Raw genomic sequence first — 576,716 nt, 5'->3', positions numbered from 1 at the left:
GGAAAAGATTGGGTAAAAAAAAAAAGTCGGTTATTGGTCTCTTTAGTTCTTAATGTTCTTTAGTTCTTAAGTTCTTTAATGTGGCTCAAGGAACGGAGAACCGAGAAGTGAGGCGGGCACGGTTGTGGAGAAGTGGGGAACAGTTCCGGCATGTCTATATTTCCGGCTCTGTTTGGGCTTTGCATATGACATGGCCTGCCTGACAAAAAAATGATGAGCTCGGCCTAGCCCAAGATGAAAAGACATCGGCTTGGCTGAACTTGGCTTGCGGGCCAGGCTTGGTCTTTTGGGCTACCCGAAGTTCGTGCGCACCTCTAGTTCACACCGTTTCTTCTTGCGAAGCCAAGCCAGCAGGCTCAGATCAACAGGCATTGTATAGCTCTTGAGGATCAGTGGAGTCTTGTCGAGCAGGTGCTGGTTGCATCTCATTCAGACGGAGTCTTGGAATAGGGAGCCACTTAATTTTATTGAGCACTAATTCTAAATGATGCAATTCCTGCAATCTTTAATAATTTAGGATAAGTATACTTAATGTTTAATCGTGAAATGAGCACAAACGTTTATGGAACACTATCTTTTGCATGGCAGTGTGTGTTGTCCGCTTGGTTCGTTTCACTCGCCAAATTCTGTAGTTAGCTTTGTCGTTTCTTTCTTCTCCTACAGAACAACCTGGCAGCCGCACGCGAGGCCTTCGACAAGTTCTTCTCGTACTACCCCTACTGCTATGGCTACTGGAAGAAGTATGCCGACATGGAGAAAAAGCTGTGTTCCATCGAAAAAGCCGAGCAGGTGAGGACGCGTTTCACAGTCACTCGTTCCAGGAGGCCACGTTATCTTGTCACGTGCTTATTGCAGGCCGCTCCTCTTAGGCGTACTGGTGGTGGCTCACAAATCGCTTGTCGCTCGTTTGTGTGTAGCATGAGATGCGCGCGAAGCAGCTTTGTGATCGGTTCTGCACGTAAGTGGTTTCTCTAGACGAGGCATTTTGGGTAGGTACCGCAGAAACTGCGTTGAACGGTGCAGTTGTGCTGCGTGTCGGCCGCGAGGTGCAAAGCTGGATGTGCGCCAACATTGTGCCCTTTTTTCCAGACGTTCGAGCGAGGTGTCGCTGCCATTCCGCTGAGCGTCGACTTGTGGATTCACTACATCAACTTCGTCAAGTTGCACTTCAAGGATGAGGAAGGCTACTACGCCAAGGTTAAAAAGTGAGCAAAGATAGTACTGGCGGTTATTGTATTGTGTGTCGAATACCACAGAGGTTGCTGCACAGGCTAAGAAGTTGCTCTCAAATGGGAAGGGTACCTATGAAAAGGATGAAGTTTTCTTAATTCTATTTAAAGGCGTTTTGAAAAGGGAGCGAGCAGGACGTGTTTTTGAAGGAACACTTTAGGAATCGGGGCTGAATAACTGCTATAGATGGCTGTTGTTACTCTTTGCATCAAATTCAGACCAGCAGGCAGCATCCTGTGGCCCACTGCGGCTACGATCATCGGAAAAAAAAAGAACTAGTATCAGTATAGCGAAATAGCAAGATTTATTGGGTGTTGGAGAGACTGTGGCACGTGCAAACGCAGCGATTTTTCATATTCCTGTGCTCTTGTCTTCCAAGTAAAAAGGACAGCCATGCAGGAAATACAGTTTCATTTGCTTCATGTAAGGCGATGCAGCGTGCTTGCGAGGGCTTTCACAGAGTTCTGAAACTGACACTTGGGAACCCGCATTAGTGGGCATAAATGCCCACTGGGGTTGGTTTGTTAAAGGGGTACTGACACCAAACTTTTCAGTTGTCGTTTCTCTGCAGTTGTCGTTTCTCTGCATCAGGTAAAAGACCAAGCCGTCAGAAGCCCAGAAAATGGGCTCCTAACCGGGTGTGCATCCTTAAAAAAAGTAATTACGGTATATTTTTAAAAAACTAGTTTGGTCCCTACCATGATCATTTAGTGTTCACTTGCACTAAATGCTACTGGTTATTTGACCAAACTGAAACCTTTATATAAGAAATTCATTGAGTTTAGTTTAGCTGTTTGTTTTGTTAAAAGTACAGGGCACTTGTACTGCTACGAATGATGCACTGTGTTGGATTTCTGACTGACCGACAGCCAGCATGATGTGGAGAAAACTGGTATTTTTTGTGGATAACTGGCCAAGTAGCAATTGTGTGCCAAATGCTTCTGGCGAAGTGCTTTTATCATCCAGTCTGTGGCAGTGTCTGAAGACGTGTCTGTACCTGCGTGTCCTTGTCCCGCAGCCTGTTCGAGCGTGCCATCGAGTCGTCGGGCCAGGACTTTCGGTCAGACCGTCTGTGGGACATGTTCGTCACGTGGGAGCTGGAGAACAAGAACCTCAAGGAGGTCACCGCCATCTACGAGCGGGTGCTTCAGGTGCCGACGCAGCTCTACGGACACCACTTCGAGAAGTGAGCAGCTGTCGTACTAGTTGGTTACAATCGGTCTTCAGTTTAATGCTTGCTGTTTCGTAACCATAGATGCACCAGGAAAGAAGTCTAAATTTCAGGGCTTGGTTTTTTTTTTTTGGAAGACGCAATAATAGTGATAATTGATAGTTCTCCTAGATGCACCAGCCAGTTATGTTCGTTCATTTCTATATGAAGTGGTTTTCATGTTCAGTGTAGCTTATTTCACCTTGCAGGTATATCAGTGTGTTTGGTTTGTTGGTTCTAAGTTATATAGGAGATCCAGATAAAAATTGGCCAAAGGCAACGCTTTCGATAGAAACCAGGAACTTTCTCAATTCAACGAAGCGTAGTGTCTGCTTTAGTGCAGATTTAGTGCTTCAGCTGTTACACCAGGTTTACAAGTGTCACAAGTGTCACGTGGTTTACAAGTGTCAGTAGAAGCCTACTTCTGCTATCATATGCAATTTAGAACGAAAATAAATTACTTCAAGTGTATGAGAATACATAGCTCCTGTGGGACATTATTGAGAAAAAGAAAAAGATTTTATTCCACTAAATGTATCGGGCAGCATTGTATTAACAAGATTCCACCGACTACAACAATGTGCGAAGGAAGGCACTACGTAGAAGCTTTTTTTTGTTTGTTTGTGTTTCCTTCAGCTCCGAAATTGGTGGTGTAGTTTTGTACAGATTTGATGATGGTGAGGTAACGGCACACATACTGGATGTGGACGACGGCGAGCACTCATCGTTGTCTCTTTCTGTCTAGTTCCCACACTGTTACCCGAGCCTGTGCTACAGTGTGTGTGCGGTAGCTGATGATAATGATGTAATGTACAGTATGTGTAAACACTTCTCAGTTTGCTTGTGAGGTATGTTAGACAAAATAGAGTAACGGCGCACGTCTGTCAATCCAGTGACGGCAGCAGCCCTCTATCGGCAGGACGACACAACTTCAAGGGAGAAAATGCTTTGTATACTATTGGTTTAGGAACTAACCCTCATGGTGGGTGGCAATTGCACATGTCGCGTTTGTCGTGCACAGAAAATGTGGTATGCATTTTCAGCTTAGTTGCTAACATGCCAGTGCCACGAAGCACTGGTTGCAGCAACACTTTTTTCTCTGAAGTTTGCATCGCCCTGCTAGTAAATATCTGCTGCTGTCACTGAACTGATGGCCTCATGACATTGTTACTCAGGAAGCCACATGGTGGGTGACATACTTGATCTCTTTGATTGCGTCTTGCAAGTGTCCTTACCTGAAAAGTGTATGCTGTATTTACTCGCATATTTTGTGTACCCCTAAATATTTTCTCAGTCTTATAAAAAAAAAGTGTTTCCTGGCACATTTTGCCCTCTCCGAACCACCCGAGCCAACTCCCTGGCGAGCGCACTTAGAGACATTGCACCTTTTGATTCCATGAACGAGCGCACTGGGCGCACACTCCGCCAATCGGGCAAGCGCAGTCAAAAGGGCTGCGAGTGCGAACTCTCTTCTTCCGAAGACTTCACCCGCACTAGGGTCTCTAGAATACCATACCCAAACACCCATACCTGTTGATAGGTCTACGCTGACGGGTTGCCAGAACTGCTCGAGCATTTGCTCCCCTCTATCTCTTCATCTCTACCACCATAAGAATGCACGCTCGCATCACGGCACACACAACTTTCGGCACCAGACGCGTGTGAGGGCCTGTTGGGCCTGGGCCTGTTGCGCCAACTGTTCCCTTCATTCTCTGCGTTTGTGCTGCAACGCACACTTGGTTGATTTTGGAAGCTTATGCTTTGCCATCCGTTCGTCGCGTTTTTACTGTTCTCTTGCGATGGGCTACAGTAACTATAGGTATGGCAAAATTCCATTTTGCTGTTATAAAGTTTGCCGAAGAAAACACGAATCGTGCCACCGGCAAGCTTATCAGCGTGAAGTTCATGAACGTGTCACGATTGGCGTGATCAGTACAGGAGAAGGCAGAAGAGTCCGCGCTTGCTAATACAGTCGAGCCTGCTTATAACGAACCTGAGCCTGATGCGGCATCCGTTCGCTGTATCCTGAAGTTCGTAGTGAATGAAACACAGCTTTTAAAAAAGTTGCGAGTGAAAACACAAACTTTTTTCGCCCAAAAAAGGCCGTGATGCACATGTTTCGAAGAGCAAAAGCGATAAGAGCGGTCTCGACTTCATTTAAAACGGCAGGGTGCTTGTTCGCCGAGGCCCTTGGCATAAGCTGCATGAGGCACTGGCTCCCAAGTTTCGTCGTTTTCGCAATCCGATTCCTCCAAACCGCTTTAGTTACGTACTTCATTCACAATGCCCTAATCTGTGCACGGTTTCGCAGTGTCTGCATCATCATCGGCCGCAATTAACCATCGCAACAAATGTCCCACCCGCTCTCCCAGGTCGGAGTCGACAACGCGCTGCCACTAATCGCTACTGGAGTGATCCTATTCGGAAGCTTCAGGCTCGGCATTGGGCCTGACGTCGACGAAGTCAGCCTCGCAAAAACAGTTTCGCGCGCATGTAGCTGTCACCGTTGCCCATGAAATATTTACCATCTCCACACCTAAATACCGCGATTCCCGAAGCGGCAAATTGGCTGCCAGGTGGTCAACAGCTATGAGCAAGCGCTCCGCAACGTGGCACCTAACGCGCGGATTACGCTCAAGCATAGCGGTCACACTTTCGATGTTTTGTTAAGCGGCAGAAAAAAGCGTGCAAGTCCTCCCGTCTGCCATCCTGACCACACACGCACACCAAGAACGAGCGAGACGCGCACACGCGACACATGCCGAAACACATGGACCAGCTCTGGGCCCGTTTCTAGTCAGAAAACAAAACTAATTCGAGCCAGTGTGGCTGGCGTCGCGGAGCAGTGGAGATGGGTGAAGGGGTTGTGATCAAGAGAGGAGAGCAGATTTGCAAGAGAAGGGCAAGAAGTTGCGATAGAGTGAAGAGAGGGGAGGAAGCGGCGGGAGGGCGACCTTAAAAACCAAAACACACAGGAAGGAGGCAGGTTGAGTAGCTTGCTTGAAAGGTTCGCGAAATGCACAACTCGCACGTAGGAAAACCTAAGAGTGCCTGTGCGCATCGGTGGTCGAAAGTGGTTTCCCGGGAAGTCGGCAGAGCGCCGACTCTGCTCGCTGTACCCGATCAGCGGCGATCGGAGACTTTTGTTGTAAGTGCAATTTTGTGCCATTGAACCGATGTATATTTTCACGGTCACATGGATATTGTTCGTTTTAAGTAAAAGTTCGTTTTATTTGGGGCCGTTATATGTCGTGGGACCCAGTTTCTGCCAGCATTGTCAAGAAAAGCTTCAATAAAATGGGACATTCGAATGCGCTGGACAGAACTGAGGGCGATGCACTTTCAGAGGGGGCATCCATGACGATGATTCTCAATCAGCCCTCTCAATCAGATTCAACTAGCCCGTGTGTGACCGGATCTGACTTGTTAAAATATGTGCTAATTCTGTTAAGTAAACAAGTACACTTCATTTGTGCTAAAATTTATTAGTTTTTTATGTGTATACTGCGTGCGTCAAGCTACTGCACCTTATTTCATATGCATTCACGAAATGACCACGTAATTTGCACACTCCCTTCTTGGAGCCCCTAAAACAAGAAAAGTGATGCCCAAATTATGCAAGTAAATACCATAATATCTTACACCATGCACGTGACACGCTTTCTGAACAATGACTTTGCTGCGTAGGTTCCAGGAGCACGTGAAGACGCATTTGCCGAAGGACATCCTGTCGACAGACGAGTTCCTCCAGCTGAGACAGCAGTACATGGAGTCGATGCGCAAAGCCACGCCCGTGGGGTCGTCCGGCCAGTCCAGCGACGAGGCGGGCACTGCCCAGATGGAGATCGATGAGGACGACGGCGACGCACCTCCGCCTGGCGTAGACGATGCTCCACCCCCGGGTGTTGAGGATGCCACCAAGGAGGACACCAAGGCTCTGGTGAGCTTATGGAATTGGCTAGTGCAGCAGCTGGTTGACCTGTATTTCGATTTCCAAAGCAGCATCCGAAGTGGAGTTTGTACTGCATATGGCCCGCACAAGGCCAACGTTGAGCGGCAGCGCGATTTTGTACGCCTTTCAAACAAGCAAGTAAGCGTTCCGCTCTTTCGAAATGCGCGATTGGTCCATGTGAGCTGTGTCAAGTGCCGTGACGTTATCTGACCACTCGTGTCTGTCTCGAGAGAACGAAACGCCTCCGTGTTTATTTGGGATGCTTACGATGGCACCACAGATGTCTACTTTTCTTATTTATTCAAATGTAGGGTAATGTAGGGTAACTTTTCCCTCTGGCGTTTTGGTGGGGCTTTGGTAAGGGACAAGACAACTGGTATTGCCAGAAACAAAGCCTCCGAGATTAAGAGGAATTTTGTGACTTTTTCCACCAGGGGAAGGGCGCATGCACTGTGGCATTGCAAAGGGGCGAGTTATGCAAAGCAAAACAGGAGTGAGAGTTCTGCGATGTTTATGTGACACAAGTAGCACTAATACCGTATCTATTCGCATAATCCTCGCACTTTTTTTTTTGCCGGAAAACTGATGAAAAGTTGGGGGGTGCGAGAATTACGCGGGGAAAACTTTCTACGAAAACGTACAGAGTGAAAAAGAAAACGAAGTGGCCGCAAATCGGGATTTTCACACCAGCAACTAATAGCAAGCTTTAAGAAGTATAATTAATAAGACTTACCTCAACAATAAAAGCAGAGGTTCAACACAAGACGAGATTTATTTGAGACAAAAAAGTGGAAGCAAATAGTTGAGAATTAGAATACCATACGCAAAGCTTGCGGACGTAGCGGTAGCGTTCGTCGCTCAACAGGAGCCCTCAAAAGGTAAGTTTGGGACGTCAGTGTTGGGCTGATGGCTATTTAACAGAATTGTCTGCAGTTTCCTTCTGAAGAAATAAGGTTTACCACCAATCCCAGTTTTAGGCACACGGCAGGCCTAATGCGTCTTGGTGGCTTTCAGCAGCCATCACGAGTAGCAAACACAAAACTTGTAGACATCGAAGGGCCTACCGGCGGCCCTGTTGCCGTTCTTTAGTGCATGATCTATCACTTGCAACTTGAAAGCAGTATCGCCTCATAACTTGACAAGGTTACCGACACAACATACAAAACACGCCGCAACGCACACTTACCACTTCGGCTTGGCTTGGATTGAATCTCTGTGCAATAGTACGCTTGGTGCTTAAGAGATAGCGCCAGATGGCGTGCGCTATCATCATTAGTGGCTGGAAAGAGTAGACGACATTATTGCAGCAGTTTTCGGGGTTGCGATAATTACTCGAGGAAGAAAAGAAATCGTATTTTTGTTGGGCGATGTGAGGGGTGCGAGAATTATGCGAGTGCGAGAATTACGTGAGTAAATACGGTATATGTCCATGTTAAGGACTATGCTAGTTTAGTCTACGTGTACCAATTGTTTTTTAGTGTTATCTGTTCTTGCCACATTTAGACATTTCATACTAGTGCAGTTTTGTTATGTGAGTACCACTGCCTCTTAACATTTGGCCATTGTTGGTGTGAGGGTAATATAGGTTGCCAAGTTATGTTTGCTAGACTGGTGCCTGTCCAACTTCAATCCACTGAGAGTACAATTCACTCTCAGGTTTTAATCTGCAATGAGTTTTATAATAAGTATTAATAAATGATATGTGGAACTTCAGGCATTTTATGTCTGTTCTTTTTTAGTGTCTGCTTCCGCCCACCTCATTCGCACCATTTTAGATTATAGTAATGCTGAGAATGGACGAGAGGTTCCAAAGTAACACACAAAAGAATATTTCTATAATGGTTTGCTTACTGTGCGACACTTTCTAGTGCATGTGGACAACTAGAGGTGTTGCAGATTCCCTTTCTGCCAATACTGTTTGTTTTCTTTAGAGTGGCCATATGATGAGCTGAGCTTTCTTTGTGCCCTGATCCCAAAAGGGAGGTTTTGAGTCCACTAAAACAGCCTATTTTCATGTATGGAGCCAATGTAACTTAGCAAGGTGCTTGTTTGGGCCAGTTGGTATTCCATTGAACTTTTGTGTAGTGCAAGCTTCAGGGACAATATCATGTCTTATCTCTTGTTTCTCAATCCTGAAATTTGCACTATATAGAGCAGTTCAGTGGGGCTCATGTTGGAATTGCGGAACTTTGTAGAATGCAGTGTGTTGACCTCTATATATCTGTATTGACTGTCATGTCTATTGACTACAGCCTGCATGGGAATAATATACAGTCAAATCTCATTAATTCGAACATGCATAATTTGAACTTCCGGTTAATTTGAACTCATGATGAAATCCCGTCAAAGCTATGTGTATTCTAATGGGTGAAAACGCGTGGTAATTCGTACGCGCAAGCACTTGCGACTGTTAATTCGAACATACCGCGCTCTGAAAATGCTCTCAGCACCCCGCCCAATCCTGCGGCGGCACCTGCGACACCTCTCCGCTGCGCCTGAAGGAAATGAAAAAGAAAGAAAATGCTGCAGTGGAATGTTTGCTCTCTCTCAAATGCCGATCTGTGATGCGCCCGTGTCACGCTTTTTCTTTTTCCGTCCCTGCCACGTAAAGACCCTTCTCCTTCCAATGCTGTGGGCAAAAAAAAAAAAAAAGAGAGGGGAAAAAAAAAAGAAAGCTGTCGTTGGGTTGAATGAATGCGAGGTTCAAGTAAAGGAAAAAGGCCCTATCTTCTGCAGCCCTTGCCCCTTGCGAGAGCACAGCTCTACGCCTTGCGGAGGGTATCTGTCATGCGTCGGGGCCACGCTTTCCCCTTTCCGGTCTCTGCCACGCAAAAAAAAAAAAGCTGCCATGGAGTATTGGTTTTCTCTCAAAATGCCGATCTGCTTCGTGGAGACTCTTCTCCTTTCTCGTCACTTGCTGGCCATGCTGCAGTCGTCGTCGTCTTTAGAAAGTGTCGATGCCGGGGGCGGGGGGGGGTGCCGGGACAGACGTACGGATGATGATGGGTTGATTAGTTACGGGGGACTCTGGGACAAAGCGCTTCGCCCTGCGTCTCCTTCCCATCTGACAACAGCACATTTCCACGTGCAACTTCGCTTGCCAGGAGAATGCTGACGCCGAAGTAGAAATGCTTTGCAAGCTGCGTGCGAAATTGATTGACTCGCTGCAAGGCAAACATGTGCAGACGGGCATCACTGATTACTTCAATTAATAACGAATGTCCTGTGATTTTTGAATAAATGTAAGTCTTCTGAAACTTCCCCCTCGTGTGTCAGCTCAATGCACATGCGGCATTGCATGGAGAGCGCTCCGTTTATTTAGCTCTGATTAATTCGAACTTCTTTTAAACAAATTTTCGGGCCCCTTCTAGTTCGAATTATCAAATTCGACTGTACCTGCATTAGGACGGTAGGCGTACGTGCTCGCACTAGTACAGTTAGCCTTTGTGCTACACTCAAACCTTGCTATAACTAAATAGTTATACTGAAGTAAACAAAGAATAGTCTTTGCAATAAATAATGTTGGAAATATTCCTTTATAACAAATTTTCGGATATAACAAACCTATTTTTATGTAAGATGCAATTTTGTTACAATGAGGTTTTGAGTGTTGTAGGACATCATGCGTTCACAAGAATTGTAGGCCTTCGTGCCTGCACAAGGACGATTGGGTTTCGTGCTAGTGGGACGACGTTTTTGCATGTGAACTGAAGGCCTTTGTTTCCGCAAAGGTAAGCAGGCCCTTGTGCCAGTAGGCCTTAGTGCCTGCGTAAGGACAGTCGGCTTTTGTACCAGTAGGCCATCATGCCTGCACGAGAATAGTACGCCTTTGGGTGACCATTGTGCTGGCAACACATTCTCAACTTGGAGCACGCAAGATAATCTTTTTTTCTTGCAGAAAAACGACAACGAGGCCAAGTACATCCGGGACAAGGTGGTCGAAAAGAGGCGAGAGCTGTTCAAAGCGAACGAGTCCGAAGTCGGTCGACGGTGGGCCTTCGAAGAAGGAGTGAGTGTGCTGTAATTTCTTTGTAGCACAGACACTTTGTAAAGTTAACACATAGAACAATTTAAAGATACTTATTTTGCAATACCAAAATATTCCGTAACAAAATAACTGCCTCCACTTATGATGTTTCTCACTTCGATTGCTGACCCCTTGCACTTCTCTTGGCCAAGGGAACCCTTGTTACACAGAATGTACTTTGCCAGTCTCTTCATGTTTTAACTGACGAAATTCCATTTGCTTAACTATGCGTAACTGTCGTTTGCGTGCCCCCTTCTTCCTCAGATCAAACGGCCCTACTTTCACGTGAAGCCCCTGGAACGGCTGCAACTGAAGAACTGGCGCGAGTACCTCGACTTCGAGACGCAGAATGGCAACCACGCGAGGACTGTGATTCTCTACGAACGATGCCTCATCGCCTGCGCCTTGTACGAAGACATGTGGATGAAGGTAACGATGCTAATTCGCTCATGGATTGGCAGTCGTTATTTCCTCATCAAATCTCTGGAAATGTAGGAGCTGTGTCGTGACAAAATAGTGAATATTGCCAAGAAATTAAAAATTATTCCGATATCCCCATAGGTATGCAGTTAAAAGCCTCACTTTAATAAAGCAAAGTCATAATGGGTATAATTAACTGGATCATTTTACGAAGCTGAACTTTTCTTGCTTATGGTTTCTTGGTTTCTTGGTGCTTCAGTTTGGAGCTTGTGTGTCCTGTCACGCGAACTGTTTTTACAAAGATGCATGTATGTTAAAATCTCCATCCTCAACTCAATTGCACCGTGGCGCAACATATGCTATGTAAATATCCTCACTGCAACGGGTTTACTCTACCTATTGCATTGTTTCTTCAATAGAACCAGTAGCCTTTCTAGCCTTTCTAAACCCTTTGTCTATATACCTCCACAAGCAGCTGTTGTCGGTGGTTTGTGCAATTTTTTTTTTCCCCTTAGCAGTGTGGGCTGCAAGAAAAAAAAAAATCTAGGCATCTCCGCAAAGTGAGCCATGATCACTGGGGGAAGGACTGGGGATCGTTCTTACTGTAAATAACCCACATTGCCCACTCTAGTATGAAGATGAGTGGCAACGCGTGTGTATACACTCAAACCTCGTGATAGCAAAGTTGCATCTTACACGAAAATAAGTTTGTAATATCCTAAAATATATTACGAAAATTTAGTCCTAACACTGTATTTGTTGCAAGACTATTTTTAATTTACTTTGTTATAACCCGTATTTCGTTAGATGAGGGTTTGTTATATCGAGGTTATAGTGTAGTATATACGATGTGTTTGGGCCGTTGAGCCGCCGCTTCCAGCGCCCTGAACTCTGGGGTAGCAGACTGTTGTCAGTGTTACTGGTTTGCCACTGTTTCCCGAGTGCTCACCTACGAGGTAGCTTTCTGCGCAGACGTTGAGTCGCTGCATGTGCTGGGGGGAGCAGAAAGAGAATGTATGGTCTAGAATGCACTTATTCTTCATCGTCATCATGTCATTGTGATGGTATATAGACGGTACCTTGCATGTGCTGTGGCAGGACCGGCATTTAACAATAAGAATCTTTGGGCACCTCGCCGATGATGCCTCATTCGTGGTGGAAACCACTTCCAACCACGGATGAGGCATCATCGGCGAGGCACCCATAGATTCTCAGAATTATCGCCATTGGCTACCTTGCCTGTGCTGTGCCGTACAGCGCACGACGGAAAAACCTAGCGTACTTATTCAAATATAGGTTGACCTTTTTTTCTGAAAATGTTGTTCAAAACCAGCCATCGACCTATATTCGTGACCAAAGAATCTGGACCCTTATTCACGGTCGAACCAACCAAAAGCGCCGAGCTTATGGCATTCTAATGTCGCCCCGGCTGTTATCCTAGTGGTTCCTACTGCATACGAATGTTATATACCACAAAATCTGAAATAAACACCTCCCTCCTTAATTTTGACTACCTAATTGTGAAAAAAGTTAATTATTCAATAGCCACGCACCGCCCCATCGAAATGCAGCCGCTCCGCCGTGTTCGCAATAAAACCCACGATTTCCCTAGGTATTGGCCGTGAAATCTCTAGACCGCTAGCCGTGCTTCCGGTACTGCCTTCCGGCACGCAGCCGCACTGGCCTGAGGCCTCGCCATCGCCGCCTCGTGCTTTGTTCATTCTACGACTGGCGTGATGGTTCGCATTTGCTTTAGGCGCTCCACCGTGCTCCCCACCGGGCAGCAGAAATTACCGTATTTACTCGATTCTACCACGCCCTCGATTGTAACGCGCACCCGATTTCCACCGCGAAAAAAAAAAACGTAAGACATCGATTGCAACGCGCACCCATTTTTCTCGCTGGCCCGCACGATCACACCACTCGAAAAAACGACTCCTTTCGGGAGCGTCTTCCATTTAAATATGAGGTACGGGCGAAGCTTGTGCCCATCTGACGTGTAACAGAGCATTGCCGTCACTGTAGTTTTACCGTGGACCAATGTCAGCACGCGAACTTGCTTCGCCCCCTTCTTCTCGACGGTTGTGGTGCCAGGCATGTCGAAGTAAAGAGGCGTCTGATCGGCATTCCCGATTTGCCCAAGCAGGTAGCCGTTGTTGCGCCGCAAGTTTAGGACGAACCTCTGAAAACTGTGAAGCTTTTCATCGTACTCCTCCGCAAAACTTTTCACATATGCATGTTCCTCTTCGGAGGGAAAAGCCTTTCCTCTTCATAAAGTTAGTTAGCCAGCACCTGCTCGCTTTAAACTGGCTCCGCATTAGACCTTTTTCTAAGACTAATTGCATAGCCCGCACTTGGAGCAGTTCTGTCGTCACGGGCCGCTCGCTGCTCAAGCACATACTCGCCGAGCAGCTCTTTAATTTGCGGAAACCGACCCTTCTGTGGTCCACTGAAGCCTTTGCGTGAAGCTTTGCTGTCGACAACCTTCTGCTTTTGTTTCCGCCGATCCCGCACGCACGTTTCGGGAACTCCGAACGACCGCGATGCGGCCCGATTTCCGTCCGTTTCTGCACACGCGATGACTTTTCTTTTAAAAGCGGCATCGTGCTGCACTCAAGTTTTTGGAGTCGGCCCTTCCACGCCGTCGATGCTAATGCACTACTAGATGACGAACTCCTCAGCACACGTACGAAATGCCGCACATGGGAAACACATTGGCAGAAATGGCTGACACGCCATGCCGACGCACGTAGGGGGTGGCCATTTCGGATTTGCCGATGGCAATAGATTGACCGTATTTTTTTTGTTCGTACTCGATTCTAACGCGCATGCGATTTATGAACTCGCTTAACGGGAAAAAAGGTGCGCGTTAGATTCGAGTAATTACGGTAGGCGCCTTCTAACCACCACTACCATTCGGTTATGCTCGGTTGCGACGATGTTACGTCAGCAGAGCTACACAGGTGACTTCAAGTGCCAAGTGATACTTTTTGCTGAGGACTTCAGCAATTGTGCCGTGTAGCGCGAATTCTGTGTAAATGAGAAATTGATTAGGGGTTGGCAAAAGCAGCGGGACCACCTGTTTGCGTGCAAATTGTCGCCGGCGTGCCTTTTGTGACCTAACAATCAGTAGCGGTGCAGCAAAGACGACGTGTTTAGGGAAGCCCTGGCAGCTATTAAGGCGCTGAGTTATGTAAATAAAGGTGTGCTACATTTCAATTTCTCTGTTTCTAAACTAAAAAAAAAAAAAAAACATTGGTCGGCATATACAGTCGAGCCCACATATAGCGGCCCCACTTAAAACGAACTTTCGCTTAAAACGAACAATATCCTCGTGACCGTGAAAATATACATTGTCTCAATGACACAAAATCGCACTTACAACGAACGTCTCCAAGCGCCGCCGATTGGTTACAGCGAACGCAGACGGCGGTTTGCCAACTTCCCGGGAAACCACTTTCGACCACGGATGAGGCATCATCGGCGAGGTGCCCATAGATTCTTATTGTTAAATGCCGATTGTGCCTCGGCGCCCCTCTGATTGCCGCTCTCCCCGACCGCTCTTTGTTACGCACCCTTCAGTCCTTTGTCCCCCCCACTACTCTGAGCACCCCGCATCGCTAGACAAGGCCCGTGTTTTCACACTGCCACCGATATTTCAAAGACCGGTCGGTCATCTACCTTGTTTTTGGATCGCTGGTACTGTCGTTGGTGTCGTCGGCCTGGAGTGACCAGACCATTTGCCAACATCGTCTGTATTCGATCATCTGCGTCTTGTCGTATCATTCTAGTGCAGGCGCGTAAGCTACCCCACCCACTCTGATAGTTCGCAATTCTTTTCATGTGTAAGACCTGTTTTCGCTCACTTCGCACTTGGCTCAGCATGCCCTCTGCACGTGTGCGAAAGGGTAAAAACGGCTGTTAATAAGGCCACGCAAACCGGCTCGTGCAACAAAACAATTTTTTGAACGCCAATGCGCGTGCCGATCCAGGCGGCCGTGCTTAGACCTCTGCGCGCCCAGACCCTCTTTCAATTTTTTCTACGCGCGAGTTGCGCATTTCGCGGACCTTTTAAGCAAGCTGCCCTAAAGTCCCTGAAAAAAGGGAATCGAGAAGTTTTGTTTTCTAACTAGAAACGAGCCCAGAGCTGTACCACGCGTTCTGGCATACGTGTTGCGTGTGCGCATCTTGCTCGTTCTGGGTGTGCGTGTATGGTCAGTATGGCGAACGGGAGGCCTTGCATGCTGTTTCCTGCCGCTCAACAAAATGTTGAAAGTGCGACCGCTTGGCTTGGGCATAATCCGCGCGTTGGGCGCCGGGTTGCGGAGCGCTTGCTCATAGCTGTCACCTGGCAGCCAACTTGCCTCTTCCAGCGTCCCGGTATTCAGCTGTAGAGATGGTGAATATTTCGTGGGCGACGGTGACGGGGTCATGCGCACAAAACTGTTTTCGTGAGGCCGACTTCGTCGACGTCAGGCCCGATGCCAGGCCTGAAGCTTCCGAACGGGACCACTCCACCGGCGATTTGTGCCAGTGCGTCGTCGCTTCCGGCCTGGCAGAGCGAGTGGGACATCTGTTGTGATGGTTTAATTACAGCCGACGATGATGCCGACACCGCGGGACCGTGCGTGGATTAGGGCATTGTGAAATAAGTACGCGGCAGGAGTGATTTGGAGGAATCGGATTGCGAGAACCACGAAACTTGGGAGCCAGTGCCTCATGCAGCTTGTGCCACGAGCCTCGGCAAAGAGCACGCTGCCGTTTGAAATAAACTCGAGACGGCCCTTATCGCTTCTGCTTTTTGAAACACGTGCATCACGGACATTTTTGGGCAAAAAATCTTGTGTTTTCACTTGCAACTTTTTTAAAAACTGTGTTTCATTTACTACGAACTTCAAGATACAGCGAACGGAAGCCGCGTCAGGCTCAGGTTCGTTATAAGCGGACTCGACTGTATTCAAATATTTTTTTTTTCTCTCGTAGAACACTATAAGTAGGGGTCGACCTATATTCCTGCCCGACCTACTTTTGAGTAAATACGATAGACCCCAAAGTGCTTCGCCCCTAACATTGTAGCCTGTTCTCACTTTTTGCAGTACATTAAATATCTGGACACAGCGGAGCCGGAGAAGGTGAACGAAATCTTCCGGCGGGCATGCACGACACACCTGGTGCGCAAGCCGAGCATCAGCCTTGCCTGGGCCGCCTATGAGGAGAAGCACGGTGAGTGCACTTTATGACATCACTAGCACCATGGCAGCGAAGGAGCTTGTGACCCATAAAATGACCCGTTAGAGCACATAGGCACTTAGCCATTGTTGGCACTTAGCTTGGGTGAAAAAAAACTGGGTTCATCATGTTTCAGGTGTTCATACTTAGTTACAAGCTAAGCAAAAATGTCTGCTCTGCCCACAGCCATTGTTGCACCTCGTACAGAGAATTAGCAGAAAGGTTAGGGGTGGGGGAATATTTGAACTTTCCGATAATTTTCTAATAGGGTCTGCCCTTCAATTTCATATGCACCAGAATTTTACTATTCGAACTTCCAGAACATAAATGTTAAAGTTTACAATAAAAAAAATGGCCATGCAGTGTGCTTGGTCATGCATTTTAGGGCGCTGCTGCACGAAAAGCTTGGCCAGGGGTGCGTTTACCAATGCGAGTCGTTGCTTGCGATGGAGCATGCAGTGTGGATTTTTTTCTTTTCGCATATCTGCCAGGGCGATGACTTGTTGACGAAGTTCAGATTAATGTTATAGTGCATCGGCACCGTGAGCATGGTTAGGCCTTGCCACGACTCCGAGCAGTTCATTCGGTCACAGTGTGCATGGCCACAGGGCTGGATGTTATAAGAACCCTTCGAGTGTCAATCCCTTTTAAAAAACTTTCTCAGATGGATGAGTTTATTCGGTTGCGGTTTTTGAATGTATAAAGTGCTTAAGGGGGGGCGCGGCAAGTAAAGTGCCGATTTTGGTCAAAATATGCGATTTTCTGATTTATTTTTTTTCGTAATCTTCAGACCTTCAACTTCCTTGTTCTAAAATATTACAGCGAAACGTGCGCTACAAATCCCGCAAATAGTGTTTTTGCCGAGGCTAGTCGCCGAAAAGTGCGAAAAAAAAGCCCCTGAAACGGTGTTGTTCACGCCGCACAAACGCGCCAAGTTGTTGACCGGGGGCCGCCATTTTGGTAGCTTTGGAAAGAGGAGAAAGCCGGCTTCCCGATGGTCGCGGTCTCGTATTTCGGCGAGTGAAAATAAAAGCGCGAGGAGCAAGTAAAAAAACGAAAACGAAGAACGGCAATTGGCTGCGCGGGTCACGTGGTAGCAGGCGCGACCTCTTAAGTGCCAACCACTGGCACGCGTTCGCTCGCGTCTACGCGTCAAAAGCGTCAAATGCGCCTCTCGGCGTCGGCTTCGGAGGGGAATACGCGAGCAGGCGCGAGGGATCAAGCCGGGCTTGATATTTCGCCTCGCGTACGCTACGTCACCACGCGTACAGCGGCGCCAACCAACCAGAGGCCGCGCGCCAACCAACCAGAGGCCGCGATGACTCCGAATGCTGTGCCTAATGGCCGCCGCTTCGAAGGCACAGCCGAGTGCTGAAAGCAAGCATGAAAACTACTCCTAACGTTCCTGAATGACCGCTTCGTAATCTAGAACGACAACGAAGCGACGAACGACTGCGAGTGCTACCAGCGTGACGCGGTTTCGTGCCGAGTTCGAACGACGCCGACAAATCCAGCGAATGCCGGCCGGCTATGCTAGCGCCGGACCCCTGTGCGATCGTCGGCCGAGCGAAAGGAGCATGTTGGTGTTTTTGTGCTTTCATCTGTGACTTTCTGTGCTAAAAACGAGTGCGAACATACTTCGGAGGTTCGAAGGTTTGAGCGTGAGCCCTCGCCTACCGCGGAGGCAATTCAGATCGGTGTCATCTGCATCCAGCGCAGGCCTCTACCATCTAGTTCGTATGAACCAGCACATGCGAGGCACATCGGCTGAAAAAAACTCTACGGTAGTTTCCGTCGCAACATAGACACCATATACGACGACCGAAATATTGCGTAGGTCATACGGAAGAGTTTTTATCTGCACTGTGTTTGTGTTTGTTTTCAACATCAATATTCATCATCGCTGAAAGCGAACCTCGCACTAGCCAACACATTTCCGTGATGTGAAAACGTACGTACTTATATAAGTGTATTCGCGAATCGTATGACGCGGAAACATTCGTTGGCTTCGGTGCTAATCGTTTTTGTGTGTTGCCAAGCTAATCATAAGCGTGCGCTGGTTGGTAGCAGTGAGATGCGACTTCGTGTCGGGTACCAGCGACGCTGACACACTGGGCTGTCAGCGGTCTCATTTCCATTCACGTACAAGACAGAAACTCGAGCGTGCGTCGCTGTGGTGATCGAAAAAGAAAGTTGCATGATTAAGTGCTGCTGGTATTGCCTGCTATTTCACTTCTCGCTTCTTCTGCTTCTGTGCTACGCTCAGTAGCACATACGTTGTTTGGAGGCATTCTAACACACACATTCTTAATTTGTAGTTCATTCTGATACTCATAGCTATAGGCATACAATGGCGCTTCTCCGTCATTTTACAGTTTACTATAACATAACGCGCGATCTGTTTACAGCTGGACAGATAACTGAAAACCTTGTGAGAAGCACCTGATTTGAAATCAGCTGCACGATGACACGATTGTGGGAAGAGAAGATCACCACATGTATGCACAGAATGAATGAAGGTACACTAGTATGGTACTGCACTTTGTGTAGAAGAAATGCAAAAAGTACCTCATGTGACTTATGAGTCCTTTCAGAGCTGTGCTTGTATTTATCTGTGCCTTCAGACTGTAATGAGCTCAATATATTCGATGGTTCTGAACATTGAATATTTGTATGTGTTTCCAAGGAGTCCTTCATTTCTGTTCGGTTTTTTAGTATATGCATTAACTTGGATTATATATACGCATTCACTTAAGCATATTCTGTGTAGTTCTGTTGGAAAACTTGCCAAAACTTCTGTACGGTGCTCTTGTGCAATCCTTTGATCAGTATCTGTCCCATCAAAAATTTTTGGCATGCTTTATTGCATTATAGTGTATTTTGACAATTAATGACATGCTAAAGCCACAGTGCTTGGCTGTAATCTCAAAACCAATGTCTGTCTCATCAAGAAGTGTCAGATGCATTTTGTAGATGTTAAAGGATATTTAAACTACCTGCAAAGTGCTGAAGTCTTCAACACAGCCCTGATCCGCAATCACCACCCAGCTTAGAAGTCATTTGTAGAGTTCTCTAACACGTTCAAATAAAGTTATCAAACACTGGATTGATCTACTTGGTTTGATTCCTAATCCCAGTGTGTCTGACTTTTTGGAGGCACTTGTATTATAATAATGTCCTATTTCTCTCATTTATTACAGGGGTGCACTCAAGGGTAGTGATATTTGTTTACCTTGGCACACTTAATGTGATATAACTGTTTATATTCTTTCATTTTGTATATATGTATGCCACTTTTGCAGTAGCCTCACAGTGAGCAGCTGTATTTGAAAATAAATAAATATACCATCCGAAAGTGTTCAACGCTGTGCTCCGTTCCAATCTAGTCGCTAATATCTGTTGCATCGTGATGTGTCGGGTATATTTATTGCATTGGAGAACATTTTGGCTGCCTTTCATGCAGGGTTCAGTTCCAGTATTATGACTGATATCTGTGACTTCATGAAGAGTTAGACGCGGTTTGTCGTTTTAGAGAATACTTTAACTACAGACAACATCCAGAAGTCTTTCCTACAAGGTTCAGTTGCAGCCCTATGGCCAATATCTGTCTTATTATGAAAACTTCAAGTACAGTTAGTTGCATTAGAGCATATTTTGACTACAAAAAATGCCCAGAGGCATTCTACGTAGTGCTTGGTTCCATTCTTATGGCAGTATCTGTTGTATCATTAAGAGCCAGATGCGGTTTCTTGCATGACAGGATATTTCCAATACGCTTATCATTCAAAGCCCTCTGAACAGGGCACAATTACAGCCTCATGACCTAAGTCCGTCACATCATGAAGAGTAGGGTGTACGTTGTTTCGGCTGCAGACAACGTTCATTTTGGCTGCAGGCCATTTCGGCTGCAGACAACGTTCAAAAGCCTTCTATACAGGGTTCACTTCCAATATTATGACTGATAACATTGACTTTATGAACAGTTGGGTGTGGTTTGTCATTTTAGAGAATAATTTGACTAAAGAGAACGTGCAGAAGTCTTCCATACAGGGTTCCGTTCCAATATTATGACTGATATCTGTGACTTCATGAACAGTTCGGTGTCGTTTGTCGTTTTAGAGAATACTTTGACTAAAGATAACATTCAGAAGTCTTCCTTACAGGTTTCAGTTCTATAATTATGACCGATATCTGTGACTTCATGAACAATTGGGTGTCGTTTGTCGTTTTAGAGAATACTTTGACTAAAGACAACGTCCAGAAGTCTTGTATTGAGGTTTTAGTTCTAATATTATGACCGATATCTGTCACTTCATGAACAGTTGGGTGTCGTCTGTCGTTCTAGAGAATACTTTGACTAAAGACAACGTTCAGAAGTCTTGTATTGAGGTTTTAGTTCTAATATTATGACCGATATCTGTCACTTCATGAACAGTTGGGTGTCGTCTGTCGTTCTAGAGAATACTTTGACTAAAGACAACGTTCAGAAGTCTTGTATTGAGGTTTCAGTTCTAATATTATGACCGATATCTGTCACTTCATGAACAGTTGGGTGTCGTCTGTCGTTTTAGAGAATACTTTGACTAAAGACAACGTCCAGAAGTCTTGTATTGAGGTTTTAGTTCTAATATTATGACCGATATCTGTCACTTCATGAACAGTTGGGTGTCGTCTGTCGTTCTAGAGAATACTTTGACTAAAGACAACGTTCAGAAGTCTTGTATTGAGGTTTTAGTTCTAATATTATGACCGATATCTGTCACTTCATGAATAGTTGGGTGTCGTCTGTCGTTCTAGAGAATACTTTGACTAAAGACAACGTTCAGAAGTCTTGTATTGAGGTTTCAGTTCTAATATTATGACCGATATCTGTCACTTCATGAACAGTTGGGTGTCGTCTGTCGTTTTAGAGAATACTTTGACTAAAGACAACGTCCAGAAGTCTTGCATTAAGGTTTCAGTTCTAATATTATGACCGATATCTGTCACTTCATGAACAGTTGGGTGTCGTCTGTCGTTTTAGAGAATACTTTGACTAAAGACAACGTCCAGAAGTCTTGCATTAAGGTTTCAGTTCTAATGTTATGACCGATATTTGTGACTTCATGAACAGTTGATTGTCGTCTGTGGTTCTAGGGAATACTTTGACTAAAGACAACGTCCAGAAGTCTTGTATTGAGGTTTCAGTTATAGTATTATGACCGATATCTGTCACTTCATGAACAGTTGTGTGTCGTCTGTCGTTCAAGAGAATACTTTGACTAAAGACAACGTCCAGAAGTCTTGTATTAAGGTTTCAGTTATAATATTATGACCGATATCTGTCATTTCATGAACAGTTGGGTGTCGTCTGTCGTTCTAGAGAATACTTTGACTAAAGACAACGTCCAGAAGTCTTGTATTGAGGTTTCAGTTATAATATTATGACCGATATCTGTCACTTCATAAACAGTTGGGTGTCATCTGTCGTTCTAGAGAATACTTTGACTAAAGACAACGTCCAGAAGTCTTGTATTGAGGTTTCAGTTCTAATATTATGACCGATATCTGTCACTTCATGAACAGTTGGGTGTCGTCTGTCGTTTTAGAGAATACTTTGACTAAAGACAACGTCCAGAAGTCTTCCAGTGCAAGGTTCAGTTGAAATATTCTGACCAATATCTGTCACATCATGAAGTGTCAGGCACAGTTAGTTGCATTAGAGCACATTTCAGGTATGGAAAATGCCCGAAGGCATTCTACGCAGTATTTGGTTCCTATCTTATGACCAATATCTCTTGTGTCAATAAGAACCGGGTGTGCTTTGTTGCATTAGAGGATATTTCGAACACACACATCAACCGAAAGCCTGCTACTCTGGCCTCAATTGTAGTCTTATGACTGACTTAAATCTCTCAGATCATGAAGTTGCAGGCGTGATTATTAAGTTGACTGATATAAAATATGTTGTGTAAATATACTGAAGGTACCAGCATATACAAGATATTGTTAGTAACTTTGGTAGTGCAGGTATAGAAACCCGGTGGTTTGTAAACCTGATCAGGAAGGCAGCCACGCCTCATTCACCGCAGAGAGGAGGGGGGGGGGAGCTCAATGTCAATTCCATATATTAACATAATAGGGAGGGGGTGCTAAGTCAGCCCTGGGGAAGGGCACTGGGACAAACTTTTGCCCCCCCCCCCCCTTAAGGAGAGCCCTGCACACGCCTATGATAGCCGTACAGTATGCTAGACGCGAATGTTCATTCGCGGGAGCGGCACACGCACCGATGTTGATTTCTGGTGCTACCGCTGTAGTTACTTTGGGCACTGAAATGTCAATTACCTCTAAAATAGTCTAAACTGTGGTGGTTGAAGCACTATCAACTTGTTAACGTGTTCTCATATCCTCTGAAACATACATTCCCGCTCCAGTTGAGAACGTGCCGTTCTGTGCTGAACTTGGACAGTTCCAAGCCAAAAGATCAAGCAACATTGCGCATCGGCCTTGGACGCGTGGGCGTCAACGTGGTCGACGCGTGCCAGTAGTTGCACGCCCTTTTCCTCCACAGGCGCGACTAGACGCTTTTGACGCGTAGGCGCAAGCATACGCGTGCCAGTGGTTGGCACTTTACTGGTCAAAGCTGCGCCGCGCACCTTGGCAACCTTGGAAGCGCGAGCGCATCTGCGGCCGCAGTGTCGAGAATCATCCGGCGTGCGCTTCGTTTTTTGCCAGTTTGCTGTTTTTGTGATAGTTCGCGTGCTTTTTTTACCAAGCTTTGTTTACATCGGTGGTCTCTTCTGAGTGCTTGCTCATACTGCGGTGCTATGTTGCCGCAAAAAAAGTTCCGGAGCGTCCACAAGTACGGCAAGCGTCGGAAAGCTTGGAACAGAGGGCAGACGACTGCGGCTGCCGTCCCAGTCGCAGTTCCGGACGGAGCATGCTCTTCAAGCGTCACGGAGCCTCTACTCAGACCCTTCGCTGATTGTTGTGAGGCCGAGAGTGTGGAAGGTGCCACATCGTCGTATGTCAGACCGCCGGATGCCGTCGACCGTGATGGACGCTCTCGCGAACCCGATTGCGGTGGCACCGCGTCGGCAGCCGTTGCAACTCCGGGCGTGCGCGCGTCGAACATTCCATCGCGAGTTTCGGCCCAGATTCCGAGCAGTGAAGAAATCGCGCAGCGGGCGCAGACAAGGCGGGATGTTTTGGATGCCGTAGCATCGAAGTCCGCTTCAAAGCGGAAGCTCGAGCTTCTGAACGAAGGCTGCGACGAAAATGACGGCGGTAAGGACTCCACATTTTTCATTGTAAATAAGAAGATGCTGAACGGTCTGCTTTCGTCAGTAAAGTGCAACAAGTGCGACGAAGGGTCGATACGCCTCGAGACTACGCACTGCCTTGGACTCGCGGCGAGGATGGAACTTTTTTGTGACAATTGTGGCATAGTGAACAGTGCGTGGTCGTCCCCGAGGTGCTCCGGGCAACAAAAAACGAACCCCTTTGAGGTAAACGTGCGTGCTTTGAGGGCTGTGCAGTCAGTTGGCAGAAAACAATCTGCCATAAATGACATTTTTTCTGCGATGGACATTTCGCATCGAGCACTGCACCACAAGTCCTACCAGAGACTGCAAAGGAAGTACAGCCACCCTGCCACCACATCAGCTGCCACCCGCATTGAAGCAGAAAGTGCACAGAAGGTGCATGACATTTACAAGGACCTAGGAGGAGTGCCAGGCAACATTGACGTCATTTACGACGGCACGTGGATGACGAGGGGGCACAGAAGTCATATTGGCGTGGGCTGTGTAATCGAGCTGTACACAGGCTTGGTCTTGGACCACTGTGTCCTGTCCAACTACTGCCAAGGCTGTGCGGTTGGCCCCAAGCCTGGTGACGACAACTATGAGGAGTGGCTTGAGAAACACAAGCCACAGTGCCAAAAGAACACCGATGCTAATGCAGGCCAAATGGAAGTAGAAGCAGCTAGGATCATGTTTGAAAGATCGTTTATCAAGTACAAGCTTCGATACATCAATGTGCTCTGCGACGGTGACAGCCGTACGTACCTTGCCCTCACGCAAGACAAGGTGTATGGCTACATGGTGATTAAGAAACAGGAGTGTGTGAACCATGTGAAAAAAAGAATGGGCACTTCCTTGCGCAACCTTCTTGATGAGCACAAATCCAAAGGCCGAGGACTGAGCATGAGTGGCAAAGGCCGGCTGACGCAGGGCCTGATAAAGAAGTTGATGAATTATTATGGCTGGGCCATTAAGAGCCATCCCAACGATGTTCCTGGCATGGAGAGGGCCATCATGGCCACTTATTACCATGTAACATCCACAGACCAGGATCCACACCACGACCTGTGCCCAAGTGGGACTGACTCCTGGTGCCCGCACAATCAGGCATTGGCCAAGGGAGAGCCGCTGCCGCCTCACAAACATAAACTGCCCCCTCACGTGCGAGTGGCACTGCTGCCAATCTACAAGCGCCTCTCGAACAAAGAGCTCCTTGAAAGGTGTGCGCAGGGAAAAACCCAGAACGCTGTGGAGAGTATGAACAGCCTCATTTGGTCACTCCAGTCCAAGAGCCAGTTCGCCTCCCTTCGAAGTGTGGAAAGTGCAGTTGCAGATGCAGTCTGCCGTTTCAATGGTGGCTGCAAGAGTGCGCTGCAAGAGATCACTGCTCAACTGGGCTTCAATCCAGGAGACTGCTCTTTGCGGCGAGCAGCCGAAAAGGATGCCAAAAGGGTAAAGTGGGCTCAAAAGGCGCATTGTTCCACGACAAAGAAGCGCAAAACTGGGTTGCGCTCTACAGAGGCCAAGGCCACAGCATCTCAGGATTACTGCCCAGGAGGATTCTGAGTGTTTTAGGCATTTTGTGAACTTCCAAACAAGAGTGAACTTTCAAAGTCAGTTTTCTCAACTCTTGATTTTCGCCTATGTGCCTTCGCTAGAACATCTGTCATTTTCTAACAAAGACTGATAGAGTCGTTCTGTTTTTTGCACTAGACTCAGGAAGCCTTTAGCAGTGCAATAAAGCTTTATCTCTCTTCTTACTCATCATTTAAAATTTTTAGAACACATTTTATAATTACTGCGATGTGTGCGCAAAACAACATCCATGTTTTGGAAATTTTATTTATGGTTACAAGAACTAGAAAAATCAACTAATAGCTTCTTTGCACAAGTTGATGCTTTGGGAACATAATAAAATGAAAAAATAATTTAATTTAGCAATAATTATCTCTTTAAGTGTGAAGAGCATTAATTAGTATAATTATGCTTGTAACTCAAAAAGTACAAGAGGTATTTGAAAACGGTTTTCATATTTGGAATCCTCACAATCATCCACATACACACACCAAATTTCATCACAAACAGTACATTAATAAAAAAATTAGTTTTACTTGCCACGTCCCCCCTTAAGAGTCCTGAAAAACTGTGGGCCTCGCCAGCAATGCTGTGCACATGGATTGCCAAAGCATCAATCTGCATTCCTGAGGTGCTCGTTCATCGTGCCTTCAAGAAGTGCTCGATTTGTTTGTGCGCAGCATCTCATCGCCGTGTGCACACAAACATGCGTGCGTCTATATTCTCATCATGGAGTGACGAGTTGCGCTGGCAAACACGCGGCATCTTCTCTGTATGTTGCTACCTTGAGCCGAGTGAATTTGTTATTGAGGAGAACAAGAATACCGTGGGAACCTGCATGTAGTCCGGCGTTCTTTCTTTTTTTCTAGTTTCTATGATGCGATATTTTAACCCAGGACTATATTCGCATCTCAAGAATTCGCAGTTTCTGATTCAGCATTGCGTGGAGCTGTCATCATCATGCCTCTGCTTTGGGTGGTACTAGCGCACATCACGGCGGGCACAATTCTACACATTACGAAGACCGTGAAAGCAGTATTCAACTGTTGAAAGTAAGGTGATCATAGCTGCCAAAATTATCAGGAACTCTGCTGCGGGGCGGCAGTGCTGTTGGAGGATAGAAACGCAAGTCCTCTTTGTGTGCAGCCCCCTGAGATGAAGTTCGCAGTGGTCCAAAAACGGAGCATTTGCCAATGTTGAATAGAAATCGACAGACTTCGGGAGCAATGTAGCTCTGCTGGGGCTCCCATCGATACTTGTGCATCGACATGTTTCGATGTCACCTCCATGTAGAGACTGCTGTGTGACTCCTTCGTGCCAAGCACGTTGACTCGGGAGGACATCCCAACTGCAATTGTTTCATGTGTGCCTAAAGGAACCATTTGAGGACTACATCAAGCGCAGTGGACGAGGTCCTCAAGTGCTGCAAGTCCCCTTCCAGTCGGCTGAAACAGATTACGCCGATGATGCTGTGTGCATAGAAAGCCAAAGTATTGGTCTGCATTTCAAAGTCGCTCGTTTGTTGTGTCTTCAAAAAGTACTTCGATGGCACTGAACATGAAGTGCTGTGGGAGGACATCTCTGACAGGGGAGTTTTGGAATAAAGTGCATCAGACAATGGGGATTCAGTGTGTGAATGATTGTACACTCAAACCTCGTTATAATGTAACGGGATATAACAAAATAGTGGATATAACGAAGTAAATAAAATTCCCTTTGAAAGTTCTATTGAAAACCATGCATTTTAAACCTCGTAACGAACTAAAACTGACCGGTAAATAGATATATTGAACTAAATTAGTCTATCAAATAGTCTATCAAAAAAAAAGACCTTAGTGTGTTAAGTATACCGTTTTCTGCGGAGTTCACGCTCGTTCGGCACAGCTCTTTCAAAACTCCCGCGCCGACCTTACAGCCACGCCACGCGCGGCCGAGAGATCCCTCCTGCTCACAAGCCAGCGGAGGGGATTGAGGTGGCGCTCAGCGGGTCACATGACCGAGAAGCGGCACCGCGGTGCAAAGCAATTTCCTTCTCACTTATAAGAACACACAATGGGGAAGTTTCAGAATACTTACCTTTATTCACAAATCAGGGGACATCCGTCATTAATTGAAGTAATCGGTGATGCGCATATGCACACGTTTGCCTTGCAGCGAATCAATCAATTTCTCACGTAGTTTGCAAAGCATAGTAGCGCACGGCTAGGTCTAGCGCCAACACTCGCTAAAGACGACGGCAACCACTGCGTCTCCGCTCCTACCCTCTGCACCGAGATAGGAGGGCTCCGCGACAGCTTTCTTTTTCTTTTCTTTTTTCTCTGTCTCTTCGCCCGCAGCTTTGAAAGGAGAAGGGTCTTTACGTGCCGAGATGGAAAAGGGAGAAGCGTGGCACAGGCGCGTCGCAGATCGGCATTTGAGAGAGAGCAAACAATCCCCCACAGTTTTTGCTTTCTTCGTCTTTTTTTTTTTTTTCTTTTTCACGCACAGCGTTGAGAAGAGCCGCTGCGGGATTGGGAATGGTGCTGAGAGCATTTTCGGAGCGTGGTATGTTTGAATTAACAGTCACAAGTGCTTGCGCGTCGAATTGCTGGACGTTTTCCATCATTGGAATACACATAGCTTTGACGGGACCACAGCGTGCATTCGATCCAACCGGAAGTTCGAATCAAGCTTGTTCGAATTATGAGATTCGACTGTATTAATTTTTCTGCGCACTCGTGGTCGCGTAACGGTACATCGGGCTGCGAGGTGGTTTCCTTCTTTGCATGCTTATAAGTGTGCGCCCATCTGAGAATTGCCACAAACTGTTATAATCGATATAACAAAATAATGGCTATAACGAAATAATTGTGGCTCCCCTTCAACTTCGTTATTGTGAGGTTTGAGTGTATTTAGTTCCTGTTTTACTTGGGCATTACTAGAGTGAAAGTTTTTTTTTTTTTTGGTGCCCTCTCGTTTTCTATTTCAGAAATACATCTCTGACTATGTGGGTTCAGATTATACGCGGGTTTTCATGGTAAATATGTTTTATTTAACAGAAGTTCTGTTTACCGAAAAACGAACATGGATGCAGAACACAGATACAAAATCAGTCTTATCAGAGGCAGTTCTGTTTCAGCAGCAGTTTTGTTTAACAGATTTTTCTTTTCTGAGAGCCTATTGTATTTACGCTAACCGAGCAAAAGTACTTCCAGTTAAAGTGGAAATGGCAAAGGAAAAGCGTGCTAACGTTCTGCGGGCAGAAATTGCATTTTTCAGTTGGTAGCCGAGTGTAAATTGGGTGGTGGATGCTGGCAGCTGGGCTCATGTGGTTGCCATCAGAGGCCAGTATCGGAAGTGAGTTGGAGCTCTCTATCGCAGGTCGTTTCGAGGAGGCCTCGACCATCCTGGCGGAGATGGAGGCGCGCATACCTGACCTGCTGGAGCCGACGCTGCGCAGGATCAACGTGGAGCGGCGGCGCGGCTGCCTTGAAAAAGTGGAGGAGCTGTACCGCAAGTGTATCTCGCAGACCGAGAGCACGACGCTCAAGAGCCACTTCGCCGGCAAGCTGGCACGGTTCCTCCACAAGGTGAGTCGGGTCTCACCCACCACCCCCCAGAACCACGGGGTTGCGGCTGTTGCATGAACACTTTTTGTCTCGGTTTTCGGTATTTCTATCTTTTTTATTGCTCATACGGGGTTGTCAATGTGTGAAGGGCCCTCGCTGTGTTGGAGAGAGAAAAAAGACACTTGGTGCGGTCTCCGTCTAAGTCGTGGCTTCAGGTAATCATTAGCGCCGTGTGCTAGGTTGGCCCTCCGTGACTGCTGCGGCACTTCAGACATGGTGCAAAGCCCTTCCGCTTTAAGTGTGAAGTCGCTGAAATTAACACCTCTGTTACCGTGTCTTCCTGCTTTCATAAAACTTACTCAGCTATAAGATGCAGCAGATTAACGTAAGCTTCTGGCGATGTCTTTGCAGGTGACTAAAATTGAGACTGAGTCGTTCGACGCACATGAATCGTTTCGATGGGCTGAGCACATGTCTGAACTGCGTGCAGCAACGCGTCGGTCCGTGATTTACACTGAAAGAGCTCTTGTTCAAAATCTACGTGCCTTACGACGTCAAGTTCTAACCGGCTTGTTCTGTGTCTGGTGTTTTTCCGTCAGGTTCAAAACAAGCTGGAAGATGCTAAGGAAGTCTTGAAGGAGGCCCTGGATCGGGAGCCGGTGAGTTGGTCTGGCACCATTTTCACCCCACTCTCGCTCGGCAAGATGCTGACAAAAGTTTTGCTTTTTTTTTCCTTCCTTCAATTTTTTTCTTCTTCGTCCGCAACCACAGTGGTTTCAGTCATCGACGACCGCCTTCCTTCGTCAACCCGGTGACTGGTGTTGTAAATTGCGAGCCCTGTTGACTGTTTAGCATTGCAACCTGACTGATCGGAAATGTGTGAAAGAAAGGCTTGGTTGAGTGAAAACAGGGCACAGAAAGTAGTGCCTCATTTTGGTTAGTGAGGTTTGCAGCACTAGCTGCGCTTGAGCTTGCTGTGTTATCAACAAATGATGTTTTTCGCATAAGCCTCTGCATTGCAAAGGCATAAGGTTGGATAAAGATTATTGAGGCAAACTAGTTGGACTGAAGCGAGACTTGTGTTCTATGCACTTGAACCAACGGAGTGACACCTGCTTAGCGACGTTGGACTCTTCACTGTTACGTAGGCCTCGGAATATCATAGGCCTAGGGCTGAAGACAAGATTGCTTGAGGCAAACTACTTGGGCCAAAGCGATCGAAATGTTTCTTGAGTGTGTTCGACAAACCAGCCCAATGACGCCACTGTTTTTGCTTAGCCTCGTTAGACTCTGAAATGGAAACCGCAGGTCTGGCTACACCCTAGATGTCCATGGCCGGCATAGCACTTGAGCTGTACAGGTAGGACAGTTGATTTTTCTCCCCTCTGCCCCGCTATACAACATGTGTGCGTACACGTCTTCTGCGACTACAGCTGCGACCAACTCTCGGGGGTACGAAGCGGAAGCTGGGGGCAGAGGAGTGAGTAATAAACGAAAAAAATCGAATGCCACTCGGCGCTCTTGTGCTGCAGGCTTCAATGCATGTCTAACTGCTTGTGCTCTGTTCTCTTTCTTCTTTCTCTTCCCCCTTGCTTTCCTTGTCCACCCTGCTACGGCACCCCTCTACTCGGACGTTGACAAAAATCATCTCTGGCTGTTGGCTGTCCGGTATCATGCTGGCTTGCTCTACCTGCTGCTTGCCACGGCGGTCGTCTCCTGTTGGCACTCGGTGGCGGCAGACGAACGCGCGACTCTACATGCAACTCGCCGACCTGGGGTACGAGAAGTGCCCACCAGATGAAGCCCTGGTGCTGGAGGCCTTCGACATGGCCATCGCCAATACCCAGTTGCCGGCCACCGACAAGCTCACCTTCTACCAGAGAAAGCTGGAGTTCCTCGAGGACTTTTGCAGCGACGTGGCCAAGTAAGAGGTTCTCTGTGCAGCTTGGCATGCTGGGGGAATGAACCTTTAGTGCCAGGCAGGTTCCCCATACGGGTTCGTGTGCCTGTCAGCATGGCCATATCTTGCTGGTCCTTCATAACTATTATCTTTCATCAGCTTTTCAATCTTGTCATGTGGTAAGGACAACGAAGACAGGCAAACACAGCTGGTAATGTTAAGGCCCTTTATCGGCCGTACTTGTGCCCTCGCAGTAATAAAAGCAACACACAAAGGGCAGCGAAAGCAACCAGAGTCGTTAGTCGTAGGTAATCTGATAAGGGGTAAAGTACATCTGCATTGAAACGTATGGCATCGAAGACTTCAGCGTTGTCGTTGGTGGCCAAGTTAGTTCCAGAAAAGGCTATATTGTTCGTGCTGGGTGTGCTGTTTATCGGAAGCTTCTGAAGTAATCGTGATTGTTTGCAGACGTTCTGGTCGTGGTTACACGTTAACAGGACCAGTGACAGGGTTATAGAAAAAGTGTGCTGGGCAATAATACAGTGGAACTGCATTGTGCAATGTCAGGCGCAATTAATGTGTGGTTGTTGAAGCGCCTTTTGTCATTTGGATGATACCCAACATGATTTATCTCGTACGAAATCGCCCCGCTGCGATTTTTTAGACAAATTAGAAAAAAAATCGGTGGGGGGGGGGGGGGACTCTTGAGCTTTGTCTTTAAAAGTTGAACATGGTAGGAGTATCCTGTTTTTAGTGTGTACTTCGAATGCTTAGTGAATGATTTTTTTTTTAGCTCACTGTGCACCCACTGTGTGGCCTTCGGGAATAAGTGCAGTTACGTGTGTGCCTTTTATAGTGGGTGACTGCCTTCAAACAATAATGACAATTGCCTCTTATGATGCCCGATGGCAATGCACGCCTGTACCATGCATTAAAACTGCGATATTTTATGTCGTATCGTGAAGCACCCATACAGGACGCGTGTGTTTGAAAAAGCATGAATGTTACTTTCAGTGCATTTCTAAGCAGAGGAAGTTTTCGCTGTGTTCACAAGATGGCATGTAGCTGTGTGCTAGAGCACCCGTTTACCATGCAAACGACTCAGGTTTGATCCACACTCGGACCCAGAATTTTTTTTTTTGTATGTTTCTCGATCTTTTATTCACGCACAAGATTATTTTTCGCTCGCAACCAAGGACACAGACGCCGGAATTTCTGCAAAACAAGCTCTTTAATGCTATCGCGTTGAAATGCCTTGCACGTTAGCCAATCAGAATCCAAGTGGAGTCATGTGTCATTTGGTTTCTTATTACGACACCAGATAGCCCAACCCGTTGTGTGTCTCGGCGCAGCCAGCACACGCATTCAACAAGAATGTTTGCTGGTGAACGAGCAGACACCGCTTGGCGTGCGAAAGGCTAAGCTATTGTTTGGTGCTGCAGAAGGCTAAGCTACTACTTGGTGCTGCAGAAGGCCAAGGTACAGCTCGGTGCTGCGGAAGGCCAAGCTACCGCTTGGCGTGCGCAGTTTCACGTGTAATGCGCCTTAGGATGAAAAATTGAGCTGGTTGGTGTGGATTCATGCTTATGACTGTGCTGCACTCTCAAATAGGACGAGAGACCGAAGAAGGGCACACGACATGCATTCATAACACAAGTGCATGTCTTGCGCACTTCCGTCCTTGATCTCTTGGCGAGTGCTGCACAGTCCTAAGCATAATGTCTCTGATTGAAAATGAAACTTCATAAATATGCTTGAAAAAAAAAAAAAATTCCGTTCTTGTAACTGCACCAAAATTATTTTTATTGTAGTGGCCTTCAAATTGAATGTATGGTTTGTTGTCCTATGTTGTCCAGCAACTCAGGGAATCCTGCTGCATTGCTGTTGTGTTCATGGCAATGCCGCTGTTGCCTGTGCATTGCTTTTTTTTTTCTCGCGAAAAGCACACCATGCACTTTCAGCTTAATGCCCACCAGGTGAACTGTTGTGTTTAGTCAGTTATCTAGTGAAAATGTCATGCCGTACTGGCAGTATATGTGTCTTGAATTGCATCGGGTCGTTACTAACTTTAGCCATAGGTCTGTAAATACTTTTGCAGCGGTTTGACAAGGGTTTGTAATAAAAGGACACTAAAGTCAAGTGACAATATATGTCAGAGTCAAACCTTAATGTCTGACAACGTTGAAATTGTCAATTGTCAGCAGGAGTGCCCTACTTACCGCAAAATAAGGTAAATGCACGAGAACACGTGCGTCATGATAGGACACTCGCAAAATGATCCGATTAGGGCAGACGCACCGCCTACAATTAATCACTAATAATTGAACTAGCTGCACTAAACAAAAAAAGCTCCAGTGCATCAAGAGACACAGTAAAGTGCGGCTTCATCGCTTCTGTTTGATTCATGAAAAAAAGAACCGCTGCATGTTACTATGGGCAATGGCGCAAGTGGTTCAAGTTCAATTTTCGCCTGGACAGCTCGTGCCATCTAGCGGTGCCCTGTGGAACCTAGCATGTCTGTCCACGGCCGGTCTGGAGGCACACGTAGGGAGCGAGCGCACGCCTCTAGACCGGCCGTGGTCTGCCATCGCGGAGGCCATGGCAGGAAATTGTTCATTGGCCACTGTTGCTGCTTTGGCTCCTGCTACTGTTGTTCTGCTGTACTAGTGTCGGTGCCCACGGTGCCCATGCCCTTGTGTCAATAAGCCCTTCCTTGACACAAAAGTAACACTGCGAGGTTTGTGGACCGCTATTTCAACAATCAACATCGACTTCATAGTTGCCTTGGTGTCCCTTCAAGTCTTGTATAGCTGCCACTAAATGTCACTCGCATTCAGCTCTGATGTGCAGCGGAGAGCTTTGATTCCGCATTAGTAGCATGCCAACACAGATTTCTAGACACTACTACAGCAAACACAATTGTAACAAAAGAAAAAGCTGGTACACTACTAAAAATTGAAACAGCACAGTTTTTTTTTTTTTTTTTAGAGCATAGCAGACTTAGAAACATAGCAAATTAGGGTGTCAAGAAGATTTTTATTGTGCTTTATATAATTTATTTACAAATACTGCACATGCTTTATGTAGGAGTATTACATCAGAAAAGCTAGACAAGATTCTTTTTTTAGTAAAAATGCAAAAGCACAAAACAAGTTTGACACTGAGGTATTTATTACATTGGCAAAATGTAAAAGATACATGGTATTATAACATGCACTGTAATGTTGTATTAATGAACTACTTATGTTTTAATGTGTATGTTTTATTCATATTGGAGTTGTGCTACCTAATGATTACCATACTAAATAATCTGGTCATAATTAAGACATCATCAGGGTGGTCAATCCATTGAATGATCTATGAACGCGTTGAAGGCTTGGGTGTGACCAAAAACACAAGGAAAACTGTGATTACGAAGCCCACAAAGTATTCATTGTGGTAGGATGGCTTTGAAGGGCCCCCCCCCCCCCCCCCCCCCGATGCCCTCTAAATACTGATGCAGATTCTTGGTTTCTTGTTCCTAGGGTTCAGGAAGCCTTTGACGAGTATTCCAAGGCAGCCAAGGCACAGGAAGTGGCGCAGAAGAAGAGGCCAGCGGAGTGAGTCTGCATTTTTTCTTACACTCTTGAGCACTGCATGTTCGTGCTCTTCTTGTGTGATGAAATGACATCTTGCTTTGGTTAAACCCTTTATCAGTATTTAGCATATACAGCTGAGCAGTCTCGGCAAGGCTGCATGAGCTGGTACAAGTGAACCCCTTTATGAGAACCCCTTTTAATTGTAATTGCACAGAGGGGGCAGTTCTAGTCTTTTATATGAGGTGTCTCTTATCAGTAGACTACCACATCTCTGCATAGCTAACCCTCTTTAAGTCATAGATTTCTGCTTTTGTTGCCTGGCTAGTAAATGAAGGCTTTTGCTGTAGGCCAGTGTCCGTGCTTTAAACATTATCTTTGTCTTGCCAGAGAGGCACAGGAGACACCAGAGAAGAAGCCAAAGACGGCGGAGCTGAACGGAGCCGATGCAGCGGCCGCATCCGCCGCGCAAGCGATAGCCGCAGCCACGTCAAGCGCAGCAGCCGATGCAGCGGCCCAGTACAACTATGCCCAGCAGTGGGGAAGCTATCCACAGGTGCTTGCATGACTTGTCTCTGATTGACAACAGTAACGGCTACATCTTCAATAGGACGCCCTCAAAGTGCTAGTGAACCACTTTTTCGAGTAATAGCAAATGATCTCGACATCCGAGTTAACTGCCTTGCAAATTGTTTGTCAAGGAAATTTCTGGATTCGTCTAGATTGAGCGGAGTTGCGAAGGTTTGTTGTGCATTATGAGCACGTTCTCTTTTCTCTCGGCACGACGAGCGTGCTGGAAGCTAAAGCATCGAGGGATGACACTAAGGAAAGAAGTTTCATCAGTGCACATCACAGCCTTAAGTGCACATGGTGTAACGCGATCGCTGTCTTCTGTAATTTTTGTGTGCGGATGTGATTCATTGTGTACTACTGTTAGCAAACTGTGGAGTGCTGCACTTGTATGTGGCAACACTCTGTGGAAAGAAGGGCATCTAATCTAAATGCTACACATCATTTATGTCGGCTGTTGGCAAGTAGTATGCTACTTGCTGCTTAATGTGGCAGCACCCTGTGGAAAGAAAGGCATCTGATCTAAGTGCTACACTTCATTTATGTCGGCTGTTGGCAAATAGTATGCTACTTGCTGCTTAATGTGGCAGCACCCTGTGGAAAGAAAGGCATCTGATCTAAGTGCTACACTTCATTTATGTCGGCTGTTGGCAAATAGTATGCTACTTGCTGCTTAATGTGGCAGCACCCTGTAGAAAAAAGGGCATCTGATCTAAGTGCTACACTTCATTTATGTCAGCTGTTGGTGAGTAGTATGCTACCTGCTGCTTAATTTCATATAGTATCGTTGGCAGCTCTGAACCGAGGTTGGGCACAACTGCAAGGTTTGGCTGAGATGTTCATAGCAGTGTCTGTAGCAGAGTTTACCAGCTGCAGGTTGTCTTCTGTCACCAAGCCCAAAGGATGTGACGACCCTTTGAAGGTATCGTAACAGAAGAATGCAGAAAAGGCTGTGTAAACTTTAGCCGAGATTGCTTATGTAAGTAGGTGAACATACGCATCTGCAATAGGAGCACAGCTGATTGTTTTAAGAACGTCAGAAAGATGTTGCATGTTGCCATATTTACTCGAGTTTAGGCCAACCCTGATTCTAAGCCGACCCCCCAAAAGTCCGAAGCCCGAGAAAAAAAATAAATACCTTGAATGTAGGCCGAACAAAACGGCGAAGACGGCTTTCGCAGAGAAATAACATTCATTAAACATAAAGATGAAATGAAGCAGTTTGTTCATAATGCAAATAACCCGAAAAACATCCAGCCGCTAGTCCGGTTTTGTGTGCCGTTGTCATTGCTTTTTTCGTGCTGCTTCTAGTTATTTGCATTATAAAGATGCCGTGCTTGCCGATGCCGCACTCATTCTGACTTGTCGCTGCTTCCCTCGTCGCTGTCTTTAAACTGTGTGCAATCCTCGGGGCCATCAAGCGCATTGGATGCGTCGCACTTCTTGAAAGAGCGCACAATGTTCCTGGCACATCGTCTCATGCTGCAGCCCCTTCAGCGACGCACATTTTTTTTTCGTCCACTTCAAACCCACCTGGCTTAAACGTTGGACGACGACTCTGCGACTTGGACAGCTTTCCTTTTATAAGCGGCACTATAGTTACACCTCCTTTTTGGCACCATTGAACTACGCCACACACAGACCTCTCAAAGCTCGACTTGAAATGACGAACGGCTCGCCTCAACACTCTCCACAAAGATCAAAATGTTGGCCTCTTGTGTGTACTTAACCCAGGTGTTGGCTTGGCTACTAATGGCTATAATGCTGTCTAGGTGGCGCCAGTTGTGCACCACTTTTCTCAATGAAAAATGGCGCTTTTTTAAAATCCTCAAATCTAAGCAGACCTTGGAGTTTGATACAAAGAAATTTGAAAAAAAAAATAACTATCGGTCTAGATTCGAATAAGTACAGTATTTCAAATTTGATGCGATAACTGCAACACATTTCCGCATTGCTTTGCGTTTCTTTTCCGCAGGCCTACAACTACCAACAAGCATGGAATGCCTACCCCACCAGTTCGTACTACCCAACGCATTGATGAGCGAGCGCCTGAGACGCTGCGTAGCAAAAGGGAGACTGCCATTACTTGTACATAAGAACCTGCACGCATTTACCCATCATGCCCCTAGTTGAATCACTAGGTCAGCCTTCAGGCCCCGCCCTTCGCAGCCGGTTCTTACTGTGACCTTCGTTGGCAGACACGTCGTAATAACAAGCAATCCGCTGGATTTGGTTTGCATCGAAGCTGTGCAACAGTAGGCGGAATCGACGGCTATCTGTTTATATATTGCGTTTCACTCATGCACCTCCACTATGTTCACCCCTCCCATTTCCTTCTCATTTTTTGGTGTCCCAAAACTTCTCGTGTTGTCACGAGCTGTACGCTATCAAAGGAACACAAGGAAGGAAACTGTCACATATTACAATAAAGTGCTCTATCTTGTGTATGTCGAGTGTGTCGCTGCTTTTGTCATGTGTTTTCCACACTTGCTGCTACACATCGTCTAGCTTCATTGTGATGAAGTCGTGTTATAATGTAGTGTTTGTCTTTTTTATAATCGGTGATACAAAACTGACTGATGATGCGAGTTTTGGTCTGATGCGAAGTTGCAGAGTTTTCTAGCCAAATTTCACCGTGTCCAGTAAGTCAGAGTTTGGATGTCCCGTGCACTTTTTTGCGTAGTGGTAAGTGATAAAAACTTTGGTACCGAAACCATTGAGCAATGTCAAAAGCAGCATGCTTTGGGTGCTTTTGAAGTATGCACGCAGCCAATGCTTATTTCCGTACTGTTTCCCACAACTGCTGTGGACAAAAGCGCGGTTGCTGTTGATGCGATCATGTATACAATGACAAAACATGTGTAACCACTGCTTGCCGAGTAAAGGTGGTGCTTCTTTCCAAAACCGCAGCTAACAAAAATAGGTTATGCTTGATCATATATAGCAACAACACAGTTCTGAAGGCATGTGCGCAGCCTGCATGCACGAATTGAAAATGGCGCTGCCTTGGACCACAATTGCTGTGCACAGAAATGCGGTTGCTAACGGCACAATTATGAATGACGACACGCAGCTCCGAAGGTGCATAGCTGATGCAGCAGTAAACTAAGGGCAATAAAGTTGGCAAAACAGCCACAAAGCACATTCACTTACAAAATGGTGGAGAAAACTTTAGCCCTTAGTTTTCAGTTGGCAACAGGTGAAACTGTGACGTGCACATTCATGGCAGCTTGCTGAGCTGTCCCTTTTCAGTTCAAGTGAAACTATGACATGTTGGTTTGGCAGCCTGCTGCGCTGTCCCTTTTCAGTTGGCCACAAGTGAAACTATGATGTGCGCATTCATGGCAGCTTGTGCGCTGTTCATTTTTAGTTAGCCACCAATGAAACTATGATGTGCACGTTCATGGAAGCTTGCTGAGCTGGCCCTTTTCAGTTGGCCACAAGTGACACTATGACGTGAACGTTCATGGCAGCTTGTTGAGCTGTCTCTTTTCAGTTGAAGTAAAACTATGACGTGCACGTTAATGGCGGCCTGCTCGGCTGTTCTTTTTCAGTTGGTTCTAAGTGAAACTATATTGTGCGCGTTCATGGAAGCTTGCTGAGCTGTCGCTTTTCAGTTGGCCACAGGTGAAACTGACGTGCATGTTCATGGAAGCTTGCTGTGCTGTCCCTTTCAGTTGGTCACAAGTTAAACTATGACGTGTTCGTTCAGAAGCCTGATGCACTGTCTCTTTTCAGTTGGCCACAAGTGAAACTATGACGTGCATGTTCATGAAAGCTTGCTGTGCTGTCCCTTTTCAGTTGGCCACAAGTGAAACTATGACGTGCACGTTTATGGCAGCTTGCTGAGCTGTCCCTTGTTAAGTCCATAGGTGTGTGTCTCAGGTCAGCATATGCGAATTCAATCAAGGGAAATGTTTTGTGTGATAGTATCATTGTTTGAAAATGAGTTTTGCTAGTTTTTTGTTGCCAGGAAATTTCACGTGATAAGAATATTTTCACACCCCCTCCAGATTCATATCGTTGAGATTCTACCAGGTAACGTTACCACAGGACACCTTAATATGCTAAAATGTGGTGAGCAAATTTTATGACACCATGCCTCTTTGCTTGTCTCTGTGGATATAGCATGCATGTGATGTTGCACAGCAGAGTACAGTAGACCATTGGTAAATGGAAATGGTTAAACGGAATTGTTGCTTAAATGGAACAACTGTTCCTGATGTGGTTGGTTTAGTACTAGCATTTGCACCTCTGTTCATGTGTTGGTGAATGGAACTCTTTATAAATAGACCGCTTTCCTGGTCCCTTCAGGTTGCGTTTAAAGAGAGCCTACTGTACATGTCTACAATGTATTATTATGCCATAATTCAGCTTGTTGCCTTGCTTTCACAAGGTTTTACGGTGAAGTTGTCATGCTTTTACAAGCGACAGTTTTCAGAGTGTTTCGATCGAACTGTGTGGAGGTGCTGTTTGATGAATACAACACTGCTATCGTGCCGGTATGGATTTAAGATTTTGATGGCAAGCTGCAATGGCAGAATTGGCACTGTGGCTTTTATTTTGTCACTCTAGCTTGGCTTCACATTGCTTTGGATCGGCATATTTCGGCTTCGCATGTGGTGTGGCATCAGGTTGTGGTTCCCAGATCTCAAGCTTAAGATCTTTCTTAGATGTGAACCTTTCTTAGATGTGAATGGTGGAGTTCAATCTGGTGCGCGGCGTGACCACCCTTACTGCATTGTGTGGGCTTCTACCCCCTCTGCTCGTGCTTATGCGAGGAGGTGGCAGAGCGCTGCCTTCGCTTCCTTCCTCCTCTCCCATTCATATCTCCACCACAGCTGTGCGCTTGCTCCGTTGCACTCTCCTAGCAGTGCTGGGTGTTCACATTGCGGCACACACATGGTAGCACACGCAAATGGGAGGTGGGGGTAGCATAAGTGGTACACACCATTAAAACAGCTCCATATACAAGTGAAACGCACACGAAAACATACAAGTAGAAACGACAAATGGAAACACAAGTGAACATCAGTGCTGTTTCGCATCCCCACTTTGTTTCCTTCAGTGGGAGCTGGTGTAATTTTTTTTCTTTTCATTATTGAAATGATTTTTTTTGTAGGGGTGTGCGAATGTTTGAAATTTGTGTATTTTTCTAATAGGGCTTGTTATTTGATTCTTCTCGCGCCAGAATTTTACTATTTGAACTTTTTGAAGTCAAATGCGGTCAACTCTTGATTGGATTTTTAATATGCTTCACACACTTTGGTATTGTGGCAAAGCTGGCTGTTCCACTGCGGTTGAACTTCTCAAAAACAAAGTCATCGTCCGATTAAACCTGTCCTCATCACACCCTCGTATTGCTCCAAGCTTACTTTCAAGCTGTGCTATAGACAAATTCCACTGGAAACACGTCAGGAAAATGCGGTGGCGCTGTTGTCGGGTGTTTGGTTTCGCTTGGTAGGCAAAAGCCGCGGCGCCTACCGCAGTTGCTGCTGTGTTTTCGCTGGTGCGTACGCTGTTTATGACCATACAACGAAGAAAGAGTGTTGTACCGACTAACTTTCACGGTGATTTGCATGGAAAGGCGCAAGAAAGATGGACGAGGTCTTTTTTATTATTTTTTTCCCAGTTTTCTGTTGACGAAAACCGTCGCTGATCAGCCGCAGCTGTGAATGCGAGAACTTGCCGTCGACGCTGCTTCGCCGGTTATGTTTTGGAGTGGCTTACCCATAAAAAGCTATTAGCTCTCTCAAGCGTTGGAATAAGCTAAGAAATTAATCTTTTTTTTTTTTAACCGTGGAGGCGTATCAAGCGCATTAACGTTCTGTATAGCATTGGCATATGTGAAGCATTTTTCACTGTTGCCATTGTTGATATAACTGCAAAAGTCCTCGACACATCAAAATGATATTGCCATACTGGCGTGAAATAAGGGGGTCACTCAGTCATCGAGCCAACGATCGAGCATGTGTTTCTTTCAGCATGGGTACGGTTCATTAGAGTAGCAGCAAGTGAAAGGATGACTGAGGGATGACTTAGACTATGCTTTTTTGGGATTATATGCGGCTGCGATGACACACCTGACACAAGTGCCCTGTTCTGGCTCTGGTGCGCTTCACTAGATTTTCACATCAGTGAGAATTCACGGAAAAGCATCGCGCAAGAAACTTGCCCAGTCGTACGACTTTAGCAGTGTTGGCTTGAGCGTGCGAATTTAGCCGCGGACCTTACAAGTACGTAACCGCATTGTGCACAGCACAATGTTGTTGAAGCATTATCGCAAGCATGTTGCGGATGAAAGTGTCGCCGAGGTTGTTCTGGTCATTTGTATAAGTAATTTTTCCAGCACATTTATCATATGCGAGGATTTACCTTAACGATTCATGGTCACGTATTTTTACAGTGCATATTTGCATATTGTACTCTTGAGCCTCTTGTTGAACTGGGTCTGTCCTTGCATTAGTAGAAATTAAAGTGTGCATGTGTGACGTTGGCTACAGCAACGACGAAGATATTTCACAAATGAGCTACGTTTCCGCAGTTAAAGTTCTCAAAGCTAGAGCTACACGTTAACATAGCTCAAATGTTCATTTTAAGATCCCTCTACAGCAGCAACTGCAACTTCCTCTGTTGCGGCCACCGCTTGTCAACATGCACGCGCTGTTCTCGAAGGCAGCTTGCGTACCTGCTCCGCTCGTTGTCACGTGTTCGTAGTGGCTGGTGGCACATTTTCAGCTGGGACGACTGGGTGGAGCCAGCGCACCGTGACGTCACACGGCGCCTACCGTGTTTACAAACATGGAATAGGTCTATAGTCTGAAATTACTGACTCAAGAAAACGCTGGTTCTTACATGGAGATGATAGAAGTGGCAGAGGTGGGAGCTCAATTAATGCTGCTTTGGGTCTGAAATTTGTGCAGGAGGTCCTGAAATATTGGATGCCAAAGATTTTTAGCATCCAATAGTTCAAATGTTGTTGTAGACACCTACAAGGTAGGTATGGAACTTCAGACTTGAAGGGAACACAACCTTGTCTACCAGATCAGTTAGGGCCCCTTGTTTGCAACTCGAGTAAGGTCGTTTTGGTTTCAACAAAGAATGGTCCACTCAGCCTACAACAATATTGCACAGCCCTCTTAAAACTTTCCCAGTGGATCCAATTGAAACCAATTAGAAATTTCAGATTGGAATCAATTAGAAATATCAAACTCCGTTTTGGGACACCAATTGGAAAATTCCAATAGGTCATCTCATTTGGTGTGAATGAGCCTGGCCAACATAACTGATTGGTGACACAATCAATATCTAAATGGTTGACCAATTAGACTAGCAGGTGAACCCACTTCACCCATTGTAAACAGCATAGAGTTCCAATTGGATTTATCAATTATGTCGACGGGTCTAACCAATGCAAACAATCGGTGGCATAAACGTGTTCTAAATGGTTTGACGAATTCGGTTGATTGGTCGGGCCAATCTCTCCAATTGGAAATGCCGCGCAGCTCTAAATTAAGAAATGGGCCTGTTAATCTCATTGGAGACGCATCAAAATTAGGAAATCATGTTATAGGATTGCATGAACTTTTCAGCCTAGTAATTTGTGCCAAGCCCAAGAACAACTAATTTTGTGGCCTACTGTAATGTGAACAGATGAAATAAATGACACACCTTATAGACCATATTAAAGTGAAAAGATGTTTTATTGCAGGGGTAATGGTGTAATTGCAAACATGTTTCATAAACTATTTTTTTGTGTGACAGCTTCACTCAATTCTTTGATGTCCAATTAAAACCAATTGTAGATCAGTAAAGTACAATTGAAATCAATTGGTGGAATTCCTATTAGAACCATATCTGCTGTACAGGTTCCTTAGCTCATTCCCATTTATAAATTTTAACGATGAAAGCCGACTAATCATTTGATCAACCTGAATACTGGTGCATTTCGCGTGACTAGATAATAAATATAAATAATATTGATTCAGTATATAACGAGGTCCACCTAGAACTGCCCTATACAAAGCATATATCGGACCTATAACAATCTCTTATTGGTCTTATATATAACAATGTCAAATCAAAAGCCTAATACCACATGGACATGTATAATGATATCCAAAATTCAGATCGGAAGAACAATCTTCAATTATGGATTGACCTCAATTGGAATCACACAGGCATTTGGATTATCAAAAATTCAATAGAGTCGTGAACCAATCTGGAAGTACTTCGATCTGTCTCGGACACGTTTAAAACCGGAGTCCGGAAGCATGGCCGGTCCTAGTGTAGCCCAGCAAACACTGGACACTCGGGGGAGAACTTTGATTTCTCTGGACATTTTTTTGTGTTGAGGCTTCGAACATCCATAGACGTGTCAACAAGCAAGGCAAGTTTGTCATTGAATACTTGTTCTATGCCAACCATATGCCTCTGCTTTGCTTTGCCCATTTCCAAACATAACCTAATTTGGTTTATAAAAGGCACTGCAGGCGTTTGAAGGCTTCTACGCCCAAAATAGCTACTGTAGCATCGTGAGAAAAAAATTGCACTAGTTGGCACAAATTGAAGACTCGAGACCTGTAGTTCATACATGTCTGAACTAAGTTCTCAGTTGGCACTGTCCAGGGTGTTTTTCGGTCTCGTCAAGTGCCTTTATTTTGTAGTAATTGAATACGTCTTGAGTCTATGGCATTGCCTGTGACTTAAATGAGAATCTTTTAGTGCTTAGTTATTTGTTTATTAACACAGGCTGCCTAGGATTTTTCTAATGTTTACTATCAAACTTCACGTATTACTGCAACTTGTACGAGGTTAGGTCACAAGGCACGATACTTGTGCGTCTGTTACGTGACCCGAGCTGCTATCTTGTAATAGCTGTGCCTTCTGTTTGATCAAAGTGCCGTGCTAGTGGTTCACTATGCGTGGCTGATCCCATTAATGATGTAGGTGGACCATCACTTTGAACACTGACGAGCGGCGAAAAGCCTGAGAAAGAACTAGCATCAGGAAACGAATGGCTGCGAAATAGTGACTCGTATATATTGCAGAAGTGCGTTATTCCAATTCTAGATTAGCATAGGTGCACCAGTCTGCAATGCTTACAACATAAAAATGTTGACATTTTGCAATATCAACGTATAACATAGCATAAAAATGAATGCCTTCCTGTCATTTGTGTGATGAACCAAGTTTTAACCTCTGTAATTCTATCAACGAGAGAGGTCTATGCAGTCTACACAACATCTGCAATGTGTAGAATAGAACATAGCAGTATATGATGCTGTAAATGTGTACAAATAATTCTTGCGGTGATCTGGAGTGTGTTTGGACTGTTTACGATTTCAGTGTGTTTGGGGTTTTCTGAGCACCTGTTTTGTCATTAATCTGCGGTGATTCATGTTGCTAGCTCACGTCACTGATCCTCCAACAAAGGTTGTCTGTATTGGCACTGGCAATAGCACTTACCTTTGTGGTTTAGGCAAACATTGAAATGCCGTTGGAAATTCATGCTGATGTTGTGCAAGCACCATCATACTTGCAATCCTGCAAAAAAATCTGGCACATTTTACAATTGATTGCCGAAAGGAGGTTCCTAAACCCTTGTTTATTCGAAGTAGATTGAAAACTGTGTGGACCATTTCTTGGCCACCATAAAGAAAATGTTCAATCTAGAATGTTTGGCAAACAAATTTCTAGCAACTTAGATAATGTTATGAAAATGATAAAAGTTGTCAAATTATCATTGTATGTGGTGCTATGCCAGTGCTATTGACGGTGAACAAGCAAATAGGGTAAAAAAAAAAAAACTCGAACAATTTGAGCAGATGTTCTTGCGTCATGAGGCAGCAGCTCATAACTGCTTCAAATCATTATGCCCACTTATATCGCTCCTTTGCCATCAATCGTACTGGTTCATTGCAATATACAATTGTAACAAAGATGAGATCTACTCTAAAAAAGATGAAATGATTGGAGCTGCATTGCGAAGTTGCCTGGGAACTCAAGAATGAGAGGCCTGAGGGCACATGACCACAAATGTACAGAACTGATTAATAACACGTTGAGTTAACGCTCACTGTGCACCGTAATAACAACGTGCTGAATACATGTTCACTAGAGTGCCCCTGCCTCGCTCCATTAAATGCTTGCATTAAACTCAAATTATATTATTATGATAAAAACTTTGGTAGACGGGTACTAAATGCAAAAAGTGGATTTCTAAGCATATTATGGGACAAGAATGCAAAAGCGTTGGTTACGAAGTGCGGTGACTCTTTCTATGCACTGTTCTTTTCTCGTTCGAGTTGGGCCTTCCCCTCACGCTGCTTGGCTTCCCCTTTGCCACATAGCAGCTGCAAGTATAACAACGCTAGGACTGGACAAAGAAAGGAGGTACAGGACAGTGTTTTGTCTAACCGCTTCTTTCTTAGCCCCGTCCAAACGCTGCTTTCAGAAGTTCAGTATGTACCAACAAAATTGCATAAGTGCTTTGTATTGGCTGCAAGTTGTAGTTGCAGCGTAGTGGAGCGCGTGCCAAGTGCTACTGCGCACTTTTGCCAACTCCACCAAAACGCTTTCAGATTTAAACCACAGTAAAACTGCGAAGCATGCCATAGTGGAGGACGCTCGGTTATATGGGATTGCCTGGGTTTGTTTAACAGTCAAATTTAGTTAGAGAGTTCTTGCATTTCTGTCACCATCGAAGTACCGCCACTGTCGCCGGGAATCAAACCAGTGGCTCCGCACTTGGATCTGCAATAAGCAGCTAAGCCACTACGGCAGAGTGGCTGACGACGAACACAAAAGGGTGACACGACTTGGTTCCAGGCCATCTTGTGATACAAACTAGCCTTTATTTACTATAATGGCATCACTAGGAAAACAGCACACTACACTCATGTATGTACAAGGTTGTGACAAAGATTTTTGTGTTTGTTTTTGTCCACAAATCCACGGCTCTCCAATGAGCGGGTTGTCATCGCGGCACCACTTTTTTTGTCTATGTACACAATGGCATTCCGAGACCGAAACATACAGTCCAAATGGTTGCTTTTCAACGCGAGCGCCACTGTACAAACATCATATCTTCTTTTCGTGTTGTGGCGCAGATTAAAACAAACTTTTTATGCTTATGATACACACATGGCACATAGAAACCGTTCCTGCGACCGCATGCATATTAACACACATGCACACACGAAAAAAATTTGTTTCTTCTGGACATACTTTCATTTTTGGCGAAGAAATCATTTGACGTACTGTTTGCTGAGATTGGGACAGAACAGAACAACAGAAGCTTAGTTATGTTGAGCTAGTTCAAGTACTGGAGACAAAAATAACTGTTTAACTGTAAGCAACACACATTTTCAATAGGCGATGCATTTATACACGGTTACTCAATAATGCGAAAAAGATCCGTGATGCTAACATTAGAAGCCGCCAGTGATTTACAACCCTCATGTGTGCATTAAATGAACATTAAACTTATGCACTAAAGGAGTTCAATTTGTTCTATAAAAGCTAAAAGAAATTATAAAACAAAATAACTTGCAGTTAGAGACCTGCAATTTGTTCATCCTTATTCACTAACTTAATATATCTTGCAAAAGCAGACAAATTGGCAGGTTACATCTGATAGGCATGCAGTTCTAACATATTCGACATAACATTCACGACAGCGAGCGCACACTTATTGAAACAGAAGCAAGGATGTTCAGAATGATAACTCACACGATGAGATGCAACGAAACGATGAAATGCACTAAAGGCGAAATAACTTAAAAATGAGAAGTCAATGCACAGCTTTGTCGTATAAATATACAAGGCCACGAGGGGCACCCACTAAAACAATTTCAAGGAAATAAGGTAACTATGAGCAGTGAAGAAGTGAAATATTTCCTAAGCAATTTGTTTAACAGACAACATAATAACATGAGTAGAAGTAGTAGCTACGGGCAGCCAAAACAACATAAAAAGCATAATCCTTGTGCGCGTTCCAAAGAACGACACGGTGCACAAGTCTTTGATTTGAATGTTGCGCACACATCTCCCTTCAGGCCTATGACCTAAAGTATAGTCAGATCTGCTTTGCTTCGAGCTAACGCTGCTGACTCTGTTTACAAAAACGACGCGCAACATTTTAACAAAAGGAAAAAAAAAGCCGTATACAACAGCACTACAAAACAAGTAATGCTGTGACACTCAACAAAAAACAGCCAACCAAAACTTAAACAAGTCCTATAAGAATACAGCCATTTCTCAGCACGCATGACGGGTTTGACACACTCGGAAAACAACAGACAGCCAATGGAATTCGAAAACGTAGGCAGCGACAAACAACACAGGAGGACGTAAAATTTGCACTTTTGGGAAAGTTAACCGTTTCCAATGCTCGATGACTACACCAAGATGGACACTGTAAGCTTGCGAAGGACATCAGTTTGCAACGTTCTTTCCCCTGCCCGCACATTATTTCAACACAAAACGAGCAGTCAATAAAGTTCTCCCCATGAATGCTGAAGCCTTGTGGCAATATCGGCTACTGACATTTACGAAAGTTACCACGGGATGGAAATTATGAAAACTACTGCATTGGCCCAGCCCAAAATGCAGCGCACCAAAAGCGAATTGGAAGTGAAGCGGAGCACATCCTATGATCATAGCTTGAAGGGGTACTGACACAAAAACTTTGGCCTCGTATTTTTTTTCTGCTGCAATGTGTTGCTGGGGGCCTGAAAGTCATGACACGACACATCGTTTGCTGTAGCACGCTACAGATAATTAACTACAGGCTCGTCATTATCGATCAGTTTTGGTTTGAGAGAGCTCCGAAAACTGGGTGCAACTGTTGCCACCTAGCGTGTGCAGACCTTGACCACGTCACCACACAGAACTATGACACACTTCCACACGGTCCGCATCATGAATTACTTTCGAATAGTAAATGATTCTGCAGCGTACCCAAACACAAATCTTTCTAAGCCTGCGTCACGGCCACGCACTAGCAACTAGCCGCCAAAAAGTATAGACTGCAAGATCAAACGCAGCAAAAAAAAAAAAAATTTTGGCTATGGCGTCATCATAACTTGTTTTGTTGACTGCAGCGCGGTGACGTGGGGGAAGTAGGGAAGTCACCTCGGGGTCCCCTTCGATGGTGTCAATGGCGCGATTGAGTCCAGGGCTCACGCAAACTTCAAAATACTTTTAAAATAGTTTGCCAGCTATATTTGCCGTTGATACTTTGCAGACGATATGCGAATGTTCTTGGGAATCGACCACACAGGCTATCTCGGCCGCGAAATTTTGTGTCAGTGCCCCTCTAAATTTGTGATGAATGCACTCCGCAGCCCGAAAAACTTAAAACATGCGTGGATGTATCTTGCTCCTCTCGGAACTCGGGTTCCAGCAAATGCACGTCGTGGTTATTTATGTCATGCCTATAATTGATTCAGAAGTAGAAATGCCTGTGAAATTTCATCATAACTTTAAAATTGCATTTCATGCCAACCTCTCTTAAGCCAATGGTTCTCAAATTTCAGCAGCCCATAACCCTTTGGCTACCTCGCTCCAAACTATCTGTTATCGAGGAAGCTCTGAAAAGTACACCATAGCACATTTATGTTCTAAGTGCAGAAGAATTAGTGCCATATCAAAAGATGTACTGCAACAAGCGAGCTTCATCAAGGTTGATGTGAAAGCCGCAGGCACTCTTCCAGCCCTATAAGGACAAACAGTCACGTTCATTCCCACGCTGAAACATAAGTGCCATGCTGGCAACATCCGTGAACACTTTAACGTTGAACATTTTTCCAGTATTACTGACTTGGAACACCACACTTTCACATGCACAGCTGACAAGGCAAGCAAAGAGGCGGAGGTGCCACAGAATGAGGAAATTTGGAGAATAGTGATTTTAAATGGTTATCAAAGAAACGTCAGAGCCAGTCCGGATTGGTGATTGAATTCAGCAAGGTAGAGAACTGGCATAGGTTGTTACCACTTTAAAGGAATACTGACACCAGAACTTCGGCCTCGCGTTTTTTTTTCTTGCAATGTGTTGCTGCGAGCCTGTTAGTGATAACACCGCACGAAAGCTTTGCACCATGACGTTCTACAAGTAGAAAAGTGTATCGGTTCAGTGACAGTACGAAGGCCTGCATCATCGGCCCGATAGTATTTGAAAGTGCAAATGTCTTCAAAGACATTCGTGCACCTGAATGTATTTTAAGGGCATTCAGGTACACAAACAGACATCTGCAAACATACAAACGTCTTCAAAGATGTTTGCATTTCCAGAGGAACATCGCCAGCACCTCAACACCATTTTTTCACTGATGTCACAGCACACATTCTCAAGACATAGCAATACAGCACTCAGGGGAGCAGGCCAAGGAAAGAAGACTCAAAAGAGCATACAGATAAAGCTAACAAATGTTAATAAGCATCTCCCTCCATTCAATTTTATTGTGAGCACCAAATTGGCCTGCACTTCCCACAAACGCAAGAATTTAGCCTCTGTAAACCACAAAACACAAATGCCAATCAACAGACTTCCTTTTTTTTTCTCTTCTGCACAGTCTGCAATTACCACGCTCTTTACCTTGCTACCTTGCTACATTACCTTGCTAATTACCTTGCTACAAGCTCCATCAAAATCGATTCAGTGGATTAACATGAAAACTCTTGTCTCTATGTAAACCAACAAAAACTGGAGAGCTAAAGTATGTCTTCAATAAAATTTGGTTCATAAAAGATAAAATATTGACTCAAAACATAGCTAATCTGTACTAGACCCTCCCTCTTCAACAGACACATTTTTAGCCAGCAGATTAAACACTTTTGCACAGATATAAAACCATGGATGTAGACTTCCACTGAATGGTTGTAAATATAAATGTAACCACAAGCACACGTTCACGAACATCATCCCGTGTTTACGATCATGCTCTCAGAAACCCATGCAGGGCAACCTTTAAATGCATAATGAAGAACCAACTAAATGACTCACAACATTTCAGGGAAAATAAACCCACAAGACAGGAGCAAGCATCTTATTTAGGCATGAAGCAGTGCACACCAAAATATGCTTCTCTAGCTGCATACAACACACATACACATATGCTTCCTTCATTGCAAGACAGGTGGCTTTTGACAATGTGTGGATACACACCCTGTGGCAGTACCGTACTGCACTAGCAGCATCTAGTTTGATGAACATTGATTCCATTACTAATAAATGTAAATTGAGTAAGCACGAACAGAGAAGGACTTGGAAGAGAACTGACATGGATCTACATCCTTTTCTGTTCGCGGTTACTTGCAATTCATGGATGCATGCCAACTAGCCCGCCGATAAATCAAAAGCTTTTTTTCTTTTGAAAACTTCTTTGTCAACTTTCCAAGGCTGTAAAGCTATTTGACATCCACGTTCTCGAAGTACCCGTGTACTGCTGTATTTCCCATGCCACCACACTAGCAGGTTCCGTAGACACTAGCGCCACAGTTTTCCCTATGGCAGACTTAGCGTAAAGACAAAGACGAGAGAAGGACTACACAAACAAACGCAAACTCGTCTTCGTTTTTTGCGCAAGTCTACCATAAGAATGAATCAACTCGCTCAACAAGCCATCCTACTGAAGTTTTCCCTAGCAGCTGCTGCACAAAACACTTCCGTAAAGTAATGAGAAGATATCTTGCTACTAGTTGGTGGTCATTCGTATTTCACCAGCGGCAGTGTTGAGAAGACGAGGACAAGATGATTCCTGCGTAGTGACCCTCTTTTCGTTGTCCTTTTTATAAGCTGTTGCTTACTGTCATCATTTTCAACATATGTTATGTCCATTACAGGCTAAAGGCCTTTCTCAATGATCTGCAATTTACCCTGCCTAGTTTGAGCCGATTTAAATACGCTAGTCGTTTATCAAATATGTTATGAAAGTACACAGCAGAGCACACAAGCCATAATGCTCACAAGAAAATGAAAAGATACAAGAGATCAGCAGTCCTCGAATGCGAGGCGTTGCAAACTGGCGCCAATTTCTGGACAAACATACTTATCTTTCATTAAGTGTGGCAACTGCTTTTATCAGCAATGCTCATGTCTTCTCACAAGCACTGTCACCCAATTACAAGAAATTATAAGCAAATATTGCTGCACACCAGCGTCAGTGGCAATACCATTGAGGCAGTGCAAACGCTCTTGGTCCCACGCAAGTTCAAAGTTGTCGCAATCCACCAATGTAACATCATGTGATTGAAGAGGACACGAAGCACCGTAAATAAATATGCATTAAAAAAATGTGTTTCTGGTAGCTTTCAGTCGTCAGAAACACATCTTCGTCCTGAAGCTGGACCAAGAGCACTCGCGCTGCTTCAACGTCATCACCACTGGCACAAATGTGCAACATTAAGCAGACAAGGTGAAACATCAGATGGCCATTGAAATAATCAAAGCATTGTCAAGATGCCAAGACTGACCTCGTTTTTATGCTTGTCCTTTACCAGCTAGTTCGATTGCCATATTCAATGGTCCCTGACAGAACTTCAGTCAAAAGCTTTGGTTTTTTTTACTACTTTCATGGACTGACAAAAATGTAAATTATGGCAATAAAGTATAGCTGTATGTGATGTATGCGTAAAGAAGCAGATACAGGTGTGCCAATTGAGTGCTAGACTTGAAACATATATCTGTATATGTCCTATATTGCGTACTCCATCTCCTGTGATGCCTCTAGCATAGGCTGCAGTTTGTGTTAATAAAAAAAATATGGCAAAAAAACTTCGTTGATAAGGAGAATAAAATGCAAGTAGCTGAACCTTTCTTGAGTTACCTGAATATAACCCTTAATTTTTTTATTGACTCACGGTAATGACAGATGCTCACATATCATGACTAGCAAACACATTCAGGAAAGCTGATTGAGAGCACGTCTGTGCATTGCCCCGCTGTTGTGATCGTGTCCTTCTTTTGCTGCGAGCATCCTGTCCCACGGTCTGGTTGTCTATTCCACGCTGAGGTGCGATTACAAAGGGGAGAGAACAATACCAACGCCGCCGGAGAAGCGAAAAACGATCCTGGCGCGCTCGCAAAGCGCAAACAAAAAAAAACGTCTCACACAAAAAAGCAAGCGCACCGCAAGAAGAGAAGGTGGCGTGAGCTCTCTCGCCGGCGCCCACCTCGCTCGCAATTTCCACTGGCGAGCAGCTACGACTACACTGAGAGTTCGCAACGTACTGGGAAAGGTTTGAAAAGACAGGGTTAAACTTGACATCTGCGAGCGTGTTACTATAGTCATTGGAATATTAAGTCATGCAAAAGTTTGGCCACGCAACTGACCCTTTAGGGATGCTGTGGACAACCTGTATGAAATTTTGCAGGTGCCAAAACAGTCGGTCTGATGCGCTAACTTTGGCCTGTGAGACCTCAACAAGACATTGTCTACACATCAGGTGACGGTCACTAGAAACTGTAACTTTACCGTATTTGAATCCATAACCAATAGTTCAGCAGCACACACAATACAGACGTATGAAAGCAGCGACAGTGAACTTATGAGCTGTAATATGTCTGAGCACCTATGCAATGCTAAAACACTTCCAATTCTGGTTGATCGCCCAGCCTTTCTCTCAATTTATTCTTTCTTTATGAAACACGTAGCAAAGGTCCCTGACCATTATCAAACGAAATCTGCTCGTCTAGCCTTTTAAAGTATTTCTACCACGCATCATGTTGGCCTGAATATCAGTTGGGACACTGGCCAGATAGTGGTTCGGCAAAGTGGTCGCCCAGCCTGCGTACCACTGGAAAAGACCAATTTCAGTGCAACCAATAAGTGGCAAGCGCGCAAAGAAAGGGTTTCCACGCAACCAATCATGAACAGTTTGACATTTTGCCTACCACTTGAGAGCAGACACAAATGTGCAAAAGCCACCTGTCAAGCCAACGGCAAACACCTCCGTCGAAAGTAAAAAAAAAAGGGTGAAGAGGTTAAGAACACATGGACGTTGCAATGAACGATGCAAAGTAAGTGTAAAACATGCAGAGTATGGAACACACGTATCAGTATAGAGGCAGCACGATGTTATCTGCAGCTTTTGCCAGCCCCACCTCTTGAGAGATAAGCAATCTGAGGAAGTTTACTGAGCTTGATAACATGTCCCATCATATCTCGCACTCGCACTATTTGATTGAAACTTATCCAGCTTTGCACAAAGAAAAATGCAGTTAGATAGCATTCTGTCTCTACATTGTGATCAGTCATAACAAATTTTTTTTTAACGTGGTCCGAATATTGGGCTCTGAGGTGCAATTGCGTAACGGCAGGGTGCACACGCCGCTGGTAAAAAATTGAGCCGTATTTACAGCTACATCAAGTCCAATTTCAGCATAGGTTCCTTAGGTGACGCACAAATTTGCGATGAGATGCTCGTATCAAACAGGAGAAAACACACAATGACATTAGATAGGCAAGCATCATTTCTGCAGATGAAGTTTCTGCTCAAAGAAGAAAAGACTGCTTGCTACAGTGATTTTTAACACACAACGCTGTATAAATGACCAAATGACTTGAAGCTTGTGGCAAAGGAGCTCCATGCAATGAACTTGGTTGTAGCTGGTTGTTATCGAATCTGACAGTGTGAGCAATGTGGCCACTGTATTCTATTTAGTGTACCCAATCTAATATGAAACTTTCGAAGGCTGTTGTAATGGCCACGTACGCTAAATGCAAATTTCGTGATTGGCTATCAGCTACAAATATGGAGCGACAGAAAAAAGAAGCTACACAACTTTGGTTCATTTCAGAAACAAAGAGAAACATCACACAGCACATTATTGTAGAGAGATCTATACATTTGCTTTCCTGGCCGTGAGTATTTTCTTGAAATTGTGTGGTTCATGAAATGCTCGTAACCTCCACAAGAGGGGGAGGAGGTATTTGCAAGGAGCTTACGTTAACACTAAATGGCTGCATACATAGGAGCTTTGTCATAGTCAGCTGAGCCCAGGTACTCCATTCCTCACAAGGAAATGCCGTAAGGAAGAATTTAATTTTTTACAGGGAGCCTCTGCCAATTTTCGGTGGCTGGGAATACCTGGGCGCAATCTTCCTTGACCAAGTGATAACACACGAGTGACCTCTCCGCATCCGCGGCATTCTCAAAATCACCAGAGGCTATGCTGCAACAAAGCACTCTAAGCAACACTTCGGTTCGCTTTCAATTAAAAGCATGCACGTAGCTCTGTGACAGACAAAATGGTACAGCGGGCAAGATGCAGACTCGACGGATGACAACGATGAGAATGGAGAAAAGGGGAGATGCTTGAAGACGTACGTATCTTGGCAAGTCCATCGTGGATGCTCCACCCATGGCTCTGTGACCAAGAAAAGGGCAGTCGCTGACTTATACACCGATGATATTGCATTTTCGGTGGTTACGCCGCTGCCCCAACGCTGCACTCGTCGGAGGTCCAGCATTGCACCAACATCGTACCCCTCGAGGTGAAAAAGCGGCAACCCCGACACGTGAGACAACTGTGCACTAGTTCAGGCAGTCCACAGCGCGCATCAGTAGACAAGCTGCTTGCCGCTTCCCACGCTTTTGCCATGCTTACGCGGGAGCGCGAACTGTTTAGTTCGGCACAGAATCACCTTTGTGTCCTCAGTGTGCATGACTCGCCACTGAACTTTCACAAACTCCGAACACTCACCTTCCTCCTCCTCGTTCCAGTCGTAGACGTCGAACGAGGACGAAGCGCCGCCTCCAGCACTCTTGGCCGCTTTTGGTGTCCGTGGGGTAATGGGAGCCGGCGTGGGAGGACTCATCAGTGAAGAGCTCTGCTTGCGCGCCGGCGTGAACTTCAGTTTCAGCCCCACGCCCCGCCGCGTCCGCTCGACAGTCCAACGATTGGGGTTGCTCTCAGACATGCCATTGCTCGTCGCGTCCTCGTCGTCGCGGCTGTGTCTTCGCCGTGCCGCCGTCTGCTTCGAGGATGCAGACGACGGTGGTGCCTCAGAGGGTGTATGCGCTGTCAGCTCGAGGGGCGACGAAGACGAGTTTTCCATGGACGGCTGCTGCTGACACCTTGCATTGTCGGCGGCCATTATTGCAGGGTCTGAGAAGGACCACATAGAATATGGCTGCTGTGGCTGTTGAGGCTGCGGTATTAAGGACGCTGCAGTGGTAGCACCCTCTACAGCCTTTTCGAGGTTCTCCTTGTGGCCATCGACGCCCCGCAAGGCGCCGCTCCTCCTCTGACTGTTCTCGTCCTCGGTCTCGTCGCAGATGCTGTGCAGGAGGTTCTGCAGGCCAAACGAGAAGTCCGGCTGCGGAAGCTCGCTCGTGAACATCGCATCCTGCTGCGGAGGGTCGAGGAAGCTGAGGTTTTCGAGCGGCAGGTGGTGTGAACTGGACGCCGGTGGCACACCCTGCGAGTGGTGCGACAGGTGCAGCGGCGGAGGAGGCATGGCTGCCGTTGTGGCTGCAGCTCCACTTTCGGTCGGATCCATCTTGGCACTGGCTCCTCCCATCCAGCACGACTGTTGCTCCTCAGTCTTGTCCGGAAGGTACGGAGGGTGCGGAATGAGTGGCGGCGGCGGGCCGTGATGGTGGACGTACTCCCTCGGGAAGCTCTGGCCGCAGATCTCGGACAGTTGACTTGTCCGCGAGAAGTCCAGGGGAACGGCTGCACCGGCCTCGCCCACGCCGGAGAGCAGTCCCGAATGGTGCATGGTGCTGGGGGGCGAGTCTTCCTGAGGTTCCTGCTTCACCATCACCTGACCCGGGTCAAAGGCAGGCCTTGTCGGAAACGGCATGGGTGGTGGCCGGTGATACGCGGCAGCTGACGCCTGCATGCCAGCTGCGTTGAGCATAGCAAAGTGGTATGCCGAGGGATGCATGTCTCCAAGTGTCTTATCTAGGCCATGGTCCACGTTGCCCACAAAGTCGTCCAGGTTAGGGAAACAGTCAATGAGCTCCTTGACACACTCGAAGTTGTCGTCACGCAGTGCAAACTCTCGGTGGTGCGCACCGTCGGGGCCTATGTGCTGCTGGAGGCTGTAGAAGTAGGCATTGCAGCATTCGCAGTACTGATGCTTTGGCTGTGGTGGCGCTGCTGTGGTGGCGTTGGCGGCTGCTCCCTGTTGTTGCGACGGCTTGATAGCTGTCGCAGTGATGCTGGTCTCCTTGTCGGCGCAGTCCGAGTCGCCGGAGGAGGTGAGCGCTCCACACCCAGACTTCTTGAGCTGCACGTAGCGCTCCTGAATGGCAGGGTCGTCGAACGGACTGGACGGGTAGAGGGAGTTGATGTAGAGCGAAGTGTCAGACTTGAAGACCTTGTACACCGGTTTGAACTCCTGCTCAAAGTCTTCGACCTTCACGAGCGGTCGCGGCAGGCGGGACGCTTTGCGCTTGCGGGACGTCGCCGCCGCGGGTGTGTCCGGCGAAGCGGCGGGTTGGATGTTGAGTTGCACCTCGACCCACCGCAAGAACTGGCTGATGTTCCACAGTCGGATGCGCGCCTCTCGCACTCTGTCAATGACGCAGTCCTCCGCGGCTCCTCCTTCCTTCTGCGCACGGCTCAGTATCAACTGTCCGCGCGATCGCGGCGCTTTCTCTTCGCAAGCTTTGGGCGCCGCGGTTACCTTGGTCGGGTCCTGGTCGGTGACCACGAAACTGACCGCTTCGTCCAGAAACTCGGACACGCGACCGCCGAGCACTTGTATGTTGCGCAGGAGTTCGGCCTCGTCTAGTTTCAGGCGCTTGATCCAAATGAAGAGAGTGAAACCCAGAAGCGGCTTCTTTTGCTGGTGTTCCCGGTCGGGGTTGAAAGATCGCCAAGAGGTCCACTGGATGCCGTCCCAGACCCAGCCGTAGTCGCCCACTTTGAACGTCATTTTGCGGATCGCGCCGCCTTTGGCCTGTGGGCCATTGGGGAACACCGCGGGCTCGTCGCTGGGAACGAACCTTTCTCTTATCTTTGGACGAGCTTCGTGGACTTGTCACGCGGATGATCTCTCGCTTCAGCAGGGCCGCAAACTTGACGTCTCGGGCAGGGACGCCTTCCCGCTCGTAGGTACGCGACGCCGACGGCCGCACATCGCGACCTGCTCTTGGAAGGGGCACAGGCTTCGGAGATTTAGGGCCTTCGGTGGCGTCGGTTCGCGCTACGATGTTCCGTGATCGCGACCGGCTTTGCGCCGATCGGTGACTGGGAACGGTCGAGGAACACCGAGCGAGGATGCGAATAAATCATCTTTTTTATCGCCTTTCCCCTTGGCGACGTCTCTTTCTCTTCGTGAGTTGTTGCTTATCCCTTTTGGAGCGCTCTCGCTGGTAGTACGAAGAGGGGGGGAACGGGAGGGGGGACTCGGAAACACAAGCGGCGGGGGTGAGGGGAAGCTCTCGAATGTCTGAGCACCTATGCGATGCTAGAACACCGCCGATGGCTTCACGCCGTTGAGATTCGAGCGTAGCGACGGCGTGGGAAACGAAAACGAGAAAGCACTTGCCTCTTTCGGATTCACGAGTCTCAGCGAAGAGGGACTTAGCGAAGAAAAAAATTTTCAGCCACCAAGCGATTAATGTTAGAGAGAAGGGGAAGCCCCCTGGCCGGATACGAAACCTAACGAAGCGTCCCGCGCGCGCGTTTCATCCAAAACGCGTGGTTACTAATATCTCTCTTAAATTTTCGCAATTGTGTGCTAAAAAAAAACTTTGGTAAATGACGCGCCAAATGTCGCGCGCTTGCACAACACTGAGAACATAAGTACTTTTTTTTATTGCTGCAAAATCGACGGCTGTAATCCTTTGACGCACAGAACACGTGATTCCGACGACTTCCGGCGGAAGCGCGCACACAGCACACGTACGGGAGCGTTGAGTCAAGTCGATACACACACGGTAGGTCTGGCTATGCTGCAAAGACCCGTGTGGTAAAACAAAACAAAACCGAAGAGCCTCCGCAAACGCAAACTTCGCTTCTAGCCGGTGGTGCGTGTTTCAAGCCTCCTAGTGCTCGTCTAAAGCTTTCCACGACTGAAGTGCGCCCCCAGAATACGATGGCGGACAACGAGCAAAAAGCGATGCAGCTCGTGGCCGATGCCGAGAAGAAAATCAAGTCGGCCCATGGGTTTCTCGGATCGTTATTCGGGTGAGTTTGCAACAGGAGAGGTCTGCCACAACATTAGCGAGGGTTAGCTGTCAAGTCAGGTGCTATGTGTCGTGCAGGGTTTGTTGTGTTTACGGCCAGGCGTGCAACCGCATCGCTTGTACTTTAATAAGGCGGTGCGGAGTTTTCCCGTCTACGTCAGTGGCTGTTTAGCGCAGTGGTGTGATCGCCCGAAACCTCGCACACCTTATGGGCCCACTTCGGTGCCTGTAATTACACAATCTAGACTACATTACTTTCTTTTTAAGGGTGTCTGAGCCCCTTCAAATCGCAGCACCGTCTTGCAGCAGTTGCTTGCGGCGGCGTTGCGTCAAGTCTGCAGCAATCACTGGCAAGGCATCCGCATTCTTTCGGTTTGGGTCGTTCACTTCGCACAGCGTCTACGACTTCCCACCGCTTATATCAATGAATATCATAAGTGCGCACCGGTTTAATAAAGGCGGTGGAATCATTGACATGATTACATCTCAATTTCAACTCGAATACTTCGCCAGCCTGCTAAAGCCGTCGTCGACTCGCAGTTTCTAGGCGCAGTGTTCGTCTTGCGAGTTGGGTAGCCGTTGTTGTGGACCGTCTGTGACCCCCGAAATGCGCGCTTTGTGACGTTGCAACGGTGTCCGAACGTTTAGCGTTGAGTTATTCGTTCATCGTCCGGTTTCTGCACTACACGGTGAGGTATGGAGGATGATTGACCTCATCGTGCAGTGACTTACTTGTCTTGCCCGAGTAGCTTGGGAGAAGTCCAAAGCATCACGATTTTAAGTCGTCGCCTATCATCAGCTCCGCGTGTCATAATCCATTCAGCTTGTCCGTGTTATGCCCCCTTTTTTGGGGGGGAGGGGGGGGGGCAATAAAATACTGCGAATGCGCCTACGTAGTGTTATTCCGCATTCTCTGAAGTTCCGCCCCCCCCCTTTTTTTTTTTCATTTGAGTCGTCGCCAAGAGGTAGGCACAATCGAATAATTTATCGAGGTGCGTTCTTCGTGCTATCACACAAAGGAGTGTTTGCTGGCAGATAAATATCCTTCGCTTGTTTAACTGCCATCCGAGACGAAATGCAGTGCCTCCGAAGTAAAGGGTGTTCTATCGATCCAATCGCTGACCGTACGTTTTGTCAAAAACGAGGTTGGTTATTGTCCGTCGTTTCAAAACTGCCACCTCTAAATCTGTTGGTCGTCAGAGAAGGCAAAGCCAAACCTATCGAAATAAAGATAACTGTATGTTATCCTAAAGTTTAGTAGTGTGATGACTCATATACTTCGTGATTTGAACAGTGTGTCGCGTTTTGTCTATTGATAGCCGATTATCGAGCGTACTTATGGTCATGCTATGATCTTATCTGTCAATCAACAAGCCCAGTTGTGCCGATATTTCGCAGGAATAGTATAAAAAAGATGAGCAGTCTGAGCTGTTGTGTGGCAGTAGATCAGCTGTAGGTGCCTGCTGGCATAGCACTGCTGCATCTTTTGTACTTGTGTGTGTGTGTTTCCATGATTCAGGAGACCAAAAAATAACAAAAATAAATTGGCAGGAAACTGAGAGGTGCAGATGAACTTGTTCTGTAGGCGGCACGCCTTTCTGTTTTACAGAGCAAACGGGAATTACAAGTATTACCAGGAAGAGATAAGATAGCTATCAATGGCAAAACATAGTAAACCGCCCTTCACACATCCCGAGACCGTTTTGGGAGATGTATGCACAGTAAAATTTACGATGGGAGTGCTCACTTCTAAGTGTAATTAATAAACAAGCTTACTAAGCATCATTTTCATAGTACTTGTGAGCCTGAATTAGTTGCTGGTATGTGATAAAATTATCTTTTAATGTATACACAGATTACAATGTGTCTTACTTTGAAACAGCTTGTCAGTCATCTGCTTGGATAGTTTAATCAGCCTGTAATTTCCTGATTGCACTGTAGGAAGCGAAATAGTAAACAACTTTCTGACTGCAAATCCCGAATAGAATGTGTCTGAATTTTTAAGCAAGGACCAAAAAGTTCTGCACACGAAATTTTAATTTTATGAAGTTGTCACTTATATTTGATACATTCAGCAATGTTCACAAAAAGCAATCTTGAATGAATAAATCTCTTAAATTAGAGGGTAGCCAGCCGGTGTAAGAACTGGCTAACCTCCCTGTCCTTCCGCTTAAACTTTCCTCCTCTTAAATTAGAAAACACAAAAGTTGATATTTACTGAAATACATACAGTTATGTCTCGTCTGGAGTAGAAGTGACAGTATTGAAGCAAAGCACAGTGTCTGACCGAATGTGCAACATTATAGTTGTCATTAAGAGCCTATGTCTGTTTGACAGAATGCACATCTGATGAGATTTCGCTTTGCCCACAGTCAGAGTCTGAACTCTTTGCTATCAATAAGCGAGGCATTTTTATTACATGACTGCAAATTGTCATGCATGAATAAGCATCTCCAAACTTTCGCTTTGAAATTTCTGCTAAGTGACTGCTTCTCTTCTGGAGTGGAATCATTTTAAACATTCCTGACCACACAATATCTTTCTGTCATCACGGCACAGTACATGCAAGGTACCCACTATACATCATGACCACGAAGAACAAGTGCGTTCCTGACCACTCATTCTCTTTCTCCCACCACGGCATGGTACATTCAAGGTACCCACTATACATAATGACCATGAACAAGCACGTTGCAGACCGCACATTCTCTTTTTGCATCACAGCACATGCAAGGTACCAACTATGACGATGAAGATTAAGTGCATTCCTGACCACACAATCTCTCTGCCATCACGGCACAGTACATGAAAGGTACCCACTATATATCATGTTGATGAAGAACAGTCACGTTCCAGACCGCACATTCTCTTTCTGCATTTATGGCACAGCACATGTAAGGTGCCCACTATACATTATGACAATGAAGAAACAAGCGCGTACCTGACCACACATTCTCTTTTTACCATCAATGCACCGCACATGCAAGGTACCTACTATACCTCATAACGAAGATTAAGCGCATTCCTGATCACACATTCTGTTTCTCCCACCACGGCACGGTACATTCAAGGTACCCACTATACATCATGACCATGAACAAGCACTTTCCAGACCACACATTCTCTTTTGTCCTCACTGCACTGCACATGCAAGGTACCCACTATACATCATGACAAAGAAGCACATACCAGACCACACATTCTTTTTTGCCATCATGGCACAGCACATGCAAGGTACCCACTATACATCATGATCATGAACAAGCACATTCCAGACCACACATTCTCTTTTGTTGTCACTGCACTGCACATGCAAGTTACCCATTATACATCATGACAAAGAAGCACATACCAGACCACACATTCTTTTTGCCATCATGGCACAGCACATGCAAGGTACCCACTATACATCATGATCATGAACAAGCACATTCCAGACCACATATTCTCTTTTTGCCATCACAGCACAGCCCATGCAAGGTACTCACTATACTTATGAAGATAAAGAACAAGTTCCAGACCACACATTTTCTTTCTGCCATCGCAGCACAGTACATGCAAGCAACCTACTATGCATCATGACAATGGACAAGAGTGTTCCAGACCACATATTCTCTTTCTGCCATCATGGCACAGCACATGCAAGGTATTCACTATTCATATTGAGGATGAACTAGCATGTTCCAGGCCACACAATCTCTTTCTGCCATCACAGCACATGCAAGGTACCCACTATACATCATGACAATGAACAAGCACGTTCCAGACCAAACATTCTCTTTCTGCCATGACGATAAGGATGAAAATGATTAGATCATGGACTAACCACTTTTGCAGTAAAAAAACATCTCGATATGCTCTACTGTGCATTTCCTATGACTGGAAATAACCAACAACCATCAAGGAAATGTGCCCAGATGTTATCTTTGCCAACTTCAGGCTACATCCGATACTTCGAAGCAGTAATTATGAAGGCGAAATGAAGTTCACAACTCAACACAACATACCATTTGTGACCAATAAACATTGTATATAACTGTGCATCCCTTGGCACTCATTTACCTGCGTGGGTAGTGATTGTCATGGGTGATTTACGCTAACACAGAACGATCCCACTGCTTCGCTCAGTCATCCTGTTTGTAGTGCGTACTTAAAACACTTATTGCATGAAACCTGTTCGAATTTGCTATGCACCCACTACTGGCCTTAAGGGAATAGGCAGGTGGCGTGTGTGCCATTTGTGGTGGGGTTCCGGCTTTCAACCACGGAGCCATTATAATACTCACATATCCTGATGCCTGTTGGCAATAGACGCTTGATCACGCATTAATACAGCAATATTTCATGTTGCATTGTGAAGTATGTATATAGGACGCATGTGTTTGTGAAGCATGAAATCTACTTTCACTGCATTTTCAAGCAGAGGAAGTTCTTTCCACTGTTTTCACAAGCAGAGGCGTGGTTGTGTGGTAGAACATCCTCTTGCCACGCAAACGACCTGAGTTCGATACCCACTCGGACTCCGACAGCCCTGGTTCGGTCCCCACTCTGCTCCAGGGTTTTTTTTTTTTTTTTTATCATTTATTAATTATATTTGCATCGTACTCAATTTTGCGGGCACTCATAAAATGATGATTTTTAGCTGACAACCAATGACGCCGACACCAGAATTTCTGCAAAACGAGCTCTTTAACGCTCTAGTGTTAAAAATCCAACAGTGATGTTGACTTTATGGGTACAAATGCAAAGAAAAGACCTGTTTTAGGGCATTTTATTTGTGCATAGCGCATGATCATACGATGGCTAACGTGGGAAATCTAGCGCCTGTGTGCATAGTGGGAAAGCGAGATAACATGGCCTATCTGTGCATGCGAAACGTTCCTACATTGACAGCTGCAGGCACGGTGCACTGAAAGGTGCTGCAAGCATCTGACAAAGCAAAGAAAAAGCTACATGACCGGATAAAACTTAGCATAATCATCATTCTTATTATAAGGGATGTATGTTCGGATATATTTATGTGCATTTGCATACATATTTGTGTGTGTGTGTGGGGGGGGGGGGGGGGGGCAAGTGTCTATGCATTTTCTATGATGTTTAATTCCTTCCTATTCTGTTACTGCTATGGTTGTGCTGTGGATGTTTGCACAACCACTTGCCAATCTAATAAGTTATGTGCTGCTAAATGAACAGCAGCACATTTTGTGGCGGGTTCGGAGACCTCTTGTTTCTTGAAAGTGATGACGGACTAAGGGCTTCTTCCATGTGGTCATTACTTCACTTCCACAGTTTGGGCACGTGCTTGAACATTATGAAGCAGTCACTTAATGAAAGCTACCTAATTAGCTAGCATCACTGCATCACCTGCTTTGCAAGTAGTGGTTTATCCTTCAAGTTAATTCAGTGTGTGTGTGAAGATTGATATATCTAGCACAGATGACTTAAATCAAGTTTATTTTCATGAAGCTAGACAGGTGATTTTAGCCACATGCATCGGGATGAGTGTTTATTCATCGTAGTGTATCTTTCATCCCATTTAACTACTAAAGGAATGTAAAAAAAGTGTGGGGAGGGAGCGGGGGGAATGACAGGTGTCGGGCTAGCTGCAGACACAATGGCTCTGCTACGTCATGCTTGTAGGCGCTGCATTTGGATTGTCAAGCTTATTACTCTTGTCAGCATTTGACGTGGCTCCAAATAGAACAATAACTTTGGCACTATTGGCAGATTATCCCTCTACATGACCGATGAAGCCAATTTTACCGTGAAAAGCCTGATGTGATTGAAAGAGGACACGAAGAACTGATAGTGACACTTCCTTAGAAGATCTTTAGAAGTGACACTGCCTTATAAGTTCATCAGTCTAGTACAATAAAAACATGTTAATTCGACACTCAATTTGCATCTGGTCCTGGCCAGCATATACATGGTTTAGTGGCATCGAAATGTCGTTAGTTGAGCCATATTTGCCAAATCCGGTTAATTCGAATGATCTTGAAGAGCACCAGGTACGACGTAAATCAGACTTGAAGCAGCAAAAACAGCATTCACGGACAGCCGAAATTGCCCAGGGCTTGCAGAAAGATAGGGTCGCCACCCACAATCATGTTAGTATGCAGAGCCCGTTTTGGTTTAAGACAAGACATGGGGTCTTGAGTTGCGTTCACATTGTGAATGTAGTCGCAGGTGACAAAAATTGCAGCTTTTGCTCGGCTGTCATGCAAAAACACCCCAAGGAGATGAAGGTACATTGATGGCACAGGCATTTGCTAATTGTTTTTTGATGCTTTCAGTAATTCAGCAGTCTGTTAATTTGGACATTTTTTTTTTTTTGCTCTTGTGAAATCCTAATTAACAAGCTTTTACTGTAATATAGTTATAATGCAGTTCGGCAAACTTGCATGCATGCACACAAACCCATCCCTATCGATCTTTCTAACAAGACTCGCAAGGGCTCCGTACCAACCATGAATTCATCGTATGAATAGCGGCAAATGTACAGTATGTCAAATTGGCACCATCAAAGTCAGGGCCATCGACATCATGTGGCCTCATTACCGGACATGGCGGTGACATCTCAGTGAAGGCAGAATGCTTTAAAACACTGTGAATTTAAGCGTGCTCGTAGGGACCACATGTGGCCAGAGTTAATCTGGAGCCTCTAACTACAACATTCTTTATAACTCTATTGTGGCTTTGGCTCGTTTAAAAAAAAAAAGAAAAAGTATCTGAATTCGATTTTTCGGCTCTTACTGTATGCAACCACTCTGTCATCAACACAACTGTCCAAAACTTGTATGGCATTTTTTAATTGGGTCTGGTCAGTGTGCAGATAAAATCTGCACATCCTCGTCATTACCAGTTTACCTAAAGTGAAATACTTGTATATTTTGGCCCTCAACATGCGAGCCTTCCTTTTACGAACATGCAAGCCTTCTTTTCCCCGGTTCCTCTTATTTCAATTTTCTCGTGCGCAGGAGCTCATCTAAACTAGAAGAAGCGTGCGAAATGTACGCACGCGCAGCCAACATGTTCAAGATGGCCAAAAAGTGGAGTGGTACGTACGTCCAGTATATCATCTTTCTTATTTATTTATTCGTCTATTTATTTGTTTGTATTGTGCTCTGCTTTTGGTGAATTCCACCACTCATGGCGAGTCTTTCATAATAACTGTGTTCAATTTTCGTGTGGCCTGCTATGCTAGAGAACGAGATTATTATAAGCGGATTCTGCAGAATTTTTTTCATTCTTGTAGAATAAAAGATAATGCTGGCTTGAGCAAGCAGCTGTGGTGCGACAGTTTTAGTTCTTACCATTGCAGCTGTCACGCCAAATTTTAGACACAGCGACTCTCGTTTGGTACTATATTCAGCTTCAGGCATATCAAGATTAATTTCACACTGAGGTTCATAGCATTCCATGTTGCTATCATCAGCTATCACCTGTGCTTAACATAAACAATAAAGTGAAGCATTGTATCTGTTATAGGTTTAGTAAAACTATTTTCGTAAGTAGCAGTGGTATTTAAATGCATCTTGCTACTCAGGCCCACACTGAATAAGGAAAAACTTTTGAAGTGACTTGGTAACTTCAGCATAATTGTGTTTTCATGTTTTTACAGATTGTGTCAAGAATATTTCAGTTAAATGCAAAGGTGGAGATTTCAGAAATGTGTTTAGATTTGATATGATTTTTATGAGTGGCAATGTTCAAATTCCCAGGGCAGTGGCTGTGGTTTCGCACCACTGAGCATGTTTACGTCAATTCAATTCCCAGCCACTCGGCTACATTACTGCAGAGATGAAATGAAAAAAAAAAGGAAAAGAATGTTCACATGCCTAAAGTATATGTGCACCTTTAAACTGCAGCTGGCCGAAATTCGTCCAGAGTCCCCCGTTATGACATTTCTTGTATAAGCATATTGTGGTTTTGGCGCATGAAGCACTAAGACATCATTATACTTGATTGGCACGTCTGAATGAACGCAGCGGCCGGGAGCGCTTTCTGCGAAGCCGCAAACCTTCACCTGAAGAATGGCAGTCGACACGACGCTGCGACCTGCTTTGTTGATGCGGGCACATGCTACAAGAAGTCGGACCCACAAGGTACGAAGCTTTCTTTTTATTGTTGTCGTGTTACCCCAAAAATTTAAGTTTTGTCTTACAAAAAAAAAAAAAAGAACTGAAGAACGTTTCGCCAGGTTCCCTCCCAACTGTTTGGCTTTTGAAACAACCAAGCGAATACATGGAAGAAGCATGCTTATTTACTTAAGCACACTTTACAGGGTTCAGATGAGGCATCGTGTAATGGGGTTAGTACGTGAAGTGAGCATCTATTATTCATTAAATGCATGGTACATACAAACACCCTAGCATGCACCACAGAATAATGACTCAACTGTCTTGTTAACTAATTCACACGGCAGTGGAAATAAAACACCCGTAATGATAAAACATATATTAGTAAACCTATCCCACGAAGTATCCTAACCCTATTCATGTAGTCCGCCACGGTGGATCAGCTGCTTAGGTGCTCGGCTGGTAACCTGGCGGTCGCGAGTTCAATGTCGGCCGCGGCGGTCACATTTTGGTAGAGGCCCGTGCACTGTGTGATGTCAGTGCACATTAAAGAACACCAGATGATCAAAATTTCTGGAGCCTTCTACTACGGTGTCGCTCATGATCATGTTGTGGTTTTGGCACGTAAAAACTCCAGTTATTATTATTATTATTATTATAACCCTACTCATCTAATCAGAACTGTGGCATTATACAATATGAATATTAAAAGGGAAAAAAAGCTTGACACGGCGGTGCTAATACAGTGGCACTATAAAAGGACGGTGCGAATAACACAGAAGGTATGCATATTGTATGTACACATAGCACCTTCTCCATGCTTTGTTCTTTAGTTGCAATTGACATTGAAGCTGCTCCTATGGTATGTGCAGATGAATGTTATGAGGGGCCCCACTGAATCTAGGGTGCTGTTAAGCATAAACTGTAAGAAGTCATTGGAGGTGTCATTCTCATGTTGATGGTTATGGTGACGGTCCACTATATTTCTTCCCCTTATTCTTGTACAGAGGCTGTCAACTGCCACCTGAAGGCTATTGAAATCTACACAGACATGGTAAGATTTTTGGCATTACAAGTGATTTTGCAGGGCGAAAAAATGCAGCCTAAAATTTGTCATGCTCTGTGGTATTAAGCCTTTTTCCGCTTTCTGTCTCTTCCGGTCTGACAGTAAAGGGCTCGGTGGTCAAGTAAAGAAAGTTTTCTTGGATTTTAGGCCGGTTTAGTGCGGTTTCAAAAGCTTTGTTGCATCCTGTATGTAAAATTATTGGCGCTCGTGAACAGTTAGAAAGATCACTCTCAAGTCAGCTAGCACATCAGATTGTGGTTTTTGTTACATTTTGGGTGGTGAGTTATCAATTTAAACTTTCGTACTGTTAGGCTAGTGTTGTTGAGGTGGTGGTGGCTTCGATTAGTGCCATTTTATGCCTGTAACTGTGGCCTAAAGTTGAGAAAATCCGGTGGCAAATTGGCGTACAAATGCTGAGGCATTGTGGGGGACATCGGATGCTTGGTTGCCATGAAAAGATAAAAAGATATTGATTGTTGCCTTCAGTATTTGTCGTTGCCTTTAAATTGGTCATTGTATTCAGTAATTTGCTAGATCAGTGTTTGTTATGTTAGTTAAACTGCTCTCATGACTGCTCTCATGCCAAAGAATGACTCTCTTCTGCTCACAGGGCCGCTTCACCATAGCAGCAAAGCATCACATGACAATAGCAGAGATATACGAGTCCGAAATCGTTGACATCGAAAAGGTATGTGACGTTTTGTTCGTTCTGTGGCATAGGTGAGCACATATACACACTCAGGACAGTGTAATGTTGGTGCTTAGGTTTACCAAGCGTGGCTGAAAAAATTTTTATCGTGTCACTGAAACGGCGCTGATCTTGACACATTTGGGCAAGTCGGACGAACTGACACATGGTAGTAACAGAAGATGTGGGCCGGAGTTGGCACACCACTCAGGGATGGCCCAGGCGTGTCTGGTGTGTTACTCTAGTGGCTAAGGCATCTACAGTAATCACGGAACAAAGCACAAAAGTTCTAGGGCTGTGTAATGTACACCCAAACATTGATATCATGAACCAAGATGTAACGAAATATCGGTTTGAACGAAGTAAATGTAGAATAATTTTGCTATATATACAATGTTAGTAATACACATTTATAACAAAGTTCTGGATATAACGAGCTTATTTTCATGCAAGGTGTGACTGTTATAATGAGGTTTTAGTGTACTTTCGTTTGCAGCCTCTGCAATTGAGGCCACATTCGCGTAATTTTGACTCGCACATTTACGTCGTAGCCTAGGTTACTCGTGGCAGCGAGATTTGGTATACTATGATGTGGTTATCCCGAGCAATTGCTTATAGTAATCGTTAAAAAAAGAAAACTATGTCGCATTTCAATTTATGACTTCCGTACAGCTTCAGCGTAGCACTTACTCGATCCTGAGTCTTGGTTAACGAACTTGCTGGAAGCCAAGCCACGGTTGCTATTTTTAGAAAAAAATATCAAGGTGCCGTATTTTCTCGATTGTAGTGCGACCCCCATTGTAATTGTAATGTGATGAGTGACATTTCACTGTGTCAAAAGAAAAAAGAGCGTCAATATAAGATGAGTGAAGTGAAGGGCAGAAAAAGTACCCATATTTGAAACGCATACAGCCAACACCTGCCAGTTTTTAAATATAAAATGAGTTTTGCTCGCTCGCCGCACTCGCCAACCCTGAATTTCGCTAGCTTGCATCGCCATCGTCGCCCTTGGTTGAGCCCTCTTTCGCTTTCTTCTGGCCAGATGAGGTCTTCTTCCGTGCACTCACAGTGATTCAGTATAAAGTACTTCCTAAATGCGTGAATCACCATATTGTGCAGGAATCCGTACGATGTGGCGTCCAAAGTCGCGGAGGCACACAATAGCAGCGCGCAAAACCCAGGCACACGGCCCAGCAAGTCGCAAACACGTCGCAACAAGAGCGGGATTGCATGGGATTGGATGTTTCCAGCACGTATATGTTGCCGGTGCAAGATTGAAAGATTGCGAGAATCGTCTTAGCTATTCGAAAGAGCCTGTGTTGCAACACTGCCGAGGTAAATTTCGAGGCGTTTTGATTACAACACAGGCCACCGAAATAGGTCAGGAAATTATGGAAAACATTCTTGTTACATTTTAGTAAATAAGGTACTCATGGCGAAACGCAACACCTTCACCTCTCAGCAGCCATCTTCAGGCCAGCCCAAGTTATTCGAATTGAAAATCTTGGAGCAGTTGCTTAGCTCAATCTGTTAGCCATTCACCTAGAGTGAAGTGAGCAACATGAAAATGTTTTCAGGCCAGTGCCCATGCTTTGGGAAGTGATGTAGTGCTAGGTCACGTGTGCTGTAATCAATCACTGGGTGAATGCTAGCCACTGGAGTGTTTCGACGCGTGTTACATGTTGCATGATTGATTTGTCAATAAACCAAATCTCTTGTGTGAGCCCATGTTCATCTGCCTGGTCCGTTCCTTTAGCCACTTAGTTGACCTAGTAGCTTGATGAATTTTTTGGCCGCTAGTTGCATTTTTTTTTCTCGACTTATTCACAATTTTTCTGCAAATATACTTTTTAAGGCTCATAATTTAAACAAATTTCACTGTTATTGGGGAGTGTGTGGCCAAGCATTAGAATGAATGATACAAGAATGAATGATACATTGGGAAAGTCTGCAAGTAATGTAATTTATGCGCTAAGACAGGCATGATGAACAGAGGGAAGACTACTCTGGAGGCTATTTCAAAAAGTATTACTGCATATTTTTGGTTTATAAAGTAGTCATGCTTTTACGATATATTCGTGTTTGAGCAACATGAATTTGTTTAAATCGAGAAACATTTTCAAAAATGACTAGATATATTAAACTACTGCTTCTTTCAAGCGTCTTCACAAAACTTGTGATGCTTGAGTTGGGTTATTCTTTACTTCCTAGCTCTGTAGGGTTTGGATTTTTGGGTTTATTTCCAACACAAAAAGTTGGGGGTTCCCCAGGCAAAAAAGCTGAAAACAGCTTGAAGGGACCTGGGGGACGTCAATCGACCGGGGGGTCAGAATCTTGCAACTCTGACCACTCGTTGTTGAAGCTGTGTCCCAAACTGTTTGTCCTATTTGCTGACGTGCTGCATTGTCAATCCTGTTGTAGGCCATGTCCCACTTCGAGCAGGCAGCAGACTATTTCAAGGGCGAGGAGTCTACAAGGTACGTTTGCGCACCAAACTTTTTAAGAGTACATGGCTCGATCTAAATTGAGCAAAAGTTGGCCGATCATTATCGTAGTGTGCTGGTAACGATAATTGATTGCTAACGGCCGTAATGACGACAACTCGGGGGATTGTGCTGGTCGTAATGACGACACTCTGGTCTGTGCAGCTCTGCGAACAAGTGTATGCTGAACGTGGCTCGGTATGCTGCTCAGCTGGAGCAGTACGAGAAGGCTGTTGACATTTATGAACAGGTGGGAACAGGAATCGATGTTCCTTTTTTTTTCACAATTGTTCAATGCTTTGCTGTATAAAAAAAGGGCTTGCTATTTGTGCTGTGTCTTTTGAAGTGGAAACTTGTACAAGTGGTTACTGAATCTTGAGTTTGAACTGCGCAAATGACGTTTTTTTTTTTTTTTCTCTTTTTCTAATGCTTTGCCATTAGCGCTGTTCAACATCATGAAACTGTCTTTTAACACCCTTTGTTCGTGGTCGGGACATTTCGCTTTTCTGCATGGTCTAATGTTTTTTCTTCTTTCATACTGACCCACTGCTTGTGCTATATGTAAGGCCGGTTCGCCTCCTTGGTCAAGTGGTTACGGTGATCAGTTGCTGACTCGAAGGTCGCGGGTTTGATTCCTGTTGTGGCAGTCGCATTTCAATGAAGGCGAAAATGCTAGATGCCCATGTACTGTACGAGGTCGGTCCACATTAAAGAACACCGAATAATTAACACTTCCGGTGTCCTCCACTACGGCATCTCTATAAGGCTGTTGAGGGAGTGGGATACATATGTAACTATGGCATTAGTTTCAAAGTTAGGGTGAGTGTTTACTATCGATAAGAAATAAATGTATAATGAGCTTCTTCCCCCTTAAAAAAAAAAAAACACCTGCAGGGAGTACAAATACTATGCAGGCATGAACATAAGCACAGCATTATGAACAACACAGCCCTAACCTATACAATAATATTCCCTTCAGTGGCAATGGTTATATTTGTTTATGAAGTATTTTTATGCGAGCTGTGTCAGCTTGTATCCAAAAAAAAAACAAAATACATTGTCCATTAGATAACTTGAACCTTCTGCATAGTCAATATGACATAACCTCATTCTGCTGGGTGTGACCGTAACCGATAACTTCAGCACTACGATGTTCGATGAGCAGTTCGATGTGCCGCGTTCCAGACCCAGTCTCAAAAACATTACTTTTTCTTCAAAATATTGCAAAGAAAAACTGATTGCGTTCATTCACATCAGGAGCTTATGATTTCATTCTTTAAACATCAAAAGGAAATATGACAGACCGCAAAATGATGAAGTATTTCAATATAGAAAGTGCACTTGATTGCTGAAACTCCCACAAAACAACACATTATGCTTCATTTTCTGTTTTGGAATGTAATATTGAGTGCCTTGGAAGCGTGTTATGTGAGTTTTATGAATTCATCGACAGTGCATTATAATTCACGCCTGAATGGGATATATCGCCTCACCTGGCCTTGCTCGAGTGTTTGGGAAACACGGCTTGTCGTATTTGAAATAAATGAGTATTGAACAATAGCTTAGGTTGTAACTAGGATGTTTAATACTGCTGTCATGGCCCTGTTAACACTGCCTTTGTTGTAAGGAATTCTATGTTTTATGATAGTATACAATGTCATAATAGCATGATTATGCTTGTTTCTGCTGTAAAGGATAAGTGCTGTTGGGTGTGTGACATGTTCACTTATTGGCGTTGTCATTGTAGGTGTGTGCACTGGGCTGTTGTCACAGAGAGATTCTAGGGCTTTTTTTATGCCTTTTGCCGCCATTAGTCGTCTGCCCTTGGTCGGAAGGTACGACCCAGAAATTTCTCATCATAGCTGGCTGGTAATAGCAGTAGTGGGCATAAAAAAGTAATAGCATCATGCAGCACAGGATTCTGGAGGCCTTTACGAATTAGGAACCGCCCTTGTGCAGGTGGCAGCATCGTCGCTAGACAACCAGCTGCTCAAGTACAGCGCCAAGGAATACTTGTTCCGCGCTGCACTCTGCCACTTGTGTGTCGACGTTCTCAACGCACAGGTGAGCACGTAAATTCCACCAACGACCGAAAGCTGCTTTTAATCGGAGAAGGGTACTGGGAAAGCACATTGGGTCAAACCAACTTCCGGTCTGCTGTCTGCTGAAGGGCAAGGGAAGGTTTTTGCTGTGTGTGTCTGGTTCACCTGTTTGTGTGCTTTCTGCGGCCGTGTTATCACTGCGAAATTTGTAGTCTCGTCTGCTCACACAACTCGCCGATTCTCCTTTACTTACTTGCCTTTCTTAGAACCCATTCTGTTACTCTGAAAGGGACCCCGAAACGGTTTTGACGATTTTGTTTAAACGCGTTGAGCCGGTAAAGTGGGCCCTAAGGATCGTTTAAAGACCTATTCTAAGTGTCAACTGTGAATTTATTGTAAGAATTTAAACATGTGAACCTCCGTCTATGTCGCCGAACCTACCGAGGGCAACGAGCATCATCTGCTTGTGTTACAATGTGCTCCGTGTTGACGTGAGCTGAGCAACTGTGTCCATCTTGAGGTATCTCTTCTTGGAAACAATGAGTTTGCCAATTGTGTTGTCTACCACATATCTAGCAGTCAGTGACTTCTAAAGCTGCGACTTGGCGTAATGCTTGTACGCTGTCTGGCGAACAGAATCGTTTCAGCTTGTCGCTGCATTCAGCGTCGCGCTCTCGCTGTCCGGTCAACGCTACGATCCATGTGTCTGCGGCTTTAACTTTACCACTGACCACGATGCCAGAGTTCACGCATATCAGGCATCGTTCTCGAATTCTTTTCGTTTGTTCCCATGCCCTTGCAGATTGTCACTGTACAGGAGAATCAAATAATATCGGCTGGTTGTGCGGCGGCACCTGTTGGAACAGATATCAACCACTTTGCAATCTTCGTCTTTGTTGCCAGGCGGCGTACATGCTGCCACGCACAGTGGACCATAGCTTCCACAATTGTGTGCAATCTTGCACGTCATGACTAGGCAAAGCTCAAATCATCAAGTGCCCTTATGAGAGGACTGCGATTGCCAGGGATGCTAGCATGTCTCATGAGTTGAGGAGGCAAGGCATCAGTGAGAAGGAGGGCACAGGTACAATTGTCCGTAGTGTCCTTGGTACACAGCATGTCGCTAAACTTGTGGTGGAAATGATTTGATGATGCCCTAGCCTAAACCCTGACAAAACCTAAAGAAACCCCTTCAGGGTTTCTTTTAAATGAGGCTAGCAGTTCAAGCACTTGGTAAACACCAATAGAGATTGTGATGACTGTAAAGATTTCATTGTTCTGGAACTGTTGTCACTGTCTCTGTTTTGTCTAGAAAATCATTGTCACTTTTGTGAGAATGGTTTCAATGTCACTTTTTGACGCTGTTAAGGGGTCCTTGCATTTCTCGTGTATATCAATGACATATCTACTAATATAGACTGTAAAAGAAAGTTATTCGCGGATGACTCTATCATTTATAGAGAAATTAGAAATGACCAAGATCACTATTCGCTCAGCAAATCACGCTCTGCTATTTCTGAATGGTGTTCAAACTGGCAGATGACAATCAATGTAAAAAAAATCAGCTTGCATGACGATAACGAAGAAGAGAGAGCCATCAAAATTTTGCTACACTATAAATGGCACTGCTCTGAGCAGAGTACACAAACATGAATATACCTAGGCCTAACAATTACGTCCGACTTAAGGTGGGACGAGCACATTAGAAACATTAGTTTATCTGTCACGCAAAAATTACTTTTTCTTTGCAGATCACTTCAAATGGCAACCTTGCCAACAAAGCTCCTAGCCTACAAAACATTCGTCAGGCCTATCCTCGAATACGGAAGTGCAGTGCGGTTTCCTAACACCCGCACAAGCATAAAGAAAATTGAAGCAGTACAGAGCAAAGCCATAAGATTAATCCACAATAAATATAAACGTGAACACTCACCCACTAGTCTGCTAACTCTTTCTGAACTTCCTACACTAGAAGTACGAGCAAAACAGGCACGTCTAAAATTTCTTTATCAACTCCTGCACAATTATTTTAAAATAGTTATTTCAAATTACGTGTCTTATTCACAAACACGAGCCACAAGGCACAAACATACACACACTAGTACAATACAAATGCAACACTGATGTGTTTAAATATTCTTTTTTTCCGGATGCTATTCGCGAATGGAACATGTTGGCCCCTCACATCACCACTGAGTCACTGTCTCAGTTTGAGTTAAAAATTGAAAACAATTCTTAGCTTCTTTAAATACCCAGTGACAATGGTAATGAAACCAGTATGTACTACTTGTATGTTCTGTAAACAGCCATGTAAGCGGCCTTATTGTCAAACTTGCCATTTTTGTATGCGCTTGTATTTTGTTTATTATGTTGTGTAAATATTGCTAATGCACAAAGTGCCAGGTTGATGTTGCTTTTATGTTCTGTATTACAGTTTTTTTTTACTATGATGAGCAATCATAGCATCTGTACAGAGTGCCCACCTGCTATGGTCTCAGTAGAGACTGGCAGTATTGCAAATAAATAATAAATAAATCTTTTTCAAGTAGCCATGGAATGGATTTAGAAAAGGAGCTTATTGCTTCACGAATGCCTCACAAAAAATTTTTAGAATCCATCCCGTACGAGTGGAGTGGCAAAAATTTACCACACGCTGCAATTGTATTTTCTCTTCTTTTTCCCGACGAAAGCGCCAAGAGCTAAGCAGGGAGATTTCACACGGGAAATGAAAATATGTCACGGATGCCCCGTGACCTTGAGCACTTTTTCTCTCTCTCTCTTTTTTTTTTCTAATGAGCAGCTTTTTAGTGCGATCGCTTGCGGGCGCGTGGGCAAGTTCCGGCCTTTCACGGCGGCCAGTTACGACCGAGCTCAAATGAGGCAATGGCGGATACTAGGCCTGGGACGCAGTAATTTTGAGCCTGTAGCGCCATTAGTCGAGAGAAGAGGCAGTGATTTTCAGTCGACTTTGAGGAACTATTGTAGTAAATTTCAGGCCGTATGCTGCTCTATATTTCGCATGTGTGTTCTTTGGAGCCTTGACTACCGGCCGGCAGCGTTTTCTTACCATGCTCAAAAAATGTTTCAGGGCCACAAAAAAATGTTTCGGACTCTTGTGACACTGTTTCAGGATGTGGCATTGCCACTGGGTCAGTCAATTTTGGCAACCCTATCAACTGGTCGCTGCCACTTTTGTGGCTGTGTCACTTTAGTCTTGCTTGGGCGCTCTCGCGTTGTCACTGTCAGTATTGCGTTGCCTTCGTGACCTCCACGTCATCATTATGTTGTCAATTTGTTGAGAACATTATTGTATCGCTGTCACGTGCTCTTCATCTCTTACCGTTGGATAGGAGCATCCGTGCATTGCACTCTGTGTGATCACCTCAATGTCTCTTTTCTGAACCATATTTACAGCATGCACTGGCCAAATATGAAGAGATGTGCCCCTCGTTCATTGACTCCCGGGAATACAAACTAGTCAAGGTGAGAATGCACATCATTTCTCAGTGTTTTACAGAAATAGAATTATTGTTTTATGTCTTCCTATTTTTAATTATGGGAACACTGATGTTGATTCTGCCACAATGATGTAGTGGTCAGGGTACCCGACTGCGGACCAGGAGGTGGCGGTTTCGATTCTGGCCGCAGCAGTCGGGCTTTGATGGAGGGACAGTGCTAGAGGCCCATGTACAATGCAACATCTATGCACATTAACACCGCAGTTCTTTCAGAGCCTTTTGTTTTTTACTCTTTGGGTAGCTGCTGCAAGCGCACTTGCAGGGTACCCACTGCGCCTTTAATCATTGTGGAGTAGGCAGGCATTCCCTATGCCATGCGTCGTCATTCTTCGGAGAAGCGTGGTACCCGCTGCGCACCTGCAGGAAACTTGGCACATTTTTTTTGGGTGCGTGCTGTGTCTGACAACGATGTAGAGTTATGCCATAAGCTTTTGTCATCCCCATAATCCCCCACAGTGGGTATGCACCGTAGTAAATAGCTGAACAACATCAAGCTTTTGTAAAGGGTTAGAGCATTTGACGACCCACTTATGCAAATCAGATTATGTGACACCTGGTTGATCCTTTGCTGTTCTAAAACGCTTTTTTACTCATATTAACTGATTCCTTTCCTGACATCAAGCCTGCGTAAGGCCAGTTTGCAAAGGAGTTCCAAGCAGCGGCACGGCTCAGCAGTACAATGTACTGGGCTGGCACAATGTGGACCCGGGTTGGAATCTCATTGTGTTCTTGTTTTTTATTTACTGAGTTTTTTTTTTTTTAATTTCGTGCGGTAGTGGTTACAAACACTGGGGGCTGTGGCGGTGAGCAACTATGTCTTGAACGTGACCCATGTTGTGATCTCATAACAGCTTTCACTGTTAAAACAGCTCAAAGCCACCGATGTTCACATCTGCGTGCCACCTATATGCATTGCCACAAAGAATTCACATCTGCTCATATACAGCTCACATTGCCATTGCTTTATAAAACAAGCTGACATCCTGTTCCTGCCCGTGTGATTGGCTCAGAGTTTAGCAACTGCAGTCATGCGACTGAAAAATCGAGCAGCGAGCACTCCGCCAAAGCAGCTGCATTACGACCAAAGCGGCCATTTGCGGCCAATAGCTTGGCAACTTTCGTTGGCGCGCCACCGTTGCGATATTGGGCGACATCTTATCGTGACATTGGAGGGATGGCTGAGGAAGCGGGGCTTCCGCACATTCGTGTTGCTCTGCAAGTAGTACGGCAGCTTGCCGCTGATTTTCAGTTTTGCTTGTCACATTGTTAACACATTTAGAAAAACATGTACATGACAAATACTAATGGGAGAGACATTTTGATTGTTCAGGGTACATTTTACTATCTTATTACTAGAGTGTGTGTGTGTGTGTAAGTGTATATATATATATATATATATATATATAGAACTAAATGACCCGTCTGTTGGCGATAAAGCCTGCCTTCTGAAGGTGTGGTCATGGCCACCTCAATTTCTTCTAACGCACCTAATAAACTATTTAAAAAGAATATTGTGCCAAAGCATGTCCCCATAAGTAACCTTACAAGCTCCTTCGATTACCTATAATTGGTAACCCAGGTGTGATTAAGGGCATATTAAAAAAAGTCCAAAATTGTTCAGATAAATCCAAAGCTCAACACCACAGTCACTCACATAGGCCACATCAGGAAATTTTAGTAGTGATAACTATACCGTGCCATTTACGTGATGGTATTAAGATGCTGTGTTAAATGCACCATGATTTCATGCATTTCAGCTGTGCATGTTACTCGATGTGTATGGTAAAATGCAATGATTGCGGTGACTGATACAAGTGTTGTAGGTTGAAATGCACCCCCACGTCACCTTACAACTTCTGCGAGCTTGTGATTTGTAATTTACTTGTGGTTATGGGTACATCAAAGAATATGAAATAGTTGTTATAAATTCAAAGCTCCTCACCATAATCGCCAACACAGCCACATCGGGGCACTCTTATTTTAGCTATGACAGTAACACCATAATCATTTACCCTATGGTAGTTCGGTTCTGCATTAAATGTACCATTTTCTGAGGACATTTTAGCTGCATGAGTTGTGCAGTGCATACAGTAAAGTGATAACATTATTAATGCGGAACATAATAATATTATCAGAGTGACTGATACAGGTCTTTTATATCAAGGTAGCGGTCACCTTGGTGAATAAGTGGCTAGGATACTCGACTACTGCCCCAAAAGTTGCGGGTTCGATCCCAGCCGCGACGGTCACATGTCGATGTAGCCGAAATGATAGAGAGCTGTGTACCATGCGAAACCAGTGCACGGTAAAGAACACCAGGTGGTCAAAACTTCCGGAGCCCTCCACTACGGCGTCTCATAATTCGCGTTTTTGGAATGTAAAACCCCACATATTATATCAAAATAGTGATGTGCCAACCACAACAACAGTATTTGCATACTTACCGTGTAGAAAATCAACAGTGCTGAAAATAAAAAACCCTGTTGTTTTTATATGTTCAGTCCTGTAATCAAATACTTTGTAGGCCCTGATCACCAAGTTGGAAGACCAGGATGTCGAGGGCTTCACGGACACTGTGAAGGAGTACGACTCCATCTCTCGGCTCGACCAGTGGTACACAGTCATCCTCCTCCGTATCAAGAAGACTTTGCAGGAGACGCCCGACCTACGTTAAAAAAGATTTCGTGACGGGGTTGGGTCAAACATAAGGACAAAAAAGAGAGAGAAATAAGCAGATGTGATGTCCCGAGACAAGTCTTTCTGTCTGTTCCATCTGTCCCTGCTGTCTCAGCAATTTTTTTTTTTTTACTTCGTTAAGTCATTTGAGTTCGAAAGCTGAACAAGCAAGGAATAGTGGCCTGAACTGTTCCTTCTCGTGCTTTTCATGAGTGCAATGACGGAGGGTTTTTTTTTTTTTTTTCGTCGCAAGCTAAAAGTGATGAAAGCATAAGAGGCTGAGAACTGCATTCACAAGCGTAAGCGAAAAAAATGGAAAGGTGGTACTTTTTGATGCCATTGGCACTTTGCAAAAGATAAAACAAGATGTTTGAAACAATGAATGTTTTGTCTTGTTTTGCAGCTCAGGTGTGAGCTGTTGTTATAAAACCTTCGTCGATCCACTTTTCAGATAGTGCATAAATATTGTATAACAGAGTGCACAGGCGCAGCAGAACTTGGCGGTGAACAAGTTCTGCAGAGTCCAGTCGTGCCAGATCATTCATCAACTTGTGTTGTGGCATCTGTGAAGCCTCTTGTGGCAGCCTAGCTGTACCGTCATCTTTGTGTTGCTGTGACTTGTGGGTTGCCACTTGTTAAAAACTGTGGTGTTCCAGATACCCAATAAAACTTGCTCGTTTCGTTCACTTGATGCGACTCTCTCGGGTCATTGACTCATGGTTAGTGTGATGCTACTGACTCGGGTCAATTGATTATTGGTCAATGTGACGCTACTGACTCGGGTCGATTGACTATTGGTCAATGTGACGCTACTGACTCGGGTCAGTTGGACTCATGGTCAATGTGACGCTACTGACTTTGGTCACTTGATTCCTGGTCAATGTGACGTTACTGACTCGGGTCAGTTGACTCACAGTCAATGTTATGCTACTGACTAGGGTCAATTTACTCATAGTCAATGTGACGCTACTGACTGGGGTCAGTTGACTCACGTTCATGACACTAATGAATCTGGTCAGCTGCATCACCTTGATTGTGACATCTATCACAGCACACGCAGAGATGTCTGTTGGTTCGGTTGTACCATTCACCTCACAAAATCACTGAGTTTGTGTGCTTGGCAAGCTGGATGCTGCCACTTGTCCTAAATTACGATGTTTGAGAGATCTGGCTCCTATTCCTTTTTTGGAAACTGTGGATATCCTCTACGGCCAGGAGTTATGGCAACTATGTGTTGGCAGTGTTCTGCACGCTGATATAGCTTATTCTCGCCCACATTATGACAGATTTCGACACTTGGGCAGTAAACTCGAACCATACACATTTCGCTATGTTGAAATTTTTGACATTACACTTGCAGATCTGTGAAGGTGTTTTCAATACGTTATTTTATTCGACTGAATTGCTGTGATAGGTGAATCATTACCACATCACTACAATATTGGGGTTGTTTGATAAGCATGTTCATTAAAAAGCTGCAAATGGTACCGGGCTCAATTTTGTTTGGAAGCTTTATTAATGCTGTTAAAAAGGTTTATTTGACAAATAGATCGTTGCATACCTGGGTATTAGTAATATTTTAGTCAGTTTATTATTTACCTGTTTGCATTGTTAAGCTTTTTTTCTATTTTCCTGCAACCTTCACTGAATTCCTGATGCCAATGCTAATCAGAGGTGTTACATTATTTAAAGTGGTGAGGACAAAGCAAGTGACAATAAATGCGCCTTGTTGAATAACTGTGTTACGTTTATGTTGTGTGTCACTTATGACCGGGTGGGTAAAAGGTTTCTCGTCGCATATCTCATGGCAGTAATGTGAACTTCTGCTGTACGTGTATGGCAATGGTAGTTATTGTATTTGTGACACTACAATGCGATTTGGCACGCTCTATTTTTCTTTTTCAGAAGTACAGGTAAAAATTCGCGTACTAAACTTGGAAAAGTCAGACTTGGCACTAGTGGGGCAATGGTTTCCATTGACATGCCCAGGCTAGACCACATTTCGAGTGGCTACAGAGTGTACTTAATTTCACGAAGAGCATTGTGAAACATGGAGTTTAAGGAATTGGCGGTTTCCGTCATATTTCGGTTTGTTCGCCATAAACTATGTACAAAGTTGTTCCGATCTTGTACTTTCTTCTGCACCTAAAGCGCGGGATCGTATTTAAAGAAAGAACTTACCTTTGTGTTCACTCTTACGGTTGCCTTTTTTTCTAGCAATGACTGAGCTGCCTCCGTAGAACATAGAAATGAGCCTCTTGCTGGGGAATTTTCTCCATGAGGAATGACGACATTCCTACTCAAAGAAGCATGGGCAGTCAGTGTCGCTTACAATTAAGCTTGTTGCCCTTGCTTCGCTTCAAATACCACGCCATTTGTAATAAATGTAGTAGATGTCTATTGCATATCAGTGTCTAGCCAGTTTCCATTTCTCGCATTACACAACCGAGTAAGCTTTTCAATCTCAACTGAACTCCGCAGCTTGTATTGGTGCTATGAAGTCCTCTGCGAAGACCAAAATTTGAGAAGTGTTGAATTGTATTTTGTGTTGTCTGCCTGCTGTGAAGATGGGTTTGTGCATAGCCAGGGTGGCCAGCTGACGAGTGGCAGATAGCCTTTTCACGAAGAACCTGAATATGTGAAGCATTCAGGCAAAAAGTACGTGAAGATGATAGTTGGGGAGGCTTAGGTACTCTGATCAAAACGTATTTTCAGTCTGAGCTTTACTTTTGCACCTAATTGACCTGTCGTCCTCACTGGCAAAACAAGTCGGAACTACATTTCGGTTCACCATTTTGTGTTCAATGCACCGACGATAGTGGAATGTTTAGGGCAGCTTTACGCAGTCAGCTTCAGAAATGTCACATTCGGGGAAATTCATGGCAGCGAGATTGTGCAAGGTACATGTATCTTGGAAAAAAAGTAAAAAAGCGGAGATAAGATTTATATGCACCAGTGCATATATGTGCATAAGTGCAAGGTGTACTTCTGCCATTAAGATGCCAATATCGGTCACTAGTAAAGCTGGCTATCGCAGTGTGACGTCATCTTACGGTGTTTGGCGCGCAGAGCACAAATAACTGATGCTAGACTTAACATCGAATCAGTGCTATTGCATGTTTGTGTGTCGTTCCTTACAAAATGAAATATTCTCTCTTGGGGGAAATACAGTTGGTCAAGAAAGTTTACAGAACACTGGCTCTGCAACAAATGGTTTCGCTCCATTGAGGAGGTGTGGTTCTATTCGGTTGCGTAAAATGCAAAATAACATTAGTATTCGAGACTGTGTGTCGCTCCTTCGGGGAATGCTTGAGGTTTGGCGAGAGTCACGTCCTGTAAACTTATATAGCCGACTGTACGTCCTCATTGTCTTTCTTGTACATAGTCGACAGCAGAGGGAGTCGCATGAAAACCATTATGCAGTGTGCTCTTTCTTTTATGCTGGTTAATGTCGTGAAAAAGCCTTTCAAGTGTGGCTTTAGGGTTAGTCCAAGTTGCACGCAGCTTGACACATAATCAACTTCATGAAAAATTGTGGGCAAGCAAGAGAGATGTTGGATGAATTGTTATACCACATACCAATTCACGAATTCTGCAATAGCAGTCAATTTCCTTTGTGTTTTGCTTGTCCACTACATATCTCAGCTTATTGGACATCTGAGGCATAAATGACTGCCTTCGATGGTAGCTTGTGGCAGTGTGTCAGAAAAATTCACGTTTCACTATGTGTGTGCTGAAAGAATGTAGATCCATCACTGCATTTTTATTATTACATTCTTGTTGGCAATTTCATTATGGCCGGTAGCCAAGTGGCACAAAGCCTATTGTTGTAATGATAGTCTAATAGTGAAAGTTGAACTCGTCGTTACAAGGTCGCATCGCCTGTGCTGATAATCTCATTGTGTCTGGTATTGTGCAAATAATAATTTGTACGTGATAGGCTTAGTAATTTGACAATTGTCTTCATTTCCTTACAAAAACATTTTTATAGTTCCATACGAGACCCAAAAGTATTGGGCTTTGTAGAAAGCTTGCTTAGTTACCTAATTTTACATTCAACATGTTAAGGCTTGTTTTACGAATGAGCAGTGTATTTGAAATGATGCTGTGATGCGGCTATCAAATGTTGCAGCAATTACGAGTGTTGTCTTGTCTTGCATCCAACAAGTTATGGCTTAGCTTGGCAACTGAATTTCGTGTCACAGTTGCATTGGTCGTCCCATTGTTCATGTTCCTAAGTGCTAAAGACTTGGACACATTTTGCAACTTTTATGTCATTGATATCTTTAGTTTCCGTCAAGACCAACAGAGGCTGGTCTAGTTCTGAAATTTTCGTAATGCTTGCGGATCACGTATTGTGTGCAGGTGTTCGTTAACTTTGATGACGTGAGCTCATCTTAGGATGCTATTCGTGGAGTCTTCCTTGGTTCTTTGCTCTTCAGCATAATGATCTCTTTTCCAAACATCCTTGCCGTCGCAATATTTCAGAATTGCTGACTACATGTTGACAATGGGCCTGTCGACGCTATAATGATAGTTTAGTAGTAGCAGGCAGTATATAAGTAGTAACAATAAACCACATTGGTTTATACCATGTGAATATGTATGGGTGGTATAATAATTAGACAGCATTTGCAGGTAACGTAACAAATACAGTAACGGAGCTTTTAAAAGTGCTTACAAAGTGAAGGCTGTGTGGAAGCTAAGTGAAATGTTGAGGAGAAGCTTGAGTGCCGTTCCAGTGTTCTGATAAGATGACTGACATCTTCGTCTTGTGCAAACCGAGTTTGACCGCAGCGAAAACTAGTCTTCAGTAAGACTTGCTCTTCTCAAAACAGTGACACAAGACATGTTGCTTCCTTTCCTGGTTTCCTTATTTGACTACAGTCCCTACTGTAAGTGTAGGAGACATATTGAGACAACTCATTGAAGACTAGGAATGAATGGGCTAAAGGTCACTTTAATGTTTGTCGAGACTTACTTTCCGCTCTAGGCACTAGCTCCTGGTTGTACTTTGTTCATGTCAAACTGTGTACTTCGCACACGTGAAACATTTCGTGCAATATATCGTCACTTGTCTTCATGTCTAGTGCGGAAAAGTGTTCAGCATGTCCGCAAACGAGAGCGTTGAAACTTTCCCATTAGCAAACAACTATACCACATGCTTATATGAGCTGTTCTCGAGAGCGTCATGTAGGGCTTTGCAGGTTGCAGTTAAGCCTTATCGTTTCTGGTTTCATGGTGTAAATAATGAAAAAAAAAAGGCTATATATGCACAAGCTATCATTGCCGTATTCACATGTCATAGCGTTTCCTTCCCGAAGTGTAACAACTTTTCCTGTCACGCTTTTTTCATCTGTAGTGCAGATACATTTTCAGTGCTGATAGCGTATAGACCTGTGAAATGTATGTAAGCCTTATTTAGGACACGCATTTCATTAACACCCACGCCATGGTCATAACCGAGATAAGAGTTTCATGCAGTTACTGCTGGAGGCCATTGTAACCACGGCAAGAGAAGCCTCGTTCGAATTTGTTCTTTCTTTGTGTGTGTTTGCAACACAAATTAAGGTTGCAGGAATGTTCAGGGTTTTGCAGTTGATGCATGGAATTAAGGCCTGCTGAACACAGGTTGAGCTTGAGCAGCTTAGAATACAAAGCTTAATGGTTCGCTCATTGTTAACATGATGTTCTGATCCAGTGGTGGCTGCATGGAATTCCGAGGCCGTTGCTATCTATTACAGATAATTGCAAGCGGGTGTGGACTCTGCAAAAGTCAATGGGACTCTGCTCCACATTCCATTGCAAGCTTGGTTGTACCTTCATGCAAAAATGATGTTGGCGATTCTTACTTTCAGACACTTCTTTCAGATCTGCCTGTTGTGGTCAATGACACTGCCCGACAGAGCATATATGTTGGCTGTGTGGAGTCTTGGCTTTGGGCATATATTGATATCTATTAAAGAATGTTATCTCAGTCTGCGTTATTTACTTGTCTCGATGCTTATCTTCAATCCAGCCAAACACATAGGTTGTGCACATTAAATGGCTAGGCCACGTTATTGTAAAACAACCATGCACTGGGACTCAGTTGTCTCTGAAGACTCTTGCCAGAAAAATGGCTTTAGATCCATGAAGTAGGGGTTAAGTTACTGCTCAAAGTAAACCCTATAAGTCTACCTTTGTCACCACAACATTGCTGGAAGCTATGTAGGGCGAGATGTCAAGGTGGCAGTATGCTATGAGAAGTTACGATGCCACATGTAAAGGGCGTAGCATGTCTATTGTTGTTTTGCTCTAAAAAAGTGCTATGCACGTCGGCATTTACTTCTTTTATCTTGGAACAAGTTGGCTGCTACTCGTGGTTCAACTGCCCTGCTGCCGTGGTCTAGTGACTGCTGACCCGCAGGTCATGGGACCGAATCCCGGCCGTGGCAGCTGCATTTTCGATGCAGGCTAAAATGCTGTAGCTGCGTGTGCTCAGATTTGGGTGCACGTTATAGAACCCCAAGTGATCGAAATTTCTGTAGTCCTCCACCACGGCGTCTCTCATAATCATATGGTGGTTTGGGGACATTAACTCCACATATCAATCATCACCATCTAGTGGTTCAACTGCACGATAGTACACCGCTGGTGGTCATGGTGCTTACATGACGCGGCACAATGAGATTGCCCGCTAGTGCACTGTTCCGTGAAATCGGCCAACCTACCTCCTGTGTAGCTTGTTGATGAGGGAACTAGTGATTTTTGGCTGTCCGACTTGAAATTGCAAATTACCTGCTCAGGTGCAACGTAACAATATAGACCCCTTGTAGAAACGACGACAACACTGGGCGGCGGCGTCCATGGTAAAGGAAGAAACGACCACAAAAAGCGTGCGTCCGCTGGGCTCCGTTCTTGTCCATTCCGCCTTCGTTATGGAAGTGGAGTTCCACGCGATTGTTTTCCCCACGTCTGTATGGAAAGTGATCTTTTTTGCCTTCCGCCTCTAAATGAAGACAGGCTAGTTGAGTTTTACCCAAGGAAGTCAACGACAGAGCGCTCATGGGGCCGCAGCTACAAGTTCAGCATAGAGTCACGTGAGACGTCGATGACATAACGAAGACAGAATACCATACAAGAACGAAGCCCGGAGGACGCTCGCTTTTTGTTGTCGTTTCTTCCTTTATCATGGACGCCGCCACTCAGTGTTGCTGTTGTTTTTGCAAGAGGTCTACAGAAGGCTTGAACACAGATCTATTGAGCTGACTCACAAGTACACAATTCTGCATTAGACCAGCATATTTCCATCATATATCTCTTGTCACTCGCACCATTAAACTCGATATACCATTGTTGTCACAGATCAACTAGCATTTTCTGACTGCGTTGGAAAAGTGTTGCAGGGCTTCTTTCGTGTGGTTAAGTCTCACTGACCTTGATGCATTGCTTAGGAAGAGACTACAGCTTCTAGTGACTGCCTAACTATTTTCATTTGCCAACTGAAAACCGTGCTGGGTGAAGGCCCATTTCAAGACTCCCTGCGGTTGTGCAACCATGCCACTGGTTGTTTATGTCCTTATCTGGCCGCGTTGGATCATTTTCAAAGCTTGCGAGTCAATCGGACATGCAGGAAATGCGATGTCTGAATGTTTTACAGGCCATGGTAGTACGAGAAGATGTCTACGGGACCTATTGCAAGATTTTTTCGTGTTGCAAAGGGCATGTGAAGTTGGGCAGTGTGAACATCGGTTGCCACGAGCCACTTCTCATTCACCAATCACTAATGGTCGCATGGCTTTCACCACCAGCGTGAATGAACCATAACACGATGCGCAATACCACTGCACAGTGGCGCTTTAGTGTTATTCTGTTGCAAGAACCTTGGTATGCTTAACCTCTGGTCTGAAATGCAGACATTCTTGTCCAAGACGCTATACCTCTGGGGGTGAAAGCTAGTCTGCGCTTCGTCCTGTATGTTTCCTTGTCTCCTTGTTTTTTGTGCTGTTTTGCATAGATGAAGCTGTAATAAGAAGCTCGAACCTATACGCTTTTAAAGCTGGCTCATTGACACTGTGAATGAGTCATTGGTCAACCGAAGTGTGGTGATGACTGTATGAAAGATCCTTGAACAAGGATTCAAGGCTGTCACTGCTTGAGGAAGGCAAGACTGCTTGGCTTGTTCATCGTTTCATAATCCTATCTTGTCCAGAACTTTTACCTAGTTTGAATATCCATTTCAGCAACAGTGGCTACATTTTTGTACACAACTTTTATATGCGAAGCAGCTCTTTCACAAGCGTGTGTAATGCTGCCTTCCGTTCGCGCCACGTTCCCCTGGCCGCAGGTGTTGGGGCGGTGCCAAGTAGGTCACACCTTTCTTCGTAGTGTGCGGGTGTCGACGTCTCTGTCTAGCCTGTTACCGCTCACCGCGTGTCATCTATCTCACTTCACCCTCTCCATCGCTCGCAACGTTCGAGCGCATATCGAGTGGAAACACTCTTTCGGCTCGTTTATCTGCCATAAAACTTACACAAAACCCAACTCGCCTCTCGTGTCATTGCGTTTCAAAGAAACGTTTACTCGAGTAAAGGCTACACAGAGTTTTGCTTTAAACCGTTTTTCCAGCACCCGCGTCGACGTCCATTTTAGCTGGGTCAACGGCGTGCGCACCGCTGCTGCTTCGCATCCCATTACGGTTCTTTTTAGGTAGATAGCCCATATTTTTTTTTTTTCATGCTAGTTGTGTAATCCCGTAGCCATATCAAAGCAAGGTGCATGGCTCATTGGATGAATTTAACGTTTTGCATAGTCAGTATGATTTCACTTAAACTCAATATGCTGCATATGACTGTAGCCAACTACTTAGTCGAATGCACTACTGTGACAGGTTGTTCGACGTGCCGTGTTCCACAACCAATGTAAAAAATATTACTTTGCTTTTGTGAAAGTGAATGCAATCATAAGACTTATCGCACACACATTTGGAGCCTATGATTTCATTCTTCATTTGTCAAAATGAAAGATGACCAACGACAAAAGAATGAAATATTTAACTTCATGCTAATTATAATTAGTTTCAAGAACTCTTACAAAACGGTGCATTACTTCATTTTCTGTCTTTGAATGTAATATTGAGTGCCCTCGAATTGTGATATGTGAATTTGGCACATTTGTGGACGGTGCATCATTCGTGAGCCTGAGGGGGATATATTGCGATGACACTGTTCCAGCAGTTTTATACGACAGCTTTAGAATGCTTCAACCTTTGATTGCAAGCACTGCACAGAGAAAATTCACACATTTCAGATTGAGAACTTGATGTATGGGCTGCCTTGCACTTGGTCATAGGCACAGAACATTTACAGTGATGGTGGCTTGGGCTTGTTGGTAAAGGGCAAAGCATGAAAGAACAGACAGCATTGGCGTCATCTGTTTCTTAGTGCGTTATCCTAAAGTAGAAGACAAACATTGCTACAAGTAAACTACGTATCTTTTGAGGAGTGCGTAATGCATTCTTGGGTGTAAACCAGGTTGTTCTTTTTTCTTTTATTGCTTTTTTTAAAACTTTTATGTGGATGAAAGTGTCTCTTTTCTGAAAGATATATGTTCTCAAAACTGCTATAACCTACGAAGGGTGCATTAGTTACACGACCAGTGTCATTCAAATTGCTTGCACTTCCTTGGTTGGAAACCCGCTGCTTGCTACTTTCTACTCATACAATGCCGTCGTGTTAGTAGTTTTTGCTATGTCGCTATACATTCCGGAGCTCTGACCTGGCTAGGTGTTCGTTTAGCTGCCACGGCATTGCAGTGGCCATGTTGCTCAACTGCCAACCTGAAAGACTTGGGTTCTACCTCGGCCGTGGCAGCAGATTTTTCGATAGATTGAAGAACACTACAGGCCCGTTTACTTCAATTCAGGTGCATGCTGAAAAAACCCAAATGGTCAGAATTTCTCAAGCTCTCCTCTATGGCATGTCTCCCGATAATATCATGGTTTCAACAAATCAAACACCACAGATTGCTAATAAAGTGTTGGTTTGGGTTAATTGCTCAGCCAGTGCTTCTTTGGATTTAGTGCGGATCTTTTTTGCGTCATTTGAACAAGTGAGCATTCGTGGCTGTCATTTATTGTTTCAATTGTCTCGGAAAAATTTTGGGCATCAAGCAAAAAAAGTTTTGTACCTCGAAATGATGAAAATACTTTACATATCTACTGTTAGGGAAGTTAAGGCATTTCTTAGTGCCGTAACAGATGCATAAATAGAGTACAGGCAACAATGATACACTTGTGACCATACAGGCACTTTCAAATATAACAGGCATTCCATTGCCCCCTTAGCATTTATTTCCAAACTGACAGCTCTAAGAAAAAAGGTACACGCCGTATAAACACAATGTACAGGGAAGACTTGCAAATCCACGGTCAGGTGAGAGTCTTGGAGATGGCGTTCGCGCTCGGCTTGATGTGTGGACCGTGGATCTCCGGCTCGTAGGTCAGCAGCACAATCATGACCCAAAAGTGCATCAGGCCCTGCAGTAGTACAAGACGCATGCACACGTGACTGTTAGAAATGCCACGCATGTCGCATCACAATTGTAAACATAATGTTCGGACAGCCACGTGCGATACACTGACAAAACAAATGACCCCGTCATGTTTGCACATTCTAAAACATTCTAGCAGAACTCGCTTGGGTTGTCAAAGTGTATGACGCGGTACACAGATTCTGGCACGTATGCGAGACTATGTCTCACATTATTACTCAACTTTCACCTTATTCATTATTCTTGTGACAGTGAGAATTGGATAATGACAGCTGAAGTGTAAAACTTATCTCAAAGATCTCAAATGCGCATCAAATTGGTATGCAACTTGATCACTGGACTGCAATTGACCGGGGAAAATGTTTGTTATAACAATGAAGAGCTAACACCATCCCTTAGCCGACGCTGCAACAGTGTTGTATAACAAGCAATAGTAAGTAGTAAGCTAGCATTGGCCAGTGCCCATCTGCACTGCCAGTATGCAAGTTACCGAATACGGTATGCAGGGATGCCATTATTAACCACCCATTCACAACTCCCAGAATCAATTCAGCCTGTGACAATAAGCGGTATGACAATACGAGACTAGTGACAATATGCTGCTGCATATAAAGAAATCTGGAAATACAATATATTGTATATAAAACACCGACAGTGAAAGTTGTAGCCTTCGCCACTGTGCATAGACAGAGCATTACTGCCCTCTTTCAAACAACATCTCTGCATTCCACAACTCTGCATGTTTTGCCAAAACAGCAGCTGTAAACCACCGAGGCTACTTCGATTCTGCACTATGCATGAATTGAATGTGTACATACGGACCTTATCGTCATTTCCCCATTCCATTATTCTGATATGGACCTCTAGGCATACGGTCTCGTATGGGCTCCAGTAAGGTCAATTCATTACATGGCCTGCCCAAGTGCAGTTCCTTTCACTTGCTTTCATGATGAAAAGGCACATGCTGAAAACTAGATGGAAGATCAGGAGTGGATGTACCATTCCTGTGACATCCTTACCATATAAATGAGAATGAATATCCGAGCAAGTGGGTAGCGCCTCAGAAAGATGCCAGCACGTATGCTGTAAAAGTGGGAAGGAGGATACAATTCGGCAATTAATATTGTTATTATTAGTACCACACTAACAACACAATTACAACAAAGTAACCTATACAATCACAACATTAGTTAGAACTAACAGACAAGAAAGCCAAGGAAAGTATAGGGGATGATATCTGTATAACTATGACATTAATGCCAAGAAAGCTAATTGGACACAAAGATAAATTGTCGCTCGCAGGGAACGAAGCTGCGATCTTCAAATAATCCACGTCCGATGCTGTACCGACTGGGATACAGTGACAATCGTCCCCCTGTACACTTTATGGGGTATATATGTGCTGTTATACTGAGAAGTGTTAGCCAGAGCCTCTAGAAGACATCACGGCAAGCTTGGAACGCCTTTTTTCTGCCTGCCGGCATAGCGACACATGTGACCGTCACTATGTTTTTTTTCACTTCAATGCTTACACGAGTGACAGTGTCAAGTGTTGCATGTTTATGATCCATATCACCTGTTGCCTTTAATAGTGAAGCCCCAGAAAGATCACTTTTCTACCATTTTAAGAGAAATTTACAGATCCTTGCACACAATATATACAATATACATGTATATTGTTAAAAACACAAAACCCGGAAACATAGAATGCCTTGAAAATGAAGCATCAAGTTGTTCGACAGGATAAATCTGTTGTTTTGTTTGGCCTCGACCCACACTTGACGCATCTACAGCATCAAGTCTACAGCAACAATCCATCAAAATGTGGCAAAGGCCATGTACAAAAAGTTACCACAATTTACAGTGATGCAGAGGTTCTAGTTCAGTAGCTCTTTCATAAAATTTCTTTTCGTGCTAACACCTAGAAACTTTGAAAGAAGAGGCACAAAGACATGGCAGCTTACCTAAAGGAGTCAATGACACCATATGCTCTCTTGACCTTCCTGGTCACGGTGCCGTCGAAGGGAGATTCGACAAACATTCCCGGAAGCCTCGCCCTAGGATCTGCAGGAAGAGAGGTGCAAAGACGTGTTCAGCGTCAGTGAGCAAATCGCTGTCAGGCATGTCTAGAGTGTAGCTGGGGGCACTTACCCGACTCATCGGCTGAAAGGACATAAGCGTAGGGAGGGACACAAAAGTTTGTCAGACATATTGAAACGAGAGAGACGTACAATTGAGCACGTGCAACGCGAACAGCTACGCTGCATGCCCGTTTCCCGCCCGTTCGCGTTTACACCTTGCATGCAAAACATGTCGCGCCCAAATCTACATGTCGGTGCACGCCGTGACGCACTACAGTATGCAATAGTTTTGACAAAACCTACAGCATGCAGTCCGTTCAGCATCTGCAGCGACTGTCTCAGACTTTAAAAAACAGCAGAGAGACAAAAATGTAGCTCGTACTGTAGGAGGTTCACAGCAGTAGCAGAGATCATACATTTTATTTTTAACGCAAATATTGACGTTATTTTACACGTTAATCTCTAGACAAATTGGAATACATGTTTTGATTGTGCAAGTAAGTTGGCCAAAACTCGAAACTTTTGCTGGGAAATTTGTTCTTCCCGCCCATTTCAAGGAATATAATGTGTACTCAAAGCGTGCTGAGAATCGCTCAAGTAACGTAGTTTCTTTTGGTACATTTTTTTCTTCATTATTTCGTCACGGAAACATTTACAAATAATGCTCTGATACTCCATTTGAGAAAGGACCACACCATTAATACGGTGGGCCATACAAGCATAGGCCTCTTCGTTCACTTACACTCATCTGGCTGTCCAAATCCGGCTATCGCTGTGTGCGGTTTGGAGGTGTGAACTTGGGATTCCTTCAGCTGACGCTGTAAAAGAAGACAACAAAAAAGCTTGGGACCAATCAATTACGGTCAAACTACAAAGATAATTCCAACCAGTGATTAAAACTGAGAAAAGACATTCTATTCTCAGTCACAGTCACATGAATGTTACATTCATAACTATAATGCTACTCTTTTTTTTTTCCTCAGTCTAAAAAAATTACAATGTGAGTGGCAAAAATAATTGAACTATTTTTGGTGCAAATGCACTTAGTGCACAAAGTCTCGCAAGCTTCCACAGCATCGAACCTGACGGAGCATAGTAGTTTGAATATGCTAGTCTCGCTATACACCTGGTACTTCAGCATAAAAAAAAAATGTGCACTCCTACCTCGAGTCTTTCCAGCTGGAGGACAAGTGAGTTCTTTTCGGTGCTCAGGGCTTCGACCAGGGTCTGCTTCTGGATGAGGTTCTCAGTGAGGGCATGTAGCCGGGCCTCGAGCTCTTCCTCGCTTGTCGAGCTCATCGACTTGGCCATGATCTATCACGATGGTACAAACACAATGAAATCTCAATGGGAAAATGAACTTTCCTTTGTTTTTTGTGTATAGAGGCTTTTTGAATGCACTCTTCACAGACTTTTTAAAAGCAAAAGCCGTAACAGGTATGTGCAAAGTGTGTAGATTTGAATGCAGCAGGAGTTTACTTTATTAAACATTTAAAAATAGAGGCTGACTCGATTATAGGGTTTAGTGACCATGTCAATGTTGTCGTCTAACGGCCACAGCCGATGTAATCTATATTTAATTAAAGCAGAGAACAAATGTGTACAGTTTTCGATGTACAGTTTTCGATGTGATGGTGTTCATACCTACCGTCTCACACGAATTATTTCCCGAGTGTAGAAACCACGAGTGTGCGAATCCGATAGGGACAAGAATTTGACCACTAATATCTAATGGGAGCAACAAATTAATACACTGTCATGTACTACATTGCATACAAACCTCAAGGAAGACATTCCATACAAATCTCAAGGTTTAATTTTTTTTTCGATGTCCACTTCATGTACATGCAGAGTGTCAGCATGTCATTAATGTATGAAGATGTCCAAACGCGTCACCTTTTGCTTCGATACAACAATGCAAGAAGCAGTGCATGTTACTTTGCTCGAGCTCTCTTACCAGTGCTCATTATTGATTTGCTGTTAAGAAATGAGACAAAAGAAACCAGCCTGTTTCCGCAGTTTTTCCAGCTCAGATTCGCGCTCGCTTAGCCTCTGCTGCAGGGCCTCTTTGTTGCGTCGAAGCTCTTCTTTCAGGAATGTGATCTCCTGGAAAATTGAGAACCAATTTTGCAGAGGCATGAGTGACTAAGCTGTATACTATCACGTCTTTGTTAAATAACTCCAGAAGATGGGCACGAAGTCTAGGTAGTACTGCAGAGCTTGCCAGTGCTTGCAGTGAACCACAATTGAAGTTATTAGCTGGTGCTGTTATATTTACAGAAGTCACTCGATTAAAAAAAAGTTGTGTAACCACTACCAGAAACTCTGACATTATTCTTTGACAGCATTTACAGTGTTTTTCTGCTCTATTAATATTCACTGCAGCTTTTGTGATGAATTATATAGTTTAGAATTTTTACTACAGGCTCAACAGGGTTCTCGTCTTCGTATGTGCAAGGGTGTGCAGCGATGGCACAGTTTCAAAAAGTACAATATCCTGTTTCATCTGCCAAGTGCAATCTTGAATGTCGTGAGTGGCCGCCAATGGCATCTGTGAGAGGATCTGAACTAACATAAAAGTGATTTGCCAGATAAATACATATTATAACAAGAAAAAAAGGCATGATAAAGCTGCATTCGCCAACTTGATCCTGTCACCTTCCCACAAATAGTTCAGCTTTAGCTTGCCATTTTTTTTTTATTTGCATATGTAATAATTGTTGAAGTTTGACGTCCCAAAACCACAATGTGATTATGAGATACGCTATTCGCCCGTGTAGGCTGTGGTTCTAGCCGTTCATTTAACTTCAACCACGCAGTACTGACTGACCCATCCTTTGACCACAACGATCTGCACTCGCCTCTGTTGCTTGTCGTGCCTCGAGCTCGACCTCTTGCCGCTGATGCCTTTCCTGCTTCAAGTCCTTCAGGAGGTCACGCTGTTGCTCTTGTAGGGATTCCAGCTCCCTGTCCAATGAAAAAAAAAACGAAGATTTGCTTCTAGTTGGTGAGATAAAAAATGGCAATTGTATGAAAACCTAGTGACGTCGGTCACTCCGAGAATGGTCCCAGTACAGAAATGTATGAGTCGATGACACTAGAAACACTGACATTATGAAAATGTACGAATCGGTGACACCGAAAACATACACTGCATGGTAGAACAATCAAATCGATGACACCATAAACGAGAACAGTATGGAAACATGCAGAAGTAGAGGACACTAGAAAAAGAGACAGAATAGGAATGTACGCGTCGATGACACCGAAAGCAAATACGGTACGAAGACCTCATGAAGTTGGTGATACCAGAGATCGTGAAAGTATAGAAGCGTACAAATCAACGACACCTGGAACAGTGGGAGTATGGAAACACTCAAGTCGACATCAAAGACAGACTGTACCAAAACGTACTTCTTTGTAAGTGACTACTTTGCTAAAAGCACGGACAGTGAAAGAAAAAAGTAAACACAGCAGTACCACTTGCAGAGAGACTGCCCTGTCAAAGCAGTTATCTAGCTGTGTCCAAAACACATTACTTAAGTTTATTTTTTTGCTGCCTGTTGCGCATGAGGGTATAGACGAATCGTAACAGCAGAAGCTGGAACCACACCACTCACCTACGCAGGGAGCTCTCCTGCTCGTGCAACTCTGCTGACAGGGCATCGGCGTGGGCCTGAGTCTTCCTTAGCTCGTTACGGAGGTGCTCGCACTCCTGCGTCATGGCCTCCAGCTCGGCTGCAGAAGCGGCACTCAGCCGGCTGCCGTCAACTTCAGAGCCATCCAGGGATGACCCACTCGCATTGGCCGCATCTTTCAGGCTTGCAATCAGCTTCTCCTTTGACTGTGTCCGAAAAGGATTTATTAAAACCTAAGTGGAACATTCGTGAACATGAACCGTCCTAGATGTGCATAGCTGTTATACTGTCATTTCAGTATAATTAAACAAGATATACATGTATATAATTTACATGCCATGCCGTACACTCATACCTTGACATGACAGACATGGATATAATGAATATGCTGTTACATTGAAGTGTATGAATAGTCCTATGAAGATATGGTTATAATAAATTTCCACTTATAATGAAGTTCCTTTGGCATGGGATGAGACTTCGTTATGATAAGGTTTGATTGTATTACAGTTCCATACATAAATGGCTTAGTAATTTCTTATCACATCAATTAGATTAGTACAACTGCTTAGCTAACCAAATGATGGCTTGTTTAAAGCTATATTTGCTGGCTAATTGACCTAATCACTGACTCATTAGCCCAGAGCAATAGAGGGAGAGGGAATGTGAGCCAGTTAGCTCCTTCCTTTAAGAAGTACTCCCTTACCTGCAGAATCCTCTGTGCTTTCTGCTTGTAATCGGCAAGCTCTTGGCGTGCCAGATCTAGACTGCAACGCAATGACGACACTTGGCTGCCCGACTCCTTTGCATGCGCTGTTACAGGCAAACAAACAAGAAAATGTGGACAACAAATCAGTAATGCAAATGACTGAAGACACACTAGACGAAAATGCGTAAACTAAACTGACGGATTGTGGTCTTGGAACAGGAAATCTATTGCTCTTATTAAGAGCCGACTCGCCAAACAGTAATGTCTTACGAGTATCACCGCTTTCGTAAAGTTATACATTCAACCTCATTATAACAAAGTCGCATCTGCCATGAAGATACTTCGTTATATCAAATGTGTTATAAATGTAAATTCGCAACACTGTATTTTTGACAAAGCTATTGTTCTTCGGCTTTGTTATAACCAATGATTAATTATATCCATGTTCGTTATGCCAACATTTGCGTGTAACCATGAGTCCCACAGCCTTCTCGCATTTTCACAGGATCTGGTTTAGCTCAGCTGATTGTTTGTAATAAGAAAATTTACACTACATCTAAACACGAATAAAAGCTCCACAGCTTTTATAGTTTTCAAGGGAAGATTTCACAATGCGATCAGTTTCAAATGCCGCATATAGGATAATAAGGCATCAGTTGTTCTGTCCTGAACCCAGTATTGCACATTTATTTGTGAATCTTAAGAACTCCCAGAAAGTCCACACCCAGCAAAAGGCGCAGACAAGATGGCAGGTTTGCGAGATGAGAAGAAGTGCAAAGTCATAGTTGCACATGAAATGGCAAATGCCTAAGCACGTTCAGAAGTGGCTTCGTAGCAGACAGCGTACCCTTTTGTTCAGCTAGCTGCTTCTGTGCCAATGTCAAACTCTCTGACAGGTTTGCCAATTCTTCCTCCATTTTCAACTGCCTCTGCATGAATTCGGCCTGTAAAAAAACATTACAGTGACATTTAAGTTCATGATAACATTTACGATGACATTGACAAAGATTACGATACATTGACAAAGATTGTTGCAACATTATAGCAGTTATTTATCCACCTCCTAAAGTGGCATTTAACAGGAACAGATATTTGGCTACTATTCAGTATTAAGTTGGGCTTCTTGAATACTAAAAACATTTGGCTGTTTATAGTTGCCTTCTTGTCTGTTTTTCTGTTCTTTTAGCATGCCTTTCTTTAGCAAAAATAACCAATTCATCCACCTTACCTTGGTGCGTGCCTCCACGATCTGTCGAAGATACTTTTAGCTTTTTTAATACATGCACTAAACGTGCTTATGTTGAGTGTCATGCCAAATTACGCACCTGAGCGTGTCGATGGCTCTCTTGTTCCTTTCGGAGGGCCTCTTCCGCATGGGCCAACTTGTCGCGCAGTGTCTCAACAGTCTTGCCCTGGACTTGGGACAAGTCCGTTTGGTCCCTTGTCAGCCTGTGCCACGATACGAATTAATGAATGCAGTTGTTCCAAGGCACACTTTCAGCGAGTGATCCTAGCTCTATTCACTACGTCACAATGATAATAAGCATATGGTTGACAGCTTTGTGCTGGTTAGTTTTTCCATGGTCCTTTATTAGACAAGTGCCCAATATTATGCGACATGATTCACATAACCTGTATACTTCATTCAACTCTGACTATAGCGGACTGTATGGTATACGACGAAGCATGTGATAGCTTCGCTGCTTTAAATCAATCAATCCTTATTAGAAACATATCAACAGAATGGAGCACAGGTAAATATACAGGTTGAGGTCCCAAGGTTGAAAACCGCAGGTGGGACCGCCTACGTTAGCACACTAAAAAAATTGTGGATGTGAAACAAGAACGAACAATTCTCTGATGCAAACACACCTACTGCGAGAATCTTGCAAGCCTACACAACAGTGACGGCTGTGTACAGAACAGAGTACAGACTTTGTTATTCATTTTGATGTGGTCATTTTATTGAGGCCAGATAATTTTCCGGATCAAAGTGGGCAGCGGTAACTCAAAATGTTTTCTTGCATCAAAGAACACACACCTCTGGTTCTCATTCCTGAGGTCGTCCACCAGGCGGCGCTTGGTGGTCAATTCTTGGTCCGCCTCCTGAAGCCGCACACGCAACACAGCCAGCTGTGAGTCCTTTGCCTCCAAGGCTGATGTGAGGTCACGTTCACGTGCTTGCAGTTCGCGGAAGGTCGAATCGCTGGCCGACACCTGGCTGGACCAGTGGTCGAGGCGGTTCTGCAGCCGCTGCTTCTCTGCAAATGTGACCCAACAGTCGAGATGCCACTTTTCAATATCAACTGTTAGTAGCTAGAAGCGTATCATCTTAACTTTCTACGGTCTGTCTTCAGGGCCCCCTAGAAAAAAACGGCACAGCCTCAGCGATTCATCGTCAGGCACTGCTCGACAAGCTCTTTCATGATCGATTTTTGCGCATTGTTTTACTGCACTATGCCTAATCTTTTAAAAGAGCAAGTTTATTTCAGCATTGCATTTTTTTAGTTCCGAGCTGAAACAGGTGGAAAGTGGGTAAAGGTTTTGGACCTTGAGCGTTAGAGAATAGTTGGCAGAAATCCACGATAAAAAGTTGCAATTTCATCACAAGCGCAAAGCAACGAATGCAATAGAAACAAGGTAAAATGTTACATGAAGTAAGGCTACCAGCTACGTTCTTTGGCATCCAACCAAAACTAACTTCAATGCCTGCATAATGAAATGCAGGCCCCTGCAGCGAGCAAGTCTACTTTAAGGGGAGATGCTACTCGAAAAACGATTTTCTTTAATAAGAGTCTGAATTTAACACAAATTGGCATGCTAATAGAGTTTTTTCTCCTCTTTTCAAATATGTCATTTATTTTCATGTAGATTGCTTGGTTTTCTTTCTGCAGGTCAGATACTGCAAAATTATGGCCATTGTTATGCAACAATTCTGACCTATAAAAATTTGAGATAAAGCATGCAGATATAGCTGACTATGATCCTTTGGAACTGTAGAGTGCAAAAAACTATATAAATTTTGTGTGTAAAAAGGTGAAATACAATAATAAAATAGAAAAATTTACTATGGCTCTAGTTGCCAAGGGCTTTCAATGTTATGTAATTTCTGAAAAACATAATCAAGCAGCACTGACAATCTGAATAAATACTTGCACTCTATGGGCCTTCATCATGCTATGTGCAAAATTTCATAGAGGTATGACAATTCTAAGTATACGAACTAGCGTGTATAAGAAGCACAGATCACACAAAACTGCAAAAGGAGAAAAACGCATTTGAAAGTTTGAAACCTTTTTTTTTTTTTATCACAGAGTTGTTAGAAATGCATAATCTTTGGCCATAATGTTCAACAGAACTTTGAAAAGAACTGCAAGTTACTAGAACTGTCCTGCAGCATAGGTTGTGCCCTCATGGTCCTTGCGAGCACTCTCTTCTAGCCGTGCCCTTTTCACTCCACGACGACGGTGGGCCCTTGCTTCTGCTGTCAGACGCTCGGACATTCTCTTGATGCGCCTCGTATCGCGAGAATCACTGAAAGTAACTAGATCTCTAAATGGCAGTATGTTGAGCTCTTCCAGGATGTGCTCGAAAGTAGCATGACCCTTGTTGAACCACAGGATTGCCATAGCTGCGGCAGTCTCGACAACCGTTCGGGAGACAAACTTAGTCTTGGGGCAAAGTAGCCAAATTTTGCTGTTCAGGGATTCCGATGCGTTCTGGGTTTTCCCTTTGATGCATCGAGCAAGGAGCTTCTCATCCGTTAGCCGCTTATAAATGGGCAAAACAGCCAATCCCTGTGCTTTTGTCAGGAGAGGTGTGTGGCGTGGTGCAGGTTCACCAAGTGCTTCAGCGCGTTGATGTTTGCACCACGACTCTGTTCCTGCAGGGCAAAACTTGTGGCTGCCAGCATTGTCAGTAGAGCATGAGTGGAAGTACGAAGCCCATACTGCAGTGTACATATCCCGTACACTCCCCCTGTTGCTTGTTATGGCAATCTGATAGTATGTTTGGAGCTTCTGAATGGCTGGCTCTTTCATTTTCTGCCCTCGTGGTAATGGCACATGCAGCTTCCGTAGCGCGGTGCCAAGTCTCTTGGCCACATGATTAGTGCAGTCTCCTTTTTCTATATTGACAGCACCATAGACTTTTGACTCTGCAACTGCACTATATGCTTTGCTGTCACCGTCACTCAAGAATGCCATGAAATGCAGTGAGGTGTCATAAGTCAATGTTCTCTGCCAAATGCGCATTGCAGCCTCCGTTTCCATGGCATGGGAGGAACAGTCTGCATTTTTTTCACAGACTGGGCCATGGAATGCCTGCCACACTTCCTCGTCTGGGCCCATATCCTTGTGCCTACTGCATGTCAGGCAGTAATTTGATATGACCTCGAAGTCTAAGCAGAGGCCATTATCTAAGGAGATAACTGCACCAATCCCGTTGTGGCTTTTGTGGCCCCTCTTCTGCCAAGTGCCGTCGAACATAACAGCCACATCAGTTTCGCCTGCTACTTCTTTCGTCAACTCTCTGGATCGGCGCAAGTTTTCACTCACAGCTGCCATGGCAGCGGTGTGCACCTTCTTTGCTATCGAAAAAAATCCTCGGTGGTGCATTGGCTTTGGGAGTCCAATAATGGAGCAAAATCTCGACAATTGCTCATGTCCAATGCCGACAGCGCGTGCAGCCACCACCGCCTTCACATTTACAGCGAAGCTATCTCGGGAGCTTCCACTGTCGTACCGTTGGCTCACTCGGCTGTTGCCGTCCGCCGTAACACGCAGTGACGTATAGGAGCACGAAAGAACAGTCGCTGAGCATTCGCTGTTTTCGCAATGAAGTTCGAGGAGCGACGAAAGTCCCTTGCGCTTTTCTGCCGGCTCCCGAACGGCAAGTTTTTGAATACCGCAAGCAGGGCATGCCGCACCTGCCACAAGTGCCGTCAGCAAGAGGGTGTCGCACAAAACCGTCGTTGCACAAACCTCATCGCGCTGTCTTTCGTCTTTTTCGAAGAAGCCGAGCTTCTTTTCCGAAGCACTGACGGAAGAAAGCGCAGCGTCAATCCCTTCATCGCAGCCACTGTCGCTCGCGCACTCGTCGATGCCGCCGTCAGGCCTAGCACACGTAGGCGCGTTCTCGTTCGTCGCCGTCGTTCGGGGCGCTTTACGCCGCCTTCCCTTGAACTTGTGCTTCGTTCTAAACTTCTGCGGTCTCACGTTGCACTTTTTCGGGCTTGTCATCGCGGAAATATGCGTAGATGCGCAGAAAAGCAGACGGACCAAATGCCGATGGCCGCCACCAACACAGCTGACAATGAATCGGTTGCCAATGGCGATGCAGCTTCGGGTGCCGCGCGTTTCAAACCGCTCAAACCACGTGATAAAAAGGCCGCGTTTTTTATTTTTTTTGCCCACGTATAAAACTGGGGGTCGTCGGAGCTGTAAGAAGAAGGCCGGACGCAACTTTCCCAACCGATCGCGATGGCGGGTGGCACTGCGACGGGGAGCAGCGCGCAGTCAAAGATGGCCAATATCGGCGCAAATTCACGAAATTTTGAGCCACCGCGATGCCTTCATACACATTTTTTAGCATTATGCGGTTCGAATTTAGTTTTGAAATTTTCACAGATGAAAGAGGAAGGTTTGAAGATTACAATGCAATAAAAATCAGAAATACGAGAAATTTCGCTAAAAACGCGATTTTTTGACTCTCATCTCCCCTTAATGCTTTCACTTCATTGCAAGCCAAATGGCGAGAACAACTTGCAGAAGGGAGGTGGAAAAAATGTGAACAGCACAGTGTGCTGTTTTCATCACACTCTGACCTTAGTGGCTGTGAAAAGATGCTAGATGGTCAGTGATTATATCATAGATGACGCTAGTGGTTTATTATCACCAACCAGGCTAAAACTGCTTGAAATCAAGCGCTGAACAGCAGAAAATGTAGATGCCACATGTTTGAATTTCTTTACATCCCCACTGCACAAAGGTATGAGTACAAAGGCCCGTACAAAGGTATGAGATACAGTGGGCGACCAAGCCTGGCCGAGCAAAGTGGAAAGTTTCTGCCTCAGCAACCTAGGCTTTGGCCAAAACTTTACATATTTATAGCATATAGAAACTTTAAACATTACCACATGACGTAATGTCACTATCCTCATACGATATAATGTAATGGGATAGCGTCACATGACATTATCGCATGACATCACCACTCGGTCAAGTGAGCTTTTTATTGTAGAGTGGCCGCGCACACGCTTGCTAAAAGTATGCCAGATATTTTGGAGACAGGATTTTTTTACTATAAATGCTTATTAACGCTCACCTGCATCAGCATTCTTGATCCTCTGGAGAACAGATGCCATCTCCTGGTTTAGAGTGGACACCTCTTTTCGAAGCATTCTGTTTTCTTCTTCAAGGCTACTGCCCTGTGTCACTTCAGGCACATCACTTCTCGAGAAGGAAGAAGCTGTTTGAAGTTCCTGGTGCTGAATGGAAGACCTTCGCGAACTTGAAGGTGTTTGATCTGCAACCACCGAAGTGCTTGCTTCTCCTTGGGCTGTCGTCGTTGTACTGACTTCTGGCGAGATTACCGTTTCCGCTTGTGACATCGTTGCATCTGCATTTTAATGTTTGATGGGAAAAGTACAGTGTAATGTTGCCATACTAATGTGCCAAAACCATAAAACACTGAAACTTCACTACAACAAATGTTTCTACTATGAAACAGTTCGTGCAACGAAGCACTTCACATGGTATGCAGATTCCTACCTTTCCAATGCACTGTGAATACCACAACAAAACCCACCACAGCAATTCAGCCTGTTTAACGAAGCAATTGATATGCTCCGTGACGCGGAATCGCTTTACAGCAAATACACTGAACCACCACATAAGGTGCAGCAACCAAATGACCGAATCGATCAGGCTGCAAAGTTATCCTTTTGAAAGGGCAATATTGAAGCAAGTTGTTCTCCAGCCTGAGCAAAGTCAGTTTGACAGGCAAACACAGGAGCATGCTACAAGGAGCATGAATTAGCGTTAACAGGCTTGCGGGGCGGTGGCCAGCTACAGAAAAATGACGTTATGACCAACTGCGAAGTGCCACTTGTTGTGCTGCAGATCTATCTCTTCTCACTCCCTGATTGCACACCGCAGCACGCTATGAACCTCAACGATGTCAGGTCAGTGGTGGTTGAGCATTGCGTAAGTCATACTACTGTGCAGTAAAAAAATGCACTTTTCTTCTGCCAACGACTGTTTCAATCTGCTATGAATCACCATTTTTAAAAATCAGTGCGCTTATTCAAAACTGCTTGCTTTGTCAAAGAACAGTTACCTTGGAGCTTTGATGACGAGACACTGCTTGTTCCAATGACATCTCCGGCTTCAGCCGGCGACGACTCCGCATCAATTTTCAGCTGAGACGAACTGCGTTTCGGAGCTGATGGCGCGGGCTCCGAGCTGTTTAGATATTCCATCAACTTTTCATCGCTGGCTTGCTTTTCGACTCGCTTCGGCTTGACACCAGTCGAGCTTGGCGTTAGCGATAGGCCTCTGGACGGTTTTGGGCTACGTGTGAATCCACCGGCAGTCAAAGGCGGAATGCTGGGCGGGTCAGGTTGTGGACTCCTGCCAGGGCTTTTGGTGTACGACATGAAACCGGTCTTCGTATTGGGCAGGAGCGGTTTCTGAAGTGCCGATGCAGCTGTCTGATCAACCTTCGTGAGAAGGTCTTCCGCTCGGCTCGCAATGTCACTGAACCACGACATTGCTTTCTGTGAAATGGAGAAAAACGATTTATTTAATCGTGGAGTTCCATAAGAGAGTCAAAATTTTATTTATTTAGGTGCAGATTATTTGAACGTTACCATGGAGGCATTACATTGAGAGGGGGTGGGGGGGGGGGGGCAACAAAAACATAATTAGGGAAAGAAGAACATGTTGCATATATACACATATATACATATATGTTGCTACACACATGACACACAAAGATCACGGTAACATTATCGAAAATAAGAAGAATATTGCTTAACAGATACATTTTCAAGATGGTACACATATTTCTTAATTCAGCAATATCACAACATAAAAATCATTCTCTTTTATATTTACTAAGTAATCTGTCCAATTATTCAAATCTCTATTGTTTTAGGAAAGAAAGAATAGAAAAAAGTGCTGGTTCTACATCTAATGGTGGAAATCTTTTCTGTCATCACAGTTGAATGGGTTGGTGTGCAAAGGTTAGTATCATCCCAAATAGCACTATGAAAATGGTGTTCATTTTCCTATCTGTTGTTCTATTTTCATAGCTCTATTTGTGTAGATATAAATGGCTGGAGTACTTATGCGCCAGAACTATGGTTTGATTGTAAAGATCCCCATAGTGAAAAACCCCAAAATTAATTTCGATTGCCCAGGGTTCAATAACTGCATAAGGTGCTTTTTTTTATTTTCAAATGGTACCATAAAAGCCCAATTTTACAAGGAAATAAATATTTCAGTGACCTGCGCAAAATGCTAAAACAAACCAGAAAACATTGTAGTTCAAAAACATTTGTGTATTCATTATTATACACATCTGTATACAAGCGTCTATGTAGAAAACCCTTTGACAACCTATTTTTAACCCCCTTTTGGCACCTCTCCTCACAACAAACACCTTTTTAACGAAGAACACCCTTTGACAAGCTACTCATCAAATGCCATTTGATGAGTAGCTTTTAACAAATGACACCATTTGATAATGTCTGCTAATTAAAACTTTCGGTGAGCACAATGATGAGCATAAACTTTTGAGGTCGCAATTGCTTTTGATTCAACAGCGATTGTGAACTTGGGCGAAATGCGCGGATGACGAAAATATTTTGACAAGGAACACAGCTGCGACCGCACACGCGCGATCATAGATCGCCGTTCCGCGATGGCATTAACTTTTCCCTTTAAAATACTTCGCTAAAGTTGCTAAGGGCATAAACAGAGCTAGTGCTTGCGTATTAACCACTTTTGACGTACGCTAGCCTCTCTCTGGTGTGTTGCACTACGTGACAGTTCTAAACACGATTCGATTCGAGTTACAATCACGATTCGAATCACGATCTTCGTTTTTTATTTTTTTTATTTTTCTGTAACACAAGAAGTCGCTACGCGCAGTCTCGTAGCGCTACGCGCCGGCGAACACGGCAATCTTTACGACGCGCCACTAATCACGATCGCCGTCAAAACTGCGTTAAGGACTCAGCCGCTAGCGCTGTCAGAAGCTCAAAGCGTCGTGTTTTAATCGACGACCAATGGAACCGTGGCAAATGTAGGCGTGGACATGCTGTAAACAAGGGGCGAAATGTGGCGCTTACCTCGGCTGGGCAAGTGAACGTCGGCGCAGGGCTTTTTTATCCTTGACCCGATCTGTTGATGCGTGACACGGTCGCGCGTAGAAGCGGTCGGCGTCACTATCGTGCAACGCGAACGCCGAGATAACGCGGTAACATTTTTTAACGCGAACAAGGTCTCGTTTGCAACCACACAGTTCCGAAGAATGCACTCGATCACTCGATTCACTTGGTTTCCAATGCAAAGAAGAAACAGGCAAGACTCTTCATACGTGTCGCTTTGCAGTTTCGTACCCGTACAAATCGCTTCGATAAAAATAATTTCATAACAATAACAATGTCTAATTGCTACCCATGCTTTGGCGTATCACTTTGATTCCTAAATAGTGAAGACAAATGTTCTTTCCTTTTTTTAACTAATATCAACGGTAGTTTCGTTAAATTTGTCGTTATTTTCGGTTGAGAATTTCAAACACTGATGTGTCGCCATTTTTAAATGTTGTGTGCGTGCATGTGGGCGTGCTTGTTCGCGCAACAAAATATTCGGCGCACGTGCATTAGTTTCGCTTCGCTAGCAAGGATAAGTAGCGGGAAAACGCGCCAAAAACATCGTGCGTCGTCGTCAGTTACCGGTTTGGGAGTTATTCCAATCACTGCTGTCAACGAGATTGCTTAACGTTTCGGCAGTAGTGGTGTGATCGTATGTGCTCGGAATCAATTTGTGATTTTCGCTGATCCTTCAAGACGCTTTCGCTTCGTGACATCGACCGCGCGCATCATGAAAGTGTTGGCGTTGGTTAGGTAAGGGTGGAGGAGTCGTACCGTCTTTCGCGCGCTGAATGCATTAGTTTAACGCGTAGTAAACGTCGTCGCCTTATTTCATTTTTTTATATATACTGCAGCGGTGGCAAGGACAGTTGTTTCAACATGATGAAGTGTGTTGAGAACGGCCACGAAATAGTCGCTCTCGCCCACTTAAAGCCGAAAGATGCGGGTATGTTTCCTTGTTTTCTTTCTGATACTTTCTTTAAAGAAATCAGAGGCAATTTCCTAGGACGCATCCTATTTCTCGCCGGCATGCATGGAATCCGTCAGGGGGACACTTAAGTTATTTTCAATGCTTTCACTGAAAGCAATATCTCCCCATGTCTTTCACATGTAAAATTGCTTTGATGTGGCATTTGGGTTTTGGCCTGTCCTCTGAATAAATGTTTGAATGAACTTTGGCCTGGTAGCATCCAAGTGATCAGCATATTACACCTACATAATTTCCCGCCCAGAACATAGAAAAAAAAACTGTTAAAAACACGATGTGTGCTTTTGCTGCTCATGTGTCCCATGGCTGACTTGAACTGGCACCATCGAAATGTTCGATTACAGCTTTGGGTCTCTTCGGTAGTGATGTCGTTATTCGGTCAGGATAAAACTGTTCATTTTGATGTTCAGATTTTGAAACCCATGCAAATAATGAAGCAGACTCTTTACGATTAGGCAATTTATCTCTTGATGCACAGTAGTAGTCTGAAATAATTAGCACTCTTTTATGACCTCTAATCAACTTAATAATGAATTTACTACGATACTGCAACCACATTGGGCACTTTCAGTTGGTGTCGAGATCGACCTGGACAGAATTTCTCAACTTTGATTGGCTGATAGGTTGTGGCTTTTAGGTTGACGTCATGAAATCACTCATTGCTGAATATACTTGCTGTAGCTTTACCAATTTTATGTGTTTGTAGCGCTACACCCAGACGCAGCAATAAGCAGTTGCTGAAGTTATGTCGAGTGTGTTTTTTTTGTGGTGCATACTGGTTTGTACTGCTTTGAATAAGCCATAATATTCTTTCAAAAGAGGATCATGTTGGTGTCAGCGCTGGGCACACTAGCGTTAGTCATTGATGCTCCTGTCCTTGGCAGTAGTCACACAATAGCAAGAGCACTGAAGATCTTGCACGATAGCAAGAGCACTAGTGTCGGTGGTTAGTCCTTCTCACTAGGGCACCAGCCTCGTATGTCACCGTATTGCGGTGCATCTTCAGTGCTTTTGCTGTTGTGCTCGTGTCACTACTGCCGAGGCCAGGCACGTCAATGACCAACGCTAGTGTGCCCAGTGCTGACACCAACATGTTTTTTTTTTGAAGAAGGTTATGGCTCCTTCAAAGCAGTAGTGTTAATGCCATAAGAAAGAACAAAAATTGCATCGTTTGATTGAGAATCGTTACAACCCCCAACACTGCATCATGCATTAGCCACCTACACCATCAGACCCAAGTGGCAGGAATGTCTAACAGGCAGCGTCTATTTATCACCTTATCTATCTTGTCTATCTACCTTGTCTATTTGTCTATCTATCACACACTGGATGAAGCTTTAGAAATCATTATCGCTACATCTGTGCATACTGCTAAACATCTCCAAACGGAAACAGCAAAGGGTCTTTCACAAGCTGCATATGAAAGAGATGCACTTTCCAGGCAGTTGCTCAATCATGCAACTTCATCAGTTCGAGATCAAACTCACATTCGTCGCTTGTCTGTGGACTTGCTCATGGTTTTAGAATGCTTAAAAGAAATGTGACAATTACATCTGTGCGTTTCACCCCTTCTAGTTAGGTGTGCATTGACAAAGCCAACGGGAACTGTCTTCTGTTGTCTTTCATAGATGAGCTCGACAGCTACATGTACCAGTCTGTAGGTCACGAAATCATCGACCACTACGCTGAAGCCATGGGACTGCCATTGTTCCAGGGGCACATTGTGGGCAAGCCGTACAACCAAGCGAGTGAATATGAGGTGACAGAAGGCGACGAAGTTGAAGATCTTTTCGAGTTGATGACCAGGGCCAAAGTGAGTTGACCATGCAGCACATTGCTCACACTTGCAACGCCATGGCTGCATTTAAAGATGCTTTAAATGCAGCCATTGGTGATGGTGCTGTATATGTAATTTTTTTCTTTTTGTTCTGCCCCGGAACTCCACCCTTTTTCTAGGAGGCTGTTGACTACGAAGCGGTGTCAGTCGGTGCCATATTTTCGGACTACCAGCGTGTACGTGTTCTTAATGTGTAAGCTACCTACTGATTCCCATCTTGTTTCTATAGTCGGGTACAACTTGAAAAAGCGTTAAAGTAACCAGGCTGTCAATATTTCTAGAGACTTCGACAACGGCGTCTCTGATAATCATATCGTAGTTCTGGGATGTTAAAGGGCCAGTAAACAACCCCCGAGGTTCAAAAATTGTGATGAAGAAAAATATACGCACTCTTTCTATGTGAATATGCTGCCGCAAAAATTTTTGCAAATATGTGCCATAATAAGGAGGTTACAGGGTCGCCAACGTGACACTTCGCCAACGTGACACGACGTCAGCGACACATCATCGTCGCACAGCCACTGACCAAGCAGGGCATTCCGACGTGAGCATGTGTCGTGACAGTGCAGGGAGGAAGAGCAGTTTGAGGAGCAGCCTTTATCTCGGAGGCTTTTGTTCTGGCAATACCGCTTCTCCTGGTAGTCTCGGGCTCTGCGAAACGGCAGAGGGCGGCACAAGAAAATGAATATGGGGACTGCACGACCGAAATTGCATCACTGCAGGGCCAATGCACCATTTCATCGTGCAAAAGACCAATCGATAAGCTGGTATGGTACCTAAAGTTGCCCATGGGCAAGCTTGCGTCACTGTGGTTACAAGGGGTATTGGTCATGCAAAGGAAGTAAGTTCACGAATACATTTTCAAAATGCAGGTTCTGCGCAGTGCGCAGCATTGTATTATTCTTTAAATGTGATTGCTGCAGTCTACTGTACAAATTGGCAAGCTTGTGAGGGGGGTGAAAAAAAAGCCAGAGCCTTTTACTGGCCCTTTAAACCCAAACAAATATTATTACTATTACTAACTTTAGGCAGGAGAAGCTTTGCCCAGATCAGCAACACACTTATTAGTACAAGCTTGTGTTAATCGAGTTTTGATGTGCAAATGAGGCTGCCTTCTAACTTTAGAAATGTGGCAGCTTGGGCTAGTTCGTATGGCATGACGATAGTTATAGCGCGAGAACAGAACGACGACACAGAGACAAGAAGGACACGTGCGCTAACTGTTAGCGCTCGTGTCCTTCTTGTCTCTGTGTCGGGTTCTGCTCTCGCGCTATAACTATCGTCATGCCTTCTAAAGTTGCGCCCAGCTATAGCTCATTGTGTTGTACATGTAACGTGGTTTTTAAGCATAAGTATAGTTAAAGGGGCTCAAAGCATTTTTTTTTTTTTTTACTGGGTTGTACAATTCTGAACCACCCACACTGGTTGTTGACGGTCGCGCGGTTCAGTAGTGGTTCTGCACCTTCTAATGCAAACTGTGCCAAAGTGGCATTCACTGTTGGTAAAAGGGGCTTTGGGACAGCAATTTAAACTTTAATTGCCTGTGTAAAACATGCTCTGAGAGTCGAGGTGTTGAAAAATTTCACAAGCGCCACTACACTAGTCACTTATCTCTTAATTGTAGGGATAAACGGAGAATGCAGCTAAACTACGTCATAGATATTTCGCCATGTTTACTGAAACACCTACCGTGTTTGTACATTGAAACTTGCACTTGCTTGATTTCGTTTCGCGGCAGTTTCAACACTAAGTTTATTGGCCACAAATTTGGGGCACCCCTAATAAACAACTTCTCAAGAACTATAACCTGCAAGGCAATCGCTATAGACTGTGCTTTCATAATAATATCTTAAGAATGGTGTAGCTATTGCCAGTACACAACAAGATCACATATAGCATAAGATACCTGTCATTCAGTCAGGCCTGAAAGACTATACGAGGAATAGCTGTTCAGGCATAACATTTCATCTTTATGAAAAATACACTTCAGAATCCAAAATTCATGTGCTTTAAAGGTTTTGGCATAAAGATTAAAAATGAAACTTTGGCCTTGATCTAAACAGAGTCATTGTTGTACGTTGGGCCTTTTTAAATGTACAGATTGCCTCATAGGTAAATTAATGTCACAAGCAAGGCGACACAATTTGACTGTCCCGTGTTGTTCCAGGTGTGACCGACTGGGCGTCACAATGCTGGCCTATCTTTGGCACTGTGACCAGTCCCTGCTATTGAGAGAGATGGTGGACTGCGGCATCCACGCCATCCTCATAAAGGTTGCCGCCTTGGGTAATTTCTCTTTAGCCCTTGTGCTCAGTAATTCTGTGGCCACAGCATCCGATCTCACCAGTTTCGATTCCATGCTGTTATGGCCTCATTCCAGTGGAGTTGGAAAAGTCATCCAGATTCTTCACTTTGTACGACAATGAATTAGAAACATTGTGAACATTAAAAAGGCTTAAACGTTAAAAACCGCACAAACACACCCTCTAGTTCACAGTATGCTTGTACCCTCGATTAGAAAAAAAAAGTCAATCCACCATAATCTAAAAGTAGTACACATAAGTTCATAATTTTTTAAACTACTTCTGCCAGCTGAAATGGGCAAAGCGAACATGCTCTCAACAACAGCGATGTGCCTCTCTTGTCGAGAGGATGTGTTAGCCACATCAAATAGCAAAAACGTTGCGACAGTTTTACTGCTCAAAAAATTAAAACCTAAGTATAACAGCGTGTAAACCTTTTACTAAAGTGTTCAAGCAAGAATAAGAGAAAAATTTGGTGTTTTTGATGGTACTTAGGGTATTTAAATCTCACTGACACAAAAATAAAGATTCATAACATGGCATAATTGTTCTGGCCAATGCCTGAACCACTGAACAGCCATTTACAATTGCCATGTAGCCGCGCTGAAGCTCCGTTTAGTCTACTCAGAGAATAAGAGAGAATAAACTTTTATTATTAACAAATAATACTCAGTTGTGGTGTTCCGAAGGCCATCGACTGGATGGTCGTTGAAGAGTGCTTATGTGACACTGGCAGTGGCGTAACTAGACAGGATGGTGCCCATGGCAAATATAATTCCACGCCAGTCATGTGATAATGATTGTGATTATTAATATTATATTATTTGTGTGCAACAATGTCGTCTGGCTTTTTTGTACAAGTGAATCAACATTTCTCAATTCGTCACTACAGTGAACTAAAGCTTTCTTGCACATTGTATGCATGATATGACACACCAGAAGTGTGGCGGCATGGCCCCACCAGTTTTGATCCTGTAGGGGCGACCTTTCTATGGGCCCAGGGCACTAGTGCCCCGTTTGGGTCCTCGGGAAGTCCCTGAGCGCATGTTGTGCGGATCTGGCTTGGCGGCCCCTCTCCCAAGTGGTGCATGAGACACTTGTACCCCCTTGTCCCCCACCCTCCTATAGTTGCAACACTGGTAATAAAAAAATTAAACTGAGGAATACTGTCTTCGTTAGTTACAGCAGTATATTTGTCAACCAGTTGACAGATGCTACTACGATGTCATTTTTTGTCACCTTTAATGCATGGTAACGGTGGAGTGCAGCGGCCGCAACAAAACTTCTCTGTGCACGCTGTGCTCTTGAACTTCCTTGAAAAAGTTTTTCAGCATTCAGATCCGTACTTGTCAATAAGGAAGAACAGTTGCACATACTGTTCACTTCGGGGCTTCCTTTTCGTTAAGTTTCTAATTTGATTTTATCTTTCTCTGAACTTATGCAGTTATGGGTGGGCTTTCTCTTGCACACTTAAGTAAAAGTAATGGGAAATCCCGAAACTAGTTCTCATTCCACCGAATTTGGTCACTGACAATACTTGAAGGCACATTTCTGTGACAGCAGTGTGATCTTGCAACATTGCCAAAATCAGGCATTTGAATTTGCCATACCTGCTCGTATAAAAAAAATAACGGCTCATTCATTTAAAAGGTTACTGCACCCTTGCTACCTTATTTTTTGTTCTATGTAATATTAATACAGGATGTACTGTATCTCTTTTTCGGAGCCTTGCAGTGGGATCTTTTGCTAAGGCAGTTTTTCTGGCTGACTTCTTGCTGTATATTGGTTAACGGGTTGCACTGTGAAACCTACATTGATTGATTGAATGATTGATCGTTTTATTGATTGCACATGCATTTTTCGCACTCCACGACTAGGCCTGGACCCTCACAAGCACTTAGGGAAGACTTTGGCAGAAATCTATGACCACATGATTTCTATGGTACGTTTCACGCGAGTGACGGGTTGACATAAAATTGTTTTGATGAATAATTTCAGGAAGGTAGTGCCTTAAACAGACTGAAAGAGAGAGAGAGCCAAATTAAATGGGAAACTCGGGGATGCTTACTGGAAGGGAGGTTTATGGTTTGCTACATTATAATATATAGGAAGGCAAAGGTTGAATGGAAGAAACAAAGAAAGGATGGACAAAACATATCCAATTTACAAAATAAAAGACAGTGCAGGAATGATACGATGGATTTGCAGTCCTTCTAATGGAGCACTCAAACGTAAAAGCTGTCACCTGACTTGTTTAATCACTACAGCAGACTCTCGCTGAATGAAAATCTCTCGAACAGAACTGCTGCTCAAAGGGACTCTAAAGAGCGAAATAATTTTTTGCCTATTAGTGATGTACAATTTCACTATCCCGAAAACACCACTTTTACCGCAACACGACTCTTAGTAAGCAAGAAAATGTGCGAAAAGAAAATGCGGGTGGCGACGTTACCTTGAAATTCCCGAATCAAACACCGCGAGTAAAAAATTTTGAAAGAATCTACTGGGGTCCCACGTAGATTACAATCGATAAAAATGAAGTACACTGTAATCTATGGACGCCACAGACATAGCATACAAAGTTTGCGAAAAATTTTATCGAGCCGATGCCACAAAAATATAAAAATAAATTTTGAGATTTCTTACGTCGCGCTCAAAGATTTTGGTGCAAAATTTGAAAGTGAAACTTCGACCTCGATTTTCTCCGCTAATAATGAACTTATGATATTGAAACATATGGCATTAGAGTTCTCAGAGTGCAGTTTGTAAATCTGATTCACATCATTGCACCTCTTTAGTGTCCCTTAAAAAGAAACATGTGCTTCTGACCAGATTGGTTTCGTGCTTGCATTCTGCACCCTTGTTCATCTCTGAGTAAATGGGACTCCTGTTATATGAAGTGCACTTCCCTGGTCCTTTCTGGTTCTGTTTAATGAGAGTCAACTGTAAATAAACCAGCATTCTGCGACTGCCTTCTTAAGAAGCATTCCTTCGAAAACGAGCCAGCAGTGTCGTGAGGACAGTGGCAAAGAGCATATTCGATAGTTTCCTCACTGCCGCGTAATTACAAACAGCATTATCTTCAACTGCATTGTTAAAGGGCACACCTTAGCTATGTCTGGAAGCAATGGAAGGGGTTTGTCACTTAAAAATTCTTGAGTGAAAGCCAAAAGTTAAGGTTCATTAAAACATAAAAAAAGTTATAATACGAATATGCTATTAAACAAATGCATTTCAAAAGATGGGATGCATGGGCTTGTTCCTACTGCAGTGCTTAAACCTACAGCATTAAAAATGATTTTGACACAGATGTAAACACAACAGCACTGTTGCCTTAATCTTGATCAAGTCGGGAAACACGACTATCCCTTAATGAGCACCAGAATTTGTCCTGAAATGCCAGGTTTGACATCGCTCACATTATATAGTGCAAGAAAATTACTTAATCAGAAATGTAATGCTAGTACTAGTTTAAATTTACACTATATGACAGCTCTTCCAAATTCTTGATATGCACTCCATAGTTCATTGAAATGTGCTTGTGCTTTTTTGTTTTTAAATCCTTATTGCCCTGGTTCTAACATGAGAAATGTGTGCTCTGTACTTTGAGTAAAGAGCTGTGGTGGCAAATATGCCATGGCAGCTTATTAAGTACTCTCTGAAATGTCTCATGCAGACATCTATCCTTTTGGTAATTGGGAATGAGTTCTAAACGAGTGCACTTTATAAGAATAGTTTTGTAATGTTGAAGCTATAATTTTACTTTCCAACATTTGCCAGGAAAAGAAGTACGGCCTTAATGTTTGTGGTGAAGGCGGAGAATACGAGACGGCCACCTTGGACTGCCCGCTGTTTCGCAAACGAATTGTCGTGTGAGTGTTCACGTTACAGCCAGCACTAGATCATAATGTCATATTAACGCAATTGCGTTAAAGAGCTCGTTTCCCAGAAAGTTCAGCATCGGTGTTGTTGGTTGTGAAAAATTATCATGGTGTGACCGAAAAACTGAGAAAGATGCAAATAAAGTAAAACATAAAAATTCTAGGTTTGTCGGGGGTTCGAACCTGAGTTGTCTGTGTGGAAAGCGGGTGTTCTACTACACAGCCATACCTCCGGCTGTGGGTGTTCTATCACACAGCCACACCTCTGCTTGTGAATACAGTGACAATAACTTCCTCTGCTTGAAAATGCAATGAAAGTAACTTTCATGCTTCACCAAACACATGCCTCCTATATACATGCTTCACAATACAACATGAAATATTGTCGTAATGCGTGGTACAAGCGTACATATCTATCTGGCATCAGAACATGGGATTATCATGACTTTATAGTATAAAGCCAGTCTCCCACTACAAAAAGGCACACGTGCTACTGCACCCTTAAGGCCACGTAATGGGTGCATAGCTAGTTCGAAATCATTTCATACACCAAGTGTTTGAAGTATGCACTAGTAACAGAATATAACTATCGCGTTCAACTCTGAAAGGCGAAGCCAGCGCGTCCCCCAATTTTAATTTAACGCAACTTGGTCAACCCTTGAAACACCCACACGTTCACTCACACCACACACGGGGATTACCAAGTTGCGCTAAATTACTTAAAATGCGTCGAGTTAACAACTGGCCCTACAAGTTTTAATAAACACTGTGATGCGGCTATCACAAAGGCACATCAAATTAATGAATACCTTGGTGATGCCTAACATTTGTGGAAAGTGTACATGCTGACATTAGTGAAGAGAGAAGGCGCATTGCGATTCATGCAAAAAAATTATGAAAGCGTGATTCATCCAGTGGGTGTGGACTGGTCTGGAAGCACACAATCATGCAATCAACTTGATATAAATGCTGGCTTACGGCCACCTCCATGTTGGCCATTTGTGTCAAAGCCACTGGCGAAACATCTCATTCAACAAAAGAAATACTTGCTGCACTGGTGGAGATATTTACTGTAATATTACATTTCGGTTTGAACTGTACCGGAGTGTAACTAATGCATAAGCGAATCGTCAATCAACATAAGAATTTTTTCTTGTGTTTGTTGTGTTGAGGTTTAGCAGTATTGAGTTCAACAGTGCTCATGTTGCGTCATGCTTCATCATGCTACTATTATGTTTGTTTCTTTTGCACTTCAAGTAAATGTTTTTAAGTAAAGAATCAACTCTCATGCTTTGTGTTAAAGTGCCCTGTTGCTTATGCTGACTCATGCTTATGGAATGCGGAAAATGTGGATGAAATCGAGATACATACAGGACTAGCGCTTTGTAGCAACTGGTTTTATTACTGGCAATGTATGTGCACCACCCTGCTTAGATAACACTGTCACTGTTTGCAAACATAATAAAGTAACATTTAAAGAAATCATGGAACCTTTTTTCATTTCGCAGCACAAAGATGAGTGTTTATGTGATCGGTCCATTGCCATATCAGACAGAGACGCCACTACTGTCTGCATTTTCCTGAATGATACATCGTTCCACGGTGTTTCGTCATGTGTACGCTTGTGCGAATAAGGAATTAAAGGTTTAAAGTGAATTCAGAGTGGATAGTTATTTTGGTAGTTCGAATCGAATTTGAATAGTATATAGTATCACATATTGCGAGGCTCTTTTCTCAAGTTTTCCCATCGCCGCATTACACGTGTATGTGCTGCCTTGTACAACCACACCCATTGACTAAAGAACCATCGAGATAATCGTAGAACCTTCAGGTGCGATTACTACCACGACGTGAACATTACAGATTCTTCTGGAACTTACGCCGCCGGTGGTGATAGCGCTGGGATATTCGATGGCACATATATAAATGCCGACGTGCATCATTGCTTCTCAGTGCATCAATAGCGAACGCTCTGTTAGCCACTATCAGTGCTACCGCGTTGCTGTCCTCTCACTTTACGTTCACCGGCCACAAGTGCGGCCCAAATAAACAGTTTTCATCCAAACATCCCATCTGCTTCCTTTCTTCACGACACCACCCTGTGACAATATTATAAAGCAAAATGAGCATATTTGTTGTGACCCCACCAACATGCACAATATTTTTCAAAATATCAAGCAAGGCCTGTGTAAATGCCATTTTTTTATTCCAAGGATGTGGAAATAACTTTGAATATTTACAGGATTTGGCTTTTGGTAGAATGCAACTGATAACATGTAAAATATTGTGCATTTTGAAATTTTTCTATACTTAGAGTACATAACCTTAACTATAAAGAATGCTGAATCGATGTGAGGGTGATATGTTCATTTAACCTTATGTGGGGCTTCACGGCAGTACGGATATACTCTAAATAGGTGTTCTCACGGCTTAACGACCCTTCAGTGCTGTGAAGTTACCTCTACAGGGGTTCCATGTGGAATAATATGCATCTATTTGTTTAATTCAAATATATAGAAACTTTCAATAATTTAAATATAGATAAGCAAATTTGAATGCTGTGATATTTTTTAGAATATTCGAAGCACTTTAATGTTTGCACAAGCCTCGTTACGTGTTCTGATGTATGAGAAATGCTTTGTGCAGATCTGTTTGGATAAAGTCTTAGCTTTCCGGTAATAAAACCAGTTGTTAGAAAGACTTTGTCCTGTGTGTATCTCCGCCTCATCCCGGTGTTCTTTTGGCTCTATATGCATGAGCTAACTAGGCATGACTCAACTGGGTTCTGTCTAGGTCAAATAGCCTTGTTGCTTGCTCATTTTGTCCTTTGCTTGTCTTTATGCTTTCAGAGATGAAAGTGAAGTTGTGATTCACTCTGACGATGCCTTTGCACCTGTGGGCTATTTGAAGATTAAGCGAATGCACCTGGATGATAAGCCAAACTCTGAACATGGACTAAAAGCGTCATCTAAGGTGTCATTATGACATTGATTAAATGGACTGCTTACTAATAATGGCTGTTTTTGTGTTCCGTCATTTCCATTGAAATACAGTCGAGCTCTGTCATGACGAAGTTTCGTCTGACATGAAATGGCTTACCTGTCTAAAAAAAGTCGCAGCTTTGCCGCAAAGGCGAAGCAATAAATGCGATAGCAGCAAATTGGAAGGTCACGTGCAAAATGGCAACAGAATTGTTCTGGTGTAAGCCCAAGGCCAGCCAAGACGTACGATTGTCTGAACCGCGAGATAAGCGCGCCCGTTAGCGTCCACCCTGCTTTCTCTCCACAGGGCAAAGTGCGCGTCGGAGATGGGAGTGCCCGCTGCCCCGTTGTGACAATGTGGCGATGGGCTCTCATTGTGCCATCTTGCTGGTAATGCTGAAAACATGATAGCTCCCCCGAGATGCCCGTCACCAGCGGTAAGTGGTAGATATAATGAGCTTGCTGTTTGAACGTTGGAGGTGCTCTTATGTGGCTAAGTGGTTAACGCCTTGCACTCACGATTCAGAGGCCCCACATTCTATTCCACACGCCGAAGTCTTTTTATTAACTATTTTTCTTTCTTGCGTTTTCATATACCGATACGTATAATATACGGTGAGTGACGACGATGCCCACGGCGAAATCCAACCGAAAGTGTCCATATAATTGCTGTCACAATAAAACATGTTAATGGGTGACTCTGAAATTTTATTGAAGTCATGACTGTTTTATTTTCATCACTATAATCCATAATTCACTGTGGTGAAGTTTGAGTGTTTTCCACTATCCCTTTTCTCATATTACAATCGAATTCACAAATATTAAATGCACATATAACGTATTAATTTGGGTATTGAACAGTTATGTGTTTCTCTCTCAATTCTCTTTTCGATATATAAAACATTTTATATATAGAACTACCAATATATAGAACTTCATCTGGTCTCTCTCGGATTCAATATATCAGAGTTTGACCGTGCTTCTTATTGTGAAAAAGTCTATTGTTTTTGGCAGGGTTACTATTATAATATTGGCCCACAACCTTAATCTATTTTTTATGTAAACGGCTGGCAAAAGTACTGCCTTATGGTGTTGCCTTCATGATGCAATGATTTTCTGTGTGAGGCTTTACGTAGTCGCTAATTGTCTGTGGTCTTATGTGGCTAAGCTAGAAGATTATGTATTGCCCACATTTGAATGGCAGTAAATCGAAGATGTGTTCTCGTACACTCATTTAGGCACTTGTCAAAGAACTTTACCACTGTAGTGAGCATTGTCGTTTTGCTGTCAGTGATACTTCAGAATCTTCTTCACAAGCTTTCAATAAGTGTACGCTTACATAAACAACAGATTCAAGCTTTGTGTTGGTATAAATTGTTCTTGCAGATACAATACTGACGTTTACCTGCCTTTAGTGCTAGAGCCCATGCTGTAATAACCAGGGTGTCAGAACGAAATGTTTTTAAAGTCGATAATTTTTCTTGGGGACTTTCGACACCATAATTATGGTCTGTCTGTCTGGTCTGTGGACATGTCTGTTTGTCCCCTAAAAGGATTCTGAAAACGGCCAAAATCCAACCCCATCCGCTGCGCCCACCAATATTTCTCAAGTTTCGGCATTCATACTTGTGCGATTGTCGATTAAAAAGCAAATATTGTGCATATCTGAAACACAATATCAACATGTCAATATTCTGTGGTGTGTCGCTTTACACTAGAAAAGTCGTACATAAGTAATTCCAAGGACCGTAGCGTTTAACAGGCTGCGCTGACAATACAACGCTATGCACGAAATGAAAAGTGTTTCCAACACTTCGCTAGGACGACACGGTGGTGGCACCTACCCGTCGCTTTGCGTCGTTTACCTTAGTGGCTCTGAGACCGGCACATACGCTGCACACTTCGTTTTCCAAGATCACTGCCAGATAGCGCTCATGTCTCACGTACCTCGATGCGCTCGTTCGCTTCCGTTGCACGCATTGAGGCACACTAATGCAGCACCTCCAGAATACCATTCACAATACTCTCTCCAGAATACTCATCCAGAATACTCTCTCCAGGCGCAAGGCTATCGTCTTTCGACGACATTTGCAGTGGGACATGCAGGTACGGGGCAAATGTTTTTCTTTTGGTTTTATAGATGTGTCACATTGGCATAGAAAATGCCATTAAAGGCAACCTGAAATGGTTTGGGCTATTTTGTACAAACACATTGGGCTGGTAGACTAGTCATAAGGGTCATTTAGAGACCCATTTGAGGTCTCTGCGTAAACTGTGTAATTTATTACCACACTTTACTATTGCCGATCGCTGCAGGTCGGTACGGATCGCTGCGACTCGGCCAAATGCATTTTAAACTGCCCATTCACAGGGCGACATGCTCTGGCCACTTTACGTCACCATGGCTGCTTATCTGATTTGCTGTAGAATGCATGAAAGTAAGATCGGCTGGTCGGGTGGAGGCACCTGTTGCAGCAGACGCGAACCACTCCACGACCTTAGTACTCTGTTGCCAGACGGCGTGCATGCTGTCAGGTGCACTGTGTGATGGCCTTCGAGACTGCGTGCAACCTGTCGGCATGAGATTTCAGAGGTCTAGACTGGTAAAAACTCAAATCATCGAGCGCACTCATGAGAGCGATGCTATCGCCAGTAATGCCAGCGTGCCTCATAAGTTGAGGAGGCCAGGCAGGGGTGGGAAGAAGCGTATGATATAATTGCCCGTAGCCGCCTTGGCACACGACATGTCACTAAACTTGTGGTGCAAATGGTTTGATGATGCTCTAGCCTAAGCGCTCACAAAACGTGAAGAAACGGTTTCAGGGTCCCTTTAATTTAAGATTTAGTGCCATTTACGCAGAGCCACACGGGCAAGTCAAATGCCATTTGCCGACGAATGACTTCACTGAACTCATTCGATTCAGAATCGCACTCTCTCAGTGCAGTACACATGAAACATTTAAAAAAGCATCTACCGTGTCAAAAATATTTTATACATGATTTTTACTACATATCGTGTTATTTACCACTAGTAGCACAATAGCAAAATATACTTCAGAATTGCAATGGCATTAACCTGACAGGTATCATACCGGATTCTAAGCTTTGGGTTCAATATTCAATGGCCGAAGTCGCTATGGTCGGTAGAAATGTTGTAAAAGACGGGAACTAACTCAAGCTAATGGCAGCATATGCTTTATGCCATATTTAACTATTTCTAAAAACTGGCTTCGTTCAAACGCATGATTATATTTTGTTATATGAAAAATGCTCATTTCTAAAGTTGCTCTTATTAACATTATTGGGTCAAATTCCATTAGGATGAAGTGCGACAGCTTCGCCTTGAAAAAACATGATTTAGAAAGTTAATGCTTTGAATGCTGAAGGTCTTTTTTTGTAGATGTGTTAGTTTCATTCTACCAAAAAAAATTCCATTCCATTTCTGTTCTGGAACAAAAGGATTGTTTTATAACGCTTCGTTGCAGTTTTGATCAGTGTACAAAAAAATTCAAGTTAGGGCAACTATAAAAAATTGCAGATAAAAACACTATTTTCTTTGCAATGTGAATTGTGAATTTTCTGAAGAGGCTGAATGATATGCATCAATGGAGTGAACATGCTCTTAAATGTAGCATGTTATCAAGTGTAATCTTTGATATGCGGAACCACTGTTCTAATAAAACGAACTTCAGTACTAAGAATGTTCTCTGCACACTGGCCTGTGTGACTGGCAACGTTGCACTGCAGTAAAACCACCTTTACCACCTACACACCAACTAACATACACACATTCGTTCATTTCGATTGAAATTTCCAATAACAAATTCAAGTCTAAGCGAATGATAATACTGTGATATTCGTTCGTCGAATATTTGCACAAGCCTAGTCTTCTGAGATGTGCATTAATGTTCAAAATGCATGACCTCGGTGGTTCTGGTTCACCAACTTTTCCTCTCATCCAAAAATCGATTACCGTAGTTACACACGTAATGAACCCACCCTTCACCTTAGCCCTTGAAGAAAGGAAAAAAACATTTTTAATGTATCGGTGCATATTTTCGGTATTATAGCCAGTGTTGTTGACGATCAAAACAACGTTAAATCAAGCCGCTATATCACAAAATAACAACACAATAAAATCCAAAACACAGTTCCGCAACCATGCTAAACAGTTGGGAGCAGCGCGAGCGCAGCCGTCAATCAAAATTTGAAAGTCGCTCCTTTTGCGGCAAAGTGCCATCTGTCAAATGCAGGAGAAACCTTCTTGCTGATAGCTTCACGCAAGCACAGCGGCACAAAAAGCAAAATACAAAGCGCGTGACCTCCAAAGTGGCGGGCTACGCGCTTTTCATGGCCATCTCGGAGGCCATGCAAAGCGCAACTGTTTCAACCACGCCGACGGCACGTTGTGCACCCGCAACGTCTACCGCAACGTTTATGCGCCGTCATCTGACGCTGCTTTTTCGTTGTTGGGTTCGTCGTTGTGAACTTAGTTGGAACACCTGCTGCACAGGGTGCGTTTGGCCGGTAGGCTAGTAGCACGACTGGTTACAAACAGCGTGTGCTGGAGCATCGGAACTGAGCAGCTGAATGACACTCCGGAGTCAATCCGTGCGCTTTTGTTATGGAAGGAAACAAAAAGAGCTCCGGGATACAGAAAAAAAGATTTGTCCCGCATTTCATAGGCCAAAACAAGCAAAGCCATCATACGAAATTTTGACTGTTATAACTTATGCGACTTTTTTCTCCCATGTAAAGAACCCTACCCACGAATTGGCACTATCTTTTCTGAAAAAAAAAAAAAGGTGGATTCATGATACGAGCAAATACGGTACAAATATTTCAATTTTACTTTAAAATGAAATACTAGGTAATGTTTCAGTTCCATTTTACTTTTTGTCAAGAGTATCGTTTTTCATTCTTCATTTTTACTTTTTGTTCTGACGCTTGTGATAACACTGTTAAATTCTTTCATCACAGATGATCACAATGACTGGTTGCCAGCGCTGGACACCGGACTTTAAGCAAAGCTTGCAGATAACTCGCATATTTCAGTGGTGGCGTTGTGAGTGAAAAGTCATGTGCAGGCAATGCAACCCTCAAATGTATGCTAAGCACACGCATATTAGCATGTGCCATTTTCCAATAATTAGTGCTCTCTTTGCGTGATGTGATAGATAGAAAGAAGGATTGAAAAAAAAATTGGCCGTGTATCTGCGTGCTTCGCTGCAAATGTCGTCAAAAGACAGTAGTCTTCCGCCGACTTTCTTTGATTGATATGCGGGGTTTAACGTCCCAAAACCACCATATGATTATGAGAGACGCCGTAGTGGAGGGCTCCGGAAATTTTGACCACCTGGGGTTCTTTAACGTGCACCCAAATCTGAGCACACGGGCCTCGACATTTCCGCCTCCATCGGAAATGCAGCCGCCGCAGCCGGGATTTGAACCCGCGACCTGCGGGTCAGTAGCCGAGTACCTTAGCCACTAGACCACCGCGGCGGGGCGCCGACTTTCTTTCATGCACGGCGTTGCATTTTCAGCGCAGCCTAAGAAGCACTAGCGTCTTTAGAATAACATATCTATCAATTTCCATAAAGGAACACACTACCGAATACTCACATATTGATTTTATGCCTCAGGCATGCGTAATTTTGCTTTTTGATCGACCATGTTTGCAAGTATGAACACACCCACCAGTTCAAAATGGCTGGGCGTTGAGCAAGTGCTTAGACCTTGGCCAGGTGGCTGAACTGTTTCTTTTGACAGACAGATAAACAGACTTGTCAAAATTTTTGTGTTCCAAGCATCCTAAGCATGACTATCGTCTTTAAAAGTAGCACGTCAGGCACACATGAGCTTCCCTTACACCAATTTCTTTCCTATAAAGTAAGGATTTCCGACATTGTTCATTCGTGACGTGTATAAGGCACCAATAAATGATGCCAAGAATAAATAAAAATGGTGAGGGAGACTATTTATTAAGGTGAGGTAGCAGAAAAAGCCCTATGTACAGCGCGGTAGAAAAAAGTTTCACTGTCGCAAGCACACACTCAGTCACTGTCGCTCCCACTGCCAAAGATCTCCTCTTCGTCACGCCTTTTCTTTTCTTCCTCTTCGCTCGACGAAGACCCTGACGCAGATGACGACGACGAAGCCGACCTTTTTCTTGATCGGGCGGGGCTCTGTTCTCCATTCTCCTCCTCGGCCTCGCTCTCTGCCTCCGACTTCTCCTCTGCCTCCGATTCCGCTTCTGAGCCTGCAGTAAACCATAGAAAAAACATTAATGGTGATCATTCATGCGTGAAGCTGTATGTATGAAAACAAAACTCGTGTTAACAACCACAAGGCACAGGCTCTTGAAACTTGGTTACTTTTTGAAAAATTGGAGCGAAATCACTCTGCACAAGCCAACACTGGTCATCTAATGAAATGTGTTCCTGTTCCTTCAATGTGTTCCTGTTCCTTCAATTTACAGAGCTGATAATACTATGAACCTGTTTAATGCACTGCCATGAATGCTTTACCTTGTGAATGAAACTGTTGAGCTTTCATGAGTGAGCGCATGTGCGCAAACTTTGATGGTTTGCGACACGGATGTACGAAGCCTGGCGATAAAACTTGGCACAACAAAAAGATTCAGGTTGATGGAGAAGCATTCACACTGAATAATGGAAGGGCCTCAATGCGAGAGACACTGCTAATGACATCGTCACCACAGCAGGTGATTCGCTGGAACAGAAACTTACCGTACTTAGCAGTATGTGCTAAGTACGGTGAGGAGGGTATGGTTTTGGCGACCAACATGACTCGGTGCTCATTGAACAATGAGAGGAGAAATGAAACAAAGTATGCTCCTACGAAGTATGGGTTTACTTTGTAGAACGAGGGCGTAATTTTTGCTTCTCCTGTTTGGCCGCGACAGTGTCTCACCTTTCTCCTCCTCGGCAGCTTCCTCTTCCTTTTCGGCTTCCTCCTCCTCTTCTTCTTCTTCCTCCTCGGCTTCCTCTTCCTCCTCCTCTTCTTGAGGCTGCTCCAGTTGGGTGAGCCTGGCTTGCTGTAATAAGACGTGCACATGTGAAGCAATCCACGGCAACAGACAAAGCAGGGAAAACGCTAGAAAACCGATCGCTCAGTGCAGTTTGCATGAGTTAGCTGCAAGGCTCACAAAATAAGAAGTGACATTATCTACCGGTTAAACCCTCTCGTGTCGCCCGTCCCATGTCAAGTTGGATCGAGCTCGGGCACTGGCTGTTCCACTTTACGCTAAGAGTATCTTTCTTTTGTGGTGAATCTCCAGCTGACCAACATGACAGAGCAACAGTGAGTGCAAGAAATTTCTGATATCTAATTTTAAAGGAGCCCTGCAACACTTTTTCAGCGTGGCTAGAAAACACTGCCAATTGGTAGTCGAGCCTCTTGAGAACAGGCAAATTAAACTATAATATAATGCGGCAAGCAGCCTAAAACTTACAAGTAATTCTCAAAAGCGGGTATAGATCGATCCCTTTTTGTCTACAAATAATGCCACATACCCACATTCCTGCATATTTAAAGTGGCCCCCACAAGATACTACTACGTACCCGCGCGCACTGGAAGTGAGAAGCACACCTAAAGCAAAACAAGAATAGAAACTGCTCAAGGCCATGAGGCGCACTGACAAAGGAGTGCATTATCTTGCCCCCTTGTCTCCTCTTCCCTGCATAGCTTTCGACATGCTTTCTGACACAAAAGGAGAGAGAGGAAGCGTTTGAAGCATCCTACAAACAATTGTAGCTCTGCTCATACTTGGCGGATTCGAAAAATTTTCGCTGCTTGTGATTCGTCAAATGCCGTGCGCTAATAGTAGACTATTTCATTCTCACTCGGCAAAGTGTAGCAGAGCCACTGTAGGCGTAAGCTGTTTAGGATAACGGAGGGAATATATATATATATATATATTCAGAGCAAGTACACCCACCTGGGTCTTGTGCTCCATCTCGTTGAGAGGTCGGTGTCGCACCACCAACTTGGAGTTGTTCGGCTGGACGCCAGGTTTGAGACGACGCTTCGTCAGTCTCACCCTGAAATGCGGCGGCACATTGTTCATTGCAAGTGGTGCATCGACTTCCCACATAGCGGCGCTTTTTAATATGTGTTGCTGCTATGTCTTCAACAGTTTTATTTGCATGCATGTTTGCTCATAAGTCAATCATTCTCAGCTCTATCCTGCTACACTGTGCAAGTTTCTACTTTCTTGTTTTATTACAGTGTATGAAATATTCATTCATTTTAATGCAGTAAGAGTTCACCCAGAATACTTCCATTCTCAGTTACAATAAAACGTATAAAAATCCAACAAAAGAACAATAAAACTATATGGCAACTGAACTACTAAAGCAGTTTTAGTTTTTTGGTCGTTCTTATTTTATTTTTACAATACAGCAATTAGCCCATATCGGCGTTTTGTGAACTGCAACAACACTACTTTGTTTTTGCTTAAGCACCAGTCACTCATTTTACTTTGGAAAACGGACGAATCTTCCATATGTATGCATCCAAGTGCACATTAATCTTACAAATGAAATGCATATTGTCATTCCTGCACGAGCAGCGGCGACTTAAAAATATTTTTGACCAACTGGCCAAAGAATTGCCCTACCTAATTAGGCTGATTAAGGCATTTCAAATGTGAAATACATGTTCTTACGAGTGCAGGCACAGTTGGACATCGAATAAGATACCACGGCCAATAATACCGCAATCGTCCATATCTGTAAACCTTTCAGGATAACGTGGCTAATGCTACAATGCAATAGATCGCAGACATTTTCAAATAGAAAATGCTGTTACCTCGTTTCAAGCTCGTTGTAGTACACTCCATCATCCCGGAAGACGAAGAAATAGTTTTCTTCGTACCCCTTGGACGCCTTGTTCTTCACGTTCCAGTTGTACTCGCGAGCCATGCGGTACTCGTACCTGTAAGCGCACGTGAAGAGTTTTTCTCAGAAACGCTGCCTTTGCATTTACGCAATGCTTGAAAAAGATTGAAGAGAATAGTAGCTGTACCAAATTTTTCCTTAGTACATGCTGCCAATAGTAGCAACAAAACACTAAGGCCGAATGAATGCAAACAGAAATGTTCACATCTACACTGTTCAAGTTAGCAAGTGACAAAAATGTCTGAAGAATTACTGTATACAATGTATACATTGGCTCAAGGAAATGCTGAAAAACTCTACGCTTCTGTGACATCAAATTTACATTCCACAGAGACGTGATTAAGACATCCAGATGTGTCGTCAGTACAAATGTAAGATTTCAACTGAAAGTAACTGTTCAGAACACATTACACAAGCACCACATCATAATAGAGTGGCTGTTTCCCAAAGGCGGGGTATTCGTAAACATGCATTTTTCTATATGAATTTATGTCTCTTCTACCAGCATAAATTAGCAGATAAATAGAATACTGCATTATAGTGGTATTCTAATGCCACCCTAATGCACTCATATTCTTGTTTGAACTTATGCTGACTGTACATGGAATAATTCCAATGTACATGAAAGGCGATGACATTTATTGGCTACGAAAGTGCAAATTGATGCTTCTAGGATGTGGTGATATATAACGAAGAGTTTTGTACAAGCTAGCTATATTTCAAGCATTACAGTGCATGATCTTTACTAACGATGTCACATTTAAACCAAGTAGTCTGGAGGTCACCAGGACAAAGCAATTGTATAGTATTTATTGTAGTTTACCTATTAGGTACAGAGTGGAATGCCTAGCTTTCATAGTGGTTATTAAAGTCCCGTGAAACATACTGAGCTTCTGTATTCTGAACTGTCTATAAAACGAGCAGACCATCAGGTGCCATGATAAGATGGCCATGCTAAATTTACACTGCTTACGCAAAAACGCATTGAATTGTGTTTCGGCGCGACACAAATTTTGCGATGGCTCAACGTTAAGTGGAAACCACCGAGCACAAATGTCCTTCACAGGTGCAGGGCAGCCGCACCGCAAATATACGGGTGGAGATTACGTTTTGCCTTAGGTTGTAACCGGGCAGAGTCTAATGTTCTGTCATTTGCGATGATGCTGCTGTGCTCTAGCACATCTGGGCACAATGTGATTATACGGGCAGAGATTACGTTTTGTCTTGGGTTGTAACCAAGCATAGTTTGATGTTTGACGTCATGTGGGGTGATGCAGTGCTCTAGCACATCTGGGCGCACCGTGATCATATACACGGAGATTGCATTTGGTCTTAGGTTGTAACCGCGCATAGTCTGGTGTTCTATGTGATGTGGGCTAGAGTAGTGCTGTAGCATATCTGTTCGAGATACATGTTTATGCATATATCGGCTCAGGTGCAAGCTTGGGTACTTACGTAGAGACACCCAATTCGCTGCAACATTGTCAACGAAACATGAAACGTTAGCACCATCCGATTACAAGTGCTGGAGGTATTCCAAACTCACTCGTCATCGTCCATGTAATCCATGCCCTCCTCGGCATCCCTCTTCCGTTTCTTGATGGTGTCTTCAGTCGGCAGGAAGTAGGCGACAAACTGCTCTCCGCTTTCATCCATCACACCTCTGCAAAGAAATGCATCATAAAAAACAATTATGAGACCTTCTCTTACAGGAAGAAAAAAAAGGGAGGGGGGGGGGGTGAGCAAAGTATGGTGTGCGCCAGTCTCATCTACATTTATTTATTCCTAGTGCATTGCACAACGTTCCCTCCCAACTCTTTTTTGTTTCTCCATGCCGCGAACCAGACCTTCGTATGCGTGCTTAGCAGTTCGAGAATTCATTCGCCACAGTCATAATCAAGCAACAATGTTATGTGGCAGCATGAAATTGTTGCTTGAGTATGACTGTGACCGACATGAAACAATTGCTGAATATGACTTTTCCCTTGATAGAAGATCAGATATAGACATTGGCCTCGAGGACATACTGTGGCGCCACCTACATGATGACGTCTCATAGGATGCCGGGTTGTGTTGTCTGCTGGAACACCGCATTGTCTGCGCTTCTGCTGTGGACACCGTGCGTGCTTGCCTTTGTTATGAAGCTCAGTGCTTAAATAAGCGGTAAGACCTGATAATACGGGCAATCAAACTACGAATCGATGCCCCCGTTGGCACTCTCGTGCCTAATTTGCATCGTAATATCGCAACTAAGAACCGGTGCAGCCATGGGGGATGCTGCAAGTGGTGTCGCGAACGCAAAGCTGCTGTATTCCACAACTACAATCTTATCTGTGACGTCAAAACGATCGCGGCGCTGGCCCCTCTTGTGGAGGCCCTCGCGACCAATATTAGGAACAGATGATCACCGACCAGCCCACAATTCAGAACGCATTAATTGCCGGAGAATAGCCCATCAAGGATGTGACCTGCGCATCACCGAGGGCCACGTAAACTCGCCGGAGCCGGTTCTCTTGCGTACGGTGCTGCCGCAACTGAAATCTGCAATTCGCAACAGGGTTTGCGAGAATGTGTTCTGCACACTGTGAAAGTAGTGTCTGATATGCTGCTAACTCTGGGCACACAGGTCGCTCTGCAGACTGAGCCATGTTATGTGACTTACCATTTATCAAGAGTCTACACGGCCAAAGCCGTAACTAAGCGGGAGTTCAGGGAGTTTTGACATCCCGAGAAATTTATCACTTTTCAGTCATTTAGCAGCTATGGCATTTAACAACCCCCCGATTGCATACCTTACTGTAAAAATTACTAAAAAAGACCATGATATTGAAGTCATCCACTGTTTTATGAAAATAATCAGCAGTATGTAATCAGTGCCTTCAGATGTTCTTGTGGATTTGCTTGTTACATCTTTATCAAACCAAGTTTCCAAAAAATTACATTTTTTAAATGGCACACAAGCCAACACGCTTCAAAGGACTTCAAAAATTACAGCGAATTGCTGCATTTACATGTTTGCTCTAGTGCACTTCGATATCGTGTGTACAGCGGCGCATTCTGCAAGGTGTTTGACTATGCTGTCATGCCTGCCTGGATGAGTGCCTCATATTATATGCACGCTGCGGACTGGTCGTTTTACGCTTGTTTTTGTCTTTTCTTCCTCTGTGTCAATCTTGACTTTCGCGCTGATTGCTACCATAGATTCATACCAACTGGCCCAGTTATCTATTTACGCTCTTGTTTGTCTACAGGCTGGCAAAGTCTGTTCAATATGACGTGGTGCACTCTTCATTGTAAAGTATTCTGCGAGATGTATCGAAGAGATTTAACAGTACACAACTGAATTTATGCTGCCACAATGGCCACCTGAAACAAAGCTATACAGTACTCGCATATTCAAACACAACTTCATTTTTTTTATGTCTAACAGCCGCTATGAGCAGTTGCTGGCGAAAACTATCTAATGTGGCAACAAATCTGGTCTCTAACGGTAATGTTTGCTCTCATGTAGTGTTCATGTCTAAATTACTTGAGCGTGACATGAAGTGCAGAGGCTGAAAAGGAAAGTGCATGAGTTACTTAGCCCTAAATGTTTGCATTTCAGCCGGCGAGCACTCTGCATTTAAGAAACCTACCACCAGGCATGTCGAGCAGTTCTTTATTTAAAAACGCCGATTTCACGAATGTACCTTTTTTTTTTCATGTACCACTGCATTTCGGCAGCAGTCCGTAATTCCAGAGTAATTCCACATTAAATAATTATTTATGTGTTCACTTATTTGTTAATAATGTCAATCCTACAATTTAAAAAACCTACGACCAGCCATGCAGGGCAGTTTCTTGTTCAAAAACATTGATGTTACGAATGCAACCTTTTGCAACGTTTACCGCTGCGTTTTGACAGAATTCCACATAAAAGAACTATTTACGCCTTTACGCATTTGTTAATATAGTCAATCGTAATGAGAATATCACCAAGGACATATCCAGAGGTTATTTTACCATACGAAATAGCAATCTGTACAAATTGGGTTACACATAATATGTATGCAATTAGCTGAGGAAAACAGCATGGCTTGCAGAAATAATAACAAACACACTGAAACAAACATTGAGAACGAGCAGTAAAGCAAAAGGTAAATTACAAGTATCAGTAACATATGAGATGAGCACGAATGAAATAAGACTACACAAGAAACTAACAAATTATGTTTTGAAAGTTCCACGAGAGAACAGGATCCCTTACCTGATCATAGCCTGAGACATTTCTTCCAATTGCGTGATGGGAGCAGGGTCAGAGTCAAACATGACTTGTGCGAATGGGTATTTCCATAACTAGAGCAAAGGAAAGGAATGGAAGTTCAGTGGCAATCCAGTGGGAAATGCAAGGGGAATGCGTAAGTGCCACCTTTACTTACTGTAATAACTTTCAATTACCTTAATAAAGTGAACTGTTATTCCTGCAGTAGCTCAATAACGTTCCTTATCTTGACCAGTCCGCCATTACTCGACTTTAGCCTAATAACATTCCATTACCTTGACAGTCAACTGCCAACCTACATTAGCCTAGTAAGCATCGATTACCTTGATAGTAAACTGTTACCCAACATTAACCGAAAAAGCATTCAAAAAAGATTATTAAAAAGAGCAGGCAGAAAACATTTGTTGCAAATAAATGGGCACAGTCACTTCGCTCGCTGCCGCGGCCACATTAACGAGAGGAGTGCGCTGCTCAAAGATAACAAAGTAAGAACTGTGACGGTTGTACGCGCACATCCTGTGTATAGCCGAGCGTTCATTTTGTGCGTCTTTCTTTCTGTTTAAGTAGCATGCTTTAAATGTCGAGCTGTGACAATTGTTTGTCCGCGCTCGTCCTGTGTGTGCTCATTTCGTGGGTGCTATCTGCTCGAGGTGTGCCCTGCAAGTTTCGAGCTGCTTGTAGTTCCTCGCATGACATTGCAACTTGTCGCTGCAGCATCCACTCCTTCGCTCTTGTGGGGAAACAATGCACAATGAACGCTCAAATACCTCTGCGAGAACACATTTCACTTTATGTTATACCGATTCCTAAAAAGACTGATCACCCACATTCTTTATTGGCATGCGCCCTACCAGTTGTCTGCTGTAAACATTCACGGCATGCAATATCCCACTTTCTCTAGTAATCTCAACTAGCAAAAATATCAGGTACCTGCATTACCTCTTTACTCGATACCGCCTTTTTTAGGCGTCGTGTACGCGGAGAGGTGGCAGTTCTCGTTTTTTCACTGCTTTTCGACTGTAAAGGCCTCAGTATCTATGGTATAAGTGTAATGCGAGGTGTGATGTCATGGCTGGTGCACCAACTATCAAATTGCGTGCACGTAACTCACGTCTGAGTCGGGAAACAGTGGCAACACCTCCACGGGCTTGACATTGGGCTTGCTGTAATGGCTTTCAATCTAGGAGAAAGGCAAGCGGGTAAAAAAAAAGTCACCAAGCCAGGGTTGCATGACCAATAAGCTTGAACAACAAGTTGGGCAAAGTAAGATTAAGTCAAAGTGCTTCACAGCGTAGATAAACAGCATAAGTTGTTCAAGATAAGCAGCAGTGAACAGACACAGAGAGACGAGTTAAAGGTAGAGTTTATTTGCAACTTACCACCGAGCCTAACTCGTTAACCAACTTTTTGTCGGGCAAAAAACATTGTTGCATTGGCCATGAAAAATAATGCACATAGTATTACTGTTGTTTCCACAATCTACAGTTCGTGTAATATGGCGCAATTTCGCTCAAACACTTACAACAGAGCCAATGTCACAGTGACACGATGCACTTATCATGAGCAATTGGTCATAGTTGTTATACTGAAAAAACAGTGTCATAGTTTCAATTGGTGAGTACTGAACACCTCTTTTTGCACCAACTCCGCTGAAAAATATTATCAACAAAAAGTCAATCAAGGCATTCAAAATGATAATCTCCTAGTATGTATGCATTCCATCAATAAGCTATGGCAAATAATGCTAGTGGAGCCAGTCTTTGAAACCAGAGTGTGTGAGTCTCGGCCCGCCATCGGAGAAGCACATACTTCAATGCCACCTACAAAAACACTGGTTATGAAGTGAACATGGAGGGCGGCTAATGTCTTCGTAAGATGCACCAGTGTTGTTAAAAGTGAAAAAAACAAAACAAAAAAAGCGTACTGGCTTTTGCGCCTCTTCAAAGGTCTTGTTGATGGCATTGATTTGGCTCTCCCTGTCCATGTACAGGTCTTCCTCCTTGAACAGTTTCTTGACATTGTAGCCAACCCTGCAAGCGAGCAGTATCGACTTCGCTTTGGTCGGCCAACACGAAAGAGCTCGTCGGCAATATGGATTGCAAATCAGACAAATTTTGGAAGCACATTGTCTGGACAGTAGCTATTCGGCCGAGAAAGCGCTGAACAGCGGTGCAGTGGTGGCACTAACACCGACAACTGCATTTATATACGCTTCAGTGGCACCTTTCCTGGGCTGCCTTGTAGCTTTACAGAGTACACTGTTATGGGCTTACAACAGCCAATTTTGGTGGCGTAGTTGTCCACCACTGCAGGTTTTCATCGCAGCTATCTCGCATATTTAAAAAAAAGAAATGGGGTTCGATGCAGATTCGAACCCATGCTTCTGGCATGGCACACGAGTGTTTTACTAGAGAGCTACGCCACTTTTTGAAACCTTTTTGGAAAAAAAACTTTTACAAGCATTTTTTATGACAAGAAAACACATTTACAGGTGTAATATTGCATGCCAGAAGAGTAGAACTGCAGCAGGCACCACACTATAGTCGGTTACAACTTCAGAAGCACATGGCATTACCTCCTCAAATGGGCATGCAGATAAGCTTTCACCAATCAGCAATGGACTCCGGAATGACATCATGACTCCGGAATGACTGCTGGTAAGCCTTGTGTTTCGAGAACGTTGCCGAGCACATGAGCCTATTTTGTCAGTCACTGACTATGGGACTATTTCTTTAGTCGTGGGGGCGATCGATCGGCTGCCGCGATTCAACCATTTAGACGGGCCTTCTCTGGGCTGCAGAAGTTATATCCGACCATAGGTGAAGCACAAAATGAGAGGGTGGTTCAATGCTCATCGCCAATTACAAAGGGATCAGGAATGATTCTTGAACATTGTTGTCATCATCCACCCCAGCAACAACTAAGTGTAGGACACGTAGGTGTACGTATTACCTTAGAAATGTGTAGTGTGTCCTTTTCTACTTTGCAAAATAGGCTTATTTATCACGCAGTGGGTACTAAACAACTGTACTTGCAGCAGGTGCCCTAAAAGAGCTTACGACAACCTCTATGAAGACTGCCCGGCCAGCTTGCGCAGTGAATGTGTTCAGCATTCTGCGCAGGCCTGGTGTTTCTTTTTAACCACATGACATAGATTGATTACAGAAAACAAGAGCAACGAATAGAAAACAGCCTCACGGCTCCCGCTCCTTACAGCAACTCTAAACTGCAACCCGCGCAGCTGCAATGACCACAAAGTGGTACAGCTAACTGCCGTGCGCCATCACTCACTTTGTCTCGGTGTTGACGCCCGTCTGACCGTATCGACTGAACTCGGTCGCAATGTACTCGGTCTTCTTCAGCCAGGGGACAACCAAGTTGTGGTGCCTTGACCTGCGTGAGAAAGAAGACGCGTTTGTACCATCCTAGAATTTCCCGGTGTAGTACCCATAATGCCATGTGGGTTGTTCAGCTTCACATTTCCCAAACAGCTGTAACACATCAAGGCTGCACAAGGCATACAAAAGTGACGAGCGCAAGATGGTAAAATTCAATGAACCGTTACTGTCAATTGGCGAGCTTTCCAAGTGGCATTTAACAAATTGTAACCACAACGAATTATAATTGTCCTGGCTGGCAAGATCCATAACTGGTAAGCCTACTAAAGAAAATCGTAACTAAAAAATGAATCATAACTATTATAACTAGAAAGCTTCACAAATGGTTGGCCTAAAGGAATCGCAACTTCAGTGAGTCAGAACTCACAGCTGTCACTGTGACTTGGCCCTATAGTAGACATTTCCTTCATGCGAATTGCTCTGCTCAGCTCTAAACAAACATGTGCAACAGTACCTTTTTGAATCTTGTGGTGTGAGAGTGTCTTCTTCAAGCAACTTCTCGTCGTCGGGATGCAAAACAGCTGCAAGTGATTAAAAAGGACACTATTCATTTTTCTTTTCCTTAACTTTGTATTCACCAACACGGCAATGATGTACACAGCAGAGCGATAATCGTAACGCATTCTGAGCACACTTTGCATTTGAATTACATAACAAGCCATTGCAGACAGACACAATGTCATAATTACAAGTGAATATCAAACTACCATGCAATTACAACTATGTAGTAATTGCTGTACAATTGTAATGCATAGCAATTTAAGCATGCACTATAGAAAATGATCCCTCTCTTCCCCACCTGTTTCATTGGACCAAATACAGGTTACTCATCGCTCATCGAGATTATTCTTAGACAATAAAGAACATAACAGGCAGTACAAGTACGAAAAAGAGTTATAAAATGCCGTATTTATTTCAAAACGGCCCCCATTCCAATGTGCAAAAGAGTTTAGACACACACAAATTAAAAACAAAATAATTCAATCGAAACATGCACTTTGGCTTTCGTACCTGATGAAATTAATAACAAAGCACACTTGAGAGATCATTCAACAGTTTTTCACAGCTAAATTGAGAATAACGCTGACTTAGCCTCACTAGGAAATTATGAGCTACAATATTGTGTAGTAAGATATCAAATGAAATTAAATTTTTGTTTGTGAAACGTTGCATTCAAAAACTCGCAAAGTAAAAAAAAAAAAGGCAAAAGTTCAATAGGATAAGCTGGAGATCATAAAGTGGCTTTTACCCTGCAGTAAACTTTAAAAGACTGATGATGATAAAATAATAATGATGCAATTTTCAAGAAAACACCACCACGGGTACTACTGTTAACTCACAGATTCAAGGACAGTTGCATGTCGAAGGGTCAAGCTCACCATTTGGGTCAATCTCGTAAGTTTTGGGGTCAATGAGGTCAATTGTGACGCCCAGGTCGTGCTCTGTGAGTAGGTCATGCTTGTAGTTACGTTCCAACGAAGTGGCCTTGTATGAGACAAACCTGAATCGAATGAAAACATCAATGTGAGAACCCAGTCTGATAACAAATTTGGACTCTCTGATATTTAGATCCCGACATTATAAAGTTGTTAATGCACATAAAACATTCTTTTCGTCAATAGTACCACAAAATGCTCGTCGTGGTGTTTATAGTGCTCCATTGCTGACCCAGAGATTGCTGGATCGAATCCAGGCCCCATGTCAATGAAGGCGAAATGCTAGAAGCACGGGTACTTAGACTTACGTGCATGTTAGGAAAACCTGCGGTAAATATTTCAAAGCTCTCCACTATGGCGTCCCTCATAATCACATTGTGATTTTTGGAATTGAGATCCCAGTGATTATTGGTACTGCCATCCCAAAATATTCATGGTTCCTTCCCTAATTTCCTTTCTACTTCCCAAGTTCCAAAACAGTGCTCGAGATGCAAATATAGCGGCACAGATTCCAGCCTTCTGGTGAATTTGCAAATGCATCGCACTCGTACATTCTTTTTGATATATTTCTTTAAAGAAGCAATCATTCAGCCTCATTTATACGTTGTTGTTACAGAGTACCAGTCAGAAAACATGATTGGGTGGCACCACCAATCACATTTCTTTTTACAAATGTGGAGCACATTTGAAGCTTCCCAATTCATGGAACAATACTTAGTTGTTTTTTTGCTTTTATATGTAATCATAATGCAATTCTCTTTTAGACGGTAGAACAGAACTGGTGAAATGGCTTGGCAATGGTGTCATCGCTCACTACATAGATATGCTGAAAAATATTGTCACCTCGCAAATATTTAGCCATGTAATCACGAGCATGTATCTTCTCTCTACATTAGGAGCATGTAGCTTGCAAACATCAACAAAAGTGCACTTCATACTTTCTGTTTAATTTCAAGTCGCACTTTATATTTTTTTCGAGTTATTGCTCATTTTCAGATAATTTGTCCAAAATGCAAATTACAAATAACTAAGTTCAGGATTTTTTTTCTACATACCTATAGCAATATAAATGATAGGTACTCCGGAACAATTGTGAATGCGGTCGAGCACCACGATCGGAGATGGAACGAATGCGCTGCCAGGGCAATGTTATCCATTTTACATGTTAATAATCGAATACAACATCCAAGCGCTAGTGAGCTCAGAAAAAGTTTTTGACTACGGCGCAACCCAGGCTTCGCGTTCTTTGCGCTAAAGAGGTTAGTGCATGAGGCATGCGCTACAAACGCAAAGCGATTGCGTATGCAGAACTCTGACCATCATACTTTAAAACTGTCTATTAATAGCATGTTAGTTACTGATATAAAACCTGCCTAAAGTGGTTCTTACCTGTTCGGCTCAAAAGGATAGGAGATGAACTTTGGGTCAAACGGAATATCCGGCAGGGTATTGCAATATTTGACGCGGCAAACAAGCTCCGACCTGCGAGAGAAGGCGTTTAAAAAAAACACTGCATCAACAACAAAAAAAGGGAAAACGAACAAACAAATCTCATATATGAAAGCAACCATAGAGTTTTCTAATATACACTAGAGGGAACTCTGGCACTAGTGTCTATGGTAGCTGCAACGCACAACGCTTCAGCGAGCATGGGAATGATGGGCAGTACACACATTTGTCTAATTTTTCTACTTCTGGCCTGCATCTGGGTCTGTGTATGTTCGTGTGACTTGGAGCTGTTTCCTCAAGAAACAAATATTAGCAAATGTCCAGCATTTGCGCTCCACAACCTTATTTTTTTTTTTTAGGCTTACCATTTTGACTCTGGTCATAAAGTTCAAAAGGGTTTTCTTTCCTTCAAAACAAAACCGTAACCAGCAATAAGCGAAGCCACAAGTACGATTTGCCGCCCGCTAGTACGAAGACTAGACAGATGTGTGTACTACCCATCATTCCCATGGTCGCTGAACGATCGCAGCGCCAGAGTCCCCTCTAGTTAATTTTAGGAAACTCTATGTAAGCAACGATGCTAGTAGGCACCGTGTTGCGCGCAGCACCGCCGCACAGTTATCTTTCGGTCGCACGTAAATTCCTAAGCAGCGCATTTGCAGTGGCGGACAGTCCATCAATGAACGGTACACAATTAGTCGGAAGCAAGAGTTTGTGGAGCGTCTAAACCCCGCATTCAGAAACGCTCCATGACTTGAAAGCGCCTTCAATGCAGCGCGCTTGAAATGCCTCTGTGTGTTCGTGCTGCCTTGGTACCACCTGAAGACAACGTGTTTGTGCTGCATTGAAGTCGGTGGCAAGTCAAGTTCAAGTCAAGCAGCGTTTATACGTGGGGTAAGATACACGGGCACTGCGTACCACAAAACGGCGATCAGTTATAGGATAGTGGTGTTCGAATCGTCCAAACTTAAAACGTTCACCAGAACCGGGTTAAGAAGCCGATGTGTGTAATGGCAGTAGCTACGTACACGCCTAATTGCGGACAGAACGGTTGAACACAGTTGAAAGTTTCTTGGAAGCACTTTTAGAACACCTGTTGCGTGGACTACAACGAGCTTGCGCGCTAGAAAAATTATAAAACTAAAATCGATTCGTCAAAACTTGATGAGAATGTATGTTCGGAACGCACAGGTTTAGAAGTTGCGGCTAAGAACCAAGAGGCGCGCTAACAACCACTGCGTGCAAGCTTCGGTTCGCTTATTCCACTAAGAAGATCAGGGTTTTACGCACGCTGGTACTCTGAGAACGAAGTACCGTTCTCGTAACAAGTGGTTGAAAGCGAGATCGGCATGTTGGTGCGCTCAAAAACTTTCCTCCACTGGCGAAGTGAAATGAAAGGTCGCGGCACGAATTTCCGCTGTAACAACGCTTACCGTCGTTCCCCGGGTTTCTTGCGATCTCTTTCCACCGAGGAAGAGCCGGACTGTATAGTGGGAGCCATCGAAAGGCTACGATCACGTTCCGTTCACTCAACACTGTTCACGTACGCTTCAGCTCGCGAACTATGCAAGTAACGCATGCAAGAATGAACTACAAAGGAGCCATTGCGCAGTGTCCACGTCGATGCCGCGTGACTGCACGTGAGAGGCTTCAGTTTTCAGTTTCGTTTTTAACGGTTGTTTCAACATGGCAGCTATGACGTTTTATAGCCTTTGAGATTAGCAATTATGTTTTACTATTGGATATGATGATAGCGGTTAATGTTTGTTTCCCTGAGTGCGGCACCAATGCCGTATTTTTTCTCTTCTTTTTTTGAAAGTTGTGTTAAAGCACAGTCTTGGAAATCTGCAAATATTGCCCAGAGAATTGTTAATTTTGGATATCACCAGATGCCCTGATAACAGGCTCGTTTAAAACACAAGCTCGAGCTTACAATACTTGTGGTTCTGAACATGCGTGCGTGACTTTCTACAAAGGTGCCAACGACTGGTTTTCAACAGCACGGTGACAAAAATGGCCTTGATGGTTCACTTTCGAACTTACAGTAAATAAGTAACATAACCTTTGAGATTTGGTCTTCAATGACAAGACATTGGGTGCAGGACATGCTGAAGTAAAACTTGGACTTTGTATTTCTCACATAATAGAATGAACGTGCATGTGGTCATGCACGTTCGTGCACGTGGACTCTACTTGTGGATTAATGACCCCCGAGATTTGTGACTTCGAAAGAGCCACACACTAAAAAAAAAATTGAGTAAAAATGGTTGCAATTGTGCCACAACAATAATCGTCATCTGGCTTGCTTGCGCTTCTTTTCTACAAAACTTGGCGCTGGCCACTCTCCTATCAAGAACGGCATGTCTCGCTGATAACGCATGTCGTTCGTGACCTGCAAGTGCCAGGCGCGCGGCGATAGTGCAAGGAAAGGAACTCCTTGGATCGCCTGCGACACGCCCGTTACTTCTCTTCCATGGATTTCCGTAGCGGATATTGTTAGATTTAAGTAGATGAACATGACTGAGAAAAAAAACAGCGTTTATTACACCTGACGGTCTCTATGAATTTAAAGTTCTCCCTTTTGGCCTGTGTTCTGCTTTAGCCACATTCCAATGATTGATGGACACGGTTTAACTTGACCTGAAGTGGCACTCTTGTTTAGTGTATTTAGACGGCGTAGTCGTTTTTCTACGACTTTTGAACAGCACATTGAGCGGCTTGAGGCGGTTCTTTTGGCTATTCGCACTGCCAGCCTCTCTCTGAAACAGGAAAAGTGTTATTTTAGATATGAGGAACTCAAATTACTTGGCCACATTGTCAGCAGCGGTGGTGTTCGCTCCGACCCTGAGAAGGCTATGACAGTTGCTTTGTTTTAGATACCGATAACAAAGCAAGATGTACGCCGTTTTCTGGGCCTTCATGCTTATTACCGCCGCTTCGTGCCGAATTCTTCGAAAATCGCCCACCCTCTACGACAACTCGTCAAGGACGACGTCGCCTTCGTCTGGGGTCCCAAACAATCGGACGCTTTCCGCGACCTTCAACGACTCCTACAAACGCTGCCGATCCTTGTGGTCACTTCGAGAACGAAGCAGAAACAGAAGTCCGCACTGACGCGAGTATAACCTTGGCCTCGGAGCTATTCTCGTGCAATATCAAGATGGCGTAGAACGCACCATCGCCTACGCTAGCCGCACGTTGTAATCTACGGAAAAGAACTACTCGACGACTGAAAAAGAATGTCTGGCAACCGATCCGCAGCCCTGACCATACTCAAAGACGTGTGGCCGGGACACGTGGGCGGTCTTTCAAATGCAGAAACGTGGAAACGCGACCACCATGGCCGTAAAACAAATTCATGCAGAAAGGTTTCAATCTGCGCCGTAAGAGCTAATAAAATCAAAAAGAAAGCGGCACATGCCGCTTTTCGGTGGTGGCTTGGCACGGAATCGATTACCACAAAGCGTGACACCTACGGGCCCTTTAGAAAAATGCCCGCGCCACGCTTGCTATACAACATATCGGATTTGATGAGAAATGATGCATTTCGCAAGATTCTGAACACGTTCGTGGTCTGGCTCAATAAATATCAAATTCTGAAATACACCTGTACTTGGTTTTCTCGATTACATTATTTCACTACAGTCACAATTGATATTGGTGATTTCCTCACTATATGTGAGTGGTTGTTTGCTTTGCATGGTATAATATGCGTATTATTTTTCCGTGAAACACATTACAGTATTTTTCGACTCCGCGTCGGGGTCGGTGACGAACACTTTACTCGTGTAAAGAACAAGATTGTAGTGTTCCTTGGTCCTACGTAGCTTCCAATTGATAAAAAGGAAGCATATTGTAATCTATGGGTGCGATAGACATGATTAATATGGTGTTTAACGTACCCGAACTACCTTATGATTATGAGAGACGCCATAGTGAAGAACTCCGGAAATTTCTGCCACCTGGAGTTCTTTACCGTGCTCTCAAATCTGAGCCCGGGGGTCGAGTGTTATAGACATAGCGTGCGAAGTTTCAGAAATTTTATACAAAACAATACACCACAAATTTTCAAATTTCTTACATCGTGTGCCCAGATTTCGGCGTGAAATGGAACATTATCCTTGATTTTCATCACTAACATTTAACTTATGATAGTGAAACATACGGCATTTGAGAACTTTTTTTTGGTTTCGGTGTACCTATATTTTCAGCCAAGCTCGTTCAACAACCAAACAACTATATTACATAAACGTGTCGCGTCCCCTCGTGAAGCAAGTCGAAAATCGTGGAAGAAGAGAAAGTTTGCGCGCCAATGGCTTGTAGTCCTAATTTATTGTAATACCTATAATTACCATTAAACTTAATTTTGCTTTGTTTTTTTAATCTTTAATATTTTCGAATTATCATTCAAATTTTGGACTACTCATTCTTGTTCAATCCCCCAGAGTGGGTACGTGTCATTGTTTTTGAAGGAATAACAAACAAGTAGCTATAAGCCATAATTGAGGCATCCTTCTCCTCTTCCTCCTCCTCCTCCTCATCATCATCATAATCATCCATGGCTAGAGCGTGCGACGCCACCACATCAACCTTTAAACGCAAATTTTGTACTAACCTCTCTTTTTTCTCACTTTTGCACCGTTGTATCGTGCCGCAGAAAACGGACGCGAGTAAGGAAGGCACGGACACCGAATTGCTCATGTCAACAAACACAATGTAACTTTTTTACTCAAACAAAAAGTAATTTATGTACAGACTTGCTAACATGTAGAAGCATTCGAAATGTTGTCAACCCACAACAGGAATAAACTGCTTTTAGAAAACACAAAATAATCTTCTTACAAAAAGGCGCAAAGGTTCTACACTTTGAACCCAAGTCTGTCACATCTCAAAGTCTCGGAAGCGGTCTGGTTTTTTTCCGGACTCTTGTGAACGGTTCCCTTCGAAACACAGCGTGATCAGTTTGCGCCTAACGAAGGTTGTCCTCTTGTCCGGGGACTGACGGCCGCACGGACACATTCCTCGCGACTGTAGCCTATTGGTGCGTATTCTGACTCACTGCATCCGGGTGTGGAGTGCATGTCCGAATGCGACAGTAGGAATATCTATTGGTCTCACTGGTACTGTAGGTAGATCCATCGGTCTCGTAGAGGGTGCTGGTGGCTCGGGTATCGGCCCGTCTGTAACTTCACATTCCTTTGGTACCTGTGTCAATTTGGAAGCATTCCAAACTCGTACATCTTGAAGCCTGAAAGGTCCCCTTGGAAGTTCCTTGGTGACTTTCAAAGGACGACAGAATACCGAGCCTCCATTCGCAGAAGCTCCTGGTGTTCAAACACGCACCTTATCTTTCTCTTTAAATTTCGGGCACATTTGCAAATTCTCTTGGCATCCCTGTATTTCTTCATGCGGCGCTGATTCTCTTTTACGCACTCGCTAACCCCTTGCATCACTGCAGAAGGCGGTGCAGCGACACCTTTTGACGGCATGTCAACTACATCAATTCGATTCCTAGAGCAGGCTGCTATAGCAATGGCCGTGGCGATTCCCATGCGCACGCGCATTTTCACTGATTCTCGAGCTGCTGCACGAGCGTTCATGACCGGGTCAGTCTGTGAGCAGGCGGCCCATCTTCTTACCAAAAGACCACATTGCACGGAAATCGACGGCCACATCACCTGGTTTCCTGCCCACATGGGCAAGGATGTCCACCCTGTTATCCCCAATGCCAATGAGCTTGCCCATGCCCGAGCACGCGAACTGTCCCACCGTGACGGGCAATCGGCATCTAATTTTGGGGATGGCATCCGGCAGCTTGATTCGCTCCTCACCTTTAACGAAATTTGCAAAAATTATCAATTGGCCAGGCGTAGCTTTCCGCTCCCGCACCCGCAACTCTCTAGGGCCCAGTCAGTCACTTTAAGAATGCTGCAAACGGGTACTTACCCGTCGCCTTTAGTGTACAGCAAGTTTATCGACAGCATAAAGCCGCAATGCCCTCATTGCGAAGAGAGACGTTGCACGTTACCCCACATGCTCTGGCAATGCGCGGCGCTGCGCGATGGCGAGCCTCTCAGCACAGAAGCTGCCTGGAGGACGGCAATTACCAGCTCGGACCGAGAGGTCCAAATCCGGGCTGTCCAGAGGGCCCGCACTTTGGCGGAGGAGCTCGCTCTTCCTGTCCCCACGTGGGTGCGGCCCGCAGCCGACCCTCCCTCTTGAGGGGAATCGGCTCCTCGGGACAATTTGTAAATAAAGTTCATTGACTGACTGACTGATTCGATTCCTAGGCTGGCACGCATGTAAAAGCTTTGCAGGAGAAATGCACGTTGCAGTGTGGCGTAGCCCTATAGGCTGCCAAGTAATCCAGGATGGTCGTTACTCTAGAACTAACTGTCTGCTGAATAAAATCGTTATGACTGCTATTAAAAGCTCGGCTAACCCATTAGCCGTAGGATAATATACTGGTGAGTATATGTTTGATGCCCCTTTGTTTAAAAAAGTTCTCGAACAGCTGGGACTTGAACTGGGGTCTGTTGTCAGTTACAATTTCAACCTTTTCCGAGGCCCTGCCTGACCGCGTATGTCTCATTGACATATGAGGAAGGAATCGTAGTGGCTCTGACGTGATGGAATATTTAATGTCATTTTGTGCATATATTATAGACGTTCAGCGAGGGATGATGGAAGCGAATAAGCAGAGCTGGAATTATTGTATAAAATGTCATGGTTATATATGGCAACAGCGCGCAGTTATAAACTCGTCACTATTAAGAAGTGGGCTAGGTGGAGCGTATACATTTTCTTAAAGCTATGGAGAAAGGAAAAGGGAGGGGCAGAGTTCGACTCCTGTGTTTTTGCGTTCGTGTATGGGTTTCTACGTGTGCTTGCATTTATACACACAGAAATAAGATATCAGTGTTTTGAAAAACTTAAGTTGACCCCCCCCCCCCCCCCCACTTATTGCACGGAACAAACCTCCCGCCTTAACCAGTGAACTCTTGGTGTTGTTTCGCACACGGAACACCACTAAAGTAGAGCAGCTTTTGGCTTATAAAGGAGCCACACAGTAACCTTTAACAAGAGTAATGCCACAGTTTGCAGATACGGGCCTTTTCTTTTTGGATATGTGTGTTAGTTGGTTGGCTGGTAACAACTTTATTGGAAGGCCTGCAGAGCTTTCGCCGATCGGAACTTAGGTCTCCCGCGTGGGGACGTCAAGACCTTGCCTGACCGCCGCCTCGCGGGCCTGCTGGACGGCCCAGAGTTGGTCACCGAGGCTGGGGCTGCACGGGGCAGTGGCCAACCGCGGCGAAAGGGTTCCGGATTTAGCACCTTGCGGATTTCTGGCGCAGTCCCAGAGTGTGTGTTAGTTCAGTACGTTTTATTTTTTTTTTCGTGTAAAGGAAACGCCTCGCGCAAACATTGTACATTACCACGAACTGAAAACAAATGTTTACTATCCGAAACGAACGTGCCAATGAACTGCACGGGCTAGGATTGCTTCGGCGGCGGCCGCCGCGCACCGCTAACGTCCGGTCCGGCCAGGAGGACGTGAACCGCGCGCGACATCCATATCTCGACCGCCCGCGCTCCGGGGTCCGGGTTCTTGAGCATCTCCGGGTTCACGTAGGAAGCGCGGCCCGCCTTGGCGCGCATGGTCTTCGTGGCGGCTACGGAGGCCGACACGGCGTCCAGCGTCTCTCGAAGCACCTCCGCAAGGTTATCGGGCGCGCGGCTGGTCGTGTGGCGCCTCAGCACCATCAGCGCCGCGTCCAGGGGGTCCAGCTGAGGGAACGAGAGTCAGCCACAGCGTTAGCTCGGGTCGATCAGGTCTACGTTTCGTCATACAGGGCGCGTTAGCTATGTTTAACCACAGTTTAAAAAATATGCCGACTCACGCAATGGCGACGCGACCAAGTGCATGCTGCCGACCGTTGTGTGGAGCGAGTCAGACAATTTTTTGTTATCTGAATAATTGTTTAATTTGACCCGTTTAACTAACTAACTTTAGAAGCAACGAACACGGATAAAAAATTCCTCAGGAAAGTTGTAGATCGGTGAACATTGCCCGCCCCTCTGATGGAAAACCCCGCGCATGCTTATGGTCGTAGGAACAACTAGGCTAATTCCTTATTAAGAGAACAAATCGCACTGACATTATGCGTGACCATCCAAAGTTCAAAATTAGCTCGGTATAACCAGAGTCCATCAACATTGTTTGGACTCTGGTATAACTGATAATTCGCTAAGTCAGCGTGTTTAGAAAAAAAAGTTCAACGATTTCGAGTACTTCGCACTCAAATATATATGGGAGAGCAGTGAGCCGTCCCGATTCGCGAAACTTGACCGTTATGGAGGCGAGAAGGAAAGACCGTTCGTTGTCAAGAGGTTCAACCGTTATATTGTCGTGGGGTCTTGACGTGGGCGAAGGGAGTGGACTGTATGTCCACAATGAAACTGTTTCTTTGGCCGGGCTTGGTGGTTGGTAAACGTTAAGTCAGATTACAGTGATACACACTGACACTGATAGACGGCGCTTGCCAACGGTCGATCACCTGATCATCGTTGACATGCGCCGTCTTTTTATGCATCACGCGTCGAACTTTCCAGGCCTATCATTAACGGTCGCGGAAGCTCCGGGATAATCTTGAGCGTTCGCGTCTTGCGCGCAATCGAAACACAATGGTCTACTGCAAACGCGAATGTCGTCGAGAACCGAGGCGCGATCTGTTCCGAGTATTGCTCACAGCCTCAGTGATTTTAAACCTCGCACATCGTAATAACGCTCGTGGCAAATATACGCACCATGGTCCGGTCCCCGACGTGCGCCATGCCGTACTTGCTGACTAGCCTTATGCCCAGCTCCAGCGCGGTCACCCAGGCGCCGAATCCGGCCTCGAGCTGGAAGGCTCGCGAGGCGCCCAGCAGTAGCAGGCTGTAAAGGGCGCCCGAGCTACCGCCCATGCTGCAGCTGACCGTAGTGGACAGCTGGCGGAACACAAGGCTCGGGTGCTCCAGCGGAGGCTTCGTGTCGAGGTACGCCAGCACGCCTGTGCGATTTGGGTGGAGGACGATATTGCGTATAGAACGCTTGTTTTGCATTGACGTCACTGTAAGCGCCGTGTCGGTGTTCAAACGTGGTGGAACTGGTGAAACATAGCGAAAATTTTGCGATGTCTATAGTTAAATACCAACTCCGGCGATTTCTTCACCATGTTAGGGTAATGGTGCTTTAATGTTCCCGAGATACTCTTTTCACGAGCCCGATAGCTGAAATAGCCAACAAATTCGAAAGCAATCTTTAATAAGCGAAAAGCCGCAATGCCGACACACAACCGAGTGCATTGTCTAAATATGACGTACTGCTTTGCCAGAACCGAAAATCCTGCAAGGCATGCCAGTCCTGCAGCGCGGAGTACGAAAACAGCGAAAGCCGCGCTCAGCGGATATGTCACCAAGCCAACAACGCCGCACCATGTCTGTGACTGATCGTGCCTCGTGCACAAGCTCCTCAGAGCTGTCGATCAATGATAGCTATGATGCGAGCGCATTTCGACATCGCGAGGTCAACAAGCATCGCCATTCCTCTTCGATGAAGCAGAACAGATTTTCGTATTTCCCTGCCTGGATGCTCGTAACGCTGCCAGATGGCACTATAGTTGTCCGAGCCATCCAAGTTTGCGCGGTGATCGGTTAAAAAGCCTACGCTGTTATGGTGAATATATGGCGAATCGTGTGTGGCCCACAACGCAACCCCTATTGCAACCCATCACACTCCCGCCCACACGTAAAAGGAAAGTGCCCTTTAAAGGGGTACTAAAGCCAAACAAAGAATTGGCGTAGATTTATTATGTACTCTGAGAACTGTAATGTCATTAATTTTACCATCATAAGTATAATAATATGGCGGACAACCAAGGTCGAAGTTTCATTTTTTTTTAAATTTGTTCCGTACTGATACTCGCACGTGAAGGTACTGATTTAAATGTACAGTTGTCGCGTTTCGTCGTCATTGGCTCAACACAGATATCACTGGTATGTGAAGGGTACACGTGCACCTCAGAGGCCGATGTACTGCATTTTTACCGATTAGGATCTGCGTATGCCATAGATGAAGTAGTAAAGATCTCTGACGTCGCGATGTTTATCGCGGTAACCTCTAGGTAGTGTCGGCACTAGCATTTTCTTTTCGCACAATTTCTAGCCTACCATGCGTATTGCCGAGGCAAGCTTGGTCATCTTGAAATTGCGAAGGAAATAAGGACATGACATGAGGATCCCGATGTTATTCACGTAGAGCTGCGAAAAAAAGCGGTTATAGTGGCGCCCTTGTCACATCGAAGCACGCTGCCTTGACGTCACCAAACTACCATGTTGGAGTACCAGTGATGTCACTAGCAAGCCGTCGCCAATACATTGTGCAGTTGCGATTTTGCTGCGATAGCTAGTGAACGACTTCGCGAGCTTTTTGAGATTTCATTCACAGCCCATGAGCGTTGCTTCGCAATTTTACTTTGACTAGGCGGAAGAGGAGAAAACGCGATCGGCGCAACCCGATCGCGAACGTGCCGTAGTGTAGTCGCATACGGCCAATTACATACTTGTCGTCTTTGATAAAGTCGTTGTGCAAACATATTTGTTGCGAGAAGATATGTGGCGCCGTACCCCATAAGGCACCGTTAACTGAACAGGGGGAGCTGCCTCACTTGCAGCGGCACGTCCCAAGTTCGCTGACATCGGCCGTTAGGGGCACGTAGAAAACAGACACGTGCACACGTCTCCCATGTTGCGCGGCCACAATCCACCCATTCGTTACATTCGTGTAGGTAAGGAGACGTGTACAACTCGTTCAATTTTGACCGACCCCGTCTCATTATTGCTTTTTAGGGGCGAAGCTCCTTATAGCGGCACCCGTTCGTCCTCCGTAGTATGTAACAAGTATAACATTTTGACCTCCAAGGCGGTGCCGGTGAGATACTTCTTCTGTGCGTTGTTGAACAATAAAAAATAGTGCTCAATGTACATGTCAATGGCTGCTAATGGGGAATGAGAGACAGGAGCATTCGGCTTTTAGTTAACGCGCAGGCTGCGATCACCATTAGCAGCCATTGGCATGTACATTGAGCACTATCTGACAAGAAAGGGTTGCTACGTTATACTCGCTGGGTGTAACCTCCTTAGCTTTAGAAAGGTTTAGCGAGCGTTGAGCCGCAGTGCCATGAATACAATGAACTTGTATATACCATGAATGAACTCGAGGTGGTTAAAAATGGGAAGTAGATACGAAGCGCAAGCCATAAGAAAGTAAAAGCCGAATTCTCCGCCTCTCATTTCCCATTAGCAGCCATTGGCATGTACATTGAGCACTATCTGACTGAAAAAGTTTGCTACGTCATACTCGCTGGGCGTAACCTCCTTGGTTTTCGAAAGGTTTAGCGAGCGTTGAGCCACAGTGCCATGAATACAGTGAACTAGTATATACCATGAACTCGAGGTGGTTAAATATGGGAAGTAGACACGAAGTGCAAGCCGTAAGAAAGTGTGCGTGTGCCACCTCTCGTTTAGTCCTTGGAATGTCCGCTGGATGGCGGTGCTTCTATATGGGGAATATATGATAAGAAGATGCGAGATGGTGGTACTTGGAGTGTTGAATAGATGGACGAACGGACACATAGACAGATGCATGGATGGACGCATGAACGGACACAGGGGCGGCTGCATGGACGAACGCAGGTACGGACGCACGAACAGACGCACGCACGGACGGGCTGATGGACGCATGGACGGTCACACTGACGGACGCATGGACGGACGGAAGCAAGAACGAATGGACGGACGAATTCTTCGCCCCACTCTCCATCATTCACTCCGTGTATATATGCTGCCATTTTTTTTTCATCCGCTAGGCTTTGCGTTCTGTCAACCTGGAAACCCTGGACTGTACGGTGAATCGCTGTCAACACGCGTCGTCTACATAGAGATTCAAGGACATCGAGATTCAAGAATATTCAAAGTACACAAATTTTTCTACTTGAAAGTGTCCACTAAACGACACCAGCAGCGGTGAGTGGACTTCCGGTCGCGGCGGTTTCGGTTTTTTCGGAGCCTTCCATCACGAAATTTTTCAATATCATAATCTGGCTGTCGGACGTTAAGCCACTGATATTGATACGTATATAGAACTGTCGCTTCGACACAGCTGAAATGGCACCCGAAAGGAGGAAGACGACAACTTGATTGTTGTGGGTTGGTCTCTCGAGCTTCCCCCGTTGGCCTGCATGACTGTGCGCTCTTCAAGCCGTTAGCAAGACCTGCTGTCGGTGAATAAATCTTCCTTGTAACAATATTATTATTATTATTATTATTATTATTATTATTATTATTATTATTATTATTATTATTATTATTATTATTATTATTATTATTATTATTAGCAGTAGTAGTAGTAGTAGTAGTAGTAGTAGTAGTAGTGGTAGTAGTAGTAGTAGTATTTCTGCGGATTTTTTCCTACCGCGTGCTCCGGCGGCCAGCGTGGCGCCGCAGTCTCCGTCTCCGCTCTCTGAGTCCAACTTGTCCAACTCTTTCTCCCGAGAAACCAGTGCCTCGCACGCCGACTGCAGGCACGTCCGGAAAACCGCGCTCTCGGCTGAAAATAGAACACACAGTTTGTCTCGGCCAATACATCGATTATACGGTTATACGAACATGGGGGAAGGCCTTTGCCCTGCAGTGGGCGTAGACAGGCTGATGATGGTCATGATGATGTTTCAACAGACGATAATATTCCTAATAACGAACACGATTGTCTTAAAGATGCTATCAACTTAGAATCCCATAACAGGTTGCTTACCATATTCTCAAGTCACTCCTACCGAGTCTGGACACTCCGTCGCCGCGAAGCAACGTTTATAAAACGTTGTCGCGAAGGGAGTTTGATACCTGAAAGTGTGATTTACGAAATTCAACATTTTTTTTTAACAGGGGGCGTGGCACCGGCTTGACTATGACTGCATCGCTCACGAGGATGCTTTCGCTTGCGCAGGTTCTCGTCACTTCAGTTTCCTGCCATTGCTTTGCAAATAGGCAGGATGAATCTCGGAAAGCTGCATCTTCGGCTGGCGATTCTTCCATCGCCTATTTTTATTGGGAAGGCGCCGAATGAGGCAACGACATGTGTGACGCACATATCGTCACCGCTTCTTCTGGACAATGCCCGATACCAGTCAACGAACCCTGGAACATCACTGTGCATAGCTACATCGGCATTTCAATGTGTCTCTGGGGCGTGGCACCGGCTCGACTATGACTGCATCACTCGCGAGGATGCTTTTGTTTGTGCAGGTTAATCTGAACGCCACATGCGGTACTCAATATTTTTTTTTACGTTGCCGGTGCCACCCCCTGTGCTTTTCGATAGTGTACGGGCCCATACGTGTCATTCGCTACCCATATATTGTAGACGCCATCGGTTCAAGCTACCGCATGCATCTTGCTTCTTATTGTTACTCATATGCGGGGATGTTGAGACTAACTCCGGTCCCAATTATACCATGCTTAAACAGCTAGTTGAAGGCCAAAAAGAAATTAAGGAAAAAGTGGGTACTCTTGAGAAACATCAAGCCGAAAGCAAGTCTGCCATTTGGAGTCTGAACGAATGTATGAGTAGGTTAGAAACTGCACTCTCTAAACTAGGAAGATTTGCACGGTGTGGTAACGGAAGTCAAACAGCCGAGCAACAGGCCCAAATAAGGTCGCTTGTTGACAAGGTTTGTGAACTTGAAAACCGTAGTAGGAGGTGCAACCTAATATTTTATGGTGTGTGAGATGACGAAGAGCACGAAACATACGAAAAAGTTGAGAAGCACGCCGTAACTGAAATTAGTGAAACGAAACTACACTGTAATAAAGTTTTCATATACAGAGCACATCGTCTTGGAAGGTACAGTCAGAACAAAAAGAGATCAATAATTGTGAAGTTTCTTTCGTGCAAAAACAAGCAGTTAGTACTTTCGAATGCTAGGAAATTAAAGGGCACATCTATTAGCATATCAGAAGACTTTTCAGAGAACGTACGCAGAACGCGTAAACACCTTTGGGATTACGCGAGGAAGAATCAAGGCAAAATTGGCAAAATAAAACTTAAGTTCACAACTCTTTATATCAATAAAGTAAAGTATATCTATGATGCTGACCTGGACCAGGTCGTGCGGGCGGATTGACAGGATTCAAAGGCGAATGGGTCGGTTATTTCTTTTCTAATTGTGAATTGCAGAAGTTTACGCAATAAAAGTGATGAATTTCTTCACCTTGTTGAGATGACTAGTCCGACTATCATTCTTGGATCAGAATCCTGGCTTCATGCAGACATTTCTGATGAAATATTTCCAAGTAGTTAACTTTGCTATCGCAGGGATCAAAATTGCTTTGGCGGCGGAGTGTTTATTCTAGTAGACGTGACAATCTGTTCTCAGCTAATAGATATTGAGTGCATGGGAAGCGAAACGCTATGGGTAACGACTAGATTGAAAAATGGCCGTTTAGCATCGGTATGTTCGTTCTATCGTCCACCAGGGAGTAAGATTAACGTTCTTGAGGAACTTAGCAACGCAATTGAAAAAGTGGACAGTGATTACTTATTTACTGGTGGAAATTTCGATCTTCCAGACATCAATTGGTCACAGGCAGATCCCATTTCTAGTGCTTGGAGCCAGTCAAGCAAAGAACTGCTAAGGTCATGTAGCCTCTTTGGGTTAACACAGCTTTTTTTTTGGAGCCCACAAAAGAAACAAATATTTTAGATTTGCTTTTTACCAATGCACCTGAGTCGGCGCGATCAACACTAGTGCTGCCGGGCATAAGTGATCACGACGCTGTCCTATGTGACATGAATTTGCAATACGTCGAAATTCCGAACGGTGACGCCCGTCGAATTTTCAGCTATGAGAAAGCACGTATCTCTGATATAGCCCTCGCTTTAAATTCTTTATATGACACATTTGAAACGCAGGCGGAATTTATGAATGTCGAAAAGTTGTGAAAAACACTTAAAGAGAAAAAGCTGGAACTGCGTGAAAAGCATGTTCCTTCATGGTTTCTAACTGCAAGGCGCAGCAAAAGCAAACCATGGTATTCGCGTGACGTTAAACGCAGGGCCAGGCAACGTGCACGTGTTAACTCTGCTTATAAGAAAAAACCTTCTTGAAATATGAGAAATAAACTTAGGCAAAAAAACTGTTGATATGAAAACAGCTGTGAAAAGAGCTAAAGATAAATTCTTTCATACATTTTACCTGCGCATAAGGAAGCGTCCTAAGGAACTGTGGAAATTCTTTAAGTCAAAGAGCAAAGACGTCTTGTCGATTCCAGCTCTTGATGACAACGACACTATTATCCATAATGATGTAGATAAAGCACTCAGCTTTATCTCATTTTTTTAGTTCTGTGTATAACCCTCGGGTTAACATCACCGATACTTTCGCACAGCCCTCTGAGGTGGTGGCGGAAGAAATGAGCGATATTGTGATTGGCCAGCATGGAATAGAGGCTTTTAATAAATCCATGAATGCCTCTTGCTGTCTTTGTGCCCGCGCGAAGTATTTAAGTATCTGTGCGTCATTTTCACTAAGTTTTTAAAAGAACCCGATGACTGGAAACTTGCCAACGTAGTGCCAGTTCACAAACGTGGACCGTGAAGTAGTGTATTAAATTATAGGCCAATTTAACTCACAAGTGTAGCATGCAAAGTACTTGAACATGTTCTGTGTACCAATAGAATGACTCATATGAACACGTATTCTTTACTTAATCCTCAGCAGCACGGCTTTCGTAGTCTTTTCTCCTGCACAACCCAGTTACTTCAGTGAAATGACACACGACTTATCTTCTGCTTTAGATAAGGGTATCACTGTTGACTGCTTGTTCCTAGATTAAAAAAAGCATTGATGTTGTACCCCACTCTTTATTGATTGAAAAACTAAAAATGTATAAAGTGAACAATATGGTTGTGAAATGGATAAGCAAGTATTTATATTTAAGGTGGCAAAAGGTTCTTATCAATGATACGTCATCCCGAGAAGTTAATGCGTCCTCTGGAGTGCCTCAAGGTTCAGTCTTGGGTCCGCTATTGTTCCTCATCTACATAAATGACATTTGTTGCGCTATTTCATCACATATCAAATTATTTGCCGACGACTGCGTTTTGTACGTACATATACATAGCTCCCATGATTGCACTACTCTTCAAAACGATCTTGACACAGTATCTGAATGGTGTCGAAAGTAGCGCATGCTCATTAATGCAAAAAAAAACTGTGCATATGTGTTTCACTAGGAAAAAGGCACAACATGACTCATTTTACAGAGTAAATTCAACCAGGCTGCTAACAGTTCGCGAACACAAGCGTCTCGGTGCATATTTTATACCGGACCATTCCTAGAGCCGTCACATCAATCACGTCAAAGTAAAGCAGGACGTGTGTTAGGTTTTCTGCGCAGCAACGCAAGTAAGTTACCACTTGAGGCCAAGAAGCAACTATGTATGACTAACATTCGATCTGTCTTAGATTACGCTTGCGCTGTGTGGGATCCGTGGAAGGCATGTGATGTGTCCAATTTAGAAAGAATTCAAAACGTGGCTATTCGGTTTGTCTGCTCTGATTTTACCAGAAATTTCAGTGTTTCAAAAGCAAAAGAAAAGCTTGGTTGGGAACTTCTAGACAAGCGAAGGGAATATCTGAGGCTGAAACATTTTCACAACATATTTCATAGCCGTACAGGTTTGGACCCCTCACGACACTTTTGTAAACCGGAATACGTTTCACCGCGACTAGATCATGCCAATAAGATAAGGGAAATAAGCTGCCACACTGACGCATTTAAAATGTCATTTTTTCCCAGGACGATAGCGCGATAGAATAGGTTGCCTTTTGAAGTAGCAGAGGTTACTTCACATGAAGTATCTTCTGGATTACTTCAGGGTCTAGAGTAGTGTACTCGCGAGGACGTGTAGGGACGAGACGGTGCTGTGAAGCTGCTTTGTATTGTCTACTCCCACGTGCCGCCATGTATAGTTGACAATGAATTGCGTTATTATTGTGTTGTAGGAGTGTGAGTATCTGTATTCAGTGTTGAAATTTTGTATCCCCCCCCCCTCCACTGTAATGCCCTCGGGCGCTGTGGGTACTACGATAAAGAAATAAACACGGAAGTTTGTATGTCAGGGTCCTCCACGGATCCGTGACGTATTCCGTCACGGATATGACGCTGTAAAATGTTTACTAACACGATTGCAAAGGAAACAAGAAAGAAAACTTTCGCAGCGGGGCGTCGAACCAGTGACCTTGCGATCCTCGGCGTGCGACGATAACTACTACACCACAGAACGACGTACCCTTCTTCAACGTGATAACGGTAAGCCATTTATGTACACCGTGTACCGCTGGCGGCCCTCAGAGCTGGGAAACTTCAGCGCGTTTTAGCAAACAGTAGAGAGATGGCACTACTGGCGCGCCATCGGCGTGCACGCCTCCACATGGCGTGGTCAAAGTGCGTACAGACGTTCCTTGGCGTAGTGACTCACTCGCGCGTGCGCGCTTATCTCGGGATTTGGATGTTGTACCTCTTGTGCTACCACCGCAAGTTTGCTTTGAAGTTATAGTAGGTAAAGAGAGCACGGACGTCACTTCGCTCGCTGCCGCGGCCGCGTTTACAGACGGAGCACGCTGCTTACACACGTACTAAGCATAGTGACAGTTGTTTGTCCGCGCTCGCCATGCGCATGTTCATTTCGAGGGTGCTGTCTGCTCGATGTTTGTACTGCAAGTTTCGAGCTGTTTGCCGTTCTTCGCGGGACATTGCAATTTGTTGTGACAGTGTTAATTCCTTCACCCTTGTGGTGAAAAAATGCACAATGAGTGCTCGGCTACCTCTGCGAGGAAATGTTTCACCTTCGTGTTATACCGATTCCTAAAAAGAAGGATTGACCACGTTTTTTTTTAAATAAATTTCTCACTATTTTAAGTCTTACAGAGTTATATTTGTGGGAATACCAAACGAATAACTTTCGATCACCTGTGAGCGTATTTGTGTGCGCAGTCTTCCGATAACCGATGCTCCCTGGATCGTGGGCTTGTCGGCGATCAGTCGCTTCGTATACGGGCATCTGATCTTTTACCGAGGTCGCCTCCGATTTCACATGGTTACGTTTCTCTATTGTCTCTCGCGGTTTTGATTACGTTGTTTCGCGCCTGACCGTAGTTGTTATCCGCAGCAACAGGAGTGTAGCGCTGCTAGGCACGCGAGTGAATAAGTTATAGAGGAAGGAAAAAGCTTGGGAAACATTGCGCAATGTAATAAAACGAAAGAAAGTAAGAAAGAGAAAAAGAAAGAAAGAAAGAAAGAAAGAAAGAAAGAAAGAAAGAAAGAAAGAAAGAAAGAAAGAAAGAAAGGTAAATATAACTATTATAAGGGGCGCTAAAAAGCAGCGGGTTTACATTGTTAAACTGCCCATTGAGGACTCTCTCTTAAGTCTGTTGCAAGTTTATTATTAGCAAAACAAAAAACAAAGTTTGAAGCTCATTTTTAAATTTCGCGCCAGAAACGCCATGCATCACGTAAAAAAACCGAAATGCATTTTTCGAATATTTGTGATCTTGGCTTGAAGAAACTTTCCGGCACTTCGTATGCTGGGCCAATGGCAGCCACGCATGACAATGTCATCATCATCATCATCATCAGCCTGGCTACGTCCACTGCAGGACAAAAGCCTCTCCCATGTTCCGCCACTTAACCCGGTCCTGTGCTTGCTGCTGCCAATTTATACCCGCAAACTTCTTAATCTCATCTGCCCACCTAACCTTCTGTCTCCCCCTAACCCGCTTCCCTTCTCTGGGAATCCAATTAGTTACCCTTAACGACCAGCGGTTATCCTGTGTACGCGCTACATGCCCGGCCCATGTCCATTTCCTCTTCTTTATTTCAACTATGATATCCTTTACCCCCGTTTGTCCCCTAATCTACTCTGCTCTCTTCTTGTCTCTTAAGGTTACACCTACCAGTTTGACAATGTAGTTCAATTTAATCGGCTAGAAGTTACGTGGGACCCGGTACACGTCTTCGAAATTGATGACGTCATGGTATTTGTAGTGGTAGCCTCAAGGCGCCGTCTCCGCCTACAACTCCTTTTTCGCACGTTTTCTCGCTTGCCGAGCATCGTCCTGTGGTAAGAGTGGTGTTTTCGGGATTGTGAGTACTTTACTAAGGCGCGAAGAAATCGTTTTGCTCTTTGGCGTCCCTTTTAAGAATATACGCTTTCTTTGCACATCAACATATATACAGTCTTCAGAAAGTAATGGGAGACGCGACCATCGAAAGTAGAGCTGATGTGCATCTTTAAAGATAGTCACATTCGGCTGGTCAGCACTGGCCAAAAAACAAAAGCTAGAGCTATCTTTCTTTTTATTTAGAGTGTAGGCTCAATTCGAAGGGTGGTGGAACTTCTTACCAGCACCAAGTACGTAAGCCTGGTCTTCTGCCAAGACTCGCCCGTCGTCGTGACGATGCTTCGGCGCCACCTGCTCCAGGTCCGTCGGCGTGGTACGCGGAAAGGAGGCGCAGTAAGGCTTCGTCCATGCCGGAGCACTTGTGGGTGCATCTGCTCATGCGTAAAAAAGCGATCACAGAAAAATCACAGCATATCCACGAAGTGAATGATGATGAGCGGGGCGAAGCGCTAGAGGGTTTCATCGTTAAGCTGTGAACATCCCCGAGTATTGCCCACTACATAATCAAAGACGTGTCATACACTGTATATATTTATACAAGAAATTTTATTATTCGTAAGTGGTAGCTATACGTCGCTTCCGTTTCCCCTTCATTATAACGGCTTTATGGTCGGTGAGGTAGTGGATCGGTGATAAGGCGTAGTGGGATGTATGCAAGGACGAAGCAGTGGCAAAGGTGGAACTGTAGGCAGGTGAGAAGGGGTTATAAGAGGGAAAAGAAGAGAAAAGTGAGCCCCGTAACTGTCTGCATCAGGGTGCGACACCTCAACAGTAGCTCACAAGAGATGGGGGTGAGGAGGGATTAAAAGGATAGAATTAAAGGTATAGAGAGATACAGAGAGAGAAAGAGATGCGCTGGGACAGCGAGCGAGGACATATCGAGGGATAGGAGAGATAGGAAAGATGGAAACACGGTCACAGGAGTACGAGGACGGGGCAGCACTTGCGAGAGCTCTTGTCGGCGTCAGGAGATGGCGTAGGGTAAGTACAGTAGGTCAGAGCTACGCGGTCGTCGGAGGTCGGCGTCAGGAGATGACGTAGGGCCAGCCCAGTCGGCCAGAGCTACGCTGACGTCGGAGATCGCGAGGGCACAACCGGTCGGCACGGAATCCAGCGAGCGAGTCGCTGTAGGCAGGTGGTCACGTACGTACGTACGTACGTACGTACATACATACATACATACATACATACATACATACATACATACATACATACATACATACATACATACATACATACATACATACATACATACATACATACATACATACATACATACATACATACACACGCACGCACGCACGCACACACACACACACACACATACATACATACGTACGTACGTACGTACGTACGTACATGCATGCATGCATGCATGCATGCATACATGCATACATACATACATACATACATACATACATACATACATACATACATACATACATACATACATACATACATACATACATACATACATACATACATACATACATACATACATACATACATACATACTTACATACATGTCGCGAGTCCTTACAGCCTGTGGGGAATGAGAAGTCGTAGATTCGGCAGTAAACAAATTCATCCCATTCAACAGCATGTTAACGGCGGAAGTGAACAATGGAGACCATGGATGCGGTCTGCTACCGCAGGGTTTCGCACCTAGTTCGAACATGTGCAACTCCGAACCAAACTTAGAACTTAAAATAATGAGAACTAAATACAGGATCAACTGGTTCCAGTTAGAATCCAATTGATCCCAGTTGCACGGCCGCTCGATCAGCGGGAGACAGAGCGGCAGTGCCAGTCGGAGTTTAGCAAGTGCCGCGTTACAGGGTACGAACTGGGAGCCAACTGGCAAGCAGCGCTGGTTGCAGTTACAGTGTCAGCAGGTCACCAAATGTAACCATGAACGGTTGAACTGGAACGAGCAACTGGTGGAACACACTTACCGAGGTAACGCAGCACATCATCGTCGACTTTCAGCAGGCAGACCGAAATGCCGGCGCTCTCCAGTGACGTCATGTAAAGACCCGTGTAAGCGCGCACCACGCGGACGTCAAGGCCCTCTGCACATATCGTGGAACGGAAAGAACGAAAGAGAAAGAAGGCTATATCTGAGACATGCTTAAAGCGCAACTATAGATATTCTATACTGACAGCCGGAGAAAATGTATCGCAATACGCTGGTGGAAGTCGAAAGACTGAATTATAACGAAAGAATAGAGCTTTCACTTCGCCATTTTATTAAGATACGTAAAATTGCTTGAGAGAGTCACGAAAACGGTCACGTCGTGTCACCTGACGACAAGCCTTGGTATTGCGGTAATGAAGCGTTTGCAGGGGCGGTGAGAAAAGGGAAGGGGTGCAAAGTAGGACCCGCACAATGACGTATGAGGGAGGGGACCCTCCCCCCTTGACGAGAACCCTGTGTACGCCTATGGCCACACGGTTCGTTTGATTTTTTAAAGGGGCTCTGCAACACTTTTTGAGCATGGTCACAAAACGCTGCCGATCGGTGGTAGAGGCTCCCGAGAACATGCGAGCCAAATGTTATAGCGATGTTATAGCGTAGCACGCGGCCTAGAATTCACAATAAATTATCAAAGTCAGCTAAAGATTGCTTTCTCTTCTCTCAACAAATGACGGAAGACGCTCAAAAATCACATGTAGATTACTAATCTATCAGCCATTGGCTGATTTGAATATGGCGCGCTTGGTTGTTACAGAGATCACCAAGAGAGGCCCTCACTTGTCCATGCCTGCGCGCGCGATCGCACTAAAAAAGCCGTGTATTCGAAGAAAAAAAAAATGAGAAAAAGGAAGAAGTGCTCAAGGTCACAAGGCGCGTGAGGTTTCTTGTTTGCCACATCCATCCCTCCCTGCTTAGCTTCCAGCGCTTTGGTCGGGACGAGAGAAGAGAGAATGCGATTGCGGCATGTGACAAATCTTTGTAACTGCGACGCTCGTGCTGGACGGATTCTTAAATTTTTTGCGGCATTGAAATTGTGAGTCAATAAGCTTTTCCAGTGAACTAATTCCATGGTTACTCAAAAATTGCTTCAGGGCCCCTGTAAGCTGTTGATCAATTAAGATAAAATAAACGTGACCCGTGCATGACGGTCGAGATTTCACTGACGTTTGCATACACACTGCCAGAACGTGGCAAGAATGCAGGGCCACAAAAAAACCCGCAATGTTTCTGATAAGAATTATTCATGACGTGAAATTAAAACATTTTAATTTAAGCATACCTTGCAGCAGGCCCACGGCCAGAAGGAAGGGGGTGGTGTCCTACAGCCCCTCCCCCTCCAACAAAATTCAAATGAAGTGGGGTGTTTCGCTGAGAATAAATAATAAAAAATACCAGACCCCCCCTCCCCATAAAAAGTATTTGGCTACAAGCCTGCCTTGCAGATATGGGTTTTCAACCATCAGAACTCCAATGATACTTGTGCTATCAACCTTATGCGTTTCTACGCAATTGCTTCTGAAAAAAAAAATATTTTCAGGTTCCTTTCATAATGAGCACCCTGCACAGGGAGGACAGTGGTAACAGACCGATATATGCGATGACCTCCTTGGCGAGTATGTTCATCTCCATCGTGGTGAGACCACCGAGGTTGTTGAGCATGAGGGCCACGTTCTCACCTGCATCCCAAGAAGGATATGTGAATGGATGTGATAGCCGAGTGGGCAGAATGACCAATAAATAAATAAATAAATAAATCGATCAATCAATTCCCGTTTATGATTCGGGACATCGCTATATGTGTCGGAACACAAGAGTTTCAGTTTGTATTCTGATTTGCGTTACGCTGAAACGACAAGCGGTGACAGCATAGAATTGAAAACTTATTCTGCAGAACAGCCTTGCATACCTTCCTTGAGGTGCAAAGAATTCTTGGACTTCTCGTTTCTCAGGTGGTTGATCATGAGCTCAGCAGTTTCAGCAGCGGACAATACCTGCGAGAGCAAAAGGAATAATCTTGTGATTTCATAACGAATGTTGATTTTTTAGTTGTGATAATTACGATCATAGTTACCATCGCCGACTTGTGTTAAACAGTTAACACACGAAGAGCAATCGAAGCACACCCGTTGCATGCTGTAGAAGCACTGTGGTAGGTAAAGTCTTCTGTACGTCCAGGTTACCTACGTCCTGACGGTGTTATACTAATGAGACTGAAATACTACATGTTTGAGAATTGGGTGCTCAAGACACTGGGTCTCCAAGCTGCGTTGCGTAGGTTGCTTTTGCGTTCGGGGGATCAGCAGAGTTTGAGAATTAGGTCAAACGCATTCTGTAGAAGCATTGCAGTAGGCAAAGTCTTCTGTACGTCCAGGTTATCTACGTCCTGACGGTATTATACTAATGTGACTGAAATACTAGAGAGTTTGAGAATTGGGGGCTCAAGACACTGGGTCTCCAAGCTGCGTTGCGTAGGTTGCTCTTGCGTTCGGGGGTCAGCAGAGTTTGAGAGTTGGGTCGAACGCAGGCTGCGTTGGGTCATACGCACGGAACGCGTAGGTTGCTCTTGCGTTCGGGGTATCAGCAGAGCTTGAGAATTGGGTTTAACGCAGGCTGCGTTTGGTCAAACGGACGGAACGCCACCCGTGGCCAAATTAAATATTACGCGAGACGCGGGCCATGAGGCACCGTGGCTCGCGTTGCGTCTGCTTCGTCTCGCTGGCGATTCGATTTCTGGGCCTTGGGTCAACACGAACGCAAGAACCCAAGGTTGACTTGGGTTCTGCGCATGCGCCCTGGCACGTCGCAAGCTTCTTGGGTCCCCAAGCTCCTTGGGGCCCCATATCTCAAACTCTCTACTAACTAATCCTATTAACTGCCGTCTTTATGGCGATCATAGCTTGGTAATCACTCAAGCTGGGCGAAGGGCTTACGCTATTTTTTTTAGATGCGGAGCATCTAATACTCGAGGCTTGTAGTGCGGCGCCGTCCGCAAGCTTCCTCCTCCTTCTTCCACCATCTGTGCATCCCTTCCTCCTCTACACACCGCGCGCGCTTCACTCCTCCACCATCTGTGCACCCTTCCTCCTCTACACACCGCGTGCGCTTCTCCTCTTCACGAACATTCGCTAGCTGTATAATGTAGCGCGCATGCGCCGTCACGCTTCGAGAACATCGGCAGCTGACGCACGCGCATGCGCCGTTGCGCTTCTCCCCCTTCTCGAACATTCGACAGCTGACAGTGCATGCGCCGTCGCGCTGTATATATACTCAAGGTCGGTGCTCGCTCGCTCAGTTGCCGCTCGTCGGTTGGTTTGTACGGCGCGTCGACGTCCGAGGTCGCAATGATCGACGTCCCTTCGACCAGCGCCGGGCAAAGTGGCATCTAAAAGCCATCGTGCTCAAAGTTCGTCGCAATAAATAAACACCGCCCTTTCGCATACGTGTCGTACGTGTTCACTCATTTAACACCCCTCCTACAACCACGTTAACCAATTTAGCCAGCGACCCAAGTAAGTCGCAATTTAACACCCCATTTCACAACCACGTTAACCAATTTAGCCATCGACCCAAGTAAGTCGCACTTTAACACCCCGTTAACCAATTATATGCTCCGCATCCTCCTCAGTGTTCCCCCGAGGGAAGCTGCGGGCAATTTTTTTAAATTCTGTTCGAGCTGCTAAATACCACTCATAGATCTGGCCCGGACATAATCTTTATCGCATACAATAACCACTTGGCACTGTTTGTGTCAGAAACGTAGGCCCAACTCAAAATCCGCATCATATGTTCGGGGGTAGCACGAGGCTTACATACTGTTACGCGGGAAACTGCGGATTATACAAATTCGCCAGCAGCACAACTTTACTATTAACTGACTGTTATGGGCGTAGGCAGAAATGTTTTGAGGGGGGCAGTTACTCAACTTCGGGGAGGGGGAACACCTTCTTGAAATGGTCATTTTTCGCTTTGTATTGCATGGCGAAATAATGTTTCGGGGAGGGGGTGCACGGGCCCGTGTGCCACCCCCTGACTACGCCTATGCTGAGTGTACAACGACAATGTGTTTCTTGTTACATTGAAAAATGCGTCTACGTCTGAACAACGAAGTGGGGGCGTATAGCAATACTGATTTATAGAGTCTAAAGTTCCTGAAGTTGCCTGCTGAAGAACTAAAGAAAAAAGTCAACCCAATTGATGATGGCGCAGATTGACTGGCTAAAATTCTTCTCGACTATGTTTACTGGTAGCATCTAATAGACCAGCACGTTCTTCTGATGCATGCCACAATATATTATTATCGATACAATCATCGCACTCGCCTAGCTCTCTTCAATGCGATGTGGAGCGTATACACTCTCGAATGCCGATTCTTGAGATATGACCACTGTGAGAGAATGCAGTAAAAAAACATACTTACGGGAACTCTCAGGGCCCCAGCTTCGCCGTGAACACCTGAAACAATGTGATTAGAAAACCTGAATGAAATAGAAAAGGTTCACAACAAGCGTAGCACACGTGATGAAGATTCAAAGCTACGCATGTTGATGAACATTTCCGAATCCCACGGATTAGAAGAAACGAACTAATGTCTCGCTTATGAAATGATAGACGGATGTTACTTTTGCATAGCAAGAGCACAAGAATTGAAGCTTTCCTATTTCGTTCATATCCCGCGATATATACATTTTCTGTGGATTGAAAACCAATGCTCGTCAAACTATAGGGGAAAGAAAGAAGAACCTTATGCAAGACGGCAAGATGGTATTCCGGATGTCAGAGGGAATTACGTATGGGAACGTAAAGAACTGCAGTTATATGAAGCAGGTTTTACTGGCGTTCACACCTACTCATGCCGTCACCAGATGTCGCCTGCCATGCAACAGTAATTAAGTACAAGCTTGATTTAAGAACCTCTAATGTGCACTCGCACGGTGCGTACCCATTCCAAGCTCCATCTTGCCCGCTGGCAAGTTGAACAGAAGCTCGTCTTTCCCTGGAAGGCTGCAAGGCGTGAGCGCTACGGTTATGGTACCTGCATTTAAAAAGAAGAACAAAAAAAGACAATACAGATGAAGGCAGTGTCTTGTACCTTGACATGACTGTGCGTGACACAGCCATTGCAAATTGTTTCAGCGGAAGCTCGCATTGTGGAGTCCGGGTCGGGATTATGAAAAGGAAAAACTCATCATGCATCTATAGAACGATCAGCCCTTATTAACTGTTATACACGGCATTGTTGCATCAAATCAACATGTAAATGCACCGTTCCACTGCGGTGCCCCTATCTGGCCGTGCGTCTGCTGTGAAAAGGCGTGAAATAATGAATGACTTCGTTGGTGTACGGTGAATTCGGTTCACGCAGGACCATAGAATTTCTTATCCACGACAGCATCTAACTCATGAGCAATGGTGGCAGAACCGCTGGGCCGATAAACATTTATATAACTCTATATATAGTACCACTAGGAGGCGAAAGTCGGCATTACTCTCAATAATGCATTAGGTTACACAGTAGGCAACCAGGTCTCGTGCAGTGAAGACATGTCGAGCGCAGTCTGAGAGACACGCATTAAACAAACCTTGACGTTCTTAGTCAATGGTATTGTGCCATTATTCGCCGTAGCTCTTTGCAGCTGGACTGATGTTCCACTGGTGCGACGTAGACGTACGTTTACCGATTGATGTCAAATGATGACGTCGTCATGTTACATAATCTCCTCTGAGCTTACACGCATTGGCGACCTGTGATGTTACATGACACCATGACGCCATCAATTACATAGGTTGCGTGGGGTTTTGTGTACCGCATCAGTCGCCTGCCGTACTTCGCTCAAGAGGGCACTCAATGATACACTTAAGCTGTAATAACATAGCTCTTTAACAGCCTTCAAAGAGTCGGTAAAGACACGACGCGTGCATCTTATGGTCGTAACATGCCCCCCCCCCTCCCGCGTCCTTCCATAACCGTACATGACGCCGCAAAGCCGCGCTTTCTCTGTCATATGTTAAAGTTCGCTGATGTTAGAAACCAGGGCCTCCTCTATGCAGAGGAGGCGCTATTACATTTCATTATATCACATGACTCTGGTGTTGTCATTGTCGTGTGTCGTTTCTGGCAAGGGCTAGTGACCTCATCTTTTTTAGGGGCGAAGCACATTGGGCTAGGCTTTCTCGTTGTGCGTTGTCCGTGCTCGCGGTGACAATGATGATCGCGTTGATGACGATGATGAATAAGCGTGTTCTAGACCGCAAATTTCCTTGCTGCCATGAATGAAAACGAAAGTGAACGCGCTCTCGTACGCGAAAGGCAACGCCGACGAAGACAACAAGCTACCACGGAGTTGAGGGTGCGGAAAGCGGTGTCTCAACGGCAAAAACACGTTGTATATACTGTACACACACGTTGCCACTCGTTGACATGCCCGAGTGGGCAGTGTCATGGGTTATTTCCGGTAAAGGCGATCCCCAGTGCTTCAAACAGTTGTCGTGATTCACTAGCTCGGTGGAGATTCGTGGTTCTTCTTTATTTGCACATAAAAAGAGGCAAATTTTTCTTTCATATTGTTGTGCTACCCGGTATACATTTACACGTTACGTATATACTCGCGTTTCCGACGCGAAATCCTTGCACGGACGCTCATCCATACGTTATCCCAAACAAAACTTTTTGCGTGGCCTTATATTTCGTTTCCTTTCGCCTAGCAAGCCTACGAAAGATCATGATTAGACACTTACCCATATTCTGCTTCTTCGCTTCGACAAACGTCTTGATTTCATCAAGGCTTTTCTTCTCCTCAGCCATAGCTCCCGCAATCTATAGCGTCAGCCAAGGGTAAAGGGCGAGTATCAAATTTGGGCTGAAGTTCATCGACGTTATCACACACTAAATGAAATAGGAGTATTTGGGGTGTGTTTCTGCCACGCTATACACTCTAAGTAAAAAAAAAGCAGCCTTGCCCTAGTGGTGCCAAGTCGGAAGGAAGTGTGTAGCTGTTGATTTATTGATTGTCCTTTTTTTATCCTGGCGCCACCCACCATGGGGGAATTGGTCTCATAAAACGAGCAGTGCCTTGCTATATAACAGAATTCGTTCATAATGCCAAAATGTTAAGCAATAGATTGTTTTGAAATCATTTTTTTTTCTCCAGTTTTCTCCTTCCTCCTCTCTTTCCGTCTTACTCTCTTTTCTAGTTCTTCTATTATTTCTCTTCTATCTTTCTTCCACTTCTTCTCAGTTCTTTCTACTCCTCGCGTGCTTCATCTTTCAATTTTTATACGTGGTTTGTGCCGCCACGTTTCCATAGCAACAGTAGTGACGTACGCACTTACTATTATCATCAAGGCGCTCGAAGAGCAAGAGGAGGAAGACATATCTGGCGCGAGCATGCGCTCAATGTGCTGCTGCACTTTGTGCCGTGCGGTTTTGCTGCGCTACGCCAAGCGACAATGGCTCCATACGATCACAACATACAGCCCGTCCCCCTTAAGTGCTCGCCACATAATAAGTCGAGTATTTGGGGGAGTATTTCTGCGACGCATCTGTACTCGTCGTCGCGTTTACTTCCTCGAAAACTCCAGCTTTCCCCACTTTTTTTTTATTCTTGTCGAGAATGGCGTGTCACGCCGATAGCGCGCTCTGCGCATCGTCACTCGCAAGAGCTGGGACAGCGGTGATAGCGTAGTGAAAGTACGCTCGAGGTAGGGGATTATAATTTCGTGGCAGCAATACTCCCAAAATACACCGTTTTTTCTAAGGGTGTTGGTGGTTATAGTTGTGGGGAAGGAAAACAGCCCTAGTACGCCTTTATTTTCTTAGTGCGTACATGCTGGGTACAGTATAGTACACTACACTACAGTACAGTACAGTACAGTTCAGTACAGAACAGTACATGGTAAAGGCGTTCACCGAAACATATGTATTGCTGGTCAAACTATCGAGAACTGCAAAATGATTTTGGGGCACATCGTGCCATTTCTCGAAACACACCAGATAAAAAAATACTGTCAATAACATTAGTTTCAATATAGCCGTACACGTGCTTGTGAAAAAACAATGAACTGTTGTTTTATAACTAGTTGCAAAAATGACATATGTCAAAAATGACATATGTCAGTTTAAAAAGAATATTCTTTTTAAACTGAACGACGAACTGAACGTCTATAGCGTCCTTATAATTTGCGCCAAATGCATGTGCTTTCTGAAGCCGCCTGCAAACTAGTTGAGACGGAATGTGATTACCTTGATCTGTGAGGGAAACTCCAATACTGCGTCAACGACGCCTTCTCTTGTACGTTAGCCCGGTCATCGTACCAGTGGACTTCAAAGATATCTCTCTGAAGTCTGCCCTAAAGTAAACGTGCTAAGCATATAGGATAGAGCTGCGGAGTCACCCTTCACTTTCGGGAAACGCCGGACGCGTTACGACGCACCGTTCACACCGCAAGAAACAAGCGAATGGAGTTCTGTTCATTCCCCATCCTCGAGAGAGATATGAACGCCCGCCTTCGAGTTATAGACAATATAGAGTTAATCTTGGCGGATTACGTTCCTTCAGCTGCATTAAACTAGCTGCGAAGGCGGCGACGTGCCACTTGCGGAGCGGTTATCGTGTCGGCAGAGGCCTTGAAGTGGAAACATGCATCAGCTTGAGCGGAGCGTATACTTTGAGCGGAACATCCTTTTGAGCGGAACTTAAACTTCGAGTGGACATGTATCTAAGTGGAATGCGTTTCTTAGCGGAGCGTTTTTGCGAACTAAACAACTTCTTGATACGAGCCCACTTCAACGGGGAAGTTGAAGTGGAGCGTATATATACACTTCGAGCGGAACATCGTTTTGTGCGAAACGTGCTTCGAGTGAAATATGCATTTGAGTGGAGCGTGTTTCCGAGTGGAACGTCTTTTTTGAGGCAAACAACTTCTTGAGCGGAGCACACTTCGATCGGAACGTGTATTTGAGCGGATCATTTTTCGGGCGAAACAGCGTTCCAGACTGACCGTATACTTCAGCCGGAATATGTTTCTTAGCGCATGTGTGCTTCGAGTGGAACACACATTTGGGCGGAGCCCGTTTCTGGGAGAAACGTCTTTTTTTAGGTGAACAACTTCTTGAGCGGAGCACATATCGATCCGAACATGCATTTGAGCGCACATTCCTCGGGCGGAAGAACGTTCTGGGGGTGCTATTGCGGAATGATTTTTTTTTTCCGATGCCAATGCTTTTTCATGCTTTACACGCTTGGCCAGTGGTCGGAGGAACGGTTCATCCGAGTCAACCAACGCGATCAGCCAGCCGCCAGTGGAGGATGGTAATAAAAGCATAGCATAATGGCACCGCTCCGCGATAGCACGCCTGAGCGGAACATGATTTTTGAACTAAGTGCATACTATTTGAGCGGAGCGTATATATTTGAGCGGAGCGTATTTCCAGGTGAAACAGGAGGAAAACAGATACTTCAGCAAAGCACAATACTATCGGAACATGCATCTTTGAACGGAGAGGAGTGTTTCACAATACAATGTCATCGCTCGACCTAATGACAGTTCTCCTTGCCTTCATCATGAACACGGAACCGCACAGGCCTCGCCGGCCGGTAGACGGATGGGTGTGCGCAAGTGCAGTGTCCTCGGCGATGAGCACCATCTCGGCGCGGATTCCCTCCGTGATGGCCTTCTCCATGGCGATGCCGAAGGTCAGTCGGTCGCCCGTGTAGTTGCACACGAAAACCAGCATGCCAGCTGCGCAGTGCGTTTAAAGTGGGAACAATAGAAAAAGCGCTCAAAGGGGAGTACCGATACGAATTTTCGAAGCGGATCGCTTATACTCTGCCACATAAATAATCCATCATACTGAAACTGCTCTGAGCAAAGGTAATGCTCGCGGTAAATGCAGACTATCTCATTTTGCCATCGAAGTCAATTTTCGCTTTTATACCGTAATCGTTACGTACTTCCTACAAAACTCTCATTTCTGCTTTTCAAATCTCTGTTTATGTCGCAGATAAATTATTGGCAGCTTATATGCGGTACCACTACGCTCACAAATTTTAGGTGTGTGTACTGCAAAAGAGAGCTTCATACGACTTATGTATGATTTAGCCAGAGATAGTTCTTCTACACCAGCGTCCCAACTTCTGCTCTTCCAAAGGTAATTAGTGGGTTACGCATGGTTCATCGATTTAAATATGAAATAAAGAATAATATATATTTACTTAACGAAATAGCAAGCCTAGTAAAATCCGTTTCCGTGTAGCCTTTCCGGCGTGTAGAAAAATTCGAAGTGAAATTTCCATGCATGAATCACTGTACTCAAATGTTAAAAATTACTCTACCTTCTGTTTTAAAGCGCGGATTGGTGTCGATACTGATGTGTGTTTCACGTCTGAGCTTCAAGCAATTTTCTCATCGAGGATCTGTAATTCCACTTTTGAAGAGGGCCTTTCTGAAATAATGCGAGGGCTTCACTTTTTTCCAACTGTAGATGACTCGTACAACAAATGTTTTCGTTTTGGTGCTTTTTTGTACAATATTTACGTTACGCCATTGCGTGACGCCAAACTGCAACCGACTGGGAAGTCTAGTCAAGCCCTCTTGAGCTTGGTTAGGTTAGCTTAGGCGCGATTGAAATGAAATAAGTGTATGCGGTAGCACTAGTGCGACATGCGTAGATTGCGACGCTTACACATTCTACCTGTCTTCTTGTGAAAAGGCATTTGGTGCAGCAGACACTAGCGCATATAGACAATTTGACACTCCTACATTTCCCCTCTCCCTCCGTCAGTGCACATATGTCTTAGCGTTTCACCTGCTTCCCTTCTAAACAGTGGCGTCCCCTGGGGGTGGCACGCCGGGTCCTTGCACCCCCCCCCCCTTTTTTTTCGCTATGGCATACAAAGCGAAAAATGACCATTTCAAAAAGGTGCCCCCACCTCATCAAAAAAATTTCTCTACACCCCTGTTTCTAAATACATTGATTTTATTGTATTTATATGATTGATGACGGTTAGATTATGAATTATTTTTTTCTTGGCAGGCTTGTCCTAATGTAATACCCCATTAGGGGCCATTAAAAGTAAACTAATCATGATGACAATGAACACGCACTCTGTTGTCAAGACTGTGTCCTTGCACTCGGCTCTACTTAACAGTCGTTCAGTCGGTCCCAGTTAGCCAATAAGAACAACGCATATTCCATGGGATTACTCATATATCTTACCCTTGTTCTTGCCTCCCACTGTCCTGATGGCACCCAGGATGTTGCCCGAGAAGGGAGACGTGTAGACGGGTCCCGCTACAGCTGCCGTGAGCAGGCCTTCTCCGATAAAGCCTGCACGTTAACGAGCAAACTTTCGGAAGGCTGCCCCGAAATTTTCACATTTTAGATGTGTTATGGGCGCCCTCATACGAGTACATGCAAGAACATACATTAAAGAAAATGATACTCTCCCCCCCCCACACACACACACACTATTGAAATAAGATTTGCGGCTACGCCCCTCCTATCGTACCATACAAACTACGTCGCTCTCGGTATTTTCGTATGCCAAGGGAGCAATAGTGTCGCTGATTGGTCGCTGACCATGGGCTAAGGCAGCCACCTCGCTGCAGCGTACTAGGGAGTTCACAAAACACACTGTCAGGCGCGCGCCCGCGCCTACGCGCATTGTGACTGGGCTAGAGAGGAGAAGGGGGTTTGCGTCACGTTTCCCAATCTAGCCCTTGGGGATATCCAACGCACATCACGTCTCCTCTCGAGCCCAGCCATGATTACTCGCGGGGATAGCGTACAAGCATGGAAAGTAGCGTGACAGCCGGGCGAGCGTCACAGAAATCACGCGGATAAAGATGGAGGCTGCGAGCGAGTCTTCAGCTCTGACAACGAAATCGTTCGATGATTATACCCGGAAAAAATTTCGTCCCCTTCCACAAGTGATCTAGCGAATTCACCGCTAAATCCTGGCTCGTGTCCCGAGCCACCTCCCGACAGCAGCGCCACTTTTCCGTCGGCGGCCAGCTGCTCGTAGTCGTGTCGCACTAGTGCGCCGGAGCCCCGAAGCAGGCGCACTGCCGTGTTGACGGCCACGAAGCCTGCCAGGCTGTCGGCGACGCACGACTCCGGGGCGTTGATGAACTTGGGACGAGCCGAGGCGCAGACGCTTGCCTCTCCTTTCCGGGACATGGTTGCTCGTTCGGTGTCACTCGCACCAATGGGTGATTGCACGGCGTCGATTGTTGCGCACCAACTCTGCAGAGAAAATGGCACCATTCGATCGGCCAGGGACGCGATGATTATGATGATGATGATGATGATAGAGGTGGTTGTGATGCAGAAGAGGAAGGCAAAAAAACTCTCTGACAATGGCCCATACCACAGGCGGGTACCCCGCGGTGGGTTGCGCAAGGGCTTCAAGGAACAACCAGGAACAGTCGGGGATTGGCGTATACACAGATGTGGATCCGAATGTTTTGGCTCGCATCAATCCTCGGGTATTGGCTAAGAATTAGGGTAATTCGCATGAAATATTTGAATTATATAAAAGAGAATATTTACTCTCATGTTTAATAGTTTTGTCGTGATGATTTTTTAATGATAAGAGGGCGTCGATTACATTCTTAGTGACTAAAACATAATTTAAAATGAGGAGTGATGAACGCTCATTGTCTGAAGCTGTATGGCGTAGCTGGTCCCGCTTTTAACCTAGGTGGGAGCTCTCCTCATTCCAGAAACCCTCAAGCCTTCGCTATAAAAGAATACGCTATAGAGCCTGCTTCATCTTCTTTTTTACAGTCTTCTGTTTGGAATGCCTTCGTTTCATTTATCCCTAAAAGCATGAGTACAGTGCGGTTGGTACGGACGCCAGGTCATCGAGGCATATCTATAAACAAAATTGCTGACGCTGTCGCGCGATGGTGCCTAGTTGGCCCCGCAACGTCCATTGTACGTGATACCATTCTTGTTGCTAAATGGTGATTTCGTGAATATTCTTTGCTTCGTGATTCTATGAAAATTAGTTTATTTGTTTAAGAATACGGTCACCTTTCTTTTGCTTGGGATAATAAACGGTGTGCCACTCGCAAATTGGAAATCTGTTTCACAAAATTTAGATGCCGAATTCCGCCTCTTAATATTTATTATACAGGTCTGGCCAGGTCCAATATTCTCTTTGTTTTCAATGCCAATAGCCTCAACACCTCGATCATTCTTTTACTTACTTGCAGACGTTTCACACTGAGCCATAGAAAAAAATGAGAAATTTTATTAAGAAAATCAAGCATTGCAGTTATTTCTAAAAATATTTTTTTCCCTTTGGGCTTGTCTTCTGGGCCACAGCAACAGGAACGTCTCCATAGCATTCCGTGAATTTCTAGTAGGCACAAGATTAACTTGTTAGGTTATTTCTAACGAAAATCTACCACTCCTGAATTGTCATTTGTTGGTTCATTTCAATAAATTGTTCTGTACTTACTTTATTCATACGTAACCATATGATTGTTCGATTTTATATTCCCTAAATGACTGACTGTTTCATTTTCCACTATAAAAATATTATTTTTTTCCCAATATATTCATCACCAGTTCAATGGCCAATCTCCCGTTGTGGGTACGTGCCAAAACATGTGTTTCAGCGAACGGAATTATGGTGATGATGCTGATGCCCTCCTACCATGGCTCATACCCGCACAGCGGGATTCTTCTTTTTTCAGTGTTTTATAATCAGGGGCCAGCGGGCGTCAGAGTATAGTACGTTGCTGCGGCCAGATTTAGAAAGTAAAATAAATTGCTCAATAATTTCCTCTTCGCCACCGGATTTTTAGCCTTTTCAGTCCTTTTATAGCAGGAAATGAAGTAAAGCAAGACATACAGAAGTAATAATGAAAAGGATGCAATACAATGTAAAATCCCAATTCTCGTTCATCTGGCGATCTCCTTTTTTTTTGGAATTAGGTAGAAACAATGCAACATTTCTTGCTAGACTGCCGACGTTTTTCGTGCGTCAGGAAAATAACTATTGAAATTTAAGGCTGCAACTATGTCTGCCAGTTACTTCGGCTATACTGTTGTCATTTGTGGATTCTGTGCTGAGACACTCGTACGGGAATATATACAATGCTGTAGAGAAATTCACAGGGCGAGTGAAATCGACTTATTCGGCACATCGACCACTAATAATCGTTGAATGATGTCTTCATGGTTGCTTGGTGTTTTGAGTGGCTATGAGCCATGGTTTAAGCGAAAATTGGAATTGATTAAGAATAGTAATTCGTTTTAAACTGACATTGTAACTTCTGCAGCAGTTTAAAAGTGCCATCTAAATTACCCGCCTTACACTCTTGGCCTATCCCCCAGAATGGGTAGGCGCCAAACATCCCGCGAGTATCATAATCATCATCATCATCATCATTTTATTACCATCATCATCACAGAGAACCCATGGGAGGAGTCTACTGTGGCCTAGTCACGTCTCTCAGACTATTCCAACCAACCAAGTACTCTGGAATATAGCCACTGGGATGTTTGTTTTAAACATCAAGGCGAAGCTTTGCATAGCCACTCATGTTTTGTTTCGATATATTCCCACTTCACCCGCAAGGCTGTTAGAACTATCGGCGTAGATCACACCACGACGTTTGGGAAGCTCCTCGAGTGTATAATATCATAACGTGGCGCGCATCACGCGAACAGTCTCATGTATTTGAGAACTTACGCGGCCGCCAGCGATAACACTGGGATATCCGATAGCACTGTAGGCGTGAAGCGCTTGTAGTACGCTGATTTTTTTTTTTTTTTTGCCGGGAAAATGTTCGCCCGAAGAAAACGTTCCGTATTTCCCTGTCGTGCCGCAGAATTCTTCGCAACTTGGTGTATACATCGGTCTCACTTTCTTTTTATTGATCAATATACCTAAACCATATATTATTTTTTTCCTTTTTGCATAATGGGGAAAGCCACAATTATGTCATCATGAGACGTTGTCCTCAATGCGACCACGGCGCCAGACTCCCTTGTTTAATTAGCCCGAAACGTGAATTACACCCGCCCCTTATTCCGTACCGCCACGGTTACACCACTACGTGACGGCAGCTCCTTCGCAGGAAAAATGGCTGCGACAACTGATAGTTGGTCCATCGCGATTTAACAAACGAGTTGTACGCCCGGCATACCGACTATGGCGGAAAAAAATCTTCAATTTTAACAGCTTTCGTAATGTTTAAGTACAGTCACATTGCACAAGCATTGCATCAGGGTATACCTTGATGCAACGCAGCTATAGTTAATATGGCGGCGCCCACGTTAACTATAGCTGCATTGCATCAAGGTGTACCTTGATGCAATGCAGCTATAGTTAACGTAAGCGCCGCCATAGTGCCCAGCGGGTGGTGCCTTCCATGGTTCACTGGGCATGTGCGAAGCTCTGCGTTTACACATGAAAAGGCATTCGCGTTGTTGCAGTTCCAGTCGTTTTTTTTTTTTCGTCCAGGCGTGCTGTATTTCGTATAATTCGATGCATCCTCGGTACGAAATGAGTCTGTGGGATGCCCCGAAAGGTTTCTATACATTTAAGGTCAAATACGACCATATATGCGATGGCAGGAACGTCGCATGTGGTCGATGTATGTTTTAGGCACTCTTCTTGTTGGAAAAACGTGCAAATATTTCGACTCGTTCAAGCAGAACAAGCAAATGCTGCAAAGCACTTTTGGGGGATACAATAAATTTTCTTCGTGGACTAGCATTTAAATTTGTTTTGTTTTTTTTTCACACGAGGTTTGTTTACGCTTTGGCGGCGACTATAGCTCTCGTATATGAGGTCATATATAAGCATGAAGTCTAGATTTCGTGGCGATGATGGCATGCATGACACCTGTTTGTGGCTTACAAACTATTTGGTCTGTCTTATTGCTCAACTTTTAACATACCACTAATATCTCACTCGCATATTGCGCACCGTTGCTGACGAAATTTGAATTGCTTAAAGGGAAGTGCTGGTATACTAAATGTGATGCTGATGTTCACATGTCGACGTGCGATGCTTCCACTTCTTTATTTAATCATTTATTTATATATTTTTCGGGCGGGGGGGGGGCAGGGGTCGTGGTGTCGGATCGGATTTCGGCATTGATAAAGTGGAGATGGCCGGGCAGGTTCTTTTGCCAGTGGGGCGTGAAGCTAACCAGGACTCGAGCACATATATGATCGGAATAAGAGGTGTTTTGTGGTTATTTTGTAATAACTTCGTCTACCAGTTGCGGTGTTATTTCAAAATTCCGGCTGTGGTTCGCAAAGTAGTGAAATTGGCAGTTACAGAAACACTAAACAACCGTAACAACGTGATTTTTTTTTTTGCTCTTAGATGAGAATTTACTAAATGTCGTATATCAGTGCGCGACTTTGCGGGCACAGATCTTGACGCTAAAAATTGTCCCCTTCAAGTTGTTCTACTACAGGCGAAGTGACAGAACTTTTTTTTTTAACTATTCGGCTTTCATATCGCGCACCGTACCTGATACAATTCATTAAGGAAGTTGTACACTCACGACAAAAAATTATTCGGTGAACTCACGGATTTTACAAAGACGGTGCGGAGCCGCGTGACAAATTTTTCAGTGGGGGAGTAATGCCACCTGGCCATGAACTGCGGCGAGCACGAGCCCGCATCGAGGAGAAAAACGAGGAAGAAGTTGTTGGGCTAGTGCGCCTACTATCGTCGCTTCATCGCCAATTTTTCTAGAATTGCCGAGCCTCTGACTCGTCTCACACGTGACGACGTACCATTCGTTTGGAATGAAGAACAGAACGCGGCTTTTATCGATCTACGTGAGCGTATGCAGGCACCACCAGTTCTTGCTCACTTCGACGAGGATGCTGCCACGGAAGTTCATACCGACGCGAGCAATGTAGGTCTCGGCGCCGTGCTTGTCCAACATCAAGAAGGCACCGAGCGCGTGATAGCTTACGCCAGCCGTGCCCTGTCTCGCGCCGAGATGAACTATTCCACCTCGGAGAAAGAGTGCCTAGCAGTAGTGTGGGCCACTATGAAATTCAGGCCTTACCTCTACGGTCGTCACTTTAAAGTAGTTACTGATCATCACTCATTGTGCTGGTTAGCCAATTTACGAGACCCGTCTGGGCGTCTGGCACGATGGAGCCTTCGTTTGCAAGAGTTTGACCTTACCATTGTCTATAAATCAGGCCGCAAGCACGAAGATGCTGATTCCTTGTCACGTGCACCTACTGGAGTTTGTGATCCCGACAATGACGATGACTGCGGCTTCCTCGGAGTCCTCACTGCAACAGACTTGATCGCACGACAACACGATGACGTCGAGATTCGCGCAATCATTGACCAACTAGAAGGACGCAACACACCCGTACCTCGGCACATCTCTCGCAATCTCTCTTCGTTCTGCCTGCGGAACGGTGTCTTGTATAAATCAAACTCGAACGGCAATGGGAAAGCCTACTTGCTAGTGGTCCCATCTGACATGCGAGACGACATTCTTCTGGCCTGCCACGACGAACCCACATCCGGGCATCTAGGTTCTTCACGAACTCTCGCCAGAGTTCAACAGGCGTACTACTGGCCGAGACTTGCTATGTACGTCAAGAGATATGTGAAAAGCTGCCGTGAATGTCAACGCCGCAAATCTCCGCCACTGAAGCCTGCAGGCCTGCTGCAACCAATCACACCACCAAGGTCGCCGTTCGATCAAATAGGCATGGATTTACTGGGGCCGTTTCCTCTGTCATCTGCCGGTAACAAATGGATAGTTGTAGCGACAGATTATCTAACGAGATACGCCGAGACAAGAGCCCTGCAACGAGCTACAGCTTCCGATGTTGCCCAGTTTTTCGTCGAACAGATCGTTCTTCGCCATGGCGCCCCGTCTTGCGTCATCACTGATCGCGGAACAGCTTTCACGGCTCAGCTCATTGACGATGTATTCAAGCTAAGCTTCACGAGCCATCGCAAGACGACGGCGTATCATCCGCAGACTAACGGCCTGACGGAACGACTTAACAAGACCATCGCCGATATGTTGTCCATGTATGTAGACGTTCAACACAAGACGTGGGATCAGGTCCTTCCATACGTAACATTCGCCTACAACACTGCCATCCAAGAAACGACACGATTCACACCGTTCCGTCTCGTCTATGGGCGTGAGGTCCAGACCATGTTGGACGCTATGTTGCCACACGATTACGACGGGTCGCTCACACCTGACGCTGAGCAGCTTGCTCAGTTTGCCGAAGAAGCTCGACAGTTGGCACGCCTGCATATCACGCAACAACAAACTGCAGATGCACGCCGCTACAATCTTCGCCATCGACAGGTCGAATACCACCCAGGAGATCTAGTTTGGGTATGGACTCCGGTTCGCCGCCAAGGGTTGTCCGAAAAGCTCCTGAGTCGCTACTTTGGACCCTACAAAGTAGTGCGTCGCATCAGTGACGTGAATTATGAGGTGGTTCCATATGGAACCATGTCACCCCAGCGTCGAAAGCACTACCCAGAGATTGTTCACGTTGTACGGCTCAAGCCGTACTTCGTACGTTAGTGGGACCGTACCTCAGCCTTGTTCTTTTGTTGTTGTTTTTTCTTAAGTGTGCCCACAGTGTGCATGTCTGCTTTACTTCCGCTTATCCACTACCATTCGCGCGAGCATCGGGGCGATGCTTTTTTTTTCAGTGGGGGAGTAATGCCACCTGGCCATGAACTGCGGCAAGCACGAGCCCGCATCGAGGAGAAAAACGAGGAAGAAGTTGTTGGGCTAGCGCGCTCTCGCCGAGGCTTTTGTTTTTTGGTTGTGGTGTCCCTGACCTGCGCCTCTGTGACTACGCGGTATTCTTTACCTGAAGTCCCTCTTGTTCACGCGCGACAATATGTCGTACCGGTTAACACTCGCAGCGAGGTATGGTATTTTTCATACGTTTTCATACAGGAACATCCACTGCAGTGGTCACTGTATTGAGTCGAGCTACGAGGCCATAACTGTTTTGACCAAACACATGATATTAAAAATGGCAGCATATCCACGGAGTGAATGATGGAGAGTGGGGCGAAGCATTCGTCCGTCCATGCGTCCGTCTGTGTGACCATCCATGCGTCTGTTTGTGCGCCCGTCCCTGCGTTCTTTCATGCATCCGCCCCTGCGTCCGTTCATGCGTCCATCGATGCATCTGTTTGTGTGTCCGTTCGTTCATCTATTCAACACTCCAAGTCCCATCATCTCGCATCTTTTTATCATATATTCCCCATATAGAAGCACTGCCATCCAGCGGACATTCCAAGGACTAAACGAGAGGTGGCACACGCACACTTTCTTACGGCCTGCGCTTTGGGTCCACTTCCCACCTTTAACCACCTCGAGTTCATGGTATATTCTAGTTCACTGTATTCATGGCACTGCGGCTCAACGCTCGCTAAACCTTTCTAAAGCTAAGGAGGTTACACCCAGCGAGTATAATGTAGCATCCCTTTCTTGTCCGATAGTGCTCAATGTACATGCCAATTGCTGCTAATGGGGATCGCAGCGTGCGCGTTGACTAAAAGCCGAATGCTCATGTCTCTCATTCCCCATTAGCAGCCATTGGCATGTACATTGAGCACTATTTTTTATTGTTAAACAACGCACAGAAGAAATCTCTCAATGGCACCACCTTGGATGTCAAGTGTTATACCTATTTCGGGTATGTGCCACTGGTGGTTACATACGAGGGACGCCCAAGTCACGCCATAAGGAGCTTCGCCCCTAAAAAATATTGTAATCAAACGAAGCGAAAACAATACAGGTGGCTGCATTACTTGTGACGTAACACAAGCGATGCATCTTGAAGTGTACGGAACCGCAAGAACTCCACGTTTGGTGATGCACGTGGCATACCACGTTCGCTGGATAAAAACTCGTTTTCATCCAGCGGCCATGGGCATACATTGCGCACACAACAGAATCCCTTGCTTCCGTAGTTGTTGGCACAGCAAAAAAAAAAAAAAACGGCACAGTGGTTCCCGTCGACTTTTCGCTGGCTGTCATCCCAATAAAAAAATCCACAGTTCCATCTAAAACGTGTTAAAATTGTTCGACAATGTCACTCATCCAAACACCAAGCAGCCCATACAGACCGCGCCTTCGACACGAGTCAATTTGGAAACAGTGGTTGCCAGAACACCGTGGTTGCCAGTCTGAACCTCCTCGCCGATGGAACGGACAAAAACGTGGTTAGCCAGGTCACAACTGATAAACATGGCGATGCGGATAGCACCAATTCGAACGTTTCGATTGTATGCGAACGCCGTTTTTTTCGCTATTGTGCGTCGCACACATACGGCGCTTCGCTCTCGGTGCGCTCAATGGATAATCAGAATCATATAGCCACCTTTAGCCACAGCTTAAAGATATACCGACGACGCGACTAAATGCACGTTGCTGACTGTTGTCTAGACTGAGTCAGACTATTTTCCTGTTCTAATTAATCGCTTAATTAGGCCACGTTTAAGCAACATACCTTTTTAAGCAACAATACCTTTTAAAGCAACAAAAATAAGCCGGAATTTCCAATTATAAAAATGTTCATCGTTTTCCAAAACATCCAGTGAAGCAGTCTAGAGCATCATATCTGTTAAATGTAGTGTTTTTTTTTTTTGCAAACTGCAAATGCCAGCAAAATACAAAAAAAATACCACATGACAAGCCCACTCGCGCGCCAGTGTGCACGATCACTTTAGTGGTTCCTAACGTTCCGCGAACGAACGAACGTTTACCCGATTGTGCTGTCTCAACAGGGCCATGACGCTGTTGGAAGTTTGCCGATGAACACGTTTTACTATCGGCCACAAAAGCGATAACCACTGTGAATGCTTATCGCTGTCATGAACCGGTGCAAGGGAAGCATATCTTTCGTACACGGAATGTTGGAGGCACCACAATCACGGCGTGCATAAGCGCGCCAGAGGGTTCATCACGTGGTATTTTTTTTTTGTATTTCGCGGGTATTTCTAGGCAGCAGAAAACCCTAATAAATAGCAGATGTAAAGTTCGATACTGTCAAATCGGACTCTGATCTATAACTGACCTATAACTTACTCTGGAATTTTTTATTCGTCTTATTTCATTCAAAGGTTAGTTATCAAATATGACTAATTAAACAAATAATCAGAAGACAAAAAATTGACTGACTCACTCCGGGCAACGGTCAGCAACATGCATTCAGTCGCGTCATTATTGCGTGTGTCGGCATATTTTTAAACTCTGGCTAAAGATAGCTGGGGCACCCATGGTCCGAATTGGCCGGGTTGCTGCCAAATGTGACCAAATAACGAAAATTTTATGACGTTAAACAATGCATTTGCTTGCCGAAACCAGGAAACACGTCTGAATTATTCAATTTCCCGAATAAACGGGAGTGGAACGAGTTTTCACTGCATATTAAAAGGTGAAAGCTGTGTACATCGCACGTAACTTGTGGGCCGGTGAGTTAACGACGCCACAATGAAACTCTATGGTCGCCTGTAACGAAGAGACCTAAAGAGCTCCAGCCACTTTCGTCAACAAAGACACTGCTTCAATTCCTTGCATCGCACCCCAACACGCACCCATCAAAAATCCAGTGGTGCGTGAGAATCGAAACTGAAACTGAAGAAAAAGCAGTTCGCTAGTCAACGCTATCCAATCCGCAGCCTGTACTTCTCGGTCATATCATCATTGTGTTCGAAACTCTGGGCAGTTTAAATTTGTTCAAGACCGCTGTGCACCGACGTGGCCATGCCGCAGTGATGCCTAAACAGCAAAGATACTGCTTTGTACCGGGATGCAAAATCGGGTGTGGTTCGGCCTGGCTACAAGGAAGGAAACTGTCTCTCTTCGGTGTGCCTGTCGACGACGAACGACGCAGGGCCTGGGAGCGCGCTATTTCTCGAGCTGACAAGCGATTGGGGAAGAACTGCGTTGTGTGCGAGTTGCACTTCGAGGAGAGATTCATCGTTCGCAACTACAAGCATCTCATCAACGGCGAGTGTGTGGAAATCCCCCGTGGTCGCCCTACACTGACGAAGGACGCGATACCCACGATACTTCCAACCGTGCCCGCCGCTGGCCTCTGTGAGCCGCTTCCCCTGAAAATAGAAGCGGTGTGGTCCAATGGGCGCACGACTTGCAAGCGACAAAAGGACGACTCTTTTCAGAAGGAACCGGACAGTGATGAAACCGATGTTCCGACAAGTTCGAACTGTGACGGCGTCTACGGTTTGGAGGGCATGACACAAGGCGACCTTCCAAATAGGTTCTGGACGAAGTACTTCATCTCAAATGACGCGGACGTAGTGGCTTTCTCGGTGTGTGCGTCAAGTGGTGAAACTCCGTGCTTTCAAAAGCTACTTTTGTGTTCGAGTAGTGCGCCAACCATTCATTGCAGGGCGTATGTACAAGGTGTTCATGTAAAAACAGTAGATGTCGACAGTGTCAGTGCTGTTAGAGACCTCCTGTTCGAAATTGATGCAATGATTCCCTGCGAAGGGTTTGAGAAGGAAACCGGAATGGAAGCTGCACAGATAAAAACAAAGCACAGGCTCCATGGAGGCAAACTGCACAGCCTGAGGTGTTGTGGGACAGTCCAAAATAGAGGCCAATGCTTGCAGTGCAAGTACCTTCACAAGCTGTTGAAAAACCAGGTGTACTATAAGCGGGCAAAATGGAAACAGGCAAGTACCAACCTAGCACAGAAGCTTAAGCGAAAAAATGAGCTGCTACGACGTCAAGAGCACACTATTGCAAGGTTGAGCGAGACCATAGAAATGATGAAAGAGGACATCGAAGCGATAGTTAACCATAGACTTAAAAAGATGTTGCAAAGCCTGCCAAAAAAACAGCAAGTCTAGGTACATGAATGCTTTGAAGCATCTAAAGAGAAAAAAAAACAAATAGAATGGCTTTTTAGCCAGAGTGAATGCTTGAATGCATTGTGATACATATAAAAGGCCCATGTCTTTATGAACACATTTATGAACATGATTCTGTGGCTGTACCGAGCCCTTCGTGCCGGCATACTTATGTCCAGAATGTAAATGTTGTTCTGACTTCACTGAAGATGCTCACAGCTTGCAAGCACTATTGATCCATATCACAGACATGGCGGCTCACGTGCTGATAAAATGAAAGTACCCGGCAATTTGACTGTAAATAGCAAAGTGCAAGTTGATGGTTTCGTTGACCTCGGCTAGTACAGCGGCCAGGGCAAGAAACCCTGGTAACTGTACTACTGGGGCTCGGAGTGACCATGGGCCTGCAGTTTTATTTCACTTATTCACAGGTGATTGAAACGAGATTTCGGTGTTTGATGCTTGAGTGATAGAAATAAAGACAGATATTCGGGGTCAAAATTAGTGTTGATGCCGTGATTTGTGATGAGAAATCTGGGCCCGTCATGGTTTTTGTACCATGTGTTGGGCCTGCATGGAACCGTAGCATGTGGAAAATTTTGGGTGTTTGGTGGAAGCTCGAGAAGACAGTTTGCAAAGTAAACTGTCCAGTAAGAGCAAACCAGTATTTGCATTTTTGTCAGATTTTATCTCACTTGGTTTTATGTGTGTGTAATCTGGTAACCTTATCTCCTAAGGGCTCCTGATACGCGGTACTAATACAGTTGGTAATAAAAAATTGCTGCCCGCATCTTCCAGGGAAACTCGAGTACATGTGTCGCAGAGCAGTGTGGGTATCACATGAATAATGCGTAATGGGATATGGTTTGGCAATGCTTGTTATTTTGTCTTTATTTACTTTTATCAATTGAATGAAGGAGAAACGTTGCCTTCAACGAGCGGAGGGAGGCTGATGTGCAATTCATTGCCTACATATATGCGGTGGCCAGAGAACAGTTGTGCAGCTCGAGCAGTCGGTTTTTACTTGAAGACACTGCCTGCATCGGCAAACAGTTGGCATGAGACGCAAGCATGCTTGTTGAGGGTGTGGACATCGCCGCTGGGGCACGACACGTGTCATCGTGCAACTAAGAAATGCTCCGCGCTTAATATGTAAAAGAAGCATGCAAATGTGACAATTCAAGTTCAGGGATACTTGGGGCAATGCTGTACCTCACCACGGCTGTTTGCTAGCGTAATTCCCTTGAAAAAAATGCAAGTGAACTTGTTGTTTACCAGCTTCAGTGTCGAAGTTTTGAAGTGATTGTAAGTCTACAACATCCTAGTGAAACACTGCTATGGCACTGGCAGTACCAAGGCTGCTTCTGCATTTGTCTCGACGATGAGAGACCTCATCAGTGCCACGGCGTAGAGACAATCAAAGTGAGGTTTAAGGCCAAACATTCAAGAATTAAAGAGCATCAAATGCTTTTTGGAGTTCTTAGCGGCCTGGCAAAAAGCTGTGGCTAAGCAGGGCGGGTTCCTGAGTGAATCAACGGGCGAACAACTTTGTTTTACTCTTACCAGCATGCCTTCCGTCCTCCTCTTGTGTCACGGAGATGCTGGGATTCAAGTACTGAATGACATCTCGTCTAGTGACAACATTCCTTCAGCAGTTCTAAGCAGCCTTTTAAGTTCGGGCATTCACACTAATCTTGCAAAAGTTCAGAATAAGTTGGATGAGCTCATAGATGTGGGATGTCTCAGTGAAGTTCACAAAATGATTGTGATATGTGATGCCCTCACTGACCATGCTGAAGTTCTTGGACACAAAGGTCACTCTCACATCTCTTATTATGTCAATGAGTCGGGGGAATGTTGAAAATGACGATGCGTCATGAATCTTCCAGGGTGTTGCATTGCGCCGACAACTCGAGCTTGCTTACAGTCGTAACGCCTCACGTCGTGTCCCACATTGTGTCATCTGTTATGTGTCACACATCAAGTCACACAATATGTGCGACACATTGTGTTATGTCACAAGTTGTGTCACACATGGCCCACATTGTGTCATCTGTTATGACTAGTAAGGGTGTGCGAATCGTGAAATCTCAATTTAAATCAAATAGTTCCCTATAGTGGCCAAGGATATCAAATTGAATACAACAGAGTTTATTAATAATCGACAGAAAAAACATATAAACTAAATCTGCTCATGCTCTTAAGCACAGAAAGAAGACAGTGGCTGCTACCACAACACTACACTGTCGTAGAGACACACAAGATGTTCCACATTACCTGACTTAAAACTTTCTCGCCATGATGTTTTGCTGTTTAACAGCGGAAAACATGAGCTCACTGTACACGATAGCAGCAGGGGTGAAAAAATATCACGAAGCAATTTCGTGGATAAATAGCAGTTCCATGCTTTTTTCAATATTTCAAAAAATTACCCTTTCTTGCTATCAGGCTCACTGAAGTATTTTCGAATTTCTTGACTATATGATCTAAGCTCAGTATGCTGGTTATTTTTTTTTTTACGCTAGCAGTTCGACAGTTTCCCAGCAAGTTTTTTGGTTTTCTTTGCAGGAGCCATGATGTACGCAAATGATATAATCTCTTAAAATAAGTATGTAGTCCGTTCTGAACCAGGATATCGGTACAAGTTTTAACGAAAGGAATATTGTAAGGATGTTAGTGATACTTTTAGCCGCCTTAACTGAACAAAATTGTCCCATTGACCTTTGTCCTGTTCGAGATGTTCATTTTGTCGAATCATTCGAAGCTTCACTAGCTATGCAAAAGCAAAATCGAATTATTTGATTAGGTTACCATTCAATTTCAATTCGAAACTCAAACGTTCACGCACCCCTACAGAGGTCCCATCAGCAGATTTGATGTCACGATCTGATTGTGTTTGACATAAGCAGACATCAACTTTTGTGAACTGGTTTACGACTCCATTTTGGAATTGCATACTGACTGTTCTTTTTACTAGCTTTAGCTGAGCTTCATCTGACTTGTAGTTCTCCCCAAAATTGATCCATATTTTCTATTTGTTTTGTTTTGATGGTGTTTTTGAAGCTCAATCGCAAGAGTGTGTCAAAGTTAATGCCTTGCTTAACAAGGCTCGTGCTATTTGAGATAAACTTCGCTGTTCGATGAGCAAGTCATCAAAAGAAAAAGCGTTCAAGTATGGTTGCTTATGCTTCTACCTGAATTGAAACTACTCGGAGAACGATGCGCTGTGACAGCAAGAACTGTACGGATGCTGTTTTGGTGACGAGCCTACGGCAAGTTATTGGATTCGCTATCTTCCAGTGCTTCCGGGTACGAGTGGCGCCAAACATTAGTTTCCAAGCGAATACGCACTTTGATGAGGCGAGCATGTCAGAGAAGCGTGAGAACTAACGTTTGTTCTAACATGCATGGTTTATTCTAACCCGAGGGTACTATGCGGCCAATATGTTCAAATATACGACGCGCACGTTTAGGCCGACTGTTTAATCTTCGCGTGCTATAGCCGAACTGTTGGATCGTCATACTGGCCCAATCACGAAGCCACACCTTTTGATGACGTCACGCTTCTTGCGAGTGCGTCCCCTGGTGTCTTCTTCAAAAGGCAGCACCACTCGGGAACGTCATGCTGGTCATGAACGCTCGCGTTCTGCTGCACCCTGCCGGGCTCACACTTCAATCGCATATATTTGAAAGCGGATTGCCTTGCTACTTTAGACGTCCCTACACAGCTCCAACAATTTTTTTACAGCAAATATTTCTTCGTTTTCACTGTGGCGCGAATGCGGTTTTATCGAAGTCAGCAAGCAGGCAGGAAACTCACACGTTGCAGTCAGTAAGACGATGGAGCTTGGCCTTGATGCGTTTTCCTCATGTATCTCAAACAGGCAGCGTACGGGTGAGCGTTATCTGAAGGTCACGTGATGCCTAGGTAGATATTACAGTCACGCCCCGGCAGACCGATATGATATCCTTGTCAAAAATGGACATTTGTCACAAGGCTGCACATTTCATCCTTCGGTCATATGTTCAGTCGCTTCTAACATGCCTTCCGAAACAAGCGCAAAGCCACTTACGGTGTATTTCGGCAGATAGCGCTGCATGCACTGGCGTTAGCGCGCATTCAGAAACCACCGTTTAAACACCGTAACTCTCGAAAACGAGTGAAACAACGAAAGCGCTGACGCGCACGCATGGCAGCAAGTTTCGGACGGTGTACGTGGGACCTGTAGTTGTCCAGTTCATTACAGCTAAAGTGGCTGAATATTGCACAGAACTGAATATGGATCTGTACAGACCGTTAAAGAGAACCACTGATTAAAAGGGCTCGTTTATGTTCAGAGTGAAAGATTAGCCGTGTCCGGAAATACAACTGCGATACAGGTAGCGATAAAGCTGCGCTCGTGTTTATCATTCAAGTGCTTCCACAGTCTTCGCTTGCCTGTCTGTAAGTTTGAATGTGCACTTATTCATTATTATTATTATTATTATTATTATTATTATTATTATTATTATTATTATTATTATTATTATTATTATTATTATTATTATTATTATTATTAATGTGCACTTAACTATTATTATTTGCAGAAAAAAAATAGGTAAATATATGAGGAGCATATCTGGATATATTGTACCATAAAAATACGTGCTAAAAATCTTTCCGCACTTCAGTCCGATCGCTCTGCTATTTTTTCACCATTGCCAACAAACCACATCAAAGTCTACACCCCGCTACTCTCCTTAAGGCCCAAGAACTCACTACCCCCCTTTCCCCGCTTTCGTTCTGGTAACGCCCCACCAAAACAGAAATTAGAAAGTATGGTTAAGCCTTTGAAACCAAAGAGCGTAACTTCAGAGTCAGACACCGAATTGACAGTGCAGGAATAGCATGAAGGAGAAGGACAAAACTTCTACACACTCGCGCAAGCAAAAAAAAAAAAAGATAAAAATAATGCCGTGACCAGGATTCGAACCTGGGTTATTGCGGCCACAACGCAAGGTACTAACCACTATACGATCACGGCTATCCCGGAGGACGTGAGGCATGGCTGAAACGCAGTGTGTCAAACAGCACCATTACTCTCGCTTTTCTTCTAATGGTAGTATTTGATCTTCTTTAACGTAATCATACAAGCAGCGTCGCTGGGATCACTCAGCGTGGCAACCACTACGCTGCTCAAAGGGTTTCAGTGAGCAGAGATGCAGCAACGCTTACGGTACACTGTACTAACAGTACTGGTGGCGCCGCCTCGTTAAGTTGAAAGTAACTACAGCTCGCAAAAATTGGCCTTGGAAGTTGCGCGCCACGCACAAAATCACTATATATATATATATATATATATATATATATATATATATATATATATATATATATATATATGCCTTCTTCCTTTTCCTCATGAACCACTAACAACAACAACAACCTTTGATCTTCGCCAGTTTCCCCTCTATGGCCGTCAAGTAGTAGGCGAAAGTAAACACTTTGTATGTACACGTAAAAAAAAAAGAGAAAAGGACAGTGTACACGTACGAGTCAGTCAGAAAAACAAGCATGGTCTCCAGCTACGAATCTTTGTCACGAAGTTCTCTTTCCTCCTCGCTTACTTCTAGGAGGCAGGAGAGTCTTCCGGGGTCCTCGTTGATGCCGGCTACCAATGTTCTAAATTTGAAAATAAAATATGCCTCACGCTGTTCGCGCTCGCGTCTGTTTGAGAAACTGGATTGTAAAAGAGTCACGGTGATGTTTTCAAAACTGCGGTTTGGAAGGCGCAGATGTCTATATAAAGGTAGCTTCGGCAGTGAAGTGGCGTGGCACCGGTGATTATTAAATCGCAGCCGAAATGGCGTGTCTGTTTGGCCGATATATTCTTGTCCGCAGATGTTGCAATGTAGCGTGTATATTACGTCACTGGAGTCACAGTTAAGGCTTTCAGTTATGCAGAATTGGAAATCTGAGAAACTCGCTTTTGATTCACGTGTTGTGACCATCTGTGGGCATACCTTGCATCGAGCTTTTCCGCAGAGATGGCACCCTGATTGAACTTTGGAGGGGTTTGTTTTTGATCTGACAAGAATGTCCTTCAGGTTTTTATCTCTGCGGTACACCACGTGAGGTGTCTTTGCGAAAATTCAAGTTAGTCGTTTGCTTTGCCTGATTATGTTGAAATGGCGGGAAAGTATGTTGTTGATTCGTGGCACTGATGATGAGTAAGTTAGTACAAGGTTTGTTTGGGAAGTCGTTTTAGATACCTTGTTTGGTCCCTTAATTATATCATTCCAGTTCACGTTGCGAGCACGTAGTATGGCATCGTCAATAATGTCTTCAGGATAATTTTGTTTCAATAAGAAATGCTTTAGGCATTCTGTGTGTCTGTCAAATTCCTGCATATCGGTGCATATTCTTCGGTACCGGTAGGCCTGAGAATATGGAATACCCGTTTTGCAATGCTTTGGATGGCTGCTGTTGAAATGTAGGTACATTTGATGGTCTGTAGGCTTTTTGTAAAGATTTGTTGACAAGCGGTAATTTTTGACCGTGACAGTGACGTCCAAGAAGTTAATGCTAGTTTTGGAAATTTTGTGCATGAATTTAATTGACGGGTGGCACTTGTTAAAATCCTCTATGAAGCGGCAAGCACGTCGCTCATCGTGGTTCCATGTCATAAAAATGTCGTCTAAGTATCTTCTGTAGTATAAAGGTTTGAAGGTGCGTCTCTGAACGAATGGGATTTCAAGGGAAACCATAAAGGTGCTCGCAAAGTTTGGGGCCATTTTTGTGCCCATTGCAGTGCCACTGACTTGAAGGAAGTGCTTGCCATTGAACTCAAAAGGTTATAATTTAGTACAAGTTTAAGAAGTGTAAACAGTACCCCGCCACTTAAACCAGTTGATGAGTCAGATTTTACATATTCAGAAACCATAGCCGTTATTCCGTCATGGTGGGGTATGTTGGTGTACAGTGAGCAGACGTCCATGGTCACCAGAAAACTATTGCCTGGGATGTTGAGACTTGAAGTTTCGCAGATGAAGTGGTTTGGTTCCTATAGGTAATAGAGAAAATTTGGAGGGATGTCTTTTATCAAGGAATTGATGAATTCTGTTATTTCTGTTGATGTGCTGTTACTGGATATTATTGGACGTCCTGGATTGCCTGCCTTGTGTATTTTGGGGAGCAAATAGAATCGACCGGGAACAGAATGGGCCGGTAACATCGCTTTTAACATTTTGCCGGTAATTTTCTCGTCCCGGCGGAGATTATTTAGGGTTCCTTTTCTCTCACTTTCAAATTCGGGAGTCAGGTCCGTTGGAAGTACTTTGTAGAATTTTGTGTCTGATAGTTGTCGTTCCCTTTCCTTTAAGTAGTCCGACGTGTTTAGAATTACTATGCAGCCCCATTGATCAGTCGATTTGATGGTAAATTCAGCGTTTTTTTTTTTCGTAGTTCATCGAGTGCCCTTCGTTCTGATTTGATAGGTTGTTTCGAGATGGCCGAGTTTTTTCATACGCTGTGATGGTATCTTTTAGGGGTGAAGCTCCTTATGGCGTGGCTTGTGCGTCCCTCGTAGTACGTAACCACCAGTGGCACATACCCGAAATAGGTATAACATTTGACCTCCAAGGTGGTGCCGGTGAGAGATTTCTTCTGTGCGTTGTTTAACAATAAAAAATAGTGCTCAATGTACATGCCAATGGCTGCTAATGGGGAATGAGAGACAGGAGCATTCGGCTTTTAGTCAACGCGCACGCTGCGATCCCCATCAGCAGCCATTGGCATGTACATTGAGCACTATCGGACAAGAAAGGGTTGCTACATTATACTCGCTGGGTGTAACCTCCTTAGTTTTAGAAAGGTTTAACAAGCGTTGAGCCGCAGGTCCGTGAATACAATGAACTTGTATATACCATGAATGAATTCGAGGTGGTTAAAGGGGAAAGCTGATACGAAGCGCAAGCCGTAAGAAATTAAAAAGCTGAATCCTCCTGTCTCTCATTTCACATTAGCAGCCACTGGCATGTACATTGAGCACTATCTGACCGGAAAAGGTTGCTACGTTATACTCACTGGGCGTAACCTCCTTGGTTTTAGAAAGGTTTAGCGAGCATTGGGCCGAAGTGCCATGAATACAGTGAACTATTATATACCATGAACTCAAGGTGGTTGAAGGTGGGAAGTAAACCCGAAGCGCAAGCCGTAAGAAAGTGTGCGTGTGCCACGTCTCGTTTAGTCCTTGAAATGTCCACTGAATGACGGTGCTTCTATATGGGGAATATATAATAAAAAGATGCGAGATGGTGGGACTTGGAGTGTTGAATAGATGGACGAATGGGCACACAGACAGATGCATGGATGGACGCATGAACGGACGCAGGGGCGGATGCATGAACGAACGCAGGGACGGGCGCATGAACAGACGCATGGACGGTCACAAAGACGGACGCATGGACGGACGAATGCTTCGCCCCACTCTCCATCATTCACTCCGTGGATATGCTGCCATTTTTTTTTGAACTGCTGATATATACATATGGAGGTGTTTTCCCTCTGCTCACCTGGACACCATGATTTGTCACCACCAATCAATCTATTCTCGTCCGTACAGTCCTTCCGATCATGAAAGTATTCACGGAGGCGGAGATTACGCGCAAAGTTATCGAGGTCTCGGTACAGTTCAAATTCATTGAATCTACTGGATGATGGACAAAAGGTCAAGAGAGAGAGAGAGAGATAAAGATACAAGGAAAGGCAGGGAGGTTAACCAGACGCACATCCGGTTTGCTACCCTGCACTGGGGAAGGGATAAAGGGGAGAAAAGAGGCTGCACAAGGATGAGAAGGTACACACAATCACGAGCACACTCGGTGAGCACACACAGTTCACAGGCGGTCGCTCAGGTTTGTTGACTTAAGGTAAAGAAGCAGTGCTTTAGTTGCTTTCTGCGCAACTGAGGCAGATGCCCTAGGTCCTAGTATCTTCCGCACACAAAATGGTCCGGGGTCAAGTCGATTCAAAACCATCCGTAGCTGGCATCGCTGTGTGTCGTAGCAAGCGCAGCTGCAGAGGACGTGTTCGATGGTTTCTTCATCTCCGCAGTAGTCGCATGTAGGAGTATCTGCCATACCAATGCGAAAGGAGTACACCTTTGTGAATGCAACACCCAACCAAAGGCGGCATAACAGTGTCGCATCGGAGCGGGAAAGTTGTGATGGTAGCTTTAGCTTTAGCGAAGGATCCAGTTCATAAAATTGATACCTTTGGAAGCTGGTAGACGACCAGAACGTGCGTGTGAGATCTCGAGCCAGCAGGTAAAGTTGTCTTGCTGCATCATTCCTTGATAGAGGAATCGGGACTACACGGGTTTCTTCATGGGCTGAGCGGGCTGCATCATCGGCTAGTTCATTTCCGGTAATACCGATATGTCCAGGCAGCCATTGATATATAATATCATGCCCTCGTGCTAGAGCTTCATGATGGCAATGTCTTATTTCTTGTACCAGTTGGTCATGGCTCCTCCTACGCATGGCAGACTGCAAACTCTGAAGCGCTGCCTTCGAATCACAGAATATGACCCATTTTCCTGGACGTTCTTGAACGAGATATTGTAAAGCAGCCCTTATAGCAGCAAGCTCTGATGCCGTAGATGTAGTCATATGTGACAACTTAAATTTGATTGTCATTTCTGCAGCCGGAATTACAAAAGGTCTAGCCTCTCGACAAAAGTTGCAGCTGAGCGGGTGTAAGCGTTGTGTTGGACAGATTGAGGACAGTTTTCGCATAAGTTGTTTGGCTGCTCTCGGCTATCACGTGGCGCGGGAGTGTCAGCGTCATATTCGAGAGTAAGACTGTTTTGATTAGGATTACTCTGTAGTTTCGAGTTTCCATTTTCCTCCTCAAAGTTTGGTTGTGGTACGGGTGGTCCCTAGCGTTCTTGTGGGATCTCATTCCTATTTTCCTGTTGCAGAGCAGTGGAGAATCTGCAGTCCCGATAGAATTTTCTATCTTTCACTATTGAAATTTCGCCCCCGTTTTTTAGTTCATATCTTTCCCGTTCTCTTGCCTCATGCTCTCTGAGATTAGATACTAATTTCTGCGTGGCCTCCGTGACACTGTATTCGGTGACCTTACGCTCACTATGGTCCGCAATGACCCGAGTCAGTTGCAAGGACGCTTCTAGTAATATTTTTTTCCCCACTTCCTTCTTTCTGCTTCACTTAGTGTAGACATTGAAGGTTGCAGCCAAGGCGGAGGCCCTTAGGAGCAATTTGGTGAGATAGATATTTGGTTAGTTGTTCCGCATGTTTTTCGTATTGCACCCGTTTTCAATGATTTTCCTAATCGATAGAGATGACTGGGACCATGCGTGTCTGAGACTGCCCGTACCTTTTGTTTCCCCGTGTCAATTGGAAGCCGCCGTCTTAATCTTCGCTGCGTTTGTTCGCGTGGTGTTGTAGGGCCTCGCTGGTGGGAGTGGCGACGTCGTCACTGCTGGGGTCCTGGATGACTGTGTGTCCCTTGGTTCCCTGTTGTTGAGTGGGCTTGGCACTGCAGTTTGCCGTGCAAGCAGTTGCCGCCGATCTATGACTCGCTGGTGGGACTCGCTGGCCCCTCTGGCTTGCTGGCCTCGCTGGTGGGAGTGGCGACATCATCACTGCTGGGGCCCTGGATGGCTCTGTATGTCCCTCCGCTCCCTGTTGTTGAGTGGACTGAGCACTGGAGTTGGCCGTGCAAGCGGTTGCCGCCGATCTCCATGTCGCTGACGTCCATCACAGCTGTACCCTCGTGTGCTGTGCCAGCAGCGCGACTCCCTCGAAGCTCGCATGTAAGCCGTCAGCAGCCAGGAAGCGGCGCAGTGGGAGTGTTGAGAAACCCTGTTCTACGTAATAAACGCCTGCTCCCAACAACCCGCTCTGGCAAAGACGGTGGTCCTCTGTGCTGAATCGGTGCACCTCCATATTGAACCGAGTCATTGATCGCCAGTTCGAGTCCCGCCGTCGGCGATTGGGTGCGCGAGGCAGTGGCGGTCTAAGATGCAGTGTCTTGATGTTTGGGCGCATCTGCCTCATTCGTTTCAATGCCTCCCTCAACGAATCCAGTGATCTTGAAGATCCAGTCTTCAGGATGTCCGTGGTGCCCACATGCAGAAACAACGTGTCCACCCGGTATGGTAGGTACTCAAGTAGCACCGGTATGTCCGAAAACATAGGGCCGCCATAAGCGAAGAAGCACGGCGTCGTTACGTCGTTCGGGCTGAAGTGCGTGTGGACGTACCACATGATGGAGTCCCCGATGACGGCACACTTCGTAGGGTAATTTGGGTATCTTCGTGACAAACGATCCGTTGATGATGTACTGGCAGCCAAGGCTCAGGTCACTGGGAGTAATAATTCAATGAGCCAGTTAGTCTTCGTGAAGGTATGCGATAGGGCACAACGGGAGCGTTTTCAAAGGAAATAAATATATTTATTTCCAACAGTTTCGGGAGGGGCCCTCCTATCGTCAGTCGATGAGTTATACTAACATAGACGTTCAACTTCGTTGCTGCCGCGTCCCTCTCGCCTTGAAAGATGTTTACGAGAGTAAAAGAAAACTAAATAAAGAGGGAAGACACTGTGAACGCTGAGCACGAAACCAGCCCGTGCACATCCGAATGTCGGTGTATATATATATATATATATATATATATATATATATATATATATATATATATATATATATATATATATATATATATATATATATATATATATATATATATATATATATATATATATATATATATATATATTGAAAAATTTCAAAGACTATAGCCTTGCGAGTGTTCCTCAAAATCATGCCAAATGTAAATGATTTAAAACGTGACAAAACGCCGATAAACCGAAAAATAGAAGATCTGCGAAGGTTATGAAGTCGTCAGTTTGTCTCAAAAGCGCCCAAAATATGATTTATCAGCATTCGACGCCACCTTGAAAAATCGATAAACTTCCAAACGCTATAGTCTTGCCCTTTTTTTCTCAAAATCATAGCGAATAGAAATGATTTAAAACGTGTCAAAACGTCCAAAAATTGAAATATAGAAGCTCTCTGAAGGCTATAAAGTCGTTAGTTTGTCTAAATACTGTCCTCAAAATGATTTATCAGCATTCGATGACACCTTGAAAAATCGAAAATTTCCAAAGGTCTTGGGAGTTTTTCTCAAATTAAATGTAAATTATTTAAAACGTGACAAAACGTCAAAAAAGCGAAAGATGGAAGCTCTCTGAAGGCTATAAAGTTCTCCTTTTGTCTCAAAAAGGTCCCAAAATGATTTACCAGCAATTCACGCGACCTTGAAAAATCGATTATTTTCAAAGCCTATAGTCTTGCCGTTTTTTCTCAAAATCATGGCGTATATGAATAATTTAAACGCGTCAAAACGTCAAAAAAGCGAAAGATAGAAGCTCTCTGAAGGCTATAAAGTCGTTAGTTTGTCTAAATAGTGTCCTCAAAATGATTTATCAGCATTCGATGACACCTTGAAAAATCGAAAATTTCCAAAGGTCTTGGGAGTTTTTCTCAAATTAAATGTAAATTATTTAAAACGTGACAAAACGTCAAAAAAGCGAAAGATGGAAGCTCTCTGAAGGCTATAAAGTTCTCCTTTTGTGTCAAAAAGGTCCCAAAATGATTTACCAGCAATTCACGCGACCTTGAAAAATCGATTATTTTCAAAGCCTATAGTCTTGCCGTTTTTTCTCAAAATCATGGCATATATGAATAATTTAAACGCGTCAAAACGTCAAAAAAGCGAAAGATAGAAGCTTTCCGAAGGCTATAAAGTCGTCAGTTTGTCTCAAAATTGCTCTAAAGATGATTTATCAGCAATCGACGGAACCTTGAAAAATCGAAAATTTCCAAACGCTATAGTCTTGCCATTTTTTTTCTTAAAATCATGCCGAGTGTAAATGAATTGAGACACTACAGAACGTCAAAAAATCAATAAATTGACGCTCCCTGAAGGCTATAGAGTCGTCAAATTGTCTCAAAACGGTTCTAAAAATGATCGAAAATTTTCGAAGGCTATAGTCTTGCCATTTTTTCTCAAAATGATGCCGATATTAAATTATTATAAACCCGAGTGAACCTCGTAAAATAAAAAAATGGAAGCCTTATGAAGCCCGTAGGCTCGCCATTTTGTCTGAAAATGACACTGAAAAATGAATTAATAGCATTCGATGCAACCTCGAAAAGTTCAATGTAGGCTTTCAATTTTTTGTCAAAGATCGTGCGCCATTTATATTGAAGAATGGCCTGCATACTGTACACAGCAACTTTTACACCGTCTTATCATACCGTGGCAGAATAGCCGAGTTGGTAAGGTGGTAAGCTCGGAACCGATAGGACGCTGGTTCAAATCCCGGTGCCAGTCGGGTTGAAAAAAAAAAAAAGCAGGGCGATGTGGTTATGTGTGCGCATACGCGCAAGTGCATTGTTTGTTTTTATATTTGACCTGCAGTATATTGAGCAGAGCAAGTTCTAATTTGTGTATCCTGTGTCGAGGCAGTAGCCCAGTGCGTATGGTGTTCAGTTCACAACCAAAAGGTCGATGGTTCGAAAACAGAGCTGCGAGTGCCGGAACACCAAGATGTCATATAAGGCACACTACTTCCAACCCTGAAATGCACGCAATGCCACATACACGGACTGCCAATCTGCAGGTGGGGCTTACAGGGCTGAAAAAAAGAAGTCGTTCAACAAATAATATACGCTTTTATTTTTCGTGAAAAAAAGCATTTTTTTTTTTTGCAAAAGTAGGGGCCACGAGCTACGGCGGCTCTGGACTTGCCGAAGGTCCAGGGTACCCAATAGCCGCCATGTAGCTCAAGCAACCCCCCCGAGCATGACAAGCCTCACCGTGCCGTAGCACAACTGTGAAGCGCTCGCGTTAACCCCGAGAAATCCCCAGGGCGAGGGGTGTACCACTGTGGATTGAGCCAGGTCCGGGTAACACATCCCTCTTGCCTTTGAATCCGGTGGCTTTCCGGCCGGTAACCGGTACGGCATTGAACCCGGCACCTCCCACATTGGAAGCAGACGCTCATACCATTATGCTACCTCTGTGGTGGGAACTTCAGTGACAAATAATCTGTCACTTTCAACAATGTGCGAATAAACTTCAGAAAATAAAATTTTAAAAGCTCTAAGAACACTTCTTAGACATGAGTACGCAAGCGGGATTCGAACCACTGCTAATCCGATTGTGAGTCGAACAACTTACCGCTGTGCTACTGCCACGGCTTGATAAGAAGGTTTAAAAGTTGGTCCAAAAGCTATAGTGTTGCCATTCTTTCTCAAAATCATGCCAAATACAAATGATTTGAAACACGTCAAAACGTCAGAAAATCGAAATATAGAAGCTCTCCGAAGGCTAAAAAGTCGTCAATTTGTCTCAAAAATGCTCTAAAAACGATTTATCAGCATTCGACACAACCTTGAAAAATCAGAAATTTCCAAAGGCTATAGTCTTGCCACTTTTTCTGAAAATCATGGCAACTGTAAATGATTCAAAACGGGCCAAAACGTCAAAAAAGCGAAAGATAGAAGCTTTCCGAAGGCTATAAAGTCGTCATTTTTTCTAAAAAGGGCCCTAAAAACGATTTCTCAGCATCCGATGGAACCTTGAAAAATCTAAAAGTTCCAAAGCCTATAGTCTTGCCATTTTTTTCTTAAAATCATGCCGAGTGTAAATGAATTGAGACACTACAGAACGTCAAAAATCAATAAATTGACGCTTTCTGAAGGCTATAGAGTCGTCACATTGTCTCAAAACGGTTCTAAAATTGATCGAAAATTTTCAAAGGCCCGACCTTACAAAATCGAAAATTTCCAAAGGCGTCAAGCCTTCGGAGAGCTTCTATATTTCGATTTTTTGTAAGGTCGGGCTTCATAAGGCTTCCATTTTTTATTTTACGAGGTTCACTCGGGTTTATAATAATTTAATATCGGCATCATTTTGAAAAAAAAAATGGCAAGACTATAGCTTTTGAAAATTTTCGATCAATTTTAGAACCGTTTTGAGACAATGTGACGACTCTATAGCCTTCAGAAAGCGTCAATTTATTGATTTTTGACGTTCTGTAGTGTCTCAATTCATTTACACTCGGCATGATTTTAAGAAAAAAATGGCAAGACTATAGGCTTTGGAACTTTTCGTTTTTTCAAGGTTCCATCGGATGCTGAGAGATCGTTTTTAGGGCCCTTTTTAGAAAAAATGACGACTTTATAGCCTTCGGAAAGCTTCTATCTTTCGCTTTTTCGACGTTTTGACGCGTTTTAAATCATTTACAGTTGCCATGATTTTGAGAAAAAGTGGCAAGACTATAGCCTTTGGAAATTTCTGATTTTTCAAGGTTGTGTCGAATGCTGATAAATCGTTTTTAGAGCATTTTTGAGACAAATTGACGACTTTTTAGCTTTCGGAGAGCTTCTATATTTCGATTTTCTGAGGTTTTGACGTGTTTCAAATCATTTGTATTTGGCATGATTTTGAGAAAGAATGGCAACACTATAGCCTTTGGACCAACTTTTACACCATCTTATCAAGCCGTGGCAGTAGCATAGCGGTAGGTTGTTCGACTCACAATCGGATTAGCAGTGGTTCGAATCCCGCTTGCGTACTCATGTCTAAGAAGTGTTCTTAGAGCTTTTAAAATTTTATTTTCCGAAGTTTATTCGCACATTGTTGAAAGTGACAGATTATTTGTCACTGAAGTTCCCACCACAGAGGTAGCATAATGGTATGAGCGTCTGCTTCCAATGTGGGAGGTGCCGGGTTCAATGCCGTACCGGTTACCGGCCGGAAAGCCACCGGATTCAAAGGCAAGAGGGATGTGTTACCCGGACCTGGCTCAATCCACAGTGGTACACCCCTCGCCCTGGGGATTTCTCGGGGTTAACGCGAGCGCTTCGCAGTTGTGCTACGGCACGGTGAGGCTTGTCATGCTCGGGGGGGTTGCTTGAGCTACATGGCGGCTATTGGGTACCCTGGACCTTCGGCAAGTCCAGAGCCGCCGTAGCTCGTGGCCCCTACTTTTGCAAAAAGAAATGGCTTTTTTCACGAAAAAATGAAAGCGTATATTATTTGTTTAACGATTTTTTTTCAGCCCTGTAAGCCCCACCTGCAGATTGGCAGTCCGTGTATGTGGCATTGCGTGCATTGCAGGGTTGGAAGTAGTGTGTCTTATATGACATCTTGGTGTTCCGGCACTCGCAGCTCTGTTTTCGAACCATCGACCTTTTGGTTGTAAACTGAACACCATACGCACTGGGCTACTGCCTCGACACAGGATACACAAATTAGAACTTGCTCTGCTCAATATACTGCAGGTCAAATATAAAAACAAACAATGCACTTGCGCGTATGCGCACACTTAACCACATCGCCCTGCTTTTTTTTTTTCAACCCGACTGGCACCGGGATTTGAACCAGCGACCTATCGGCTCTGAGCTTACCACCTTACCGACTCGGCTATTCTGCCACGGTATGATAAGACGGTGTAAAAGTTGCTGTGTACATTATGCAGGCCCTTCTTCAATATAAATGGTGAATTTATGCGTTCGAGCTTTGGCGCACGATCTTTGACAAAAAATTGAAAGCCTAAATTGAACTTTTCGAGGTGGCATCGAATGCTGATAATTCATTTTTAGGGTCATTTTCAGACAAAATGGCGAGCCTACGGGCTTCATAAGGCTTCCATTTTTTATTTTACGAGGTTCACTCGGGTTTATAATAATTTAATATCGGCATCATTTTCAGAAAAAATGGCAAGACTATAGCCTTTGAAAATTTTCGATCACTTTAAGAACCGTTTTGAGACAATGTGACGACTCTATAGCCTTCAGGGAGCGTCAATTTATTGATTTTTTGACGTTCTGTAGTGTCTCAATTCATTTACACTCAGCATGATTTTAAGAAAAAAAAAATGGCTAGACTATAGCCTTTAAAATTTTTCGATTTTTCAAGGTTCCGTCTAATGCTGACAAATCGTTTTTAGGGCATTTTTGAGACAAACTGACGACTTTAACGCCTTCGGAAAGCTTCTACTTTTCGCTTTTTCGAAGTTTTGACGCGTTTTAAATCATTTACAGTTGCCATGATTTTGAGAAAAAAATGGCAAGACTATAGCCTTTGGAAATTTCTGATATTTTAAGGTTGTGTCGAATGCTGATAAATCGTTTTTAGAGCAATTTTGAGACAAATTGACGACTTTATAGCCTTCGGAAAGCTTCTATTTTTCGCTTTTTCGATGTTTTGACGCGTTTTAAATCATTTACAGTTGCCATGATTTTGAGAAAAAATGGCAAGACTATAGCCTTTGGAAATTTCTGATATTTTAAGGTTGCGTCGAATGCTGATAAATCGTTTTTAGAGCAATTTTGAGACAAATTGACGACTTTTTAGCCTTCGGAGAGCTTCTATATTTCGATTTTCTGACGTTTTGACGCGTTTCAAATCATTTGTATTTGGCATTATTTTGAGAAAGAATGGCAACACTACAGCCTTTGGACCAACTTTTACACCACCTTATCAAGCCGTGGCAGTAGCACAGCGGTAAAGTGTTCGTCTCACAATCGGAATAGCAGTGGTTCAAATCCCGCTTGCGTACTCATGTCTAAGAAGTGTTCTTAAAGCTTTTAAAATTTTATTTTCTGAAGTTTATTCGCACGTTGTTGAAAGTGACAGATTATTTGTCACTGAAGTTCCCACCACAGAGGTAGCATAATGGTATGAGCGTCTGCTTCCAATGTGGGAGGTGCCGGCTTCAATGCCGTACCGGTTACCGGCCGGAAAGCCACCGGATTCAAAGGCAAGAGGGATGTGTTACCCGGACCTGGCTCAATCCACAGTGGTACACCTCTCGCCCTGGGGATTTCTCGGGGTTAACGCGAGCGCTTCGCAGTTGTGCTACGGCACGGTGAGGCTTGTCATGCTCGGGGGGGTTGCTTGAGCTACATGGCGGCTATTGCGTACCCTGGACCTTCGGCAAGTCCAGAGCCGCCGTAGCTCGTGGCCCCTACTTTTGCAATAAAAAAAGTGCTTTTTTTTCACGAAAAATGAAAGCGTATATTATTTGTTGAACGATTTTTGTTTTTTCAGCCCTGTAAGCCCCACCTGCAGATTGGCAGTCCGTGTATGTGGCATTGCGTGCATTTCAGGGTTGGAGGTAGTGTGTCTTATATGACATCTTGGTGTTCCGGCACTCGCCGCTCTGTTTTCGAACCATCGACCTTTTGGTTGTGAACTGAACACCATACGCACTGGGCTACTGCCTCGACACAGGATACACAAATTAGAACTTGCTCTGCTCAATATACTGCAGGTCAAATATAAAAACAAACAATGCACTTGCGCGTATGCGCACACTTAACCACATCGCCCTGCTTTTTGTTTTCAACCCGACTGGCAACGAGATTTGAACCAGCGACCTATCGGTTCCGAGCTTACCACCTTACCGACTCGGCTATTCTGCCACGGTATGATAAGATGGTGTAAAAGTTGCTGTGTACATTATGCAGGCCATTCTTCAATATAAATGGTGAATTTATGCGTTCGAGCTTTGGCGCACGATCTTTGACGAAATATTGAAAGACTAAATTGAACTTTTCGAGGTTGCATCGAATGCTGATCATTCATTTTTAGTGTCATTTTCAGACAAAATGGCGAGCCTACAGGCTTCATAAGGCTTCCATTTTTTATTTTACGAGGTTCACTCGGGTTTATAATAATTTAATATCGGCATCATTTTGAGAAAAAAATGACAAGACTATAGCCTTCGAAAATTTTCGATCATTTTTAGAACCGTTTTGAGAAAATGTGACGACTCTATAGCCTTCAGGGAGCGTCAATTTATTGATTTTTTTGACGTTCTGTATTGTCTCGATTCATTTACACTCGGCATGATTTTAAGAAAAAAAAGTGGGAAGACTATAGCCTTTGGGAATTTTCAGTTTTTCAAGGTTCCGTCAAATCCTGATAAATCGTTTTTTGGGCCCTTTCGAGACTAACTGACGACTTTGTAGCCTTCGGAAAGCTTCTATCTTTCGTTTTTTTGACGTTTTGACACGTTTTAAATCATCTATATTCGCCAAGATTTTGAGAAAAAATGGCAAGACTATAGCCTTTGGAAATTTTCAATTTTTCAAGGTTGCTTCTAATGCTGATGAATTATTTTTAGGGCCCTTTTGAGACAAAATGACTACTTTATAGCTTTCGATGCGCTTCTATCTTTCGCGTTTTCGACGTTTTGACGCGTTTTAAATCACTTATATTCGACATGATTTTAAGAAAAAAGTGGCAAAACTACAGTTTTGCCATTTTTTGCCTTTGGAAATTTTAGATTTTTCAAGGTTGCATCAAAAGCTGCTAAATCATTTTTACGACCCTTTTGAGATAAAATGACGACTTGATGCGCTTCAAAGAGGTTCTATCTTTCGCTTTTTCGGCGTTTTGTCACGTTTAAAATCATTTACATTCGACATCATTTTGAGAAAATATCTCAAGCTTTTGAAAATTTGCAATTTTTCCAGGTTGCGTCACATGCTGATCATTTATTTTCATGGACCCTTTTAGACAAAATGAGACTTTATACCTTACAAAGAGCTTTTATCTTTCGCTTTATCGACGCTTTATCCCATGCCAACCCTCTGTTCAGGTTGGCCACGAACTAATTTTGTAGTATTACGTCTCCTTCAACCATGGAGCAAACTTGCGTTCAAAGTAACCACTGCAGCTGCAGTTTCGCAGGAGCCCGCGACGGTCCGAGAACACAGCCGAAGCTGGCATGGATGGATGGATGGATGGATGGATGGATGGATGGATGGATGGATGGATGGATGGATGGATGGATGGATGGATGGATGGATCCGGCTGTTCCCTTTCGATCGTGTGGTGGCTCACGCCACCTAGCCATAAAGTTAAATACTATCACCATGTGTAAAGATTGAATTTCGCTCGCGCCTCGATTGTAGCCACCAATCAGTTAGCCTCCCCCTGGTCATTCTACCCATTTAAAGTCTATTTTGTCTTCACTGTCCCTGAACCACAATGCTTTGAAAAATTCGGCGCCATTATCTTCGACTATAAGGTGGAGCCCTTTACAGAACATTATCAAATGTCCCGCCGTTTCCCCCTCCTCTCCACACGCACTACATACCATGTCTGTGCCTTCGTATTTTGCTCGGTACGTCTTGGTACACAATATTCCCGTTCTAGCCTTGAAGACCAGAGAACTACTTAGAGAATTATTGTGGATCTTTTCCCTTGGAATTTCCTGCTTAAAATTTTGGTAAGTCTCCAGTCATGATTTCGTAAGCATTCCCATCTTCCACATGTCCCTCTCTGTTTCCTTCACCTTCTTAAATGATGTTTCCTTTTGGCTTGGTATTCTGCTGCTGTCTAAATACTCGCTAGGCAATTTTTGAGTTCGCTTCCTCCATTTAGTATCGACATTCTTCATGTACAAGTAACTGAAAACTTTTCTAGCCCAACGCTACTCTCCCATTTGTCTCAATCACTCCTCAAATTCTGGCTTGCGGCTAGCTTCCCTGCACTCAAACGATGTCTCACTGTGCCCCCATGTCTCCCTGTACCCCCTGATTTGGGGTATTCCCTTGTGCTCTCAAAGCAACTGTACCTATGCTACAGTGTATTAGAAGGCATACAGTTTCCCAATATACATCAGAGAGAACTCTGGCGCTAGTGTCTATGGGAGCTGCAATGCACGGCGCTTCAGCGAGCATGGGAATGATGGGTAGTACACACATTTGTCTAAACTTCGTACTTCTGGCCTGCTTTTGGCTCCGTGTGTGTTCGTGTGGCTTGAAGCTGTTTTCTCACAAAACAAAAATCGGCAAATGTTCAGCGATTGTGCTTCACCAACTTTTTTTTTTCAAATTACCTTTCCAAATTGGGTCACAAAGTTTAAAAGGGTTGAACTTTTCTTTCAAAACAAAATCGAAACACAGCAATAAACGAAGCCGCAAGTACGATTCGCCACCCGCAAGTACGAAGACTAGGCAAATGTGCGTACTACCCATGATTCCCTTGGTCGCTGAACAATCGCAGCGCCAGAGTGCCCTCTAGTTAATTTTGAGAAACTCTATGCTAGAAGGGGGCAGTGGAATGAACGAGGTGACCACGCCGTATCTCGGCTGATTCTCCAGCGGGTGACAGTAGCGGTGGCGCTGTAGTCTCATGGTACCGAAGATGTCAAAAGCGTCTGCATTGGAAGCGCGTTCGCCGTAGCTTGTGAAAGCGTGTATTTGCTCGTTTTTAGCGCGCCTAATGTGTTTAATGCGTTTCTGAGCCTTTATCAGCATATGCACACCTGCTAACCGCCATGGTACACGAGTGAATATGCAGACATGACGAAATTGCGTCGAGACATTCACTGTTTTAAGAGCCTGTCGACAAAAAAAAGTACAATCGGAATTTGCACGGATCCACCTGGCTTCTCACTCAAGCAGCGCGTTGAGCTTCACTACATCATAAGTGGCTACTGGCGAACTACAAAGAGACAAGTATCAAAACCACGATTAAATGCACTCATTTTCTCGGAAGCTTCTATATCTAGAGCACTATTCCTCATATAAGTCCTCAAGTGCTCGATTGTTAACCAGCCGCTATTTTTACGCGGTGCATTTGTCGTGAAACTAGTTTTGAGCCCTCGTACTGTCGAAAAGGTGAAATTCACAGTGCGCATTTGTACAGAGGCACGCTATATGCAGTTTCGCCAACTGTAAACGTACGGCGCAGGGCTACCCGGGATGTTTTTTTTTTTTTGTTGTTGTTGTTGTTGTTGAGGGGTGTGGGCGCAGCGGAATGACTAAATTTGGCAATCGGTGGTCGCTGTGAATACGTGTAAGTATTTTAGTATACCCTGAAAAATCAAATTTCGAAAAAAGTTCGTTTTTAGGGGGTTCGGATTCCCTTCCTCTCCCCTCTTTACTTAGGGGCTCCTGGTTCTCCGTGCGTTTGACATGGTATATCTTTCTTTTCATCTCACAGCTTTCTGAGTACAGCTAACTTCCAATAAATCGGCTCAGTTATTCTTAATGTATTAGACGCCTGCCCAACGAAGAAAGAATGAAGACAGAAGAAATCATAAGACACGCCCTTTCTAAATAATTTTTGATCTTTCACGAGGACTCTTATGGAGCTCAAATTCAGTAGATTGGCGTGTAATACTTCAAAAGTTATGACATGATGTGCTAGACATGAATAATGGGCAGGTTCAAAGAAATCTGCCTCAAAAGGCGCACTGGAGAAGCCGAAGCCTATAGCAGTTCCTACGCACGGCGCGCCGCTCTTTGAGTACTATTCGACTGCAGCGCCGCCGCTACTGGCAACTCGTAAGGTATCAGGCGGCGAGGCGTGGTCAACACTTCTAGTACACTCTACCTATGCCACGTTAGAATGTACTAGAAATTCATACTAGTACACTCTAGCCATGTTGAGCTGACGACCGCAGCGCCACCACATGTCTTTCGTTGGTACTGCGGGGGGCGATAGTTGTAGCCTGAGAACAGAATCACGACAAAGGAACCGCCACACTTCTAACGGGTTTTGTAGAGTCTGTTTTCTCTGTACGTACGTCACTGCTGTTGCGCCTTCGCAGCTCAACAGAAATCTGGTAGAGATAACTTCGTGACTAAAGTAGGCGATAACAAAGAGGCTTCTCGACCACTTGTAGCAGCCAGCTAGCTAGCTCACAAAAATCAGACGTGACCGAAAGATGAAAATGCGTGCCCGTGCATAACTGAATAATCACCTCACTATTGTATATCACAATAGCGTAACGAAGAGCGAGTATCGAATTTAATACAATGATATATTTGATTCGTTGGTTCGAAATCTTCGAATACTTGCACACCGCTACATAAGATGGTGGCACCTTTTTTTTTTTTTTTTTCTCTCAGACGTCACCGCAGGCACCCGAAATAAAAAAGCGCATGGTGCCATATGGATTTATTTGCCTAAGACGGCGAAATGCGTCAACTTCAAAATAAGCTTTCACGAGGAGTATTTATTTCGTCCTGACTGCAGCGCGTGTTAAAACTTCGCTAAGCAAGAAAATTCACTCATGTGTTTCGAATGAGGCCCAATGGACCCAGCCGGAACCATTAAAAAGCCATTCTGAGAGCAGAACGGCGACAAAGAGACAATAATTTGTCGTCGTTCTGCTCTCGCGCTATAACTATCGTCATGTCATACGAACTAGCCCAAAGTACCACACGTCCAAGTTGCAAAACCATTGGCTGTAGCACGCTTCAGAAGCAACGTACTGTAAAAATGCTTTGTTAAACAAACCCTAGAACAAAAAATTTTAATAATTAAAAAAATTCACTCGCCGCCCCCGGGAGGGCTCGAACCTCCAACCTTTCGGTTAACAGCCGAACGCGCTAGCCGATTGCGCCACGGAGGCGAGATAGCGGATCGTAGCTAAAGAATTGACTAAAACATGTTTGCCACTTAAAAGTTTGACGATGCGTGTGGTGTCGTGTGCGAGCGCATGAATCTTGCAAGGTTCTTATGCTTCAACCACATTGTAAATTCAAGCCACAGTTTTATGAGCAAGAAAACTTTTACTATAAAGAATTCGTTTAGTCTTACATTTCAGCTAGAAAATCATTCCCAAAATGAAAATTTCTTTTCATAATACGCCACAAAATTGCGCTGATTTACTAAATCACCTTGTACCTGCAATGGGGCCTCAATAGATGGAGTGGGATAGTCGCATGATTGCTAGCTAAGATCGTGCTTCATAGGATCATTTCTATAGTACGATTGTCGAGACGCATCCGCGATCTCGGAACACGCTCGACCACGATGAGGAGTCGAGGGTCTCCGCCTGAGCGCGAAGCCGGCTCGGAGCTTTGGGTTTCGACCCTGGTTCCGGCCATTGATGACCGTTCCGCCGGCCTTAATTGGCCGGTGGGAGGGCGGAGATCCAGTCTGAGTGGCCGGGTGTACATTTTTAATGCAATGAAAAATCAGATGGAGTAAAGAGCGGTACTGGTTCGCATGAATGCGTTGGTAATGAAGTAGTCAAAGAATTAATCAAGATCAGCAATGCCGCGGAAGCCTGAACGTGTGACGGTTGTAACGACCAGAGATGGTAATTTCAAACGCCAGTCTCTCTGCTGCAGCTCTAGAATCAGAACTGCGTTTCCGTCTGGAACATACTCATATCTAAAAGTTGTTGGGCAAACCGACGGGCACATTCTAACAAAAAATCCGATCCGGATTAGGCTAAGCGATCGTGTGACACCAATCAGCGACTGCGAGAACTTGCACTCTGCCACAGTTGTGGTTTGACCACCTGATCGGGGTTCAGAACCGATCTTGTAACACTCCCCTATGCGGCGGTCACACACGAGCCTGAATTATCGCGCTGTGACAGAAATGTGTCGTTCTGTAGTAGTGTTACGTCGATTGCGATGCACTTCATTGCAGATACCTGAACAGAGCTCGGCACTACAGCATTTTGCGAGTCTGTTTGGGTAGTAGGTGCAAAGATTTTCCGTACAGCTTAAGCAATACAAAAATCGTCTTTGATTTCTGCTCGCGTGTGCGAACTGTAGTAAATCACGGCCGGAGTCGATGAGGGGTGAACCACACTGTTATGCGCCGCAAGTCCAGCCTATCTCGAAATAACAGGACAATATTCACCACTACAAAACTGCGCGAAAAATCGACAAGAAACAGAGAAGGCACACACACAAGCGCAGACTAGCAACTGACAGTTTATTGAAAGAAAACACTTATATACCTAAAGAAAAACTATGACGTGAAAGATTAGAAGTTGGCAGTGAGATAATCAATCTCTAGTTGGTGCAAAGTCACCGAAGGCCTCGCAACACACGTGTCGCCATACTTGTGTATATAAAAAGCCTCCGCTACTTCTCTCGCTGTCCTATCCCTGTGCCGTGACAACACCCTTGTTTCGGGTGTTGTCACGGCACATATTGGGCAAACTGGAAGATGTTTGAACAACCGACTAATGGATCACAGGGCATCGCTGAAGGCCCACCCTTCGTCGAATCTGTGCCTACATTGCAGGGATTGCAAGTGTTCCCCTTTATTTCACGAAACAAGGGTGTTGTCACGGCACAGGGATAGGACAGCGAGAGAAGTAGCGGAGGCTTTTTATATACACAAGTATGGCGACACGTGTGTTGCGAGGCCTTCGGTGACTTTGCACCAACTAGAGATTGATTATCTCACTGCCAACTTCTAATCTTTCACGTCATAGTTTTTCTTTAGGTATATAAGTGTTTTCTTTCAATAAACTGTCAGTTGCTAGTCTGCGCTTGTGTGTGTGCCTTCTCTGTTTCTTGTCGATTTTTCGCGCAGTTTTGTAGTGATGATTTACCAACTCGCCCAGCGTTCAGTACTCTTAAGACAATATTCAACGGCGGGATTGATTATTCACTGCGACGAGACTGCATCCATCCTCGAGCGACGTTCCCTTACGCCTAATTCTCAAAGTTTAACGCGGAAACACGCGTACGGTAGGCCCACTGGGCTGTGCGATGCAAGGCGCACCTTGTACGGTTGTACACATGTACTTGAAAAATCCACGGTGTCTGTCCCATGACCGGTAAAATTATGCACTATGTCACACTGCTCTCCCAGTAGAATGCAATTTATTCGATATCACCATTCATGTTCTTCATTCAGGCGTTGCTGCTCAGAATGTGCAACATTCGTCTCTTGACACCGTGTTAACATGAACGTCCGCAGGGAAGGGGGAGGGGCAGCCACTCACTTCGGTATTTTAGACATTTTTCTGTGCAGTAGCAATCCGCTAGGATTAGCCCTGTCAGATCTCGCATATCCGGGTGAAATGACCGAGTATCGGCATACAATTTTGCATGTTATGTTTGTCACATGACATGCGTACTTCCCGGTCATGACACTGCAGTGAAATAAAAGTTGTTTGTGTCTGATGCCATTCTGCGGATTCACCCTTTGCAAAAACTTGTGTAGATGTCGTTCCCTGTAAAGAGTATTATTTTTTAATCACAGCCATTCCTCGTGAATTCAACAGTTGGAACAGGGAAAACGCAGGCGATGTCAGTCGCCGTCATTAACAGCCGTGTAGCAATTATGACATACTTTGAAGTTAAAAGTGATCAAAGGCACCACATCTGTCAGCGGGATTCAAGCCCACAACTTTAGAATCACCCTGGTTGAGTTGTACAAAGAAATGATAACATCTGGGTTTTTACGTCCCAAAATCAATCATTATGAAGAAACGCTAAAGTTAAGGGCTCCAGAAATATTGACCATGTGGTCAGAATTTCCACTAGTGTACTGTCGCATTGCACAGTAGAGTGGCCTCCATTATTTCGCTTCTATCGAAATGGAACCACTGTGGTGAAAATCGAACCCGCGACATTCGAGTCGGCAGCCGAGCATCGTAGCTGCTGTCCCACAGAGGCCGCCTACAAGGCAATGAGCTCCTTGAAAAAATTCCCAGTCTTTCGTTCATTACCTTGCATTTTTGAACATGCTCCTGTGTACCTCCGAAGCCAGTCAACACAAAATAAGGTGTTTCACTGTACTGTGCTCAGGCATACTGCTCAACCACGTTGAAAAGTATTCTTACTTGGGCTGTGTTCTTGCACTGATATCGGCACATTCACTCATAAAAAATTAACAAGTGTGATAACACTCATAAGTGTGCAATGGTTCACCGGCAATTATTTAGTTGAAGAGTGTTGGGACACACAATTTGTGTGAAAGGTGAAATTGTGTGGGCATTGTGTGCGCTTGTGCACGCAAATCAATATGTTGTGTATTGGCTAGCTACAACTCCTTTGTACTTTCACAACAGTATTATTTTCATGATTGTAGTGATGTTTAAGTGCTCTGCCTCAAGTAACGCTGCATACAAGTACTACATTGCAAACATTAGAACTTTAACATGAAACTAATGCACGAGGAACTTGTAATCCTAGCCTGAAGGTTTGAAAGATTGCCATAAATTAAAAGAAAAATGTATGCACAAAGTTTGGCATGGCTGTGTCCTAAATTGTGTATGTTGTTAACTTGATGCTCGAAATAAATTGTTTATAAACACTACTTGATAGATATGTAGGGTTTAACGTCCTAAAACTACTGTATGATTACCAGACACATTATAGTACAGTGCCCCGGAAATTTTGACCACCTGGGGTTCTTTAACGCGCACCCAAATCTGAGCACGCGGGCCAACAGCATTTTCGCCTCCATCGAAAAAGCAGCTGCCATAGCTGGAATTCGACCCCGTGACTTGCAGGTCAGTAGCCGAGTACACTAGACCTTAGCCACTAAACCCCGGGGCGGGGCAAGTCACAAATATTTGGATGCGACTGCTGCGCTGCACTTTTTCTTAGACAGGCAGTACTATGTCTGTCCAAAATGGTGTAACGTTTTCATGCGCTGCAGAGTGTATGTGATGAGCCCACATACACATTGCCAAAAGGATGTATTACACAGTATTGCTACTGGCGGAATTGTATGTGTCACCAAGGAAAAGACGACAAAGACTAGCTCAATACTTAACCAGAAGGACTAATGCACAAATCGCCACACAGAGAACGCAAAATTTTAGATGAACATATTAACTTCAGTGAAAATGTTGCAAGATAATACATTGCATTTGGAATAAATGCACCACTCCTCACAACTTGCATATGGAGAAATTATCAAAAGACATTTCAAAAAGTGTCGCCCAAGGGTGCAGCAAAGGCGAGTTGCCAAGGGTGCCAAGCAGCTTAATAGCAATAGAAACTTCTACAGCTCAACAAAGCATGAAAGCTGTTTGGTCAGAATGTTTCTCTTTCCGTTACCAAAACATCACACATTTGATGTTTAGGTAACGCCAAAACACCAAAAGTCATGGGGCAACAAACCGAGTATAACTGCAGAGCTTGTTTGCACTGCTGATCTATACACATACTAGAGGAACGAGGATATAACCAGAATTTTTTTTTTTTTGAGTGAAAGCTTTAATCACATCACAATGGCAGTGACAGCGGGGTAGTTGTCCGCCACCTGTAACCACTATCACATGAAATACAAAATGAAACTGGAAAATTATTCCTAGGAACGTCAGCCTGCTTCTGGCTATCAACACCCATACAGCATGATCACCACTAGCAGCAGGCAAGGTTCCGTGCCCTTAACTTCGCCTCTTATGATCAAGCAATGGTGTCAATCTGCATTGAAACCAATGGCTAGGTCTCGGCCATGGCTCCGATGAAGTGATGCTGTTACGTCCCTTAAATATATAATAGCGAAACAAGATCAAAACAAGAGCCATTTTGATGCCGTAGTTACTGTCAGTGTCTGTAACTGCACCCGCGCGAAGAAAAAAAAAATCAAGAGGGGAGGGTACCCCAGAAACCGAAAGTTCTTTAATTTTTAAGATATTTTGATGAAACTTGCAGGGTATGTTCACTACAATAAAACTAGATAAAATGCAAAGTTTCCTGAATTTGTGTTAAGTGGTTCTAGAGTTCCTGAGGTCTAACTGGGTTGTTCACTTGTGCGCCCGAAGAAGAGCCGGAAGAAATTTCACGACATACGAGAAGGCTGTATTCGTGGCCATCCCTGGATAGATATCCTAGGCGCTAAAAAGCCGTGTTTTTTTTTTCAATTTATCCTCCAAAAAATTTTTAAGCAACATTGAATGATGGAACCAGTAGGTATGACATATATAAAAAATTGTTGATTATAAATATTGGCACGAATTTTCAAAACAGAACCTTTTTACATCCTGGCAACAGAACCTTTTTACATCCAGGAGCAGAATAAAAGAAACCGCACACAAATCCGATAAGCAGTTCTTGAAAAACCGCTTTCCTTAGCACCACAACTAGCTAAACAATCCATTTTGAGAAAACTGCCTTTGAAAGTTCAGCACATGTTTTTCCCTTAAAAAGCTCCAGCAGAGTAGCTTGAAGTGTACCTGTGCACACTTTTTTCTTTTCTCTTCCCTCCACCTTCTCCGAGTGCCGTTTGGATTTTTTTTTTTTCAGACGTAGGGCATCATCTTTTTCAAGAGCTCACTGGATTGCTAGGTGCCCCTGTCGAAGTCCAACAGCGTTTGATATTACTTCCGTTGCTTTGCCAGCACTGTAGCGCAGCACCGCTTTATGCAGTGGTTTCTACAGCAATCAAGGACGAGTGCTGCTCTTTTGGCATTGGCAACCAAAGAACAGAGTAGAATGACTGTTGACGCAATTTGAGTCTTTGCTCCCAAGCAGTGCCGAAGGAGACTTTTGCGAAAGTCGCTGGTAGATGGACAACATAGCCTCATTGATTGATTTGTGGGGTTTAACGTCCCAAAACCACGATATGATTATGAGAGACGCCGTAGTGGAGGGCTCCGGAAATTTTGACCACCTGGGGTTTTTTAACGTGCACCCAAATCTGAGCACACGGGCCTACAACATTTCCGCCTCCATCGGAAATGCAGCCGCCGCAGCCGGGATTCAAACCTGCGCCCTGCGGGTCAGCAGCCGAGTACCTTAGCCACTAGACCACCGCGACAACATAGCCTCAGCAACATAGTCTGGTAGGTTGTGCTTGTGCCTGGGTTGTGGCTCACCCTTTGCCTCTGCAGCTCTATGGCGGCACTATGACTCGGCTCTCCCTGGGCAAGGGCATTGGCGAGTCTGTCAGTCGATGTGACGTGCCAATATGTAGCCATCACTGCACGCTGCATTGCTGTCATGTCACTGGAGTTGTTTCTCAGCACCCAACCGTAATAGCCTGTGAGCTTCTCAATGAGAGCTTTAGTGAGCTTTTCCTTCCCACTCAGTGGCTTGTCACTCTTCTGCACATTGCTTGGAGGTGCACTTTCCATCCTTTCCTGAACATAGTTCCGACACTCTTCTTTCACTATGGGCACTAACTCGTAAACATTCTCTTTAGTGAGGGCAGAGAAGGTATGGCTGTCCCGGTCGGACACGAGGGTGGTGTACCACAGGCCATGCTTGTCAATGGACCTCTTGAATAGAGTGAGGGCTGCTTCCAACTCCATGCTTCGAAATTTTGCATCAGTGTTTTCCTGGCAGGTGCTCATGCCAGCTTTCATAGGCTGCATCTGCAGGTCGGGGCCGTTTGACAACCAAGGCAGTGGTTTGACAGAACCACAGCATCTAATATGAGGCCCGTGTAGAAGTCAATCACAGCTCAGACTCCAATGTGTGCCCACGCTTGAGCTAAGTACCGTCATGCACCACGGTGATGTCCATCTTTTTGTACGTAGCAATCACTGCTGTGGCAGATTCAGCACAAAACTTGTCCAGAGCGGCGGCTTCTCCATTCCTGTACGTCTCTTTCAGGTGTTTCTGATAAGTCTTATGGTGGAAACCTCTATAAGAGATGTTCATGGCTTCCCAAAAATCATTCAGAGCTGCTTGCCGCTTACCTATTTGCTTCATAGCCACTATGACGCGGACATTCACGTCAAAGGCCTGCGAGTTCTGTTTGCGGGGCGATGTCCACACTATACCGATGGTGCCACAAGAGGAGCACACGACTTCCAGCTTTGTTGCCAGTCCATACTTAGTGCTCTCTCTGACAATCATGCCACCTTTCAAGCACTGCTTGCACACTGTGAATATGAGCACCACGTTAAGACGTTCATTTGGACGAGCGAAAAATGTTTACCAACACTTGTCACTGCAGGCTCAAGAGCCGGCTGCATCAGTTCAAATTTTTTCACCGTCACTGGCGTAGATTCGAGCTCAGCGCGAACGACGTCTTGATTTCTCGCATTCGCATCGATTTATTCCTTAGTTAGGAAATGCATCCGCAGGTGAAGGGTCGACGGCCTACCCATGCTCGATGGCCCCGATGCAGGCGAAGTGTTAGGTCTGGCGATCTCGGCAACACTCGGCGTCACGCTCGACGGCACCGATTCAGAGCACGTGCTGGACCCGGCGATCTCGGACACGCTCGATGCATTCGCGCCTCCTTGTACACAGAGTGTGTCAGATTCTGGACTGGTGGCAGTTGATAGCACAGTTCCGCCGCTGCAAGTGTCTACGCATTGTGCACTTGCAGCAGAAAAGCGGAATTTATAATCACGGACATGCCGCATAACGCGCTTCTGCGCTCCGAACTTCCGCACAGTCTCCAGCTTCGTTGCCGGCACCCTGCACAGCAGCAAAGATAGAGCGCAGAACTTGTGCGAAAAGAAAAAAAAAATGATAAACTGATCGAAAATACAGCGCAAGGCAAAAAAGCGGCCCTTAAACAGACGTCTGTCGAGGCGGACGGAGCAGAGAGCAACAGCGAGACGAGCGCGCTGGCCGCGCCATTGCCAGGAGAGACCGCCCTCAGCACTTCGCATCGTATCTCGGAAAAACGCCAATAGCGTCTCAACCGCGCTGTTGATGCCATTTTGAAAGGCGGCAAACGAGAGAGAAAGAATTCTACGTCAAAACAAGACCAAGATGGCGCAGAACAGCCGCATGGTCTCTGAATGGCGCGCACGCGAATTTTGGTTTGATATTTTGGCTTTTGCGCATGTTTTGGGCACTGTGGCAGCCTCCAAAATAGCATATTTTTTGCACTTTGGGGTTGAATTAGGCGCTGATATTTACAGAATAGGCAGTTTATATGACACACAACCCAACAATATGGTTTTTCTAAAGAAGACTTTCTCGCGATTTTTCGGTTTTCAAAGGCGCCGTCCCCCCTTAAGCGAGAAAAAAATTTTGGAAACGAAGAGGACTTCAACCTGCCTCTTTTACATAGCGTTAGATTATTCTACCACACAACCACGCCAGAGCTAAAATATTCTTAGAAAAATGCCCTCCACAAGGGTCCTGTTGGGCAAGCAATCGTGTTATCATATATGTCACATTGGGTCGTAGTAGGTTAAAATATCGCAATTGGGTCATTGCTTCCAACACATTAAAAATGGCTCAGCCATAATTCTTCATAGCACAAACAAAACGCACAATTCCTTACAAATGTGTAGCAGGTACCACACTACTCCACAGAATGATGAATAATGGCATGCCAGATGCTTCCTTACTTCGTGAAAGTTACAATGATCTATGACATAGTCACAGTGAGTACCTTGCCAGTGTATTTGTATTAGCTGCTGCTACAGCCTAGAAGAACCAGCTTTAGACAAGCCGCTTTTCTAGCTTTTGCGGTTAATGTGCTACTTGTTCCACGCAAGCTGCCGATTTTTTGAAGTAGGTCCAACCACCCATAATGCATATTCGTGCATGTTTGCATGCGTGAATATATACATGAACAACTGAAGGTTTCTGGAAATTTCATACAAGTGTTGTTCTTTAATGTGCCCTGGACGCGTTTTGCCTTCACTGAAACGTAGCCAGGATTCGATCCTGGACCTCCAGGTCAGTAGTCAAAACACCATAACCACTGCACCACCACAGCAAGTAAAATAAGTATAACAGATTAGCTCCAGAAGTGAACACGAGAATATGCAAATGCAACAGTTTCTTTTAATGTGTCAAAAAAAAAAAAAAAAACAATGCAAGACTGAGATACATAGTGCCCTCTGCAAATTGTACAAAAAGTGTGAAAATAAAAAAAAACAAAAAAGAGGAGACACTTGACATAATATAAGCAACAGTGGGCTCGAAGGTGCAGCCTGAGGATGTTACATTGCCCTAAGAAACGGGCAACATTCGCTCGCCACGTGGCCAGAGGCGAGGCAGTGTTTTTTCCGCCCTACGCATGTTATGGACTGTCTCGTCAGCGAATGGCAATCAGTCCGGACTCCAAGAGTTTCTGGATCTTGGCGGCAATGTCTGGATTCTTCAAGTGCCTGCATTACGGCGAAAAAAAAAAAAAAAGGTCAATCTTGACATAGGAGCATCACTAGAGTGTAGCATTGTGTCGGCGGGAGATCTGGCAACAGTAGGTTTGAGCGAGTTGTGAAGGCTTCCGTCAAACATTGTCACAACATTGAAACAAAGCAACAGTTGAAGCAGAGGTTAATAATCCCCGGTGCTCCAACGACCACAGCAGCGATGCAAGTGACAACTGGAGGAAAATGTGCATTGCCTTGTTCACATCGAGGCACACCATGCCTAGCAATGCGATTGACGCCGCCAGCCCTCCCTACGATACTTAAGTGTTATTTTTTCTTTATCCCTGCAGCACACATTTTGGACTCTTCGTATGTCACGCTGTCATCGGAACAAAATGATTAATTGATCAATGGACTATAACTGATCAATAGTGATGGTAAAGACATCGCATGTCTATGACAAATGCACAGGCAAAGTATGCTTGCTCGGAGCAACATCAAATGCTCCAGCGTGGCATGAGCTGCACTTACTCCTGCAGTGCCCTGGGGTCGCTCTGCATTTGCTCCAGGATGATGCGCATGGCGGGGTCTCCTAGGATCTTCTGCACCTCAGGATCCGCCATGGCACGCTTGCGGACTTCCTCGGGATCGGCATCCGACGCCATCAGGCACCGCTTGTAGCCGTCAAGCGCGTCCTGCCGATCGAGAAGTGGTGACAAAATAACTGTCAACTTCCCACTGTTACAACAGAGCGTGCAATGTACAACTTACATGAAAGAAAAAAACTGACTTCCATTCTTTAGAGTAAGACGTCTACATATGTATACGAATTTTTTTGTAGTCTGAATCTATACGCATGTAACATCCGTGTGGGCACGGAGCAAAATGTCCCCATTTACTCAGCAAAAGGAACTGAAAATTTCCTACATTTAGAACACTCGTGGTCCCCGCATGCTGGGGGCACAAGCCTAGTTATCCCCTGGTAATTTACAGATAAACTTATAGAGCCTTTGAAAAATTGCAATTTTCGAGTTAGCGTCGAATACTGGTAATTCATTTCTAGAGTTTTTTGAGACAAAATGAGTAGCCTATAGCGTTTAGAAAGTTTCTATTTTTCGATTTCCCCAAGTTGCATTGCATTTTCAATATTTCTATTTCAGCACCATTCGGAGCAAGAATGGAAAGCCTATAAACCTTGGGAAAATTGCAATTTTTCTAGATTGTGACAAGTGGTGATAATTCATTTTGAGGGCCATCTTGAGATAAAAAAAGTAGACTATACCCTTCGTAAAGCTTCTATTTTTAAATTTTTCTATACTCCCTGGCATTTTTAATAATTAAATTTTTCCACCATTTTGACAAAATCCACACCTTTAAAAAATTGCAATTTTTCGAGGTTGTGTGGAATGCTGATAATTCATTTTGGATGGCCATTTTGAGACAAAATGAGTAGACTATACCCTTCGTAAAGCTTCTATGTTTCAATTTTTCCATCTTTCATCGCATTTTCAATATTTAAACTTTCCCACAATTTTGAAAAAAATCGCAAGCCTATAGCCTTTGAAAAATTCAAATTTTTTCTAGTTGCGTTGGATGCCGATAATTCATATGGAGGGCCATTTTGAGACAAAATGAGTAGACTATATATACCCTTCAAAAACCTTCTATTTTTCGTTTTTTCGTGTTCTGTCACGTTTTGAATTAAATCTCCGCGTCAATTCGAAAAAAAAAAATTGCGAGCTTGTAGCTTTTGAAAAATTTCAATATTTCAAAGCTTTGTTAAATGCCGATAATTCATTTTTAGGGCCATTTGGAGACAAAAAGAGCAGCTTAAAGACGATTTTCCGCAGCGGCGCCTGCACGCTGCCATGTGTGATCAAGAGTACATAAACTGGCGTTCTCCCAGGCAGTTGCCCAAGCAACATATTGGGGAAGCAAAGCGGCTGTGGCCGTAAGCGCCAGTAGCTGGGCTTGGAAGCCAACGTGGCAGCACCCGTGCAGATGAGACTGATCTAAACTCCCACTTGCTACTCGCCCACTGCCGTCACAGCAATAAATAAATGCTGAAATCAGCTACCGCTTCGTGTCATTTATCGCTGGGGACAAGACGTCAGGTATGTACATTCTATAGCAAAAAAAACTAGCTGCATTTATTTAGCCATGCCTGCTATGCCTTGTTTCCGAGATTGTGAGAATGAGTGAAGAAAACACTGGAAAGTACCGACTAATACATTGCTCTAGAAGCTTGAGGAAGTGAATATAAAGCAAATTAATGCATGCGCTTCGAACTTACAGGCTGCGCAGCATAGGACGACATAAGATCCAGTCGAAAGGAAAGTGAAATCACAGGCTCTACAATGTTGAACTTTTCTACGGTGGCCTTTTTTCTCAACATCCTGCAGCACTTCTGACAATCCCCACCGCAGCGCCTGTTCGGTGTCCTCATAGCGCGTGCTTCGCTTTTACTCACGTGCGCGCAGACACTACAGGGATGCCGAGCAGACGATGCGATGCCGTGTTCGAGCAGTGCTGCAGAAAGGCAAGAAAGGAAGACTGCCACGGCAAGGAGACAAGCAAGGTGTTCTTTACGCCATGAAGCGCTCTTTACGCCTCGAAAAAAAAAACATCACAATGACCTCTACATCATTTCAGGTATTTCAAAAGCAAACAAAAAATTTTGGTTACAGCAACGTTTTGTAACTGGGGCGATGCCACTTCTTTCTTCCCTGAAACAGTTCGTGGGCTTCGCAATACTGATCACTCCCACACATTGCTGTGCAACTAGAGCTGAAGCGTGCAGCTGGCAATGCTCCCGTGACCACAATTGCACTTGTCAAGAGATACTTCTCGCGTTTCTCCATCCTTCACATCCTGTCTCTTGTGATACAGGGAGGAAGTGTGGCCTCTAAACAGATGCTCGCACCACAAGATGTTGATTGATGCAGGCAATGGCAGCTGAACTTGCGCAATGGTAGAATTCATGGACTTAGACAAGGATGCACACCATTCGTCCGTCATCTACGACGTTTGTCTGTTATCAAAATGCCGTCTAAGAATTGCAGTCCTCCGAAAAAAAAAAAAAACGCCAAACTGCGGTCTTACCTGGTTGTTCGGGTCAATCTCCAGGGCTTTCTGGAACGCATTGAGTGCCTTGGAGTGCTCCTTCATGGCCATGAGAGCCATTCCTTTTCTGACATGTCCCTTCACTGCAATGAAGGATGCGTGAAAACTATTACTGCCATGTTGTCAGAGACAATTCATTGTAAACGCCAACACTGCATGATCAGTCAACAGGAACGCTATAGCAGAGGTCTTCACGACAACTGCACACACGGCATAGAGCTTGTTGTACCCACGACATATCCTATAATAGATCCTACAATATGCAGTGCCAACAAACTCAAGATGAAACATTGATGAACTTCCTGTTTACCTGAAACATTGGTATTAAATAATAAATTGTACAATCGACCCTCATTAATTCAGACTCAAAGGGACCTCTGAATTTTGTTTGAATTATTAAGAAGTTTTAATTATTAGAAGTTCTCATATAGATGACTCTGGGAGAGGTGACACCACACATTATGATTATGCATTAATTCTATCACATTTAAAATTTTTTCAAGTATTTTTAAACTCTAACTGCACGCAATGAACACAGGTGTAATGTCCACAAATTTATTGGCCATTTACTGCTTATCACACCTTTTACATAAATATTGCCAACTGCTTCTTTGTATGTGCCTTCAACACAAAGCTCTCTATACCAGTTGAGAAGCATCACGGTTTACCATGCGTGCGCTTTGTTTCAAACATTCGTTTACTAGCAAATTGTTTTTTCTTGAAAGCCTGACGTGCATACTTTTCATTTTAGAGTGTTAGGACTATATAAGCTTGCAAATTTTAAATAATAGTGGTAAAGTAGCAGCTACTTTCTGGTATGGAACTGCAAAAAGTGTGCATTAACCGAATGCTTGAGTTAACCGAATGTTTGAATGTTTGAGTTAAGCGAATGTTTAAGTTTGAGTTAAGATACATGAAAGAATAGAGGGCCAAGCAAAAAATTGAATTTTGGTTGAATAAACGGAAAGTATGAATTATCAGAGTTTGAATTATCGAGAGTCTACTGTACACTGTAAGCTCGTTAATTTCAACAACATAGGTTTAATAATGACAAAATCTCCGCATCGTCCCAGCTGGGGCACGTGGTTCACTTTTCCAGATTTCCCGCTGAAACCTCTGATGGTGTAGTCGTGAATTTTCGTTTCCCTTCCCCCTCCCCGCTTATTTTAGACACATTGGCCAAATGAAATTTCGTGAAACTTAGTGTCTTAAGTCTCGGGCTCTGTCGGAAAACAATGTACTATATTTATCCTGACGACTGGTGTGGGAAGTTCAGGATGGCACCAGCACCCACATTTTCTTTATTGCAGTTTTCTAGCTTACTGCCATCTTGCAGCAAGTGATACCGTCTGATTACATGTTATATAAATGATAATACAGTATAGACCGCTTACCGTATTTTTCGGTGTATAAGTCGCGGTTTTTTTCTGAATTTTTCGTGGGTGCGTCTTATACAACGATGCGACTTATATACATTCAAAGTCGAGTTGGATGCCACGGCTTGGGTGGCGCTGTTTACGTCAAGCAGAGGTTATCTGATTGGTGGCTAAAGTCAAGGCACGAGTGAAAATTAAACCCTTCACTGTGAAGTACGAATCCTCAACATTATTTAAAGAAAAAAAAAAAAGAGATAAATGTAATGATTAGTTCACTAAGTATTTTGGCTAGGTGGCGTTAGCCGCCGCCCAATCTAAAGGGTACAGCCACATCCATCCATCCATCCATCAAAATGGCGTCTACGGCGCTTCACCGCTACCTTTTTCCTTCCTCCGCGGCCTTCTGCGATGCACAGAAACCACATTTAAAAAGAAAGTAAGATTAACGGTAAGTTAACACCCTAAAGGTAACGCAGCTATGTAGTTTTGCACAAAAAAATAATCAGAGGGGTGAAAATGTGGAGGTATTTTTTAAATTGTAAATTATGAAAAGCAAGTTTGGATTTCAGAGCCACTTTCTTTACCGTCACTTCCGTCCGCCATAACGTCTTCATTGCACTCGCTGTGTCGCTGTTGCTGCGCGCGTCTCGTGTGTTGTGTTGTGCGTCGTAGCATAGAGCCGGTAGCGCCGTAGAACCTCGCGAACCATGGCGCCGTTTGGAAAGCAAAGTCGGCGAAGCTATGACGCCAAGTTCAAGCTGCGCGCTGTTGAATTTGCCGAAAACCACGGGAACAGAGAAGCAGGGAGGCAATTCGACGTCAGTGAAAAAATAATCCGTGACTGGCGCAAGGCCCACAGCATCCTCCGGACGATGAAGTCGACAAAGAAGGCCAACCGCGGCAAGAAGGCGCGCTGGCCGGGCTTCGAGCGTAGCCTGCGCACGTGGGTACTGCAACAACGAGCCGAAGGAAGAGGGCTGTCAACAGTGCAGCTGCGCCTGAAGGCGAAGGCTCTGGCAGCGGAGACCAATGTTACGGGATTCAATGGTGGTCCGTCGTGGTGTTTCCGCTTTATGCGACGGAATCAGCTGGTTATGAGAGCCCGGACGACAGTGTGCCAGAAGCTGCCCGACGACTTTCAGGCGCAACTGGACAACTTCAGCTCATTCGTGAGGGAGGAAGTTGCGAAGAAGAATGTCAGCGCGAGCCACATCGTTAACATGGATGAAGTGCCGCTGACATTCGACATCCCGCTTGGGAGAAACATCGCCGAAAAAGGCCAGAAAACTGTCACGGTGAGGACAACAGGCCACGAGAAGTCCCACTTCACCGTTGTGCTCGCCTGCTGCGCGGACGGCACAAAGCTGCCTCCAATGCTAATATTTAAGCGGAAAACCTTGCCGAAGGATAATTTCCCTCCTACAGTGGTGATTCAGGCGAACACAAAAGGTTGGATGGACGAGGGAATGATGAGTGTGTGGCTTGACCGCTGTTTTTCCCGTCGACCAGACGGATTCTTCCACGTGAAGCCAGGAATGCTGGTAATGGACAGTATGCGGGCACACATCACCGATATTGTCAAGAAAAAGATCAGTTCAAAGAACTGTATGCCAGTGATTATTCCCGGCGGCATGACGAAGATGCTTCAGCCGCTTGACATTTCTGTCAACCGCAGCTTCAAGGCAGTTCTGCGACGTTCGTGGGAAACGTGGATGTCGGAGGGAGAACACAGCTTTACAAAAACGGGGCGCATGAGACGCGCAGAGTTCGGCGAAGTGGCGAAATGGGTGAGTGACGCTTGGGAGTCAATTTCTGCGAAGACCATTGTGGCGGGCTTTCGCAAGGCCGGTTTGATCCCCTGCGCGGCCGATGGCGACGTTGAAGAATCCGATTCGAGCGAGTCGGAGGACGACAGTGATGTGCCAGCAGTACTGCAACCAGAAGTAGCTGCATTGTTCGTGAGCGACTCGGAGGAAGACGACTTCGATGGCTTTGAATAAACGTCACCAAGCTATCGGAATAATAAAGGTACTTCTGAAAGTATTGTTTTTATGGGTGTTTAAAAGCGCTCGCACGCGTGACTGCCGATAGCTAGAAACGTGCAAAAGCGTTGGCCGTCGCAAGCATGCATTTTTGCAATGCATTGTCACGACGAGATACTTAAATGTCGGTGGTCGGATGAGCAAGTGCGTCTTCTACACCGGTGCGACTTATATACGTTTTTTTTCAGAAAAACTGCTATTTTGAGGGGAGTGCGACTTATACAAGGGTGCGACCTATAAACCGGAAAATACGGTATAACCTAAGCCGTGGGAATCGCGAATATCCGCACTATAAGCGGTACCACACTATAACCAAAACAACTTTTTTCAACGGTCGCAATTGCACAAAACGGGTTGAGCATGTAGCTTCGCCTGTCCAAGAATCGAAACATGCGATGCGTGCTTGCTAATATTTAAATTTCTGAATGTTAAAAGAATTTACCATCCAAAGACACGCATTGCCAATTAAATGAACGCAAAAGGTTGTGCCTAACAAGCAAAAGCACCAACGTGGGAATTCACCGACTACCAGGCCACCTCGATTATGCGCATTACACAGAAACTATGTCGAATCAGGTCCAGAATTTGACGCGTTGAAAGACACCAATTATTCGATTTCACGGGCGTGCACCCGATTTAAGACATAGCAATCGAATCGCGAACCACTATTTGAGCACTACATGTGCCGCCCTCATTTTCAATAACGATATGTACTTTTTCCGTCACGTGCGGCCACTGCAAAGAGTTTCGTTGATTTGGTACCTGACCGCAATGTAGATTCACGCGACCGCCACCGATAAAAGCGCAACGAATGTCGACTAGGCCTAGCTTGCCGTTTGGTATGTTGTCGCGGAAAGTTGGACAAAACATGAAGATTTCGCATCAAAAAGATCGCACTAGCAGTGAACCAAGAACAGCGTGCATGATACGAAATTTGCGTTCGCGGCCGGGAGATCAGCAATGAAGACAACTCGCCAAGCTTACAAACAACAGCGCACTGGCAGCAAAAGAGAAAGTTCGTGCCATAAAACCGTAATAGGTTTTCAATTAACGGACGAGAAAGCAAACATGATATTTGTTGCAAGCCCGATAACGATGGCGTCTTTCTTGTCAGGAAACTTAAGCGCATGCAGTTGATAAGGACAGGATTGCACGTGCCACAATGAGCGGCGCACGGTACAAAGGCTTATCGGTCACCGAGGCAACAGTCTTCCTCCCTTACTCGGCGAGCCCGTGCAGTGTCCAGCAATCTTTTTTTCATTTTCTGTTTCTTCCCTTTGCCCTTCGTTCGTTCACTTCGCGTCCCCTCCTCCGTAACGACCTCGTCATTTGCTCCCCAGCGGCGCACCCAGCGCGCGTCCTTTCAGAAGCGCACTTGCTACCACGTTTGTCCAGATTTCCGGCAACTGCATTACAACCGGTCTTTCATCTTGGGGGACTGCACAATAAGCGGTATGCATATACATGGGGTTCTATGAGAGGGTAAATGGGAGAAGAAAAAGACTGCATTGTAAGCGGTTCTGCACCATATGAGGTTACGTTATAAGTGGTCTACACTGTTCATTTTTCCCATATTTGTTATATTGGGGTTTCACTGCCGAAAAAAAAAACGTCTGCTTTGTCTATCAGCCAATTTGAACTGATCCATTATAGCTTTATTTTCTTTACAAACTGGTACTCAACACGAAACTGCAGTTTTTGCCAGCAAGCTCAGAAAAAAGCAAGCATCTCGTGCTCTCCAAACCAGACCATCCTGCTTGACCCATGTCCCTCGAGAACCGAGGGGCGACGGAAGGCAAGGAAGCTCTGGCATCTGGAGAGCCAATCAGATGACGCGCATGGTTTTCATCACAGCTTCAGGCAGGCAGCTTTTCAGAATTAAACTGTTCTTATATATATTGATGATCCTGTGCCCACTCCCGCACTTAGACGCCAGTTTGTCAGCTTGACAAACGTCTCCGAAGATGTTGACATTATTAGGCCTGCCTCACAGCTCTATGCTCTTTCTGACCCTGAACATAGAAAAGGCAAGATTTCGGAAGACAGAATGAAGTTGGCACCAGCGGAACATGTGCCACCAATAAACTCAGTCCAACAAAAAGTACAAAAAGCCCTTAGCCGCTGACCCACCAGAGCGGACGATCTGACCCAATTTGTTTTGCACCTTAATTTTGCACCCCAGATCATCTCTCAGCAAATGAAGACCCTAAAGAGAGCATGTCCTCCTAGTTCCTCTAGGTTCCGTTCGATAAGCCCACCGTATTTGCACAACATACAAAATTCAGGGTCCAGGCGTATGCACTCCTCGCAGTCCTTGAGGGCCAGCTGGAACTCGGCAAGCTTCTGGTAGCAGGCGGCCCGGTTGCTGTACAGTCGGGCGTCGTCTGGGTTACGCTTGATTGCCTCTGTGTAGTGGCGCACTGCCGTGGGGTAGTCGCCTGCACGCACGCATACAGGAGGCACCGCATTTAATCTACTGCAGCACGACCACAACTGCTCAGCTTTCCCACAAGACAGAGGTAACGCAAGTGTAGCAGTGCCTTTCTAACCCATCTTGCTCTCATTTTTTTAAAGGGCAGAAAACTTTCTCCTTTTTTATTTTACCTTAATACCACTTCAACAACACAAAAATAATGCCTTCTGAGCACTGCATCAGTATACATGATATGTCCTATACGTAGAACACAAGGGCTTGGTTGATGTGAAGTGTAATGTAGGGTGAACTAGGTGCACCTTTTGATTTTTACCCTGTTAACACGTGTTGAGACGCTAGCATGCAGCAACTAAAAAATTGCAACTAAAAAAAGGTTCGAACGCAAGCTTTCGCACTTCTGACAGAAAGCTTTTCACGGCACTTGAGTGGCCGTCATGCAATTATTGGACACTTTGCAGATCCTAACATCATAATAAAATGGTGAGACCTCCTTTAATGGGCCTATCGTAATATTTACATCGTACCTTCAACGGTAGGCAAATCGAATTTCCCTTCATAATCATTACGTTCTAGCTGCCTCACAAACCATTCATCATAAAGTGGAGCAACTATATTCAGATAACTCATGTGGAATTCTGCCCTAAGTACCCTTGCAAGTTTGCAAAAAAAATCCAGGCTGATTTACAGAAGAGAATACAGTCAAACTTCTATAAAACAAATCTGGATATAATAAAATATATCAGTTATAATGAAGTATATAACCGAAAAATATTGTTGTTATGTGGGGTTTAACGTCCCAAAACCACCATATGATTATGAGAGACATACCGAAAAATAGTCTAGCAGTAGATGTAGTGTTAAAAATAAAGCTTTATAACAAATTTTTGGACATAACAAACTTATTTTAATGCAAGATGCACTTTGTTACAATGAGGTTGGTAAAAAAGCGGAAGCTGGCTTAGGCGCTGAAGCTCGGGATCAGCACACAACCTTCGCAGTTCTGAGAACCACTGAGCACCGGTATCAAATATTTAGGACTAAGATCGAGGAATGCTGCGAGCGATGTGTACAGGTTAGGGAGGCCCCACTTTTGAATTACGCTGTTCTACACCTCAGAAATAACGAAAATGAACAGTAGCTACCGAGAGAACAGTTTATCAGCAAAGAGTCGTCGGATATTCGCTTGCGACGTTAGTCTTTTTCATCCTCGGCCACCTTCCTTTCAATTTGGCAGAGTTGTGCAGAAGACTATAATAGAAAAAACTAGCTACGTTTGCACAGGCGTATTGAGAATACCTCCAACACTTCTATCAATGCCTCGGGTATTTATACTGCAATTTACAGCAGTCTTTTTGAAAACATTGAGGCTAAAAGGGGCTAATGCAAAATAACTGGCCAAGGCGCTCAGAAAAAAGCCAGCATCTTGAGCTCTCCAAGACCAGACCCTGCCCGCTATGTATCCGTGCCCTCGAGAACCGAAAGGCAAGGAAAAGCGAGGATGGGACGGCCGACGAAAGAGCCGGTCAGATGACGCGCATGGTTTTCATCACAGCAGTGCTTCGCAAGTTTGTCAGTTATTAAAACCGAAGGGGAAAGGGGCAGTGTAATATGCTATAGAAAAAGTGCTGTTGACAGCCACGCCGAAATGGAGTAATGGCAAAATAGCAGTGTCTCCCTATTATGCAAGTGATTTTCTCAGTAATGCAGAACAATGGTTTACTGACACAGCATTAACCACTACCATTTCGCGCCGATTCTTTGGCTGAAAATGACAAAATGAACGAACAGTTAGTACACTTGCCTTTCTGAAAGCATGCGTTGCCCTGGTTCTTTTCTTCAAGCGATATTTCCGGATTGATATACGCTTTTCTCTCTTGTTCCTTGATGAATTTCTCAACCTGCAAAGAAAGACGAGCACCCCTTCACCCGTCAGCGCGACGCCAGTACCCCTCTTGACTTTACGGCTGCGGTAACGGTCAATTGTGCACCCCCCCTCCCCCTTCAGTCACAACCTGTATAGCGTGCAAACACGTATCTTGAAATCAAGGGCACAATCCCCCACACTTCTAGCCCAGCTCTCTAGGCTGCACATGGTGCATGTAAAGAATGAGTGAACTGTCGTTCGGTGACTTCGATAACGATTACTGTAAATTAATCCACATGCAGAACGCAGACTTCATAAACAGAGTTAACTGTGCCATTTTGGATGAAACTCTGATGAAGGTGTGCATTTTATTGGGGACCTTAATAAAATAATGGGAGTTTCTCAAGGCCTTCATACATTTAAAGAAAATTCTGGCAATGAGCCCAGTATCAGTGCTACTTGAGGCCCAAGGTCTGCAACGGCATACCTCACTAAGCTTCGACAACGTGTCTGGTATCCGGTGCTCCGTCAGGGACTTTTGGTAGTATGTCCTAGCGTTTGGGTAGTCCTCTAACTTGACATACGCTCCAGCCATTCGTGCATACGCCCTGCCGAGGAGTCACAAAAGGTAGGACATTAGAACAGAAACAAGCCCGTGACAATGTGTGAACGCAACTGTGAAAACATGGCAGAGCTGTCCTCTGCGAGTATTATGTGCAAAAACTATGATACGATTATCAGGCGGATAGCGCACTAGATCTGGATGCCTTAAGCCTACCTGATGTTCCCCTAAACTAATATCATTTAGTGAATTGCCACCATAAAATGTAGCTGCTGCATCAGGAATTAAACATGCTACCTAGTGCTTAGCAGTACAACACCTCAGCCACCAAGTCACTATGGCAGTTCTGAATAAAATCGCTTAGAGAGGTAAAGGCAATAACACGTAATCATTTAAGGTACATGAAATGGCAAAAACATAACAGCTCTTAGATTGTCTAGATGCATAAATCCCCAGCTAGATACCAAAACAGCCTCAGAAGGCAGTGATAAAGTTACAAGATGTACAGCACCTTTTAAAAGACCAGAAAAAAAATAGTTGAAAGCTTTGATGAAGCATGGAAAAGGACACAACCAGCCAGGCTTTGCAAAGGCTTACCACTTTGTCACACAATGGTTCCAAAATCGAATTACTCAAAATGTAATGCAAACAGGAAATATTGAAGCAGAAATGTTACAAAGGCTATAATAGGGTTTCCATTTTGTCTCACAATGGCCATAAAATTAAATTATTCAAAATTCGATACAACCTGGAAAAATCTAGCAGTAGAGGCTTTGCAACGGCTATATAAGCTCCCCATTTTGTCTCTCAATGTTCCGAAAATTAAATGATTTAAAATACAACATAACCAGGAAATACTGAAATATAGAAGCTTTGCAAAGGCTTTTTACTTTGTCTCACAATGGCCAAAAAACTGAATTATTAAAATTAAAAAAGAAAACCTGAAAAAATCAAAAAATAGAACCTTCACAAAACCTATAAGGTCCCCATTTTATCTCACAATGGCTGCCAAATCGAATTATTCAAAATGCAACACCTTATGCAAAATTGCCACTATCTGTGAGCCGTTGTGTGCATACAGTTATGTTAGAGGCTCGAGTGCGACACAGACAGCACTGTCCACGTGTGTTTACGTATACGCAAGGCGTATCGTCGTGAGGTGTGTATTGTCCGATAATTGCGATGCCTAGGTATTGCTGCGTCTTTTGCTGCACACAAAGAGGCAACTTGGAATATTGAAGGAAGATTAGCCATAAACTTTGTCCTCCTATTTTTTCAACCTGATGACGGTTCGAGCATGTGCTCCGTGTATTGCTCCTAAAACACGTGTTTGCATTCTCCTTTCTAAGCAAGTAAGACGTGCAATAGCATAGGTACTCATATTCCCTCGAATTGCTGCACACCGAAGCAAGAGTTTTTGCAACGTTTCCACTAACAGTTGTTTAAGAAGTGAAGGCGACTCATACGCTGCACACAGAAGCCACCACGCAAAGAGCTTCATCGTGGCCAATTGCACGTGCCGAGTTCCTCTGTGTGCAGCAAGGGAGGCAGCAATACGCTGGCATTGCGATCATCAACCAGTACACGCCTCACGTCAATATGCCTTGATTGATTGATCGATATGCGAGGTTTAACGTCCCAAAACCACCGTATGATTATGAGAGATGCCGTAGTGGAGGGCTCCGGAAATTTCGACAACCTGAGGTTGTTTAATAACTCTTTCGTTACCACGCATATTTAAATCGATCCCCGGTGATCGACGCTTTTCCCCCCATCAATTTCGGCATGTTAAATTTCTTCCTCGTGCACCCAGCACTTTTAAGTAGTTAGTTCAGCCACTCAACTTTTAGAAATTTTTGGAATTTGCCGACTTGGGCAACATAACAATTTTTTACAGACTTCTGCATGAACAAATGTGCATGTGTAGTTGGAAAAATGCACTAGATTGGCGAACTTGACAGAAGTGCATGCCCCTCGTGATTATGCTACAGTAACATCGAAGTTTTGCAATGAAAAGAAACTTTGCAAGGCATATATCGAACTGATGTGTTAATTTCCAATTTGACTGAGTTGAGCAGTAATAACAAACAGAAATCTATGCCAGCTAATCAATAGAGCACTGTTGCTAGAAGTCAGAGAACATTAATTCTACAAAAAAATATTTCCCAAGGTCCGCCACATGTATAAAGTGTGCAGGTGGCTTTCACAGCCAGTTTCCAGTTGCTTTGGTTTTGCTTGTATCGTTACTAACACACGGTCCTATCTGGTGTCACTAGTCGCTCTTATTACGTGGTTGTCACACGTGCATGGGTGCGCATCAGCGCAGCAAAACACATGCGCTGCTTGAAACTGTCTTGTGCCCCCACCTGAATTGAGTGAGAACGAGCTGAGATTTCGTGGATGTCAGCACCTCAGCTTCAAGTTTTATAAGGACGACGTTTTTTTTGTCAGCCTGAGACATCCGTAGCCGTTCATGGGTTCGTTTTGTTTACATCCTGAAGTTATCTCCTCCCCCCCAAGTGCATATAGCTTCTGACCTTTATGCATAACCTTATAGTTACTCAAGTTAAGTGCATGGTCCACACTTCGTTAGGGCGCGGTGTGGTGGCACTAGCTGCAGAGCTTTTAATGGAAAGAAGGCCCCCGGGAGCACATCTTGGCCCTGACTATGGAGCAGTGCGAAACATTTTAGAACTGCGCGTCATATTGTCCTTTTATTATTACGATATGCGCAAAGATCTAAAGGAATATGCTTGGATGCATATACAGTAGACTCGCGATAATTCAAACTCTGATAATTCGAACTTTCGGTTAATTCATACAAAATTCAAAATTTTGGTTGGCTCGCTATGCTTTCAATGTATTTAAAAGCCGCTTAATTCAAACTTCGTCATTCGGTTAATTCGTACTTTCTGCCTGTCCATACCGGAAAATTTCTGCTGATTTGCCGGCAATATTTGAAAATTTGCGTGCTTATGATTATCATAATAGTCTGATATTGAAAAATAAGCGCCTTAAAACTTCAAGGGAAAAGGTTTTGCCACACAATCATTTCTCAGCATTCCGCGCCGCGGTGGAAAAAAAAACGAAAAACAAAAACTGCCCGGTGGTTACGAAGCTGGCTCGCGGCTTATCTCTGCTTTTCCGGCGTGCCGGTGGCGCCGGCCGACTCCGAAGCACGTGACCTGCCCACAGAATGCGTACAGGTCTGCCCGTCTTTCTTACGTGCTGCGCATTTTTCGATCGACCATGTCACCGCGAGGAAAATATCGGACACTACCCCTAAAAGAGAAATTGGCCGCTATCCAAGAAGTCGACGCTGGGGTAAAGAAGACCGAAGTGGCACTGAAGTATGGAATAACCAAAAGTACTCTCACAACCATTCTGAAAGCCAAAGACAAGCTGCAGAATAACGCGAGCCGCTTCGCTCCCGATCGGAAAAGGCTTAGGGAAGCTGCGTACCCGGATCTCGAAAACGCCGTGCTTCTTTGGCTCAAGCGCGCACGGAGCTCCAATTTACCGATAAATGGGCCAATCCTACGAGAGAAAGCTGAAGAACTTTCCTTGCGCTTGGGAATTGAAGATTTCAAGTGCAGCGATGGCTGGATTTCTCGGTTCAAGAAACGCCACGGTCTCTCCTTCAAAACAGTGAGTGGTGAAGCAGCAGTGGTCGATGAAGCTGTTTCTTCTGACTGGCGGCAGACTAGACTTCAAAGCCTGCTGCTTGAATACTCCCCAGCTGATGTATATAATGCCGACGAAATGGGGCTGTTTTTTAAGTGCCTGCCCGATCAAACCTTGTGTCGCAAGGGAGAGCGTTGCACTGGCGGAAAGCTGAGCAAAGAACGGTTAACCGTAATGGTTTGCGCCAATATGGACGGAAGTCACAAGCCAGAACTCTTCGTTGTGGGCAAGTCAAAGCGTCCCAGGTGCTTTAAAGGCGTCCGAACGCTCCCAGTTGCATATGACGGAAACACGCGAGCTTGGATGACGCAAGCTTTGTTCGAGGGTTGGCTCCGCAAACTGGATGGGCAAATGAAGCGAGCGAAAAGGAAAATTTTGCTCATTGTTGATAACTGCCCTGCGCACGGCGACGTGGAGGGGCTGGAAGCAATTCGCCTTGAATTTCTGCCTCCTAACACTACAGCTGTCCTCCAGCCCCTGGATCAAGGGGTAATCAAATGCTTGAAGCTTAATTACCGGAAAACACTGCTAAAGAGAATGCTGATATGTATGGACAATTCCATGCCTTACAGTGTCACACTACTCTCATCGTTGGGCATGCTCGCCGACGCATGGAATGCTGTCACATCAGCAACAATAAGGAACTGCTTCGAGCATGCCTTCCGCATACCTGGCTGCAGCATTGCCACTTCATCTGACTGCTTGCAGACTGAGGGCGACGATGAAAGCCAAGTGCTGTCTGCTCTAAAAGCGCACAACATAGCTGCCGACCTCGACAGTTATGCAGCTACTGATGATAACCTGTGCGTGTGCAGGGAGGACACACTCGATGACTTGGTGGCAGAGGTGCTGCCAGCACAACACAGGAGTGAAAGTGAAGAAGAACCGGAAGTGAAAAATGTGACAACTGCACAGGCTTTCCAGTACATTGCTAAAGTGAGAAAATTTCTGACAACAACAGAAAACTCTCAGAATCAACTGGCAGCACTTACTGGCATCGAGAGCTTTGTGCTAAATGCGCATGTGGCAAATAAGCAGTTGACCATCCATGATTTTTTTAAAAGGTCTAGTCAGCAGTAGATAGTCAATAAACTTGTTGACCATACATGCACCGCTCTCTGTTTTTGTGTAGTTAGGATCTAGAGATGCTTAAAAGTGTGAATATAGATGTCTGATCATAATTTGTGCTGTCACCTTACCCAGAGTCGCATATATGAGAACTTCTGATAATTCAAACAGCCTGATAATTCAAACAAAATCCAGGGGTCCCTTCGAGTTTGAATTAATGAGAGTCGACTGTATTAGAACGCCAACCTATGCGGAGTGAGGTGGCTCAAGGAAAAAAGTGATGCTAGATGAAATGGCAAAATTCATTCAGCATCTCATCTATAGAGAGATCCTTCACGTCACGGGTATCTATCTATATTGAAATACGTAGAGACTCTTATTGCAAGGCAATGGAAATTTACTGAGAAGAGTGTACGTGTACACTTGTGCCTCACGAAAAACCATCCAATGCTTCACCGCACGGCATGAGCAATGAAGCAGCACCTCGGTTCCGATTTTATTTGTCTATGCGAAGGGAAACATTTTGTACATCAATCATTTTTATACTGTTCCTGGGTCATTTACCTATAAAATGTATATTCTGAATTTTCTTTGTTTTGAATATTTTTGCATATGTAGTGTTTTTTATTCCACTGTTTACCAGCTGGCGACTAAAAATTTGACACTTTTCACATTTTTATTCATTCTAAAATATTTGTTTGCTCTAAAACTTATACCTTTTGGAAAGAGTTAAGTATGCTGCAATGCGTGCTGGAGTACTTTTCAAATGGGCAAGAACAATCTTCACGCAACATGTGATAAACAACCATTTTCGCGTAGTAATGAAAGGGTTAAGGTGCACCCAAGTCTGAGCACACGGGCCTACAGCATTTTCGCCTCCACCAAAATGCAGCGGCTGCAGCCAGGATTCGATACCACGACCCGCGGGTCAGCAGCCGAGTACACCTTAGCCACTAGACCACAGCAATGATGAAAATTACCATGTACTAACTTAAGAAGTGCAATATGTCCCAGTATTCTAAAATTAAGCTCGTCATTTTCGGGTGCCCTTAAGCTCAGAAAAAGCCAGCATCTTAAGCCTTCCATGACGGGTAGCCTTGCAAAATCTTTTACCGCCCGAGAACCGAGCGACGAAAGGAAGCAAGCGCAACTCGACTGCTGGAAGGCCAGTCAGATGACGCGCATGGTTTTCATCATGGCGGAGGGCAACATGACAACATGCCGTATGTACTAAAGGCTGAGCATTTAAATAGGTTTACAGGGTCTGCAAAGACTACCATACCTGTTTGTCTAATACCTGCAGCAACATACCTGCAATTATCTATCGTGACAGTACCGCAAGCGTACCACTGCTAGGCGTCTGTCTGCCTGAATTACACTATCCTCGGCACATCCCTGATACTTAGTGTAAATCTGCTGCAAGCATCTTTAAGTTACGAAGTTTTTTTGTTTTTTTTTCAGATAAGCCTGCACTTGACAATACATTAGTACTGTAAAAAGATTTACTATTGTCACATTATCCAGCTATCTGTCATATTTTGTGAAAGCAAGAAAGTTAACACACACACACAGACAGACAGAAAGCAAAGATGAGGCTTAGTGAACGGCGCCGATGAATACTTAAATTGTTAAAGCAAGGCTTGCGTGAAAGACGCACCATCTGCTGAAGAAGGATTGCTTTAGATCAATTCTGGATTCCCGGGTCCAAACAACAGGGTACGAATTCAGCTGGACACCTTATTCTCGAGTGCCCTTCAAGCTCAGAAAAAGCCAGCATCTTGAGCATTCCATGCCAGACTATTTTGCAGACTCTTTCGTCGCTCGAGAACCGAACGACAAAAGGAAGCAAGGTTGGTCCAACAGACGGAAGGCCAGTCAGATGACGCGCATGGTTTTCATCATGGCCGAGGGCAACATGATCAAGATGACATATTCATTAAAAAACTAACCCTTAAAGAAGTGTATATTCATATTCTTTATAAAGCGAGGGTCTGGAACGTGCGGCCCACCGACCAGTCACTTGCGGCTCGCACGTAACTGTCTTTGTCTTAAATTTCTCTTACGACTTAGTGACTGGTGTAAAAATTACTAAATGGTGCTCGCATTGTTTTACAGCGAATGCTGGTATGAGAAACAGAACAAGGATGCCATAGTTGTACATCCCCGCCAATGTCCGTAGTCACTATTCCATTAAATGACAAGAGGGAAAAACGAAGTAAGGAAAAATATACATTTCACTCAACATTTTGTAACTGGAGCAATGCTATGAACATGAAAGTGAGGGTAGGAAAGAGACAGACAGGTGCCAAACTTCTGGAAAGTTCTTGTAGAAAAATACATTGGATGGAACGTGCTTCAAATGTGGATCTCTTCCGTGCCAGCCCTGTGTTCTGCCACTGAACCGTGCCAGTGCTCAAAACTCCCATGCACAAAAACCTTATACAGGCATTACATCGGGAAGGAACCGCATTAACATACGCAACATAAAGTATTAGAGGAGTAAAATAACAACCAGGCATCACAGAACGAGATTTGTGTAACCAGGCGTCACATAATACAAATCGCATTATGAGCAGGTCATTTAACACTTCCAACCTATTACAAAGGGCTCAGACATTTTTCATTGCCATCAGCCACCGAATTGATTAATGGTGTAGCGGGTACCTTGAAAGCACACTCAATTAGTAGCCCCCAGAGAGCTTCCATTGAGTTCTATAAATGGCAATCTTCCAACTTTTTGCTACGACAGTTCCGTGTTACCTGCGCAGGCCTGGCGTTTTTCTTGCCTGTTGATTAATAAAGCGTTGTGCTGGTAAGCTACAAAGAAATGACTGGTTTTAAGCACTTATGTTGTGAAACACCCCAAGCGGTCACCTTGTGTTGAAACAAGTGCAAAACCCAAAGTCTATACTTTAAGATCGGCATCCAGATTCTGATAACCCGATGTTAAACCCCATTTAAAAGTTACTTATTCCACCTCTCTAATATGTGGGAATGGGAAAGAACATTTTATGGCAACATTAAGTAAACTTTTGATCAAACTCTCCCCCACCCCCGCTTATTCACTGTCCCCCTTTTCGCTTTAGCGGGAATAAGTTTGGCGACTGTGGTGCAGCAGTGTATGTGCAATTAAGAACCCCCTCTGTAATAGCTACCATATCTGTATAATACAATAAAATTATTGGCTTTTTGCAGCTATAACACCACATAGTGTGTGCAAATTTTATGAAACAAGTGTGAGCAATAAAATTCCAATTCCACTATCAAACTTAGTAGAACTGGGGCCTCTTCTTTCCCCGCATCAAACCACTTAACACACTCCAATACTTTCGCTTATGCAAATCTTCTGTAAGCATTTCTGTTTAATTCATGAGGGTTTTTACAAATAGTTCACACTTCAAGATATATTTCTACTACAAACATTTACTATTTGTATTGCATTATACTGTTACTAGACGCTTGACACAATACGCATGTAGCCATTCGGAAAATGGTCAAATTTGGTGAAAACAAGAAAGTGAGAAGGTTAATCATACACACAGACACATAAGCACACAAAGCAAAGAAAAAGAGCTTAGTGTCCAATGACAATTATTAAAATTGCTATATAGGGCTTACAACTGGCTGAAAAATTGGTATAGGCCAAGTTCAGGTCCCTGCATTGAAACAGTGCTTAAATTTACTTCTGAATGTCCCTGCCTCATTTTACTGTTTTTTTGCAATTCAGTGAATTGAATACGTACTAACATGCTAATTAGTCACCGTATTTTCTGCTTGAATTTATCAAGGTTCTTCTTTCCAGGTGCCCTTTAAGCTCAGAAAAAGCCAGCATCTTAAGCCATCCATGCCGGGTAGCCTCGCAGAGTCTTTCGCTGCCCGAGAACCGAGCAACGAAAGGAAGCAAGTGCAACTCGACTGCTCGAAGGCCAATCAGATGACGCGCATGGTTTTCATCACGGCTGAGGGCAACATGACCAAAATGACATATGCACTAAAGGATTAACATTGTAAAAAGTGTACACTGTCTGCAAAGACTACCATATCTGTTCGTATAATACTTAAAACAAAATATTTCCGGTACTGCATTAGGAGTTACAAAGCTTAGTGCTACAGTCGAAACCTGCGATAATGAAGTCTCCAGGGAACAATATTTTCACTTCCACGAAATATTTTCAAAGTAACAGCGAACACCCATGGAATTCTATACATCTTGTATCGTGACTACGAAACATATTTTCACCGCTGTTTCGCATTAGGAATTTTCTAAACGTGAGAGCTGATGCAGTAACACCTGCTTGTTATCTGTTGACTTGTGATCATGGACCATGTAGCCCAATCCAAATACGCATAGAGTTACGGTAATTAACTTTTCAGCCTTAGCGCACCCGTTGCTGCCGCACGTGGTCACGTGCGTGTTTGGTGCGACGTCAACTTTGAGTTGAAATAGTAGTTCGATTTAACTGCCCACAAAGATGTCGCCTCAAACCAAAACGCGAAAGTTCATCACACTGGAAGATGAGGCTTTAATCAACACTAAGTTGAAGTGGAAAAGGGCAGGAAAAAAAAAAAAAATGGACATCGCTGATGAATTTGCCATAGCGTGAAGCTCACTGTCTACGATTAACGAGAACAAGGCCTTTATTCTCAGGGCGCCTGAAACAAAACTGTGACAGCAGCGGCTATCCTGGATGTGGACAAGACTGTGTTCTACGCGGCAATAGACCACTTCTTAGAACGGGAGTCAAGAGCTACGATTGCTGCAAGGAAAGGGTTGGCAAAGTAGGCTTATTAAATTTTGGCAATAAAATGTGTTTCTAGTCAATTCCCTCTTTTTCTATGCCGCATTCTCGCACCAGCATTATCCCCGCAAGAGCGAAATTTTCTTTCTCCATACTTTTGTTCATGGAAACCAGTTGCAAACATTATTTTCTTTTTTACAAAGGTTTTTTTTTACAAATATGTAGCCCAGGCTTGACAATACATTTGTTCTGCAAAATTATTTACTACTTGCATCGCATTATACAGAAACTAGTCATATTTGGTGAAAGCAAGAGGGTTAAAAGGCCAACACGCACACACACACAGGCACACACAAGGAAAAAATGAAGAAGTTTAGTGACCAACGACAAGTTATGAAATTGTTAACGTAGGGCCAGCATGAAAGATACAACATCTGTTAAGAAGAATTGGCACACACGAAGAAAAAAAAGAAGAGGTTTAGTGACCAACGACAAGTTATGAAATTGTTAACGTAGGGCCAGCATGAAAGATACAACATCTGTTGAAGAATTGGTTTAGATCAACTTTCGATCCCTGCACCCAAACAGGAGGGTCCGACTTTAGCTAGACCTGTAATTATCAGGTGCCCTTTAACTCTTTCAGTACGGCGCCATAGGCCATCAGACACGGGTGTCCGATGACTTCAAATCTCCCGCAAAAAATAAAAGCAGCGCTTTACAGACAAGTTGCGCCATCTTGCATACTCTTTGAAAACTCCTCTTACAGTTCCAGCTTGGTTTGTTTACATTTCGCGCCGCGCCGTGCCGCTGAAGACGACACTTGAACCGAAAGTGGTTTCGAGTTGCGTGCGAGAATGGCGTCCCGTCAGCGTCGCGCTCCTCGAAAGCAGACTCCTGCAGCAAGTATTTCGGTCGCTTCTCATGCCGATTTTTCTGACCTAAGCAGTAGTGATGGCTCAAGCAACGATGCGGGATCGTCAGATTTTAGCTCGGACGACGACACTCCTGCTGCGCAGGGGCCTCAAGCTTCGACAAGCGCTTGCAGGTGAGATTCGTTTTCGACTTCGCGCTGTGTATATATAAAAAACGCACTTCATACTTGACGACAGTGCTATTGTTTGTTTCTTTAGGGCCTCAACAACATATGGCCGGGATACTTTGCCGAACTCATCGCGGCGTGTGAAGTTTTTGCCAACGAGAGAACCAGGTGCCTATGTTGGAGCAGTGATGCGGGGCGACGCGCGTCGGTTCTGTAGAGCGCTGGATTTTTTTCTTTTGTTTTTCACGACCGAAGTGATCAAGACGGTGTGCGAGAACACAAATAAGTACGCCTGGATGCACATATTGGAGAAACAAACCTATTCTCGGCGTGACGGCTCCTGGGAGGAAGTCACTCCATTGGAGATGCTGCGACTAATTGGACTCATCATCTACATGGGCCTTGTTGAAGTACCGCGACTGCACTTATATTGGCGGACCACAGGAACATTCAGTGGCCTGCTGCCACCAAATATTATGCGACGAGACCGATTTTTCGCGCTGCTTGCCTTTCCGAGTGTAGGGGACCCAGAAGACGCAGCGGCGGCAGCATCTGATGGAAAGACATGGAGGGTGTCGTGGCTGCTGAGGCACATAAATCAGCAATCAGTAAATTTCTTCCAGCCACAGCGCGACCTCTCCGTTGATGAACGTATGGTCAAATCTAAAGCCCGATCAGGAATCAGGCAATACATTCGGGACAAGGTGACTAAATTTGGCTATAAACTCTGGGTACTGGCAGATTCGAAAACCGGATACACACTTCAATTCTTCGTGTACACTGGTAAGCGTGAGGCACCGGGGCCTCATGGCTTAGCCTTTGACGTAGTGAACAGGCTTTGTACACAGTACCTTGATCAGGGATACAAAATTTATATGGATAATTTTTACACATCAGGGAAACTTTTTGAACATCTGCTTCAGCGCAAGACACTTGCATGCGGGACAACTCGCAAGGACCGTCGCTGCTTTCCAGCTGAATTGAAAGACACTGCATGGGAAAAACGGGCACAGCGTGGAGACATTCGATGGATTCGGAAGGGTAGCATCCTCAACATGCAGTGGAAAGACCGCCGGGCTGTGAACTTGATGAGTACAATGCACACGGCAAACCAGCATGTGCCGGCCAAAAGAAGAGAGCGAAGGGGGAGCCAGTGGGCTCTGAAAGTAATCAAAAAGCCGCTCCTTGTCCACGAATACAATGCTGGGATGTTAGGTGTGGACAAATCGGACCAAATCATTGGCACTTGCAACGTCCTCAGAAAATGTGTGCGATGGTGGAAAACTCTCTTTTTTCACTGTGTTGACATCGCGTGCGTGAACAGCTTCATTCTCTTTCAAGAGCACCGAAAAAACAACCCAGAAGTCCCAGAACTTTCCAGGAGCATTTATTTTGATCAATTGGCCTTTAGAGAAGAACTAATTCATCAGATATTTGATTATGACGAAGTCGCGCAAGGACACGCCCCCATTTCACCCCCCTTCGCACCATTGGACCCTCTTCGGCACCAACCAAAAAGACTGGATAAAAGAAGAAACTGTAAGATTTGCTATGAGAAAACAAAAACACAAAACAGAACAAGTGTCTATTGCTCCACCTGCAAAGTTTATCTTTGTTTCGTGCCCTCGCGCGACTGCTTTGCCGAGTGGCACAGCCGTCAAGGCCTCTAGATTTACGGGCATCCAAAAATGCAGTACTTAGAGCACCGCATTGATATATATACTAACCGATAGCTGATAGAATAGGGAACAATTTGTATATTTCAGAATTTCAAAAATAATTTTCTGGTTAAGCATACTCGCTCACTTTTTTGTGTTTGTACTTTTTTTGTGCATGTTTGTCTGTAATTGACAAATAAACTTTCAATTACTATAAACCTCACAGCACTGTCCTTTCATAGTTGGAAAGCCAAATGAAAAAGCTACAATTTGATATATAGCAATGCTAAAAGCTAGCAGTTGTTCAAGAGAAAAAAATTTTTTTCTAAAAGCACTGAAAATCTGCCATTTTTTCTCCGTAACGAAAGAGTTAAGAGCAGAAAACGCCAGCATTATAAGTTTTCAGCACTAGACTTCTTTGCAGAGTATTTCGTCGCCTGAGAACAGAGTGATTGAAAGGAGGCAAGGGGATGTTATGACTGCCAGAAAGCCAGTCAGATGACCTGCATTGTTTAAATCAAGGCTGAGGGCTACGCACCAACACTGCATGTCTCCTAGTGTTCATAGTTTTTAACTATTTTTTTTTTTAAGAATCATGAACAACCCACAAGCTCGAGTTAATGCCTTTCTGACTCTCATAAATATCGCACAACAGTTCAGCACACTGCTATCCCAAGTGTGTTAACTTACAGACCATTCACCAAGAGTTTCTGAATATAAGTACTACATCTTATTTGTTGTTATGGTTTGGGGTGTATTTTGGTTGGTAATAACTACCAACACAAGCAAATACAGGTCAGTTGTCAGTCAAAGTGGTAGATATAAATAGCTTGCCATTTCAGCGTTGAAAGAGGTGCTCCTCGTAGCTCAGTGACTAATGCCTTGCACTCACAAGCAAGAGGTCGGACGTTCGATTCAGCGCGCCGGAGTCTTTTTCTGGACTATTTTTCTTTCTTGCGTTTTCATGTATATAGATACGTAGATATACAATGAATGGCGCTGACGTTGGCAGCAAAATCTAGCCAAGAGTGTCCATATAATTGCTGTCGCAATAAAAGTCGGCATCGATAAATGTCAATAAAAGTCAGTGCGAGGCCACCTCGCCGAGTCCTTCATCCTTCGAGAAACGAAGGACGCAAAGAAGCAAGGATGACTGCATAGTCTGAAGGCCAGTCAGATGAAGTGCATGGTTTTCATCACGGCCAAAGGAAGTGCACCGATACAGAGCAACTGCTTAATGCAGTGTGACCCATTGACTGCAAACACCAGGTCAAGTAGAGGATTCTAGCTTAAAGACTAGCTTTCAGAAACGTCCACAAGTTATCCACTATTGCATGAAAAATTAGCAGTAATATAAAACCTACAACACCAATCTAGAGGTAGTGAATGATATTAAAGCTCAAGTAATGCAGTTTAAGGTAATCAGCAGAAGCAAATTGATCATCAACACGAATCACTAACAGTCCGAATACGAAACTGCCAAAGTGAGGTTTGTCAGTCTACAACAGTTAATTGTGAGAGTACTCCTACAGCCTGTCCGTAGCAGCCATGTATCCCATTAAATTCAGTTGACAGCCAGCAATAAACAACTTAACAGTTTACCAACGACAAAGACTGCTACTTTCAATGCCTCACAGTTCATCGTCTTGAACCCCAGAACTCAAAGCACTCATGATATTTCAGCTACAGAGAAAAATCATAGACCACATCTCGTACATCCTAGTAACATTTAAGCAGAGACACCTACTCAAACAGCTACCATGCCAAAAACATAAGACAAGCAGAGCCACTAAGTTTCCAAGGCTGAAGTTGTGCATGTGTAGTGTCCATCCAGCAACAACCTATCAGCACAGACTCCATGGACGCTGCATCTATTGAGGCAGAAATGAGGTGGTGGAAAGTGCAGTGCAGTGACAGCCACAACCGTTCGTCTATATAGTCTAACCCCTTTACGAGAGACACTGATATACGAGACAAATTGGTGTAAAAGACCCCAGTGTGCCAGCAGTAAAATACGGGTTGATAAGAAAATGCATGTGTGGTATCCTGCTTACCAGGCACACTTCATATACAAAGCGAGAATTGCTGCCCGGAGCATGCCTCTTATAAAGGGGGCTCAAGTGTAGCTGTATTGGTCCACCTCTTTTGCTATGTTACTAGAAATGAAAACACGATCCATTCTCTGACTGTCTGTTCATGGCAGTGTTTGGCCTATAAAAAAGAGGACACACAACAGTGCTGCAAGTCACTTCAGTTTGATAGAAAGGCCGGAGAGATTAGGTGTATGCCGTATGCAACAAGCATTCATATTTAGAGCACAGCTCTTAGATGCCCGTTCCTGCATTGATCGTCAGTATGCTTCATACGTTGTAACAGAGAGAACGAGCCCAGTGAAATATAAAAAGCAGTGCGGAGAGTATGGCAAATGAGCGAGGACGAAAGCATATACATGATTTGACTGATATGTGGGGTTTAATGTCCCAAAACCACCATATGAATGTGAGAGACGCCGTAGTAGAGGGCTCCGGAAATTTCGACCACTTGGGGCTCTTTAACCTACACCCAAATCTGAGCACACGGGCCTACAACATTTCCGCCTCTATCGGAAATGCAGCCGCCGCGAAAGCATATACAGTCCCGAGTTTTGGTTCCCACCAGACGGAACGCTTTATACAAAAACAGCCAACCGGACAACAATTTCATTCGTCCTGCACTATTCATTTCGAAACTTGCGCGAGATGAGCTTAAGGAGGTAAACTTGTCAGTGCCCAGTGAGCTCAGAAAAAGCCAGCATCTTGAGCTTTCCGCGCTGGACCACCTCGCCAAGTCTTTCATCACCCGAGAACCGAGCAATGCAAGGAAGCCAGAATGGTCTTGCAGTCAGAAAGCCAGTCAGATGACGCGCATGGTTTTCATCACGGCCGAGGGCAATCTGAAATGCAGCTTGATGCTGTGACGTGTGCTGCAATTGTGGCTTTACCTCAATACAGAGTTTTCACAGCAGGTACCAATTGCTCTACATGCCAGTTTCAAATGGTAACCTTGAATGAAAGGGACACCAAAGATAAAAACTATTTTCTTAGGTGACAACCAAAGAAAAGATTTCAGCTCCCACACACCCCTGCCTGTCATTTTGACAAAGAATTTGTGTAAGTGCTTCACCCCACAGTGCTTATAAATTATAAGTGCAGAGTGCATTAGAGGTCCAGGTTCTCATCCATCCATGACTTCATGTGGAATGATCACAGGCCATGAGGAGGTTAGCAATGCTCAAATCTGAGTAAAAATAAATGAAGTAGGTCTAAAGTAATCATTAATTGAAATAGCCAAGTAATCGTAGCTAAAACTTAAAAACATTTTGGAAACATGCAACTGCCTCCGGTGCCACACAAGAGAAAGCGCCACCATCTCACGAGCAAGTAAATGCCCCTCCCCTTGCGCTCGCTGCAGACGATGCATATCTCAACTGCCGTAAGAAACCAGAAGCAGATAAAGAGCATTGCTATGTAGCGTACATGTCGCACAGCTTGCGAATCTCCCGAAGATTCTACTCGGGTCAAGAAAACCGTGCACATTTAACTCAAACGTTGGTGCCAATGACACTTTGGCAAACGAGGCAGTGTGAACTCTACGAGCGGATATCGCTGGGTGACCTTGCTTAGCAATTTGTCCGCTCAAACTAGAGTCACTGTATATGCTCCTTAGGGGAGCAGAGTTGCACATAGATTCACCATCTTGCCTGGTTAGAAGCCATAATTACGCGGCGAAGCCGCACTCTGTTTTTGCAGGCAACTTGCTTAAGCCTATCGCCGATGAACGAAGCCTGTCACAGATCACTAGTCGACGTGCCTAGCGTGTCAACGACCGGCGAAGAAAGATTAAACCCCTGCTTTAGGGACTGTGCCACAGGAGTTCAAGAGCATTTGTTAGTCAGTTCCGTTATCAAAGGCGCGTAGTGCCGAATAACATACACTAAGGCTGCCGCATGGTCAAGTGGCATCAGCCATAGAAAATAAGCAACAGCTCATAAACACCGATATAAGTCCTCCGAATTTAAGGAGCACCCCACTAAGCCTACAGCATTGATTATTTGAGCAAGTTTTTCGAAAATGGTGCCGAATCCACGCAAATACCTTGCTAACGAAGCTTAAGGACATAAATCTATACAGAAAACAAAAGTACCAGTTGGCAGCTAACGAGTTACAGAGCGCACGAATGTCACTTGATAGATGTCAGGTGTAGGGCGGCTGCTTTTGGCAGTGCGACCAGTGCACCAGCTTCTCCGCATTGCATGGTCCGCATAGCATGGTTGGTAGCAGCGTTCGAAAATAAGTGCACTACTCTGCTGCCTAAAGGCAGCATATACCGTGACTCTAGCTCAAACTATTCAACAGCTACACCAAAAAAATGTTCCGTCAAAATGTGTGGCAGACAGGGCTGTCTGGTGGCATCAAAGGGCCCCGCCGCAACGGTCTAGTGGCTAAGGTACTCGGCTGCTGACCAGCAGGTCGCGGGATCGAATCCCGGCTGAGGCGGCTGCTTTTCCGATTGAGGCGAGTATGCTGTAAATCCGTAAGCTCAGATTTAGAGACACATTAAGGAATCACAGGTGGTCAAAATTTCCAGAGCCCTCTACTACGCGTCTCTCATAATCATATGGTGGTTTTGGGACGTCAAACCCCACATATCAAATCTGGTAGCATCAGAGGACACCAAAATGCCATACCACGCGACTATACATTGCATTCCAATTGGTAGATCTGCGAGCAGCACATGACTTCCTATACTTTCACTGTGGTCATTGACTCGGTATAATGGACAAGGCATGGCCACACTAAATGCAGAAACAGGTGCCCCAGAGAAACGAATTGCAAACCTTGCAGCAGTCTTGTGTGGCAAAGTGTTTTTTTTTTTTTTGTGCTACCGCCATCCTCCTCACACTCCATGTTCTTGTTCATATTTTGTTGTGCTTCTTCACTCTATTAAAACTAGCACTGTCGCCCTTCAGAAGAATGGGTGCCTAAAAGCTTTACTGTAAAACCTTACACTCTTTACATATCTCATGTCCAAAAAACTGTAATCGGACTTCGACTTTCCTGAAAATTCTGCGCATGCTACTTCCCACCTGCAACACCGTGTGTGTGCCATTCGCAAGCTGGAAATACAGACTGCGCTGACAACAAGGCGTTCCATGCAACACTCACTTTGCAATAAGCTTGAAGTCCGCCCTGTTTTCACGGCCAACTTCAATGGCCTGATTGCACTCCGCGATGCATTTTTGGTAGTCTTTCTGCTCGAAATAAACAGCTGTAAAAAAAGGGAGAAACAGATTACATGTTTGCTACACTAGTCAACAAAATGATGCACTGTCTCAAGCAAAGGAATTAGATGCGCAGGTTTTTTTTCCAGCAGTTTGCAGAGCTGGCATGTACGGGATGACAAAACATTTCTGGGGTACACAGGCTGTGGATGATGTGATTTTTTTTTTTAGGAAAGCACTATAATGCAGCGGTTAGGCTGCAATAACGAGAGGTTTGCTTTGCACGAAGCAGAAAAACAAAAACGACTAAGTTTCAGTAGAGACTGCTCGACAAACATGAACATGTTCCAGTATTTAAACTAACGTCTTTTCATTAAATGAAGGGGAAGCCTTATGTACAGCCCAGAAAAGATACTTGTACACATCAAAGTGCCCTTCATAATTTTGCATTGCTTAGCAAATGCTGATAAGATATTTTAATTTGATATTACAGTCAACACACCTACCGACATCAACACTAACTTAGCACTCTGGCTAGTTGTGATGTCGTAAATACTAAAACAAAAAATGGCAGCTCGCACGTCGTTTTCTAGATCGTCTGCTCATGCTGTGTAGTCAGCGGTCACTGACATCCAGCACCTCTGTGAAGCAAGCTAACGGAGTCTGGAATAGTGTACGTGCAAGCAAATACAAGATATACGCTTATCAGAGGGCAAAGGAATTGTTTGATTCAGACTTGGTAGTCATGGCCCCAATATTTTGCCCTGTGAAGTTTTGCGCCAGTGAAAAGGCGAACAATAGGCGCAAGTTATATGATTCACGTTGGATCCGGCGCTGAAACAAGCGTAGGTAGGCTTTGTGCGCAGCGGCTGAGGTGGAAATTGGACGCCAACCAAAAGAGTTTGCTTTGTTCCTTGCACTTCACTTCGGATGCAGGCAACATGTAGTTGCTGACAGACTTCGGATTGTCAAAGAATAATCCGTGCCTTAAATGTCATGCCAACCCAACATTGCGCCCCCCCCTGCCACGACAGTTACCATACATGCAGCACGAGGATGCGCCGGGAAAACTTACGCGTGCGCTTACTACCACCGCCTGGTGGCGCTGCTTATACCATGTTCAGGCGTCAGGGTACAGTAGGAACTGAAACTAGCTTTTGAAAGCAAGCTGTAATTTGTCAGGGAAGACTCACGCATACTGATACATTTTCTGCGCTCCTGGGGGCATGGCCTATCATTTGACATGATAAGCGAAATATTTCGTATCAGTGCCCCTTGAAAGGAACAAGACACCCACTAATTCTGTATGGAGGCCAAATTTTGAACATGTAAACTGTCAATGATGAATGATGCTAAATGGGTATTTCTAAGAAAATTTTTTTCAAACATTAATGCTTAAAGGGCCAGTAAACAGGCTCAGACTTTTTTTTTTACACCCCCAAACAAGCTCGGAAATTCGTAGATTAGATCGCAGCGGTTACGTTTTCTGAATATTACAGGGCTGTGCGCGGTGCAGAGCCTCTATTTCGAAAAACTAATCCCGCGCATCTTTCCTACGCCTGACCGCCCGCCTTGCACGCGCAGTGACGTCAACTCGGCGATCGGCGACGTAGCACGCAGCTTGCCGAAGCAGCTCGCCAATCGGTCTAAATCAGGTGTGAAAAAACAGTAGCAAGGTCAATGTCAGTTCTTGTTCCCACCCACAACAACGAAACTGCCCTTTGTTTCTTGGCTCTGCTGTGAAAGAACCAGCCTCGCAGTTGTCGCATGCATGTGTACACTCCTCGCTCAACTACAGCGCCTGTGCGCACTTACGAACGTACAGCGCCCTTGACATGAGCAGCACGGGCAAAAAGCGTTGCTCTGTCATCGGCTGCAAATCGAGCGACTGGGCAGCGGAGAAGCATCGGCACCGGGTGCCTCACGATGGGGCCCTGCGCACTGCATGGCTGAAGCGAATCGGCCATCCAGCAACGTACGTTGGGGACCAGATCGTTTGTGGTCGACACTTCGCACCCGACGCTTACACGAGTGACCCACGGCTGGTGCGGGAAACGGTCAACAAACAACCACGCTTCGCAGCAAGCGGAAGTGCGTTGCGACTGATCGAGCTCGCCGATGACGTCAATCGCTGACGTGGTGTCACGTTGCCGAAACGGGTGAAGTCACGATGATGGGCTACGCCTTCCCCCTCATGGAGGGGAGAAGGGGGGCGAGGCCGCGCGAAAATTTGAAACCAGCTCAGACTGATGTTGTACCCCCTGTAACTTCCTTAATATAGCATGTATTTACGAAATTCTTGCGACAGCATGTTCGCAAATAAATGCTGCACATATAACTCTTTTTAAAAATTTTTTGACCTCAGGGCTGTTTACTGGCCCTTCAAGTAACAGTAATGTTAATGGGAGTTTAATCAATTGAATTTACAAAATCATTGCACAGTATGCCATGCAAAGAATCCAGATTAATGTTCATCTTTGGGGTCTTTTGATACCAGTTCATGGGTGTCCATGCCTGTGCGAATAGTGAATTTTAAATTCGATGCAAATAGCGATTCTGGTCTAATAGTTTAGAATGGTATTCAAATAATACATATCACATATTATAAAGAAAAATGGGCATGTTTGTCATGACCCAACTAACCTGACAACATCTTAAAAATTGAAGCAAGACCTGTGCATGCTTATGAATTAAAACACCTGGTACACAAAGTACTTGGCACAGCAACTGCTGCCTGACTACTCGAGCAAGTGTGGATTACAAATAGACACTGGGAAAAATGTCGAATCCTAATGGTGAGGGTCAGAGCCGAGTCGTCTCACGAGAGGGTCAGCAGATTGAGAGCACGAGCCACTGCGTGAAGCGGGAAAGGTTGCTCTGTGAGAATCAGCAGAGTGAAGTGGAACACAGTGTGACACACTTCCTTTAACATGTTTTCTTTATTTGGGGCGCCGCCAGTAGCCACGTGGTGGGGTGGTAATGGCGAACAACATGGATGGCCCCAACGTTACTAGAACATTGGACGGCATAGCAAATTGTGCGACACAGCTTTCGCCGCTTGATAGCAAGAGCCTTAAGTTAGAAAGCTCCATCCAGTTCCTGCAGGAGTGTTTTCTCAAATAATGACAGCAACGCTAAACCTGCCATGCAACAACATCTATTTGACGAAATCGGACAGCAAAAAAAGACTAACAACGCATAAGGTATTCTGGGCAACTTGGCACCTGAAAGATAGAACTTCCGCTTTGCTCCAACAATTCAGACTGTGTTCAAATTGCATATGAGGCCGTGTTGCTCCAGGCCAGAGTCGAGTACATGCTCATACAGACCGTCGACTGCTCCAACTCGGCCACTGGAATTTGTGGGAACCACGCCCACCACCTATCCAGAGATAGCGCCACGCGTTGCGCAGTAGCGGTGTGCCTGCGTGCTGCCCGCATAGAGATGTGCTTTGGCTGCCATGACGAACAGATGCTGTCAGCCGCGCTGGCCGACTGCTGCTGCCCGAAATCATGGTCGCCGCGAAACTGCCTGGTGTCCCCGAACCGACCCTGGCATCTGCCGGGTTTAGTTCGAAAGTTGTTTTTGTTTCTTTTGAGGTGAAGCTCAGTCGTCCCTGCTTTACCTACGCATGGGAAGCAGCAAGCCCGATACCCTCAAATTGTACAATAAATTTCCTACAGTGACTGCACTCACCAGACGCTGGAAGGCAAACCATGCGACATCTGCCTCTTTAGCTGGATAAAACTTGACAGTTTGAAAAAAAACCCATACATTGAACCGCAGTGCAGTAGCCAATGGCCTCTGTGACTAAACAAATAGTCCCGCTGACGCACTTGGAGTCTGCAAAGGCAGGGTAACTGGCTGATAACGTTGGCCTTGATTACGCGCCCATTGGTGCAGCTAGCAACCATCCTTCTTTGAGAAGGAAATGTGGAATTCTGAAGTTGTTTCCCTTTATAGGCTTTTTTTTTTTTCTAGTAGAAAGGTTTTGGTTTCCTAGATGGCAAGCCGTGAGAACAGCTATCTCCTGAAAATAGAAAATTGTGGTTTATTTCTTCACAGGAAGGATTTACTGACACACCAGCTTTGTTGGTCCTGAACGACATGTCCGTGGGGTCCAGGTCGATGGCCTTTTCATAGTGCTGGAGCGCAGCATCGAAGTTCCGCTTGCGGTACGCGGCATTACCAGCTTCTTTAGCGACGAGCGCCTGCAGAAAAAGCCACAACCAGAACATTTTACTTAAAAGTTAGCATTTATGAGCAGCTGGTGCTACTGTTGAAGCTGTAAAGTTCCGTAATTATTTAATTATGACTTGACTAGCCCGGAGAGCTACTACAGCATCTGTAATCGGTTTAAAAGGTTGTCATTATGAAATCCGACAGTATGAGGGAATTTCATGGTGATCAAAATAGCAAATCGTCTTCTGCATAGCAGTTCAGCAATTTCCCAGAGAGCCAGTATGCCAATAACTCTTCAATTCCCCCCCCCCCCCAACCAATGCACCCAGATGTATCTGAATAGACGGCTTACACATGTGTCACTGAAAATGCCACATCAGTACGCACATTCATAGGAGATAAGGTCTGCAACATGTCGTTACCGTTATTACATCACTCACTCACAGGCTCTTCTAATGACACACAGCAGCCGATTACATTATGGCTTCAGCGTTATCCTACTGAAGCTGGTTGGCCACGATGCGATTTTTCTGCCTTTCCGTCACCAAAGCTGCTATGTTGGAGGACCAGAACTTAACATACGAAGCTGCGTCCACGACGTCCAGTTTAAGCTTTCCTATTCGCAATCCCCATTAGGCAATATCCACACTTGAAAATCTGAAAGGGCCACTCACCAGGTTTGACAATTTTGAGCTGACAAGTGCAATGCGTAGATGAGGCATTCATGATCACGTCTGCCAAAATTTTCAACGCTGCGTGCCACGGAAATGGGTCGAATTTCAAGATGAACGCTGCTCCCCCTTCCTTTTGCGGGCGCGTGCCCAGAGAATGAGGGCACGACGTGCGCGTATGAATAGCCCTACGTACACGGCAATGCAGCGACGTTGGTCCTCTACGAAGACGACTATGCTCCGACGTTGCGGACAGTGGCACGTGACATGGCGGAAACTAAGACAACACGCATAATTGATGTATTTGTTGCTCGAAGAGATTAATAAATCTAATGAGACGCTATAAAAGAATGTGAGCATTCATTTTCTTTTTCATTTTTCTCCCTTAATTTGCAACAAGATGCGAGGATAATGTGCCGGCGTTTCGCATGCGTTAGTATCCTCGCGATTCCGCGGTTAGCGTATTGAGCAGACTACAGCCGTAGAACGCTCCTACCCATTCGCGTGCTCATCTATTCTACCGCATCTAACCCAGCATTTCCGAATTACTCCGCAGAAACAGGCAGTGGACCACAACACGAAATAACGCTGCAAGAAAAAAAAACGTTGCTCACGTGCGCGGGAATCGGGCTTGTTCGGGCACGTCATACGCACGTGGTCTCTTGGTCCGATGCCGGAGAGGGTAGGGAAAAGATTTGACTGGCAAAGGCTACACGGAGGAGCGGCAAGTGTTTGGATCTCGCCTCCTCTGATTCTCGCTTCGCGCAGCTTCAAGAAAACACTTTTCTCGGCTCTTAATGAACCGATTCAAAAAATTTCTTTGGCAAAACGTTCCTCATTGGAGACCCAACAACTTCCACGTCTAACTAAAATTTGGTATGGGGACCTGGTGAGTGGCCCTTTAAGGGGGTGTGCGTAAATGATGGTGTCCTCAACAAATGGCTAATGCACTGAGCCAGCTTTCGTGCTAAGCAGGCTGAGAGAAACCTAAGAATGTGAGCAGACTGTGGGAAAGACGATACAGCGAGAACTGTGGTAATTTAGGTACGATATCCAGCGACTACCATTCTAGGCAAGAGATGGGCACATGGAGGTTTGAAGAGAACAATATTCCTGAACAGGGGGGTATCACTTGGGCAAACGTTTCGACAAGCGGGACGCTTTCTCTTTTGTTGGCAGTACTTCGAAGCAGCGGCTGCCTGAAGGGATAGCGCTACTACTCGAAGCGTCGTCTCCAGCAATAGCAAGAGGACAATCATGCTAGCGTTCCAAAGACACCCACGAAGTATTTTGGAGTAGAAGTGCAACTTGGGTAATGCAGCCCCCGCCAATGAAACGTTATGTAACCATTCCTTTAAAACTTTGAGAGGTCTAAACTACGCTATCTCCAGCTAAGGTCTACATCTGTCCTCTAGCCAAGACTAGTGCCCTAGTGTTTCGAAGGCATTCAGCAAGTTATTGTCAAGGAGAAGCGCCATTTACGTGCAGAAGCCCATGTTAGCCAAATATTATGTAACCATTCCTTTATGACCCTGAGACGAAGAAACTCGCAGCCTTCAGCGTTGAATCTATTGTTCAACTGCCTCTCTAATCACGCTGTTAATTGCTATAGAATGCATGCGCTATCTAACCGTAAACAAATTACCGACCAAGGCATGTTAACAGCCCACGAGATGAAACGAACGACCCATCGCCTACTACCCTCATGCGGCATACCTGTTTATTCAAATGCGCTAGCACGGTCGAAATGATCAGTGGTAGTGCGTAGGTCAGTGATGGAAGTCTCGTTACCAACGGCAACAAATTAAATACGAACGACGCCGGCACCTAACACGTTCGAAGCCATGCACGCAACTATAAGCCTAATGGGGGGAAGCCCAAACACTTCGGCTCAGCTCACCGCTCAACTCGGTTTGCCCAGGGGAGACAAAAACAGCCGGTGTTAGACGTTTCCGAGACGTCCATTAGTAACGAAGTTCGTTTCGAGAAGCTAACGCATGTAATCTAGTGTATCATATATAACGCTCCTTCGGTGACTACTCGCTACGCAAGGACAAAAAAGTAACGCCGGCGTTCACGTTTAAGCGTAACACGAGATCGCACTTTTGCGAAGTAGTAACGCAATTGGCATCCTCCGAAAGTTCGCACTTTCTTCCGCAAAATAAGTGGGCAATAAAGGGTGACATTAGGAGTGGTTAATGAGCGTAAGCGCTTACCTCGTCACGCCTGTCACCAGCCATGCCTGCAGAACTCTCTGGAAGCGCCGGTCGGTGACTTCACGTTGAGCGTACTTGCAATGCTTGCGATTTCAAGTGCGCTCCTGTCGGCTTGCAACGAACGCGTTGGCTCGAAAGGAAAATTCGAGAAAGACAATAGACCGCTGCGCCATCTACTCACAACATCTATGGCCTATGGCAAGGAGAAAAAAAAAAAAGCTGGCCACCGAGACTTTATTTACACCATGACTCATAGAGCATAGCGTTTCCTAAAATTTATGTTCATACAAATTCTAGAGTTTTAGATGGAAAGCTGTGGCGAAAAACCTATAACCACTTGTAACCACCGGGAGCGTCTATTTGCACAACAGCTCGGGGTCACGTGACCCTAGTTGCAACGTCACGTATGACGTCATTGGTTAAAGCGATCGGCTTCAACTGGCTACGTCTTATTGTGACTACGTCTTGTCAAGCGACTCCGAGGTCACGTGATAAAAAAAAAAATAAGGAAGGCGCGTTTTGTTGTCATGGTTCGCGAATCCCCCAGCGTGGTTGTGTGCCTATAGTTTCTAGGATCTACTCTACTCTACTACGCGTGGTCGTCATCCACGCTGCGTAGTTCGTTGGCGGCTTGATTATGGCAGATGAAGCAATCGTACGATCGCATCTCCTGGACTTTGAGAGTGGCGAACACAACTGGCGTGGATACGTGAAGACCGATCAAGAACTGGAGCACCTAGAAAGAGCCCTTCTCGGCCTAGGAGTGTCATTCAAGGTGACATCCTCCAGGAAACATGCCGAAGAAAACCTACATAAGGCAGGAAAGCGTAAGTATATAAGCGTTGATTATTAAAATCTAAGGGCATTTCTGCTTTTTTTGTGATTGTTTAGCCATTTTCACGAGTATTACTAAGCGCGGTGATATGTACATGTACCTTACGCAGTTCTGTTAGGATAAGAAGTCTGAGTTTTCTTCAATAAAACTAGTTGTTAGAAAGCGCTTGTCCGGTGTGTATCTCTTCTTTGTCCCTGTGTTTTCTTGCGCGCTTCTCAAGGATAAAATCTGCGTTCCTTTGCGAACCCCCATAGTTCACTATACCTCCGGGATTGACGCGCGTGCACCATTAGACAAAAGGGAGTGTCTAGCGTTACGTCTAGACGTAACGACAGCAGCCGTTGCAGTTACGTCTTTACGTAAGATTAAAGTTACGTCCAGCGTGACAACAACACAAATGCAGTCTGTTAGGCTCGCTGAACCGATCGTCTCCAGTGGCGCAGAGGGTAATGCGTCGTGCTCGAAACTGCGAGGACGTTGGTTCGAACCTCGCTGCTGTGCTACTTTTTTTTCTTTTCGTTTTTTTTTTTCTTTAGTTCTTCCCGGGCGCCGTAATATTTTTTTTTAAGGAAATCGCCTTGGATAATTATTAAACTCAAGTGTGCATTGTGAAGCAGACGGTGGACGTAACCTTAGCAGCTGATTATCGTTACGGCTGGACGTAACTATGGGCTTGTGGCATCATTTGTCGAGAGAAGAACGAGCGGTTTCTAGCCGACTTTGAGAACGAATTGTAAATTCCATGCCGTGTGCTGCACTATAATGCTTGGTTTACATGTTCTCGGGAGCACCGACTACCAGTTGGCAGCGTTTTCTGACTATGCCCGAAATGCGTTGCAGGGCCCAACTTTAGGGTTGGATGAAGCCAATTTTCGCTGTAATACATAATCTTGAAGGCCACGTTTTGGAGCAGTTTCTCTACTTGTAGCATAGCTGTAGCAATTACTGCAGTGTTCCCAGTACTATGTAGTAATGAGCTAAATTCACTGTTCACTGAGAAATGGCATTTTTGTGATATTAGTCTGTCTGAATGTTCCACTATTAGTGCTCTTGTACATAGTGCACTCAACAGTTAATGACGTTCCTTGGTGGTACAACCTACGAGTTCGTAGGGCATTCGTCTTTATTGCCAGAGCTAAAATAGAAGCAGACTGCATTCAAAGCACTATGTCTGTGCTGATCAAGCATGTTAACAACACCTTGCATTATATTATAATGAATGCTACACAGTAAAATTTGTAAAGCAATAAAAAAAATTGTGTTCAATGTTTCTGCAGTGAAGCTTATGTTCTCCATCAACCGGGGAGCTGTGCCTCTGAACTTGCAGCTGCCCTTCAGAGTACTATCATTGACTGACAAAGGGTGCCTGTATGGAAAAGACAAGCACTCACACAAAGGTCAATCAGAGGACTCTGTAAGTAAATGAATTAAGATTGTTGTGTACAAATGAGACTACTGTTGAATGCTTATAAAAGTGATTTCAGCCAGCATTAAAAGTTTCTTTCGACCACAGTGATTTCGCTGAAAGATATTTTTATGTACATCATTTTATCACTATTGAATGTGTGGGATCTTTGGCACTTGCCACCAGCCTGTTCCTGACCAGCTGTCCCCTGGTCCTCCCTGCTGTGGTCTCGTTCCTGCCTTCGGCCCTGCAGCCACCTCCACCCTGCCTAATCCACCTGACAGCCTCTAAAGTCGCCTCGGCGGCTGGTTCGCCCACTCAAGCTTTGGCCCAGGCCCGAGCGTGGTCGCTCCGGCTTCCGTTCCTGGCTGTCTGCTGTTCCGGCCTGCCGTTCCTGTGAGGCCCCCATCCCAGCGACTTTCGGCAGTTGGCTGCCACATGCAACTTGCAGCCACGCCTCGTACGTTCCCGGCTGCCAACCTCTCCAGACCGGCGAACTTCAAGCAGGCTAGCTGCCCGCCCTTGTTGTGCAGTCTTCCCCGTTACTCCTGGGCTGTGGACCTTCTCCCGGCAGTGGGCTCTCCCTGGTGGTGGAACTTTTGGTGGGACGTTAAGTGTGACCATGGCCGACCTATGGACTCGTATCTTCGGGAAGACGACATCACCCTTTTGGACTTTGCCCCGTTTGCCAGTCCCCTTGCGGCTGAGCTGACCTTGCCACTTGGCCTCGGACAGCCTCTTTCACAGGCTGGCCTCGGTCTTTAGGAGGGGGGAATGTGGGAATCGAGCGCGCCGTCCCCTTTGGCGCCTCGTTCCCCAGCTAGCGTGTGTGTTGGCCCCGCGCGGCTCGAGCGCCGGGAACCGCTGCTAATCGGCAGTATGGCGACCACGGTGGTGGCGCCAGGCCTCTTTGTCTGGTGCGAGCCATGTGTCGGCTTCCCGGCGCGCGGCACACGTCCGGGCATGTCTGGACAAGCCACCGCGCTAGCTTACGTCACTGTGCAACGCCTGTCCTCATTGGCCGCCAGTGACAACCCCCTTCCCCCTGAGCTCGCTTCTGTCTGGCGCGGGCTTGCCCGCGTCAGATGCTCTCAGGCCCGCACGAGAGGTTGACGCGCTGCTCTGGCAGGCGGCTTCTCGTTCGTGCACTCGACTGCTGCCCCTTTGTGTAATAGTCGTAGCGCCACTGGCAAGCGTACATGATCGGTCTTGGGAGTTACCCTGACGGCCCGCAAACCCATGATTGTCGCACTGTGCTGCATCTTGGGTTAATAAACCCGTGTTTGTTGACAACCTGCCTCGAGTGCCTTTTCTGCGCCGTGTTGGAGAGTCGACGAACCCAGCTGCAGCGTCTTTGTTCGCTGCGGCAGTGGAGAACGTCGCGTCCCTGCCCGGTCGCCTCGTAGGTTAAGCGTCGTGCAAACCTATCTCCACACACTTAAGGAACAAAGGACACAGTACATCACAGTGCAAACCAAGAAATAGGCATTTATTTGCACCTTTTACACAGCAAGCCCGCTAGCGGAGTTATACAAATAATAGCATGTCAGTGTAACACGCTGTAGAATCGACAATGTTTGACTCACCATGCCCAGTTAAGCAGCGAGTAAAGTTTAACCCTGCAAGAAAGCCAAGCATATGCAGTTTGGGGTCATGTATCACAAATAGAGGTGTATTCGGGTCAATGGAAAGGAGCCTGTGGAGCTCCTTATGACATGCAATGCGCTCCAAAGAACAAAAAAGAGGCATTCATTCCTTTGGGCCCTACGTGTCCTCACTATCAGGTAGCACCACTGTGGGGGAGCTGGCTGACAAGGCATGTAAACGCTATCAGGGAACGAGAGCATCCCTACATCCCCCAGCAAAGCACACACTATGTATGTGCTCTGTGAACAGGAGGCAGTTCATGTGGCGTAAATGTCATTATAGCATGTCCGTGCACTGGCGACACCACCCCTTGTTGATATCACTGGCATTTGGTGCTTGTCAAGCCCTGTATCCACACCTAGACAGGTGGCTTGTCTGCAGACTCAATGACAAAACACCAGGTCAAGACTGCTCAAAGGCAATGCAGTAGTGCTGTCTGCATCAACGTGCCTTGCCGCCAAGACGGCCAGAACAGCTGGCTCCTGTTGCAGCTGCCAAGGGTTGCGTGCTTTCATGTGGGCACTTTTATTGTGTTACCGTACATGCACACAATAGCACATATATTAAAAAAAGTGTCTTCCTGGTACGATGTGCAGGTGATATTCCCAGCACCCCAAAAATTGGTAGTGTTGTGTATTGAAAAGGTAACATGCAGAGCAGTAATGAAGGGCACTAGAGGTGCAACATGTAACATCAAACATGTCAAGAAATTTTTTTAGTGCAAGTTAGAAGTTTGTAGAATCCCTCTGTCCTGCCGGGCACCCTACATTGGACAGAAGAGCAGGTGCCTCAACAAAAGGCTTCAGGAACACAAGAATTTATGCAGTAGAATTTAAATCGACGGAAATCTTGCTCAGCACTGCTCTGCCTGTAAGTGTAACCCGAATTTCAGAGACAACTATTTTGGTATACAGCAAGGACAAAATTAAAAGAACAATTGTAGAAACATCTTGTATGCTGCTGGAGAAGCTAACCGCATGCATGAGCTTTCCGTCCACAGCACTTACAGACAGGCAAGTGGCATTTCTAGGAAAACAAAGATAATTTTAAATGCTGCACATGTTTCACCTTGATTTTGATAAGGCATTTTTTAAATGTTAATTTCCAAGAGATAAATGCAATTTTTTTTTTTACTCTTAGCATTCATGTTTGCTTATTCGCAGTTTGCCCACAGCGCCCTCTTTTGAATTTCAAGTCTTTGCCCTCCCCTTTTTGGTGTTTTTGTTTCATTAAATCAATTGTTAGAGATACACTTTTTGTGTCTCATTCCTGTCGGCACTCTAACTTTGCGGCACTGCCTTTATCTTCCACTATGTTGCAACTAGCCCCTACACAAGCTCTTCTGAATCCGAATCTTGATTTTCGTGCTCCAAAAGCAACATTTTGCTGCTACAAAAACTGCTTCAAATTCTATTTTGGCTATTGCACCCCTGCACATGTTCAGATTATGAGAAACTAGTAAAAACTAGTTTGGTATTTCAAGAAAGCCAATGTATGCAAAAAAGCTGGCAAACAATTTCTTCAGTTAATTGAACAGTGGAACATTTTATACTGCATTATATCATGTTTACCCTCAAGCATAAAAAACAAGTTGCTCCCTACTGCCATCTAATAAAACGCTACAATGAATAGCTTTTGCATTTTTTTAATGCTCATTGCATGGCTTCCACTCAGATGGCAGACAATGGAGGCCAACCTGATGTGGACTGGACAGCAGAGACGTTCAAGAAAAAAAGAGTGAAACTCCAAAGCACAAAGAAGAAGGGATGCACAGCAACTATGCACATTAAGAAGGTTGAGGTGTTCCCAGACTTTGAGGTATGAATATCCATTAAATGGCGGCCATTCCATCTACATTATCTAGTTTTCTGTTCAATGCATTCAATGTGCATGCTGTTCAACTAAAGAGCTTCATAAATATTCTAACCCAAGATGTAGTATAATAAGCCTCTGTTTCAAGTGTTTCACCATACTTGTCACACCTTCGTATTGCATCTTGCGGTAAATGGTGCAAAAGCAGGACTCGGAATAGCACAAAAGCACTGCCCTCATGTTTTGTTATATTCTCAGCTCTCATATATAGCACTCTTTGCCAACACAAGACCTATTCATGGTGGGTTACGGCCGACATATATCTACCTCGTGGAGATCATTCAGGCTTGTGCACAATGTCCTAGCGACTATATTAACGCGATAGCGTTAGAGAGCTCGTTTCGCATAAATCCCGTCGCCGACGTCGGTAACAGCGTCGCCTGTGAGCGAAAAATCGAGAAAGGTGCAAATAAAATAAACAATAAAAATCTTCGGTCCCATTGAAGATCGAACCCGGGGCCATTTGCGTGGCAAGCAGGCGTCCTACCACAAAGCCACGATGTTACTTGCAACTGCTTTGGAAAAAAACACTACATAAATGTCATGTAGTGGAAGGAGTCTCCTTAACGCATTTTGTTTGGCAGGTGTTGCGACGAAAATGAGCCCATTCGGCAATTTGTAGGCGCATTGGCGAGGCCATCAAACTACGTTTTTTGCGCGACGCCATGCTTCGAAAAAAGCCGGGATAGTGCAGCCATCGCCGCTAAAAACACAGACGAACTTCCAAAGAGCTCCAAAAATGGACAACTATGTCCATCTAGCGGAAAACATATCAAGCCAACGCCTCCTTTCTAGAGGAGGCATTGATCAAGCAAACAGTAAAAATTAGATAATGTGCTGCCATCTGCGAGGCATTGTGAGAAATATGTCTTGACTAGCACAGGGAAGTGCTTTAGATCGAAAACTTGTACCATTACTATAGATACATCGCGCGCGCGTCTATGTGCGTGTGTGTGTAACAACACACATTAATAAGTATGCACTTAGTGGTTGAAGTGCGCACTAGGGGCCAGATTTCGCTGTTGCGTTCAACTCTTAAAGGCGAAGCTTAAAGGTCCCCCAATTTTTTCGGCATGCTTGTGATCACTAGTGAATTAGGTGCAGCAATAACACTTCACAATGCTAGCTGTATTTCACTATGTTAACAGCGGTGACATTACTGTAAAGTCTGCATATCTTATGGTAGTGCTACATATTTGCCAAGAAAAGTGCCTTTGAAAAAATTCTTAACATGTTTGCGTAACTTGTTCTCTTGATCGCCCTTAGATTGCAGTGCAAGGATGTACGAAGAACCGGATCACCATGCTGAAGTCTGCTGCATTGACTAACTTGTCACAACAACTTAATGGAGACAATCCACCAAGGTCAGAAATGCGACTTTACGTCACAATAACAAAGATGTCATGCCACACAGAACATGACTTTGGCAACTTCATGAAGTATGGACAGACGGTGGACCACAGTATTATTGAAAGAATTAATGACCTCGTTCAGGAAGGCATTACGTCTGTGCATGAAGTGAAGACATGCCTTCGCTACTATGTACAGGACGTGCTCTTCAATGGCAAGGAAAAACCTGATCTAGATTGCAGAGCATTTTACCCGACATCCAAAGACATCCGCAACCATATTCAGGAATCTTTGAGGCAAGGGCGCTGTAGCAATCTGGATCAGGAGAATGTTGCAATGCTGGTATCTGCACTGGAGAGAGAAGAACCAACATCAAAGGTGCTCTTCCGGCCATATTGCTACACAAGTGAAGCAAAAACGACAATCCCCGAGGCCGACGATGACCAGATTAATGTAGAGGAGACCTTGGCAAAACAATGCGACAGGACCTTGCTGTTCTGCTATCAGTCTCGCTTCATGGCAGAACTACTAAAGCAGTATGGCAACAATGTGACATGCCTTGATGCCACAAACAAGACAACAGATTACAGCTTGCCACTGTTTTTCCTTGTTGTAAAAACACCCACGAATTACATGGTGGCAGGTGTTTTTGTGGTGCAGTACGAAACAAGTGCGTGCATCAGTGAGGCACTCAGTGTGTTTAAAAGCTGGGATCCTGAGTACTTGCCTAAGTATTTCATGGTGGACTTTTGCCAGGCTGAAATAAGTGCGATTTCTGAAGTCTTCCCACAGAGTGAAGTCATGCTGTGCAACTTTCACCGTGAACAGGCTTGGGAGAGGTGGGTGAAAAAGAAGGAAAATGATGTCCCTCCAGACCAAAAAGATGCCCTGCTTGGTCTCTTTCGCAAAATAGCCAATTCAAGCAGCAGGGAGGAATTTGACGAGGCCTACAAATGTCTGAAGAACTCAGTTTTTTGGAGGAACGACAAAGTAGCTAGCTACTTTGAAACGCAGTGGATGCCAGCAGCCAAGATGTGGGTTCAATACCACAGAATGAAGTTTGGTGTCGTCGTTACAACAAACAACGGAACAGAGACACAGAACCGCATCCTCAAGGAGCATTACCTGAGGTGGAGTCACGGGAGAAGGAGCCTTTCGAGCCTTATTACAGTAGTGGTGAAAAAGTTTCTTCCAGAGAGACAAAGCGTCTTTATTCAGCAGAATGTAGAAAGATCGGCAATGTACCGCAAGTACCATGAATATGTGCCAAAGTACCTGCATAACAGACCTCCAAAAGTAATAAGGCATATCATGGCTCGTATCAACACAGCCTTAGACTATGAGCCTGAAGATGTTGCTGTATTTACTGAACCTGGCGTTTTTTCTGTGAAGTCAAGCAATCCAGGCTTGCTACACACGGTAAACTTCCATACACCACAGTGTACCTGCCAGGATTTTCTTCGACATAAATTGCCATGCAAGCACTTCTGTGCAATTTTTCGGTTTTTCAAAGAATGGTCATTTGAACAGCTCCCAAGAGAATACATTGAAGGCCCAATGCTAAGTTTGCACAGCAACATTCTCAGCACACCAGAAAGTGGGTGCATTTTACCGGCACTCTCTACCGAAGGCACAGATGACAACATTTTGCAGGTGCCCTCAGAAGAGGAATGTGTTGCTGAACTGCCAAAGAAAATCCGGGAAACTAGCAAGTTATCCAGGAGAATGATCACAGACACAGCCCACAAAATTACAAGTGTTGTCATCTACTGCAAAGATGAAAGAAAGAGAAAGGAGGCACATGAGCTGATGCTTCAAGCATACAACATTCTGAGAAGTGGGTGTGAGAGTTCAAGTAGTGGCTTAGTCATTCGTGGATCTCCGACAAAGGGTTGCTCTGGCCAGGCAAGCACTACACAACAAGCAAAACGAATCCGCCTAAAAGCACTCCAGCATGCAAGACGCCATGCGGAGAGCTGGAAAACAAGAGGCAGAGTAGGCAAGCAAGCCAGCGAACTTAGAGCAACATTTAACGTTGCACCATAAACGTCTGATGCTCGCGCGTGCGCCCCTTCATCGAGGGATAATAATATCTGAGGTTTTACATCCCAAAACCATGATATGATTAGGAGAGGCGTCGTAGAGGAGGGCTGCGGAAATTTCAACCATCTGGTATTCTTTAATATGCAATGACATCACACAGCACTGTCCTCTACCATTTAGCCTCCATCAAAATGCGACCGCTGCAGTCGGGATCGAACCCGCGACCTTCGGGTCAACAGCCGAGCACCATAACCACTGCTTCACCGCGATGGACCCTTCGTCGAGGGAAGGGCGACTTGTTGGAAAAGAAACTTCCCATGGCTGGCTTTGGGTAATCGGCACCTCCGGGACTTTCTCACAGCTGCAACAAATGGAATGTGTTGGGGGAGTGCACCTACGGTAGAGATGCACAAGCCAGGGAAGAATTTTTGGCTGCTTTGGCAGTTGTCTTTGAACCAGTGAAGAGTGTGGTCATCGGTGTCACAAGTAGGCAGCGAGTGTGGAGTGTCCTGTGCAACGAATAGAGTTGACTGTCCCGTCGGGAATCCTCGTCTACAGAAGCTGGCAAGAGAGTCGAGCGGCGGGCACCACGTCGATTCGTCTACGAGTACTGTAAGCTGGCATGGTTAAAAACAGCGCGAAGTAGACACGGACAAGAATTCACACAGGCAGCGCGGTCCTGTGTCAATTCTTGTCCGCGTCTACTTCGCGCTATTTTTAACTATAGATACGTACCAACTGGCTCGTATTCACACTCTTTTAAGCTGGCATGGTCTGTGAGGAACCTTTTATTGAAATTTTAACAGCAGAGCTGTTCGAGCTATCCACAAAACAGTGCTTGTCGATCAAAAACATTGCCTCGCTATGATGTCGCCTAGCATAGCCATGGCAACCAGGCCATCTGCACATCGCCCACAACCTTCACGAAGCTGTGCGCACCTGCCTTGATACTAAGCATGACCGTTCCTGCGCACTGACTTGTCACCACATTGTACCAGCAGGAGCCATGTCGTCATCATGTGCTGAATCTTTGCTTTCGCCATGGGTAGACGTAAATAAATCAACTTCGGAAGAAGAAGCCACATATAAAGAATGACAACGTGCCGCGAAGTGGGAATATGTTCAGACATCAAGCCGAAGAGGCTGCTACCAAGTTTCGCCATTAAGCGGAAGAGCCAAGGTGTGCTGCTTGGCAAAGGGAATACATACAGAAACCCTTGCGAGTACGTGCCCGGCCTGCATGTGGATGAGAGCTTCTATGGCAGGGTCCAGCAGAGTACTGATTCAGCGGATAACTGGTTTCGTCAAGAGTTTCTGAGCACGGAATTTGGGCACGCCTGTCACATCTGCAAAAACCTAGCAAAAACCTTCTAAAAACTTGAGAATCGACCAGCTTCACTGTCTTTTAAGTGTTTTATTTTTTGTTGCTATTTTATTTAGCCAACTTTGCATTTGAGTTGCACGAGAAGCTCTGCAGTATAAGCACAGTGTTTCTTTCTCTGCATTTATTTTCAAGTCAATCCTCTATTTTATTAACCTACCCCGTTGTCTGTATTTTGTATCTGTAGTTATTCAGTGTGGTTTCTGGTGCCATTCTTTCTTTCATTGCACATATTTTTGTTTCCTCTTAGTTAACTGTGTGTCTCTTGCCATTGCCCTCTTTCTAATTAAACGGTTGCTTGTTCCTTATATCACATATCTCTGTATTCTCAATGAATCTGTCAGTCATCCTGAACATCACAACACACCCCACACAGGTCGACTGGTCAACGAAAATTTGAAATGTACCACTTCAAGACCTTTCAAGCATTGCAGGGCCAAGCCTGAAGTTGAAGCGTGTGAGTCTGCCAAGACGCTGTTGTTTGAGCAGCGGGGTCTGACCGAAGTGTGTTAAAGTGTACAGTGCATAAGTGTCATGTCAGAACTCATTATAAACTATGGTATTGTATAACAGGTGGCAGAGTGTTACGAGACTTGAACATAATGCATTACATTAGATATCTGGCAGTTCTTATTTTAGTACTTTTCTTCACTTGGAAACAATCAACATAGTTCAGTTGAGGGGCTAGTTGGTACTGAAATAAAGCCATGCAGGGGATAGAACACAAGAAGGAGTAGACAGGATTGCACTTGTCATGTCTACTTCTACTTGTGTTCTGTCCTCTATGCACCTTTATTTCAGTTTAAAGTTTGCTAATATTTAATTACATATAAGTTAGTTTATAGATGAAAATGTAAAACACACGTCTGCTTTGAGCATTTCAATTGAGCGGGAACTACAGTAAGTGCCCAGTCATGCCATACCGAACTCAAGCTTCAAGATACAGGTTCAGAAACAATGTGACAAACTGCAAGTAAAAACATACCCCTAAAGTCGCCTTGAATTCCAAGGTAATGCCTGCCAAGTATTTACTGGTAAGCACTATACCTCCTCGTGCATGTTGTCATTAAAGAAGCTATAGCTTTGCAGCCTCATGCCAATATTGTGGCTCAGGAACTACATATGGTACGATACGAGCACTGACGTACAAGAAAGTAGTGCTTCCTGAACTGACACTGTGTACTGCAACTATTCATGTGCGTTGGCAAGTTCATAGAATATTGCAGTTGTTCAAGTGCGGCAAGTAGTACAAGATTGTGCACATCAATCAGTGAACTATGATGCAATGTACGTAGACTACACTATAAAGAAAAAAAAAAGACGCTAGGATGCGGGCCAAATTCACTTACGGTCTCCTGCTTCTTCCCTTAGTTTGCTACATTGCGCCACGGTACCCTGTTCTCTTTTGCACCTCTTCATACCGCCTCGCCACTCCACCAAAGAGTAATATTTGTTTGGGTTTAAAGCCCCAAGAGCAGATAAGATTATGAGGGACGTCGTAGTGGAGGGCTGCGGTAATTTCGACCACCTGGGGGTTCTTTACCATGCACCTAAATCTCGGCACACGGGTCTCAAACAAATATTTGCTTCCATCGAAAATGCTACCGCCGCGGATTCCGTCCCGCGACCTTCGGATCGCCAGCCGAGCGCCATAACCACTAGATCACCTAAGCAGGGACCAGAGCGAGTGCTCGTCTCACTGGCGAGTCAGGTGTGTTGCCGTGCGGATACGTAACGTAGTACAGTACAGGTCACTAGTGAGCACATTTGTCTAAAACACCGAAAAGGCACGCTCCGGACTGCGCTGACGGCATTTTCTGATTACAACTGGTTAGAAAGAGCCCAAATTCTTGCATGCAAAGCCGCTAAGGTTTAATGCTTGAGTGAGGGCTGTCAACTAGTTATCGGTATACATGGCGCCAGAGAGTGTTGGTGCGTGCCATTCCGGCGTTCTAGACAAGTTTCAGTTCACGACCAGTTCACAGTACGCGACCAGCTCTCGTTAATATTGTGTCTAACAAAGAAAAACGAGCCCTTATAATTTCCACTTGACCTCTGTAGGTTGCACATGAAATTTAACAGTCGACTGCTCACTGGTTCTTCAGAAAATGAGAATCAGCTATCTGTGTAACGACGCGAAGCTCAACCGAATGGTCATCGGGAGGACTTCGGGCTGTACACCTGTAGACTTCAGTAAATTCCTTCGATGTAGAGCATATGGCGCTAACAGCGGTAGCAGCAAATGCCGGCAAACATACCTGTTCCTATCGCGTGCCCTAGCCTTCGTAGCGCCACAACTAGGGAGCCTACATGACCGGCAGTTCATGTAGGCTCCCTACACGCAACCTGTGACACAACACACTTGGCACTCTCCTCGACAGCACTAAGTTCATGAGCGGCACAGTGGAGTGACTTCGATAACGCGGGCTTCCTTGGTCGAGCTCTTTAATCCAGGGCACGCAGCGTGGAAGTGTGGATGACGGTCACATGATAACTGGAACTCGTGCACACGAACCGTGATGACAACAAAACGCGCCTTCCTTATTTTTTTTTTATCACGTGACCTCGGAGTCGCTTGACAAGACGTAGTCACAATAAGACGTAGCCAGTTGAAGCCGATTGTTTTAACCAATGACGTCATATGTGACGTTGCAACTTGGGTCACGTGACCCCGAGTTGTTGAGGTGCAAATAGACTCTCCCGTAACCACCAGAGCGCTGACATCTTGGAACGTTGTCAGTGTTGCCTTCACAATGCTTTAAAGAAGCGGTAAATTTAGACTTTTGAAACATTCAAGCTTTCGCAGTACAAATCGTGAACAATCTTGTTTACGTATTAAAAACGGACAGAATTTGCATGACATTTATATCAGTTTTTTTAGGAAAGATACAATGGCTATTTATGCAATTTACTGGGCCCGGAATGGAGCTAGCTTGGCGAGTCGTATACGACTCGAGGCACTGCATATATAGTGCCTCGTTGTCCCCATTTTTTGTTGCCATGAGCCAAAATCTTGGCTTCATGTAGCAGTCTCTTACTGCGATATGACAGATGCACGAAACAGAAAATACTACAGGTTTTATTGCAGCATGAAGTGGCAAATGCGAGTGAACGTCACCCGAAAGCTGACTGTCCTTCCATCGTGGCGGCACCCCCGGTTAGAGTGTACTAGTACACTGTAACCGGGTGTTTATAAGATTTAATGCACGGGCCCTATGGGGACCTTTTCTCTAGAGTCTCTAACATTTATGATCGATATATAATACAACGCTAATACTTGCGCTACAAAAGAAATTAACTCGTGAGCACAGAGGAAGAAATATTCAGGAGGTGAAACTACCGTTAGAGCGGGCGTCCGCAGTCGTCCAGATAACAGAAATGCCATGCTCCGACGGTAGAGTAATACTTGGATACACTCTACCGACGGAGACATTTCCGTCGGTGGCACCTTGCCGCGCAAAGCCGACGCCGTGGAAAAAAGTAAAGGCAACGCTACCAGCCGTTCGATAGAGGTGTGCGCCATTGAGTTAATATACAGACTCTATGATTAACTCTATGGTGTGCGCCGAGACGGACCAGCGGCAACGTTTATAGAAAGTATCTATAAACGTTGGACCAGCGGCGCGGTAACCGAAACTTCAAGTTCAAAAAGCTTCTTACTGCGTCTTCTTTGCTTAATTAGCTGAAATTCAGAACATTTAACACTAACGGCAGAAACTGACATATATGATACTACTAGAAGAGAACTGGCAAACGTTTTGTAAATGCTTTGCGCAAGCATAATAAATGTTTGAAAAAAAAAAGAATGGGGCAAGGGGGTTGGGTACTTACCTCAAGTAATGTTCGGTATAGTAATAATTTCCGGAGAAGTTTTTACCACTCGGTTAGCGTACGCCAAAACAAGATTACCGCGGCCGAGAAAGAACATAGCCGACTGTCACCGCGGCACATGGCTATGTTGAATGTGTGTTGCTTCCACAAATGTGCAGCCATTTTTTTAGATGCGAAGCAGCTCTTTGACTAGCTTGTGTAACGCTGTTCATCCGTGTCTCCACGCCAACGCTCTGCACCACGCTCCCTTGCCGCAGGTTACAATCCGCCCTTTTTACGTAGGTGTTCTGTGTTTTAACGATGCCGCAGCACACGTGCCCTTCCCTAGCGGAGAAGTCGAGAAACAACTCCCGGTCTCGGAGGCCCTCGCAATGCGAGCTGCACATTGCAGAGCGAAAATTGTGGTCACGTTCTTTTTTCAGAGGGGTTGTGATAATAGGTCGGCATGCGGGCGTTCCGTGTCCTCTGTATCACCACTCGTATGGCCGCGTTGTTGATAGCCGGCTGGAGTTATGAACGTGCACTTTTATGCAGTTGTTGCACTTCACAGAATGCAGTGAATTAGAAGTGTACAGTAAGAAGTCTACATCGAGTTTAGTTTATATCGCTTGAGGTCGTTTTCGAAGCTCGCGACCACTTCTCCGAAAATGGTTGCCGCTGCAGCTTCGTTGTTTTCCTTCGGCACTGTGCTGCGGCGTGCCTCAGCGAAGGAAGCCTAGAATTCCCAGACGAGAACGACAGCGCCTGCGGCTTCGGAGGTACTTCATCTGGTTAAATAGCAAGACAAATAAAATAAAATTTCACAGTTACATTATGTTCCGTACCCCGAACTTACCGTATCTACAGAAGAAAACAGCCTGAATTACCACGCCTGTTCGCGCCGTTGCTCTCTTGCATTCAGCGGATTAAACACAAAGTGCAAAGTGGCAAGTTTGTTTAGATTCGCGTTATGAGCCGTAATAAGGCTGGCATCGGCACGCAGGTATTCTAGAAGCGAGTATCACAGCACGTTTGCTCTGTTGTGCCACAGACATGTTCCTCGTTCGGGAGCACGTCTCACGAGATCGAGCCCTGTTCCGACGAACTATCTCCCCCCCCCCTCCCAGCGCCGCCTCCCATGCAGAAGAACCGTGCAGTTCCGGGGATAACGTCGCTTCCTCCGCCGAACCACCTTGCAGTTCCGGGTATGGCTGCGTCTCCTCAGCCGAGCCACTGTGCCGTTCCGGGGAACTGGTCTCGCAGAAGAGTCCCAAAACGCTATTTGAGGCCGTGCCGGCCCCATGTTAGGGGATTTTGCCCCAGCCGACGTTGTCGGGCTGGCCGGCTCTGTACAAACGACAACCTGCTACAGTAAACGCTCCTTTTGTTGTTGTTTTCAAAACGGATTGCCTCGCTGTTCCACTATCATCGCGACAGAGCAAATTCCTAACAGCTCATAATCAAACAAAAGTTTCACTTTTCCAGCTTGTCTAAGATGACGGCGGTGATGCTGCCCGACGCGTCCGACATCGGCTCGCGCGGCTCGTCCACAGAACACCGATACACTACCATTTCTCGGCTCGTCTCCCTCTCGCTGGCGCCCGTACCAAAGTTTCTAGAAACGTTGGCCCGTACTGTGACATACTCTAGACTATTCGCACAGTTAAAAACAAGCGCACATATTGCTTTTTGCTTACTTTCAATACTTTTATTAAATATTCCAAGACATTACTATGTATGTCATTTATTGTGCGCCGAGAGGAGCGTTTGCAAGGTTATTTACTAAATGGCGCTACCATGTCAAAAATCGTCTTGAAACGCGCGAAATTATGCAACACCAAAGACTCGAACGACAGAAACTTCCATTCCCAGGGCCAAACCTGAGCAAGAAATCACAGGTAGCATTTGCGTCACCTACAGACCCTGTCCTACCCCAGTCCATACATACTGTCCAAGATAGATCCCTACAAGCACACACACCACAGTGCAGGTTCTGCGCCAATAAAACAACCACCCTGTTTTGTTATTTTCCTTTAGCACTAGTCCCGACGAACAACTTGCGCACCCCGACTCTTCACCGATATCACCTCGTGACCGATATCTGACCCTGTACTGACGGCTTCTCCAGAGTGCAAACACTTGTTATTTCCCTGGCGCAGTGAACTGACTAATTCAAGGATGATGGAAGTTGTCATCGCGAAATTTCGTTGCCGCGTTACCTCCCTCAATTTTTACTTGCATAGATCAAGTATATTGAATTCCCCTATGTGCATTTACTGTAATCGAAAGGAAACGATCAGTCATTTTTTATTACATTGTCGCCGTTTCGATTTATTCAGGCAAAGCATACTAGCACCACCTCTTCAAAGACTGGGCTTGCAATTATCACAACCTGATCTTCTTCCCTTTGGAGCCTCTACACTGGGTTTCAGCCACAGGGATGTTTTATTCGCCGTTCAAGAATACATCACTGCGACTGAATGATTTTCTTGCTAAATTACTGTCTCACTATTTTTCTTCTTTTTTTTCTGCAAACTTGATATCGGTATTTCAAATCAAAATTAAGTTACAAAAAATTTGTAGGAATGACACAATGCTGAAAGTATAGGGCAAATTCACCTTATAATCGGCCAATCTCCTTCTTTGGGTACGAGCCATTTGCACAGGAAAACAACAACAACCTCGTGACAGGCACCGATGCTTTGGCGCTGCGAAGGAGTAGATGAGAAGGAAGACGAAGACGCCGACTGAATTAGATCCCCCAGCGTGGGTGCGGCCACTGTTCAAGAGAGTTGTTACTCGGCGCCAACGTCCAGCAGACCACGTCGTTTCAGCACGAAGCACACGACGCGGGTGGGCTCGTCATCAAGCCACGATGTCTCCTGGTCCCTCTCACACACGAGCCGCCGGTGCCCCGAGTCTTGCCGTCCGGAGTAGAGTAGTGGCGGTCCTGGAGCTCGGAGCTCTGCTGATACTGCTGTCCTGGACGTTTGTCTTTCCGGTGAACGGCGAGCCGCAGGGCAGCTTCGAACGGCTGATGGAGGCTGTCGGGAAGTCGCCAAAGAGACATGGCGACCTGGAGGACGATATAGACGATGGGCGCTATGCGCGCCCCAGGAGAAGCTTCGAACGTTCATACGACCTGGACGATGGACGCTACGCGCGTCCTAGGAGAATATTCGAACGTTCAGACGACCTGGACGACGCAGGAGGGTTCCGGGAGCCTGCGGACAGCTTCCAGCGACTGGTGGCCCGTGCCCCACCCCCGGAGTCATCGTCGCCCATCAAGCGCACCAAGCCAGCTGACATGGACGGCAGCTATCGGGCGTGTGAGTAACCTAGAGAAGAGTATATTCTTCGCAGTGTATATTCTCCCGGCAACTGGGAAATTGTTCAAAAAACTTTCTCCTGGTGGTCGCCTCCCATTGGCTCTCATATGTCACGCGACCAACTGCTGTGGGGAGAAAAGAAAAAAATGGCTGCTGCGGGACAGACTGGGCATACGTAGCCTAGCATGGATTAGATTAGGTTAGGTTAGGCTGCGAAACAGCTGGACTGACGTGGCCCAGCGTGTGCTGGGTTAGGTTAGGTTACGTTCGGTTAAGTTGAAGAGGTTACGTTAAGTTCTACCGGTTGCCGGGAGAATCATACAAAAAATTTATCCCGGCAGTTAGTCACGTGACTTATGAGAGTCAATGAAAGGCGACTGCCGGGATGATCAATTACCCGGTTGCCGGGAAAATAGACACACCCTATATTCTTGGGCGAGGAGAGACGAGAATAGAGGTGCATAATTAAGACATGCGTTGACTGAGGAGAATATATACTGAATCAGGATTATAATTGTTAGACGAATTGGTTGAAGTTACTTCCGAACAGCACGCCCCTATCGTGCAGCGCTAAATAAACACTCTGGCATTCACAAACACGATGGACCCCGGAAGTTCAACCGAGAACCAGCTCGCCCAAATCAAAACACTTCTAGAGCACGTCGCAAGACGAAAGAAAAGAATTGGTGTGCACCAATGGGCATTTTTCGCTCGATGTGTATGCCACAGCGGAAAAAAAATTCGGAGGGGGGGGGGGATGTGTGCACTGGCTTGGTGTGTCATTCTCTGGCCACGTCAATGGGGTGCGGATGAAACCAACTTACTCGTCTAACTTGCCATCTTGATGGGATATTTCTGGGTACTTGGGCGCACCTATTGAATCTGGGACAACAGCTGTCGTCCTGGGTCTAGATCGAAACATGCCAGTCGATGCGGGGGAAGTGATTCTTAAATGAAAAGAAAATAAAAGTGAACCCCGTAACTATCTCTCATGGGCAGGACACCTCAACAGTAGCTCACGAGGGATAGGGGTAAGGAGGGATTAAAGGATATGGAGGATTAAAAGGTATAGAGATAGATAGAGGGGCAGCGACCGCCACATACGGAAGTAAGGAGAAGATAGGAAAGATGGACGTGGTCGCAAGAGTCCGAGGACGAGGCACCGCTCGGCGAGAGCTTTTGTCGGCGTTAGGAGATGGCGTAGGGCGAGCCAGTTGGCCAGAGCTGCGCTGTCGTCGGAGCACGATCGCGGGGGCACAACCGGTCGGCACGAAATCCAGCGAGCGAGTCCGGTCTATGCGGGAAATCGGGGTACCATTTCAGTGTGCCTGTCTTCTACGTGCAGACTACATGAACGACTACTGCAACGCGGGACAGAAGGCGCTGCCCGTGCACCTGCAGCTGCACAGCGACCAGGCCGGTGTCATCCTCTACTCGCACCGGCGGAACTCGACGCCCCGCTCGAGCATCTGCCAACTGCCCTTCCAGGTCGAGAACGCCGCCAAGTTCACGCTCTCCTTCCGGTTTTTCGACACCGTCTCTGACTCCTTCATGTGCTTCATGTACCTCGAGGCAAGATCTGTGGCGTTTGGCTATTGTGTACTTTCACATAGTATGTTGTAGTGTCTTGCGTTTTCTGCCCTTATTGTTTATCTTATGGCATATCTTGTATACATTGAGAAACAGGTAGTTCGTGCCAGCATAATGGCATCAACCTCTCCTATTTCATCACTTTTAATGAAAAAAATATAGTACGACTTGTTTATGGGATTTATTGTTTATCTTACGACATATCTTGTCTACATTGAGAAACAGGTAGTTCGTGCCTGCATAATGGCATCAACCTCTCATATTTCATCACTTTAAATGAAAAAAAAATATAGTACGACTTGTTTCTGGGATACCGTAGGTACGTGCTTATTAAAAAAAAAAAATAGGTGAAATCACACTGAGGAAAGACACCGAAGACTCGCCACTTTTTTGAAGAATAAAGCAAGTTGCGACTCGCGAGTGACCCCCCCCCCCTTTTTTTTTGTTCAGTGCCAAGTCCTTTCTTGGCGGTTACGCGTGTTCTTGCATTGTAGTAAATGTAGGGATAGTTTTTTCAAACAAGACTGAATTCAACGGGGTGGTTGAGGCTTGAAGGGGCCACAACAACTGGCATACGAGCTCCGTTGGGAGTCCTTCACTGCTTAATTACTTCAAGTTTTGAAGTACTCTTATAGAAGTTCGGCTCTCTGAGCTAATCAGATCGCCCGGCTGCCTGAGTATACTACAGCCCAGACTCGCTCAGACATCCACCATACAAGACTAGCAACCCGCGTGTGACGTCTCCTTGCATGCAGTAGGAATGAGGAGTCTGCAAAACGAACGCTCGCTGTTGCGCATGGCCAAGGTTCCTAAAGCTATCAAAACTGCAGTGCCACTAGCACCAACAGCACTTTCTGTGTTGCGGTGCAGTTGGTGTCGAGCACCGAGACGACAGACCTGCTCTGTGGCAAGGACTACACGGGCACTAAGAGCATGGTCAAGGCTAGCTCGTCTCTGACGCTGCGCTGGACCGTGTCCGCCCGGGAGATACTCAAGCGGCTCGGTGGCTTCGAGATCGTCATCACCGGATTCCAGCAGCCCGGTGAGACTCCCGAGAGGTGTTAAACCGAGCCTTCGCAACAACGTCACGCCAGTTTCACAGCATACAACAGCAATTTCTGTGGCTACTGCCGGTTTATATTGATTGAATGGTGTCCCGATCTGGTCGTGCAAAAGACGCACTGTAAGTCGTTGTCAGACAGGCATTGTTTTTTTTTCAGCCCTCAAGTGCAGAACCGGACAGGTAATTAGTATAGGCACCCGGCAATGTAGTTTACGAGATCTGATGGTAGCGCCAGAACACACAGCCTAGCGAGTAGGCGCAGCGAAACCTGACTTGCCCCTGCATATTTTCTGTTTTTAGTTGTGAGCAGGCGGGTCACGGCTGAGTATGTAAGCGCCCAGGAAGCGTTCTCTGAAAACGCGTCAAAAAGGACATTGACATTTCAGCGTCTCAATGTGTTCAGCGAGAGTTTCATTTTCTTAGCATCCCCGGCGGTCGGTACCAAGAATGCTGAGGTGGCCTAGAAAGCTTCGTCGCACTCTCTGGTCCACTGTCGGGTGCCTATAGGACGGGACAGGTAGCTGCATGGCTGATCTTCCAGATACACAGTTGTGACAGTTAAAAAAAAAAAACTTTTGTTCGCATGAACGCACTCAAAAGTGGGCAGGAATGCAGTTTTGACTGTTCGCGTGCTAATCTATGACGGGGACGCATATTGTGGTTGTGTGAGCCTCAAATATTGCACCAAATGGGCGTCCATATTTAAACGCGCGCTGCAATGCCTCGTCGCAGAGTCCAGCGGCTGCGCCAAGGGGATGACTCGATGCTCCAACGATCGCTGCGTTTGGAGCGGGTTCAAGTGCGATGGCAAGGACAACTGCGGTGACTACAGCGATGAGCGACTTTGCTGTGAGTTGTTCGGAACACTCGCCCTGTAAAACAAAACTTCAGGAGAAAATATGAACAATGTAAAATAGAATTCGATCGCGTATTTGAATAACGCCTTTGGGAGAGAGTAAACTACGACAGGATAGCAAGACAATGAATTACCACATAGTAAAAGTTGATCGCACGTGAAAACTACGGATCACCATCTATCACGGAAATGACTGACGTTAGGAATTGTCACCAGCAACCTCAAGGATTGCATGCATGCAAAGCACAGTAAAACTTATGACAGCATGGAAATTACAGGGCCGGCCGTAAACTCAAGAACGCCTTACGCTAGACATTTTTTTGTAAGAGAATACTTCAGCCAATCACGATGCGAAACCTATCATTAGCGAACCTGGTTGACCAATCAAAAACTGCACTTACGAATGTCAAGTTTTGCGAATCAACCCCAGCTTACTATTTGTGGCAAGCCTGGCAGAAGCAGATGGAGGTATGCGGTTAGGAATACCCATTTGCCACGTAGCCGTATTCGCAATGTCATGAGCTTTTTTCTGATTGGTCAATGGAACTGCTACGGCGTGTCTCATTGGCCAAAATATGCTGCACGCCATAGCAAATTTAGACAGTATGACCGAATCACCCAATGTACAGTAAAATATATTGTTGCACAGTACATCGGATATTACAGGATAAAGGTCGAACTATGTGGGGCGTTTTTACCGGCGTTTCCTGGCGTTGCATCCCTCGGCTTCGTGACATACACGCCGTCAGAGAAGGCGGCCAACCACATGTACAACGTCGCGACCAACGTCAGCCCAGTGTCGCTCATTGTGGCCAAAGGGAATGAACCTGACACCTCGCAAACTATAGTGTCAGAATTCGTCAATGGACCACCGATAAATATTTCTGATTGTAAGTTTTGCGTCTCATTTGCTGTTTTGAGGTGAGGGAAACAAGTCACAGTGCCACCGAAAAGCTGTATTATTATTATTATTATTATTATTATTATTATTATTATTATTATTATTATTATTATTATTATTATTATTATTATTATTATTATTATTTTACTTGTTGTACAAGCTGTTGAGAATAAGAAGAACCACAAATTAGTAGTATATGCGGCCTCAGAGCTTAAAAGTTGTACATCTTTAAGGCCATGTATTCGGCCAATATATTCAGGACTTATAAGCCTACCGTCACTCGAAAACGGTTCGAAGAAATCTCGAGAGCTTGCTGTCGAAGCTTCTAAGGAACAAGCTAAGTGAAATACAAGCATAAGTTGAAAACTTTCGGGTTAAATAATGTGCGGCGACGACTTAAGTTATCCGAGACGGGCAGCAGCCATTTTGGCTGCAGAGACGATACCATTACGTAGCGGAAGTCGCTGCCAGCCAGCCACGCGCTGATTGGTTCCATCCATCGAATCGCTTCTGGCGTCGACGCCGACGCTGGACATATTTGGAACATCCAGAACAGAAGTGGACCGTTCCGACCACCGTCCCCTGTATAGCGTCAACGCCGAGTGACACCGGCGAATACGAAATGCCGGGGAAACGCCGGCTGAAACGTTGCATATAGTTCGGCCTTTAGCGCGTTTGCTACAAGAGCTACTTGAAGAGCCCCTCACCAGCTTCTAAAAGTACAAACAAACGCATTATTTTCTCCTGGCCTTTCTCGTCTTTCTTGCGCACTTCCGATGTCACAGTCGAGTGATGTCCGTGACGTACACACTTTAGATGGGTACATATACGCAAACTACAGGATGTGAATTGCCTCCTGCACTGCTCTGCCATGCAGCTGCCTATCCGTTCTTCCTGTCTCGCATGACCGTCGTGCGCGATCAACTGATTCGACTTCATTTTGTGTGTTTACGACGGCGCAAGCGGCGAAAACTGCGTGCAGCCGAGTGGCGCGAAATCTCGATAGGCACGAGAGCTTAGTACTGACATTGTTAACGTGCTTTCTAGAAATAAGTGGCAATGTTGTAGGCCCGTGTGCTCAGATTTGGGTGCACGTTAAAGAACACCAGGTGGTCGAAATTTCCGGAGCCCTCCTCTACTGTGTCTTTCATAATCGTGCGGCGGTTTTGGGACGTTAAACCCCACATATCAATCAAGAAATAGGTGGCAAGGACGATACATCACCTGTGAAAAGTATAGCGAAGGAGAGGAGGATGTCACTTCCTCGTCCTTGAACTAGGGCTGGTGAAGGGCCCTTCAAGCAATACGACTTGCTGCCCTAATATCGTTATCGGTAACCGAGAAAAAGTTGTCGAAACAAATTGTTTCGATCGTGCTATTCCATTCACAATGTAGCGTTTAATGACTGGTGATAACTGAGGATGGCTGTTTCTATGAATGACTGGTAATTGAGATGGCTAAGCATATACGAAGAAATTACATCCTTATCAATACCCTCAAAACTCTTGCTTGCAGTCGCCGGCAAGCAGGATTTCACGCTGTACCTGATCGCTCTGTTCGTCATCTCACTCATGCTGCTGGCCATCGGCGTCGTCTTCAAGATCATGTACAACAAGTACCCCATCATGGTAAGTGTCGCATCATGCAGTCGTATCAGGGAGAAGAAAAAGTGTACCACAGATAACGTGCGTGTAGACAGACTTTGTCAGTCATGCCAAACCTATGAGTAATGCCCATGTACAAAAAAATTTGGAGGGATGTAGAACGGCTAACCTCAGCAACTGCATGTGGTGGCCCCTGTAAAGGCGTGTAAATATTTTACCATCACCAGAGAAGTTACAAAGTAAAAAAATGTGTGTGTGTGGGGGGGGGGGGAGACTTAATTCCTTTGTGTCGCTCCCCCTCTTTACAGCCCGGTTGATCAAAGCATGCTCTTGACCTTGTTGACCTTGTTGACCTTGTTTCTGGTATGCAAAATGAAACATGGGAGATGCCTTTGTCCTGCAGTGACGTAGTCTGGCTGATGATTATGATGATGACGATGCAAAATAGTAACGGCGCAACTCGAGGCGCAGAAACAGACAGGAAAGGGCATCACATCAATCTATAGTTGCCAGTTGACGCTGTTCCTTTCGCCATCTTGTTGCGTTGTTACTACGTATCACGTTGTACTTTGAGCGACGAATTCCGAACGAAGGCACGTTCGATTCGGGGTTTCGCAGGTCGCCGGAGGAGCGGAAACCGCGAGCGTGTCCGAGGGTCCCCGGGAGGGGATGGTGCAGACTGTGCTGCTGCCGGGACCTCCACCCGCCATGGTGGTGCGTCGCAAGGGCTCGCAGCACGACTCCCATCACTCCAAGGGCAAATGACATTCGAGCTAGCAGCGCCCGCATATATCTAGGGTATTAACGTATATCGTCGGACGGCAAAGAATTAAAAACGAAAATTTCAGCGAATCACCTGTCTGTGTATGCGCGTTGCCCGAAAATTGATATTAGACGATCTTATATATGTGTGAACTTACTGCTCATGCTTCATTGTGAACAAGGCCCCGGTATGAGAGCCGAAACGTATTTTCAGGAATATATTTTTTTTTTACTTTGGCCGGCACTGTGTTTCCTTTATCGACGTCTTTTCCCCGGCCAGGTGGGGGTATCCGCGAAACTCTCGACATCGCCTCTCTCTCGGCTGGCTTTCAATTCATTGATCCATTTAGCTGCCCATGCGTCTGGATTGGCGGGAACTGGTACGGGAAGGCATGACGGTATGGCGAACATGGCTGTCTGGTCGCAACATGAATAACGCGAATATCCCGGAGTGTATACGTCGCGAAACACTCTCCCCCAGACAAGTGTGGCACATAACCGCATACCACGGACCGCGGTATGCGGACATGCTGCAATGGTGATTGGCAGTTTGTAGGTGATTCACAGTTTAACCAGCAACGGCGAGGAGGAGGAGAAAAAAATAATAAACTTCATTCTAAAAAAGATTACTAATTAAGGCAGTTATGATACAGTGTGAAACGCAGTACACTCCTGGTTACGGTAGAATCCTTTAGTCCAGGGCTCCGCTGGCACGAGCGGCTCGCGTAGTCAAGCAAAACTATGAGGCACTGATATTTTCCATGTCCGCAAGCCATGTTTTTCGCTGCATGTGAAACACGTGCGTTTACTTAGTTAATAACATGTGTGGACTGTCTGTGTCTGTGGGCCTCTAGGTATACTCCCATCGTACACAACTAAGTGCTGGTGTGCCTGAACACCGCAAAAAAGGCTTCTCAAAAAGTTGCAGAAAATATTTCCCTTGGCCGGTGCAAATTGAGCAAGCCATTGGTTTGTATGCTTCTGTGGTCCCAGGTTTGTTAGCTACCCAGGTCTTTATGCGGAAAGCCGCAGTCTCTTCGTTGCTGCCTTTGCTTCAGAAGGATGTCGCCCGAACTGGAAACGGGTTCAATGCCTGAGCCTATACAGTTGGTCGGTTGGTGAAGCCTCGAGCTGTATATTATGACGTTTGCCTCCAAACCTTCGTGAGCAGGACGTATACACCACATCATGTGACGATCTCCAGTTATGCCCATATTTAAAAACTTTTTTCACTAGTTCAGGTACCGTTCCTCGAAGAAACGTTCGAACTGCCACCGGTGAATCCGACGTAACTACCTCTTATTATCTCCTGCTTTCTGCGTTCGATACGGCTGTGGCTAATGCCACCACCTCTGACTCTTGTGTGAAACTCTTTTTTTTTTTACCAAATACTCGTGGTGTTATCTTGTAACAGCCAGTATGCATGTGTCTCTCGGATCAGTTTACGTCTGTAAAGACGGCTTCTGGGCTATTCTGAACTGCTTTCCGCATGGTGTCAGCTTCTACCTTCTTCTTCATTGCGTAATACGCGTCGGATACATATTTCTAGGTATAGGCAGCTGTCTTAAATGTGTGCGTTTTCCTGCACCTGTTAGCGTCATTTTATCGTCACAGTATGGCGGTCACTATGTGTACCACATCTTTTCCAGAAATCTTTTCCTGTAATAGCACTTTTATCTAAGAAAATGATGAATGAATGGAACGGCCACAACGGATATTTGTAGTTTAGCTAAACGGAAGGGCGTCAAGAAAGTGGCACCTGCCACACTGACACAGCGAATGCACAAAATAAATCAATTGTATTTGCAGTGCCGGTTATCCTATTTTATAAAAAAAGTAATAAACATTACTTGTGTACTCTTATGATACTAACATCATATCGGCTTAAGAGGGTTTCGAAACTAAACGTTTCTTGCTTCTGTTTTAGTTTCGTTCCGTTTTGGTACCTTCACGCGTTTTGTACGCGTATTCATACAAACATGCGCACGACAATACGTGAAGTGGTATACGTGAATGTATTATTCAGTCGTCATCAGTACTGCCTTGGCCATACCTTTAATTTCCATATCTCTGTGATGAAGACCTGCAACAAAATTCGATATAGTGTCGATGGTTGGTAATAGTCGCAAAGACTGAAAATTTTTTATTTAGTAATGGCGTTCGACACCGTATCCTGAGAGAAAGAAAGAGAGAGACTCTCTCGGAGCTCTCTCGGAGAGAGCTCTTTATTGAAGAGCCGAGAATTTAGCCAGCGTGTGCGTGTCGCTGACTTGCTACTCTGCGTGAAGGGGATTGGAGACTGAAAGGCAAGAAGAGAGAGAGAGTAAAATATTAAGAATTGAAATGGAAAGAAAAAGGTAAATATACAGACATTTTTTTTTCTCTTGGGCGAGGACTTGTGCTGACAGCATGACTTATTACGAGTTTTCAAGGTACCCCTACAGTTTGTCTAGCTGACCGATATTGTCTGAATACGTGAATAAAAGTTTCATCGCATGCCTCTGTTGCGGGAAGCTGGGGAAAGCGCCCAGGACACAATAAACTGATAAAGTTCGTTGTGTTAACAGATGCATGCAGTGTTCATAGAGCGCACGCTCATCGGCACACGGTCGGCACTCAAACAAGATATGTTTTACAGTTTCTATGGAGCCACAGTTATTGCAGTAAGGACTGTCTACTTGACCGAAGCGATACCGCAAATTGTTTCCATAAGCAATAATCAGCCGGAGACGGTGGTAGAGAGTTTCCAGGTGTCGAGGGATTTGGGATGGAAGTCTAGTCCTTAGATGTGGGTCAATAGATCGAGGAAGGCATAATGATGTGTCGGGAGGTTTCATAGTCTCTTCTTTTCTTCGGAAGCAACCTTTTTAGCCAGCTGGGAAGCGTCTGATTTAGTGAAATAGTTTCGCCTGTAATCTTGCTTTTAAAGTCCTTTGCGGGCCGCTTCATCTGCTTTTTCATTGGCCAGTATACCGCAATGAGCTGGTATCCATTTAAATGTGATAATAGGCACGATAATAGGCAAGTGGTGTAAGTACGCTATATCAAATGAAATCGGGTGATAATTTTTCTTTAAGAGGATGAACAGTATTTGTAGTGCTCCCTTGGAGTCGATGAAGGTCACCCATCGTTTCGGCGTTCGACGCAGGATGTAGAGGACTGCTTCTTTGATTCCACGAAGTTCTACTGTCATTGATGATGTCCTGCGTTGTAGCCGATAAGATAGACTTTGTCCTGTAGAGGAAACATAGAGGCCATATGACGGAATCGCCTGAGTAGTTTAGGCATCAGCATAAATATGAGAAAGCCGAGTGTAATGCCAAGCTAAGTAGAAGAGAGTAGTTTGCAGCAGTGATGTCTGTGCAATACGTCTCTTCGCTTCATTGATTCCTGGGACACACTGTTTAATATAAAGAGGTGAAAGCGTCCTGGGTGGAAATCTTGGAGGCATCAACTTCTTCGACTGCCTAATGGCAGTGTGTTGATGCATTTGCATAGCTTGGCTGAATGCTGAATTGCTTTGGGTGAGATGTATGCGGTACAGAAAATGCTTCTTCCCATGTGACATGGCGGAAATGAGTGCGCAATATTTCTTGAGTGCGGATGACACCTAGCGGGAGACATCCTGCTTCCACTACCGTTCCCGAGGCTGATGAGCTATTCGGAAGGCATAGAAACATTCGCAGGAAATTGTTTCGTGCGGCTTCTAAAGTTCTCTTGTTTGTTGGTGATAATCAACATGTTGGTTGGTTCTCTTGGTTGTTGGCAATAACGCAAGGTTCCTTAAATATACGCTTTCTCAAGCAGGACCATTGATCGGCACTTGCATACCCATCGTGTGGCCGCCATGAATTTGAAGAGTTGTGATGCTGCAGCTATTCTCGCTCGAAGTTTCTTCACCTGAGGAGACCAGGAAAGACTTCTGTCGATGACTATTCCAAGAAATCGCTAAGACCGTACATAGGTCAGTAACCGGCCACCGAGGAAGAGCGGATACTTGGTCATTTTCTTTCTAGTAAATGCGATAGCTGTGCTCTTTTCTGAAGAAAAGTGCATATCCCGGGGAGCCAAATACGTGGAGAGGTTCCGTAAAGCTTTTTAAAGGCGTCGTTTGGTAACAAAACGCGATCTTGAAGCATTCCAGATACAGATGTCGTCGGCGTAAATTGTGATGTGCACACTTCGCGGCATTATCCTCGTTATATGTATCAGGGTGATGTTGGAAAGGAGTGGACTGAGCACTGCACCCTGCGGTACGCCCTTCTCTATACTGCGTAGAACTGTGTGGGACCGTTTGTAGTACCCTGACGTGACGCAAGAGTGCGTGTGACAGCTTGGGCTAGTTGGTATGGCATGACGATAGTTATAGCGCGAGAACAGAATGACGACAAAGAGACAAGTGTCTTTCGTGTCCTCTTCTCTTTGTCGTCGTTTAGTTCTCGCGCTATAACTATCGGCAAGAGTGCGGGCAAGTCATCGTCATTTAGTAGCAGCTTACACGGGACACCACTAATACAGTGGCTTAGCACGCTAAACGCGTCGAACGGGCAAACACGGTGTTACGGTTGCGTTGTCCACCCCAAGATCCGGCATCGCTGCCGTCGCTGTACACAAAAGCGAACGGAATGCTCGGATCGGGGAGCAGGGCTGCGTGTGGGGGAGAGGAGACGGAACCGACCACAGACGCCCACCGGGGCATCCGCCTTTTTTAGTACAACCCCTCCCACGGTGCGTTTATGCGCGTCTATGGACACTATTTTACGAATGGGTGCCATTGTCGTCATATTGGGCTGCTGTTAACATTCGTGTTTCTAATCTACAAACGAACAGAATTGCGGTTGACGCGTATATACGCCACATGACGTGCCATCACTGACTAACCGACACGTTCTTGCCGTTTAAAGCTAACGCGCCAAGCAGGGCCGTACCGAGGAATATATTTCGGGGAGTGTGTATGTGTGGAACGGCTTCCTTGGGCAACTGGTGCTCGATGCAGAGGCGTGTAACTAGTTTAGTATCACCCAAAAAGTTTGCCATGCGCAAATTTTTGGGGGTGTCGTAATCCGCCTCAACTCCACCCTTGTTACAGCCCTGACGGCAAGGGTGACAAAGACACCTTCGACAACAATTGGTCTCCCTGTCGAAACGTCGGCCAGCTCGTCCGAGGCCCTTGCTCGTCCCTCTTCGTATACAACAGCCTGTACAGCACACCGTGTGTCAGTCTGGCGGCTTACTTTTAATAGCGGAGCCGTTTAGCGAATCGCTCCGATTGTTCGCCCCCGTACCACAAAAACTATCACAACCATAAACGGAAATTCACACCACACTGCAGAAATTAAATGAATCATAGCACTCACCACTGGTTCACTAAAAATGAAGAAGACAATAGTTAGCCCAACAAATGGCTGCGAAGCGATGGTGGCGAGTCGAAGACCGATAATGCCAGGGGACGGGAAAGACAACGGCGACCGACAGAAGACCCGCAAGCGACGAAGGTCTCCGCCAACAATGACATGTGCCTGTCGTGTCTGCAGACTGTTTGCGGTTTAACTCGAACTTCTGTGCGTTGCGAATCAATGTATGTATACAAACAACCTAGCATCCCCTAGCTCGCTAAAGCCTAGCAACGACCTGCCTGTAAACACATGCATAGAGGCCTAAAACAGGCAACCAGATTAGTCTACATAATCACCAGTTTCGCTGTTTCAAGACTTATAATACGCGGCTTGTACAAGATTCGTCATTTGTTTTCCCTCCGAAATTTGCAGATATATAAGCGTTTTTCTTTGTAACCTAAAATCTGGACAAAAAATACGGACCTGGCGGTCCCAAGAGTAACTGTATATGGTATATATACAGTTACTCTATAGCGGACCCCGTTTCACAGCGCCGCCTGCTTGTCGTTCTCGCCAGCAGGGCGCGCTCGCGTGAAGGATAATTAGAAGAGTGCAGCGCTGCTACCTCAAACTTGGCCGGGCTTCCGCCAGCCGAATAGCTTTCGTAACGCTGCACGGTTTTGAGAGAAACGGAGCTGTGGGATCCGCGATGACCGAGTGCATTAGCGCGGAGCGGCGGCGTAAACCTGTCACCGTATGCGATCAGCGCCGGATTGCGATCCGGGTTTGGCGTAGCCGCTGTTTCGCGCTGAATAATTGAGCACCCAACTTCGACGGCTGCAGAAGAGCTCAAAACCCAGGTGCGATGATGGAGGCCAAAGGGGGAACAGCGTTTTCGGTGAACAGGTACATTTTTTGTGTGTCGTGAATGGATCCAGCTGAGCGTTGCACAGCTTAGAGAGGTTTCTTTGTCGCAAGATTGGGTAACTATATAGCATATGCGGCATTTTGTTCAGAGGCCACTGAGTCCAAAAGACTGCCTGACGCAGCCCAATGGGATACTGGCGTACCTTGCGTTCGTTAATTTTCAGCAGGCCCGTAGCCAATAAAAGAATGATCCTCCGCTTCCAACCCACAGAAAAAATTCGTGGCTACGGGCTTGATTCAGAATGTGAAATATGACAGTCAAGAAAAAATTTTATTGACTTGGAAATCCTCACGGATTTCATTTGTATATCTTCGCGCAGTATACAAACAGATAACTGACAAATTTTTCCGTTGCATGTTTTCGTTTTTTACACGAGTGATATACAACGTGAGTACGACTTCGCTCTTTTCATCATGCAGTGTCTCGAAATGCCGACAGTGCCCGAATCAGTGGTAGCACTCATCCAATTTGCACGCTGCACGTACAAGGCTTGACAGTACGTCGTGTAACACTTCAAAGATTAAGCGTGGCAAGATACGCAAAAGGAAAGCCTGCGCCAGTGTAATTCGCTCACGCTGCAGTTGGCAACAGTGAGGACAAGCAATAAAGTTGATATCGTAAGTGGACTGTTAGCGTCGATTAGACTCATCACCGTGAACAGGTCATGGCTTTTATTTTTACGAACTCATCACCGTTTAATGAGTCCGTGTTCGAAAGCAAAGGACACCTACACATTAATGAAATGTTTAACAATCTCATAACTAAAGATAGATCGATTCGGCTTTTCGTGTACCGTTGGTGTCACAAAGTCACATTTCAAGTTGATACCACATGAACTCCGACGTACACAATGTGCATCTAGTATTCTAGTATACTGTAGTGGCGTCTACAAAAATGCCTTGAGAACTGGATGAGGTAAGCCTGTCAGATAACACATGCAAAATAATGAACGTTATTCATAAATATACGAACGCTATCGCTATATTCATCGTAATCGTTTTCGAAAAACGACTTCTTCGCAAGGTGAAACCACTGCTGGAGGTGAAACCGTAGTTTTGGGACGCAAAAGCACAAAAATTGTTAAAACGATGACGTCCAACACCGTCACAATTAGGGCGAACATTTTAAAAACAACCCACGAGGCATCGGACAGGCACTGCTTCGTGCTACGTCACAAACCCCGCCCCCCGCATCAACCAATGGCACACTCCAGAGCCGAGAATTGCAGGTGAGTAGACAACGTATTCGGTTTCAGTTTCGGAAGCTCCTGGGGAAGTTTTGCGTGTTTATGCGCGACTGATTTTGAGTTGTTTCGGCGCCACTTCGTTTCATTTATCCTTTTCCCTCCGCTACGCTTCGGAGGCGGTCGGGCACTGTCCCAATGAAAGCGCTGCTCCGGTTTATTCAACGGGCAGGTGCAGGCGTACAAACGATGTCGGTGTCGCACGCTCACGTTTGCAGCAAGAGTCCGGGTTACTCGAGATCGTAGCAGAGCGGCGGGGAGACGCTCAGGTGAGCCACTTTCTATGTCATTGTTATTAATTTCTCATCCAGTTTGATTCAGTTAACTTCAGGGACGTGCGAACAGCAAACTTTAGAAACTGAATCGAACTCGAATAGAATAGCCATAACGCCGAATCTAATACGAATCGAATATTACAGTAAAAGCTCGTCGATTCGAATTTCACCGGACCGGGAAACCCCGAATCGGCCGAATGCCGAATTGTCGATAGCATCAAGAAACCGATTCTCAAATGTCTGTTTCATGAACGTGCTTTGATTTTTCTCGAGGAAACACGTAGTTCCAGTCAACACTTTGCGCAATTAAGAGCTGCGCGATTCCCGTCGTTAGCGACTTCGTTCGCGATGTGAATAGGCGGCTCCCGACCCCGCATGTGTCTCAAGGCGGGACGTGCTTGGACCCGCTCCTTTTAGCGTGACAACAGCGCGATTGTGGATGGCGACCACGTCTTTCTGATAGTCCTCGTCCGTATCGCATGGCCCGCTCCGAGGATCGCCTGCAGGAAGTAAACAGATTGCGGCCAAATATCACCGAATTAACCAGAGTTTTATGCCACTGATAAATGTACGTGCCGGCCGGGACAAGTGAACACGTTCGAATTATCACGTTTTCCGAACCAACGAGAATCTTGCAGTACTAAAATGCTATTCAAATACTTTTCCAATAGTAAAGCAACCGTTTCCGAAATAGCCTTATAAGGATTCCCAGAACAATTGATTTGAAGCAAATATTCACCAACTTCAATGAAATAACACGATGATTGCCCTTGAGCGACAACAAAGAAACAAGCCACAATGAACCCCTTTCACAATTCTCAAGTGCGCTTTTCTGCACTGCATATTTGCCCAAGTAATGGCGGCACCTGTCGTGCTTCAAGCGGAGACGCGGTCCTAGTTGAACGTGCTGGGACTTATCTATTATGAGTGTTAATATAAAAAAAGCTGACAACATTTTCCACGTTATTGCGCAAGCAGACCGCGCCTGAACAGGCTATTTCCAGGAAGTGACTGTAGCCGCCATTATATTTGTCCAAACTGCATAGCAGGAAAGATTAACTTGCAAACATTGAAAATGATCTATTGTGCCAACTGAGGTAAGCTCGAACAAATGAAGGACAAGAGCTTTCCAGAAGTTTTGGAACAGCATGCTAAAATACCGCAGTTACTTCAGTATTGAAGGTGGTACTTCTGCACTACCTTCTAAAACAAATTGAGACATTTAAACAACGTTTTTTGAATGAAAGTCATGAATCTCGTGGTTGGGATGGGTGCATATCGGCAATTCAATAATTGAAACAAGAAGAATGGTGCCTCGTTGTTCCAGTGTTTTGTTCTTTTGGAGCTTTCCCGTCGGAGCTGATTATATGAAATCGAAAAAAAAGTTCGGTATTCCGGCTATTAACTATTCAAATATTTCATTATTTTCAAACATTCTCACACGCCTATTTAATGGTTCGATTTATCCATTTCCTATTGGTACATTTTTAGAAAAATATGCCAAATTGAAAATGCAGAGAGTATACCTGACAAATTTAACATGCGAATGTGTTTTGCAAATACATTACAATAACATTACAATGTCTGGGTCTTTACGTCCCAAAGCCACGACGAAATTACGCCGATGAAATTACGAGAGACGCTGTGGAGGGCTTCGGTAGTTTCCACCAAGTGGGGTTCTTAAACGTGCGCCTAAATTTTGGTTGCACGGGCCTTTAGGGTTTTGCCCACATAAACATGTGACCACTGTGGCCCGGTTCAAGACGGTGACTTTCGGGTGAGCAGCCGAGAATTGTGACCACCGAGGCTGTTCGAAAATATCTTAGAGTTACTTTATGAGCACAATGGGGCAGAGTTTTTTTAGAAGAAACATCTATAGCTGGAGACGCGTCGCGTTGTGATTGTGAAGAAAGATAAATTTTTACTATAATCTACACAGGATTAGTTGCACTCTATACTTTATATCCTCCCGGGTTCCGGCTATGGCGATTTTTCCAATGTATTGGACATCGAATACTCCATCACTACGAAGATCTCGGCATGTTTTCTTCCTCAAAAACCAGTTGTCCAATATTTTGGACATCTACTAGTGCCCTCTGTAAAGTTTCGTCGAAATTGCACCAGGAGAGCCCGAAACAAAGAAGAAAACATGGTGGTGTTCAACAGAGCAGCGGTTTAGAAGTTTAGCGGCGAAAATTGAGCTCCACTTTTTTGTAGTTTTTTCTAATATTTGTTAAATTTTGAATAACAACTTGCAGCTATTCCAGAATTTGTCACAATTTCCTTCAGTAACCTTGCTTTGTGTTGCTTCAGGACATCACGCCATATCAAAACCACAGTCATCACGGAAATAATAAGCTTCACTTTTTATTTTCATCATCTACACACCCAGTTGTGAAATTTTCAGGAAATTCTGTGGACTAAAATCCAACCCGGAAGTCCGGAGGATATATGAAAACACCAAACAGAACTGTCGTAGTGTTTACATTCAGCAAATTGACAATGCCACTTATATAATGTTCTACTTGATATATCATTTGGTATGATTTCATGCAAGGTGAAAGCTTCAGTGCAAACCAAGACGGGTCAATAATAGGGGAGACGAGCACTCTTTTGTATTCTTTGCGGTCCGTTTTGGTTAGCGCTGTTGTTTTTAGTTGAAATGCAATGTACCAACTAGGCCCAACTGAAGCTATCTTGATTTCATCTGAATCATTTAGCTCTCATAAGTACATTTCGTCATGCGGCACCGTTGAAGTTCTATATTGCCGTGATTGGGGAAGTTAAAAATTTTCATTTTTATGACAAAAATTGTTATGACACATCTTGTCATTTGAGAACTGTTGATTTGCTTTCGATTGAGGTATAAATCTAATTTTATTTGGAGCACCACGTGCTGTAAATGGCGTCTCGATCAGTGGACCAAACGACAATTTTATGACGTTCGTATATTGTTCTTCTAAAGGTTAGACACTTCTGTGGTCTGAAAATATTCTTAACGCAAAATACACCTTTCGTAATCCAAGTATTCATTACTAAGATATTCATAAATGTCGTATATTGGAATAGAAAAAAATGCATACATTAAGTATTTTGGCAGATTTTATGGCGGCGAATACGACAGAAAATCGCAGTAACGTTATTCAGCTTCAAAAACCTTACACAAACACCTTTTCTTAATATGTAAACCAAATATAGCATCGAAAAAAAAGATATACAATATTTTCAAAATATTTTCTTAGACCACCAGGACGACATTTTGGAAAGTTCCACGTGTCCAATTTTTTTGCCTTCGAAATATTCTATAGCAATACATTCTATCAGTCCACCGTATGGCATGAAATGAACACCCTGTGAATGAGTAACGAAAAAACTCTCATATGACGTTTTGATAACATAAAGAATTAAGGAGAGAGAGGGGGCACAACACCCATGTTTTGTTAATCATCTCCGTTATATGTCCGCTATTCCTATAGTGCGTTAACGCACTATATTGTAAATTTAGTGCTCAAATACTTGAAATTTGGCCAGCTTGTTTGTGAATTCACAAACAAGCTGGCCAAATTTCAAGTATTTGAGCACGAAATTTACAATTGAGAATTTCGATAAAGATGCAAGCGGCATGAGTCGGGAAGCGCTGGCGCAATCATGAGTCGTGACGAAACAGGCTGCTGGCTGTGAGAGCGTGCTGACGACTATTTATTGAGAAAGCACTGATGACTTGGCTGTCAAAGTAGCCCCGGTCCGACAAAAACGCAGATCTCGAGCGTAGCAAACAGACGTCTGAGCGTTCCTTCTGCCTCCTCTACATTACACAGCGAACGCTTTTGCTCCGCGGTCACCTGAGCTTGTGATCAAGTTACTTTCAGCTTTTTTCAGCTTGACGTTGAAATTGAACGATTCGCCGACCTTAGGCAAAAGACGACGGCTTTGCTCAATGCATGAAAAAATGGGTAAAAAAAGTCACAGCTTTGCCGCAAAGGCGAAGCAATGAACGCGATAGCAACAAATTGGAAGGTCACGCGAAGAATGGAAAATAGATCGAAACGTGCCCCGCGTTTCTCACGCACAAACGACGCAGGAAACGTAATCACAGGTACAGATGAACGCGAATACCTTATGACAAACGGTACAGAACCTGCAAAACGTGCATAGCAGCTGGATACCTAACTGTGTCTCAAGAAGCTTTCTTGGTGTCCATGTATACTCGTGCGCATTATGTCAAGTGCAGTTCACGACTGTGGCAGGGATGATTGCCAAAGTCAGTTTCACCGAAAAGGTGAAGTAGTCAATATAAAAGCGACCAATTGCAATGTTATACGAAGTGAGGCTGGCAGTCAGCTCATTCAGATCCGATCTCACGTATCTCTACAAAACACTCTTGGCACCGTTTTTTTTTTTCGCGTTGAGACAGCAGTCCGTAGAAGCTCTCACCTGCTGTGGGGGCTTAAGGCGCGCTGGTCGTTGCCTTGATAGCGCGGAAATCATAAGCGCCTACCCCCCACCCCCCTGTTCGCTCACGAGATAAACACATCTAAGAGACAATAATGCCAAGGAAGGTATGGGGGAAGTTATTAGGCCAATTGTAATGTAAATGAGAAGAAAGAAAAGTGGGTGAAAAGATAACTTGCCGCGGGCAGGATCCGAACCTGCGACCTTCGAATATATATATATATATATATATATATATATATATATATATATATATATATATATATATATATATATATATATATATATACACAAGTAAAAAAAAACTCGCGGAGCACGCCTGGCGCCCACAAGCCAAACTTATCGGGGCTGCTCCATGCACTGGGCTCCATGCTCGTTCTCCATGCGCTGGTCAGATTTCCTACATGCTACAGCTTCATTTTTTTTTGGCTGGACTTCAAGATGCTCACGTGACGCCACCTCTTAGTCTTTTTTCCACCTCCCAGCCCCATGCAGCCCGTGATGCCACTACACTCTAATGCCACGCATGCCATGGCAATATGGTGGTCGCCGGCGGTGGGTGGGGTTGATGGCTGAAGAGTTCTTGGGCTTATATAGTACTAATATTTATTTTAAAATTCATGTTACATTCAGGTGTATGTACACACACGATAGAACCTCTACTTTTGTTTTTCAATGAAAAGCCCAAACTTTTGGGTGACCATGTCGTGGTCCGTTCTTTGTGTTAATGCGGTATAATGCGGGGTAGTTGGTTGTGATCACTGGCATTCATTTCGGTAGCGCAATAAATAACAATGACGCAGACACAAGTTTAGGCATGCAGACAGGTCAAGCTAGCGCCCGTCCTCTCTACGACTTCGCTCTTGTGTCTGCGCCATTTTTCGCGCTACCCAAATGAGTGCATTCAACGAGACCTCGAAAGTGCATCATCCAACACGGCAGTTACTGTGACGTGAATGCAAACCAAGCACCTATTCCACGCAGCGTGATGGACGACGCAGCGTCACCGTGCCCCGTCCCGAGTACCAAGCTCTCGGCGGGCAGCGAGTACGCCACGCTGACTCCGTTGGCACCGATGTCGTACACCGCGGTTCCTCAAACGCATCAGCACGTCGAGCAGTCGGCCGCATTGTACCCGCATCACCAGCAGCCGATGGCGGCGACTGTGGCAGTGTTCCCGACTTTCTTCTGCGGTGGCGCCGTCCCGGAGATGACTTCAACGACATCGTCGCTCGAGTTGCAGGACCTGCCGCCCGCCGTGACCGGCGTACCGTCGCCCGACTTCTCGGTCAACTCCGACTCGGACGACTCTTCGTCGGACAAGGTACGGCACCCAAACGTCTGAGAACGCCCGACACAGAGTGAGGCTCGAGCATTAGGCATAAGAGCAGTTGGTGCACGCGGAACTCTTGAGGGTCACCGGGCAAGGTTCTCGGAGGCCACACTGGGGAGAGATTGCGTAGACGGCCACTTTGTGCCAAACTCGCGTCCCTTGGTGGTGCTGAATGGAATGTCCGATTGAGAACGCACATCACTGTTTTAGGTACGTGGGCGCGTTTGTATGTGCACGTAACACACACGCAAGCGAAATAGAAAAATTTGAGGGTGGGTCTGAACCCCCTCCCCCTTGGTTACGCCCCTGGTCCGAAGGTGAACAAGCTGTAGCGGAGAAGGGTCGTAAGTGCGCGGCCGAGACGACGGGGCCAGGGCGGTGAAGCCTTAATTCAGAGGCCAGCACCGAGTGCCCCTTCGGTTACGGCCTCGGCGGATGAGCGGAATCCACAATGGCGGCGCATACAGTATTGCGGGAAGAGAAAGTGGAAACAAGCTATTAGTTCGCGTCCCCTTGTCCGATGGCACCCAAGTTTCCTCGGCAATCAAGCAACGGGGTATTCTTTCCGAGGCCTGATGGTGGCCTTTGCTGAAAAGAGGTTGAAGCGCGCGTCGGCCCTGACGGGAATGTTAGACAGGGCCGCAGCTCTGCGCGCCGAAAGCAAGGAAGCGGTGAATGCAAAGGCCGAACAAGCCTATCCGAGCGTGCAACCATGCTCATTAATTAAAATGTTTCTGCATACCATGCATGTAAAACTGAACCTTTTATAAAAGTCATGGGACGTTTTGTGTGCGAGAATTCAACTACCAGTCATGCATGTTAGTATTTGCGCGTGTATATGTACGCGCAAATTTTAAAGATTTCCGGGAAGGAAGGGCAGAGGAAATGGTGTTTAAAGGGGCCCTGCAACATTTTCCGAGCATGGTCAGAAAACGCTGCCGATCGGTGGTCGAGGCTACCGAGAACACGCGAGGCAAGTATTATAGCGCAGCACGCGGCCTGGAATTCACAATAATCAGTCAGCTAAAAATTGATTTCCCTTCCCTCGAAGAGTGACGGAGGAAACTCGAAAATCCCCCGTAGAAGGGCATTCATCAGCCATTGGCTGATTTGAACATGGCGCACTCATTCGTTACAGAGATGACCGCGGGAGGCCGCGACTTGTTCACGCGTGCGCTCTCTATCGCACTGAAATGCCGCTATTCTAAAAAAAAAGAAAACAAAAAGACTGCTCAAGATCACGAGGTGCGCGTGACGAATTTTATTTGCCCGTGTCACCCCTCCTGCTCAACTTCTAGCGCTTTCGTCAGTGCGAGAGAAGAATGCGATTGCAGCGTGCGACAAATATTTGCAACTCCGCTCGTACTGGACGGATTCTTAAAATTTTTTGCGGCGTTGAATTTGTGGGGTAATAAGCTTTTTCAGTGAATTCATTCCATGATTTCTTAGAAAAGTGTTTCAGGGTCACTTTAAGCTGCATTATTCTGGTAATGCCAGAAACAAGTGAAGCTTTTTTTTAGGTTTTAGAACTTTAGTGTCACAGACACTTGGTGGAGGTCCGACCGGCCTTACTGAACGGTTGTAGCTAGGACACCCTTCCTGTGCGTGTTTTCGTTTTCTGGGTGCGCGTGCGTTTTTTTTTCTCTATATACCCCCTCTCTCTTGCCCCTACTTCCACGCCCCCAGCGCTGGGTAGCAAACCAGATGCTAATATCTGGTGAACCTCCCGGCCTTTCCTTTCTCACTCTCTCTCTGGTGAAGGTAGATACCTAGTCGCAGGTATTAAATTATTTCATTGGTTTTCAATACTGTCTGCCAATGCAATATGGTGACCGGCGAACACTGATGACAACGTGCACACATCTGCAGGTAGGTTCGACTGATCCTTTTGCCCCTGAGTGCAAGATACCCCTACCAGTTCCCTACTCGCCATACGACTACTGGCTTGAGCCCACCTTCATCCGACGCCGGAATGAACGGGAACGCCAACGGGTGAGGACCAATCGAGGGGCTTTCCGAGAGGGTGGATGCCACCTAGTCCGTGGCCGGTTGCCAGAGTTCTGAATATCTCGCTGTCTTGGGCACATTACCAAGGAAACAGAGTGACATTTTTACATTTTTCAGCGCGATGATTTTAACTGTGCAGCGGACTTCAATTAGGAGTGGATGTACACGTTTTTTACTAGTATATTAACAGGCTGCACTGGTTACTTAGACTACCAACAATTCATAATTGGGGTTTCTTGGAGTAAAATGGGAGTCACTTGCAGTGCAAGAGTAACCCTGTAACAGCCACGAGATCCATCAAAGCATCTTTCGAGTCTCATAAAACAAGTGGTCTTAATTTTTGTTAACAGAACAATAATGTTCATGTAGTAACTAATACACCATGTTCACTCAAACGTAGCACGAGTTTTTTTTAGATTACTGGTACATTATGTCGACCCTCGCGTTACGATTGAATACCCAAATGGCTTACTTCCACCAGGATGCAAGGAAAAGTCACCCATCATGTTACAATTGAGTAAATATGATATGAAAAATAAGAATACAATCCTACAAGTCAAGTTACATTTGTTATCAGCACAATAAAATGTAAAAACGATGTGAATGTATTGAATATTGTGGCAAGAAGATGACTTTTGTCGTAAAGCTCAAGTGGTGATCTGTGACCCATGGAGGGGCCGCAAATTCATACGAAGTAATGACACAAATAAGGGTGACATAAATTGTGCTCATGGGAAATAGCACAAAAGGATGAAGATAAATAGAAAAATGGACATGAGTATTGTACTCATTTGGTCTGTCCTCTTATAATGGTAATCACAAAAGCTCAGACAACTGTGGCTGTATCTTCTTTCGAAGCTATTAAACTGCATGAAAAAATGAAGATATAAGTTAGAAACAAGTCAACAACCAAAACTGCAGACTTGGACTTCAATAACTTAGCCCCAGTACGGATCAGGATGACCAAAGTGCTCCAACATGCAAAGGGGACTGTCCTGCATTTGAGGCACTACGCCAAAGCATAAGAATGGCCCACAAACACGGCGATCGGGTTGACACAAAAAATCGCTGAATCTTGCTTTAGCTTCACACATTTGTTTTAGTTGTGCACCTGGATGTATGACACAAGTCCTACACATTTTTTGCTTTAGTTGCACACCTGAATGTATGGCACAAGCTGCAGTATTAAACCTTCTCCTCACTGCGCCTGCAGTGCAGCCTTTTCTGATTCCGCTTGTTATTTCAGGTTCGGCACGTGAACGACGGATTTGAGCGACTGCGTAGTCGACTGCCTCTTCCGCCACGAGACAAGGATCGCCGGCTGAGCAAAGTTGAGACGCTGCGCTATGCCATCAGTTACATCAGGCATCTGCAAAGGCTGCTGGGACTGATTGATGATGATGACGATGATGAAGATTGCGAGAACAGCCGATGCCACCGATAGCAAGGAGGCCAGGAAAAGGGAGCCCATTCCCGGCAGTGAACGATTAGGCATGATGACAGTTGTACAGATAAAAGTGTGTTGTGTGTGTCGAAAATAACTTTCTGTGCCTCCACTGTGTTTCCTACATTGCAATCAGCAATAGATCATCTCTATGAACAAATATTAGCTTGTCAGTTATTCAACAGTCATTATAAAAAAATATGGCACAGTTTTATGTGTGAATAAAGTTTCAGACCTGTATCACTCGCCGAAGCCTGCACCTACATATACTATGTGCATAGCCGCAACACAGATGGTAACGCTTTACATCGCTATGCATCACCCACGCGATGCAAGGAAATAAATTGTCAACCACATTACCTAGACAGAAGCTGCATATTATGAATAGATAAGGAATTTATATTTACCTTGCTATTGTTGCAAAAATATCACCTGCATATTTTCGACCAAGAATTTACAGTTGGCATCAAAAGTTCCCGTCAAAAGATGACATAGTGTAAACAAGCTTTGAATTTCCCAGCAATTACTGCCTGTTTTCAGGTTACCTGCACTGTACATGTTGTTAGCACATTTAGGAACATGCCGAAAATGTAAATTGCAAGCTGCGTGCCAAAGCAATGGAAATATGCTCAACTTTTCTTCATGTATCACGGTACCTAGACGCTGATTGTACAGATTGCGTAGTTCGCGTGACAACTGTTTCAAGTTGTCCAGCAGAGAACGAAATGCAGACATTTGTAAACTACATATATTCATTTGAATTAAGCCACGAACTTAAATAAGCGAAACAACAAATAAACTAGAAAAAAGAACGAAATCTGTCCACAAATTCTCCTCTCAGCAGCAGTAGTGGGTTTCCCACATCAATCACAGTGGGGGAAGAGAGAAAAGCCGGCCTCCAGTGCTTCCACAGCGCTATCGAGCGCAAGTTGCGTGTCGGCCACCATCCACCGGTAGCGTGACTCCGGTGATGAATGAAGCAGCATCCGATGCCAGAAACGCAATAGCCTTGGCTACTTCGTCGGGATTTGCAACTCGGCCTAACGGGTGAGTCGTCTTTGAGTGTTCCAAGAACTGCAGAAGGCAAGAAAGAAACGGCAAATGTGCTTCTTTAGCTTCTGCCCTTGTGCAGTCATAGAAGGAACAGATGATGAAACTAGAGACAATACGAAGAACACGTTTGGTAAGGTCATTCATTCGCTGTCGTTTATCTTTAAAAGGGGTGCCACAACACTTATTGAGTATAGTACGACAACGCTGCTGATCAGTAGTCGAGGCTCCCGAAAATACGCGAGCGAAACATTGTAATGCAGCATGTGACCTGGAATTTACAATTAATTCTGAAAGCTGACTGGATATCATTCCCTCTTTTTTCTACAAACAATGCCGTATAACGAAAATATAGTGCCATATACCCAAAATCACAGCTATTGGATGGTATGAACATCGTCAGCAGCATAGTTATCGTTGCCGCCATGGGAGGGCGCCACGTGCTTGCTTACAATCGCTTTGTAAGCAAGCTGCGCATTTCAAGAACAAAAAAGTGCTTAAAGTCATGACATGCACTCGACGTAACTGCTTCACCCCTTGTTATTCCTTCCTGCTTAACTTCCAATGTGCTCTTCGGAATGAGAGGAAACAGTTGCAGTGTGCAATAAATCTCCTACTCCACTTGAGCGATTATAAAAATGTTTGTGGCAGCCGATTCATGAAGAAATAAACTCCTTTAATGACGCCAGGCAACGATCACTTGGAAAAGTGTCGCAAGGCCCCTTTAGCAATGTGCATCAATCACTAGCACTGCTAGCGTACTGCTTGGTTTTGTCTTCTTTAAAGGATGCTTCAACTGCATCACTTTAAAATTTGTGTACTATCTTCCCATTTGATTACATTCGAGCGATTCTGCGGCACATGGCAAGATTGCCATATAGCACCTGACTGAACTGTCAACTCACCGCGGCATAGGACTCGTCAGTCATGCCTCCACGCTTCTGCAGCTCTGTGAGCACTACGCCGGGGCTGAAATGAAGAGTGCACAAACTTGGTGGCGACTGCCTGAATTTCATACAGGATCATGAATATTTTAGAAGACAACTTCAAGCCAAAGTCATCCAAGTTACGCAACCCACGTAAAAAAGGCCTGTGCAATGCAATGCCAACATGTTAACAAAAAAAATTGGCAGATCCCACGTAGTGAGAATCGCTGATATGCAAAGCACGAATGAGAAAGGTTGATATGTCTCTTTAAAAACAAGACGACATTACAAGGCGGAGGTAAATTATGCCGTACAATACTTTCATGTCATGATTATCACGTTTCAACGTGTCATTTACCTTTGTCATCTATTCACGCCACCTGATAACAAATTTGGTATATGTGCAGCTAGCGAAACGGCCACGACCTTGCTATGAACGTACCATGTAGTTTTACATGGCATGACTATCATGATTATCATGTTCAGACATGTCACATAACTTTGTCGTCCATTAACGTGCCGTATTACTGCCGTAAACTGGGTGTATGTGAATAAAGCGAAACGGCGGCGAGCGCACAAAACATTGATGCGCGCACACGCTCAGCGCAGCGACGCTACGTTAGCAAACTGTGAGCACTCTATAGTCTGACCATGGCCGCCTGGATCGGGCGCGTGATCCAGGCGGCCGGGGTCGGATGCTAGGCAGAATAGCGTCTGTCAGGGAGGCCCGGTGGCAACCGGAGCAAAATGCGACATGCTGCATTTCGCGCCGCCGACGTTACCTAGGCAGCAGCGCATCTGCTTAGCTTCGTGACGGAAGGACGCCGGGTGCACTCAAACAAGCATGCGTCAAAGCAACGCAGAGCACTGTGCGCCAGCAAGTATTGGCCAGGGAAACCAGCACCTGGCGTGACACCGCCGGCGTGACGCGACAAAATGAACGCGAACGCTCACTGGTTCACATCGAAGTGTTTTGGCACCTTGAGTGTGGCACGTAATCAAGTTCTTACATAAAACACATCTCATAATTATCATGTTTGTACCAATCACATACTTTTGTCATCCACTCACGTGACGTAATACCAAATTTGGCATATGCGAACCCAGCGAAACGGCCCCGAGCGCATCATGATGGTGGCATGCAGTCATGTTGTTACATGAGATGCATGTCATGATTATCATGTTTGGTTGTGTCATTTACATATGCTATCGGTTCATGTCACGTAATACCGAATTCGGTACATGTGAAGCTAGCGAAACGGCCGTGTGCGCATCATGAGTGTAGCATGTAGTCATGTTCTTACATGACACACATCTCATGACTATCATGTTTGCACTAGTCCCATACCTTCGTCATCCATTCACATCACGTAATACAAATGTGGTATATGTAAAGCTAGTGAAACGAATGCGAGCGTACCATGGGTGTGGCACGTAGTCATAACTCATGACTTACATGACATGATTCCCACGTTAGGGTCTGTCACTTGTGTTCACCATGCAGTCATGTCATACCATGCCAATTTCGCAACATGTGTCATGTGAACGAAACCACCGCAAAAGCAGCAACACCATGAAATGTAAATCATGAAATACATGTCATGATAGTCATGTTATGACTTGTCAATTATGTTCATCATACAGTCATGTTATGCCATACCAAATTTGGTATTGATACCATTAAAGGAACAGCTAGGAGAACTAAAAGCCATAGGCGACTAGATAGATAGATAGATACGCTCAAAGTCGCCGAAGTTCGCTAAGAAATGCTTTGCATTTAAAATGCTGTTAAAGCCAGACAAAAAAAAATAAAGAGTCACTTCAGACACTCCTTGCTGTACGACAATCAGTACACCGACACCTGGTTCATGCACACCTACCCATGCATCCTTCAAAGCCATATAAAATGCACCAAGTAGAAAAAGTGCAGGAGAACTCACTTTACAGCATTCACCCTGACTTGCTTGCTCGCCAGCTCTGTCAAAAGAGGTAAGCCATTAATGAATGTACATGCCGTGCTGCACCACCATCGAAACGCTGATGAGCGCTCGCCGAAGAGTGGAAGGGTGTTGAATTTTTAAACAACTTCAAATTCTAAACTTGAGATGAAAAGTTAACTATGGAGTTGTAGGATGCAAACGTCTCGGCTATTGCAAATATTTTTTAGACCATGTTTATTCATTTTGATCTGAGTTCAACTGTTAGCCTTGTTATGGTCTGTATTGTGTGCCTCACCATGAGCATAATCACACCAGTTGATATGGATGAAAAAGCCAGGCCGCTAGCCGGCACCCTGAAGTGATTCAGCACTTTCAGAAGGTGCAAGTCAAATACCACATTATTTTACTTGCTCTTCATATAGGCATTCAATTATAGACAAGCTGTTTCATTATACTATTGCATCTGTGCAAGTATGAATGTTGCAGTAGAGTTTGACAACTCATTCCTTAAACATAGTATGCACCTGACTCATCCTTATGTACAGACACATACTCGTACATTATCCCAAGAGGAACCACCCAAGCACAGTTGGTAGTGGATAATTTGGACTTAGCAGGGCCATGAGAAGTCAGGCTTGACTTTCTTAGTTCCTGCAACATTCAACGAACCCGCCTGTATAACTGAATATGCGGTGCAGAAACAAACACTCGACAAGATGACAATGGGACGAGTGCATCTTTGTTCTCGTGCTTACTTCTGCACTATGTATTCTGCTAAGCAATGACCCACCATTTTGCTCAAACCCTATCCTTTCCGAGATGTAATACTAAGGTGCCGAGACTCCTAATAGAGTAGGTATAGATGCACAACATTACAGAAAAAAATGACACAGTGAACTTACCTAGGGCAGAACAATGGGTCAGCTGATCAACCGCACTTTTGGACATGCAGTAGGCCAGCACATTTTGAAACTGGAATAAAAAAAAGGTAAGCAACTCGTTACTTTGTCTTTCCAGTTTGAATAAAGAGACAGCAGTAAGCCAAGCTTGGGAAATTTTATTCAAAATAAATTAGTGTTTCTCATCATTCAGTCGACAGTCGCCAACATGTGCCAAAACAGTAGCACCCCACCATAACACAATTGGCGGGGGAAACAGGAAATTACGCTAATGCGAGAATTACCTTATCGAAAGATAACACAATAGAAGTCGAGAAATGACTAGAAAAACTGAAATTTATCGCCAAAAGTCTGTTAGTTTGGCTTGTCAGTCTTTGCCGTGTGGCAAACACATACATCTTTCCTTGCTAAGCAGCAAGCAGTCTATCACGACATCGTTGTCCATTGCTACGAACGTCTGAACTGTGTCGAATGCATCCGACACATCTCGTGGGCTGGAAAACTTCTCCCCGTGGCTTGCGCGACACTTTGTGAATCATGCAGCATTTCGCGTGAAGTTTACATGCAATGCTTCGCTAAAGCAGGACCACATAAACTGTGCACAGTGTACAATGCATTGCTTTAGATACGCAAAGAATAGTCATGTCTTGGTAAAGCTCATGGTGATGCAACAGCACATAAAAAAATTAAATGTATAAACTAAACAATGTAGTGGCCATGACGATATCTGGCACACGCAGCTAAAGAGGGCAGTGCCCACACAAGCATAATGTGGTTAGTTTTCGGTTAATTCAACTGTACAGCAGTAGCGTATGAGGACATATTACTGCCGGCTGACTTTCCCAGAGTACATTACCTGCGGAAAAATGCTGAGTAAATTATCGTTATTGCGCGATTGCAGTTCTGCAATGTTTCATTGCTGAGAAACTAGACATGCACTGAATTGTATAGGCATTTGCCAAGGACAACAATATACTATGTAGTCAGGGAAATGTCATTTCTAAGAGATTTAATTATTGCAAAGTCCAACTATAGTTTAGCAATGCTGAAAAAAAAATAAAAAAGAGTTACACTTAAACTTTATTAATAACAAGGTTGCATCTGTCACGAAAATATGTTTGTTATATCTGAAAATTCGTTAAAAAGACATGGCAAGACTATTGTTCATCTACTTAAACATAACTGTTATTTCATTATATCTGGCTTTGTTATATTGAGGTTTGAGTGTATTTCATGCTGGTTTTTTACACTTCTCTGTAGAATAAATTTAAAAGCCCTCTTGACTTCCTCTGAAAGTTCCTTAACGAGTATAGTAGATTGTTGAACAGTTCCTTTAATGATAATGTAAGTTTCAGCATCACAACGAATCAACAAGTTGGAGCGTACCGATCTGATGCCAGTGACACTAGACACGTTGACAACGTTCCCTTTGCTGAGGATCAGATGCGGCACAGCCAGTGTCATTAAGTGGAACACGGACCTGCACAAAAATGAATGAACGTTGTTGAGACAAGTAGCAAGTGCACTGCCTTCGGCAGCTGTACACTTGTTTTTGATTCACGAATAAATGCCCTGAAGATTTTCAATGAACCTCACATAATCAGTTCTGAGCTATACTCATTCACTACCAAAGAAACAACGTTAGCTCCTCCCACAGTTGTCGTTGACCCCCACGCAAAGAATTAGCATACATGCTTTATTCAATCGTGCTTTTTCATTTTCACTACATCACGCAGATCACGAATGATTCAGATGGTGGACTTCTCCATATAGACACATGCTTGTGTTGCTGCTTTGGCAGGATAAACTTGAATTTTTCAGCGAATTTTCTCAGGATACTGACTTAGTTGCTAAACTAAATAATATCTTCTAATTAAATAGAAGCAACGAACATTTAAAGGGACTTTGATTCACTTTTTTTGGGTAGCCATGAAACATATTCACTAGCGGAGCTTACTACTGCCTCCCAAGTTCACCGCAGCAAACATTTTTAGCATCTGTCCAGTACAAGCACTTACAAACATTTGTCGCACGGTGCTATTGCATTCTCTCTTCTTTTGGCCCGACAAAACCACTGAAGTTAAGCAGGAAGAGATGGCATGGTGAAAGAAAATGCGTCACGCAGCATGCTTCGTAACCCTGGGCCACTTTTATCCTATCATTTTTATTCGAATACGCAACTTTTCAGAGACATACGTGGACAAGCCGCAGCCTCTCACAGCCTTTTGTGAATTATGCTGCCCCCACTAAAATCTGTAACTACGCTGAATTCATATGGCAGATCCAGATCAACTTTTTCTGCACAGAGTGGAGCAATCATTGGAAGCATGAATTGTGTGTTCCAATGGCAGAATGCAAGCACCTACAGAATATAGATTACTCCAAGGAAAAAAGAGTTCTTGATCCGCCAAAATCAACAAAGTTAACCGAAAATGTGCGTGATGTATTCTGTGCATGTGCCTGTCATCCCATCACGGCCGAATGTTTACGATTGCAGGTAACCGTGCACGACCAGAGCACTTCATGGCCTTCACACCCTCTCGCTAGATTTTCCACGTACTAACTACTCCCGTTAAAGTGCACGCGTTCCAAACGTAGATTGGGTGAAAGCAATCCCTCTCCGATTTATGAGCTTTGCTCGCAATCGGGTTGAATGCTCACAATCTGCCATTGGAATTCGACATAACGGAAGCTTCATTTAAAAAGAGGATCACAGACAACAGCAAAGCAGTGATGAGCTTTCATGGGACGTACCTAACGTTAATGGCAAACATTTCGTCGTACTGTTCAAGAGATGTGTTTTCAATGCTCCCATTGGCAATTATGCCGGCACAATTGACCTGTAGAGACGAAACAATGACAGGCAGGTTGATAACACCAAATCCTCACAAATATTCTTAAATAACACCATAAAGTGGACTTAACAAGTACAGCTCAGCATTGTTATAACACCCTGCCAAGGTGGTGAAGTGATTATCGTGCTTGACAGCTGACCCAAAGGTCGTGGCATGGAAGCTCGGTGGTGGCGGCCATAACTGAATTGAAGCAAAAAGCCAGAGACTTAGCGTGCTTAAATCTGTGTGCACATTAAAAACACCTAATGGTCAAAATTTTCTGAGCCCTTCACAATAGTGTCTCCCGTCATCATATTGTGGTTTTGGGATGCAAAACCTGAACAATCAATATTTAAACGTAGCACAATTAGAAACAAAAATAATTTTATCTTTAATAGTTATATACTCACTTGAACCTAAAGATATCAAACTACAATAAGATAGCAAGACAAATTATGCATTGGTGCTTATTTAAAACTCTGGCAATTTCTAAAGTGTTAAGAGTGGTTGATATAGCTAATATTGCCTTGCGCAGTGGTTCAATTGTGACGAAACCATAAATTTGTTTCATGCCTGTAGAGGCGAGCAAAACAGATTTACAATTTGAAAATTATTTTTATTCGAGTGCTATGAAGAGCTTTTATTGGATTTCTCGGGAGAAGAAAAAAATCAGAGACGTACCAGAATATCAATTTTACCAAACTTTTTGCTCGTAGATTCAACGAGAGTTTCGGCTAACTGAGTATCCGTGAGGTCGCCGGGAGTTTGTAGAATCTGTGAAAAAGTGCAGATTGCATTTTAAATTAATTACTTCTGTACTGCATTCACAACACCTCCCGCCAACTGTCCCCAATGAATGTCACAAAATTTAAAGAGATTTTATTCATGTGGATTATGTTTGCAGCAGACTTAAGGGTCTTAAACATGCTAGTGAATAGCAGTTTCTTCACTGTATACAAGCTGGACTGGCTAACTACAATAAACTTGCCTAACCAATAAAAAGTTGGCCAGGATGTTGAGAAACAGCTGGATAATGAGGTTCAAAACATGGTAGATTAGCTGAAAATATTATTTCTTAGAGACATAGCAAGCCAATGAAGTGGGCCTGCTGTGCCACTAAGAAAAACACTTTTTTGACCTGAAAGCAAGGCCTGATGATCCTGATTTGGACGTTGTCTGCTGTATGCTAAAGTGTCCCTTTTAGGACCAATCAATCAACAGAAAGTTGCCTGAATTGAGTGTAGCACACTGCACTAACAACGCAAGTTGGAGAAGCGGCTTCGTGGAAGCTGATTCTAAACTGTTTGAAGATGTTTACTCAAGTACAGAACATGGAATGTAATTTAAGTTTAAAAGCTAGCAAACTCAGAATACACATCTCATTTAATGAACTGTCAATACTGAATCAATTAGGCCTGGCAGTTATGTCAAAATCTGAACCACTCCGATTTAATTTCATGGGGTTGCACATTGGGAACTCTCAGGCTACAATTTAAAAGTTGCATTATAAAATATAAATAATTAGAAAGTCAATTAGGTTAACAAGAAATAACCCCATAATACTGCCTTACTTTAAACAAATTTACTTTTTCCTTGAAAATTCTGTGTTTATAATTTGTTGCTGAAACACCTGATGTATTGTGAAGCCCCCCCCCCCCCCCCCAGAGGACATTGAATAGATTAATAAAGAAAAAACTGTTTTCATTTATTGGTAAATTACACTAAAACGATGCAGCACCAAGAATGCCACCATACTTGAAAATGTTTTGTAAGTGAGAAAACATTCGCAATAAGAAAGTATACAGGTAGGTGGTAATTGATGACAGTTCGAGGTTTCTACAAATGTGGCTGACATAAGAAATAGGATACAAAAATATGCAGTGCTGCTGTATTATGCAGAAGAAATTTTAAAGATGCAGCCCACATGGACAGAAAAAAAAAGCTTCCTTTCTTTTATTTCTATCTATGTGACCTGCGCCCTTAGATGGACACTAAAGTCAAATACTAAGACGATGTTGATCGCTGAAATAGCGGTCCAGAAACTTCGCAGTGCTACTTTTGTGCCAAGAAAGTGCTTATTTTGAAATAAAATGACGTTTTAGTGGTCACCATCGCACTAGCACACTTCAAATTGCTTGCCTCTAGAGGGACTTTTCACGTCACTGTTGCCGTGCACAATGTTTGCCCGGCATTACCGCGTGACCACGGACACTAGTAGCAGCAGAACGAAAGTAGCGGAAGGAACAACAGCCATGGAACGATTTTCTGCCATGTCCTCCAAGATGACAGGCATGCTTAGTTCAACTTGGCCCTGCTAGGTGGCACGACCCGTCCTGTTTAGCAAGGTGAAAATTGAACTTCTGAATCACTTGTGCCATTCCCCACGTGCGGCAGTTCTTTTTTCCCACTAATCAAACAGAAACGAACAAGCAGCATTTTATTACATCTCTTGATGCACCGAAGACTTTTTATTTGTGCAGCTAGTTCGTTTACTAATGATTAATTGTAGGCTGTAAGCCTGACATCATCGGGATCATGTTGCGAATATCCTGCACACGACGCATGTCTTCTCATGCATTTACATAAATTCTTCAGAAAGTAGGGCAGTGCTGTTGATAATATTGTCGTTTCAGATATTGTCATACATTGAGCTTTCATTCTGACTTTAGTTATTTAGTTTAACTGTTACCTGACTTTAGTGTCCCTTTAATATTTTTTCAGTGTGAACCAACTAGCCCAACACACGTTTTTGTAATAGTCAAGACACTGAATTTTGGATGATAATTCCCAGAACAGTACTTTTACTGGCATTTTGCCTTTCATAAACCTACTATTGCTATATCAGAGAGACTTCTAAATGAATAATTTGTTAGAAAAACTCGTTTAGTTTTTATATAGGCATCTTTTGAAGGAATACTAATGAGTAACAATAAATGAGTTTAGATCTATAAGTTTCTCTCTGAGAACTGTAATACTGTGCATTCCACAATCACATGTTTAATACATACTAATTATTATTAACCATTATGCTGAAACCTTTGCGCCTAACCTCACAGATTTCAAAGTATCTTTTGCAACCGAGTCGAATTCGCTCTACAAAACTTCCTGAAACTTTGCATGTTATGTCTAAGCCTCCTTACATGATAATGTATTTTACTTTTACCAATTGGAAATTAGTATGCAGGACCAAGTAGATGTCACCAAAATCTACGACGCTGTGGTTGGTGTGAGAATTTCAACATGGCGTCACCCCCTACATTTTTCTTTTGCACGCCTACTTTCTCGCTTACCAGGAATCTCCTTGCTACAAGCGAGGGAATCTCGGAATTTTAACAAAGTAATTTGTTAAGCGAGAAAACCCCTTTTTTTCTTTAGTGTCAACTAACGACCACAACAGTTGATAAATTTCAAAGCAAAGACATGGAGTGCGTACTTTGACATCTTTTGGCATGTACTGCTGGCACTCTTCTGTGATGAGCTTAAGCTTGTCGTCTTTCCGGCCGTTTAGCGATAACCGAGCTCCAAGCTTCGCGAACAGCTTAGCCGTGCTCCAGCCAATGCCCGAGGTCGCACCTGCGGCAAGACACCTTTTCTGTTCACAACAATTAACAGAAGAGACACGGAAGAAATATTAACAATATACAGTTTTAGGTGTCTGGTCGTTTCTTACCCGTTATGATGGCTACCTTGCCCGACAAGTTGATGATTGCTTCGGGTGGCATTTCTGGTCAACAGTGCACCTGCGAAACAAACACAGGAGCCTGAGTTACCAAAGCTTGAAGACAGAAGTAAATGTTGCGATGCTGTAGCATACAGCAGGTGCACTTCAAACAAAAAACCAGAGCTGTTGTCGAAAGCATACAATGCCTCTTTCAGCGACATCTTATAGAAGTCTCACAAATACTTTGGGAAAAGTGCCTCTGAGAAATATGTTGATAAAAGAATTGCTTAGAAAAACGTGGTACAAAGACAGATATACCTTTCGCAACTGCCATTCACAGCTTGTAAGTACTGACTCATGGGTGAAGCAGTGAGGATCCATTAAGTAGGCATTCCAAGCTTTGCGAAAAATGTTGATTGTTCGTGATTGACGCGATTTCAGCGAGGTGCCTGATTTTAGGCCTAAGCAGATGGAACTCTGCCACACCCCAGGCTAACAAACATGAGTACCCCGGTTGATCATCACTGCTCAATGCCGCACCCGTGTCTGTGAACATAATGTTGTATCGTGCACTGCCAACTGCTAATTGACAGGCTGGGTGACACATGAGGGAAAGTGGTGATGCCCCTCATGCATAGATGATCAACCTCGCGACATCTAACGTGCGGCTACAACTGATGCATAACAAAACCTATGAATTGAGTTCTATTTGTAATTCTGTTCCAAATTTAACACACAGTACATTCTCAACACTATTATTCACAGAAGAGAACGTGCATTAGAGCCTTACAAATACTGAACACAGTAGTACTTCAAGATAACTTCTTCATGAGCTAGTTGGTGTTTCAAGAGCATATTGTAGTGACGCTAAGTTCGTAAAAGACACTAAACAAAGGACTGTCTTTTTCCTCCTGCTGCTTCGCTTCCTTTAGAAACGTTGCAGTACAATAGGCACAATAGAAGCAGAGAGGAGTTCCCTTATCAAAACATGCTGCCCAGAGACTAAATCTCTGATAGGCCAGCTAGACCATTGCTTAGGGCCTGTATTCTGGAACTACCACTATTGGTAACAGTCACTTTGCATAAAGAAAGCACAACGCAAAACCAGTTAGTGATTCATTATTACTTAAAATACTCCAGTGCAACTCTTAACAGTGCCCATCTCGTCACACACTTCTTAGTCTAGTCGTATCCTCACCAAAATTAGAACTGGATATAAGTTGGCAAAAAAGTTAGAGCTCACTGAACAAATATATTCTGCTTTGAGGGATGACACGGACTCAGACTCAACCAAAATTTTTCTCATGCAGACTCACTTGTACTTTTTTGACTCAACCGTACTCAAGAGTCTAATTCACCAAAATATTACTTTCCCAGACTCATAAGCTGACCTACTCTTGAGTCTGAGTGAGTCCAATCCCAAGTGCATTTTTGACCTATGGTGCTGGAATATTTAAAGTAACAGTGTCTCTTTGTGTGACATTGAATCTGGTGTGCCCAATGGGTTGGGTGAAAAACATGAAAATGGGGTGTTTGTGGAGCCATTGTTTCAACAAGTCTTTATAAATGCTCTACCGTTCACGAATATTTCATTTCTTCAAGCCCCCCCAAACTTCAGCCAATGACTCAGCTGTTTTAGATACCACTTTTCTCTCTTGCACCCGTGCAAAAGCAGGGCAGTGGTCCAATTGGATAGTAGTGTCAACAGCCATGCACTGACTGATGGTGGCAATGAGATCGATCTCCGCCATGCACATGCCGCAGTGCACATGAAATCAAGCAACAAGAAGAAAGGAATCATTACTGAAGTACAATATCGTAGACCCCATGCAACCATGGAGGTTTCTTACCAGCTATGTATTAGAATGATTTGTCAGCAACATTGTTAACATTAAGGCAGTGTACCAGTATCTTATTAAGCAGTGCTCAGCATGCCGTACCTCATGCATCGACACACAATGCAAGCCAGATTTTTGCTTAACACAATATTCTTTTAGAAATTCTGATATGTTCGAATTTCCGTTCATTCTGACAACATGCAGAAAACCCTTAGCACAGTAAACAGAAAAACTTCATAATGTGCCGACATTCCTCTTTACTTTTACAAATGGAGTGAACTTTACAGTCAGAATGCAGGTAAAAGCCTTGAAGCTTTCAAATTCATTAATTTGCAAATAAACATCAGCTGGAAGTTAGCCTCTTTCGTGCTTGTTGTTGTCACTTGCCCAAAATCTCTTGCTCATTGTGCCAACTAGCTTAAACCCTTACATTATTTTACTAATCATACAGTAACGATGTACAATGGATACCAGAAGGCTAAACAGCACAGGAGAAACAAATATGTAACCAAAAGGCAACAATAATGCAGTGCTATGTTGATAAAAATAAACACACAGAGACGATTAGCACCAAGTAACAAGAGCCTCTGCATTGACAAGACCATCATTCTTGCATGCTTATCAGCAAATATGTTATCACAGCCTCACATGGTAAATAACAAAGAAGTTGTAAGAAGACGACAAGTGCTGTCTTTCATACCTGTCATCGTCAGTCTTCTATTATGTTCGTCTAAAGCTCAACGCTGCTTTCCCCTTTTTTGCACAATGAACCAACTAGCCGGAACTTTCACCCCAGCAAACAAGCTGCCCTGTGTTTTCAGTTTGGGCAATAAGCCAATAACCACTTCTTCATTTGCACTGAAAACTGAACGAGACTGTTTATTAAATAAAACAGGCGAGGACGGAAATAGTAAGCTACCGTGCGGCGCATAGTGCACTGAAACTTGTTCACTTACATAGCGTTCTCAAGCGCGCTTAAATTTCACGTAATTAATGACAACTTCACACTGTCCACAACTACGTCTGTTGCAATTTTACACCGATGTCACAGAGTAATTTTTTTATCACTGTGGGGCCTGCTTCAAATCGAGTTTATTTATCCTGATTGGCTCCTTTACACAAACTGCGTACAGGGGCCAATCGCGATTGAGAAGGCTGATCCCGATCGGGTTTGATTGAGATAAGAAGTGCCCTTTGATACGCCTGAATGAGCAGTTTCTTCATACCAGTGCTACAAGCTGCAATGCTGATCGCTATAATCGTGACCGAATTGCTCAACGATGATTAGCTCCCCTTTTGCAGCTTACGTAAAAGAGCCAATCACGATCAAGCGACTCAGTCCGGACCACGATTCCGATCAGGCCCAATCACAATCAAAAGTGCCCGTGTAACATCGGTATCACAACAAACTGCAGCTAGTATGTGATGTAAGCGAACGGAACGAGTGGGTGATTAACGTCAAATCGGCACCATTTCGGCATAATTAACTGGCTGGTTAGGAAACCATACGCAAAACGCTGGTTCTGAAAGTGGGAGTCACTAGACGCACTCGTCTAGTTTACAACTGTAAGTGTACCTTAATGACACAGCAGGGCAACTTGGGGTCAACGTCGCTATCCAAACAACCATCGCAAAATTTACTGTACTACCAAACAAGTGAACTTACACTAGCGTTGTAGTGGTGCACCAGGAAAGCTGCCACCGTACGATTGACAGATGGAAAGCCGCGCTCCGTGTCAAGCAAGAAAATGAAGCCGGTGCACTCGCACCCGTGCAGATGCCGCACTAGCCTTGATAAAACCGGCGCCACGCATATTTTGTGTTTGTGCGTTTTTTGCCTCGCTTACAATGTCAGCAGAGAAGGGCCGTCACCCCCTTGCGCATGCGACGTTATCGCTCCTCCGCAAAACCTAAGCGGCAAGACAGGCACAGATTGCGGGCAGCGAAATCTGGCAGGACTTGAAGGAAATGTCATAACGATCGAACAACTTACCGAGAAACGTAAACACGTGAGACAGCCGGCGAAACGTTGCGGCGGTCTACGAGGATAGCCACCCTAACGAGGAGGCGGAGCACTTGGCAGGCAGAGCAAAACATAGATAGATGGATAGAGAAATGGATAGATGCTATGGCGCCCCCTTCGAAGCAGGAGGGATGATGTAGTTAGGTCCTAAATGTTTTCCAAAAGAATGCGGGGACTTTATTTGAACCGCCAAGCGAAATGTTTGGCTTTCGGGTCAATTAGTTCTTGTTCTTACATTGTTTCTTGTCAATAGTGCGAATATTTAAGTGGTTTATCGAAATTTTGTGGCACTTGCCATGTTGACCTATTGCTTTTGTTCCCTGGATTTTTTCTCACAGATTAACAATTTCAGAAGCGAGAGGGAGCAAGAAGGTTATTCTAATGCTTCAGTATAACCACCCTTTTTTTTTGGGGGGGGGGGGGAGGGGAACCTATTTTCTACACTAGCATGGGAGCAGGGCCGTAGCTTGGTAGCTAGAAAGGCAGGATGGGAAGGGTGACGAAAGAAATTGTATCCGATTCCTTACCCCCCCCCCCCCCCGTCCTCAAAAAATTTCCATGCTTTAATTTTTCGTGCGGTTCTGAAATATTTACTTGCCTTCATAGTGACCACTATGTAGTTGCCAAAGTCAGCCAGTCTACCTTGGTTCTAACCCCCCCCCCCCCTCCTTTCGAAAAAAAGTTCCTAGGTACACGACGCTGAGTCACTGCTTCGGCAATGAACTTCCTTTTGTTTTTGTTTTTTTTTGGGTGAGGGGGTATGCATATTTACCAGGCGCAATCCTTGAAGATGTCTATGGCAACTTCTTTGGAGTCAGTGATGTATACCTTTTCTGCCAACTACAACTGGTTCATGCCGGATCTGCCACAAACACCTGTCCTCACCAACTGAAAAAATAAACATAGAAGCGAACAAACAAATAAACAAATGGGGAAAGCAGTGCCTAGCAGCTTTGTTGACAACTTGACGAGTATTCTCATTAGGCGCCCGTGGAGCGGAAAGCGCTGACATACGTAGGGACCGACAACTCCAAATGTACCGAGCTCATTCATTCTTCGCTGTGACGATAGCAAGTTCAGTATTGTTCGACACTTCTCTGTCGAAAGTTTAAAGGTGGCTGCGTCCATCGCACTGTCTAGGCGCTGCTGTTCCGAGTCAGTGTCTTTTCTCTGAAGGGCCAGGAGGCTAATAATGGTATTGGAACGGCTACCTGAGTTGTCCGAAAATAGCTGTTGCATAAACATATATGTAAGACAAACAGTCCTTATCAATGAGAAGTCTCTGTGATGTGGCAAATTAATTCTGATGTTCCGATCAGAGACCCATCGGAACAATATAAAAGACAGTAATGCCAAGGAATGTTCAGGGGAAGTTATTAGAACCAATGGAACGTAAATAAGAAGAAAGAAAAGTGGATGAAAAAATAAGCAGCCGTGAGCAGGAATTGAACCTACGACCTTCGAATAACGCGTTCGATGCTTTAACCACTGAGCTACCACAGCGACCTTCCCTCCATTCACTTTTTTGGGTTTATATGTGAATTTAGAAGTAGGAGTAACAGTCAGCGCCATCTATAAGTCAAACAACGAGTGTGAAAACACTCTTATGCGCATGCTTGGCGTCACGTAGCACGTGAACTTATTATGAGCGGGCAGCTGATTATTTGTCCCTCTTTATATATATATATATATATATATATATTGTAACGCGGAGAAATAAGACAAAGAGACAACGCCTTTGCTGCAGGCCGGCTGTTCTTTATCTGCTTCCTCTTCGTCGTCTTCCGTCTCTCCCAGGTATGCGCCGAGCACGATCGCCGCTTTGTCATCATTACACTCGGCCACGCTGCAGCTGGTCTACTCCTGTAAGAAAAACACAAACCAATGTCACGTTTGCCGCCGTATGCAGTTCTTCATCCGCGACACATGCACCGCAAAGTTATTCCGTTTTCTCTTGTCTCTGCGCGTATCAGAAGCTGTGGATCGTACTCGCCAAGTGTTATCTCCCAAGCGCTCAGAAATAATGTAAGGGCCGTCGTACTTTGGGTGCAGTTTGTTTGAAGACGATGGCGCACCTCGCTGTAGCCACACCTCATCACCTACACTGTATTTCGGCGCGGGACGGTGGCGTCGGTCGTAGTATCGCTTTTGTGCCTGTTGAGCATGCACAATCCTCCTACGCGCCTCCACACGGATATCGCGACAAAGTCTCTGGCGTGCAGCGGAACGCCCTACTTTAACGGGAGTGTCCAAACCGAACGTAGCATTCAGTTGCGGGAGCTGACCATAGACAATCTCGTAGGGGCAAATTCCTGTGGAGCTGTGTGCCGCCGTGTTCACTGCGTACGCAGCTGCTTGGAGATGATCATCCCAGTCGGCCTCACCTCGTTTGTGATTCTTACAGTACGGTGCGAGTCTAGCCTGGATAGTCTGGTTCGACCTTTCGGTCAGTCCGTTCGCCTGCGGATGGTATGCCGACGCGAAGTGATGGTCCACTCCAGCTTGTTGTAGGTAAGTGCGGAGCTCGCGACTGCGAAAGGTGGTCGACCGGTCGGAGATCAACTTGTTAGGAAGACCGTGTCGCCATTCGAAGCGATCTTTCAGGAATCGGATGACATGGCTAGCAGCAAGCGAAGGCACGGCCGCGACCTCTACGAACTTGGACAAGTAGTCCACAGCGAGTATAATGTAACGATTGCCCGCTGTCGTCATTGGAAGAGGCCCGATGTGATCTATGCCCAACGTGTGGAAAATTGTCTCTGGAGGCTTGATCGGCGTAAGAAGTCCATGTCGAGCTCCAGGACGTCGTTTGTGTTGCTGACAAATCTCGCAACTGGCAACGTATGAACGCACGCTTTTATCCATTTTCGGCCACCAAAAACGTTCTTGTGCCTTGCGTAAGGTGGCTCTGTAGCCAACATGGCCTCCCTCGGGAGTGTCATGGATGGCGCGTAGTACGCTCGATCTTAAGGTGTCAGGAATGACCAGGAGATGACACTCGGTGCTTTTATCGGCCCAGTGACGCCGATACAGCGTTCCATTACGTAAGACAAACTTGGCATTGCGTCCCGCATCGCCAATGGAGTCTATAACGGATGCGAGTCTTCCATCGGCTTGCTGAGCCTTGGTCACGTCCTGTTGAGAAAACAGGATCCAGGTTTCTCGATTTCGTGTGGAGAACTCCTCGATCGGATTTCGCGATAAAGCGTCCGCAAGCTGATTTTGTGCTCCAGCACGGTGACGGATGTCGTACGTATAGTCTTGGAGCCGAACAATCCATCGGGCAAACTTGTGCTTGAGGTGCTGCTTCTGGAACATCCACGCAATCGCGGAGTTGTCTGTTACTACCGTGAAGTGTCGGCCAAACAAGTAGTGGCGGAACTTTTCATCCACACTCCATACTACAGCCAAACACTCCAGTTCATTCGAATGATAATGCCGTTCTGCGTCCGATAGTTTACGACTGGCGTAGCAGATGACGTGCCCACGCCCACTCGAGTCACGTTGAAGTAAAACCGCCCCCAGGCCAATCTGACTCGCATCAGTATGGACTTCTGTCATCCAATCTTCATTAAAGTGGCAGAGCACCGGGCTATGTGTAAGCTGGTGTTTGAGGGTTTGGAAGGCGTTATCCTGCAAAGGACCCCACTGAAATTGGGCGTTTTTCTTCAGTAAGTCCGTGAGTGGAGCAGCAGTTGACGCAAAGCTCGGTACAAACTTGCGCAAGTATGACGCCATTCCTAGGAATACCTGGAGCTGTTTTATAGATGTTGGTGCAGGGTATTTGGCAACGGCGTCTATGCGTTCAGGCAAGGGTCGTACGCCATTATGAGATATCTGATAACCAAGATAAGATATTGTCGTCAACCCAAACTGGCACTTCTCGCGGTTAAGTCGAAAGCCGGTGTTGTATAGCCTCTGCAGAACCGTGTCGAGATTTTGTAGATGTTGTTTTTCTGTTTCCCCGATGACTAGAACGTCATCGAGGTACACGACGCAGGCACGGTCTATCAGTGTGCCTAACACTGTGTTCATGGCACGCTGAAAGGTGCTTGGAGCAGTTCGCAGACCGAACGGCATCCGATTAAACTCGTACAAGCCAGATGGTGTTCGGAAGGCCGTCTTAAACTTATCTTCTTCAGCCACGTTGATCTGCCAATACCCTGCTTTTAAATCTAGCGACGAAAAGAACCTCGCTTTTCGTACGGCGTCAATAGCGTCGTCAATGCGTGGCAGCGGGTACGAGTCTGGTATGGTGTGCTTGTTCAGCTCTCGGTAGTCAACACAGAATCGGAGATTGCCGTCCTTTTTACGGACTAGGACAACAGGTGCTGCCCACGGGCTAGAAGATGGCCTGATTATGCTTGCGGCAAGCATTTCTTGCACCTGCTGGTCAATTAATATCCGCTCTCGTTCGGCATATCTACGTAACGGTATGGACACCGGCGGATGATTGTCGGTAGTAATATGGTGCACTAGCACGCTAGTTCCGGGAAGCTGAGTAGTAGTATCAGCGAAGAGCGATGCGTGCCTCTGGAGTATTGCGGGAAGTGTAAGTGGCGTCGTCAGCTCACCTTGGGATTGCGCCGGAGGCACACTTGGAGCCACAGGATGGAGGTTGACGGTACTTCCTTCCACCGTGAGGCGCACTTCCCCGGAGAGCAGGTAGTCGGCCCCTAAAACCATGTCTGTGGGCAGGTCGTCGAAGACGGGCACCGAGGACAAAAACTTGCTGCCGGCCTCGGTGTTGAGTTGCAGGTTTAGGGCACCGACCGGTAGTACGTCGCCACCGAGACCCCGCAGTGGTGGCTCAGTCCAAGGCTGGAGAGGTTCGGAGGCGTGGCGGCGAAGCAACGCCGTACGTTGAGCTCCGGTATCAACGAGAGCTGTCAGTTGTCCGATGCCGTCGACGCGGACCTTGAGGGTTGGAAGTAGGCGTGATTGATATTGCATCGCTTGAGGTTGGCTTTGTGGGCAGCTTTTATACCCATGCCCGATGCGGCCACACGTATAGCATCCGCGTCTCGGTGAAGCTGGCTCCTTTGGGCCAACTGCAGCCGCCCGGCGATGAGACGTGTCCTGCAACTCCATTGCCTGGCGTACGAAAGTGGAGATGTGGACTGGGTGGTTGTAGGCGGACAAGACGGCTGCGTGCGTCGAGTCATGGATCCCGTCGATGATGTACTGCCTGGCTGCGGAGGAGGTCCACTGTATATCGCAAGCTTGTAAAAGGTCCAGCTTGTCGTAGATGTAAGTCGCGACGTCCTCGGTTGCACCTTGCCGGCGTGACCGCATGGTCATGAAACGGTCGTCGTAAGCGCTCGGAAGCGGCGCAAACGCGGACATCAGGGCCGCGCTCCATGTTTGCCATGTAGCGTATGTACTGCCTTGGAAACGATGCCACGCTTGGGCAGATCCTCGCAAACGTCCTTCAGCGACCGACTTCTTAATCGTGTCGCTCCACGAGTATTTAAGGGCAACCGAGTTTATCACGCTTACCCAGTTGGTAGGGTCATCCTTGAATCCATGAAAATATGGAATTTCGTTCTCGTTGAACGATCCAAAAGAGGCGCAGCCAAACCCGGATGTCTTGAGCTCTTGGGCGAACAGAGAGAAGCCTCGAGAAATGGCCTCGCTGCAGTCATGATGCGGTGCCGCCGTGGAGGCTTGAACGCCGTCCGTGATCGGTGGGGAGTTCGAGAGCACTCGTCCACTTCGAAGTGTAGTGGACGCAGGGATATCGGGGTCAGTAGTTCGCGGCTGCGCCATTGTAACGCGGAGAAATAAGACAAAGAGACAACGCCTTTGCTGCAGGCCGGCTGTTCTTTATCTGCTTCCTCTTCGTCGTCTTCCGTCTCTCCCAGGTATGCGCCGAGCACGATCGCCGCTTTGTCATCATTACAATATATATATATATATACTAAGTGCTTCACAATTCGTCAGACATCTGCAAAGACATCCCTTGGAGCTTAATTCGGGACGCCACAAATAACACGGTTTAGCTGACGTTTTATTTCGGGAACAGCAAGATGGTCCGATGACTCAGACGAACGACACAAAGACTGATGATGGCTATTTACAGGTGAGGAAGATGAAGTCCAACGAATGCTTACAATATTTACAATATATACAGTTAAAAAAATCAAGCATGGAGTAGACAGACATTTCAGTCGCGGATCCTCGGAGTCTGACAAAGGCAGATCCCGCGGCCGAAACATCAATTTTATTGCGTGCGATCTTTTCTGCGCACTTGATTTTCCTGCGTTAGTGCAGTATCGCGGGCGATCCTGCATTGATGCGCTGAACCCACGTATCCGTGTCTGCTGTGGCAAGGCAGAATTGGCGCTACAAGTCGGCGTCAACGTAGCGCTAGAATCTCGCTCCAACTTGCGCTCATCCACTGCATGTGTTCATCATTTGCCACTCGTGCCCGGCACTGGGAACACACACGTGGTGGTAAAGTGTCAACCAGAACAAGATTTTGAAGTACAGTGACGCCGACCGAAAGTGCACACATTCGCCTAGTGAGTCAAGGCATGCCGCAGTTCAACTGAGTCGAAAGCTATGCCTTTCGCGCCGTTCACGTTTCAGCGCATCGCTGTAGTACGGCGTTACAATTGTATACGTTCGCGGCGCTTGCATCTATGCGTGAGTCATAATAAATCCTATTACTGGCATGCAGCCGTTGAAAAAGTGCGGCAATGATTTGGTGCCATACAGGCATACTGCGCGCAAATCGCTGCTGTAAAGCGGAACAGCTGGCGTCGCGCTAAAACGCAATACTTATATTTACTCGTTCACTTTTACTGGACTCGTAGTTTTTCCTGACGATTGTGATTACATCCACAGGTGGCCGAGGTCTGTGTTTTTCGTTGTGGATGGAAATCTGTGCAATCGAAAAACACCACACCGGCACGGTTGCCGCATCGTGCTGGGGGTCTTCACAGACAGTTCTGAGTAATATCTTACTCTTTCGCTGGTTGTTCTTGCATCCGAAGATGGCGCAGTGGTACCCAAAAGACTTCTTATAAGCTGGTTCAGCGTGAATAGACGCTTTTTTTTTTACATTTTAAAGTCCCGGAGCCACTGCTTGCCATAATAGCGAGGCACGCCTTGGCAGTTCCAAACAAATTATGGCGTCTCTGGGAGCGAGGGTATATTGCCAAAGGCGCCTGGGTGCGAGATAGGCGTGCTGTCGTCTAAACATAACACGCGCTCGCTTCGAATGCCACTCACGCTTAAAATAAATGACGCAAGCAGCATCGATGATGTTCCTGGTAAAAAATAACAAAAGAGCGTTTTCCTTTTTCAGCAGAATCACCAACGGTGCCTGCGCTCCAGCGTACACGTTTTCATGTCACGCTGCTTACTTCGAATATCCGCACTCCCACGGGAGTGAACAGCAAGACAGTGCATGTGCAGCAGGTTAAAAAAATGTGAGGTGACACCAATTACTCGGCAGCGTGCCTCGCAATCATGTCGCGCTTCCAGGTTGCGTAGTTCACGGGCGATTCCTTGAAAAGATGTGATTGTTTCACTTCCACAATCGCGGTATCTGTATTGAAGGTAGTAAAGTAACTGCTGGCAGTGGGTTTCTTTTTTTTTTGTGCTCGCCCGAAAATACCGCCGCAGCCGTTGCGTTACATTTTCTTGTGTGTACGTGCTGACATTTCATCACGTTATTTAGCTTCGTGTTTTGAGGAAGAATGATTTCGGCGCTCTATTTCAGTAGAAAAACAAGTTGAGGTATAGTTGCAGAAACTGCTACTGACTTGAGATGGTGTCTACGTGCAACATACCAACAACTGTGCCGGCGCGCTTGTATACGTACCAGTTTAGGGAGCCACCTGATGAATAAATTTTTCCACGGTTGATTACCGCAGAACAGCATCAATTTGTATATGAACATGACGTGCGAGACCAATCGTTGCTTCACTGAGGCAAAGGGCGTTTCATTATCAAGTGGAACACGAAGCGGCGTGTGCCATCGAAACAGTTCGTTTCGACTTTCTGGCGTTTATTTCGCAAACGATTGTTATCAGCAGTGCTCCTACGTGAAGTGAACATTGCCGTTCATGACGTCCCGGGTCGTAGATTGACTCGGCCGTTGGCGTAAATTAGGGTATGCGACTACGTAATCCTGACGGCTGTTGAGCAAAAATCTGTACATGAGATCCGAGTATAGCGACGTCTCAGAATTCCAGAAACCATATTGTGGTTTGCAGCGTTACTTTTTAGGGGCGAAGCTCCTTATAGCGGCACCCGTTCGTTCCCCGTAGTATGTAACAAGTATAACATTTTGACCTCCAAGGTGGTGCCGGTGAGAGACTTTTTCTGTGCGTTTTTGAACAATAAAAAATAGTGCCCAATGTACATGTCAATGGCTGCTAATGGGGAATGAGAGACAGGAGCATTCGGCTTTTAGTTAACGCGCAGGCTGCGATCACCATTAGCAGCTATTGGCATGTACATTGAGCACTATCTGACAAGAAAGGGTTGCTACGTTATACTCGCTGGGTGTAACCTCCTTAGCTTTTGAAAGGTTTAGCGAGCGTTGAGCCGCAGTGCCATGAATACAATGAACTTGTATATACCATGAATGAACTCGAGGTGGTTAAAAATGGGAAGTAGATACGAAGCGCAAGCCGTAAGAAAGTAAAAGCCAAATTCTCCGCCTCTCATTTCCCATTAGCAGCCATTGGCATGTACATTGAGCACTATCTCACTGAAAAAGTTTGCTACGTCATACTCGCTGGGCGTAATCTCCTTGGTTTTCGAAAGGTTTAGCGAGCGTTCGGCCGCAGTGCCATGAATACAGTGAACTAGTATATACCATGAACTCGAGGTGGTTAAAAGTGGGAAGTGGACCCGAAGCGCAAGCCGTAAGAAAGTGTGCGTGTGCCACCTCTCGTTTAGTCCTTGGAATATCCGCTGGATGGCAGTGCTTCTATATGGGGAATATATTATGAAAAGATGCGAGATAGTGGTACTTGGAGTGTTGAATAGATGGGGGAACAGACACATAGAGAGATGCATGGATGGACGCATGAACGGACGCAGAGGCGGCTGCATGGACGAACGCAGGGACGGACGCACGAACAGACGCACGCACGGACGGGCGGATGGACGCATGGATGGTCACACAGACGGACGCATGGACGGACGGAAGCAAGAACGAATGGACGGACGAATTCTTCGCCCCACTCCCCATCATTCACTCCGTGGATATGCTGCCATTTTTTTTCTCACTATTATAAGTGGTTTTGTATGAAGGACATGAAGGACAGATCCATCTAACGTCTCCTGCATGCCAAAGCGGAATTCTGTCTAATGAGCAACATTATTTGCAGAGGCAGACATAACTTGCACGGTAAATCGCAATGTGAGTAAACTGAAAACGTCCTAATTTAATTTGTAATACTTTGACAAAGATGTTTAATTGCGTTGTCTATGCGAAGTCGCAATGAAATTAGACACATTTAGCACAAATATTTTCTTAGCAGTTCGTGCTAAGAAAAATCGAGAACGTGCATGGTGAAAACAACTGATGTCTCGCTGTCCTGCACCTTCATTTTCAAAATGGATCGACACTTTCTGCAACTAAGTTGACTTTTACGGCAATAAATACCCTTCCTTTGTACCTTTAGTAATCTACTGCTCAAAATTTTTTTTCTATATTTTTTGTATACTTGTGCCATCTAACAAGCGTTATTTGATGCAAAGTTGATTTTCTACCTGCGCATTCACATAGCTTTTTATATGCTTGTTAATTCACGCAGTTTAGCGTTCATTTTGTATGTTAATTTGTTTCATGTTATGCCTGATTTCCAAGAAAATTCTGCACCCACCCCTGCAATGTCTCTCAACGGGATGGCAGTATATGTAAATATGTAAACAAAAAAATGAGAAGAAATCACCTCCATATCCCTGAGGAGCGGGAAATAAGCGACCGTAGGCATGAGTCGCCGGCGGAGCGGGCGAGTCCGTGACGTGACCTCACTTCGCCACGACTGCAGCGACGCCAGTGTTCGTTCTCGGAGCCACGTCGAAAAGCCACGCGCTGACGCGCTGCGACGAATACGCGGGGTCATACCTAAACGAGAACGTCGTTGCTTTCTGTCCCGCACTGGTTAATATGCGTAACCGGTTGCACAACGGTTGCGTATACAGAAAAGCCGAGTGTCGGAGTCTCCCTTCTTTACTACTGAATTTGGAAACTCACGGCCGCCTGGATCAGGCGCGCGCTCGATCCAGGCGGCCGAGGAAAACAACTTAAGATACAAATGTGGCCACCAAGATGGAGCTGTATGTCGCAAAGTGCTCATTCGAAGCGATACCTCGACAGGAGAGTTGTCCAGAAGTTTGTTCAATTTACCTTGTAGCAGACATTTAAAGAGACGCTGAAGTGAAACATTACAATCTCGCGTCCCTTAGAAACTCACCTGAGACAACTCGGAGTCGGAAGCCATCTTTTAAGGGTGAAGCTTCTTAAGGTGTGGGTCGGTACCTCATTCATTTGTATGTAGTATGTATGTAGTTACCTCTACTTTATGAATCGCTCACTAGATGCCATTGTGTGTAAATGTCCTTATAAATAATATTGATAGATGGCGTTAGTGGTTTTTCGAAAGATGGAGATGAAAAAGGGTAGATGGCGCTCTTATACTAAGAAATTCACAGCGTATCCACAGAGTAAATGAAGATGAGTGGGGTGAAGCATATCCGTCCATCCGATGCATGCTCTAATAGGAGCGGACAAACTGACGGACACTTCACTCATCATCACCCACTCCGAGGATAGGCTCTGAATTTTTTCCTTTTCATTCGATGTACTTAGGAGTTATAATATATGTAGTATCATAAAGTAACACTACATATACCCAAAGTTACTGCACATGACTCGTTTAGGAGCCATAAAGGGGGCATATACAGTAACTCTAGATGTTTTGATCTTGCTCCGCCATCATCCGAAAACCATCTGCACATGACGTGGTTTTGCATTGCTTCGGCCATGCGCCGCCATTCGATCACCTTACGATGTCATGTGATGACGTCACTATGTGACGTAACGTCCCGAGATTTGACCACCTGTGACGTCATGGTGATGTCATATGGTCAATTGGTCACGCTACACGTGATGATAAATTTTGGCAACACTTGTTGTCCCCGACACCGATTATTGATTTTCACTTTTAATAAGGTATCTAAGGTCTCGCCTTAATTATTTTGCAGCGATTGGTTGTTCTATGAGAGCTCTGTTGACTTCAGTATGGCCCCTGAATGCTAATGTTAATAGAAGAGAAAATGAAAGTGAAGGTCTGATTTTTGAATTTTGCGCCCAAACGTGAACAACGGATTGCAATAATAAGCGCCAATCAATCATAAAAAAGACGACTTTTCGGCCCCGCTACGGGGCCTTGTTCACAAAGAAAGAAGTATTTGGAGTGGCGTGGGCTACATGGGCCTTTTTTGTTTTTACGATTGTTCATACACCATTAACTTTTCCGACCAGATGGGTTTTCACCGAACCCAACATTTGTGATTGTTGTAAATGACGTTCAAAGTCTTTCTTATTTGTCACGCTTTCGACGACGACGACGACAACAACAACAACAACAACAGCAATAATAATAATAATAATAATAATAATAATAATAATAATAATAATAATAATAATAATAATAATAATAATAATAATAATAATAATAATAATAATAATAATAATAACTATAGACCATCTTTCCGACAAAAACCCTGATAGGATGCGAAGCAGCAGTGGTGTGCACGGCGTTGACCCGGCTGAAACGGACGTCCACGCGGGTGCTGGAAGAACGATTTGAAGTGAAACACGATGTAGCGTTTCTTTGAAACGCAAGGACACGGGAGGCGGGACGCACTGGAGATTCTTGCGCTCGGCTTCCTTGGCTAGCGTCTCGTCGACCTGTATTGTCCGCGTGCCATCTGTATTCTCGAACACGATCGATGTTCTTGACTTGCACCTCGTCGGTGTCGCTGGTCTTCCACTGCCGACGCTTGCGTTCGGCTTTCTTGGCTCGCACCTCGTCAGTGTTGACGTCACCATTCGTTAATGCAGTCGGCATCGCTAACCCTCGCAATGCCAGCTACAGCCGGGAAAGGTACGTGCACACTAGCGGGAACCATGCCGCAACGGCGCCCCGTGATCGCGTGGCAAGCAGCAGCGCGTGGTCCACATTGGCTGTGTTCCATTTATTAGACAGCACGTAGACAGTCTACGCAGACTGCTTAGAAGACAGCACTGAGCCAAAGCCACCTAGAACAATTCTAGGAGGCGCCGAGTCGCCGCTGACTGAGCCCATGCTGTCCAAAAATTGGAACATGTCCAGACGCCGGATGGATGGATGGATGGATAGATATGGCTGTACCCTTTAGATCGGGCGGTGGCTAGCGCCACCAAGCCGTAATACCTAATGATCCCAAAACTATATTTATTTTTTTCCCTTAAAAAGTGAGTTTGAGGATTCGTACTTTGCAGTGAAGAGTTTAATTTTCACTCGTGCCTTGACTTTAGCCACCAATCAGATAACCTCCTTCTAGTTAAGTCTACTTGCTTAAAGTCTATTTTGCCCTCCCGGCCCCTAAACCCCAGTGCTTTGAAAAACTCTGCGCCATCATCCTGAACTATAGGGTGAAGCCCTTTACAGAACATTATCAAGTGTTCGGCAGTTTCTTCTTCCTCTCCACACGCACTGCATACTGTGCCTACCCCTTCGTATTTGGCCCGATATGTCTTGGTTCGCAGTACTCCCGTCCTTGCCTCAAACAGTAGAGAACTACCCCGAGTATTATCATAGATCCTTTCCTTGGCAATTTCCTGCTTAAAAGTTCAATAGATCTCTAGTGCGGACTTCTTAATCATGCCAATTCTCCACATGTCAGCCTCCGTTTCCTTCACTTTCTTCTTAACCGATAGTTCTTTTTGGTTTGGCCACCTGCTGTTTTCTAAGTATTTACCAGTCAACTTCCTGGTTCGCTTCCTCCATTTTGTATCGACATTCTTCATGTACAAGTAGCTGGAAACCTTCCTAGCCCAACGCTCCTCAAATTTTATCTTGCTGCTAGCTTCCCTGCCCTCAAATGATGTCCATCCCATATCACCTTGTACTCCCTGATTTGGTGTATTCCCGTGAGCTCCTAAAGCAAGCCTACCTATTCCACATTGCTTAATTTCTAATCTTGCTTGAACTTCTGATCTCATGCACAAGACCGCATTGCCGAACGTCAGCCCAGGAACCATGACCCCTTTCCATATTCCTCTCACAACATCATACCTATTGTAATTCCACAGTGCCCTATTTTTCATCACTGCTGCATTCCTGTTACCTTTAGTCGTCACATATATTTCGTGTTCCCTCAGGTACTCGGTCCCATTGCTTATCCATACGCCCAGATATTTGTATTTATCTGTTATCTCTAGCGTGACCTCCTGTATCCTAAGCTCACTATCTTCGTCGTCATTGAAAATCATGACTGCTGATTTTTCCTAACTGAATCTAAAATCTAACCTATCTCCCTCATTACCGCATATGTCCATCAATCTCTGCAAATCTTTGTTGTTGTTGGCCATTAGCACTATATCATCTGCGTACATTAATGCTGGTAGTGCCTGATCAATAAGTTTTCCTTGTTTGACTAAAGAGAGGTTGAAGCCCAGCCCACTTCCCTCTAATTTTGCCTCTAATCCTTGTAGGTACATCATGAATAATAAGGATGACAGGGGGCACCCCTGCCTAAGCCCCCGTTTTACCTCTGCAGGCTTGGATACCTGTTTTTCCCACTTCATAACTACCTTGTTACCTTTATAGATACCCTTTAAAAGATTAGTGGCTACATGTTCCACGCCTAGTGTGTCCAGTATTCCCCACAATTCCTCTTGAACCACGCTATCGTACGCTCCCTTGATATCCAAAAATGCTAGCCACAGGGGCCTATGTTCCTTTTCTGCTATTTCGATGCACTGCGTCAGTGAGAACAGATTGTCTTCCAACCTCCTGTGTTTCCGAAACCCATTCTGCAGTTCCCCCAGCACCCCCTCATCTTCTATCCATGCCTGCAGTCTTTCCTTTATAATCTGCACGCCTTTTACGCGACGAGGCGCCACCTCGCGTTGATAAGGAAAAGCCATAATAAACGCAACAGCTGTATTTTCTGACTTAATTTGAGTTAAAATCAGAAAAATTAAACGTTATCTACATTGAGTTTCTGGAGAAGCATCTGCTTGTGTGCAGACCACCATCCCGGCGAGATTGAGCAATTTGCTGAATCGCCATCTTGCTTAGACAGCAAACTAGCCTGCATCGTATTTGTCTACAGTGCGGTCTTCTCAGAGCGGTCTACTTTGCCGGCTATGTGAAAATTGGAATGAGACTTAAGATGGCCTCCGTCCATTAAGCTGTATATTTAGCCGTCTACGGTGAGTATTGGAACACACCCATTGTCGGCTACGCGAGATTCTCAAGGCGCGCGCAGAGCGCTCACCCGCCGGCTCGCGGCTTCTTCTCGCCTAGAGATGGGGAGAGGTGGCGTAGGTGAGATGATTACCACGTGAGCACTGGGCTCGAGCGTTGCGAGTGGTGGAGAGGGGGAAGCGAGAGAGAGCCGACAAGAGGCGAGCGCATGGCAGGCGAGGTAGAGAGACGTAACCGTGCACTGCTAGGAGGGCTTGAGCTACTTGGAACCTCTCCAACACCTGCGGCTAGGGAAGCGGTGCGGACGGAGGGACAGCGTTGCACAGGCTAGTCAGAGAGCTGCTTCGCATCTATTAATAATGATAATAATTGTTGAACTTTAACGCCCCGAAACCGCCACATACGAGAGACGCCGTAGTGAGGGCTCCAGAAATTTCGACCTCTGGGGAGTTCTTTAAAGTGCACCGAAATCTGAGCACAAGGGCCCACATAATTTTCGCTTAAATTGAAAATGCAGCTGCCGTAGCCTGAGATTCGATCCCGCGGCAACTTCCACCAAGTCGGCTCGATAAATGAAAGACAGTAACCACGCGAAAAGAGCTGGAGTTTGAAAGTAAACATTCTTCCGTGTCCCTTGTGTTTTTGTGTCTTTTTTTATAGCGATTTTACTTTTTTAATAAATCTAAAACAACCCTTTCCTGAAGCTCGGCATGTTAGCATACTGGCTGCTTTAGAGCACAATGCAACATCATTTCACGAACTGATGATTATGCAGGCCAAAACAGAAGCCGCTCCAATATGTGATGTCATGGCGGGCTGATGCGTGAACTTACAAGACAGCACCACCACACGTGTTTTCTCTTTGCTCGTTTTCCGACTGACCAAGCTTCTTCTCACTGCTACGATAGTGATTTCCGCATTGTGAAAAAGAAATGTATGAACACGAGGTAAGTCATGCCTGGACTTTAGTAAAATGCGATTGACTTCCACGATATTGAATAAATGTACCCGCTTCAGCCGTTCTGTTGACAACTCACCATAAAAAGGGGCCGATGGGCTGATCTAACTTGAAGCCCCCTCCCCCCCCCGATTGTTCATGGCAATCTCTTAACGAACAACATGGTAAGATGTATTGATGCAACTTTACTAAAAAGAAGAGAACAAGGTCTGTTAGGAAGAAAGCGGATGCAGATAACATTTCTTTTAGTTGAGATTAAGCGATAGAAATGAATTTGTTCACGCAATGTAAATGCTCTTCAGCATATATCGGAGGAAGGCAGTGCGTTGTCATTGTCATGATTCGCCCAAAAGCCGGCGAAGTAACCCACGAGTCGACTCACTCAGGCTGAGGTCGAGCTCTGAGCAACTCATACGTCAACTTGACCTAGCGTAACAACACGTCCTAACCTAGCCTAGTATACGCTACCCCAATGCTAGTCCAAGTTCTAGTTGGCTCAGCTGAGATGAAGTTTGGTGAGTGGCTCGAAGTAAGTGTTGCTGAGTAGGGTTTTGGTGAGCCCGAGCCAGGCTGATCTTGGCTAAGCGAAATTTCCATCAGTCCGAGTGAGGCCTAGGCAACAACAACAAGAAAAGGAAATAAATAATTATTTGTGAATGAGTTCGCATAAAGTAAAATTATGTTGTCTACCGATGGTTTTGTCAAACGCTATCGTACCTCACAGAATGAGTCGCCCGTTTCTTCACGTTCAACCACGCTGCACAGAATTTAACCTGAATAAGCTTGATTGTATATTGCGTTCATTTGCTTCGAGTCCGAGTCAAATCTGTGCAGTTGCAAAAGAAGACAGGACAACCAAGTTCGGGCATATCATTTCATATATATTCTTATGTATTTCATCATGGACACACATGGAAAAAAATTGTGCACATCCCGCTTGAGATAGAGGAAAAAAAATAACGTGCACAGTTTGCGCATAACAAAGAATAATAATAAAAATGGAGAAACAAACGCGTCTATAGGAAACATAAACGCTCTGTCGATGCAATGGCAACAAGATATATGAGAAGAAAAGAAAACAAAAAAGCTGGTCCCCGGAAGAGGTAAGAGAGAATTGGTCAACACATTTTCATCGGCAATCAAAATGCACTCTGCCACACGTATCAATACACTCATACATACATTCGTAGATACATACGCATACACTAAAATGAAATGTAAAACCAATGACTTGCAATGGCATGACGGGGCATGTGCGTAGGCTCGTGTTTAATGATTGAGAAAGGCCCAAGATGGCACACATCCTGCTATCCTAGACAAGATCAGTCAATACCATAACAACACACAAGGATTACAGAATTCAGTGGCAAAAGACACGATGGGAGTAGGAACGGAAAAAAATGCCAGCAGTAATCTGGCATTATATTCGGCTGCACCTGAATGGACACCTGAATGTGCACCTGAATGGACAAAATAGGTTATGTCCTAAAATTTTTATAGGCAACTAGGCACCACGGAGTAGCAGTTCACTGGAGTTTTCCCAGTTCAGTTGTAACTTTTGCAGCAGAGTTCTTTGAACACAACCATCAATTGACATGAATTTAGGATTCCGATTTTTTATAAAGTTTCTTTTTCCAACCAAGGAGGTTGAGAATTTCAAAGAGCTTTAGGTTTTCTAGAAACTTTAGGGCAACAGTGTAAGATGAACACCATGCTGTGAATCATTATTATAATAATAATCATAACCATCATCATTGAAATTTTTGCATCTAATGCAGGACGAAAGCCTGCACCAATAATCTCCAGTTCTCTCTGTCATTTACACGATGATTCCACTCACATTGACTTCAATAAGCATCCACTATTTATTTTGCAAGAACTGACAAGACCAATTGTAAATCTCTGATTTTCGAAAAAAAGTAGCAATCATATCTGTAAACGTGAATGCCATATCTGATATGTTATGTTTGAAGAACTCGACTGTGAAGAACACAGGCATTCCTAAATTTAAAGAAAATTAGCAGTAATGTTCTGCCAGATAAAAGCCGCTAGCAAAACACTCCAGATCTACTGGCTACCAGTGGCGTAAAGAAACATTACATAACAACCCAGTCAATAAAAAGGAAAACCAACAGCGCCAACTGTCTATAAGATACGAGCTATTTACAGAAACACGTGACATGTGGTAGCCTGTCCTGGTCCATAAACAGCTTCAAATCATACAATAAACATTAAAACGTAATCACATAGCTTCTGACAAGAAGTACCTGAAGCGTGAGTCACTAACGACAAACAGTGCCATAAATCGATATTTAACACAAAAATGAAAATATATAAAAATAAAAGGGTTGTAAGCGCATCTCTAAATAGGTTTTTACGCGGGTTGTTGTCGCAAGCTAAAAGCATGTGTTCACAGTTGTTACGTGTCATCGTGATGCATGATGAAAACGTACAAAAATAGAACACTATAAAAAAAAAGAAAGCGAAGATAGGGATGCATTCAAAAAGGCGCAGGAAAGAGCACAATAGAAATAGTGGCCCCGTATTAAAGGCATCGTCGATTCGCGTGTATTCGATGTGGAAGTTTTCATTCTTTCATAAAATATACTCTCTTTTTCCTTCTGAAGAGGTAGCCTTTACTCCGGAGCTACGAACCCAGCGCAAAATTTTTTTCAGCAATCACATTTCCCCTTATTGAAAAAATGGTAGTTGCATATCAAAGAAACAGTTAATGTATAGCAGCACGTTAGTTTAACACATCATTTTTTAAACACAGAAGTATTGGAAGTTGCTATAGTAAACAAGTTTAAACTTAGACATAGCACCTTTAACTCGGCGATGAGAAACCATACATTTCTGTAAACTTCACCTCAAGATGCATCTAAAGAATACAAAACTATGCCTAGGTGTTTCGGACAGCGCTTCATATACACTACTAATCTCTTCATGAGACTTCTAAATCGTCGTATTTGCACTTTAAAGTTTTGGGACTAATTGGTTTCTATAGATTAGAAGAAATATTTGAGGCAGAGGCCTGAATGTAAATTCGGTCTCCTGGGCAAATGGATCCAGCTGTTGTCTCGCATAAGCATTTTTGCGAATCATCCGCAATCAAATACGCTCTAAAATTGTACCATTTGGGGTGTATTTTTGTCGCACGAAAATCATCATTATCAACAGGGCGCCCATTTCTTTGAGGTCACCCATGAGATGCGTGTTACCAGGGTGATGTAGCATTCCTGACAGAAGAAATGTGACGGAAGTCGAGAGCTTTAAAAAAAAAATACGCAAGCTAACCCTCGAGGACAACTCTCGTGAGACAAAAAAAAAGACTCCCTTAAGGGTGTAATGCTATCTAGAACTACAGGAAAATGTGACTTGGGCTCCCGAGCTGAAATTCCCCAAGTTAGCTACATTTTTACTAACGACCTTCTAAAGCACCATTCTACAGTAAAGCCTGCACTACAGTTATAACACTCGGCAGTAAAAAAAAAAGGATGAAACGACTGCCTTGTTACGTCATTTACAGGTACAGTGCGAAGGCCGAAAGCAAGATAAGACTAGCTATGATCCGTAGACGCAAGTTCACAAAGGTTGAATGGTGGTTCGAGAATACGTTTTACTGCCGTAATAACAATGGTGTTGCCTGTATGAGTAATAAAACTAGCTCTGTAGTGGCATCTAAGGCATTAGAAAGGGCACTTGCATAATATGGCGAAGCAGTTAAAGGCAGCCACCAATACAACCAGTCCTGCAGAAACTCGCACTGTCTATACTTCCTAACATTTATTCTGAAACATATAGGAATAGCTAGTAACAATGCTGGAGATTGTTGGGTTCCAATATACGGTTCGAGGATTTAGAGCAACAAAGAAAGAATAAATGATATGAAGTTATACGAGCATCCGTCAGTCATCATTGCAGCGATAAAATTGGGGGCATGTAACTGCTTTCCCACAGAACATTTCGGAGCTTTCAATTAGTCATGGCTGAGCCATTCGAGCTTCTAGAGGCACAAAAAGACACCACAGCACAGTGCTTCACTCTTCGGAGTGTTACAAAACTGGTGCCACAAGCGGGAAAAGCTTGAACTACAAGATAAAAGAAAAAGCTAGTTTTTTATAAAAAAAAAAAAGCAGCATATATCTTTCTTCCAGAAAACAACCAACTATACAATAAGCTTTCTGTATACAGCTTCAAAAAACTATGTTGAAAAGATTGATATGGTTTACAACGCGTAGCACATATTGTATATCGTTTTTTACTTCTCTTTATTATATGTCATTATACAGATACAACTCTATTTAATATCTATACAGATAATACATCTATTTCGAAGGTGTTATAGGCATGGCATTCAAAGAAACATTACTTTGTAATCATATGTACACGTTTCTTTATGCCATAATAATAGCGATCTAGAAAGTACGTCAGCAATAACATTTGCGGAAGTCTGTACAAAACTCGACGTCTTTACGGAGCTAAAAAAAAGCTGGCCTGTATGGTGCGCTAGTTCACTAATTCTAGCTTCTTTTTCGAGTCTTGACTATGTGAGAATGCACAGAATGTCGTGGTAAAGGCTGTTAGAATAAGCTCGCTACAAGCTACTTAAACACCCTGAAGGCCACAGCAAAGCTGTCTGTGCTCAGCTGATTAGCTGATGTGTGAGCTTCCACCAAACAATAGTGCAGGCAGCCATGCTATGCACATGACACCAGGGTAGATATAGACAATTCACATCACTAGTCCATTCGAAGGCCAACTGCAATGAAGTTTGCGATTGCGTAGCGCACCTGGGATACTATTACAAACACTGTCTGACTGCATGCTTTCCTTCTCATCCTTGTTCCCCCTCCCCTTAGTACAGGGTAGCAAAGCGGCTGATGAAAGCTGACAAGATGGTGAACCCTGGATGACGACGGAGTCCTGCAATTTACAAAGCCGATGTAGCCTTTGACAGCGTCGATGTAGGCAACGTCAGTGCCAAGCTTGCGGTTGAAATATTTGTTGATTCAGTACAAGAAGCCTCGCCGAAAGCACAAATGAATAAATACCAGAGTTCTAGGAAGGAGCTCGAGAATAGCACGCCTGAAGTGACGGATAAGTCAAAATCTTGGGCATACGTTTCCTAATACAAAGTTTGTTTCCGAACTAGTTTTCTTTCCTGAAAAGATTGCTTTTGGTAGCATATGCTGCTAATACACAATAAATTTAGCCAACCCAAACTTCACTGCAGTAACCCTTTGAAGGCTTGTCCTATTAGTCTACAATTATCTGCACTGCTCGTTAGCAAAACCTGTAACCTGGTAACTAAGGGCAAATGGTTAACTGCAAGCCTAACGTTGGAGGTAGATAACGCACTCTAACAACAAAAAAACTGTGCTGCCGACTCATCATGGTAGGAACACCTCTCGGCCCTGCAGCAAACAACATTCTTTACCCCAGCAAAAATCAGGCATGACATACCATTGCATCACCACAGAGTTCACAGATGACGACAAGAAATGATCCAAAATACTGAACCACTTCCATAACCTTTGAAACGGTGTGTTTGAGCATGTGCAAAGTGAACGCCGACCAACAGGAAAAGTACGGAAGTTGCAGCGAAAGGGAGTCAAACAGGAAGCCAACACTTGACTCTCATAGAGAGGTGTAGCCAGAACACTCTTAGCTCTCAAAGGGGGCTGGCATGCAGAATGGCAACATGCGTTCGAAGTTCTTGCGCGAGTTTTAAGGCAAACGCTATTTCTATTTCAATCATTCGAGAAACTCCGAGTAGGGAAGTTTCAAGATGTTCATAATAGTCGTACACGAAACAGATGAAGAATCACTAAGCCAAAGCTGTCAGATAAAATGCGACGTGAAGACAATTTCGTTCAGAGTAGATGCAGGGATGGACGATATAAAAAAAAACTTGCACAGAAATTTCCAGCTGTCTCTAAAATGCCCCGTCTAAATGATCCACAAAAAATATGCGGGCTTATAATTTTCCTCTGTCCTTTTTTTCCTGCATGCGAGGTCACCAAGGCACCATCGAGATCAAGAGGATGATAAAGTTTGTAAATGCTATCGTTTCAAATGTACTACCGTCAGACCATGAAGACTGCATTGTAGTGCAAAAGACATAAGTACACTGACCTCATATCGCAATAGCGATAATAAATATATATATATCCATTCAGAGAAGAGTATAACATGAGCTCAGATGCGGCATTTAAGTGCATTTATAACCAAGTGCATATCTTAGTATGGCGTAGTCACATTCGGTTTACATTAAAAAAGCCACAGTGGTTACGTCATGCCAGCTATAGATATGTTAGATGCAACAGGGCAAAGAATTTAAATGAATAATAAAAACTTGGAAGATGTTTTGAAAATTTCTACAACGTCCGCGGGCTGTCTCCCGATAAAGATCAAATGATAATCGCGCCCATGAGACGATACAAGGGAAACGCAAAGAGCTAGCTATCTGGATTGTTCTTCGATGCACTGGTGTAGCGCAAAGCAACTGTCAAGGCATTTCATCATAGTCATCACCACTGAGACACACTATATCAAATGTACCTATAGCAATGTTGTCCATAAGGCAAGTTGTGCTTTGATTCATTGTTTACTGAATAGCGTCTGAAGTTATGCTAATTTGAGCATGCCAGACTCGTTTGGATGTCGTTGATGCTAAAGTGCACCGGCACGAAGTTGTCGAGCAGACTACATTGACAAGCGTGGGTAATCTTCCACTGCATTTAAACTTTGTCAATTTAGGATAACATGTCACTTATTTCTCTCAGCGTAATAGTGTCACATGCATTGGCCACCCATTTTAAAAAGAAAATCAGCAAACAGCAAAATTGTGAAAGAAATAAAAGGAAGTGAGATTCAACTGAACTTCCTCTAACAAATCTGCAATTATGACAGAGAATTGAATAACTTAATGTCTACTCTTTTAAAGGTTATTACCTGGTAGGTCTACGTATGAGTTCATGATTCTTAAAAGAGCATAAGCTCTCTAAGCTTACGTCCTTCAAGTGTTGGCTTTTCAAGTTTGCAGAGTGTGCAAACCCTGATGTCAGAAAGCTTACATTATGTGAGCTTAGAGTAAGCTCTAAAAGTATAAGCTTTAGTTTTCACACTGACTGACAGCTCACGACTGGGAGAAGTGCTTCTTACATGTAACAATATAAACAATGCTGTGGACTACGGCCCATTCTTGCGCACCTTTATTAGCATAGCAAAAAAGGCGGTAATATATTCTCCCAAAAGATATACTTATTCTTAAAAATGACACTTCCGGTACCAAGAAACCGTGCCAACTTCGCGATAGCGCGGAAGAATTTTCCATGAAAGTGCTTTAGCGAACTAATATCATGATTTGAAACAAGATTTTCTACTTTGGAAACTTTTTAAGTTTTTTCAAGGTGACGAAAGATGACTACTTACAACGTTTAACAGAGATGACAGACCAAAGTGCCATATTTATTGGTATTTAATGTTTTGTAGTTCATTCTGGACAACAAATGTGACTGCACAAAAACCGTGACCCTAAGGTGTCACCATTTGTTCCTTTGTGCCAAGGACATGTTGCCTGATGGTTTTTAAAATCACAAAGCTTCGTAGTTTACTCCACAATCTACACCCGTTTTCATCCATTTTTTCAAGTTCTGAAAGTGTGAAAGGCACTTCTTTTGATGCGGGAATGGCGTATTCCACCGAGTAATGCATGCATCAAATGCACGATTTGCACAAAATCCCGGAAAATATGAAAAGATTGCACATGTCAGCTAAAATAAAAACAGCATAAAAAAGTGCGTCAATACCATGAACGTTGCTATTAACTGTGGTTCAAAATATGGTGACATCATTGCATCATTCAAAGTCAGCCAGTCCGTAACAAAAACCAGTGTTATGAAACTTGTAAAAGTGAGCAATTAACATTGAGAGAGAGAGAAAGTGGTTGTACATATTGAAAAAAAAAAATGTCACCTATTTCAAAATGACGTGGAGGAAAGCATCTAGCAATAATGTCATTTTCAAGACTAGCAAGTCTTATGGACTCGTTTTTTAGAGTGAAACCATAATATATATGAAAAAAGAAAAAGCCTCGTTTTTTTAATATATAGGTTTCTCTAGAGGTTTCAACCGAAGTTTCATAACCGTGCTCTCTGATCACAGGTTGTGTCAATACTGATGACAGAAGATTGAAATAAGATTGCAACTCTTCCCTTGCATTAACTTTATTTAAATGCCATTCTGTAGGTTCAGATTCGTAGTGAACAACTAGCTCAAACAGCATCCTTGTCGTATTGATGCAGTAACCACAATGTGGCAATTGTGAACGATGCGAAACGTTGCCAGCTGCTAAATTTTTTAAAGAACACTTGAAAGAAGTGCAAATAGGAACATTGAAAAAGCGCCGATCACTGAACTTCACAATTCTCACGAGGTTTACAAAGAATGCCATCGGATCGGAATCGCAGCAGACTATCCACCACAGCTCAACGAGATTTTCACGATTGAAACTTGTGATCACTGAACTTCCCCATTCTCATGAGGTTTACAAAGTATACCGTCGGATCGGAATCAGAGCACATTATCATCCACATATCAACGCGATTTGTACAATTGAAACTTGTGAATGGACATTCGATAACTAAAGGCTGTGAAGGGGTTATTGTTTATCACATAAATGCACGCGACACCAGACTTGATGAGCAAATAAAAGGTGTGAACGACAGACACGCACTGGGCCTTTATAGAACAGTGAGGTAAGTGAAGTCGTTGCAATCGAACCTCAATGCGTTCGCAACAAATGGAGAGAAATCAGGAAACCAGTATGCACTGAATGTGATAAACGGAAATATGCAGGTCTTGGCTTGGATCAAATCCTTAAATTTTACAAAAGAGAGCTGTGAAGAAAATAAAGGCTCAAAAAACCTCGCTAAATATTAATTTTTCTTGCGCTGCCACTCTGAATGAGAAATAGGTAGTACAATACGTTTGGAAAAATTGGGAAAGATGCATCCATTGCCACGACTAGTCAATAAAAAAAAATAATAACATCAATGGAGCTATTTTGAAAACAAATGTGAGAACTACATTGAAACAAACAACCTTTTTTTGTGAACCTTCGGTGAAGTGGTATTTCATAATAACGCAATGCTTTCCAATAACAAGGTGACACTTCACATGCTTTATCAATGAGCTTTTGATGCTTTGAACAGCATGTTTGCCATAAGTGGACAGGAAATGTTTTCAACAATTTCTGAAGTTGTGCAGGCTAACACGACAATGGAAACAACTACTTCGCTAGGTCCATGTTTAGCTCATCACTAGAGTTTTTGATAGTGTCAAGATTTTAACACCATGCTATATAAATGAGGACAATCATGTAGTATGTGAATGTCGAAGAACTTTCGTAAGAATCGTACTTCAAGTAAGATGTTACATATGTACTGGCACTTTCATAAAAAATTCTCTCTATGCAGCACGTGCACATTTTTCAAGCTAATCTTACATTCTGATCTCACCTCTTGAATGAATAAGTACTTCAGTATTGGAACATATAACAGTTTCCCGAATGTGATTCAACCCATAGTCAGCAACCGACAAAAAAGCAGACATAGTTTTGAAATCGGCAGTGGGCACGTGATTGTTAAATTTCAGAAATAACGATGCATACCTCAGTGGAACGTACGAAGGATAGCGACTATGAAAGAAATTCTGGGTGGCCGGCGTCACTCATAAACAAATATAGCTATGAAGCTCACATTCAGGAGTGATTCGCAAACTATAAACATCGCAGTCACTCTAACAAAGAATACGATTTGCCCGTAATTGAAAAAAAATCTACAAACAACATCATTACAATGAAGGCAACAAGCAACGCTAACGGAGTGAAGACCGATGTTACAATGCTCCTCGCTCGATGACAATAAATTATTTGTGAGCAGCCCATTATTACACTGGCTGCAATATGTGAAGACTTATGCACGATCGTTAAATAGCTGCCAGTCTTTTTTTTAAATACGCAGTTGTGAATACACTACACCACACTAACATTTTTGGTATTTTTTTTTTTCAGACGTCTAAGCATTTTATTCGTAATGTTGAGCACGATGCCACATCGCGAAGCCCACCTCGCCGGAAACGTTTTGTATGAGTACTTGAGATTTTCCCGGTGGAATTCATATTCTCAGGCGCATCGAAATCTCATAGATGCCTCTTGCATATATTTCGAAGTGCTGGAACGATCAACTCCGCCATCAATGCACAACATAACCATGCATAGTAGCTCCAAATGTTGACACAACGTTGCTGCAGCATTGAGAAAGTGGTGTCAACATTGTGACAACACTGCATGCTTCATGTTGGTGTTATGAACACAAATGGTCAGATGGAAGCCGCTGGCTGACATCAGCGTTACTCGTTGCCTTCAAGATCTTGCACACGATATGGTGCATGCGCAGCTCAAAAAAAGTTCACGTCTACCCTTTCGTGACTAAAGAAATCTCGCAAAAAAGGTCGAGAGAGAATCGTACGTGAAAAAGGTGTGAATGCCACGCAACAAACACAAAATAAATGTGAGCCCACGTCGAAATGATCTTTGTCACGCACACACGCTTCCACTGAGAAAAGTCAACACTATTTCATCTATTGCAACATGCCACCGTATATTAATGCACGATTAAATGAATATATGAACATAAAGAAACAGAAAAAACAAGGTAAAAGAATTGAGACATGTGTGTGTGATATAAATGATATTTGATAATGGTTCTCTTTTTGTGCGCTATGGACTAGTCGAAAAAAAGTATTCTGTTCTACACTTGATTCTCATGAAAAGTGCTGCAGCATATCATGGCAGAAGGTGCTGTCATCAGCAAACCTTATCGTCATCACACGTGAACGTGAAAAAAAAAAGTCTGTATAGATAGGCAAGTTCACGAAAAAAAAAGAAGCGTCACTACACTTAATCGCAACCTAAGAATAAATCTAAGCTCTGCCATCAGCCGTCTCTGTTCCACGCAGAGGAAATTTTCATAACTTCTCAATCCAGCAATTGCTTGTCTTCCCGACATCAAGTGCCTCTCGCGCGTTAAATGGCCAACTAAAAGTAAATCTAAGCTCCGCCAACAGCCCTCGCTCTCCCGCCTAGGGCAACTAAAAATAAATGCCCAATGAAACAGCAATTCACTATTTGCCTCATGTCTTGCTCCTCTCGCTTGATGCGGACATGGTGTCAGTAGCTTTCCATAGAAAATTCAACTCCCTGGCAAATTCTACCAGAAATTTCACTTCAATGCTAAGCCGAAAGCAAAGCTTTCATAAGAGACGACGAGCTTTAGTTTCCCAACACGCACAGTGTTTACATTAACAGCAAAAAAGTACTGATGCTTAGTACGAAAACAACTAAGTCAGACCTTCTCGCGCGGATGCCACCACGGTGGTGCATCAGCTAGGGTGCCTCACTAAATCGAAGGTCGAGGGTTCGATGCCAGCCATGGTGGTTCCATTTTGATAAAGACAAAATGCTAGAGGCTCATGTGCCTTGCGACGTCAGTGCACATTAAAGGACACCTCATCACCGAAATTTCCGAAGCTCTCCACTACGGCGTTGCTTATAATAATGTCATGGTTTTGCAACATTAGACCCCATATATTACTATTATCTCTGGCTCATCTGAGCTCTTGGGGCTTTTAGGGGCTGGAGTTCTAGGGGTGGAGCTTGTGTTTTTTCTTAGGTTACAAGCGACTATACCTCGATAAAACACCATAGTCACACAGGTCCAGAACGAGCGACTTGGCCGAAGCTAGTAGATGCATTTTTTTCTTGTTTTGAGAAACGCATTTCTATGGAGACCATCGTCAAAGTCCAATATCAAATTTCCACAACTGATGGAAAGACATGAGCACAAATGCATTTGCCCGTATGCTGCACGGGTTTTTAAACTGGGGGGAAACACGTGTGAAATGAGGATTTCGTTGTTGAGCTACTCTGGCAATCTTGTTTTCTTCGATGAGTTGGTCTTAGAAAAAATAAATTTGACTCAACTAGCTTTTTTGGAGTCAGCCATCTTAGAGTAGAAATGGGGACTCCCATACGTTTTTAACACACATTAAAAAAAAAAAATCTTAAAGTTAGGAATGTGAGCTTCAAGAAATCAACAATCGTCTTAATGAATGAGGACAGAAAGCGTCAAGTCACAATGTGAGAGAAGAAAAAGTGTTCCCAAACACCAAAAAATCCTGAACATCAACAAAAAAGCTGGATATTTATGGTCACGACATAAGAAAGGAAAGAACTTACAGTATAACGCATAATGCCAGAAGGTCAACATGAAATCTCCAAAATAAGAGGCCCCGATAATATCTAGAATGTCTTAGTTAGCTCAACGAGCTATTGCACAGAACATAATAAAGAACTTAAAATACTTGCAATGACAATCTAGGTACAAGGAAAAAAAATGAGAAAAAAAGGCACATTTGCAGGAAGGGGCGTCAATCATCTTGCAAGTGAACGCCGGTGATAACTTTGGTGGTCGTCTGTAGTTGAAGCGTTCTTAGCAACAATGAGTGCATATGCAGCTATTTACAAAGAAAAACAATGTATATCAAAAATGATCGACACTTTTGCATTGATGCGAGGGTGTCACGCGTGAAGTAAAAACAAAAAGGAATGCATTCCTCGAAATGTTGCCATCAAGGCGACGGCTTTGCGAGAAAAAAAAAAAATCAAACATGCCAGTTGTGTAACCTCACCAGACAACATTTTCAACCAACGTTCACAGATAAGTTTCCTCCAGACATAGGTGTTGCTTGAGCGCTGAAGGAAGAAGTTGGTAACTAGAGGAGACACTAAAAAAAAAAACGTAACTGATAGCGAGAGAGTGTGACAAAAAAAAAAGCTCGCTGCTCTGTTCTCATCTTTGTTTTGGCACTGCCTGGGGTTTTTTTCCCCCTTTTCGTCTGCTACTGTAAGCAGAACTGGTTCTGCGAGTGTTGTCGTCTGGTTGCGTGAGGTGAACATCGTCTGCTCGCACTTTGTACACTTTGTCGGCCGAAGTGCCCATGCATGCTGTCTGCTGTAGAGCACGCACGTGTGTCGGCAGCGGACAAAAGCTCTGTACTTGGAACAAGCGCAGCCAGATCAGATAGGTTGGTGGCCTCCGTAGAAGTGTTGAGACACCGAAGAAAATAAAAAGAGTGGAGAAAAATGTACACAGAAAAATAAAACATGTTGAATAAACAAAGAAACAAACCCGAGCGATGTGTAGATGTAAAACAAACAGTCCCTACGCAACTTGTAGCCGGCGTAGGAAGGCTCTTCTCCGAAGAAAGGCACTTGGTACGTTACCACTGGTTCCAGCAACAAGGCCGTGAAAAAAGAGAACACGCAGACGTAGTGTCCAAAAACATCAATCAGGAATGTGTGTCACACTTTCCCAACGGCTCGGCTTGGATTCCAGTGGCTCACGGCGGAGAACAAAGCTGACGACTGGGGGTGACTGTGAGCTGTAGGAAAGCATAAAAAGAAACAGCGTTAACGAAAGTATCACCCTAGAATGAAAAATTAATGTGACCTTTAATGATGTGCAACAAATGGCGTCTCATGATTAGCACAGTCGATTGCAAAAATCCCATCAGGTCATGAAACTAAATACAAACTTGGTGTACAACAGAATATGTAGGTAGACACAGCATACAGTACGTAACTCACAAGTTCCGAAAATTGAACATCTTCATTTGACAGTGTCTGCAGTTGGCCCATATGAAGAATGACTAGGCTATGATGCACAATACCACCAATACTTAACATGGTTATTGCACTCAATATACATCACAGCTGTTTGCTGACAATTGAATTGCCAAACTCAAACTTCAGAAAGAAGTTTCCAAAATCAGCCCCTTCATATGATGTCATTTGTGGGTAGTTCATGTGTAGTACGAAAGAGCTATGTCCCAAATACCCTAGAGACTACAAGGCTGAAAATGCCAGAGTACCTGAGTGCATAAAGACATGACCCCACATGAAGCTTATGGTAACGTAACTGTAGAACTAAAAAAATATCTTTATGTTTTATAAATAGACCTTCTCATGTTACATCTTTTGCAGGTGCCCCATGTGAGAATTGACAGCTATGCCAAGTAATACCAAAAAATGGAAAATCATTGGGTGTCTTCAATATTTCACGAATATATGACATCCCACCTAATCTATGATAATGGAATTGTAAAGCTCTAACTCCAAAATGAAGTTCTGAAAATCGGCCTCTTCATGTGAAACTATTGGGGTAGCCTATTAAAAATGTCACAGAAATATCACCAAGACTGAAAATGGTGGAATGTCTTCTGCAGCGCACAACGTGAAATGACACATAATAGGTGCTAATTATGTTGTAAAACTTAAAACATCACATACAAGTTCTGAAAGCTGACAACTTCGTACGACTTCGTCTGTAGAAGCCTATGTAAAATATGACAGCCACGTCAGGTGGTATTAGCAAAACTGGAAATGATAGGGTGTATTTTCTGTGCAGTGCATTTGGTACCATGTGTAGTTCATTCTTCGTCATAGCATGCAAGGAGAAATCAAAAGGGTTTCGAATATACTTGAAAAAATAAAAAAAATTACAGCTATAGAGATGTTGAATAAACTTGCTAGTTGGTTCCCATTTATACAGATGACTAAGCGTGTGTGTGTGTGTGTGTATGTGTGTGTGTGTGTATATATATATATATATATATATATATATATATATATATATATATATATATATATATATATATATATATATATATATATATATATGCACGACATTTTTAATAGGGATACGGACTATTCCTTTAAAACACAACAATTGGTAGACGCTTGTCGCCTTCGCAGCCAATTTATAGGCCAAGGCAGAAAGATTTTGACACTAATTAAACCAATAAGGAATATTTATTGCATAAAAAGGATTGAATTTTTATTATCAATTTAAGGATAGTTGTTGATGGGGCAAAATAGTTCTAAGTCACAAACTATATGATGAGCCTAGTATTTTAAAATTAAGACTATCACACATAGTTTCAGAGAGCCATCATTGAATTTCCAGCCCATGGTGCCAAAGAAACCTAACATAATGCATCAAGTGCGTTAGTTTTGACGCACTAGGTTAGTTTCTGTGCACTCGGTGCGTTAGTTTTGGTTTCTTCGGCATCGTGGTGTGAAAATTTGATGGTGGTTCTCTGGAACCACCCGTGATATTTTCAATTACAAAAAACTAAGCTCGCCATAATTAGTGGCACAGAATAACTTTGTCATGTAATGAACACTAAATTTGATGATAATAAAGTTAATTCACCTATTTTTGTGAAATAATCATTCCTGAGTGATCTAATTAGTTAAAAATCAGCACCTGCTTATTGTAGATTTTTCAGAGAAAATCAACATTGCTCAAAAAATGCTATATATATATATATATATATATATATATATATATATATATATATATATATATATATATATATATATATATGTATGTATGTATGTATGTATGTACTTCAATGGAAGCATAGTATGTTTGTGATTTGACACCTAGACAACTCTGCACAACCACTAGAGGCAGCATAAAAGAGGCACACATTCATATCTGTCTTTTTACACGGCTGATTAACTACGTAAACTGTCATCGTGGCCCCTGACAGGTACTCACAGTTAAATTATGTCCACCGGCTCGTCGTCGGTCTCGAAATCCATTTGCTGCAATGAACCAATGCGTTACACTGAGCACATGTGTCACACACAGATAACGTGGTGTTAGACACGTTGTGAACACAGCAAAATAATGGCGAAGTGTCAGAGCACAACAGAAATGACCGTTAATCTATCGCTACCTACACTTCCTGTTTTACAGCAAAATATGCCGGCTCGACAAGTTTGGTGTAGGCCACAAATAGGCTGAACAGGGTGGTGTGGCTTTTTTTTACACCTAGTTTGTGTTATCTACGAGAAAGCGCTGTCTACATAATGCACTGCTGTGATTTGTACAACCACCTTCAGTTTTCAGTTCGGCTCGTCATCAAGCACATTTCTTTCTTATTGTGTAGCCAATGTGCCATCGTTTCTTGCTTCCCTGATAATAAACATGACCTGTCCACAAGTTCTTTTAAAGATATGAACACATGTCGCCCAATGATCATAAAAATGAGGAAAACCAGGCTTCGGAGTTAAAAATTTCACCGAGCATATGACGACATGCAATAATACAAGCACGTGATGTCCACTCCCTACAACGCACGGCCAATGAAAATCAACTATTAAATCTTTTCCAAGACAAGCGGAAACTTGGCAATCATGACATTCATATCATGATTATCATGTTTAGACAAGTCCTTTATATTCGTTGCCATTCACATCACGTAATACGAAATTTGGTATATGTGGAATTAGTGAAATGGTCGTGAGAACGCTACGAGCATAGCATGTAGTCATGTTTTACATGAAACGCATATTATGATTATCAGGTTTGAACATGTCATTTACCTTCATTGTCTATTCACTTACCGTGACACCAAATTTGGTACATGTGGAGCTAGCGCAACGGCAGCGAACGCGTCATAGAGGGCCCAATATACTCGGATGCAATGTTGACGCACGCGCACGCAACACGCGAGCACTCTATAGTCTGATGCCAGGCGCGACCGACGTGACCAGTGTCCGTCGGCACGGTCCGGTGGCAACCGATGCGAAATGCGACATGCTGCATTTCGCGCCAAACGATGTTACTTAGACAGCACCGTGTCTGCCTCTCTTCGTGACGGAGGGATGCCGTGTGCCCTGAAACACGCATGCGTCAAAGCAACGCAGCACAGTGCGCGCCTGCGAATATATAGCTGGCAGATTCACAATGGAGGTCAGTGGGCAGACCCACTGATCTCTACTAGGGGGATTTCGGCACCTGGCATAACATCGCCGGCGTGACGAGATATTTTGAACACTGGCGTGCACGCGTGCCAGGTCACGTGGAAGTGCACAAGTGCCTTGAGTGTGGCATGTATTAATGTTCTTACATGACACGCATCTCATGAATATCATGTTTGCACCAGTCACATACCTTCGCCATCCATTCATGTGACATTATAGCAAATTTTGGCATATGTGAAGATAGCAAAATGGCTGCGAGCGCATCATGAGTGTTGGACGTAGTCATGTTGTTACATGACAGGCATGTCATCATCATCATTTTTGGATGTGTCATTTATCTATGTCATCCATTCGCGTCACGTAATACCAAACTTGGTACAAGTGAAGCTAGTAAAAAGGGCCGCAAGCGCATCATGAGCGCAGCATGTACTCATGTCCTTACATGACACGCATCTCATGACTGTCATGTTTGCAGAAGTCACATACCTTCGTCATCCATTCACGTCCCGTAATACCGAATTTGGTACATGTGAAGCTATCTAAATGGCTGTGAGCGCATCATGAGCATGACATGTAGTCATGTTCATGATGCACGGACGGATGGATGAACAGGCAAACGGATGAACGGACGGTTGGACACATGAATGAACGGGCGGATGCTTCGTCCCACTTATTATCATTCACTCCATGTATATGCTGTGAAAACCACTAACGCCATCTAGTTATATATAGTTACATAGTTATATTATTCCCAAGGACATATACAAAGAGCACAATTTATTGAGCAAGTGATAAACTAGAGGTGGCTACATGCTACATACTAAGGAGGGAACAACCCACGACCTAAGGAGCTTTGTTTATAAAAACGAAAACTTCATAAAAGCTGCGCTAGCTATGCCGCAAAAATTTTACATCCTAAGGGGTGTAAAACAGGTTTATGCAATAAAGGCCTCGTAAACACCCTTTTCACAGCCCTATTTTAAAAATCAAGGTGTTCAGAAATAAAACACCTGTAAACACCCTAGTTACACCCTTGTCTTCAGGGTGTTTTGAACAAAGCTATACAAATGCACAACATTTTTGGCCAGTTTTGCTTATATTATAAGTATACATTAACCATCCTGATACCAGCAAGGCTCCTACTATTAGCTACTTGCGGGTCTAATAATGAATCAAAGCAGAAAGTAAAATAATGCAACCGAAACACACTGTTCATCGATAAAGCGCACACTACGAAGGCCGAAGACACAACAGGAGCACCGCCTGTCCAATTCACTGGGCCGATTCACTTGTATCTGTTCCTATCATCTGTGTCGTTTGTGTGATAAGTGAACACTCATAAAGTGCACTAACTTGTCTGAATCAAGGGAATGTAGCACACAATGGCATATATGCATATGATGCAATAGCTGAGTGCGATAAATTGCAATACCATTTAAACTATTTCGAGAGCTTTGTCATTCAACGTGCTTCTACAATATCAGCTGTGAAAAAATAGCTGACATACCGTATATACTCGTGTAAGGGCCGCCCTCGTGTAAGGGCCGCACCCCAACTTTGAAAGCGGATATTTCGAAAAAAAAAAAACAAAAGTTCAAAATGTCCCGCCAGAAAAGTGTAGTTAGTTCATTTACAGCCAGATGGCGCTGCACGCTTTTCCGCTTTTATTCTACTTCCGCCGACGCGCCGACCACGCTGTTGACAGCGCGCCGCCATATTTGCCTTGTGCGGCCTCTTTGTTGGCATCGTTCCTAGCATCGTGTCGATACGTTGGCAGCGCGACTTCAGATCGGTGTCGTCGGTGTCACTTTGTTGGTTGTAGTGAACCCTGCAGAAGCCAGCGCACGTGACGGACGATGGGCCGGCATCTGAGATCATTCACTGCAGCATTTAAGCTGCAAGTGATTGACTATGCCGAGGAGCACGGGAAGCGGGAAGCTGGACGAAAGTACGACGTCGATGAGAAGCGCGTGCGTTACTGGATGAATCAGAAAGATGCCCTCGCCGCTACTAACAGGAGCCGAAAGGCGTTTCGCGGGAAAAAGTGCAAGTACCCGCAACTCGAAAGCGAGCTCGTCAACTACGTCGTCGACACACGAAGGGACGGCTACGCCGTATCGACTGACATGATACGCGTCAAAGCCCTCAGCATCGCTCGCCACATGGAAATACCCCCGGCACAATTCAAGGCAAGTCGGGGCTGGGCTACGCGGTTTATGAACCGTAACTTCAATGCCATGCCAGTAGAAGTAGTTGCTAAAAGCTTCAAGGTAACGGGAATTTCGAACTCCATGAACGGCACCGAAGATGACCGTCTCTGGGAAGACGCGGACGCCGAGGCGAGCTCCTCCGAGAACGAGGACAGCGAAATGGAATCCGAATAAAAACATTTCTGGCATGTCATTTGTGACTCTTGCACTCTGCTACTGTTGCATAAACAGTACAGACCTTTGGCCTGTACTGCCTGTACTAAATCGGCCTGATTCGTGTAAGGGCCGCACCTAGCAAAATTTTCGAAAAAAAAGTGCGGCCCTTACACGAGTATATACGGTACCTGCAGCTAGTGACCACGATTACGAAGGGAGAAATACTTAGAAGGGAGCATTAGGTGATGTAGCCAGCCTTGGTACTTGACAGAACTACTAATTGGGCTAGTTGGTTGAGATTGTTTATTGGTCTATGTTTATTGCATAAGGTTGACATTTGTTGCTCTACACTTATCAGCCTTGAAAGGCGAACGCTTTGTGAAGCCAGTAGTATCAGTCCAACACATGACTTTCCTGTCAAGAGGACATCATAAATGAGATTTGCTGAGACTTCGAGGCTTGATGCTCGGCAGTTTCTAATGGAAGCACGCTTGCTCGGCACACTCAGGGCTCCTCAGGGAGGAGTTTCATAAAGTACCTAACCAGGAGTATTAAAACTCACCATGTGCCCTGGCATTAAAACTAGGTGTAAAGGTCGACACAACAAGCTTCAATCACATTGCAGAATCCTTCCTCCTAAATTTTGACAATGACTTTGCTATGCTCAAGGTAGTGGGTTCGATCTTAGCTGGGGTGGCAGCCCATCGGAAAAGGGCAAAGTGTAAAAACATCGCTGTGTAAAAACCCAACATGGTCGAAACTCTTCCGCGACCCCCCACTATTGCAGGAGTGTTCACTGCGCCGGTTGTTACATGATTAAAATACGAGGCTCACAGTACATGAGGTCAGTGAACCTTACGATGTCCAAGCACACGGAGATGCTTGCATCAGGGGCCATCAATTCATCTGCATAACTGTGAAATGAGTTACTAGACAAGAACCTGACAGCCTATTGTGTCGATGCATCTAACATGATGGCTTACTGTATCTCGCTGGATAGCTACTGTGTTTTTGTTGTTCTACTGTGCGAAAATTCTGCAAATATTGCATATGCGAGCATCTTCGTCGGTCGTTCTCTGCCCTGTGTCTAGCGCTGTTTGTTCCTGTCTTAACTAAAGTCTCTAGATTCTTCCCTTTTAGCGAAGCACCAACAACTGCCTCTAATACCGACCCTCTCTCACGTGCAGCCAGTGTCTGCTTCCTTTTTTACTAACTTGGACAATTTACAATGTCATGTGCATTTAAATACCTTTAGCTATGCCTCTTTCAGCAGACAATAAGGTAATACAAAGTGCCTTCTTCCTCCTGCCAACAACACCCCATTAGTGAGTGGGCACACGATTCTTCAGAATCGGCGAAAGCACTAGGAAGAACATGGATACTGAAAAGGAGCGTTAGCCAATGAGATTCACCGGTGGTGCTTCAATGGATGTTGGTACTTAGGACAAGAGGGGAAAAAATATAGGAACCTTCGTCCTGACCCGCTGGAGTTTGGCTCGTAAATCAAATTTTGATGGTGATAATGACGACGAGTGTGTCAACACTTACAACTGTCGATGACCGGGACGCTGCCGATCGGTTCTCTGACTTTGCTGTCTGGTTCCCAAGTAATAACTGGAGCCGGTGTAGCTGTGACAGCAACGACCTGTGGGGATAAATGAAATACACAAATTAGCTATGCCACTGACACACAAGCAAAGCTTGTCCAAATAATAAGTCAATTTGTGTTCCTTCTTGAACAAAGATCATTGTTGTGCTTACTATCAACATCATTAGTGCCTGCCTGTCAATATAAAAACATTGACTCTACCTTCATCATATTCTACATAAAACATTAGCAACATAAGAACGTTACATGCACATTCATCATATTCAAACCACGACACTGAACATAAAATACCGAGCATTCAAGATGACTGGTCAGCTTTGTATGAAATAGCCTTAAGCATAATGCTTGAGAACGAAAATTAAAACCACAGATGCTCTGGCATGCATTTTATATATTATTTAGATGTCAGGATAGACAAATGTTAGTACAAGCCCTTTAAAATTTGGGTCTTATACTCTACTATTTAGTGCATTAATACATTGGAGCTTGATGTAGCAAGCTTCAATAGATCAAATGAATATATCGTGAAAGCCCTTCATGCTTACCTGTTGCTACTCTCTAAGACATCAACTTTTTTCTTGTACTCTTGGTTCTCACTTAATAACGTCTCCACCCTGTGAAAAGACACAAGAAAAAAAATTGCATTGCTCTCACAAGATGAGCAAAATGATATACCTGATTTCTCAATAAGGTTTTTTAATGATTACTTCACTAGCTGAAGTAGTGGACCATTTATTGGGCGTAACTATTTCTAGCAATACAGGCTGTAAAGTGGTGAGCCATAAAATATGGCTTAGCCTGGGAGCACTTTCCTGGCAAGTAGACTCGCGCTTGTTATAAGCCCATTTGTGTAAACCGCTGGCTATAGAGGCACCGCTTTGACCAAAACTGATCGTTAGTAGTTCATATTTCTTCGAGTACATCCCATCTTGCCGCGAAGTTTCTGAGAGGCTGATCACCTAACTTATGTAACTTGCTTCAATAACACATCTGGAATAGCATTTGTACAAACAGTGATTATTACAGCACATTATATAGGATCGCGTTATACCTTTGTTGCCGAAAACAATGAATCAATTGGGTAATAATTATACAATTCATAAAACAATCAATCAGTCAATCAATCACTCCACTGATTAGCTTGCCTTTAGTTAACCAAAATGCTGCAAAAGTGTAAATGAATGTTTAGTTTTAACAGGTTCGCTTACACTTGGTAAAAAATGGCACAGAATCAAAACGACGATAAACGCAGGTGTTTAAGCATGTGTTTTTACGTGCGTGTTACCCTGAGCCAGACAGCACTTTACCAAAAGGAGAAAAGTTTTGGTATACCAAGCAAAGATACAAAAAAAATGGTTTTAAAGAGGCAAACTACATGAAACAAATGGAGAGTAGTGAAAACCATGAAAAGCATCATTCAAAGACAGTATATGTATCTTGGGAAGCCTGCGTGACTCATTAAAAAAAAGGAAAAGAGACTAGCCGCAAGTAACACTAGCATACCTCTTTTCTAAAGAGTCCATGTACTCTTTCTTCTTTCTTCGACTTTCTTGAGCAGATATCTGTAAAGGGAGAACAGCAATAAGTTTAAAAAAAGACTAGATATAACAAAAAGTGTTACCAAAGCACACGAGAAGCCTTTTATTACACTGTAATGCACTGGGTCAAAGTTTTGCATGCGTATAACCGAAATAAAAAATAGCTGTGAAAGCTGTATGCCCATTTTAAGCTTTGGATTTTCTCATGCCAGAGTCTTGTGGCATGAAGAGCCAGCATAACGTGGCTGGTTTTTTGGCCGCATGCTCTGGGGCAGCACCAATTCACTGTTCCCAATTCCCATTCGATGTCAGAACTGAAGATGTAAAGTAAGATTCTGTGTACACTAGAAATTTAAATGCATAGCCTTGACATTGCTTCTTCAAGAATATATTAAGAGCAGCCATTCATTTATTGGTGAAGAATCTAAACTGCAAATAACCTCCACACATCTGTGAACTCCTGCAACTCTAAACAGATGTTTCAGCCAGCTGGATTGTTTTTATAGTTAATACCAGTCTAAAACAGTGTTTAACATACTGGGACAATCGGTTCGGCATGGTAGTACAGACAAAACATTCCCATATTCAGGAGAATATACATGTACTAAATTAAATGTTTTCAAACACGCAGTGAATTTATTGCATTTTTGTCCTCTGATCTTGCATGTTTTCTGCTGTATAGGCTTCATGAGGCGTACACTACAGTGAGTTTTAATTCAAATGATTGCGAGAAAAGATTAAAATTATCATCACCTTGTTTTTTATTTTTCGTCGTATCTTCTTGAGCGAGCGCTCTTCTGCCTTTGTGAGAGGTAATCGCTGGGGAATGGGATAGCCTTCTGCCAGCAGAGTCCTCTTCTCCTCGTCTGTCAACATTAAAACTCCCGTGGCACCCTTCTGCAAGGAGATTGACACCCCCATCTATAGCATCGGAATGGAGCCAAGTTTTGTATAACAGCATGAACAGGCAGAAAGAATAAAAACACTGCTTGAATCCAAACAGACACAAACATGAACATGCCAAAAGATGAGTGCAGAGACACCTTCATCCACACGCAAACACTACGCAACCACACAGAAACAAACAAATAAAATGCAAACAGAAGTTCACAGATACAGCGGCGAATTGTAAGCATGGTGTCAAACCTTGTTGGTGGAGTTCGCCGAAACTTAAGTCGTTGTATAGAGCAAAGACAAGCAGAGAGAGGTCTCCTGTCCTCTTTTCTGCCAGGGTTCCTTTGGTTTACAATGACTTCAGTCCATAAGTATGATAGACTGAATATGTAATCACATGAAATATGAAACATTTTTAATCCTCATTACAAGCCCTATAGCCCTTTGGACTGCGAACTTGTCCCTCTAAAAACAAGACCATAGCTACGCCATTCATAGACATGCGTGTGTCTATGCCTAGTAGAGATATAGAGAGAGAAGGAAGCAAGTGAAAGCAGGAAGATTAACCACATGGACATTTGGTTTGCTACACCCTGCACCGGGAAAAGAGACAGATGGGTGAAAAGAGAGACCAATGTAAAGAGAGGGATGGATGAAATAACACCCACACTTGGGGAAGTCCATCTAGTATACAAGTGGTCAGAAATATCTGCTGATTTCAGACAGAATGTCTCCTGCACGTACTGCCTGGTTGCTGATGAGCTGACTTCCGCCGCTCGCTGAGCTGCGCGACGAAGATGACGGGGGGGAGGACGATGACGAAGATGACGATGACGTCACGGCCACGCGCGAATGTGACTGGCTGCGGCGGCTCATAGAGGACGATGAGGACGTGGCGAGGTGGGTCGGGCCATGGCTCGATGACGTGCCCTGAGATGACGGTGTCGTGGCGTCAGAACTGGCTCCTCCAGCCGCCACTGTGAAACTAGTGGGTGAGCGGTTGTCTGTGCTGTGTACCGGGGACAGGCTTCCGTCCGAGTCACTGCTGTGGCTAGACGGCGGCGTAGGCGGGAGCATGAAGCCGGAAGCTGCATTGAAAACACCAGATACAGTTGCATGAGCATTCCCGCCAAAACCTTGCTTCTCGGAGGCTAATGAAATTAATTGATCAGTCAATTATACAATCAATCAATCACTTCATTGGAAGCCGCGTCGAAAACGCGATATATACATGCACTAAAGTTTCCATCAAGCTCTTGCTTCACATAGACCATCCATCCATCCATCCATCCATCCATCCATCCATCCATCCATCCATCCATCCATCCATCCATCCATCCATCCATCCATCCATCCATCCATCCATCCATCCATCCATCCATCCATCCATCCATCCATCCATCCATCCATCCATCCATCCATCCATCCATCCATCCATCCATCCATCCATCCATCCATCCATCCATCCATCCATCCATCCATCCATCCATCCATCCATCCATCCATCCATCCATCCATCCATCCATCCATCCATCCATCCATCCATCCATCCATCCATCCATCCATCCATCCATCCATCCATCCATCCATCCATCCATCCATCCATCCATCCATCCATCCATCCATCCATCCATCCATCCATCCATCCATCCATCCATCCATCCATCCATCCATCCATCCATCCATCCATCCATCCATCCATCCATCCATCCATCCATCCATCCATCCATCCATCCATCCATCCATCCATCCATCCATCCATCCATCCATCCATCCATCCATCCATCCATCCATCCATCCATCCATCCATCCATCCATCCATCCATCCATCCATCCATCCATCCATCCATCCATCCATCCATCCATCCATCCATCCATCCATCCATCCATCCATCCATCCATCCATCCATCCATCCATCCATCCATCCATCCATCCATCCATCCATCCATCCATCCATCCATCCATCCATCCATCCATCCATCCATCCATCCATCCATCCATCCATCCATCCATCCATCCATCCATCCATCCATCCATCCATCCATCCATCCATCCATCCATCCATCCATCCATCCATCCATCCATCCATCCATCCATCCATCCATCCATCCATCCATCCATCCATCCATCCATCCATCCATCCATCCATCCATCCATCCATCCATCCATCCATCCATCCATCCATCCATCCATCCATCCATCCATCCATCCATCCATCCATCCATCCATCCATCCATCCATCCATCCATCCATCCATCCATCCATCCATCCATCCATCCATCCATCCATCCATCCATCCATCCATCCATCCATCCATCCATCCATCCATCCATCCATCCATCCATCCATCCATCCATCCATCCATCCATCCATCCATCCATCCATCCATCCATCCATCCATCCATCCATCCATCCATCCATCCATCCATCCATCCATCCATCCATCCATCCATCCATCCATCCATCCATCCATCCATCCATCCATCCATCCATCCATCCATCCATCCATCCATCCATCCATCCATCCATCCATCCATCCATCCATCCATCCATCCATCCATCCATCCATCCATCCATCCATCCATCCATCCATCCATCCATCCATCCATCCATCCATCCATCCATCCATCCATCCATCCATCCATCCATCCATCCATCCATCCATCCATCCATCCATCCATCCATCCATCCATCCATCCATCCATCCATCCATCCATCCATCCATCCATCCATCCATCCATCCATCCATCCATCCATCCATCCATCCATCCATCCATCCATCCATCCATCCATCCATCCATCCATCCATCCATCCATCCATCCATCCATCCATCCATCCATCCATCCATCCATCCATCCATCCATCCATCCATCCATCCATCCATCCATCCATCCATCCATCCATCCATCCATCCATCCATCCATCCATCCATCCATCCATCCATCCATCCATCCATCCATCCATCCATCCATCCATCCATCCATCCATCCATCCATCCATCCATCCATCCATCCATCCATCCATCCATCCATCCATCCATCCATCCATCCATCCATCCATCCATCCATCCATCCATCCATCCATCCATCCATCCATCCATCCATCCATCCATCCATCCATCCATCCATCCATCCATCCATCCATCCATCCATCCATCCATCCATCCATCCATCCATCCATCCATCCATCCATCCATCCATCCATCCATCCATCCATCCATCCATCCATCCATCCATCCATCCATCCATCCATCCATCCATCCATCCATCCATCCATCCATCCATCCATCCATCCATCCATCCATCCATCCATCCATCCATCCATCCATCCATCCATCCATCCATCCATCCATCCATCCATCCATCCATCCATCTATCTATCCATCTATCTATCTATCTATCTATCTATCTATCTATCTATCTATCTATTCATCTTCCTTTATTTGGAAACAATGGGTTGAGTTTTCAGACATCAAGGCATTTTAATGACCGACTACATCCCGACATCCCGTCATTGCATCAACGAACGGGATGTTCATTCAAACGTTTGTACAAATTGCTTATTCATATTCTCTGCGGGAGGTACCGGGATGGCTGTGAGGAGGAGCAGACTTTTTTCTTTCTTAGGTTGTTACCGACCTAGATGAACCAACCCTCGCTTTGCGCTATCGTTGTTTGCACACCACCATGTTAATTGATGAGTTACCAACTCGCCTAGCAGTCCGTGCTTCTTAAGTGAAGATCTCAGAAATGTGAGAGCTGAAAAGGTGCTCACGTGGTTCCAGCTTGACCTTTGGGTACACCATGTGGCGCTCGTGCCGTGCAGTAGCCAACACGATGGTGGGCTGCTTGAGCAGGCTCTGTTGCTGTTGTTGTTGCTGCTGGTGCTGGTGAAGATGTGTGGCCGTCGTGGCCGTCGCCGCTGCCGAGGCGACGCACGCCAGCGAGGCATGCAACGAGTTGGACATGAGGGGCGCCGCTGCCAACGCCGAGGACAGCAGGCGTGAGGACGACTTGTGAGGTGACGATGAACTCGGAGGAGGTGGACTCGAAGGGGGTGCAGGCGGTGGACTCATGGGCTCCTGCTTGACAACCACACCTCCCGCGGTGGCCAAGTCGGACTGGCCGGTGACTGTGGACACGGGGACTGCCGGAAAGCACTCGGAGTCCATGTCTGCGGGTGGAGAAAGAAAGAAGAAAAATATTTAGAGAATTCCGAGTAATTCTTAGGTTTCAAAATAAAATGTCGAAATGCATGTTTCTACAAGTGAAGCGACGACACGTAAATCAAAATGCTCAATGTTGTCATTGCTCTTGATGCATACAAGAGATGGCATCATTTTATGGCTGCGTAAAGAAAAATGAAGTGTGATATACGGCATCCAATTTCGCAATATTTTAGGTGTTAATGCAAGAGAAAGTCAAGAATCAAATGGCCGCATAGTTTGCGCTTCCTTGTAAAGGTAGTCTAAATACGACGGTCTTTTGTCTGAAGGCGCTGCTTTAGCACTAGTGCTTCAATGCAGTCGTTCACCTCCTCTCCGATTAGAGTGGAGACTTAGTGGTTCGTCAGCTACAGCGGTCGCCATTACTTGGCCCACTCCTCAACGCGCTCTGCAAGCGCACGGCTTCGCGGCCTTTTGCTCTCGAGAAGGAACACTGCGTTATAGAAAACAGAAATGAAAATTAATGGAAATGTATGATTCCTTGGACTGTCGAAGCGAAAAGCAGTGCAATGATGCACCTACCATTAAGGCACAGAATATATGCTTTTAGGTAGGCCTGGCATTATTTCAGCTCGATTTGTCGAATTTCGACACAAAGTATTGAGACGCACATTATAAATGTCCCCGCCTTTCTTAATATGGGTGTGCAACACGTGTAGTGAAGGAAATGAATCAGTGAAACATAAAAAATCACAGCATATCCACGGAGTGAATGATGATGAGTGAGGCGAAGCATCTATCCGCCCATCCGTCCGTGCATGCTTCCATGCGTTCGCCCGTCCGTCTATGCGTTTGTTTTTGCATGCGTCCATCCGTGCGTCCGCCAATGCATGCGTCCATACGTCCATCCGCCCATCCGTGCTTCTGTCCGTTCATGTGTGCGTCGGTTTGTCTGTCCGTCCACTCCTATCCCACTAGAGAACGCATTAGATGGACGAACACTTCTCCTCACTGGTCATCCTTCACTTTGTAGATGTGCTGGCTACGCAGGATGGAAGAGGAGTCTCGCCCCTAAAATGTGAGGACAGCACCGCAGATTGGACGATTAGATTAGATATAAAGTGGTAATAAAATAAAATATCAAATATCTGAGCCCGATATTTCCGCCCCATTCCTAATTGTGGGCTCGCTAAGGCAGGTTGTGATTTTATACCTGCTGACTCCACTATTCGCTGACAGGTACACATGCACAATTGACATGCAAACCCAATGCAAATTAGGTTATGTAGAGCTGTACGCAAGCGATCGTATGGTCTTATCTCCCCAGTAGGTCATTTTGAAGCAGTCCCAGAACCCCACGTGGGTGCGCGACACACAATGGGAAAAGTTTGTACATTGAGTGCGCTGGCTCTTCTGTCGCTCTCTCCTCGTTTGCACGGTGGGATCGAATGAAAAAAAAAGTTGCCACTTTTGACTACAATTGAGTCCTAAATACTACACATGTATAAACGTCCTTGCATGTATCTCTACGCATGAAATGCGAGAGGCATCTGTGTATATTAGTGCACATTATTGAGTCAGTGTATATATGTTACTGAGAGGATGTACACACGTGCGGGTTGATACATGCAGTCAAAACGTGCAGTCAAAACGCAAGCAAAGTGAGAGCGAACACCAAATTTTCTATTTGTAGTTCTTGCCTCGCAAGAAAATGCAACTCGGAGTGAATCGTTGCAGTCAATTACAGACGCGACAGTTTCATAATCACACCTTCGTGCATAAAACAACAGGACATGTCCGCGACAGCGAATGTATTCTAACACCTCGAAAAGTACACCAAGTTTTTGAGAACGGTTCCGACATCGTGAAACCATTTGGAGTTTCCAGTTCCCTCAACGTTCGATTGTGTTAAGATGCAACAAGTACGCGCACAAACACGAAGTCAAGACCGCGGACATATACCTTGTAATAGTGTAATCTGTGACTGTGTTACTAGTGATATACACGCAGTTTCAAAAATCGCCCTCCCAGTATTCGAAGTAGCAAAGGAAAGGTGATAGAAAGCAGCGACAATGATCGCAATATTCACGCTGCATACACGAGAGGTATTCGTTGGCTGCGACTTTCAACTCTTTATTCTCACTATCAATAAAAGTTTTCCTTTAGAATCGCCTGGGAAAGAAAACACGTTTCATTAATTTCTAGAATTGTTCGTGCACTGTGCGGCACACAGCATGCAGTCGTCTCGCGGAACTCGCGACGAATCAGACGGGCGACAAGGTGGCAGGCGCCGCGTACACGTTTAAACAAGCGCAGCGTAAGCCAAAACATGGCGGACGCGAGCGGCGAGGCGGCATCGACCCTTTCAAAGAATTACGTCACTCAGAACAGGGGGGCGCGCGCATCGAGACACCCTACGCTGGATGGATGGATGTGGCTGTACCCTTTAGACCGGGCGGCGGCTAACGCCACTTAGCCGTAATACTTAGTGAACTAACCATTAGATTTATCTTTTTTTTCCCCTTTAAATAGTGAAGTTGAGGATTCGTACTTTGCAGTGAAGGGTTCATTTTCACTCGTGCCTTGACTTTAGCCACCAATCAGATAACCTCCTTCTAGTTAACTCTACCCGCTTAAAGTCTATTTTGCCCTCCCTGTCCCCAAACCCCAGTGTTTTGAAAAACTCTGCGCCATCATCCTGAACTGTAGGATGAAGCCCTTTACAGAACATTATGAAGTGTTCGGCAGTTTCTTCTTCCCCTCCACACGCACTGCATACTGTGTCTACCCCTTCGTATTTGGCCCGATATGTCTTGGTTCGCAACACTCCCGTCCTGGCCTCAAACAGTAGAGAACTACCCCGAGTATTATCACAGATCCTTTCCTTGGCAATTTCCTGCCTAAAAGTTCGATGGATCTCTAGTGCGGACGCTGCATGAGATATGGACGCCATCTGGTAGTGATGCCAAGAAATGAAAGATTTTGTAGAAGGCAGAGCCACTGGTAAGTAGCAGCAGGGTGTCGGTTTAGCAAAGGGTAAGAAACACCCGCTTTTTTTGTTCATAGCGTCGCATTGTCAGCGCAACGTAATAACACCGGGGTTAGTAAAATTACGTACCTGTGCTGTAAAGAAGCATGTTACCTAATACTTACGGAATGGTTATGCACTTCAAATATGCGTACTATTTGCGTTTTGATAGAAAATGTTCTGAAGGATGAACGCAGCCGCCGTCGAGCAAGGGTGTAAACTTTCGCCGGGTGGCTGGATGATTTGACAGAAAAACAAACAGAAAGACAGACCGAAATTTCCCTTATCTATTTCTTATGACTCTCTTATCCATTTACTTATGACTCAGTGATGGAAGACAATCGAGGTTTAAAACAACTGTCTTTTTAAATTCTCTTTGAAGGATTCGAAGGTAAAAGTCACCACATTTTTTTCTCAGTCGACAGTATTAATTCACTCCTACCCCCTTAAAATATTTCTTCCAAAGCTTCACACAGGCCTGATTTGGTACCATACCCCAAGTGCTATTACTGTCAAGAGCCTGAAAACAATGATAATTTTTTACTTACCAACCATGACCTAACTACCCACAAAAAATTTCTTCGGAAACTCAATAATTACAATTCTCAAAATATTCCTTTACTTGGGATTTATTTTCTAAGATAAAGTAACAGGAACGACTGCTGAGCTATATGCGAATTTCTTGGTGACAAAAGATGATATTTTTCGTTAACATTATTCCCAATCAAAATATGGCACTTTGGAATGCACTCAGCTATGTCTCCTTAAGCTAGGCACTTATACGTTCACCTAAGGTGCACCAATGGCGACTTCAAGGGGGATTTAAAGGAATGGTATTTTTTAAAATCTTTCTTGGATGACTCGTAGGAAGAGGCTGTCTTCTTTTTTCTTTAGCTCTGCGACTGTACTGAACCACTCCCTCACCCCATACAAAGCTTTATGCCCCTGTCGGTTCGAACTGCCTCTGATTGGCGCACATATGACCAAGCAATGACGTCATGTAGTGGTGACATCATGTGACAACACGTTACGTGAACCACAGTGGTGCCACAATGACGTCGAAGTGATGTCATGAACTTTGGTGATCTGTGACCTCGCGATGGCGTAAATGTACACGTCATTTCATGGGGAGCTTGAGAAAAACTTGCATTTAGACCGACGTCACAGACTGTCCCTTTTCGCGTTTCACGCGGCATCTAAAGCTGTCGCCTGAAAGGAAACAGAGGCACCCAATATTCTATTTGAGGTTAGCTAAAAAAGATACGCTCGGCAGTTCATGCAACGCGTAGGGCAGTAACGCGCAGACCATTAATGTCAATGAACAGGTGCTACGAGAAGGGAAACATAGTTTAGGATGACAAAGACCGTGTACTGAAATTAGGAAACTCGCAGGCGTAATATGAGACAAGTGGCACTCCATGGGAGTGAAACTGGATATCACCGGCAATGGCCTTCGTAGTGCAATCGACAGGGACAGTTGCTGCTAATGAGTTCATCAATCAAAGCTCACTCTGGGACGGCACGTGTAGTTGACTTCCGGTTGGGAACCCGCTACAGGTGGCTGAGCTCCTGGCTAAAATAAGGCACCATACTACCCGCGTGCTTGCCAATCGCCTCTCGTTAGCTCCACGTTTCTTTCTTGTGTTGTTGCGCGAGTCAACGGGGCTTGTGTTTAGGGGCGTGGCGGTTAAACAACGGCTACGCGCAATTACGCACAAACTAAGGGAATCGTGTTCGGTTGTACAACATCCCTGCGGCCATCTGCAGCGTTTTCATAAGCGACCAAGGGAAAACGAACTGCTGCGCTAAGCGAGGCATGTCCGTTTCGAAATGCTCCAACGGACCGCATGGTTCCTTTCATGTCATTACTTTTTAATCTGTTGTTTAAGGGGGCGGCGCTAGGGGGTGGAAGGAATTTCATCGTGGCCGCCTGGCGGCTAAGCCCGGAAGCACGGCCGAGCGCATCGCCCCCGCCCGGGGAGTGCCCGTGTTTACATCGCGAATGCAGTGAACCCGACCAAGTGCTGCGGTGCCGAGGAGGTGGTGGCTATAGAGTGGTTGAGGGTGAGGAATAGAGGGCGCTGCGCGCCGTACCTCCTCTGCATCCTAGCGCCTCCACTCTCACCAAGGTCGGTGTTCCTTCTCGTCGTGGCAGCAAACCGTGAACAAGCAGAAGAAAAAAAAAAAATAAACGCGCGCAAAGGAGAGACGCACGAACCGGAACGCCGAGCAAGACAGGACTGAGACTTTGGAAGGGGGTTGCTGCGCGCGCCGCTATAGGACGTTCACACTGTGCGCGCCGCGTGCGTCCAAGAAAAAGAAACGCGAGAGAGAAGTTCGGGAGGAAGCGATGATAAACGAAAAAAAAAATGCAAGTGGGGGGAGACGGTTCAGTCATCTTTGCGTGACTGCGTGGCTGACGCCCTCAAAACGTCACTCGCGCAGTGAGCGAAGACGAGAGAGGGGTGTCCCCGTTCTTGCCCTGATCTGTGACGTCATGTGTGGTTGTAAAAGGGGGGCGTTGAGAGACCACTTTGTTTTTAAGGCGCGCCTCTGCGCTGTAGTGACGCCAGTTCGCGCGTGAAACGTCGACGACCACAGGAAGCCAAGGGGCTGTGGGCAAAGTTGCCAAGGGGCTGTGGGCAAAGTTGCCAAGGGGCTGTGGGCAAAGTTTTCGAAGTCCTCTACCCGACGTGCCTTCAAGAATAGTGCGTGTCTCAAAACGACACCCGTGACAACGCGAGGCATTGCGGCCTTCAACGACATCACATATCGATGACGCATCACCTGCCATGTGTCGAAGGCCTGTTATATCAATGAGTTTCGCACACGTAGGCTAGGCCACACTCCACTCTGTTACAGTTACAGATGGAGATGGACAACGCCGGAGTTGTCGTTCATAAAGCTCCAAGTCTATTTCGTATGTTGCGAGTGATAATGATGATATCACTCGCACCCTTTTTTACTTACAACTTGTTAAGTATATTAAAAGATTTGTATGTAGTATTCACTTTGTGCAACTACCTGTTCCTGCATTCACTAACTCACGATCTGTGCTGCTTAAATTATGATATGACCCCCCCCCCCCCCCTCACATAATGTTGTTCCAAAGGGGAACCTGTGATGTACTTGAATAAATAAATATGTGGCGTTTAACGTCCCAAAACCACCATATGATTATGAGAGACGCCGTAGTGGAGGACTCCGGAAATTTAGACCACCTGGGGTTCTTCAACGTGCACACAAATCTGAGCACATGGGCCTACAGCATTTTCGCCTCCATCGAAAATGCAGCCGGGATTCGATCCCGCGACCTGCGATTCAGCAGCCGAGTACCTTAGCCACTAGACCACTGCGGCAGGGCTATGTTACGAGTGATTTCTGGGTAATCCCGCGATGTGGCGGAAGGGTTACGAATGGTACAAGTTACAGAAATAATTTGTAATATTCTTTGTACATGTGCTTAAATTTGTTGACTAATACACCCTCGCCAATCTTGTCTAGCTCAACTGGCAGAGCGACCACGCTGGAAAGACATTGGTTCCGGATCCGACCTGTATACCAGAGTGAATCTTCCAAGTAAAAGCTTTCCTTTTGAGAGACCCGTATGGACTTCCTTGTGCTTTTGCAGTAAAGACAGGTGGTCGCCATCTACGTCGTATTTTAGCTACGTCGTATATATCTTATGTTTTCGGTTCATGGACGTCGATGCGCACCCTGGAAGGCAAGCGTGTGCGGCAGATACCTCACTTGACACGCACAGTTGTCGAGGGCTTGACAGTGGGGCTCGATTAAATATCTGTTTGGTTGTGAAGTTTTGTCAGGGCAGCTGTGGCAGACTACTCGAGTCGACAGCGAGTGCCTCATGTTTGCCGCTGTGACAAGCCTTGAAGAAGTGAAAGCGATCGACATTAAGCGTTGCTGTATACAACGGGACATTGAGAAAGGAAGGTCCACTCAATAACAACTGCTTTGAACTTGTCCTGTAAGGGCTGAAAGACTTTAAAAGAAATGAGAAATTCTGGGATCGCGTATTTAAACTCTCAGACATCCTTTCTTATCGCGAACCTCTGGTGACAATGCAACAGTTGGTTGAAGTAACAAGAGACTCAGAAATGAAACAGGATTAGATGGGACGGAATCTCTTTGCCCCGCCTGCTTTGCATTTGTGTCATTCGTTCCTTCTTATTGCATTTAGGTATTCGTAGGTACTGGTGCTAGCACCTAACTTCCAGTGATGTTTGCCAGCGGTAGTTCTACTGAAAGGACAAGGCGTTGTGATGTCTTGTGTGAAATTTATCTGGCACTGTCATGACATAGCTTATTCGAGAATGGTGGGTACTGCTCGAACTTGGCAAACATTGGCTATTCTTGATTGTGGCATTGGTAACTTCGCAGGGAACTCTCGAACTTCTCAGCTAAACATCTTTTTTCACGAATATATGAGGTATTAATTCTCAGAGTCACGTTAGAACAATTGCCATTTTTATAACGCAACTGCTTTTGTTTGGAGATGATTTTAAAATTTAACCGCAAAGCAGTTTGCAGCGAAGGACAGAGTTCATATCTGACGCGCTGTAGCCATCGTTTTTGGGCAAAAGCGCGGGCTGTTCTAGGTGAAGTCTAATCCAGTCGTATTAGCGATTAAAGCCACTTACAGACGGTGTAGAAGGCCCACGGTAGCCAATTTAATAACTGAAAAAAAATGGTAACCTTGAATGAATAATATGTGGGGCTGAACATCCCAAAACCACCATATGATTATGGAAAATGCCGAAGTGGAGGGCTTCGGAAATTTTCCGGGCTCCGGAAAGGCTCCGGAGTTCTTTACGTGCACACAAATTTAAGCACGCGGGCCTACAGCATTGCCGCCTCCATTAAAAATGCAGCAGCCGCCACCAGGATTCGATCCCGCGACCTGCGAGTGAGTAGCCGAGTACTTTAGCCACTATAAACACCGCGGCGGGGCAGTGGCCGATTTGACAATGGCCGATATAGCATACCCGGTTTATCGAATCCCCGCATGTCGAATTGTCAAATGAAGCTTCTATATACGACTTTACGCAAGAAAGTTGAGAGCCGTAACGAATTCGGGCTGTTAGACGAACGCTCTCTCTTATTTTTTTTTTGTATATAGGAACGTGAATTGGCGAGGTCCTGGAATGTAAAATGAACGAACCCAAATGTTTACTTGCGTCTGCGTCTTGCGCAGCACTGTTTTTTAAAGGTGTAAAACGGCAAGGCCCAATATCATCATTACCATCATCAGCCTGAGTACGCCCACAGCAGGGCAGTGGTGTCTCCCATGTTCTGCCAATCAACCCGACGATGTGCCTACAGCGGTGGCGTTATACTGGCTAACTTCTTGATTTCCTCTGCCCACCTAACTTTCTCTTTCCCCTTCGCGCGTTATATGGAGGCCCATCATGGCGGCTCCTGCACCAATCCTTGAATATGCCTGTAGACACCCGCATCAAGATTCGGCTCCATCTGTATAGCCTCTGGAGCAAACTGCAAGGAGTGTAGTGCACGGTTGCACAGACGTATGCGTGAAGCGGCAATGGGGGAGCCACCGTAGCATCGAGAGTCACGCACAAGAGTTCGTGGCTTCGCATTTTGCAAAGTCGGCGCAGAAACATCAGCTATCCTCGCCCTCCTCTCTCCAACACACGCAAACCCCGACACGATGTGGGTGCGGGCACGAAAGGGCGGTCCACGAACGCCCGTCACTCCTGAGGAAATCGCACCTTTTTACCTGTCGTCTAAAACGCCACAGATATTGTGGTGGCACTCCTGTGCTTCTAATGTACCCCGGGGAGCTTCTCTGGAGACTGTGAAATTCCGTAATATTGAAATGTTCCGCAATGGCGGAACTTAAAACCAATCAAGAATGAGTATAATCTTGACTTCGGGAGCTTCTTCAGATGAGCCAGGATAGCTGAATGGGAATGTTAGCACCTCGCGTGGTGTGTACTGTCCTCTGACGGAAGTTCTTCCCATAATCTTTCACTCTCTCGACATAAGCCGGGACTATTAGATCAAGGTTGTAGGCAGTAAAGCCTGTGTCACAGTCGGCCTCGGCCACTCACTCCACAACGAGCAGTGTGGCTAGAAATTATCACTTGTATGCAACGTGTAGCTAGGACATTTCCGATCACATGGTTCTGCCAGAATCCCGTGATGCATCTTTTTAGCATCCCATCACTGTCCGGGTTTCTGGTTTAGTTTCCCGTCTCCACCGATATCGATGGTCACCAAAGTACATGCGCATAGTGCCGCAGACAAGGCTGCTTACTTTTTTTTATAGGGATGTTCTGGCATAGTCACGTGACCTCTCTTCTTTACCCTAACCACGCTGCCCGTGTTTGCTGGTAACTTTACTGTCCTCAGCTATCTCCCAAACGATCGTGAGAGTACGCGTCACGTGGCAACGTCACACGGGCGCTAAGTGGAAGCCGTTCGAATAGCGGTGTCAGAATAGACTCGAAGGCAGTGCGAGAAAGACCACACGTTCGCGGTTCTGCGAGGACTTCAGCGTCATCGCCGCCGTCAACGACAGGCGCGTAGCGTCCACTTCCGCATTCCCGACGAGCCGAGGCGCAACCGCAACGCTTTGAAGCGTGCGGTCGGGGAGAGCCCACAACAACCACTGCTGCGGTGCTCTCCTCTTTCGCGTTTCCTTTGTACTTGAGTAACTTCTTTTTTTTTATTACAGCGCGCAATCGGCGCACGATCATCGGGAAGGAACATGCCTCCCTTCCTTCGGTGCGAGACCTCAGTCGCCGAAGCTCACGATCAAAGGGGAGGCGACTGATCGCCCTTGGGGCGCCAGGTTAAGAAACAGTTTGAGCTGGAGTTACTTTGTACGACGAAGATAGCTGATGATGATGATGATGATGATGATGATGATGATGATCCTTGGATCATTGGCACCTACCCACTCTGGGGGATCGGCCATGAGTCGGGCGGGTCATGCATACTCAATTTATGATTATTATACTGGTCTACCCTGTACCATCGTCATCGTAGTAGTAGTAGTAGTAGTAGTAGTAGTAGTAGTAGTAGTAGTAGTCACGCAATCAGCGTCAAAACATGGGGGGTGGATAAAGAAATCAATAAAACGAAATGATGAGGATGATGATGATGCCGCTAAATGTGAATGATGAGCCTAAATGACTGTGCTCGAAATAATGATAATCATGCCAAATGATGACGGTGATGGCGCTGCTTGCGTTCCAGTGCAGCCGTGAGAGTAATGAGCGCTTAGGGCGAGCGGACGGAGCTGCGGCTGCTCTGAAACGCCACCGTATGCGTCTTAGCGTAGCCGTACATCTAATCCCACCCAATCTTAACTAGATGTACTGAAAGTTTTATTTAGCGTCCGCTGCCACTTTCAAGTCAATTCTTCTGAAAACTGTAGTGGGTCACATGTGACTTCGAGATCTGAAGCCTCGCGTAATTCCAGTACTAGACGCTGCGAAGCTTCACATATAGTTTTATCAGTGGTCATCCCTACGTACGCCTTGAATCAACACTATCAATTTGCCGTTGTTGCTGATCACATTACTAGTCGGTAGCATAAACTTTTGTCAGGGTTGGGGGCAAGGAGTAGGGGTAGGGGTTAAGCCCCCTTTCATATATAGACATGCGAAATTCAAAACTTGTTAAGTATCCCCTCCCTAACCGATAATATTTAGCCAAGTGGTATATGGGAAAAGAAGGGTCCCTACCCTATCCCATAAGTGGAAATCAAAGCCGGCCGTTGGAACGCACATAGTAAATACAGTACAAAAGTTTCCTCTGCCCGTTTTCCCACGTAAATAGCACTAAAAGAAAAACCCTCGGACGGGAAGCAACGACGTGTGGTTACCATGGTTACAGCTACAGCGACTCCGTGGGATGGACTGGAGCCATCAGCCAACTAGGGCCCGTATCTACCCGCGCGCAGGCGCGTCGCGGCGTATACATGGGCGTCATTGAAGGCCATCCCTTCCGTAAGCCACAACTATAACAAACCCAACATCCTATATACACCCCCACGATCTCCCGCCGGTACACTCGTGGCGGCGTCCCACGCTGCTTCCGTGCTTGCTGCAGGCACACACGAGACCGCGGCGAGCCGCCTCCCCCAGAACGCAAACACGGGGGAATCTCAAACGGTGTTGAGGCAGTAAAAGGAAGGTCCGCCTCCCACCGGGCTACATACACGCGGTCACCGACACGTCACCGCTAAACAGCGTGCACAGCCGTTAGCTTAGCCGCGAGGCGCGAACGGCCGCACGACTGTTTCGTATACGCTCGATCTGGCTTACAAACGACGACGTCTACAAGAGGGCCAGATAAAGACGACACCATACCCTATACAGATGGGTTCCCAGTTTTAGGGGCGCAGCTCCCTATGGCGTGGCTTATGCGTCCCTCGTAGTACGTAACCACCAGTGGCACATACCCGAAATAGCGGTCCTTACGATTTTCACCTCCAAGGTGGTTCCGGTGAGAGATTTCTTCTGTGCGTTGTTGAACAATAAAAGATAGTGCTCAATGCACGTGTTAATGGCTGCTAAGGGGGAAAGAGAGACAGGAGCATTCGGCCTTTAGGTAACGCGCACGCTGCGATCCCCATTAGCAGCTATTGGCATGTACATTGAGCACGACCTGACAAGGAAGGGTTGCTACGTGATACTCGCTGGGTGTAACCTCCTTGGTTTTAGAAAGGTTTAGCGAGCGTTGGGCCGCATAGCCATGAATACAGTGAACTAGTATATACCATGAACTCGAGGTGGTTAAAGGTGGGAAGTAAACCCGAAGCGCAAGCCGTAAGAAAGTGTGCATGTGCCACCTCACGTTTAGTCCTTGAAATGTCCGCTGGATGGCGGTGCTTCTATAAGGAAAATATATGATGAAAAGATGCGAGATGTTGGTACTTGGAGTGCTGAATAGATGGACGAACGGACACACAGACAGATGCATGGATGGACGCATGAACGGACGCAAGCGCGGATGCATGGACGAACGCAGGGACGGACGCACGAACAGACGCACACACGGACGGGTGGATAGACGCATGGACGGTTACACAGACGTACGCAGGAACGGACAGAAGCAAGAACGAATGGATGAACAAATGCTTCGCCCCACTCCCCATCATTCACTCCGTGGATATGCTGCCATTTTTTATGCTCTTTCTCGCGTTTCATTCCGCCACTTTGTTATGTACAAGAGACTTGGATCACAACCATGCTAAGGGGACGACAGCTGAATACTAAGGGGGAACACTGAAGGAAGGCTTCGCTTTCACGTTTGATTCACGGTTAATTACAGTTGATAGAGCTTTGATTGAGCACTGATTCACGCTTTAGCCCTCTACTTGACTTGAACATCTATCTCAATTCAATCTGTTTAACTTAACTAACATTCACATGATTTAATTCCCATTTGAGAACGTTTTATTTCAACCTAACACACAAATTCAATCTTTAACACACCTTCACTCATATTTGATTCTCTTTAATACATTTTAATTAACGTCTGGTTTATATTATGCACGTGGATCGCTCTGAAGTCTATCCCTGTGTGAACCAGCTCTCCCAAATCAAAGTGCTGCAGCAGAAGGCTCCGGAAATTTCGATCGCTGCAGGGGTTTGTCTCACACGCACCTAAATCGAAGCAGACGGGTCTCTTGCGCTGCGCTTCTATCTAAATGCTACCATCGCGACCGAGATTCAATCCTGCGACCTTCCGGTCAGCATTAGAACTCCATGACTACTAGATCACAGCGAGGAATCACACTGTCACTGTTCTTTCAGTTACAGCTTATACCCCCAAAAGAACCATCTTAAAAATACTGTTGTACCTCTATAGACTTACTTAATGCTTCTTTCACTTGGACTAATTTGACCTCACATTCGAGTTTTGACTTGACGCGACGCGAGAGAATCCGTGAGCTCTGCGATCGGCCAGAATCCTTCGAGATGACAAAGATAGCAAATCCTAACCTAAGTTGCGGTAATGACAGTCAGGTCGCGCTTTGCAAAGCCTTATCACACAAACCTCTCACGCGTTTGGAACACTTGTGCTAATTGAATTGCTCCTATTCACGCCTAGCCTTTCTACGCGCGACAATCAAAAGCCATCTGCATACGCATTGAGTCATCCAGAAGAGTTCCAGACGGGTCTGCGCGGTTTTTTCACGATGTACCTTAGGGGACACGGAATACCCGATTTGAAGAGATGCGTTGTGAATAGACGTTGGAACTAGTAAAGAAAAAAATGTTTAGACAGATTCAAGGAGCCCATCGGGTAATGCGTACGGTGGTTGATTAAATGCTATACTGGATGCTTCATTTCCTGCGGCTTCTATCATGGCACCAAGGTTATAAGCCGGAGCAGCCAGAGAACAGGACTCCGAGATCGCTCTCACCTCAGGCGACTGTGCATCATTGTGCCTCCGGGGCCCATTTGCACAGATGTGTGAAAAAAAAAGAAACTTCAATAAGTAAAAGTATTGGAAAGAAATACAGGAAGAGGTAGAATGGGAGGTACGTGATGGATCTTATCCTATACCAGGACCTCACTGATTCCGGCTACATACATGCTCCGCCTGGTCCAGGAGGCTTTTTTTGGACCATCTGCCCAAGCACAGCGAAAAATATATTCCACGGTTCTTAGCTGTATAAATGAAACCGAAACGATCCCTGACGCATCTGGCGAAGACGAATAGAAAGCGAGAACCGTGTTATTCGCTTTCTTCACGGGAGATTGCATTGCAATTCTTCGCTTCCATCATCCAAGTGGTCGAGCGGACAGCTGTTGACTGTATGCCTGATAAACACTTCGCGTCAGCCCTGGCCACGTGATCGCTAGGAGGCTCGGACATTCCTGGTTTCTGCGATATTGGAGTCGACCTCGGAACAAGCCAGGTACGAGTCGGAGACCTGATGCAAATCCCGTCGAAGCCTCACGGAAACCTGACAGAAATAGAATGAAAACCTTGATGAAAATCTGATGAAAGCATGATGGAGACCAGATAGAAATTCGATGAAAACCCGATGAATACCTGATAAAAAAAAACACGACGCAAACCCGCTGTACACTTGATGAAACCCCGGTGGAAAGTAGATAGAAACCGGACGAAAACTCGATTGAAAAAACCTGATGGACACCACTGGAAAAAAGTGATGAGAATATTTCAATGAGAAAACTACGCTGTTTCTTACGCTGCATTTTTTTTTGCTGAGTATGACAGACATTCTCTTGACATTTAACCGACCTTAACGAAATCACTTTGCAAAAAAGAAAAAAAACGTTAACCATCACACCATGTCAGATAACAACATCTGAAAAAAAAAATTGATTGCGCGGGACCTTCTACAGCAACGAATTGATTATAAACGCGTGCCACACAACCCGTGTGGGAGTGGCGCATTAACGCCAGCGAGAGTGCGAGCGGCGGAATAGTTTGAAGAGCAACGCGAAAGAGGTCGCCACACCTTGCGAACGAAAACACCGGGCGCGTCGCTCTATAGTTAAAAAAAAAGCGGAAAAAAAAAGAAGCACGGCGCAACTCGACCAATCGTCACGCCGGAGAGAGTCCCGGCTTAACCACGAATGAACTACGAGTAGTTAAGGACGTTTTCAAACTGTCGACCAAGAAATGAGCGAGCGTTCAGTGGCGATTCGAAAGTAGTTTCGCGTGGCCGGCTCGGCATAGGCAGTTGGTTTCTGTGACTGCTTGTGCGCACGCTCTGCCCATTTTATTCGTTTTCCACGTTTCATCATTATGCCCCACTGGCGTGACGTAGTTATACGGGATCAACCCACATAGCCTGCCTGGGTTTTCTGCGTACGTTTATGAACGAAAGGCAATTTCGACATTGACAGACTAAACTGTTAGAACCAGCCGACGTGCCCTTGTTTACACGTTGGTTTAACCGTCACAATCATAAGGACACACACGGGATTAGGGGGGGGGGGGGGGGTATGCGCGGGCGCCTTCTCTAATCATTCGAAGGAAGGCACCAAATCTGCTCCACACCTTTACTCAGTGGGACTTCTCGCGTCATTTTTTTTTAATTGACAGTGCTACGCATCCATCATGACGTTAAAGGCGACCAAGGACTCCTAACGCTGCATTAAAAAAAAATTCTTCATTTTTGCGCTTTTACCCCGGAAAGCCGCCGCCGATCAATGGCAATCTGCGTGAAGAGAAATGGACAGCTAGCTGGGCTAGTTGGTTAGAGTTCATTTCGAAGCAGCGTGAAAGGTGGAAGACACAGAAGATTTAACAGTACGAGCGCTAACAACACAGCACTTGTGTTAAGACTTCTGCGTCTTTCGCCTTTTGCGCTAGTTCAAAAAGGCTTCTGCTGAAAAGCACGTTTAGGCTTATTTACATTTGTACAAGTCATTCCGCAGATTGTTTTCCTTCGAGGGGGGGCAGGACCAACGGGGAAGGGGAGGGGGGGGGGTTGAGGCTGTGGTCAAACTTGAGCAGAGTCAAACCTTGCGCACGCACGCCTATGGACCCTATGGTCGTTTAAAGGACTTGTACTGTGTGGCTTTTGTTTTCACGCACGCCGAATAATGCAGTTAGCCGGCTTACAGTGATTATATGACGTAGTATGTCCGCCAAGGTTAGCCTTCAAAACGAGGCGTGTTAGACGTCAATCAACGACGCAGCAAGCGAGACCTTTAAAGTGAGACGAAATCAATGAATGTCAAATGAGGTAGCACTCGTTAGAAAAAAAAAAAAGATCGCCACGAAGACCAAACGTCGGAAGATGTGACAAAGGATAAACAACACGCCCGTTGATTGACGTCCATGGAAGTTGAACGTGGTTATGAAAATGAGAGGACATCTGTCAGCTTGGCTACTTTGACCACATGATTATATTTCCCAGAAGCGACCTTTATGTATCAAATAAAATAAAACAAAACGGAAACAGTAGTGAAAGCGAGAAAAAGTTCGAGAGCCCTCGAAAAGCCAGAGATTAAAATTGCCGTAGAGACCTTCACGATAGCCGAACCGTAAAATATAGTAATAAGTTGCCAAAGTGAGCTTCGTTTACGAGCCTCAAAGCTCAACATGGAGTCCGCGCACCATTTTTGTACTGAGCAAAGTATCGAAGGTGCCGAAAGTATACGCTACAACATTGATGACAGCAGCGGCTAACACATTTTAGAGTTGCCAAAGAATAGTTGAATTGAAATTCTGATCCCGTAAATGTCGGTGGCCAAACAACAACTGGAGATAGATACTAATAAAAAAAACAAACTGACACTCACTCACTAACTCACTCTCTCGCTCAATAAATCAATCAATGATTGGATCAATCAATCAGTCACTCACACATATGTCTGCTCATTAAATCAATCAATCAATCAATCAATCAATCAATCAATCAATCAATCAATCAATCAATCAATCAATTGAGCAATTAATCGATAAGTCAATTATTCTAATAATCGATTGATTACTGATATAATCAATCAATCAGCCAATCACACATATGTTAACTCACTGGCTCACCCACTCACTATCTCAATCACTCACTCACACACCCACTCATTCTCCCTCTCAACAAGTCAAAACAAAGAACCTCGCACTTCCCCATTACATGAGTCAAGGTTAGACATCCCAAACTGCGCAGCAAAGAAATGCTTATGCGGTATTTCAAACTAGCATCAGTGGACTATTTCGACACTTCATTGCAACCGCTATAGCAAAAAAGTTTAAACAATCTTTGATCAGAAGAGTTTGTATGTGTCGGCACACTGGGTCCAGACAATCACATTCGACTGGGGCACGCGCGCGGCAGAAAGAAAAAGATGTCTGCGTTACTCTACGGCGAGAAAGACGAAACAGGAGCGGTCAGCGACGACGTTGAAAACTCACTTCCAGCCTTTAAATCAAGTACCAGAAAATACTGTGATGTCACACCGGTGTACTGCAGCCGCACGCTACCACGTCTAGCAATAAAAAAAAACACATAAAGTAAACAGATAAGTTCTTCATTATTTCCTTGGATAACATACTACACTGAAAATCATTTACAAGACCCCAAAGCTACTGAAGAAGGCCCAAGGTTCGATTGGCAAGTATAACTATTAAGCGGGAGAAAAGCTTTCGAAGTAGTTGACTTAGGATGAAAGTTCAGCAAAAGACGGAAGTTCAAAGACATTAAAACATCATTGAATAGCGGGGTACAACCTTAATTAAGACACACAAATAATAATACAACGAAGCCCATGGAGGCATAAGAGACGTTAAACGTGTGGTTTGGCTGTAGTGAAACAATTGCAGCACATATAGGACAAAATTAACCTGGTCGAAAGGCAGTATTCTGTTGTCAGGGATAAAGCCTGCAGCCTTCCGATAACGGTCTGCTAGTTTTCACCAAGGTTGCATCGAACATAGGAATGTGGCTTCAAAAGTGTCTTTATTGAACAGAGGATATTGAAACACAGGGGATATCGAACAGAGGATATCCAGCAGAGAATATCGAAATCGCTCACTGATTTTTCTTATCCGTAGCTTAGATGCCAGAGAAGCGCAGGCCTGGCAAAACACACACACACAAAAAAGAAACAAGAAATTTTCATGAAAAATCCATCAAAGAGACATACATATCATTTGACAAACGTAGCGAAGATCAAGCAGCAAGGGCGTGGCCAGAAATTCTTTCTCAACATGAGTGGGGGGTGGGGTGGGGGATAAATTACCTTTATTTATGGTCGTCTAGTACGTTTGCCTGTGTATGCACACGCCAAATTGAAAAAAATTCGGGAACGAGCGTTTGAACCGCTCTCCTTCTTCCACCTACGCATATGCCAATGTCAGCCAGCAGCAGCTCTACAAACATCACTTATGCCTCTTAGGGAGTGGGTGCTGGAGCCAACTTTTCGGCAAGCGGACACGTCTTTTTGAAAGCTGCAACTCCAAAGACAAGTCCGCTTGTCAGACTTGTCCTTGGAGTCGTAAACAGAGCGCCGGCCCTCTGTTTACGAATTTGTCATCGCACGCTTCCATGTTCCCCTTCTCGCCTTTGTTCTGGACATGTACCTAATAAACGTTTGGCGATTATGACGGAACATTTTCCAGTACTGCTCGCGACCGCAAAGAAATGCGTCAGTATAGAATTCGATCGGAAACACGACGCACCTCGTCAGCGTATATATGGGGCCGAAAGAGGCGCACAGCAATTAGGCGCCGTCTTGAGAACGTTCCCTTTCGGCCCCCGGCCTCCTTCCCCCACCAAATTGAACCACACTCTTATCAACAGCTCCTGGTCCCGCGCTTTGCAAGTGTACCGAGGAGTCCTCCGGCCAACAACACTCACAACGCTCGGCCTGTCTTGCGGCATCGACAATTTCCCTTCCTGATGCGGAAACTCTCTCCAATGTGTATACTACGGAACGCCGAAAGAAAGAAGGAAGGAAAGAGAGAAAGGGAGACGCCATCTCGCTCTGACCCGCAAAATCCGAGTGGGCAGACCAGATTCCGCGAGGGACATTCAACTGCGCACTCCGTATACACGCCAAACGCTGCTGGCGGCGTGCGCGCAAACTTCGGACAGAGCGGGCGAGTGAGAGAGTCGGACGGAAAGGTATCGCTTCCTCCTCTTCGTCTTTCCGTGGGTACACTGGCGTGTAGAGCTAGAGCGCCCACTCCACCTCTTACGCTGCTTCCTCCGTTGTTTCCTCTCCTCTTCTCCACCGAAACCCCACCTCCTTACCGGCCTTCCGACACGACTTCCGCCCAGGCACCCACTGAGGAGTCACGCGACCGTTGTGAACTGAGCTAAATCAGGTATAAAGAAAGACCAGTACTGGCAGACTTGGTGTCGTTAGGTTGCATGCGAGGGACTATTGGTCAGCAGCCCGCTCGTAATAAGTTCACGTGCTACGTGACGCCACACATGCGCATAAAAGGGCGTTTCACACTCGCCGCTTGACTTATAGATGGCGCTGACTGACAATCCTACTTCTAAATTCACATATAACCCCCCCCCCCCCCCAAAAAAAAAAAGTGGATGTTGGAAGGCCGCTTGCTCATTGGTTAGAGAATAGAACGCGATATTCGAAGGTCGTAGGTTCGTTTCCTGCTCACAGCTGGTTATTTTTTCACCCACTTTCCTTTCTTCCTATTTACTTTCCATTTGTTCTAATAACTTCCCCTATACATTCCTTGGCATTACTGTCCGTTAGATCTCATTAATATTGTGTCAAAACACGGAAAAAAACGAGCATTTATGTATACACTTCTTATCACTTATATATATATATATATATATATATATATATATATATATATATATATATATATATATATATATATATATATATATATATATATGCAACGCATGTAGTGTTCAGAAGGGTGTGTTCGAGTGCTGGGAGCTTCTGTGTAATGATGTAGCCACTGTTACCGCAACTGCAGATAGCGAAAACTTCAAACGCAGTTGGTGTCGCGCAAACGGGAAATTGTGCCCAGAATTTACATAAGGCAGTATTTCTTTTATTCATTTACAACAATCCGAAAACATTCGTCATTAGTGTCGGTACTCCTTTCCACTGCTTCCACCGAAGACCAGATCCCCGGGCGCTAAACGCGATTTCATTTAATTAACTTCCGATCCTCTACGAATGCAGAGGCTCGCGGCGACTGACGGGTCAAGCCGTTGCCGTAGCGGAGCGGAAATCGCCGAGGCGATTTGCACAGCCTCGGCGACCCGCGCGGCTTGACTTCGCTCCATAGAGTTTCTCAATATACACTAGAGGGAACTCTGGCGCTAGTATCTATGAGAGCTGCAACACACGGCGCTTCAGCGAGCATGGGAATGATGGGTAGTACACACATTTGTCTAATTTTCGTACTTCTGGCCTGTTTCTGGCTCCGTGTGTGTTCGTGTGGCTTGGAGCTGTTTTTTTTTCACGAAAACATAAATTAGCAAATGTTCACCGTTTGCGCTTCGCAACTTTATTATTTTAGGCTGGTAAAATTCGAATCAAGTCACTAAGTTTGAAAGGGTTTGTTCTTTCTTTCAAAACAAAACTGAAACACAGCAATAAACGAAGCCCGCAAGTACGATTCGCCGCCCGCAAGTACGAAGAGTAGGCAAATTTGTGTACTATACCCATCATTCCCATGGTCGCTGAACGATCGCAGCGCCAGAGTGCCCTATAGTTAATTTTGGGAAACTCTATGCTTCGCTCGACTCGCTGGGTGGCGCCAAGCGCGTTCCGGCGATATGTGACATGCGCCCCACCGACGAGATGGCACCCAGATGGCTTCGGATATATCGCGAACGTCGCGATGAGCCAAGCGATGCGATGACCCTCCATGGGTGCGCCAGCTTCCGGCATCGCGTTTTCTCGAGGCGACGAGAGTTCACGGTTTTCGACAAGGACCCAGCGACGAATCGGCGGTACTGGGACTCGTGGGTGCTACTGTCTCGATATTGTATATAGACCTTTTGACAGTAGGTTTCCTGGGCCTGAACAGGGCCCTTTCTGGGCTATGTTAAATAAGCCTGTCATCCCCAAAAATGTATACTGCAAGATCGGGACGCCAAAAGCGTGGGCAGGGTTCCTCTTCAGAGAAGAGGAGGCGAAGGTTCATCGCAGCGGCCCCATTTTTGTTAATGAGCCGAGCTAACACTGCCCCCCCCCCCCCCCCTGGCGACTAGGGGAGCGGCCGCCCGTGACGTCAGCCTTTGTACCGACTTGTCACGGCCCAGCATGGCACCGTTCTTTCTCTGCCGTGAAAAGGTCCATAAACCTTTTCACAGATGGCTCCCTGAACAACGTCATGCTCCTTTGTGGTTGTCGCGAATAAAGTTCAGCAATGTTGAAATTTCAGCTTGTTGGTACAAGCCGACGAGACGACAAATATGGCGTTGAATGAATGGGTAGGCAAGAAGTGGGGCCACAACACGGGCTAAATAGGCGTGCCACATCTTCCCCCGAACTGCAAAGCCTGGGCTGCATCGTCAGCCTTTGTACAGCCCTACTAGACCCCTGCATGGCAGCGTCTTGCTCTTCTTGTGACAGGTCTACACAGGAATGATTTTCAGTTCTGTATGTTATGAAGCAAAGGTTACACCATCCCTTACGCAGTCATCTAAAACGACTTAAGCGAAAGTGAAAGCAATAATAATAATAATAATAATAATAATAATAATAATAATAATAATAATAATAATAATAATAATAATAATAATAATAATAATAATAATAATAATAATAATAATAATAATCTTTTCTTCTTGTTTGCACTTTATTGTATTTTTATCAATCAGGCAGCGAATTGGAGGCATACAATCTCGCTCCTTACAACAAGAACGTTAGCGAAAAACTCCTTGTTTTTTTTTTCTTACCGCACAACAGCTAACCAGCTTACTAATGAGCTTAGTAACAGCCAACAACTCAAGCGACCAACTGAGTTTTGGGCTTCTCATTCAAGGATCGAGTAGTAATATCTCGCACACTCACTCACCAAATCTCTCACCGACTCACTCACTCTAAGTAGTCGTATCGGTTAATAAACTACCGCACCATTACGCTTTCGCCGTATAACTCACCAGTTAACTTGCTACGCCACAGATTCACACATACCCGCACACAAATTAAAGCAAGGGAACTCAGGAAGTGCTATACTAATAATAAGAGATATTTAGGAGGGTGCCCGTCTGGACTAATTGCACAAGAGCCGGCAAATATATGAACCGGTCAGGGAGTCTCTCAGACAATGTGCTGACATCTCACGGTAATATATATATATATATATATATATATATATATATATATATATATATATATATATATATATATATAGGCAGGCATGATGGTTGAGTGGCCGTAGCGTTGTATATAGTCCAGTAGATCCTCCGTGAGCGGTCACAACGTGGTTTATTTCGACGTTTCGGCCTAGAGTCTGGCCTTCATCAGTATGGCCTTCATCAGGAATGCTGACCATCACGATAATGCTGACCATCCTGATGAAGGCCAGACTCTAGGCCGAAACGTCGAAATAAACCACGTTGTGACCGCTCACGGAGGATCTACTGGACTATATATATATATATATATATATATATATATATATATATATATATATATATATATATATATATATATATAGCATGCCATAACAGCACAACACACACATGGGAAGCGAGGACTTTTCAATGTCGCGAAGCAAAAAACATCAGAACACATCAGAAAACATCAAAGAAAAGAGCTCTGATGTTGCGCACACGCGGGGCCCGAACAGCTGTTGCGCGCCGCTCCGTGGTACGACTATTCAGTTTCGCCCATTCCTTCCCCGTTGCGTACAAGCGAGAACGGACGACAGCACCTGCGTATGCGTGGAGAGAACAGCCGGCGCAACGCAAACAGCGTCCCAATGACGTAGGCAGATCTATAGGACTGCGCGCGCTATATAGGGGCTTACTTACGCTAGTTATATAACGGTTAAGGCGCTTAACAAGAAAACAAAAACGAAACTAAATGCCCGCGTATATACGAAAAAAAAAAAAAAAATCAGACCTCAGATGGTCTCGCGATCTCTGCGGAAACTCGCGTGTTTACGAACTTCCCGAGTTTCAGAGGACAGCTGCATGGCCTGACGTTTCCCCAGCTCGGCTGTATATACATGCATGACGATACTGTCGTCACGAATGCCGTAGCGTCACACGATGACGCACATTTCTCATTCTCGCAAGCCACATCCCCACGCCATTGCACGAAGTGCTGATTGTATACGTAATATATAGACGAGAAAAACAGATTGCATGAAACTGACGAAGGCCATACTCTGGCCAAAACTGTCGAAATAAACGCTTCCTTTGGTACAGTTCTCACGGGGGATATACTTGACTATCTATCTATCTATCTATCTATCTATCCGTCTCTCTCTCTCTTTCTCTCTCTCTCTCTCTCTCTCTCTCTCTCTCTCTCTCTATATATATATATATATATATATATATATATATATATATATATATATATATATATATATATATATATATATATATATATATATATATATATATATACTGGCAGGGACTGGTCTCCTCAAGTAGTGAAAACGGCCTATCCAATAAATGCCTTTGCGCTTCGTCTTACTTATTAATTACCGGTTCCAGGAGAGGCGAATTTCTTCAGAGCCGACGTTTTAAAACTGCCTTGCTGACTCGAAGGTCAAAAGGTCATATCTCAAAACATTATCGCTAACGACACCTAGAGTTCAAGGCCATTTGTTCTCATCCAACAGCTTTGTGGGACAAAGCTGCATGGCTGTTTCCATACGGCTGTCTCCGAAAGAGAAACTTCTAAAAAAAAAAAATACGTATGTCGCACACTGACTTTACCCGCCAATGTTGCTTAGCGTCGACCGCTGTTGGAAAGCTTCTGACCGACACTGGGCGAACACAGCTATAGTCACAGCTATAGGCTAATGTTGAGAATGCTGACTATCACTTCTGATATCGCGAACGTTTTCACTTAATCACAGACATTCGCCGTCTCGCAAGAGCCAAGCTCAACGCATCGTAGTGGCACGACAATGACACTGCAAAATCCGCAGGAAGAATATACCTCTCATATGTTGTGCCATTCAAACAGGTAGATGAAACGGGTAGATGAAGACATAAATACTGAGGGAACGGCCAGAGGTTAGAAAAATAAGGTACCTCCAGAATATTTCAAAAAATATAGCAATAAGAGAAGTAATTCACAGAATAAAGGGTTAGAAGTGTAGAAACAGTCAATTAAGGGACTAGACGCTCACATGAAGAAAAGAAAAGCTGTTATAGCCAGAATGCTAGACTACAATACATATGGCACGTGATTATGAGAAAAAGGCTGAATGGCATCTTGTTGCCACCTTGTTTCAAAAAGGATGCCGACAGAGATTGTAATATGGACCACGACTTTGCGCTGCCCTTTCAAAATGAGTACTATGAATCAGCGAGCCCAAGCCAAAGTGCTTCTCTAGACCATGAAGATAACATTCATCATCATCATCATCATCATCATCATCATCATCATCATCATCATCATCATCATCATCATCATCCAGATTGTCATCTCTATTGGGATCCATGTAGAAGCAAGGTGGTCGAAAGAACCCCATAGGTTCCACATCTTAATCTCTCTTTGTATCTTTTTTATCTGCCATCTTCTCTATTGTAGGCTATCACTATAGCCTTCCTAGGTTAGATGATTGTCATCAATCACAGCTATAGTCATTATAACGCTGCGGCGTTTGCTACTAGCAAGACGAATCGACGGCACCACCGCTGCAACAACGAACAGGAAGGGCGAGAAACGGCAAGCACAATGGTACTCCATCCTTCGCGCAATAATAAAAAAAGAAGTGCGGGGAAACGACTATAGGGTCATCTAATAACTACCCGCATAGAGCAACACGCTGCGCTTGTCGTCTCTCACGCGAATGTGAAACTCGGAAACTCGCTCGTCGCAGTCGCCGTGAGTGCGCAAGCTGTGCCCGCTCCGTCCATTGACTAAATGTGGGCCACGGAAACAGGCTGAGACCGGCTCCCAGACTCGCTTCCCTCGTGGAGTCGTGTCCTGTAGGACGTACGCTTCCGTAAACGGAGCAACCATATACGACTGTCCGGCGAGCTGGCCTCGCTGGGCCGTTGGAATAAATCGATGGACTAACTCACCCCCCCTCTTTATTCACTGCGAGAATCTCGTTCTGGCAAACTTGATGCCTCTAGGTAGACTATAAGAAAAGGGTAAAGTCATTTGACTCCCTTTTGGGAGTTCTGGCTTGCGATGCATACGACTCTCTGTAAATAAGGCGCGTCGACTCTCTTCGGGGTGTCACTATAACTCCCTTCTGAGAGTCGTGTGACCCACAGGATGGTTAATGTGCCTCTTTAAAGAGGATCACATACGTGGCAACTCAGGACTACCCGAAAGGCGTCACACATGCTCTCATTTTTTTTGTGTGTACAATTCGAGAGCTTATTGGTCAGCTTCCAGCTCGTTAAAAAAAAGAAAGAAAAACACCACAGCGTTTGTAACACATCCGTAACATTCGACTTTAAAGTACAAGCTTTCTTTTGTTCAGTCAATGTAACGAACCCCTTCCACCCGTCGCCCCCCCCCCCCCCCCCATCCTCCGAAAGCTTTATGGAACCAATAAGATATTGCAACGACTACTGGATCGCAGGCGCTGTGAGCTCCACACCTCACCGTGTTGTTAAGCACTGCCTCCGGGATTGGCCCCTCTTTCACCAAGCGACGACGTCATGTGATGATGTCACAAACTTTGGCAACACGTCACATGGCAGCGTCCTCGCGTGATGACTTTCTCGCCTCACTGCTGTTGACGACGACGTGGGATGCCTCTCAGTTTTGCCGTTTTATGAGGCATTTAAGGCTTCCGCATCAACAGTACCGTGCTATGTGACGACCGCACGCGAAGAAGAGCATTCCGCACCCACCGTCATGTCATGGCTACAAGCGGCACTGACCAACACTATAGTTTACATGTCCGGATATAACTGATAAAGCGGATGGGGGGATGACCCCCCTCGATCGGTAGTGCATCAGGCACGTTATTCCAAAGTTCCAAGTCCAGACACAGCCGGCGCCACGTCTTCTTTTCATGCACTGTAGGTGATTTCAAATTCATATCATAAGTGTCACAAGTAAAGTCCTGTCTACTTTCTTTGGCTTCATTGTTTGTTCATCTTGCATAACGTTGTGTCTAACAAAAAATTGCTCTTACATCCTCCTTTCTCATCTCCTACAGGCGCAGAGTACTCGAAGTCTTGCTGACCATTCTGTTTTTGTATACAGCTGCTATGCAGGTAAATGATGATTTGATTTATTCGACAGTACGTGCCAGTGCGGAGAATTTGACGATTTGAAGCGAACGACCAGCCGCAGCCGGACTTGCTGGAAACTGAAAGAGCATCATCAGCTGCCTAAGTTTACTTAGTCTCAGAAATATTGCTGATTAATTATGCTGTGTGTGTGTAGATGGCGTACCAGTGTGATCAATTCTGCAAACGGCAGTGATCTATTAGAATGTAGAGGAAAACGATTAACGCCTTTATTTTTTTCAATTCTTGGGTAATTATGAAGCCATTCAGGACAAGCCATTTTATTCCGAGCTTAATCCGATGAGTGACCTATCCAGGTACAGATTACGGGCATGCAGACGCCGCTTTGAGGCGTACGTTGCGCTCTTAAAAGCTAATTTCCATATCCTAACCCAACTCCGTGACCACCCAGCTACACCACTGCATTTACACTATTCGTGCGCCCTTCCCGGTAACGACCGAAAGAAGGGTTGCGCAAATAACGCTAATTGGCCGAATCAGACCGCGGTTCGTGACACGACCGCGATGCGGCGCTGGCGCGTCGTGACGTGCAGCGCCGCCAAGCGGCCCGGGCTGGAAAATGATGCCCGCCGGCGGGGATGGTTCCACGGATGACGGTGAAGGATTGAGATGGGGTGCTTTTGGAAAAGGAGGGGGGGGGGGATGTTACTGAAGTTAGGGGGTGGTGCGGATATCCGTGACCTTGAGACCTTCATCAGCATAATTCACGCGGAAGTTCATGCACCTCCTTGTACGTCACCGTTCCCTTACCGCTATTCCTGTGGTTCCTTTTCTTTTCCTTTGTTCGCTATCGATACCAAGAACGGTTAAGGGCGAAGGAGGAGGGTCAAAGTTCGTTTGGGCGACTCTAGTGAGCAGGTCGATCAGCTAAAATGGGCAAGATATCTGCACACGCGTAGGGGGTGACGGTGAGGAGGGAATAGACTTGCTCGAACAACGTGTGAGTATAAACATACAAACAAACGCGTCACGCGTCTGCCCGAAGCGGTGCCGCCGAATAAAGCGAGCCAATCAACGTGTCCCACTTTTTCTCTTCTTCACGCGCTCAAAGCACGCAGTGTAGTCAACCAACCGGCACTTATATAGACGCGATTCGTATAGGCCGCGTTTATGTAGTCTGTGTGTGTATATGCAATATGGATTTATGCGCCAGGTTCCTCGAGTGGGCGAACGATGCTACATCATGGAGCAGCATGGATTGATACAGTGTTCACGTTTGCTACAGGCACGGCGATGCGCCTAATAACAAGACAACGAATATAAAAGGAGCAGCTGAGAAATGAGTGGTAGGATAGGAGAACGGCGCGACCGAATTCTCTCGCAAGAGGCATAAAGCGCAAGAAACCGGCGGTGCCTGAAAATCATCCAGCATGTATGCATACATCTACCGACTGACACTGGTGTGCGCACGCGGGGGCCAGGAAGAGCACCCCCTTCTCCTAATAACCTTAAGAGGGGGGAGGCAAAGTACACCCAACAAGCTTAATCTGTAAAAACTACCCCGTCGTTGTCTGCAGGGAAAATTTAAGGCCACTCAACTGTTTGATGATAATGATGGATTTCTCATGTTGAATTCCAGGAAATGTTTACATCCCATCTTTGCTCCGGGAAACAAGGGGCCGAAGGCAGGCCATTCTGGGAAGCACGAAATGTCGCTTGAATTTCGTTGGCATTTTTTCATGCATTGTAAAACATATTGTCGCGATTAACAGCCGGCAAGACGACACAAGGAGAACGAAGCAAGCAGCACGAGCAGCAGCTAGCTTCTGGCTTTTTGAGGAAGACCACTATGGGGCGACCGCTCTTGTGTTCTTGCGTGCGAACCCAGCATTGTCTATTGACCATTTGCGGGAAAACCACTGCGCATGAGCAGTAACCGCATAGGTAGCGTTCCTGTACAGGCGTTTTGGTTTTGGTTGGAAAACATCAGCCTGGCGTTCCATCAATATGACCCGTAGTAACGGCGAACACTGCCGTTTTCACGCAAACACCGTACCTCACAGACGGTGCACAAGCCGTCCTCACTGAACCTATAGTTAATCGACAGACATTTCAAGGTTCAACTTCAAGTGTATAACATAATGTTCTTCTTAAAAGAGCAGGCGTAATGAGCCTGGCGAACCGTCGAGGTAGCGGAGTGCAGGTATCACCTCACTTGGTTATTTCTCAGGCTGAAACGCGAGAAATTCTCGTTTTACACCGTGTATACAAACGTCAACAGAATGTTTTTCTCCTTTACCTTCTTGTTTCAGTAACGGGCATGCGTTTTTGGTCCTAAAGCAACAAAACAAGCGCATTTAAACCGCTAAACACTGCATTGAGCGTGTTAGTTGACGAAGATGTTTTCCAACCAAAAGCGAAGCTTTCCTGTTTACACGACAGGGGGCGCTCACTTTTCCGCAAATGGTCAATTCTCGTCCACGTTGCGATACTGAATTTGGACTCGACCAACGGGGAGGGAGGGAACGCTGCGATAAGAACGCTGCGGACGCTGCGAAAAGACTTCCATCCTCCCCTCCCCCACCACTTCCGGTAGAGGGGAGCCCTGCGCACGCCTCTGCTTGATGTTTGCTTGAAGCAGCGCGCACAGGACAAGGACGAAGAAAGAGGAGCATCAAACGGGCTCAATGTCGCATTCTTGGCCAATCCCACAAAGTGTGTTGCAAAATATATACAAGCGACTACGTGGAAGAACACCACACCGCCTGTGGGGTCGTGCGGGGACCCTGGAACGTAAGTGCCCAAATCTCTTAGTCTAATAAAGTTTTACCTACTCCTCCACACCGCCGAAATTTCTGAAACCTTCCACTGCGGCATCCCTCAAAATCATATCGTGATTCTGCGAGGTAAAACTCGGATACTATTACTATAGACTCATTTCAAAATTCAAAGCAAACTATCGAACAAAACAAAAAACACATTTTTTTCTCGTCATCTCTTGTTCACCCACGGGACGCTCATTGGCGTACCGTCCAAACGCGGTACACGTTTTGCGGGAACGCAAGCGGTATCCGTGTGCGCTACAGGGAACGCTCATCGGCATCGCTGGGACACACAGCCCGCCAGCTTGCACGAGTTAACAAGATGTGGCGGAAGAGCCATGTTGCCAGACTGAATTTTCTAAAGGGTCTATTGTCACACTATTCACGGATGTGTAGCCGAAGAGATAGTAGGAACACTACGTTTCATTTCGGGGCAAGGGCATGCCCCTTTCTACGTTACAGTTTTTGTTCACGCCATTTTTAGGGACGAAGCTCCTTAAAGCAACACCCGTTCGTCTCTCGTAGTAGTCGTAGTCGTAGTGTGTAACCAGTCTTATGTTTTGACCTCCAAGGTGGTGCCGGTGGGAGATTTCTCCTGTGCGTTGTTGAACAATAAAAAATTCGCAGCGTGCGCGTTAACTAAAAGCTGAATTCTCCTGTCTTTCATTCCCCATTAGCAGCCATTGGCATGTGCATTGAACACTATCTGACAAGAAAGGGTTGCTACGTTAAACTCGCTGGGCGTAACCTCCATGGTTTTCGAAAGATTTAGCGAGCGTTGAGCCACAGTGCCATGAATACACTGAACTAGTATATACCATGAACTCGAGGTGGTTAAATATGGGAAGCAGACACGAAGTGCAAGCCGTAAGAAAGTGTGCGTGTGCCACCTCTCGTTTAGTCCTTGGAATGTCCGCTGGATGGCGGTGCTTCTATATGGGGAATATATGGTGAAAGGATGCGAGATGGTGGTACTTGGAGTGTTGAATAGATGGACGAACGGACACAGATGCATGGACGGACGCAGGGATGGACGCACAGATGGATGCGCGGACGCACGAACAGACGCACGCACGGACGGTTGGATGGACGGTCACACAGACGGACGCATGGATGGGCGGAAGCAAGAACGAATGGACGGACGGATGCTTCGCCCCACTCTCCATCATTCACTCCGTAGATATGCTGCCATTTTTTTAGTTTTGTATGCCTCAGAAACGCGGAACTGCGAGAAGGAACGGCTGAGTAATTGGGCGGCACGCCGAGGCATCATCTTTTGTTTTCTGGAGCGTGACCAGGCCTAAAGCTAGCCGACAAGGAGGCCGGAGACTGAAGTGCCCAAAAATAGGTCGAAAACTATGTGCGCCCACGTTTCAAACTTCACTGGCGAAAAAAGAGGAAGCTTTAGTAAGGCTTAAGTTCGCGAAACACACGCTATACGACCGATGTTCGCGGAAATTTTTTACACAAAAGCTTGCGAAGCAATTTGTCTCAACTGCCTCATCAGAACTTTTCAGGAAACACGTACGAAAGCCGGTAATCGCATTCGTCAAAAATGGGAATGCAAAAGGCGTGAACGGCAAGCTGAAGTGAAACATTGAGTTAGGACGGTGAGAATGCACAAAGTTTCTCGTGTACCGAAATGTATTACTTTTTGTTCCGGTTAGTTCGCCGACCTTGAAGAGTGATACCCGATGCTCGTTGTTACTGGGGCTATCTCTGCTCTTGAGCTAGCGCCTTACCAAAAAACTTGGACAAGACATACATAAAGATGAGTGGTGTCCAAGCCTTCTCCGCCTACCTTACCGAATGTCACCGATATTTCCTCCACACCTTACCGTTCTAGCTTCTCTCGCTGTAACTGACATTTCCAACAGGTCTTACCCAACGTGACACGATGAAGATATACAAAGCATAAATGTTCTCGCTCATATAAATTACATATAAAATCGTGAAGGCGTTGAAGGAGTAGTAGACAGACACGAGAAAACCGTAATCTTTGCCTTTCATTGCATACTGGTTTCGTACCTAATTAATATTTTTGTGCCCACTTTTTTTCTTCCTACTGGTTATATTTGATGTATAAATCCGCTTGTATTGTGTTTACCCCTTCACTGTAATGTCTTTGATAGCGTTGTGAGTGTTGCGTGAATAAAAAACAACGGATAATTAGTTTATTAAACATTTCGACCGGACTTCGGTGAAAATTTCCCGCCCTTGCTGCCGCTACGGAGGGTGTTGCAACGTTATTCATATAACTGTTCTTGTATTATTTTTCTTGTCTTGTTGATTTGCGTGCGAAATCGTGACATTGATAAGCGCTTTCAGATGTCTGCAGTACAGGTATTTCTGTAGTGGCTTATCTTTCTTGGCTAAACTAACTTAGTCGATGAAAATAACAGTGCTGTTTATGGAGTTTGCTCAACCCCATCATATTATGCACAAGAACGAAAGACTGGTGAACCCTCAAGTTTCGCCTGTAAGAGCCACACGCGATAGCGATATCCGTACGCACGCACGCACGCGCACACACACACACACACACACGCCCACACACGCCCCCCACACACACGCCCACACACACACGCTCACACACACACACACACACACGCCCACACACACACACACACACACACACACACACACACGCCCACACACAGAGAGAGAGAGAGAGAGAGACACTGCATCACCTTTCCAATTGCAAGCCTGCCTTCGTTTCTCGGTGGAGATATAAACAATGCCGCAAGAAAGGCGAAAGTGCAAAGTCCTTCGGTGCCTATCTTTAGTTGCATCTGCCTCGAATTATCGCTCACAACCAACGCTGCTTTTTCAATGACGCCGCCGATACCGACACGAACACCAGAATTTCTGCGAAACGCCGAACTCTTTCGCCACGGCAGATACGCAATGACACGGGCTCACTCACCTTCAATTTTGATGTGCGGCGTAATGGAGAGCGGAGAGTCCGGACCTTCGTCGCTGGACGTCATGGAGTACGAGTGTTCGGACTGTATGCGTGGAGACTGGACGGCATCCGACATCATGCGGTCGTGCAGGATGATGGGATTGTCCAGTATGGTCGACCAGTCAGACTCGGAGCTCATGTCGACCATCGGCTGTGATAGAAAGAGAAAGGAAGAAGATGCGAATTTATTATGACTGCAATCAATTAAAGAATCAATCAGTCACCTATTAACTTAATCATTTCATTATTGCAAAATTTTAAATAATTAACGAAGAGATCGGAACCTTCAGTCAGGGCATGTTACTGTTCAGTCACTAAGGAGCCCACGGAGCCGTAACTGTGAGCAGCCAGGATACCGACGCCACCCCTTGACGCAGTTTTAACGAAAGCCATTACGCAGTAACAAACCCCTTGTTGCAATCAGCTGACTAGTGCGAAATGTATACTCGATGAATTTTGAATGCCACCCAACGCACTCTGCAGACCACACTGAGCAACACAAGACAACCGCTAAACGTTCTGTGCAGTCGGTAGTGCGTGTTCACTAATATTACGGACTCATCAAGTCACTACCAACTAGCCGAGCTACATGCAACAATAAAATATCTAGTGTTGAGGAATCTTAATCTATCTATCTATCTATCTATCTATCTATCTATCTATCTATCTATCTATCTATCTATCTATCTATCTATCTATCTATCTATCTATCTATCTATCTATCTATCTATCTATCTATCTATCTATCTATCTATCTATCTATCTATCTATCTATCTATCTATCTATCTATCTATCTATCTATCTATCTATCTATCTATCTATCTATCTATCTATCTATCTATCTATCTATCTATCTATCTATCTATCTATCTATCTATCTATCTATCTATCTATCTATATATCAATCTATCTATCTATATATCAATCTATCTATCTATCTATCTATCTATCTATCTATCTATCTATCTATCTATCTATCTATCTATCTATCTATCTATCTATCTATCTATCTATCTATCTATCTATCTATCTATCTATCTATCTATCTATCTATCTATCTATCTATCTATCTTATCCCACCGACGACAGTTGAGAAACAAATTGTATCGAAAACTGTTGCCTCCTGCTGCAACTATTCTCCCATGGATGTCTTGAGAACGTTGACCGCGGTCCTGATGTCGTCCATGGGAGTTTTTCTGTTAGGAGACCCAGCGATTTCGCGTGGGACGGAGGGGTCGCCTTGAAATGACTTTGCTGTAGCCCTTCTGTTTTGATATAATCTTCACGGACGTTATGGGAGAGCTCGCGCGTGCGCGCGAGTGCACGTCCCTTCAGAGCAGAAACGGCACCGGCAGTACAGTCGCGGGCCGTCGCCTTTAGTTCAGACCTTGGCCCGTCTCAACTGTCGCGCCCGCCCTCCAGCTCGATGTCTCGGGTTTCCGAGAACAACCACAGGCGTCGCCGTTCGCTCACGACAGCGTGAAAAGACTCTGGGGCTGTGCGCACTTGTACGGGAAGAGAATATGAGTATATATTGCCACATGATATGCTTGGTTGAGATCGAGGAGTGAAAGAAGACAACGAATATCTGTCTGAGCTGCTGCTTGGCTAGTCTACTCAACGAACCCATTAAACCAAGTTTGTCTTAAGAAACGTGACAAGACTGGTGGAGGTGCAGGGTATCGGGTGGATCGTGAGACGTTGTACCACGTGAGACGTTGGGTGGATCGTGAGACGTTGGTGGATCATGAGACGCTGGACTACGAACTGATGCTCGCCAAGCAATATGTACCGCTTGGAACAACACTAAGCGATTGTAAGCACAAAGTTAGTTGTACCCTTAAAAACAATGGTGTCTTCTAGTTTACGGAACCTGGCACAGTCAGTCAGTCTTGGGCGGGAGCGGATCTCCACAGGAGGGGGGGGGGGGGAAGGGTTCGCAGGTGGGGTTTGAGGAGGTGGGTGAGACAAATTCCCTCTTTACACTCCGCTGCCGATGCTCATGCTCCGGGCGTTGTGCAAACGTTCGCGATGATTGATCACAAAAGTGCCATAAGCACTGTACGAGAGTCCGTGCCCCGACATACGTGTGGAAGGAAGCATTTGCGACCGGTTAAGGCATGCGCGTGCCACAGGTGGCGCGGTGAGGGGCGTACCGCTTTCGGAATGAGAGGCTTTACTGCCAGCCGATCAAGGCCTCTTAGCGAGAAAGTCGCACGCTTATTATTACGTAATGACGACGCGTCCTACACTTAGGTACGAAACTGTTGTCGTTTACTTTACTGCGCCGGCCCGTAGCCAGGAATTTCTTTCGGCTAGGGCCCACTTGCTGAAGACCTTGACAATTTTGGGAGAACACCTATTTTAATTACTCATTTCCAATAAAGTACCCTTTTCATGAAAATTTCGGGGTCGGAGTGGTCAGTCACACCTCCGCTAGCAACGAGCTTTGTGCTGTTTGGGAACTAATGCATAGGACCAGCGTTGGTCAAGCCGGGTAGGGGTTTGGATTTCCATCAAGTGCGCTTATATTAGAGTGCCGTTGATTCATGGGTCTGGGAAGATAAGTCAAACCTCGTTCCCTAACGAGCAAATGACTCAGCCGATCTTGCGTCCTCAGAAAAGGCAATCGGCATAATACATTTATTTGAAAAAAAAAAAAACTTGTTCACTATTCATTGTGCATTCATAATTGAGAGCTTGCACGATGTATTTGTTGGTGCTTGGCGACCATAGCACTATTTGGTGTGAACGTACCTATACGTTTATCTTAGTAGAACGTCTACATCTCGAAGACCTGTCTTAAAAAAAAAAAAAGGTAGTGTGAGTAATGGAATCAGTCACCACGAAGATGTTCGCTCCCGCGTTCTAATTGGAACCGCAACTCATGTTAATTCTCGGCATGCTTTATCGGCATGAATTTCGAGCATACGAGACGCGAAGAGAAAGCACAAAAAAGTACGCAATGGTCCCGTATTCAGGAAGAACCGGTTGTCGGCGAGGCGAAAAATCAAAACTTTCGCACTGGTTTTAACCCGCCCGTGCCGACGCACTTTCGTGACGCACAGCACACGTGACCGAACAGCCCGGAGAACTGGATCTTGAGCCGAAAACGTGATCCGGGTTTCTTCTACAAAGCCGGCCATTTGCACCAAAAAAAGAAAGCTAGAACACCAAGTCTTAGCAGTGGCCCACAGGAGAACAAATGTAAAAAAAGAAGTCACTAGGTCTGTTTGCATTTTAATATGACGACCCGAAAGCTGAATTCATTTTTCTTCCCAGTCGATTGCACAGGCCTGCACATGTGGATGGGGGAGGGGAAAGCGGGCGCGTTCTCCAGTTAGCTAAGAGAGGGAGAGGGCGAAATCGGCCTTATACATTGACTGCGTAGGGAGGGACACTGCGACAAACCTTCAAACTCCCCTGCTCTTAATGAGGAACCCTGTACCCACTCGTGGTTTACCATACTGATTCAATTCAAAGCTTTACATCGAGTTCCTAGCCACAAAACGACGTTGTATACGCTTTGAATGAATGCTCTTGGGAGAATAAAATTAATAATTTTGCGGTCCGCGAACTTTGGGAGCTGCGCGAGGCACAAGAACAGCATCCGTGGTGCCCCAAGCAAGGCTGTCGAACGAGAAAACGTCGGCCGAGGCGAGGTGGAGGCATCGCCACGGGTCGTCACGAAGGAACAACTGCCGAAAAGGGCACCTGAACTTCGGCCACCAGCTGCCCTCAGCCCAATCGCAGAGTTCACATGCAAGCCTACACACGCGTCCGCGAGAAAGTCAGAAAAAAAAATGAACAAAACTATATCGTCTCGCAGAAGCCAAGTTTTGAGCGACACTTCGTCGTCTCATTGTTCGCCACTCGCTTTTTCTTCGCAGATTAGACGTGTCGTGAATGCATTAGACGTGTCGTGAATGCGAAAAGTCCGAGAATTCAATGTTTTCTTTCATCGAGGCACGGAATTGAGGATTTCCACACGAAGGTTAGTGTGTGCCATTTCACGGAGGTACGTGCCATTACAGAAACGCTATAGAGACGTGAATACACAGGCACAGCAAAATGCTAACGTCTCATGTTTTACATCACATGCGCAAAAACACACGAGTGCGCAAAAGCGAGAAGAACAAAAAAACTATAGCCTCATGAAAAAGACAAGTTGTTCAGATACTTGTTTGAAAACTTTGGCTTTTTCGCGAGACTCGTTGTTTGCCACTCAAGCTGCTCCGAAGACGAGGAGTGTCATGATCACAGAAAGTCCATGAGTTCGATGTTTTCGTTCGTCGTCAAGGCGCGGCCTTTAGGATTTCCCCACGAAGACTATAGTGTGTGCCATTTCACCAAACCATACGTCATTACAAAAAATGTAATCGAGGAAATATACAGACCCAACGAAATGCCAGCGTATCGAGCACAAAGGGAAGACAATAACAAAAAAAAAATAGGTAAACGAATAGCCACTGCTGCGTAGTTGTCCACAGGTGCGGAGAATACTTATGGCGCCGCATCACGAGGCGAATGAAAAAAAAAACAAAGGTCAGTGGCAGGGCGGCAGTGTTTACAATGTTCGCAACATTGCTTTCCCACCAAGAAGCACATACATAACATAAGCGGAGAAGTAACAATGTATGCACGAGGGACTCACGAATGTCCGTTTTATAAGGCTAGATAGAAATGCACCCGTGTATAACACACGGCCAACGTCCTAATGGCCCGTCTATCTACGCCCTCTGCATCCTGGGTGCTTCACTACGAGTGGATGATAGCTAGACTCTTTGGTTGTGACGAACATTGTGAAGCATTGTACTGCCAAACAGTTTTCTACCTATAATTTGTATTTTCTATCTACATTTTGTACCTATAATCACGTAGTTACTATGTACTAACTTTTGCCCCTCTCCTCTTCAATGTATGTTTGTACTCTGAGGGTATTTGAAATAAATAAATACACGGACGGGATGGGAAGAGAAACACGACGCCTGAGACAGGCGTTGCCTGTTCCTGTGATATCGATGCCATTGTTCGCTAGCAGAAGTTGTCACAGTATTTCTTTGCTGCTTGGCAGCACACGATGCTGCCTGTATACGACAATCAAAAAAACTTTTGGCTACAGTGAACTAGGACATAAAGTACAAATCTAACGCGTCCGCTAATGATAAAGGACGCCCAAGAGACCACTACGATATGTAGTCATAGGTGGTTTGAAAATGTGTAGGAAGCGAAACTTGGGGCACTCCTCTGAAACGCCTTTCACAAAGTCAATTGCACGAGCATCTCAGAAGCGACAATATTCGGGGCACCCAAAGCATACAATTCAGCGCGATGAACACTCGGGACAAGTTTTCGCATTGGTGCCTCCGTCCTCACCAAGTCTTGGTGCGCAAAGAAGACACCGCGCATATAGACGTACTTATGTTAGACGTGGATGCAGCAATAAAGACTCCACACCAAATGTGATGTCCTCCTATTCACCAAATCATGGCGTGTATTCAAGACCACACCACCTAGAGGTCCTTACGTCAAATGTGAGATGAAGACACCATGCTTATCGTGGAGCCTTGACCTTCGGTAAGTCTTAATGAGCATTGAAGACACCACATGTAAATGTGGATATGTTACACGTTTAGAGGACATGCACTTAAACATCAAATGCGGCGTCTTCATTTTCACCAAGCCTTGGTTTGTGCTGAATACACCTCAAGACAGACGTCCACGCGTTAAACGTCAGATTTGTGGATGATAGCCCACCACGTGTGGCGTTTTGATTTTCCGAACGCGTTGGTGTGTATTGAAGACGCCAAACGTAGGAGCCCACGTGTTTGTTGTGAAATGTGATGATTAAATATTTCTCTTCAAGTCGCGTGTAGTGAAGGCACCGCATGCGGACGTCTGCATGTTAAACGTGTATAGACGAGGACACCGTGTCGATCGCCGTGTCCTCACTTTGGAACGTGGACACCTCATTGGGTGTGCTGCGAGGCTTGCGTGCAATGCGTATGGACTGAAGAAGTGTATGGTATCTGTTGTCACGCATGCCAAATAATCATTGCTGGTCATGGAGCTGTATGGCGAAGAGCAGTTTGCAATGGGAGCGTTTTGATGTCAATCGTGACTTCAATCTTGGACATACTCGTACTAGTCGCTGTCTGAATCTGACTCCTGGCAGCCATGTTACTTCCCTAATATTTCTCCTCACCGCTAGTGTCTCACTTTTCTCTAATACACTTTAATGTACGACCAACAAAAATGGGGAGCAATCACGAATGATACGCCCTATATCCCTCCAACACCACGTCATTGCCACCTCACCTCACCAACGAAACATCACTAGGCCGCTCTTCTGGGTGACTTGAATTCTCCGAGGCCCCCGGTATTCGAAGCGAAGTCACAGCATGGATGTCCCAGTTAGTGGCTCAATTCTGGCCCACCGTTCTCGAAAAAAGAGTGCCGCGGGTAGGTTCACCTATCTGTCAAAAGGTAGGCAGTAGTGAATTTAGCGACCTATCAACCCTCTTTGCCATTGTGAAACAGTGAAATCTCATCTCCACTCAATGAGTGCCCCATAGAACAAATAAAGCCGCGCCGGAGCGTAAGCAAGTGCTCCATCAGACCGGAGGGACAGGTGAGTGAGTAAAAGAGAGAGAGAGGGAGTGAGTGAAAGAGAGAGAGAGCTCACGCATGCAGCGTCGGGAATGTGGATGCAAACGAAGGCAAAACGCACGAAGGAACGAACTAAAAAAAAAAAAAACTGCCGGACAGTCTATGCGCGGGGCAGCTCGCGGCATTCGCGGCCACATCGTCAAAACACGCCGGCGTCGGACGAGCGGGCGTCCATCGTCCACACAGACAACAATGGCACATTGTTGCGCGACATCCTGCACGTGGTGGCCCCGACGATGAGGCCGACGAGGAAAAGGTCCTGGGAAGAAGACGAAGGAGCCGCGTTTGCGTCGAGAAGACTCCCAGCTGTGGACGATGAGAAGGAATGGCAATGAAACGTTGGGCCGCGCGAGGCAGGCTGGGAGATCGCACCTGCTGCACTCAGTCTGGTCAGTCTGGTGGCGCGGCCAAGGTTTTTTACCGTTTAACGAGCTCATCTTCTGACGCCCTGGAAGAGATAGATGCGTGCAGTGCATCACCTGCATCGCGTACCCTCGAGAGCTCTTGATTGACAACATGGCCCCGCCACGCATGGTCTATAGTGGCTAACGTACTGGGCTGCTGACCCGCAGGTCGCGGGATCGAATCCCGGCTGCAGCGGCTGCATTTTTAACGCGATGTGAACGTTGCCGCACGCATTTAGGCGAACACATAGCAGAGAAGGTCAAGCAGTGTGATTAGGTAGAGCATTGAAAGAAAGAAAACGTTCCGCAGTGCGTAAGACGATGGGAGGCAGGCGTCAGGAGACGACAAAGTTTGAAATAGCCGCAGCTCCACCGCGCGCAGACACAAAGGGCGCGAATCTGCACAGCGCCGCCAACGATTAGCACGAGCGAGCGCAACATAATCGCCTCAACGAGTACGCACTCACGGTCGGTGCGTGAATGAAGCGAGAAGGTGAAGTGGAGGAGGTCTCGAAGAGTGCGAGAGAATGGAAGGTATTATCTGGTTTGACCGCGAGAAAAAGAGGAATGCCTCGGGAGGGACGTAAGTGGTCACGGAGGTCGTTCACACACAGTGCGCTATGGTTCACGCGCACTGTTTGCAGCAAGCGACGCCTCCTCGACGTCCCTGCGCAAGCTTGGCCTCAGAGAGATCGGGTATGCGTAGAGAAGTGGCGCTAGGTGCGTTCGAAATACGACGAGTATACGGCATTTGCGGGCTCATATGCAAACTTTTTTACATTAGAAGACGACGACGCCGACGCCGCCGACAACAACAACAACAAAACTAACAAAACTAACAAAAACAGCGTCGTCTTCTACCACCACACTGACCAGTTGTATACCAGAAAAGCCTGGCCTTCGAGATGGCCTACCATTACCGGAAGGGAACTGCCAATGGCTAAGAACACCACAGGTCGCTATAGTGGTGCACATTACACACTGTGCTTCAAGTATGCGTGCGTATGCGATCACGTTTGGAATGGTGCTGCATCAAGTGATTCGAGTCCTCGGCTAAGCTTCAAATTCAGGCGGTCCTACGTTAAACTGGCGAGAAGTGCATTGCTGCAGTTTTAGCGCAAAAGCGAGCCTTTTTTAACACGTATGCGAGACTTAATCGTGTAATCCGGGTTTGTATCTGATTGTATCACACGTTTTCTGCCCAGCGTGTTTCGCCGACGTGGCAAGCATTTCACAAACTGAGCCTTTTATCAACCCTGGCGCGCCGCAGGAATGCCGTCTATATACCGCCCGCTATTCATAAATTCCATAACTGTTTTCCTGTGTATTGTATTCCGTAAGTGTTGTGACCAGACTGCGCGTAATTCTTCGAGCCTACCCTCTTATTCATAGCGCTTTCTGTGGCTATAATTTGCGCTGGGTATTCCCAAAACGTTTTCTCCTCCTTAATAATGTTTACGTGGATAGTACACTAGATAAAACTACAGAGGCTATGAACACCAGTTTTACACTTCAGGGAGCATTGGCGCCGTGAGAAGTTGTACTAGGATACTACACAACGATTATCACCAGGCAGTTTTGCCTGTATCTGTATCTGTATCTGTAAGAAACATATCTGTCCGACAGAAAGTAAACGAGTTGTCGAAGTAAACTTGCATTCACACAAGGGCATCGGATATTCAGGAGATGTCCACTCTGTCGCACCACACCGGGGAATAGTTCCTGCCTCAGGGCCATGGTTATAACCGAGCAGATGCGGTGTTGGGCGCTCGTTTTCCCGTCTTTCTCTTCCCAACGGTGAACACCGGAACACGCCGAAGCATACTCTGCGTAGCTCCAACAGTGTCAAATGTGCAGGGCACCTTAATTAACGCCGGGACACCGTAGCAAGGATAACAGCTATAACCGGACAAACGCGGTATACGAGTGACTCGTTTCCCGCCATTTTGTTTTTCCCGCGTTGGACGCTCACTCTATGGGGCACGCTACGCTCGTTACCGGGATGTAAATCCAGCTCCGCGCGAGTCGCGCGAAGCTAGTCGAGCCTACGGTATATTCATGACCTGCATCGACAGACGAGCAGTGGCTGAATACAGATGCGCGTTCGTAAAGAAAGTACACGCGAAAAACGCGCAGCCTTATCGGCGGGAACGGTGCCGGACCGTATTTAGTTCGGGGGTAAACAGCTTTACCATACCGATGAACTCGATACAGGCGTTCACTGGACACGTTATCGGCGGGAACGGTGCGACCGTATATAGTTTGGGGGTAAACAGTTTTAGCATACCGGTGGACTCGATACAGGCGTTCGGTGTCCCTATATAGTTCCAAGCTCCGAGTGTGCATGCCTATATAGCCGCCAGCTAAAAGCGCGTTTTGCCAATATAGTCCCCAGCTGAGGTTGTGTAGGCCAATGTAGTTCCCATCTCCGCGGTAAGCCATATACAACCAGCGTGCAAATGAAGGCGATGCTGAACCACGAATGCCATTTTCCAGGCCATAGCGAACGAAGCTGTTTGCTCAATAAGCACGAATAAGGAAACACAACAATAATGAAAAAAAAACCGAAGAAAAGTACTCTATTACCTCGTTTTATATGCGACGGTGTAATGTACGCTCGTGCAAAAAAAAAAAGAAAAAGAAGAGGGAGAGAGAAAGACTACTTCCTCAAGTATATATATATACGTGCGTAAAGCACGCATTAAAGAAGAAAAATGAAAATATGCTCCTGTAGCTAGCGACGGTGCTATATAGAGAATCTCCCAGTGACCCGTATTCATGAAAGTAATGTGCCGCTGTGACGTAAGTAGATGTCATAATCATCGGAGACGACATAAAACAGACTTTATAAGTCTTACGTGCAGTGCCCCCTCAAAAGGTGAACGGGTTTGTGTAGTATATAGCGTAGCGTAACATGGAAATCATGTCAAACTGCCGCTGTTTTATATGATTCGTGTGACCTTTTTATTGACCTTGAAAGGTATTTTATAGGCTTGCTGTACTATGCTGATCGACCCACTTTCTCTCTCTCTCTTTCTCTCTATCTGTCACACACACACACACACACACACACACACACACACACACACACACACACACACACACACACACACACACACACACACACACACACACACACACACACACACACACACACACACACACACACACACACACACACACACACACACACACACACACACACACACACACACACACACACACACACACACACACGCGCGCGCGCGCGCGCGCGCGAATTTTAAAAACTTAAGTGGGGGAAATACACTGCTGCTGCATATCGACCTGCTCATTCCTGAGAAGCTAACTAGTTTATTTATTACAGTTTCATGCCGCACTCACTAGCTTTTACCCATGTTATTTTTTTTAACTTATTGGCTTTTCAAAAAAATAAAAATTTGGGAAGTTTCCCCTCTTCATTTATGTTAGATTGGCTTGAGCCCGTTATACCTCCTGGTGGTACGGGCTACCCCCCTTTTTCCTTTTAGTTATTTTCACATATAGGAGCGACACACACACACACACACACACACACACACACACACACACACACACACACACACACACACACACACACACACACACACACACACACACACACACACACACACACACACACACACACACACACACACACACACTCGCGCGGAATGTATCTCTTCAAGACGAGAGCAGGGCTATAGGGGTCCAGCCATAGCGCCCGCGTCCGCGAACTCCTTTTCGAAAAGAGCAGCTTTTTGATGCGCTGATGCGAAGTGTGCATACGTGGTCGTCGAAAAGAGAGACACCAGGTTTCCTGCTGGCTTTCGAAGAAGTGGCCACGTGCGCTTTCATGAAAAAGCGCGCGCAGACGCCTACGTCCAACCGCGAGAAATGCCCGCACAGCACGGAGAAGCAGCGCGCTCTGGGGTTGTTCCGAGAATCACAAGCCAGTTCGTCTAAGCATCCGGCCTGGAGTACATTTCAAAAACGTACATCGTCGGTCGCTGTTTAAAAGAGCAGCTACTTAAGCTAGCGAGTGCCTTAGCCGTACTGAGACTCGACATCGAAATCGTGGCGTGTATGTACGAGCAGATTTTCTATTGCGCCTCATTTTACTCTTCCGTCCCGATGTTATACAATTTGACTGCCTTGACTTTCGCAGGTCGCGGTTGTTTGCCGATGACAAAGAGGGAAGGCAGGAACGTGAATCAGTTTATATTCCCTTGATGCTATCCTGCAGCGAAAAAAAAAAAGGATGAGGGAATTCGAAAAGCTGGTATACCAGAGCGCTGTTGCGTTTCTAACGATCGTTTGATTGCCTTTTCAAGTCGATCGGACCGGTTGAAGTTGGGTATTACTCGTTGAATTAAAATGAGCTAATTAATGTCATTGATCGGGCTGATAGAGTATCGACGAGTTGGTGTTTCCTTGATGGCTTCTAGAAATGCCACCGTCGATAAAAAATGGAGCTCATGAACTGTCAACCGATAATAAAATCGCCAGAGGAAAAATGTTTTTAAACCGGTAAATAAATCAAGACGGCTGAAAGCATGAGTTTAGCAACGGAATCAAGGGCAAGAACAGAATTGATATCATTCATACTGTTGGTGATCGCTATCAACGATCATGATATGGCGCCGCCACCACGAATCCACTTCGTCCTAGGGCAAGGGCGTATCAAATCAGGCAAGTTAGCGATACATGAGCGATACTGGCCTGGTGTGACAAAGGCTTCCCAATAGGACATTTTATTGCTCTAATTGGTTTGCGATTCTGTACAGCTGCGCTTGCTACGACACGCAGCGATGCCAGCTCCGGATGGTTTTGAATCAACTTGACTCTAGACCATTCTGTGTGCAGAATATTCTGGGACCTTGGGCATCGGCCTCAATTGCGCAGAAAGCGACTAAAGCACTCCTGCTTTACTTAAAGACAACAAACCTGAGCGACCGCCTGTAGACTGTGTGGGCTCCCCGAGTGTGCTCGTGATTGGGTGTACCTTATTATTTCTCTGCAACCTCTTTTCTCTCCTTCATCCCTTCCCCAGTGCAGGGTAGCAAACCGGATGTGCGTCTGGTTAACCTTCCTGCCTTTCCTTGCATCTTTATACATATATCTTTCTGGTTTGGGGTTATGTAATGAGGAGATATATAATAAACTACGTAAAGGAACAGACTTCAACTAGAACTGTAGCATCCGGTTTGCTACCCTACACTAAGGGTAGGAGGGAAGGAAAAGAAAGGTGGAAAGCAAACAAAAAGAGCAAAGCTGACCCACCAAAAAATATGAAACAAAGGCAGGTGTAGAGCGGAAGTACTATTGCCTATTCAGCAGGCCACTGTCAAACAAGCTAGAAGCTACCATCTCCAACGTTGTGATGCGGTTATTTTGCTAAAGCTTCTCGTGTTCAGCCAGGTTAAGCCAACTACGAGATAGCCCTGCAGTCTCTCCACCGTCACTGTTCTCATCCCCTTCCAGTGACGCCATCCTCATTTCTTCGGCTGAAGCCGAAGATTCTCGATGTTGACATTCAGAACCATACTATGGTAGCCAACGGCACAATGCTGGAGCATCTACTTTTGAAAAGAGAAAAACGTAACGTGTGACCCACTGGTGCTAAAGCACCAGTGGGTCACAACCTTGCCCCTTCCGCTCAATTAAATGCAATGTCCGTTTTTTTGACCAATCAAGAGCAAGGTGAGAGGTAAATGATTATGAGCCAAAGAAAGGTGCCCGCCCCCACACATGCTTCACACAACGATTAACATTCTTATTTAGAGCATGTTGATCTTAAACGTTAAGACAAAAAACACGCTCTTGAACTGCTTATATCCGATGGGCGCATAGGTAACTGGCGCATATTTATATAACATTCATACTCTTTCTGTTCATAAATCACCAAAATATGAATGCACAATGATTCATAGTCACTAAACTGAAACCATATACCCATAATTAGTGCACACGTTGTAACATGAATAGAACAAATAGGTGTGTCAAGGCTCTTTACAGTGTATGCAGTTAAAATTCAGCCTATAAAAAGCGCTCATTTGCGTTTAGTTTCGTGTGCTACAAATTGAAATCAATTTCGCTTTGCAAGCGTCGGTGTCCATGACGGACGCGTGAGCTTCTGACAAGGCTAAAAACTCCACTGAGAAGTTTTCAGTGTCTCGCATGTTATGTTCTAGTGTAAGCGTCACAAATATCGTCTTTTTTTTTTTGAGCAAAAACAACACTAAAAAATTGGTTCCAAATCTGCATATTACACCGCAAATGTCGTCGAGAGACGATAGTCTTGCGTCTGGAGAGAGTGAACAAAACTTTTATTTCATGTTCTGCGCAAGAAAATCGCTGAACAGTATTCTGGAGGCGCTGCGTTAGAGTGCCTCGAGCATGTAGCGGAGGCGAACGAGCGCATCGAGGCACGTTAGAAACAAGCGCCATCTGACAGTTATCTTCGAAAACGAAGGCGTGCAGCCCGCGGAGAAAGATGCGCGCCAGTCTCGGAGGTGATAAGGTGTAGAACGCAAAGCGAAGGGCAGGTGCCACCACCGTGACGTCGTAGCAAAGCATTGGAAACATCCTTTTTGAGCATCGCGTTGCACTGTCAGCGCAGCGTGATGAAACGCTACATTCCTTATATAGAGTTACTTGTGTGTGCCTCCTCTAGTATAAAGGCAGACACAGAAAACATTGAAGCGTTGTTGTGGCGCCTCAGATTTGAGCAATAGTTGCTTTTTAATTGACAATCGCACAACTATGAACGCTAAACCTTGAGCAGTATTGGTGGGCGCTGCGGATGGGGTTGGCCGTTTGGTGCCGTTTGAGCTATCGTTAGGGCAGACAAACAGATGAACTTGTGAACAGACAGACAGACAGCCAGCCAGCCAGACAGACAGACAGACAGACAGACAGACAGACAGACAGACAGACAGACAGACAGACCAAAATTTTTCCGTCGAAGTTCCCCAAGATAGACTATCGTCTTTAAAAAAGCACATACATAAGACACTCGCTCTCACGCTGCTCAACGCTAAAAACGTTCGAACGCTGTACGCATTGCGGCTTCCGCTGTTCACACATCCAGGCACGTCCCGTCGCAGGGATTCCCGGGTGCCGTGATAGATATGTATGCGCGCTCACGAAAAAGCGGGCTCCGAGGAGTGACTCCGCGTTAGAGAGCAGAAAGAGAGAGAGAGAGTGGGAGAAAGAAAGAAGAAGGTGAGAGAGTAGGGGAAAGGGGAGCGACAGTGTCTCTAGCTGGCTGCGGCACGTCCTCGCAAGATTCCTCCAGAATTCGGGTCACGCGCGTCCGATCTGCGAACCTGACCTTGCCGTTCCGCTTAGCGTAACGAAATGGCGCCCCTCCCCCTCCCCTTTTTTTCCTCCTCATACACTACTTCGAAAACTTCGCGCTACTGGAGCGACGCAACAGCAAGAGAGGATGTGGCAGAAGAAGGTATAGTTGTCACCCTGGTGGCAATGAGGAGGGAGCGGAGTGCCGTGCAGTGCCCCCTCGCGCTGAAGTTTTGTATCTGTGGTTTGTCGGTGGTAGTGGTGGTGGAGGGGTGGCCGCGCGACTTTGCCTTCTGTATTTCCCTTCGCTCTTCTGCGGTCACAGGTCGCCTGCCACGCGAGTCGGACGCGCCTCGGTGCTACAACGTCACGAGGGACCACGAATGGCCGCAACTGACGCCGTGCATTCAGAAAAAAATGAATTCATACGGTTCTCAGTGGATGTTTAGACGCCTCTAGAGAAATCAGATGCGATGAAAGGGTGATAGTTGATATAGGCCCATTTCTTCGGCAATGAATTCATAACAAACAAAGCGAGGCAGAAATGAGGACGAAGTGAAGACGAGCACTGAGCCTCAACTCGAGCTTAAGTAAAACAAAAAGAAGAAACACAGAATATACAGCAGCACATTGTCATCCGAAGTGACGTCGTTTGAATAAACACGCGAAATGTGTAATGCATACATTTGATTGATATGTGGGGTTTAACGTTCCAAAGTACCGTACGATTATGAGAGACGCCGTAGTGGAGGGCTCCAGAAATTTCGACCACCTAGGGTTCGTTAACGTGCACCCAAATCTTTAAAAACGGGGCTACAGCATTTTCACCTCCATCGAAAATGCAGCCGCCGCAGCCGGGATTTGAACCCGCGACCTGCGGGTCAGCAGCCGAGTACCTTAGGCACTAGACCACCACGGCGGGGCGCGTAATGAAATCAAGTCATACAGATTGTTGCATTCAGCTCTTTGCGCGATTATGTGCCTGGTCTCAATTACACCTCAAGTTGTCCAATTATGTTCGCTTGCCACTCTGCGTAGAAATGTTTCGTGACATGACATGATATGACATAGCATGACAAAAATTGTATTGCTGTCCTGAAGCACTGATGCTTACGGCATATGAAATATATCTCGCTGTAACGAATTTCACAGGACAGCAGTCACACAGTAACGCAACCTTTCAGTTGTTCCCCCGACTGTGATGAAACAACACTAATTCCATTCCCAGTGAAGCCAGCCTTTGAACGATCTAGAACAAATCGCACCAGCTCTCCACACGCCTACACCTGGTTTCCCCCAACTTTCCCAGAAAATCAATTCAGTTATTCATTCGCATACAAGTTGATTGCTTTGGCCCACAAAAACTAGAAGGAGCGCGATCTGCCACGATAGCACCTGTAAGGTCTGCCATGCAAAAGCTGCTACACTACAATACAAGCTCTAAGAATGTAAGGCGAATACCAGACATTAATCCCAATGTTGCCTTGGTGAGTTGGGCCGATGACCTGCACAGCTCAGAGCCCACAGACCAAATCAGGCTGTCCAGGAGGGCAGAAAAATTGCGATAGGTGAGGCCTGAATGTTCTGATGCGAGAGACCTGAGCCTATGTTATCAAACTGCAGGTCACAGAATAAAAGCTTCTGGCCAACAACCAATGAAACTAGGCAACGGTGCAAGCCAGAAACACTCCAAAATAGCCTACCAATATGAAGAGTGTGAACCATCTTGTTTAAGTCATGCAGATGTCAAAGTTGGCAACGAGCAGCCATGTGTGACGTCCTCAGACAACTCGAACTAAGACACACGAGAAAGAAGGAATAAAAGAAGCAACTAAATTACGTGCCCAAGTCGCATAACGCGCGTGGAATTGTGGACGTACACGTCCCGTGCGCTTGTACGAGATTGATTCCATCAGACCCGCGTCCACTTTCACCGTCTGGGTTCGGGGGGAAGGGACGTGGCCCTTGGAGCAACACTCCGCAATAACGAATTTCCCGCTACACCGACGGATCCGGAACACTGACCGAGTGCGCCGAGACTAGGGTATGTGAGCAGGCGCGTGGCAATCGACAAGAGTGCTTCCTTTGTTTTCTTCACCGAAAGAGGAATCGCTCGACCCGTGAGTGGCACGTATAGTGTGCGCATACCTGCTAGATCGCTGGACCCTGTGTTTGCTCCCGATTAAGAACAAGCCTGCACATAGAAAGCATGGCATTTGTTTTGTGCGGCTGACGTCACTGACCCAGAACCTCGCACCGTCCCTGTCACGCTGCCAGCCCCAGGAGGGACAGGAACCTTCGCCTGGTCTTGTACATCGTAGTATCGTTGATATTCGCATGGTGTCAGGTCCTTTTAGTGGAGCAAGGGAAGCGAATTGGGGACGTGACCTCGAACACTGATCCATGCCTCGCGTAAACGATGAACGACCTTCAGTAGCATATCAACAGAAGCCTTATATAATGCGACGAGAGTTCAACCTAAATGTACGTACTAATTGTACTTGCTCCGTAAGTACTAGACAGACAGACTTGAGGTGTACCTTGAAGGAATCAAGCTTGTTACAACAGAAACTATTTTCTGCGCAGAAAAAAAATCTGCGTGAGCGCAATTCAGCTTTTGTATGTTGCGAGGCAAGTAGCAAGTGTGTTTAGGGGAAATAAAATTATTTGACCACGCATAACGCTTACGATGCCTACACGAAGGCACCATGGCTACCATGGCATACACAATACTCCTGCAATGCTGCAACATACACTGAACTAAAATGAGCACTCCTCTCAGAAATAAGTAGGGATGCGCGAGAAGATAGCAAACACAAAATGAAAAGAATAGAACCCATTTTTCATTCGTTTCTTGTTCCACAGGCGTTTCTTTCTCGTATTCGATAGATTTTGCTCGATAGAGCGTTAACCCCCCAATCTCAGAAGTGAACGTTTTGCACGTATATTGTTTGCGTCCTTGTCCATGACATCACATCATAGCTTGTCTTTGCTCCCAATGCTAAAAATAATGGCACGTGAAGTGTCTTCCACGCCTCGCACAATCTGTCCCAGACGTGGGGCTTCCTGTTAATTCGCCACACTGACATTGCCTGTAGAGTGTTATCGCTTTTTTAAGGTATTCAAGAGGCACAAACTGGAACACAGAACCAATAAGTCACGAAAATGCTTACCCAATAACAATGCGAGAGTGCTCGAGTATTCATTTGGCGCGTACGCATCTTGGCTTGCGTTCCGACAACATATGGCCGATTCCGGTATCAACAATACCGGGTATAAGGTTTAAAGAACAACGCAAGAAATAAGAACGCCAGGACAACAGAAGAAGACGCCCACATCATAGTTTTTGGAAAGGGCGGGTGAGACGAGCTATATAGCGCTCACCATGGCTTATGGCTTCGCATGTAAGGACCCGCCGAACTGGACTTGCATTTCAGAAATGCAAAAAAAGTTGGTTTAGCTGGTTGCACACAACACTTTGCGCGTCTTCTTCTGTAGTATTTTTTTTATGTTGTGCTGTTTCTTAAAGCATGTACAACCGACATACCAAACTGTCCGCACCGGGTAATCAAAGCCCGTCGGCTCGCTTCCACGGTGCTTCCGCCATCGGATGACGCAACCCGAAAACAATGGCCCCACCCGGACCGGGCCGGCCTCTTCTGGCCAGCTACAAACACGCCCAAGCGAGCAACGCCGGTAGCGGCAATCAGGAAAGAGAGGCCCGGTCCCGCAACACAACGTCCACAGTAGGAGAACGGGGGGCCATTCGATCTTGCATCGTGGAACAACTCCCCCCTCCCCTACGGCTATCCTTCTTGCGAGCGGGACAGAGTGTCCGCTACACGACGAGGTGCACGCCCTGCCCCAGAGACTCAAACGGGGTGCAGGGGAAAGGGTTCGGTACGGGCTTTTGAGAGACCACCTTCCGTTTGTTCTGTGCTATCGACGATGGCGGCTGCCTAACCCTAAGGTAGTAAGTAGTGGAGCAGGAGGAGGGAAGGGAAAAGGATCGCGAAGAACGCGATCACAGGCGACGGAGGCCTTGAACGACGTTGGCGGCTCTTTTGCTCCAAATACCGCGCACCCTGCCTGCCGGTGTACCGCTGGCGTCACGTGCATCGAGCGGCCTTGCGACGTCGCCACCAGCGTCGATGGCGACCACGCCGGCTAGACGACGCCAGAGTGGATACGCGTGAGCCTCAGATAAGAATAAGGGAGGTGTGGCCACGTGACAGCGAGAAGGGCGCCACCGCGAGACACGCCCTACGACGCCGGTGCAGGAGTGAAATCGAGGACGAGACGTGTAGTTTCGGATAGTAACAACGGGACAGTTTTCACACGTCTGTGTTTTATCTATGGGCCTGTCTACACTAGCCTTAGCAGTAACAGCACACAGAGACGGAAAGAATAACTAGATACTTCTTTGTTTTATCCCATAGATTTACCTGTAGTAACATAACTCTCTCTTCATAGCACAAGCAAGGGGCATAGGTGTGCGAAGTTTCCCCTTCGGGGGGGGGGGGGCGAAGGTTTGTCGCAGCTTCCTCTTCCCTAATGGGTCAATGCATGAAGCAGACTTTGCTCCCCCCTTCCCTTATATGACTAGAGAGGCGTACACGCCTAAACCCATTGAAACAGAACTTCGGCGATTACAAATTGCAACTAGGCCTGTTACAAAAGAGGGTGATCAGAAAGCTATAGCTTCAGTTGTTTTGATTCATTTGTAAGAAATATCTAGATATGCCATGTACGGTTTGAAAACATTAGAGACAGATCAACTCTGCCCTACTAAGATCCATCCACCCATGCATAAGCTGAGGAAGAGTGACAGAACAATGACACGCCCAACGACGCCGGTGCAGGAGTGAAATCGAGGACGAGATGTGTAGTTTCGGATAATACCAACAGGACAGTTTTCACACGTCTGTATTTTATCTATGGGCCTGTCTACACTAGCCTTAGCAGTAACAGCACACCGAGAAGGAAAGAATAACTAGATACTTCTTTGTTTTATCCCATAGATTTACCTGTAGTAACATAACTCTCTCTCCATAGCACAAGCAAAGGGCATAGATGTGCGAAGCTTCCCCTTCGGGGGGGGGGGGGGGCGAAGGTTTGTCGCAGCTTCCTCTTCCCTAATGGGTCAATGCATTAAGCAGACTTTGCTCCCCCCTTCCCTTATATGACTAGAGAGGCGTACACGCCTAAACCCATTGAAACAGAACTTCGGCGATTACAAATTGCAACTAGGCCTGTTACGAAAGAGGGTGATCAGAAAGATAGCTTAAGTTGTTTTGATTCGTTTGTAAAAAAATATCTAGATATGCCGTGTACGGTTTGAAAACATTAGAGACAGATCAACTCTGCCCTACTAAGATCCATCCACCCATGCTTAAGCTGAGGAAGAGTGACAGAACAATTGCAACGGTAGTAATGAGAACAATAAACAATGAAAAAATTGCAAAAAAGCAAGAACATTAGCAGAACTAAACTAAATATGGTTCGAAAAGTGCTGAAAATGCTAGGTAGCAAGATACCCCTGCCCTGGCAACCCGTTCGTTTTCATAGAATGATGTCGTTTTTACAAATTGCTTGTTATTCAACACAAAACTTTAGTGGGAAGTCAGTGCTCGTCTTCTTGGTCTCTCTGTCACACGCGTGTTCCGTAGCGCTGCAATCACACTTGCAACGTTTTGAACCCCGATGCAGAAGCTATGGCCGTGCGCTGTGTCATCTGCTGTTTCAGCTACATCCCGCCTGCTCTGGAGGGGATTCGCAATCACGCCATCGTAACTCTATGATCACATCTGCCGGTAATTCGTACGCCTCACCCGCACCCGCGTCCCAGCTTCGCATCTCGCGCGAGGACTAAAATAAAACAGAATGCATCGAAAGGGGCTCCATTCAGTTTCCAGTGAGCTGGGTCGGTGTTGACGCGTCGGGCAGCTGAGAGCACACGGACCCCGCTACACGCGACCGACTGCCCCATACTTAAGTTTTGATCGGCTTTGTTTCGTTCTTTCGTAAAAATATGGCGCGGCCCATTCATCTACGGCAGACGTTGACATGTTCGCAGGTTCAACATGGCTGTCCACACAGACCGCTCACAGCAGGGCTAGATGGGTAGCGAGGGGCACAAAAGTTCGCTAGTCCAAGCTCATTGAAGAGCTTGAAGGTTTTTCTTGCCAACAAATCAGGTGGTTTGGATGATTGAAAATAAAGTGGCACTCGTTACCGGAGAAGTTGTGTATTTGCAAGTGGATGAATGCTTCATTACAGTTTTTTTTGGATGTATAAAAGTATTTTATTGAAAAAAATTCCACGTCACTGTTAACTTCTCCATCCTTTCATGTTGTATGTGCTATATACCTCTATGTATGGAATAAAACTTAGGTTGTAAGTCAGCACTTCGTCTGTCCCTTTCACTGCCTTGTGTTTTCGCGCTCTTTTTCGGTTCGTTGATCACGTACTAACTCACCCAAACGAGCACTTTAGTACAACATTAGACATCTGGTTCATTCATGGTGAAGACGGGCCCACAAGCCAAAACGCTAATAAACCCTATATTGTTCGTGCATCATTCTATTCAGTTATATGTTTACATACGCAACCACTTGTCGTGGGCTGTGAACAAACAGCAAAGAAGCGTGTTGTCTGTACCGCGACAACAGAAGCGAGGACAGAAAAGTTGAGGGTAACTACATAGCCTATGTATGCCTCGCTCGCAAGCCTGGCGGAAACCGAAGCCCGAGAAACGATAAAGGGAGGAGGCACCCAGATCTGGAACAGGAAGCTTGCACGACCGACAACGAGCGCTCGCGTAACAGTGGACGACCGAATCATGAAGCGGCACCATGAACTCATTACGCGGTCGGCGCCCAAAGACTGAGTGTCGCTGCTGGGCATTGTTTTGCCCCGGTTCATTTGTTGCCGTATATTTCCTCTCGAGTTGAAGGTGTACGTATCCCCCTCTCCAACGTGTAACTAACATCACTATTCCCCACTTCCTGGCGATTTAATAAAGGGAGTTGCGAGATGTGTTATTAAAAGTGAATTCAGATTATTAATGTGTATTCATAGATTAGCATTCGGCAAACTCAGTCAAGACTAGGCAGTGTTTACCAGAACGTAGACCACACGAGCCCTAACTTTCCATTGTTCAGCAGGATAAGACAGCATGCATCGGCAATTATTTAGTCCTCTTCAGCCCGTATAGGCCACATAGTTCTTACATTGCTCGAGTACGCGCATTATCTGAAGAGAAGCGGCTGCAGAGCCATCGGGATCAATCAGCCAATATTTTTTGCCAAGAATGACGGTGGGATATTCTTTTGGACAATTCTCTGCCGTAACAGTAACGATGCTATTCGAATGTTCAAGAGATGTTATTTGTAACAGCAACGGCAGTGCGACAGAGTTCTAGCAGGAATTGTCTTCGACAACATAAATGGCATCCTGGAAAAGTCCATGGAAGAAGCTTCTCCAGCAACATCAGCGCGAAGAGTTTCGAGATTAATCGCGGTCAACAACATCAATGGCGTTGTGAAAGAGCCCGAAGAAAAATTGTCTTCACCAACATCGACGTCTGTGTGCAAGTGACCTAGGAGGACCTGTTTCAAACATCAATGACCGTAGTGTGGAAGAGCCCTAATGGTATTGTCTGCAGCATCTAAGGAAGAATGGAAGACTTCCAGGAGGAACGGTCTTCAGCAACATCAACAGTAGTGTGCAAAAGTACTAAATGAAATCTGCTTCAACAATACCAATGGCAAGAGTCCCGAGAGGAATCGCCTTCAACAAAATCGACAGCAGTGGGGCAGAGTCCCACGAGGAATTGTCTTCAACAGCATCAATGACAGTGTCGAAAAGTCCTACTGTCTCTCACATTCTCAAAGACAGCGTGGAAGAGAGCTGGGAGAAACTGTCTTCGGAATAATTTACGGTAGAATAGACTAGCCCTAGAAGGACTGTGTGCAACGGTAGAGTGAAAAAAAAAGTTCCCCGAGAAAATGTGCTCAGCAGCATCAACGGTGGCGCGCCAATCATTCACAGTGACTTATCCGGCGCTCACAATAGAACTGCCACTCACAAGAACATTTCGCCCGTACATTTTACTACAAAGTGTTTTTCATTTACAAGGAGAGACTGGCAGAGAGAGAGAGAGAGAGAGAGAGAGAGAGAGGAGATGGGCGCTATTATAGATAAAGAGGAACCGTGACAGTTGGCGTAGTGATGGTATAGCTGAGCAGCGGCAATCGCGCGTCGGATCACTGCCCTTAAGTTGCGCCATCCCCGTCGTCAACGCCAAAGAAGAAGCCACGGCTGCCTCCATCGCATATTTGAAGTGGTACGCGGGAAAATGGAGCACGCGTTGGCCACGCGAGCGATGTTTATCACACCGCAGTATAAAACAGCGATAAAAAGCAGCGCGCGAGGAAGGAATTCCGAGGAGAAGCCGAACCTGCATGCGTGTTTTTGTTACCGTTAAAATGACCATGTACGGTGTAAGGTTTGTCCGCAAACTTCGGGGTTTTGTCGAAATGAATCAGCCTTCATATCGTTGAGGAGTCTACATTAACAAAGAACTGTGTTAAAAACTAGAGCGCGCGAGCTATATAGGGATATTTGCATCAAAGTATGTCATCGGACTGTCAAGATAAAATCGACCGATACATGTATCATTGAAACTACCAATAAGTCTTATATTCGATGCAATGTTTCGCTGGGTCCCTCGATTAATCATGTCTCAGCCACCGAGACGCGTCTGATAGCGTCAGAAATAGCAGGTTACCTTGAAGTAAATCGGCCAAACACAGATAGCCGGAATGAATTACAACATCATATTGCCCTAACAAAACATGACAATTGGAGTTTTGTTGCTATTGTTGCTTGGAACGTGAGCTATTGGTTCCACATAAGTCTTTCTCTAAAAAAATATCTGGCACATGACGAGTAAAGCATGGAAAGATGATTTAGCATGCAAGATCCTAGACAAGACATTAGAATAAAGAAATGGATAAAATTGCAAACACAATAATTCTGGAGGATGAAGTGCATTGACACACGTGACATGAGGGCACAATCATCCACTTCTCGACTCATGATCATCAACTCCATTAAATCCCGAAATTTTCACTGCTATCCAATGTCATGAATTCAACGTCCTTTAGAGCCAATGAGCTGCGCATTAGTAGTTACTGGTACACGGTTGAGTGGCTTTTCAGGCGTGTGCCATAGATTGCGTAGTTACAGAGCAATATCTGGCACGACCTTTCGGCCTCTATGAGCTCCACGATCAACCTATTTTTAAACTGTCGCGGTACTTATAGTTGCCTCTCTGTTAACCCCTTTCACTGGAGCTCACATTTCAACTGATTACCCGCCTGGCTGACCACTTTTTGAGCACTGCAGTTTTCCGTGCAGTGCTGTCTCGGTATGTGCTTGATTGCCTCACAACTTTATCGCTTCTCACAGTTATAAGCCCAGCAGTTCGCAACAATGTACTCAACTTCTGAAATGAAGAAGACGGGGTCTGACGGCGTGGCAAGCGTTGAAATCCCTATCGCCTTCGTACGTTTTTGCTTTAGGTTGACACATTGTCAAGCACACCAGCGAGAGGCGTACAATGAAGTCGGTCGGCCACGCAAACCGCTCTCAATGCACAGTCGCGGCAATAGCATCAGCATGACAATGGCACCGTGATGGTCCGCCGCCTATATTAGCTTCGCCTAGCGCAATGTCCAGTCACTACGGGGCGCCACCTACCACCCCGCTTCGTTGTCCTGCCCGCCTACAGAGCACCGTGCTTTAGGCGGTGACCCATTGCGGCCACGTGCGTTGAGCGCAGCCGCCCGGTAAGCGAAACAGAGACGCGAAGGACATCACGCACAATATTGGGATGGATGGTTACATGGCTGGACGTCATTGTATTACCTTCGAGGTCAGAGCCGCAAATGACGTGTTTAACTACGCCACCTGGTGTGTGATGTAGGAACGAGTGAACCGTGACGAGATAAAAGGAAGGAGGTCGCGATATTTGATATCTCGGGTGTGACATCAAGATGGTCCAATAACGTGTGAGCATTCTTACGCGCGTCATTACGAGCAGGCCAGCGAGCGGCCCTCCAAGAGATTTGGAACTATTCATATTAGACAAGAATCCCGCTGTATAGCTGAATGATTGTAGTGTCAATGTCTATTCACAGCAATGATGTTGTCGCATAACACATCGCCATGAGGAGTTGTAGCAAGTCTGTTGCATTTCTAATAGCACGAGCAATGAGTGACACCCTTGTTTCTCATCAGAGCACTTCCTGTCAAACACTCACTTCTGGTTTTTCGAATATTCAGAAAATGTACCTTACCAACGTAAGGCTGGTACGGAAGGAAGGGTTCTGGTTAAAGAATTAACTGTACACAATATCGGAACAGAAGCGTTCTTGTAATATGGCCGAAAGACTGTCACATAATTTCGAATGTATATTAAACGATAAAATCTAAAAAGCTGACACTTTTCCACAGGTAGCCGGCATTGCTGCGACATCTGGTGGAGCAAGTATCAACCAAGCCCTCCTTTCTGCGTAGCCTCAGAGATCGATTTCGGCAGCACGACGAAACAATAACAGTGTTGCACACTTGCCGTAATGGCTTTTGACGGCACTGAATGACACTCCCACATTGAAATGCACATAGGCACATATATGCCATATAATGTGGACTGACGGATGACCACCACCGTAGGTCAGTTTGTGGAGCATCGAAGGCATTATTAGAAGGCCGCAAGTTTGGTCCCTGTCAGCTGCAATATATCTTTTCGTTAACATACCTTTCTTTACATATACATTGCAACTACTGCTATTAACAAAACAAATTTAAATAAGCCCTTGGAATCATTCCGATTATTTTCAATTAATATTGAACTTAACTCGAGAAACACACCAGGATACACCAACACCTACGTCAGAGTGCCACTACCCGACGGCACTTAGGTCAATGATTAGAGTCGCCTCAAGACTCTTATAAGAAACCCGATATTGAAAATTTCATGCAAGAAACCGAGTAGCAGACACGTGCACAAAAATTATCCTCGGCGAATCTGAACGGCATTCTACCGAGTGCAACACAAATCTTGAACATCGGAACGACCCCGACCACTCTCGAAGGAGAACCCTTGGTTTAAAGTGGCCGTTGCGTAGACTGTGAATTATTTCTGGTTGGCTGTGGTGTCGTTACGCGTCAGACATCACTGTACTGGCGTTGTCCTGAAGGCGATTATATCTTTTTTTGTTGTTAGTTTCGTCCCCTCGTTATTTTTTTTTCCACGTGTTCGCAGACCAGGAAGTTACAGCTGTGAAAGCGTGGCGCCCCAGTTGCCTCACTACGGCAAGGAGCTTGTACAAAACGCCTCGCGAATCTAGAAATCAGCGAGTCGTAGCAAACAAGCATAGCAGTCGAGGAGTACGGAAAAAAATAAGAGAAGACAACAGAAATAGGGCTCTAAAAACATCCTTATAGGTTAGAAACAGCCGGTTGTCCATACAATGGCTAAAGGCGAATACGCGTAACAATGAAAGCACGTTTAGGCAATAATAAAAAAAAAAACACAGGAACGGCACGCCTCATTTGGGTGTAAGCGAACACGTTGAATTTCGTTAACCGTTAGGCAGCCGAGGAAACGAAGAAGCTGGTTTACACTTACGCCTAGCACATTTGTTCTGGAAAGATAAAATTCGAGAAAAATGGCAATGAGAAATTGAAAAAAAATAATACACTCATTTTGAATAGCTTGGTCCACGCGTCCACTTAAGAGGAGCTGGTTCAGTCTCATTGCTCCTTGCGATGCTTCCAAGAAGCCAAACAGTGAACTTGTGACGGCATGTTCCTAAATACCACGTAGCGGGTGAAAGGCAGGTAAGGGAGAATTCGATAAGGCGATAAGGAAGCATTTATGATAGTTGCTGCTTACTCTCTTCTCACAATAGACTTGCCACTGTTCTGTACATTGTTTTTTAGCCCGATTATGTTTGTTGCACACTGGAAATGTTTTCTGTGTATGGGCATAGGCTCTGCGTTTTTTGGTGCTTTTCCTATTGCATGTTCTGCAACTTATAAACAAATTACGGCACGTCGTTGAGGTAAAGCCAGCTGGCTATCTTTGGTTTATGTCACCTTCATATGCTATAATGACTGTATTCGGTTCCCACTGTCGTGTGTGCACTATGAAATCGCCTTTTCTTTTTTTTTTGTTATCGCCTGTTAACTTCAACTTATATTGCAAACCGCGTCATATTTTCATTGTGCTGATACGCTTTGTAACGCGTGAATTAATTTTGTGTGATCTGTAAAACTTCACCAATTACCCCCCCCCCCCCTTACTCAATGCCCTGTAAAAGGGCCTGTAAAGAATTTTAAATAAATAAATAAATAATATCAGGTTGAGCGGGATACCATATGGAGGACATTTGTTGTTATATATATATATATATATATATATATATATATATATATATATATATATATATATGCGCGTAATTTGAAGGTCGTAGGTTCGATTCCTGCTCACAGTTGGTAATTTTTTCATCCACTTTTCTTTCTTCTTATTTACATCCCATTGATTTGAATAACTTCCCCTGTACATTCCTTGGCATTACTGTCTGTTATATCTCATTAATATTGTGTTAAAAACACGGAAAAACGAGCCCTTAGGTATACACTTCTTTCCCTTATATATATATATATATATATATATATATATATATATATATATATATATATATATATATATATATATATATATGATCACGAATGTCACTAGACACAAAGACGACACGAGACAGAGTGCTTTGTCTATCCACACTATGTCCAGCACTGCATCCTGAGGCTTTGTGTTCAGTAACGTGCATGCCGTTGTAAGTATGAATTGGGGATAAAAACAATGCCACGTTTTCCGATTGATGTGCACAATATGCATGCAGCATAGCCCAAGCCTCGCAAGTGGTATAATTATTTGCCCAGAAAGTTGTCAACTTCGACTACATGGCTTCCGCAACAGGTCCAGCACAAGGTTTTACCCCACGCCGTTTCGAACATTACAACACGTCCGCGACATTAATTGGCCCAAAATTTTTGTAGCTGGGACCGGCACTGCCTCGTCATGTTACCCTATTCAAGTACAAAGAATCCACGGCAATGACTGCGCAAATTTTGCAACAGGCAGCGTCGGCCAGTGACGCTACAATACTTTTTCAATATCACATCACATCACATCACATCACTTTAATACCTTAAAGACCCCCATGTAGGGGGTATTACATAAGGGGTGGGTTACAGGTAAATGCACACAGGTTTTCAAATGGAAATGTGCGCGGTGACCTTCTCTTTAAATGTTGATGGACACAATAAACAGTAACGATGACAGGATTGGTGCAGAATGTCAGACCTTACGTAGGCATCAGCCCAACATGTTTGTTACTATTATTGCAGAGCCCTCACGGCAAGTCTTGCTCCAAAACACTGCGAAGGGTATCATCATCGTCGTGCAATGCAACTGTCTCCAACTTGGATCACACGGTATCTAGGACGGCCCCAGTTTGCTGTACCACACAGGCATGCGATCTCCGTAGCTGGGGCCAAGAAAGGAACGCATTTAAAAACAAAGAAAAAGAGAAAAAAAAAACAGGTCTGGTCGTGAGCGACAAGCGGAGGCGACCAGGTCAGCCCAGACCCCTTCTCTCACTGTCCATAGCTGGTTCGTTACACTCCTTGCGCTTTGTGTCTGGCCGCGCGGGGTCGCCCTATACTACTATATACATCGCGTACAGCCGGCGCTTTTGTGATCGGTCGCAGCCCTCTCGGCACGCAGAGGCGGCTTGCCGCAACACAACCGCCCTTCGAGCGACGAGAAGGAGACCGTTAACGACCGAGGAGGCTGCACGCGCGAGACTTCGTGGGCGACGAGACACAGCGCCACGAGCTTTCTTTTCCCTTCTTTGATTTCTTTCTCGCTCGTCTGGGTCCTTCAGACGAGCCGAATTCGGCGCTCGTACGAATACGGCGCTGCGCGATCCGTACCCACCAATGGTGGGCGGCCGTCAGTCAAGGGAACGTGCTCAATGGACGTACCTCGCCCCTTTTCGCAACGATGACGTCACGCCGGCGGTTTTGATTGATTGATACGTAGGGTTTAACGTCCCAAAACCACCATATGATTATGAGAGACGCCGTAGTGGAAGGACTCTGGAAATTTAGACCACCTGGGGTTCTTTTAACGTGCACCCAAATCTGAGCACACGGGCCTACAACATTTCCGCCTCCATCGGAATTGCAGCCGCCGCAGCCGGGATTCGAAACCGCGACCTGCGGGTCAGCAGCCGATTACCTTAGCCACTAGACCACCGCGGCGGGGCAACGCCGGCAGTTTTCAGCGTTCCAGAGTATTAAATTTAGTGAGGATGGCGGACAAGAACGCAGATGCGTGTCAGGTTTACCTGCGGGCATGCGCGAATTTCGTGGTAATAGCGAGAAAGTTTTTTTTGGGAAATGGATAGCTTAACCACACACGATCATGCGTGTATGTGTTCGTTTAAGCATAAACAATCAAAACTAAATTTCAGTGGCGGAGAGTGACGGGGGTTGCATCCGCAAAACACCCTCTTGTTATGCCGATGACATGCATGTGCTTATCAGAATTGGGGGGTTTAACCTGCAACGACCGTGCTGCGTTTGACACCCACTCTAGAAGTTGATGAAGTCATTAAAAAGATTAAAACAGGTGCCAGGTAATTGGTGCTGCCATTAAACAAATAGACTAACTGCTGCGAGATATATCAGGACTAATTGCAAACGTATAAACTTACGTCACGAGAATTCTGACCTTAATTGTTTGTTCTAAGTAGTTCCCCGTGGAACACTCCAGGAAAAAAAAACATTGGTACCTTCCGAACGAGCCTTAAAAAAGTTCACACGGTCCTTTATGAAATGACATGAAGGACCCCTTACCAGCCTCCTGATTAAAAAAAAAGCATTATCAACTATTGGCGTTTCTTGTCTTTCTGACGCACGAGCAGTGATTCGGGACTAGTGAACAGTGATTCGCGGGACGTCTAAAGAGCGGACACTCTCAATCAGTCCATGTACTACGTGAAAAAAGCAGATGCAAATTGTGTCATGCGCTACTTTGCCTGCCAAGCAGGGTATTTCTTCTTTTTATTCCGTTATTTCTCCTATCACATAGCTATCCCGCGCGATCAAATGATTTCACTTCATACTGTGCGCAGGTGACAGCGCAAGCGGTGATAACAGCGTGTTATTTCGTTATTTCTCTTATCACATAGCTATCCCGCGCGATCAAATGATTTCACTTCATATTGTGCGCAGGCGACAGCACAAGCGGTGATAACTGCGCGTAACCAACAAGCGCGAAATCTTGATACGCCTCATGCCTGGTGCTGACAGCAAACCATTCCCCCCCCGTCTTTGAGCACAGGTTGGTGCGGAGCACATTATGACGCCTAGCCTTCGTGGTCAACTACACCGATTCACCACCAGCTCAAAGGCTTTCTGCACCTACCATTGTATTGCGCACAGCTACCATGATGACGATTCGTACGACATTATTGTGTTACGTGAAGCCACGGCGTTATCATGACGAGACAAAATTTGGTTATCTATGACGTCAATGACGTCGAGATGTGACGTCATCACATGGACAAGGTCACTTGGGTTCTTTGGCGAGCCCTTTCGGGACCCTCAGAGAACTCGCGAGCTCCCATTCCCTCACCAGTCTAGCAAACGAGAGTGCCAGCATAGTCACTTAAAAGTTTGGCCTTAACGAATTCCGAGTTCTACTCCGCAAATGAGTTTTTTTTTCACTAAAAACATTAGTGCATATAAAGACCTCAATCCATGAATTACCATATGTAAAAAAGAGCAAATATAAAGCGAAAGTAATAACGCAACGCTTATGTAACTCATTCACAAATGTCAAAGCTGTTCTTAAGCACATTTTAGGTTAACATGCCAACTGAAAGCTTGCCTGTTTTGGGGGACATTCACAATGACAACGTCCTGTTTTGACATGGTCACACCAACGCGTGTGTGCAGGTGGATGCGTTGTCATCGTTCTTTTGCGCAGCCCCATGCTATTGTTGACAATGGGACGCGCTCCAGTCGTTCCAAACACCGTGGTGTCTGTATATTGTCTTCTTTTTATTGTACAAACATTTTCCTTTAGCATATTTGTTTTTCAGGTGAAGAATCACTGATTTGTTTAATAACCTTGCAGTTTGGCCAGTTACGAAGCCCTAGCTTCATTCCCTTGATGGAAAACCCCAATCTAAAATTAAGCACCATTTCATTGTACATTTAGAGTATTGTGCAGTGCTCCCTGCTGCCGTTATATAAACTCTCGATCATGTACTGCTTAAAGTGCTAGATATGGGATAAAACTAACCCGCTTTCGCCTAGTTTCTTGGCTATAGTCAGCACTATACCCAGGATCTGCTTAAGAGTGTAGACATCGTCCGTATATAGCCATTTATTCTATTGGGAATATCGGTCCATATATGGCCTGTGTCTACATGTGGCCATATATGTCTGATTCCTGATATAGCCATACGTGGAACTTCTTCTACGTACGTATGCCACTTGTGCTACGGCCTGAGATGTGGTGGTACCGGCATGTCTTCTTTCGTCTTCATGACAACCAGCATTGGATTCACGTGATGAATAAGAGGTCAAAGACCCCGAACATGCGACGACGATCACAACAGCAGTGAATCACTCGCCTCCGCAGAAAAAAAAATAGAGCCAGTGTTTCAAAGTAAATAAATGAATAAAACCAAAGCTCGTTGGCAAGCGAGGGCGACTTTTATTTTCCATTTTTGTATTATTTCACACAGTACGGCCGTTCCACGCTTCCGCCCCAGTTGTTGTAGCCCGCAGACAAAACACACGGGGCGAGAGTTTGAAACAAAAGAACGAAGTCTGCAGCAAAAGTAGAGGGGAAAAAAGTTACGAGCACACGTTAAAAGAACAGGAGGCGTACAGCCGGTGTCTGTGTGCGTATACGGGTCCGTATCCGCTAAGAGCAGTGGGTGTTGTTACCCGGCGCAAAGCTGAACCCACGCCGCCGGCACTAGACCTGCGCGGGTGCTTCCTGCAATTAGTCACATGGCATGCACAGCCCAAGCCGATCCGAGAAAGGTGCGGGCGATCGACGAGACCACAACGTCCATCAAGCATCGTCGTACCGATGCTTTAACGGTCAAGTATGGAAAGATGATTTCGCATCCAAGATCCTAGACAAGACATTAGAATAAACATAAAGTTGCAAACATAACAATTCTGGAGGATGAAATGCATTGACACACGTGACACGAGGGCGCAATCATCTACTTGCCGAATCATGATGATGAACTCCATTAAATCCGAAGATTTTCACCAGAACTTAAAAGTTTGGCCTTAACGGTACCTCATGGTTGAACGATACGAAATTCCCGGCGAATTTTTCTTCGCCAGTTTATCTTTACGTTGGAACAACGTTGTGGATACTTCTTTGATTTTTTAGTATTGTATGTGCACTTCTATTAAAAGAAAGTCTTGCTGCGTAAACTTCCCACTGGGGAATGGTCACAGTGCACAAAAGGAACGTTTAGAACATCACTTTACAAACATGGCACACTAGCCGACATTGTTCTCTGTTTAGCCGACAATACAGCCGATGTTGGACAAAGATTTACCAACACTATTGAACCTCAGAAATTATAGGCTGACTTGAGTCGATATTATACACCGCTACGACAACACATATCGCCCACTGCAGCCGAAATTACTATTTATGTAATGATTAAACGACAGACGCTTATATGGCACGGTGACTTGTGATGAGAACTGCCGGAGCATACTTGTTCGGTACTATAGCACTCTAAAAAAATCTAATATTTGAGGAGTGTTTATGGTACACAACAATAATCGTCATTAGTTCGAGGCCCCGCCGCGGTGGTCTAGTGGCTAAGGTACTCAGCTGCTGACCCGCAGGTCGCGGGTTCAAATCCCGGCTGCGGCGGCTGCATTTTCGATGGAGGCGGAAATGTTGTAGGCCCGTGTGCTCAGATTTGGGTGCACGTTAAAGAACCCCAGGTGGTAAAAATTTCCGGAGCCCTCCACTACGGCGTCTCTCATAATCATATGGTGGTTTTGGGACGTTAAACCCCAAATATCAATCAATCATTAGTTCGAGTGCTTTCCTAGCGTTATCACCACGGTTCCGATGGGTCCCGGTCGCAAACGGCGCGCACGTGATCAGCGTGACACAGCATTCTCGACACGAAAGTGGCCAGCGCTGGGTTGTCAAGGGACGAAACGCGACCAAGTCAGATCACGATTACTGCTGTGTAGCAGAAACACTCCCCTAGTACACCACTATATCTCGGAGTGTAAAGCCACCGTCATATTGCCTCCATGAAACCGAAAGTGTTCTTACGGAGCGTAACGTGTTAGTTTACAGAAAGCCGGACGGACGCACGGTTTTATCAAGAAAGCAGACAACGGATTACGCATATAAAGTTATGCTAGCGTAGCTGGTCGGGACTCTGATCAGACGGCTTGAGATTTTAGGCGCTAAGTCCCTTAGGGGCTAAGCCTGCTGGCGTCAACCATCGTCACGGTGTGTCATGCAGTCACGGTGCATCGTAAAAACAGCTACGCCACAATGGGTAAATCCCCCTGCTCGTGGTCCATTAAAATGAATCAGGCAATAGCTAGCGAAAGAACCAGCCGACGTTAGTGGTGCAGGAACACACTTTCTCACATTCCACAGGGAACTGAAAACGGGCATGTAGGGAAGCAGCAGCAGCAGCAGAAAAAGCACCACTTTAAGGTAAGCTGCATCCTGACGGAGTTTTCGGATGACGCTTGTGGAGCGGAAACATTTCCTCTAGCATGCACGGTTTCGGGATTGCCAGCAATAGCGCCTCATAAAAGAACTACCTATTAAAACCCTGGTTGCTCTGTCCTTCCCCCCGATTCACGTTATTGCGGCTGAAAAACCCATATGCTTTGTTACTCCCCAGTTTCTGACGTAAGCGACGCATAGCTCGTAAAATACAACGTGCTGTACACATCGAGCGAAAGAAGGAGACGAACGAATGAATGAAAAAAAAAACGTTTCGTCGCATTTTTTTTTGTTACTTCAAGGTCCGAGTGTGTGAACGCCAAGTCTGTATGCAAGCGGTGCTCCACTTTTCATCCTTGCACACGCTACTCACAGCAGCTATAAACAGATTCACGCGGGGTGCGAAACTCGGCTCAGATTTATGTAGAACGGCGACCCGTAGGCGAAATTTCGACGCCGCTCACAGTTTATACTGTGTCAAGGATGCACGTGCAGTTTTATGATAGTAACGCACTTCTTTTCGACGAAACCCTAATGCTACAGCCAACCACTCGTTAAAGACCTAGGAGCCTAGTTAAAGCAAGAACACGATCCAACTACGGAACCCAATTATTAAAATGATTGATTGATTTGTGGGGTTTAACGTCCCAAAACCATCATATCATTATGAGAGACGCCGTAGTGGGAGGCTCCGGAAATTTCGACCACCTGGGGTTCTTTAACGTGCGCCCAAATCTGAGCACACGGGCCTACAACATTTCCGCCTCCATCGGAAATGCAGCCGCCGCAGCCGGGATTCGAACCCGCGACCTGCGGGTCAGCAGCCGAGTACCTTAGCCACTAGACCACCGTGGCGGGGCAATTAATAATATGACGAAATTCCGGTCTTCTCAATGAGAAACTTGCGTTATGAAATATTACGAAACATTCACCTATGTCAGCATTCAGAAAATATCAAGACAATGCTTTCCTGGAAAATAGTTTGCTTTGTGAGAGTGCTACATTAAGTTATTATTACTCTTTTCAATTATGCACTTGTTGTATTGTCGAAAATGTATCTGTATACAATAATTGAAGAGTGTACCCATCTATATATATTATATATATTTAGTTATATGTTCCCACTTACTCGGTTTATTGATGTTATTACGCTGCAGTGAACTAGTACAATTATAATTCTCGACATAATAGACACCTGAATCGCGATAAAGTACAAATCAGCGTGCAATGCTCGGGACCAGAGAAGGACACACACGGTGCCGAATATCGAACAGCGCTCATTAAAAACGACTATTACACCACTTTTGCACATATTTGTTTGCCGGAGTAACTGCACAGTTAACACGAAAAGGGCGCTTTGCTCCCCCAAAATACGAAATGAGTGGCAAAAGTTTGCTCACGGCATGACAAGGAGGAGCGCTTTTCTCCTAGTGGAGGAAAGCGCCATGTTATGACACGTCTGGCTACGTTATGGCACGTCTGGCACGTCTGGCACCGTCTGGCGCCCATCAGTGCCAGACGGTGCCATAGCGTGGAACGATGCTGGCTATGTTATGGCACGTCTGGCGCTATGGCACCGTCTGGCACCCATCAGTGCCAGACGGTGCCGTAGCGTGGAACGATGCTGGCTATGTTATGGCACGTCTGGCACGTCTGGCGCTATGGCACCGTCTGGCACCCATCAGTGCCAGACGGTGCCATAGCGCGGAACGATGTAGTTAGTGGCTAGTGTACGCGTATGCCGACTGAGTGGTCGTGAGCTCGAATCCCGTGTCTTTGCCGTGAATTACCCGAAATTTATTTCTGAACGTGATGCTTACACATTGATTGCACAGCTATATAATTATTCACATGCCTACATACACTTCAAAATGCTGGCTAAATAAACCAAAATCTGATTTTCCTTTTGCGAAAGAGTAACTGTTGCGTCCTTGACGAGTAACTTCGACCGAAAATGACTGCCTATAGGCGATAGCCTGTCGTTGCAGTGTGTGCACAGGCACGCATGCGATCATTACACCCTCTTCACCCACATAATAGCAATGCGACTTGATTATATAAGTTTTATATATAATGCCTTCATTTTCAAACCCATAGCCATCGCTTTATCGCATCGTAAGATAAGTGCATCAGGTCCCTTCAAGGCACAACTCTCAATGTCTATCGCATGTGCTAAGTATCAGTCTTGTGTTCCGTATCGATACCAGCAGCGTTCACATGCGTATATGATTATGCATGCACAAAACAATCATAGCTGAGCCGTGGCCCCTGCGTATACGGTTTTCAGCACAACAGCATTGGAAGAACCTCATTCCGGGTGAAAGATATACAGCTGTATGCCAATGTAAGACCATGTCACACGACACATCCATACTCAAAACTGGTACGCAGGGAAAACAGATGACTGAGATCACGATAGTAGAACCGCAAAATAACCAGACACTTAGTTTTTTCTCATTTAAAGTCGAACCAACCATAAAAGTAAAAATGAATAAATAAACAGGACCTCATATTTCCATTGCCGCTCCAGAAAGAGCGGCAGACAGCTAACGAGTCTGGCCACCCCGTTTCGTGAGAGAAATCGTCTGTTCGGGCCGGCGGCCATCACGCGTCGTCTGCTGCACCGAGGTAGAAAAAAAGGCTCGTCTTCCTCAATAGAGACTTGCATAAGCGAAGCAGACGACAAAGAACAAAAGATCCGCGAGCCGCAGGTAGAAAATAGCAACGTGGTCGGCACTGGCTCAGTGAACAAAGCCGCGAACTGCACCGCAAATGATCCGGTGAATGCCGACCGAGCGATAAGGAAAAGCACGAAACGCAGCTGAGACGTGCCTCATCGAGTGTCGAAAGAACTCAAAACGGTGTCTGGAGCCAGTTAGACAGCGTATCCTAAGCCTAACTGTAACGAAATCTAACGTGAACCCAACGCGTTAGTGGTACTGATATCACTAACCCATTGTGCTATGCATGAGTGATAGCGCATATATGACGAAGCAAGTAGGGCGAAGGCGTGACGCCTGACAAGAGAGAATATATGGCTACGATCAAGGTATTCAGCAGACGACAACCTTGGTCGTGTTTAGAAGAAATAGAATGAGCGTGCGCAGCCCTATAGGACTGCGAAAGGAGAAGTTAAGAATGCTAAAAAAAAAAAAATGGCTACTTTGGATTTCCCGCGTTCACTCATAGCTTTCCGTGAGGTGCGCTGAGGAACTATCGTATATATACGAGGTGAACCCCGGCCTTACACGCGGCGCACCGCCTTAGAGGTGTGCGTTTATTTCCCTGAAAATATTAAAAAAAATTGGTTGAAATCAGATTTACACGAATAAGACACTGCCCCCGGGAAAGAGCGAAACATGCGCATATGTTCAAGTTTCTGACAAAAGACTCGTTTCTGCGTCATTCAAGACGTGCTCTGATATAAGCACGTTTTCAGCATGGACATTGAAAGTGTGTGTGTGTGTTTTTGTGAGTTTCTTGTGCCAAAATTTCACACACAAATTTTTTCTTTGACATTTTCTTGATAAAGCAGCCTATTGACATATATTTAGGCGTGGCGAAATTCCGCTGCACTTCGCCTTTATTAGTTAACACCCCATAAGGAGTTGTGCTAGTTACCTGATATTGTGTTGAACACTCCCACATCGACAGCGATATATCTTGCACTCTGTTCAGACTTCGATGCATGTTTATTAATGTCCTCATACTTGCCATTCAGAACCCAATATTCTTATGCTTCGACAAACGTACTTTATTCTCAAAATTACGGTCATTATTATAGGATATCTACATTCAAAGACCATAGGACATAACACGTACTCATGCAGGATAACAGGGACTTGTACAGTTTTGAGAAGGAAGTGAGCAATAAAAAAAGATTGTTTAAAGATCCAACCCTTTCTTGTCGGAAATTATCAGTTGTTATTGAAAAGAGGTGGAAAGGATATGAAGCTTCACCTGTTGAGGTTCTCGTTCTCAAATTGCTCTGACACGGAAACCGAGAACAATCACACACAACGTTACCTCACTAAGGTTGAAGGAAGGCAGTGTTGTTAAAGCAGGACCGTGGACTATATAGCGCGACTGGGAGTGTTGCTAAAGCATGACTGTGGACTACATAGCGCGACTGATCGACGGGACACCGAAACAGTACACACAAACAAACCAAAGCGCTACAGCACTTAAGTGTGTGCGTAACTTTCTGGTGTCCAATTGATCAGTCCAGTTACATAGTCTGTCAGACGTTACCTGCGAAAGACACAAAGCCTATTGATTACACAAATATGCTAATAACAGCATAACTAGCTATGTAGTACTGACAGTGACTCCTTGCACAGCTGGGTATCGCTACAGCTAGCTGTATAACGGAGAATTTCACCACGGATAACGGACGCAATATAGTTAGCATGCTTCTTGTTTTACCCCAAACTGTCGATAAACATAACCACGACGCTCGCACCGGTTACCTACTTGCCAGAAAGATAAACGCAACGTCATGGCTGATAACACCACTAGAACATAGGGATGTATAAATGGCATTGTTTTACTGCAGGACTACTACTGCGATGCTGTGCATAAAGCTTTCTTATCTCAAAAAATGATAAAATAAAATGTCACGAGGACGAGTGGGTGGATTTTTCTACTCGTGGACATTAGCCTACATTTGAATACAGAGGAGTTCAAGTGACACGTGTTGTTATGACCATATATCTGGAATCTACGACACTGCCTACGGTCGTCCTTCAAGCAGGTACAGATAGGACGTAGGAAAGCGAAGCAGGGAGATAAGGCGTAACAAAGAAAGGACGCCCCTATCTCTTTCATGTCTGGCATTTACGGCGCGTAGGTGATAAGCCTATATTGCACTGTCCCCATAACATTGACATGTGTGTGCCCACAAAGCAGTTGTTGTAGTCGGCATGAAAACCGTCTCGGTGTAGAGTGTTATGAACATTCTCGCGCGATGAATCGGACATCTAAAATGCCCTTTTAAATCGCAGAACACTTCAGGGGGGCCGGGTAGTCGTATGCTTGCTGTCGTACACTCTTAATCGGGTCCTGCTTAAATGCTGGTTATATCCAGGAAACCAGACGAAAAATGTATCGTGTACTGGCTACATGCGGCACTTGGAGCGGGCCCTTGTTAAGACTGCAGCTGTCGTCATCGCTTGACGTAACGCAATCATGACCACATATAACAATGCCGACTGCGGCACATTGAGAACGCACTCGCGCCAAAGACAAGTCCTTCCACTCTTGTTCTCCTGGCGCCTTGATGATGATATTGAGTGAGGACGTTACCACTCTAGGGAAACACGGAAAACTAGGGAAACACTAGAACACAAACAGCGAATAAGAATGGAAAGATGAAGCAAGCGAGAAATAGAGAGAGAGAACGGAAGAAGAGAAATAAGAAGACAAAATACTGAGATGACAGCAGAAATGACAAAATTATTTTTCAAAAGCCTTTCGATTATATTGCAAATTACTTTTCCAGAATTTTTTTTTCGTGTACTCAGACGAAGTTGAAAATTGCACCTGGCAGAAAATGATTACATTACTGTTACTTTTTAAACTGAATATATTTGCTTTAGAATTACTTTAACATTATGCTGAACTCAAGCACACTTTATTCACAACCCATATGCTTCGAAATATCAGGGGTGTTCGTTCAACTTACCCTCAGATTAACTATAGTGCTTCGCTGCTTTTCTTTCCTTTCACGTTAAAAATCTGACACGCTGTAATAATGTCCAATAGAACTACGAAAAATTGCGAGTACATCTTTTTTTGAAAAAGTGATTCCCGACATCAGTAAAGTATACCAACTCCCATATTTCAATTATTACGTCAGTCCTTAAGTCTGTAGCCCGTGTGCTCAGATTTGGGTGCACGTTAAAGAACCAAAGGTAATCGAAAATTTCCGGAGCCCTCCACTATACGGCGTCTCTCATAATCATAAGGCGGTTTTGGGACGTTAAACCCCAAATATCAATCAAATCAATCCTTGAGTCTGTAAGACGTACTGTAGTCGACCAACAATCTACGAGAAGCAGTGTATAGGGAAACACGAAAATAGCGCTGAGCTCTCTCTAAGCTCACTCGGTCGAGACAAACGGCTCAAAGCATGTCCTCCACAACGACGTCGTCCGATTGGGCGCACATCGAAAGCGACGATGATATAAAAACATTGGCGGAAGCGATGCCTTCGATGTTCATCCATGCGAAGCTCTCGTGCAGTCACGCGGCGAAGCAATGGTATATAGCAAGAAGGAAAAAAAATATATACGTACAAATCGTTTCCCACAACGCGACCGACTTCGATGCTCGCAGTTCGCGTGAACCGTCAATTCGAATAAGCCGGACCGGCAAAGGGGCGTCGATCGCTGTGTTCGCTTACAAAAACGAAAAAAAGAAAGTTTGCAATAAAAGAAGAAAAAAAAACAAACAATGAGTACTTGTCCACCCCTGTATCGCGCCGCAATCGAAGTGTGCTGAAGCAGGCGACGCAAAAAAACAACAAAAAACGAAAAAATAAACTGCCCGACAAAAAATCTACGATCCATCACTTTCGTGCACCTCTTTTTGTTTCGCCCAAAAGCACGAGTTTCGTTTTTTGTTACGGAATAAAAGAACGTGGAAATGTACGACGCGTGAATTTCACGAATATCTCGTCATCATTTTTTTTTCTTTTAACGCTCCACTGAACTCACAGCGAAACAGAATAGGATTTCACCGAAACACACACAGCGCCGTAACGAATGTACTCCGACTCGACTCGATAAAAAGACGTTTTGTTGTCAGAAAACGAACGCTGAAAACGTCACAAGTAGTTGCCGCCCTCCTTCGGCGACAAAGACAGCCCCTCTTTCGGAAAGGAAGACAGCAGCGGTAAAACGGTAAAAATGAAAGGTTTACAGCGTGAAACGCGAGAAGAAATTAAAATCGAGGCATGAATAGGCGATGACGGTAGCAAATGAAGCTTCGGAGTTGAAACTGGCAAGTAATGACCGTTTCTTCCACAAGGCTAGTTCGAAACAAAGTTGTGATATGCATCAAGCCAGAAATGGCCCAAGGAAATAAAGTCATTATTGATTGGAATAAGAATCGATATTCAAGACCTCATTCATGAAGAGTTCATAAAAAATGCAGGTCTGCCAGAAGTCTTCAAGCAGTCCGGATGGATTCGAAGGAACCAGCAGACGACAAATTCGTCATACATTGATGGCACCGTAGACGTCTATAAGACGTCTATAAGCTGTCTATGGACAGATTCGTTAACCAGAATGTTTGAAGAGGCCTCACTGAAAAAAACAAAAACAAAACAAGACTAGATCATATCGCAATCCTTTCCCCAAGAAAAGAACACGTGGCGACGCTGATGGATGTCACGTCAAAAAGACGTCTACGACGCGCCACAGTGTACGTGCCCGAACCACGAATCGATCAAGACGTACGCCGTAGCCGAGGGCTGCGAGAATTTCGACCACCCGGTCTTTTAAACGCTAAGATCGCACAATACACAGACCTCGGGTATTTCATCTCCGTCGCGGCCAGGATCAAAGCCACGATATTTGGGTCACCATCCGTAACCAATGCGTTTGTTACGGAATCCGGTGACCTATGCCTTGGCTACGGAGTTTCGTAACCAATGTACAACAGAGGCGCACATCGCGCAGCGACGTAAGTACTTGTTCAGTACTGTATACGTTTTGGAATTAGTTTGAGGGAACATGTCACCCAGCACCGAAGAAATAGATTGTCAGGGTGTGCTCTCGTCCCATCTCGCGCCACACGTTTAGCGTTCGCGATTGAGTACGACGTCCCCATCATCAGTTATGTACCTTGAAGAAATAATTTTTCCCGAGTCTAGAAAGTACGTTCGCATCACACGAATGGTTGAACTAAATGGTTTGCGATGTAAAATCATCCTGTGTGATAGTTGTGACGGCTAAAGGTAAGGATAGCAACTGGACCAGAGCAGCGGAGAAATAGAAAGACCCAAAGAGGAAGAGAATGAGCCCCTACGTAATGCACGTAATTACACTACGGATAATATAAAAAACTGCTTCTAATAAAGCGACCACTACTGCAGTATCTTGACACGACGATGTGCTAGCGAGGTAACTTCAAGACTGCCTTTGGCTCGTTGAATCTGGATTTGTGCACAGACAATCTCCAGTTGCGGTAATATATTTCCTGCTAGTGAAATCCGGAAGAGGAGCTTTCCAACCAGGAACGATTGCATTCCGACTGGTGTACGGTAACCGTAACCTTGCACGAGGTCGAAAAAACCCTGCATGTCTTGACGCCATCCGTACCTGTCCGAAGCGCAGAAAACTAACGCGACGTGATAACCCGTCGACATACCTTCTGAGTTCTTCTCGAATGCCTGGAACGCAACCACGGAGAAGCCTATCAGCAATCCGGGGGAGGGGAGGGGGGGGGGGGGGGGGGGCTCAGCACTACTGGCGCAAGCAGGCAAACAAAACAGAATATCCGACAACCTCAATCAATCAAATAAGGTCACCACGGACCGAACAGCCCGAGCATTCGTGAAACAGCGACAAAGCCATACAAGATGGACAACATTCCAACGACAATGGAACACGTATTCGTGAGCGCCCCCACCTCCCCTCTCTATTTTTTTTTTGTGAACGATAGAAGAAACGGGTTGTTCGGCAAAGCGAACTCACTGTATAGCGGTGGTACAACAACAAACACCATGTGCTCGCCTCGCAAAAGTAACGCGCACGCAAACGACTCGAAAGCTGTTGCGAAGCCTGGGCAAGGATGGTGGGGGGTTGTAGTTGAGCCACTCTTGTTCCCCGAAAAGGGGTTATCAGCCCAAACCGGATATTTAGAGGGACGAACGCGTTTTTCTTACAACCAACATGACTGTCGAGAGAGAAAAAGAGCGATACAAAACACCAGCTATCGCTTCAGCGCGGAGGTTTTGTTTTGATTGATATGTGGGGTTTAACGTCCCAAAACCACCATATGATTATGAGAGACGCCGTAGTGGAGGGCTCCGGAAATTTCGACCACCTGGGGTTCTTTAACGTGCACCCAAATCTGAGCACACGGGCCTACACCATTTCCGCCTCCATCGAAAATGCAGCCGCCGCAGCCGGGATTCGAACCCGCGACCTGCGGGTCAGTAGCCGAGTACCTTAGGCATTAGACCACCACGGCGGGGGAGGTTTTGTTTTCAGGGGCGCGCGTGGTGCCCCATAATGGCTTCGCAGCCTTGTCCACTCAAGAAAAAAAAAGCATTAGGCCATTTAGTCATCCAATAAAGCAATTACTTTCATTAATAGGACCGTAATACAAATACAGAGTAAGTGTTATAACGAAGGATGCCCCAAGGTAAACAGTGTCGGGGGGGGGGGGGGGGGCTTTCAGTTAGTATGCGTATGTGAAATATCGAACGTAACATTGGCACCTAACCTAAAAACAAGAGCAAAAAAGCAATATGTTCAAACTAATTATTGAAACCTATCGTAATTTAAGATTACACGGCAAAAATAACAAAGTTTGAATGAACTGATATAAAGCAATTAATTCTTCGGGAGATAGCAAGTCATAGAAAACACTTGTTAGCCCCAAGCAATCGCCAGCTATAATAAATCATTTCAATCGCAGAAGTACGCTTAAGTTGAAAGAACTTATATTAAGAATTTGTGATTGAGGTAGCTGACTATCTTGCCTTAAAATCAATTTCAAATGGTGGCATTATTTCTGCATGAAGTGATGTCAGCATTTTAAATTAACATTGAGACGAGGCATTGGCTACCGTGATCACAATGCGCTAATAAGCTTTGTCCACGGATTTGTAATGAACACACTATCCCATTGTGATTAAGCCAGCCAACGCGTCACCTTGAAATCAACTTAATATGGCGGGATTCTCCTGAGTGGAGTGATGCCAACATTTCAAAACAGCTTTAAAGCAAGGCGTTGGCTGGTTTAGGCGCTATTCGCTAATACGTTCAGTTCCCATATGCGGACGCTGGGACGCGGCGGGTTAAGCAGGACTGCGACATCAAGCTCCAGCTAAGGCTCGAATGCATTGTGCATCAGTGATATTGGTTATTGCTAACCAGTTTCTAACATTGGTCACTGCCATAGTACCAGGGACCGATATTGGTTAGTGCTAACTAGTGGCGGTGTATACGAGCAAACACGGAATTTCAGTTCAATATTAGGAATATAATTGAATAGTGTCGATTGGATTTATGCTGGTAATAACAATTAGGGTTGAAAGTCCCCAAAACCACCATATGATTACGAGAGACGCTGTAGTGGAGGACTTTGTAAATTTAGTTCACCTGGGGTTCTTTAACGTGCACCTAAATCTAAGCGCATGAGCCTCAAGCATTTTCGCCTCTATCGAAAAAGGGGCCGCCGCGACCAGGATTCGATCCCACGACCTAAGGGTCAGCAGCCGAGTGCCTTAGCCACTAGACCACTGTGGCGGGCAGTTTACACTGAGACACGTACAATTCCAACAGTACGCGCACGCTGTGCGGAGATAACTCTAAAACGATTTGTATAAATCGGCGCACTATCTGAAGGCCAAGTGAACTGCAGCAGAATGAAAAGTTGGGTTAGCTAGAACACTCGCACAGTTGATGCAGCGCCAAAAGACGAAGCCGTAAACACAGTACGAGTGCTGCCTTGCGTTCGCCCAGTGCTGCGTCCAGCGTTCGCCATGCGTTCTCTGCAGTTTAGCATCTTAGTCCTTTAGCGCTGCATCGACCGCTAAATTCCAAAGCCTCGTACGCTGACGCCGACTGTAACGGAGTGAAAACTGCGCAACGAAGGCTAAAACAAACAAACAAAAATGAAGCGCGTGAGCACCAAAAGCAAAAAAAAAAAGAAAGAAAGAAAGAAAGGGCGAGTAGATCCGCGCGGATCAGCCTGCCCGCCTTTCGCAACAAATTTCCGGCGGCGTTGCTTGATACTGACCGGAACCGGAAACAAGAAGAAGGAAAATAAAAGAGAGGCTTAGATCGCGCTCCACTTCCGGTTGCCCCACACACCCACACAGGCGCGCGTCGCTGCCGACCTCGCCGATCGTGACGAACCGCCGAATTAACGCTAAGGGCCTGGCGCGGTGACATGAAGCAACGATATGGGCGCGTCGCGCTGCGAGACTCGGTTGAAGTATGGCAATTACGTAATGACCGCTGTCCTCTATGCGCCCGGGAGCAAGATATGATTGAAGTGATGAAAAAATTAACACAAGTACGCAGTTATTTTCTGTCACAACGCAGAAGCGTTAGCCGCATTCATTTGTAACTTACGAAAGCACGGTCTAGACTGGAGTAGGGCACAGACCCACGCTGGTGCATAGTTGGCTCACGTGAGGGGGGTATTGTTTCCTCTCCTTTGAGAAGTACGGTTCAGGCAGAAGAAAGGTGAAGAAGAAACCTGCGTTGTCCTTGGATCTGCTAAACATGAAAGGACTTTAGAAACAATTTTTTTGAGTAAATAATTGCAAAATAACAAAATAAACGTCCCACAAACCCTTACACTTGCACCAAAGAGGAGTTTTTCGTCATTAGTCGTAGGTATTGTTTTGTACACAAACACGCACTTCAAGCCTTGTCTGTCCAAAAAATTACTCCTAACCCTTTGAGACTGAGTTATGATAGACTGCCTACAAATATGTGATATTCTAAAAGCATAATTTTGTGGCTCTTTGCATTGTATTGTAGGAAAAAATGAAGTATTATGCTGTTTTTGTGTGAAGTTTGGTAATCAACGATAATTAGCATGCAATTCAACATGTCACCACTGATCTGCCATCAGCTCTGTTCATTGGCTGAAATAATTGACTGTAAATTCATGGGCAACTTGTTTTTCGCTTTATGTAATTAGAATACTGTCTGATATTGTCTTGAACACTGTTATGATCACTGTCTTGATTGTCTTGAACACTGTCTAGATATCGCATTGAAATTATTGAAAAAGTAAACAAAGAAATAGCTACCCGAGTCTGATTTGTGCTTTGTATCTTTGGTATTTTGTATCAGCTTGTGTTTTTATAACGTCTTGTACCTTGTATATGCTAACAGAAGCATTGTGCTACACTGGCAAATGCAGCTAACATTGTAATTATGTGCTTGCATTTATTGATGTCAGGCTGTACAAGGCAGCCGAGGCCTTCGTCAGGCACTCCAGCCTTTAGCGCCGCCTTCCGTCTTCGTGCGAAACCTCACTTCAAAACGAATACAATGTTTTTGTCTTTGGTCTTAGAACACGGCAAGTTGGCGGAGCCGTCAAACATCGTAGTGCTTTTAATAAAGTGGCCGTCCGTGCTCAGACGCAGCACACTGAGATGAACGAAATACGTAGTGGTTAATATTAGTTCCTAGAGTCGAACATCCCAAAACCAGGATTTGAGAGAAGCCGCAGTAGGGGGGCTCCGGAAATTTTGACCCCGGGGGGGTTCTTCAACATGTACCTAAAAATCTAAATACACGGGCATCAAGGAATTTCGGCTACATCGAAAATGCAGCTGCCGCAGCCGGGATTCGATCCCGGAACCTTTGGTTCAGCCATCGGGCAGCATACCACCATGGCGAGTGTTCGTAGTGGTTATTTGGAAAGTTCGATTCATCTTACGCGCAAGGCATCTTGCTCTGTGTTGTCCTACATTCCGCAGAACTGGCAATAACGAGATGAGTCCACATGTGCGGACGTTGCGCCTCATGGGAAGATAGTAAAGTAGCAAGGCGCGTGAGGAAGACGCTGTTCTTTCCTTCGCGAGCCCTTAGCGTGGAATACTGTCGCTTATATATGGCTGAACCTTAGTTCGACGTTCGAGACATTGCTTCCACTTCATCAGTATTTGTTAATACTACTTTGGTTTTGCCCATCGTCATTATACAGTGCTGCTGGAACGGTAGCCGCGCCAAGGTTACCTCCAGCGCTTTTCATATGAAAGTGCCGAGCTAAGAGATATCTCACGCTCATCATTATTTTTCTCTATGCGATCCAACGTGAAGTGAGCAGCCAAAAAATGAAAAAAAAAGATTACGTGCAATGCAAAGCCTACGATACAAAACAAAACAAAACAAAACAAAAGAAAGCAACGCGCTAGCCCACGTACGTGTCTCATGGGCGAGAAATAAAGCTCGCATCTCAACGAGAACCGTTACACGGACTCCGTAAATCAAAGCACGTACACGTAGGTAAGTATAAAGCCGCCTCTACCGGTCCGGAGGGTCAGACGGGCCCTTTGCTTTTCACCTCATCTTCGACAGCCCGTTCGATCGACTGCAGAGAAACAAGTCTACCAGGATGTCATCGTAGAACATGTCAGCGCTCTTTTTCTTAATGCGTTACTGTTAAGAGGTACACTACAGCACAAAAATGTATTGCTTGCGCGGCTCCCTACCGTATTCACCCGCTTACTGCCAGCGCTCGATAACCATTGGCTATGACATGTCACGGCAATGAAATATAATGAATCACTGTCAACGCGCCTAGCTTGGATACAGTATTGGATACAGCGGGAATAGTCTAATTGATTGATTGATTGATTCATTCATTCATTGATTAGGCATCCTATTCTGAGTAAACAGGCAAAAAAGAAGTTCTGGTGAAGACGACTGCTTGAACTGTTGCAAAATCGTATAAACAGGGAATCCCGCGGTGTTTATAGCCGATGACATTAAGGGGTAATCCTGAAACAAAATATTCTTCTACAGTTACTTTTCCTCACATGTACGAGTCCAATAGATCACATACTTCAATTTTTTGGCGAACACAGGAATTTTGTGAGCGACCATGTCAATGTTTTTTTCTTAGGTTTTTCGCTACCCAAAGTGATAGCCCATTTGACCCTTCAAACTGTCTGTTGAGTACTCAATGGCATCTCACCTGGTTCGTGCCCCTCCCCCTCCTCACTTACTGACGTGCACTGATATTGTAAGGCTAGGCGAAGTTATAAGAAAACCTATGTCAGTCCCTTTAAATGGCAATGAAAGACCAATCAAATCATGGCACACACAAAATTGCAGATAAAAAAAAAGCAGCACCATTTGCAGCGCCACGGCGCTGTCCATGTGCTTCTGGTGGGACACCATAAACCCTGGTGTCATTTAGATTCACCTTGTAACGCACGGGCGTTATGAGCTTTCGGGTGGAATACAACCCAGCGTGACCACTGCGTAAAGCACGACCGAGTTCTACAGGGAAAACAAAAAGAGAGCGAGAGAGAAGATGAGAAAGGGAAGGGCGGCTCGCGTACAGTGTCCGCAGTCTTGTCAAGCACGGACGCAGTGCTGTGGCCTTGGCGCAAAGCGGTTCAGTGTCAAGGCCAGGGTAGAGCCGTGCAGCTCCCGTCGGAAGCTTGAGAAAGGAGGCAGACGGTGTAAAAGGAAAAGGAAAGAGAAGTAGAGGGTAAGGGGAAACACGGGGGTGTAAGTTATCTCCACGTCCGCTTGAGAGGGGGACTCGCCGGCAGTGCCGTTCGTTGCGCACTGTCGTGTTATCGGAGGTACTCCCAACGACTGTAGCAAAGCGATTCAATTAGGGCATACCGCCCCTTCTACTGTATATCAGGACTTCGGGTCCCTGGCAAGACGGGCCGGAGGTAGGGGGGAGTGGTGGGCTACCGAACGGGAAATGATCGAGAACTGTTTGAAACTTGTGAGACACATTCGAGCCGTTCGGAAGATTCTCAGAGCGACGAAGAAAAGTAAAACATGTGCAGTGATTAAAACGTGACAACAGTTAACTAATGAGTGAATTTTTATGCTAGCTCTTCTTATCAGCTATAGTCATGGTCTTCGCAAATTTCCATCTAATTTCATTCGAGAAGAAGGAAAAGGGACTCTGCTCAAAATATATTTTTAACCCATCCAAGTTAAACTTACCTAAAGCGAAATCGCACAATACAACTATATCGCCCGGGAAGCATAGCATGAAGGGTATAATGTGCTATCGGAAGGAAGGCGAAGCAATGAAACAAAGAGAAAAAAAAACAGGACAAGCGGAGTCAAATGTGACATCAAGGTACGACAAAGCACGTTGTGTTTTCGATAACGCAACCACTGAAAATATTGCACGACACGAAAAAAAGCAAGCATTGAGGTAAAGACGTTGTGCCCAGCCCTCAAGTGACACACACACACATACACGCACACGCACACGCACACACACACACACACACACACACACACACACACACACACACACACACACACACACACACACACACACACACACACTGACAGCCACGCCGTAAAAAAGCTACGAACACGAAATTGAAAACTACAGCTTTACGGCATCGGCAGCCGTCGCATTTCACCTACAGGGAAATGCTCGTCAGCCGTGCATAGTGCGATGTCTGTACCCGTAAAAGAACACCAGATGGTAGAAATTTTCGCACTCCTTCACTACGGCATGCCTCGTAAGAATATCATGGTTTTGGCACGAAAAACTGCACATATGATCACTGAAGCTCACCCTTTAACAGGCGGCAACCAGAGTACTAAAACGAAGATGCCCATAAACGTCACAAAGAAAATTTCACATTTCTCGCAAGCAATGCGTTGATTGAGGAGAGTCCGTCACGGAAACCTGCAGAAGCTATTTGACAATCTAGTTCATCAGCAGGAAAAAGGAAATCAGAACCAGGAACGATATAAAGCAAACAAAATTGGAATGGCGCCATTGCAGAGAAAAGGGCTCCAGCGTACGAGCCACACGAAGTCCAGAATGATTGGCAGATGCCTACTCACATCGCCTATTCCACGCTTTGGTCGTTTAACATTGCCGTGTCGCGCAAAGCATCCCTTATCGACGCTTATCCCCCAATCACAAAGGACGTTAGGGCAATGGTGGTCCCCCCGCTTGTTAGCAGGACTTCTCTGTGGCCTATGCATACTGACAAAAAGAAAAGTTATCAGCACAAGAAACACACCAGGAACAAACACATCGCCTTGCGTGTCTTCCATGCGTAGTGCGCTTCTCGTGCCCTCCTAATTTTTTCGCCCCATGCTGTTAGCCGACCAAGCTTGTCCCGTCACTGTTGATAAAGCAGTGTTATCACCGCGAATGTTTTTGGTGATAACGGAGGCGAAAGACCCCTGATGTAGAATTCCAAGAACTGCTTACGTTTTATCTTTACTCAGGGACCATCTAGTGTGGTGGATATTCTCAATCGACTAAGGCGAAAGGCCTCCCCCCCCACCCCCCCGTGGGGAACCCCACACAGGCTCACGCCTCGATACCTCCCTCAATCTTTCCGTACCTCACATAAGAGCCACTAAATGTGTAAGATGTTTGCAGCATGGAAGTGAAGGCAAGCAAAAAAGACAAGCACTAACTGAATTTCACATATGCATTATAAAAAAAAAATTGGACAAGACATCGCAATCGCACATACATACAGGTCACGTGCAACCTGTTCCACGGGAATGCTGTAAAAAAATGAAAGCCGCTGCTAGAAGACGAGGAAAACGTGCGAAAGCGACGGAGAGCAGGGATGAAAAAACGGTGAGAGCGGGAACGAACAAAATATAAAAATAAAAAGTGGTAGATGAGGCAGACTGGGCCTATCTTTCCCAGGCCGTCTATAGTCGGACTCTTGAAACAAGTGTCGCCGGTGGAGGGCCGCGTAATATACAGGACCGTTTGCCCCTGGAGATCTTACGAACGCGTAGACACGTTCCCAAGAACAAAAAAAGTAAATGCACGATCAAGACCGAGAGGGGGAGTGTGAAGTTACCTCGGCTGAAGAGAAAAAAACAAAGCGCACACAACGCGAATGAATTTTTTTTAGTTGGGTTGGGTAGCACTGCTTCGGAATCGCACCGCTAGTCTGATATGTGAAGATTCTCACCATCCGTAGCGGTTTGAAGGAGGCCTACATTGCGCGAAAAATGTTAATTGAAAAGATACTAGCATTATGTGCAACACGAATGACTCTTGAACCCCATTCAGTGCACTTTGAGTTTTTACAATGAAACTTTTGTCAATGTATGCACTTTTATGTAAGCATGCACCCACTTCTGCATGGAGCATGAGTGACCTCGGCCTGCAGTATATTTACAACACGCTGCTTCCGAAAGTTCAACGATGAACGATGAAAATAAAAACGAGTTTTCCGTACAAGTTTCCTTAAGGAGAAAAAAAAACAGCGTGCGAGACAGCGAGCCTGCGAGATGAATGACATCAGACTTTGAATCCCACGACAAGCAGACGACGCACCATGCCACGACGCACCAGCAGACGACGCACCAGCAGACGACGCACAATCAAACTCATATGTTTACTCTGCTTGTAGTATTTTGTAGTATTGTAGTATTTCAGATGTAATTTTCCTATTAAGCTACCCACACACAGGCTGTACACTTGAGCCTTGAAGACGCCAAGATGATATACACCTTTTCATAAGAGGGAAAAAAACGCCCGCACGTAGGGCTGCACGATAGAGTACAAGGCCGACGTCACAGCCTCAGCAGGACATTTTTCTTGGATGGTGGTGGTGGTGGGGTGTATCACACTAATTTGGCGGCCCAGGAAGGGCTATGGTGGCGACCAAAAAGCCGTTTTCGTAAAGGTGTGCACTTCAATTGTTTTCTCCTGACAACAGTGACGCCATTAGAAATGGGACATCCAACGGGAAAGCCAACTGTATAATTAAACAGAGCACTGTGGCTTTGAAGGAAAACTTCGCTGACGGCAAATTACGTCACGCACATCGCTACTCCTCCTGTATGCATCGCTGTAACGCTTTAAAGACACCTCAGTCTCAGCTATTTTTACGAACCTTGTAACACATTGAGATAACAGTCCCTCTATAGAGCTTCATAGCCTGTACGAAAAGCGTATTGCCTGGCATCGCTACAGGGTGCCCCCAGCGCAATGGCTATCGATGTCAGACACCCAGAACGATGTGAACGGGCCGTAGAAACCGAAACACTTTGGCGCCAGGAAGCCTCACCGCCAGTTCAACAGACAACCGTGACCCTTCTCACCTCCCAGCCCTGGTAGATGCCCCTTCTCTCAGCAGGAACACCTACCTCCTCTAGTGGACACCCGCTCCATGGCTGATACTCCCCCTTCTCCTCAGCAGATAATCGAAATCAAAAGCGGAATGTGTTTTAGGAAGCTCAGTGCATGTCTTACAAAAAGGTCGTTCATCTTTCCGACACCGTGCCAAAACGTATCCTGGACGAACAAAAGGTTAGTCGTTTGAGACGGTGGGGTCAACACGGGGACCGCACTGAAGACAAGGAAACAGCTGGGAAACAACGTACAAGCTACATGGATCGAAGAGAGAGTGAGTGAGTAAGAAAGAGTTACAACAACGCAAATGACGGAGAATCGTGCACTAGGTGCCGTTACGTAACCATCGAGGATGTAAGACAAAAGCTGCACTCATCGCTTTCCCCGGTTAACCTCTACGTGGCCTACTCCTCCGTGGGGCGCTTACCGGGGAGGGATGAGGTTGGAACAATAGTGGTCGAAAAGATCTCGGAATCGGGCCAATCGCGGTGCACGCGGCCGGTTATTAAACGCGAGATGGCTCACGAAATGGCGGCTGCCCTCGAACTCACCACCGATGACGACTTGTAGACGTCTCGCACCCGTAGTTTTGGAGATAAGATGCGGGTATGCCGACGCCATAGAGTAAAGTAGATGGCGACGCACTGTGTTCTTGTCACACACAGCCCCTGGGACCCTTTAGCGTGTATATAGCTCCCGTTTTGGGGCTCGACTTCAGTCGGAATGCGTGCGCCAGGATCCGGAACCGAGTCGTCTACCTGGTGAGGTACCGTGACTGGTCTTGATAGGCGATGGTACTGGTTCCGGCATGGCTCGCAAGGCTATTACACACTGATGGGTACATGAAATGAATGAAGGTAATAATGACACTCGGAACCCAACCACCACATAATGTGCATGAACACTGCCGCAGGTCAAATAAAGGAAGCAAGAGAAACTGTAGTAGGCAAACAGCTGTGGAGATTGGAAACACGGGGCCGAGAAATTAAAAGCTGGAATGGGCAGAAATACAGAAAAAAGAAAATACGGGTAGCTGAAAATACGAATAGAGAATAAAACCTTGAAATTTGGGCGAAGAGAGCTGCGCTAGAATCTGGAAAACGGGGAAGCATACATAAAAAAAAAAAAACGACAGGAAATTGTAATGATAGAAATAGGGACAGAGGAAAGAGTGGTACCGGAAAAGAGAGGCGGCGAAATGGATTATACAAATAAAGGGGAAACTCAAAACATGAACCAGGCCAAAGGCTGCGAACAAAAAAAAAATGAACAGGTAAGGGAAAGAAATATTAAAAGACAGGCATAGGAGCAATATTAGAAAACTGACCAAAAATAAATTATTTGCCAAAGACAAGCGTTTTCTGGAGAACCCACGCACTTACTAGATTCGTTGGTAATTGATGTACACGCGTGCGGAAAGGCTGCTCTGGAAACTGGATGGTGGCTAATTTATTCATAGCGCAAAAGAAACGATGTCGTACCGGGCGAAACGCTCGGGTGAAACCATTCCTAATCTTCGAGTTTGGCAGCGGTCAGCAGCAGCCAATTCAGTGTCCGCCACGCAATCCGAAGGATTATATCTTTCTTTTGGGCACGTAAACATACTTTGCATCAAGAGGCTTTTCTTTCATGCCTAATCAACCGTTTTCCCCACCAATACACGTTAGACTACGTGTGGTCAGAAGCGGCAAGCGAAAAAAAAAAGTTTTGCGGTGGACATGGCGCTAGAATCGTATAACTCAACCCGGGGACCACGGCAGTATAAGGAAAGAGGCAGCTTTTAAAGCGCGAGCGCAGACATTAAAATTAGAAACACGCTAACTACCCGGAAAGATGAGTCAGCGTGACAGCGAAACACAGCACTTATACATTACCATGCACGTGCGCTGTAATAACGCAAGCCCATCAGTGTCAAGGCTCAAGACGTTGCAAATAGAAGCGCAACAGTCTCGAGCTGCTAGTCTGACAGCTGCTGCCGCTTCTAAGATAACTGGCACACCGGAAAGACTTCGGAGATTTCCTCGACATTGACAAAGTCGTCGATGTAAGTAGTCGCAGACAGTTCCGCATAATTCCTCATCAATATCCGACGAGTTCTAGCGACTTCAATGTAACTTCAAGGTTCGTGAGATCATTTCTTACTAATAAATCTATTTTGCACGCTTCACACGTCATACAAGTCCTTCCGCGTCCTCCAATACAATGCAATGGAAGCTTGTGGGCCTATTGTGGTTGCGCACACCGATTGAAACTCTAACATTTCACTAAACAGCAATACCTTACAAGCGTCATATGAAGTTATTGCAGAAGCTTAATTACACGCGACAACCTAACCACGATCCCCATGACTTATAACTGAAGTTAGTTTAATAGTCACAGGGAGGAGGAAAAGCAGGAGACAATTGACATGTTTCCAAGTGGTCTGACGTGCTTTGATTGTTATTGTAGGAAAAGGTAACCTTTGGCTAATGAGCTGCTACTTGATAAGCGATTAACGCGTTCTCAAGTTCACAAAAGGTAAGTCCATGCAGCCATAAATGTCACTGGAGTCCTGCCTCGAGCTGGAACTTCAATACAGAAAACACCTGGCTTACTTTGGCGCCATGGTGCACGAATACAACATTTTTAACTAAATGTGGCCTTGCCTTTTCCACCACCCTCTCTAGGAATAGCTCGAAGAACAGCCTACCGCTTCGTAACTCCACAATACTTGAAATCGGCTAGATATCAAGCTGTTGCCCAAAGAAAATCAAGGCTCATCGCTCAACAGAATGTGCTACGTCGATCTTCCACGCATGGCGATGTTAAAGCCATATTTCTGGTTGCGTAACTGCACCTACTAGGTTCTCCTAGACGCCGCGACATCATCGAAGCCTTGAAGCTCATCCACGCCCGATTTGTAGAGGCCCGGATTTCAAGAGCTTCTTCATTCTGAAGCTGAATGAAGAAGAAGAAGAGCAGAGATGAGAAGTAGCTACACCCGAGAAGGCGAGACGGACAAGAAAGGGCCAGGCGTCCCGGCGCGCACAATTCGGCGACCCAGATACCAAAAGGAACGTCGCAGCGACGTCTTTGAGAGGGGTCGCCCTCAATTCGGCGCGCTCGCCGGCCGATCCGAGTCAAAGCCAAAGTCGGAGAGCAAGCCGACGGCCCAGTCGGAACACCCCTTCTCCCTCCGTTTGTCGTCGTCTTGCTTCTTTCGGCTACTATACGAGCACCCTTAAAGAACGTGGGGTACTCACGTCTCCCCTTCTCTTTCTCGGTCAAACTTGGCCTGAAAATGGCGGACCAGCTAGCCACGCATCGTGTCCTGAATAGCACACGACCTGCCTAGCGAGAGGACGCCCGCCGTTATCTTACATATGGGGGAGAGTACGGACAAAAACAACTAGAAACGGGCAGACGATCCTTTCGCTCACACTGGGGCAGCGCAGCTGTAGCAGATGATTCTTCAAAAGCGAGTCTGTCGGGGTTGCCCCCCCCCCCCCTCTCTCTCTCTCTCCGCCATCTTTCGTTTCTTCATCAGCACCAAGCTGCTGCGTGCGGGAACCACAACGGGGGAACGGGTTTTCTCTGGTCGAATGAAGCAACTGGGCGGCTCAAGACGGGCCATGCATGCATCCGCGAAACACTCGAATGCGTACAACAAGGTTATGTAAAACCGAGGCACGCTGGAACGTTCCATAAATAACGGCATGCCGAAAGAAGATGAAGAAAGCATCAAGTGAAAAACAAGTAGCAGTTAAGCAGATTCCTCCAACCGACCCCTCCCTCCCCCTTTCGTTGCCTTGGAACACCGTCACATTTCTCTTAAAAACTGCCATTTCTTCGAGGTAGAAGCATCCCTTTAGAAGCGAAAGTAGTAGTGAAGCCAATGATACAAACTTGCATTCCGTAAGGTGGCTGGAGCAAGGTTTGAGGGAATGTCTGGTAAAGATAAAAATGTCGTTGTTGGTATGTTGTTCGCCGCTTTCACGCAATGATCAGCAATCATAATACTAATACGTGCAAGCTTCTCTCACTATGAGTAAAGCTTGCATTACACACTTCGTTTATGTAGCATGAACACGCGTATTCAAGGCGATCTTAAAGTACATAACATTATGTCGAGAAGCCTAACAACCCTCATATATAGGTGGCCAAGTTGATGAGATGTATCTTCTTGTAGCAACCATCACATGTGTCTTGCTGTTGGGTTCTTGCAGACTTTCAGAGCATTTGCATAGACATAAAATTATATAACAGTAATTAGTGTAGATATATAAATGCCACCATGTCTACGCCTCCTCGATCTCTGGAACATCTTTGGGGGTATATTAAACGCTGCTAGCGATTACAGTGAGACGAACATCGGAGGCTGCGCTTTGTCAATGTGCAGACCCCGAAGCAAGTGACCTTACAACCACCATGTCTAGGACATTAGTCACTGCGAAACATGCATCACATTAACAGACAAGAGTCGCAAAGTTGCTGTGAGACTAGAAACTTCAAACTTTATTGTTGCTGATGACCAGCCAACGTTGTAAAAAAAAAAGGTAGACATTCTAGCGAAGATATTATTTGATCATGTGAAAAAGGCTAGACAAAAGTAGTCTTAGCTTAAACACCGGCCTTGGTGTCCACTTGAAAACAATGTGGTGGTCGCCCCGCCGCCGTGGTCTAGTGGCTAAGGCTGCTGACCCACAGGTCATGGGATCGAATCATGGCTGCGGCGGCTGTATTTTCGACGGAGGCGAAAATACTGTAGGCCCGTGTGCTCAGATTTGGGTGCACGTTAAAGAAGCCCAGGTGGTCAAAATTTTCGCAGCCCTCCACTGCGGCGTCTCTCATAATCATAAGATGTTGTTGGGACGTTAAACCACGCATATAAACCATCAATCAACAATGTGGCGATCCAAAGGACGTCGGCTAGACGTCTTCTAGCCTTCCACTTCCAACAATTTGTCTTCTGAACGTCTAGACGACTCTTAGACGCTGCCACACGAGCTCATATTAAAACAAGTTTTTCACCCGAGACAGTCTACTGCGCTGCTTAAAACATATTTCTTTCACTAAGTGCCCAGGTGACAAGCTGCAGAGTGAGTTACAGTAATGAATGGGCACTTAAATCAACACTGCGCCCTAAATTGCAAAAAAAAAAGAAGGTAAATCAGTCATCCCGGAGATTTTACTTTCTTCGATAACTACCACACTTGTCCCGCACATTACGGAACGTACAATTTATACATATAACGACACTACTTATGCACGCTATGCGGCGTGGTGTAGCTAGTTCGCCGAAGTTATTCGTAGCGTGACTAAAAGTGTGCTCACATGTTCCGCGACGCTGTACTCGTGTATTTGCTTCGGAGCATCCTAAAGTAAAAGTAGAAAGTGCGGTCGCCTGCGAGACTCCGGGCGTTACGACTAACGCAACCAAGAAAGAAGGAAGTGAAAAAAAAAAGAAGGCAGGGCGGATGAAGAGGCTGCAAATGGGTTGGATGTGTACGAAGACGTCGTATAAGTGCTACACCCTCGCACCAAAATGCGAAAAGACGAAATGCGCGAGGTGCACACGACCCACGAAGCATAGTATAAGCGTGGAGTCTTCACACGAGACGAGTAAAAAAAAAAAAAAAGAAAGGCGTGCGTAAAACATCGTCGCTGTAGAAATCAAGAAACATGGCGGTGATTCCACCGTCGCCATGTCTTTTTCTGTCTTTCTGGATGCTACAGTACTTCCGAAAAAGGAGCGTCGTCTGTAACTGCGTCTGTTTAGACGACATCTACGCCACGGCTAAGACGGGTATAGAAAAGCGAGCCAGACGAAAAAAAAGCGAAGTGAAATACGAAAAGAGACGTTGAAGAAGTAAAGAAAGAACAGCCGTGCCATTTGGCACCTTCTGGCGGTTAATGGCTGCCAACCCAAATCGCAAGTTCACGGCCGACTTACTTGCCGAAACGTCGTTTTCGTTTTGTTTGTCGTGGCTTTGATTTTGCCGAGGTCTTTTCTTTTGGCTTGCGGTTCAATTCTCGGCTTTGTGAAGCGTAAATTCGCACCCTCTGCGTCAGTTTCCAACAGCTACAGAGCGCAACGAAGCTGACGAAACCGTTGCCTGATTCCCGCATCTTAAAAGATGACATAGCAGCAAAGAGTATGACGAAATAGAAAAGCCCGGGAAAAGACACGCCGTACTGGAAAGCTGACAAATACTGCTACGCGGTCATGACGTGTTTCCGGCTCTAGCAACTGAATGCGACGCTTAGAGTACACGGAGCTAAGCCTTTTAAGATTTGGGGCTGCTACCTATAGAGGGAACCATCACACACCCTGGAACCAAAAAATTTTTCTTGGCAGCTCAGGTCAATCAAAGCGCGTTGCATGTAGGATACCTCCAATGAAATTACCCTTCAGTGTTTTGTAATTTTCTTGAAGTAAGTTGTTAAAAACTGGAAAAATATAAACTGGGCCTTACTTTATTTAGCACTGCTACCTCTCTAAGATGGCAACGGGGTTTATGCCAACAGAGACACCACAGGAGAGCAGAATTTCAATAGGAACTTTTGCAAGGTGGTCTCGTGGTTTGAAGGATATAGGACTCGAGAACAGATTGTCCGGTCAGAATCAACCTATACATAATGACCTCTAACAAAAAAAAAATAAAAAATTAGAATGATGAACTTCCCACACCAATCATGGCAGCGTAGACACCTTGCTCAGCGGAAGGCTATGAGGTTCAAGAACACTGTTATTCACACTGCTTGGAAGGTGTCAGAGAGCCTCTGAAGCTCATTGTTGTACAGTCCAGACGTTGTAAAGCAGACACAAAAAGAAAACTCTGTCAAGGAAGGTCAAGACATCTGGATGGACGTAGACTGCACAAACACTCGCACACAGGTGCGCACGAGGACTAAAAGTAGAGAAGACGAGGCCCAATTCAACGATATTACTGTTACCAAACCTAAGAGGCTACTTATAAATATTTTCGTAGGGATGTTAACACCTTTCCCGTAAAATTTGAAGTAATCCAAGATTCTGTGTGACCTTGAAATTTTATAGGTTTTTGTATACTCAAGGTGTTTGGTATAATAAGTGCAAAATATTCTAGTTTATATTTGATTCACTTATATTCGTTTTATAGCAGCTACTAACGCGCTATTTGCATAAAACAAGGTAATCATCTAAAACATTTGTTTACAGTCTGTGATGAAAAACTTTGATGAAATTGTAAACATCATTAAACCATTCGCTCTAGAGTGTATTTTATTTTCTGATATGCTCGCCCAATACGCGTTCTGTAGACACCAGCTAACGGTTTTTTTAAAGCATGCTTAGTAGATTTTCTGACGTTTACAAGCGAAAGGAAATTCTGATTGAGAATTTATATTCCTATTTCTCAACCTGCTTATGGACTTCATATCTCACGAAATGTCTCGTTTTTCGTGGAAACACACTTCAAAGCACGAGCGACGACATGAATTGACATTTCATGGTTGTTCAACTCTTTCTTGTAAAGAAATTTATTTTTAGCGAGACACAGAGCTTTATCAAAAAAAAAAAATGGTGAAATATTCTGCAGAAAATGATTTCTCGTAAGAAACAAGAAAAATTGGCAATTTTAGTTTGAAAATATGACGTGGTCACCTGAGATGACCACAATGCATTAAGGGTCTACTGGTCATATTTAGTGAAAATACGTGTTTTCTTTTCTATAATCCTTAGCTTTAGCTATTTATACAATATTCTCTTCTGCACTATCAACATTGTTGGAACCGCACATAGATATATATCCAAAGATATATCTCGGGTCCACTATCAAGCGGGCCTTGACGACGGTAGCCTGAAGAAAGCAAACGTAACAAGTCGCAAACGAAGTAGCGCCATCTATATCAGATTGACAAAAGCTTTACAATATGCGCCATTTAAATCCGGTGTGCGGGGCTCACGAGCTTCAAAAGGAGAAAAAAAATGAAGAAAAGGTGGTTACCTGGGGTGACCATCGTTATGAAAAGAACTGAAACACCAAAATCACAGTTGACTAACCGCGAATGACCTCGTAGCAATTTTAAATAAACGTCGAGATACGAACAAACGCAAAGGTCAAAAACAGTAACGGCGAGTGTGAGGTCACTGAACTGTGATGACCGTAAACTTGATAGAGAACAAGTATAACCACAGTCCTCGACGCTAACGAACAAACGTCTAGCAGAAATGCTCTTCAAACCGTCTCAATTGCGCCGCTAACTGTCTTCGACTGTCACTCTTATCTCACGAGCTTTAGGTACTACACTAGAAAAAAGGCTACAAAGTAACATGGCGGAATGCCGCTGGCACATATAACTGTCGATTGGACGACGTTCAGAGCGACCATCGGGAGCCAATTGAAAGCCGAATCGCCGGCGTGCCTGAGTGGTCTGTCACTTCTGCAATGACCCCAAAGTAAGCCGGTATGTAGTGTAGCGAGACAAGACTAGCCGCTTCAGACAAGCCTCATGACGAACCATTGCGGGCTCCGCGAAGTCAGCCCAGAACTCGTCTGAACGGGTCATCTCGAAGTGCGGGCCACGTCTTGGCTAAGGTAAAACACGATCAAGAAGAAGTAACAAAAAAAAAAGAAGACAAAACTATCAACATGCCTTACAGTGCAGAGATGAAGACGAAGAATTCTGAAGCACCCGAGACCTCTCCAGGGTGCCTTGTAACAAAGAGATACATAAAAGCCGAAGCTGAGACATTGTAATAAAACAGCGCGGGGCCGCCGGCTCTGCACTGAACAGGAAACATAATAAGCACTGTCCGTCCACCTCAAGGAGCGCCAGACGGTAAGGTTGGAGTTCGGGCTGAACAAAGAACGAAGACGTGTACATAACACGTGTAATTTGTGCGCGCCGAAAATATCCAAAGCGTGCGAGATGGAAGCATTACGGCAGGACGAAGGACGGTGTGACCGTACGAAGAAGAAGGCAGACGAAAAATACAGCAGCACAAGAGCGGCAAGGTCGAATAAATACAGCAGTGCGTTGAACGGTTGTGCAGACAGGCCACGCGTTCGCGTATATACTCTTGCCGAGGCACGCAGCTCCGCTACCAGTGCTCGGCTTGTGAGGGCTACGTTTTGGACGTCCCGCAGTGAAGAACCTGACAGTTTAATGAAGGATGAAGGCGCGTAGAAGCAACTACTGCCGTCTCTCAGCATCGCCACGGGGGAGTATATGGCTGACACAATAAAAACACAAAATCAAAGACAGTCACACCTCGAGTAAAAGCCGTATATATATCATTGTTTCACCTGTGTTTCTCTTGGGTTAATGTTGTGTTTACCTGCTCTTCTTCACGTTTCCTTCCTGTGTTTGTTTGGTATTTTTCGTGTTTTTTTTTCGTGCAAATGCGGGATGTTTTTCTATCATTTGCCATTCTCTCCTTCTGAATAGTTCACTTTGGTCAGCGAGCATCTGATTCATGCTCCCTTGCCCACTTTACAGGGTTATTCTATTGTTTGCTGATCCCAGTGACAAGTACGTGTCTAACTCCCAGCGCTGGTGCTTTGCCTCTGTCTACCGTATATATCTGCCATATATCGCGGGCTCGGGGAGACAACTTGGCTCTTCAGAGACGCTTGGTGGTGTTATAAACGCGAGCAGCCAGCTTGGTTTATGTCTATCAACCATGGAACTTCAGCGGCGCCAACGCGAGATTTGGGTATATATATATATATATATATATATATATATATATATATATATATATATATATATATATATATATATATATATATATATATATATATATATATATATATATATATATATATATATATATATATATATATATGCCCACACCACTGGGAGTCTGAACATGTCGCGACAGTCCGTACCAGCGCAGCGACTGTTAAGAAAGTCAAAAACCGGAACTGAAAAAAAGAGAGAGAAAAAAGTTAAAAACGGTGTCCGTCTCTAGCTACTAATTCCGCCCACGGCATTTCGAGATGGCGCGATAAATGCAAGGACCTCGGAAGGTTAGAGGAGGTGGCTTAGTACTACAAAAAAAGAAGAAAAAAAAGAAGAGGGCGATAGAAAGCCGAGCGTACATGCGTCGAAAATTAAAGCGAGGTTCGAACGAAGCTGTGCTTCGACGTAGGTAACAAAGGTGAGATGGCTGAGGGAGGGTGGGAGACGATGTAGGAGAGGAGGACAGACGCTAAGTGACCTTCGACAAAAGGGCGGTGATCCGAGTGCAGGCCTAATTCGTATGCGTACGAGTCTGCGCGCACGAGGTTACAAGGTGAGCTATTAAAGAAAGCACGTACGCGCCTAATAATGAGCAGCGTGTACGGTCTGTTGAAGGCGCTGGCACATTTGAGGGCTTCCACCTCTTCCGATCCCCTCCCAAATTAAGGCAGTAGAAGTTTATTGATTGATATGTGGGGTTTAACGTCCCAAAACCACTATATGATTATGAGAGACGCCGTAGTGGAGGGCTCCGGAAATTTAGATCACCTGGGGTTCTTTAACGTGCTCCCAAATCTGAGCACACGAGCCTACAACATTTTCGCTCCCATTGGAAATGCAGCCGCTGCAGCCGGGATTCGAACCCGCGCCCTGCGGGTCAGCAGCCGAGTACCTTAGCCACTAGACCACCGCGGCGGGGCAAGGCAGTAGAAGTATACTTGACTTGACTTTACTTGACTTGACTTGACTTTAAGTACTCTCGAAGCCGTTGGTATGTAAGAAAATTCGATGTAAGCAATAATCGATGCGGCAGCTTTCTGGGCTTGTTGACATACCGTTTTTCACTTAGCGTAGCGCTGCATCGTCAGATGCCTCCTTCCATGTCTGTCCTCATTCTACTCTATGGTACTACGAAGTGAGAAAACCGGCATTACGATGTTGACAAAAGCAAATTACTCACTTCAGCAGTTGTGATGCGGTTATTGCAAGGAGCAAGTCGAGAAAAGATCACCCTGAGATGAAAATAATAATAATTGTTACATGTTAACATGACGAAATCATGATAGTGTTATGAGCGACGACGTAGTGAAGGTGACCGGAAACCTCAAGAACCGGGGTTCTTTAAAGTTCACCTATACTTGTACCCATAGGGTAAATAAATAAATAAATAAATAAATAAATAAATAAATAAATAAATAAATAAATAAATATGGGTCTCTGACGTTTCGCCTCCGTCGCAGTGTGGCCGCCCCGGCAGGGATTCGATCCGGCGACCATCGGGCCAGGCAGTATTCAAGTACCACAACGACTACACTACTGTGATGTGCCATCATTCTGAGATAACACGAGAACTTGAGAAGGTATTCACACCCAAAGACGCATGAGTGTACTCAGACCCATCATCACAGCAAAGACGTATAAAGTTTGATATCAGATGGTCAGTGAGGCATCGTTCATAAATACCAGACTCGCGGTGTCGTAAACAAGCTCAGTAATACCCGCATAAACACAGTGCCTGAAACTTGGCTTTTCCAGCTAGTACTTATGTGTGTTTAGCCCCTACCAGCATGTGCTCCGCCACGGTGGTCTAGTGGTTGTTGCTCGGCTGCTGACCCACAAGTCTCGGGGGGATCGAATCCCGGCTGCAGCGGCTGCATTTTCAATGCAGGCGGAAATGTCGTATATTATAGGCCTGTGTGCTCAGATTTGGGTGCACGTTAAAGAACGCCAGGCTGTCGAAATTTTCGGAGCCCTCCACTACAGCGTCTCTCATAATCATATGGTGGTTTTGGGACGTTCAACTCTACATACCAATCAATCAATCAATCAATCAATCAATCAATCAATCAATCAATCAATCAATCAATCAATCAATCAATCACCTTCCGGCATATCTGTTACGTCAATACGCTACAGAGTTGACATACGGGTGAATGGAATGTCGTCAACGTCTAAGCCACGATACAGAAAAGAAGAGTGAAGTCTTTCGCTTAAGAGGACAATGTGCTACACTATTGCTATCTGCCTTGTTTTTATCGCCTAATATAGGCCCAGGGCTGTTAGATCTCGCTATCAAGTCTACGCTAGGAAGTTGACATTGGAGTCAACGGAGTGGGTGTTGTTAAAATGTAATCAGCGATACCATCAAGGAATGCGGCTTTTGCTTCCAGGGATATGGTCTGTGTGTTTGGCTGTCTGCCTCGCCATTATCGCTTTATCTGTGCATAAGGGTGTTGTGCAAGCCCAAGCTATCTGCTATATGCATCGTCTGGCGCGTGGAGATATAAAAGCATGTGATATCAAACAGCAGCTCTAACTCTCGAACACATTCCTTTCTCGTCAGTCGGCTGATTTAATGTTACTGATTTGGGCGAAGGTAAGTTTGGTCAGATTTTGCGGTCAGTAAGCTGACGCTATCTATACACAGAAAGTTTTCTGCCTTGACGCAAGTTCTCATCAAAATGAAAAAAAAAAGTAAAGTACAAACACTTCCACTACTTGGCAAAGGCGATCATCAAACAAACATGTGAATATTACTAGAAACTCAATTAGTATGTTATACTCAAGTTATCTTCGGACAGCACCCCACAACATCGTGCTCGGTTCTGACTCGAAAAGTTGAGGGTTCAACCCTAGTCGCGGCGGGTATTTCGACTGAGGTGGTGGAATGCTATAGAGCCCTATGCAGTGTAGTGTGTAAGACAACATTAAAAAGAACGAAATGGTGGAAATTTCCACGGGCGACGTCTACAGCGTGCCTCATACAGATATCACAGTTTCGGCGCGTGAAATCGTAATTTATCACTATTATTATTATTACTACTACTACTTTTGGTTCAATCCCTCGGTGTTAAAGTGTTTATACGTAGCGTAAATAAGCTACATGCTGTCTTTTCTGCATTTCCCCTTTGGTTATAATAAGTAACAGACTTTTTCATATGAACAGATGTCTGTCATACCTCGTTTGCCAACGTGTCGGGCCTGGCCTGGCCCTGCAGATCACCTTTTGGTTTTGACAGGCCTGTTGTATACGATGTATCATCCAAGACGACACCAAATATTACTATTTTTGCATTCAGACATCGGTATAAGCACGAAAGCCGTGGCATCAACTTGTAGAGCAGGTCGTCCAAGACTAACAGGGGGGCACCCCTGTCTTATTCGGCCCTGCTTTTTTTTTTTACTTCCGTGCAGTAACCGGCAAGCCAGCGGCTGCCTCCGTCGGATGACTGATGAAGCATCCGTAACGTGCTATAACTAGAACCGGTACTGCGTACGTACGTGCAGGGACGCGAGCAGTTACGTACCACAACATGCCCGGCTCCTCCGCTTCGAATGAACGTATACCCTGCTTTCAGGGGAAGCGAGGGGGGGGGGGGGGGGAGGTGCTAGCAAACTACGAGCCCCGCAGCACGGTTCCCGTTACATTTGGACGTGATCGCCGCCTCTCGCACCGACCGTTCGAATGTCGCGACAAAAGCGTGATTTATCGACGCGCGGCACAAACTCGGGCGCGGGAGCGTAAGGTGTATATATATATGCCGTACGTCACCCACCTATTTACTGCAGCCTTGGCTGCAGTGGTAATAGCACGCAGTACTACAAAAGCCACGGTGGCCTATAAACATCGATTGAAGATGTCTACGCTACCCTGAGAGTCGGTTAAGAAACAGCGGAGTGTCAATATGGTCCGACAAGAGAGGAAATGAAACAGGAATGCAACAAAACAAAGTTCGCCGGCGCGCTGAATTCTTCAATATCAAGGGTCATGCGTGAATCGCAGTGTGAACAGAATCTCAGTGACGGTTTCTCATAAAATGGACAAGTTGGTGAGAATAGTATGAGGGTATCAGGGGTATCACGTCCTCCAACTTAAGATATGATTGTGAGCCCAAGTGGAGAGCTCCGGAAATTTCGACCACCTGGTGTTTAACGTGTACCCCCATTACACAGTACACAGGAATTAAGCACTTCACCTACGTCAAAATGTGACCGCCGTGACCGTGATCCAACTATATATATATATATATATATATATATATATATATATATATATATATATATATATATATATATATATATATATATATATATATATATATATATATATATATATATATATATATATATATTATAGACCTTTGGGACCATAACTACTGCCCCGCCCTGGTTGACGTGGGCACGTGGAATCACGTTGTGATTGTAACCACAAGTTATTGTAAAAAAAACGACCACTATAGTCCATAAAGACTCACGAGAATGTTAGACAATGTTGAGCTTGAAAATTTTATGTTTAGTGCACCAGAAAAGCCTGTTCGTGTAAAAGAAACTCCTTGTGCAGCCAAAAAAAGCAGGTTCGCTACATTTGTTTAAGAGAATAAAGAGAGGTTGAAACCGCGGGAATAATGGACTAGCAGGAATGGCGAACCACGCCAGGACCGGGCGACTACCCCTCACTAGGAAGGGGTACTAAATGATCAAAAAGCAGCCAAGCTCGTAGTATAACACTGGCTTCACACAACGAATCTTTCGTAGTTTGGATTGCCACAATTGGTTAGATAAGCTGTTGCGTCAACGGAACCATGGAAGCGTATTTGAAAAAAAAAATTACGCATAGCTGACACCCTCTGAGGTGCTATAGCGCGGAAATCCCGCGTAGAAAGCTTCTATTCCATCACCCCAATTGTTGTCCTAAAGATGAAGTTGCTAAGAGGTTGCGAAAGCATGGTGAGTTAGCGCCGGCGACAATGGTTCGAAAGGAATGCGAAAATGCCAGTGAAAGCTCACATGGTTTTTCACTAAAACCAGCGATTTGCCCAGCCTCTATGCATTTCCTTACATATCGAAAGCGGAAACTCATTAAGAACTCATAGTACAAATGATGCACACTTTGTAAAACGATAAAGTTGGATTGAGATGTACAAAACTTCGGTAATGCGTGAACAGGGAACTAAATTATCAAACGCCAGCAAAATAGAAGGACGTATGATAGAGAAACCTTTCGTGTTATCGCAAAGGAAGCTCGTGGTAAGAATAGACTAAGGAGTTGTACCACGCGATAATACACACTGCATATCTTTTCTATCGCAGCTTTGTAAAGGAGGCTCTTTTTGGTACAGCGCGACGCAAGCTTCGTACAGCTTGTGCCACAGTGCATGGTTTTATGGCCAGCCATAGCACGAATCGATATGCCGCGCTTCAGAATGGGGTATTCCGGCGCACTTATTTCGCGGCACTAACACAGGTACTGTGCGCCTACAGCTGTGAGTAGAGTTCTTCCCTCGCCCATGTTAAGACGTGCACATCACTGTACCTCCGGCCTTCTTGAGGGTATTCGCAGTCGACTGCGTGTGGCATGCGGGTTTTCTTCCGTGCGCGCGTCTCGCAGATCGAATGCGTTTTGTCCCCTCTACCTTTCTCTTGCCTTTTCTCTCCGGTCCCTTTAATTCCCATTCCCCCAATCCACTGAGCAGAACTGTGGAGGTGCCCTCATTTGAGAGAGGCAGTAACGGAACTGCGCTTATTTCTTGCTTTTTTTTCCTTTTTCAAAGTCACTTCACTAGACGAGCGACTTCCCGGTGCGCTTGCCGCGATTATTCGCGCCACCTACGCATTGTATGTACACGCAGAGCGCACAGAAAGAGCCAGCGAGCGGGAATATGCTTTAGACGCACCAGCTATGACTCATCCATGTTCAAAACTACAATGCGCCAATATTAACAAAACTTACCGGGACCCGGTCACAAAGTTTTGTTAACGACTCCTTCGAACTCACAATCAACAATGTTCTAATTACACCGGGCTAACACGGCCTTGAATAAGTAAAATTGTAATCAGACAGTCGCAGTGGGTCTCAACCACAGCAAACAAGTATAACAAGCGCGAACAATAAGACGGAGCAGATTCGGTCAAACAAATTTCGGTAGCAGATATCTTATACAAATTTATGGAAATTGATATTCATAGTGCTAGTTAAACGCCTTTTCGTATACCTAGCATCACACTATACCTACCTGTTATATCTATACGCTCACTCCCCCCCCCCCCTTTTTTTTGCAAAATGCTGAAATAATGGTCTGCAGATGGAAATCACTCACAACTATTTTCCTCAGGCAAAATGAGCTTAAAAGAAAAGCCCGTAATTGGCTGTTTTTAACTACGTACATAGTATGGCATATCACCTCTGCGAAGGCAACATGTCACAAGAGTGCAAAACCATATAAGCCTACACAGTAGGCTGCTTATATGCATCATTTAGACATTTAGATGGAAAAGGCTACAGAAGCTCTGTAAACTGTCACGGTATACGTAGCACTGAGCGTTCGACAAATGGCTATCGTATAACAATGCGCTTGTCAATGATCACTTAGATACGCACGGTACTGTGAATTCCTTCTCCTATAATATTGGAGTCTTTTCAGGGGCTTTACTCGACAGCGCTATACGACATGATTACGAGACATGCTGTAGGGTGGCACAAAGGATAAATTTTTGACCATTTCGTTTCTTTCACGAGTACCCAAATTAAGTACACGGGTGTTCTTGCATTTCGTACAACACCAAGATGAACTCGCCGCGGCTGGGAATCGAACCCGCGACCTCTCCGGGTCCCCTGCGGGATAGTGAAAATTCACCCAGTCTCACTTTTCACTAATTAACTAAAAAAAGAAAAACGAGCCACCGTACTGCTGTACAACTATTTTTTTTTCCGTAGTTCTCTTACAGAGCACTTGGCGCGCCAACGCGATTGAAAGCATGCGGGGCTTCCCCAAATGACATGCGCGTACATTAGCGAGACTCTCTGACTCATTCGCACTGCCGAGCGAATTATACAGAATCAAAGAGCACACACGCGCGCTACGCGGAAAGCAGTGCAACGGAGCATAAAGCATATCGCGTCGTGTGCCGATGGATTCCTGAAACGAATTTCACACAACTCCACAATCGCTGCCAGAGCGCGACACTCGGCACACCGCGTTATTTATTCGTGATGCTAAAGAAGTCACCAACAGTTTCTGGGGTCGAGTATAAACGTGATGTTTTTTTTTATTTTTTCTTGAGAGGGCAAGAGTAGTAGCAGCAAATATTTGTCGCGTCTTTCGCAAGGCATGCATGTTGGACGCATCTCATAACCCCATTTATACACACCTGCAAGTCTCCCGAGTCCACACTTTTTCTTCCCGACACCATAAAGCCGTCTTGTAAGGTAAAGAGCTCAGACGGCTACAGGGAGTTCCCCAGCCCCGATGCGACGTTCTGATGCCGCTGGCACTTGCATAGAAGATAGATGCCCATCCCAGACATAAATGCAAGCGCACACAAGGCAGGTTAGTTAGGGAGAAGACGCTGACCTGAAGAAACGAAGATATTTACACTCGAGGTGCCGCAGAGGCAACACTTCGGCAAACGGTCTTGTCTGGCGTTGTTACTACCTTGAGGCGATGCAAAATTTTTAGAACACTGGTTGAGCCGACGTTGCGACAAGCGAACCCGTCTTCAAGGCTCAAACTGCAGCCTTGAAGAAGTCAAGTCTGCTTGTCGAAACGTGCGCTTCAATGACACCCTGTCTTCCGAAGCTTTTTCGTCACTTCAAGACTTCATCTCCCCATGGACTTCAATCTTAGCTGCTGCTTTTAAGAAGAAGCGCTGGCTCCAGCGATACCTCGAGTTTAAGAGTGTTCATCTACACATTCGCATACAGACGTGAACGTAGACACGCATACATCCAGATATATAGACGGATGTGCACTTACAATCGCACAGGTAAGCACATACACACAAAGAGACTTACACAGGCCGACACACACGCACGCAATCAAAACGTAGGTGCAGACACATACGGCGACTTACCGAGAGATTGTCCACCCACCGCTGAAAGTTGGCGCAGCATGAAATTTCTTAGAAAGCTATGTTCCCGCATTGTCTGGAAACATAACCTCCAAATGAATGTCCCAGACAGTAGTATTCCTTACGACCTACACAGCTACCTGCTATAGCTCAGAAACGCGGCGTCCGAACAGATCAGTAATTGTAGACATTTAGGTGGAGTTGTACATAAACACACAAACGTATACAGTTAGCGTCTAAAGATCAGAGATGACGAGACACAAGAAAAAAGCTGAATTTTTCCGCTGATTAAGCAGGCTGCCTTTAACTTTAGTCAATAGCCTGCTCTAGAACGCACTGTCAGCTGTGCACTTCCAGTACATTAGCGAAATGTTGGTAAATTTAGTTTTCGCAAAGTAGTAGTCTCTGAAGTTTTGACGCCGACTGTACATACATTCACACCGACACACAAAGGATAATACATACATACATACATACATACATACATACATACATACATACATACATACATACATACATACATACATACATACATACATACATACATACATACATACATACATACATACATGCATACATACATACATAAAGAGAGGCATATGTATGCAAACAGTAATCAAACGCCGCACAGATATACTCAGAAGCCCGCAGACACACGTCGATATGCAACCTCGCTGATGAGAAGGTGCGAACTTTAGCGTGGCCGCAAGAGAAAAAGAGAAAGAGAGAGAGAGAGATTTATGTTGATCATTCACCGCGCACACTGCCCTGCTTTCAAGAACACACTGCACGCCACACGCCAAGAAAGCTCCCGGGGCTCAGATGGCAGACAACTGAAAGGAGAAGGAAGAAAGGGCTCGCCAAGCAGAGCTTGCGAAGGCTACGAGTGCAGTCCTTCAGCGTTCAACTATAGCCTTTGCAAGAATACTCGCCTCCTTCGCTCATAACTAGCGTTTGATTGAATTGAACTTAGCTCATCGCGCTCTGAACAAGTAGAGCCAAGGATCCAATTGGATCCACTTCGCGAAGTTGGATAGTCTAACTGCTTCAAAGGGAACATCTGTGTAGCAGCGTGTTTGTGTGAAGAGTTTTTCGCAGTAGTACTTTCAGAAGCTGATTTATTTACTGAATGCCTCGATGCAACACGCGGGCTTCGAGAAAGACGTTGACTGAGAGCTACTGATTGATTTCGACCGCGTCGATTTCATCGGTTTGCTCGGAACACTAAGAAAGTTCTCTAGAAACTTCAAAACGAAGACCTTCATTGGGAAGTCGGCCACGTTTACTGGGGTAACTGAATTTGATACTTGCTCACAGAAAAATGCCATGGTTCAGTTAATTAAAAAATTATCTCGAGACACCAATCACCCTTTATGTGGGATATAAAGGTATCAGGTTCAACGTTGAAGATATAGATTGAAACGTTCGATGTGGTACAAATGTGTTCACGTACCAGAAGTCAATCGAATGAGCTTCAAGTTTTTCAAGAAAGTACATGCATAAAATGTAACGTAGCATCGAGTAACAGGACTATACGTTTTCATGCCGTGTCCAGTTGCGATCACAGTCATTATACCTCGAGAGGATAAAAGAATGCACGAGAAAAAAACAAAACCAATTTCTTTGCGAGACGAAAGTGTCTGTCCCAATGTTTTGTCACTTGATCCAATGACTGACAACGCACGCTGTTCGGCGACTCCTTCTGCAGTATCCATGAGGCGGCCTCAATAAGTTCTGAAGCGCTTAGAAACATACTGTGCTCTATCGGTGTGGTGCTGTGCGACACACAAACGTGATGCAGCGAAGTCAGTCGTGCTAGTGAAACAGAGCAACTGGCGCCTGTAGCCGAGATACGCCACAATCTCGGGTATCGGAGGTCTTGCAAGTGTGTGCGATGGAATCGACCACTGTAACGACGACTAAACAGCCCGCCTGGACAGTTACGATTTTTTGTAAATCTGTGTTGCCTTCTCACAAAGCACCAGAATTGACCCAAGAAGCTATTGAGCCATGACACCAAAGCTTTTTCGGAGAACTTTCTCCAAGCCCTCAACAGATTGACACTGCCGTAGAGGAACTGCTGACATCGTTGACACACACACACACACACACACACACACACACACACACACACACACACACACACACACACACACACACACACACACACACACACACACACACACACACACACACACACACACACACACACACACACACACACACACACACACACACACACACACACACACACACACACGCACACACGCACACACACACACACGATGAAGAGCTAGGAAAGAAAATTCAATGGCTCAAAGTCGACAAGAAGAATATGGACGCTGCTAAAAGGGTACAAATACAGCGTTGACACAGGGACACGAGGTGATCATCGGACGGGACCGCCGACAAGGAACTCACTGCGCGCACCGTGAAGACGTGTGCAGCCTACCGGAGATGCCACTAAGTACATACCACGCCGTTCATATAGACGACATCAGTGGGAGTGTACCATGCCGGCATGGTAGACGGAAGGGCACGCGCGATGGCAAAGCGCGTGTGACGCGGAGGAGCGCCAGAACGACGCCCCCGTACCCTTGGCCTACCAGGAAAGTCTTTCCTGCGACGCCCCTATAGAAGAGCTAAAACACCATATCCCAGAACGGAAACACGAAGTATCAAAACGAGGGACCGTCGTGTGTTCTTCGTGTTGCGAGGACAGCCACGATGTGTGTCGTCATGATGCCAGTTGTTCTATTGGCCATTTTAGCTCTTCAAAGAAACGTACGTGTTTCCTACACATATTCGACTCGTGTCGAGCACCGAGACAAAGAAAACCATAAACAAGAAAATGCAAGGGAGGCCGAGAGTCTTGTACAGAGCACGTTGGGAAGAGAGGTCGTCCTGTTTTCATCACGTCAAGTGTTTCGGTTGTTTCGGTACCGGTAAGAAGCCTACACGTTCTCGTGGAACATTCCATTTACTACTTTAGAATACTGAACAAAGGCATATCAAAAAAAAAATAGGAAGGACGGGGCGTCCTGCCTTCTTCTTCACGTTGCCGACATAGAAAGTCGCGTCTCAATGCCGGGAAAACCGCAGGTCGTGCATTCCGGTACTGCGTCATCACTATTCCAGTTTTGTAATGAGACGCACCTCGCATTGAAAGCCAGACATCTCGACTCCCAGGGAGCCCCGAAACAAGGAAACCACACTAGAAGACCTAGTACAGGAAGTCGTGAACGTCCTGCTGCCTTCACGTTGCGAAGACAGTACGTCCTGCCTTCTTACAGCACAGCACAAAATGGTTGCATGATTACGACAGGGATTAGTTCGACTTAGCGCATCGAAACACCGGAAAAAGCGGAAGTGTCAGCCTCAAAACTATCGGTTCAGATTATCAAACGGAACTTCCGAATTTCATTGGATACTCGCAAGGTCATTTATATAGTAAGGGTTGTCGGGTTTGTCCCCAAGCGTGTACATGATGCTCGAGGTCACCGCAAAAAGAAGTCTACAAAACAAACAGAGGAAAAGAGAGAAACTGAGAAATGGCAGGGAAATTAACTAATTGAAAAAAAAGAGAACCACCAGAGGAACCATTCACAAGAAATACGGGTAGACGTTTCTGTGAATTCTAAACGGCAAGCTGACGAATCTTAACTATTACTCCGCCCAAAACTTACGAAAGAGCGCTTCTGTTCATCTTTGGGCGAAAGAAAAATGCTGTGCCGCTGCAGTAAATACCCGCATGTAAACCTTGCTAACCACATCGAACAAACTACTCAGTAAAACAGAAAGTATGCTCCTGCGTAATTGGCACCTCATCATTTCTTGTGAGCACGCAGATCGACCTCCACCTGGTATGGAACGTGTGTGGAGAGGGCATCTCACGTAACTATACCATACGTACTCAAATGGTAGTCTTTAGAAAAAGTGTGCGAGCTTCAGCGCATAGAAGGGGGAGGGGGTGAGTGAACAGTTTCGTGTGAAAAAAAACCTTTTCTGCCTAAACGCCAACACTTAGACATGACTGTGTACGATAAGAAGCCCGGGGAAACAGGGGGGAAGACTATGTTCTTCTTTCCGATGCGAGAGCCGCGAAGCTCAACGATGCATGCAAATAATTCCCCCGGGGGGGGGGGGGGGGGGGTCGTGGTTACAACAAGCCCTGTATGATCATGTCGAGCGTGCATACGCAAGCCGCCTGCGCCCTTGCACTTGGCATATAGCGTCGGCAGCCTCAACTACCGTTTAGTTATGAAATGGAAGCGCACAACGTAGAAGCAGACGGAAAGACAGGGACAAGAACGTTTAGTCTCACGTTCTGTTGCAACGAAGGCGCTGCCGACATCAGACAGGACCGTCGCCTAAATAGAAGTGTGCAGCGTTGTTGAGGCTGTACAGACTGCGTTGAGGCTGTCGCATTCTTCAACCCAGAATGCGAAAGGTGTAGTGTTCAAATCCAGCGCACTCGTCCAGTTGGCGCACAGGCCGACACCGCAAGCCGTCGCCTGCAGCGAAATCACAGTTGGCGCAGAACACGGTGAATCTCGTGGAGTGCAGTAGCCTATAGTTATCAGAGCTGCGGACTCCGGTTTGGAACGTGTTTCGCCCCACGCACGCAACACATACGGCAGAAGTCACCCGCTATGGCGAATCGTAAAGCTGCGCATGCCGATCGATAACTGTGGAGTATTGATGAAGGTGGAACGAGCGTGACAACTACTTTGTGTTCATTCCAGGCCGCACCATAGCCTCATGCACTCACGTACCCGTGGCCAAGCCGCAATAATGTCGACATTTCCAAAAAAGAAGCGATGAGTCATAGATCACCAACAGAATCATACTGAGTATATAGGCGCTGCAGGACCGCGCATGTTTCTGAAGCATTAGGTTGTTGAGTTCAGCGCGCATCCAAGCAGGACGAACTGCTGCAATCTCAATATGAGTAATAAATGGCTGGAGCATCACCCTAGTAGAAGGCTTCTCTGTGGCTAGCATCAGCAAAGTAGCCCAAGTTTCAGTCATAGCTGCAACATACTCAAATCCCACCCTTGACACTATATGCGGACAATTGAGAATACAAGTCGTCGTGAAAGACTTGGAGAAGTACCAAGTGTCGATATGGACTAACAAAGACCGTTGCACCCGCTACATGATGTGCACACCACGGATAATAATATTATTTTAAAGAGTCCATACAACAAACCAAGGCCATTGTCCCCGCTAGTTCATATGAACACCGCGAAACAGGCAGCGTATTAAAAGCGCTAGCGGGTTGCAAGGCAAAAAAAAAAGTGCATGGAAAGGCGACAAAACTCCTGTTCACTCTATGCAAGCGTTGAATGCAGTGACTTTGTAGTCTAAAAACGTCTCGTGAGCGTCCACGGAAGAAAACATTGGGCCATCCCCGGCTTGGAGCGTTTACTGCATTGCACGCTTCTTCGGACAAGACGGAGCCCAGACGAACCGTTAAAGCCTCGACGATGCTTTCACGGGGGGTTGCATGCGCCGCCAACAGCTATCAAAGTCTTACGCATAGTAGGCGTGCCGCAGATCCCGCTTCGCCTGTTGCGCTTGTCTAGCAGACGCCCCGCGGGTTTCGAAACAGCGTCTGGCGTTACCCGGCCTATCTCAACGTTATACAGAAACTACGCCGGATCTTTCAGACCGCGAAACCCAGCGATGGTAAGCCGGCAGGCGAACAAACCGACCACAACGCTGCTTTCAAGAGTGCACAACTCAATGGAGGATCGCATGAAAGGCCACCTGACGGCGGCAACTACAGTCTTTGGAAGTGGGAGCAACCCCTGATTTACGATTTCGATTTTTTCTGGGCAGACTGCCGCCGCAGCAAAAGATTTCGAAACTACTGTCAGACCAAAACAAAGTCTCCTGAGAATGGAAAGTGTTTAGTAACACGTAGAAGCTTCGGCGATACAAAGTAAAAGAATAGTACAGATATACAGGTCTGATGATTATGGGGTGCGGGTCAAAAGGGACACTACAGGAAGACTTTCAGACACCGGACCACAACGGCCTGCGTTGGTGATGCACTCATTACGTGGTGGTCATCCTGAAGAAGTAATGTGCGTTTGCTATATAGCATAAGGTATTCAGAGCACATGGCGTACTCGTGAGTCCGTTAACTTATAGGACAAACGCTGAATTAAAGTAACGCATGCAACGTTGGAACCTATAACTGCCCACCCAATAGTAGAAGATGAGAAATATATCTCACTTAAGGCAGACGTCTTATTGGCATTCGGCGAGACGCAAGTTCTTTCTTTTTCTAAAAAAAAGTCATGGAAAGCGAGAAAACAATGGCTAAAGCGTACACCTATTGATGACATCGTCATAATATTGGGCTCGCATTACAAGAAGACTGCTGAGAGCCTGAGTATTGGCGGCCTGTTACTTGAATAGTCTTTGGCATAGTCTCTTGCACAGTCTCGCGCATAGTCTCCAGCACAAACATAACCTTCTGCGTAGCCTCCTACCCAGACCTTTGCATAGTCTCCTGCATAGTCAGCTACGAGGCCACCTGCACAGAGTCTTGCATAGTCTTCTGCATAACCTCCTGCATAGTCTGCTGCATGACCTCCTGCATGACCTCCTGCATAACCTCGTGCATAGCCGTTTACATGGTATTTTGCACGGTCTCCTGCGTTGTATCTTTCTTGACTGCACATATTCTTGCTTAGCTTTGTTCTAGCTACGTGCGCAGTCTTTAAGACTCTGCACATTCAATTCGCTAACTGAAGTTTCCAGCAGAACACTGACACTGAACTGTACTAAATCTAGAACTGTACGAAATCTAGCCCTATCAGTGATATGGTGTAACTTGAACAGCCTGCTTGAACACTTGCTCTTTCCAGTACTTCGGAATAAAATCAACGGCCAAAACCAATTCGACGATCTAGAAAGTAACGTCCTTGTTAACTTTTGAATGCGTCAACAAGGTCGTGATAGTAGTATAAATCAGAACATATCACTTCGGCCTCCACAGAACAGGCTCGTTGGTGAGGCCGGTAGAGGGCCGAAGAAGTGCCACGCCGGATGCACTCACGATGAGGCCATTGGCGCATAACGACTTTGGCCTGGGTTGGGCTTTCTTTACTATCTCCATTTCTCTTCCGGCAGCAGTCCTTCCCGAGTGTCTCGTCTGATTACAGATGGCGCTGCCCGCTTGTTGAGGTCGTTAGATGATGTCGTATAGACGCCGTGGCAGCAGTGTGTGCGCAGGAAGCAGTGGTGGCAGCGTCCTCTAATTAAAAGAAAAAAAATAAGAGAGATCCCAGAAGCCCTGATCAAAAACAAGCGAAAGATCTAGAGGGTGAAATGAAGGGTGAAGGCGGCCATTGACTATTCCGCCATGGCAGACGGCACAAATCCGCTCGAAGCAGACGACAAGGCCGGCGACGACTGGGTCGCGTGCGTCGTCTGCGACTGGGATCGGGTCGCCGACGACTTCTATCAACGAGGTCCATTAAGTTAGCGACGAAACGTACGGAAAGCACTCGAGTTCATCCGCGTATAAATAGACTCGTTGGTTTTGCTTGCACGGATTCGACGAAGGCGATAACGGTTTTTTTGGACTATTGAAAATCGCCCTCTTCACTTTGAACAGCCGTCGACATCTTAGCGGTAAAAGACAGGGTGCCGTACTAGTTTCTTCACAGGCCACCGCCAAGTGAATGGGTCCTGAAAATAAGGCAACTAGTTCCCTACAATTTCGAAATCAATTCTTCTAGAAGGGCTGATACATCGATGTTCCGTCTGATTATTAGTTTCACAAGGTATCGTAATTTGATAGGCGTGTCGCCAGTGAGCAATGCCGATATCATACTGGTCTTTTTGACTACGATTAGCACCGATTCAGATTACATATTGAACAAATTGGTTAAAAAAAAGGTAGCAAACCAACTTGTCCAATTAGCCATTCTGATGAGATCCGGACTAGGTTGAATGGGAAATACGCTGAATCCGAATCAGTTGCTTCTACGCGGTTACCTTTAATCCCGTTCATGCCCGATGAAGATGATCGCTGTCTGCGACTCGCGATAAGGGCTGCTAGATCGCGATTTGGTTGGCGTGCGTGTAAAGCTCGATCTAGGTTTGTTTTTACCATCCTGCATCAACCATTGTTGGTCGGGATGCGATCTGGACCAGCCGTGATCGAAATGAAAAGCTTCCTTGTGAGGAAGCGTACGGTATAAACCAGTTTACACCAGTGCATTGCGCACATAGCTCGAGTGGAGCACCGCGCATTGTCTTACGAGTGCGTTTAGGTATCAGACAGGTCCAGCGAGGTTCGATAAAGTCGTTGGGCGGCGGAACGTAGAGTACCGTGATCACTTCTTCGGGGCTGTGCCGCTCAGCGCTGCTTCGCTACGGTCGCGACCACAGGGGGCGTCCCGTTAAATGTGAGTGGATGCGGTAACGCTTCGATTTAGGCCGGGTCTCCCAGGCGGCGGCCACGAAACGGGCGAACGAAGAGGCAAAACGGGTCTCCGACGGCAAAGTGAAACTATGTCGCAGACGGCCCCGTATTAATGACCGCGTGTCGAAACGCCTTCACGGAGGATTAGCCCCAGTCTGCCCGAAAATAAACGGGCGTTTATGCGCCGAGATCTAAGATAGGTCGACCAATGCAAAAAAAAAAAATGAATACTAGACGACGCGCCACTGGGACGTCTGACAGTTCTGTGGGGGCTAAAGATGGAGATTCCTACAGGAGCTAATCTGGAAAGCTTTCTCGAGATTACTGCCGCCTCCGGGGATTGAGTGGCTTGAGCCTCAGATGAGAACGAAACGACCTAATTATGATTCGTTTATTTACTAGAGCTTATCTGGAGAGTAGAACCTTGCGACAAGACGTGGGCGAGACCAATTATTTGGCATGTATTGTCGCCAGGTAAGTACAATAGTACAGTCCAGAAAATGATCTCATGCGTGCGATCATTCTTAAGCATGGTTACCGGAAACTGGATACTATTTGCTACGTAAGATTGCCTTGCGAGAACAATGACCTACAAGTATTGTCGGGTAAGCGCCATATCATAGCACCCAGAAAGGAATCTGGCATGCGCGATTCTGTTTTAAGCATAATCATCTGACAAGTACTACCATCTGTAATGAATTATCACCTGGAAAGAGCAATCATCTTGTAGGTGCTATCACCGGGTCAGTGCAATCGCGGGGTCAAGAAAACCACGTGGAATATTCGATCGTGTTCTACATAGAATCATTTGGCGAGCGCTACCGCTGTTGTACTGAATGACATTCCAAGGAACGACGTTCCAGGAACTAGTTCCTCTTTTGGAGGAGTGGAGGCATGGCACCGTTCCATTTAGGATCGGTTGATCTGTAACGGTAACTAGTTACGTTTACGAGAGAACGGCAGAGCAAACAACGTTACTTTTGTAAACGTTCCCGAAAATTCAGCTGGCGCCCGCACGCAGCCCATCATGCCGAAGAGGGCATTTGGACAACCGCCTGAGGCGCCGAAGTGTACCGCTCGCCCATCACACACTGATGCACCCTGGTCTTTACCTTAGGGCGCCTGCTGGCGGCACAGGGTTTTGCGAAAGACGCCTAGACTGACCCCGTGCGGCAGGAGCAGTCAATTGTTTCTTCACACAGCTGTTACGCTATAAATTCACCGCGCGTCCTAAAATGAAAATTATCGACATCGGCGACCCACGCACGCTCTCTCTCTGCCCTCCTCCTCTATTTCTTCCTTCCCAGCGCACGTGCCTTGCTTTGTTCGGCGCTGGATGCAAACAATCTGATCGGCGATTGAACAAAGTAGAGAGAGAGAGAGAGAGAGAAAGAGCAAACGAAAGGACACAGTGGACGGAGAAAAGAAATTCTTGGTAGGGTACTGAATTTTATTCAGATTCTGAATAACTAATCTCCCAGTTTTCATTGAGGGGGTACCAAAAGCCACTTCGGCAAGAAAAAAAAAAGAATGCTCGGCGAGGAGAAATTCAAGACCGCCTATCCATGATACTAAGGCGAAAGTCATAAACACTCGGCTATCTTCTTCATTTTTGCTTTCACGGTATTTACAATTCCGATGGAAGCGGAAATGTTGTAGGCCCGTGTACTCAGATTTGGGTGCACGTTAAAGAACCCCAGGTGGTCGAAATTTCCGGAGCCCTCTACTACGGCGTCTCTCATAATCAAATGGTGGTTTTGGGACGTTAAACCCCACAAATCAATCAATTTAACGGTATTTATTCGACATAGGCGTGGCACATTACAGAGCCTCGATAGAGAGCGATAACAAACACGTCCATTGCGCTCGTATCACCGCGCGACCGCGAACACAAAGCAGAAAATATTTGGCATTCAGAGAACGAATGCATTAAATAACGGCCGATTCACACCCACAACATTAGAATGGCGGTAAGGATAACACCTCATCTATGCAAATAACATTTCGGCAGGCTTTCCATTGGCTAGTATCCGTGTCTTAGCTGAGTGACCATCCCACCGAAGCGAGATTTTTAGGAAGTTAACGGGCCTGTGTTTCTCTGCAACATGCGCACACGCTAGAAGAGCGTTGCATATATAGCCTTGTATTGTAGAGTATATCAGTGTGGTAAGAAAGCAAAGTGAAGATGAGGAGGATGGAAAGCTGGAAGATTGATTGATTGAGTGATTGACTGAGTGATTGATTTGGGGGGTTTAACGTCCCAAAACCAACATGTGATTATGGGAGACGCCGTAGTGGAGGGCTCCGGAGATTTAGACCACCTGGGGGTTCTTTAACGTGCACCCAAATCTGAGCACACGGGCGTAACAACGTTTCCGCCTCCACCGGAAATGGAGCCGCCGCAGCCGGGATTCAAGCCCGCGACCTGCGGGTCAGCAGCCAAGTATCTTAGCCACTAGATCACCACGGTAGGGCGGAAAGCTGGAAGAAATAACTAGTAATGAGAAACAGGGAGAGAGAAAGAAAAAGAGAAAACTTCGATCATACAAACATTTCTTCAAAACACATACAACGTTAAAGAACCCCAGGTGGTCGAAATTTCCGGAGCCCTCCACTACGGCGTCTCTCATAATCATATGGTGGTTTTGGGACGTTAAACCCCCTATATCAAAGTTTTTCAGGGATGGCCAACGTTGGTTAATGCTGGTTTGTGGCAGCGTTGGCTAATATCATCTATACTTAACCAGCATTGACTAATGTTGTCAATTAAAGTAACAAGAGCTGATTAAAGGTAACAAGGTCTTTTGTTGCATTTGCCACCGAATCGCCACTGATGTTTCGCGATCTGTACAAAATTGTGGCATTTTTTATTAAAATTATAGACACGCATTTAGAATTTTGTTATTATTGGTTAGCTATGAATTGAAACAGAGATCTCATGATAAAAAGCACGACTTGACGAACGCCAAGTAACAGCGGCCTGTAGGCGTGGCCTTGGCGACCTCCGACTCTGTTGTCAGTAGCGACTGTACGTACAGAGAAATTACCTAGTTTACAAACCGCGACGAACATGCGTAGAAGAAATGTACGCTTTTTTTTTTTATAAACGCAAGCGACTTCAAGGCATCTCGTAAATAACCTTGTAAGGCTGCTAGCTCCAGACGAAACTATCGATGTATAGGAGGTGAAAAAAAAAATCTGAGAAAACAGAAATAACGCAAGATTCAAGAATGCCACTTTGCATGGGCGAATGCCGGACATTCTCAGACGAGCGGGAAAGACTTCGCGAATGGCTCGTGGCTTGTCTACTGGCTCGGCGACCTCGGCGCCTCACCACTTGTCCTTTTTACTCGTTTTGTTTACTTCCTGTACTTTTTTGTTGCTGCTGTCTTTTTAGCACACGCCCAAATCGCCCTTCGTCATCGCGACTTTTGAAAGTGGGCGAGGGCTTGGTTTTTCCGCCCCACCAAGGCAGCTGGCGATATTCATCGGGGCTGTTATCGGCGAGACTACATTCGAACCCGACAAGTTGCCGCCGGCAGGGGGCAGGCGAAAGTGTCGCATTCCTTTCGAGTACGAAAGTTCGGCGATGTTGTTTTTTTTTTGCCGTTGCCTTTGGTCGCGTGTAATGAATTTGAGACGCAGCCTGGTTCACCCATCGACTGTCTTCACTCGGCCTAATCTAAGCCATTGTGCATAGAGAGTCCCGCTTCACCTTCCAGCCTGTGACCTTGCTTTTTCCAGGATATGGGGACATTTGTGCCAGGCGCCGTCCGTCGGCGGCAGCAATGAAGTCCTCCCAATATGAAAAAGTAGGCACGAAAAATATAGTTGACTACAAAAACTAGTTAGAAAGAACGATCCCCGTTTATATGTAGCAGAGACAGAGAGGAACATTCTAGTTAATTGCAGTATTTCACGATGAATCGCGTGGCTTCGCTGGACAGTTGAACTCCACCTAGGAGAAACACGTTGTGCTTGATTGTGCAACAATAACCCCCGTATTCACAAACGCTCCTCGACTCGACTTTCACCCTTCACTTGACAGAGTTGAGCACTGCGCCACCACTCGGTTGAAAATGACGCTGCGCTACTCAAGAATCGCAACAGACTATCACTGATATGCAGTGACATGTTCTACCTAGAGACGGCGCTCCCATCGGCTTTCTCAAGTGAAGGCGGCGAAGCGTTGAGTGAAGGGAGGTTCTAGAATACGGGGGTAAAGCACTCTGCGAAGCCATACGGTTTGTAGTGCGACACACTAATTTCACCAGAACGTTCTCGGGCGTCTCTGCGACATCCAACCCGGAGACGTTTGTGGTAACTATAGTAATTTTGGTCCAAACATATATTTTTTTGTCTCTCCAATTTCCCATTCAGTAACTGCGGGCCACCGCCGGCGGAGACAAGAGGTGGCGCTGCCTGCATGTGCCCCCAAATAAGCGCGAGCGTCTCAATGTCCTAATTAACTGCACTACTCAGAGTGCGAAACGAGGCCTTCACCTTTATTACCTTACTGGACGCACAGCGAGGGAAAGTCTAGATTGCGGTGGTGCGCAGAATTACGCAGGCATTGCGATGCTCAGCACGGCCTGCAGAGCTACGTCAGATAAACATCAGCGCTGAATCGGTACCATCGCATCGCTTCAGACAAGGCCCGCGGCAAGGTTGCCCATACGAGCGAAAGTTCAGCATTCCACGACCGCCTGCGACGGAGTCTGTCCGGCCTTACAACCCTGCGTATGCAGAGAACCACTTAGCTACAGAACAGATTTATTCAAGTATTGGTTTTTGGTTCGGAGCATCGATGACTGGAACCAATTACCTCAATACATAGTCGAACATTGCGATTTACAAAGGTTCGAAAAGGCTTTGTCCGAATATTTGTAACCAAATTGCTTGTTTCTTATTGGTTGAATGTGTTCAATGTACTATATCAATATGTTTAATATGTACTATATCACTTCAAACTTTTTTCATCTAATGACGTGTACGAGATGTATTCGAACATGTTTCTTTTATCCGTGACCTATGTGGGATGTACTCTGATATAGTTTTTGCGTTTTTGTTCTGTTATTTCCATATAGCGTGCATCTTGAGCGTACAGTGTGAAACTTGTTTCCACATATGTTCTTTGTACATGCCAGATATGTAACCCCAACTCCTGTCTTGGCCATTGGGCTGACAGTATCAATAAATAAAAAAAAAGCTCAAACGTTGTATTGCGGTTGTTAAATTTTATACTATATACGCTGCAGGGCTATTGCGGCATCTTGTTGCATCCTACCCCCAGTTGCTCCGTCTTGCACCCTCGCGCGTCCAGTACATACATGGGTATGTTATGTAAGATATCACCTGGTGTACGCTCGTGACCAGCGAGTAACTGTGCAGCCGGAGTGCGATGAAACATCGCAGCACAACAACAACTCCTAAGTTTGGGTGAGTCGGTTCACCTTGCAAAAATCTTGAAATGCAATAACAAAAACAAAACAAAAATAAAAAAAACCAGGAAAACGAAAAACAGACACAGAAAGACGGCGCTAGTCCTGTTGTGGATGTTCCTTCGTTGTCTCCATTGTTCTTGCACTTTCGAGGAGCATAGTTATGGTTGGCCACGGCACAAACACACAACCAGTAAATTTGAAATTTTCAAAATAATATTTCATGATCATATATATATATATATATATATATATATATATATATATATATATATATATATATATATATATATATATATATAGTTCATGACACGAGGCAATATCAAGCACACGTAAAGAAGCATACACACTCACAGAGGCGTTGCCCAGAGGTTGAAACCCTCCAACTTTTTTGTTTTTTAAATTTCGCGCATGCGCCTACAAACAAGCGTAAATATGACCGAACACCTTTCCCCTCCCACTCGCAAAAGAATTTCTGGCTGCGCTACTGGACACGAGGGCCGACAACGGCAGCGGCCGCACTTAGTGAGCCGGGTCGAGCGGGTTTCGAGACGGGGTAATTCAAGCGCCAAACTTTTTATTTTTTTACCGGTCGTTGGACACGGGGGGGGGGGGGGGGTGGCGTACGACGCGCACACACGACTGCTCACGACGCCACACACGGTGACGTAGGGAAGCTCGCGGTTGTGGGGCTGCGCGCGGCCGAGGTATCTCTCTGGACGGACCCTTTCCGCCCGAGGCGCGGATGCGAAGAACCGCAAGTTGCGGGGGCCGAGGAGTAGGTCCAAAACTGGCCGCCGGCCGCAAACAAACAGCCGCAAATGAAAAAAAAAAAAAAGAGTGAGTGAGCGATAGAGTGAGAGAGAGTGAGTGACGATCATTGCGAGCGACGACCGAGTACACGCGCACGAATGAAAACGGCGTCGTCTATTATACACGCTGACCGGGAATGTCGAGGTCGCCGACTCGCTACGCGCCGGCGGCCATTCGCGCGTCAAGGCGACGCGCGGAGCCACGTGGTTGTTAGGCTTAGCGCGAGCGCGACTCTGGAGCGCCTTATTAGAAGAGGATACCATAGCGTCCGAGCATGACATATTGTGGGCCCATGACAAAGCAGCACCAGTACATCACACTCCACAAAAGCACTGCTGACTTTGTTGCGGTCCGAATGAAATTTTGTAAATAGTGTAGTTTCACTACGTGCCAGCGGCGAGTTATCTGTTCCTCGTACGGAAACTGATTCGGAAACTGCAGTAAAGAGGACTTTCTTTTTTTTTCAAAATAAAACCCACTTCAAGGAATATAAAAACAAAATGTCGTCGGCCGAAAATTGCAAAACGCAAACGACGTTCGTCGATATCCGCTGTGTCGCATTTCCACCGCACACTGCACTTGCATTCGTTCGATCTGCTTCCTTGGTATGCTCTGCGCGATCTTCATTCACTCTAGAGGATTCGCTTTAGAGGACGGAGCTAATGTCTAGCTCCGTGTTGGCCGCACAGGAAGATCGAGCGACAGAGGTCACGTGGGTCATGGTGTGGATTTCATCTGTCGGCTGAAAACCATATCGTCTCTTGCGCAGGAACCATAATACGTATACGTGTGTCGCAATTATGAAATGCACTTTCCTGGACACGTGTTGGCATTCTGGGATATAAAAGCACCCGCGTGAATGTCAAAACAGCGTTTCGGGAGGCCAAAGTCACTGTTGGTCTGCATAATGTGTAGTGGTTGTGCTTAGATTTCGTCTTCTTTCCGACATAGTCAGATTTGACACATTGAAAGCCCTTTCTTCCACACTATATGGTATTAGGGATGACTTCATTTCCTCATTTAAAAAAGAGATAACAATGCGTCTACTATAGCCGTAACGTCTTCATCACTATTGAGCACATTCAATGAAAACAATTAGGCACATTCAGCTTACTAATACGCCCATACATAAGCCCCACATTGGACACCTTCGACGTTAGCGTGAGCGTTCGACAGAAACGGTCGAGGAACGCACAAATGAAAAAAAAAAAAAGAAGAAATTGCGTGCAGCGAATTCAGCCGGCGCCGCGCGAGACCTCAAGGTGCTATAAAGGCCGGCGTGACCCTGCGGCAGGACCGCATGCTTCACAAAGAGCCTGCCGTCCCACATCCTTTCCACGCGCGGCGAATTGATTAACGAAACTCGCCCGGGCGATCGATCAGAAATCGTTAAGCGTTGCACCCCTCGCCGCTAGAGGCCGTATTTCCAGGTAAGCCCCACCGCCGCAACTTCGTGCGTCACACGAAAAGGTCCCCGCGAACTCACGAGCTATAGCGAGCGCGTTGCTTGCTTGCTCCGAACTGGAATCGTAACAGAACGGGAAAAAGGCGAGTGCGCCGGGAAGTTGCGTGCAGCGGAGCGTAGGAGAAGCTCGCGAAGCGTCGTACCCAGTGGTGCGAATACCGTTTCAACGCTGGATGATTGATTGATTTGTGGGGTTTAACGTCCTAAAACCACCATTTGATTATGAGAGACGCCGTAGTGGAGGGCTCCGGAAATTTCGACCACCTGGGGTTCTTTAACGTGCCCCCTTCAACACTGGGTGGGAATCAGGGGCTGAAGTGTGGTCATTCGAGAGGAAGTCGAACAATCTTCGTATATCCATGCGTTGCGAACTCATCCGCTTGTTTGCGGAAAGCAAACACTTGATTGGAAAAGCGTGAGAGAAAGATAAATGCACCGAAATAGCGTGCAAAACTGCGCTAGCTGTATGATATCAATTTTTTTAGAAGCAGCGTAAGAAGACTAAGACACAAGGTGAAGAGGCGACACAGGGCAGGCGGTGAACTAACAACTGTCGGGTGTATTGTGAAGGAAGGAATACATACGTGTGGTCCAAAAATACTCATGGATTCAAACGTGACGTCACTCTACCACTTAGAATAGCGGCTAGTATGCGTAACTGTTCGAGATGACCGCGTCATGTCGCGACAAATCTGATCTCCGAAGGTAATGTTGGCTCTGATAATAAATTTGGATCAAAATAAAGCCGATATGAGCCAAACTGATGGCGACGGAAACTAAAGTATGGGAGTTACTTAACCCCCAATTATTTCCTTCTGCGAGAACTGAGCGTTACTAACATTAGCAGTGCCGCTACAACAGTGCCATTTACGTATTAGCTTTCCATGTCAGGCGTTCGGTTCCATTAGCGTTCGGTTACCTTGATGCGTACGGTAACGGGATGAGGGAATGAGAGTCATGGGTAAAACAGCACAGCGTAACAAGACACAAATACAGGGGGACAGAATGCTGACGTCTAGCATTTTTTTGCTGTGTCTTGTTACGCCTGTGTTGTTTTACAACACAGGCGTAACACGACTATGCATCACGGACTGCTTTGCCAGCGAATGCTAGAGATGATGACTTACTAACGCATGTTTTGAAGCCTAAAAAAAAAAAAAGGAGGGGGGGGGGCTACGCCAGACCACAATGAAATGATACTGCTGTACTTGGTGTACGGTGGGGAAGCCTTGCTGGACATCCTGCTGACGTGTCGGAACGCTAGAGCCATGGCAGTGTCGCGTTATGTGTCACATGGTCTTCGTAGGAATCAGCAGAGCGCGACCATTCGCACGTCCGCGATTGCCGACGAACTGTGGTTGGTTGAATTCAGCCGGTCGTGGGAATCGGGAGTAGGGCCCCCATCGGGAAACAGCGTGGAACACACGGATATGTATACGCTGTTATGGCGTTTATTAGCGGGCAGACAGCGAGTATACACAATGGCGACAGTAACGGCCAAGCACGGACTCCCAGCGCGAGCGGCGTCCTTTTTTGGGTAGACCCACTAGAGAACACTTGAGAGTTTGACCCACTTCAGTGTTCGGCGGCTTCTCTACAATCACCCCGGGGTCGAAGAGGGAGCCGCCTGGCGACCTAGCAGCTTGTCACTACGAGTGGGTCATAGTAAGCCTTCAGGCGCTCCACGTTGACTATGTCGCGCCCACGGCGGCGCATGTCCGAAGATTGTTCAATTGGCTCGATAAGATAGTTGACCGGAGATGTGCGCTCGATCACACGATAGGGACCTTCATATTTCGGGAGTAGTTTGGAAGAAAGGCCAGCTACAGAGGTCGGGATTGAGAGCCATACAAGGGAACCAGGAAGGAACGTGGGTTCAGAAGCAGCGGAACCATCACGAATACTCTTCTGCTGCTCTTGCTCATGCGTCGTAAATGTCTTGGCCAGCTCGCGACACTCTTCAGCAAGCCTGGCTGTCTCGGAAATAGGTGCACACTCAGATGGATCCGGCGTGTACGGGAGTATAGTGTCGATGGTGTGTGACGGGTGCCTTCCGTACAGCAAGAAGAAAGGTGAAAAACCGGTCGTGCTCTGAGGGGCGGTGTTGTAGGCATAGGTGACAAAGGGCAGTATAGTATCCCAATTCGTATGGTTGGCGGCGACGTACATCGAAAGCATGTCGCCGAGGGTGCGGTTAAAGCGTTCGGTCAGGCCATTCGTCTGCGGGTGGTAAGCAGTTGTTTTGCGGTGGACAGAATGGCACTCCATGAGAATGGCTTCGACGACTTCTGACAAGAAGACACGGCCTCGATCGCTGAGAAGCTCCTGAGGTGGACCATGGCGCAGTATAAATCGGTGCAGCAGGAAGGACGCAACATCACGCGCTGTAGCCGCAGGGATAGCGGCGGTTTCGGCGTATCGCGTTAAATGATCTACGGCGACGATGGCCCAGCGGTTACCAGCCGACGTCAGAGGAAGCGGGCCATACAAATCGATACCTATGCGCCCAAACGGACGCCCAGGGCAAGGTAATGGTTGAAGACTGGCTGGCGACATGTGTGCTGACGGTTTGCGGCGTTGGCAAGCGAGGCAGGAGCGAACGAACTGCTGCACGTAGCGGTACATCCCGCGCCAGAAGTAGCGTTGTCGAATGCGACGGTAGGTTTTGAATACCCCAGAGTGCGCGCATTGCGGATCAGAGTGGAAGAATTCACAGATCTCTGACCGCAGACTGCGGGGTATCACGAGTAACCACTGCCGGCCATCGGCGTCGTAATTGCGTCGGTGTAGAAGGCCGTCACGGATGGCGAAATGGCGAGCTTGACGACGCAAGGCACGCGTGGATGGCGTTGTGGATGGATCAGCGAGCAAGTCGATGAGCGGGCCGATCGAATTATCCTTTCGCTGTTCGGTAGCGATGATGTCAACATCAATGGCAGAAACTGCAGTCGAGGATACTGAGCAGAGCACATCACCTTCAGGCAGAGGGGAGCGCGAGAGGGCGTCGGCGTCAGCATGCTGGCGTCCGTTGCGGTAAAGCACGCGGATGTCGTAGTCTTGTAAGCGAAGAGCCCAACGGGCGAGACGGCCTGAGGGATCCTTCAATGATGAAAGCCAGCATAGTGCATGATGGTCGGTGACGACATCGAATGGGCGACCATACAAATAAGGTCGAAACTTTGTAAGGGCCCAGACGATCGCCAGGCACTCTTTCTCCGTGACGGTGTAGTTTGTCTCGGCTCTCGTGAGCGTACGGCTTGCATATGCTACGACATATTCAGGGAATCCGGGTTTGCGCTGCGCCAGGACAGCGCCGAGGCCTACACCACTGGCGTCTGTGTGCACCTCCGTCGGGGCCGTAGGGTCGTAGTGGCGTAGAATGGGAGGAGACGTCAGCAAATGGCGGAGCTTCGCGAACGCGTCGTCGCACTCAGACGACCACGAATTGAGGGGCCCGTTACTTCCAAGGAGCTTCGTCAGCGGTGATATAATCGTAGCAAAGTTTCGTATGAAGCGTCGGAAGTATGAGCACAGGCCAACGAAACTACGCAGTTCTTTGACGGACGCAGGTTTGGGGAATTCAGCCACGGCCCGAAGCTTGGCTGGGTCAGGAAGAATGCCATCCTTAGACACGACGTACCCTAGGATGGTTAGTTGCCGTGCTGCAAAGCGGCACTTCTGCAGATTTAGTTGCAAGCCGGCATTGCTCACACGTGCGAAAACTTCTTTCAGACGTTGGAGATGCGTGGAGAAATCTGGGGCGAACACAACAACGTCATCGAGGTAACACAAGCACGTGTGCCATTTCAAGTTGCGCAGCACGGTGTCCATCATGCGCTCAAAGGTCGCAGGAGCATTACATAGACCAAACGGCATGACGTTGAATTCGTACAAGCCGTCGGGTGTGATGAACGCAGTCTTCGGTCGAGCGTCATCAGCCATGGGTACTTGCCAGTACCCCGAGCGCAGATCGAGAGAAGAAAAAAATTCGGCTCCGTGAAGGCTGTCGATTGCGTCATCGATGCGCGGCAGTGGGTAAACATCCTTGCGCGTGATCTTATTGAGCCGTCTGTAGTCCACACAGAACCGCACAGAACCATCTTTCTTCGCGACAAGAACAACAGGAGACGCCCAGGGACTGTCCGAGGGCCGAATAACGTCACGTCTGAGCATATCATCAACCTGCTCGTTAATTTCCCGACGTTCAGCAGGCGACACGCGGTAGGGACGTTGCCATAATGGTGGATGGCCACCAGTGTCGATACGATGTGTAACAGCGGACGTGCGACCGAGAGAACTTCGCCCGACATCGAAAGAAGAATGATATTCTCGCAGCAGGTCCAGAAGCTGGGAACGCTGTACCGACGTAAGATTGTCATCAATGTAGGGGCCAAATACATCAGGAGATGATGAATCATAAGTGGAAACAGCGCTGACGGTACACGAACTGGGACAACGCGAGTCATCAGGTACGTCCAGGACTTGTGCATTATCCACTGGTTCCACTCTGCCGAGACATTCCCCTCGAACCAAGGTAACAGTGTACGGGGATGGGTTGGTCACAAAAATAGCGGCGTTGCTCTGGGTGATTTGCACGGTCGCGAAAGGTACTAGCAACCCTTTCCTTCGGCAAGCACGGTCGGATGGCGAAACGAGCGCAATTGTGTCGGAGAGTCCAGCGCAGTAGACAGGTACACCCATCGCCGAGCTTGGAGGCACTAATGTGTCGTCTTTCACGAGAATCTTACTCAAGTTTGAGGGACTGTCTTCCGGCGTCAAATGCGAGAAGGGTGAGAGTTCAATTTCGGCATTGGCACAATGAATGACGGCGTCATTGCGGGAAAGAAAATCCCACCCCAGAATGACGTCATGAGAGCATGCAGGAATGATGATGAATTGGCCGACGTACAGAACGTCCTGAACGACAACGCGAGCTGTGCACTCTGCTGAAGGATGGATACGATGTGAACCGGCAGTACGAAGGGACAACCCAGAAATCGGCATCGTCACTTTTCGAAGCAAGCGGCAAAAGTTTTCGTCCATAACGGATACTGCAGCTCCAGTGTCAATAAGAGCAGACGCATGAACACCATCCACAAGCACGTCGATGACATTAGATGGGTGGCTCTGAGGGCTTTCACATCGCAATAGCATCGCAGTCCTTGCCTCGGGGACTGCGACGACTAGTTTTCCCGCTCATGAGTAGCCGAACTTGGCCTCATGGGGGACAGGGAACGACGTCGTGGAGACGGCGACCTTCGAGGAGATGGACCTGGGCGAGACGGCGGTGGCATAGACGGTGGTTCATCGTGATAGGGACGGCTGAGATGGCCAGCAATAGGCGAAGAAATTGGAGCCGGCTGTACACGATGGCAATAACGGGCTACGTGACCGGCGTAACCGCAGGCAAAGCAGATGGGCCGGTTGTCCGGTGTGCGCCATCGGTTCGCTGGGGTAGGTCTTGTCCATGACGTAAGAGCCGATGGACGGAACTGTGGCTGGAAAGGCTGAAGAGGGGGCTGGAGCTGAGTCTGAGAGGTCACGTCAACATACGTAGCCGGCATAGCCGCTGTAAAGGATGGAGGTCGTGCGGCAGCTTCGGCGTAAGTCAGTGGGGCGGGCGGTTGAACGACTGGAGGCGGCCTGGCGACGACTTGGGCGTAACTTGGGGGCGCAGGGGCCGGAAGCTGTTGTGGTTGGTACGCCGGCATGACCTCCGCTATTTCCTGCTCAATTGCTCGGCGGATGGGTGGACGAATGGTAGTGGCCGATTGTTGAGCAGCCGGTGGGTGGGCAAAGGGCAGGAGAGAAAACTGCCGCGCGATTTCCTCACGTATGAAGGACTTGAGGTCTGCCAGCAGTGCCACCTGATCACAGCTCGCCTCCAAGCCTGCAAGCCCTGCATCTCGAGGTGTAGAGCGACGGGTCATCAAACGCTGCCGGCGGAGCTCCTCGTAGCTCTGGCACAGCGTGATGACCTCAGCTACTGTGCCTGGGTTTTGGCAAGCAGCATCGTGAAGGCATCATCGTCAATGCCCTTCATGACGTTCCGGATCTTGTCTGATTCGGACATGCTGTCGTTGGATTTCTTGCAAAGGTCCAGCACATCTTCTATGTAACTGGTGAATGATTCACCGGCCTGCTGAGCGCGTTCGCGTAAGCGCTGCTCGGCTTGCAGCTTACGAACGGCAGGGCGGCCAAAAACGTTGGTAATAGCGGTCTTGAAATCGGACCAGGTTGCGAAATCGGACGCGTGGTTGTTGTACCACAAGCTTGCAACGCCCGCAAGGTAGAACACCAAGTTTGTCAACTTGCCATCCTCGTCCCATTTGTTGGGGACGCTCACGCGCTCGTAAATGGCGAGCCAGTCCTCCACGTCAGTGCCATCGGCGCCCGTGAAGATGGGTGGATCTCGGATCCTGGGGACACCGGGACAAGGGGGTGGCATGGGAGGAGGCGTTTGCTGAGAGGCGTCGTGGGACATTGTAGATTGCAGGGTACGTGAACGCAGTTCCCAGGGCATCAAAGGGGATCGAAGCACTCTCCACCAATTTGTTATGGCGTTTATTAGCGGGCAGACAGCGAGTATACACAATGGCGACAGTAACGGCCAAGCACGGACTCCCAGCGCGAGCGGCGTCCTTTTTTGGGTAGACCCACTAGAGAACACTTGAGAGTTTGACCCACTTCAGTGTTCGGCGGCTTCTCTACAACGCATCTATTGTCGACCTCTTTTATTTGATAACGTTTGGAAATGCTGTAAAAGTCATCGCCTGTGTATGCACTTCTTCAAACGGCCGAGCACATCAATTTATTAGGTGCACTGAGCACGCTCATCAAAATAACCAAGGTCATGCCTTCCATGTATACATGATCATTGCGACGGCCTGACCACCGTCAACATGCGCGCATTAGCTTACGCCATTCGAAAATGAACGAACAAGAAGCCCCGTTGAACGCAACACACTGTTTACCGTTATTCGCTGCACGCAACTAAAAGTTGCCGGACAACAACGGCCATCGAAGACGAGGACCATCTTTGCGAGCCACCGATGCGCGGTCGAAGTGTGGAGCAACGCCGTATTAAAAGGAGTTACGCGCACCGTGCTTTTAAATGAGAATGAGGGGGTTGAAGGTGCGGCTAAGGTAAAGTGGGAACGCAGTCTTTCTCCATTTTCCTCGGCCTCCGTGCCCTCTCTCGCAACTCTCCGTCGGGTGGCGAGCGCAGACGAACAGGTCAACGCGAAAGGCCGAGCATCGGAGAAGCCGGCAACCTTCAATCGCGATAAGGTCTACGAGCCGGTCAGCAGGCCGGCCGGCCGCTCGCGCGCCAATCTAGACACCCTCCCTCGACCGAGAGTCCTTTCTTATTCACCGATTCCACCCAGCCCTCCCCGAGCCGAGTCACGTGACACGTCCGCACGCGCGATGCAAAAGCGTGATGATCTGCGACTCGTTATTAGGGTGATGTTAGTACGGGGTACCCAAAGCCACAGGTCGGCCACTTTAAGGGCCCACTCCCTCAAACTCACAATTTTTTTTCAGCCTTGCAACTCGCTCACGTTCACACTCACTGCCACTCACCCCTATGAGGCCTCACTGACGTTCACACTCCCGTATACTCACACCCATTACTAGTCACAATCATAGTCGCTCACTCACGTTCACACTCACGCCTACTCAAAATCGTAGGCACTCACTCATGTTGGCGCACTAACGCACGAGTACTCACCCACGTTCATACTCACGGCTACTCACACTCCTAGGCACTCACTCACTCACGTTCATACTCACGCCTACTCACACTCGTACGCACTCGCTCACGTTCACACTCAAGTCCACTCACACTTACAAGTATCCACGTTCCTACGCATGCCTACCCACACTGGTAGGCACTCACTCACGTTCATACTCACGCCTACTCACCGTTGTAGGCACTCACTCACGTTCCTACTCATGCCTACTCACAATCGTAGGCACTCACTCATGTTGGTGCACTAACACACGAGTACTCACCGACGTTCATACTCACGGCTACTCACACTCCTAGGCACTCACTCACTCACGTTCATACTCACGCCTACTCACACTCGTACGCACTCGCTCACGTTCACACTCAAGTCCACTCATGCTTACATTCGTAGGCACTCACTCGTTCCTACTCATGCTTACACTCGTAGGCACTCACTCATGTTGACACTCACGCCTAATCACACTCATAGGCACTCACTCCTACTCACACTCGTAGGAGCTCACTCACGTTCATACTCACGTCCACTCACACTCACGACTACTCATTGACGTTCATACTCACTTTACTCACACTCATCAGTACTGAGCCATACTCACACTCACCCACGTCCAAATGAATGTGAGTAAGTGTACTCACGAGTGAGTGTGCTGAGATACGCCCAAAGCTATCCAAAGAGTGGCCTAAGCATTTGTCACCACTGCGCATGCATTATACGCTACCCTTTGAGGTACCCAGATTGAGTGACGGATGCAGCGGAGGTACACACCGACACTATCTTTGCGTATCCAATAATAATACTACCCATTATCTTATGTTGATGAAGACTGAAGGTGTGAACACATTAAGCAGGCTTAGAATAGCGCACCGCCATTTCCGTAAAATAACGTGGGTATCCAAGAGGCTAGCGTGCAACACATGCGCACTGGCGCAGAAAGGTAACGCGAAGCGTTGCGCGATTTTTTTTTTCTCTAAAGCAGCCTAAACATATTCAAGAATGCGAACACTAACACTCTTGCGTTCTGTGTAGTTGACCGTAAAGCTTCCTACAATATTTACTAAAGGGAGATGCGGCGCTGCAGTCTTTCGGCTATCATAGGAATCACGGATATTACATAGATTTGCCTATATTCATCGTGTGTGCGCCTTCGGACGCACTTTTGCTTTATAGTTTATTGAAAATCGGCTTTCGCTGTGAACGACACCACGGTTTGCTGTGAACCCCGGGAGCTGATACGAATTGGTGAGCCTAAACTGGCCTTGAAAGTGAATAAGTGCAACTCAATTTTTGCTGAAATTCTAGTGACAAAATGACTGCAGGCCACACGCAGCCGAAAGGACCTTAGGCAGAATCCACGGGCTACCGTCCATCATGCCCATGATAAATGACGCACCTTGCATGGCAGCTTCTTTGAACACCAGCACCCAATTCCCTCCCAGTTCCAGTATACTCTTACGTAACTCTTCGGAACAGACAAGGCGATCGAACGCTTAGTGTTCCCATTGATTTCGTAAAGTTTAGCGTTTTCTGAAAGCTTGTCTTGCCTTTTCCGGCGTCCCCTGAACGCTAGTCTTCTCGCATAGCAGCGTTCCCGGGAGCGGTCGGCAACGTGTTTGGATGGTTCATTTCTTACTGTTAGACACTCCCATAACTGAGTATGCATCATAACGCTGGAATCACGTGCAGTCATGCTGACGAAGAACCGATAGAGCCAAATTTAAAAAGCTTGTCACTACGGGTGAAGTTCACAATATGCTTGTTTTTGTATCACTCACTATCAAAGGCCAGCGGCGCCCTCTAATGATATATCTATAATCAGGAATAGATGGCTTTGCATTTGCCATTGCGAACAACACTTTAGACTTAAAAGTGATTTTGTGTATATCAAGAAGGTTAAAAAAAATTCCTTGGTGAATATACATGCCTTTGATGCACTAAAAGACCATGCGAGCATAGAAGCACCAAGAAATCTTATTTCACAGTTTGTGTACGGCCAGTAGCGTGTTGCGCTGTCTTACTCTTACAGCACATTGCAACGAATTAGCATACGGCCAAGAACGAAGCAGAAAACGACGTTGGGGAGGGGGGGGGGGTGGAAACTACGAATGTACAAGCAGAAGGCTTCATCCCAAAGCTTTCGACCAAAGAACCTGTCCGGTGTTCCATTGCCAATTCGTGTAACCTCTCCTCAGTATTTCATCAAAGAATCGCAAGGCTTAATTAGCCAATCGAGAATGTTGGCTCGTTACAGACAACACGGTCGGCCAAGATGCTAAGAGCTTCGTTAGTATTTCGTTTGCCCTAGAAGGCCTCAGAAAAATAGTTTGCCCATTATGTTGAAACTAGCAATGAATGTTCACTACCGCAATACTATCTTGTCTCGGTTCAAAAAAAAAAAAAAAAAGAAAATACTTGTCGGTGATGTTTCTAGCGTGCAAGGTAACGTCGTTTCACAAGACGAACGTTTAAGAAAAACCCGTCCGCTTATAATAAGCGAAAGGGAAGCTGTTTCGCAACGGATCGAGTACACTCTTTAGAGCAATGATTGTACGGAAGCGTGTCAACGCTGGCGCTGAACATTCGCGGAAAGCAAGCGGACCGCAATGTTCAGATCGCAAAGGGGCTAACCGATCGGTTGGACGTTCTTCCAGAACTTCTTTACGAATGACTGTGTCATACAGTCATCAGCAAGCTTAGCACAAACACTCCGGAGGATGACTGGGACTACTTTGACTGCGATGCCCGCCACGAAGCACAGGGTGCTGTTGCCGAGATAATAACCTCAGTATTCTCAAGTCTGCATGCATGGGTTACATCTGGACAGCAGAACACAAAGCTATACGCGGCGCTATAGCTTCAATCAAACTCTTTCAGGACACACTGCAGAGCGTTCGTGCTAAACTTGCTGACGACTCTACATCGCCACTGGCTGTACCCTACTAAGTACAGCCAGTTACGCAAAAAAGATGTTCACTTCGACAGCAAGGCTGGTGACGCCATCTTGCGGCAGAGCGTTCCAGCCAAGCCGCGTGAAAGCTCTGAAACGTCACGTGCTACCATCGACACGATAGGAAACAGCAGCGATATAGGTATAATGAACTTTTCATGTTTCAGACTGCATGCATACATCGACTGCTAACAAACGCACAGACAATGTGTCAGTTCAGAAATAGAAGCACGCACAGCACTTTTAGAAACACGCTGAAGTGAAAAACGAATTCTCGAAAAAAAGTTCCACCACGAGAGCGACTCATACGCGCTTGAAAAAAAAAAAAAAAAACTCTGCATGTGCGGAAGCGATTCTTTGTTCCTGGTTTTGCTAGTGCGTCACTGCGCGTGCTGCACCGCAGCGCCACGCAAGACGACGCCGACGCGGAATGGTAAACAAACGGGACAAGCGTTTCCTGCGTCTCTCCGTCAGTGTCAGTTTTGTTTCGCGGCGCGCGCGCGCATGCACAAACACAAACATTGCAGCCACCCCGTGAAAGTCGCCTAAATATTGTGGCGACTTTCACAGCCCAAGAACATAGAAAAATCGGACATACAGTAGATCAAGAAAAAAAAAAAGCTACACTTTCTAATATCCTCCCAGAAATTGGCCATAATGAACCTATGCCGACTAGCCCAAGCTTCTAGTTTGAAATATTCGAAACAGCGCCACTGATGCCCCGTTCGTTAGTCTAGGTTTTTTTTTGTACAACATTTTTTAAGTATATATTCATGCTGTGCAACTCTTTTTTACGCATTTCTGCGCTATATCGTTGCTCTTTATTTGATACTTCATGTTAATATGGTATAACGATGTGGCCGCTCACGTTTATATAGTTAGTTTTTTTACGTACTCAAGTTTCTTCGACAAGTGTCAACAACGTTCAGCGCAGACCACGCCGAAATGCTCCAGGAGCTTTGCGAGTTTTGAAATATTTCAAATAAGATTACGCGCAGGACAATAAAATTTCCTTTTCCCCTTACAGTAAGGCACTGGCACACTCGGTTATTGGTATTACGCGGTGAAAACCTGAAATTTTCGGCAGCACCATACTAAGTTAACGAAAAGAAACAAGTCATCCTCCGATATGCTGCTGGATTCACCTGCAGCCCCCCCCCCCCCCGGCCCTCCCCCTACTTTTCTTTATTTTTTTTCTTTCTTTCGCACTCTTCAGTTTTCAGGAAGGTAGTGTGTTTCTTTTTCATATTTTCGTAGGAGCGCGCGGTGTATCGTCGAAGTCTGTCTTAAATTACGTCTACGTATGTATGCATTATATTGACGCGACTTCGTAATATTTAGCATATGAGTGTCTGTAGTGTGTGTATACTGGTTCATTATCCTTTACCATGCTCTGCCACACTTGTCCCACCTTCTTTCGTCGGCTACAACGTCGTACTACACAACAACTACGCCCACAATTGTTACTATTTCACCTAAAAAGAATGTCCACAAGCATCCACTTCTTCATAGCTGCAACATTCGATTACTGTTCATTTGTCAAACACTTCGCGCGTTTATGGGTTACTTTACCGCACAGACCCACGTTCGTGTAGCCGAGTTTTGCACGAATAAACCACAACCCCCTCACAAATTTCAGCAACGATTTCAGCATCACTGCTGAGAGAACCGCAATATTTGCAGAAAGGGCAACGAACTTTTAACTAGACCGAAGCGTATAGTAATCACATCAGCAGCGGAAACGCACCAATGGTTACAACGGAAACCCCCTAACACGGCTATCACGCACAAGCAGGGCAGGTGGGCCGCAGTTCTGCGCGTATAGAGCTCGCAATCGGTGCTTAGGGTGTAATCAAGCGGAGCCATATCTTCACCGTAAAATTTAGGTAGCTCACAGTTTGAAGAACGCTCGAGCCCAGCATGTGGAAGCCCGCACGCGGGAGGCGCGCGTTAAAAGACGCGGGCACCAGCAAAACAGCGCGTGCCGACGCACGTGCTCGGCAATGCCTATAACACCAAGGACATGCAAAGCGAACAGGGGGGTTTTCCCAGACACACGCCTCTGTATATGTGCAAGCAGCCAGCGTCTCTCCGGTTTCCTCCTCCGCCGCTTCTTGGCCGTAACAGCGTACCTCGACGTCCCAAGGTTAGCGGTATACGACGACGACGGAGAGAGGTTAGTTTTCGGGCGAACGGTCAACGCTATAGATGTGCACGACTCCGGACGTTCGACGCTATAAACGCCGATAGACGAGGACAGGAGGGCGAAGGGTTGGCGTCCGATTTCCTCGCCTTGTCCACGCAACTATCTCTCTCTCTTTGCTTCGGCGCAGTTTGATTCCGCGTCGCCACGGACATTCGCACACGCTCATTGCTCCCTATATATGTGTGTATGTATCTGACAGCAACGACGAACTTCTTCGACTCTGCCGCAGCCTTGAATAGGACGCAGGCTGTTGGGGACGCACGAAGCCTTGGGCCAACTACGTTGATCGTTCAACGTCTAGCGCAAGCGCTTACTTTGACGGACGTCGCGCCGCATAGGATGGGGTCCTCAATGGGCGTCGCAGTCGGAGCCGTTGGGATAAGAACGGTTCTCGCTGAACTTGGCAGACGTTCAGCGCGTACGCAACGTAAAAGAAGTAAGTGTAGAGCGGAAAGCGTCAACTATTAGTCTAGATGGTGGTGGTGGTGAAAACATTTCATAACCATTAAATGGTTACAGAGAGGTGATTGGGTTGGGGCCTTATTGGCCTCCTACCCTCACAGCACTAGTTGTCTAAAAGCTCACTCGGCGGCGTTAAGATGCCCACGTGACATTCACGTGGTCGCCAGAACGTCGCTGCGCCACGACGGCCAGGGACGGCAATACGCGAGAAACGCTGCGAAGCGATATTACCAAGATTGCAATGCAACCGACGTATACAGATTGTATGGACGTTTGAAGCGAAGAAATCAATCGAGAGAGAAAGCGTTGACTAAGTGTGACGGGTCCACGTGAGTATACCACGCGGTTTCAATTGTGACCAAGCGTCATCGAAAACAAGCGCTTTGGACGATCTCGTGAACGCAGGCAGACGCCATCTTAACGCTAGCATCAAATAACGGCGATTAAACGGTAGGTGTTAAAATAAAAAAATAATTAAAAAGAAAAAGGATAGCGATGAAGCAGCTATAACGGCGTTAACAGGCCCGATATTTTCACATGATCATTCGGCAGCATCCTGGTGTCGTATTCTGTGAGACAAAGATTACGTCTGCATGTATTCACAGTAATATATTCACGGTGTATAGCGCCGAAAGCGACCGATGCAGTGTACGTAAATAGTAACTACTGTATTTATACCATTGTGCCATTACATTATCTTAAGAAACATGACTCTGTGAGCTAGTTGACCATGATGAAAACAACTGAGAATGCTGGAAAAAGCAAGTAAATACATTTGCAGAAATATATACGTAATAACAGGCTCAGGAATAAGCTTGAACTTTTTGTTAAGAGCAGGAGGCTGGGTCAAATACTAAAGATTTCTTTACCACTAAACCAGCAGCAAGCAAAATCAATTAATAGTGACTCTAGAACCCCTATGGGAACGTGACAACGTTACATTTGCAGGGAGATGAGAATGCGTGTTTCGAACCGTCACGCTACTTAGCGGCAGGTGAGAAGGCATGGACGGACAATGAAGTAATTTGTCATCGCTGCGGGCTCGACACTTCTCGAGAAAAAAAAATTCTGCAGAAATATTGCGCAAAAATTAGGAGAGAAACATCGAGAAACTAGTCGTAAACGTGGTGAACCAGGCTTGTACGATGGCCAAGAAGCAGGAGTGGGATAAACATCAGCAAGTGTCCTTCAGCGACAAAGTGCGGGCAATAACTCGTTCCGTCTTGTCGTCGAAGTAGACTTATTGTGTTAGCTCCATCCGGTCTGTAGTTTTATTGCCCACGTTAAATTCAGACACTTTATTATATATTTATTTGCCTAAATAAAGGTTATAATTTGACCACTTGGTGGCGCGGGGGTAGAGAGAACTCACCTAGCACAAGCCGATATATATATATATATATATATATATATATATATATATATATATATATATATATATATATAGGCTGGTCCACCAGCCGAAACGTCGGTCAGAGTATACCGTGCAAAAAAACCAACGTGCGTCGTACTCTACTTTTCCTTATATATATATATATATATATATATATATATATATATATATATATATATATATATATATATATATATATATATATATATATATATATATATATATATATATAAGGGAAAGAAGTGTATACCCAAGGGCTCGTTTTTCCGTGTTTTAACACAATATTAATGAGATCTAACAGACAGTAATGCCAAGGAATGTACAGGGGAAGTTATTAGAACCAATGGAATGTAAATAAGAAGAAAGAAATGTGGATGAAAAAATAACCATCCGTGAGCAGGAATCGAACCTACGACCTTCCAATAACGCGTTCGATGCTATATATATATATATATATATATATATATATATATATATATATATATATATATATATATATATATATATATATATATATATATATATATATACATATTGCTGCGCTGTGTTGGTGGCAGAAGAGGAGAGCGAAAAAGTAGACGACTGTTCCCAATACAATATATATTGTATTCAGTTATTGCGTATGTGTTACTGCAAGTTGGGGCCATGATAGTGCATTGCAGTACATCGCTGTGTGCATCACGTCTTGTATTCGCACGTTCGCCAGCTATCAGCATAACAGTTTCTGATTCCCAACCACGTCATCACGGTGTGAGGTTAGCATCATAGACGAGAATTTTACTAGCGCGTCTGTAATCAAGTGTCGGCTCAATGATACTTCAAACTTTGTCACGTTGGTGTACGGCATGGCTCACGCTAGCTTGCATGCCCCAGTTGGTAGCAAAAAGAAGCGGTAAGGAAGGGGTTAAACTCACTTGCGCATCACCTGCACAGCGAGAACAAACCGCACAATGTGCCCCGGGTGCGGACGCATCAGTTGTTGGCTAAAGCGTGGAAACAATGGATGGTCGACTCACCTGCAAAAAGACAGAAATAAAAGTGAGGCATAAAAATCGGTGTCGGTACAAAAAGGGTACTCTCAACATGAAAGGCAACGAAACACAATCGACCACCTGGAGAGCTGCCCAAAACGGGAAGGCTTTGAGCGCAAGCCTCCGAAGCCGGGGCCTTTGTTCATTATGAAAATTTCCAAGAAGACCCTCGCTTTGTCACGCAATTTCTTGCAATGCACGCCACAATGTTGCCTCCATCTAGAGCACAATGAATAGGATTTGTGCGAGTTGACGGATCATCGCTTAAGCGGAATACATAGCGTAGAAAAAGGCACTGCATAAAGGCGATCACGGACTCGTGTTTTTTTCAAACGAGGCTCAACCCGATGCCTTCCTCGCTTGTATTCGTTTCTGAGCTATGCGTTTCGCTCGTTCGTCAACAGGCCACAGGGCGCGGGTTCGAATCCCGGCTGTGGCGGCTGCATTTCCGATGTAGGCGGAAATGTTGTAGGCCCGTGTGCTCAGATTTGGGTGCACGTTAAAAAACCCCAGGTGGTCTAAATTTCCGGAGTCCTCCACTACGGCGTCTCTCATAATCATATAGTGGTTTTGGGACGTTAAACCCCACATATCAGTCAATCAACAGGCCGAGTGAGCGACGCATCGGGTGATTAGTGCACGCATTCTGATTGGACGCGCACTCTGTTCGTACAGTGTGTATAGGCCGCTGTTTTCGTAGATATTACCAATTCCGGAGGATGTCTTATGGAGGTCCTGCGGAAGACCACTTGTAGACCTATATCTCTTGCAAGCTGGCCGAAGAGATTCAGCAAACGCGTCCCACGTGAAATGGACGATAACTTCGACAGCGAGTCTAATAGGCATTGTATACAATGCACCCTGCTGTTTCCGCGTATAATAAAATGTGAACCTGTGCATTTCACACTTATACACAGCGACTCACAAGAGCTTGGCGATGCCAGATATGTAGTAAATAATCAACAAGGTCCTTCTCTCGCAAGACGTGTGCTTGAAGTTTCATCAGGATGTTTGTATACAGACTTTCTCTTTGTGCATATGTCGCACAGACGAAGCGCCAATTATGTGTATTAGACATTTCGCCGACATTTCGCCGACATTTCGCCGACATTTCGCCCACGGTGTTTTTACAAGTGCGCCACGAGTCGGTGGACGGAGAAAGGTGGCGGCTGGAAGCTGTTACGCGTGTTCGAATTTTATTCTATTTCCGAGTGTACAACAGGAGCAACTGTTGCCACTTACGAAAGAGTAAGCTGTACGTCTTTTGCGAGAAAAAAGAAAGAAAAAACTTCACGATATATGCTGCACACATAATAAATTAATAAAAATGCTTAGCGTCCTAAAGAATAGAGTCTTAAGTGAAGAAGCGCGTTGGGCAACTCGCAAGAGTAAATTTAAAACGGCCGCAAACGTGACCATTTAGTCAGGTCCGAAGAAAAAAATTTGCGAACTCGTGATGTCAAGCGAGTGGACGTTTCGACAAGCAGACTAGTCTTCGAGGCTGAGACGTCTTTCTATAGCTTCACCTCGTGAAGCCCTCGTCTGTCTTTGCCTTGTTGAATCAGGTTTACACAAAGAGAAATGGCAAGACATATTTTTTAAGGTCTTGCTTGGACCGGTCAGCAGGGACTACTCGAGCAACCCGTCTTAAAGTCTATTAAGGCAAAAGTCCTTAATGTATCATACTCGCAGTGACCATCCGTCCATCCGTGCCCTGGAACGGTGCAAGCTGCGGCCTCTCCACCCTACACACTTTCAGAAATCACGTGTGTAAAAAACACCAACCAAGATAAGGAGACAGCATGGGCAGTTGAACGGCCTCAAGCCTTCGCCGAACACACTTTGAAATTTACCCAGTGCTTATCAAAGTTTTGGAAATATTCCGAAATATATAGAGGCCTATTGACCTCACATTTAGTCTAAAAGAAGTTGAACCGCAAAAAAAAGGTCTGTTGTCCACAGACGACATATAAAGAGCACCAACACAGATGTTCATCCCAGAAGAATGGCAATACGCTTAGCATGACCGATGAGATGCGAGAGCGTCTCTTGGAGCAGCCTAAACCGACTAGCCTTCTTCCTGATTTCAAAAATCTTACAAAACGTGAATAGCGTGCTAGAGCAATTGCGGAAGATAAAAACGCACACGTACATACATACAAGCATACAGACACACATACGTACACATATTACATACATACATACATACATACATACATACATACATACATACATACATACATACATACATACATACATACATACATACATACATACATACATACATACATACATACTCGTGTATCTAGGCGAGAGAGAGAACAGTGAAAGCGTGCAGACCATGACGGATGAGCCTTTCGGCCAAAAGCTGCGCTTCGCAACATTTAATACGAAATGCTGTCGGAGCGCTTCGACTGCGTCACTTTTCACAGTTGAACGCTGCTCGCTTGAACGTTCGTGCACATAATTAAATAGTACAAAAAAAGAAAATGAAGAAAAAAGACCGAAGAACGCAGGTAACGTCAAAAGGCGTCGTTCGCTTTTGTTCACGTTTGGCACGTGTGCACGCAACTGTATACATTCTTTTTTTAGCTTCGAACAACGTTTTATTTTTGGGTTTGCGGCCTCTTTGTTGTTTTTCATTCGGGCGCCTTTTTTTTCCCCCTTTCGTCCAAGGTCAACACGTGCGGCGCAGAACAATTCGACTTGTAAACATAGGTGGTCGTACGAAAAAGGGGTGGAGTTGGGGGACACTGCAGACTCCCCCAGACACATCCAAAAGGGGTGAGAGGAGTGCACCATGGGTGCCCCACACCTTTTTGGCAGCAGAACCTGTGTGCCTCGTCATTGCTTAAAGCGTACAGGGTTTAAGGCCACGAATATCTTTTTGTAGAATAACGGTGACTGCCGACCCCTAGTGTCACATTCCAAAAAAACTGTTACCCACCGCTATGCACTGAAAACAGGGAACCGAGGACCGGCCATTGTGAGAAACACAAGCGCGTATGACGTTGCGCATAAGAGACACATACACAAGAAGAAGTCGCGAGGTAGCACGCAGGGCACGACGGGTGTCACAGAGGGTGCCCATTGTGCACAACGTTACACCTACTCATAACAGACCAGCACGCCCAAGTATACGAACCTCGGCGAGGAAGACGTCACCACTCAATCATCACTGTTGCATACATCACGAAGTTTGTTTTTATCGAACTGGACTAATAGGCGGAGAGAAGGAGACGGCGCTGCTGTGGAGATTTGACCCCCATAGATAAGGGTGGGGTCGTAACTTCATCACAGCCTCCCCTCCTCTTCTTACAAGGCTATAGAGCGAACTAGCTCAGGCTGACCTCTCTGCCTTCTAATAAAATTCTCGCACTACCACACTCCCCTCTTAGACTACTAATCACGAAATCTCTCTCTCTCTCTCTCACACACACACACACACACACACACACATACACACACACACACACACACACACACACACACACACACACACACACACACACACACACACACAAACATAAACTATTCGAAATTTCGTATAAAAGCTAACGAAAGTGCTGCACAACCAACTCGTCAATGGCAAAGGTCTGCGGGTTCACAGGGATAATAGTTATACGACGTACAAGGATAGCATATGATTCATTCGATTTGGGCAGACTATTGCTCGAACAATACATCACGCATACACGTGAAAAATGTATCGAAAATGACCACAAACCAACCTAATTTATAGGCTTTCAAAGCAACGTCGAGCGGCGCCACTGCTCTTGTCGTAAGTGGGAATATCCCCGGCGCTGCCTCCGCCGCCATAGAGTTTCCTAAAGTTAACCAGAGGAGACTATGGGGCTGCGATTGTTCAGCGACCATGGGAATGATGGGTAATACACACACTTGCCTAGTCTTCGTACTTGCGGGCGATGAATCGTACTTGCGGCTAGGTTTATTGCTGTGTTTCGGTATTGTTTTGAAAGAAAGAGTCAACCCTTTTCAACTTAGTGACCCGATTTGGAAAGGCAAGTCTAAAAGAAAAGGGTGGTGAAGCGCAACCGCAGAACATTTGCCAATTTTTGTTTCGTGAAAAAACAGCTTTAAGACACCCGATTACACACGGAGCCAAAAGCCGGCCAGAAGTACGAAGATTAGACAAATGTGTGTGCTACCCATCATTCTCGTGCTCGCTGAAGCGCCGTGCGCTGCAGTTCCCATAGACACTAGCACCAGAGTTCTCTCTATTGTATATTAGCGCAGAGGCGGTGTCGTACCAAATGAAGTGTAAACTGAGGGGCGACTATTGCTAGTTGAAAACTTCTCTCTCTCTCTATGTTCAACACAACACTGCCACGCTCGCTTTAGCGCACGCGCAAAGCTCTTGCATTGCACCTGTGGTGCGTCACAGCGTCAACTAGTGCTGATTTGCAGTGCTCTGGGCCGAATGAGGAACGCGCCTGCGCCCATGTCCTTGCCGCCGCTTGTGCAAAATCAGGCGAAAAAGCCACCTTTGCCGGCAGTGTAGTACATCCCCACTAACGCATAGCTCGGCCACGCTAGCATCGCGCCATCTATAAGCTTTAATTTCCCATAAGCCTCTGTAAAGGTTCTGAACGTGCCTCTATGGTGACACGACACACGACTATATGATAATGGAGCTCACTACATTCGTATTGTAGGATAGCCATATCAAATGTATGCACTGCGCCAATGCTGCGTTCTTTGAGTGCGACCAAAAAAACTGCGGTAGTGTGTTGCTGCCACTTGAAAAACAGAATAAAACGTTAAGGGGTTCGTGGTTCCTTTCGTATATCTTTCATGTGTCTGCAAGTAATATTTTGAGCATATAGGAATTTCAAAACGAATTGATCATTCATGCTAGCCCTGAATACTCTGCTAAAAAAGGCACTCATGTGACTTTTCAATAGGCGATTGCACTGTCCTCCATCACCACGTGACTCTACACGAATCGTCGCTTTGTTATACGATCTCCTCTTGCGTATGTTGCTGCGATGTTTCATTCAAAAATTTAAGTGACGCATATCACTTCGTGACTCACGCGGAAATCAGCTTTCTCCCTCTGCTACGAAAGTATACAGTGTGTAAAATATTTACGATAATGTAGCCCACGAAAGGAATACGCGCATCCAATTGTCCGAAATAAATAAAAAAAGAACAAATAAAAGCCTAAAAAGGTCACGAGTGCAGGATTCGCACTACGCGTTTCTTGTGGCATCGCCACAATGACTACTCCAGAGGAAAGTTTGCTGCGCATGAGTCATATAACAGACGCCGAGAAAAAGAAATGCGGAACGTCCCGGCAGACGTCGCAGCTTTCTGTCACAGATGAACAACTAAGCCTATCGTCTCTGAATATCTCGATGCTTAGAAATGACAAATAACAACAAAAAGCACCTTCACTCACGAATAGACACCCGCTGATGTGAAGAGTGGGTGACTCGTATGGCTCGTTTATATTTCAAAAGTTCAAAGCTATGTCAATTTTAAGGACAAGTTTGGGGAGAGTGAACGAGAAAAAGTTAGTCTGTCACCCGCAGAACTAAGTCGTGGAGGCCACAGTTAACGATAGAGCGAATGCACCAAGAAAACAAAGATGTATACGACTCTCGCACCGGACAGAGGATGAACGAAGGCTACGTTGCCGTTACTGCACCGAATAGCAAAAAAGCAGCCAAAACTAGACATTCGAGATACTATAGCCAACACAAGCGAGTGCTGCTAGTATGCATGTAAATGCCGTAATAACACTGTCCAGCCAAAACAACAAGGTTCTTCATGCTATCGCAAATCCCTCGATAGTGAAAGCCATCTTCGAGTCGTCCTTCTCAGTGTATCTGCATGATATTATCACCGCACCAGTCTTTTAAAGCGGTCAGCATGACTTTGCACTGATTCCATGATCAGCTAGGTGAATTTTGATGATGCGACGATGCCGTCGGATAATGACTTCATGTGACGTCGCAGTGATGTCATGGAGTCCACGCAGAACTTAGCAATCTGTGACATCGAGATGACGTCGTTTTGTGACGTCATCACGTGGCAGAGGCAATTTTCGATCACTCGCGTACCTCGCGCACGTAAAGCACAACTGAGCCCGACTCTGCCGACCTTGGAATTGAAGAAAGGTGGCGGAAAAAACAAACTTCTTAGTTAGCTACATTATGCGTGCGCCATAATAACTCGAAGCGAAAACGAATGCGTTAGTACGAGCTGTAGGCTTTACTAAAGCGTAACCTTTAGCTCAGCGTTCCGTTTCCGCTTAAACGCCTGCAGCCCAAGATTCTTTCGTTCCGAATTCGCCTCATTTAGAAATGTTGAAAAAATCTTGCGACTACGTTCCTTGAAACTCTCAACATTGAAAAAAAAAGTCGAGATTGCGGTATTGTTTGACTGTTGGGCTGAATGACAAAAAAAAAAAAAACGGTTTCGCAAGTATTATCCACATTTCGTCCGTTAGGGTGGTTATTAATAGGTTCAGAGCCAGGATTGGCTAAAATTTATGCAAGGAGCAATTGAAACGTTACAACATTTCTTTCGCTGTATCAGCAAGTGCGCTGTGCTAAATGAATCTCGAAAATAAGGAAAGTTAAAACCAGACAAGCATTCGTTAGGTATTACTCGGTATACAAAAGGAAACAAATTGCTTTTTTTCTCCCCCAGGTGGTCGAAATTTCCGGAGCCCTCCACTACGGCGTCTCTCATAATCGTATAGTGGTTTTGGGACGTTAAACCCTACAAATCAATCAATCATTGCTTTTTTCTATAAAATGAAAATGTGTAAGAGTGAAGAGCTACCATAGGACTGGGACGTAAAAGTTGAAAAAAAAAATGTATGAAGAGCGCAAGAATAATCGTTCCGAGAAAGACTGACGTTTAGGTTGACGCTTCGTAGCGTAACCACAACACCACATCAGTGGACGGAAACGGCAATGCCTTCGAACTGAGGTATAGAGAAATGGGAACAGTACTATAGCAAAGCATTTACACCGCACACGCTGGGACAGAGCGCCGCACTTCGCTCCGTATAACAATGTGTAGTGTATACGTTCAGAAAGCAAACGCAAGAATGACAAGCCTCTCGACATAGCTCCGGTATCGTCGCTCGTCAGAGAGAGACGAGACTTTGTTGCACACTCGGATAAAAGTCGCGGGTAATATGTCTGAAAAAGGAAGCGCCGAGAGACGTGTGGCATTGTGCGCGTGCCTTGGTGGACATTCCGTTGGAGAGGGATGACAAACGCCAAACGCACCTGCATATATATATATATATATATATATATATATATATATATATATATATATATATATATATATATATATATATATATAAGGGAGAGAAGTGTATATTTAAGGGCTCGTATTTCCGTGGTTTAACACAAAATTAATGAGATATAACAGACAGTAATGCCAAGGAATGTACAGCGGAAGTTATTAGAACCAATGGAATGTAAATAAGAAGAAAGAAAAGTGGGTGAAAAAATTACCAGCTGTGAGCAGGAATCGAACCTACGACCTTCGAATAACGCGTTCGATGCTCGATATATATATATATATATATATATATATATATATATATATATATATATATATATATATATATATATATATATATATATATATATATATATATAGTTTCGGTGTGAAATGCAATCAAAAATGACGGAGAGATGGATAGCGCTTGTTCGTCTCTCGTGTCTTTATCGCGCCATAAGCTGCGTTAAGAATGAGAGCCGACTCGCCCAACAAGGCAAGGCACTCTGCTGAAAGAGGACGACGAAGCTACAAAACAAATTTTACTAACGTTCCGACCGGAGGGGCCGGCCCGCTTTGGTCATTTTACTCTGACGAAGGCTGGAGCTCCGTCCGAAACGTTATATATATATATATATATATATATATATATATATATATATATATATATATATATATATATATATATATATATATATATATATATATATATATATATATAGTACAAAGACGGAGGCGACATCCGGCCGAAACGTTCGTAGAAAATTCGTGTTTCGTACGTTTGCCATCCTATTTTCCGACTGCATTTCCCACCGGAACAATTTAACCTCTTTGTAGCATATTTATACGGAGGTGTAGATGAAAAAAAAGAGATCCCGTTGGCCGTGACTTGTGTTTAAAAAAAAAAAGACGCTTCTCGGAACCTGCGAAACCAAGGCGATATCGTCGAGCTATACGAAGACACGAAAGCACTGGCTGCGCACGCTTCGTTAATCGGGTTAGTCGGTGAGGACGCTATCTTCCAGGTACGCGAATCGAGGCGAACAGGTTATGCCCATCACATCAGGGTCGCCCTCTGGGTTGAGGAAAGGGAAAGTAAGTAAGGGAGCAGAGACACGCGAAGAACCACGTGCCGATGGAAACACAAAGAACTCTCGCTTTTTTTTCCCGCCACATATAAGTGTGTCCCCGGGTGCGCGAACGGCAGGCAATCCAGTCGGCGAAGCTGCTTCTCGATCGCGCCTGCCCTGGAGCTAAACGAAGACCCCGAGAGTTCCATTAGTGCGCTTACGATGCGCCCGGCCGGGCGAGTGAAAGCACCGACCGGCCGGGCCAGTTGCGCCTCGTAATGACGCCCTTAAAGACCACCGGTATGTGTGTTACCTCGCCCGTACACTCATGTACGTGTTAGTGTGCGCGCGTGTGCCTGTAGGTATGCAACCGCGCGAGGTAGGTGGTTTGCACTGGCATGTTTGACAGTGGCGAGAAAGGTATTTCGTGAAAAAGGGGAGGGGGCACAACAGAGAATCAATCGAAGTGTCATTTTACCGACTGTTCAATGACCCTCTTGGAAACTTACAAGAAAAACAAACAAACAAAAAAACAAAAGCGACTTCCACGCATACGTAAAGAGGCAGCGTATGACTTGAAACGTCTTGATGAGACCAACTGAAACCCCCTGACGTTAAGCGATATGTTGAAGATAACATGCTATGAAATAAGCGGCGCATTTCTACATAACGCGAAGTTATAGACTGGGAGATGATATAGGCTCCAACCTAAAGTTTTTAGGAGACCCGACGTTTCGGAACCGATTTGGTTCCTTCTTGAGGGGTGACTACGCAGTCTACGTAGTCTACGCAGCCTATGCAGTCACCCCTGAAGAAGGAACCAAGTCGGTTCCGAAACGTCGGGTCTCCTAAAAACTTGTGGTTGGAGCCTATATCATCCCCCAGTTTCATATCCAACCAGACAGACTTCTGTCAAATGTTTACATTCAAAGTTATAGACCTGGCCCCGCCGCAGTGGTCTTGTGGCTAAGGTACTCGGCTGCTGACCCGCAGGTCGCGGGTTCGAATCCCGGCTGCGGCGGCTGCATTTCCGATGGAGGCGGAAATGTTGTAGGCCCGTGTGCTCAGATTTGGATGCACGTTAAAGAACCCCAGGTGGTCGAAATTTCCGGAGCCCTCCACTACGGCGTCTCTCATAATCATATGGTGGTTTTGGGACGTTAAACCCGACATATCAATCAAAGTTATAGACCTGTCACTGACGCAATGTAACCCTTTCTTCGCTATATAGACGTCTTCCAAACTATGCAGCAGTTTCTTTATGGACTTTTTTGCCGAGGATCAACCTTTTTTGCAAAGCACGGCAAATAACTTCCCCTCATGCACAACGCAACATACGAAGCATACCTGGTCAAGCATACTTAAGCAATCTATAAGCCCCAACTCCCGCCAGAAGAGTCCTTTAGGCAGGTATAGCTCCTAGTGGCAATGGCGATGGAAGAGCTTGTCGCGTGCGCGTACATCTCTGAGTACAGGATGCGCTTGTAAATACGCCCGTACGCATGTGTTTGTGCGTATACTTACGTGTGCGTGTACTGCAAAGTCACCTTACAACACACCCGCATCTGCGCGCGTAATGACGGCGAAGGCGCGTTCGCGTGGGGCCGTGAGGTGAGCGCCTCTCGAGTACGATTGAGACTGCGCGCCAGTCGAACGTCTGCGCTTGCATGTTTGTGCGCGCGTGTTTGTTTTCTAGCGCGAAACGTAAGCTCGTTCGTGCGTGCGTGTCACTGCTCCCTCGACTCCCAGCGCGCGCGACCTCCAGCAACGCGCAAAGCACAAATTGCGGGGCGCCTTGCGTAGTAGCGGGCTGCTGCAGAACGTAGCCATTGCGGAGTCGTTAGGTCACTGTTATCCGTGCATTTTTGTTTTTTTCGAGGGGGAGGGGCGTAAGTGCCCTCACTTTCACGACGTCCCAATGCCCGCTCGCCTTAATAGTGTTTATGCGCTTCCGAAAGGGCTTGCCTGCCTCTCTAACGGTGGCTGGTTGCGACCGTATCGTAGAGTGATGAGTGAAGAGGCGCAGAGTGAAGCGAGAAGTGAAAAGGGAAGAACGCCGCTATGCGCCAAGAGTGACGAGTGAAGATACGAAGTGGATACGTCGTGCGTGCGAACATCAATGACAGAAGGAGAAAAAAAAAAAGGAAGAGAGTCGGCGTCTCGCATGAGCTATTCTCGCGACCATAATCTGTGACGTAAAACGATACCACACGCAGCTATTCCCATGCGAAGTACCATGAAATGCTCGTTTCATGCTCTGAGAAACACACGACGTAACGTTTCAGACTAACTCGAAGTTATGAGTAGATCTTTTCAAGTACCGATCGAGTCGCAGTACGTCAAGTCATCTAGGTGAGATAGCCGAAAGGCTCCTATCCAGTTTTGGCTTGTACGGAAAGCAATGGCGTAATTTTCCATGTGTACACGTACATCTATGCAGTTTTGCATAGCCGTAATGTAGACCTATACAGAAATATACGTGCATATGCTGGGACACACAGTTGGGAAGGAAAGAAAGATGAACATCGTGGAAAGAAACACGATATGAGATCGTTTAGTGCACTATAGTTTTAAGTACGCAATGAACTTCAAAATAGTCTTGATGAAACCATAACAGGTTAGTCGTAAAATCATTCAATCATGAAACCACGCCAATAGGCTTATTCCTAGACACATTACATAGCGTCCACAGAAGAAGTCATGCAGAGGGCAACCGCAAGGGCACGGCTTGCGCTGAGTTCGGCGCAGAAGACCAGCCGTATCCGAGCCCACTGGTCAGCGCTGACACGACATGCCCTCGGCCGAGGAAAGCGCGCGATGCCCTGGATACGAGCAAAGAAAAAAAAAGAGTGCTACGCGGTAAGAGCACGCCTGAGGGGAGAATGAATTGAGACAACGTTCAGCACAAGGTCAATGCAAAGACAGTCGCCAGAGGAGACCGAGATACTCTCTTCGTGGATAACAATAGGCATGGTATACGTCTCGCTATGTTGACGCAGCCGTTATACGGCTTCGGGAGTTCTGTCTGAAAGCTGCCCTATACTCGATCTCAGCGATTTCTCGCACGCGAGCTCGATTACTGCGAGAGGAGCTAGATTTTAACAGTTCATATCGGCATCCGATGACAACAACAATGACAATGATATTCACATCGATACAGCCCTATGAGGTAATTTAGCAGAATGCGTATAGGCGATCTAGTTGGTGCGATTCCACGGTGCTCCATAGCGAAAAATGGCAACCCCGCTTGTTCTTTAGCAGGCTAGAGCGAACTAGCTCAGGCCGACCTCTCTGCCTTATAACAAATTCTCACTTATTCTCACCGTTTGTTTCATGGATCTGAATGAAGTTGGCAAGAAAAGGCGGACGGCAGGACAAAACGTTTGGAGCACCTTGTCCTGTCTCGGCTGTCCTGCGCTGTCATTTAGCGCTAATGAATCACTACGTAAACGCTATAAGGGCTATATGGAAGCACTACAAGGGTCACAAAAACAGCAGTGAGCCCAAATCGTGTCCACATTTCCTATCTTCTCCTTACTTCCGCTGTTCGCTGTTCCTGCGTCTCGCTCTCTCCTTCCACTCTCTCTACCTCTGTACCTTTTAATCCTATCCTTTTAACCCTTCCTTAGCCTCACCCCTCGTGAGCTACTGGTGAGGTGTCTTCCCCCTGAGAGACAGTTACGGGTCTCACTTTTCTCTTCATTTAAAATTACTCCCTCCCCTTCCCCCCGCCAATATAATGAAGAAGCCAAGTTGGCGGGAGGGAAATAGAGGACATGTTGTGTTGGGGTGTTTGCGCGATTACGTGCGCGTGTTTGTTATCTTTAGCGCACCTAGCAAGCATAATAAGAACCCTAATATTTAGACATTTATTGAAAAAAAACAAAGATTCTGTTTACAGAAATTGTATTCATCAAGAAAAGGCAAAGCAGGGAGGGCGTTCGAGCATACCGCCGAACATGCATACTGAAGCCCGTATGGAAAGCTGTGGGTATACTGTGATGCAAGGTTTTGTATCCAGATGAGATCAGTGGCAAGGCGTGCCTTACAGCCCGGCTTTGCCAGTTGTAAGGAAGGAAGATTCCGGCACTCTTAGAGACCGTTACTATAGTAAAGTTCTACTTACTAATCCAAAACCATGCGTAAAATGGGACCGATAGCGCCACCGAACTGACAGCAACCAACGATAATCACACACACACACACACACACACAAAAGAAGCACGATTTTCGAAACTACGCCTTCGGTCTGCTGTTTAAGGCCAGTGAACGGGGGCTATTCAACCGGCACGGGGCGTCTTCGTTTGAAGCGCGTCCGATAAGGCCAGCGTTCTTGCCTATATCGGCGGCGAACTCTTGAAAGTCGAGGAGGCACGTGCGTCGGCCTCCGTCCTGAACAAGCGCAAGCGTGCGCATACGCTTACGCACGCACGCCCAAAACCGCCACTCTGTCCGGTCGAATGGCGCGCAAACAACCGACCCGAAGCTGAGCACAGCAGCGAGCACAGCAGCGAGGAGTCAACAACGCACGCCGCTCGCATTGGAGCACAAGTTGCGCCTCTGGGAAACGTTAGCTCTCACTCGAAAACGTTCTCGTCACGAGAACTACTACTCAGACGCCACCTTTTTATTTCTATTTTTTTTTGCGCACCTAAGTCAATTAGGGCCAGCCCGTCGCCGTAGCCCAGCCCATCGACTTTCCCTTACGATGACGATAGTTATAGCGCTAGAACAAAACGACGGCACAGAGACAAGAAGGACACGAAAGACACGAGCGCTGTGTCGTCGTTTTGTGTCGTCGTTTTGTTCTAGCGCTATAACTATCGTCATGCCATACCAACTAGCCCAAGCTGCCACATTTCCCTTACGCCCTGCTGATATCGATGCCTCGCGTTTGATCCCTGGTGAAGCTTATACGCCGAAATGTGGATTGCGGTAAACCATCCAACGCTTCGGCATGTGAGGTGTTCAGCGTTTGTATCCCAGTGTCTGCGAATTTCAGCGAGTTGTGATTACGGTATAGCCGACGCCTTCCCTTACCACCGATTGCAAATGGTGGCCTCCTCCTGTTGCTCCAAGCGATGCCGACATTTCAAATTGATTTTAGGGCAAGGAGTTAGAAAGCTTAATCAATTAATCACAATGCGCTAATATGTTCTGTCTACATATCTGAACGCTGGAATAGAAGGGATTAAGAAACTCTACCCGGACTGTGGCGAGGTTAGCTGTCTGGATAACATGCTCTGGTGGTGCCCCTCGTAACACCGAAAAAAAAAAAAAAACGTGGTGCTGCGACCTAGGGAGCTGGGACTTCCGGAAGCTTTTTCTCTTCATTTTCCTCATCACGTGGTTGTTCGACTCCACGAAACGCTAGTACTGCAACAACACATATTTTTTAGTCCATACAATTTCAGGAGCCAAAAGGTTTTCTGTGTGTGTGTGTGTGTGTGTGTGTGTGTGTGTGTGTGTGTGAGAGAGAGAGAGAGAGAGAGAGAGAGAGAGAGAGAGAGAGAGGAAGGGCGAATGACCGGGCGAGGTGGTTGAAATGCATACTTATCCAAAAAGACTAAAGTCAGCAAACACCAGAGGTCCACCGTACAAGACAAATAAGATCACAGGACAGAACCACAAGTCCCATGCTTCCAACTTTTGCGCGGATTCTTAACGTCGAGAGGCTTCCCTAGCTGTATCACAAGGCTGCTTTCCTATTTCGAGCCGGAAATGGTTCCTACCACAGAAATCCCCATCCTTCTAAAACGCCTAGGCTTCAGGATATCAAGAAGACTTCACCAGGTACGAGAAAGGCCGCATTCTCATCGCAACACCACGAAGGCACGTTTTCCACTGAAGACGAGAAAGCAAGTACGCGTGTCAGAGAACTGCTATCGCTGTAACGGTCATGCTACAAGATATCGAAAGGGATTTCACCAGGGAAAGGGGGTTGGTCTCGCCCGTAAGACCATAAGGACTGTTTCCCATTCAAGTCGAAAAAGAAAGTTCGTATCAGAGTACCTTTATCGTAGAATGATCCGGCTATATCTGCCGGTCACCCTGGAACGTCGCGACGTTCCTCTTTCCAGGTTTCCTCCTCTCATACCCTACAGATACGAGCGACTAGCGTAAGACCGGCACGGCTCGCACGCCTCTATGGAGTCAGTGAAACCCCCCGAAGGCCTCAAGAAAGGTCTTCTTCCACACTGACACGGTGGCCTCGGGGTTTTCTGTCTCTTCCTACTGAAGAAGAGTGGGATCTGGAGTGCTCGGTCTTGAAATCCGAGATTCCGGCCACCGCGTGGGGCTATCGGCAAGGCGAAGCGTAACGCTCTTCGATAAGCCAAAGCTTGATAAAGAAAAAAAGAGAAGCGGTCGCCTTGGAACCGGACACTGCCCTTCTTGGCCGTCGGATGGCCGGTCCGGCTGGTAAGTTCTCGCGACAGCGGTGGCTAGATTATATTCGCCCGCTTTTGGGGCGAGATCTGTGACCCAGCTATTTCATCGCTCCAGGATAACTCGAGACCTAGGGACCAGTAGGCATTTTCTGGTCGTGAGTTTGGAAATGAAACCGTGATCGCATTTCGAAGGCAGCAGAAGAAAAGAAAGAGAAAAATAATGTTCGTATAATTGTGATTTACGTGTTTGCTTCAATATTGACAATGACAACAACGAACCAAAAGACCTGTTCAATAAGAAAGGCACGTGTCAAAAAGTAGATGTCTAAGGGTTCCAGTCTGCAGTTTGATCGTGCTTAATTTCGAGAAGAAAGCCCGCGTAAACTAGAGGAAGTTTTGAAAACTTATTACCAACTTATATTTCGTAAATACAGCATATAAAAACCACGAAGCTTTCCGTCTGCACCCGGAAGGTTGTTGTAAAGCACTCAATGGAGAAAAAATACCAGAAACTATTGAGCTTCTATATATTGCAACAGAATCAAAAGTTGGGCTAGTTGGATATGCATGGTATAGCTGTCAGTTCAAGCGCACAAATAAACAGAAAGGAAGAGAGGACAAGCGCTTTCTCACAACTAAACTGTTTATTACAAAGGGCAGACTATATATACATTATTCGTGCGCTTGAACTGACAGTTATATCATTCTATATATTGTTTGAAGAACACAGAATTGTCACACCGCAGCAAAATCGCACGCACGCACACACACACACACACGCACACACACACACACACACACACACACAAAGAGAGAGAGAGAGAACGTACAGAGAGAGGAGGTACTTTCGCATTCTGGAACCACGCACACGTGTGAGTGTGTGTATGTGCGCATTTGTAAAGCGTGAAGTACACATTTCATCGCGGAACAGCTGCTTCGACGTCGATTCCTGTAATACATCCGGGATTCGACTTGTTCCCACACCGACTCTCGACGTGCCATGGTAACAATCGAGGTTGCCGCGTCGACCAAATGACGCAGGTATACAGCGATGACGGAAAATGCGTTCTTTTTTTTTTTCACGGACTGCGCCGGTTCGTTCCATCTTATACCGGCACGTGCCTCACACAGGTGCACCTCGCACGCGCACTCTGCGGTGCGTGTTACATTTAAACGCTCTCGGGCGAAACGGCCGTCTTTTATTTGTTTCTTTCACAGATAGTGTAGTTAGGTAAGCAATAAAGTTCTCGCAGGGTTCCTTATTCATTCGAATAAGACGACCTGAAGGCGAGAGTCATCTCATTCTCAGTTAGCCTATTGGTCTTTTTTTAACCGATGCTAATGTTTTTTTCACACCTAGGATTGAAGGATTGTAAGCCTTCTGTATTTAACGTAGACAGACAGACAGACAGACAGACAGACAGACAGACAGACAGACAGACAGACAGACAGACAGACAGACAGACAGACAGACAGACAGACAGACAGACAGACAGACAGACAGACAGACAGACAGACAGACAGACAGACAGACAGACAGACAGACAGACAGACAGACAGACAGACAGACAGACAGACAGACAGACAGACAGACAGACAGACAGACAGACAGACAGACAGACAGACAGACAGACAGACAGACAGACAGATAGATAGATAGATAGATAGATAGATAGATAGATAGATAGATAGATAGATAGATAGATAGATAGATAGATAGATAGATAGATAGATAGATAGATAGATAGATAGATAGATAGATAGATATGTAGGTTTTAACATTCCAAAACCACCATATGATTATGAGAGACGTCGTAGTGGAGGGCTCCCGACATTTTGACTACCTGGGGTTCTTTAACGCAAACCCAAATCTGAGCACATGGGCCTACAGCGTTTTCACCTCCATCGAAATACATTTACCGTAGTTTAGCATGACGTTCAGGATCGGAGGCATTGTAAGCCTTCTAAACCTGACGCAGTTTTTCCCGGCCTCTAAAATAGAAGGCATTCTGAGCCCTCTACCCTAAACGTAGTATTTATTGCACAGCCTCTAAGATCTGATGCATTGTATGCCTTGTACACTTAACATAGTTTTCACGGCTTCTTAGATCGGGTGCATTGGAAGCCCTCAACAGAAAACGTAGTTTTGCGCAGCCTCTAAGATCGGAAGCACTGTAAGCCTTCACACTTAACGCAGGGTTGCACGGCCTCCAAGATCGGAGGTATTCCTAGCCGCCTACATCTGACGTGGTTTTGCACTGTCTCAGGATTGACCGACGGTTCAGCGAGCGACGATGTCACTAGATGAAGTCAACAAGTAATGTCACGTTAGTGACGATAACGTCAGCTAGTGACGTCGTAAAGCCGTATAAAACACCAATTGTCAAAACGTTTGCTCGAACGACGTGCCATGTTGAAGAAATTTTTCAACCGACGCTGTCACGCGGTACCACAAGCACATTTCAACATATTTCTGCCTAGGCTGTGTCACGCACATCTCGCAGATAGGCTGCTGGTTCTAATCCCATCCGAGTACACCCAGCGACTAGAATGAGTCTAAAGAAAAGAGTCCTGCGCAGTTCCTGAAATACGCACTATCTAGAACAAAGCGTTACAAGAACAAGTGCCATCCTTACATAATAGAGAGAGTCACGTAAAAAATACAAAAAGACGAAACGGCAGCTGTAGCTCAAGAGAAAAAGGAACCGCGAACTGAATCGCGGTTCAGAAAGAAGAATAGATGAATGGTGTTCGAGGAAAACACCATGACGTTCGTGCTTAGCAGGCAATATATTTGAAAGACGGTATTGCGCAGCCAAGTGATGCCGGGTGAACTGCCGATAGAGGATGAATTCAATAGATAGCGATGGATAACGAGGCACACGTGTAAGTTATGCGGTCCGTACAATGAAAACACGTTATTACATCCTTTGCCTACGTGTTCCGTCGGCTGCACCTAGTAGGACCCCTCGCAACGGCTGGCCATGTATATTATCACCATTATTTCGAGAGAAAAAAAGCGTTACTTAATGCTGAATTACACGTACCACCTGTGGTATTGGGCGTATACCCATCATAATTACGTGAACGTCCATAGCAAGCGTAGTGCATGAGGAATGGCTCGGTCTGTTCGTTAGCCGGTAGACTAAAAGTTAATTTGTCCGTATGATCAGGTGGTAATCATCACCTAGGGCACTGCTGCTAATCCTATCCAATTTCGTCATCTGTTCGTCTCTGATAAGGCCGACAGGACTGGCGGCAGACGGCCTTACCAATTTATTCAAACGCTCTGCATTCAAGGACCTGGCACCATATACGGCGGGAGTCGGCGATCTCATACTGACTCAATGATCCATGAACTGGTTTAATAAATCGATTGGATCCGCTTCCCTAATGTGAAGCAGTGGTTATCACGGACGCTGAATCAAAGGCCACCTGATTTCGTTCACCTACACTGGGCTTTTCAGGGCAAGCCCGGTGTTTGGTGCTGAGAATTCGGTCGTATTCTAATAGTCGCCGTGGCGGTGGCCCCCACTGCATCGATCAAGGCACTCTACCTATGGGCGTGCGCAGGGTTTCAACCAGATGAGGGGGGCGAAGGTTCATGGCCGCATCCTGCTCAATATGTCAATGCATTAGTATGACTTTCCCCCCCCTCCCCCCCCCCCCCGAGTCGCGGCGCCTCCCACATTTCTATTATGTCATTGTATGTGGCTGACTATGGGCCACCCCCATTTATAAGTGACGAGGAAGGGGCCACCTCCCCACGCGCACTCTTATTACCGTACGCCCCTGGAATTCGAACGCCTCGGTCAAGAGTTGAAAATCACGACCTTGTGATAACAAGCAAGGTTGTCCATTCAGCCGCAGCTGTGAGCGTGCATATCTTCAACGTGCAAATCATTGCAACAGAATCGAAAGGTGGGCTAGTTACACAGTTGACATGCAAATCACTGAAATCTGACAGTTATACCATGCAAATCATTGAATTTCGATAACGAAGGAGAACGAAACTGTAGATTTTTTTTTGTCACGTTTCACATTACTGAGGCGCCGTACGTTAAACGGCTGCGCGTGGTACGCTAAAGGAATACTCGTGCGAGCTGCTATTCGAACACGCGAGCTATTGCCGTCCCCATCGGAAACGTAGGAGACGAGGAACGACTTGTATCAAATATGAAAAGGAGAAAAAAACCCCTGCTGTGTTAATAGAGATAGGGGCGTCCCAGAAGATAGCGTAGCGCGACAAAAGCGTTCGTAATTGTTGGCATCATAGATTATACGTCGCGCTTGTCGCCGCCACAAGAGCTGCGTGCGATTGGATATCTAAGTTGCAACGCGACGAGGCAATGATGTTCCACGTACCGAAAGCAGCATCTGCAAAGCTGTACAGTGTATGCCGCGGAGGGCGTGAAAAAGTGAGCGTCGACATACAAGATAAGCAAGAAGAGAAGACACGAGAACTCGGCCAAATGTGTCGCAAGAAAATAAACCAGCACGCGGTCCTGACTTTCGTTCGATGCGAAACTGAGGCGACGCGCTTTGTTTTTTTTTTCCTCGTTCGCGTCACGCTGGCAAAAGTTTCCGCGTGCTAACCCCCGTATTCACAAACGCTCCCTCACTCAAGGGCTCTCCTCGACTTGAAAAATTCGATGGAAGCGTCATCTCTTGGCGGTCCAAGGCACTGCATATCGGCACGATTCTGCAGCGATTCTTGAGAAGCGCAGCGTCAATTTCCGTCGAGCGGCAGCGCAGTGCTCAACTCAAGTCAAGTGAAGGACGGAATTCGAGTCGAGGAGCGTTTCTGAATACGGGGGTGAGTCTCAAAGCCGGGGGCAGAATATACACAGCCGCAGAAAAAAGGTCCTGATCTCGATTACTCGGAACTAGCCTTGAGAGCGTAAACTGTGTGGCCATTAGCAAGAGGCCATTCGAATCATTTGTGGAAAGAAAAAAAAAACAACGAAAGCCTATAGCTGAAAGTGATGACAACGGGACACTAACCAGTGTAGAAAACATGCAGGCCAAAAAAAGAAAAAAAAACGCGGTTGAACAAAGTCGAAGTGCCCCGCCACGGTGGTCTAGTGGCTAAGGTAATCGGCTGATATGACCCGCAGGTCACGGGATCAAAACCCGGCTGTGGCAGCTGCATTTCAGATGGAGGCGGAAATGTTGTAGGCCCGTGTGCTCAGATTTGGGTGCACGTTAAAGAACACCAGGTGGTCGAAATTTCCGGAGCCCCCACTACGGCGTCTCTCATAATCATATGGTGGTTTTGGGACGTTAAACCCCACAAATCAATCAATTAGATACAGTCGTAGTCTTCAGCGTCCTAGCGTTCCGCAAGCTTTTCTGTTGTATGACAACCTATCGCCGGTTACAACTCAACAATAAGTGCACGTTTGGCTAACAAAAAAAAAAAAAAAACTGAGTGCTTGCCAGTCACGCTTGTCAGATAGTTACGGAAGTTTGTTTTCTTTCTACCAGTTATTGCTTCGGTGCTATTGTAAACACCACGCATAGAGAAAACTAAAGTTGTTTTTGAGTTACGGAAGTTCGCGATCTTTCTAACAGTTATTACTTCTGCGTTAACGTAAACACAACGCATAGAGAAAACTAAAGCTGTTGTTTCAACGAAAAATATGGTGTCTTCCTGAACAGTGATGCCATACACTATAACTAAATTTGCCAGAACGTTTGTTTTTGACTTAAAACCAGCGACACGAACATGTATTTGTATGCGCACAACATTATTTGTAACCACGAGAAAAGTGAATAATGTCACTAATGTGTGAAAATGTGATTGGTTAGAACGTCTGCGGAAGCTCGCTATGAACGAACAGTGATGGCTGTGAGCAGCGCTTGTGCTTTAACTTTTAGGTTACAATCGAATATTGAAGCAATGCTCATTAGATGCAATCATGTTTGCATTTACCAAAGATACCACCCCAAATGTGTGGAAAGTATAAGGGCTCGTTCTTTTTTGTTAGACTCCGTAATAATGAGAACTAGTAGGCAACACTGCCAAGAAAGGGATGTAACGCCTGCAGTGTTGTCTACTAATTCTCATTAATACATTGTCTAACGAAGAAAAACAAGCCCTTAAAATTTCCCCTTCTTTACTTCGTTCATAGTGAGTCTCGTTCTGGTGGGACCTTGGAAGATCTTGGCAGTTGTACGCGGTAACTCAGAACTCCCAAGAAAGAGACAAATGGCTCCCCTTCTTTTTTTTTCACCTTACAGTACACTATTGTTTGGTGCAAGCACGCACAGATGAAAGCTCAATGGTATATAGTTGCGCAGTGATAGTCGTTATAGCCCCAGAAAAATGTCACAAGACGACACCGCCAGTACTGCCTGACGACGTCGAAGCCTCAAATACCCTATACGTCAACGTTGAAGGCCTTTCGGTATTCCGAGAAGTGCAACACATTCGAAAGCTCCCTAAAAGGTACATTAGTTGTAGTGCGATGCGGCCGCTCGACTGCTCCCGTGGTTCCAGGGTGAGCCAGCTGCTGTGACACACGCGAGAGAAAACGGAGTATAGTCGCCAGGTGTGCGAACACACGACGAACGACCCAGCTGGCGCGAGAAAACTTTGCAGTGGCCTATCGGCACGAAATCGACCACGTGCCGTTACGCTTGCGCCACAAAAGCAGCATCGTCACTCACTTCCGCCTCGGGCGACGTTGCACTACAAGGGCCCACGCGTGCAGGTGTCACATTGACACCCAGTTCGCATACGACATTACCAGTGAAACAAGATGACACGAAAAAGTTAGAACAAAGAAAAGCACCGACGCGACTAATATGTCATTAAAATGTTGCGTGACAGAGTAGACAATGGATGATCACGCAGAACGTTTCGCTAATAGCAGCTTTTTTGCATGATAGTCCAGTGAGCATAGCGAGCAAAGCAACTCGCCCTTCCGAGCTTCCTTCTACATATCTACGACAGGAAAGAAGGCAGGTATTCCTCAAAGGATTTCTCGCCTTTCCGAAATTCATGAAGGCTGTGCTTATTCCCAGAATATATCACACAGCCGAAGCGTTTACACATCCCAAGTCAAAGCTTCTCTGTGGGTGTACGCATGAATTGTTCACGATTAACGTTCGACTGGTCATTAAATATTTTAAGTGCATGGTGAATGACTGGGCGTGCAAACACAGACATTGGCAATGAGCCAAGACAACACAAGCACCAACTAACAACTCGAACTTCTTTGCGACAACATTGCTCAACATTATTCGCTGAACCGTGCTAGCTATCGTGAAGCTGTACCACCTAACGCGAAAATTCAGAAGGCAAGAGAAGGAAAACGGGCTCAACCCCGAAAATAAAGAAGGCCCACCTCAACCAAACATGGCGGACTGTCGAGGCCAATCAAACTTTGTTCTAGGGGCTTCACCCAACCGCTTTGCGACTCGTTTACTTTTACAGTGCAGCTGGATATAAATAAGCCATATGTACCCATCGTCCACGGGCATAATCGTGTGTCTCGGCATTCGTCCGAAACCCCCTACTCATCTCTGACCCACTAAACATGAAGGAGGGAACACAAGGATGGTAAAAACCACTCACACTCTCAGAAAAAAGTGTCATCTGACTCTGTTCATACAAACGAGAGTGACGTGTGTAGCACTCCCTTTGTGGAGGCACGTTGACTCTCTTTAGCAGAGTCGTGCAGTAACTCTCTTCTGGAAAGTCCTGGTGGCCAGCCGTACCAGACGAAGCATGCACCCGGTGGCAACAGACATACCTCTAAAATAGAAAACTTTGAAGAGGACCACTTTAAATTCAAGTGACTTCTTGGACAGGCGTTTCCAGATGTAACTGCAGGGCGCCCGATCACCTACGGTTTGAAATACTGAGTAGTCATCTCAGTGTTCCTATGCTGAACAGCTTCACTGGTGGTCCTATTTCGCAATTTAGAATGACTTAACTTTTTAACATTTAAGGTTTTTCAAACTAAACAATCTTCAGGATGTCCCCCACCTCACCAGGGTCTGTTGGCAGCATGCAGACAGGTACGCAGATATACTGGAAAGCGCTAGTCAGGTACTACTCAAGCCGCAAGAAAAAGTATTTTTAACTACTCTTACAGTAATTTTCACTATGAAAACTAACATTACTATTAAGTGGCGACATAATTTGTACACGTTTTTTTTTTTTTGTCGGGAAGAGAGCGCGGAAAAACTCCAACTCGCTGCATCACGCTATACGCTGTTTCTTTCTGTCCAAGTTTTGCACTCTAGCAGTTTCTCATTCGTTGCAGAGAGAAAGATAGATAGAGATTAATTATAGTGGAATAGATAAAAAGGACGCTATTTTCTCGGACATGCATTGCCTGGCACTTTAATGCTCGAGTCGAGGAGGCAGCTGTCACCTATAGCGGAAAGTGTTGCCGTGAATCGCCGTAACTGCATATGCAGCACCAAGTTCTTACTTTTCCGTAGAACACACGAATCATTCATGTCGAAATATGAAGCACCTGTCAAGCGCCAGCTTTCACTTAACGTTACGTGGCCATGAAATGTCGACACAACCTTCTCCTAACGACAGCCTATATATGCGTTCTCTACACGCACCTGCAGGATCTCGCGAAAGACGACTAACGTCAAATGCCGACGACGTATTAACTTGTTGCCTTACAGCTACAAGCAATTACGGGGTAATGTTATACGTTGATGCGTTCGGAAAGCGACGGAGGGCCGGGTCCAACAGTGAAGTGTGACGCCCGTGTATAGTCTGTAAGAGACAAACTAGCGGTGCCAAAAAAAAAAAAACGACGATGATCGTAATCTGACGTCACAATCATCTCCTGTGACGGCCGTCAGAATGGTAGATCGTTTTAATCTGACCAGTGTAAAATGCCTACAGCAGGGCAGCCTCTGGAAACTCTGGAAACAGCTGTCTCCCTCCCCGCCTCGGCGGCCGTAGTTTGATGGCAGCGAAATGTAAGAACAACGGCGTGCCTATGTTTAGGCGCACGCTAAGAAAATAGCAGGGGTCCAAAATTGATGAGGAGTCATCCACAGCTGTGCCCCCCGAATATAACTTCTTACTATTTACAGTAAGAAGTTATATTTTCTGTCAGATAACCATTGCTAAAAGCAACCATAGCCGTGACGAATCATCGCGGTTCTCCCTTAATTCTCCTGGGCCTATGAGATCCGTTTTAACATCGCGAGACACACAAAACTAACCGAAGAAGCACGCAATGCCACATGAACTCCGAGATGCCAGTGCCGAAACGAGAAACCTATATAGTCAATGATTAGGGCCACCTCCGAATGTCTTTTGCGTTTATAAATTGGAGAAGCTTTCCCCTTTAGCAAGTTGTCTGCGGATAGAAAGAATTGCAAGAACGACACTTCTGAACACTACAGACACGCACACATCATGTACTGGTCACTGGTTCGACTCCCGTTTCAATGTATGCATTAATTACGCATAGGCTTGGGTTGCCGCCTCATTGGTCTGTGAACCGTTCCTTTTTGTGTATTGAACAATTGAACGGTAGTATGATCAATGTAAACACACTGAAACGATTGGGCTAGCGCATTCGACGTACCTTGACCTAAATTAAGGCATTCTGGCCCTACGTATCTGGCGTACACTGACCTAATGTGGGGTGCTGGACCCGACGTATTTGCGTGCCCTGACCTAATGCGACGTTCCTTCACCCGACATGTCCGACTTACCCTGACCTAATGTGAATGTCGTCATGAGATACCCTATTCACAAAACACTAGCTTAACTACCCTACGTTGCAGCCGATATGTATTACGTAAAAAAAAATTCATAGCAAGAGTCCTAAAGTCATCTGCACTAGCGAACCACGGTCACAAAATTAACTACCACGAGGGTCGAAACAGTCATGTTTTGAAGTGGTGGAGGCGGAGGGGGCTTTGAACGCGTTGTTAGCCAACCTTACCATTTGAAAGAAGGACTTCACAACGTCTCATTTATGTGTCATTTCTTGAGGGGATTTCACGCCAAGATTTGACTAAATGTATCGATACCGATCTCAAAGACAAGTGAAAGCTGGACAGAAATTCAGAAATATCACGTTTTTGTTCCACTGTCGTGGTTCAATACCTTTTGATCACATAGGATGCCTCTTTCTCTCTAACACTCACAAACACAAACACACACAAGTTGAGACCAGTCTCGTGTGTGTTGCTTACTCGAACGAAGCCTTTTATAAACTCTAAGGGGCGGGAAAATGATACGAGCGCCGTTTAGCAACGTTACTACAAAGAGAAAAACGGGACAAAGAAACTAATCTGCAGAGAGAGCGAAGGTCCCCAGGCGGCGTATTTGATACCTATACCGCAGATGTCCTTTGATAAGAGATTAAGCATGGAAGTCTCTTGCGGCGAAAAGGATAACGTTTCACGCGATGCAGTGTGATCGAGTCCTTATCGGCAGGAGACCCTCGGCTGACCACACCACTGAATGACACCCCCCATCGTTGAAAATGTTTATCAGTTCTCGCTTATCACAAGGTCGAGAGAAACCCACAGATATCGCGCCATCATCCCCGTTTTTCATTTCATCGTAGTACCCCCGCCTTCCTTTCACGCACAGGCTTTATGTTGTCCATCATCTAGCTGTGTTCTCCCCAACGGCAACCCATCACTTGGTTATTTCTGATGGCAGTTTGGAGACATCTGAGAATCTCGAGCAGAAAGACTGTTATACTCGCATGTATATTCAAGGGTTAGTGACACAAAAATTTCCATTTTCTTTTTGTCCCATATAAGACCTAGCCAACAAGAGCCCGAAAAATACACTGGTAAGCACGTGTGCACTAGTTGTTGCAGCAAGTTTTGCAAAGCCAGTTTCGGTTGACATGGTACCATGACATCAAAACACAATATGAACTGTTCCTTACGTACCGGTGCGACATATCGTGACGTTCCTATGGCTACTCCGTTCCCTGACCTTCTTGGTGGCGCTGAAGCACACAAGCGGCTATTTCGAGTGTTAGTGGTGAAGCACAGGCGGCCATTTCGAATGTTTTGTTGCCTCACGTCATCAGACCAAGCCACACTCGCGAGAGAGGTGACCAAAGTTGACACTGTTTGTTGACGTCACGATAGTGTCGATATCACTAATTGCGCCACGCGAGAATAGAGTTTAATGCCCAAACAAAATGTCTCATCAGCATTTACTGCATTACGCACTTGCTCACAGTCATCTCTCCATACAGTAAATTGTACGACAGGGTGGTGGTGATTGTTCTTTTTTTCCCCACATGTCTTGTTTCAGTTTCGTATGGCATGTGACGAAGGATGTTTTCCCTGTTTTTTCAATTGTTAGTACATAGACCACCAGCAAGTATACTAATATTAACCTAGTGTAGCGATTACTCGTCTTTATGATAGACTGTTATATCATGACACACCGTGACGATAGGAGAGCGTGATAAACCTAAGGTGCTTCACCATTAAAGAGCTTGTTCTGTATTCATCTAGCATTGCATTCGTACAGTACGCTATGATTCCCGAAGTACGACGACGAAGATGACAACCGTGTTTTTACTGTGGATGAATGTCACAAATATTAATTCAGAACGTGTTGTTAAACTACAAAGGATACAGAGGAGGAGAAGTGAGGGAAAGGGCGCGACGTTCCCTGACGAGCGTCCGGTTTGTTGCCCTCGACAACTGACTGTGACTGCCAAGGTAATTTATTTGCGCGCGTCTCACACACAGGTTCGTTATGTCCGGCAAAACGCTCGGTCCCCGATTGCATAATACACACGCACTGCGAACTGTGCACGAGGTTCTGGCCTTCAAGTGCTACAGAGAATGCAAGCCGCTACCCGCCGAGGCGCTGTAGCGGTTTCGGGGCCTCGAACGCCGATCCAGAGGTCGCGGGATCCAATCCCGGAGGCCGTGGCATCTGTATTACGGTGAATGCGAGAATTTCGTGCTTAAGAAGCCCACGTGTTCGAAATTTCCAGAGCTCCATTATACGGCGTCCTTCAAATCGTACCTCCGTTTTCGGACGTAAAACAACAGTTATTTTTTTTTTCTAGCTGCTGCGAACTCATGGGATCGTCACGCAGAAAAAAAAAATGCGTCTGTTGAAAAGTGGAAGAACAAGAAAAAAATAACGGGCAGAAAGGCAGAGAACGTGAGACGAATACTGCGATAGTGTAGCAACAAGGAGAAATTGCAAACCCCTTTCTTTTTTTTCTTTTTCATCTGCCTGCAGGTTAAGTCACGTCGATAAGAGAACTCGCGAGAGTGCACGTGACGCACGGAGAGAAATGAAGAACGGTCTCGTCACAGCTGCGGCATAAGCCGAGGCAGAAAGAAAAAGAAACGAGGCTGCATATATGCCACACGCGGCGAGCCGCTTTTGTAACGGAAGGACGCGAGCGCATGCACTTTACGGCACCTGTTGCATGCGTGTGTACAAGCGCGGTCGTATATGAGGGGGGCAAGATATCAGCGCGCGTTGCCATGGTGACCGTACCTGTCCACACTGCCATAGCATCGCTTCACGTAGGCTCCATGCGAGAACAGTGCACGACGTCCAGGAAGAGGCTGAGAAAGCTTTCGCTAACTTTTTATTTGTAAAACTTTAACTTACTCTTAGGCCACATCATTTAAAGTTCTTGAGCCATCGCCAAATAACTAGGATGAAGGCATTGATCCCAATAATAGTTGCAGGGATTTTTACATCCCGAAACGATGGTATGACTCAGGACCTAAGAAAGGAGTTTCACAAATTCACGATTACGATGGACACTGCAGTTTCCGGAAGTTCCGGTGACCTCGGGTTATTTAACGTGCTCCTACATATATCAAATCACTATAGTGCAGACCTCAGGCTGTTCGCTTCCTTGAGAGTTCGGCCTCCATGGCAGGGATTCGAAATCGCGACATTCGGGTCAGGAGTCGAGCAGCATTACCACTGGACCACCGCGGCGGGTAGAAAACAAACGAATAGAAGCCTTCAGTTAATTGGTGACCTCCTTGTAGCCCCTAATTCCGGAAAACTCACTGTTCCAGGTTTTTGAAGGAATCTCACGATCCGATGAGTGAAGGCGTTGACTCTATGAGCACCAGAAGTGTCACTGCGAATCGTCGCGTGCGTAACACTTAATAGTCTGTCTAACATTACCATTGTACGTGTTCAGAAAGATGTCTGAGAGTTAATTAGGCCAAAGGAAGAAAAAGAAGAAGGCGAGTCAGCGCTCTAAACATCACTATACCGTAACAAAGCTGTGTGTTTGAGCTATAGTTGGTACTCCATGGTCAACTGTTTCTTGGGAAAATTTTCCTGGACAATGGACAAAACGTTCGATCACAAATTCATCACCACGATGCCGTCATCGTCCTGACTATAAGCCCACTGCAGGGCAAAATCCCCTCTCGTGTTTCGCTAATCAACCCGGTCCTGTGCTTTCTGCTGTCATGCTACACCTGCAAACTTCCTAAACCTAATCTGCCCAACTATATACTTACCTGCCTTTCCCTCACGCTTTTGCCTTATCTTGGAATCCAGTCAGTTACTCTGTAGTAATCTGTAACAGGGGGAACTAACTCGGGAGCACTTGCGACAAGCCTGAATATTTATTTATTTATTTATTTATTTATTTATTTATTTATTTATTTAAATTCCTTACAGGCCCTTTACAGGGCATTGAGTAAGGGGGGTAATTGGTGAAGTTTTACAGATCACACAAAATTAATTCACGCGTTACAAAGCGTATCAGCACAATGAAAATACGACGCGGTTTGCATTATAAGTTGAAGTTAACAGGCGATAACAAGAAAAAAGAAAAGGCGATTTCATAGTGCACACACGACAGCGGGAACAGAATACAGTCATTATAGCATATGAAGGCGACATCAACCAAAGATAGCCAGCTGGCTTTACCTCAACGACGTGCCGTAATTTGTTTATAGGTTAATATAAGCTAGATAAGAAACACCGATGGAAAAATTCGCTGTTCAAGACAAATGTAATTCATCCTAGTCTCGGGGTATACAGGCGAGCCTACCGCAAGCCTATAAAAAGCTAGAAGCAGCCCGCCCGCTGAAGGCCTAACAACTTTGAGCAACAGACCCGTGCGAATAGGCAAAAACGTGACTCGACACTTCCTTTACGCAAGACGCGTCCGCGAGAGTGCGCTGGCCGTTCTTTATAATGTTACTTTATTCTCAGAAATCCCATGCCAAAATAAGCATCCGCGCCCTGTCGCAATTACGACGAGCGCCCGAAGCTTAGGCATTCTCGCCGAGTGGGCTAATTGGCCCTCTTATATGGCACAACGCAGCAGGGCGGCCAAATATGTCGTGGAGGGACAGCGGTATAGTCGCGAGAGGGCGCTCGAAAACAGCCTTCCAGCCCCATAGTTTCCTGCAGCATTTAGAGATGGCTTGAGCACATTCTATGTCATTGCCCAGCATACCAGACCGAACGACGTATTATGGAAGCCAAGCTCTGTCAGCTGGATTCACGGCCGCTTACAGAAGAGAAGATCCTGGGACCTTGGCCGACGGCTTCCCATACGCGCAAAGCCACGAAAGCCCTCTTGTACTTTTTAAGGAACACCAAACTTCACGAACGCTTATGAAAGAACTGTGCGAGGCCGTGCTGTGTAGTTTCGAGCTGACTATTTATGCTTCTCTTTGTTACTCCTCTTCTTTTCTGTCTCTTTTCGTTCTATTATTCCCCTTTTCCCCCACCCCAAGTGTAGGGTAGCCAACCGAGCTAAGCTTGGTTAACCTCCCTGCCTTTCCTCTCTATTTATCTCTCTCTTTCTCTCTGTCTCTCTCTAGAGAAGGAAACGACGGCGCTGCAATCATTCAGCCACTATAGGAATAGTGGTATAGCACACCATTTTTTCTAATCTCCTAACTTTGCGTGTAAGTGCTAACTGTGCATTAGACTGCAAACATTCCATTCAAGTGTCTTCGATGCCTTCACCTTGGAATGCACTCGGGACATTATGTATTGTCGAGCTTCGGATTTTATTTCGGATAAAAAAAAAAGTTCGCTGTGGACCTCGTGGAATAATTTGAATTCACGATCCCAAAAAGGGTCAAGGTACTGCAATGGCGATGCTGAAATTTTCGAATACTTGCCAAAATTTTAAAGCTTTTTTTTCCAAGCCACATATGGAGCCGAAACAACGAAGCCCAGGCGAATCCGTGCGCAATCCACGATTTCTGCTATTGCCAAAGCTCCATGTGGTGGAGGCTCCCGCAGCACCACATTTGCTTCTAGCGTGTAACTTACAAAACTACGTTGCAGATAGCACCACGGTCGTTCTCGTATAGGAGACGACCTGCACTGTGGTGTTCCACCACACTATATAGCTATCTTTTACTTGTTCCTTTATTTTTAGTGTTCGTAAGGTTTGAGTCTCGCACATTTCTTTGTGTTGTCTCCCCAGCTGCTCTGTGGCCGAGCTTGCTGTCTCAACTGGGCGGCCAGGCCGCCGAAATATCTGTAGCAAAACCACTTAGAGGTGTCGCCATGACGAAGAATGATTGATTGATTGATTGATATGTGGGGTTTAACGTCCCAAAACCACTATATGATTATGAGAGACGCCGTAGTGGAGGGCTCCGGAAATTTAGACCACCTGGGGTTCTTTAACGTGCACCCAAATCTGAGCACACGGGCCTACAACATTTCCGCCTCCATCGGAAATGCAGCCGCCGCAGCCGGGATTCTAACCCGCGCCCTGCGGATGACGAAGAAACCTTTCTGTCGCCACCGTAAATAATATACGAGCAAACCTAAACATTGTGGACTAAAAAAGGTTCGTTTAGGCACACCGTTCAACATGGAAGACCATGAGAGTGGACACCACGACGATAACTGTGAACGTAATGGCGACGTTTCGCCATTTTGACGCTGATCATCACGGAAAGGTATATGAACATGAACTCACGGAAGAACAAACGTACTGGAACTGCGATGGATTGCAAAGCAAACGTCTGGTTTGCAGCACAGCATCGCAAACCCGACAACCATCTGGGCCACAACCGAAGACAGTTGGCTAATTGGACAGCATGGCGAAACTAGACGGGGCCTGAATACTAACTGCACCAGCCATTTTCGTCTATGCTACGAGCCTATCGGCGAAACGGCTATTGGTGCATCCAGACCTACTTAGCTGTCATACTTTAAAAGACGCTGCCTGGTTCACGGTAGCTTTAAGTGATCCAGCTGCCAACCGCTCCTCGTGAGCAGCTTTGACGCACTGCACGTACGCGTCGGAGAAATATCGTTACTTGCGTTGCACGTGACGAGAGGCCATTTCTCGTTATGCTTACCTTTACATAAAAAAACTTGGTCCAATCTTCAAAGTTTTAACGTGACGCTGCTTTTAAGGTTTTTTTTTTTTGCTTCACAACCGTCTGACACGTTGCGCACTATAGTAAACATTCGTATGTCTGCGCACAGACGCGTGTGCCAGATGCAGGTGAAATACTGTTGGTCCGGCATGCATTTCCAGCGAGTGCGAAGGGTTCGCTGACGCGTCTTCCAGCGGCACGTGTGAACTACATAACACTCGCCACAGCCTGTTCGTGCTGAGCGCGTTTCGCACTGCCAACGATGCACTTTCGCTCTCTGGCGTGGAACGCAAGAACCGCGTAAAACAAAAACAAACAAACAAGTCACACTTTAACGGGGCAGCTTGGTAGGTGGGACAAGACGCATCCGGCTGCCTTTGCACCATCGCGAACACTGCATGATGTTGCTGTTTGCCCGTTATGTCAAAACGTCATTCTGCATGACGATAGTTATAGCGCAAGAACAAAACGACGACACAGAGACAAGCAGGACATGAAAGAGGACACGAAGATCGTGTCCTTCTTGTCTCTGTGTTGTCCTTCTTGTCTCCGTGTCCTTTTGTCTCTGTGTCGTCGTTTTGTTCTCGCGCTATAACTATCGTCATGCCATACTAACCAGCCCAAGCCGCCACACTTCTAAGTCGTTCTGCAGTTCGAAAGCATCGGCAAAAGCTGCAACGATCACCAGTTTTATAAGATAGTGTAAGACAGACGAAGACCACAGAGCTGACTTCAGAGTTCAAAGATACACCCATTTCGCTGCGTATAAGCTGGGGCTGCATACACTTGAAGCCTTCTGACGGGGCTCCGAGATATAGACGTGCCCACAAATAGGAAGAAGGGGGCAGTGGAGATGCAGAACCCTAATTATCTGAGATGGATGGGGGGGGGGGTGCAAAGTTTACCGCATTAGCTGACTTATTAAAGAAGCGGGTGAGGGCACTGGTATGCATGTTCCCTTCTTCTGAAGGGGAACCCTACGCAGGATTATGCTCCAGGAGTAGATGGTTGAGGCGCTCCAGCGGGTCATTGCGGAACTGCGTATGCTTCAGCTATGCATTGCTTCTTGCGTAGGAGGGCGCCGCAGCGGTTCAGATGTGAGCACAAACGAGACGATCTGCCCGCCTGCTTCGGCGCCCTCCTGTGCAATGAGTTGAACCAAATATAGTTTCTTACAATATCGATTAGAAGAAAATCTGGCGCTTCGATCATTCAGCCCCCATGGCAATGAGGAGAAATACACAGATTTGCCTAATCTTCGTGCTTGTGACTTCGAACGGGCTTGCGGCTTTGTTTATTGTTCACCTTTGCATTTCATCATTTGGTCAAAAGAATGACTCGCTCGCAACTTTGCGAGTTGGTTCGTAATGGTGAGCCTAAAAAAAGGTCGAGGTGGTAAACAGGAGTTGCAGAACATTTGGCTAAACTTCGCCTAGCGACAAAGTGGATCCGTGACTCATGAAGCCTAACGGGACCGAAAGAACGAAGCATAGACAAATAAATGCCCTATCTCATCATTTCCCATCTGAGCTGAAGAGCCACGCGTCGCAACTTTCCCTCTAGCGTGTGATCAGAAAACTCTATGGTTGATAGCCCCCCTGACTCACTATCCAGGGCGATTCGTCCCTCGCTCGGCCACGCATTTTGCGAGAGGGAACCAAAATTGCGTTTCACTAAACTGCCGTGTCACCAGTTTTCGCGCACTATTCTTTTCAAGCAAAAAGTCTTCGAACTAGTTAAGCCACACCGAAATACACAAATTTTACTACTGGGGTAAGAGTGGTTACTGCTAGGTTGAGAAAAAAAAATGACACTATCCTCGGCAGCGTGTTTGGGCACACATCTTCCTCACAGCGAATTCATACACCTTATAGGCGAAGTATATTTGAATGATTCCAACAAGAACAAATGAGGTAAAGCTCCTCGTGTACCCGCATTGCATTCTTTGGATTTTTTGTGATGATGACCATTGGCTGCCATTCGCTTTCTAAATGGCGGGTGCTTTGACAGTAGCCAGGCGGGCGACCGGCTTAGTTGGCAAGGATCCACAATCCAGCGCTCGGCATGTGCCAGTTCTGTAAAGTGGGCTCTGTAACACACCGTAAATGTGTTGGCACACTAGCACATACATATCTAAGAGATAAACACCAAACTCAAAACTGAATAAAATGAGTAGACAGCGCCATCTGCAGGCGCCGACGTCGTATAACCACAACGTGTCAAAATACACACCAACAGGGAGTACGAGCAACTCGGACGGTGTATAGGAAGTCTCGCAGCCAAGCGCGATTAAAGAGGAAGACCTTGGCGTGTTTGCATGGCGGGCTAAATAAAACACCACTGGCGTCGTGTGAAAAAAAAAAAGCATCGTGAATGAGAACGTGACCGCAACAAGAAACGAGCAAAAAAAAAATATCGCCATGCAGCACGTGCGCGCATATCCGGTGGATAGGCAAGCGAACCAGATACAAAAGGGGCATTAAGAGAATATCGTTGTTAGCGTGGTTTTGTGTCATTAGTAATGGTGGCAGCACTGATCAGTAGTGGCGGTAGTAGTAGTAGAAGTAGTAGTAGTAATAGTAGTAATAGTAATAGTAGTAGTAGTAGTAGTAGTAGTAGTAGTCCTAACAGCACGAGCATTGTAGTAGTCATCATCAATATCATCGCTTTTAGCCCATTTAAGTCCCCTGAAGGGGCCTAAATAGGATGACTATCTTCATTTCTACGGCTGCACCCGCACACTGAGTGATGGAACAAATGCCGGGGTTAGCATCCCGCGAACGCTTCCAGTGATAAAGAATGCTTTAGATGATAGACCGTAGTCTGTCGCTGTCGCATACACGCTTAGAGGAAGCATAAGTAACCTCGACTCTATCAGGACCCACACAGGACCCACCTAGTGGTAACATGCTGCGAGAACAAGTCCAACGCTATCCTGGTAGGTCATTCTATCGGACTACGCCCTTATATTCGACATGGGTGCCCTCTAGATGCGATACAACTGATGGCCTGTATAAAGGTACTACATACTGTTAGGCATATGGCACATGGCAGGTAGAGTACTCGTTCACGCACTAGCTAACCGGTTTACGTACGTGCAAGTTATCAAGTGCAGCCTCCGAAGCACATGAATGCACCGGTTACAACGAGAATGTGGCTGGTAAAATCACTACATAGCCGCTCCTTGCCAGGCGCGTGCACCTCAATAAGAACCTACGGAAACATCTTGAACGAACGCGGAGCTTCCCTGTAAGAAACGTTTCAACTGATGGTCTTTTCTTCAGGCCTGCAGACATGAACGTAATTATGGCCGACTTCAAAGACAACCTGCCGCTTACAATTATAAAATTTAATCGTCGGCACGTCCGGGGTTCTCCCTTGTGTGCTTTCTGGGGATGCATTTTCAGTGTGTATATATAGAGTAACAATATTACGCCTACCCTCTCAGTTGCCGCTTCTGTTGGCACCAGTAAGGCATGCAACCATAACTCTAAAGGAACTCTCAGTCGCCGTGTCCTCTGTTGGGTGTTCGCAGGGGCCAATGTAACTAATGGCCTACAGTATAGAAGAGCGCGACTTAGGTGGGAGTATCAGTATGGTAAACTGTTTATGGTACATCTGCCGGGCACAGACCACTTGTCTGAGCTGTATTCATGCGTCCCTGCGGCTAACTGTTCCGGATAGAACGATCATGAGGGAGGGAGGTTTCAGGCGTGTCCTTCCAAGAAGCGTGAGATTCGAAACCATTAAAAAAGCAACACGACCTCAACGAAAGCGAGCAAGTAAGCAAGCAAAGTAGGGTTGGAAGAGAGGTCCTACAAGAACACTCTGGGTGGCGACGTAGGGAGAGATGACTGTCCGGAACTTCATGAAAGAGTTGGGAGGGGGGCGGAAGCTAAGGGTAGCGTGGGAGGCATGCATAGTATAGGGGGGGCTTAGGCTGTTTGCGCGGGGGAGGGGGCAAGGGGGATGAAGCGGGCACCGCTTGATTCTCTTCCGGCACCGTGGCCTCGAACGCGGTGCTTGGAGCGGAACTATAGCAGCTGCCGCCGCTCTTCGACAAAGCGCGCTTATGATGACGCGAGGGGCTTTTGAGAGGAGAAATAGAAGGGGAAAGGGACTGTCGCTGTGCGGCTGACGGAGACCGAGAATCGCAAGTGGAGCGAGGCGCTCTGGGCACGCGACGAGGGCACTCGCCTTGGCCACAGACCTTATAGAAGCCTGCCTGTCTGTTGCTGAGGCCACAAACCTACCCATTTCGATAGGCCTACAGGCCATTCAGAAATCCGAACAACGAATGGCTGTCGTTATACAATGACTGTTTTACGGACAACTGACTTACACTGATGTTGGCTGACTGTAGAAACAAAAGTGACCAATGTTGTAGCCAAGTGTTGGCACACCATACTCGTACCCCCCTCCTCCCCCGCCACACTCCATTTCCTTGATTTTTTTTAATCCTGCCATGGGATACAGGCCACGAAATGACATCCGAGCACACTTGCCCGCCCGGTTACCAACGTTGTGCATTCGCTAATCTAAACAACCTGCATGTACCACACCGCCAACACTACACCCGCCACGGTAGACTAGTGGTTATGGCGAGACTGTAGACCTGCAGGTGGCACGACTCAGTGCCGGTCGCGACGGCACCACTTTCTATAGAGGCGAGACGCTATATAAAAGTCGGTGTGCTCAGATTTAAACGCGCTTTAAAGAACCCTAGGTGGTCAAAATACGCGTAGCCTTCTACTACGCTGCCTCTTAATATTGCATGTTTCCAGGATTAAAAACCCTCAGAAGTATCAACATTACAAAAATACATTTAAGCCACAACAACACAACATACGAGTGTTGGTCTAACACTGCACACTAACTCTGTACAAACCTTACAGCAAAAGAGTTGAACGTTACTCTTTCAACGAGGGAGCCGCTTGCGTAAACGTAAGGGTTGATCTGCAGGACCAGAATAAGGATTAACATACCATACAATGCTGACTCTGCACCGCTAACAAGTTTACCAGCGCCACCTCAACGTAGTCGCCCGACCACTTGACCAGTCAGTTCAGCCTGCTATAAACAGGCTTTTGGGTTGATTATTCATACGCCGGGGATGATACAAACATGGCGGCGGAGTTGGCCTTGCACTGCGCCTGCGCAGAGGCATTGAAGAGTTCAGCGCCCGACGGCTGGGACCCGTAATAGTTTCCTTGACTTTATGAAATGGCATGGCCTCGCGGAAAAAAAAATAAATAGGAAGGCGTGTTACATTGCTCACCCATGTGTGACCGGCATCGTTTATAAGGTCTTGTACAGTACGGCTGCACGTGAAAGCACACCTCCCGTACGGTTTTCGCAAGATCGCACAGTCGTATACTCGAAGCAACACTCCACCCTCGTTACTGTTCACTTTTGCTTCATACCATGTTCCGAGAAAAGAGACTTTGTATCTTTAACAGACCCGAGTTTTTGCTTCACTGACTCTGACACCACCCCTATAGCAGCATCGAGGAATCGGTGTGCCGCAAGACGCATTCGGTTTTTTTTTTCTGTGTTTCGTTTTGTCTGGTAAATATTTGCTTTCACGGTGAGAAAAAAACAAGAAAATACACAAAAACATACCCCCCCCCCCTTTTTTTTTTCGTTGTAAGCAAGAATGCAGTTATCGTCCATATGAGACTATATGTTCTCTTGGCCAATCCCCCAGAGTGAGTACGAGCCATGGATTAGAGGATACAAACAAACAAACAAACAAACAAACAAACAAACAAACAAACAAACAAACCAGTGAATCACATTTTGGAAGTATTCATTTGGCCTTCCAGTATTGCAGGCTTTGCGCCATGGTTGCAACGTCCCACAACCACAGATAATGCTATATACAGTCAATGGACTTGCACAAAAGTAGCAGGTAATAAGAATAGACGCGTTAGCGAATTCTGACCGAAATAGCCTGATAAAGAACGAAGGAAGAAAAATATGGATTACGAAAATGTTAAAACTAGACGATTTCATCGTGATGAAAGGCCACCTCAAAAAAAAAAAGCCAGACGACCGAATTGGGTAGGACAAGAAACAAACTGAAGTTCGTTATTCTGCTAAAACACAACGTACGGCAAAACAGAACGTTCCCGTTTTTTTGAGCTTTTCTGTCCACACTGTGCTTAATCTCATCGATTTACTTGCATGGTGAAGAACCCCAGATGGTCGCAATTTTCGGAACCTTCCGCTGAGGTCTCTCCATTGACCACATCGCGGTTTTGGGTTGTTGAACCAGAAAACTACTTTGTCATTCACTTTCAATGGCACACCTACTGGGCCTACATCTCACATTCATGAAAGTGATTGTGAAAAATAGAACGACCAATGATTTCTTTCTTTCTTTCTTTCTTTCTTTCTTTCTTTCTTTCTTTCTTTCTTTCTTTCTTTCTTTCTTTCTTTCTTTCTTTCTTTCTTTCTTTCTTTCTTTCTTTCTTTCCTTCCTTCTTTCTTTCTTTTCTTTCTGTCTTTTTTCTTCTTTCTTTTTTTCTTTCTTCCTTTCTTTCTTTCTTTCTTAGCCTGTCGTTTTGCACTGTATATATTCTGGAAGAAATGTTCCTCAGACTCAAATGGCGGCATCATTTCAAGGAATGACTCATAGGTATAGAGTGTGAGTACACCTTTCATATTTTATTTTTAGAATAGTATGCTTCAGTGCTGACCATATGTCCTAAGTTTTCCACCAATCACTGAAATGGTCCAAGGAGACGCGGCTAAAAGCAAACAATGCCGGACTGGAGCGTGAGACCCATACAGCAGCAGCAGCAACAGCGGAAAGCCATTTACGAATAGAAAAAACGTTCACAAAAATCAAATTCTCCGCTTGTTTACATGGACCTACAATTCATTGAAATAGATACAATAAATGAAAAGAGACAAACAGATAAATGATGAACAGTTTGACGGGTATGTAGCACGAACAAAAAAACAGAAGCACAAATATAATTAAAAAGCACGTTCAACTCTCTAGCATAAAAAAAAACAAATGAAAAGCAGCTAGGAACAACCAGTAGGGCTCACGAGCCATATGTAGGTAGAGAGAGAAAAAAGAAAAGCCAAAACAATGCTTAACATTGATGCGGAGTCATATTTCGCATTGACTAACTTTAGTATAGTCCTTTAAAAATAATAATTCCTTTATCGTTTTTGATATGCTTGCTTCTCATTTCCAGAATTGATAAGATCTAAAGGTTAAGGCATAGTCATTGAGGAGGCTAGAAATTTGAACAGCAAGTTTTGGTTACCCGTAATTTGTTGTACTATGTGATTTCATTGATTGATATGTAGGGTTTAACGTCCGAAAACCACCATATAATTATGAGAGACGCCGTAGTGGAGGGCTTCGGAAATTTCGACCACCTGGGGTTCTTTAACGTGCAGCCAAATCTGAGCACACGCCTCCATGGGAAATGCAGCCGCTGCAGCCGAAACTCGATCCCGCGATTTGTGTTGTACTATGTGGTATAGTCACGAAACTATTTATGAAATTATAGTCTGTCATTTTTACACTGTATTTACTCTGGAATGAATGTTTGTTAGACTTAAATGGCCGCATAAATTTACGGAACACCATATATGTATGGAGTTTTGGTGCTGACCATACGTCATACGTTTTCTATTGCATGTCGCGCGCGGTTTTGAACTATACTTGAAGTAATACTAAATTATTCTGTGTAGTAGTCCACCATACTAGAAGACAGTATGTTGATTGATAGATTTGTGGGGTTTAACGTCCCAAAACCAGCATATAATTATAAGAGACGCCGTAGTGAAGGGCTTTGGAAATTTCGACCACCTGGGGTTCTTTAACGTGCACCCAAATCTGAGCACACGGGCCTACAACATTTCCGCCTCCATCGGAAATGCAGCCGCCGCAGCTGCAGGACTCAATCCCGCGACCTGCGGGTCAGCAGCCTAGTACCTTAGCCGCTAGACCACCACGGCGGGGCAGAAGACAGTATGGTGAACGAAAATGTATTAGTGCGTTATAAATACGGTGCTCGACGCTTGTGGGTTGCAAAAATCACAGCCTGATTAACGCACCTAAAGCGCGGGCTATACTACTTCTGAGAGAGTCTATATGTGGTAACCAGAACATGGTCTAATGGAATATATCCCCCCGCAATTCAAGAGGACGAATCGGGTCGTCAAAGAAACACCATGGCCCCAGGGTGTTACAACATCTAAATCCCTCACTTATTTCCCAACTAACAAAAACCCTTCTCAGCAAAGGCGTGCAAAGGGTGTCCTATTAAAGGTTTCCTCAACAATACAGAACTAAACACTAAACTATGGCAAAACTGCATTGTTGCATGGTTAGTGTATACGCGTAACTTGTTCGTCTTTCCAGCATCCCTCTTTATCACTCCCCCTTTTCTCCCGTCCCTTTTCCCCTTAGCAGAGTAGCACGTTAGATCACGCTTGCTCAGGCCGAGCTCTCTGCCTTTTCATAAATAAGCTGTCTCTATTCATCCCAGCCACCAAGACCCCCCTCACTTGTCAATTCCAAGAGCCAACGTACGTCGTAATGTATCATAAAACGAAAAAATGACACGACTATGCGCTTGTCCCAATGACGTGCTTGTCCCAATGAGTATGAGTAAACAACACTGGGGACGCAGCATTAGGAACCCTAGGCCACCATTAACATAAAAAAAATTGACCTGCGTAGCGATAACCCTGATGCTTATACAAGGGCGGGACAGGTATACCTTGCGGGCACCTTAGTCGTTTAACAAGAGAGCTGCCCCCCGTCTCCCCAAGCACTCGTCTATATATACGCCTACGCTAAGGCTGAATAGCGTCAGACGAGTACAGGCTTTATTACAACCTGCTCAATACGAAGCCCGCGCGGACAGTTCGACCGAATTCACGCAAAACGTTATAGGCGCACGCCAATGCGCTCTCGGAACGCGTGCCGGTATGCAAATCAAGCGAGAGCCGCCGCATACAGATCGTCGCGCAGTGCATTCTGAAGAAACAGATTGCCGACGGTCAGCCGACGCGCGTGCAGGTATCTTGTTTATCTTCCAGAGTGCAGGTATCCCCAAGCGATCGCCGGCCACGATGTACAGTATAATGCTCGGGCGATCTCCTGCGCCGACAAAAAGAAAGAAAAAAAAAGAAAACGGCACGCACTGGAGGTTTCGTAATCCACCACCGCCGGCAGTATACAGGACGTTTGCCTAAACTATCACCACACCGAACGTGCGATGAAAAGACAGCGGAGACGCGTACGTTTACGTGATCCCGTTAACTAGAGCATCGCGCAACTAAACGATAGATTACGCCTCGCGAGTTTGGCGGGGAAACGCGGTGAGGTAGAGACGACTGCTTGGTGTCGGAAGGTCTTCCATTGACGCGCGAGGCCTCGAAAAGCTGCGGAGTGATGAAGTCATCCTTCTTAATGCGATAACAAATACTTGGACTACTGCAACGCCTGCAATAAAAAGAGGGGCGGGCTAAACAAAAATCCCAACTTGAACGAACACCATTTTTTTTTGCATAGGAGACGTTATCCTTAAGGCTAGGTGGGATGAGTGCACGCTTATGCCACAACGGCCGATACCCCACCTATAATCGACACTAGCAGATATGCGTCAGCAATGGAGAACACCAGCTGTAATTTATGAAGCTTCAGCAAACGCGAGCCTACGTCGACCATCATTTACCAAAACACAACTGAGCGATGATAATAATTCATTATGTCCAGCCAAGATTAGGCATCCGTAAGCAACGTTTTGACGTCACTTTAGTCATGATCAGCTAGTCTCAGCCAACACCGGTCCACGCAACCACGACCTGATCAAGGTGCGCGTTTGTCAGCCGAACGACGCAGCTTCCCCCACCAGCACCACCGCTTCATGCTCCTTCCCCCTATGGAGGTAAGTGTATATACGGCGAGTTTTTATCTCTGTTTTAGCCGTGCCCGCGCGCAACCTCGGCAAGCTGTCGCTGGTGCATAGAACGTAAAATGATTGATTGATATGTGGGATTTAACGTCCCAAAACCACCATATGATTATGAGAGACGCCGTAGTGGAGGGCTCCGTAAATTTCGACCACCTGGGGTTCTTTAGAACGTAAAAGCCACGCGGGACGATGCTATCGATTGGTATTCTTATGGAGCATCACGGCGACGGCAAATACAAGGTAGCACATTGAGCGTCTATATAATTGTTATCGCAATACGAACAGCGACTGCCGCACCACGAGGCGCTCTTTAATCGCAAAAAAAAAAAACGACACCATTTCAAAAATATTCTTCTTTCAGAGAAACACCTCATGGCCTAAATCCCATCTTTACATCTCGCTGTCTATCTCATAATTTGCGCAGGATGTTGCCTGGGAAGTCGAGCCTCGAAAAGTCATTAACCAGTGCTTATACTTTCGAACGCGTCTTGCACACACCACGAATCACATCAGCACGGATTGAAGTTTACCGCGCCTCGAGTCCGTTTTGCACACGCAGGGCAGGGCGTCTGGTTACGTTTACCACCTGCACGTGCGAGAGGAAGTCTGCGAGCGTTGCAGCTGAGCCCGTGCTTTTGCACTGCGCCGCAGCCAGCCAGCCAGCCAGCCAGCAGTGCAAAGATAAACAGGCGGGAAACCGGTGGAGGGCCGATAAACGAAAGGAGCGCGCGCGAACGGCGATCGATAACCCGAAAACGGAGCCAAGCTATAGGCGTATGCAGCGAAGTAATAACACAGAAAAAAAATAACCCGCCAAGACGCCGTTGCATGATCACCTCAATATCGTCAAGAGGGATAAGGTTAAAGGGTAAATATTTAGATTCGACGTGTTATGCGGTCGGCAAAGTCGATAGCGAGCTGGAAAACAGAATCAGTGTTGACTGCAGGCCCGTGCCTACAATATACCCAGAGAGGATGTCCTATGCAACCCTCCCCGTTATGCAAATCGTACGAAGGGCGTCGTTTTAAGCCTTCACACCCTCTACAAAAGTTCCTGACCGCGAGCCTGGTCATCTGTGTGTGCTCTGTGTACAATGCCTGTTGCTTGCTCGATGCAATAAATTTCGGGGTATTACGTCCCCCAAACTACGGTGCCATTTTGAGGGACGCCTTAGTTATGCATTCCATCCCAGAAATTTCAACCACCAGGGGGCTCTTTAAACGTGCACTTAAATCTAAGCAAACGGATCTCTTATCTGAACGCAGGAACAGCGTTACCTAGAAGTAGTTACTTCGTAACTGCGGAAGCGAAAAAAAAACAAGAACAGAAAAGACCGCTGTACGCTTTCTCATCTTGCTGACATTGTATCGCAGTGGTTGTTCCTGCACCCTTCTACGCATGCCCAGTTTTCCCATTTTTTCGCCTATATATGTACACCACTCCGATATTAAATCTTTGTTGACAGTCAGTGCTCTTTTCTATCCTATGTTTTTTTCGCTTCCGTAGTTACGAAGTAACTATTTTTAGGTTGCGCTGTTCCTGCATTCAGTTATGTCCTATACCAACTAGCCCAAGTTTCCAGGCTTCATAAGATCTCTTTATCATTTTCGTCAACATCGAATCGTGCCCGCCGAGGTCGGGATTCTGTCCCACGACGTTCATGCGAACAGTCAACCACTAAACCACAGCGGGGAGTATATTTGTCGGAATACAGATCCTTCAGAGGAACCATTAGCAGGGGACTAACAAATACAATTACGATAATTCAAATCAATGCGAAAGCCAGTAGCGTGTTTATGAGACTTATTTTGGGCCAGCTTGAACCAATTTTCTTGCACTGTGAAGGAAGAAAGAACAATATTACTTGCTCTGGACTATATCGTTACTTAAATATAATTGCTGGGTTACAAAGACGTAATCGTAGTACTTACAAAGATGTGACAGACGTTTCGAATCTATTGCCTAAGGCGAGTTGCACTTCAGTCAATTGCCATTATGAAAAAAGAGAATGTCCAACAGCAAATATCAAGTATACGAGCATTTGGAGCCCACCACAACGACGGGATTACGGATAAATTTAAGCCACTCGGCGTTTCGTTAAGCTGCACATAAAATCCAAGCACCCGGTCGTCAGCGAACCTCTACCCCCATCGTCGGAATGCGTCCGTCCACGCTGGGAATCGAACCGGCGACCTGGCGCTTAAACAGCGTTACGCCCGCTAAAGCTGCCGCGACGAAATCACCCCGATCCCGCCCCCTCGAAGAGCAAGCGGGGTCATCCTTAACGAGCGAACGACCTCGCCGGACAGACCCACGTGACCTTCTCTGCGCGTACCGAAAGGCCACCGCGTCCACCAAGCTGCATCGCGGTCCTCTCCTTCGAATACCGGTCCTCCGTCGGTCGGTTTCTCCGTAAGGCACTCCATCGACGCAGAAATCGAGGTCAGCGAATTTGCCCGCGCGTACGTCCGGGGGGAACAGGCGCTGCATGCATTATGTGCCAAGAAGCGCTGACAAGAGTACACAATACACATCCCGGGGCGCTCGATTTATAATCCGTTCGCTCGGAGTAGGGGAACAGCCCGCGTTGCGAGGGTAAACGAAAGCGCGGGCTTGTTGGTTTTTTTTTTTTGGTTTTTTTTGAAACACTGGTGTCCGCTGAAACGATCCGTGCTCGGGAGGGTACTTCCGTCCACTGCTTTGATGATAATGCGTGTTAAGTGATTTAAGAGACGCACTCGCTACCATATTTAATGGAAGGAACAAATGTGCGAAGCAAATGCAGCGCCATCACGGCCGATCATGTAACAGGCATAGTCTTTTTAATGGAGGCATTGGGGCCACCGAAGCGATCTTGTTCGGAATGTTGCTGCCGTTTCTAGAGCAGGACCTCGAACTTAGACTAGGTCAAAACTCGTCTCCAACATGTCTTTTTTACTTTCGCGGGCGATGCACGTTGCGGTGCCCTTATAGGATGACTCCGCAGAACCTCATTTGAAAACCACTGGTCTAGCAGATACGATGCTTGACTGCTCAACCGAAGGTCGCGGGATGGAATCCCTGCGGTAGCGGCCGCGTTGCTATGGAGGCCAAAATGCCGGAGGCTGGTTAAAGGAGGCAGGGTTAAACAGAACACGATGGCCGAATTTTGCGTATAGCCTGTACCACTATAGGCGGCATCACTCGTAATCATATCGTGGTTTTGGAATGTAAAATAATTATTCAAGGGTATTCGTTTAGTCTCGCTAGTATCTACTGATTGCTACTTCATTGCAACGTTTGAATACGCGTTCCCGCAATACATTGAGTGTGTTTTTTATACCCAAACGCACAGTACTACACATCTCACCTTTGATAAAAACCAAAACGTTAAAACAAATGTAGCTACGTATGTATATATCACCGAAGCTCTGTTCTGGCCCACATTTGCCCTCGTGAAGCCTTCCTGCCTTCAATTTTGTCCCCCTTTGACGCCTCCACTGCGCGAGCACAGTCATTAGGCGAATGTAAAATAAAAACACAAGCATAAAACACATCCAAACACGCGTGCGCTGCCCGGATTCACATTACACGGGAGCACGCAAGCGTATGATCTGAATGCCGGGACAGAAAGAAAGAGCACCTTCGACGACCATGATGCCTTGCCGGAAGCGCGCATAGTTCACCGACGTGGCAGAGCCGGCATGACTGAACAACACCATCTAGACTATTTACTCTAGGGGGTGTTAAACATAAGCAAGCAGCTAATTACAAAGGCAAGGACCCAATCCATCACGCGGAAACGGAATTAGAACGTGTTCGCTTGCCCGGAAGGGAGGAGATGATGGGCAACGAGAAGAAGAAGAAGAAGGGAGAGAAAACAAACACACGAGGTTTTGAGAGAGCGTCGAGGCCTTACAGATGCGGAGGAAAGACGACGAGGACTGGGACAGGAGGCGATGAGGAGGAGAGTGAGCTTGGGAGCAGAGTTGATGGCGAGAAGAAGAGGAGTTTGCTTCGTAAGGAGGGTCACGACACGTGACCGCGGAAGAATTAAACGGAGTGCGTAGAAATGGGAACGATTAGGAAAGAGGATGTGGAGAAGTGCCTCACTGGGAATTACTAAGAGAGATGAAAGAAGAAAGGAGGACGAAAAAAAAAATGGAAACGATTACTGTATCGTACATTTAGAAAGACAACATCAAAGTCACAATGAAAATAGTTTTGGGCAATGTGGGAACGGTTAACTCGAATGAGCGAACGCGAAGATATAAAAGGAGGAAGGGCGAAAGAGGAATGGGGACGAGAAATGCGAAAGGAACATCGCGAAGTCACAACGAGGCTAACACAGCGATAGAGTATGACGAGCAGAAGAGGAGCGACTGCGGTAGAAAGAACTGGCGAACGTAGTCATAACCACGTGAGCGAGGATGAGTTAGGGGGAGAGTACAGATCGAAGTAGTTTGAGAGGGGATGTGGAGAAGTGCCAGTGTGCGAAATGCGAAGTTGATTTCGTGCAGCTAAGCTACGTCAGGCCGAGTGGCCTTAAGTAGCTTCGCTTAGTTTTTCTGTAGTTTTCCAGAAATAAAGTCTGTTTGTTTATTCATTTATACTGGCAGAAAATATGAAGAAGAAGGAAGGAAAACTATATTATCATATGGCACACTTTCAAAGTGAGCATTCAGGCTGCGATCCGCTCCACCAAATGTCGCCACAACAACAACTGCAAACAGTCTTTCGAGGAAGTCGATCAATTTATTTCCATTGAATATTCGGACGATTACTTGGTTATAATATTGAGCAAAGTAGAGCTTTCGATATGCTATGCATCCGGTAGCACGCGTAGCTTGAACAAACATCTATTTGCATTTTTCAAAACCCTTTTTGCGATTATTTTTGAAACCAGAAGTAACTGCTCGACATGATATGCTTGGAAGAGACGGGAGAATGTGTAAACGCTTGTGGAACTAAAAACATGGATAATTCAATTTTTATGCCGCGAAAGCAACTAACCCCCGTATTCTAGAACCTCCCTTCACTCAACACTTCGCCTTCACTTGAGAAAGCCGATGGAGGCGCCGTCTCTAGGTACGGCAAGCCACTGCGTATCAGCGATAGTCTGCTGCGGTTCTTGAGTAGCACAGCGTCATTTTCAGCCGAGTGGTGGCGCAGTGCTCAACTCTGTCAAGTGAAGGGTGAAATTCGAGTCGGGGAGCGTTTGTGAATACGAGGGTAAGGCTAAGCTGCAACAGTCATGTTGTTTCGTAATAAGCAGTAACTATGTAAGTGTAAAGTTACGCAAAGAGCCACTTATTTTTTTTTTTAGAAAACTGATAACTTTGAGCAAGGAAATATCTCCCAGAATTAGCCTCTGTTTCATAGTTATGCTAAGTTCGAATATTTCTACGAAACATTTTGGTCTTGCCGATACAGTATGTGAACACGTTATTAAAGTATGCATAACTCAAAACACCCGTTTCCATTTTTTTCTTCACCTTCCGGCATGCCTTATGAATTCACCATTACGTACCAACGGTTAGCATGCGAAAGAGCAGCTGAGAGGAATCGAGAGAGGGAGAGGGAAAAGCGATACAGTTCGCTTCGAAGCGGGATAGTCCTTCGTCGCCTCGGTGGTCCACACTACGCGGTCGTCGCGCGCTATTTTCCGTCATTGTTCGGCGGCGTACGCACGAACGCGCGCTTTCCGAACAATGGAAACGCAGAGAGAGAGAGAGAGAGAGAGAGAGAGGGGAAAGAGAGAGGCGGCCACAATGGCGCACAAGGCGGCGAGCTCCGAGCGGAGCGCTTCCGATGCGCATCACGCGTGTCGAATGCCCCCGAGATCCGCGCGCGGAAGCGACCCCGCAACCTCAGACGGCCTCAGAGCACAACTACGGGCATGGCACAAGTCAAGCCCGCAGTTGCGCTCCAAGACTGCGCCACCTGGAACTCTCCTAAAAACTCATTCGAGCGCGGTCATTTCAAGACAGGTTGCTGCCCTGGACAAGGCCCCACCGTGCCATGTTGAGTTATCTAGCGGCAGCGCTTACATCCGACATGCGTTTAACGTCAGCGTTTTCAACCTACGCAACCGGCAACCCACATCCAGTGTCAGCGTTTTCACCATACATCCTCCAGCCGAACGAAAGCCGAGAAGATAGAAAACTAGCTCGACAACATGGGCGGTGTTCGAAAAATAGATCTGATGTTCTCACAACGTCGGGAAAACTAGACAGCTTCGAGAAGACACTGAAAGAAAGTGAGATACGACGTATAGGTATATTTCACCGCACAGTAAAGATGGCGGTGAAGCAGAAGGTTTAATGCGAAGCTTAAGTCGTCTGCTCAAAAGAAAACATGCGTTTGTAAACGAGTGAATCAACAACAATAATCGCTGGGCTTCTTTGAGTCAAAACTACGACATGATTGAGGCAGGCACCTATATGAAAGCGAACTGCCGCCTTTATACAAAATGCGACCATCACGGCTGGGATCGAATACGCGACCGTCGAGTCGGCACTTGACTCCCGTAACCAGTGCACCGCCGCGGAATCTGAATAGACTAACAAACAGTATATTCATAGGGACGAAAATGACTGCGTGGGCGGAGTTTAGATCATCGTGATTTCTCTAACTTTGAAGTCGTGGCACCACAAAAACTGCGAAAACCACTCTCGCAAAGCCCAAGATGGCGGCGCGTCCATGGATTTAAAATAAAATCGTTCATACAAGGCCGCGAATGTTGTTCGAGAGACAATTGTAAAGGAGGATCCTTTATTGTACGCCTCGTTTTACTGCTTCGAGACAAGTGGCTGCTTCGTAGAGAGAAAAAGCAAATGCAAATGCACGCAGTGAAAGAGGCTTTGTTTTAGACTAGCACTCCAAAAACTTGTGTCCTCCTCGAAGAAGAGAATAGGGGCGATCAGTCAGCGTCAAAATGGCGTGGCCCCCGTATTAAACAAACGGTCATATTATGCATACGGCCATGACAGCAAATAATCGCGCTTGAATTGCGCATCGCACGAGGAACATGAGAAATTATGCACCGCACGCTTCTCAAAAACCTTCGGGTGAAAAACTTGAGCACAACGAGTGGGTCATATATAGATAAGCTGCTGTCGTGGAGCTAGGCTTCCATGACGTACTTCCGGTTCCCGATTAGTTTCAAGATAACATTGCCTTCGAGAACTGTACAAAATGCAGCTGCTATATAGTGCTCGGCTGCTGACGGATTCGATCCCGGAAGCGGCGCTCAGACTTCCATGTGCTGTGGACCATGTGCTGTGCAATGTGAGTGCATGTCAAAGAGCACCAGTTGGTCTTAATTTCAGGGGCCCTAAACTACGGCATGTCTCGTAATCATATCGTAGTTCTGCGACGTAAAACGTCTTTATACGCATTGCTTTCCGCAGAGGTATAACCTTCGGGGTTCGTATTCGTAAGCCAGAGGGAACCACCATTGGAGCAAGAGGATTCAATGTCTTGGCGCTCACTACAGCTTGCTCTGTCGCTTTTGCATACAGTGAACTCTATCACTAACCTACGCTGAGGGTTTAATTTCGTGCGTAGAAAATTTGTGACGTCATAACGTAACCATTCACGTCCTCTCGGGCACGGAGTCATGGCACATACATAGTGAAAGGGTATGCTTAGGTATCCCTATTGTGACGTGGTATCCCGCTGAGATATAATCCTGAGGCGTCCTGATGGAGAGATGAGGGGTTCTGAAAGAGCTATCGTGGTGTTTCCTGATGGCGACGAGGTAGCCTGATGCCTTCTGGTAGTCTTGAAGGGCTCCGGTGAGATATCCTGATGGGGTTAAGGTATCCTGTTGAGCTATTCTTTCGCCAGAAGGTGATGATAAGGTATACTAAGCCAGAAAAAGCAAAAAAAATCACAAATCGGTGCCCTAGACGATGTCACGCGTCGGGCCACGAACTTGAAAGATCAAACCAAGTTGGCCAGCTAGGCCGCGGAACGCACATAAGTCAACTACAGCGTGTACAGAGTACAAATTTTATTCCTTGTCATTCATTCAAACTAGTAGTCTTATATTATCTCTCTAATTTCACTACTTTAGAGCTTCTACCATCACGTTCCGTGTTTCCCGTCTCTTGATACATACAGTGACAGTGTCTACCTCACTTTTTCCTCTTCCATCTCTGAACCTCCCTATTCCCCCGCTCTGGAACTCTGTATTGGTTTAGTGGAAAATATAGCATAGATACATACATGTGTGTGTCTCGTTCCACACTTGTCAATCTAGTTGACATTGTTGCCTATATGAGCTCTTGCTTGTTTTTCTGGCTCACTCTCTCTTTCCCTACTATACTTTATTACCGACTGTTGCGCATACAAAAAAAAAAAAGCTAAACCACGTTATTTGTTGCATTCCGAAAAAGGACAAGAGTATCCGACCGCTAACTTTACTAGTATGCTCGGTATTTTGTGAGAATGTTTCATTCATCTTGCTGGTATTTTGTTCTGGGAAGTCTCGACTTAGTGGCGAATGACGACAGCAGCTTTGAAAACTTATATCAAAACGAAAAAAGAAAAAAAAAAGATAAAGTGGATGACTAATCTGGGGCCAATGACCGTATAGCAATACTTTGACTTCTTAGGGGGCTTGGTTTTTTTCCTCAACTTTAATAGGTTTGACGTAGGAAGCACTTGTATAGCGAAACGTCACTCATATAGCAAAACGTTTATTCACTTCGCTGCGCTCACGGATCATTGACTTTTCGTGTTCGTTTATTGTAGATGTATAGTAATACAACAAATATAGCATACCCTATAGTGTCTTTAAAGTGGACTAAGAAACCACGAAATAATATCCAAAGGCTGCGTGCGGATGAAAGAATATTCACTCGGGTAAGTTTTACGAGGCCTTAAAAATTAAGCAGCAATGCGTATAGTGTCAGTGTGAATGTAACTACCACTCAAGGCACCTATGATTCTGTCAGTCCACGTATTTCGGTTTGGACTCTGTTGATTTGTACCCGGCAGGGTATACAACTATCGAACGAATCTATACGCTGACTTTACGAAGCGCTTACGGTAGGCGAACGCTATACGAAGAACAGGCTACAAAGAACACATCACAACAATACAAAGAACACAAGACGCAGTTTAATAGAACGAGCGAAATGTATCATGTATTTTTTTTTTTTTGCAGTCTGTCCCTTTGTAGTAGCGGTTCCCTACCATTAAGCAGACCACCAAGCCAGCAGGAACCAACTAGCTCACTTGGTCGCATTACGAGTGCTGTGGGCCCAGCAGAACTAGCAACTATTCAATTCAATTCAATTTTATTTCATCCCAAGGATGAGGGCAGGCTCGGGAGAAAAGTGACGTTTTGTCACTTGAGGAGAACCCGAGCCTTGAGGACCCGAGCCTTGAGGAGAACCCGGGAGCTGTACCAGAAGAGAACCGGTACAGCTCCCGTCTTCGCCGACGTAACTATAAGGTTAATACGCTAATGCCGCTTACCTAATCGATTCCACTTCAAGTGCTAGATAGAGCCAGGAAACCACACAATTTTTTGTTTAGTTTCCTGGATATAGCCAGCATTTAACCAAGACCTGATTAAGAGTGCACCGGCAAACGCCACACTACAAGACTCTCTATCCGTGACCATTCACCGCTCCTTCTTGCCGGCGGGGTTCGCCCACGTAACGCCACACGCAACAAGTGGCCTACCTCATACAAAACTGCCCTCAGGTAGTCTATCGATTGTCCAAAACTAATTCAGACGGCTTAAAGAATGACTTGTTTATTTTTGACGGATATGTGTTTCCCATTCAAGTTCCGGTGTTCACTTTCAAGTCGCCCGAGTACAATGTATTGATATGAACTGATTGATCGATTCACTGTAGTGTCTATAAGTTCCGTTGAGAACTTGATCTATAGCTCAATAAGCTCATCACCATGCAGCAAAAGCAACGCCGTGCCAGATCAACAACAACCAGAAAGCTAACGCGAATTCAACGCCAGATCACTCGCCAGATGTCGTGCCCTGTGTATTCGAGTGCTCCTCGCAGGCAAACCTTCGACGCCGACTTTTCCAGAGGTCGCGCAGCACTTTTCACGAAGGCTCAGTCCTCAGAAGCGATATGTCACTGATCGACATTTACTGCCAGAAGCGTACGAGCAAACTTTTTTTATGGAACGTATACACGAGTGCAGACGTCCCAAATCCCTTTTCCACGGCACTAACTTGTCTTATACTTTGTTCATTGCCTCTTCCGTGGTTATTTTTTTTCTCAGAAATGTGCGTAAGCTGCATTGACGACAATAACACGTTCAAGAAACAGGCGCCATATTTTAACTCTAAGAGCTAGGTAAGAGAGCACTGCTTCGTTGTTGTAAATGTATCACACATTATAATAAATAATTTATGATACTGTTCCCAAGTAAAAGTGATGGCAGTAGTAATATATATATATATATATATATATATATATATATATATATATATATATATATATATATATATATATATATATATATATATATATATATAAGAAACAGAGATGTATACCTAGTACCTAAAGGCTCGTTTTTCTGTGTTTTCACGCAACAATATTGAGATCTAACAGCCAATAATGCCAAGGAATGTATAGGGGAAGTTACTAGAAGCAATATAATGTAAATAAGAAGAAAGAAAAGTGGGTGAAAAAATAACTTGCCATGAGCAGGAATAGAACCTACGACCTTCGATTCCTGCTCACGGCAAGGTATTTTTTCACCCACTTTTCTTTCTTCTTATTTACATTATATCGGTTCTAATAACTTCCCCTATACATTCCCTAGCATTATTGTCTGTTATATATACATATATATATATATTACGTGAGGGATAAATATGAAAAAAAAGTATACCATTATCATATACAAACACGCACAAGTAAAGCGAAAAAAAATGCAACAAACGAATCTGCAATCCCAGTAAACATGTCAAGTGCGTATAAGACAATATACGTCGCTGTACAGCACGCACGTGCAGTTATTATCAACGCTCGTGCGGTATACCAGCTGTAAATGCACCTCTTTATAAATTAAAAGCGACCGACATTTATTTAGTCGTCAGGCATCAGCACTCGCGCTACCCGTGATTCAATTATTCCCTCTCACTCCTGTTTTTTTCTAACGCTGAACAGTATCGGAGCTGCAGTACAATCAACAAAACAATGCAGCTGGATCGGAGGCGTTCCACACGTGTGTCATTGAGGTTGTTTTTTTCTTTTATTAGCAGCATACGTGAGCAGGAATCTAACGGGCCGACCACACGAACGCGTTGCAGCGCGTCAGCGCGTGGCTTGTAGCAACGCCGACTAAATTTCAAGGCCGAAAGGCTGCCGCAGTGACGTCAGAGGGTGGGGGCGCAGTTACGCCGCGAACGCGGCGGAAAGCCTGCGTTTCGTTCACGTTTTAGGAGAACCAGCGCTCCCGCTCTCGCAGCTGCTGCGGCTTGATTGGACCGAATAAAAGATGTGGGGGAAAAAAAAAGTCTTACTGAGCATGCTCAGTAGGACAACTGGGCCCCCAACCTCTGACGTCACTGCGGCAGCCTTTCGGCCTTGAAATTTAGTCGGCGTTGCTTGTAGACTCGGTGCCGCGCCCTCTCCCTATAGAGAGAGAGAGAGAGAGAGAGAACGCGCGCAGCTTCGTGTACCCGCTCGCCCTCCCTCTTTTTAGGGAAAAGGCGCGGCTCCCAGTCTACACGCCACGCGGCGACGCGCCCCGACGCATGCGTGTGGCCAGCCCTCGAAAGACATCGCGACGCGTATACACTTAGTGATGTAGGGTCAAAAATGAATACGAACATTGCAGCTTGCAGGAAATGCTTTACTAAGGACGACTTGAATTACTCTAGTGACCGTGAGACGTTAAACATTGAGCACCTGCGATTACGGTGCCAATGGGCAACGTTGACATTTATGTCATGGCTATGCCTGATTAAACGAGAAATTCGACCGTCGGTGGGAGCCGTCCAGCATGTCGGGCGGCGAGTGAGGCAAAAAAGTCCCAGCATATCCACGTTAGTGAATGATGATGAGTAAGGCGCAGCGTTCCTCAGTTCGTCTGTGGTTTCCGTCTATCCATTCGTTCTTGCTTCCTTCCGTCCATGCGTCCGTTCCCGCGTGCGTCCGTGCGTCCACCTGTCCGCCTTTCTGTGCATCTATCTGTCCATCCGTCCGTCCACTTCGCCTCACTTGTCATTCGCCTCGTGGATATGTTGTGATTTTTTTTCTTCTTAGCATTAAAAAATGACCGAGAAGAAAAAAAAATAGGCGATGACCTTCGCAATGGAGTCGTCTTAGGCAAATGCTTAACTTGCCGTGCGAAGTTTTTTTTTTTGTCTCCCCGTGGAAAACTGCCTTGCTGTACTATCATAATCGGTGAGAAACCTCGTCTCAGCATTATGACACCCTTTTCTTATTACGTTACGCCTACGGTATCTGCCCGTCCTTGTTTGAATGAACCATAATCAAATTGAATGAGCCAATAACTCGTCGTCATATATTTTGTCTCCCACCGTCCTTTTATAGTGCCATTGTACGACAAAAAGTTAATGTGAACAGATACTTCAGAAGAACATACGACATAGCATGAAACAGTGTTTTACTTTTGCATAGCCTCCGAGATTGCCCGCCGGCACGCATTCTCGGAGGCCATGATCGTTGCGAATCAGCTCTTTCCCGCCAAGTGACGAAAGGGTCAAGGAAGATAAATCGACAAACGAGCAATTCGGTGGCACACAACCAGGAAAAAATTCATACTGATTTTTTAAAGAACCCTCTAAGTTACCTAAATATTGGCCGAGCGACCACACCGAAAAGGAGTTGGTCACGGGTTCGACCACCGGAGTAGGCAAGTTTCTTTGGTAAACTACAAGCCACCACTTGTAAGCCCCTCTCACCACCCTCGACTGCCACTGTGGCATGGCGCGCGTCACGCCATGTGCAGCAATGAAAGGAGCCGTCGCCTCCTGCTTAAGTGTCAGCCGCTGCAAATCTTCAAATTTCAATGCCGAACTGAAGAATACTGTTCCGCGGACGCGCATCTGTTCACGGAACAATGTGGTTCCCCGGGATGACGACGCTCAGAGAGCTAGCTGTTTTTTCTTCTCTTTTACGTCACGGCTCTGAGTGCGCCAGTGTGGCCCCACTACCTGGACAATTGCGTGTTTATCAAAATATTCCATTATAAGTGAAGCGCTCGACCAAATGTGCTAAAAGTTACAGTTAAAAGCTAAAAAACTTATAGCATGTCTTCCTGCCATATTTGTACTCTTTGTTTTGTGACGTTGCGTTGTTAGTATACAAGTGATGTTAGTACGCACTTATATAGGTATTATGCTATGCGCAATTGCATGTCATGCACTGTATATTTTTCTTTTTACCGCGTTAAAACCTGTGTGTCCGCGGCATTCTCTGTGCGTAATATATTGCGAAAATGTTCAGTGTGCTATATTTATATGTTACCCACTCCTGCTTATGGCTTCACTTTGAAGCCAGCAGAAATCCTGTAAATAAATAAAAATAAATAAAATAAAATAAAAGTGCGCCAGTATGTTCGTGAGTGCTCTATGATTAACCGCCTGTAACCCGTATAATAATCTAAACTTGGGTGGCATGTGTCCTTTACGCTGCGTGCCGTAAAGGAGAGGAAACACCGACTCACCAAAGATAAAGCAAAGCGCACACCTTGTCCGATTCCCACGGACTTGTTTGTCAATGCTATTCCCCATCAGCGCAGCACGTGCAAACCTAGCCTCCAGCGTGGCTCGTGCCAAGAAAGAAAACGCGTCGTTGCACTGATAAAAAAGAAACACACACACAAGGAGACCAGCAAGCGACTGCAAACAGGCACAGAGCAACCTAGCTATCGTCGCGGCTCAGACTTCAGTCAGCGCCTCACAAACGCCCACCATCTTCAGACTAGGGACGCTGAACTTGCAACTTCTTCCTGTGCTGCTTGAAGCACGGAAAACCAGTGCTATTTTCGACCATGCCAGAACAAACTTTTACTCGTTAATTTTTTTAGAAGCGAAACTCCTTACGGTCGAGCCATGTCCCCTGTCCGTCAGCATATGGATATCCATATGAAGATATCCGTATTCACATGGTTCAGCGAACTGGGAGCGCGGGGGTAAACACAGACACAAAGCAAGCCTTCGAACGCGAGAATAAACCAGTTGTTAGTTTGAGCGCTCGTTCTGTGTGCCTCCTCTTTGCTTTGTGTCTGTGTTTTACCCCCGCGCTCCCAGTTCGCTGAACCATCATGAATTACCAACTAGCCCACCTTTCCATCCTACTTCATATGGACATTCATGTGGACATCTCAACCCCATATGCACACTGTGATTAATAAACAACTTTGTATATACCGTACACACGACTTGTAACGCTTTTCCACGATCGAGTGAGCAGCAACGTACGAGGGTTGATAATCCTCCGGAGTTTCGCCCACTCGTCAACATTCACTTCGTGGATATGCTAAGATTTTATCGTTCGATTTCTGAAGCTTTCCTTACTCGCCAAAACTGTCCGTACCTGTGGTACACCGATTTTATGCCGACCCGATGGTAGCGGGTTCGATCCTGGCCGCGGCAGTCGCATTTCAATGGAGGCAAAATTCTGGAGGCTCATCTATAGCGTGCAATGTAGTACACTTCAAATAAACACCTAACGACGAAACTTTCCCGAGCCCTTCACATACGACGTGGCTCCAAATGATGTCGCCGTTATACGGGGCATAAAGCCTCATACATTTCTCATTTTTACCCGTTGAAACCACGATATATTTATGAGGCATGCGTCATTATCACTTTTGTTTGTAACCTCTCCAGATAAAAAAATTACGAGGGCATATTTGGATATCGCTCCAGTGGAAACTCAGCTGCCACGGCAAGGAAGGCCATGAACATTGGCTAGTGACACTACTTTTCCATCCTAGTGTTACTATTCACTTCCAAGAGTACTTTGGAGTGTTTCTTAAGAGTCAATTTAAGTACTTCTTATACGAATGTTGACGGTAATGACGTCTCTCCTGTTCCTTTTAAGATCCGGCGAACTAGGAGGCATACATAGCCTTCTAGTTGCGTTGCTACGCGAAACTCTGGGCATGGGAGAACGTGGTCGCGGAGTTGCAGCCGAAAGTACGCGCACTTGTACTGACGAAAACGACGCAAACGTCGCTATACAGCTCGGCAACGCGCAGTAGAGCACCACCGTGCGTTATGCGACCACCAGTCTAAGAATCACTGCCAAAGAGAGCAGCCGCAGCAGCGGCAACACCACAAACGCACTCAAGATGCAAAGCCCGAGACACAAGAGGGTACTTCAGCGGGCCCTCGGATATCGGCAAAGTGCAAACACTAGTACACCCATCCAGCGTCTGCCACTGTACTCCTCGAGGCAAAGCTAAGGAATCTCTCGTCTCGTTTTTCCTTACTTTTTTTTCCCTTCGAACCAGGCTCGCTTTGTATTTCTCCCTTCTGGGCGCCAGAAGGGCTGACGCATGCGAAAAAGTTCGACGAAGACTAATGACCTCTTAGACCACAAAAAAAAGAGAGAAAAAAAAGTGTCAACCACTTCTACAAGACACGGCACGCCCGAGAAGCTGGGAGACATTTCTTTCGGGGTTCTACTTTTATCTTTGGATCGTGTCTTTATTTTTTGCGTATTTTTTTTCGCTTATCTGCATCTTGTTTGCATAAACGGCTTTTTCGGGTGCGTTTTCATCACGACGACGAAATTGACTGCTCTGACGCACGCGGCTGCACGCGTTGTGCGAATGTTCGTGTGGGCTCTCCTGTGACGTGTTCAGCAGGAGATCACGTGTCAACTGACATAAGGGCCTGCGGACGGAATGAGCTCAATAGCTTCGACAGAGTTCAGAAACAAAAAAAGATACAGGAAAAAAAAGATAATCGAAGGCCACAGTAAAGGATCTAATGATTGATTGATATGTGGGGTTTACCGTCCCAGAACTACCACATGAATGTGAAATACGCCGCGATAGAGGGCACCGGAAATGTCGACCGCCTGGGTTTCTGAGCACACTGGCCTACAGCATTTTCGCCTCCATATAAAACACGGTAAATGACCTAAAGAAGTGTCAGACATGAAAGAAAACAAAGATCTAACGTGAACCGACAGGGCACCGAAGCGTGCATGCGACAAACGAAACAGTGCTTCAAAAAAAAACGAATAAAAATGTTACGGAAAAATAATACCGCAAACCAGCGCAGAAACCACTTAGCAAGCAGCAACACCGTCAGCAACAGTAAAGATGCTAGTTTCAGAAAAAAAAAAAGACTGTCACAACAAGAGACAACAGTTCTGAAGGCTACACGAGCCTTACCTAGCTAGCTAGCTAGCTTAGGAAGGCGGAAAAAAATGAAACTACATAAGTAAAAAAAAACTTAGACCATCTTTTCGAAGAGAACCCTGATAAGATGCAAGAAACAAAAAAACATCAGTGTTGCGCACGGGTGCCTTCACGTGTTGGACAGCGCAAATGCGGGTGCTGCGGCGAGCGCTCGAAGATTTGCTTGCAGCAATGGCTTCAGGTTTGCTGCGCGTGAACCGACGAGTCAGCGGTGTAGCGAGCGGAGGTCGCAGCAGGTGTTGCGGGCGCCGCGGCGAGCACACGGCAGGCGAGAGAGGGAATGACGTCAGCGTGCACTGCGAAGGGAGCGTGACGTCAACGCGAAGCAGCGGCGTGAACTACTTGGCACTGCGCCAACACATTCGGTGCACAGTGCGTTCGTACGGAGGGACGGCGTTACACAGGCTAATCAAAGAGCTGCTTCGCATGTAATACGCACACAAAAAGAAGTGCTTCTAAATATGTTTAATTTGCAAGCTGCTGAATGCAGGACACGTGAAGGTCTCAAAGCAAGCGCGCTTTGCCAAAATGTCAACTGTCAGGGGCGGACGAAGAGGCCAGACCACAAGTTTGATGATAGCAAGGGAAAGGTCACCGTTCGTGAAAACACCAAGGATGAAGCCACGTTGTGAACTTTTAGCTGACGGACTACAAGAAGGATCTTCCCGCGGTAGTCGTATAAAGCGTTTTGTACAGACTCTGCTTCTCGACACAGAAACGCAGGAGAGGAAAAAAAAGATAATAAAGAGAGGGTGGAAAAGTCAGTCCGAGTTTTGTAACTCTAGCCGGCTACTCCATGTGAAGCAAAGGATCTCGAAGCAAAGACGAACGCATGGGGCATGGAGGGGAGCCCGATATGACCAGAATGACGAGAACAATAGTAGCTCCCACGCGTTTAAATATTGCGCTCCATGTTGGAGGAACATCACCTACTATTCTATATCGGGCCAGGGGTTTGAAGCAACTACCGATAGGTAGAGTACGAAGAGGAGTAAAATGTGAACAGGAGCATGATTACGACCTTTCTATCGCACAATACAAAGATAGCGTTAAGGTCATCTAAGCCGCCATGCTGGAGGACAAGCCCCTAATACAAGTCGGGAGTAGTAGGCGACGCACCTATTACTTAATCGCTAAGCTAATAGCAATAAGAATTATCAGCCAGTGCAATAGGTAGTGCTGGCTGTATGTGAACGAATCAGGTAGACCCAGGTGCTAACGTTCATCCTCCAGTTACCGCTGTACGCCGAAAAGATCGACGTTGAAGTGGTACGCTAGGGTGTGGCCTCGTTAGTAAAAACACAACTCAAAACTCAATATCTGCTCGCAAAACGAAAAAGTTGAGTTCAAGAGACGAGCATTGTAATGGTTCCGTTGAATCGAAACAAGTGTCGCCCTCAACGAACGAACGAACAAACAAGAAAAGCAGGCTTCAGTGAGCGCGTGGACAGACTTTCGGAGGAGACAGTTCGGAAAGCGATAAGCAGCGAAAGCGACTTCGCAAACTGCCCTTTGCAAGAAAAAAAAAATGAATACACAAACAAGCAGGTGTTAGTGGGGAAAAAAAAAACAAATACAGAAACAGTGCTGACCAGTACATGTCGAAAGGGCAACTTCAGAGCCAACTATTGACGCACTCACAATAGGCGAGTATTTTCAAAAGGCCGGGAGCAACATGTTTCGTGAAGGAGGCTGTACGAAACGAAATAGAAAATGCGAGCTGAATTTTTCATGTGATTTTGCGCTGGATTGAGAATCTCGGAAGCGATAAACGACTCCACGACTTCGCAATGAAAATCAAGATGACGCATGCACATTCACATCAATCCATATTCAAAGGTGCGCTTAGTGTGCACAGACACAATCCAGAACAGATAAAATACAAGACACGTGACGCCCAGAGCAAGTTATACTTACACAATTTGGTAGTTCATGCTGGACGTCCTGTGTCCCATATTCTATTTATTTTGTGCTGGTTATAGGAAGTGCACCTTTGAAGATCTGGCTAGAAAATTTATCGGCTTGTAACTCGCATAAGTGATACTGGGAGACTTTCTCCTAGGTGAAGTTACTAAAGAAGTACAGCCTATAAAGTTTTCGTCGGCCTCGATGATTGCCGTCTTTGGCTACGAAGCGAGGGTGCGCTGGAAACCATCAGCAGTTAACTAGTAGCTGGGCCTGTCAGCCTAGAAATAAAAACAATAAAAAAGGCTGGGCAGCTCTAGAAAGAGGGTATATATGTCCTTGAACGAAGCCGTCCATCATCTCGCGTCGCGTCGTGGACACCACGCTTGGGATTATGTCCACATGGCTGCCTGGCATGGAGCAATGCGAAGTCATCTGAGGAGGGCGCGAAAAAAGCGTGGACTGCCGAACGGCAGTCAGCGTAAGCCCTTCTGCAGCACACGTCTTATAAGTGAGAGTGAGGGTAAAGACGAGAATGCTAACAACCAGCAGGGATCTCCAGTCGATCTCCAGTTGGCGCGTGCAGGTCTCAAGCATACAGGCTACCCTGTATTCGGTACTTGTACTGGTAAACAGGGGCGTAGTTCGAAGGGGACGTTGGGGAGTGTGGTTCATTGGACTGCACAAGCCATAGCGTGCCCAACGAGCGTGAGACGAGATGAAGACAGGTCAGGCGCTTGCCCTGTCTTCATCGCGTCCTTTGGTCAATAGTGCGCTGTGGTTTCTCAAGTGCACAGCCAGAAATTGTTTTGGTGGGTATGGTTTTCACGAGCCAGTTATACTTGTGGCTGAGGCGGTGAGACAACCAACAGTCGATCCACCCATGCAAGCCAATGCCAGGGAAGGGTAAAGAGGGTAAAATGAAAGAGACGAGTCTACTAACAAATTACCGAATGCTATAACGGTTATGGTAATGTCCAAGTACTGCTCGAAAACGTTGTCTGTGAGTTTAAGCTATGGCGAAAATTTAAAGAGAACATAAGATAATGGACATTCAATAACAACACGCTGTTTTGTACGGTTTTTCGAACAAAACGGAGCCGCACCATCATAGCTAAGTTGCGTTGTTGAAGTCTATATATATTATTTCCCTGGAACTTTGCTTTTGCAGAGAGGGTGGTTATTCAGCTAGCGCACAGTTCACATAAGCGGACTATACTGTTTAAGTAGATAAGATGGAGGAGTTAAGGCGCGCGACTTTGGTTCAGTGCACCATCAATGGGTACATGGTAGTTTTTAGTCCATTGGAACGGTAAAAAAATAAGCATTTGAGAAGACCACTACGAGCCATAGACGTACCGACCGTAATACAGAGACATGCCTTCTTAAGAAGCACAAGGAAAATATAAGAAGCAACTGAATTATTGCAAAAATATTGAACGAGGACCACGTTTTGTTTCTGGTCGTCCAGGGGTACAAATGCAAGAACACGCACTCGACAAGACGGTCGACGTTCCTATGCAGAATTCGACTACACGCACGAAATATTCCCGAGTGATGGCGCAGTACATGAAATGTAACCATACTCCCTTGGTTTTTGTCAAGTGCGTTGTCTAAGGTGCTGAACTAATGCAAACTTGAGACAAGTATGGTTTCGTAAGAAGCCAACGCTATACCGCGACACAGCCAATACGGAGCAAAAGTTTAAGAAGGCATACCTGCTGTAACATTTTTTATGTAAACAGAAAGCTCGCTAAACACTGCGCGAAGCTAATTCTAGGAAGAGTATTTTCCCATATATCTGAAAATTGTCGAGCGAAGTAGGACAAGACTACAGCGAAGTGCTTTCTTTTGAGTGCTTCATGAAATCGTTACGGCTACGAAGACAAAATTTATTTGTGCATGTTCATGTTACACGTTAAGACCCAATTATGCTTAATGAACTGCTCTAAAATCCTCAACGACTTCTCAGTATAAAGTTAGTTGAAGAAAGCATTAGGCAATTAGAAACCCAACAATATTTTCATAAGTTTGTGTTTTTATGAAGAAAGAATCTAAATATGAAAATTTTTGCTTTAGTACCACACTTTCGCAAGAAACCTCGATCCTCGTAAAATATTTGGGATAAGGGCTTTGAAGCCATTAAAACGTAGTGTTCGCATCGTAACGATTCATACTCAAGCCTTTGGCGTAGCCGTACTTAATCCGCTGGCATAAGATCAAAACGAAAAAGTGCTAGAATCAAGCAGGAAAACAAGCGTAAAAAGACCACTTGTTCACAGCTTATGAATCGCGAATACAATCTAGAGTAGGTGCGCACATTATAACCAGTAAATGCTTACTCATATTTATTTTTAAAGCAAAATTAAGATGCAACTTTATAACAATGCCACTTATAACACATGGACATTTACAAATACTTTTTTAGTGTCAAAATGTGCGTAATGAGGGATATTTATTACTATATGTATATATACATGAACTTCGACCAAATTTCACCAATTATTTGAGTAGGAGACGACATAGAAATGTTGTGAACCTGGCTGATACCAAAAATTTGTGTGGAATCACATTCAAAGTCATTCTTCGTATTTTAGGAACGTTTCAGAAAACGATTTATCTCATGTATTTCAGCGAATCAATTTCACCATGACGTGGTTTTCCTTGTGAAAATCAAAGATTTTCAATAAAATTAATTTTTCTAAGCCGGTAAAATTTTCAACCACGTCTAGTGTTGCAACAGCTCAAAAGACAGTATGAATTCGCGAGCTCGACCTTCCTTCATTTAGGAGTGACATTAATTTCCTTTCATTTATTTCCACGACTACTCCCATAACGGGCATTCGTTGCTAACGTTTCTCTGGCAGTGTGTTTGCCGAATTCAATCAATCGTGGACATCGACATTTTCTAATAACGACATCAACCTCATCGAAGCCTCATGCAAATGACGTCCGCGACTACATAACTCGCTATTGAAATGTTTCTTAGGGCAAATGTCGCACAAATTATTGCAACTGCTTTACTGCACAACACGGAAGTGTATAGTTTGAATTGCGTGATCAGTTGAAGGATGTGCGCGTCTATATGTAGAACAATGAAATGTGCTTTGACATCTTTAGTTGACATTTTCAATAAATGATATATGCTGCTCCTATGCACGATTAGTTATGTACATAGTCTGTGACGTTTTGATGAGAAATCGTTCAACGCAGAGTGCTGCTAGAGCCAATGTTTTTGACTAGCGTAAAAAAATTGCACAGTGTGTCGCATCAAATAAATAATGCAACTCCAGCCGCGTGCTAGTCCACGCTGGAGTTCATTATTTATAGTTTCCACAGAGAGAAAATTTAATTCCAAAGAATCCATAGAATCATTCTCACGTCCAATTGGATTAGACCCAAATGGACAACACTTGCAGCGCAACGAAAGCTCGACATAAACGCAACTGTACACAGTCGTCAGCAAGCTAAACACGAACGCGTCTTGAAACAGATTGATATATGTTAGCCCCACTTCGCTTTGGGTTTTGTTGCTGATATGTTTCCCATGCATACGAATTCACTATCTAAGCATGCATAGGTGTTATCTCGGCAACAGCGCCCAGTGCTTCGTGGCTGGCATCAGTCGAATCAGCCCAGGTCACGCGTTGGAGCTTTAGTGTTAAGCTTGCTGACGACTGCATCTCTGCAAAACTCTCATGAGTAATTCTATACTTACATATAGTCTAATGCATTTATACCTCACTGATACAATATAGCAAAGGGAACAATTATATCGTAAGGGCAGAAGCGAACTGCATTCAACAAAAGAAAGATAAAGATAGAAAAAAAACAATCTGAAGGTGACAGGCACATTCTTCAGAGAGCATCAACATGGCCGCAGTCTCAAACGCTTCGTCATACACTATTGTGCGTCTAACACAGCCGAGAGATTGCGGGGAATGCGTTATTTATTTTTTTCGTATAAGGTTAACTAAACAACGGTGCGTGTCTAACTAAATGAGGTGTATACAGGTGGCGGCGAATGTGGTAGATGTTTACCGCGTGAAAAAAAAAAGAACAACTGAAGAAACGGTACGATTGGTGAAGTTATAAAAAGTACGTTGTCATCTCCGTTATTGTGCTGACTTCATCTCTGACAAAAATTTCATGCGGCAGATGCCATGGATGAGCTTTACAACATCAGCATCTTTAGCCTCTTGTTGTATGTAGGAGGTCAGGTTCTTCTGAGAGACGTTTTCTTTTTTTTGTGTGTGTGTGATAGCTCTTGTTGTGACATTATTGTGGCTTGACACTGGACTCTTTATGTTTGGGCTTACTGTAAACGAGAACTGACGCTTAATTTCTATGTAAATGTATCCAAGGAAAGAAAATTATTAGCACAAAAGTAATAAACATAGGGCTCAGTGGGGGCATAATGATTTACTTAAGCAAGTTTAAAAGTTCACCTGCGGAATGTCGAAGTACTGACGCCATTCCTCACGTCACGGTTTCGAAAAAGAAGCATCAGCCTCTTGCCTTTGCCGACACGTCTTGGAAATTTCCGTTTTGTATTGGTATTTTGCTGCTTGCGAAACATTTTTGCGTAGAAGAATCGTTAGTTAAACATCAAGAACGACTCCTGAGAAGATATGCTGGGTGCCGTTTGAGCGTTTTCCGTGAAATACATGCAAGTTTTCTGGCGTGGGCAGTATGTTTACCAACTCCTTTTTCGAACAGCGATCTACCTGCTAAATGACCCGCGTAAGTACAGAACAAAGAAAAACATATCGCTCATATGTGAAACGACGTCATCATATTCAATATTTTGCTCACTCGCTTGATTTGTGGGGTTTAACGTCCCAAAACCACCATATGATTATGAGAGACGCCGTAGTGGAGGGCTTCGGAAATTTTGACCACCTGGGGTTCTTTAACGTGCACCCAAATCTAAGCACACGGGCCTACGACATTTCCGCCTCCATCGGAAATGCAGCCGCCGCAGCCGGGATTTGAACCCGCGACCTGCGGGTCAGCAGCCGAGTACCTTAGCCACTAGACCACCGCGGCGGGGCGCTCACTCGCTTAAACTTGCAAGATATTTTAGCGTAGATGTGAACTCCGCCAACCTGCACAAATTTTTTAATGTTTTCATGGGATTTCTTTACTGACATGGTTTATACAACGTTTGCAGAGTATCAAACGTGTTGTAGACACCCTGCGATCTATATATAAATGCAAAATTTTTTATCTATCTATCTATCTATCTATCTATCTATCTATCTATCTATCTATCTATCTATCTATCTATCTATCTATCTATCTATCTATCTATCTATCTATCTATCTATCTATCTATCTATCTATCTATCTATCTATCTATCTATCTATCTATCTATCTATCTATCTATCTATCTATCTATCTATCTATCTATCTATCTATCTATCTATCTATCTATCTATCTATCTATCTATCTATCTATCTATCTATCTATCTATCTATCTATCTATCTATCTATCTATCTATCTATCTATCTATCTATCTATCTATCTATCTATCTATCGTCATTCATTACCTTCTTTGTTTCCCGAGTACTTCCAATTCTTATATCGACGTTTTTCGTTATCTCCACCTACCAAATCTTCCAACGAAATCTCTCGACGTTCTTCACTTGCATTCTCAGAGCTCAGCGCGAGACGTACTAACCAAGATCAAAGCGACTGCGCAGGCGTACACGGGTATGTAGTTAGAGCGCAGCGTCGTGGGATGCATCTCGACTTTAGTCACTCCGGGTCGTAGGTTGGTCTGCCAAATGTCTTGGCGTTTTTTTTTCTTCTCACAGTTATCGTACGTTTAGCCGGGCGGCTTTTTATAACATGCGACAACACGTGGTTCGATTAGTCCCACGCCACCCAGAGACCCGCCACGCGAATCAAAGTCGGAAGCACTGCCCGAGATTTATCCACTTCGCACCGTACGTCATCCCTGGTCGCAGCCGGACGCAGCCTGCGTAAGTGAGTACGCACGCAGCGCGCCTCAGATTGGGCGGCGACGGCGCCGAAAGGTTCCCGATGACGTCAGAAATGACCGTTACGCTTTCTTTTTTTTTTCTCCCGGAGTTCCGTATAACTCGATACCCCGTATAATTCGATTCGGAGAACTCGAAACGGCACCTGTATACGCGGGAATGTTAACATTGAGTGAAGTCAATCAAACGTGACGTTCAAAATAAGAAACACGCCGAAACGTTGCTACATATCTTCAGCGTTGCTTTCTTTCGTTTGGGATGCAACAGTTGAGTATTGGCGATGTTCTTAGCAAGTGAGGATATTGCATTACGATGGAACCAAATGAAAAGTTCGAGTCCTGCTCGTAGCCAGGAACTATTTCGAGGAAGAAGGTGAAGAGGTGTACTTGTCGAAGGCCTGGTTTATTTGAGAATAACACCTACTTTCATTATCATTTAAGGTGAAAGACCCCCTCCACCAAATTTCTGAAAAAAAAAGCGCTCCCCCCCTCCTTCACCCTGACGACGGGTCACGGATACAGTAGTCATAAAACGACTTCAATATTCTCAAACTGACACAAGTAACGCTACAATATTACTGCAAAGCCTAGGATTTTGAGTCCCACGCGAGCTTTGGATAAATCGCCTAACCGGATAAGCCCGCCTAATGTACGTCACGTTAATACTATTACTACTACTACGCTCGGACGCTGGTCGGGGACAGGTCAAAAAAAGAAACAGCGACGTCAGAGTGTCCTTTATTTTTCCGCGCGCCACTAATGCTGCTGCGGAGGCGAGGCGATCCACAAATAAACGCGCGTCCCACACATTCACCACTGACGGAAAGAAACTCAGTGGATGGGTAGCCCTCGCAGACTAATCAAGTCAGCAGTACATCATATAAAAAAAGACGATTCTCAGGGAGTGGGGCTCACAGAAGGTGAAGGGTGAAGACTACAAGAGGTGGGCGGTGCGATACAACACGCTGCACTCCACAGAGGTGAAGCTATATTGCTAACGCCAATAAACAGGATAGATGGGGGCCGGCACAAGCACCTTCATTCAACTGCAGCGAACAATCTGTCAACGCCCCAGGAACTGCAAGCACGAACACGGTTTAAGAAGGTAAACTGAGGTTAGTTCGACGCATTGAAAAAGGGGGCGCTGACGTTAGGCGTCAGACGAAACAACACCGGCGAATTAAATTTCCACAGGCATGATAGAGATAAAGATATAAATCCGCCCTGTAACATTCAGATCGACCGCTCTTTCCTCTTCGCCGCATCCCGAACAAAAGCGACGCGTGCGCTGTGCAAGACACAACAATTCTGTTGTCGCAGTCATGGACGTGCTCACTGGAAAGGGGGGTAGGGTAGAGGGGGTGGCCGCTCCTCTAAGTGAGCAAAAAAAGAGGAGGGTGCATTCACAATGTCTACCCCTTACAATGACCCAATAGGAAGATTGATTGATTGATTAATATGTGGGGTTTAACGTCCCAAAACCAGTATATGATTATGAGAGACGCCGCAGTGAAGGGCTCCGGAAATTCAGACCACCTGGCGTTCTTTAACGTGCACCCAAATCTGAGCACACGGGCCTACAACATTTCCGCCTCCATCGGAAATGCAGCCGCAGCAGCCGGGATTCGAACCCGCGCCCTGCGTGACCCAATAGGAAGAGGCAACGCTGCGATGAAGCTTCGCCCTCTTGTAAGGGGAACCTTGAACACGCTACGATCGCAATAATTGAATAGTCTACTACCGTTCATTCACCCAACGAGAGTTCAGTGGTCCCGGCATTCGATCATGGCGTAATACCAGGCCCAAGGTTTGACTCCAGACGACAGCGGACGCTTGAAAAATGCGACAGCGCTCGCATCGTATATCGCAGGATTACGAAACCTTGGCCACCAGTACTATAGACGAAACGCCCCGACTGTTACGGGTTTCCTCGTAGCAAGTGTGCTGCTTTCAGATATCATTATAGCATCATTTTTTTTCTCCCAATCATGTTTCTTTCATTACAGAGCCCGTCTCTCTTGATGTAACAAGCGGAGCGAACAAAAAAAAAAAACACTGTCGCACTGAGTCACATTGCTTCTATCGCACAACGCCACAACAATTTAGCCGGCTATACAGCGCGACAAAATTAAAAACAAAAAAAAAAAAAACTTCAGGCCTGCGCGGAAGGCGCAGCACAGTCCCAGTGAAAGCTAGAGGAGCGGCCTCTCAGAGCCTTTCAAAACACTCATCGGGTAACTACTGTAAGAACGCTTGCTTGATACCCACTAAGGCATTGTGGGACGTTAAACCGCACATATCAATCACTAAGGCACTAATAGTAAAGTTTTGGGGGTAGTAGGCCAGCATTCGCTATGCTAGCGCCCCTAAAATGCAGATTCGCCCTAGCCAGATATAACTTGACGTTATGGAAGCCGGTTTTTGACAAAGCGGTACTCCAAGATGGCGGCTGTGTGGGACAACGTCAGGGCAGCGTAAACACGTTTCGCCTGCCTGTTTGAAGTGTGAAGTTTTTTTTTTATTTCTTTCTGATACAGAAAGAGGAGTAAGAGCTAAAGGCCGTATTGCCTGACAGAGGCTCCTACTCCCATGCGCATTCGGCATGCGTGTACATGTTTGCATGCGATGCGAGTGTACAAACAATAGAGCAACCAGAAAAAAACAAAACATGCATGCACATAATTGTCACTGCAAAGAAAGCATTACAGGTAGACATCATACATGAAAACTCTTCATGAAAACAAACGTATCATACAGACACTCCAAGAATATATACCTATACGCATTAAATTGTGAACTTTAAAATCGTAGCACAAACTGTATATGCGGTACACGCAGAAAATTAGACAGATATATTTTATTCATAAGTTATCGTGGAATGTAACAAAAAGTTCTTTATAAATTTTTTAAAGCGAGGTGCATGAAAATGTATATGATGTACAACAATGTTCAATAGCCGGGGTACTTGATACTTCAGGTCCTGACGCCCGTAGTTAGTTCGCATAAGTACATGGTGGCATTCTCGTTTGGTGGCGTAACTGATATCGAGGGGGAGAAACGGGCAGGCTACCAACACGGAGCCTGCGCTTTTTTTATGTGCGATGTGATAACGACGCGACAGGAACATCAGCGATTGATATCAGTGCACGAACAACGAAAATAACATGCATGCCATGTACCAATCACGTAGTCGTGATGTCACAAACATCCCCCCCCCCCACACACACACAAACCAATGGTGCATTATCATGGCGGCTGACTATCATGACGTTAAGCTGGCGTAAACACGTGTCACTTACCTGTTTCAAAGGGATAAGGGCCAGACCAGAACGTCAGTAACTGGTATCACAGTGCGAACTACGAAACAACCTGCATGTCACGTACCGATATCTTAAACGCGACGTCACAAACTTTGCGCCTCACACCACAATGGTATTCCAACATGGTGGTTACAGTAAGGTCACTGCGATGCCATCTATGACACGGTGGAAAGCATCGGTCGGTACGTGGTAAGCGGTCAATCGCGGCAACGATTCGTGCCTAAATTACACCTTGACGAAGAGAAATCAGTGTGGTATGCGCCAAAGACGAATGCGTATTTTGTTAGGCGCTAGATAAGGCCGAGGACGAAGTCGAAATCCCACAAAACCACAAAATGTATTCTAGGCGCTTCACTGTGTGTCCCTGTCTTTAGCAAACACCTCCAAACAATACTGTGTCCTATTCAAACAAGCCTCAGAAAAAGCACCCCTGCATGATGCCATTACGGTTGCAATGAAGAAGGGGGAGCCAGCCTGAGGGGTGGAAAGGGCGTTGGTTGAAGCGGCTCTGAACCGTGGGTTAATGGCTCATCTAGTTCGCTCGCTGTTGAAAGATAACCTTTGACCTTATGTAAAAAAGTGTACAGAAAGAGCCAGTGAACCTGCCCGTTTTTTTCGTTTTCCCAACTTGCGAGCCCCAGGTCCTCAACCAGGAGGCTCGGTCGCGCTACCAAACCAAGTCCGCGTACGACGTCACCCTATTATAACATCTCAACGACTGACGCCAGCGGTGACCTGGAGGTAAAGATTGAGCGGTGCAACAGTCTATACACGACAGGCGCGGTCGTGGCAATAATGCCACGGCAATAAACAGTACATGCGGTTCTGGGGCTCCCACGCTGGTGTATTGACGCTAATCCGGCTCCTATTAATAAATGCACGACAAGAGAAGCTCCGTCGAGACTCCTTTTTTGAGCCCCCTCCCCCGTTCCCTCGTTTTCATTTCTGTCTCGAATCTCACTAGCTCGCTCGTGATCCTTCAAGTAGCCACCACTTATCGCCACCGTCTATGCGAGCTGCAGTCATGTTTTCATTGGCCGGACATCGCGGGTGGCGGCTCATCGGCTATCTTTAGATGCCCCCAACACGCGGACGGACGCACGCTGGCGGCAACATGGCGCCGCCCCCCCCTCCCCCCCACCCGTCGACTTGAAGCAAGAAGGCCGTTTGATCGATTGAGTTTTGCGTGTGTGCGTGCGTGTTAAATCGAAAGAACTGTAAACGAATGGGGCGCATTGGCGATCTTGACATGGACAACAGAGCTTTGCGAACAGGACGTGAAGAAATGATTGAAAACCGGCGCTGCAACATCATCGAAGGGTGGCGGAAGGGTTAAGAAAGGGCAATTCACAACAACCGATATGTAGCCCGAAGCCAAAAAAGAAATGCACGAAAAAAAAAAAAGCTTCCGAGTTGCCGAAAAATTCACCCTGGTCCGCACTTCGAACCCGGGACAAACATCTTGCCGGATCGGTCACTCTGCCAACTGAGCTAAACCGGAAGAATGATAAATGGCCTAGTCTGTGTAAGCTGTGAAATTCTGACACAGTTAAATTTCACTCATGTGAACTCTGCTTGGCCCGGAGGACTGCTAAAGCATTTCTGATAGGCTTACAGTGGCGTCCTCTCGAACTATGACCATATGGCAGCATTTGAAATGGAATAGAGCAGCACCACACAGCACGCTAACAGTCTTGTTTTGGCCTCGCATCGTCTTTCGTTGCCGACATTTTGTTTGGTTTGGGAAAGGGTAAGAAAATCTACCCGCCATTTCATCGAGAACGCTGTGAAGAAAGATGGTGCAAGAAGGAACCCAGCCGCTTATGTGAATCGTTGCAAAATCACTGAAAATCACTGACTGTAATCTCTACCCCAGGTTTAAGGTGTAATGAAGATGGTATTGATGATCTAAAATTGAATGTAAAAGTGAACAGCCAACACTCCGACATTTAGTGGCGAACGCTAGTTTTCAGTCGTCATATTTTCGGGAACATCACGTTGAAACCATCAAAAAATCAGCAGCGCGCCTTCCAACCCCCGTGAAAAGACTCATTTGTGGTGTGAGCCTCCATATTCTCCCCTCTCAGTAAGAAAAAAAATCTTCGCACCACCCCTGACACCTAACACTCACTCACTCACTCACTCACTCACTCACGCACTCACTCACTCACTCACTCACTCACTCAATCACCCACACAGTCAACCATCACACAAATAATCAATCAATAAATCAGTCAAATAATCAATGAATTACTGATGACTCAATCAATCGAGCACATTTTCACTCACTCACTTGCTCACTGACTCACTCACTCACTCACACGGGAAGCATGATCTCTCTGCCTCTCTTCAGTTCTACGTGTATCGACTCGCTGCCTTAACTGATGCACTGACACGCTCCAGTATGCGCGAAGCACCGCCTTCACATGTAGAGTCTCGTGTATTCACCCCAACATGATGGCTGTTCAAGATGCGTCAGTAAAGTGGCGATGTCGGTGTGGCGAACGAAACCACGTCATCCAAGAAATAGTCAGCAAAAATTTTAATTAACAGTGCTAACCTGAAGGTGTAGTCTATCTAGAAAGAGAGAAAGAGAGAGCACGCGCACGTGTGTGTGTGTGTTTGTGTGTTGTTTAGACACCTTCCTGCAGCAGTATTCTTCAATGTGAAGCCCTTTGATTCTATTTGTACTGGCATACCTCCCTCCTGGTAGCGCATGCCGTTTTGGGAAGGAGAAAAACGAACGCCAACAGCCCGATGCGACAAAGAGCTCAATAAGATTTTATTCTTTTCCTTTCTTTCAATGATTAGGCATACGATTCCTCTTGTAAAATTTCCATTCTTTAATTCGGTGTGTGCGTGCGTGTGTGTGTGTTTCAGCACAAAACGAGGACGAGGTTTTCTCCTTTCTTTTTTTTATTTATTTAGTTTTCACTTTCACCTAAACAGCTTCTGCCGTGGAGAACCTGAGTGTGGAGTTTCCGACTACTTCATTCAAGCGCTTGACGTGGATGAGAATAACAGTAATAATATGAATAACAATAACAAATATACCAATAAAATAACAATAATGTTATCTGCAGTGACGCGGGTGAAAATAACAATGCCCAAATAAAAATTCTACAAGTGGGTTTATTGCATGATTGATGTAGCGCTGAAGATGGGGACGTAAAAAAAAAGCGAGCGCAGGACGGGGAAGGTTTATTTGAAAAAAAAAAAAGACATGCAAGAAATCAAAGGCAGTAAAGAGAGTTATGCGCACAGGAACATAAAGTTTATAATTTAAGATGAACAGGCACGAATCTGTAATGAAATTAACTCTGTCACTTGACATTACACCTGCCAAGCAGATATGGAAACTGCTTGTCTGTTAAGGAAATCGACGTATGGCTAACGCATTCTTTTTGTGTGAAAAGCTTCAATGACTGCACGCGTCAATTTGTGAATGTGCCTGGAAACTGTGCTCCTCCACTGCAGTGCAAGACGCTCCACCAACGCTCTCTGTCTTTGACGTCCTAGTCTTCAGCGCTGCATGAATCGTGCAAGTGTTGCAACTAGCCCGACTTTTCATTCTATCCTGTGAATTTCAATTGAAATTTTTATTTAACGGGCAAAACTGGAAACGGGCAAAACTGTCTCATCAAACCGAAAATTTGACCGTCTGCAGTGACCGTCCCGCGACGTCGGAGACAAATGATGCAAGTAATCACTCCGTGATTGCGTTCCCACACGTAATCGCACAAGTTTGTCACGTCATCACGACGTCACAACCTTTGCAGTGGCAGCATGTTTCGTAACGTCACACGATGCCATGGTAGCGCCCTCTTTTGGAGGGCTAAGGAAGGAAGGAAAACAGGGGGAAAAGAACGGCAGGGAGGTTAACCAGCCTATAGGCTGGTTAACCCTACCCTGCGCATGGGAACCCTACCCTGCGCATGGGAGAGGGATGGGGGAGATGAAAGATAGTGAGCAGAGAGGGAAGAGAGAAACACAGCACATTCGGCAGCACACGCGCGCACACTCAGAAACCGGAGAGCGTGCGACCTCAATAAAAATATCGGTGGTTTTACGTCCCTAAACCAGTATATGATTACGAGAGACGCTGTAGTAGAGGGCTTCGGAGATTTAGACCATCTGGTGTTAAAGTTAGGCAATCTGGAGACAAAAGTGCAAGCGTGAACAACTTGAGCAATGTTTTCAAATAAATGCGTAGGCGAGCATAGGCAAAAATAAATTCCAGCTGTGGGTGCATATCTGCAAAGCTAGGCGTGTTTCTACAAGAGCGTATAGCAAAACAACATACACGCACACACACACACACACACATATTCACCCACCCACTAGCTCACGCTCACTCTAACTCACTCACAAACACCGATTAACGCACGCATAAATACACGCAACACACAAATAGAGCGCACACGCACTAGGGCGCCGCAGCGGCAACCTTGTCAGAAAAGAAAAAAAAAAGGCAATCTCCGAATAGGGTACCGCGGCGCCGCTCGAGGCGTGATCTGTCGCCACCTGTGCGCCGTAAAAAATTCGGCGCCAACAAGGCTGCCGCCGCTGCTTAGCGCAGCCCGGCGTTCGTGGAACCATAGCTGAGCGCAGTCTCTTTCATAGCGGGACTTGAGCAGCAGGCCGTTCCCTCGCGAAGGAATGCCTCTACGAGAGGGACATCTCCCGGGTGCGGGCGCGTCATAGAGTTTCTTTAATGTACACCAGAGGGAACTCTGGCGCTAGTGTCTATGGGAGCTGCAACGCACGGCGCTTCAGCGAGCGTGAGAATGATGGGTAGTACACACACATTTGTCTAAACTTCGCACTTATGGCCCGCTTTTGGCTCCGTGTGTGTTCGTGTGGCTTGAAGCTGTTTTCTCACGAAAGAAAAATCGGCAAATGTTCATCGATTGCGCTTCACCACCCTATTTTTTTTAAATTACCTTTCCAAATTATTGGGTCACTTAGTTCAAAATGGTTGAATCTTTCTTTCAAAACAAAATCGAAACACACCAATAAACGAAGCCGCAAGTACGATTCTCCGCCCGCAAGTACGAAGACTAGGCAAATGTGTGCACTACCTATACTTCCCATGGTAACTGAACGATCGCAGCGCCGTAGTGCCCTCCAGTTAAATTTGAGAAATTCTATGGCGCGCGTATCGGCGTGTAGAACGAGAACTGAGGGTCACAAAGAAAGGCACCGACACAGAGGGCGCAGCCTGCCTTCTCAGCGTCCTCTCTTCGAACTTCTGGACACTAAATTCACCAACCAAAACTTGCAGGGTCATTTATGCAATCACTTAAGGAAGACTGGAAGGCGACAACCATCTTCTTGTTCTGCTCACTCAATGTATTAGTTCTCCCCCCCCCCCCCCCCTCTGCCCAGAAAAGCTTTGCTCTGCATCCGAGATCGGTGGCATTGAGAGCTTGTAGCCCTTTAAGTTTCTTTTCACGGCCTTCATGATCGCCTCCCACTTAGGTCAGGAGACGATGTCGGGTTTTGACGTCGTCGGATGACCTAATGGTACGTAACACCCTGCGAGAGTCAGTGACGTTACGAACTTTGGCAATAATGATGATGTGATCCAGAGTCTTGGAAGAACACTAACATCAACTTAGTACATAAGAAAGGAGGTGACAAGGACTTGAAGAATTACAGGCCGATCAGCTTGCTCTGTAGTATACAAGCTATTTACAAAGGTAACTGCTAACAAGAGTAAAGAAAACATTAGAATTCAATCAACCAAAGGAACAAGCAGGATTTCGAACAGGCTACTCAACAATCGACCACATTATTACTATCAATCAGGTAATAGAGAAATTCTCAGAATATAACCAACCACTATACATAGCCTTCATAGATTACGAGAAGGCGTTTGATTCAGTAGAAATATCCGCCGTAATGCAGACACTGCGGAATCAGGGCGTCAATGAAGTATATATAAACATCCTTGAAAAAATCTACAGGGGATCAACTGCTACCATAGTGCTTCATAAAGAAAGCAACAGAATACCAATCAAGAAGGGTGTAAGGCAGGGGGACACAATCTCCCTCATGCTATTTAACGCATGATTACAGGAGGTTTTCAGAAGCCTAGAATGGGAACAGTTAGGGTTAAGAGTTAATGGAAGGTACTTTAGTGACCTGCGCTTTGCCGATGACATTGCAGTGCTGAGTAACTCAGGGCACGAAGTGCAACTCATGATTGCGGAGTTAGACAAAGAGAGCTGAAAGGTGGGTCTTAAAATTAATCTGCAGAAAACGGAAGTAATGTACAACAACCTCGGAAAAGAGCAGCGCTTCGAGATAGGTAATAGTGCACTTCAAGTTATAAAAGACTATGTCTACTTAGGGCAGGTAATAAGCGCGGAGCCGAACCACGAGACTGAAGTGACTAGAAGAATAAGAATGGTGTGGAGCACATTTGGCAAGCACTCTCAAATTATGACAGGTAGGTTGCCACTATCCCTCAAGAGGAAGGTATATAACAGCTGTATCTTGCCGGTACTTAGCTACGGAGCAGAAACCTGGAGACTCTCAAAAAGGGTTCAGATTAAATTGAGGACGACGCAGCGAGCAATAGAAAGAAAAATGGTAGGTGTAACCTTAAGAGACAAGAAGAAAGCAGAGTGGATTAGGGAACAAACAGAGGTGAAGGATATCATAGTTGAAATCAAGAAGAGGAAATGGACATGGGCCGGGCATGTAGCGCGTACACAGGATAACCGCTGGTCATTAAGGGTAACTAACTGGATTTCCAGAGAAGGCAAGCGGGTTAGAAGGAGACAGAAGATTAGGTGGGCCGATGCGATTAAGAAGTTTGCGGGTATAAATTGGCAGCAGCAAGCACAGGACCGGGTTAACTGACGGAACATATGGGAGAGGCCTTTGTCCTGCAGTGGACGAAGTCAGGCGGATGATGATGATGATGATGATGATGATGATTATGATGTGATGACTTTTTGCATAAATCGCGTTGTCGGCAACGGTTATCTCGCGTTTATTGTGACACGAATGGCTTTCGCCTCGAAAAAAAAAAGGAGATTGCAGAGAAATTGCAACAAACCAACGAAAGACGGAGAGACCACTGACCAGCAACTCACTCAGTAATCATGAACGGCTGATGTGCAACTGAGCTTAAAAAACAACAACGACCAAGAAATTTGGCAGTAACATCGAGCTGTTGTCTCTCCAGACGTGACTTCATCGTTGGCATGAGACTGAATGAAAGGAATGATCGTATAAATGCGCATAACCAAAAGTGGCCACTATTAGCGCAATGTATTACAGCCTTCTTGCAAACACTAGTTGTCGTTGAGTCAATATATCAACGCCAGCCGTCATTAGCCGATTCTAGTCAAGTATTGACCAACATGCGCTGACAGTATTGCCAACGCTAGGCCTTTCACTTGACAATGACTAACGTTGACGATCGCTACAGCACAGTGCTGGCACTGCGTGCGAGTAGCTACAGAGCAAGCAAAGACAGCACAGATAATCGTTCACCTTTCTTTCGCACTTCACAAATCGTCTCAAAGGCAGAAGTAACCTACAAACGCGTACCCCAAGTTCATACATGCCTGCGGCTGCGTTGTAGTCACGAGATGGCAACCTATGTGAGGTCGGTTATAACGCAACTATGCACTCATTTTGTATCTGACAATAAAAATACTATCCGGGGTTTCGCGAACCCAAAACCGCCACTTGATCACGAGAGAGGCCGTAGTGGAGGGCTCCGGAAATTTTGACCATCCGGATTTCTTTCACGCACTCGGGGCGCGCACCATATACGTAGGCATATACCATTTCGCATACATCGAAATGTGACCATGGCGAAGGAATCGAACACACGACTTTTTGGTCAACAACCGAGCATTGTGTGCCCCGTTCCACCGAGGTAGACATTTGCTTCTGGTATCAGAGAACAGAAACTCCAACGCTTTTCAATACTTCCGGCCTCTTTGTTTCCAGAAAACACACCTCGGCATTTCTTTGCCCTTCTCCTCAAAAACCTCAGCACGGTCATCAGAAACCACAGCACAAATCATGCCTCTATTCTATAGCCCACGTAGTCCGTCGCCTACAAACACGCCATGACATGCACCTCCCAAAAGGAACAGTAAGATCTACTCAAGCGCTAACGGCTGTACTCAATAGAAGCCTTCGCATACATCATAGTGTATCTGCAATGACACATCGTCGGTGTTTTATAGGCTCTCTCTGTAAATGCAAACAAAAATGGCAAATCTTTTTGTACATAGTATCGATTGAACTCCTCTCGCATTCATGAACGTGCGCGCTGTGCTCCCACGACACAATAAAATTGACGTATACTTTAGCGGAGAGGTATAGCGTTCTGCTTCTCGTGCGCATCAGGTACGTTATAAACACAAACGCAAGAGTGATAGATAGATGCAGGGAGCCAATTCAAGCGAGCAGCGGCTGTCATTGAAGAGGAAACTCGGCCCGCGAAGTCGATACAACGACGGTACGATACTGCACGTGCGTTTGGAAAAAAAAAGAAGAAATAAAAAAAGCTATCGTGGAACCAACTGTGACGGCGAGACGTCGAAGCTCGTACTTACATGCGATCGTATAATAGTGGACGTCTCCCAGAGCGTAATGAGGTTCTCGGTTCACTGGGGAACACGGGACAAGACTGGGCTGTTATATTGTATGCACCGTACTTTATTCATTTCTATTTATTTTGGTGCGTTAGTGCGTAGTGACAGCTCCATTTTTAGTATGTCACAGTGTTTCGCAGTGGGGTGGGGAAGGCTGCAGAAATAGTACGAGATCGGCACGGCACGAAACGAATCCGCTGCGGACGAAGAAGAGAGAGAGAGAGAGAGAGAGAGAGAAAGAGATGGACTAGTCCGCGAGTAATTACGACGGGAGGACACAAACAATTCCTCCGGGCATAGTAGACGGATCATATTTCGTCGCTTCAATCAGAAACTGCTACAGGATACAGTGTGTGCGCTGCTCACGGAAAAACCGAGCACTCTGCCCACCCCTGTTCTTGCACAATGGAATAACTGTATAAGCTCGCGTCTTCAGTTCTGTAGACAATGCTGGAAAAGGAGCGGCAAATATTGATAACGAAGGCGATGCAGCGAGAAATGTCCCCTACAATACGAGATAACCTCATCATGACTTGAGGCGAGTCGTACCATCGTTTGACCCTGATCGAAGTTGCTTCCGGTGAAGTATAGTGCTACAAAAGCTCCGTTAGAAAAGTCAGCGTTACAAAACGTCTGTACGGGCGAGACCACGTTCTCTCGATAGCGACAACAAATGATAAGGATTGATAAGCGTTGAGATATGTAACACAACAAAGCATTACGGCAAGACACGAAGATATTAAGCGGATGTTGCGAAATGATACGTCACTCGAAGTTACTGGCGCAACCTACGGAAGCTAGGCCACATGACAGTTCTATCCTACCCTGCAATAAAGGCTGGAAAAGGACACACATATTTTTGATTGGAAGGAATGCAACGTAAAAGGTTTGAGTACAATAATCATGCCCTCACAGGTGTTATAAGCAACGTCTAGGCAGACATAGTTGGCCCTGCTTCTGGCAATAACGCTAGGTGCATGATACCTCGACTGTTTAACAATAAAATCAATTGACATGGATTGACTTCCAAAGCAGTGTAACACCAGAGACTGAAGGACGAAAGTATACTGCATGTGTGTTTCGCAATTACATGTTCTTTTGCGACGCTGGACCACGCGAAGACATAAAAATAACGCTTGGCTTATCAATCTGAAATTTTCGTTCAAAACAACACCGACACTGATAAGCGCTGGATGCAACGTTGAAACTTGCCTCAGTCACCCGTCCTTAGTGAAAGCTAATCTACGTCACACGTTGACCAGACACCAAGTTTCTTGCGCAAGTATTGATGACGTAATCTACGTCACACGTTGAGCAGACACCAAGTTTCTTGCGCAAGTATTGATGACGTAATCTACGTCACACGTTGACCAGGCACCAAGTTTCTTGCGCAAGTATTGATGACGTAATCTACGTCACACGTTGAGCAGACACCAAGTTTCTTGCGCAAGTATTGATGACGTAAGCTCCGCAACGCGGGAGACTAACGATAACGTCACACAAACGTCACACGGCTGACGCCAGTCAGGCCGTTGCTGAGGCATGGTTCGTCGGGTTTCGGTGTGACTACGAACCTGTTACAGCAAGCAGGTGCAAGGCTTGGAATCGCACGAGGTATAGAGAGGCGAGCGGTGAGCGCGACGTAACTGAACCGGCGCAGGACGTTACCGTGAGAATAAGGAAAAACGAAGCGTACGATATGACCAGGAAAACGCTGTGCACGAATTTTCCCTGTGCTCTGTCTGGAGAACCGCTTCTATAAACCGGAAATTTCACGACTCCGAGATCCATAGAAGTGTGTGGCAGCTTGGGCTATAGTTGGTATGACATGACGATAGTCAAGCCGCGAGAACAGAACGACTACAAAGAGACCTTCGTGTACTTCTTGTCTCTTTGTCGTCGTTCTGTTCTCACGCTATAACTATCGTCCGAGATCCGACCAACTTCGAGAGGACATGGAGGCTTGATTAGATTGAAAATATTGCAACAGTTTTTTGAAACATTGAAACATTTTTTAAAACCTTCTGGGCGCCAAGGGCCTTGGTCAAAAAGCATCCAATGTGCTTGACTGGGACCACGAATCTTTACAAATGGGCAGCATTGGCAACATTTTTATTGCAAAAAAATGTACAAACATAGCAAGCAATCATAGTGACAGTTTGTAAGAGTCTAAAGAACACAAGGATTGTAAATGATAGACTCAAAAGGTGAAACTGACAAAAAGTACCGATGATCGCAATTGTTCTCTTATGCGTACGAAATCATTAATAGTGTGTAACGATGCAAGAAATACAAGATTAGTACCAAAGTCAGACTGCTGTACAGGCGGTCCTGTGTCAAGACTACTCGTTAAGGCGGGTGAGGGCACTTGTCTATCCACAAGGAGTACTAATTGAATCCATATCAACAAGTACGGACTCCAATTTTTGTCACTCTAAGCTTCAGTATGACCACCGACAAGTAAACTACATTGGTTATCTGCACCTAACGAGCACGAATTACGCATGATTGAGATATAAATCGACACTACTGGCATTACTTAAAGGGCTCAAGCTAGAGGACTTGGTTACGAAATAAATTATTTGGGTGGGGGAGGCGAAGAAGTCATGATAAAGGTATGTTGAAGTTCAGCGCCATCTAGCGCAAGCAAGCAAAATGAAATCGCTCCGGAACGTTTAACCTGTTTTGCTTCTTAATTACTGTGACCATTCCCTTCAGCACGGCAAAACACGTACTGTCGAGAAGGAACATGCAGTTGAGAATAAACACACATCCATTAGCGTTTCATGATGGATCATTGCATTCAATTGATAACAATGAAATAGGAATGCAGACGGAATTTAAGTAATTAATCTTGGCACACTGCGAAGGCGCAAGACATCGATTTGGTGCATAACGCAAGCAGGCACAGCACACGCTATTTTAGACATTCAGGCTTACACTTACCACACACTGGCAAGTGGAAAGAATGTGAAAAGACGCGAAGTATGTCTTCTATTTCAATTAGTAGCATCCGTGCAATACCAGTGGCTCGCCTTAGATCATAAAAACAAGTCGTATTGAGTTGCACAACCGCATAGTCTGCGAAAAGTTCAAAAGGGCGTATCGTGTTGCGTAGTCCCCCACAATTCGCTCCGTAAGTAATGACAAGTCAGTTAAGGGAGATTGTTAACGCTGGGAAAGCCTGTATTATAAACGGACCATCAATCTTGTTTCTGCCCGTCATCAGTGGCGTAGCCAAGGAAGTGGCTCGGAAGATTACACTACCACCCCGGCTCCACGCCCTTACCCTTTATCCCCACAACATTTCATTTGTAGTATGTGTATACATAGGCGCACAATTACACACACACGCCCGAACATCAATAATTTTTTGGCTACGCCCTTCTTGTAGTTTGATTCTGACCGAATCGCACGCGTTGAAACGCAAAGTATTTTGTCGAAGTTACATACTATGACATAAGATCTGGGACTATAGCACAAACGAGTCAGCAATCGCAATTGGCGGACCAAGTTTGACGTGATGCTGCGCTGGATGAGACTTTAAAAGACGACCACGCGCGTTAAATAGCTCTCACGGAGTGTTGCAGCGTTGGATCGACGACAACGGTTCTAGGCCAGCGCCGGAAATGATGTGTACACGAAAGAAGAAGTCAGGAAAACGGCTCCGAGCACGCGGAAACATTCCACCACGCGGACGGACGGGCGACGAATCTCTTATTTTTCCCAAGAGCCCGAAAGAGGAGGTTGCCGCCATAATAAACAGCGCAGCTGAGAAGGCACCGTGGCGAGAGAGAAGTTGGTTCAGCCGAGTGGAGAGAGAATTGCAACAGTGGGGCGGAGGAAGTTGTTGCGCTCCGACGCAGGAAAACAAAATAAAAAAGTGAACAAAAAAGCACAAAAGAAGAAGAACAACACGCGCATAAGAAAAAAAGAAAGAGCTCGAAAAAGTGCGAGCCGAGCGGGACGCAGTCGGTTCATTCACCGGCCGGACGCACAGCCGAGTATAAAAGGAGGAAACGGACTCGATATACCTGGAGCGCCCCCGAGCAAGCCTGACACTCGGGCAGCCTTGGTTGCCAGATGGGCCGGCGAACGGCGCTGGATTCGGAGTCAGAGGGGACCGACGGCCGCGCCACAGCGGTGGCCTGGTTAGCGCACCGACGATCGCCCGATAGGGAAAAGAAAGACTAACGACAAGTAAGACCAGGCGAGAGGGGAGGTCCGTAACGCTGAAACTGAGGGAAAGGGGGGCAAACGTTTATCGTTGCGGCAGTTGGTGTTTTCTTCAGATGAGTTCCGACAACTCTCTTTCGAAGGGGGGTATTTTAGGCGCTCTCTTTTCCTCGCGTTGCAATGTTTCCCCGTCTGTCGCACGGTGGGCAGTGACGACAGATCAGAGCTGCATTTTACTCGAGCGGTGCGGCACGTGGCTGTGGACGGTGATTGATTGACATGTGGGGTTTACCGTCCCGAAACCACCATATGATGTGACTGTGAACGCCGTTCTTGTCCGCATAGCTACAAGCTTCCGTTGTCGCTCGAATTACAGGACAAGGACCTAGCATGCAGTAACGACAATGTTTGGTATCATTACGGCGTTGGTCTTTACACATTTCTGCACAAAACGACAGCTGAAGCAGCTTGCTGGGCGCTCTAGAGAAGTGTGATTCCGTCTGTACGCGTCGTCGTCACCGCCCATTTAATTACCTTCCCAAATGGTATCAATACCGACCACGTGCTAAGGACCACATAGAGACCACAGAGAAGGAGAATAGCAGCGAAACGCGAATTCTCGTCTCTGGTCAACATGTGGTCGTTAGTTTGTGAACATTATACAATTTTCTAATGCGAACGTCTCACCTAACAACGTCCATGCATGATAGTCATCTCTGGCTACGTTGTTACTTATGCCAAGTATGCTGCAAATACTCTGGAAGAATGCTGCAAACGGTACGCGCCTAAAGTAACCTAGAGCTGAGCAAGTTGGTAAGTGATTTTGTTCTAAAAATACGGCATGCGAACGCGTATAGACAGGAAGTCAATACACGTCAAAGAAGTTATGGCATCACTGTGGTGTCTCGATTTCTTTCTCGAGTCCGTGTTTGCAAGTCCTGTCTTTTAGAATGCATACGCGCATGACGATGCTGAACGCCGGCCCTCGTGAAGGATGACTGAGTGGAGCACTGTTTGCCATTTTCCCGCGACAAAAAAATACAAATGCTAAAAGAGCGCTTTGTAAAAAATATTAACGACATATTTTTCGAAATCTTCGATACAAGCTGCGCATTGGCACGAACGAAAACTCACTCGAAGCTTGAAAGATGCGGCATGAAGGGTGCCTTGACATTGCAATCTTGCGCCGCGCCTTAACTGAAGCGGGAACAGCAAATTACATATAGAGTTTATATAGAATCGAAACAATGTGATTATCGTGTTTATGTCATGGTGCAAGGCTTGGCCGAAAACTTTGGGGAGGGGTGAGGGTTTCAGTCATTATGCGAATTTGTGTATGCGTTTGTACGTGCTGGTACATAATTGATTGATTGATTTGTTGGGTTTAACGTCCCAAAACCAATACATGATTATGAGAGACGCCGTAGTGGAGGGCTCCGGAAATTTCGACCACCTGGGGTTCTTTAACGTGCACCCAAATCTGAGTACACGGGCCTACTACATTTCCGCCTCCACCGGAAATGCAGCCGCCACAGCCGGGATTCGAACCCGTGACCTGCGGGTCAGCAGCCGAGTACCTTAGCCACTAGACCACCGCAGCGGGGCGCGTGCTGGTACATAAGTATGCAAGGCTGGAATTTTTCAGGGTTAGTTCAATCGAAATGAAATCTGTTTACTAAAGCTATATTCACCTTTTTTGTTCACACATTTTTTTGGCTGTTACACAGGCGCCCTCAAAAAAGAGATCAGTTACATTAGTGAACAATGCAAAACAACTTCAATCCATCTTGTCAAGAATACATGCAAGGCTATTGCATCATGCTCTGTGCTCATCAATCAGCAGTCCGAAGCGTTCAAACTCTGTTTAACAGGCGTGGTACATTAGGCATTGCTATTACGTCAGTTATCTGACAAGTAACCGATTACAATTGACGTAAGACTATATTCGCAACTGAAGGTCTTAGAGTCATTATCAGACGCCATATTTGGAAACGTAGCTAAACTCGCAAACGAGACAGGCAGTATATGGTCAGTTCCGAAATCGCTGGAGTTAGTAATTTGTTCCGAGAGCACCCGAAGTAAAGCTGCCTAAAGTGAACGAGGTGTGCGAAAATCACATCAAACAAGCGAATCGTACGAAATCACAGTAAACGCCCAACGAACAAGGAACTTCCAGACGTATTGCAGGTTTATAAATTGTTTCCAGACTAGCCGAAACGTAAAAAAATATGCTTTGAAATATATGAGCTATACGCTAATGTATCGGCGCCGTTAATCAAATGCGATATTCCAAGATGAAGATTACGATGATCACGCATTGCAGCCTTCGAAAACTTCGCCCCAACTCGTCCTTCTTTGCTGCGTATTTAAACCTACAGAAATTTTATGAGGATTTAAACACATTTCTATTGACTGACATGAGTGATGTTTGCTGCGGAAGCCAAATCTTAGTGTACATATTGTTAAAGAAAGTTAATACACGTGTCTGACGAACAGCTGGTGGTGACGGATTGTGCGGAAGTTCAACGCCGAACATACCAGGACACAAGCTTCCGAAGAACAATGATATTGCGTTCATCACTTTGCTCCCGTGAACCACAACCCTCTTCCGTTGTTTTATTGAAGCGTGCACGAAGCCTTGAAAAAGTCCTTCTCCTCCTCACAAGTTGTGCGCGTTCCGCTTCCTCACAACCACTGACGCAGAACGCCGACGAAACGCCGGAGTGACAAATCCGCTGACATATTAACTAAAGTGCGTATCATTTCAAACGAAATGCAGCTTATATATCTTTTTTTCTCCGCTCATCTTTTCATCTTTCTCCTTCCCTTTCCTCTTTGTGTAGGGCAGTGAACCGGATTCTAGAGTTCTGGTTGAGCTCCCTACCTTTTCGACATTTCATTATCTGTCTCCGCAGGCCTGTAAAGGATACGCTGAAATAAGTCGGGATACTACACATAAACAGATCGGCACCAAGCTAGCAGCTGCCATACGCTACGCAGAGACGCGCGAGTGACGTCTAATAGGTCATCTCTGCGAAACAGCATAATAATAAAACCTTTATTCTTAGTTTCCGAGTCATCAAGCAAGTTGCCATAACTACTACATCTTTTTTTTTTATCACAATTTGTGACTTGACGGCTCCCAACATAACGGTTGGTTCCCTGCCGTTAACCAACGCCACCAGTACACTGTATTTTGTAGAACGGACACCAGTGACGAATACACGTTCATGGCACTTGACTCTGAGGCAGCGTGAAGCAGATGTGTAAGTTTTGAAGTGCTCCAAGTCTAAGGTATAGGACATATGCGCCATAAGTGCAGAAATCAGAGAGATTTGTAGTGAGAAGCATCAGAGAGGGCACTGCAATGACATTTAAAGGTCATACGGGCTAAACGCAGTCGGCAAACGCCGAAGTGTGCACGACAAGTAAATGCTCAAGCGGAGAGGTACGTTTGGTCATTCAGTACGCCACATTTACATCAGCGCTTAACAAGTAACTGTCGAGTAAACATTAATCCGGTGTTCTAGCTCGCGCTGCTAATGATAGCACCTGTTTAAAGACCATTACGACCAATTACTGATGAACGCCGAACTCGCAAGTACTGAGCCTACGTGCTGCGCATCATTTCCACAGAAGGCGAACAGCAACACGACCAGAGTTTCGTTTCGTAGATTTTTTTTGTTGTTGATACAGGATACGCAGCGAACCTTTCAAAAACCTGCGCTCGAGTTAGATGGGACACCCTGTACAAACGCGGGCCGGATGAATGCCGAGCGTAAAGCTGTCGCAGCTCAGGCGCGTATTCGTTTATACAGGCTCACTCTCGGTGCGCTTACAGACTAGAGTGAGTGAGAGGGTGAAAGAGAGAGAGATATAGAGAGATGAAGGGACAACACGTAGCGCCACAGTCAATCCTCCGCAGCCTGCAGGCATTCGCAGTATATTTCTCTCGCGTTCCTCGTTGTTCTCGGCTTTTTTTTTTTTTCGTTTTCGTTTCGCCGCAGCGACAAGTGCTGCAGTCCGCCTCGCAACGAGACCAGCTGCTTGCTGTCGTACTTCCAGCGTGAAAAGCCGGAGAGACTATAGCGCTCCAAACAAGCTGCGTTGGCGGCGGCGATCAAGCGAAAGCTAGCAGGGAAGAAGAGGCTGCGCGGACCGCGAAATTAAACCAAGGAACGGAAGAAAGAGAGAGATGTGGAGGCAAAATATAGTTCGCAAAAGGCCATTGCGAAAAGAGGCGCCGAAGGAGGCGAAAAGAAATCGCGGTAACTGACACTGAGACGGAATAGGATACCAAGCTCACGTGGGCTTTCCACGTGATTGACGTAGACTTATGCGCAAGAAAAATTCCAACGTAGATTACGATAATACGAGTGCCACAGGCTGGCCGACTCCACGCAGAGTGCATCTGAAAATATGTTCTGATAATTACTAATGAAGCTTTTTTTCTTCTTCTTCGAAGTAAGAAAGTGTCCATCAGAAGGCTCATTTTTTTTTCACTCAGCACAGTTTATCATCCGGAGCACATTGAAAAAAAAAAGCTGCGCATCCACTGAGAGCCAATGAAACGCAGCGGTAAAAACGTTGTTTGTGTTTTCAGATAAGTCAAGAACCGAATTACTAGGTTGTACATATGCACTGCTATCATAAGCAGTAGTGACCTCTTCAGACTGACGCCTTAGCTATGCTATAGTACATACTCTTTTCTGCTGACGTCATGTTCAATAAGGGCCAGATTATGTAACTTGATATTCATACCTTTAGGTGGATATTTGTATGTGCACTAAGGGCAGCAGTTACACGCGACTCCATGTCAAGCGTTACTGATATGCGTTGGGTTATCATGGGCTGTTAATTGGGTCATGATGGGTCAGGATGTCATAATGGGTTGGGTTATGGCAATGCGTTGGGTTGCGATGTTCTGTTGGGTTGTGATGGGTCAGGATGTCATAATATGTTGGGTTATGGCGATGCGTTGTGTTGTGACGGGTAGTTGGCTTATGACGAGTTATGATGGCATGACGGCTTGGGTTACGATGGGGCGACTACATCAAAACGTCACACGAGTGTAAGTACGGCCAGGACCTTGGCCGGAAATATCTCATAATTGATCCTCGGGGTTCTTCGAGTGAGATAGAAACGCTTATAGAAAAGATATTTCACTAAGATCGTTTCCCGTCCCAAATTGCCGCTGTGCGTTACAGCGTAAGCTATGACGTTGTGGTACGTTACACTGAAGCGGCCTCTAAAAAAAAAATTGCATACAGGGAGGGTTCTCCACGGAACACAAACTGTATTCAGCAATACACGCAAGCGGAAATTTCCGTTATATGTCCACGCACTGGAAGGATGCATCTCACACTAGTTTAAAGATGGCCAACTTCCGGCTACACCACGGGGAAACACTTCCTGGCCAGAACGAACCGGATTAAAGCCGCGAACATTACTACTAGCTAAGCCTTTGACGCGCGCTTTCCCATGCTGAACTAAATCAACTCGAGGAAACAGTGCGGCTTATCTCCCGGAGATAACGGTATGGTACGAACATCTCCAGTTCCATCCGGGCCCCTACACTGTGCGCCTATAGTTAGCCTCCTCGTTACTAGTGACGTGCAAATGGAATTCCCCTACTTTTGTTATCTTCCCTCTCCGTTTTTTTTGTCCCCGCTCGCTCGTTTTTCGCTAGCGCAATTTACGTGTTTATTTACAAACCCTATCTTATCGCCGCGTATTTCCGGGTTGATTACAGCTCGCGAGTCAAACGAACAGGACGTCATTGCGTGGGAAGAGCGATAAGAAGGGATTTAAAGATAAACCGTTATCAGACTCGCTCGGGTACTCTCCTGGGGAAATAAATGGAAAAAAAAACGAACACTTCACCCCACTTTGAAAAAAACAGTGTCACAGCCACACTCGCGTTTCGTTAGGTCACGAAACAGAGAACGTCTTAAAGCACTTTTTTAAAGCGATTCAAAGTATATGAACTGCGGGAATACAGCGTTTACTATTGAAAGTCGCCGTTTTTTTTTTTCACTCCCCGAAATTTTCAGGAACGAGAAAACTTTTAATTTCTTAAATAACTGAAAGTACTTGCTGTGCTTTTACGTCTAAAAACCACGACGATAAGACTGCATGAAGTGACTTCGGAATTTCCACAATCAGGAATATTTCGATCTATACCCATGTCCAAGCACACGGGCCTGAAGCAATATGTCTCCATCGAAATGGATTCGAGCCCGCGACCTTCGGGTGGGCAGTCAAGCATCATAACCAGTTAACCAAAGAGTTAACCAGGTGACACCTTTTCTTCAATACAGAGCGGGTGCACACCGACGTAAGCACTTATATATACAACCTGATTGTTATGGATACCACGTAATGATGGTTTTTGGAATGCTCATCACAATAGCGCTGTAGCTATAGGCTCATGGAGACAAGAATCATCATCCTGTGGTCTGATTGGATGAAGGCCACCATAGTAGGTGCTTAAGACGCCAACTACATCTGTAGAAAAATTATCACAGTGAAAAAAAAAACTCAATAAAAAAAGCCAAGATGTCAAATACTCTACAAAGAAATGCGTCCTCCGTAAAATACGGCTCAGCCAGCAAGAAACATAAAAAATAGGGTATTGCAAGGTAGCTTTTATTTTGCATTTTTAACATTTTACCAAATGTGGATACGTGATACTCGAGCGCTTAGTTTGAAGAGGAAAGGAACGTCTGACCTTTAATATATGTCACAGTAGTAAGCAGCACCTTCCTGTCAACTTACTTATGGAGTTGCGAAATAACCATCGCTTCAGCAAATTTGGCCGGGCTTTCATATCCGTCAACGGTAAACGCGCGCTCAAGTCTCCTACTGTTTTCAGTGACGCATGGTACGACGTTCCCGACAGACATCCGCCTCAAAAATAACAACCCCGAAATTATATACCTTATCTAAATTACGAATAGCGTTGTAATATCAACGTAACGTGTTTTTTTTTCCTTAAAAAACAGCGTGACGTAAAACGGTGTAGCCGGACTTGACGGTTAACGTCAGGTGCACGGATAACAAGATAACTGTTTGAGGTTGAGATAACTGTTTGATAACTGCCACACATGCCGTATAGGGGATGGCTTCAGAAACTTGGAACGTGTGGTGTTATTTAACGTGGTCATATAAATCTTAAACAGACGCGCCTCTATAGCGTTTTTCCTCTATCGAGGTACACGGTCATTGTGTATTGGATTCGATTCAGCGACCTTCGCGTCAAGAGTCGAAAACCAGAGTCGCTAAACCACCGTGGCGGGTAGAAATACAGAAGGAAAGAACGAAAGCGATCAACTATCGCGACGAATTATGAACGTTATTGTGACAAAATATGAAAAGCGATATGATGACCAAGCATACCTATATCTCATTCACCCACAGAATAGTACATTACGAAAATATTGATAATCATGAGAAAAAAAACTACTGTTATAAAGGATGCTCGAGTTTATTGCAACCTAAAGAGAGCGAACGAAATGGATTACCAGTTTCTCTTCTGTTAAGCGGCAAAAAGAAAAAAAAAAGCAGCGACACAATCAATCGAGAAAATTACAGCTGTTACGTTACTGCTATGTATATAGTTTGTATGCACCTGTTCCTGAAGGATAATAAAAAAGCGGTGCACAAAGGATATACTTGATATAAGTAGAGTCAGTGCAAAAGTATATACAACAATCTGTCTGAAAATACGTTTGATTTCCCTGCACTTTTTGTAACTGTATTCGCTCGAACGACACATTACATGTCATCCCGAGATACACTTAAGCCTGCCTGTGTAGACGGCGGATATATTCAGATTTTTCTTGCAACTCACGGTCTCTAAACATTCGGCGCTGGCTGTATACAGGTCTTGGGGATTGTAAGGCATTAAATTATGGTTTTTTGCGTTCTTTTTTTTTCCTTTATTGAGTGCTACGAGTAATGGTTCGTGAGGACCTTGTCATAACGCAGTAAATAACCGTGATCGTTAATGGAAAAGCTGGCTGTGATAAAAGTGCTGAAGTAAAGATTACGCCGATACGACGCTACCTGCAATCGCTTGATAGAAATGAATCTACGTTCATTACCTATAGATCCATACTTGCGATCTTAAATTCGTGCGTAACAACAGTCTAGTAATAGGGACATCTTGCAGACGAAAACAATTATTTCTGTGCGTCTGACAGTGGATATCCGCACATACCACGACGCTTAATCTAAAATACCAAATATGATCCACTCTTTGTTACTCTAATATGAGATACCCTGCCACAACCCTATGATCGATCACTCTGTGAATAAAACCGTGAATACTCAAGAGTGTTATTGTAATTATTTGAGAATATCAATTATTTCATACTATATTTGACTTTCTAATACGAATCAGCAGTATTTACTGCACACTGAATTTCAATGTGCGCCTAACAGTGAATGTCCATACGAATCAATACGATTCAATTTTCAGGAGAAATGAGAAATTCGTGACTGAGAGATAAAGCGCATCAGCACACTCCGTTAGGGTTAATTGGGGGCGTCCAGATCGTCAATTACGTAAAGCTGCGATACTGAAGGAGAATTTCAAATATGAGAAATGCGTGGTTATTAGAGGCTAAGATGAAGTGTACCACCTCGATTTTTTTAAGCCGGAAGTAAAAAAAAAGAAAATAAAACAAAACAAACACTAAAAGCTGCTATAGTATGTACCTCCAATGAAACTTCCAGTTAGGAGAGCTGGTGTTGCATTGACGGGCGACATTTTTGCCGCGAAAGTGGAAAACAAAGGAATACTTGAAGGAGAAGAACGGAGTGCACATGACTGTACAGGCGACATATTGGTGTATTTGTTCAACAACGAGCACAGCCTGTTTGAGTCAATGCTTCATTAGCGACGCCACGGGGGCGCGCATGCACACGATGATCAGCAGTATCTTTCTGAAATGAAAGTCAGTTGATGTTTTGCGCTCGCCCTTTCGCACTGTGTTCTTTTCTTCTATTCTCAGTATCTTTTCTTTTTTATCACTTCTGCATTAACCAATCGACAACAAAAATAAACAATCTCAAGGCGCTCGCAGAAACCAGTCGGCGTCCAACTTTTTCTCGGAGAGTCCGTTTCGAAAGCGCGCCGCCGACAGCCGAAAACGCGGTAGGGAATGCGAACGAAAACAGGCCGAACAAAACAATTTGATTGTTTTCGTTTTCAATCGCGAAGCGGGCACAATAACACCAGTATTTTTTTTTTTCATTACAACCGCAGTCGGAAGCGGCGAGAAGTTGTTATTTATAGCACGATAGTGGGCAAACAAAGCAGGGGTGCGTTCACCCACTAACCTCGTGAGTGGGAAGTACAGAACAGTATTACAAAAAAATATTGTGGCACGGAAAAAAAGTGTGACACGAAAGCACAACGCGGGGATAGCGTGCAAGAAGAAAGCGGGGCTACTTACTACCATTAAGGTAGTAGGCACTTGCCTAAAACACTTACTACCTGCGTAGAAACTGAACGTAGTAACTGCAAGGTCAGAAAGTTTTACTACCACGACATACTGCTCGCAGTTAGTACCTACTGGCATATAGTAATTCGAATAAGGCAACTTTATTACCCTTACACTCTATGGAGTAACTACAATATTTACTACCTTAAAACGAAGCGACAGTTTACGAAAGGTAGGAAATCTGCCAAGGAAGTAGTAAATGATGCAGTTGCTACCTTTGGTACGGGTTTTTTTTTTTTAAGAGTGTGGGAGGACTCGTTAATTAGAGACTTTGTTGAGGTGGTAAGACATCTCCACTAGGTCTTAGATATGCAGTGCTTTGCAATAATAATAATAATAATATTAATAATAATAATAATAATGCTACGCACCTTTCTTCACGTTTTTTTTTTTTTTTTGTCACCATGTTACACTATGTTCAGCGCGAACCACTCCTACGTTATTAGAGAAGCTTCGAGGCTATAGTAAATTGTTTTTTTAAGATTACGCCCACTTCGTGAACCTTTCAGATTATTCTGGAAACAATATCGCCGCTAGCGATATAGCGACAACGCTAGAATGTTCGACGGCAAGTGTATAAATGCCGACGCGCTTCGCCCCCTGGTCAGTCGATCCACGACCGACGCTCAGTTCGCCGATATCAGCGTGCGTGTCTTGCTGTAATCTCAATTTCCTTTTTCGTGGCCACAAGTTCGGGCGAATAAACAGTTTGATCTTCGACCCACTGTGTGCTCCTTTCGTCATTGTCACGACCCCGTAATAATAATAATAATAAAAATAATAATAATAATATTACATTATTATTATTATTATTATTATTATTATTATTATTATTATTATTATTATTATTATTATTAATGAACGCCTTCGACTGCCTGTGAACGGCATACATCTACAAAGCAAGGACACAACTGTTAAGACGCGAGGTCAATGGCCGACCAATTATTTTCACTGCCACCGCACTTAGTAGTAACTATTTACAGTTAGTACCTGTAGGGAAATATTAGTACAAAAAAGTGACCTCACTACTGTGACAAGTTCCAAGTAATCGAGCAGTAACCTGTGCAAGCCCTGATGCACAGAGTACTAACCGCAATATGCTACCTTAAATGACGAAACGTGAGCTAAACGCAGCAAACGTGCAAAGGGGGGTAATGGATGGGTACAATCACAACTTTTACTATCCATTTCCAAGAGTGTGAGAAGACTCCTTAGGTATTTTCTGCTAAGGTGAGGAGACATCGCCGGAAGGTCCTGGTTGTGCAATAATAATAATAATAATAATAATAATAATAATAATAATAATAATAATAATAATAATAATAATAATAATAATAATAATAATAATAATAATAATAATAATAATAAAATAATAAAATAATAATAATAATAATAATAATAATAATAATAATAACGCAACGCTTTCACTTGCCTACCACCGGCCCACATCTATAAGCCGGTGACCGGTCTACGGGCCCTCGAGGTAGAAGAAGAGGTCAAAGATCCCGTTCCAATCCGCTAAGCGGCACGCAGAGCAATGCGGCGAGAAGGAACGACGGGGGGGGGGGGGCGGGGATGCAGGCGATCAAAGTCGCTCAAAACGACCGGAAAAAAAAAAAGCTTCGAAATTGAAACCCGATGTGGAGAAGCACAATGGGCGTTGCGACACTGCGACAGTCCATCGGCAGCATCATCGGCAGAACCTATTCGCGAGCACACAAGCTGACAAAAAAAAAAATGCACGCACACACACGCACATACACACACAGGCACGAGCATCCATCCAGAAGCATCCGCCAAACTCACAGCAAGGTGTCACACACACACACACAGCCAGCGCACCGCACTCTCACCGATTCGAAGGACTCCTGGGCCCACAGCTCCTTGAGGTCCGAGTCCCCGATGTCGTAGAGAGAACGATCAACTTCGATGCTCTCCATGGTCATCTCGGTAGCTCCTCGGCTAATTCCCGATTGTACGGTCCCAGGTCGTGATCGGAGGCGCCGGCGTCTGCTAGCGGCGTCGGCGCGCCTTGTCCCTTTCTGCGTGTGTGCGACGGCGGTTGCAAACGGGGTTGCCGTAGGGGGGGATCGAACGGAAAAGAATACAACCGTAGCCACCACCACCACCAAGGCCTGCTCGGACGGCCGCACAGCGCGCACTTCACTCACACAGAGATAGTTCCCGACTGCAACAAGTTGCTCGAGCCTGGAACACCCGTCGGCATCGTTGGGAGAGGAGCGGCGCTCCGAAAGGAGGAGAGGCGAGCGGAACCGGAAACGCGCCGGCTAGTATAACTGCGCTTCGCGGCGCTCCGCTTCGAAAAGTAGTTCGCTTCTCTCACCGGATCGCAAAACGTGAGACAAAGCGAAAAATACCGGGCGAGCCACTTAGCTTAGGAGAATTTGAGATCCGGAGGTGACGCAAGCTCAAACGTGGATGGCGTTGGATGCCGGGAAAACAAACTGACTGCTTTAGAAAACGGTGGAATTTGAACACCCGACAGACGCGCCATGAACGCATGCGCCTCCGCACTCCTTTTCGGTGCTGTTGCTTTTTCGAATGCGCCACGCTACGGCCGCTGATTGGCTGCTTTGGGGGGCGGAACAGGACGCCATGCTCGAACGCACGAGCGCGCGCTCCGACAGCCGGCACACTGCAACATGCGCGCGAGAAAAGGAAAGATAAAAGAAATAAAAGAAAGCTTCAGATGTGTGGGAGGAAAGACAAAAAGGAAGAATTGCCCGCTTCAGATATCGCGACGGCGGCAGATTTGGTTTCATCTAATGAGTCGCTTTTCTTTTCGCTTCGTTATCCAGCCGGTTTGTGCGTTATGGAGTAAACGTCGTCTGCTGCGGCGGAAACGGCGTCGTCTCCTCCTCGCCGGACGGACCGTTGCGTCGTCTGCTACAACGCCGCCGATGGGGGCGGGGTCCGCATCGTAGCAGACGATGCCGGCTCAATTTCAAAAGGAGCGCTGCTTACCGGGCCCTTGTTCTGCGAAGTTAGCGGAAAGCTAGATTTTCTGAAGGCGTCAGCGTTTGTAGTGAAATACAATAAACGACTACAAAAAGAGCAACAACGGTGCATAGATGGGTAGGTATGGCGCATTCTAGGGGTGTTGTTCAACGTTCCTGCTGCTCATGACACCCAGTAATACACTGCAGCCATAAGGCATGTCACAAGCATGGAATTTGGTGTGCTGCAGTGGCAGTGTACAGTGAGCGACATGAAATGGCAGTACAGTTAGCTAAGGCTACTTTTGAGAGTGGCACCTTTGTGCAATCTTACCGCTGCTGCTTTCCAGGCTTGAAAAGCGTAGATAAAGCGTTCTTGAGTGCTCGTCACAACGGATATGTGGACTGGTTAAAGGTTGCAAGGACATTACCAAATGATGAGTGATTGTAAAGCAATTTTACAGTTTTAAATTAGTTCCTAAGTAAGAAAAGTGATCAGCTGTTGAGTTCGTGCAGCTTTAAAAGAAAGCTTGTAATGCCGCTTTCAATGGCGAACCTACTTAAGATCGAAGTAGGGCTAGTTTGTTATGGTGTCATCGATTAGCACATTCGGAGTGGCCAACGAACTCTGCGCCGGAGCACTCCACTCAGACGGAGGGCAACAGAAGGGAAGCTACCAATGAAACAGGCGCGTTCCCTCTGGAGCAAATGGCGTGGTAAGAATGAAAGGCTATGCGCGCGTGTCTCTTCTTGCGTGAGTGGGCACGCTGGGCACAGCGACGCCACGCTAGCAACACGTGAGATCCGACGCGAGGCGCAACCGACGCAACCGGCGTCCATCAGCGTGCCCAATGTTGGCACCCATACAGTTTCATTCAATAATACCTAGAGGCGAATCTGGCGCTAGTGTCTACGCGGGCTTAAGGTCCCTAGATGAAACAAGTAGGGACATTACGCGGGCTCCTTAAGCGCCACCTGTGTACCCCCATGGGAATTTCGAAAAGTACAGGATTCGTATCTGCTCCGGATGGATTAGATTCATGAAATTCGCGACGTTTCATTTCCGAGTGTAAAACGAAGTGATACTAACTTATGTCTAATTGAGCATTGCTTCGTTTATTTGTACTCAAAATTTACTGCAAAAAATTTTGTTACGGGGTGGCCAAAGTGAAACCTGCAGGCAAATTTAACTATCAGGGTATGCGTTGCTCTGCCACTGCGTTCTAGATTTGGCATCAGGTTTAATGAATTATTTTTTCAACACTTGAAAACAAACATGCCTTTTTTTCCCTCAAAAGCACGCATTATCTATTTAGAGAAATAACAGTACAGTATTGAGTGAGAAACACTTAACGTTTCGTCTTCTGTGACTCTAGGTGCATCTGTCCGAGTGGTCTGCTCCCAACGCTCCTCTGGTTTTGTTGTGCAGTCGAGACAGCGGAGCATAATGGTGCGTCTACACGGCTTCGTCACCGTTTGCAGCCGATTCAAACTAGTTTAGACAAGACTCGCTCGGGAAAAAACATGAGCGTGATGAAATATTCTGCAATGGCACGAGACGCTACATCTATGCGCAGCGTTGAGTGGACAACGCTTCGTTTAAACTGTCAAATACGACTCATAAAGCCCAACATCGCACAAAATCAAGAGACCTAGTGGTCTTCAGCGTCTTCGAACAACAAAGGCACACCTTCAGCCTTCTCCACCGCACCCCACTACCCACGCTGCCCGAAGAAC

General features: G+C 45.4%; 15 protein-coding genes, 2 long non-coding RNA genes, 3 other non-coding genes and 1 pseudogene across 25 annotated transcripts in view; 10 read left to right on the top strand and 11 right to left on the bottom strand.

Moving 5' to 3' along the window:
* The window catches only part of Prp39 (pre-mRNA processing factor 39), a 46,212-nt gene extending 9,246 nt beyond the window's left edge, over window positions 1–36,966 (top strand). For both annotated transcript variants that reach the window (XM_037416445.2, XM_075871331.1), the window contains exons 4-16: window positions 664–789; window positions 1,090–1,205; window positions 2,249–2,416; window positions 6,128–6,380; window positions 10,291–10,401; window positions 10,684–10,848; window positions 15,936–16,062; window positions 28,287–28,495; window positions 29,074–29,133; window positions 30,214–30,398; window positions 33,899–33,973; window positions 34,340–34,505; window positions 36,495–36,966. In XM_037416445.2, coding sequence (XP_037272342.2) covers window positions 664–789; window positions 1,090–1,205; window positions 2,249–2,416; window positions 6,128–6,380; window positions 10,291–10,401; window positions 10,684–10,848; window positions 15,936–16,062; window positions 28,287–28,495; window positions 29,074–29,133; window positions 30,214–30,398; window positions 33,899–33,973; window positions 34,340–34,505; window positions 36,495–36,557 — 1,824 coding nt within the window. In that variant the 3' untranslated portion in view covers window positions 36,558–36,966. The remainder of the gene's footprint in view (window positions 1–663; window positions 790–1,089; window positions 1,206–2,248; window positions 2,417–6,127; window positions 6,381–10,290; window positions 10,402–10,683; window positions 10,849–15,935; window positions 16,063–28,286; window positions 28,496–29,073; window positions 29,134–30,213; window positions 30,399–33,898; window positions 33,974–34,339; window positions 34,506–36,494) is intronic.
* Window positions 36,967–50,093: 13,127 nt separating this feature from the next.
* LOC142768877 (uncharacterized) lies at window positions 50,094–50,994 on the bottom strand. The gene is made up of 2 exons (XR_012885513.1): window positions 50,854–50,994; window positions 50,094–50,298 (listed from the first exon to the last, which is right to left on the bottom strand). It is a non-coding gene; the product is annotated as an uncharacterized LOC142768877 (long non-coding RNA).
* Window positions 50,995–53,713: 2,719 nt separating this feature from the next.
* LOC119164294 (uncharacterized) lies at window positions 53,714–56,821 on the bottom strand. The gene has a single exon (XM_075871329.1). It carries the CDS (start codon window positions 56,413–56,415, stop codon window positions 54,088–54,090), a length of 2,328 nt encoding a protein of 775 aa, XP_075727444.1. The 5' UTR covers window positions 56,416–56,821; the 3' UTR covers window positions 53,714–54,087.
* Window positions 56,822–57,366: 545 nt separating this feature from the next.
* On the top strand, window positions 57,367–78,604 carry alphaSnap (Alpha-soluble NSF attachment protein). The gene is made up of 10 exons (XM_037416443.2): window positions 57,367–57,671; window positions 64,648–64,727; window positions 65,659–65,775; window positions 66,756–66,802; window positions 67,425–67,502; window positions 69,924–69,979; window positions 70,151–70,235; window positions 71,945–72,049; window positions 75,442–75,510; window positions 78,070–78,604. Exons 1-10 carry the CDS (start codon window positions 57,580–57,582, stop codon window positions 78,217–78,219), a joined length of 879 nt encoding a protein of 292 aa, XP_037272340.1. The 5' UTR covers window positions 57,367–57,579; the 3' UTR covers window positions 78,220–78,604.
* A 9,909-nt stretch (window positions 78,605–88,513) lies between these two features.
* On the bottom strand, window positions 88,514–104,716 carry LOC119164292 (golgin subfamily A member 5-like). The gene is made up of 15 exons (XM_037416442.2): window positions 104,538–104,716; window positions 102,521–102,959; window positions 101,507–101,800; window positions 97,224–97,443; window positions 96,508–96,631; window positions 96,030–96,126; window positions 95,180–95,286; window positions 94,456–94,679; window positions 93,697–93,802; window positions 92,843–92,941; window positions 92,000–92,149; window positions 91,578–91,653; window positions 90,719–90,818; window positions 89,774–89,837; window positions 88,514–88,740 (listed from the first exon to the last, which is right to left on the bottom strand). The coding sequence occupies exons 2-15, from the start codon at window positions 102,951–102,953 to the stop codon at window positions 88,633–88,635; spliced, it is 2,202 nt and encodes a 733-aa protein (XP_037272339.2). The 5' UTR covers window positions 102,954–102,959; window positions 104,538–104,716; the 3' UTR covers window positions 88,514–88,632.
* Window positions 104,717–105,147: 431 nt separating this feature from the next.
* LOC119164291 (diphthine--ammonia ligase) lies at window positions 105,148–116,991 on the top strand. Of its 3 annotated transcripts, none has more exons than XM_075871335.1 (8): window positions 105,148–105,314; window positions 105,416–105,507; window positions 107,178–107,362; window positions 107,506–107,579; window positions 109,554–109,672; window positions 111,567–111,631; window positions 113,470–113,561; window positions 116,859–116,991. In XM_075871335.1, exons 1-8 carry the CDS (start codon window positions 105,292–105,294, stop codon window positions 116,902–116,904), a joined length of 696 nt encoding a protein of 231 aa, XP_075727450.1. In that variant the 5' UTR covers window positions 105,148–105,291; the 3' UTR covers window positions 116,905–116,991. The 3 variants fall into 3 exon arrangements, with proteins under 3 accessions (XP_075727450.1, XP_037272338.2, XP_075727451.1); XM_037416441.2 differs by lacking the exon at window positions 116,859–116,991 and adding an exon at window positions 116,420–116,584; XM_075871336.1 differs by lacking the exons at window positions 105,416–105,507; window positions 116,859–116,991 and adding an exon at window positions 116,420–116,584 and having other exon boundaries at window positions 105,177–105,314.
* A 5,522-nt stretch (window positions 116,992–122,513) lies between these two features.
* Window positions 122,514–137,635, bottom strand: atms (RNA polymerase II-associated factor 1-like protein antimeros). Its single transcript, XM_037416440.2, has 13 exons — window positions 137,451–137,635; window positions 135,958–136,050; window positions 134,512–134,633; window positions 133,587–133,653; window positions 133,026–133,127; window positions 131,659–131,764; window positions 130,846–130,914; window positions 129,720–129,808; window positions 127,020–127,136; window positions 125,385–125,510; window positions 124,513–124,615; window positions 123,485–123,608; window positions 122,514–122,810 (listed from the first exon to the last, which is right to left on the bottom strand). Exons 1-13 carry the CDS (start codon window positions 137,516–137,518, stop codon window positions 122,605–122,607), a joined length of 1,392 nt encoding a protein of 463 aa, XP_037272337.1. The 5' UTR covers window positions 137,519–137,635; the 3' UTR covers window positions 122,514–122,604.
* Window positions 137,636–143,382: 5,747 nt separating this feature from the next.
* On the bottom strand, window positions 143,383–184,112 carry LOC119164289 (triokinase/FMN cyclase). Of its 2 annotated transcripts, XM_037416439.2 has the most exons (14): window positions 183,976–184,112; window positions 169,225–169,522; window positions 168,494–168,604; window positions 166,832–167,016; window positions 164,014–164,092; window positions 162,218–162,310; window positions 161,696–161,730; window positions 159,185–159,269; window positions 158,865–158,954; window positions 157,256–157,372; window positions 155,522–155,671; window positions 148,532–148,666; window positions 144,826–145,070; window positions 143,383–143,805 (listed from the first exon to the last, which is right to left on the bottom strand). In XM_037416439.2, the coding sequence occupies exons 2-14, from the start codon at window positions 169,454–169,456 to the stop codon at window positions 143,512–143,514; spliced, it is 1,851 nt and encodes a 616-aa protein (XP_037272336.2). In that variant the 5' UTR covers window positions 169,457–169,522; window positions 183,976–184,112; the 3' UTR covers window positions 143,383–143,511. The 2 variants fall into 2 exon arrangements, with proteins under 2 accessions (XP_037272336.2, XP_075727448.1); XM_075871333.1 differs by lacking the exon at window positions 169,225–169,522 and having other exon boundaries at window positions 183,976–184,102.
* A 995-nt stretch (window positions 184,113–185,107) lies between these two features.
* Window positions 185,108–185,179, bottom strand: TRNAH-GUG (transfer RNA histidin (anticodon GUG)). Its single transcript has one exon. It is a non-coding gene; the product is annotated as a tRNA-His (tRNA).
* Window positions 185,180–203,538: 18,359 nt separating this feature from the next.
* TRNAN-GUU (transfer RNA asparagine (anticodon GUU)) lies at window positions 203,539–203,612 on the bottom strand. The gene has a single exon. It is a non-coding gene; the product is annotated as a tRNA-Asn (tRNA).
* A 326-nt stretch (window positions 203,613–203,938) lies between these two features.
* LOC119165941 (small nucleolar RNA U3) lies at window positions 203,939–204,151 on the top strand. Its single transcript, XR_005109086.2, has one exon. It is a non-coding gene; the product is annotated as a small nucleolar RNA U3 (small nucleolar RNA).
* Window positions 204,152–212,653: 8,502 nt separating this feature from the next.
* Window positions 212,654–249,059, bottom strand: Stip1 (Stress-induced phosphoprotein 1). Its single transcript, XM_037416437.2, has 9 exons — window positions 248,903–249,059; window positions 245,918–246,044; window positions 241,778–241,880; window positions 224,311–224,431; window positions 223,761–223,857; window positions 221,802–221,963; window positions 216,087–216,190; window positions 213,516–213,679; window positions 212,654–212,999 (listed from the first exon to the last, which is right to left on the bottom strand). Exons 1-9 carry the CDS (start codon window positions 248,924–248,926, stop codon window positions 212,927–212,929), a joined length of 975 nt encoding a protein of 324 aa, XP_037272334.2. The 5' UTR covers window positions 248,927–249,059; the 3' UTR covers window positions 212,654–212,926.
* A 365-nt stretch (window positions 249,060–249,424) lies between these two features.
* On the top strand, window positions 249,425–252,435 carry LOC119178433 (uncharacterized). The gene is made up of 3 exons (XM_037429635.2): window positions 249,425–249,729; window positions 251,015–251,151; window positions 251,329–252,435. Exons 1-3 carry the CDS (start codon window positions 249,540–249,542, stop codon window positions 251,431–251,433), a joined length of 432 nt encoding a protein of 143 aa, XP_037285532.1. The 5' UTR covers window positions 249,425–249,539; the 3' UTR covers window positions 251,434–252,435.
* Window positions 252,436–252,667: 232 nt separating this feature from the next.
* LOC142768875 (uncharacterized) lies at window positions 252,668–259,752 on the top strand. Its single transcript, XM_075871328.1, has 2 exons — window positions 252,668–254,607; window positions 255,928–259,752. Exons 1-2 carry the CDS (start codon window positions 254,449–254,451, stop codon window positions 258,055–258,057), a joined length of 2,289 nt encoding a protein of 762 aa, XP_075727443.1. The 5' UTR covers window positions 252,668–254,448; the 3' UTR covers window positions 258,058–259,752.
* Window positions 259,753–265,932: 6,180 nt separating this feature from the next.
* LOC142768424 (uncharacterized) lies at window positions 265,933–268,233 on the top strand. Its single transcript, XM_075870396.1, has 2 exons — window positions 265,933–266,574; window positions 267,920–268,233. The coding sequence occupies exons 1-2, from the start codon at window positions 265,968–265,970 to the stop codon at window positions 268,195–268,197; spliced, it is 885 nt and encodes a 294-aa protein (XP_075726511.1). The 5' UTR covers window positions 265,933–265,967; the 3' UTR covers window positions 268,198–268,233.
* A 691-nt stretch (window positions 268,234–268,924) lies between these two features.
* Window positions 268,925–272,004, top strand: LOC142769403 (uncharacterized). The gene is made up of 4 exons (XM_075872622.1): window positions 268,925–268,969; window positions 269,035–269,206; window positions 269,960–270,076; window positions 271,862–272,004. The coding sequence occupies exons 1-4, from the start codon at window positions 268,925–268,927 to the stop codon at window positions 272,002–272,004; spliced, it is 477 nt and encodes a 158-aa protein (XP_075728737.1).
* Window positions 272,005–280,699: 8,695 nt separating this feature from the next.
* LOC119165264 (uncharacterized) lies at window positions 280,700–290,611 on the top strand. Its single transcript, XM_075871327.1, has 4 exons — window positions 280,700–281,126; window positions 286,569–286,908; window positions 288,787–288,909; window positions 290,171–290,611. The coding sequence occupies exons 2-4, from the start codon at window positions 286,573–286,575 to the stop codon at window positions 290,366–290,368; spliced, it is 657 nt and encodes a 218-aa protein (XP_075727442.1). The 5' UTR covers window positions 280,700–281,126; window positions 286,569–286,572; the 3' UTR covers window positions 290,369–290,611.
* A 487-nt stretch (window positions 290,612–291,098) lies between these two features.
* LOC119164285 (3-oxoacyl-[acyl-carrier-protein] reductase FabG) lies at window positions 291,099–305,658 on the bottom strand. 2 transcript variants are annotated; one of them, XM_037416433.2, is made up of 10 exons: window positions 305,510–305,658; window positions 301,688–301,757; window positions 301,451–301,590; window positions 298,699–298,791; window positions 297,938–298,023; window positions 296,570–296,663; window positions 295,187–295,256; window positions 294,285–294,321; window positions 292,324–292,387; window positions 291,099–291,442 (listed from the first exon to the last, which is right to left on the bottom strand). In XM_037416433.2, the coding sequence occupies exons 2-10, from the start codon at window positions 301,737–301,739 to the stop codon at window positions 291,284–291,286; spliced, it is 795 nt and encodes a 264-aa protein (XP_037272330.1). In that variant the 5' UTR covers window positions 301,740–301,757; window positions 305,510–305,658; the 3' UTR covers window positions 291,099–291,283. The 2 variants fall into 2 exon arrangements, with proteins under 2 accessions (XP_037272330.1, XP_037272331.1); XM_037416434.2 differs by lacking the exon at window positions 305,510–305,658 and adding an exon at window positions 305,183–305,336.
* Window positions 305,659–307,276: 1,618 nt separating this feature from the next.
* Window positions 307,277–310,343, bottom strand: LOC142768423 (uncharacterized). Its single transcript, XR_012885278.1, has 2 exons — window positions 310,114–310,343; window positions 307,277–307,402 (listed from the first exon to the last, which is right to left on the bottom strand). It is a non-coding gene; the product is annotated as an uncharacterized LOC142768423 (long non-coding RNA).
* An 11,461-nt stretch (window positions 310,344–321,804) lies between these two features.
* Window positions 321,805–574,237, bottom strand: LOC119164283 (uncharacterized). Its single transcript, XM_037416431.2, has 10 exons — window positions 573,876–574,237; window positions 380,021–380,210; window positions 348,031–348,429; window positions 344,999–345,342; window positions 344,114–344,257; window positions 343,326–343,384; window positions 342,368–342,436; window positions 341,762–341,858; window positions 336,637–336,683; window positions 321,805–334,453 (listed from the first exon to the last, which is right to left on the bottom strand). Exons 1-9 carry the CDS (start codon window positions 573,966–573,968, stop codon window positions 336,639–336,641), a joined length of 1,440 nt encoding a protein of 479 aa, XP_037272328.2. The 5' UTR covers window positions 573,969–574,237; the 3' UTR covers window positions 321,805–334,453; window positions 336,637–336,638.
* Window positions 485,333–485,415, top strand: LOC142769409 (U4 spliceosomal RNA; annotated as a pseudogene).
* Window positions 574,238–576,716: the final 2,479 nt, after the last annotated feature.

The sequence above is a fragment of the Rhipicephalus microplus genome, chromosome 8 (assembly GCF_043290135.1).
Source record: "Rhipicephalus microplus isolate Deutch F79 chromosome 8, USDA_Rmic, whole genome shotgun sequence".
Taxonomy (NCBI): Eukaryota; Metazoa; Arthropoda; class Arachnida; order Ixodida; family Ixodidae; genus Rhipicephalus; species Rhipicephalus microplus.
The sequence above is the reverse complement of the archived record's forward strand: the minus strand, read 5'-3'. Positions and strand labels throughout refer to the sequence as shown.

Coding starts and splice junctions, on each gene's coding strand:
- LOC119164283 (XM_037416431.2), bottom strand. CDS start 573,968: ATGACCATGGAGAGCATCGAAGTTGATCGTTCTCTCTACGACATCGGG. Junction 343,385..344,113: donor GACGAAAAATAAAAAACAAG/GTGATGATAATT, acceptor CTCCCTTTACAG/ATATCTGCTCAAGAAAGTCG. Junction 342,437..343,325: donor ATGGACTCTTTAGAAAAGAG/GTATGCTAGTGT, acceptor GTCTTTTCACAG/GGTGGAGACGTTATTAAGTG.
- LOC119164289 (XM_037416439.2), bottom strand. CDS start 169,456: ATGTCCCGGAAAGGAGAGGCAAGCGTCTGCGCCTCGGCTCGTCCCAAG. Junction 168,605..169,224: donor ACACGAGCCAGGATTTAGCG/GTGAATTCGCTA, acceptor GTTAACGTGCAG/GCTTTATCGGAGAAGGCCTG. Junction 161,731..162,217: donor CAAGATGGAGCTTGGAATGG/GTACGCACCGTG, acceptor ACATTGTTTCAG/GTGTTCACGGCGAAGCTGGG.
- LOC119164294 (XM_075871329.1), bottom strand. CDS start 56,415: ATGACGTTCAAAGTGGGCGACTACGGCTGGGTCTGGGACGGCATCCAG.
- atms (XM_037416440.2), bottom strand. CDS start 137,518: ATGGCTCCCACTATACAGTCCGGCTCTTCCTCGGTGGAAAGAGATCGC. Junction 133,128..133,586: donor ACACCACAAGATTCAAAAAG/GTACTGTTGCAC, acceptor TTTCTCACGCAG/GTCAAGGCACCACAACTTGG. Junction 129,809..130,845: donor CACTGTTTCCCGACTCAGAC/GTGAGTTACGTG, acceptor CCTTTGCTCTAG/TTATGGAAATACCCATTCGC.
- LOC119178433 (XM_037429635.2), top strand. CDS start 249,540: ATGGCAGATGAAGCAATCGTACGATCGCATCTCCTGGACTTTGAGAGT. Junction 249,730..251,014: donor CCTACATAAGGCAGGAAAGC/GTAAGTATATAA, acceptor ATGTTTCTGCAG/TGAAGCTTATGTTCTCCATC. Junction 251,152..251,328: donor AAGGTCAATCAGAGGACTCT/GTAAGTAAATGA, acceptor ACTTGCCACCAG/CCTGTTCCTGACCAGCTGTC.
- LOC119164291 (XM_037416441.2), top strand. CDS start 105,292: ATGAAAGTGTTGGCGTTGGTTAG. Junction 107,363..107,505: donor AGTTGATGACCAGGGCCAAA/GTGAGTTGACCA, acceptor CCCTTTTTCTAG/GAGGCTGTTGACTACGAAGC. Junction 109,673..111,566: donor CATAAAGGTTGCCGCCTTGG/GTAATTTCTCTT, acceptor CTCCACGACTAG/GCCTGGACCCTCACAAGCAC.
- LOC142768424 (XM_075870396.1), top strand. CDS start 265,968: ATGAGAAGGAAGACGAAGACGCCGACTGAATTAGATCCCCCAGCGTGG. Junction 266,575..267,919: donor GGACGGCAGCTATCGGGCGT/GTGAGTAACCTA, acceptor TTCTACGTGCAG/ACTACATGAACGACTACTGC.
- LOC119164285 (XM_037416433.2), bottom strand. CDS start 301,739: ATGCCACCCGAAGCAATCATCAACTTGTCGGGCAAGGTAGCCATCATA. Junction 296,664..297,937: donor ATGTTTGCCATTAACGTTAG/GTACGTCCCATG, acceptor ATTTTTGTGCAG/GTCCGTGTTCCACTTAATGA. Junction 294,322..295,186: donor GACCCATTGTTCTGCCCTAG/GTAAGTTCACTG, acceptor CTCTTTTGACAG/AGCTGGCGAGCAAGCAAGTC.
- LOC119165264 (XM_075871327.1), top strand. CDS start 286,573: ATGGACGACGCAGCGTCACCGTGCCCCGTCCCGAGTACCAAGCTCTCG. Junction 286,909..288,786: donor ACGACTCTTCGTCGGACAAG/GTACGGCACCCA, acceptor ACACATCTGCAG/GTAGGTTCGACTGATCCTTT. Junction 288,910..290,170: donor ATGAACGGGAACGCCAACGG/GTGAGGACCAAT, acceptor TTGTTATTTCAG/GTTCGGCACGTGAACGACGG.
- LOC142768875 (XM_075871328.1), top strand. CDS start 254,449: ATGGCTTCCACTCAGATGGCAGACAATGGAGGCCAACCTGATGTGGAC. Junction 254,608..255,927: donor AGGTGTTCCCAGACTTTGAG/GTATGAATATCC, acceptor GATCGCCCTTAG/ATTGCAGTGCAAGGATGTAC.
- alphaSnap (XM_037416443.2), top strand. CDS start 57,580: ATGGCGGACAACGAGCAAAAAGCGATGCAGCTCGTGGCCGATGCCGAG. Junction 57,672..64,647: donor TTTCTCGGATCGTTATTCGG/GTGAGTTTGCAA, acceptor TCTCGTGCGCAG/GAGCTCATCTAAACTAGAAG. Junction 75,511..78,069: donor GGGAATACAAACTAGTCAAG/GTGAGAATGCAC, acceptor AATACTTTGTAG/GCCCTGATCACCAAGTTGGA.
- LOC119164292 (XM_037416442.2), bottom strand. CDS start 102,953: ATGTCGTGGTTCAGTGACATTGCGAGCCGAGCGGAAGACCTTCTCACG. Junction 101,801..102,520: donor CTCGTCATCAAAGCTCCAAG/GTAACTGTTCTT, acceptor ATTAAAATGCAG/ATGCAACGATGTCACAAGCG. Junction 97,444..101,506: donor GATCAAGAATGCTGATGCAG/GTGAGCGTTAAT, acceptor TCACATTTGCAG/AGAAGCAGCGGCTGCAGAAC.
- Stip1 (XM_037416437.2), bottom strand. CDS start 248,926: ATGGCTGGTGACAGGCGTGACGAG. Junction 246,045..248,902: donor CTGGTGACAGGCGTGACGAG/GTAAGCGCTTAC, acceptor CTTTTTCTGCAG/GCGCTCGTCGCTAAAGAAGC. Junction 241,881..245,917: donor GTTCAGGACCAACAAAGCTG/GTGTGTCAGTAA, acceptor CTTTTTTTACAG/CTGTTTATTTCGAGCAGAAA.
- LOC142769403 (XM_075872622.1), top strand. CDS start 268,925: ATGAGGAGTCTGCAAAACGAACGCTCGCTGTTGCGCATGGCCAAG. Junction 268,970..269,034: donor CGCTGTTGCGCATGGCCAAG/GTTCCTAAAGCT, acceptor GTTGCGGTGCAG/TTGGTGTCGAGCACCGAGAC. Junction 270,077..271,861: donor CAGCGATGAGCGACTTTGCT/GTGAGTTGTTCG, acceptor TCTGCCATGCAG/CTGCCTATCCGTTCTTCCTG.